This window comes from Mustela erminea, chromosome 1, assembly GCF_009829155.1.
Source record: "Mustela erminea isolate mMusErm1 chromosome 1, mMusErm1.Pri, whole genome shotgun sequence".
NCBI classification, from domain to species: Eukaryota; Metazoa; Chordata; class Mammalia; order Carnivora; family Mustelidae; genus Mustela; species Mustela erminea.
In genome coordinates, this window is record NC_045614.1 from 99,865,060 (window position 1) to 100,400,659 (window position 535,600).

Genomic DNA, 535,600 nt, shown 5'->3' on the forward strand with positions numbered 1-535,600 from the left:
TGTGCCCCGAAGCAGGCGGGCTTCTCCCGGGCAGTGCGGCATCCAGAGATCGAGGGCCAGGACTCAGATGCAGCCGGCCGAGAGGGGTCCGCCCAAGAGGGGCTGCGGCCCGGGGGCGCTCCGAGGAGGCCGGCTGGAGCCGGGCTCAGGGCGCGCCATGCACGCCTCGGGCCCTGCGCCGCTCCGGCCGCTCGCGCCGCTCCTCCCTTCTCGCCCGCTTGCCGCCGCCGCCGCCGCCGCCGGAGAGCCCTCCGCATCCCCTCCTCCCGCCGCCTCCCCGCCCCCCGCGCCGCTCCGGCCTCGGCTCAGAGAGGCGGGCGGCCGCCTCCGCCCCCGGCCGGGCCGCGGCCCCCGCCTCTGCGCCCCGCGGGCATCATCAGGCCAGGCCCCGTGAGGCGCCCGGGGCCGCGGGGTCCCCAGTTCCCCTTCCTCACCTAAATTTCTCGCCGCACCCCCTCCCTCCCAGGCGCCTGGAGCCTCGTCCAGCCGGCAGTCCCTTCGCTGGACCTGGGTGGCGTGCGCTCCTCCCCCGCCCCCTGCTTAGGTTCTTGCGCCCCTAGTCCAAGCTCCCCTCTTTTGTATCCCCCTTTAATCCCCCTCCCCCCATTCAACCCAACTTCAGCCCCCGCGCTGCGCCCCCCTTCACTGGCCCGGCTCGATTGGCCGCTTCCTGAGCTGTCAGACTTGAGCCCCGCGCTCTTATTGGGCGATTCTCTGGCCGGGCGGCCGTGCCAAAGGAGGGCGCACCGGGCTGGGGGCGCCGGGGCAGTGACTGCAGCAGGGAGCGAAAGACCAGAGTCCCGGGAGGGGCGCGAGAGCCAGACCCGGAAATGGACGGGGGAGATGGAGAAATTGAGGATCTCTGAGACGCAGGAAGGCATGACGGAAAAGATGGAGATGCAGTGGGTGAGGCTGATGCAGCCAGGGCGGGGCGGACAGGAGCACTTCGATGGGTAGTTACCTAGAGGGAGCCCAGCAGACAGCACTAGGAACACCTGGCGTTTGTGAAGAGCTTTTGCCTGTTGACACTTTCTCTTTCTTCTTTTCTTTCCTGCTTCTTCCTTTCCTCCTTTTTTCCTTCCTTCCTCCCTCTCTCCTTCCCTCCCCCGTTCTTTCGTTCGTTCCTTCCTTCCTTTTACCTACCTCCCGTCCGTCCTTCCTTCCTTCCTTCCTTCCTTCCTTTGTTCCTTCGTTTTTTAAATCTCATTTGGCTTCCTTCAATAGCCCTGGGGTGTGACAGAGAACAAACAGGGCGTGTGTGACTATTCCCAATTTTATAAATTGAAGCTGAGACTTCGAGAGTGTGGTTAGCTTGCCATGGTCACACAACTCCCCTAACTTGCAACGGAAAGATCTTTCCTCGGCACCAAATTGCCCCCTGTACACCTAGCAAGCTGTTAACCCAGAACGAAGTGCGGTCCCCCCTGGACCTCGGATGACCAGACACTCCTCCTGCACAGCACCAGCCACAAAGAGTCAGGAGTGGAGAAAAGGACTTCACTGCCCATCAATGAGGACCTTGATCTGTGGAATGATGTATCTACCCAATTCTCCTTGCCCCTAGGCTGCTCTACTGGAGTTTCTGGCAGTCTAGACAGTGGGGCAGGCACGGGTAGGGTAGCACACCTCTACTGGAGAAAGAGAAACAACCTTCACTGTACTCTTCTTCCTCCAGCTCTCTCTGCAGAGCTTCTGAGAAGGAGCCTGCAGTCTGAGTGAGCTTCCCTTTCTCTCTCCGTTGATCATCTCTTTGCAGATTGCAAGATAAGCCTTGCCAGAGTCAAAAATTGGGAGGACAAATCCAAGAGATCTGAATAAGAAACCCTTGAGCAATTCAGCTCTTGAATAATCAATCCATAATTAGCTAAGCCATAAAAAAAAGCACCCTGAACTTGGCCCACATACATTCCTGGAGCACCCATTATGTGTCAAACACCATGCTAGGTGCTCTGGGGATAAAAAGATGAGCCAACTTTGGTTACCATGAGGGAGGGAGAGTAGCTAGCCACTGACTGCAGTTTTGAGCCACGATTTTGTCATTTAGGGATTTTAGGGAGGAGGCATTTCTTCTCATTATGAGAAGGCCAAAAAAAGACTAGAGGTCAAATCAGGTTAACAGAGAAGGATGAAAGAAGGAGGAATGGACTGATATTTAGTATTTAGTAAGCAACTACTATATATCTGTAGATATCCTATTGTCATATAAACATTTTGAGGAAGATGTTATTCTCCCCACTGTAAAGATAGAAAACTGAGACTTAGAGAATCAAGGCCTGTAGTTTGTAGCGGAATGGAACCGAAGGTCAGCCTGTTCCTTGTACTCTACCACACAGCCTGTAGCATAAATGGTATGAGAGGGACCCCCAGATAGGCAGCTGCATGGACAGACCCAGATGGCCAGAGGTATCAAGGTGATTGGGTTCCATCCTTGATCCTCTGATTCCCTGAAGTTCTCCCTAGTTCATTCCTTTTCATCTTATTCAAATGTTTAAAATAACCATCATCTTGGGGGACCTGAGTGGCTCAGTCAATTAAGCATCAGCCTTCAGCTCAGGTCATGATCAGGGGGTCCTGGGATGGAGGCACATGTCAGGCACCCTGCTCCTCAGGGATCCTGCTTCCCCCACTCCCTCTGCCCCTCTGTCTTTCTCCCAAATAAATAAGTAAATAATCTTTTTAAAAAATAAAATAAAATAACCACCAACTTACCCAAAAAAGGCATTTATGATCAAATATAGAAAAACTACCAAAAAAAGACAAAAGCAAACACATTCATAATCATACTACCTAGGAAAAAACCATTAACATCTTAATTTTTTTCTTAACAAAAAATAGGGCTTAAAAAATGAGACTTTTACTGGGCAAATGATTTTACAGTTTGCATTTTTCTGCTTAGCTAAATATTGTATTTTTTTTCATGTCAGTAAGCATTCATCTACAATATTCCTCTTATTGTCCAAACAGAATTCCATTGCATTTTAAAATGGCATAATTTATTTAACCAGTCCCCTGTGGTTGGACATCTTTCACTATCATAGCAGTTTTATAGAAAGTTTCCACTCTTTTACTGTTATAAACAATGAACATTTTTGCAGATAAATCACATGTATCTTTATATCCTTAGAAGAAATTCCTACGAGGAGAATTGCTGGGTCTAAGGATAAACTTTTTTTTTTTTCTTTAAGGTATTTCAGAAATGTCTGTCTTCAGCCCCTGCCTCCCTTCCCAGTACCAAGCTTAGTTAGCCCTGTCCACCGGCAAGCTTCCCATGGATGCTCCTTGGGACCCACCAGGGAAAGGTTCAGCTTATCTAAAAGTAAGTTCAGGTTACTTACTTGAAGCCTGCTCCTCCCTGTTTTCTCACCACTTGTGGAATCACTGTCCCCCAGTCTCCCTGATCTTTGAGCTGTGAACCCTCCTCCCCTCCTATCCCGGTCACAGGTTCCTGCTGCCACACCCCCAACTTTTCACATCTGTCTCCTTCCACATTCTCCAGCTGCTGCCTTCCCACATATCCTCCCTGCTCCTTGCATGCACAATCTCCGGCTCTCTCCTTCTTCCATGCTCCTTGCTCTCAATCTGTCTTCCACTTTGTGCCCCACTTTGATCCTGCAGGTCACACCCCCTAACTGAAAACTGTCCACAAAACAGCCTCTTCCCACTCGCCTGCTTCCACTGTCCATCACTTCCCCATGTCACCCAAGCACCCCGAGTTGCCCCTTAAGCCTCTGTAGTGAGCACCTTTCCTACTCTGCCCAGATGACATTCGTGGCACCTCTGTGAAACCCTCCCTCATGCCTCACCCAGGCTGTGAGGCGCTCCCTCCTCCTCAGCTTCCGGCACACCTTGCTTTAATCTCTATTATAGCACTTGTCACATTGTATTTTCTTAACTTGTCAGAACTGTCTCCACAGTCAGCTGAACTCCTTGAGGGCAGAGTTGGTATCTTACTCATTCTTGTGCCCCGTGCTCAGCCTTGTGTCTGGCACATAGGAGATGCCCGATAACTGTTTGTTGATAAACAAATGGTACAGCTGAGGAATAGTGAGCAGAATGGAGTCTGCTGGGGGGAGGGGCAGGATGGGGAGCATGGCAACTGGCAAGAGTAGATGGAGAGGGAGAGGTGGGGTGGACTCTTGAACACCGTGTAGAGGGAGGGTGGGCTTCAGTTTGAAAAGCCCCTGAGGGGCACCTGTGGGTTAAGCCTCTGCCTTCCGCTCAGGTCATAATCCCAGGGTTCTGGGATCAAGCCCCGAATGGGCTCTCTGCTCAGCAGGGAAACTGCTTCCCCGCTCTCTGCCTGCCTTTCTGCCTACTCGTGATCTCTGTCTGCCAACTAAATAAAATATTTTTTTAAAAATTAAAAAATAAAAAGCCCCTGAATCTGGGTTTAGGAGTTTTCTGGCCCATTATGTTTTAGGAGGCAAACTCTGGCAATGATATAAAGACTGAGAAAACAAGATCTAAGAGCATAGGGGACTGGTAAGGAAGCTCTTGCCAAGTGACTGAGCCCAGAGTGATGCAATGGAGATGATGCCATTGGCTGGCAGACATCTGTGGAAGGTTGAAACCCAGGAGTCAACCTCTGGGAAGAAGAGGAGTCCTCAAGGTCAGACGAAGACAAGGAAAGGAACGAAAGGCAGAAGTTTTGAAGACCAACTCCAGAATGCACACCTGGTTGTTGTCATCAGATAGGGGTTGACCCAATGCCACAGCAGGCCTCCTGCTGACATGAGTACTTGGTTTGCAGAGGTGAGGTGACCACACACCCTAGGGCACTGAAGGTCCTTTGGGAGATCTGCTGACACCCCCTTCTCCCCCCAGGCATCTGCCCTCTCGTGCCTCAGTTACACTTTAGGATTTCATTTGCACTCTCCCGGGCTCCTTTTTGGAAGAATATTTCTATTTTGGAAATTAAAATATTAATATTTTAGAACATTTAGAAATATTTGTAGAAGTAGGTATCAGTACTATTCCCCTACCTAAAAATACCTTCCTTCACACTGCTTAAAATTCCACCATTAGATAGTCATGTTTGGGGATGAAAATCATTCCCTAAAAATGAATGCAACAAACCTAGAGACAGAAAGTAGATTAGAGTAGTGGCTACCTGGCCCTGGGGATGGGGAGGAATAGGGAGTGATGATGGCTCATGGGCACAAGATTTCTGTAGGGGGGGTTATGAAGATGCTCTAAAGTTAGATTATGGTAATGATTGCTCAACTCAAGAAATGTACTAAAAACCATTGGACTGCATAGTTTAACTCACCAGATGAACTTTATGGTATGTAAATTATATTTCAATAAAGTGGTTATAAAAATGAATGCAGATACCCCTCGGAGACTGAAGGATTCATGCCACGGCTGTTGATTGTTATCAAGTCAATGTGAATGAGTTTGATCAGCAGGCTTCCCCCATTATTGCCCAACCAAGGCAGGGCCAATAAGGGAATGGATGCTTGCTGCTTAGGAACAGAGATAAGTGAGGGAGAGGAGGAGAGAACGCCTAGGACCACTGAGCATTTGCCAAGAAAAATGGAACCAGAAGAGGGCACGGGTGCCAGGGAGTAGGGAAGGAAGAGGGCAGAAATAGAAGCCAGTTAGGATTTGAGGGTGAAAAAAGGATTTATCCTGCCCTGTAATATATTCCTCACCTGGAATTAAGGACCGCTAAGACTCCTAGGGCTCTCTGTAGGGTGAAAGAATCTTAAAGATCACCCTATTCCCAAAAATGTGTCACTCACTCCCGGACGTTTGCATTTTGAAAGGAAGCCCCACCCTGCAAACTAGGTGATTTACCTTCCCCACAAAGACCTAACTCATTGTTATCCCCAAATCAGAGAGAGGCTAAGAGGATGGAGCACAGAGTATCCTGAGGGAGTCATCCTTGGAGGCTTGGGGCCCAGTGTCTTAGCCACTGGGCACGGGCAGCAGAAGTCCCTGCTGTCCCTAGGAACCATTCACCACTCTAGCCCCTTCCCCACTGGCAGTTAGGAAGAACCAAGGGTCTCAGCCCTCTCACTCTTGACCTCTGGCTTCCTTGGCTTGGAAATCGAGGATAATAAGAAGTTTGCAGTTGGCCATAGGGAACCGGGCCCTAGATTTTTCCAGACCTACACTCTTCCAAACCTCTGGGCCTCAGGGAGCAGGAAATATTCAAAGAGCTCAGATTGTAGCTTAGGTGGAAATGGCTGATAATAGCTCGATCTGCCACTCTCCCAGGTGTTGACATTTGCATTTTAATGGAGGCGGTTAATGCCTTCAGCTGAAGGAGTGACTAATACGTTCTTTCAATTGCTACAGAAGGTAAGTGAGAGACCCTTTGCTGCCCGGGGGCCTTTTAATACCCTCCGGTCAATTCAAGATCACGCCTGATCAGCAGCGGCCAAACCTTTGGACTCTAATGCCTACAGTCCATGCTTCGTCTTGGCCCCGGTCCTTGATTTGCTTGCTTTCTTGCACTTTATCCTAAAAGTCTGGAAGCATCCCCATGAGTCATTTATTCTTTCAACACACATAAACCGATTATCCATTTCAAGCAGAAAACTATGTTGGGCACTGAGTTGGGGGGCGGGGTGGAGCTCAAGAAATGTGTCAGCAAGATGGCCCCCTCAAGAAGTCAGGGGAGCAAATCACAAGAAGGGCTGCCCAGCAGTCCCACCTCAGCAGAGAGCGGATCCTACAGCTTATGTGGTGCGTCTTGAACACGATAAACAACTTACTAATAGAAGGCAAATATTCCTATAGGCTGGGGGCGCAAGAAAGGCTTTGGGAGGGGTCAGGAGGGCCTTAAGGATACATAGAAATTGGGTATACAAAGACTAGATGGAGTTCCCAGGATCCAAAACATTCCTCTAGTCACAAAAGACCACCTATTGCACCATCCTATTTATATGACACGCCCCAAAGAGGCAAATCCATGGGGACAGGAGGGCAGATCAGTGGCTGCCTAGAGCTAGGGGCTGGAGGAGAGGTGGGGACAATGGCTAATGAGTACAACGGGGTGGGGAAAACTATCTAAACATCATGGCAATGGTTCCACTGTAAAGATACTAAAAACCATTAAGTTACACACTTTAAATGGACGAACCTTATGGAATGCAAATTATATCTCAATAAAGCAATTTAAAAAATGGGAAAAAGTGAGGTCCAGGAAGACCATTCCCTCAATGGTCATTCCTACTATTATGAGGAACCCTGCTTCATAATTGTAGAAAGAATATCCTAGTTTTAAGTTCCTAGTTTTTTCCTGTATGAAGGTCACTTTTTTTCCTTCTGAAAGCCCATTTTTAAGGTAAAAGATGTTCAAGGACCCCAATTTTAGTTAAGAAAATACATAATGGTAAAAGGTTATTTGAAGTTGCAATTGATTGATACTTTATTAGCATCTACATGTTAGAAAAATGGTTCTGTATCTGGAGGGGAAGCATGATTATTATGCCTACAGACAGGGCTCTGTGACCCTCTTTCAAGATTTCCTCAGTCATCTGAGGTCCTCAGACCACAGGTTTAGAATTCTGGTCCATGCTCTACCAACGTGTTTTTGGTCCAACTTCTCTGTCAGTGAATGTTAATGGGTGAAGGCCCATTAGCAATCAATCAATCAATCAATAAGATACAATCTTCACCCAATAATGTTTCTGCCTCTTCAAGGGCTCAGCCAAAATGGCACCCTTTCTTCTCCCAAACCAGTGGGCTTTGCTGAGAGTAAATCCAGCAAAGACGACAGTCAGAGCCATGCTGGTTGGCAGACACTTGTCTCTAGCAAATGTAATTAAAGGCAGCAGCAAGTAAGTGCCTATTAATTTTTCATTAGAAAAGTCAAGGGCTACCTTCTTGGAAGGCAGCATCACTGAACTTCAGCCTTAGTAGTTCAAAATCAGGCTTTCCCCCACTATGTATACACCCTTTTCTATGAGTATACACACACACACACACACACACACACGAGTCTGCCACCACTTTACGGAGTATAAGAGAGAAAGCATCAAGCACTCCTATCTATATGCTACAGAGGTCATTTTGTCCCACCTTGACTTAATTACCCCCGTGGCTCTCTGTACATGTAATTGACCATGTATATGAACCTTATACAATATGATGATATCTCCCCAAACTGTGCTTACATACCATGTTTATGGTTAGAACCTTTTTTTTTTTTTTTTAGATGCCCTTGGGGAGAATACTGGTCAAAACTGTACATGGCAAATCCTTTTGTAAAGAAACTATGCTGAGTACTCCCTAAGGTGTTTGTTTTGTAAGCCAGGGGCAATGTTACAAGGTAAGAAGAGGGGAGCTGGTGGTTGGGGGGTGATCCCCCCTCCCCAGTCTGCCCTAACAGCTGTCTCCCTATTGGTGGGCAGAGCCTATTCAACAAGAGAAGAGCTCTAAGCTTGGAATCAGAAGACCCAGAGGCCCCACACCAGCGTGACTAACTTCTAGCTGTGTTGTGTCCCACAAGTCCCTTCACCGCTCAGATCAGCAGTTCCCAGCCAGGAAGAGTGAAAATGCTCTCCTACCCACGTTGACCCCTTGTTAGGAGGACCGGGACAATGATGAGAAATTCCTTCTCAAATGATTCATCCTTAGGTAAAATTGGAGTCATTCTTAATTACAGCCAATGAATAAATTGATTCCTAATAAATCCAGATGTTCATTTAAGAGGTAAGCACAGAGTAAGGTACATCTCCAGATCTCGGGCTCTTGCATACATTTATGGATGACTGTGATAAATACTTTTATGTCTGTGCTGCGTGTGTACCATCTCCTCTAGTAGTCTGGGAGATCTGCTTTCATCTCTGCTGTGTTCAAAGCAGGGCCCCCAGGGCCATGCAGATGAGGTCTCTGTTCTCAAAGACATTCCCTCTTTCAGGATTCTGCAGACTGCAGCCTGTCTGCCGGGCAGACTGGAGAGCTGGGCCCTCTTGCAGGCGTGGGTGGCGATCACAGTGGCCTGTGGGGAGTTGGTGGTGCTGAGTGCTTTCTTCTCCTCTCTGTGGCCACTCTGTTTGGCCTTGGAGTGGTCTCCCCCAGTCTCGGTGTCACTGACTTTGGTGTCACCGACTGCATCTGCGGCTGGGGATGGCATGGCAAACCAGGCTGTGTTAGAAATCTTGCTGGGGCTGGCTGACCTTCCCCAAGCTGGGATAATCTCTCTCCCTGGCAACAGGCGGAGGCACCAAGGGACAGCGACAGATTGCGAAATCCTGGGGTTGGGTTTTCTAGAATTTCTTAAAGAGAGAAAATAGTAACAATACCTTGCATTTGTATAGTGCTTTTAAAAAGACTGAAAGCAGTCTTTGAAAACTATTCAAGGAGAAGGCAGCTTTGGAATTGTCTGGTAAAGAATGAACCAGGTGGGTAAGAAATGTGTTGTCTTATTCTTACCTACTCAGTAACATTGGAAGTGTTCGGAGAAACCTCCCCCACCCCCAATCCACACAGATGGGGATACAGAGGAAGGACAAGTGGGGGGACTTGATCAGTATCACACAGCCATAGGGGCAGAATTTGACCCAATCTTCTTGACGTTTTTTGTTAACCCAAAGCAGGCAGAGACGAGGAAGCTGAATAACCTTACTGTTTGGTTTTGTTTGGCATGTGGACAGCACTTCCTGAGTCAGATTTTTGGACGTGGTCCTCAGGGGGCTTGCAGGAATATGCCCCTAGTTATTGGTCAGAAAGCTACGGAGGAGTGTAGAGGTGGGGCATGAAAAGAATTGTCATTCTCTTGCCTGAGGTGAGGTCCCCGGGGATGGTTGAGCAAGGCAGGACCAGAGCCAACAGGCAGGGATGGATGGAACGGCTTCTGTAGCCGAGGACTTTCAGTGGTGTTTGAAGAGGGATCCCCATACTCTGGCCAGTGGGCCAAATGTGGCCAGTACCTGTTGTTATAAATACAGTCTTAGGGCACCTGGCTGAGTCAAGTCTGTGGAGGCTGCGACTCTTGATCTTGGGACTGGAAGTTGGAGTCCCACTTTGAATGTAGAGATTACTTACCAAAAAACAAAACAAAACAAAAACCAAAAAAACAAACACAAAACAAAACAAACAAAAAAAAACTTAAATAAATAAAGTTTTATTGAAACATAGACATATTCATGTATTTATTGTTCCAGCCTGGTTTTACACTATGTGACAGAGTTGAGTAGTTATGACAGAGATCAGATGGACCACAAAGCCTAAAATATTTACTATTTGGTCCTTTCACAAAAAGTTTGCCAACCTCAATCTTATGCTATACACACAAAAATTCATACAACATTTATCATAGACCTAAGGGTAAAACCTAAAACTGAAAGAAGAGTATACAGGAAAAAAGTATTTGTAATTTTGGGTTATAAAGATTTCTTTGCTATAATACCAAAAGTCAAGATCATTCTTTTTCATGTTATTCAAAAAGGTATTCTTAAGTTAGACTTCATTAAAATTAAGAACTTTCAGGGGTACCTGGGTGGCTCAATTGTTAAGCATCTGCCTTCGGCTCAGGTCATGATCCTAGGGTCCTAGGATTGAGCCTCGAATGGGGCTCCCTGATCCACAGGAAGCCTGCTTCTCCCTCTCCCACTCCCCCTGCTTGTGTTCCCTCTCTCCCTGTGTCTCTCTCTTTGTCAAATAAATAAATGAAATCTTCAAAAAAAAAAAAAAAAAGCACTTTCAAAAAACATTGTTAAATGAATGCAAAAATAAGCTACAGACGGGGCAGGGGGTGGGTAATTGTTTGCAGACCACATTTCTGATAACAAATTTGAATGCAGTATTTGTAAAGAACTCTAAATTCAACAATGAGAAAACAACCCAATAAAAATGTGCAAAAGATCTGAACAGATATTTCACCAAAAATGGATGAAAATATGTGGATAACACATAAGGACATGAAAAAATGCTTAGTCATCAGGGAAAAGCAAATTAACATCACAACAAGATAACACAACACATCTATCAGAATGGCTAAAATTCAAGAGGGACCGTTCCAAGTGTGGGGCAGGATATGGAGCAACTGGAACTCCCTCACACAAGGCTCATGCAGTTGTCAAATGGTGCAGCTACTGGGAAACTTCTTGGCCGTTTCTTAAACAGCTAAGCATACACATACCATAGAATTATCGATTTCATTCCTAGGTATTTACCCAAAAAAAAAGAAAGCATATTGTTAGGGTACAGAGTCGACCACCCCTCAGTTAGACAGAGAACACTCTCGATAATGCAAGTCACACAGAGAGGTTTATTTCCAGCTAGCTGGGGTCCAAGTATCTGCCTTGTGCAGCGGGTTTCAACAAGGACCCTGAGCACTCAAAGCCAAGGGTTTATATAGCATTTTCAAGGCACTTCTTCATAGCTACATACATATCTTGCGCCCCACTTTGACAGTTTAACTTTTTGCCACCCCGGCATCACCCTGGAGCCATCCTGGAGGTTAAGTGAGATTTAGGTTTAGAAGAAATTTAACTTTATTTACATTTCCTTCTGCCTTACCCTCCCTCAGTTTTATGGTTGAGAGGGCGACCTTAGGCCTCGAGGTACTGAGCCGTTTGTCTCTAGAAATTGGGCCATTGAAGAGATAGCCTTTTTGTTGTAAATCACCAGGACATTTGCAAACCAAAGGAGACTCCTGACTTGCAGGATTGTGATCCCTGCAAGTTAACTATTTGTTTTTCTTTAACATCTGGATCCGCCCTGGTGGTATATGATTAAGTTGTTCTCTTATCTCAAGTTACGTGCGCCCTGTGGGCTGGTTAGGGACGCTCAGTAAAATGGCTTCCCGGCCTTCAGGATGGCCATTCTTATGCTAACCCACTCTTACAGTGCAAGGTGCCGACTTTTGCTTTGCCAAGATGGATGTACTTACGTCAGGGCTAGACTCTAGACTCGAGGTAGGTACAGCCTTGTTTTTCTTGGCCTCCACACCTGGAGCTGGTTTCTGGGACTTGTTTTTAAGTCCCCTAGGGGAAGGGGAGCAGGGACAGTTTAAGGGTTAAACAACAAAGTTATTGTTTAACCTCAATGGAAGCCTCTGGCTAAAATAAAAATATAAAATAGGTCCTTACACATATAAGCATATGTCTGCACAATGACCTGTACATTAATATTTATAGCGGGTTTATTTATAACTGGAGACAACCCCAAACCCATCAACAACTGAATAGATAAATTTGGTATACTCATGCAATGGACTCTAGTCAGCAATAAGAAGGAATGAACTATTGATACTTCCAAAACATGAATAAACCTCAAAATGATTGTAATTATCTTGAGTGGGAGGAGCCAGACAAAAAATAGTGCATACTGTATTATTAAATTTATCGAAGAATTCTAGAAAATGCAAACTAATCTATAGTGATAGAATGCAAACCAGTGATTGCCAGGAAATGACAAGGGGGCAAAGTGCAGGAGGAATGGATTGCAAAGGGACACAGGTGAAACTTGAAGGGGTAATGGATTTTTAATTGTCTTGATGGTGGTGATGGTTTCACAGGGGTGTGTGTGGGTGTCTTTGTACATGTAAATCTCAAAACATCAAATTGTACACCTTAAATATATGCAGATTATTCTATGTAAATATATATAGCCACTTTAATAAATTACCTATTTATAGGAAATAAAGCAATTTTTTAAATTGAAGTATAACCTACATATAACAGTGTATTTACAACTTTTTTTTTAAAGGAGGAAGGCGGGGGGACCCTGAAGTTGTTATTTTCTTTAAACGCTCTGTGTGGTTTGAAGTTACCAGTCTGCTCCCCAGGTTATATATTCGTTCTTCTCACTACGGTGGTTTATCTGAGCGGTTTGTCTCAGCGCTGGCTCTGTCCTCTGAAACCCTGCCTTCATCAAAGGTGACCACAGAGGTTAACTGTATTGCCATAGTGAATGCCAGCTCCTTATGTTAATGGGATCACCGTGGCCCTTCGAATCCAACCGGGTCAGATATCTAATCTCAGAGAACGGCATCCCCTCTGACTAGCTGAAGCAGAAGGGGATGTATTCAAAGATGCTGGAAACAAGTTCAAGGAGGAAGTTGGCGGCCATTTCTGCCTATTGGGTTTCCTTGGTGTGTGGGGAATGAGCGGACTGTAGAATAATGAAATCTACATCAGAGATCTAGCTTTTGAACAGTGTTCCCCCCACAACATGTCATAATTTCCCGAATCCTTTTCTTGTGAAGCTGCTACCAAAACTCAACTTAGACCCAGGGATAAATGGCTTATTCCAGGGAGAACTTCGTGGGGTAGGGAAAGGACAAGGTGACTCTGGAATGCCTCCTTGGGCTAGAATGCAAAGATGCCCTCCAAGATGAGTGGGGCCATGTCAAAAGCACATAGGACACTGCACATCTATTAGAACGGCTAGAACAAAACGAGAACCTGACAAGGCCCTGAGAAGTGATTCCATGCCTGGTCCTGGATGGCTCAGGGTCCCAGCTGTCTGCTGTGCTGTGGGCACCTGCATATGAAGCAGAGACACAGTATCAGCCCCCCTGAGAAATCTTTGAGGAAACCACCAGGAGAGTACGCTGGTAGAAATCAAGAGCCTTGAATTCTAGTCTGGCTCTTCCACTAATCTGCCTTTTGCCCTGGGCCTTTTCCTCTTCTGAGCTTCTGTGCCCTTGTGTGTTTACTGGGGAGGTGGAAATGGGGGTGGACCTTAAGAGTTTTCAAACTGAGTTTCCTGGAACCCTCAGGTTCCTTGGATTGCCATCGATATAAGAAGGGGAACCAGGATTGGGGGTGAGCTCCACCTAGAACAGTCTTTCATCTGTTTTATGTTTGGCAGATATAATTCTCAGTTGACCAACCCAGAAGATGCAGGAAATATCAATTCCTTTATTGTCTAAATTTCTAAGTTAATCTCTGACTCCCAGGACCCATTCTCAGAATGGAATGAAATGGATGAAATTTTCACCCCAATTATTCTTGGAATTTTCCTCTCAGACAGTGGCTTACTTCTGGGACATGGGTGTCTGCTAACAAGCCACATCTCTGTCCATGTCCCCTGTGGGTCCAGCTGCCTCTGCTGATTCTGTGTTATCCCTGGGACATGGGTGCCTTTGGAAGCTGACCAATGCCCCTGTCTGCCTTTCTTATCCTCATCCCACAGACCCTTCTCTCTAGCTCACACTCCATCCCAGGAAAACACTTTGGAGCCTAGAGAGAATTCCCTCTTTGTGTGTGTTTTTTACGACATTCAGTCTATGCCAGTGAGTCCTGTTGTAGGTTGAACTGTGCCCCCCCCACCAAAAAAAAAAAATATGTTGGGTTCCTAACTCCCCAAAACCTCAGAATGTGACCTCATTTGCAAATAGCGTTTTTACAAAGGTAATTGAGTTAAAATTAGGTCATTTGGGCATGTCCTTATCCAATAGGAGAAGGGAAAATTTGGAAGCAGGCAGGCTTAGAAGGAAGATGACGGGAAGACACATGGAGAAGATGGCCATCTGTGAGCCCAGGAAAGAGGCAGGGAACTGACAGATCCTACCAGCCCTTAGACAGAACCATCCCTGCGACGGTGACCTCAGACTTCCAGCCCTGGACCTGTGAGAAGTACACTTTTATTGTTCAAGCCGCTCAGTGGAGGGTATTTCATTAGCAGCCCTAGCAAATGAATGCAGATTCCTTCCCTTTCTTTTCTTTTTTAAGATTTGATTTTTATTTATTTATTTGAGACAGCACTAGTGGGGAGGGAAAGGTGCAGAGGTAGAAGCAGACTTCCCACTGAGCAGGGGGCCCTATGTAGGGCCCTATCCCAGCACCCCGAGATCATGACCTGAGCCAAAGGCAGACACTTAACTGACTGAGTCACCCAGGTGCCCCAAATATTTGATTTTTAAGTCATCTCAACACCCACCATGGGGCTTGGACTTACAACCCCAAGATCAAGATTTGCAGAGATCAAGAGTCCCATGCTCTATCGACTGAGCCAGCCAGGCATGCCCCTCCTTCCCCCTCTTTTACCTCCCTTGGGAGCCCTTTACATTCTCCTAGGTACTGCTAGTTCTCTCTCTCTCTCTCTCTTTCTCTCTCTCTCTCTCTCTCGTGTGTGTGTGTATGTGTGTGTGTGTGTTGGTGGTTTTTGTTGTTGTTGTTGTTTTTGGTTTGGTACTGCTAGTTCTCTTAACATCTGCTTGAAAGGGAGAAATGGATAGGGAAAACACATAAGTAAACAGTTCATAATTCCATTCAGCTACACATACATAAGAGAGCAGAGAACCAGGGGCTAAAAACAGCTTAAAAATCACTGGATTGATGCGTTGATGACTGTTGTCTTTGGATGATGAGTCCGTGGGGGTTCATTGTACTATTCTCTCTACTTTTGTGTATCTTTGAAAATTTCCACTGTGAACCATTAGAAAAGGAAAAAAACAACAGAGAGCAAAGGCATCACTGCACATCGCTGGGGCAAAAGATAACTGACACTCTTCCATCCCTAGAGTTCCTGCATGGGGACATTGACCCCTCTCCTTGTCTCTAGAGCCCCACTCTGTGGACTGGACCACATCAGGAGCTGCCCCTCCCCCACCTCCAACTCCTGCTACTGTAGCCAGAGCCTGAGCTGACTCTCAGCTTTGAGACTTGCTTCCCCAGCCAGGCTTCGGCCCTGAGGCCTTTGCTGCCGTGGACAGCTGCGGCTGAGCAAGGATGGCACGCAGATCCTCCCAGATCCCAAATACCCAGCAAACCTCCTCGCCACCGACGGCTCCTCACTCCAGCTCCTCCCTCTCTTCTCCAGAGTTGTTTCCCCTAAATCCTGATATTAACATTTAAGTTACCAAATAACTACTCAAATATTTCTAATGGTCACTCACATTATTTTCTGGGACACAGCTACCGTGGCTCTTGCTCGATGGACACACCCCCTCATCAAAAGCCCTCCTTGAGCCTCAAATCCGGTTCAAGGCGGAAGAACCTACAGACACAATATTATTTATGGCATTTTTTAAATAAATGACTTTATTTTATTATTATTAGTTTTTTTGAAGTATACGCTACCCTGCCTGTGGGGTTCGAACTCACGACCCTGAGATCAAGAGTTGCATGCTTTATTGATGGAGCCAGCCAGGCACCCCTATTTGCGGCATTCTAATTGAGTTTGATACCAGGGTCATGCTACTCTTGGAGCTATGGGTAAGCAATCAATAAATGACAGCCCAGGAGTTCTCAGCTTCCCCATGTCCCATTTCAGGGGCCACTCTTTATGTTTTCCCTCTAAATTCCTCTTCTAATCTCACTTCCTTCTTTGAAGTGCACTAGTGTCGAAATTCCCACTAGTGAAACAAGAAAAGGAAAATGGGCTTTTCGTGGGACTGATTTAATGAAATATAAGAAACTGTTCTTTTATTTTAGGATTAGGTTCTTTTTACTATGTAGGTCTTAAAAGTCTTTTCTTTCAAGGAATGGCTGTATCAGGATATCACAATGTGTCAGTCAGACTTTAATGGCAGGTAAAGCAATCACTTTAGCTATTTTTTTTGAAGTTTTTATTTATTTATTTGACACAGAGAGAGAGACATCAAGACAGGGAACACAAGCAGAAAGAGTGAGAGAGGGAGAAGCAGGCTTCCTGCAGAGCAATGAGCCTGCTACAGGGCTCGATTCCAGGACCCTGGGATCATGACCTGAGCAGAAGGCAGATGCTTAACCGACTGAGCCACCCAGACTCCCCTCACTGTAGCTATTTTAAGCAGAAATAATTTAATACAGGGATTTAGGACTTCACAGAGCATTCATTGGAAGGGCTGGTGGAGCAAGGTTAGGCTGGGCTTCTGGGAGGAATTCCCAGAAAAACTGGCCTGACAAGAGCTTGGCCAGCCTTGTCACCATCAGGAATGTGGGGGGTAGGAAGCCACTGGCCCCATCTGCCAGCTCCAAGACCCCACCACCTTGGCAGTCTCCAACCCTGTGGTAGCTGGGAGAAACAGTGGCAGCCACGGAAGCACATGCTCGGCGACGCTTCTGCCTTCCCAATGTCACGCCAGCATGTCTACCGGGCAGAGGATGGGTTATAGAGGGACCTGACGCCATAAAGCCTGCTACAGGGGAGAAGAGCCTGCTTGGAGCATCGGCAACATCTGTCACTGATGGCAGCTTGTTTTGTTTCCATTGGCAATTCGGTGGCCGAACCATGGAAATCCGAATTCCCCTGCAGAAGTGAGGAGGGGTCAGTCCCCAGAGCAGCCCCATCACGGGCTGAAATTAAACTATGTAGATTCACACCCAAATAGCCAATAAATGTAGGAAGAGGTGGCCCTCCCCATTAGCCATCAAGAGAATGCACAGTACAGTCAAGTTCAGTTGTGATTAAAATCACCGCTCCATACCCAGTAGGATGAGAAAGTAAAAATACAAGTGTGCACAGGGATGTAGAGCAAGGAGGGAGCTTGTTCACTGCCAGGAGTTTACACTAGTGCACTTGGGAAGACTGTGTAACAGTTCCAACTGAAGTGCTAAGTTCGGGGCATGTCTGACCCAGGAATTTCACCTGAAACCCGTCAAATGAGCATGGCACCATTGTCCTTAAGAGCCAAAGACAGTCTGAAAGTCCATCATCAGTGGAATTAATAAATAAACGGGGGCATAGTCACACTCTGGAACAGGACAGAGCAGCAAGAACCAACAAACTACAGTCACATACAACATGAGTGATTATCACACACACACTCTGGAGCCAAAGAAGACCGACACAAGAGGGCACACTATTTACTTTTATTTCAATAAAGTGCTGGGACACTTGGGTGACTCAGTTGGTTAAGCGCCTGCTTTCAGCTCAGGTCATGATTCCAGGGTCCTGGGATCTAGTTCTGCATCAGGGTCCTGGGATCGAGTCCCGCACTGGGCTCCCTGCTCAGTGGGAAGCCTGCTTCTTCCTCTCCCTTGGCCCTTCTCTCCCCCTGCTTGTGGTCTGTCTCTCTCTCCCTCAAACAAATAGGTAAAATTTTCAAAAAAATTTAATAAAGTGCAAAATCAGGATCTTGGAAGTTAGAAGCATAGTGTGTCTTCCAGCTGGGGGGCCGGAATCTGGAAAGAACGTGAAGCGGGCTTCTGAGGTGTCCATCATGTTTCGTTCCTTGATGGGGATGCTGATAACACATGTGTGTTCCCTTCATCAATTTCTATCTCGCTCTGCACTTATGATACGTGGGGCTTGAACTCACAACCCACACGTTCTATCAGCTGAGCCAGCCAAGCACCCTACCCCACACTTTTTAATGTGTATATATATACACTTCAGTGAAATGTACAAAACGAAACAGACTCAGCTTTCAACCTTTGTCTTTCTCTAAATCCCATCCCACCCTGAGAATAACAATGGCTCCGCTGATGGAGCGCCCAGTCTATGCCAGGCATGGCACATCTGCCCTGTACATTCTCATGGCCTCTGTGCAAGGTGGAAGATCATTTTGTGGCTGGGGGAGCAGAGATGAAGGGGAGCGAAGCAGCTGGTCCAGAGTCAACCAGCAGACAGCCAATAGAGCCACCAACCAAGGGCATGATTCAATGACATGCGCCCTCCCAGGACAGCCCCACTTCCCTGAGGGGCTCCACCTCTTTGCGGGGTCTGCAGTCTGGCTGGCCATGCAGTCCTTAGCTGAGGATTCGGCTTCCTCCCCACTGTCCTCTCTCATCTGCTGTTTTCCCTGAGCCCCGGGTCGGTTATGGTGGGCAGCTGTCACCATTGCCAAAGCACACAGAGGGCAACATGGCACTCCTTGATGACAGGCCTAAGGGAGCCACAAACAGTTACTGTTGCCACGTGTGGGTGGTCTTTCTGGAACTTGTCCTATGCCTTGTGCCAGCCCTTCCTAGGAACGGCTGGTCAGTGTTCGGGCATCGGCCAAGCCAGAGCCCACAGGAGCAGGGCTGACAGATTCATGCCCAGGCCCGATTACCCGGTGGTAATCTGTATTGCTCAAGCATCTCTGAGTAGAGTAGGCTGAGAGCTAGGGAGCCAGGGCTCTTGGAGACTCTCAAACCTCACGCCCTGGCTGGTTCACAGGGGGCATTCCTGATGCCCTCCTGATTCCCATCCCTGATGCCCTCCTGATTTCTGTCCCAGAGACCCTGAGAGTGCCGTGAACAGCGTGCTCCCTGAGAGCAGGGGCTGTCTCATCTTTCCCCCGTCCCATGCTGACCGTCAGGTGTCTGTACAGTAAAAGCAAGTGCCAGGTACTGAGCTAGGAAGGCATTAAAGGGACAGATGTGATCAAGAAAAATGCAGTGTCTTCGCCTGTAAGTAGTTTACAGCCTTGGTGGTGACAGCAGCTGATAATTACGGAGCACTCCCTATTCGCTGGGCACTGTTCTGATGTCTCTCTCTGTCTCTTTTTTTTAAAAGATTTTATTAATTTCTTTGAGAGAGAGAGAGCACAAGCCAGGAGCCTGATGTGGGGCTCGATTCCAGGACCCTGAGATCCTGACCTGAGCAGAAGTCAGACACTTAACCCACTGAGCCTCCCAGGCTCCCCACTGCTCTGGTCTCTATGGGCATTGTCTCACTGAGGCCTTTAAAGAATTCTCTGAGCTAGGAACTCTGGGATTCCCATTTTGTGGATGAGGGGACTGAGGCTCAGAAGTCTGAGTGACTAGTGTGGTAGGCCCTCTGCACTGGCCCTGTCTTGCTCTCCTCCTCACCTTCCTGCTCCTGTGTAATCTCCTACCCTCGGAGTGCAGGCTGCACTCACTGCCCATCTCTAATAAACAAGATAGGATAGAAGTAATGAAAAGCCACTTCTCAGACTAAGTTACAGAAAGACTGTGGCTTCCATCTGGGGTAGGGTGTCTCCTGTCTTGGAGCACTCACCCTAGGGAAGCCAGCTTCGGGCCTCGAGGGAGTCCCCACATGTGTGGAGGTGTGCAGATGTCCATGGCAGCAATCGCTTCTCGGCCTTTTGGCTAAGATCAAGTGTAGATGTCCATGGCAGTGAACTTCCAAGCAGCTCCTGCCCTAGCTCGGTCTTGAGATGACCGAGATGTCAGATGTCAGAAGCCTTGAGATGTCAGATGACATCCTGAGAGTAACTTCATGAGAGACCCCAAGCCAGAACCGCCCAGTGAAGCAGCTCTCACATCCCGAACCCCCGGAATGGGAGATATATCAGAATGGGAGATACCGAATGTTTCTTGTTTTAAGCAGCCAAGTGGTGGGGCAATTTGTTACGTAGCAATAGATGGTTAATCTGCCTGCCCTTGCCCACACAGCCTGTCTGTGACAGAACTGGAATTGGACGCCCATGTGTATCTGATTCCACTCCCTGTGCTGTTGCCCCTGAATTGAGCAGGGAGCACAGCCTGTGCTTGAGCTGAACTGAGATTTCTTGGAGCTGATGATGAGACTGAGAGCAGCATACCCTTGGGCCAGATTCTCAACCATTCTGTGCCTGAGTTTTCTCATATATAAAATGGGGATGATTGGGGCACCTGGGTGGCTCAGTTGGTTGAGCATCTGACTCTTGGTTTTGGCTCAGGTCGTGATCTCAGGGTCATGGGATTGAGCCCTGAATTGGGCTCCATGCTCAGCAGGGAGTCTGCTTGAGATTCTGGCCCTCTCCCTCCCTCTCTGCCCTCCCCCACTCTCTCTCTCAAATAAATGAAGAAATCTTTTTTAAAAATGGGGATGATAATAATACCCAATTTCACAGGGTTGTTTTGGGGATTAAGCAAGTTTATACAAGTAAAGCTCTTAGAAAAATAACGAACAGCCATTAAGAGTTAGCCATTATCAGTATTAGAATAACTAACAAATGCAAATATTGAATGAGGTAGAATTTGACTCAGCCCAAGCTCCTCTGACAAATCAGTGTTCTCATCTGCAAAATGGAGATAACAATATCGTGATTCCTTGTTGTCAGAATTAGACGAACTAGCACAGTGCCCGGAACATACTAGAAGCTTAACAAATGGCACCCACAGTTTGACTATATGGACTAATGCTTTAAGGGCAGCACGCGGCAGATGTCTGATGAGGAAGTGGGGTTACCGTCCAGTCCCTGTTAGTCCTACTCACTTGAGGTACTTCACACTCCCCTGCTCTGGGGTCTGGGAGCCAGCTGGAGGGGGACGGCAGGGTGAGAGTGTGGGGTAGAGAGCACGGGGGTCACGGGGAAATCCAAGAGGAGGTCTAGACCTTCCCCCTGGTCCTTAGGCATGTGCTCCCTTAGAGCACTTCTCTGGCTACTAATAGAACCCTCAGTGCTCCAATTAGGGGATTATGTTAACAATCCCAAGAAGGAAATTGGTTCCATGAAAATCCCCAGGTCCCTGGGGCTGAGAGGCTTAATGATTCCCAGCACAAAGCACGCCACTGATTCTCGTTCCAGTTGGATCTCGCTTGTGATCGCATGGTTTGTGCTCAAGACGCACTCCAAAAGAAATAAATAAGTAAATAATACAAAAAAGATGGGCTTCACTCTGTAGCCCTATGTGGAAATGCTTGAGAAAAAACCGATGACCATCTTTGTTCAAAGATTTGGAGATTTGTGAGACATGTTTGTATAACTTCCTTTGCCAATTTCTTGTTGAGTTTTTGGCATATTTAAGTGCCAGATATCATAGAAGAGAAAACACAAAATCAAAGCCCCCAAATGATACTGGAACATACTTTAATTTTTTATGTATTTTTATTTTTTTAAGTTCACTTTTATTTTTAAGTAATCTCTACCCCCAACACGGGGCACAAACTCACAACCCCGAGATGGAGAGTCACCTTGTCCTCTGTCTGAGCCCCCCAGGCACCCCTGGAAAAATACTTTTAAAACACACAACTGCAGAGTATCCCGAATGTTGCCATTTCTGCTAAGGTCTGACAACGTCGGCTGAGGACTTCAGGCAGGAAAGACCTGGGCTGTGGTCCTGGATGGGACAGATCATTTCACTTCTTTGGAGTTCCTTTTCCACAAAGTGCCAGGCTTAGATCTCTCGTTGGTTTTCAAATTAGTTTCCGGGGAGTTTCTGTGGTGCCCCAGGAGGGCTCCCACCCTCTATATCAATCAGATTCAGATTCTGATGTTTTACAAAAGGGATTTTCCTGTTAGATAAAAGAAAATGACTTGAGAGCTATTTTCTTAGATCATCTCTAAGCTCCTGTCTAGTTCTGATATCATTGGAGTCTGTGTTCAAGAGGACAGGGAAAGGGGGATAAAGACTGCAGAGGAAGCACAAGAGGCAGACTCAGAGAAGAGCTTAACATCACTGGCATGAGGAACATGAGAGGAGAGCTAAGGAACGTGCATTTGCAGGTCTTCTGAGAACAGTGGGTGAGCCACGATGAGGGCAGAAACCACGTTACCCAGGGCTGGGGTGGGGGGATGATTCTACAGCGGGAGGGTTCCACGGCCTTGTGAAATTCCTATGTGGGCCGCGCAATTCCTGCATGGGGACAGGCCTGCAAATCACACAGTAAAGTCTCTTTTCCCCATTTCTCTCCTTCAACCTGAGCTTCTTCCTCCCAGCTTTCCACCCAGGGTTGTGCCCTCAACAGACATCCCCAAGTGAGACCACACCGCAGACACAGTGCGAGTGCTGGGGATACAGCGCCAACAAGGCCCCACTCCCTGCCCTCTCAGAACCCACATTCCACAGGTGGAGACCGACGCTGACCTCTGAGCAGCACGGTCTTGCAGTGACACCAGTCCCAGGGCCCCAAGAGAGAAATGCAGAGCAAGAGCAATCGTGGGGGACAGGCACCCCAGAGTTCCTGGGGTGGGCTTCCCTGGGAAGTGATGTTTCAGAGAAAACCTGAGAGGTGAGAATTAACCAGTTGGGTTGGGAAGGATGCCTATGCAAGTGAGGGCCCCGCCCAGGGAGGGAGCCCCAGTGACAGCTTTTCCCTCTGATGCACATACGTGGTGAGTGTATGCTTTGAGTTCCTTTCCAAGTTCTAGTTAATGAATTCGCTCTCTTGGTTATCCCACTGACTGGATTAGTGCCCCTGATCCAGATTCAGTAGTGGTGAGGCGGATGCTGCCGCCTCCAGCCGTCCTTGGGAAGCCTGGGCTGCTCCGGGGATAAACTCCCGTCCAGAGCCTGGCTGCAGCCTGCCTGGGAGGTTGGGCCCAAAGTCTCTGTGATCCTGGGACTGTGGTCTGGGGGAGAATTGCCCTGGGAGTGAAGCAGCACCCCCATCATGCAGGGTGGGGACCACGCAGGAACCAGCACCTTCTAGTTTGGGGGCCCCTCTCGCAAGGAGAATCCTTATGAGGAAGGTGGGGGCAGGGCAGCGGGGTTGACGCATGCGGCTGTGTAGGGACCAGGCACACAGCAGCTTCGCCATACCTATTGTGTTTTCCTCCCTTTTCTCTCGGGAGTAGGGTGGCCTCCAGAAGCTGTGCTCTCCAGTCCTGGCCCCTAAAGGAGGCTCTCTGACATGGTGGAGAAAAGTGTTGATTTTGGAGTTAGACCTATTAGACAGAACTGTTGTTGGCTCTCTGTGTGACCTCAGCAAAATCACTTTACCTCTCTGAGATTCAGTTTCCTCATCAACCGAATAAAAACATCTCTTCTCCCAAGGCAGGTCAAGGGCTTGATGTATAGTAGTTACTCTGGGACAGGTAGTCCTTTCTAGCTAAGTCCTCATCAGGGCTGAGTCAGGGCTTCTCGGGGGAGGATGTCCAGCCTCGTGATTCTTTCCCCCGCGCCTTCCCAGCGAGGCCTCAGGCTGAGTCTGCGGAGGCCTGGGGTCAGCAGAGAGCCTCCTGCCCTCCCATGGGAGCCCTTCAGGACGCACCAGGTGGCTCTCAGAGGGAGGTGGCATCCCTTCCCTCCACCCGACTCCGCTGCGCTCCTCTGGAGAGATGAAGGTCCGGCCGCCTGGCCAGGGCCCCCAGCATTTTTGCCTGTCTTTCATTACCTCACAGATGCAGTCTGTTTGACCAGTGAGTCTCCCTCCGGTTCGATGACATCAGGTAGGGAGCTGGTTGGGCTTGCAGGCCTGTTCTCCAGCTAGAGCAACGAATGGCTGCTTGAAGGAGCCAAAGAGAAGAATGTTGGGAGAAGGGCGCCCCTAGGAGGAAGGCCCAGCTGATGTGCAAGCCTGGGGTAGGGGAGAATCCCCAGGGAAGCCATGAGGTCCAGCATCAACATCTTGCTGGAAGTTTGTTCCGCGCACGCAGATCATCCCAAATAATGTGCCTCTTGGGCTGGGAATGTGGTCAGCGCTAATGCTGCCCACTGGTCCTTCCCCTTGGCCCACTTTGGGCCTCTCAAAACCCTGGTACCATCATCCATCTCTACCCTGTGCGTGGGTTCATCCTCCGCATCCAATACATGCTCTGCCTGAAAAGATGGTCAGTAATACTTGTTGAGTGAACACTAGGACAGCAGGCACGCTAATGCAGCGGTTAGGAGCATGGGATTTCCAGCAGGACAGACCTGGTCAGATCCCACCTCTCAACTTACCAGCTGGGTGTCAGAGCCCCATCCTCTTCGTCTGCAGAACACGGATGGTGGCAGCAGCCCCCACGTCATGGGGCTTCTGGAAGAACACATGAGACCGGGTCTGAAGGTGTCAGTGTAGACCGTGGCTGCTGTGGTCAGCTGGAATTACCTTCTCCTACTGTTGTTGTAGACTGAGGCCAGGCCATCTTGGTGTGTGCTGGCCGGGGGCAGGACTGGAGGCTGGCCCGTGGTGAGGAGAGAGACCAAGGAAACTGCCCTCTAAGAAGAAGGAAGCTAGGTAAGAGAAAGAACTTCCCTAGTGGGAATGGACTGGAGGGCTGGCCAGACCCCACAGAGTTCTGGCGGGGCTCTCACACATGTCTTCACTGTCTCCTGAAAAGGGCAGGGTCCTAGGTTTGCTGCACAACTTGCCTGGCTCTTCTCCGTGGCTTCCGGCCTCCTCCCAACTCAGCTCAAAGGCTAGAACCTGAGGAGTCTGTCAGCATTTCTGCGGTGCTCTGTGCTGTCACCGCCACCGTAGAAACCAGGGACAGGAGAGACAGAAAAGGAACAGGAGAATGTGAGGTAGGCCGGGGTGAAGAACATGTGGGGTAATGGCCAAGCCTCAGGCAGAGCCAGGGCTGTGGGGGGAGGGGCAGGAGAGACCCCCTTGGAGTGAACTCATACCCAGCAGGAGCCATGAGTCCCTTCCAGCCATCCCCCGATGCTGGAGCCTGAAGACCCCTCTCCCCTCCTGGGTAAGTAGAGGGGACCGAGCCCATCCTAGGCCTTTAGAGACACCCATGAGGTATGCATGCTGGGCATGAGTCCCTTAGCCGAGGGCAGCATGGCCCAGTGCAAGACCATAGTTTTTGTTTTCTTTTTTAAAGATTTTGTTTGTTTATTTGAGAGAGAGAGAATGAGAGAGAGTATGAGAGGTCAGAGGGAGAAGCAGACTCCCCGGCAAGCAGGGAGCCTGATGTGGGACTTGAACCCGGGACTCCAGGATCATGACCTGAGACGAAAGCAGTTGCTTAACCAACTGAGCCACCCAGGCGCTCAAGACCGTAGTTTTTAACAACAGCCACGAGGGTAACTCTTGCTGGGGAATGGGCTTCCGTTTTGAATGTTGGGCCGGGTCCCAGCTGAGAAAGCAGAGGTGAGCAATGGGGCTTTGAAGTTGGTTTTGTTTTGTTTTTGTTTTGGGGGTAGTAGAGACTTAGCAGAGTTTAGCAGTATAATTAAATAAGGCTTATAACAAATTAATCTGCCACATAATTATACACAAAACTGTTATTATGCTACATGGTAATTAGTCATCCATAGTAAATAGTCCACAAAAGCAAAGGTAACTGCTGTGCCTTTCACACAGCTGAGCCAGTGGTCATAGTGGGCCTCTTATCCTGGTTCGCTCTCAGGGCTGAGCTTCCCTGGATGCCAGCTACCATTCCATCAGACTCAATTGCTGACTCTCATTAGGACTCTGGCGCCCTAGGCTCCAGGATTTCCTTCCAACCTCCTGTCACCCCTGGGAACCAGCGCGCGTCCCCCCAGTCAAAGGGTCCTTGGGTAATACATTCCGTTGCTCCTTCATTTCTGCTCTGACTTCAGGCTGCCATCCTCCCTTATTTTATCAGCTGATAGAAGGGCCCCAGCCCCACGTGGACAGCTCTGTACTGGCTGCAGCTGAGACAGAGGAGCTGGGGACCAGTCAAATGGTCGGGAGGAAACTGGGAAACATTTGGGCTTATGATGATGAGATATGTTCTCTCTATAATGTCTCCATATACACATTATTGCTTGTGATCAAGCTATTTTCGTATGACTCAAAAACGTTTTTTTTTTTTTTTTTTTTTTTAAAGGAGCTGAATAAGATCCAGCTTTTTATAAAAGAAGCCAATGGGCTGGCAGAGGAAACCAGCCTCCACCCACTCATACCGAGCCCTGGGATAAAGATGGAGGGTCTACCAAGACTGAGGAAGCATCTGTGCGGGCAAGGGCTTTTGTCTGGGTGAGGGCAAGGACATGGGCCTGGTTCAGGCAAGTTCATGGGGTGGCATCTTGGAGGGTGAGGAATGATGGTAAGAGCTAACCTTCCCTGAGCAGTTCTGGCGTGCCAGGCTCTGCTCTGAGCACTGGATTTGTACTAACCCAGGCGATCCTGACAGCATTGTGAGCACGGTGCTGCTGTTGGCCCTATTTTATAGAGGAGGAAACAAAGTGTAGTGGTTTCAATAATGTCTCCCAAAAGATATGTCTAGAACCTGTGAATGTGGCCTTATTTGGCAATAGGGCCTGCAAATACCTTTAAGGCATTAAAGATCTCAAGATGAAGTCATTTTGGATTTAGGATGGACCCTAAATCCAGTGACTGGTGTTCCTATGAGACAGGAAAAGAGAGAAGGATTTGAGATGCAGGGGCACAGAGCAGGAGACCGTGGGAACACAGAGGTAGAGCTTGGAACTCTGCTGCCTTAAACCAGGGAAACCTGGAGCCACTGGAAGCTGCAAGAGGCAAGTAGGGATTCTTTCCTAGGGCCTCCAGAGAGAGCTCGGCTCTGGCTATGGCTTGGTTTCTATTCGTACTAGAAGAAGCTCTTTGCTGCAGAACTATTGGCTTTAGTCAATGGGGCTGATGTCCCTTTCTTCCCCTGGAAGCCCCCGGATGTGGTCATGTCCACATCAAGGTGTGGCTGTCAGCCAACTATGCAGGGAAACTGGTCACCTCTGGCGTATGCCCAGCCCACCAGCAACAGCCTTGCTTTGAGAGTGAGCAGGGCCTGTGATCACTGTGTGGGGTCCCAGAGGCCAATGGAGCCCCTAAGTGGAGTCCGGGCTCTTGCTTTGGTGAGGGTCTTGGTGCTTTCCTTGACAGCAGCAAACCTGACTGCCTGTCCTGCGGGGAAGAAGGGGGACGCACTGGGCAGCCTTGCCTGGCCCTACCATCAGCGAGTAGGAGACCTCTGGGCCATGCAGAGAGACTGAGCTTCTAGTGGGGCAGGCCATTTCTTCTGGGAAGTCTGGCAAGGGGCGTTGCTCTGTGGTGCCACTATGTTCTTGTTTCTTCCTATATGCCGCTTCTCAGAGATGGCTGGCAGATTGAGTAGCTTCTTGGGCATAAGGTCTTGCTGGAGCAGGAAAGGGACTTTGTGGGTTGCCTGGGTGGCTCAGTGGGTTAAAGCCTCTGCCTTCGGCTCAGGTCATGATCCCAGGGTCCTGGGGTTGAGCCCCACATCGGACTCTTTGCTCAGCAGGGAGCCTGCTTCCCTTCTCTCTGTGCCTGCCCTCTGCCTACTTGTGATCTCTGTCTGTCAAATAAATAATTAAAATCTTAAAAAAAAAAAAAAAAAGGAAAGGGATTTTGTGCTCTCAGGAAAGACAGGTGTAGTAACCAAGGCCTGGGGAACCCGTGGGATATTAGCGGAGGGCAAGGTATTGGGAGGCTTGTCTTGGGGCCCCTGAGGGGGAAAGCTTGAGAGATAACACAGGGATACAATGGGCTCAGGCAATCTCTGGGTGTCCCAGGCAGTACCACCAAGCTCACAGCGGGAATTAGTCCTCGGTAGGAGGCAGGCCAGTGCGGGGGCTCTGCAGGACCCAGGAGGATTGTGGGACTCCTAGCAAGGCAGAAACCATACAGACTTTCTCTTGTCTTTGTTCATAGCCTCCAGCTACTAGCTCCTGCCTGGCACAACTTTGGTAAACTAGTGAACTTCCACTAGGGTCTAAGCAGTGGGGCTCCATTGGTCGGGTTCTGCGACTGCTCTTTACGTGAGTGTGGGACTGATGATGTCAGTGCCCCATGGGGGCTGAAGGAGCCTGCCACTCTCCAGGGAAGAGGACCCAGTCTGCAGGGGCCACATGGGGCTGTCTCAGGCATTTGGGTGAAATCCTTTTGGCTAGGGCTGAGCAGAGGAAGAGAATTGTGGGGACTATGTCCTTCATAGGGACTTGAGTGGGTCGTTTTGTTTCGCCGTGACAGCAAAGGGAAGAGATTTCAGTGTTGGGCCCTTACTTTCTCTGTGTGGTGCAGAGATGGACTTGAACCTGAAAGAGGGTTTTTCATGGCGCCTGCCTATCTTTGGTGTTCTTGGCTTGTGCCGTCCGATGCTCGTGGTCACCAGCTCAGAAGTCTGGCTGGGTGGTTGCAGCTGGACATGATTTCAGATGGCAAGTGGCTTGGGGCTCAGCATAGGGCCCCTATGACCTTGGAGCTAAAGCAAAAGTAATATAGTGAGTGTAGTCACAAAGAGTGTGGGTTCTGGAACGCCCTCTGGGTTTATACGCAGCCCCGATCAAACACCTGCCAGGTGACCTTGGGCCACTTACTTAGCCTTTCTGGGCCTCAGTTTCATCATCCATATAATGGGATTCTAACAATATGCACTTCACAGACTTGTTGGGAGAAATACATGAGTTGATCTATGTGAAAAAATAGAAACAGTGCTTGGTACCTAGTAATTGCTGCACATTATGGGCTCCTGTTACTCTTCAGGGGTCAACCTTGCCTTAAGGGCTTGCACGTGGGTGAGTCACTCTGCATTGGGGGATAGGCCTGTGTCCCCTGGGTGGGCCTGTTCCGTATCCCTGGGTCCCCCCCGCATGCCATCAAAAACCTCCCTTGAGGTAGTGTTGCCTGAAGGCAGATGACATCATGGGGAGACTGAGGCGTGGTGAGCATGGACCAAACAGCTTCTGCCCCAGGCCTCTTCTTGTCACCTCAGAGCCTCAGAGCCGACTTTCTGGGTCATACTTTGATTCCATCCCATCAGCTTCTACTCCCGCTCTGCGGATTTGCTGTCACATGAGCACCACTCCAACATCACATTCCTCCTCTCTGCTCCATGAAGTCACAGGGCGTCAGGGCCAAAGGGTGGCTGAGAAGCTCCAGAGCCCACGCTTTCACCATGCTGGTGCCTCCCAGGAGGAGGAGAGGTGCTGACCATCACCCCTGCTCTCCTCTGCTGGTTTCCCGAGGACCCCCTGACCAGGCTCCAGCTGAAGGGCCAGCCCCCTCCCCTTTCTCTCCCCATGGGTCTGCCCTACAGGACTGGGGCCCAGGACTGCCAGAACTCCAGGTCTCTTTTGTAAGAGAAGCAGAAAATTTTTTTTTAAAAAAATGTGAACTTTCTTAATTTAAAAATATGAGTAACCAAAACAATTTAGAATATCGTTTTAGAAAAAGAAAGAAAAGGGGAAAAAAACAAAACAAAACCAGAACCATGCTAGGCTTGTGGGCTGCCAGGGTACAAGCCTAGCCTGATGGTGCTTGTCCACATGAGGGGCTTGCCACCGGGCTGTGAGAATTTCCGGGCTTCCAAAGACCATAGGAGGGGCTGTGTGCCATGGAGGTAGGATTGAGAATTGAGGGCTGTGAGGTCACAAGGAAGAAAGCAGCCCGATTTCCAGAAAGACTATAAACAGACGAAGATCAATGCACTGTTGTGAAGGACCCGAGGATCATTCTGCCTGTGACCACTGAGGTGCCTTCCACCTGGGCCTCCCAGTCACCGCACCCCCAGAGCCACAGCTCCACGTGGGGCCGCGGAGGCAATGGGCCCAGGAGGGCTGAGCGGGGCAGGGAGGGAGGCTTGCTTGGAGGCGTTGGAAGCAGCTAGGCTTGGTTGCTGAGACGTGAATCACATTGCCATGTGATGGGTGCAGTTCACACTTTGTAAGGGAACAGGGAGCAACTGGAGCCTGACTTTTCTAAATATACCGTGTAAGCCAACAGCCGCCTGGCTCTGAATTGAGATTCCTGACAGGAGCTGGGTGAGCCCTCGGATTCCACTCGCTAGGGCTGCATCCCGGGCTGTCCTCCTCCAAGGCGGGGGAGAGGGGCTGATGCTGGGAGCTGGGACTTCCAGAAGGAGTCCTTTCCTTTCCTGGGTAACTACGTGTAGGGATTCTGGGAAACCCTCACCCGCCCAGGTTAAGGCATACAGCCACAGGGCTTCTGTGGCCAGAGGAGGCCACTTGACCCCACTGCAGACTTCCCTCCCCCCTTCACCTGGCCCAGAGATGCCTGGTTGTGTCTTACAAGATCCCAGGGACAGGCAGTCTCCAGGACACCCTCCCCAGGTAGGGTCAGTCTCCCCTTATTCTCTGATCTCTTGGAAAGTCGATACCTGAAATCCCAGTGTGGGCCTTCCTTGGTAGGAAGCTCAGGTTGGGGGAGAAGTGTGAAATCCTCAGATGGATCACACTCCTAGAAGTACCCAGCAGGGCTGTCCTGCAGGCTGGGGGGTAGGGGATGCCACTGACCACCTCATGTCCCTTTGTCTTCTTGGCACCAGTTTCCAGTGCTGGACAAGCGGAGGCTGAAGGTTGCAGCGCTGGTCTGAGGTCCCATGCAGATCTGAGAAGTCATAGTTCGCAGGTGCGTGAGGTGGGCTTGAGAGTCTTCCATGGGGCAGGTGGGGCTGCTCACCTCCTTCTAACTTTGCATGGGGAGAGGAGTGGCCCCAAGCTGCCAGCAGGCTGTGATCAGCATCCCAGCTTTCAGCAAGAACTGGGGCTTAATTAGTCCTGAAGGTGGGGAGAAGACGCAGAGACCACCAAAGAAATGGAGGCTTGAGGCTCTTGTCAGAGACGCCCATGACACGTGGGCGCAGTGTTGGCCGGGACTGGACCAGACCGGGGAGCGGCTCTGGTCCTGGGCCGCTACAGATCCGCAGCCATCCGGCCTGTGGGAATTTCTTGTTCCCAGACTCTCAGCTGTCAGCAGCTTTGCTAATGAGAAGTGCCTGAGGAAGAGGCTGAGGCTCTGGAAAAGTTCTGAGCGCAGACCAACAGTGCTCTGACTGCAACACTGAGGGGGTGGAACCCTCCTGAGACCTCAGCTTCCCAGTGTGCCCACTGGGGCTGCTCAGAGAGCTCGGTCCAAGGGTGCGCTGAGGGGACACCTGCGCCCTTTGAGAAGCTGTCTGGGTGGGGTCCCCACATAACATTCATCTTAGATGAACGCCCTGCCCCCCACCAATGTCACTGGGTTCCAGGGACTAGGGAGGCGGCACTTTGGGCTTCAGGGGTCTGTGGGTTCAGGATCAAATCCTGCATCTGTTGGTCTTCAGAGAGGTCATGCCTGCGGACAGGGCAGCCGGTCCAGCTCTGCCTACACATTGCCTTTCCAAGTTTCTTCAGAGAATTTAAACTACCTGTGGGGACCCGGAGGACGCGGCTGGCTAAGCGTTCTGCTTTTGGTTTTGGCTCAGGTTGTGATCTCAAGGCCCATGAGCTGCGTTGGACTCAGCGCTCAGCCTGGAGTCTGCGTAGGATTCTCTGGCCCTCTGCCCCGCCTCCCTCCACTCGCGCATGTGCACTTGCGTTCTCTCGCCCCAAACAAGGAGGAGCGCAAAAACTTAACAGTCTCTGAAACAGCCCTACTTAGTATCTTGTTTGTAAGGGGGGTGCCTGTCAGTGGACCGTGGGACCTTTGATCTCCAGGTCTTGAGTTCAAGACCACACTGGGTGCAGCACTTACTTAAAAAAAAATTTTGTTTGTGGGCACCTGGGTGGCTCAGTGGGCTAAGCCTCTGCCCTCGGCTCAGGTCATGATCTCAGGGTCCTGGAATCGAGCCCTGCATCGGGCTCTCTGCTCAGCAGGGAGCCTGCCCCCCCGCGCCCCCCCCCCGCCTACTTGTGATCTCTGTCAAATACATAAATAAAATATTAAAAAAACAAACAAACATTTGTTTGTAAGGTTCCTGCTGATGATGTCCTAAATGCCAGTGGAAGGCTAGGACTGAGACGATGGTGGTACATGGGCTTGGGAGGAGTCCCTATCCTGGTGGAGCTTATAGTCTTGAGAAGGTGGGAGAAGGTGGCAATAAGACTGTGAGGGGTACATCTGGGCCCCATGACAGTGATTTGGCAAAAAAAAAAAAGTCGCCTGAGACATACTTACACTAATAAGAGTTTCACTGTTATCTGGAATTCTAATTTATTGTTTTATTTTTATTTTTTAAAGATTTATTTAGAGGGAGAAAGCACAGGCATAAGTTGGGGGAGGGGCAGAGGGAGAGAGAGAGAGAGAGAGAGAGAGAGAAAGTCCCAAGCAGACTCCCTGCTGAGCGCAGAGCCAGACTTGGGGCTTGATCCCAGTACCCTGAGATCAGGACCTGAGCTGAAATCAAGAGCTGGAGACTCAACTGATTGAGCCACCCAGATGCCCCTGAAATTCTAATTTAGAATTTTTCTTCTGGCCCCCTGGCACTGTGGGAGCAGCCAGGAGGAGCCCCAGAGCCAGGACCTTGGGGCCTGGTGCTTCCTGGAGGACCAGCAGGAACCAGTCATGTAGAGAGGGAACAGGTCTGCCAGGCACTCGGTGGGAACTCGGTGCACAAAGGCCACGAGGTGAGAGCCAAGGGCCCTGAGGGCCTGGTTGCCTCTCCAGGAATGTGGGACATGAAGAAGCTGGACACATCAGCAGACACGAGTCCTAGAAGGTCTCTGGGTCATGCTCAGGGGTCCGGACTTCACACCAGGAGTGACAGACGGTTCCTGAAGGACTCAACAGGGAATACCATAGTAATATTTGTGTTCTAAAGAGACTCTTCTGGCTGCTGTGTGGAGAGTGGCTTGGGGGAGGGCGAGAGCGGGAGTGGAGAGCTACACGGGAGGCCTCCGTCCAGAGGAGGGTTGGTGGCTTGAACAAGACACGAGGCGGTGGAGAAGGGAAGTTGATAGATTCGGCTGGTCCTCAGGAGACAGAATCAGGAGGACTTAGCAACTGATTGCCGATTAACTGAAGGCCAGTGAGGGGGCAGAAAAGGAAAGACAACTCTCGGGTTCTTGGCTTGAGCCACAGGTGCTTGGGGTGCCATTCACAGAGGTGGGGCCCACTGGGAGGTGGGAGGAGGAGGAGGCTGGTGGCAGGGGGAGCAGAGGCTGATAAGTTCTGTTTGGCTAGATTGAGCTCAGGGTGCCTGTGGGCTATCGGAGTAAAGATGCCCAGGAGGGCCCTGAAATGGGTGCAGGCTCACGTCAGAGGGAGCTAGAAACCGTGGCGGCCAGGCACCTCCTCTCTAGCTCTTGCTTCACATGCTGGTGGGGCATGGCGAGGCAGGGATGGTGAACTGGTGTCTGGCAGGGGGCACTGGGGCCTGAGCTCCAACCAATGGGGCAGTCCTCTCTGTTTCTTGGCGATGCCCAATGTATGGGAATGTGGACTCCTGGTGCCTAATTTTCTAATTTTATGTAGATGGCTCACATGCCATCTATCCATTTTAAGATGCTGACAACTGATTCAATTAAAAAACAAAACAAAACAAAACAAAAAAACCCAACGTGGGCCAGACAGATCTGCTCCAGGCCAGATCTGCTCCGCGGGCCTTGGGCTGAAGTGAGGAGTTAGGGTAGAACCCTCCAGATCGGGAGCCCCTTCAGGTAATCTTCTGCAAATGAAGTGCTGCATCACCCTTGGGACTTGTGTGACAGAGGACCATTACCCTCTGTCTCCAGTGATTCAGAGCTGATAGGTCTGAAGGAGCCCAGAAATCTGATCTCGTCAACCCCCCGAGCGGCTGTTCATGCACTCAAGTTTGAGAACCTCTGAGCAGGGGGTAGCAGAAGGGACAGAGCAAGGCTGTTCACAGGTGTGGGAGAAAACCAGAAGAGGAGGCTGTCCAGAGCAGAGATGGTCTCAAGAATGATGGTAGCTTCCTGGAAGTGGTTCCTAGGTCCATACGCCTTCTCCCTACCACCCCTGTCCCTGCGCGTTTTGGCTCCTCCCCAACGAACGCTGGGGAAGCTACACTGGCTACTGAGAGTGGATGAGTCAGTGGGCCTAGGGGACTGATGGGGTCCTGGGGGTGTGGGTCCTTCCTCTGGCTCCTCAAGCTCTAAGTGGTAAGCTGTGCTTCCCAGCCTCGACCTCCACCAGCCTGAGCCAGCCTGCTGCCAGGCGTGGTGGCAAGTGCGCGCAACTTGGAGCGTTTCTTTCCTGGTGCTTGTGGGGGGTTGAGTCAGCTTCTCTGCCTGTCCCAGGGAGGAGATCGAAGTCTGGGGTGGAGAAAAGTGAGATGAGCAGGCTGGGAGGTGAGTTGAGCAGGCCTCATAAATTCCTTCTGTCCCAGCTACTTACCAACTCTTGCTGGTTTAGGAAGGAGGAGTGTTCTGTGAGGTTTGCCCAGCTTCCCAGAGTGCTCCCCTGGGGCTCATGCCACAGTTAACCATGACATTTTTGGCTGGCTGTTTTGTCACAGTTTCTTTTGCCTACACCTTCATTAGGAATGCATGGGGGAGAAATGAGCTCAGGCCCAGGATTTGGTACTCCTGGACCGCCAGTCTTCTCCAAAACCATACCATCACTTCTAACACCAGCATGATGGCACCCCAATTTCAATGAAAAGACAAGGATTAGAAAGTGTGCATTGGGTTTCATAACAAGGTCATGAGTGACCATGAACAGAGCTGCTCCACTGGCATGGTAGGAAGCACCAGGCAATAGTGAGAAAGGAAGAGAATGGGAGGTGAGAAATAGAGAAACGTTTGCAGCCAACCCTTCCAAGGAACAGGAGGAGAGAGGGGGGTAGCAGTGGAGTGCATGGGGGTCAAGATGGGGAGGCAGTTGATGGGAATTGCTGGCAAAGAGGAAACACAGAGAGGGCTAGAGTCATGTCCCTGAGCGGGGTGGGGAGGAAGTTGGAAACACCCAGAGCACAGGCGAGGGGTTAGCTTTGGTTGGAAGGTCATCCCTTTCATTCTAACGGTAAGATGAGAAAAGTCTTATCTAGGCAAGTTTATACATTTGGCAAAGAAAGTTGCAGGAGTTGCTGTCTGATGGCTGTTTTCTCTGTGACACTGGGGGTGCTTTCCTGGGCTAAGAGTGAGTCAGAGTTTTAAGGAAGATGGAGTTTAAAGGGAATCTTGGCCAGTGTGCCAAGCAGGCAGTCTCAGGCAGGAGAGGCACAGGGAAGAGTAGCAGCTGGGCTGATCTCAGCTTGGGGTTTTGCCACGTGGGTGCAGTGGGAGGGCAGGAGGGCATGGAGGCTCGTGATGATGGTGAGCATGATGGAGTCTGGCATGAGGGGGCTGCTAGGGAAGGTAGAGGAGTCATGGTGGGGGGGCTCAGGGAGCAGGGAGAGAGACCCGGGGCTGAGTAAGAGAGCTAGAAGCTTCAGCCAAGCCATGGGAGGGGTATGGGCAGAAAAGAGCAGGGCACAGCCCCGGAAGTGCCCCAGCGTGCATGCATGTATCTGTGTATGTGTGTAGGGAGAGGGGGGCGCTGAGGGCTAGTCCCAGGCCTGTTTCCCCGTACAGCCTGGCTTCCTCTGTGCAGTGCAAGGCTTGGCTTCTCTGGCTCATATGGGTCTACATGGGGAGTTAACAGGGGAAGATACAACACAGAACAAAAGGAACTCTAAGGCCTTGTCAGGTAACAGGGCACTCTAGGACAGCGCAGCTCCCCCCTGGCAGCACTCGGGAATGTGGGTGAAGCGTGGAAGACAGGCTCTTGACACTGGGAGTCTCAAGGAGGACACGAGCTTGAGTGAGAGGCTCTGACAGCAGGCACTTGAGTCTGTGTTCAGAAACTGGGGCGTAGGCGCAGAAGGAGCGTGGACTGCTCCCAGCCAGGGGGTTCAGCCCCTGAGGCCCTGGTCTTCTCAGGTCTGGCGGTCCCAGCCAGGTCTTCTCCCACACACGAGTTCACAGCCACCGGCAGACACTAGAAAGCAGCAAACGGCAGACTCCGTCCAGGGCTGCTGACATCTGGGTTCTTAATCAATTCATTTATCTACTTGATGATGGTGGATTATTAACAACAAAAACAAGGAAAATCTCCCCAGATCCCTGGCTAAGCCTGCATCTCTTATTGCCCCCCATTGGTTAATATTCTCCCATGGGGAAAGCTGCCACCAAGAGATTAGTATTTTTTATTCTTTATTTTATTTTTTAAAAGATTTTTATTTATTTATTTGACAGACAGATCACAAGCAGGCAGAGAGAGGAGGAAGCAGGCTCCCTGCTGAGCAGAGAGCCTGATGTGGGGCTCAATCCCAGGACCCTGGGATCAGGGCCTGAGCCGAAGGCAGAGGCTTTAACCGCACTGAGCCACCCAGGTGCCCCGAGATTAGTATTTTTTTTTAAAAAGACATTATTTGAGAGAGAGCGATGAGCATGAGCAAGGGGAGTGGGAGAGGGAGAAGCAAACTCCCTGCTGAGCATGGGGCCCTGCTCGGGGCTCAATCCCAGGACCCCAGGATCATGACCTGAGCTGAAGGCAGATGCTTAACTGACTGAGCCACCAGGGCGCCCTCAGATTAGTATTTTGCAAGGTGTTCAAGGAGCCTTAGCTTTGAAGATGTTTCAAGGACAAACGTTGAAAGGAGCTTTGGAAAATCCTGCATTAACACTCCCCTCTCTTGGAGATTCACAAACTGCATTCACATGCAAAGAGATCTGAAAAGTTTCATAGGAGAAACTTGAATTTTCTTTTAACTTTTTCAACCACAGAATCCACCCCCCCTCCACAGTCCTCCTCCCATCATTACTCAGAACGAATATTCTCTGTATTTCACTGTGACATGACACCAGCTCAAGAAACCACCCGCAGCAGACTCTCTGTATGGACCCAGCACAGTCAACCCGGGTGGTTGTTGAGGATTACATGTACCCTGGGTTATCTAGCGGGTATGTCCAAACTTGGTGTCATTTAAATAGCTCTCTCTTGAGGAAGACTTTAAGCCCATTAAAGAGTGAAAATAATCCATGGCATGAATAGAAGCATTTTACATCTGTGAGAAAACCCACAGTCCAAGAGTCAAGTTAACTCACACCCACAGAGTGTACTCTGTGCAGACATGGTGCAGACACGCATTCTCGGGGCCAGACGCAGCCTTATAAGGTGGCCTGACATTTTCTCATGGCCCAGGCCACCCTCCAAAAATATCCAGAGACAGAAGAAGAGTGGGAACGTACCTCCCCAAACATTTCAAAGATTAACAAGCAGGCTCTCCATTAAACAGGAGCGCTAACACCTGCTTTCTAAACAGCTCCAGAAAGCCCTCCAGGGTCCATGCTGGGGAGGGTTCTGCAGTGGGAGGAGAGTAAACAGATGGAGCTTCAAAACACACATCCAAGCCTTCCTTGCCCAAAAAACCTGTTATTTCCTGGACCCCTCCAGAATATGCCTTAAGGTCTGACTGCCTTTGCTTTATATGGACAATAGAGACCCGGGACTAATTTCCATTCCTGTGCCTTTCAACCCCTTCGCGGTCCTGGGGATGAAGCCGGTTCCAAATGCCCGGCTTCCAAAGACCCGATCGCTTGTGAGGTCCTGCCCCCTAGCGGGGGCGCGATGCTACAACAACGCAGAAACGGAGGCCTTGCGCCAACGGCGTATCTGTAAGTGCCATCTGGACTGCATCCACGAAGGTCAAAGATAGATGTGAAAGTGCGACTGTGCTAGTAAGTCTACGCTCTGGAACTAGTGAACAGAAAACACAACTTTAATACATAAAGAGATTTATGAAATGGATACTAGGTGCTTAAATACACAGCCTTTCTCATTTTATTTTTACTCATCAAATGGGACTTCTTAGGGTGAACTACCGTTTCTGGGGGGAAATAAGATGACTTTTGGTAATGAGATCTGTGCCAGTAACACTAAGGAGTAGCTTTCTAAATTTGAAAACAAAAAAGACTAAATAGTCGCTCAAATTTAGAAGGAAGTGTTGGTCAAAGACCCATGCAGCTCTCTTGTAACTCTGGATCTCAGTTGCAGGCAGGGGAATGTTCATAGGTATGGCTATTTTTGGTAGGAGTTGCTTAGAACAGTTTCTTCACCACTAAACTGTATGACAATGAGCCAGTCCATTTGTAAGACTGGGATTTTTTTTTTTTTTTAATAATATGAAGAATTGCAAAGCTAGTCTTCATTCTTGTTAAAGGAAACGGAACAACACAGCGGTATTTTTGGAACATTGTGTCTAACAGTAGGTCTCTTAATTATACCAATGGTAATTCCTCAGGCTAGAGCTTATTAACATAGTACACATAATTGCCACAAAATATGACAATGACAAATTAGAAAGCACTGGTTTCCCACTACCACCCTGAGATTGTAGAGGTTGTATTTTCTGGGGAGCCTCTACTATTAACTCTACCATCTGTTCCTCAGCTTTAGTTGAAATGATTCTTTTCATAAATGAACTGCTTAGCTCTGAAACAGACCAGACTGTATGAGAGGAGTGCTTCTACAATTACTGTGCTGGTAATGTCTAAGCCGCGATCAGACAGCAGGTAGAAAGCTCCCTTTGGAATGAGGATCACAGCCTTGGACAACAGAGATGGTTAGCTCTGAGAAAGCCTCAGCCAACCTGACAGTAAGCGTGTTAACTGCTGGCCGCACATGACAAAGATCACTCAGGGATCACCCGCTAGACAATGCCCACACCACGGACCTATCGGTGCTTTCATTTTGAGGTGAAGAGATCTGGGGTCTAGAACTCGTAGGACGGAAGTGGCTGGGTGGGCTGTATCCTGTCCATCTCCCTTCCACCACTGCCTACTGTGAACTTGAGAGTGAGTAAAGCAGTTCCTAGAATTGCTTTATATTTGGAGGTATTTTCAGGAGGTATTTGACTACATCTTGTTTCAATATGAGATGAACATTGCCAAGCAACGGTATTTTCCTTCTTAACTTATATTAGAAAAGTTAGATTAAAAGAAATTGTAAAAAAACGACAACCCAAAACATTGTTGAGAAGGACCTCAATCGTTTACTGATTTTCTTAGACTTTCTCGTGCCTTCCATGAGTAATCCCACTTGTCCCCTCTGTGGCCAGGCTGAGAGGGGCTTGGTAAGCTTGAAGACTGACTGGCAGGAAGAATGACTTTTTGGAAACCTCTTAATATATTCTGTCTATGTCTCCTGTGTAAGTACATTATAAATAGCAGAGATAAATTTTAACCTATCAAAGAAAGAACTGGAATCCATGACAAAACTGAAACTCTCCCATATTCCAATACCACATTCAGGCCAACTTAATGTGAAAAATCACTAGACCTGCTTACTGGTTAGTATTTCAAATCCAGGCAGAGCACACAGTTTATTTTGAAATGCAACACAGATCAGTATTTTATGAATACAACTTATTACTACTTTAACATTATCAGGTAAAAACAGCTTCCAAATGCATGCATAGAAAGTTAGGCATAGTCTTTGAACTCCTTATTTCTAAATATACAAAAAATACATTTAAATTATATAATTTTAGTGAATCAAAGACTTATAAAATTACAATTTTGGTTTTCACAACATAGAAAAAATACAAAAATGGACTATATATATGGTCGTATAATTTCTTACCCAAATTTCAAAGGAGCAGTATGTACTGGTTTTGATGTTTTATAATGTTTTATCTAGAAACTCAGAACTGAAAATAATTTGCAGGTTGTACCACATCAGTGCCAATCATTTGTTATAAACGAATAATCCAAACAAACCAGTAGAAACAAGGGCACCATCTTCATAGGCCTCTTTATCTCTACCTCTTCTAAACCCTTCCTGTGGATAGTTCGCTCCAAAGGAACGGACTTTATCTGGAAGGACAGTGCTTTACTCCATGACCAACTCTCCACAGTGCCTCTGATAATGGTGAGTACGTGTTAAATGAGTGATCCCAACCTGAGCAAACAGAACGCAGCGAGATGCAGATTGGTGGCTTGTGTCTACAAAGCACGACTGTGTAACTCAACGAATTCTCTGCTGGAAGGCAGTCCCCGAAGTGGGGGGATCTGAAACACCCACCCAGGTGGGCGGCGGGGCCAAGGATGTCTTTGACTGTGTCTTGAAATGAAAACAGCAAGTCTGACAAAACACCCACCAGACACCGCCTTCCCCATTCACACTTTGTAAGATGTGACAGTTGGTAGGGTTAGATGTTCTCCGTTCGTAAAAGAACACCACCACGTCAAAGGAGAAATTAATTCACGGCAGGGATAAAGCGGCCAGTTACCGAGAGAGGTGGATGAAGGACACGGCCGTGTGCACGCCTTACTTATCTGCCAGGAGCATTTTAAATGTCGCCGGACAAAAATACACAGAGGGGTGGAGACCCTTCATGAGGAGGGAGTTGCTTGCTGTGCTCTCGCTGCCCAAGTTCAATTTGATGCAACACCACTGTCTGCGACACTGTTCTTCATAAATAGTGACAATTTATAGCACAGAGGCCCAAATACAACCCCCAATCCAATGATCCTGGAAAAGCTACATTTGTCATCCCATCTTCTATAACTATTCCAGAAATGACTGAGAAAAATCTTACCCAAACTAAGCAATAAGACTAATATAACTCAAATTGTTTCTATTTTACAGTAGAAATACATTCTGGAAAGAGAAAAAGAAAAAAACATGAAAAATAATCTTTTCTCTATATTTAGTTTATGCAGTACAAGAACAGATCCTAATCTCCCCATGCCCAAGTTAAGAGTGCTGACTTAAAGAAGCAGAATTTTAATGTTCAATTCAGAAAGAATTTTATTACACATCTGCCTGCATTAAATTTTAGGCTCCATACTTTCTTCTCATCTTCCTTTTAATTATCAGGCTTCTATGAAAATAACATTGAAAAAATGAGTTTTCCATTATGACACTCTTCAGATATTAGCAATTATATTTTAAATAACTACTCAGTAAGCTAGGTTTTTAAAAATTTAAAGATCAACGGCTTATAAAAAAGGGAGAAAAGAATCCACAAAAAACATTCTGTGTTTAAAATTTAATGCACATCTGAACTTGGGCTTTACATTTTCATCAGCTCTCTCTTGAAGAGCCTTAAATGCACAGTTGAGCAATTGAGCAAATGCAATGGTATGAAAACATGACAGTAATTAGACGAGGTCCACATGACTCAAGTATTTCTTAGCTCCTACACATGGAGATGATACTGCTTTTAGCTCATGTCTGCCCGACTGGAACACTTCACCGCTCCGGACTTACAGTTTGGTGGGAATTACACAGGACCATAATTAGGCAAAGTATCGTAACAGAACAATTGAATGAAATCTAAAAATAAAGTAATAAGGGTGTAGAAACCTATTCCTAAATGTTCTTCAGGTCTGTATTTCTAAAGTAACACCTTCCATGTGCTTTCAATTACAGACACTCTACCCCTTATGTGACTTGCCTGGCTTCGGGTCCCTAAGGAAGAAGAGCTTTGGGTAAATACATTACTCAGAGGCATTCTGAGAAGGACACAGTGAAAGGTACTTGTCATTTACCAGCAAGTGAGCCTTCCCTTTCTGAGAACTGTCACTGGGTTAAAATATGATCGAGACTGAGCCCTAGATATAAGATAGGTTCTCTACGAAGTACGCATACTTAATAAATTCAAGCACGTTCCTCAGTGGCAGGCAGTAATGACTCAACTGAAAACAAACAAAAGTGTTCTAGTTGTTTTCCGGTTACAGGTACTACCCCAAAGCTTCACAGACATATACGTGGTATAATTCATTCACTAGGCAGGAGGGGATAGGTCCCAGCCAGAACTTTATAACATTCCAGAGAACAAAGTTTGCCGCTTCAAAAATACGGTTTCCAGCATGCAGTCAAGCACTTTGGAAAGGGAATACGAAACACACTGCAGACAGGAACGGAACTCTACTGTGAGGTGGGCATTTGGTGGGTACAACTTCCTTACTCCGACTGTAACTCTCAGGTAGTTAGTGTTACAGATCTTTACTAATCACATACATGGAGGAAACAGGCAGCTCTAAAATGGCCAGATCCCCTTCCAGCGCCTTCAGAAATACTGGGAATGTCTGGTTCAAAAAGCATGCTGGAATGGACTGGTCAGGATGTTTTACGTGAGAGTTGTTGTGGTTGTTGTTGCTGTCGCTGTTGTTTTAAATAAAATCCCAGGCCTGTGTGACACTGGATTTTGGTTTTTATTTTTTTAGTATTTTTAAAAATAGTTCTTACTTATTTTCTATGAAACGTACTGGGAACTCAAAAAGTCTGCAGCATTTTTTGTCATTGAAAAGTTTGTTTTTTGGGGGTACGCAGGAAGCAGGAGCTAGTCAAATTTCTTGTGTTCTTCAGTATGAGAAAGGACCTTTCTTCTCTGATGTATCATGTGGAAGTATAACTGGGGAAAAACTGAAAGAAAAAAAAGAACTGTTTAAGGAGACAGGTCACTTGAAACTGTGTGCTCTGTTTAAAGCACATGGACTTGGGGTCTTCTTTGACTCTTCTTTCTCATCCAGCAACCAAAGTAGGGAATTCGGTGGGCTTGGGTAAGGGGAGGAAAAATGCACAGGGACTTACCTTTCCCTGCTTTAGCTGAAGGGGAAGGGTGGTCCTGACTGGACTGACTCACAGTACCATCACTCTCATTATCCAATGAGATGCCACAGAGTTGTCAAATAACACTCCACCCTCTCTCACAGTATCTTCACATTTGTTCTGATTTTACCAGTAGGTGAATTCTAGTGACATATTTACTATTCCTGTTTACAGAGGAGGAATTTAAGCCCCAGAGAGGAAAGGTAACTTGCCTGAGGTTTCCCAGCAAATTCCTGACCATCAGGACCAGGCTCTGGGTTCTTGACACTCCTAAGAACCCCAGTCCCTTCTGTCACCTGAGGGGATTCTCCCGAAAGCACTCCCGAGAAAGGTTGCTCTTTGAGTGGGAAGACTGAGGAGGGGTTAGAGGGCCATAACATGTTAACTGAACATGAAGAAGCCAAGTTTGGATGGAGAAAGTCCTTATGAAAAGTAAGCTAATATCTTAGGCACTAGAGGTCCTGTTCTTGAACATTTCTTTTTTTCCATCCTTAAAGATTTTATTTATCTTAGAGAGAGAAAGAGCAAGTGTGGGCACAAGCAAGTGGGGAGAAGGGGAACGGAGAGGGAGAAAGAAAGTGAAGCAGGCTCTACTTTCAGCATGGGTCCTGAGTGTCACTCCATTTCTTGACCCCGAGCTCAGGACCTGAGCCGAAAACCAAGAGTCAGACGCTTAACTGACTGAGCCATCCAGATGCCCCTGTTCTTGGTCATTTCATAAGTTACTTTAAAAAGTACTGGTTCCCAAAGAAACGGGGTGGTACCACCTCCCTAGGAGGATTTGGAAGCTAGGGAGAGGGGAGATTTGGAGGAGGGAGGTTACTGGCATTTAGCACAGGAAGCAGGAATGCCAAAATCTGCGGAGGGTGACAGTCTCCCACAACTAAGAACTCTCCTACCCCAAATGCCTACAGGATTCCTGCTGGGAAATGCCAGCTGAAGCTACCTGGCCTTCACAAGGTTACTGTGAACTGGCGGTTCAACACCCATGGAAAAAACCCCAGTGAGATGGTCTTAAATGTGTACTATTCTGCCTTCTCTTCTCCACAGCTCCAATATCCATTTTGTAGAAAGTAACCTGTATTTCTGGGGAGGTAATTTCTACTATTCCCCTGACAGTTTCTTCCTTTTTTTTTAAACCCAAACCCATGACCCTGAGATCAAGAACTAATCTGAAATCAGAAGTTGGATGCCTAACTGACTGAGCCCCCCAGACCCCCCAACAGTTTCTTCCTTTTTCAATGGGTTCCAAGTTGGCCAAATTTCCAATGATCGTCCCCAAGTCCTCCAAGACATCAGTAGGCGTGCACACACAGATCTGATAAACTGCAGGGGAGGCTCTGACGCTGAAGAGGGCTGCCATCCATCCACTCCACTCGCTATCTGTAGGCAGGAAGTTATTCAGAGAAAAGACCCAGCTTGTGCATATAATTCAACAGGGGAGAGAACTATTCTGGTACGAAAGCCAGAAAATTTGACAAGCTCTATAATCTAAAAACTGGAAGTAAAGATATAATTAAACCATAAGGAATGCTAATTGCAATCATTTAAAAATATGGGGCCAGTCATATTTCTGTAGATATTCTTTACTAAAGGGAAAATTTGTGGCCAAATACACTAAGGACTTTTCCACCAGTTGCAAGGGTGGCTAAAGCTTGCCTGCTAGTTCAGAGGGTCTGAGGAAGGATGACCTAGAAAACATTCACCAGACCTTTTGGCAGTTAAAGCAAGATGGTGGAGTATCCTCATCCCCATAGGCATGGGCCTGCTGGTTAGTCAGAGGTCAAAAATGGAGGGCAGATGTGGCCCTTTCAATTCTTTTTTTTTTTTCCCCAAGATTTTATTTTTATTTATTTGACAGAGAGAGATCACAAGTAGGTCGAGAGGCAGACAGAGAGAGAGGAGGGGAAGCAGGCTCCCCACTGAGCAGAGAGCCCGATGAAGGGCTTGATTCCAGGACCCTGAGATCATGACCTGAGCCGAAGGCAGAGGCTTTAACCCACTGAGCCACCCAGGTGTCCTGGCCCTTTCAATTCTTTACAGTTTCAGAGGTTTCTCAGTGCCCAAGCAAAGGAATGTGTGTTTGGGAGACCAGGAGAATGGGGGCAGTTGGGCCAGAGGTTCTCTCTCTACAGTTCTACTAATGACTTCTTGGTGACCAGAACTTGGGTGACACTATCTCCATCTGAATTACCCACTTTTTTTTTTTTTTAAAAAGATTTTATTTATTTATTTAACAGAGACAGCGAGGGAGGAAACACAAGCAGGGGGAGTGGGAGCGGGAGAGGTAGGCTTCCTACAGAGCAGGAAGTCCCGACACAGGGCTCGATCCCAGAACCCTGGGATCTTGACCTGAGCTGAAGGCAGTTGTTTAACGACTGAGCCACTCAGGTGCCCCAAATTATCCACATATTTAGACTGGACTCAACTGTAATGGCTGAAACAATTCCAAATGCATGGCTATTCTTTTTAACCATAGATGATAATGAAGAAAAACCCCAAGACAATCTCAACCTGACAACAGACTATTCTGAATTCTACCTTCTGCTTTCCTAGTCCAGGACACATGGAATAGAAATGGTCACTGTGCATGCAAGTGTTGCGGTGGGGAAAGGGTTTCCTCTAGGGAGAGGAAAACTTGGAGGCTGAGAGCAAATGGAAATGCTCTGCCTTGGGCAAGTTTTTTCTTGGTCTCTCTAAAAATCTGAGGTGTGGTTATGGTTACTGACAAGCTGGACAGCGCCCAGCTTCCCAGTGTCCTCACCCTCCACCACTGTTTCTCATTTCTCAGCTTTTATTTACTTATTTTTTAAATTCCCACTCCTGTTGGGTGGTAAAAGCCAACCTTTACCAGTTTGCGGGGGGGCAGGAAATGTAGACAGGACTTAGAGGTCTACCGAGTCCTATAGGTACTGTACACACTGCAGCTGCAGCAAAGTGGGAAAGGAGCGCCTTGCAGGGATCCCAAAGCACCCTGATATGAGAAAACTCCCGGGGCCATGGCTCATGGGCCACAGTCTGGGCCACATGTGCAACAGTGCAACAACTGGTCAGGACTGTAAAGAAAGGGTGTTACTTCGTATAATACAAGTATATCACCAACTTTGCATTAAAGAAGACTAAAAGAAACTTAAGTTGTAAAAAGAAAAGCAAATACGGTAAAGAAAGCTGGATGTCAAAAGCAACCCCTCTTAACTCTGCATTTTCTTCTTACAAATACAAAGTTTTGGAAAGCTGGAAATGTGCTGCTGGCTGTAATGAACTGTATAAATTGGTCTCAATATGAACAATCAAAGCAACTAAAAACAGGCAGGGCAACTGGCTCAGGCCGAAGGCATAATGAGTGCCAGCAGACATAAATGATTTGTAGCAGAAGATATGGTCCCAGCGGTCATCCTGAGCCTGGGAGCGGGTCAGGGATTGGGAGAAAATCTGTTCATCTTTACTTGAAATCAACCCTTTTTCTTGGACTCAGGAGTTAAACTACCTTAAGAAAGAAATAATATAGACTTTAACTAAGCCAAGTTCTTACCAAAAGGAGTCTGGGAACCAAAGAACGGGAAGGAACCAAGGTAAAGAAAGCCAACTTTGGTTGAGAGCCCCGCCTACTCTGAGTTTTCTTTCCTTTCTCCATCTGAATGCCCAGAAGGAAAATCCCAGACAATGGGATTTATTTTCCTTCAGGAATCCTGTCACTAGGGAGGGCTGTTGTGCTTGACCAGGCCCCTTAACTAGATCAAGGGGTCAGGAAGGAAGAGGCAACAACAGCCTGGGCACTGGCGAGCCACCAGAGAACAAAAAACCTAGGAAGTACAGAGAGACTGAGAGAGCTGCTCCAGGACCCTCCAAGATCTTAGAGCAACTCTGAGGGGTAGGGGCCCCAGATTTCTGTCAACGTGGCAGCATCCTGCTCTTGTTTGATTTCATCACACCCTCCCTGCTCCTTTTCCAGTTACTCAATCTGGCATCTCTTATTCATTCAAATCTTATGCTGATTTTATTTTATTTTATAGAAGATTTTATTTGAGGGGGCAGGGGGAGAGAGAGAAACAGGCTTCCTGCTGAGTGTGAAGCCCACCGTGGGATTCGATCCCAGGAACCCGGGCTCATGACCTTGAGGTGAAGTCAAGACACTTAACCAACTGAGCCACCCAGGCACCCCCTTATGCTGACTTTTAATAAATCCTGTGGTGCCCACTGCGATAATATGTGTCACTCTGGGTTTGGCAAAACTCCAAGTAGGAACTGTTGCTCTAGAGACTAGAAAGTGAAACTCTAAGGGAACAAAACTAAAAAGATGAACAACTGGAAGCTAATCTTTATAAAATTTTTAGACTCTTCCCTATTTATGTTTTCTGTGAAAATCAACTACCTTTTTCAATTTGAAGAGAAAATGACTTTGGCCACCATGGTTCCAACACCAAGGAGGAGAACTTGATAATTAATAAGGAGTGGAAAATGAACCATTAAGCAGAACTGCTGTCCAAGAATTTCTCCAAGATAAATGCTTACATGAAATCTGGATGTAGTTTTTTTTCTCACAATGCATGAAATGCAATTTTCCACAGAGGGACACAAACATGTTGCTTACGATTGTTAGGATGATTCATTCAGCTCATGCTGTGGGCTGAAGAAAAATCCAACCTTCCTGTCTGAATTTAACCTGAGGTTTATGGAAGAATATAGCATCTTAGAGACTAAAATAAGAATCATAGTCGCAATGGCTACAGAAATAGCTAAATGAGAAGAAACCCTAACTTCATACGTCCTTGGGTAAAACAAAATCCTTTGTTTACATGAAAATCAATCCTAGGATTTTAAGTTAATATCTGAATTCGAGAAAAGGACTAAACAGCTCTTCCTCAGCAAATAGGACTCACTTCACAGAAGCCTCAGACACGGCCATTTCTCCTTGGTACCGAGTATACTGATAGGTACTTTTGATTATCCATATTTAAACTTTTAGCAGTACTATTAAAATAACTGGAAACTGTTCTGAAGAAAACATATGTCCTGGTCAGATGATTTTAGTGCTTACTTCCAAACAAGAAAATAAGAAATATAGAAAAAAAAACCCTGTTTTTATTCTTTCTTCCTAATTAGCTGCTGATTACTTAAAAATGAAGTATCTATTTTGATATAATGAAAATGCAATTTCATTATACAATTTCTTTACAATGTAATTTCTTTACAATGTTTTCCAAATACCCTAAGAAGTAGTTCTCCAGAGACAGAAAAAGTCAAGGCCTTTTTTGGTTGTCACTCAGTACATTCCCCAGTAGATAGTTCACCTTTCCTGGTGTTCAGTGTTTCAAACCCACACACGCAGAAGGGCTGCATTGCTGTACTGAGAAGGGTTCATCTTTATTCAATTACTACTAGAGAAAATTCCCTCTGACAGCATTCAATAAAAACCAAAGCGTTCCTAATAAATTAGATTTATATACACTTGGATATGGTATAAAAACATTCAAAGACATTTGGCTCTAATTACTGTAGCGCCAATTTTAAAAAACATAAATAAATATATGCGTAACTGTTTACTTACTTGGAATGTAGGAGATCATTATCAGAATTAGGAATGCATAATAGTCAAAGGAAAAATTATATTTGTTAGGTAGACTGATGGAGTACAGGCCAGCCTGTCGGACAAAGGGCAAAGCGGCATATATTGTGAGCAGTTCTCCCGACACTCCCATTGGGTACAGCACAATGAAAAGTGTGTACCTAAAACAAAACAAAATATTCATGACTGAGGCTCGAAGCCAGCATTAGTAGAAAGATGCATCCACACCTCTCTGATCAGTACTGGTCTTTCAGGAAGCTACTGTTGCTACATTTTACTGTTTAACCACTGTTTGTTTGTTTCTTTCTTTTTAAAGCATGTTCCATGTCCCACATGGGGCTTGAACTCATGACCTGTGCTCTACCAACTGAGCCAGCCAGGTGCCCCTGTTTACCCATGGTTTAAATTCAGGTTTTACAAGCCAGTTTTTGAAAAGGGCCTATAGCAGGTATGTCTCTGAATGTTCTAAAATAAAATAAATGTCTTTGGTCAGCCTCAAAATTTGGTCCAACTAAATAACCAACATCCAATACAACTCCCTAAGATAATAAAGAAGATGCCAATCATTGGTAAAGGAGGGGCACCGAGTCATGGTTTATAGAAGGGTCCTGCCCTGTGGCAGGGGTGGGAGTGGGGGTGGGGGGTTTGCAGGGAGTTGGTGGGGGAGGTGTTAGAGCATGTGTCCACAAACCCCTACAAAGCACACCACGTCTGGTCTGTGGACTGAGAAGGAGAGCACAGCGAGTGTGCTTCTACAGCTACCATTAGTCAAATGTCTATACATATCATTGTAAAAAAGGAAATACATGCCAATTTTAAAAACCTTAAAAAATTCACAATAGGTTTTGGTCATTATGTAATTTTTCAATAATAAAAACCCTTACAATAACTATCACATAGGAGAATCCAAATCATTTTTTTTTTTCACTTCAAAAAGGAGTTCTCTATGTTTTAAAAAGAAAGCAGAGAAGAGTTCATCCTATGGAACTATCATTCTGGGGTGTAAGTACTGCTGAAGAAACCATCAGCTCAAATTTTAAAGGGGCTCTGGCTGTTTGTGGCTGACAGTGAGCAAATTTCTAGGCATAGAAGTTGCGCTGAGAAATCAGTGACAAAAAGCAGAAGCCATGTTTGCTGTGTTCCCCGCTGCCAACTTCAACTATGCTAAAGAGGAAGGGTCTTCCATAGGCTGTGGACAACCATGGAAAAAGAATCATTCTCCACTGTTAAGATCAGGGATTGGCCAGCAAACTCTCCCTGTAACAGAGCAGACAGCTCCCACAATGCCTGCCCAGGTTGGTGAGTTACTAACTGCCATCTCTTCCCATTCTTCCTTTTCCTAATAAAACTATGCACTGGGAAAAGAAAAAAAAAAGGAATTTACACACTTGAAATGTTGGAAGCAATTGGTTTATGTCTCTAACTAAATCATCAAACTCCTAAGTTGTCTAGGAACCACCATTTTCCTTCTAGGAAGTGAGACATTTGGGGCCTAAGGACAATTCTGATCCTTTTGCTTTGTCACTATCCCTATAGTCCACACCAACTCAGAAAACTGCTCACAACTATTTCATGAATTAGCTCAGATAAAGAGATGAACTGTCAGTCTTTTTCCCAATTAATAACGAATATTACTGGTAAAAATTATTAAAGCCAAATAAAATTGCTAACAAGATAAAAGTGCATGTAACATTGGTTATTAATTAAAAATTAAGAGTCAGCTTGTTGGCAAAACTGAGATTAGGAGAATTGGACTTGGTCCAAAAAACACAATGGCAGGAGCTCATCAATAAAATTTGCTATGAACAAAAAAGGAATGTGATATCAAATCTCTACTGAATAATTTAAATGAAAATAATTGATCCAATAAAAATAACAAGGATATCAAACTTAAAACAGTGTTTCTATTAATCAAAGTTAAGTAGCATCCCTTATCCTGATGAAATTCACAGACCAGTCTCATATCACCAATCCCAACTCTTGTCTCATACAATTAAAAAAAAAAAAAAAAGTATATATATATATATATATATATATATATATATATATATATATATGTATGTATGTATTTGACATCATACAACTTTATTTTTAGGAGCTCGGAGGGCAATATTTAGCAATAAAGGACAAATACAGTGATGGGTCATTTCAAAAGTTATTCTTCATCCCATGTACTTTACCTGGCCCATTTGATGAGGTAAGGCAGATGGTTTAATAGACTGAAAGTATAAAAGGAGTAACGGATAATTTCTGTCATTGTCCAGGCAATAACATACAGAAGGACACTGTCTTCACTCTGCACCTGAAGGAGAAGGAAAACAAAAGCAAAAGCAAACACATTAAACATTTTAAGAAAGAAGCACTCCCAGTGCAGCGCCAGCCCCCTGCTCCCTTGCAGAGCCGAGCAGTTGAGCAAGTGGACACAGCCCTGGTCTGATCACCTGTGGCCACAGGCCAGGGGGAGCTTGCCAGGAACACGTGCCTATGACAGCAATCGTGTAGAGCCACGTGATTAGGGGCAAGTGAGAAGAACTCAGCTTACTCATGAGTCAGAGAGGAAGAAACAGGAATTCCATGAGCTATAGGCCACAGGAAAAAACACAGATGAGTGTGAGTTTTGTCTCTGGGCCTCCTGTGGAGAATGTGGACTGATGTTAGTGGGAGCCAAGACTAGTTAAAGAAGGTAGAAGGGCAAATTGGTAGGAAGCTGGGGGTCTATTAAGAAGAATTTTAATTTGATTTGCATGACAACTAAGAATCTAAGGAAATTTCAAAGAAGGGGAATGTAGTGATTGAAACGCAACTGAAGACAAGGCTCATTCACTAGGCAGGACGAATTCCAAGTGAGCAAAGAGCCAGAGACCACCTGAAAGGCAGTCTAAAAATTATAGAATCTTCCATGCTGATCACCAGAGGTGGCTAAAGCCAGAAGGGCTCTGGACTTTCCAAATTCCTCTGAATCACTTTAATGTTGAAAATGCAATGAACTTTAAAACAGCACCCCCCCCCCCGCCCCCGGTGGTTTTTGGGGGCCATTCTCATTAGATGCCTTGGACTGCAAATCTCACATGGAAATGTACCTCGGCTGCCCTGGCACATGCTTTCAGTGCCTCCACCAGCCCCCCAACCAGGTTTATAATGATCCTGGGTCCAGGCTTGAAGACCAGTAACAAGAAACTACCTTGCAACCAATTCACTCATGTTTTCTTGTATCTGAAACAGGCAGTTAGAGAGCCGGATGTGACTGAGAAATTCTACTGAGTGAACCGAACAGATTGACAAGATGGATCTGTCTCATTCCTAATGCCTAATACAACAAAGATACAGCATTCTAACTTTAACTTTTCTTCTTTGCATTTGCAACGTGAATAGTTTTTAACACTTACATTCTTCCTCAGAAAGTGTACATGGAGCGATCCACCTACACAATAAAATAACTAGTCATTTACATACCTATTAACTAAATTGCTCTGACAAAGAATTTCATAAATGCATAGTTACTAATCCCTAAAAATAATAAGAATTTTACATTGTCAAGAGCAAGAGTACTTTTTGCTTTCCTGGTGCTCTCATATTAGCCAAAGTAAAACCTAAACACCTCTGAAGCTTTTATGTTTCATTTTTTAGTCTGTCCCCAAATCCTTGCTTAAAATCCATCTATATCAAAACATAATTTCAGAGCACATTTTGCTTTTTGATGTATTTTATAATCCTCTTCATCTTAAGGAGGTGTGTTTTACAGTTATGGGATGAAGCCTTGCTTACAGATCTCTGGGTTGCAATAGAAAGTTCTTCCAATATTTTGCATTCTAATCACCTTGAAAGCAGGGAGTGTGTTTTATTCATCTTCTGATTCCCAAAAGCACTTTGTGTTTTTTACAAGTAGGAGCTCAATAAATGTTTGTGGAACAAACAAATTCAATTCGCAGCAGGTCACCCCAAGACTAAGTTCCTGCTTTTGATACCTGATATTAGTTTCTGTGTAGTCTTAAGCGGCCTGCAGAAGGACAAGTAACAAACCCCCCCTCAAACCTCGCACTTTGATCCAGCCTAATCGGACTCATTTCCCCTGACACCCAAGTTAGACTTGAACCAAAAGAACTATAAAAGCTCAGACTCAGGCTGAATTTGTGAAAGCAGCTGCTTCCAGAGCCCAGCTGTGAAGACCAAGTTACAATTTTAAAAAGACAGAATGGGGGAAATGGCCATTTTATAAATGGTATCTTCAGATCAATAGGAAATAAAACACTGTTATTAAGAAGGGACTTGGAAAGGGGCGGCTGGATGGCTCAGTTAGTTAAGTGTCCAACTCCTGATTTCAACTCAGGTCTTAATCTCAGGGTCATGAGTTCAAGCCCCACACTGGGTTCCAAAGTGGGTGTGGAGCCTCCTTAAACAACAACAACAACAAAAACAAGGGACTTGAGTAACAGTTGGAGATCAAGCTCATCTGATTTGCAGATAATTACCCAATGACACAAAACAGGGGCAGAATGTAATGAGCTGAAGCTAGTAAGATCAATGAGACTCAAATGTATATTTGTACACCTGTGTTCACAGGAGTGTTATTCACAACAGCCTAAAGGTGGAAACAGACCAAATGCACATCATCAGATGAATCCGTAAACAAAATGTGTGTGTGTGTGTGTGTGTGTGTGTGTGTGTATGCACAAAGGAGTATTAGCCTTAAAAAGTAAAGGAATTCTGACACATGCTACAACATGGATGAACCCTGAACACAATCTGCTTAGTTAAGTAAGCTGGTCACAAAAGGATAAATACTATACAATATCACTCCTACATTACCCAGAGTAGTCAAATTCAGGGAGACAGGAAGCAGAAGCAGAAGGTTGCCAGGGGGTGGAGGGTGGGAGGAAATAGGGAATAGTGTTTAATGGGTATAGAGTTTTGCTTTGGGAAGATGAAAAATGCTCTGGAGACAGAGAGTGGTGATGATTGTACAACCATGGGAATGTACTTACTGCCCTTGAACCATACACTTAAAAATGGATACAATGGTAAATTTTGTTATCTGTGTTTTACCACAATAAAAAAAACCAGGAAGATAAAATTTAACAAGGTTAACTGCAAATTATATATGATTCAGCAATAACAAAACGATTCTGGTAAAGAATGGGGAAGACCTAGCTTATGACGCCTAAAGATGAGTTTCTGGTGAACTACAACTTTATCCGTGCCAACAGCGTGCAGGTGGTTGTTCAGATGACCGACTGACCGACCAAGCAACCTACCAGTATTTGGCCACATTAACAGTCTCATCCCAATGATTCCACTCCAAGTGGATTAGATACCACCCAGGGACTGAAGCAGGTTATAAGAACCCCTGAACTAGCAAGCTTACTATGGACAAGAGGGTAAATATTTCAAAATATGTAAATGAATGTTGTGTGCAAGAGGCATATGGACACAAGACTAATGGCAGACTTAACAGGAGTAGAATACGTGGTCCGAAATAAGAACCCGGCAACAAACCAGATGACTAACAAAATAGGCCACTGCATGAACCCGTGTGCTCTCAGACCCTGGACACAGCCGAAGTGAGACTGCTCAGGAGAAAGTGCTATGAAGGGTAGAAGGCTGCCCTGGACAGTGGCTGCCGAGCGCTTTCAGCTGCTCCTCTTTGGAGACGGGTGTGCTTATAACTTGTACGTGGGAAAGGCACGAAACTCTGGCTGAAAGGAACTTCCTTGCATAAGTGGAAATTTTTTTGGTTGGAAAAAAAAAATGGGTAGAGCCTTTAAATAGTACTTCTTAAAAATAATTTTCCTTTATCAAAGAAGATGAGAGAAGAGAGAATAACTTTAAGACCTCCCTTTGTTATTGCCTGCTGACAGTATACCACAGCCATAGTTCCCTGGCGCTTCACTCCCTGACCGTAAGGTCTTCAGGGCTCCTGGGCTCCTGCTGGCTGGCTCTCTTGGCCTGAAACAGGTTTGTACACAAGGCAAGTGCGGGGTCTGTGCCCCTTAACTTGAATGATACCTTCTATTTGCTTTTTCTTTCTTTCCTTTTTATTTTTTTGAAAGCAGGAGCCGGAACCATTTTTCTAACAAGTGGGGAGCTTCCATTCTATTAAGGGCCAGTGACTCAGAGAAAAAGGATCAATGAGGCTTTAAAAAAAAAAAAAAAAGAGGAAGAAAAACTAGCCAGTTTAGCCTTGGAGGGGCTAAGGCCTAGGATTATAAAAAATTCAACCCAGGGGCACCCAGGTGGCTCAGACAGTTAAGTGTTTGGCTCAGCTCATGATTTCAGGGTCCTGCGATCACGCGAGCTGAACCCTCACACAGGGCTTCCTGCTCCAGCTTCCTGCTCAGCAGGAAGCCGGTTTCTCCCTTTGCCCTTTCCCCGCTCTCCGTGTGCGTTTTCTCTCTCTCTCTCAGATGGATAAATAAAATCTTAAAAAAAGTTCAACCCAGCTACTTTTTGAATTAGGAACTAGAAACAAAGAATTTCATTATCAAGACTAGAAGATTTAATATACCCGCACAAAGATGTGCTGACAAATGGTCACACAGCATTACCCAGAACAGCCGAAAAGTAAAAACCACCCAATGTGCCGCAACGGGTAAATGGATAAAAACAAAAAAAAAGTGACATAATCCATATAATGCAATACAATTTGGCCACACAAAGGAAAGAGATACTGATACATGCCACAGCACACATGAACTTCAAAAACGTGATACTGAAAGATGCCAACTGAGAGATGCCAACTGCAAATGATTTCATTCATGTCAAACGTCCAGAGAAGGCAACTCTAGAAAGAGAAAGATTACTGGCTGCCAGGGGCTTGGGAGTGGGAATGAACTTTAAAAGGCATGAGGACCACATTGAGGTGACAGAAATGCTCTAAAACTGGATTACAGTTTTTTGTGTGTGTGACGGTTACACAACTTGGTAAATTTACTAAACAGCATTGAATTGTACACCTAAAAGAGTGAATTTGATGGTGTGTAAATTATACCTCCATAAAGTTGTTTAAAAGAATATGTTTATTTAAAAATCTTTAATCTCTATGTCTAACAGGGTCTTAAAGTCATGACCCTGAAATCAAGAGTTTCACACTCTACCAACTGAGCCAGCCAGCCTCCCCCCACCATGTTTACCTTAAATTATGTTATTGCCTTTTAAGAGAAAAGGGGGCATTTGGGGCAAAAGTGGTGGGGAGGGGAGGAAAGAAATAAAAGGGGATTATCAAGGTTTACAAAAGAAAAGAGAGGGACAAAGGGTTGCCAAAAGTGTCCCCAGGCCATGTTTCAAAGGTGCATTTCACCATCATGGAGTGGGTATGGGGCAGCTCTGCCTGTCTGGAAACCTTCCTCTGCCCGGTGCAGTCAGTGAGCAGAGTACTGGACCCTCCAGGCTGCAGGAGGCGGGTTTCCGTCCGGCTCCACAGCGAGGGAGGCGGCGCTGGGTGTGGGCGGCTTGTGTAATTTAGCCAAGGGAGTTTACATAGAAATTCAAGCTGGAGAAACAAATGGGTGCAAGAGAAAAACCTTTACACACAAATAGCATCATATGTTTGACTTTAAAAGGCTCAGGGAGTATCAGTACACGAAAAGCTGTCACTTTTATTACACTCAAAGAAAAACAGATGGTGCCACGGAGAAAAATCACTATTGTAGAACCCCTATTCTTCTTAGCATTCTGGAACCCACTGCTCACCACTCTGGTTATTTCAAAGAAATACCCTTATCATGCTTTATGGTAAGTGTTCCTTCCTCTTCTTAATACCCCCTTCATTTGTGAAGAGAGGAGATTTTGGTAAAATTTAAGAGCTGAGGAGTAGAGTTGGTTCTTGGCAGATCTCTGAAGAGTATGTTTGCCTTAAGTCTGCTCTGGCTGCCGAAATAAAATGGAGACTGCGGAGACTGGTGGCTTAAACAACAGAAATGTGAGCACCAACTTTTCCCAGGGCAGGGACACCAGTCTCCTCATGAGGATCCCACCCTCATGACCTCATCTAAATCTAAGTACCTACCACAGGCCCCAGCCCAAATACGGCAACACTACGGGGTAGGGTTTCAGCACATGAATTTTGGGGGGAAGCACAATTCAAGCCACAGCAAAGTTCTCAACCAGGTGTTGACAAACTTTTTCTGTAAAAGACTAAGTAACAAATATCTCAGGCTTTGATGTCACATGTAGTCTTTGTCATGTATTCATCTTTGTTGTTTTATAATTTATACCCTTTAAAAACATAAGAACCATTACAAATTACAGGCTAGATTTGGCCCACAGGCCAACACCTGTTCTAGGTTCATTTTGACTGCCGCCCTCCCAACTTTCCCTTCCTGTGACCTATTTATCTCTACGAAAGTCATTCTTCAGTTTTCTTTGGACAGACTGTGTGTGAGTGTCAGGGGAGGGGATTAATATATCTCTAACCAGTGGACACTATGAAAAAAGGAAGTACACATAAGCCCGTTTTTCATGTTATGCCATCTTACACCTCAGTAATCTCTTTTTTTCATCTGTGGTAAAATACATATAACATAAAACTTACTACTTTAACCATTTTAGATTATATAATTCAGTGGCATTAAGTACACTTACCAGGTTGTATGACCATTGCCACTATCCATTCCGAGAACTTTTCATCATCCTAAACAGCATACCCAATAAGTATTAATCCCATTTCCCCCCTCTAGTCCCTGGTAACCACTAGTCTACTTTCTGCCTTTAAGAATTTGCTTATTCTAGGTACCTCATTTAAGGGGACTCATACAATATGTGTCCTCCTTTGTCTGGCTTATCTAACATAATAACTTCAAGTTTCATCTATGTTGTGGTATGTACCAGAATTTTTTCCATTTTTTAAAAATTCTTTTTTAGAGAGGGAGAGAAAGAGAGAGTGAGTGAGCATGGGGTTGGGAGGGGCAGAGGGAGAGTGAGACTCTTGGGCAGGCACCACACCCAGCACAGAGGCCAACACAGGGCTCCATCTCATGATCCCAAGATCATGATTGAGTTAAAATCAAGAGTTGGTTGTTTAACCGACTGAGCCACCCAGAGGCCCCACAGAATTTCTTCCCTTTTAAAAGATGAATAATATTCCATTGTTTATGTACATTATACTTTACTTATTCATTCAATTGCTGGTGGACATTTGGGTTATTTCCACTTTTTGGCTACTGTGAATAATGTTGCTATGAACATGGGTGTACATCAGAGTACCTTGTTTTTTGTTCTTTTGGGCATGTATCTAGGAGTGGAACTGCTGGGTCATATGGTAATCCTGTATTTAACTTTTTGAGGAATTGCTAAACTTTCCACAGTGGCTACACCGTCTTATATTCCCAGCAACAGTGCATAGGAGTTCCAATTCTCCCTATCTTTATCAACACTGGTCATTTTATTTCTTTCTTTCTTTTTTTTTTTTTGAAAGTTATCGCAGTCATCCTGGTATGAAGTGGTATCTCACTGTGCCTTTGAAACATAGTGCCCAGTGGTTATTGGTGTTGAGCATTTTTCATCTGCTTATTGGGTTATTTGTATATCTTCTCTTCATTAATGTCTAGTCAGGTCCTTGAACCATTTTTAACTGCTTAAAAAAAAAATCCTTTTTAAAAAAAGAATTTATCGATTTTTTTGAGAGACAGCATGAGTGGAGGTAAGGGGCAGAGGGAGAGGGACAAGCAGACTCCCTGCTGAGCAGGGACACCAATGTGGGGCTCGATCTCATATCCTTAAGATCATGACCTAAGCTGAAGGCAGATGCTTAACCGGCTAAGCCACCCAGGCACCCCTGAATAATACGTTTTTAATAATTTTGGTGACAATAGCAGTAAAAATAATTATACTCAATAGTTACTGAACTCCTAATGTATACCAAGCATGTTTTTACATATATTGCCTCATTAAATCTCCATTTTACAGAGAAGGCAAATGAGACTTCTAGAAATTGAACCCAGGTCTGTGGAGTACACACACATACACACCCACACACACACTACTGTTGTGGGGAGAACACCTCCTTTATGAAATGAAGAGAACTTTTCAAAGGAACCCATATACAGAGCCAAGAACAGATAAGGTGAATGTGAAAATTTCCTAATATCAAGCAAGCTACTAAATTCTCCAAAAAATGTTGCTTACCTCTGAAGAGGAGACACTGAAGGAACTGAGTGGAATGGGCCCACTGAAAAGGACTAAGTAAAGTGTGAAAAATTCTAGATCACTGCTGTCCAGAGAGATCTTGAATATTTCTATGAAAGGAACTCAGTCATGAATCAGCTGACTTAAGACAGAAACCAACATAAGAACTTGAAACAAACCCTAATGAATTCCCTACAGTTAGTGTGAATCTTCTTCCCTGAGCCTTGCTTTGCTAATATTCTTCACTGCTTATTTTGTTTTAGCCCTGTTTTACTTCCTGGGTTTAACTTATTGCCAAGACCCCTAAAATCTATCTCAAAAGTTTGTTTCTCTTTTCTGTTCTCTGCAGGAATAAAAGTAGAAAATATGATTTGAATTCAAAATGAAAACAAACTCATTAAAACAAAGATAAAAAAGAAAATGAGAAAAAAGAAAAAATGGAATACCTTATGGGACAAGCCTCTGGTTTTCCAGAGAAGCAATCATCCCAATCATTTCAAGTTTGTCTCTGGATAGGCATTAAAATTCACTTAAGAGTCTCTTTCCTTTCCCCTCAATGGAGGAGTCAGCATGGAGGCTGGGATAGGAAGCGACGTGGACATGAAGACCAGTGGGCCTGGAGGCCAAACAAATAGACAAAAGAGGGAAGGTTGAGGGGCTGCAGACAGGTGAACCAGAGTCTGGACAACCAAGGATAGGGAGGTGAGGGAGAGATAAGAGGTGATGGGTAGAAGAGACGATGAGTGTGGTTGGGAAATCATTTACATGGAATGAGTGAGTACACTGAGCAATGAAATCAGTATGCTAAAAAGAAAAATGGGCTTCTTATTTTTGGAGAGGTATTTACAAACATGGAAGGAGGATGTGAGAAAGAACACTAAGGTGTTGGACTATAACTTGAGGAACCGGTATGAACTCATAATTAAACATACATACAGACATATCCACACAGAGCTATATAAATACTTTTAGATGTACATGTATATGAGTATATATGCATGTGTAATATCTAAGTGTGTGTGCGCATGTATCTCCTAGCTTTCTCGACTGAGAGGACCTAGAAGCATTAACATGCCAGTAGCATAAAGCACCTCAGCCACCCAGATCTTGGTTCCTAAATACCATCTCCAACTAAAAAGAACCAGAGCTCCTTGGCAAAATGGCAAAATGGCTGATTCCAGGAATGGGACCAGGGAAGTTTAAGGTAAGTCTGGAAATTTTTTTTGTCAGAAAGTAGAGGGATGCTCAGTGAATGAGGGAGACACATCTGAAGAGCAAGTGGAAAGGGTTCCCCCAGGCCAAATTGGACGATTTTCACATCAAAGTAAATAACAGATTACGATCCACTGAATTGCATGGGAACTCATGAGTTCAAACTTATAGAAATGAAGTGAATGAATGAATAAATAAATAAATGGGAGAAAAGGAAAGGTACTCCTTATAGTAGGAAGCTACCCAATATATGTAAAGTAGGTAACAGAAATACAGGGGTCATCATCTAGTAACAACCACAGAGGTGGCTAACACAGGTGGGAGTCATGCCCACAAAATACTAACCAAGAAGGGGAAGACAGTGACTTGAAGGTGGGGAAAGTTGGCAGACACCACCAGGAGCAGGTGATCGGGGTCAACATCACTGGGATAGGATGGGCTGTCATGGCACTGCCACCTCACGTGATGCGTGAGCATGGCACCGTTTCTATAGTAACCTACGTGACTTGAACTGGTTACGGGGGAACACTAGATGGATGTAGGTTGAGGGTCACCCTACAGAAATTAAGGCCTGTACTCTTTAAAACTGTCAAGGATTTAGAGACAGAACAAGACTATCAAGCTCTCCCAGACTGATGTGTCTTAACAGACCTGACAACTAAATGTAACATGTATGTAGAAGGAATAACACAGCAACATATTTCTTCCTTTTCCTGAGTATCCTAGCACAATCCTTAGCACAATACCTGGAGCACAGATATACTTAGTAAATGTTTGCCATCCCAGAATAGAAAAAAAAAAGTGTTTGGGCAACTAGTGAACTCTGAATGGGCCCTGTAGACAAGATGGCAGTATTGTGTCAAATGCTGGTTTCTTGACTGGGAGGTTATAGGAAATCATCACCTCCATGGCAGGTGATGGAGGAGCATGTCTGCAACATGAACTTGAGTAACAGCAAGTACAGCTTGTTTTCAAGGTTCAGAAAAGGATGGATGATAATGGGTATATAAATATAGAAGAGAAGGTAATGGAACAAGTGCAGTAAAATGCCAGTAAGTGGGGAATCTGAGAGTTTCTGTACTTTTCTGGGGCCATAATTAGGAGCAAATACAATTATCACTTAGTTTCTAGATACACTGTTTCTGATATGAAGCCTCCGAATCTGCTGGAGAGGCAGGCTATATAACCACAAAAAAGATACAAGAACAATTACAATAAAGCATATAAATCAGAGCACACTGACAGATGGTAACTTGTGAAGGAATAATAGATTTAATGCTGCCTCTCAATTGATATTATCTTAGATGGTAAATACGCTGAGGGCAGGTCCACAAACTTGCTTTGAAGAGGGGTTACCTTTAATTAAAAGGCAAAATCTAATTTTTAAGACTTGAGAGAGGAAGAGTATGTGTTCATGTGTGCAGGGGGCAGGGGAGAGGGAGAGAGAGAATCTCAAGCAGACCCCTCGCTGAGCAGAGCACGACTCGAGGCTCGAGCTCATGACCCTGAGATCATGACCTGAGCTGAAACCAGGAGTTGGGCGCTTAACTGACAGAACCACCCAGGCGACCCCAAAATCTAATTTCTAAGAAATGCTTTAGATTAGGATAATAATGATGATTAAGATAATGATAACTCCCATTTGCAGGGCTAATTATTCCTTAAGTATGATCAAAGTAATTATGTGTAAATTTTTATCAGCTAACTGAAACTATTTTAATAAGTATAAAAAAAATTCTTTGTGAAAAGTCAATTATATCTGTTTTGAACCTCAGGACATGGAAAATAATTCAAAGTAGCTGCAGAGAACTTTGTCACTAAAATTTTTTTATAAGATTACATTATACAGAATATATAGCTAATATTTATTGAGCATTTCTTAAGTACCACACACTGTTCTAAGCACTATGTATATATTCCCAGAGTCCCCAGGACTACCCCATAAAGAGAAACAACTGGGCTGAGGATACTGGAACAGCTAAGTCACCATGTGATCCTAGCAGCACCCTCCTCTGCCTTACCAGCTGGCTATCCCACTCTATGGTACTGCTGTCGGCTCAGTTCTGCTCCTGGACTACGCTAGAAGCACTGTGAGGACAGGACCCATGATTTCTCTTCTCTCATGTATCCTAGTGCTTCATGCAATGGCCAAAGTGTAGAAGATACTGAATATTTGTTGAGTGATTAAGAATGAATGGCAACCCATCTGTAGTCCAGGCCTTCGTGTTCTCTGGCTTGGCTGGAACAGCCTTGGGTGAGGAGGGCAAGAGAGAGTCAGGCCAAGGGTCACAGGGCTGTTGCCTGATTGATGATGTCAGCTGAGAACTTGGGCTGGAGAATAGGACAGTTCTGACAATAATCCTGGTCTTTTCCATAATTTTATTAAGTTTTTGAACAAAAATAGAACTCATTTAGTTATCTACTTAAAGGAATTTTGTCCTTGATAAGAAAAAAATTGAAATGTAATAAATATTGACATGTGGTGGTTTAAAAAAATAGTTTGAATCAGTATTAGCCTTATTCACATGACAATTCATGTGTAAAGTGTCCTTCATGCATAGCATCTATTAAAAATCCTTTATAGGGTATAGAGTGAACAAACCAGAAAATACTATTTCTTTTTTATGGAAAACGTGAATTACATTATAAAGAAATATTAATATTCTTTCCCATTTAAAGGAGAGAAAAATGTGCATCCACATAGGTTTTTTTAAACCTACAGTGACAAGGAGACTGGTTAAAAAATTCTTTCCATTACAACACAACAACTAAGCACTCTTTTGGTGTGCATGATGGCCTAGTCAATTAATTTTTGGCTTACCAAAACAACTCTTGGTCATGAAATCAACTTTTCTGAACATGCAATGAATAAGACGTAGAAGCATGCAGTCAACACACAATGCTCTCAATCAACGCTGTACTTACCGCAAGGTCAGACATGCAGATCTGAAAGCTAACATGTCCCCACGAACCCAACTCTAATGCTACCATGTGGTCAGCCCGTTTCCTCGAAGACATGATGGGAAGGTGGTAGTTTCCTTAACCAGGCTCTTCTCTAATCAGTACGGCTCTGGAAATCAGAAACCTTCAGACTTCTGAGCTGCCTGTCCTGAGAAAAGCTACTTCCCACTCTGAGCCTCTGTTCCCTCATATAGAAACTGGGGAGAATATCTGTCTTTGCATGGTCGTTGTAGGATCAAAAAAGCATATAAAGTGCTTAGTGGAGTGCTAGTGATTTAATAAACAGCAGCTGTTATTATTGCACAATAAGAAAAATTAAATTCAACAAATATTTACTAAGTTCCTACTATCCATGCTAGCTGACTCTGAGTCCCTAGTGGCGCCTCTTTGGCTTAATTACCAAGACAATGTTTGTTGTTGTTTTGCTTTTCATTGTTTGGTTTGGTGCTGCTTAAGAGATGCCATCCCTCTCTCTACTTGAAGGTTAATATGCTTCTACCATCTCTGGGATGTCTGAGGACCTCCAGGTACTAGCTGGCTTTCCCAGCATTCTTCCTGAATTCTGTTTGATTCTCTCACCCCCAAGGAGTACGTTATTTCATGCAACTATTTTCTTCACCCCAACTCAAGCATGGAGGCTCATCAGAATGGGGTCACAGGCAGTCCCAACCTGGAACCTGTATGTCTAATCCAGTCTAGAACCACAGCGGTAGGTTCCCATGATTCCATGGGGAGGGCTGCGGCATACTCGCCCCACAGAGTTTGTCCCTAAACTTTCAAGTGCCATGTGCCTGCTCAACACTTTGGGGTTGGGGGAAAGGACCGATCATTGTCAGAAACCTAAAAAGACATTCAAAAGAACACGAGGTTGGTCACAGATATTGTGAAACGGCATGGTTCTTCGGGTTCTCTAACAGTCTAATGATAGCAAAATCTTCAATAAGACAGAAAATAAAAATCAAGACTATGAATACCATCCCCTGGATTGTAGATGTTCTGTGTTCGGGCTTGTATGGTGCTTTAAAGATATTGGAGCCAGTTTTTAAAGCTGGTAGATTCCACATAAAAAAATAATTTCTACCTTTTCTTTAAAAATTCATACTGCCTATCGCTGGACCCACTTGGCAATCACTAGCTGTAGCTGAAATGAGTACCTCTGTTCTTGTGAGATGTACACCCTCCAGCTGCTGGGTTCTTCTTGAACTTTCTCTTCAAACTCACCTGTGGGATAATCATCTGCTGCCAGCTCACAGCTTCTGCACAGGTCACAAAGTGCTACCCAAAGGTCACATTTTGAGAAGCTCGAGTTTTAAAACTATACAGTATTACTTAAAAACTTGGTTAGCTTGATTAGCTTTTACAACATAATTTTTAGGCAATGACCTCAACAAGATTCCTTAAACCTGACCTAACAGTCCAGCACCAAATGCAGAACGCAGACGAGATGCACACTTTTCAAGTTTTTGGTTATTCTGGTAAATTTTTTGCCAGTGCAAAATAAGGTAAAAAAGAGAAGATGCCCAAACTCCTCTTGTTAAAAACAAACATTTATGGTGGCAATCTGAAGAAAACAAAAGTTAAGTCTTTAATGCGCCAAGTCTGATAATTAGTTCTCCCCCAAACCCACTTCTAAAATGCAAAGCATACTCTCGGCATGCACCCACACACAGCCGCACATGTACATCAAGTCACGTCTTACAAATTCCCGAAGTGCACCAGGGTTTCACTTCAGACTTGAAAAGGGGTCCTCTTTCTGGAAAATGCAGACAACTTAGTAATATGCTTTATTTTATTCGTGATGCATCACAGCTTGTCAGGAGAGGTGCTTGACAAGGGTTTCCGGAGATGAGTAACTATAAAACATTACTGAACCCTCTTCCCTGAAGAAACTAAAATACATTTTATCTATATTTCAGAGGAGCAGGGAGTTGGGGATGAGTTCTTCAGGCTGCCGCAACATTGTCGAGATTCCCAACGAGACCAGTTATCGCTGCATTCACCATGCAGGCCAGTTGTCAGAAGGCTGACTGTACATCTTATCAATTTATATATTTTTAATTAAACTGTCTCATACTCCATATTCGTGCTTAAAAATAAAGTTATACTGAAAAAGCTACAGTATATAAAAGACCGATTTGGCAGAGGAGAAGGTAATTTAAGAGATAGTTTCTCCTCCCACATATTGAAAGTTTTCAAATGAATATTAACCAATGCTTTAGAAATGCCACTCATTGTACTGTGGAATACACCTGTTTAAAAGCAATTTATAGGTAATAATTTTTAACTTTCCTTGACTTTGATGACATATTTTAGCAATGCTCACGATGCAAGTCAATCATCTCACTTTTACAGTGTGCAATGAGAATCTTTGAGCTCATTGGGATAATAATGTTGACTGTACTTCTATGGCACCTTTTGCCTCAAAAAGGATAGAAAAGGCTTGTGAAATGCTTTTCAAAAAGGGCAAGCCTGGGACATGCTATCACGATGAATCCATTGTTGCAGGGGCCAAGTTGCAGGCCTCTGACAGGTTGGACCCTCATGGTCTTCCGCCTCACCAGCTAATCAACTGCTCTCTGTGCAACAGAGAATACCATCCACGCTGTTTCCCACATCTGCAGGTAGAGTTTTTGTAAACATTTAAGCTTGTTAAAAAAAAAAAAAAAATCCCTGGGTCTAAAGGACACAGCATACCAATTATACTGTATAAATCTCTTTCAACTATTTTTAAAAAAATCACACACTTGGGGATACCTGGCTGGATTGGTCAGTGGAGTGTGTGACTCTCAATCTCAGGATTGTGAGTTCAAGCCCCACATTGGGTGTGGCTACTGAAAAAAAATTTAAAAAGTAAAAAGATCACACAGTCATGCACATATGAGATCAAATAAATGAAAACCCAATTGACTGAAATCAAGAGAATGGCAAAATAACATCACACTGAACATCTACAGCTACACTAATATGGCAACCTCCAGTAACATGCAGCTATTTCCAATTACATTACACGAAATTAAAATTTAGTTTTTCCGTCATAATAACCTTATTTCAAGGGTTCAATGTGTTCACATATAGCTAGTAGCTACTGTACTGAACGGTGCTGACAGGAACATTGCTACCATTGCAGAAAGTTCTACTAGACAGTGCTGGGGAAGAGCACATACCTCAAAGACAAATGTTGGTACCCAAAAGTTCCCTTATTTGGCTTGGAATAAACAATCTTATATAAGCACCTTACTGCATTTCATTTTCAGACCATGGATGAGAACGGTTTTGAACACCAGAATTCAGTTTCTGGTGACTGTCCCCTGACAATACATCTCAGCAGCACAGTTCTGTGACACAGAGCTTTGCTTTGCCATGTGATTCTTTAATTCGAATTGATGCCATGTAACCAAGGCTGAAACCATGTAAGCTCCAGCCTGTAAATCTCATGGTCTTATTTGGAAAACGACTATTTCACACCCAAGGTATCCATCTTTTCCTTCCTTCACGCTCATTCCTTCTCCATGATAGTTTTTTTTTTTTAACTTTTTTTTTTTTTAAGGTTTTATTTATTTATCTGACAGACAGATCACAAGTAGGCAGAGAGGCAGGCAGAGAGAGAGGAAGGGAAGCAGGCTCCCAGCCGAGCAGAGAGCCCGATGCAGGGCTCGATCCCAGAACCCTGAGATCATGACCTGAGCCGAAGGCAGCGGCTTAACCCACTGAGCCACCCAGGTGCCCCTCCATGATAGTTTCCTAATGCCAAGAGTCAAGCATCCTTGTTAATCTCAGAACTGCAAGGAACCAGATTTGGCTCTAAACAGGCTTCCTTAGATTTGTAAATAGCAGCAATACATAGATTAAGATACTACCTGATAGTATAGAAATGTCTAATGCTTGAAGATGATGCATTCCAACAGTAAGTTTCTTTGTCAGAAAATTTCACTATCAAAAAATAGGAGCAATGTAGTTGACCCCACTGATGCATCCAGAACATCAGTTACAAGAGGAATGGAGACTTTAGCATAATATATAAAAAGACTAACTGAAGTATAAAATGCACTAGAAAACCTAAGATCTGGAAGGTCTGGGGCAGAGGAAAAAGAAGAAACCAGCAGTGCTCAAGCCTGAAAGGATTGGGCGTCTCCAGGGCAATGGATCTGCAATGAGTCAGGCTGGGGCAGGTTTGGCTCTTGCTCCTCCTCCCTTCAGTGAGACTGCCGCCCCCACCCACCACTCCCCTGCCCCCCATTGAAAATATGAAAACAACCGTGCAGGCTTTTGGGGCATTTCCCTAATGTAACTATTGCTTCTCATGCCAGAGTTGACAACTGGGAATGGTGGATGTCAGAGTTAGCCCTTGGGGTGAGAGAGCAGAAGAAAAGGTCCTGAGAAGCTTCAAGTGTAGGGGTGTCTGTGGGGCAGGGTCACCCCAGGGAGGAGAGCCCAGAGGAGAAAAAGATTAACATTAAAGACAAATGAAACCAAATTCCTGACTTTGTTGAACTTGGAACCTAGTCAATGATTAAGTGACAAAGGGGGCTATGTTCTGTAGGAAGTGGTGGTAATTCTGGCTTACATGATTTAAGATACTTGATTGCTTCTTGTTTTAACACAACTGACTTAATTATCAAAGAACAGGATCACCAGACTATATTTTGAACAAATGAGTCCCAATGGAGTTTCTCAAGGGCTACAAAAGCACTAAGACAATGGGAGAAAGAAGCAACATGAGATGGCAGAAGTGAACTTATAAAAAATCTAAGTATCTTTCAGTATTTTGAAATAAAAATCTTTATACATAGCTCAAGAAAATGTTGGGAAGAGACAGAAATACACTGCGGGGAAAACAGGCAATCTGATTTTGCCCAAATCCCCTATGCTAAATATAGGCAATGGTAGAATGAACCACCAGCTATGAGGAAAGTACCACTATCTTCAAGTGTCCATTAGGAACAGCTGTGGAATTGGCAATACAGTATGCCACCTTTGTCTGGGACTTGTCTCAAGTTTGACAGTGTCTGATTAATGATCAAATATTGAGGTTTTCTACCTTAGGAGAAGTGCTAATTTTAAAAGTGAAGGTGATGCAAATCCACCTCCAGAAATATTTAAAATAGAAAGTATGGGAATAGATGGAATTGTGTGGAGACATTTGACATTCCAGGGGGCAAAAGAGGCTGAATGTATCCTGAGGGCCTTTGCTAAGATGAAGTAACACCATGGTAAGGGTGTGCCAGAAGACAGAGTGGCATGGCTTCAGGTCCAAGTACAGAACCCGAGGGGGGACATCGTGCCCCCGACACAGCACTGAGCTCCTCATCTGATGGATGGGGAGAGAGGGTGTCCTTCCTGCCTCAGGGAAAAACACTGTGTTCACAGATGGCCATTAGGGACGAGAAGCATGTGCCACCACAGGAAACACTAAAGGAAAAGCCAAACCTCGAGAGGTGACAGGGCACGTGCATGCTGTGAGGCCAGCAGAAAAGAAAAGCCTGTGATGCAACCAGAATTGGATGAGGAGTGTGGGAGTGAGGGTGTCACTTCACTTAGTATTTTAGTTTCCGCAAGAGTGAAAAAGAAGAGAAAAGGAGAGGAAGAAAAAGCAAACTGTTCATCCCTGAAAGAAGGAACATTCCTTCTGAGGTGAAACTGCTTTACAACGGCTTTCAGAAGCTACTCGGCAAAAGCTGCACCCTAGAAACCTTGATTTCTGAATAAGGATGCCGTGTCTCTATAACCCTTCTCACTTCATCTTCACAAAAACTCCACGACATAAGCAGGACAGATATTCGCATTATAGATGAGAAAAACAAGGCCTAGAACACTGAGCCATTTTGCCCTAAGCTACAGGGTAAGCGTCAAAGTTGATTCTCATTAACTCCTCACACAAGTTATGTGCACTAAACCTCCAGGTTCTAGAATACTGAGTTCTAATTACCTAGAACATAAAACTGACCAAGGAAGGTGACATTTTTTGACAAATCCCAGGAAGAGAAGTGTCTGTACAGTATCTCCTCAGGTGGGAATGAAGTCCTAAACAATCTGCCTGCTGGTTATGGCCAGGCACAGTGAAGCACATGCCCGAGGACAGAGCCCTTCCCAGGACCCACACCAAAGTGAAGCAGCTGCATTCCTTATCCTTTATCTTAAAAACAAACAAATAAAAGTTACTGCTGCTTCTTTAATGCTGTGGTTTCTGATCATCCTCTGCCTTCAAGGTGCGCCTCCCAGGCTTTCTCTGACAGGAGCATGAGTCTCAGCTCAGCAGACGCTGTACTTTGGAAAAAGGTCCAGAAACTCCACAGCGCCTTTATTCTAGTGGTATGAGGGAACCCTAAAGCTTTCATTCTTCAAGAATGAAACTATGGTTCTTGGACTCGAAAAGAATGGTGAGAGCTGGTTAGGTTTCAAGTAAATTAAGTAGAAATATGAAGGATTATCAAGAAAAGAAAAGGTCAATTAAAATTACATCACACACACAAAAATAAAAAAATAAAAAATAAATAAAATTACATCACAACATACAGTGTCTTAGATCATACAATTATCTGAGGAGCTTATTCACAATGATCTTCTCTGGCTCCACTCCCAGAGAGTCTGTATCAAGTGTGGGGTGGGACTTGGAATGGGCATTTTTAAATAAGCTTTCTGGGTAATTCTATTCCAAATAATCCATAAGCCCCAACAGAAAAAAAGTCTTGGAACTTTCAAGGAGAAAGGCTAGTTAATTGGAGGGACTCACCACAGAGCTACTGGGCACAGAAACAACAGAGGAGCAAGTGGGCAATGTGCCTCCGACGAGCGCCCAGAGCCCACAGCTCATACGTACACTTCATATACAGAGAGATGATCAGTCTGAGAATCCTAGCTCAGCATGCGTGCGGCATGCTAGAACTGCTTCAGACGCATGTGTTCCTGCATCTGAGACAGGGGTTTTCCACTCCATTTGGGATAAAGAAAGCATGGTCAGCACCCAAAAATAAGGTTGTGTTCATACCACGACTTAAACGGTGAGAAGGAAGCTCTGATATAGAGGGAAAACTTTGGAATCAGAAGTCCATTCCCAATTCTGCTTATTTGGATGTGTGACAATCACATTGCTTCTCTAGTTTCTGAACTCTAACTGAAGGCTACAACCTACCTCAAGGGACAGTTATCAAGAGTGAATGATCATAATATATCTTAATAAAGCCTTCTGTAAACTGCAATGCATCAAACAGAGATCAGTAGAATGATAAAAAACTGGAGGTTACTTTCTTAAACACTGATTGCAAGCTTTTTGTAAGCATCTCACTGAGAAGTTGACAAAAATGGCAGATTAAGTATCACAAAGCCCAGTAGCATGCCAAAAAGAGATGGGAAACAGATGACTGGTAAGAGGAGGAGAACTCACAGAACATTCTGGAAGAATGCAGGAAAACATCCCTTTCTCCATTGGTGGCAGAGGGTGAGGAAGAAAGGAGACAAGGCTCAGCACTCAGCACTCAAGCAGGGTATAGCTTTATTTTATGCAAGCTATTACTAGTAGACTGTAGATGGTATTCAGTGCACTTGGGCTAAAGTCACAGTGAGAGTCCAGCAACTTCTTTCTCAACTACTGCCCAGGGATTTCTCCTCAGAACATCGTGATCTTCAATTGAGAACTCCAACAAGGATTTGGATGACTTCTTCTAAGAGGGCTGGGTCAGAAAAAGGGACAGTGGCTCATTTATGTATCTAGGAAACTGGGGACCAGCATAGCTACTTTTGAACAAAAGAAGAATATATGCTCTATGAACACATGTGTTTTTGAAGGGGGGTTTATAGTGAGGGATAGAAGGTAGCATTTTCCACTGCAGTTCACTTTGAAAAATGCCAGTCTTGTTTCAGCTCAATGAGGAGAGAATGGACAGACTCAAATACAGTGTGAGGGAAAAAAAAGCCCCTAGTGGTCTCATGTGGCAGCAGCAGTGGCCAGCCTGGCTAAGAGATGGAGAAGGAGCCAGTCCAAGCCTGGGACACAGGTAGGAAAAGTCGAAAGGAAAGAGGTCAGCTAGAATTGCTGATTCCTACATCCTACCTCCCACCCTGAGCTTATCATTTTTGTCAGAAGCTTTACTATGCTCATATGTGCTCTTTAGAAGGAAAAAAATGAGGTTATTTGCTATACTTAGTTAAGAAAAGCTTTTCATTGAAGAGACCACAATTATTTCTTTAATATCCTGCCAATCAAGATATCACACTAACTGTTGGGTGAGTCCTTTTATATCATAATAGAAAACCATCTGGTCACCTTCTGGTTCTATGATGTACACGGCAACACTTATGTGACCAACATTCCATGGGTAGAGAATTAAAATGACCAGTGAGATGCATGTCCTATATGTCCTATAAAGCCTGTTAAAAGGAAATATATCTCACATATAAAAAAGGTAAAATCTAGTCTTAAAAGGTATATAAGCCCCACCTTAGGACACCACGTACAATTACAGAAAAACAAGGGGAATGAGCATGGAAAATATGAGAAGTCCAGAGAAAGGGGGTAGAAAGAGTCCATATCCAAATATAATGCTATAAATGTGAAGAATTCTTACCAAGTTAGAGGAGAATAGGATGTAAAAACAAGCTGAGAATGAAAGTAGAATAAGACTTTGAACATTACTGGGGCGCCTGGGTGGCTCAGTGGGTTAAAGGCTCTGCCTTCGGCTCAGGTCATGATCCCAGGGTCCTGGGATCGAGCCCCACATCGGGCTCTCTGCTCAGCAGGGAGCCTGCTTCCCTTCCTCTCTCTCTCTCTCTGCCTGCCTCTCTGCCTACTTGTGATCTCTGTCAAATAAAAAAATAAATAAATTAATTAATTTAAAAAAAAAAAGAATTTGAACATGACTATGAGAAAGTGAGATATATTTTATAAAGCAGTTATTTCTGACATCAATTTCTTTATGTGTTAGTTGTGTGGTTCCCACTGTTAAAATAAACAGAGATGAACATAAGGGAAATAAGGATAGTTCAATGATGTTTCAGGAAACAGAAGAATGGAAGTTTAGCAGGGAAGCCATAAGTACTGTTATATAGAACAAAGTGAATTATAGCTAATATGAGACTCTAAGGCAGGAAAAATAGGATTTGACCAAGAGCAGGGACTGAGGACCAGGTGACAGAAAGCAGACTGGCCTCTGAAATGCCACAGCAACCGGCTCTTCACATTAGCTATCGATGACCTGGGGTGAGCTGGGAGGGCATCTACACTGCAAACAAAATAATGAAAGAAAAGAGGAACAAGGAAAAGAGAACAATGATCCCTGGACAGCAGAAACACTAAATCCTAATTACATGAGAAAGGAGCAAGTCAACTAATTAGTAGGGTGTATGTGAAAGGAAGAGGACCCAAGAGATGGCAGAAAGACAACACAATTAACTGCACCGCATTTTTAAGAAAATGGTATGTCAGTGATAGTGGAAACTAGGTATGTTTGGTTGCAGAGAAACAATTTGGAATATGCAAATATAACAAGTGCACAACTTACTGCAGAGCTCAAATAGGACACTATATATGAACCATCTGAAATAGTCAAATCTGCATCTATCAGGTAGTATGGTTACTGAGGACAATAGCCAGGTCCCCGTACCTGTCTGTAATTCACACAGTTAATAGCTTTTAAGCCAAACAGTCTTAATGATCGCTCAGGAAATCCTGGCAAATGTTGCTAATATGGCAAACAGAACCAGGAAATCCTGGCAAATGTTGCTAATATGGCAAATGTTGGTAATATGGCAAACAAAACTGCTTGAAACGAATTATAAGCATTTTAGAGTTACCTGTTACCCCCTCTGCCAGAAGGAGAAAAGGAAAAGAGTGATTAAGGCAGAAGAGTGGAGAAAAAAAATCTGAGGCCAGAAATAATCTATCAGTGGAGCATTAGCACCTGAACAATTAATATCTAATTATTTAGGCAAAGCGATTACATAGCCTGTAGCTGACAATACTGTTTTCATGTACCTAACATTTAATTCCTGAAACTACATTATTACCTGTTTAAGACTATGAATGAGCTCCTACCAGAAAAATAGTTTAGATCACTTGAGACTATCAGGAAGTTAATGAGTTGGTACTTAAAATAAAAAGGAAATAATGTAAATACATAAGTAAGGGAGGAAGAAATACTGGTTAAAAATGATGATTTGTAGAACTTTGAAATGGAGAGCTTACACGGTATAAGTAAAGTAACTTTTCCTTACTCCATAAACAAACAAGAGTGAGAAAAGGGCAATTCGCCTCATTAGGATACATGCCTAGAGGACACAAATAGACATTTTTTCAAAGAAGATATACAAATGGCCAACAGACACATGAGAAAATGCTCCATATCACTCAGCATCAGGGAAACACAAATCAAAACCACTATGAGATACCACCTCACAACAGTAAGAATGGCTAAAATTAACAAGTCAGAAATGACAGATGTTGGCAAGGATGTGGAGAAAGGGGAACCCTCTTACACTGCTGCTGGGAATGCAAACGAGTGCAGTCACCCTGGAAAACAGTGTGGAGATTCCTCATAAAGTTGAAAATAGGGCTACCCTATGACCCAGCAATTGCACTACTGGGTATTTATCTAAAGGATACAAAAATAGTGATTCAAAGGAGCACATACACCTCCATGTTTATAGCAGCAATGTCCACAATAGCCAAACTATGGAAAGAGACCAGATATCTATCAACAGATGAATGGAAAAAGAAGATATGACATATATATATACACACATATATATGTATATATATGAATATTACTCAGCCACCAAAAAAAAAAGAAGCCTTGCCATGGGCAACAATATGGATGGAACTAGAGAGTATTATGCTAAGCAAAATATGTCAGAGAAGACAAATACCACATGATTTCACTCATATGTGGAATTAAAGAAACAAAACAGATGAACATAGGGGAAGGGAAGAAAAAATAAAATAAGACAAAAACCAGAGAGGGAGGAATCCATAAGAGACTACAGGGCTATAGACTGTAGGACTATAGGACTATATAGACCTATAGGAAACATACTGAGGATTGCTGGAGGGGCAGTGGGTGGGGATATGGGATAATTCAGTGATGGGCATTAAGGAGGGCATTTGATTTAATGAGCAGTCCCCTTATATGCAGCTGATGAATCACTAAATTCTACCTTTGAAACTTATAATATGCCATACATTAACTAAATTGAATTTAAATAAAAAAATTTCAAAAAGGATTTATGTGTCTTTTTAAAAAACTTTATTCTTTAAAGCAATGAGATCACTTTTTAAAAAGTATATGATTACATGAACAAAGGAAAAAGGGACAAACCAAAAAACAGAGTCTTAACTGTAGCAAACGGATGAACAGATGGTTATCAGAGAAGGGATGGGTGAAAGAGGTGAAGGGGGATTAAGAACACACTTATCAGGATGAGCACTGAGTAATGTACAGCACTGTTGAATCACTAGATTATTGTATACTTGAAAATAATATAATATTGTATGTTAACTATACTACACTGGAATTAAAATAAAATTTTTAAAAAGTACATTACTGTTTTGACATTCTTGCATATAAAGTTTAGATACCTTAGAGAAGTAAGAGAAGTTTAAAAAAAGCCTTTGGATCAGCAAATTTATATGAATGTAACAAAAATAATAGCTTAATCAGCTTTGGTTAAAAACTTATTAGCCACATGCGTTCTTCTGTTTGTATATCATATGCCAATAAAAAGTTAAAAGAAAAAACCTCACTGAAATTCAAATGAAACTGTCAAAATAAATTCTGAAAAACAAAATGTTTTGACAGAGGTTTTGGGAGAATAGAAGACAAAGAAAACACTAGAATAATGCTAATGGATAAGCACATTTCATGAGCCCCACAGATTCCAATACTGCTGATGTCTGGGACAGAAAAACTGAAAAATGAATCCTCCTGGTGGCTACAGGTACTCTACCTCAAGGTGACATTAACAAGAAATAAATGACTTTTAAAAAGCAAAAAACATACAGGAAAACAATCTCCTTCTCCCATACTGGGAAATGAAGCTTGGTTGTCGATTCACACTGACAGTACTGCTGGCTTTTTCCCAGTATCCCTGGGCCTGCTGGGGGTACGTACTATCCCACACCCCTCAGAAGAGCACTTCCCTTCCAGAACCACTAGAGTCAGCACGTTTGAGAATTCCATTAATCCTGGTGGGTGGGGTGGAAACAAGTTTGTTTCTCCTGGTCCTATAAAGAGGACTGCTCTGGACTGAATTAATACCCCCTACTCCCCCAACAGTTCCACTATAAGGATGCAGATGTCCAGTTCAGTATGCTGAAACAAACAAGATACCCCAAAAATATAACTGAAGTGCAGACCACATCCATATTGTCCAAATCTCTCTATGGGAACTAAGCCTGCAGGACGTTATCATTTAACCACTCTTCTCTTTAACAACACTGCATATTTGGGGTACGTTTCCCCACCAGTAATCCAATTCTCATAGCGAATATGCATTTCATTTGGGCTACAGTGATGACCTAGAGTTCCAATCTGTAGCCCTAACACACACAAGAAACAGAAATGTTGACTAGCATTGACTAGCATTCTTGGTATTACTTTATTTTAGTCAATGTAAACACTCACCTCTTTGACACTATGTGTTACTGCCCATATCAGAAAAACTCTTGACATCACCTGGAAGGAAGTCAGGACAACAGAAGATGGAACGATTCCTGAAAGAAATTTTAGGGTGGGTAAATAAATGTATATTGTACTAAGTTTCAACATGTAATACATTTTCTGAAACATTTAATTTTAATGTTAAGACATAAAACCATCTTGAGCAACTGAAACTTTATATAAAATGTCTTTCAGTACAGTCAATATTAAAAACTTTTTTCCTCCAGGGATGCCTGGATGGCTCAGTCAGTTAAGTGTCTAGCTTTGGCTTAGTCATGATCCCAGGGTCCTGGGATCGAGTTCTGCATCAGGCTCCTTGCTCAGTGGGGAGCCTGCTTCTCTCTCTGCCTGCTGCTCCTCCTGCTTGTGTGTGTTCTCTCTCTGATAAATAAATAAATAAAATCTAAAAAAAAAAAAGACAACCCCAAACCCCAACTTTCCCCCTCCAAAACACTAATATTGCCTCCCTCCACCCCAGAACAATATTGTTAATGGCAACAGCATAACATGGATCTAGGTACCTTTCTTAAGCCTTTCAAAATCACTGGCCAAGTGCAATATATTTTACATTTATCATATAGAGAAAACAAAACCATTGCTTAACCTCTAAAATTAGACACTGAAAGGTCATTTTATAATATGGGTTTCAAAAATGAATAGGCACCTATAGAAGGGAAATCAACTGTATTTGTATCCAATGAACATTAGCAACTCTTACATATCATATGTATTATCTGTACTATATATATCAAGGTATTATCTAATGGTTAAATTATTTTTTAAAATTCACTCGAATATTTTGCCAATAAGCATATGGTAATCAAAGCTTATTGTCTTTATTAAACCATTCTCACCTTGTGCATTACAATAAGCACTGGCAGAAGTTTTAACACTGGAATCCTTAGTTTTTGGAAATCATTAAATTCTGCTAAGTTTAAATTTCTTTGGCTTCTCCTTTCAATTCCCACAATCACAATCACAAGAAACCAGCCACCACCATTACAAAAAACTCTTGCCTCCTTTAGGTCATCTTAAACCCAGCAATAAGCCATTATCTGTAAGCGTCATTTTCTTGTTGTAACTTTATACTTGTAGGGAACTGCTCCTAAAGTAAAATCAGGAAGCAGAATTATGGGTACCAAACCAGCAGGCTCTTTTACCCTCACTCCTCTGTGGTTTCTCTCCAGCCTTCCTACTGGCAGCAATTACACTTACCAACTTCCTGGACATTTCAAGTTGCATGTGGGCCATTCCATACCTGCCAGGAGCCCTCATCATGGTGGCAGATCTTCCTATCACTCTAATGCTAACCTCATCTTCAGTACGTCCACTGGACTATCCCAGACCAATTTTCATTCTTCCACGCCTTCTAAACCACACTCAGACTTCTGAACATTTATGAAACAGAGAAACAAATTTCCAAAAGACTGTGTACAAATCAGAGATGTACATGGAGACATCCATGGGTATGGCTATGAAAGGAATCATCTTATATTCATTAAGAAAAAGAGATGCAAGATCCTGTTAGAATATGTTTCTTTGAGAAGGCTTGGGCTTCAAAGAGGAACAGCTAAGCTCCCAAAAGCAAGTAACATGCACATGTCATGCAATGCTTGGCATATAAAGATACTCAATAAATCTTTGTAGAATGATTTTAAAAATAAATGCATGGACATGTAGCCCAATGGAATAGAGTTCACTCTAGAAATAAATCCTTACATTTATAGATACTTGATTTTCAAAAAGGATGTCAAGACAATTCAATGGAAAAATAACCGTCTTTTCAATAAATGGTGCTGGGACAACTTGATAGTTGCATACAAAAGAATAGAGTTAGGGGATGCCTGGGTGGCTCAGTTGGTTAAGCAGCCACCTTCGGCTTAGGTCATGATCCCAGTGTCTTGGGATCAAGTCCCACATCGGGCTCCTTGCTCGGCAGGAAGCCTGCTTCTCCCTCTGCCTCTGCCTGCCACTCTGTCTGCCTGTGCTCACTCTCTCTTAAAAAAAAAAAAAAAAAAAAAGTAAAAAAAAAAGAATATAGAGTTAGAAACTTCCTTATGTCAAGTACAAAAAAAAATTAACTCAAAATGGATCAAAACCCAAAATATAATAATTAAAACTATAAAACTCTTAGAAGAAAAGATAAATGGGGGCAGGAGTCCAAGATGGTGGAGGAGCAGGAGACTTTAATTTCATCTGGTCCCAGGAATTCAGCAAGATAGCTATCAAATCATTCTGAACACCTGCGAATTCAACCAGAGATCTAAGAAAAGAAGAGCTGCAACTCTACAAAAGAAAAGCCACCGCTTTCTGCAAGGCAGGAGGTGTGGAAAAGTGAATCCCAGGCGATAGTGGGAAGATTAACTGTGGGGGGAGGGGGAGGGAAGGGAGCCTACCTCAGCTGGCGACCAGCAAGTGATAGAGCAGCAGAACACAAAATTGGAACTTTTAGAAGTCTGCTCCAGTGAGGGATGCTGCTCAGGTGGCTAAGTGGGGGTGGAACCTAGCTGGGACAGTGTGGTCTCAGGATCCCTCAAGGTCACAGGGAGACTGGGGGTGCCTGAGTGTGGCAGAGCTCCCAGGGATCAGGATAGGGAAGGTGGCTGCAGAGTGAGCCCACTTGTGGGCTCTCAGCTCAGGGCTACCATAACCTTGATCTACGGCACAGTCAAGCAACTGCTCTCTGAGCAGGGGCCCAACAAGCAGAACTAGCAAGACCCCACCTTCCTCACCCAGGAGGAAGGAGTCCACAGGGTTTGGAGACTCCAAACAGGGCTGTGCGCCTGAGAGAGAAACACTAGGTCACAGGCCGGGATTTCGGATGAAGGCCAGGGGTACAGGAGTGACTGATTGTTTTATCTGAGGGTTCCCTGAGAGGTCGGGCCCAGAGCGCTGGCTCTGGGGCCAGGGACTGGGAGGTTGTCATTTTCATTCTCATCTTTGAAAAGTGTACCAAAAGCCTTCAGGGAATAAAAGGCACACAGAGCAAACCGGAGCAGATAACTTAGCCTGGCCCCTAGCAAGGATGGTGCAATTTCGCCTGGGGAAAAGACACTTCAGAATCAATGCAAAAGGCCCCTCCCCCAGAAGATCAGCAAGAACATCCAGCCAAGACCAAGTTTCTAGATCAATGAGAATTGCAAAACTCCAGCCCTAGGGGAATACAGCATATAGAATGCATGTTTTTTCCCCATGATTCTTAGTCTTTCAACTTTAACTTTTTTCCTTTCCTTTTTCAACCAATTTCTTACTTTATCAACTCTTTTTTTACATCTTCATTTTCATTTTTACAGTTATATTCTATCCCTTCGTTGTATTTGATCATCCACATATATATACATATACATATATATATACACACACACACCTTTTTTCTTTCTTTACAATTTTTGAGATGCAGTTTCTTCTAACAGACCAAAATACACCCAAAATCTTGTATATGACTGTTCTATTCACCTGTCTGATCATATTCCCTTTTTATTGTTTTTTTCTTCCATTATTTTTGTTTTTTACATTCTATCCTTTCAATGTACTTAGTTTTATTTTTGTATATATAAGTTTTTCTTTCTTTACAATTTTGAGATGTAGTTTCTTCTAACAAACTCACCAAAAGACACTCAGGAGATAGTGTATTGCTCTGTTCTGTTCACCTGTTTGTTTATATCCCTTCCTTTTTTTTTTTTTTTTTTTGTTGTTGTTGTTGTTCTGGGTTTTTTTTCCTCTTTTGCTTTTTCTTGTCTTTTAATTTCCATTTTTACATTACATTCTATCGTTTCACTGTAGTTGATTTTATTTTTGTACACACAGATTTTCTTCTTTACAATTTTGGGATCTAGCTTTCTAAAAAAGAGACCAAGATACACACAGAATCCAGTGTATTGCTCTATTCTGCTCATATGTCTAATTATATATATATTTTTTTCTCCTGGTTTTGGGTCTCTTCTGATTTGTTCAGTGTATATTTTTCTGGGGTTATTGTTGCCATTTTAATATTCTGTTCTCTTGTTCATCTGTTCTTCTCTGGATAGAATGACAAGACAGAAAAATTCACCTCAAAAAAAAAGAATTAGAGGCAGTACTGACTGCCAGGGACCTAATCAGTATGGACATAAGTAATATGTCAGAACTAGAGTTCTGATTATAATATAATGATTATAAAGATACTAGCTAGACTTGAAAAAAGCATAGAAGACAGAAAAAAAGCAAAAAGCGAAAAGAATAGAAATCACTAGAGAATCCCTTTCTGGAGAAATAAAAGAACTAAAATCTAACCAAGTCGAAATCAAAAAGGCTATTAATGAGATGCAATAAAAAATAGAGGTTCTAACTGCGAGGATAAATGACGCAAAAGTGAGAATTAGTGATACAGAAGGCCAAATGATAGAGAATAAAGAAGCTGAGAAAAAGAGAGATAAACCGCTACTGGATCAAGAAGGGAGAATTCGAGAGATAAGTGATGCCATAAAGTGAAACAGTATTAGAATAACTGGGAACCCACAAGAAGAGGAAAGACAGACAGAGACAGCAAAAGGCATATTGGAGCAAATTACAGTGGAGAACTTCCCAATCTCGGGAAGGGAGCATGCATCAAAGTCCAGGAGGCAGAGAGAACGCCCCTCAAAATCAATAAAAACGGTCAACACCCTGACAAATACTAGTGAAACTTACAAACCTCAGAGACAAAGAGAAAATCCTGAGAGCAGATCTGGGCAAGAGATCTGTAACCTACAAGGGAGAAACACAGATTGGCAGCAGACCTGTCCACAGAGACCTAGCAGGCCAAAAAGGACTGGCATGATATATTCAGGGAGCTAAATGAGAAAAATATGCAGCCAAGAATACTTTATCCAGCTAGGATGTTATTCAAAATAGAAGGACAGATAAAAAATCTTCCAGGACGAACAGAAACGTAAAGAATTTGTGACCAGCAAATCAGCCCTACCAGAACTATTAAAAGGGATCCTCTAAGGAAAGAGCCCCAAATTAACATATATCAGAAAGGAAGAAAGACAAATATAGTAACAGTCACTTTACACGTAATAGAAAGGGGAAGGGGTGGGGAGGTGGGTGAGCCTGGTGATGGGTATTAAGGAGGGCATGTATTGCATGGAGCACGGGGTGTTATATGCAAACCATGAACACTACATCAAAAATTAATGATGTACTGTATGGTGACTAACACAACATAATAAAACATTATATAAAAAACCCAAAGACTGTAAAAAGAGATGAGGAAAAACACTGTATCATAAATAAAGGGTCTATTCAACAAGAAAATTACCAATTATATGTATTTATGCCCCTAACATGGGAGAAGCCAATTACATAAGCCGATTAATAACAAAATTAAAGAAGCACATCGATAATAATACAATAGTTGGGGACTCTAACACCCCCTTAACTACAATGGACAGATCATCTAAGCAGAAGACCAACAAAGAAATAAGGGCTTTGAATGACACACTGGACCAGAGGGACTTCACAGATATATTCAGAACATTCCATCCTAAAGCAACAGAACACATATTCTTCTCAAGTGTACATGGAACATTCTTCAGAATAGGTAACATCCTGGGTCACAAATCAGGTCTCAACCAGTACCAAAGACTGGGATCATTCCCTGCATATTTTTAGATCACAGTGCTTTGAAACTGGAACTCAATCACAAGAGGAAAGTTGGAAAGGACTCAAAAGAGCATCCCACTACAGAATGAATGGGTCAACAAGGAAATTAAAGAAGAATTTTTAAAAATTCATAGAAATGAATGATAATGAAAAGACAACATCAAAATCTTTGGGATGCAGCAAAGGTGGTCCTAAGAGGGAAATATATAGTGATACAAGCCTTTCTCAAGAAATAAGAAAGGTCTCAGCTATACAAACTAACCTTACAACTAAAAAAAAACCTGGAGAAAGAACAGCAAGTAAGGCCTAAATCCAGGAGAAGAAGAGAAATAATAAAGATTAGAGAAGAAATCAATGAAATAGAAACCAAAAGAACAGGAGAACAGATCAACAAAAGTAGGAGCTGGTTCTCTGAAAGAATTATTAAGACTGATAACCCCCCTAGCCAGACTTAACAAAAAAAGAAAGGACCCAAATAAATAAAAATCATGAATGAAAGAGAAGAGATCACAACCAACACTGAAGAAATACAAACAATTGTAAGCACATAGTATGAGCAACAAATGGCAACAAACTAGACAATCTGGAAGAAAATGGATGCATTCCTAGGGACTACAAACTATGGAATTTGAAGCAGTAATAAAAAATCTCCCAACAGGGACACCTGGGTGGCTCAGTTGTTAAGCGTCTGCCTTCAGCTCAGGTCATGATCCCAGGGTCCTGGGATCAAGCCCCAAATCGGGCTCTGCTCAGCGGGGAGCCTGCTTCTCCCTCTCCCACTCCCCCTGCTTGTGTTCCCTCTCTTGCTGTGTCTCTCTGTCAAATAAATAAATAAAATCTTAAAACAAAAACAAAAACAACTCCCAATAAACAAGAGTCTAAGGCTGGATGGCTTCCCAGGGGGAATTCCACCAAACATTCATTCATTCATTCACTGATTTATTTTTAAAGATTTATTCATTTATTTGACAAAGAGAGACAGAGAGGGAACACAAGCAGTGAGAGTGAGAGAGGGAGAAGCAGGCTTCCCGCCAAGCAGGGAGCTGGAGGTGCGGCTTGATCCCATTACCCTGGGATCATGACCTAAGACAAAGGCAGATACCCAAGCGCCCCTCCACCAAACATTTAAAGAATAATTAATACCTAATCTTCTGAAGATGTTTAAAAAAATAGAAATGAAGGAAAACTTCCAAACTCTATGAGGCCAGCATTACCTTGATCCCAAAACCAGACAAAGACCCCACCAAAATGGAGAATTACAGACCAATACCCCTGATGAAGACGGATGCAAAAATTCTCACCAAAATACTAGCCAATAGGACCCAACAGTACATTAAAAGGATTATTCACCACAAGGAAGTGGGATTTATTCCTGGGCTGCAAGGGTGGTTAAACATCCACAAATCAATGTGATACAATACATAAATAAAGAAAGTACAAGAACCACATGATTTTCTCAAGAGATGCAGAAAAAGCATTTGACAAAGTACAGCATCCTTTCTTGATTAGAACTCTTCACAGTGGAGGGACAGAGAGAACATACCTTAATATCATTAAAGCCATTTATGAAAAGCCTATAGCAAATATCATTCTCATTTGGCAAAAACTGAGATTTTGCCCCCTAAGGTCAGGAACATGACAGAGATGTCCATTATCACTACTGCTATTCAACATAGTCCTGAAAGTCCTAGCCTCAGCAATCAGACAACAAAAAGACTAATATTAAAGGCATCCAAATCGTCAAAGAAGTCAACTCTCACTCTCTGCAGATGACATATGAGGAAACCCAGAAGACTCCACCCAAAAATTGGTAGAACTCATACAGGAATTCAGCAAAGTGGCAGGATATAAAATCACTGCACAGAAATCAGTTGCATTTTTATACACTGACAATGAGACAGAAGACAGAGAAAATTAAGGAGTCATTCCATTTACAATTGCATCCAAAACTGTAGTATACCTAGGAATAAACCTAACCAAAGAGGCAAAGGATCTATACTCTGAAAACTATAGAAAGCTCATGAAAGAAATTGAGAAAGACACAAAGAAATGAAAAAATGTTCCATGTTCATGGACTGGAAGAACAAGTAATGTTAAAATGTCTGTGCTACCTAGAGCAATCTATAGTTTCAATGCAATCCCTATCAAAATACCATCAACGTTTTTCACAGAGCTGAAACAAATAATCCTAAAATTTGTATGGAACCAGAAAAGACTCCAAATAGCCGAAGGAATGTTGAAAAAGAAAAACAAAACTGGTGACATCACAATGTCAGATTTCAAACTCTATTTCAAAGCTGTAATCATCAAGATAGTATGGTATTGGCACAAAAACAGACACATAGATCAACGGAACAGAATGGAGGGTCCAGGAATGGACCCTCAACTCTATGGTCGACTGATCTTCAACAAAGCAGGAAAGAATATCCAATGGAAAAAAGATAGTTCTTCAACAAATGGTGTTTGGGAAAATTGAACAGCCACATGCATTAGAATGGAACTGGACCATTCCCTTATGCCACTCACAAAAATAGACTCAAAATGGATGAAAGACCTAAATGTGGAACAGGAATCCATCAAAATCCTAAAAGGGAACACAGGCAGCAACATCTTCAACCTCGGCTGCAGCAACTTCTTGCTAGAAATATCTCCAAAAGCAAGGGAAACAAAGGCAAAAATGAACTACTGGGACTTCATCAAGATAAAAAGCTTTTGCACAGCAAGGAAACAGTGGACAAAACCAAAATTGACAGAATGGGAGAAGATATTTGCAAAAGTCTTATCAGATAAAGGGCTAGTATCCAAAATTTATAAAGAATTTATGAAACTCAACAACCAAAGAACAAATAACCCAATCAAGAAATGGGCAGAAGACATGAAGAGACATTTCTTCAAAGAAGACATACAAATGGCCAATAGACACATGAAAAAAATGCTCCACATCACGTGGCATCAGGGAAATACAAATTGAAGCCACAGTAAGATACCACCTCACACCAGTCAAAATGGCTAAAATTAACAAGTCAGGAAATGACAGATGTTGGTGAGGATACAGAGAAAAGGAACCCTCCTACACTGTTGGTGGGAATGCAAGCTGGTGCAGCCACTCTAGAAAACAGTATGGAGGTTCCTCAAAAAGTTGAAAACAGAGCTACCCCATGACCCAGCAACTGCAGTACTTGGTATTTACCCAGTATACTATACCAGATACAAATGTAGTGATCCAAAGGGGCACTTGCACCCCAATGTTTATAGCAGCAGTGTCCACAATAGCCAAACTATGGAAAGAACCCAGATGTTCATTGACAGATTAATGGATAAAGAAGATGTGGTGTATATATATATACACAATGGAATATTACTCAGCTACCAAAACACCCTAAATCTTGCCATATGCAATGAAGTGGATGGAACTAGAGGTTATTATGTTAAGTAAAATAAGTCAATCAGAGAAAGATAACTATTACATGATCTCACTGATATGTGGAATTTAAGAAATAAAACAGAGGATCATAGGGAAAGAGAAGAAAAAAATAAAACAAGATGAAACCAGAGAGGGAGACAAACCATAAGAGACTTTTAATCATAGAAACAAACTGAAGGTTGCTGGAGGGGTGGGGGAGGGATGGATGGGGTAACTGGGTGGTGGACATTAAGGAGGGCATATGATGTAATGAGCATTGGGTATTGTATAATAGTGATGAATCACAGACCTGTAACTCTGAAACCAATAATAAATTATGTTAATTAAAAACTCTGCTCCTCTTCCCCAGCATTTCAGCAAAGATAAAATTCAAATGATGTCTTTAATAAAAAACGATCGCCTTCTTTTAAAAGATTGTATTAAAGATTAAAAAAAGAGAGGAAGAACACATAAATGTAAATCTTTGTGACCTTGGATTAGGCAACAGTTTATTAGCTATGACACCAAAAGCACACACACACAAAAATAGACATCAAAATTAAAAACTTCTGGGCTTCAAATGATACTATCAAAAAAGTGAAAAGACAACATACAGGAGAAAATATCTATGAATTGTATGTAATAAAGGCCTTATATAAAAAAAGAATTAAAAAATTTTTTAATATTTAATTTATTTTTTTTTAGAGAGGGAGAGAGAAAAGAGAAGGAAGAGAGGTGCAGAGGGTAAGAGAGCAAGAGAATTTTAATCAGCCTTCACGCCCAAGGAGAAGTGTGACACAAGGCTTAATCTCACAATCCTGAGATCATGATATGAGCTGAAATCAAGAGTCACGTGCTTACAAAGAATGAGACACCCAAGTGGCCCCCAAATAAAGAATTCTTACAACTTAATAATAAAAGACAACCCAATTAAAAAATGGACAGGGAATCGGAATAGACATTTCTCCAAAGAAGATATGCAAATGGATAATAAAGACATGAAAAGATGCTCAAATCATCAGTGAACAGGGAAATGCAAATCAAAACCACAATGAGATATACTTCACTAGGATGGCTACAATCATCAGATACATTATTACAGAGAATAACAAGCGCTGGCAGGGATGTGAGGACACTGAAGCCCTCAGACATTGCCATTAGGAATATAAAATGGTATAGCTACTGTCTGAGAGTACCTCAAAATGTTACATATGGAATTACCATATGGCCCAGCAATTCTCCTCCTAGGTACATATGTATCCAAGAAAAATAAAAACATATGCCCACATAAACACTGGCAGTGAATGTTCATAGTGGCATTCATCTCAGCCCCAAACTGGAAACAATCAAAATGTCCAAAAAACAGATGAATGGGGGTGCCTGGGTGGCTCAGTGGGTTAGGCTGCTGCCTTCGGCTCGGGTGATGGTCTTAGGGTCCTGGGATCGAGTCCAGCATTGGGCTCTCTGCTCAGCAGGGAGCCTGCTTCCCAACCCCCTCCCCACCCCTCTGCCTGCCTCTCTGTCTACTTGTGATCTGTCAAATAAATAAATAAAATCTTTAAAACAAACAAACAAACAAAAAAACAAAAACCCCCACATGAATGGATCAATCGAACATGGTATTTTAGAAAGAAACGCAATGGAACCTTAGAAATAAAGTAAAAAGAAATGAATAATAAAAAAGAAATGAAGTATTGATACATAGTATAACATTGATAAACTTTGAAAACATACTGACTGAAGAACCTAGTGACAAAAGACCACACGTTACATGATTTGGTTTATATGAAAAGTCAAGAATAGACAAACTAAAAAGACAGAAAGCAGATTAGTTGGGCTAGAAGGTTAGGAGGGAAACTGGAAGCAACTGCTAATGGGTATTGGGCTTCTTTTTGGGCTGATGAAAATGTTCTAAAATTGATTGGGTGATGGTTGCACAACTCTGTGAATACTGAATTATATACTCAAAATGGATGATTTTTATATGTGAATAATATATGAATAAAGCTTTTATGAAAAAATAAATATATGAGTTAAACACAAAGCCTGATGATATAATATGTAATACTGCTAAAGAAGCTCAATCAGTGAGTCAAATACGAAGTGAATATACTTAGCCAGATTATACTATAGATTACATTACCAGAAAAACTAAAGATCGATAATCAAAGGCTTTCCTAAATGAGTTCTTAAGCATTTGCTGCTTAAGGTAAGACCACCAGTATTTCTAGTTTCTTCTTTTTTTAACTCAAAGACTAGCTCATCACTTAAAAATATTATTTTCCCTTTCATTTCTGCTTTCTTCTTTTGCCATTGAAACAATGGGTTAGACTGTTAATGGAGTGACCAGTGCTCCAGGCTTACTGATACACTTTGGTGGGAATCAAGAAGTCCAGGATCTGGACCTCAGATTTCCAAGTTCAATAAATCAATTTAATCCCACTCATGAGCAAAAATCAGGTTCTTGGGAGACTGGTTCAGGCCAATCAGATCCAGAGGAGTCTAGCTAATAAACCAAAATGTCATTTTATTCACTTAGAACAGAAGCACAGCCTTCGTAATAGTAACTGAAGAGTTGGGATTTTAGAGACCTTCATCTAGGGGCACTTTTTTCCTCCTATGGAAATCAGAATGCTTATTAGGAAGTATGACTTCAATGAAGGACCTGGTTGCTCTGAGGGATGAAAACTGCGATTCAGTTCTTTACTCTAGAGCTCCCTTTCCTAGGGAATATGAAGATTTCTATAGGTCTTCCTTTTGAAAGTGCTCATCAAAAATTATGTATTTTTTTAAAGATTTAACAGCCAAGAACATTTATTCCTTAGGTGTGTTTCCCACCATTCTTTTCTTCTACGTATATGTGTGTGTGTGTGTGTGTGTAGTCACTTTTAAAGACTTTTAAAAATTTTGTTATGTCAGAGACAGAATGTAGAAAAGCAGGGGGAGCTGCAGGCAGAGGGAGAAGCAGGCTCTCTGCTGAGCAAGGAACCTGATGTGGGACTTGATCCCAGGATCTTGGGATCATGACTGGAGCCTGAAGGCAGATGCTTAACCAACTGAGCCACCCAGGCGTCCTCTCTTCTAAGTATATTTTTAAATACAGTTCAACTTCTATTGTTTATACTCTTTGTAGTTTGCTTTTTCACTTAACATTTTGAGAAATTTTCTTACAACGTATTCTTAAAAATATTTTAGCTTGAGTGTTAATATATTCCTTTGAGTAGAATATATTTGTTTATCTATTCTCCTTCTGTGAAACATTTAAATTGCTTAAATTTCTTGATATTACAAATGAAGTAATAAAGTATTAAAAATAATACTTAAAAATTTCTGAGGCTTAGAAAAAAATAATTTTTTTAAAGAATTATTTCCTTGGGATAGTTCCCAGAAGTAGAACTACTAGGTCAAATGCTATGAATGCCTTTGAAGATCTTGAAATACATTGCCAAATTGCTTTCCAAAACATTTGTATCAATATACACTCCCACCAAGAGCATACAAGCCTGGCTGCTTTAACCTACCCCTCCAGAGTAAATTTAAATCTTAGTAAGTTAGGGAGTAAAAAGCCAGTAAATTTAAATCTTAATAAGCTAGGAATAAAAAACTGCTCAATGCTTTCTAATTTGATGCAAATGCAGAGTTGTTCCTGGCTTTGCCTGCAGGTGCTCCCCTAAATTCCCTATTCAGGAAACTGCCCATTTAGGCACCTGAATTTCCTAATGATGTCATTCATACCAAAGCTCACTTGGTTTCTATGGCATATGAACCTACTTCAACTGATCACCCAGCAAACAGAAGTTTTGGCTCTATCCTGACAGCCCAATCTTAAAATGCCTCCTCTACTGGACCGGTCAAAAGGCCAGTAGGAAGAAGTACCGTTTATATAAGGAAGACCATCTGAAGGCCAGTATCTCCAAGTTTATTCTTGGAGGTAAGTCAGGCCAACAACAGAAGGCCAAATAGATAGCATCATCTTTGCTCTGAATAGAACTATCACTGAGTTGGGTGTATTGTAATTGTCAGTTGAATTTCATGAGGAACTATTAAAAAATCATTATTTGCTATAGGAAATGCATGCAGTATAATATCCACTTTATCACGCAATGCCCTTATATTAGCCCTAGGTGGGAAGTCTGCTTCAGAAATCAATGCTAAGAAATATTTACACCTCTCCAGTCTGATAAGATTTCTGTAACTTCCCCTTTCCTTTTTTTCTTTTATTATTTTACTTTAGTTTTAGTGTAGTTAACATACAGTGTTATATTCTCAGTTGCCCTTTTCAATATGGTAGTCAGAAAGTTCCAAGTCAAAACTGAAGCATACTACATTATCATATTTCTTGTAGAAGTTTTCACAAACCCTTGTGGAATGAGGAGTACAGACAGAGTGGATCCTTTCTTTTCTAGACTTCTTGCAGTCAGTCTCAATGTGACTGCATTTATTACACCATTATCCCTTATTTGAACACAATGACACAACATGTTAAAACTATCTACACCTCAGATTTTTGGTTGTTGATTACTTAAGTTGGTTGTTTTCAGAAGAGAGATTCTGCAATCTTATCAGTAAGCCATCACTAGAACAAAATTCATTAAAAAAGGACTTACTAGGCATCTATTACTTATTAATTGAATTCAACAAATGTTTCTGGAGTACCTACTCTGTGCCAAGTACTATTTTCCATGCTGGGGATATAATGGTAAATGAGATTCGTCCCTGCCCTCATGAACTTAAAACTCTCAGGCTTTAATTGATTTGGTTTGGGATAGCTCTTATTTTTAGGCCTTTTTCCTGAAGGTGATGTGAGGCAACTAAACATCTGTAAACAGAATGGCATGATCACTTCTTGGTTTCAGACAAATTTCTCTATCAGCAGGGCACATCTTTGGCAAGATGAGGTTATAACTTGAGAAATAATTACAGGAATTTATGTTGAAACAGCAATGAACTTTTGAAGCAAAACATGACAGATAAAAGAAACAGGCATTTATATGTGTGGGGTATGTACACGCACGCATGCACGCTCAGTAAAAGCTGTATAAAGGGGATCTGGCAAAGAGTTTGATTCTCCAGAACCAGGGCGCTCTGAGGACTCCCTGTGCCTGGCAGAAGTTGGCAGCACTGGAAATTCTCCCTGTTTGGAACAGCCCTCAGATGGAACAGGTTAGTGGGCTTAGGAGATTAGCTACTAATGACCAAAACTGGTTTGCAAGTCAGGTATGGTCAGGCAGGTTGGGAGCAGAGCAGGACAGTGTTCAGCTGGAGCCCACAAACAGAAAAGGAGTCAGTCATCAATCATCAAGGAATACATGCGTAATGGAGGCCAGACCAAAGCAAGGCAGGCGACACAAAGCTGGTGCCAGTAACTAAACTAAAGGATGGCAATTGAAGCCAGAATCTCCCTACCCAAATACCAAATCCACAGATCTAAAAGTAGCAATATTCACTAACAAAAACAACACTCACCAGCAGCAACCAAAAAGGAATTGGGTAACAACTGTACACCATATATTTTTAAAAGTTCTAGCCAAAAAAGGAAAGATTATTGTGCACCTCCTACTCTAGCCCCATCTCCCAAAAGTGATAGTGGTGAATCAACATAATTTTGAGACTTTTCACCAACAGGCTAAGATTTAGAGAGAAACACAAATTTCTGAGTGGAGTGTGACAGACATGGAGGCTGGAATGTGATGGCAAAGTGGAAGATGTGACTGGCCAGGGGCCCCTCATGGAAGCCAAGCCCTTCCAGTCCCACACTGAGCTACAGGACTGGCACAGAGTTCCCTATGGGAATGGGATACACGTTTTATGAGGTGGCAGAATCCCAACATGGAGCAATTAAATCTGAGAAAGGAAGGAAGAGCTCATGTGTTTTTAAATAAGTAATTCATTTGCACTGCTCAAAATTTAAAAAGTATAAAAAGATATACAGAGAAAAGTCTCCCTCCCAATCCCATCACACTACCATTCAGGGGCCTTTTCCACAGGAAACTAATTATTAATTCCTTGTCAATCACTCCAGAGATATATTCTAGGTATATAACAGCAAATATGTAAGTGAATGCATAAAGATATATTTATACCCAGCCTTTTTTCCAACTTTTTATGTAATGGTAGCATTTTATACACATTGTTCTATACTCTGCTTTCCTTCCCTTAAAAAATACCCTGAAGACCTTTCTTCAGCAATACATATATATATACTGTTTTAATCCAAGACTTTGTCTTAATATCTATGCACTCTCCTAAGCCCTATCCCTCTATGTCCTTAGCATGCAGAAAAATATGTAAAACAGGAAAACTCCAATCCTAAATTGTAGCTCAGTGGGGAAAATAACTGAATAAACATTGTGGAAATGCAACCAGGGAGAATTCAGTAACATCCCTATCAGAGCAAATAAAATGGCTGCACAGGGCTGCTCACACTTTAGAAATATAGAGAGGCGGGGCGCCTGGGTGGCTCAGTGGGTTAAATCCTCTGCCTTCGGCTCAGGTCATGATCCCAGGGTCCTGGGATCGAGCCCCCCATCGGGCTCTCTTCTCCTTGGAGAGCCTGCTTCCTCCTGTCTCTCTGCCTGCCTCTCTGCCTGCCTCTCTGCCTACTTGTCATCTCTATCAAATAAATAAATAAAATCTTAAAAAAAAAAAAAGATTAAAAAAAAAGAAAGAAATATAGAGAGGCATGGCAACAATACAAATCTAATATAAGAAAAGAAAATAATAAAGTATGCATTATGTCTAGGGTAAAGTAAAAAATTAAAACAACTGGAAAGAAGATAATAATTATGGAAAATAAAGGCAAGCCAACAAAAGAATAATTTTATCCCCAAAGTAGAGAACCCAATATATGGAACAGATTATTCAGGGGTATAATCCAAGAAATATAAGAACTAAATTTGTACTGAAAGAACACACTGTGTTCCATAAAACAAACAAACAAACAAACAAACAGAAAACCTGATAGTGAATGAGTAAAACCAAAAAATTTCTTGGGGGATCCAGACCAAAAAAAAAAAAAAAAAAAAAGCAAGTTACCTACAAAGCAGTAAGAAAATCAGCAGCCTGGCTTCAGACTTCCCCACAGCAACATCCAATGTCAGAAGACAATGAAACAATACTACAAAGGTCTGAGGGAAAGGAAGTACGTTCAAGAATATTATACCCAGCCAAGATCTCACCCTAGCACAAGGGCAAAAGATAAACATCACTAAATATGAAAGAACTTGCCACATAATGCCCATGCAACCAATGTTCTCAAGAAACACCTGCTATCAAAAAATCAGCCAAACAAGAGATGAATCAAAATAAGGAATTCAGGAATGGAGAAGTCATGGTCAAAGGGTCCAGAGTAGGCAATGAGTCCATTCAAATATAAAGCTAAGAGTAAACAATTATGCTAACTATGGCCACAGAACATATTAGAAATGGTCACAAACCATAATAATATATTAGTAATATAATTTTAAAATGGGAGCCATGGAAAAAGAGATGGAAGGAGAAGTGAGAATACTAATTTTCTTAACAGAATTAGGAGATACTACCTAAAACTAAAATATAGCCAAATGTAATTCTGAACTAAAATTTTGTAACTTTTTGTTCAACTTCAAGGGACTTTTAATAGTATAACTCATGGTAAAAAGATTTTATATATTTTAATAAGAACAGCAATTTTAACAAAAAATAGCAGGTATAGTATGAACTTATCTTGATTCTTCTATCCATTTACTTTTTTCTTTTCTTAATATATATGTGAAGGAAACCTTCTCCAGAATGGTATTTATCTAATACTAATGAAGATTAGTTCTAAAAAGGTAGAATTTGGAGTCATTTGTAAACTTTGTTCTTTGTACTTTTCCACATTGCTTGAACTCCTGAAAACACATGAATTAGATTTCAAAATTAATAAAATCATTCTCTTAATGAGAAATGAAACATTTGGCACCAACAAAAAGATAATTCTGACACTGAGCTAATCCAATTTTAAACAGGAATTTTCTTCAATATTTTCTTTTACATTCAAGCTAATCTCAGGGAAGTAAAATATTTCTGGCCAAAATGAAGGAAAGGGTGGGAATGTGGAACTTAGAGAAGAAGATTGGCTTTTTAAATTTTTTTTCTTCTTTAAAGATTTTATTTATTTACTTAGAGAGAGAGAGAGCCAGCGAGAGGCAGCAGAAGCAGGAAAGAGGGACAGAGGGAGAGGAAGAAGCAGATTCTCGCTGAGAAGGTAGCCTGACATGGGGCTCGATCCCAGGACCCGGGGACTATGACCTGAGCCAAAGGCAGATGCTTAACCAACTGAGCCACCGTGGCACACTCCCCCCCCCCCCCCGCCTTTTTTTTAAATTCTTAAAAAGAAAGACAAACAGAAGGACAATTCTCTTCTCTATTTTCCCAGAACATAAAAAACTGGCCTTGCCTCTCTTGGGGTTGCAGCACCTGACCCCCCTAAAAGCAATGCTCAATATATTTTACTTAACCACACTTGCTTTATTTAGCTCTGACAAAAGAAATCAGTGTCTTACACTGAAATCAATAGCCAAATTACAATACTCATATGATAAGCTCTGGATTTATTAGAGGTTAGCATTTCTAAAAGATGTACTAAACTGTGAGAGGGGATTATATTTCTTTGTGCTAAAAGGATGTTGGTACTAGGTGTATTCATGCTTATTTTTGACTAACGTGAAATGGATAAAAAGGGAGAGACACGTGAAAACGAAGTACAGTGATATGTCATGTGTCTAGCATTAGAAAGAAAGGTGCAGCTAGAATTAAATCTTTTCCCTTCATGTGATCAAACTTTAAACACTGAGGAGCTTCTCAAGCTGGGGCACACAAACCCCAAAGATGGGCAGAAGGGTCCAATCCTGTGACATCCTAGTAGCTGTTAACTTACTCAAACTCAACTATATGAGCAGAATTCAAAGAAAATAAGATAGAAAACTAGTGTAAGCAACTCCACCTAGTATCTCACAGTGTGAATGTGGGCACCAGAGTGAATGATAATCTTAGGTCTCCTGGTCACTCACTGTGACTGTGGTTCCACTGTTCAAAGATAAGAGTCATCCAACATAGACCCCAAATGAGAAACAACTATTTAATCTAGCATTCAAATAAAGAAAGAATAGACATTTTCAATACTGGAGGGAAACATGGCTGTGCTGGACTTACTGAGAATCCATACTAAGCTACATTGTGTTATTTTAGCAATTCAAACTATTTTTCCATTGGAATTTTATTCCCACAGAAGCAATTCTATTTTATGAGAAAAGCCACAGCACATAGTCAAAGTATATCACCCTGGTTCACTGATTTTCCCTGAAAATTTTTTTGGGGAGTATCCATTTTTACATAAAAACATAAGAAAAAGGGACTTCAAAAGTTTTCACATTTAAAGCAAGCCATTTTGCCTTTATTCCCAAATCCCTGAGGTACCTATACCCCCCTCACAGATAAATTAGGGAAACTTGAAAAGAGCTGGAAAAAACACAATGATACATAATACAAATATAAGGTAGGAAGCCAGGCTTAGGAAAAATAAGGCTAAGAAAAATATCTTGAAACAATGGGAGAAATTAACCCCTACAAAAATGTGAAGAGGGCCTGTGTACTTGTTTGGGGCAAACCGTGAACTAGGCACTGTGCTGCTTTATGGTGAATACAAGGAGAAAAAAAGTACAATCCAGTTGTATTATTCAATGCACATGAAAGAAAAAGAACCAGGTACTTGCTTTTGAGCCATAACCCTACATATTAAGTGGCTTTGACTATAGCAACAGTTTGATGTCCTTTGCACAGCTTACTGTTTCAGATGACCAGCTGTTAAAGTATCTGCCACTGGCAGGTTGCTCTTCTTAACGGAGGTTCTCACATGTAAAAAGTAATAATAAATTGGCTCCAAGAGAGGAACCAGAGACCTTTGAAGGGAATGAGCCTTTGAAGGAATCAAATATCCAGAGGCTTTTCATTTGTTTGTCTACTTTTGGGGCCTCCACTCTTTAAGAATCAGGTTACCAAAAGTCGAAATCTCCAAGTAAGGACAAAATACAGACATGAAGAAAAATGAGGTATGTTTCCCACCTTTCTGAAGATAACAGAAGAGTGTCACTTTTGAAAAGCAGGAAAACATAAAAATATTAGAAGCCATTCTCTAAGAGAACACAATGAGCCAATTTTAAGTCATGGAAACTCTCAAACCTCTGTATTGTAGTTGGCATTTCAATAGCAAACTGTCACCCTATTATTTTTACTGTCCACAGCACTCCAGGTGCTGTGGAGACCAGATTGTTAATTGCAGCCTTCAAATATATATATTTGAAGTATATATATTTCATATATATTTTACAGCAAGACTAAATCGTTAAGTTTCTCTTAAAAATTAAGATAAAATAAAACTGTCAAAACCAAATAAAACTGATAGTTGAACTCTTAGATTTACAGTCACTTTTGGCTAAACTTACGCTAACAATCCATAAGAACCCTGCATACTGGGGATAAGAAAACATTTTATTTGCATCTCTATTTTAAAATTTTATTAAATTTTGTCCTAGTATACTTTGAAAATTCTTTTTATGCAAAACTTTCTCAAAAGGCTGAACCTGATCCAATGGTCATGGCTTGAAATAATATAAGATCTAATGACAAGGTTGAGAAAGGAGAATCATTTCCTTATGACTTGAAAAAAAACAACAACAATCACAGGATTTCATTTAAGCAAACCAAGAAATATACTTCTACCAAACCATGTTCTTTCTCAGAGTTCTGCCAAACTATGTGGGCAGTGAAGGAAGACCGAAGAAGATGAAATTTAACCACACAGGTGGTGGTGAAAGAAGGCTTCCATGGGACAGATGCTCTATTTTAAGAGAAAGGAACCACAAGGATTATTTAATATGGTGACCTGTAGCTAAGAGAATCTTGGCTGTCAGAACTTGAAAGGATCAATGAAAACAAGTTCAACCCAACGTCTGATAGATTAGCAAATAAGGGCTGGAGAAGTAAAGTGACTTGCCAAGCTTACAGAGATAGTTTTGAATAAATAAATTAATGCGTATGTCCAAAATTTGGTGGTTGCTCTCAAAGGTTACTTATTGGTCAATATATAACTAGAATTAAAATATTTGCAACCAAGGGGTCCCTGGGTGGCTCAGTCTTGGTTAAGTGTCCAACTCCTGATTTTGGTCCAGGTCATGATCTCAGGGTCCTGGAATCGAACCCTGAGTCGGGCTCTGCGCTCACTAAGGAGTCTGCTTTACAGTCCCTCTCCCTGTCCTTCTGCCCTTCACCACACCTCCCAAATAAATTAATTAAAAAATATTTGCAACCAATATGACAAAAAGTTAACATTCAAATCATACAAAACAGAAATTGTTTTTGTCTTTTAAAAAAACCAAGGTCCTTTTAGGCAAATGAGCAAAGGCTATAAATAATCCACATAAAAATAAACATAATAAACAATATGGAATTATATTTCACAATTAGCAAAAAATAATGGGAAACCAGAGTACCTTTGAGCTTATATAACTAACCTAATGAATATTAAAAATAATCATAATACCTAAATATTGATACTGTGTTAAAACCACCATACTCACTTTGCAAATGGGCACAATCCTTTAGCAACTGGGCAATATTTTTTTTTTTTTGATATAACAACAAATTCTTTATTAATGTATGAAATAACAAGATCTATTTGTGGATCTAATTATCATATTTTCAAAGTAGCGTTGAATGTAAACAGTATTTTAGGATATACGAAACAAATGTAATGTGATACAAAAATATCTGCAGTTTTAAAAGGATACTTGTACTCATTGAATTAGTAATTACACCTGAAAATGTATACAAGGGGCAAAAACCAAAGACTTAAAAAATCTATTTATCAACAGAGATATTGGCTGAAAAATTATTAACAGTATTTAAAAATGGGAACAACCCAAACATTCTCCACTAAGGGAGGCATAATGGTACATCTAATTCAGTATTTTGTAGTGAATTTAAAAATTTAAAATATCAGTGAATCAAAGATGAGCCTGAAACATCTTTTCACATCAGAAAACAAGGAAGTTACCAAAGTTGACTGGGGTCCTGTCAAAAAAGACTTGGAAGACAATCTAAAAGATGCTTCCATGGGCCAAAGATGGCCAACTGGAGCATTAAACAGAGTCACAATGGGCTGAATCACATCAATTATGTTAAAATTCACAAGTTCGTGATGATAAAGTAAGAAGCAAAACCTTTACTATCCCTTGGACGTATCTGATTTTTGTTGTTTGGGAGAAGGGGTGTGTGTGTGTGTGTGTGTGTGTGTGTGTGTGGTATCTATCATGTTAGTCTCTGCCTGAGGTAGGAAAATCACATGTCTGGCTCTGTATGAGAAGAAGGGTGTATAAAGCAACATAAAATAGTAGCCTTCATTTTGTTTTAAATTACAGACTAATGTTAAATGTTCTCAGAACTGGATTTTTTCTTCAAGATTGAAATGGCTTTTTCTTTTGGATTTAATAAAGTATTGCTAGCTCAAGCCAGTATGACATGCTGAGAGAAATGTCAGATTGAAGAGAAGTGTTGCTGCCTGATTTAAAAATCAAGCCCTGAACTTTTTAAAGAACAATAAAATATACTTCCTGTGGGGAAAAAAAACCCCAAAACTTTTACTGGTATGCTTTAGAGGATTCAGGGAAACCAGTATGTTATATACCAGTATGGTATGTAAAAGAAAAAAAATCAAGCTAAAAAAAAAAAAGTATATGTACACAGTTATGTTACCAAAAAAACAGGGAAAGCGGGGTGCCTGGGTGGCTTAAACAGTTAAGTGTCTGCCTTCGGCTCAGGTCATGATCTCTGGGTCCTGGGATTGAGCTCCACATCAGGCTCCCTGCTCAGCAGGGAGTCTCTTTCTCCCTCTTCCTCTGCCTCCCCCGCTCCATGCATGCTTTCTCTGTCTCACATGAATAAATAAAAATTTAAAAAATCTTAAAAACAAAAACTAGGGAAAGCAGTTTTACCTGTAGGAAAAGGGGAAGGGAACTTGGATTACAAGGAACCAAGGTGGGACAAGGATTTACTTTTCACTGCATACCTTATATCTTTTTCAACTTTATACCATGTGAATTAACATGAGTTTTGTACCATTTTGTACCATTTGAAAAATAAACTCATTAAAGCACTATCACTGATATTATGTAACAAAATGGAAAATGGTTATATTAAAAAAAAACTCAGAAATCAAATGATAACCACATTAATTATAACAATGTAAAAACTGCATATACATATAGACCAGACCTCGAAAAAACAAAGAAAAATAAAATTGTTGACTAGAACTGCAGAATTTGGGGCATTTTGTCCCCCTCTTGATTAAAATGAACTCCATTGTTATATCTATTGTGTTATTTGTCCAATAAATAATGTTGAAGTGGCATGTAAGTGGAAAACATAGTATTTTCACTCACTCTGTTACCCATACTTAGACGAAAGCCTAGCTATTTGAACCCTGAGCCCATAATCAAGGCAGCTAAGCACCATTTGGGGGTAACTTGACTCTTATTGTAGGCAAGAGATCTCAGAAGGATAAAAGAAAAGGTCTATTGAGGGCTGCTCATACAGTAGCTGTTCAAAGTACAATGACTCTGCCCAGCTCTGTTTGCCCATCCCTGCACCAAGACGGGGGTGGAGGCGGTGGTGGTATTCACTGAGTAGGAGGCCAGTGGAACATGGAAAGAGCCTGTCGACAATGCACAAAAGACACACACTGAAAACACTGCTTGCAGGAGGAGTGAAGCTTGTCAAAGTACTGCAGAGGCTGGGGAAGTGAAGAGAAGAGAGTGAGCAATTATAACCTGAACCTAACAATTCCTCGGCTAAATTTAACTGGAGAGGTGGAATATATCTGCAGCTTGAAAACGATAGGCAAATGAATGTGCAGGTATAAAAGGACCCAACCTACACAGATCTTTAAATGGTCACTGTTGAAAAAAAAAAACAAAACCTGTTTTCCTATCAATCATCTGCTATTATTCTGACAATATTTCAACCGTGAGCCCCCCAAAAAAATAAACGGCCCCAGGGAGGAATAAGGAAATCCTAGGCTCAGTGCAAAACCCTTTTATTTTTTGTTACGAGATAAATCAAAAGTAAGGATTTAATAATGTCAAACTTTTCCAGTAACAGGAGTTGAAAATTTTTCAGCTATGAATAATGAAAATGAAATAGTAACTTTTATTTACCTTTTTAAAGGTTGAAATGGAGTTATTCATCCAAAGTTTTCTCAAAATTTTTATGTCAGGAGATATCTCAGTTAATAGTTATTCATGAACTACCTTCATGGATAATTCCAAAATATATTACCTAAATACCTAAAACATAAATACTTTATATGTATAAGAATATATATCAAAAAGGTAACAATTATTTCAGGGTAAGTAAAGTCATTTTTATTTTTTTCTTTGTGTCTTCAGCATTAGCTGAATTTTTCTCACAATGTGCATGTGTTACTTTTATATAAGGAATGTAAGAAATATAAGATATAAATTTATAAGAAGTAAGATAACTTTAGAAATAAGGCCTTTCTGTTAAAAAAAAACTTGTTTCAATAGCCACGAGACTAGAAATTCTGTTAAAAGTAAAAGTGGGTACAATTTCGATCAACACAGTGTATAATCATTGCCATGCACAACAGTTACAATCATTTTTGCAAAAAAAGAAATCACATAAAATAAAAAATCTAACTTCAAAAAGCTTTTGGAAATGTGTATTTATTGAAGTAACTCCTATTCTAATGAAGGCTGCTGAAAGGAGAAGATCATGTTCAGGTCATTACTGAGGTTTATGACCATGTACACTACTTAGGAGTACTAAGATTTAGAAATATATAGATAGATAGATAGATATAGATATATATAGATTGGCTAACTCCTAGGGAGTGTGTATATGTATGTATATATGTATGTATGCATACACACACACACACACACACACACACACTCCCTAGGGGTTAATCTATGTTTTTGCTTCTCAAATCCAACTTGAGAAATACAGAACAGATTATTTACTCACACCAGGTACTACAATACTATCATATTCTGTTGCCAAGGATGGACTGGTGGATTGCTATATTGGCTCGAGACTTCAACTATCCAAATCCTTTGTGGCAGCCACTAATAGTCACTTATTCACTGTGCATTTTCCTTCTCTTCACTAACAGAGCACTGATCTGTAGCAGTGCACCCTGCTTAAGCACTAGCTTCCTTGGAATCCCCTGTAGCTGGAGGCAGCCAGCGGCCCAAATCTGACCAATGAAGGACTGAGAGTTTCTGAAGAGCCTTGCTGTGCAGCACTTTCTGCCTGGAATATGACAAGATACCACGTAACTCACCAGAGCGGCCTTCTAACTATGGGATTACATGTACCAAGACAGAAGTCCCAGTAGGGATGGTAGAACAGAAAGACAGATTTCTGGTTATATGGAAAAAGAAACCCTTATTTGGTTAAAGCACAGTAGTCAGAATTCTGGCATATATAGTCAAATGCAATCCTACCTATATAATTTCTTTCACAGTTGAAAAAAACCCCAAATCTGAAGGAGAATTTGGGAAACTTAAGAGATCAAAGTATATAAAGAGTGTGGGAATAGGTAACACTTTTTTTTTTTTTTTTAAAGACTTCATTTGTCTGAGATAGAGAGAGAAAGAGGGTATAAGCAGGGGGAATGGCAGGCAGAGGAAGAAGTAGGCTCCCTGCTGAGCAAGGAGCCCGATGCGGGATTCAATCCCAAGATCCTGAGATCATGACCGGAGCGGAAGGCAGACACTAAACCGCCTGAGCCACCCAGGTGTCCCCAGGTAACACTTTTTTAAAAGAAGCTATTTCAGTGATACTTTTCAGCCACAAAGACTAATGGCATCAATAAGAAAGAAGATGGTGGAAATTTGGTGTCATAATTCCTTCTGGTTAACAGTTTTTAAAATCATCTATAAAACCAAGTTCATTATCTCAAAAAAAAAATCACTAGTATTTTATGTCCAAAAACAAAACAAAAATCTGCTTTCTTTTGCAATTTTGACATATGATATTCATGAGCATCTTTTAAAAACACCTTTCTGAAGCCAAAAATATGGCAACTCAATGCCAGGTCAAGATCTAACCAATATAAATGCAGTATTTACTGAAGTATTTAACTATCATAAATAGTTGGTTGCTCTTTCATAAACCATTTTTCTTTAAAAGTGTTGGAACTGTGATTACCCCTCTCCCTCTACAGATTATCTTAAGGGAAAACTTTAGCATAAGCATCATACTCTATCTAAACAAATCAGTCACAGATCTAAGAGGAAATGTTCCATGAAAAGAGGTGTACACTCCAGAGATCTAGGAAATATCTATTTTACTTGATTCTTTATGGTAAATAATGTACTATGAAGAATCATCTCTCTTTGAACTCCAAAGAAATTGTAATAAATATTTATGGACTGAATGTGTCAATGAACTGTAAGAATAATGAACACAGGACCCATAACCCAAAGCAGGCTGCTGCAAAGTTAAGGAGGAAGTCTGCTCCAGGTCAGAGTTTCAGAGTGCAGAGGGTTATACTTTCCTCATGGTATGTCCTGGAAGCTAAGACCCTCACTGGCTTCTCGTCTGTAGGTGGAGTTTACCCTGAGAGTCACCAGCTCACTCTACTCCTATGATGGCCACATATTCCTAACGGACTTGTCAAGATGGCCAGAAACTCTGTAGTAGGTGCTGTGTTAGATGAAGCATTACTTTAGATTATTCAGAAGTAAAGAGAGAAACATATAAGGCTATATTGTTGCCCAAACTACAACAGTACTAAAATCTACTATTTATTGAGAGTATTCTCCACATCAGTCATGGTGCTAACATCCTTCATTTATATTTGCTAATCTACTTCTCACATACTCTAATAAGGTAGGGACTATTATTTTCCTTAATGTGTAACAGACGGAAGTGAGATCCAGAGAAAGTAACTCATGTGAAATTGCACAATGGTAAGTGGTAGAACCAGAATCGGACCAGGCAGTCTGGTTCCAGAATCCCTGCTCTTAAACTACTATACTACTTCCAACCATGGGAAGGAGAAAATAAGGCCAAAAAAAAAAAAAAAAAAGGCTGTGATGATTTTTAAATATGCTCCCAAATTATGTGATAGTCCTCCTTTCAAGAGGTAGAGCATAATTTTCTTGCCTTTGACTGTGGGGCTGGACCTAGTGACTGGCTTCAAACAAATAGAAAAAATAGAAGTAGTGGTGGCTGACAATAGGAACTAGATCATAAAAGGCACCGTGGCTTTCTCCTTGCCCTCTCTCTAGGATCATCCACTCTGGGGGAATCCAGCTGTCACATTATGAGGGACATTCCAGCAGCCCTATATGGAGAGGATCAAATAGTGAGGCTGAGGCCTCTGGCCAACAGCCATGTGAATGAGTCATCTCAGGAGCAGATCTTCCAGCTCCAGTCAGGTCTTTAGCTGACTGCAGTCCTAGCTGACATCTGAGTGTAACTACGATAAGGAATGAGCCCTCCCCCTGCCCCAATGGCTCCTGAATTCCAGACCCACAGAAACTATAAGATGGGCAATGTTTGTGATTTTAAACCACTCGGTTTCAGGGTAATTTTTAATGTATCAATAGATATAGAACATTTCAGCAGAACCATATTTTCAGTATGAATTGTATTTAGGTAAGCTATAAATTGCATAATTACTTAATGATTTATTTATTTTTATATATTCATTTACTTTTCAAAGATTTTATTTTTAAGTAATCTCTACACTCAATGTGGGACTCAAACTTACAATCCAGATGAAGAATCACATGCTCTATCAACTGAGCCAGCCAGGCACCCCTACTTAATGATTCTGAGTGTCTGTTTCTGCTTTGGAAGCAATAGCCATTTTGATTTTCACAGAAGGGTGGAGTGACATATCCTTTGGGTTCCTTCAAAGGCATAATGAACTGAACCAACTTTTTTCTAAGATTCTACTCAACTTAACTTCACAAAAATAAACTAATATATGTTAAACATATATATAATGTACAAAGAGTATTCCCACCCTAGATTGTCACATATCTTTTGCTTTTTCTATTATAAGTCAATAAGGAAACAATACATTCCAGCTCCAAAAATCTATCTAAAAGAGCAAGCTGTCTATGGGATTCCTGACAGTCTATTCAAGGTGCTAATCTGTCATTATTTATAGACCCTTGATTCCTTTCTGAGCAGCTGTCACTAACAGACAACTTAGAAGTTCAAAACACTTTATTCAACTCAACTCCCTCCTGGAATTATTAGTCATGCTCCTCAAAGCTACGACTGTGATAAAAGCGAATGATGAACCAAGTCTCAAAAAGCCTGTGAAAAAGAGCTACCATTAAACACACCAAGATTAGCTGATGTTCACTGATTGATATTTCTTTAAAACCTTAATTCCTGATCATTCAGGTCTTTTATTAGGCTGAAAGCTTTCTGGGGGTGCTTCTTGCACCCAAGTTTTAGCTGTTCGTGGCTTTCAAGGCCCCCTAGAGCTATCATTTGGGAACTCATGTATGCTCAAAAGACAAAATACTGGCCACTCTTGGGGTAGAAGGGAAAGGGAGAGAGCAGCAAGTTGGCTTCTAGTTTATAAGAATTTGATACTCTGGCTACCCCATTCTCCTTTGGCCCAGGCTTTAGAAACGGCACTCTGGCCTCAAGCTGTCCCAACCAAACTCAAATTCTCCAAAGGAAGAAGAGCAGAGGCATGACCAAGACACACATCTGGCAGTGAGGGCCAGACTAGAGTCAGACTAGAGTCTGAGAACAGGCAATACACAGGGAACAAACAGGGAAGGAAGTGGGAAAAGAGAAATGGGAGAAAATGAGCAACAATGAGGTGGAAGGAGAAATAAAGGGAGGGGGAAAAGCATGAAAAAGAGAAAGAAGGGTGACAGAGTTTCAGGGTAGGACATGAGAGCAAAAAGAGAGGGGATAAATATAGAGGCAGAGAAAAAAAGTCCCCTAAAGGAAAAGAGAAAGAGTGAGCAAAAAGTCAAGGCTTACCTCCCAGGTTTCTGATTCCGTAACCTGTGGAAACTGGTAATGCTATGAACAGTCCAGCAGAGGACAGGAGAAAGCACGCCTGGCATACAGTGATGAGTTAAGCTTTATACATGTTGAGTCCGAGGTTTCTGCAGAGTAACTCAGTAGAGATGCCAAATAGAGAGCTGGGACAGAAACTCAGGAGATAGATGTGGTCCAGAACTGAGTATGTGGGGGCCACTGAAACCCAGAGAAGATAGGAGGAGGTCACACATAGAGAATGTATAAGGGAAGAAAAAGAAGGCTCAGGGCCAAAGCTGAGGGAACACTCACATTTGAGGGGCAGAGGGAGAAAGAAGAGCCTGTGTATGAGGCTAAGGACAGGAGCAGGTGGCCTAAGGCCAGCAAAAGCTGGGAGAGAGACTGGGCGGGTAGATAAGTTAGTTGCCCTACTGTGAGGGGCAGCAGGAGAAGCGTGTCGTTGGAGTGCCAGGGTTCCATCAAGCTAAGAGAGCTGCGGAAGAACTCTGTGAATACAGAGGTGAGTTTGTTTATAATAGAAAAGGGTTCCAAAATGTACTCTCACCTCCCCTGTGCTTATAGACTGCTCTGATCTTACCCTTCAGGCAAAACTTTCATCACACTGTGCTTCATGCCTGTGTCCTTGGCTTGAGAGGAGGACTGGGTATTTGTATTCTCCATGTTTAGTCAGCGCAGGGCCTGGCACCCAGCAGAAACTCAATAAATGCTTGGAGGTGTTCTGAAGGGCAACTGGGAAGTATGCATTAGTGAAAGTATTAAAATGTGCTATTACTCTTAACCTATTTCTACGAATTTATCCATAGAGACTAATCAGAGCTATGCAAAGATTTAGCTACATGTATAGTTTTAATTTGCGCATTTTAAAACTACCTACATATTCAACAATCAGAGCACTAAATAAAAACCACAAGACATCTCTACGACCATACTATGCATCCTCCAAATAGCTACACAGAGCAACAACACCGGATCAATACAGAACATACATCCTCAGTATAACTGAAAGACATAGACTACTACAGGCACAAATCATCTGGAAGTAGAAAAACAAACATCAAATTCCAGCTGAGCTATCTTTTGAACTGCCACTGCAAACCTTTGTGGAAAGTGGGGAGTTTGGACAAAACACATGGAAAAGAGAAAAGAGGAACAGAGGGCCTAAACTTGAACTAAAATCACCACAGAAAGAGGAAGTCCACGCTAAGTACAAAAACACTGAAAAAACACCCTGTCAATGAGAACACCAGCTAGAGGGGAGGGGCTTACGTCCATGGGACTTGAGGGGCAGTCCCAAGAAAACACTGCTTCTGGGAAAAAGTGGGTAAAAAAGGAAGGGAAAGGTACCTTCTAGTGACCAGATGGTGAAGAAGAAAAGAGAGGGGAAAATTCAGATTCCTACAATACAAATTAGAGCTAAAACAGTTGATGGGCATGCAATTTCTCCCTCTGATAACCTCCTCAAATAAAGAAGCCCCTGAGTGAAGGGGCTACACTTCACTGCATTTACTGATGAAAGTTTTCTCCAACTAGGAATCTCAAAAACGAACTCAAACTTCCAACCTGTTTCACAAAGTGAAGAGATGAAAGTAATTTACAACTATGCAAAGCTATTATCAGAAGAAAACAAAAAAAGATCAAAACATTTCAGCTAATGAAAATGCACTCCACAAAATCAATCACAAGGAAACTTAAACACAACACTCCAAACTGAATTAAATATGCTTAAACAAGCATTTGAGGGATATGAAAAATTATTTTTAACAAGAAGTTCAGAACCCAAGAGAATAGAAATGGACAAAAGCAGGTAGAAGCAAAACAAAAATTGATTGACTCAGGACAGAATGAAGACTAATTTCAAGGTGATCAAAGAATAGATTCAAATGAAAATTTAATAAAGGGCACTGACGAAAAGAAGCAAAGCCACCAAGAGAATGAAAATGAGGTTAAGTAAAAGGGATCAGAGAAAATGTTGTTGGAACAGAGGGAAAGAAGATCCAACATAGAGACATACCCCATTTTATTGTGTTCTACTTTACTTCACTTCACAGATGTTGGTTTTCCACAAATTGAAGATTTATGGTAAGTTCTACTTTAAGCAAGACTATTGGTGCCATTTTTTCAACAGCATTTCATCATTGTGTCTCTGTCATTTTCTGATAATTCTTGCAATATTTCCAACTTTTTCATTATTATTTTACTTGTTATGGTGATCTGTGATCAGTCACCTTTGATGTCACCACTATAATAATTTTGGGGCAACATGAACAGTTGCCCATATGGCATGGCAAATTTAACTAATAAATGTTGTATGTGTTCCAAATGCTCCACTGTTGGGCCGTTACCCCATCTCTCTCCCTGTCCTCAGGCCTCCCTGTTCCCTGAGATACAATAGTATTGAAATTAGGCCAACTAAAAACCCTACAATGACCTCTCAGTGTTCAAGAGAAAGGAAGAGTTTCTCTCTCACTTTAAAATCAAAAGCTAGAGGGGCGCCTGGGTGGCTCAGTGGGTTAAGGCCTCTGCTTTCGGCTCAGGTCATGGTCTCAGGGTCCTGGGATTGAGCCCCGCGTCGGGCTCTCTGCTCGGCAGGGAGCCTGCTTCCTCCTCTCTCTCTCTCTTTGCCTGCCTCTCTGCCTACTTGTGATCTCTGTCAAATAAATAAATAAAATCTTTAAAAAAAAAATCAAAAGCTAGAAATGATTAAGTTTCACGAGGAAGGCATGTCAAAAGCTAAGACAGATCAAAAGCTAGACCCCTTGTGCCATTAAGACTTAGCCAAGTTGTGAATGTAAAGGAAGAGTTATTGAAGGAAATTAAAAATGCTACTCCAGTGAACACATGAATGATAAGAAAGCAAAACAACCTTATCACTGATAGAGAGAAAGTCCAAGTGGTTTGGATAGAAGGTCAAGCCAGACACAACACACCCTTAAGCCAAAGCCTAATCCAGAGCAAAGTCCTAACTCTCTTCAATTCAAGAAAGGCTGAGAGAGGTGAGCAAGCTGTAGAAGAAAAGCTGGAAGCCAGCAGAGGTGAGTTCATGAGATTTAAGGAAGGAAGCCGTCTCTGTAACATGAAAGTGCAAGGGGAAGCAGCAGGTGTTGATGGAGAAGCTGCAACGAGTTCTCCAGAAGGTCTAGTTCAGATAACCCATGACGGTGGCCACACTAAACAACAGATTTTTCCATGTAGGTACTACAGTCTTCTGTTGTAAGAAGACAGCATTTAGGACTTTCACAGCTAGAGAAGAGAAGTCAATGCCTGGCTTCAAAGCCTCAAAGGGCAGGGTGATTCTCTTGTTAGGGGCTGATGCAGCTGATGACCTGAAGGTGAAGCCAGTGCTCATTTACCATTCCAAGATCCTAGGGCCCTTAGGAATTATGCTAAATCTGTTCTGCCTGTGTTCTCTAAATGGAACAACAAAGCTTGGATGACAGCACATTTGTTTACAGCTTGGTTTACTAAGTATGTCAAGCCCACTGTTGAGACCTACTTCTCAGGAAAAAATATTTTTTTTCAAAGTGTAACTGCTCAATGACAATGTACCTGGTCATCCAAGAACCTTGAAGGAGATAGACAATGAGATTAATGTTTTCATGCCTGCTAACACAACATCTATTCTGCTGCCCATGGATCAGGGAGTAATTTTGACTTTCAAGCCTTATTTTTTAGGAAATACATTTTGTAAGACTACTGCTGCCATAGGTAGATCTGTCTCTGATAGACCTGAACAAAGTAAATTAAAAACCTCCTTGGAGGGGCGCCTGGGTGGCTCAGTGGGTTAAGCCGCTGCCTTCGGCTCAGGTCATGATCTCAGGGTCCTGGGATCGAGTCCCGCATCGGGCTCTCTGCTCAGCAGGGAGCCTGCTTCCTCCTCTCTCTCTGCCTACTTGTGTTCTCTGTCAAATAAATAAATAAAATCTATAAAAAAAAAAAAAAAAAAAAAAAAAAACCTCCTTGGAGGATTCACCATTCTAGATGCCATGAGAACATTCGTGATTCACAGGCAGAAGTCAAAAGAACAGCATTCACAGGAGTTTGGATGAAAGTTGATTCCAGCCCTCATGGATGATTTTGAGGGTCTAAGACTCCAGGGGAGGAAGTAGGTACGATGTGGGGGGAACAGCAAGAGAACTAGAATTAGAAGTTGGGCCTGAAGATGCTGCGATCTCATGATAAAACTTTAATGGATGAAGTAAGGGTTGCTTCTTTTGGATGAGCAATGAATGTGGTTTCTTGAGATAGAAACTAATCCTGGTGCTGATGCTGTGAAGATTGCTGAAATGACAACAAAAGGCTTAGCATAAGACATAAACTTAGTTGATAAAACAGTGGCACGGTATGAGAGGACTGACTTCAATCCTGAAAGAAGTTCTAAGGGTAAAATGCTATCAAACAGCATCACATGCCACAGAGGAGCTGTTTGTGAAGGGAAGATACAATCAGTGTGGCAAATTTCACTGTTGTCTTAATTTTAAGAAACTACCACAGCCACCCAACCTTCCGCAGCCGCCGCCCAGATCAATCAGCAGCCATCAACACTGAGGCAAGACCCTCCACCAGAAAAAAGATTACAACTCAAATGATGGCTAGCATATTTTATCAATAAAATATTTTTACTTATTTTTTTTAAATGTTTTTTAAAACATTTATTTATTTGAGAGAGAGAGAGCGTGCCAAGTATGTGAAATCAGAAGTGGTGGGTGGAGGGGTGGGGGGAGCTGCAGAAAGAGAGGGAGAATCCATGGGGCTGGATTCTCGGACTCGGACCCTGGGATCATGACCCGAGCTGAAGGCAGACATTTAACTGACTAAGCCACTCAGGCACTACAGCGATGAAGTATTTTTAAATTAAGGTATGTATATTGTTGTTTTAGACATAATGCTAGTGCACACTTAACTGACTCAGTACAGTGTAAGCATAACTTTTATATGCACTGGGAAACCAAAAATTCGTTTAACTCTTCTAAATTGTGATATTCACTTCAGTGCAGTGGTCTGGAACCAAACCCACAATACCTCTGAGGTATGCCTGTGCATAGATTTGGAGTCCCTGAGAAAGAAAAACAGAAAAATGGAACAGAACTAAAATTTAAAACTATAATCCAATAAAGCTTTCCAGAAATAAAAGGCCTGAATTTACATATCAAAAGGGCATACAAATTACCTAGGGATATTGCCCTATAATGGTCAACTCTACGGCATATCCTACTAAATGTATTAGACTTTAAAAATAATGAAAAAATTCTCAGTGATGTCAGCAAGGGTAAGAATAGGATTATTCAGTGCTTATCCCCTCAGAAAAACATTTGAACAACAATCTACGAACAAAAATACCTTCACAAGAGCTGAGAATTCCAAGTGAAAGATTACAGTATCTGGCTGAAGCAGAGACATAAGAAAACATTCAATGAAGAGAATAGGAAGGGCAGTTTCACATTACCTATGTCACCCCAGTCTCAAGCCTGGGCAATACAGTGTGGAGAAAGATACCCTTTGTTGTGGGGTAGGGTGAGTGAAGTAAAACACCCAACTTTATCACAGCACTAGACCTGTGCCTGTGGCCCCACCTGTAGAACCCAGCACTGAACTAGGCCCATGAACTTGGGCCCAGGCTTCAGGCCCATCCCAGGGCCAGACAGGCCACTGCAGCCCCAGCTTCCAGGCTGGCCCCTGTGGACCCAGGATCCAGGCCCGACAGAGCAGTCCCAGGCACCAAGCCCATTCTGGAGACCCAGATTCAGACCCATCCTAGTGTGCCCAGGCACCAGACCCACCTACCCACTAACCTAGGCATCTGGCCAGTGTGCCCGACTGCAGCAGCAAGCTCCTATGCAGACCCCCATTAGTCAGCCTGCCCAGAATCTCTGACCAGAGATTCTCCCTGTCAAAGCCAGTCTATAAGCACAGGAAAAAATGACTAATTCTTCAAATGCACAAACATCAATGCAAAGCCACAAGGGTCCTGAATAATCAGAAAACACCACACCATCAAAATAACAAGATAAAGTACCAATAATTGACCCTAAAGAAATGGAAAATTATGAACTGACTGAAAAAGAACTCAAAATAATCATTAGCTTTAAACATAAATGGATTAAAGTCTACAGTGAAAAGACAGACTACATGGATAGAAAGAAAGATTCAACTATCTGCTGCCTACAAGAGACTTGCATTAGCTTTAAGGGTGAGAGTGAAGGAAGATATTCCACGCAAATGGGAACCAAGAGTGCCAAAATGTATCAAACAGACTTTAAATAAAAAACTATCACAAGAGACAAAGACTACCATATAATGATAAAGGAGTAAATTCATCAAGAAGATAAAACAACTGTAAATATACGCACACCCAACATTAGAACATCTAAATATATAAAGCAAATAATAACAGAACTGGAAAGAGAAATAGATAGTAATACAGTAAGAGTAGAGGATTTCAATATCTCACTTTCAACAATGATAGATCATCGTGACAGATATCAGTAAGAGAGCAGAGAACAGTTACAACACCGTAGACCAAATGGTCCACATATACCTATACAGAACATTCTATCCAGCAGAATACACATTCTTTGCAAAGTGCACATGGAACATTCTCCAGATTAGATCATAAGTTAGGTCACAAAACAAGTCTTAAAAATGTAAGAAGACTACAATCATATTAAGTATCTTTTTTGACCACAATGGTATGAAACTAGAAACTAGTAACTTTTACAAAAGCAAACTTGGAAAATTAGAAACCAAAATGGAAATAAAAAAATATCTTGAGTCAAATGACAATGGAAACACAACTTATCAAAACTTATGGGACGCAGCAAAAGCAGTCCTAAGAGAGAAGTTTATAGCAATAATGCTTATATTACAAAAGAAGATCATGAATAAACAACCTAACTTCATGGAACCAGAAAAAGAATAAACTAAGGCCAAAGTAAGCAGTAGGAAGGAAATAATAAAGATCAGAGCAGAAATAAATGAAATAGAGACTAGAAAGGTAACACAAAAGATCAATGAAATGAAGAGTTTGTTTTCTGCAAAGATAAAATTGACAAGCTTTAAGACAGACTAAGAATAAAAAAGGAAACCTCAAATAAATAATATCATAAATGAACAAAGAGAAAGCACAATTGGTATAATAGAAATATAGAGGATCATCATAAGAAACCATGAACATTTATATACCAGCAAATTTGATAACCTAGAAATAATGGATAAATTCCTAGAATACTACTCACCAGGACTGAATTGTATAGAAATAGAAAAATCTCAACAGACCAATAATGAGCAAAGAGAATGAATCAGTAATCAAAAACCTCCCAAAAAAGAAAAGACCTGGACTTGATGGCTTGGCTGGCAAATTCTACCAAACATTTAAAGAATACCAATACTTCTCAAATTTGTCCAAAAAACTGAACAGGAGGGAATACTTCCAAATTCATTTTATGAGGCCAGAATCATCCTGACACTAAAGCCAAGAAAGGAAACTGCAGTAAAAGAAAATTACAGGCCAAAATCCCTCATGAACACAGATGTATAAATACTCAACAAAATACTAGCAAGGCAAATTCAACAGCAAAAATGGGATTTACCTCTAGGATGAAAGAACGGTACAATAGATGCAAATTAATAAATGTGATATACATTAACAAAATGAAGCATAAAAATTGTATGATAATCTCAATAGATGCAGAAAAGCATTTGACAAAATTCAAAAGCTTTTCATGACAAAAACTCTCAACAAATTAGGTATAGAAGAAATGTATTTCAAATAATAAAGGCAATATATGACAAGCCCACAGTTAACATCATACTCAATGGTAGAAAGCTGAAAGCTTTTCCTCTAATATGAGGAAGAAGACAAAGATGCCCCTTCCTACCACTTCTATTTACTAGAGTACTAGGAGTCCTAGCCAGAGCAATTAGGAAAGAAAAAAAAAATAAAAGGCATCCAAGTCAGAAAGGAAGAAGCAAAATGGTCTATGTTTGCGACATAGTCTTATATATAAAAAAAAATTTAAAGACTCTACCAAAAACCTGTTAAAACTAATAAATGAATTCAGTAAGGATGTAAGATATAAATTCAACATACAAAAATCTGTTGCATTTCTATACACTAACGACAAACTTTCTGAAAAAGAAATTTTTTACAAAATCCCATTTATAATAGCATAAAAAAATACTCACTATAATTTTAACCAAGGGGATGAAAGATCTAAAATTATAAATCTATAATTTATAAAAATTATAAAACACTGATAAAAGAAATTAAAGATACAAATAAATGGAAAGATATCCTGTGTCTGTGGATTGGAAGAATACTGTTAAAATGTCCATACTACTCAAAGCAATCTACAAGATTCAATGCAACTCCTACCAAAATTCCAATGGCATTTTTTTTTTTACAGAAATAGAAAAAAAAAATTCTAAAACTTATAAGGAACCTGAAAAAGACCCCAAATAGCCAAAGCAATCCTGAGCAAAACAAACAAAGCTAGAGTTTTTGATTTCAAAATGTACTTCAAAGCTACAGTAATCAAAACAACATGGTATGAAAACAAAAACAAAACACCAGCATGGTATAGTCATATAAATAGACACATAGACCAAAGTAACAGAATAGTGAGTGAGTCCAGAAATAAAGCTATATAAATATGGTCAACTGATCTTTGAAAAAGGTGCCAAGAACACACAATGGGGAAAGAATTCAGTGTTGAGAAAATTGGATAGCCACATGCAGAAGAATGAAACTAGACCCCTATCTCACACTATACACAAAAATCAACCTATAATTAATTAAAGACTTAAATGTAAGATCCAAAACTATAAAGCTACTAGAAGAAAACATAAGGAAAAAGCTCCTTCACACTGATATGGGCAATTATTTTTTGGATTCTTTTTAATTCTATGCAATCCCATTTGTCTATATTTTGTCACCTGTTCTAAAAAGCTTCTGCACAACAAAGGAAACAATCAACAAAATGATGAGACAACCTATGAAATAAGACAATATATTTGTAAACCATACATTTGATAAGGGGTTAATAGCCAAAATATATAAGGAACTCAAACAATTTCATACCAAGAAAACAAGTACACAATTAGAAAATAGGCATCCTGTCACTTATAGGAGGAATCTAAAAGAGTTGAACTCATATAAGCGGATAATAGAACGACAGTTGCCAAGAGCTGGGGAGATGGGGGAAATGGGGAGATGTTGGTGAAAAGGTACAAAGTTTCAGATATGCAGGATGAATAAGTTCTGGAGAACTAACATACAGCATGGTGCCTATAGTTAATAATACTATATTGTACGATTGAAATTTTCTAAGTAGATCTGAGTAGATTTTAAATGTTTTACTACCAAAAATTGATTTGATTTGCTTAATTGTAGTAATCATTTAACAGTATATGAGTATATTAAACCCTCATACTATATACCGTAAACATAGACCATTTTTATTTGTCAATTATACATTAATAAGAGTGAGAAAAAAATTCTTAAGGCTTTCAGGGAAAAAGACCAAATAACTTAAAAGAGCAAAATAATTAGGTTGGCATCAGACCACTCAAGAGAAACATATAGGCAAGGCAATAATGGAGCAGCATTTTTAAGAAATCCGAGAGAAGAAAATTGTGAACTGGTGATTTTACATCTAAACCGGTCCTCCAAATATTAAGGCTACAGAAAAAGTCTTAAGCATGTATGAGCTAGAGGTATACTGTGCCCACAAGCCTTTCTTGAGAAGCTACTTTTTGGGAAGGGCAATCTGACACTGGCCCTGAGCGTTCCTGCGCATTCCTGTTGGGTAAGCCAAAAAGGAAAGGCAATGAAGGCTTTCTACCCAGGTCGCTTCTTACGTTCTTGTCTGCATGGAGTACTTGTGAGGAATAAGGAAGCATCTACTCAAAGGCAAAAAGCAAGCTGCTTCTGCTCACTATGAAACCAGTAAATTCCCAAGCTCCATGTTCCTCCACTGCGTGCTCTTCGTACCCACTGGTCACAAACGAGCCTCCTGGCTTACGAGTGGGGTGCTGAGACAGCCCTCACAGTCCCTGACACTGCTAGAGGTGAGTTTCCTCCAACTAAAAGGTGACAGGACAATGAGTATTTAGCATATTTAAGAACAGATAAGACCACGACAAAGGGGAAGACAAGGCAGAAGAAATACAGATATATATTCCATGTTTAGACAAAGCAAAAATAATGTAATTTAAAAAGCTGGGAGAAGGGAGTGGGAAAGATGGAAAGACAGAGGCCAGAGGCGGGGGCAGGAGACAGTTTTAAAAATTGAGAAACAAGGTCACAGAAGTATAAATAAGAAAACAGAGAACTAGGGGCACGTGGGTGGCTCAGTCAGTTAAGTCAGTTAAACAGCTGCCTTCAGTTCAGGTCATGATTCTGGGATCTAGTCCCTCACCAGGCTCCTTGCTGAGCAAGGAGCCTGCTTCTTCCTCTGCTGCTCTGCCTGCCACTCCCCCTGCTTGTGCTCTCTCTCTGTCTTTCTGGCAAATAAATAAAATCTTGAAAGAAAGAAAGAAAGAAAGAAAGAAAGAAAGAAAGAAAGAAAGAAAGAAAGAAAGAAAGAAAGAAAGAAAGAAAGAAAACAGAGAACTAAGGGCCTTTAAAAAGGTATAAACACAGGGGCACCTGGGTGACTCAGTCAGTTAAGCAGCTGACTCTTGATTTCAGCTCAGGTCATGATCTCAGGGTAGTAAGACGGAGCCCCACATCAGGCTCTGTGCTGAGCATGGAGCCCGCTTAAGATTCTCTCTCCCTCTACCTTCTGCTCATATGCTCTCTCTCTCTCTCTCTGTCAAAGAAATCTTAAAAAAAAAAAAAAAAGGTATAAATGCAAAGGTAACCATTACAACAAAACCTTCTAAATACTAAAGCAAATAAAAGAATAAAAACAAAGCAAACACATCATGTAGGTAAACATAGCAAATATTACATGAGATACGTGGCAATCATAACTTCAGTGTGACAGAGTAAGTCCAAATATCTGTCATAACAGTAACTGTGAAGGGGCTTAAGTCACTTATCAAAGGAAAGAGATTTTCAGACCAGCTCACAAAACAAGACTCAACCTCTGATTAATACAAAGTGATATAGAAAGGCTGCAAAAGAAGACATTTTTTTAGCTAAAGGTCACAATTCATAATGAAGATTTAACAGTTACATGCATCAAAGGTAGTGTAGCAAAGTTAGTTGCTAAAGCAGAAGCTATAGGAGAAAGAAGGAAAATCAGAAACACATTAATTATTAGAGGTTTTAATATTCTCAATCTCAGAGCATAAGAGATCATGTAGACAAAGAATAACGATACAGAAGATCTAAAAAGAAAAAATTCCCAAGTGACCTTATGTACAAATACTGAATTTTACACCTTGATAGTAAATATGAAGTAGGAAGAGTGTATTTCTTCAAAATTGGTTGTGGAGAAAAACTGATCTGGCGATTATTTTATTTTATTTTCTTTATTGAGTAAAGAACATTATGAATATCAAACTGGAAGTCCTAGCTACTGCAGTTAAGAAAATCCAACAAACCCTCTAAGTATACAGATTGGAAATGGAAGAAATAAAATCGTTTTCATTCACAGATGACATGACTGTCTATGCAAAAAGTCCCAAAAAATCCATAAAATCACTCCTGGAACAAACAAACAAACATAGCGAGGTTGCAGGGTAAGAGGCTAATATAGAAAAGTCCACTGCTTTCATACATACTAGCAGTGAACAACTGTAATTTGAATTTTAAAGGGCCATTTATAATAACATCAAAAAAGGGAAATACTTAGGTATAAATCTAACAAAACAATTTGTATGCAGAAAGCTACAAAACAATGATGAAAGAAATCAAAGAACTAAATAAATGAAGAGCTATTCCCTATTTGTGAACCAAAAGACTCAATATTCTTAAGATATCTGTTCTTCCCAACTTGATCTACAGATTCAACACAATCTCATACAAATTCTCAATAATCTATTTTGTAGAAATTAACATACTGATTCTAAAGTTTACATAGAAAAGTAAAAGACCCATACAATACTGAAGAAAGAACAAAGCTGGAGGAATTATACTACTGAATTTCAAGATTTACTATAATCAAGACAGTGTGCTATAGACAAAATAATAAGATGCAGATCAACAGAATACAACAGAGAGCCCAGGAATAGACCAATACAAATATAATCAACTAATATCTGACAAGAGCACAAAGATAATTCAATAGAGCAAGGATAATCTCGCTAAAACAACTGCACATCCATACGCCAATAAAAAAAAAAAAGAACGTGGACATAGACTAGGTGTCTTTTACAAAAATTAACTCAAAATGGATCATAGACTTATCTGTAAAATGCAAAACTATAAAATGTCTCGAAGAAAACCTACATGAACTTGGGTTTGGTGATGAATTTTTAGATAACATCAAAAGCAAGATCTATGAAAACAAAACAGTAGTTAAGCTAGATTTTATTAAAATTAAAAACTTGTGGAGTGCCTGGGTGGCTCAGTTGGTTGGCATCTGCCTTCAGCTCAGGTCATGGTCCTGGAGTCATTGGGCTCTCTGCTCAGTGGAGAGCCTGCCTCTCCCTCTCCCTTTGCCTACTGCTCCCCCTCCTCACTCTCTCTCTTTCTCTCGGTTGAATAAATGCATAAAAATCTTTAAAATTCGGGGCGCCTGGGTGACTCAGTGGGTTAAGGCTGCTGCCTTCAGCTCAGGTCATGATCCCAGCGTCCTGGGATTGAGCCCCACGTCGGGCTTCCTCCTCAGCAGGGAGCCTGCTTTCTCCTCTCTCTCTGCCTGCCTCTCTGCCTACTTGTGATCTCTGTCAAATAAATAAATAAAATCTTAAAAAAAAATCTTTAAAATTTAATAAATAAATAAATAGGATTAAAAACTTGTGCTTTGTGAAAGACACTATTAAGAGAATGAAGAAACATGTCACAGACTGGGAGAAAATGTTTGCTAAGTACATATCTACATATGTATCCAAAATATAATAATGCTTTTTTTTTTTTTAAAGATTTTATTTATTCACTTGGCAGAGCACTAGCAAGCAGAGCAGCTGGCAGAGGGAGAGGGAGGAGCAGGCTTCCTGCTGAGTGGAGAGCCTGACATCCCAGGACCAGAGGATCATGACTTAAGCAGAAGGCAGACACCTAACTAAGTCACCCAGGCACCCCTATAATAAGAGTTCTTAAATCTCAACAAGAAAACAGATGACCCAATTACAAAATGGACAAAAGATCTGAATAGATACCTCATCAAAAATCATACATAGATTGTAAATAATATGAAAAGATATGCAATATCATCTGTCATTCAAGAAATGAATATTAAAACAAAAGATACCATTACATACATATTGGAATAGCTAAAACCCACAATACTAATTGCTGGCAATGATGCAGAGCAATGGGCACTTTCATTACTGTTGGGAATGTTAAGTGGTACTGCCATTCTGGAAGACAATTTGGCATATTCCTACAGAGTTAAACACAGTCCTATGACACAATCTACTGATTTGAAAATGCAAAAATTATTTTTTTGTGTGTACATGAAAGCAGCACATGAATATTTACAGCATCTTTATTCATAATCATCCCAAACTGGAAGCAACCAAGATGTCCTTCAATAAATGAACAGATAAACAAACCCGTACATCCATACAACGGAATACTATTCAGAGATCAAAAGGAATGAGCTATTAAGCCATACAAAGACATGGATAAATCTTAAATGCAGACTGTTAAAAGAACATAGTGAGATAGAAACTATTCTTGACAGAAAAAAATTACTGGAAAGACGTTTGCCATGAATGGAGAAGAAAACAATCCTCTCCCAGGAAAGCTGTACAGAGCTATAAAAAAAAAAAAGACATACCACTATCATACAAATATTCCTAAGCATTCTTGCTCCATCTATTATTTATTTAACCATTCAACTCCTGCCACACAGTCATAAATCAAATAATTCTTTTGCTAAAGAGAATTCAAACTTTCCCCTTTTGGCTCAATGGAATTTACTCAACTCAGTCACTAGATGGTGTTTCCAGCTTCCTTGAACTAAACTTGCTTTTGAAGCTAAGAACATAAATGAAAGGTTTATCGACTTTAGACTGTCTCAAGCCATCTCACCAAAGAACTTCTGAGAAAAAAATTTTTCTTTTGGCCTGGCTTTTAATGAAGCAAATTAAGCTTATTTTTAATTTTAAAGACACTATGGTGCCTTAAAAAATATATTTATATGATAATTTCCTTCAGGGTAATGAAAAATTTCCAGTTTTTCATTACCTCTGATATCCAGAGAAACATCCATTTCTCTTTTTTTCTGGTACTTGATCATTCCTCAGTTTTAGCTATTGATTCATTACTATCTATTTTTATTAGAAGTCCTCCAGATCTGCCAAGAGAAAAATTTCCTTACTGATACAAGGGTGCCATCTAGTGATAACTATGGGTAAATGCATACCATAGAAAACGTGTGTGTGCTCATCTCCTATTTCAATTCTGCTTCGAGATGTGGCTTTCAAAATGCATCAAGCAGAAAAATTCCTGAAACTACAGTGCTTGAAACAGTACTGTTGAAATAGTTTCCTAATACTAATACATAGGTACATTGAAAGATCTAGCCTACCCTTCTTTTCCATCACTACTCAGATAACTGAAATTCATCTCTGAAGCTACATTAGTTTCATGGAATGTCAGAACATCAAGTTACAGGGAATGTTAGAAATAATCTGTCACCTAGTTCAACCCCTAGTTTTCAGATGTGAAAACTAAAGCCTAAAGAGAGGACACCTGACTTGCCACAAAACTAGTAGAGTTTCCAGTTGGCCTGGTTTGCCTTGCTCCTGAAGGACTGGATGCTACAATATTATCTTCCAGAGAAGATACTTTAAATATCTCAGTAACAGACTTCATTCAAACCTAATCCCTAGTTGTTCCTACAAGGATGGCAAGAGGGTAAAATTCCCTGATCAGGGCTCTCTTCATGGCTTTCCCTTCTAAACCCTGACAGGGCACAGAAGCCCTCAGAGATCAAGTTTTGCCTACCGATCATCAAGGCAGGAGCTGCTACAGCTCACTGAGTGCTGGCCACGTGCCAGGCAGTGCACATGAGCTCTGGAATAAGTCTCCCACCTGCCCTGCTCAGGCACTTTGGGCTCCTAACGAACATGCTCTATTTCTCCTTTCCCTTCATCTCGGTACATTCACACGGAGCAAGGAACAACAGACGGAGCTGGGTGTTCCAGGCCGAGAGACTGCACATACAAAATTATGGAGGTGTGAAAACACAAAGTTTATTCAGAGAACAAGTGTTTTAGCTTTGGGCACCAGGAGTAGAAGTTGCAGGTGCTAAAACTATCTGTCCTTCCTTCACTTCCTCTCTGGAGGGGACGAGGCAAAATTTGATCAGGAGGCAACAGAATGAATAAGGAGCCAAGGCAGGAGACCAAGCTAGGCTGGTGTATAGGACTTGACTGATGTGGGAAAGATTATGGTTTGACCATGGCCATATGATCTTCATATAGGCTCTGGTTGTCAGGACATTGAGAAATGACTGTACCTAACAAGTGACAAAGGCAGAATTGCGAAGATGTGAGGGCTGACTTCGGTAACCTCCTATCCCCGTCTCTAACCCTCCCACTACTCCCCAGAACTCTCCAGGGGGTGCCTTAGAAGCCTCCAGGCAGGGGAGACAGGATAGCCTGTTGGGAAAGGTTAAGTCCATTTTCCCCACCTCTAAAAGGCTCCTTCTCCCCTTTGTCACTACTACCATGAAACATGCCTTCAGGCAGTTTAGTGAATCTGAACATGAATCTAATTCTGAAACATTTTTATTCACTTTTGTGAGGGCATCAGAAAAATGGGCTGGAGAGGGATGGGGGTTCCCAAGGTTGAGCACACTAAGAACAGGGTAGAAGACAGCAACTGTGTGATTGTGTCACCTCTCAGTAACAAAAGGGGAGGTAGATGACAGGATCTAGAGTTTGTACTTTGGGGATCTGGGTATTTTTATACTGTCTGTATTTTGATACGCATTCCCTTTCTTCTCTTCTTCGCTATTTAGTGAAGTTCATTTAAAAAATGTCACTAGGGGGCGCCTGGGTGGCTCAGTGGGTTAAGCCTCTGCCTTCTGCTCAGGTCATTATCTCAGGGTCCTGGGATCAAGCCCCGCATCGGGCTCTCTGCTTGGCGAGGAGCCTGCTTCCTCCTCTCTCTCTCTGCCTGCCTCTCTGCCTCCTTGTGATCTCTGTCTGTCAAATAAATAAATAAAATCTTAAAAAAAAAAAAAAAAGTCAACTAGGAGTGTCCGGGTGGCTCAGTGGGTTAAGCCTCTGCTTTCGGCTTGGTTCATGATCCCAGGGTCCTGGGATCGAGCCCCACATCGGGCTCTCTGCTCAGCAGGTGGCCTGCTTCCCTCTCTCTCTGCCTGCCTCTCTGCCTGCTTGTGATCTCTGTCTGTCAAATAAATAAGTAAAATCTTAAAAAGAAATGTCAACTAACCTAAGTGGAACCTAAGAAAGCAGTTTTTATTCCCAGGCATAGCCCTGTGGACTGGGCAGGTACAGGGATGGGAAGGAAACTCCAGGTATGCGAATCCAGAGGAACGATCCTTCCCCTCCAGGATGCTTTCTTTCCAGAATTCTCTTCCACTATAATAATATGGAGGGTTCTGGGTCTGGTTTTAATAATATGTGGTGACAATTCCCCCTCACAATACTGCACTATAAGTAACCGCTAAAAGTTTGACCTTGTCAAAGTCGGGGGGGGGGGTAGAAGTGTTATAGTTTGATGAGGATTTAATTGGTGGAAGGGAAAAGATTTCTGGTAGGAGATGTGGTTTTTGGTGCTCATCTCTCCAGTAGTTGCTCCTTTTCCTCCCTGGCACCATTTGTTACCTAATAAAGTCAGGTATGAAGCCACATCCTACCTACTAATATAAATACAATTGCACATTTCTTAAAATTCACTTCTTAAAAGTAAGTAAATACAAGAAAAGGTGTCATTAGTTTGAGAGAGGAGTACAAGCTGGCCCATACAGTAAATATTTGAAATCACAGAACCAGAATATCTTAGTAAAAGGCTCTGTCCTTGTCTGTTGAGGTTATCAAAGTGCTAATACTCAACATTAAACACAATACCCTCTGGGCTATGACTGAGTTTGTTTTACACTTTTCAATCAAAAGACAACTTCCAAAGTTATTGATATTGACAGTATAATTTCTGACATGAAGGTTAAAACCAGTGCACCAGGGGCGCCTGGGTGGCTCATTGGGTTAAGCCTCTGCCTTCAGCTCAGGTTATGATCTCAGCGTCCTGGGATGGAGCCCCACATCAGGCTCTGCTCAGTGGGGAGCCTGCTTCTCTCTCTGCCTGCCTCTGCCTACTTGTGATCTCTCTGTCATATGAATAAATAAAATCTTAAAAACAAAAACAAACAAAAACCAGTGCACCATGTCTCACCAAGAGTATCTTCAGCTCTAGTCCCTCTACCTCTACTTTCCACCCCAACAAAAAAGGAGAAGCACCTGCCAGAGTTAGCTGAGAGCCACCCCATGTCCCATATACCTCTTCCACATCTAATCTGAAGCACAACATGGGAAAATAGGTAAGGACTTCCTTTAGCACAAACTGTCCCACATGAATAAAGAAACCAGAACTATTCTCTATGGCCTTATAAAAGACAGGTCTCAAGTGTTTGTTTTTGTTGTTGTTGTTTTTAATTTCTCATTTCCAAAAAGAAAAATGTTGCATAAACATAAAGCACTACAGACCTTGGGTTGAGGGCTGCAACCACAACATTTAAGAAATACTTATCTCAAAAAAAAAAAAAAAAAAAAAAAAAAGAAATACTTATCTCAGAGAAAAGCAAATACTGCATTATCTCACTCATACATGGAATCTGAAAAAAAGAAACCCCAAACCAAACCCACAGATAGAGGACAGACTGGTGGTGGCCAGAGGGTGGGGGTGGAGGAAATGGGTGAAGGTGGTCAAGAGACACAAACTTCCAGTCAGAAGATAAGTCCTGGAAAAGTAATGTATACCATGGTAACTATAGTTAGTACTGTATTTTATATTTGAAAATTACTAAAAGAGTCATCTTAAAAGTTCTCATCACAAGAAAAAGAGCTTATAACTATGTGAGGTTATGGGCATGAACTAAATTTATTGTGGTCATCGTTTGGCAATGTATACATTTATCAAATCATTATGTTGTACACCTAAAACAAACACAGTGTTAGATATCAATTATATCCTACTTAAAAAAAGAATACATCCCCAATACATGTTCAAAACCACCCCCAACCCCAAAAAAGAACTCTTGTCTCTACATTACCAATGGAGAACAAACCACCAACTTTGAAATAATTGGGGCATGGGAAACCTTTTGCATGGACCGAAGGCTTGACTTCTTACAGAAATGAGCCCCTCATACAGAATTTTTATTTATTGTTTCTGGAAGCTATGTGTACCCTGTTGCACTGTCACAACTATGAACTAGAGGCAGCTCTAACTTATAGTAGGACTAAGTGGTCCTGAAGCACTCACTTACATAGAAATTTTAATTTAAGAAAACTAAGAATATGGAAAAGTTATGCTCATATAAATATTAAATATCACATTATGGACAGTAACTCAATGTTGCTTTAGTTAATAATCACATTTGGGGGGGCAGTTTTCGGCATTGCCATGTATTAGGCACTATGCTAAGTATTTCTCATGCATGTCCCTTTCATTTGCACAATGACCCTATGAGGTGGGCACCATCCCCCTCGAGTTGATGAAGAAACAAGGTGCAGAGCAACTGAGTCACTTCCTGAAGTCACACCACTAATAATTAACCAGGTCTGACGAAGGTCCAGACTTTTCACCTACAGTACATAAACTAAACAGTCTATAAAATCGGGCTCAAAAACAAGTTGTTTGTTTTGTTTTGTTTAAGATTTTATTTATTTATTTGACAGAGACACAAGCAGGGCGAGGAGAGGGAGAAACAGGCTCTCCTCTGAACAGAGAGTCCAATGCGGGGCTCGATCCTAGGACCCTGGGATCATGACCTGAGCCAAAGGCAGATGCTTAATGACTGAGCCACCTAGACGCCCCATTCTTATTTTTTAAAAGAACTGAAAACACTTTGAAACAAGTGTTGGAAAATGTCACCAGGATTTGGTAAGATGATGATCAAATGTTCACTGAGCTCCCACTAGGCACCCTGTATTGCTAGATTCTGGGATACAGAAATCAATAAGAAATAGTTCTCATTTCTCAAAAAATTCAGTGATGTTGGTGGGGGACACAGGTACAGTGACAGACCATAATACATGACAGAAAGTCTAACAGGGAGATACAGGATATTACAGAAAGATGAGGAATGGTACTTAATCTAGCCAGTGCGTGGCAGGAAGTTTACTGGAGGAAGAATGGTGAAGAGTTGCCAGCCGAAGAGGGTGGGCTGCTCATCCCAGACAGAGAGCAGAGCCTGGCATGGACTAGAGGCAAGAAGTAGGGTAGTAGTATGGTAACAGGGGAGACTTGCAAAAAGGTCCAGGTGGTTGAAGCATGGAGTGAGAGGCAAGGCACAGGTAAGGCTGGGGAGGCGGGCAAGGTCCAAATCATGAAGAATTTGAAATGAGTGAAGGGTTTTAAGCAGGGAAACAAGCCCCTCCTTTAGGGGCACCTGGGTGGCTCAGAGGGTTAAGCTTCTGCCTTCGGCTCACATTATCTCAGGGTCCTGGGATCAAGCTCCACATCAGGCTTTCTACTCCACAGGGAGCCTTCTTACCCCTCTCTCTCTGCCTGCCTCTCTACCAACTTGTGATCTCTCTCTCTCTGTCAAATGAATAAGTAAAATCTTTAAAAGAAAAAGAAAAAAAAAGAATTATCCTTTAACTAAACTAAATCCCTCACAGGCTATGTGAAGTATGGGCTTAGAGTCACACAGCCCAAGGTTCAACTCCTGGCTCTACAGCTTATTAACTGTGAACTTTGGCAAGATACAAAACCTTCTAAGGGGGCACCTGGGTGGCTCAGTTGGTTAAGCGTCTGCCTTCAGCTCAGGTCATGATCTCAGGGTCCTGAGCTCACTGGGGAGTCTGCTTCTCCTTCTCCCTCTCCCCACTGCTTGTGCTTGTGTTCTCTCTCTCAAATAAATAAAATCTTAAAAAAAAAAAAAATTAAACCTCTAAGCTTTAGTCTTGTCACCTGTAAAATGGGGGGAGGGGGTAAATGAGGTAATGAATATAAAGCACTGGAACACAGTAAATGCTCCATAAAGGGGAGCTCTTATTATCGCTGATAATATTAAAAGACTAGAAGTTCAGGGAGACCCCCAAGGGAGCCTAGATGAGGTACACTGAGGCCCTAAATAGCGGTGAAAAAAACTGGACAATCTCAAATAGATGCAGGAAAGCGAAATGATAAAATGTGATGTCCACCTGGCTACGGGAGTAAGGGTGCGAGAGGTGGAAGAGCGGTCAGTGAGCTCTAGGTCTAGGTTAGGTGATTAAAGGCCAGTGCCTGGTGGTGCCCCTGACTAAGAGAGTAAGGGAGGCAGAACAAGCCTAAGAATCTGACTCATATGGAGGAGGAAGTGTGTGTTTGGAAGTAGATAACCAGCAGGTAAAGGGATGATCCGGAGTCTAGGGTGCAGAGGAGGCTTGGAGTTAAAAAAAGGGGGTGTCACAAGTATCTCACAGCATGAGAAGAGAAGAAATCACCCACAGAGGGCATATTGAGTCAGAAGAGCAAAGAGTTAGGTCAGGCTCTCGGAAAACCCACAGTGAAGAGTCAAGGAGAGAAAGAAAAGCCCCCAAAGAAAGAAGAGAAACACAAAGTACAAGAAGAGCCAGAACAGCTCAGTGTAATGGAAACTGAAGGAGCAGGACCTAATGGAGGGAGTCATCAGTAGTGCCCACGTAGTCGAGAAGTTCAGTAAGTTCCAAACATCCTCAGAATTTAGCAGAAACTGTTGCTGATTTTAGACCAAAGGGCACTTTTACTAGGACAAGGAGATCCAACTGCTGGTCTAAGGGATTAACAGGAGTGAGGAAGTGGAAAGCGTCCACCACAAATCTGGTAAAAGGGAAAGAGAGGAATTAAGTAGTGGTAAGGGAGGAATGCAGGGTCCAAGATTAGGTTACAAATTATTTTTAGGATGGCATACCCTGGGCATTTTGTGAGAAGGAAAAGGTGGATGACAGAGAGTGACGATGCAGGAGAGAGTATCACTGACAGAGCAAGGTCCTTGAGGAATTAAAAAGGAATTTTTAAGTATCCACTATGTGTCCAGGCACCACGCTAGGTCCTGGGGACACTTGTCCACAAACTGTCAGAGCAGAGTATGGCATGAACACCAGTCTGGAGCGCATCCATCCAGAGGAGCTCAGAAGGGGGCCCATCTGACTGCGGCTTTCCTGAACCCAAGCTTGTGCCTGCTCACCTTTCTACTCTCATTGTCCAACCCCGGGCCTGGCACCAACCTGCCAGGCATTCGGTACTGTTCCTGATATGAATGAATACATAGACTGGTCAGAAACTTTATTTCTAGGGGCAGAAATTTTACAAAGAGGTATGAAAACACATTCTAAGAAAAAGGAAATTGGGGCACTAAAATATAATAAAATATGAATTAAAATGTAGCACACATGCTCAGAGAACATGCACCTACTGAAAGCTGAAGGTTAGGAGAATGGGGAGAATGGAGCACAAGGTTTAATCACATGGAAAAGGCCTGAAATGGTTCTAGGACTCTCTCTGGCCAAATGTACCCCCTAATTTGCGAGCTTATGCTTAAGATTTATTTAACCATCTAAGAAGGGACAAAACTGTTCATCTCAAAACTGCAGATAAAGGATTAAAAAGGAAACGTGTGTGAAATGATACGTCAGCTAAAACCACTTTACTGGTTATGTGACACAGCCCAGGTTCCATAACCTCTGAGAAAGCAGACCATGTGGCAGATGAGATCCCAAACCCTTTTCAAATCTCTTGCTCAAAGGTTCTAAAGCAGTGCTTCTTAGCCTTTTGGGGATCACATACTCCTGTGGGAACCTAATGCAAACTACATATTCTACCCAGCCACCCCTCACATAAATATAGACACAAGCACACAAAATTCCACAAATCATGAGAAACCCCTGACTGTAGACCTTCTTCCTAGCAGGAAATAAGCCAAGGTCAGCTGTTTACAATGAAGATGCTTGTTCTTCCTTAAAATTAATGGAACCAGGTATCAGAGTGACCCTGCAAGACCTACAGGGGATAGCTTGCTACATGTCCACCTATGTGTCCTTCTGAACCAAGCCTCCTCATCTCTAAACTCCACAGTGCCAAGCACTGTGCCCTGAATGTAGTAAGTACCCACTTAATTTGTGAATTAAGTTGAAACATGGTTCTGGTGTTTTCAGACACTTGGTGCTTCCTGAGGTCAACTGCAAATATCCCTTTCAGAGACAAGTCTAAACTCACAGAAACCACCATGGGCTTATTCTACAAAATCTGTCAAATTTCAGGAATTGATTTCTATTTGATTAGAAGGGTTTAGCCCACCCCGGACAAGGAAGCTATACCTCAGTTCTGAAGCAGAATTTGATGACCCACCTCTTCCCCTCCCAAAGAAAACACACTTATTTGCTTTTTGTAGAAATTCCTAACATTTATATAACTATACTTTGATTTTTCCAATCCCTCTTACCTTCATTCAGCATTCATTTGGGAGATGGCAATATATGTAGTACTCCATTTTAAACGTAAGAAAAGAGCACATAATATTTAAGTGATCACAGAGAGGGCTTTCCACATAGCCCAGAACCAGGACCCCAAGCCACATTTTAATGAATATGCTAGTGCTTCTGTCATCCTTATAAAAAGGTGAGAGGGGCCTCTTTACATTGACAGAGTGAAACACCTGTGACATTTAATAAATTGCCGAATGATAACCCTAGTAGTACCTGTCATTTAAGAAACCAAAAACCATGCCAATGTAAATAATTTTATATACAATGATTAAATAGTTTTGTTTTTTTCAATATTCAGTCATAATCAAATTGACCTATAATTGACTTTTTAAAAAAGCAGAGCCTACTGTATATAGCAGGGGGAAAATTCCATACTTACCTACTGCACAATGTAAAATCTAGAGAAAAAAAGGTGGGGGGGTGAGAATTAGTAAAGATCAATAACAACATATAGTTCTTATAAACTTTTCAGTATTAGACTTGAAAAACACACATTTCATTTTTAAACTTGGTTATTTAACAAAATATACATTCTTATTTATTTTTGTTTGTTCCTTTTTAGTTTGTGAATCTGTGGAAGATTTTCTAAGGAATAAATCTTACCCAGGAGTCTACCAGACGTCATGAATCTCTTTTACAATACATAAATTTGTAAGAGCAGTAGGTGTCCCTCTTCCATGTCCCATATTCTACAGAACAGAACGGTCACAGACTACGAAACACAGAGTCAGAAGAGCCTTTGTTGGCTCTTCTTACCCGGCAGGCCCTTCAATGCAGATATTCACTCAACCTACAAAGCTCACAGTGAGACTCCATCTTGTCTCACTTGGTGACCTCATTACAGGCATTTTCCCAGTCCAATATGTGACCCTAGATCTCTTCATGCTCGAGGCCCACACTGCAAACTGGGTTTGGACATCTCCATCTAGGTATACTAGCAGCACCTCAAACATGGCATGCCTCTTCAAGAAACTCCCCTTTCCTTCCCTCATACCTGCTATGCTTTTTGATAATCAATCTCCCAGTCTCCCAAGTTCAACTGTTCTCTTGTTCCCTCACCTACAAGTCCTACTGTTTCTAAGTCCTACCAATACTTCTGGCATCAGTCTTCCCTGTTTTTATTTCCAGTGCCTTTTTATTTCCACTGCTATCTCCTCTCCTTCTCAGTGGTCATCCAAGTGGCCAATTAGGTTATTGTAAATTGTCTTCTAATCCATCCTGTATATGGCATTGCTTTAACCCAGGTGGTGGTTTCGGTAAAGATGTAATCTAAGGAGCTGGGTTCAAGATGGTGGTGTAGCAAGACCTGAACTCCCCTCCTCTGTGGATACAAATCTACAGCTAACTGTAGAATAATCCTTCCTAAACGGGACCTGAAAGTTCAATGAATAGGAGCCTTCACAACAAAGAATAAAAAGATAACAGCAGAATGGGAAAGGGAGGCAGAAACACAGACTGGCTAGGGAATAAAACAAACCCAGCGATGGTGGGTCACAATTGGGAGGGGCATCAAAAGTATAGATTTTTCCCAGAGGATCAAAGGTACCTGAGTTCTATATCTGGCACCCAAATTCTTAGATCCTGCACAGGAGAGACGAGCCCCCAAAACACTAGGCTCTGAAAATCAATAGGAATCATCTTTACAAGGTCTATAAAGCTGCAGGAAACAGAAAACCTGATCTTAAAGGGCCCATACACAGACTCACTCATCCCAGAAACCAGTGTAAAACATCAACTTGAAGAGTACATAGAGCACAGATTAAGGAGAATCATTTGTTAACCTTAAAAGCATCTGCCTGAAGAGGAAGGAAACAGCAGGGACTCTCTCTGGAAACTGACAACAGTGGGAGCAATTTTTGCAATTCAAGTCTACCTTACTAATGTGGGTGGTGGTGGGCACCATTTTGGAATTCCTCTAAAATTCTAGTAACAGTGGGAATACCCTCACAGACAACCTGCAGCAGCTGCAGATACCTGCAGCCCAACCAAGTGTCAGAGTAGCCCACTAACCACAGGCCCAGGCCCTGGCACAGCAGGAGGGCACGCACAGCCCACAGAGGAGACACCTCTTGAGCACCTGGTTTTGGTGACTAAGAGACTGCATTTCTGGGCCAAATAGTACCACTGCCTCTATAAGGTCATTCATTCAAGACTGGGAGAGGTAGCTGACTTATCTCACCCAGAGAAACAAACACAAAGAGTTAGGCAAGATGAGGAGACAGAGTAATATATTCCAAAGAAAAGAACATAACAAAAATCTTAGAAAAAGAACCAAATGAATCACAGATAAGCAATCAGCCTGATTTAAAAAGTTCAAAGAAATTATGATATAAATGCTCAGTAAACTCAGTAGAAAACTGGTTGAACACAATAAGAACTTAAACAAAGATATAGAAAATTTACAAAAGTACCAAACAGAAATTTGAAAAATAAACTGGAAAGGTTCAAAAGCAGACTGGATGAAGTAGAATGCATCAGTGAGCTGGAAGACAAAGCAAGGGAATTTGCCCAGAAAGAGCAAAATGAAACTAAAAAATTGAGATGAACCAAACACATAGAGGGGATGAAGAAGTTCAACCTTTAGGTTATAAAATAAATTAAGGATTCCGAACACCTACAAATCCAATAGGAGATCAAAGAGAAGAAGAGCGGCAATTCTAGAAACAGGAAATCAATCACATTTTGAAAGGTAGGAACGGTGGAGAAGTGAATCCAAAGTGATGGGAAGACAGACTGCAGGAGGAGGGGCCGGCTGCTGGCAAGCAGCTGAGCAACAGAGCACAAAATCAGAACTTTTAAAAGTCTGATTCACTGAGGGACATCGCTCCAGAGGCTAAGCTGGGGTGAAGCCCAGATGGGGACAGGGTGGTGTCAGGTCCCACAGGGTCACAGAAGGATCGGGGGTGTCTGAGTGTCCCAGAGCTCACAGGTATTAGAGCGGGGAAGCTGGCTACAGAGACACAGCCAAGGACTGAACGCTCAACTTGGAGTTACCTTGAACCATAATCCGTGGCACAGTCAGACCACTGCTCTGTGAACAAGGACCCCACAAGATCTGGGGAGAACCCCCTCCCCAGTTATTCAGAAAACTAAATGAGAGAAACATGCAGCAAAGAATACTATATCCAACTTGGCTATCATTGAAAATGGAGAGATAAAAAGCTTCTAGGACAAACAAAAACTAAAAGTATTTGTAAAGAGCAAACCAGCTCTACGAAATACTGAAAGGGGTCCTCTAAGCAAAGAGAGAGCCTAAAAGAAGTAGATCAGAAAGGAACAGAGACAATATACAGTAACAGTCACCTTACAGGCAATACAATGGCACTAAATTCATATCTATCAATAGTTAGCCTGAAAGTAAATGGGCTAAATGCCCCAATCAAAAGACACAAGGTATCAGAATGGATAAAAAAGATAAGACCCATCAATATGCTGTCTATAAGAAACTCATTTTAGACCCAGAGACACCTCCAGATTTAAAGTGAGGGGGCGGAAAACAATTTACCATGTTAATGGACATCAAAAGAAAGCAGGGGTGGCAATCCTTATATCAGATCAATTAGATTTTAAGCCAAAGACTATAATAAGAGATGAGGAAGGACACTATATCACACTCAAAGGGTCTGTCCAACCAGAAGATCTAACAATTTTAAATGTCTATGCCCCCAATGTGGGAGCAGCCAACTATGTAAACCAATTAATAACAAAATCAAAGAAACACATCAACAATAACACAATAATAGTAGGGGACTTTAACACTCCCCTCACTGAAATGGACAGGTCATCCAAGCAAAAGATCAACAAGGAAATAAAGGCCTTAAATGACACAATGGACCAGATGGACATCACAGATATATTCAGAACATTCCATCCAAAAGCAACAGTTACCTGAACATTCTTCTCTAGTGCACATGGAACATTCTTCAGAATAGATCACATCCTGGGTCATAAATCAGGTCTCAACCAGTATCAAAAGATTGGGATCATTCCCGGGATATTTTCAGACCACAGCGCTCTGAAGCTAAAACTCAATCACAAGTGGAAATTTGGAAAGAACCCAAATACTTGGAGACTAAATAGCATCCTTCTAAAGAATGAATGGGTCAACCAGGAAATTAAAGAAGAATTGAAAAAAATTCATGGAAACAAATGATAATAAAAACACAACAGTTCAAAATCTGTGGGACACAGCAAAGGCAGTCCTGAGAGGAAAATTTATAGCGGTACAAGCCTTTCTCAAGAAACAAGAAAGGTCTCAAATACACAACCTAACCCTACACCTAAAGGAGCTGGAGAAAGAACACAAAGAAAGCCTAGCAGGAGAAGAGAAATAATAAAGATCAGAGCAGAAATCAATGAAATAAAAACCAAAAAAAACAATGGAACAAATCAATGAAACTAGGAGCTGGTTCTTTGAAAGAATTAATAAATTGATAAACCCCTGGTCAGACTTATCAAAAAGAAAAGAGAAAGGACCCAAATAAATAAAATCATGAATGAAAAAGGAGATATCATAATCAACACCAAAGAAATACAAACAATGATAAGAACATATTATGAGCAACTATACGCCAACAAATTTGACAATCTGGAAAAAATGGGTGCATTCCTAGAGACATATACACTACCACAACTGAACCAGGAAGAAATAGAAAACCTGAACAGACCCATAACCAGTAAGGAGATTTAAACAGTCATCAAAAATCTCCAAACAAACAAAAGCCCTGGGCCAGATGGCTTCCCAGGGGAATTCTACCAAACATTTAAAGAAGAATTAATTCCTATTCTCCTGAATCTGTTCCAAAAAATAGAAATGAAAGGAAAACTCCCAAACTCATTTTATGAGGCCAGCATTAACTTGATCCCAAAACCAGACAAAGATCCCATCAAAAAAGAGAATTACAGCCCAATATCCTTGATGAACACAAATGTGAAAATTCTCACCAAAATACTAGACAACAGGATCCAACAGTATATTAAAATGATCATTCACCACGACCAACTGGGATTTATTCCAGGGCTGCAAGGTTGGTTCAACATCTGCAAATCAATCAATGTGATACAATACATTAATAAAAGAAAGGACAAGAACCATATGATACTCTCAATAGATGCTGAAAAAGCATTTGACAAAGTACAGCATCCTTTCCTGATCAAAACTCTTCAAAGTGTAGGGATAGAGAGTACATACCTCAATATCATCAAAGCCATCTATGAAAAACCATGGCGAATATCATTCTCAATGGAGAAAAACAGAGCTTTCCGCTAAGGTCAGGAACACAGCAGGGATGTCCACTATCACCAGTACTATTCAACATAGTACTGGAAGTCCTAACCTCAGCAATTAAAGGCATCCATAAAAATTAAATTAAAGGCATCCATATCGGCAAAGAAGTCGTCAAATTATCACTGTTTGCAGATGATAGGATACTACATGTGGAAAACCCAAAAGACTCCACTCCAAATCTGCTAGAACTTGTACAGGAATTCAGTAAAGTGTCAGGATATAAAATCAATGCATGGAAATCAGTTGCATTTCTTTAAACCAACAGTACAGAAGAAAGAGAAATTAAGGAGTCAATCCCATTTACAATTGCACTCAAAACCATAAGATACCTAGAAATAAACCTAACCAAAGAGGCAAAGAATCTATACTCAGAAAACTATAAAGTACTCATAAAAGAAATTGAAGAAGACACAAAGAAATGAAAAAATGTTCCATGCTCATGGATTGGAAGAACAAATATTGTGAAAATGTCTATGCTACCTAAAGCAACCTACACATTTAATGCAATCCCTATCAAAATCCCATCCATTTTTTTTCAAAGAAATGGAACAAATAATCCTAAAATTTATATGGAATCAGAAAGATCCTCGAATAGCCAGAGGAATGTTGAAAAAGAAAGCCAAAGTTGGTGGCATCACAATTCCAGAATTCAAGCTCTATTACAAAGCTGTCATCATCAAGACAGTATGGTCCTGGCACAAAAGCAGACATATAGATCAATGGAGCAGAATAGAGAGCCCAGAAATAGACCCTCAACTCTATGGTCAACTAACCTTCAACAAAGCAGGAAAGAACATCCAGTGGAATAAAGACAGTCTCTTCAACAAATGGTGTTGGGAAAATTGGACAGCCACATGCAGAAAAATGAAACTGGACCATTTCCTTACACCACACATGAAAATAGACTCAAAATGGATGAAGGACCTCAATGTGAAAAAGGAACCCATCAAAATCCTTGAGGAGAACACAGGCAGCAACCTCTTTGACCTCAGCCACAACAACTTCTCCCTAGGAATATCACCAAAGACAAGGGAAGCAAGGGCAAAAATGAACTACTGGGACTTCATCAAGATCAAAAGCTTTTGCACAGCAAAGGAAAGAATTAACAAAACCAAAAGACAACTAACGGAATGGGAGAAGATATTTGCAAACGACATATCAGATAAAGGGCTAATATCCAAAATCTATAAAGAGCTTATCAAACTCAACACCCAAAGAACAAATAATCCAATCAAGAAATGGGCAGAGGACAGGAACTGAGATTTCTGCAAAGAAGACATCCATATGGCCAACAGACACATGAAAAAGTGCTCCACATCACTGGGCTTCAGGGAAATATAAATCAAAACCACAATGGGATACCACCTCACGCCAGTCAGAATGGCTAAAATTAACAAGTCAGGAAATGACAGATGCTGGCGAGGATGCGGAGAAAGGGGTACCCTTCTACACTGTTGGTGGGAATGCAAGCTGGTGCAGCCACTCTGGAAAACAGCATGGAGGTTCCTCAGAAAGTTGAAAATAGAGCTACCCTACAACCCAGCAATTGCACTACTGGGTATTTACCCTAACAATACAAACGTAGTGATCCAAAGGGGCACAGGCACCCAAATGTTTATAGCAGCAATGTCCACAATAGCCAAACTATGGAAAGAACCTAGATGTCCATCAACAGATGAAGGGATAAAGAAGATGTGGTGTATATATACCAAGGAATACTATGCAGCCATCAAAAGAAATGAAATCTTGCCATTTGCCTCGATGTGGATGGAACTAGAGGGTATTATGCTGAGCGAAATAAGTCAATCAGAGAAAGACAATTATCATATGAGCTCCCTGATATGAAGAAACTGATAGGCAATGTGGGGGGTCTGGGGGGTAGGGAAGGAAAAAAATGAAACAAGATGGGATCGGGACGGAGACAAACCATAAGAGACTCTTAATCTCACAACACAAACTGAGGGTTGCTGGTGGGGAGGGGGTAGGGAGAGGGTGGTTGGGTTATGGACATTGGGGAAGGTATGTGCTATGGTGAGTGCTATGAAGTGTGTAAACCTGGCAATTCACAGACCTGTACCCCTGGGGCTAATAATACATTATATGTGAATTAAAAAATAAAAAATTATATTAAAAAAATAAATTAAGTCAAGGAGATGAAAAGTACAGCATAGGGAATATAGTCAATAATATTGTAATAATGTTGTATGGTATAATCTATGACTAAGCAGGCAAGATACACTGAAGATTCTCTTCAAAAATGGTGCTGGGAGGGGCACCTGAGTGACTCAGTTGTTATGCATCTGCCTTTGGCTCAGGTCACGATCTCAGGGTCCTGGGATCAAGCCCCACATCAGGCTTCCCGCTCCTCTGCCACCCCCCCTGCCTGTATTCCCTATCTTGCTCTCTCTCTGTGTAAAATAAATAAATAAATAAATAAAATCTTTATTTTATGCTGGTCCTGACCGCCTCCGGCCAGGAAAGTCCCCGCCATTACAAGATGGCGCTTGGCTCACTGCCAGCAAAATAAGCTGCAAGTAAACAACGAACTTTCTGGTGAAGCCCGCCTAAAGGAGGACATAGTCATTGGCTGTTTCAAATTTAATCAGCATAGTAACAAGACTCTCATTGGCTCTCCCCATTGCTTGGCCCCTTATTGGTCACCCTGCTGCATATAAGCTAAGGAAGTTGACGAAATAAACGAGGAATGAAGCATTAACACCGAACCAGGCTTCTTGTCGCCCTTGCGGCGTCGAGGGCGCTGGGAAAACCGGACAGCTACATACAAACAATGAAACCAGACCACTTTCTTATACCATATACAAAAATAAACTCAAAATGGGTTAAAGACCTAAATGTGAAACCTGAAGCCATAAAACTAGAAGAAAACACAGCAGTAATCTCTTTGGCGTCTGTGGTAGAAACATTTTTCTAGATGTGTCTTCTTTGGCAAGGGAAATAAAAGCAAAATTAAAACTATTGGGAATACACCAAAATAAGAAACTTTCGTCCAGCAAAGGAAACCACCAATTAAAAAAAAAATGTCAACTCACTCAATAGGAGAAAATATGTGCAAATGATGTATCCAATAAGGTTTTATATATATAAGATTAATACCCAAAATATATAAAGACCTTATATATCTTAACACCAAAAAACCAAAAATCCAATTAAAATATGGCTAGAGGACAGGAGTAAACATTTTTCCAGAGAAGACATACAGATGGCCAACAGACACATAAAAAGGTGTTCAACATCACTAAGTATCAGGGATATGCAAATGAAGACCTAGGAGATACCACCTCATACCTGTCAGAATGACTACAATCAAAAAGACAAAAAACAACAAGTGTTGCCAAGGATGTTGAGAAAAAAGAACCCTCTTATTCTTTTGGTGGGAATGCAAGCTGATGCAGCCACTGTGGAACATAGTATGGAGGTCCCTCAAAAAGTTAAAAACAGAACCAGCATAGGATCCAGTAATTCCCCTGCTGGGTATTTACCCAAAGAATAAACACTAACTGGAGAACATATATACACCCACTGTGTTTACTGCAGCACTATTTACAATAGCCAAGATATGGAAGCAACCTAAATGTCCACTGACCAATGAATGGATACAGAAGATATGTTACATAAACACAGTAGAATATTACCCAGCCACAAAAAAGAATGACATCTTGCCATTTGCAACATTGATGGATCCAGAGTATTACGCTAAGCAAAAAAAGTCAGTCAGAAAAGGCAAATACCATGATTTTACTCATATGTGGAATTTAAGAAACAAAATAAAGAAAAAAAGACAAAAACAAAAAAACAGACTCTTAACTATACAGAACAAACTGCTGGCTGCCAGAGGAGAGGGGATGGAGGGATGGTTATAACAAGTGAAGGGGATTAAGAGTACAATTATGAGCACTGACTATAATGAATAGAATTATTGAAGCATTATATTATACACCTAAAATTAACATAATACTGTACATTATTAATACTTGAATAAAGCTACTTCACACATTTATTTTTTTAAAGATTTTATTTATTTATTTGACAGAAATCACAAGTAGGCAGTGGCAGGCAGAGAGAGAGGAGGAAGCAGGCTCCCTGCCAAGCAGAGCCTGATGTGGGGCTTGATCCGAGGACCCTGGGATCATGACCTGAGCTGAAGGCAGAGGCTTTAAGCCACTGAGCCACTCAGGTGCCCCTACTTCACACATTTCAAGAATGAAAGAAAGAACTGAAGCCCAAAGGCATCTTCGTGGTTAGCCAAAAAAAAAAAAAAAAAAAAAGTTATATGGTGACAGATGGTAACCAGTCTCATTGAGGTGAGCACTGCATAATATACAGAATTGTTGAGTAACTGTGTTATTTACCAGAAATTAATATAACCCTGTATATCAAGTATATTTCAATAGTAAAAATTACAAGAAAAAAAGTAATGCAACTGATGAATGTTATGAAGCTTTGGAAGTTTCGGGCACAAAGAAATCAAGGTCAAGAATAGTAAAGGGGCGCCTCCATCAGAAAGGATGAATACCCAACTTTTGTAGCAACATGGACAGGACTGGAAGAGATTATGCTGAGTGAAATAAGTCAAGCAGAGAGAGTCAATTATCATATGGTTTCACTTATTTGTGGAGCATAACAAATAGCATGGAGGACATGGGGACTTAGAGTGGAGAAGGGAGTTGGGGGAAATTGGAAGGGGAGGTGAATCATGAGAGACTATGGACTCTGAAAAACAATCTGAGGGTTTTGAAGGGACGGGGGGTGGGAGGTTGGGGTACCAGGTGGTGGGTATTATAGAGGGCACGGATTGCATGGAGCACGGGGTGTGGTGCAAAAATAATGAATACTGTTATGCTGGAAATAAAAAAAATAATAATAAAATAAAAAAATTTAAAAAAAAAATAAATAAATAAAAAACTTAAAAAAAAAAAAAAAAAAAAAAAAGAATAGTAAAGGGGCTCCAACAATTATTTAAGTGTGGTGTGACAACGGCCTGCACAGTATATGAACTAAGAACACAGAAAAGAAAGAGTGCAGCTGAGAATCACTCAGATAAAGAACTGGTGGGGCTTGGTAATGGGAGTAGACAGTAGAATGGGGAAGAAACTCCCCAGACTCCAATCTGGGTCAGGTAATTACAATGCATTGGTTCCTGGGCAACTTAATCTCAAGGGCTAAGAAAATATCCACAATTTTAAAAGGGAAGGGAGTTGATATAGTTGTTTATTTTGTCAAGTGTCCATTTTTAACTAAATACCAAATACTACCACAATCATTTATTTAAAAGATTTATTTATGTATTTGAGAGAGAGAGAAGAGAGAGGATGAGGGAGGGAGAAGCAGAAGGAAAGGGAAAGAGAGAATCCCAAGCAGACACTCTGCTAAGCATGGAACCCAACAGGGGACTCGATCCCATGATCCTGAGATCATGACCTGAGCCAAAATCAAGAGTCAGATGCTTAACCAACTGAACCACCCAGGCACCCCCACTTCACTTTTTTTAAGGAACACAAGCTTGGGAATGATATAACCTGAAAACAGTCTTTTGAAAAAAAAAAAAAAAAGAAGATAAGAAATTAATTAGGATTCTAATTTTAGAAACAGTTCTGAAAATGTTCAAGGAAAAAAAAAATTGGCAGATGTGTCTCTATGTTCTGGCACTTTATCTGGCTACTTCCAAAATATCTTGTAATAATTAACACTTTTCCCAGTTCACACAACACCTTTACAAATGTGGTTTTTAAAAAAAGGAAAAAATTAAGAGAAGTGAAGATACCTTAACAGACCCTTAAGACTACATCAAGTGGGATAACATTCATATCGTAGGGCTCTCAAAAGGAGGAGAGAGAGAGAAAGGGCAAGAAAAATTATTTGAAGAAGTAATGGCTGAAACTTCTCTAATCTGGGGAAGGAATTAAAATCCAAGTCCTGGAAGCCCAGAGTTTCAAATAAGATGAGCCCAAAGAGATCCACACCATGATACATTATAATTAAAATTCTAAGAGTTAAGGATTAAGAGAGAATCCTTTTTTTTCTTTTTTTAAAGATTTTATTTATTTATTTGACAGAGAGAGATTACAAGTAGGTAGAGAGGCAGGCAGGCAGAGAGAGAGGAGGAAGCAGGCTCCCCGCTGAGCACAGAGCCCGATGCGGGACTCAATCCCAGGACCCTGAGATCATGACCTGAGCTGAAGGCAGTGGCTTAACCCACTGAGCCACCCAGGCGCCCAAGGATTAAGAGAGAATCCTAAAAGCAACAAGAGAAAAACAACTTGTTATGCTCAAGGGAAACTCTCTAGAAGGCTATATAAGCAGATTTTTCAGTAGCAACTTTACATGCCAGAAGACAGTGGCATGACATATACAAAGTGCTGAAAGGAAAAAACTTCCAACCCAAATTAAATTCCTTGTCCAGCAAAGTTATCATTCAGAACTTAAGGAGGATTAAGAGCTTTCCCTGTAAGCAAAAGCGAAAGGAATTCAACACCACTATACCAGCCCTACAATAAATGTTAAAGGGACTTCTTTAAGCTAAGTAATAAGAAAACATAGGAAAGTAAAAATCTCATTGGAAAAGGTAACTATATAATAAAGGTAGTGACCAGTCACTTATAAAGCAAGCATGAAGGTTAAAAGATAAAAGTAGTAAACTTAGCTGTAATTACAATAATTAGTTAAGGGAAGCATAAAATAAAACGATATAAAAAAGAATCACCAATGGGACGCCTGGGTGGCTCAGTTGGTTGGACGACTGCCTTCGGCTCAGGTCATGATCCTGGAGTCCCGGGATCGAGTCCCGCATCGGACTCCCAGCTCCATGGGGAGTCTGCTTCTCTCTCTGACCTTGTCCTCGTTCATGCTCTCTCTCACTGTCTCTCTCTCAAGTAAATAAATAAAATCTTTAAAAAAAAAAAAAGAATCACCAAAAATAAAAAATGTGGGGGGTGGGAGTAAAAAGGCAAAGCTGTGACTTCCATTTAACATTAAGTTGATATCAAGTTAAAACACTGCTATTAGCACAAATATTTTTTGTGAACCTAACAGTAACCACAAGGAAAAAAACTTACAGTAAATACACAAAATAAAATGAGAAAGGAATTAGACATAACACTAAAGAAAACAAGCAAACCGCTAGGGAAGAGAAAAAGAAAGGAGCAGAGAGGAACTACAAAAACAGCCAGAAAACAATTAACACAATGACAATAAGTATACGCCTATTAAAAATTACTTTAAATGTAAATGGACTAAATTCACCAATCAAAAGAGAGTGGCTGAATGAATTTAAAAAAATGAGACCTATCTATATGGTGCCTACAAGACTCAGAAGTAAAAACACACAGAGGGAAAGTGAAGGGTTAGAAAGATATTCCATACAAATAGAAATGAAAAGAAAGCTGGAGTAACTATACTACTATCAGAGAAGATAGACTTTAAAACAAAGATTATAAGAGAGGCATCTGTGTGGCTCAGTTGGTTAAGTGTCTGACTCTTGATCTCAGTTCAGGTCTTCACCTCAGGGTCAAGAGTTCAAGCCCTATGCTGGGCTCCACACTAGGCTTAGAGCCTACTTAAAAATAAATAAATAAATAAATAAGTAAAACAAAGACAGGCATTATATAATGATATAGGGGTCAACCCAGCAAGAAGATACTACATTTATAAATATATATGCCCCCAACACAGGAGCACCAAAATATATAAAGCAATTATTAACAGACCTAAAGGGAGAAATTGAAAGCAATAGAATAGTAGGAGGCTTCAATACCTTACTTTCATCAACAGATAGATGATCCAGACAAAAAAATCAATAAGGAAACACTGGTCTTAATGACACATTAGACCTGATGGAGTTATAGATATATATAGAATATTCCACCCAAAAGTAGCAAAATACACATTCTTATCAATTGCACATGGAACATTCTTCAGGACAGATCACATGTTGGGCCATAAAACAATCTCAATAAATTAAAAATTTAATTTAGCTCATATTAAACTCATATTAAAGGTCATATTTTCTGACCACAATGGTACAAAACTAGAAATTAATTATAAGAAAAAAACAGGAAAACCCACAAAAACATGGAAATTAAACAGCATGCTATTGAGCAAACAATGGTTCATTGAAGAAACCAAAGGAGAGATTTAAAAAAAAAAAAAATCTAGAGACATATGGGCACAAAAATCAGACATACCAAAATCTATGGGATGCAGCAAATGAGGTTCTGAAAGGGAAGTTCATAGCAATACATGCCTACCTCAAGAAACAAAAAAAAATTCTCAAAAAAAAAAAAAAATCTAACTTTGCACCTAAAGGAACCAGAAAAAGAACAAAAAACAAAACAAAACAAAACAAAAAAAGAGCCCAAATGAGTAGAAAGGAGAAAATAATAGAGATCAGAGTAGAAATAAATGAAATAGAGATTTTTTAAAAAAAGGACTTATTCATTTGAGAGAGAAAGTGGGGAGAGGGGCAGAGGGACAAGCAGACTCCCCACTGAGCAGGGAGCCTGATGAGAGGAGGCTCGATCTCATGACCTGAGCCAAAGTCAGACACTTAACCTACTGAGACACCCATGCATCCCTGAAATAGAGACTTAAAGCATGATAAAAAAGATCAATGAAAGTAAGAGCTGGATCTCTGAAAACAGAAATTTAATAAACCCTTCAGTAAACCAACCAAGTAAAACAGAAGAGAGGATTCAAAGACGTAATATCAGAAATGAAAGAGAAATTACACCTGACACCACAGAAATAAAAGGATCATAAGAGACTACTATGAACAATTACATGTCAACAAGCTTAACAACCTAGAAGAAATGAATAAATTCCTAGAAACATATAATCTTCTAAGAATGAATCATGAAAAACTGAAAATGTGAATAGATTGATTAACTAGTAAGGACACTGAAACAGTAACCATAAGCCTCCCAACAAACAAAAGTCCAGAACCAGATGGCTTCACTGGCAAATTCTACCAAACATTTAAAGATTTAATACCTATCCTTTTCAAACTCTTCAAAGGAAAGCTTCCAAGTGTTTCATAAGGCCAGCATCATCTATACCAAACTAGACAAGGACACCAAAAAAAATAAATTATAGGCTAATATCCTCGATAAACATAGATGTAAAATCCTCAACAAGTTTAGCAAACTAAATTCAACAATACATTAAAAGGATCATATACCACAATCCAGTGGGATTTATTTCAGGGATGCAAGGATGGTTCTGCAAATCGATGTGATATACTACATCAATAAAATGAAAGATAAAAATCATATCATCATCTCAGTAGATGCAGAAGAAGCATTCAACAAAATTTGACATCCAGGGATGTCTAGGTGGCTCAGTCGGTTAAGCCGCTGCCTTCAGCTCAGGTCATGATCCCAGAGTCCTGGGATCGTGTCCCACATCGAGCTCCTTGTTCAGCAGGGAGCCTGCTTCCCTCTCTGACTCTGCCTGCTACTCTGCCTGCTTGTGCTCTCTCTCTGACAAATAAATAAATAAAATCTTAAAAAAAAAAAAATTCAACATCCATTTATGATAAAAACTCTCAACAAAGTAGGTACAAGAGGGAACATACCTCAACATAATAAAGGCCCTAAATGACAATTCTATAGCTAACATTATATTCAGCAGTGAAAAGCATTCAGGAAAAACACAAGAACACTCACCACACTTGCCACTTTTATTCAACATAGTATTGAAAATCCTAGCCATAACAACTAGGCAAGAGAAAGAAATGAAAGGCCTCCAAATTGGTAAGGAAGAAATAAAACTGTCACTACTTGCAGATGATATGATACTATATATAGAAAATCCTAAAGATTCCACCAAAAAAACTGTTAGAACTAATAAATGGATTCAGTAAAGTTGCGTGATACAAAATCAATATAGAGAAATCTGTGGTGTTCTATACACCAATGATAAAACAACAGAAAGAGAAATTAAGAAAATAATCTCACTTATAAATGCATCAAAAAGAATAAAATACCAAAGAATACCTTAACCAAGAAGGTGAAGGACTTGTGCACTGAAAACTATAAGACATTCATGAAAGAAATTTAAAAAGACACAAATAGTGAAAAGATATTCTGTGGTCATGGTTTAGAAAAATTAATATTGTTAAAAAGTCCATATTACCTAAAGCAATCTACAAATTCAATGTAATAGCTATCAAAAGTCTAGTGGCATACTTCATAGACCTAGAACAAGTAACTTTAAAATATGTATGAAACAACAAAAGATCGTCAATAGCTAAAACAATTTTGAGAAAGAAGAACAGAGTTGGAGGTATCACACTGCTTGATTTCAAACTACACTACAAAGCTATGTAATCAAAATAGTATGGTATTGGTAAAAACAAAACAAAACAAAATGTAAAAAGATACACAGATCAACGGAACAAAATTGAGAGCCTAGATATAAACCCATACTTACATAAACAATTAATCTATGATAAGGGAGCCAGGAACATAATATAGATAAAATATAGTCTCTTCAACAAATGGTGTTGTATAGCCACATGCAAAAGAACGAAACCATATACAAAAATTAACTCAAAATGGATTAAAAACTTGAGTGTAACCTGAAACATAAAATTACCAGAAGGAAGAGGCAGTAAGGTCCTGACATCAGTCTTAGCAACATCTTTATGGAACTGACTTCAAAGGCAAGGGGAAAAAAAGCAAAAATGAGCAGATGGGACTACATCAAACTAAAAAACTTCTGTATAGCAAAGGAAACCACCACCAAAATGAAAAGGCAACCTACCAAATGGGAGAAGACATTTGCAAACTATACATATGGTTAAGGAGTAAAGACTGAATATCCAAAACATATAAAGAACTTTTACAATTCAGCAACAAAAAACCAAACAGCCCTATTAAAAAATGGGAAGAGGATCTGAACAGACACTTCCTCAAAGACCTACAGATGGCCAAGAAGCACATCACTAATCATCAAGGAATTTTAAATCAAAACCACAATGAGGTATCACTTAATGTTAGAATGGCTGTTATTAAAAAAGACAAGAAATAACAAGTGTTGGCAAGGATGTGGAGAAAAGGGAACCCTAGTACACTGCTGGTGACATTGTAAATTAGTGTAGCCACCATGGAAAATAGTATGGAGACTCCTCAAAAAATTAATAATAAATCTATCATTTGACCCAGCTATTCCACTTCATATTTATCTGAAGACTACAAAAATACTAATTTGAAAAGATATACCCCCATGCTCACTGTAGTATTATTTACAACAGCCAAGATATGGAAACAACCTAAGTGTCCATTAACAGCTGAATGGATAAAGAAGCTATAGTATATTTATAAAAAGGAATACTACTCAGCCATAAAAAAGAAGTGAGATCTTGCCATCTGCTACAACACGGATGGACTGTGCAGACATTATGCTCAACAAAATAAATCATATGGATAAAGACAAATACCATATGATTTCACTCATATTTGGAATCTAAAAAATAGAACAAGTGAACAAAATGAAACAAAAGCAAATTTAAAGAGAACAGACTAGCAGTTACCGAAGTAGAAGGGAGTTATGGGGTGGGTGAAGAGGGGACAACAGTATGGTGATAGTTGGGAACTAGACTTGTGGTGATCCCTCTGTAGTGTATACAGATAACCAACTATAAAGCCACATACTTGAAACTTATAGGATAATAAAAGAGTAATCTGAAGCCATCTACAATATTATTTAATGACCAAAGCTTTTCTGGATGACAAGAGTTATCAGCTATTGTAGTACATTTTAGAATTTACATTTCTGTATAAGTCATTCTGTTGTCTGGTCCTAATAACAACCCTGGCAAATAGGAGGGGCAGATATCTTTACTTACAGATGAGAAAACCAAGGCTTAGAAAAGCTGCTTGAGTTCCCCAAGGTAGTAAGTGATGTCCAGAATCAGGCTTTCTTTCTACTCTACTGATTTTTTTATCATTATCTCATTGTTCATTAGTTACAAGATATCTGCTGAAACCATCACTTGACAAGATTTGGTTCATCTAAAATATGCCTGATAAGACTATGTACTCAAAAATTATTAATTCTCTAAATTTTGGGGGAAGGGTAAGTGAAAGAGGCTTAGATTAAAAAAATAAAGCTTCAAAGATTTGTTGATAACTGATTTAAAAAAAGAATTACTATACTGCAAATCTTATGTTTTTCAAAAGAAAATGCTGCTAAGAATCTCAACTATGTGAGTATTACAAGATAATCTGGACCTCCTGCTGTAAAGTTGAGGAAAATAAAAGATGTCTGTAGATTTAAATGAGGAACAAAAGACATGAATAAAGAGCATGCTGAGACAAGACAGATAATAGTACACAGAAAACCCATCCAAGTATGTGGTAAGATGCCCACCCAGGAGGCTGATTAGTAATAGGACATTACAGAAAAGGTGTAAGGTTGATCCTTACATAACAATGGTATGAGCTGCATGGGTCCACTTACACTCAGATTTTTTTTCAATAGATACATATTTCTTTTTTTAAAAAAATTTATTTATTTTAAAAAGACAGCAATGGGGGTGGGGCACAGGAGAGGGAGAGAGGGTCTTAAGCAGACTCCTTGCTGAGCAAGGAGCCCAATATGGGGCTCAATCTCATGACCCCAGAGATCATAACCTGAGCTGAAACCAAGAGCTAGATGCTTAACCAACTGCATGAGGCAGTTGCCCCAAATATGTATTTCATATTGTGATTAACAAGTAAGACAGAGGTTGCCAAATGACTGGAAGGGAAAGGTGGGGGAAAGCTGTGGAAAAGTCTGGGACAGGAACAAGGAACAAGCCTGTTCCTGGCATTCATCATACCACCCACCTCAGGGATGCTCAGTTCATTGAGGTCTTCAACTGAGAGATGCAAAGGAACAGGCTCTGGGGAGGGATTCTTTACAAAGTGGCAGGGCCAGTCACTGGCCAGTGTTGTTCAAGGACCACAGAATGATAACCTGCCTCCCTGTAGTAAAAGTTCCAGGAGAACTCTAGGGACAGGATAGCATCAAGCAGAAACCTAGCCTTTAGAGAGGAAAGCCGGGAGGGGTGCTGTCCGCAGTGCTGAAAATTCTCTGAGGCTAAGAACCAACACCCAAGGGGCGGCCTCTTGAAGCTTGCTAGCATTTCCCACAAACAGAAACTGTAATAGAACCATGCAAAGGGGGTCAGGGGAAGCGAGTGACCTAGCAAAAAGGTTTAAAGTTGCTCTGCCTTCACCAGTTCTTTGACTTCCCCTAAACTGTGCCTGCAATGTGGTTTCCTACACTCCTGGGAAGAGCACAGAGTAGGTGTCACTCTCGGAAACAGCTTTGCTAACTTTGGGTGAGGATGAGGTGATGTGTGGTGCCTCACTCTACTAGTGTACTGTACTGTACTATACAGTAACTGCATTTTTCTCTTCCTTATAATTTTCTTAATAAAATTTCCTTTTCTCTAGCTTTACTGTAAAAATGCAGCAAAGAATACATGTAACACACAAAATATGTGTTTACCAATTGTTCCTGTTATTGGTAAAGCTTCTAGTCAAGAGTAGGCTATCAGGACTTTTTAGGGACTAAAAGGTTATACATGGATTTTTGACTGCATGGGAGGTTGGTGCCCCAACCTCTGTGTTGTGTAAGGGTCAGCTGTATAATGTTTGAGGGCTATGATTTTTTTCTTTGTATGACAGAATAACAGGGCTCTGTTCTAGTAGACCCAATCTCCCCCTTTTAATGGTATACAGTTTATAATGCCTCTTCTATCCTGAAATGAAATTCATAGAGAATAGAATCTACCTACCCAAAAAGTTTTTAACAATACAATGTTCTGATATGTGAAGAAGAAATAGTAATTTATTTTTTTAAAAATATGTATTTCACTATACAAATGTTTGGAGACATAATAAAGTAGTCATATATGTGAGAATTTATGAAAAATAAGTTTGGATTTAAAAATAAGAGTATCAGAAAGCACTCTGAAGCAGTATAGGACAATGAAAGAGCAGAGGTACAGACCAACACTAGAAGGAAAAATAGTATTAAGATAGTAATGGACACAGGAAAGTAATCCTAACTGAACTCAGAATAATATGCCAAGGTAAATAACAGTCAAAGTAAATAATAATAATAATAATAATAAGCAAGTTCAATATCACCATGAATGAGCCTGGTCTTACTTATTTCTAACCATGGTGTCAAAATAATCCTTTTGCTACGTTCAGAACATAAGCAAGAAAAAGGGGATATTTATTGGACTCATGAGATAGGGAAGGAAGAAAGTATCACAGAAAGCTCATCTGCCCATATTCTGTTGAATGGTGCAACAAGGAAGAGACAGAGTAGATAAAAACAAACCCATACTGCATGAGGCAATAAAGCAGTTGTGTAATAGACTGGTGACAGTTATTGGATAAAACGGAAGAGCTATGGTGATCCCCAAGAAGGCAGTAACAGGAAATATTATTCGAAGTTGTATTTTAAAAAATCCAAAAAGATCCCTATATTTCATGTACCTCCACTAACTTAATAATTGAAGTCTAAACAGCAATTTCAAATCACCTGTTACATAATTTCAGTGTGTTTCATCGCATTGGCAGTAACAACACTATTGCACTGAAATTCCTTTCAACTAAATATGCAAGTTGGAAATGCTGCAATTCTTATAGAGTATAATGTGCAGAGTGAACAAATTACTCAATTATTTTGAGATAGTATCTTTATTTCACTTGGGTTCCCTCTTCATATCAACTGTGATTCTAAAAATGATTCCCCATGATTCCCGTACCTTGGTTATCCAAACACTATTCTAGGTACAGCAGTGTAGAGATGTTACAAAAAGTAATTTAAGTCCCAAATCAACTGACTTTAAGGTATGGAGATTATATGGGTAGATCTGATCCAACAAGGTGAGCCCTATAAAAGCAGAGCTGGTGGCAAAAGCAGGACGTGACCTCCAGGTGACAACTAGAAGGAAGTGGGACCTCCCACCTTCAAGTATAAGACTTGGATTCTGTCAACAAGCTAAATGAGTATAGAAGTAGATTCTTCCCTAGAGCCCACAGGTAAGAGCCAGCTTGACTGACACATTAATTTCAGTCTTGTGAGGCCCTATGTGGATAACCGATACAAGCCCAGTTTCTGAATTCCACAGCCTTGGGTTAATAAACTAATGTTATTTTAAAAACAAGCCAAGTTTATGATTTATTTATTAGGCAGCAACAGAACACTAACATTAACAACTTCCTCTTAACTTAATAAGATTTTGGTTTAATTTCTCATGAAGATATTTTAATATCAATATGTACTACAAAACTATCAATTTGTATTTATAGGGTAGTTAGCTTGGGCGGGATATACAAAAGTCAGAGTAGATGCAGGACAAACTTTTACTGAGTTGGGACTCTCTCCGGTGCAGTGAGACATCTAGACACAGCAACTCTACTGTGGCAATAAAAGCACTCTCATAAAATGTTTAGCAAATCTCAAGAGGAAGGAATTGGAACCCAAGCAGCTCTGGAGACCTCAGTTGTACCTCATGAATTTAATATAACTGGGCTACAGTGGGCCCCAATCTCTTTCAACCCAAAATTCCAAATTCTTGGGAGAAAAATAACTGATCAGTGCAGTATGGGTCCAGCCAGCTATGGCCTGAGAAGGAGTTAGGGAGTAGAAATGCCCTTGCTATCAGGAAAGACAAGTCTGGCCGTGGAACTGGGAGAACTTCCAGGGAGGACAAACTCTCCTGAACGGGGCAGCTCTAGACATGTCTACCACACTCATGTTATGGGAGTCCAGAACTAACCTGAGTTATGTTTACCAGTACCTGGCTACTTTTAAAAATTCTCATACCATATGTATGTATGTATGGCTCCATTTTCTCTCAAAACATTGACTCTGCATTTTATTCTTTATACTTATGGGTTTTTTGCCCCCTGTAATGAATATACAGCACTTACAATTAGAGAGAAACACCTTTCCCCACTCTACTGGCTTCTATGAAAAGAGTTTTCTCCCATATAATTCTTTTTTCTGTTAATCACTTCATCTCAGGAAAGGATGAGTCATCTGAACAGTAAATTTGAGAAGAATAAATGGGGAGAGCTCAACTCAGCCCTACCCTGGGGTTTTCACAAAGAACTCCAAGGTCTCTATTTACTCCATGCCACCCTAGTCGCTGCTGCCTAGGGCAGGGTGGGTGGTGATCTAATTCTGGAGTTCAGTTAGCAAACCCATTTAGTTTGCACACAAACACACAGCTTCCAGCTAGGCCTTTATCACTATACGGTTGATTTTTAGGACTCCGATGCAATTCCTTTGAGTTATTTCTCAATGTTGAGACAAAAGCAAGAAAATGGGGGTTATTTATTGGACTCCCTCAAAGACTCCAGTCCAAACTCATTTTTAAAATCGTTTTACATGGGTGCCTGGGTGGCTCAGTTGGTTGGGCAACTGCCTTCAGCTCAGGTCATGATCCCAGAGTCCCAGGATCAAGTCCCATATCAGACTCCCAGCTCAGTGAGGACTCTGCTTCTCCCTCTAATCCTTTCCACTCCCATGCGCGCGCGCGCGCGCTCTCTCTCTCTCTGAAATAAATAAATAAAATAAAATCTTAAAATAAAAAATCCTGGGGCGCCTGGGTGGCTCAGTGGGTTAAAGCCTCTGCCTTCGATCCGGTCATGATCCCAGGGTCCTGGGATCGAGCCCCGCATCGGGCTCTCTGCTCAGCAGGGAGCCTGCTTCCTCCTCTCTCTCTTTCTCTGCCTGCCTCTCCACCTACTTGTGATTCTGCCTGTCAAATAAATAAATAAAATCTTTAAAAAAAAAAAATCCTTTTAAAGGAGAAAATAGGTGAAATTCCCTTAATTACCATTATTTTCTCTTTTTCATTTAATTTTACCTTTCTTGCTATATTCAGCTCTGTAATTCATTAATTCATTACCTGCTTTATTTTCATAATCTGATAGTAAAATGCTGAACCCTTACTGAACTTAAAGTTGGGAAAAAACCAGGGGTACCTGGGTGGCTCAGTTGGTTGGGTGTCTCTAGATTTAGGCTCAGGTCAAAATCTTGGGATGGTAGGATCGAGGCCTGCATTGGCTTTGCTGAGCACAGAGTCTGCTTGGGATTCTCTTTTTCTCTCCCTCTGCCCCTTACACAGCTTGCTCTCTAACTAAAAAAAATCTTTTAAAACACACACACACACATACACACACCTGAGAAAATCTTAAAGTAATCTAATCTGTGTATTCACTGCAGACAGTTTAAGATCATGGGGCAAAACCAAGTCTCAGTACCCAGATTTCTTATCTCCAGTGTTCTTTTACATATACTGTGACACTTAAGTACAATTCTAATTTTACTTCTGTAATATTTCTGCCAGCTTTTCTATGATAATCATTTACCCATCAACTAATTCCACCCACGTGTTTGCCATGTTCCTCCTGCATGACAGATTGTGAACTCTGACAGTTTCTCTTTGGCTCCTGCTGATAGCAACTTTATCTTAAGCTATAACTGGGCGGTCCTGCTTTTCTTGTATGCTTGGTCATGGCAGACTAGTTTGTGCTCCAGTAAACTTGTTTTTCATAGAAACAGGTTGCAGAATTTTGTTTTTATAAGCTGTTAACCATCACTATAACTTTTTATTTTGGAAAAATTAATGAGTCTATTTGTATAAACATTAGAAATGACGCATTTATGCTACACTCAGTCACCTTGAGATTTACTGTTACTGCTCCTTTTTCTTCTTTTAACAGATGTAAAATCCTGTAGTTTACTTTTGTATGTTTGTTTTGTGTGTAGTTCACTTTAAATCACAAGGTAATCTATCTCAGCTGCCTATTTTTCTTCCTTTAAAAAAAAAACATTTTAATCTTGTTTTCCTCATTTTTATTTCCTATCATGTATTACATATTATATTTATTATATCTTCTTTTTATTTCAAGATTCACAGAAGTGATATATAGACACTCACTAAAATAGAGAGTAAAGAGAACTTCTCTTTTATTCTCCCCCAAATACCACACCCCTCCGTGGGGATAAGTACCAGTAGCAGTTTAATATATATCCTTCCACAACTCTTCCAGTATCTGCAACTTGCTTTTTTCCTAGGAATTTTTCCTAATCTAAAAACATCAACATATTTTAATAATTATTCTCATTATTTTCACCTTATGAGCTATGAAATTAAACTCTGAATTAACTGAATTTACAGTGCCTTAACCTTTGCTCACTCTCTTTCCCACTTCATTCTACTTGTGTAAGATCTGAATTATCTTATGAAATTCCAAATGGACACCGTGCAATCCGTATCAGGCTCTCAAGCCATGCTGCCCAGTGCAGTGGCCTCTACCCACATGTCCCTATTGAAATTTAAACTAAAAATAAATAGAACTTAGAACTCAGTTCCTTGGGGCATTTGGGTGGCTCAGTTGGTTAAGCATCTGACTCTTGATCTCACCCTGGGTCTTGATCTCAGGGTTGAGAGTAGAAGCTCCATGCTTCTACTTCACACACAAAAAAAACAAAACAACTCAGTTTCTCAGTCCCACCAGCCCCATTTCAAGGACTCAACAGCCACTTGTGACTAGCAGCTCCTGTCTCAAACTGTACAGATTCAGAACGCTATCACTGCAGAATGTTCTACTAGACAATGCTCATCTAAATGCTTGGTTAATTTTGTTTATTTACCTAGGAGTTAAATACCCTTTGATAAGGTTCTTTCAAGGTTTCATTACTTTTTGTAGGTATTTCAAAATGTCTCCATCTGTAGGAAATTGCAAGATTATCTAGACACCTAACGCTTTCTCCTAACTTCATGTGGATTTTTTTTATTCTTCAAAGTCTAAAGTCCTAGGTTGTCTTACTACTACATTTTAAGATCGCTTTTCCAGAAATTGCTTATCTTTGGGGTGCCTGGGTGGCTCAGTGGGTTAAGTCTCTGCCTTCAACTCAGGTCATGATCTCAGGATCCTGGGATCGAGCCCTGCATCAGGCTCTCTGCTCAGCAGGGAGTCTGCTTCCCTGTTCTCTCTCTACCTGCCTCTGCCTACTTGTGATCTCTGTCAAATAAATGAATAAAATCTTAAAAAAAAAGAAAAAGAAAATAAATTGCTTATCTTTGAGTTTAGAAATTTAACAAATAGGTGCCCAAGAAGTGAAAGGATTTTTTTTCCTTGAAAAACAGCTTCAGTGTGGAACTCATATACTCTCAATAGCCATACTAAGTTGGTCCTTCAGTTCAGAAAAGTTTTCTAGTATTTTTTCTGATTGTTTATGAGTTATATGTTCTAACCTTTTCTACTGCTGGTACCCTTACTTTTGGACAAGCGTACAGCCAAAATCCATCTTCTAGATACGTTAGTTCTATTACATTATTATTAGTCTGTAGAATTTCATTACTTTCCCATATATTCATTTTTCTGTTGTTCAGACAGTCATTCACACATTAGCTAATCCACCAACACCATAGTATCTCTGGACCATTTGGCACTACATATTTTGTAATGTTCTTTTCTACATTTCAAATGGTGAACTCTGAACACTCCCAACAGCTGCTCTGTAATCTATTTAATTTTGGACTATAACTGGGAATTTTTACCTTTTCTTTTTCTTTATCACCTATTTATCTGCACTATGGCCTCCTTCCTGCCTTGTACTGATACCATCAATATTTTCATTTCATTAAAAAAAATTTCTGCCCACTCCTTTCTCTAGCCATTAGCTGTCTTACCTGTTTGAATGCTGTCTCAATTTTCTTCTATTTGCTTAAGTTATCTAATAGTAAGGGCTGTGTGGGTGGGCTCTGTTTCTCCAGGCTCCCTCTTCCTTTCTAATGTTGTGACACTTATTAATTACACCAAGTTCTATTTTACCTCCGATTTTCACACTGTTTCTGAAGGTGGCTTGTCTGAGGTTTGTTGTCCTTTCTGTTTGTGTTGGATATCCCCCATGCTCTGCTACCTCTTCAAAAGCCTCTTTTAGAGGTCTGTTTTCTTAAAACAAGTCTTATACTAAAGGTAATCTAAAATGTTCATATAGCTTTTGTTTCAAAATTTCCTTTTTAAGACTATTATTACTGGGAAGTTAGCATGTTTTCACAAGGAAGGAAAATATTACAGAAGGTAGTCATGTCCCCAGTCAAATACACAAAAGTAAACTTGACCAAGTTGTGCCTGAAGCATGTTATTGTATTAATAATGAACTTAACCTTTGTAGTATCTCTATACAAAAAAGTCATCTAGTATTTGAGGTAAACAGAAAGAAAAACTGGCAGGGAGACAAGATGGGAGCCCCCTCCTTCTTAAGGACACTGCAAGTTCTTAACATTTTGTTGCATTTTAGAGAAATACTCAGAATCAGCTTCCTGAATATGTCATTACAGTGAAGAAAGTTGTGAGGTGAGGAAAAATGAGTCAGACCAGATTATAGTGACAGGGCTTGGAAAGTGGTAGTGGGGTAAGAAGATCCAACAAAAGCTGTCTACTCTCCCTCACTGCCTCTCTGGAACCAGTTCTGCCACTGCAGACCCACTTTCCTAGACCAACTCTAGGAAAAGATTGCAAAGAAGCCTGGGGTGTTTCCCCCTTTCTTTTCATAGGTGAGGGGGTTCTAAACGATAGAAGATCTGGAAGAGGATGGGAAGGAAAGAGAATCCCTGTGGTCCCATATGCATTCCCAGCTGGACATTGGTCAGTTACGTGGTATATATAGTGATGTACATATGTTGAAGATGATCTGTATCGGTCTTGACAATTAATGTCTTTGCTGAGCAGTCCTTAAACCACTGAATCACACTGCCACTCACTGAGGCTTCTCTAATCATAAGTATTTAAAGTGTCTTTGCTATAATTACAGTTTTATGCTAACTAAATCCAGATTCTCTCAGAAATAATTTTCTTTTTCTTTGAAGATTTATTTATTTTAGAGAGATAGAAAGTGAGTGGGGGTTGGAGGAGAGGCAGAATGAGAGGGAGAGGGAAGGAAAGAATCTCAAGTAGACTCCCCACTGAGCATAGAGTCTGATGTAGGGCTCAATCCCTGACCCTGAGATCATGATCTGAGCCAAGATCAAGAGTCGGACCTTCAACTGACTGAGCCACCCAGGTGCCCTCTCAGAAATAATTTTAAAATGTTATAATACATCATCAATCTACTAAATTTTAATCCTTTTTTCTTTTAAAGATTTTAATTATTTGTCAGAGACAGAGAGAGAGAATGAAGGAGAGAGAGCACATGCAGCGAGAGCAGCCAGCAGAGGGAGAAGCAGACTCCCCACCAAGGAAGAAGCCTGATGTGGAACTGGATCTCAGGGCCCTAGGATCACAACTTGAGCTGAAGGCAGACGCTTATCCGGCTGAGCCAGTTAGGCATCCCTACTAAATTATAATCTTTAACTCAACTCTAATAAAGCTAGAAAGATAATTTTTCCTTATCAGTAAATATCACAGATTTTAAAAAATGAAGAAAACTTATCCACAGCTGGAGATGAATTTTTTAAAAAACTGAGTTGTAGGAGCACCTGGGTGGTTCATTAGGTTAAGTGTCTGTCTCCGGCTCAGGTCATGGTCCCAGCATCCTAGGATTGAGCCCCACAGTCAGGCTCCCTGCTCAGCAGGAAGCCTGCTTCTCCCTCTCCCACTCCCCCTGCTTGTGTTCCCTCTCTCACTATCTCTCTTTCTATGTCAAATAAATAAATAAAATCTTAAAAAAAAAAAAAAGAGTTGTAATTTAGATACCACTAAATTCACCCATCTGAAGTGCACAGTTCAGTGGTTTTTAGTATGTCTGCAAGGTTGTGCAATCATCACCACTAATTCCAGAATACTATCATTACCTTAAGAAGAAATCCTGTACCCATTAGCAGTCACTCCCCATTCTCTCCTCCCCACAGTTCCTGGCAACCACTAATCTACTTTCTGTCTCTATGGATTTGCCTCTCTGGACAGTAACATAAACAGAATCATATGGTGTGTAGTGCTTTGTATCTGGCTTCTTTCACATAGCACAATGTTTTCAAGAGTCAACCGTGTCATAACATGTATCAGTAATACATTAACTTTATGGTATGGAAATTTGTTCATCCATGAATAATATTTTAAAAATCTATTTTTTGCTACCTATGCTAATTAGCTCTCAGGATTACCCAAGATTCAAGTCAAGACACACCATATGTATTCACACATTCACCTCTTGGCTTACAAGATTATCAGTATATTTTATTTTCTGTCAATTTAGAAATCATTTTGTACATTATGGTGTTGGTTGTATTGTGTTTCAGTACTTTGATAAATACTTATTGGGCTTTCTAACTAGCACTGCTTTTTCTAGAAATTACCCCTTTCCTCCAACTTCTATATTTTGAATGTGATCTTGTTCCTGTCTACCAGGTCCAGGAATGAGACCCTGATTCAAGATAGACAAATTAGGCCTTTCACTGGGAAAGCGGAATTGGGTGTAGGATTCCACTTCCAACTAGCTGATCTCTTCATTGCAAGAGTAAATCTCAGGAGTTTTTGGCTACTACCATTTTTTGCCATGTAGACTAGGAAACCAAGATAACCAGTGTGCAAGAAGAATCAGAGACAAAGAGAGAATAGCAGAGATAAGAGATGGAGCAGGAATCCCTGAGTTCCTGGCAGGCTGCATCCCTATCCTTGGATTCCATGGGATAGCCTATAAACTTATCCTAAGTCCCCTTACCATTTAAGTTGGTTAAAAAGGTTTCAGTAAGCTCCAGCCAACAGCCCTAGTATAATCATCTACCCAATAAAATTTTAAAGTCTTTAGCAGTAAGGGCTCAACCTCCATAGCACACATTACAACAATTCAAATGCATACTTAATCAAATCATCACCTATGGAGTACCTTGCAAAATTATCTATAAAATGCACTCAAGACATTCTCCAATGAGTATGTAAAAAAAAATTGGGATTCGTGTCTTTTCATAAAAATGCTATATTATTGAATCACTGACTCAATATATCTTCGCACCCATTTTGCAAAACATTAATTTCCTCAGAAGTGAAATCATCTACTTTATTGTACTACTCCATCCCATTTGCTCTTTCCTGATATTTAAATCTTTTGAAAAGCATAGTGTTACATTTTCCTTAGAAAATTGGAAGCTTCTCACAAACAACAAGTAATTTCTATTCGCTTTTTAAGCAAACTCCCACAAAACCTACTAACAAATAATCTTCAGGGGCAGCAGGGTGGCTCAGTCTGTTGTGTCTGACTTTGGCTCTGGTCATGATCTCAGGGTCCTGGAATCAAGCTCCTACTTGGGCTCTGCACACAGCAGGGAGTCTGCTTGTCTCTCTCCCTGCCCCTTTCCCCCAGCTCATGTCCTCATGCTCTCTCTCAAATAAATAAAATATTTTAAAAAAATTCAGCGTACAGAAATACAAGTAAGTAACCTCATTTATAGTGGTGTGCGTGTACAATGATGTGATGCGCGTGCGCGCACACACACACGCGCACACACACACAATATTACTCAGCCATAAAAAAGAAAAAGCTTGCCATCTGAAACCACATGGATGATTCTAGAGAGTATTATGCTAAGTGACATAAGTCAGAGAAAGACAAGTACCGTATGCTTTCATTCATATGTGGGATTTAAGAAACCAAACAAAAAAAAAAGACAATCAAAAAATACACTTTTATCTTTAGAGAACAAACCAGCAGTTACCAGAGGGAAGGTGGGTGGGGGATGGGTGAAATAAATGATGGGGATTAAGAGCATACTTGCCATGATAAGCACTAAGTACTATACAAAATTGTTGAATTATTTTATTGTACACCTCAAACTAATACAACACTGTATGTTAACTATATTAGAATTATAATTTAAAATAAGGCAAAAAAGATAAAAATCAAAGATATAGAATGTTGGGAAATAAAAAAAAAAACCCCAACAGACTCTTAAATACAAAAACAAACTGGTGGTGGCAGGAGATAAGTGAACAGATAGAGGAGATTAAGAGTACACCTATCTCGATGAGCTCTGAGTAATGTATAGAACTGCTGAATCATATTTCACACCTGAAACTATTACTACTGTATGTTAATTATTTTTCAGTTAAAAAAAGTACAACGATATCGAGCATACACAGGTATAAATGAATGACCTCCCTGGAATCATTCTCTCCTTTTCTCCTCCGGCAAACAGGATATATTGTCAAACATGAATCATTCCCAGAAGGATAACTAATCTGTAATACAACGACACCGTGCACATGTAATTATTAGACGATAGAAGGTTCGGAGGGAAGAAACGTTCCTTCACTGACAACTCAGGAGACACAGTTTCCTAAGTCTGCTCTCTTGCCCCAGGTTGAGGAGTCTGCTGCTGTAACTGAAACTGCAAACCTAATTCCCCGCTCATCCTGGGAGTCCTCACTTCATTTTGCGAAGTTCTTTTCCCAAAATCAAATCCAGGATTTGTCACCTAATTGGTTCTCAGTGGGGATAACAGAGGTAAAACCAAAAATCCAAAATGTTTTCTTAAATCCCTGTTAAAAATTCTATAGGGATAAATGGGCTAATCCTTCAAAGTGTTAAGATTTGGTTCCTGAGTGGATTTTGTAAAACACATTAACGTCACTACCTTCTCTAAGACATACTGAAATTTAAAAAATTATACTTCCAATACTACAAAGGCTTACAGAGATAGAACCCCTTCAAATTACTGAAGAATTCCAATCGAGTACAACTGTGTACCGTGTCAAGCACTGGGGCAGTTTCTCATGGCCTTGGCCCCAAAGCTTCTCTGTAGCTGAAGAGAATTGTCTTGGCCAAAGCTCTGAGAGGCAAAATACTATTTACTTACTATTGGCCCCTTTCAAAAAAAAAAAATTTTTAACTCTAAGTTTCACAAATGGCCCACACAAGGACTTGCTGAAGTTCCCTGAGACTCAAACTGTTAGGAAGAGATTTTGGAAACCTGCTTTAATCTAATTATTTCACAAATGAGAAGAAGGGGTAGACAAGAGATAAATGACTTGCTCAAATTCACAGAACTGATCAAACCAGCAGAATTAGAGTATGGGTCCTCGATTCACAGCTGGAAGCTCACTTCCTCCTACCATCTGTCTAAAATGTGTAAAATGGACAGTTTTGAAACCTCGGCTTTCTGAGAGAAAAACCAAAAACAGGGAAAACTACAACTTTCTGTTTCAAACGGGAAGCTGAGAGATTAAAGTGTTACATGTCAATTGCTGGAGGTAAAAGGTAATATCCATCCAAATGTTGTGATGGGCTTGCCCTGGAGGCTAAGGGAAATGAAACCGAACACCAGATTTTTGCTGCAACCTGAAGGTTTTTTGTTTTGTTTTGTTCTTACCATTTTTTACTATTATGAACTATAGTAACTATTGATTCTGTGTGCCCAAAGCTACCCCAATCCTCCTTTTCCATTAACAAAGCCTATAGTCCCTTGACCAGAAGGATGGGCACATGTCCTAGACCTGGCTAATCAACAATTTCACGTCACAGGTCTAAGTAAGGCCATAAAGAACCCTTTCCTAGAATTGTGATACAGATGCGGAGAAAAATAACTCCTCCCGCTTTCCTATCATGTGGAGAAGGCAGTCTGCAGCAGGAGAGGTTAAGACCAACATTCAAAGAGAAACAGACATAAACGAAGATGAGAGATGTAAAGAGTCTGGCAACATCAAATCCTTGGGTCTCATTCCTGAATTGGTTCCTTTGAGTCAGTAAGTTAACCCTTTATCTTTATCAACTATAAAGCCAGTAAATTCCTTTTTCAGTTCAAAATACTCTGAATTGAATTTCTGTCACTTGCAACTCAAAAATGCTAACATATACTGACCCCAGGAGACAGAACTAAATATGCTACTCTTAAAACAGGGAAACTAATGAACGTTTATTTAAGAAAAACGTTTTGATGCATGTAGTCAGGCTCTACTGTTTCTTGTACCTACCAAGTCTGACATCCTACACTCACCAACTTTCCTGTTTCCATTATAACCTGGCTGCTGAAAGTATGTGACTTTGCTAACACTTTCCTAGGATTTCCCTAGAATTAAAAAAAAAAAAAAATCCTATTATATGCTTGTTTCATTGGATTTTCAAAAGAAGCTGAAGGTAAGATATGTTCCAGGTAATTTAGATTAAATGAGATTTTACCTCATCTAGACTGTCAAAAAGATAATCTAGTCATCAACATTATAGTATGCCATGTGGAAAGTTTTCAAATTTTTAACAATAGACACCAATGAGAATAACAAATCTCAGCACCTACCTCTAGTAAGGCTCCAGTTTGGAAGAATTTCAAAGGCTTTTCAATGGAATAATAAAGGCTATGATAGCTACCCTTAGCCAGGTATGCTCTGACGAGACCAACTGCTATAACCAGCCACCTATGAGAAAGAGGAAAAATAGCAATCAGGATATTAAAAAAAAAAAAAAGTAGGTCAATAGGACTGGGGGTAATAGAAAGTTTGGTGACAACACATACTGTTAAAGGTGACCTCAAGAATCAGTAACCCAGATTTATCGACTATGGCCCTCAAATGCCAAGATGTAATGCACAGAAATGTTGCACCACCAGCACCCAAGCAAGAGTGCTCAGCAAAAGCAGAGTGGCACCTCACCCATCTGGAGCTCAGCTTTTTGGCAAACTTGCCTGTTGAGAACAAGGCCAAAATGAAGAGAATAAGCTAAATTGGTCCTTGAGCAGCTAAATTAAGTGCCAGAAAGTCTAAGACAAGAGAAAAAAGCTGTTAAAGGAAAATTTTAAATGGCCTGTGCAGTCAAAGACTCTGTAATAATACTAGGGTGGAGGAAAGATGTTTTAAACTGTTTTCACAAGATTCTCACAGAAACATACCCATACCCTACTCTTTTAAAATTGCGAATGAGGTAAGAATAAAAGGGGCGCCTGGGTGGCTCAGTCATTAAGTGTCTGCCTTTGGCTCAGGTCATGATGCCAGCGTCCTGGGATGGAGCCCCGCATTCGGCTCCCTGCTTGGCAGGAAGCCTGCATCTCCTTCTCCCACTCCCCCTGCTTGTGTTCCTGTTCTCACTCTCTCTCTCTGTCAAGTAAATAAATAAAATCTTTAAAAGTAAAAAAAGAAAAAAGGTAAAAATAAAAGGTTGGTTTAAAAAAAAAAAAAAGATTTTCTTAGCTGAATTTCCCAAAATCAATTCAGTAAAAAAAAGGGCCAGATCAATACAAAATACAAAACAGGGGAACACTTAAGCATATCACTGTGAATATTACAATTCTGTTCTGTCCTTCTCAAAATGAATTTCTCCAGTCCTGTAATTTTAAGTACCATAGTGCAACTAATGGACCTTTATTATTAAGGTTTGTCTCCATAAAAGCAGTAACAGATTTACCTAAACAAATGTACAATCCTAACTAGGCAATGGGTTACATGGTCTATGTTATTTTCAGAAACTATCATACAAAGATATCAAATAAGAATTTGCAAAAGAAATGAAATCCTTAATGGTACTGTCCCAGGACTAGCAACCTACCAAAAAAAAAAAAAAAAAAAAAAAAGACTACTTTCTCTCAAAATTCCAATTTCTTTTCTTGGCTTAAAACACCACTCCCCATCCTCCATCACCCAGGAATAAAGGCTTCTTTCCTTCTTCCCCAGTGTACCTTAAAATCTCTCTCCAGCCCAATGCTCTCCTTAATGGCCTTGCCTACAAAAATTTACATATAAATACAAATACTAACTCCTGAGAGGTTCTTTTAAAAATCACTCTCTGACCATTTATGCAATAAAGAAAACTTGCACTGTATTATTTCTCCACTGGACTGGGAATCAAGGGAAATAGTTTTTAGATCTAGATCTATTACTAGCAAGTCAAGAAAGTTACAACCTCTCTGAACCTAGGTTTCAACACCAGCCATTTCTAAAGAAGCAATCAAGTCTACAATGCTCCCTATATAACTGTGTGAAAAATGCAAGGTGCTGAAATGCTAATCTGACATTAGCATTTGTGTTAAAAAGGGCGTGTGTCTATGTGTGTGTACAGATTTGCTTTCATCAGCATCTGGAGGAATCACAAAATTAGCACCTCCTGGGAGGGGGATCTGGGTGGAAGGGAAGGGTGAGAGGGAGTTTCACGGTATGCTCTTGGGTATATTTTTGAATTATGCACCTGCCAATGTAGTACCCATTTTAAAAATAAATAAAACTAGATGTTCACCCTACAATTCTTTAAACTTTTCTGCATCTTTGAAATTTTTCATAATAAAATGTTAGCGAAAAGCTTTTACAAATGCTGGCTGGCTCAGTCGGTACACCAAGCGACTACTGATCTCTGGGTTGTATGTTCGAGCCCCACATTGGGTGTAGAGATTACGTAAAAATAAAATATCAAAAAGAAAAACATAACAAATTGATCCTGTGATCTCCGCACCAAAACTAAGGGATCAAATAACTGGAGGAACCCTGGAGATCACCTAATCCAAACTCTTTAGTTTTACGGATGAAAAACTGAGGACAAGAAAAGCAAAGTGATTTATCCAAGGTCACACAGATAGCGTCAGAACTAGAACTAAAAACCTGCTGTGACAAGGGATGGGCTAAAATGGAGAAACAAGAGGAGGTAAAACCTGTTTAAAGCGTCTATCTCCCTCCTCCCCAGTAACTCTGCCTTCCACCTTCCCTACCCCAATCCATCCTAAAAAGTCTCAGCTCAACTAAAGCACAGCTTTGCTCATGTCACTGGTCAAAAACTTTGAACGCTTTTCCATTACCTTTCGGATTAAAGCTCAGTCTAGATTTTGAAAATAGCCGCCTAAATAAATGGTCACTCTGCAGCCACAGCTCCCTCTACTCCCCTTGGGGGAAACGGCTCGTATTCGTGACTTGCCGCCCGGGCTCTCCTCGGCGCTGCAGGATAGCCGGCACGCCGCAACCACCCCCCCACCCAGCCCAGACTGACCCCTGACCAGCCCACCCGTCCTGCCAAGGCCCTCGGGACCAGCGCCAGGGCGACTTTCCCGGTGTCCCCCTGAAGCCGGGGAACTCCAGCTCGGGCACACCCAGTGCCTGAGAACTTGCTCGGCCCCTCGCCCAGGGGGGAGTCCCGGACAGGCACCTGGTCCGATTCGGCTGCCCTCAATGCCCCGGAACCCGGCCCCTGACACCCGCCGCCCCCGCTGCCCCGCGCGCTGGCCCGGCCGCTCCGCCGGCCGCAGAGCCCCCTCCCCGGCCCGGCTTACTCCCCGCCTCCCCGAGCCCCGGCCTCACCCGGCCGTCATCACCACATTGTAGATGACCAGATACGCCGTGGCCAGAGGCCCTGGGCCCTTCTTTTTCCGCGCACCGCCCGCTTCGCCGGCCCCGGCCCGGGCGCCCCCGCCCCCATTCCCCTTCGTCGCTGCAGTCGCCGCCGCTGCCGCCATGTCAAGCCACCCGAGCACGCTCTCCTTGCGCGAGCACAGCAGCCCGGACAAGGCACCGCGAGGGGGCGGAGGGACGAGGGAGAGGCGGGGTCGAGTCCGCGGGGCGGAGCCAGAGACAGCGCCCACGGCGGCCGCCATCTTGAAAGAGGGCAAAGACACTCCTGACGCTCTCCGCCTTTCAGCTCGTTTCAAACGCCAGTGCCATGTTGGATCACGGTAATCACCGCCTCTTTGCGCTCCGGGTTATACTCTCTGGCGCCATCTTGGATTATGTCAGAGTCACCTCCGTCCGTAGTCCAGCAGTTCCTAACATCTGGATGCTTTGTCGTCCCTGTTTCTCCCTGTATAAACTCTGTCTCCATGATGGATCAAGAAAATGATGATTTCCTTCTCCCTTTTCATCTTCTTCCAGTGGGTGATCGAACAACCTGCCATTTTGGGTCAGGGTAATTGACGGCGATATCGCTTCCCATCAACCCCAGAGGCGGGGGAGGAATACGCTTTTTGGCGGGTTCTCTTTGCTCCTGCACCAATAGCCAGGTTGAAGGTTCGGTTTTCGAAAGTTTCTTCCCTGGCTTTTAAATTTTAAGTTACTAGTACAGTGGAGAAGGTCAATGAGAAGTTGCCCCTTTTTTTGACTAAAGTCGTACGTGTGGTCTAGGTTCCAGTGTCATTTGGGAAGGTCTGGGAGGTTCAAGTGCATCTTCCAGCCTGAAGCCCTGTGGGATCACCTGTCGCCGAGGCGGGACGAGGACGAGGTATTTAGGTGGTCAGCTAAGGGTGAGGTGCCGAGTGGAGCAAGAAACTTCCCACCTACAGTGGTCCAAAACAGAAGTGTTGGCTTAAACGTAAAACCTGTCTGCTGAGGTAAACAGGGAAGGCTTATGGAAACTGCTTCAGCCAGCTGATCACTCTTGCTCATTAAGTGCTTTGTTCTGGATTTTTTTTTTCCTTTAATTTGTAAAAGGCTCCTACAGCTAATTTTCACACAGATATCTTAAATGAATTGCTGTATACATAGTGGTATAAAATATTTATCCATTCTAGCAAGTAGAGTTTCTGTGAGGTTGCACGGGGCGGGGGGTGGGGGGGGTGGCGTTCTTTGCAGTAAATGAGAGACAGTCTTCTGTCTGTCCATATAGAGAGAGCTGGTGGAAAATAAATCTATATTAACTGGTGAAAGGTCTTATCAGTTAGGAAGTTATTGCAGTAAACCGAGCTATAGTGATAGTGGTTTAGGCCAGAGAGGTCATGATTGAAATGATGGAAACCTGATTGAATTCTGGACATATTTTAAAAGAGCTGGTAAGATTTGTGGATATATTATACGTGGAGTATGAGGTAAAGGAGACATTGTGAGCAACCTGGAAGAACCAAATTGAAGAAAGTATTTTGAAGGCAGAAATGGGGAGTTTTGCTTTTTTATGTGTCGAATTTGAAATTTACATTAGACTCCAAGTGGAGATGTTGAGTAATCAATTACATTTAGACCAGGTGCAGGCAAAACTGTTCCTTCTGTAGGTTCCAAGGGAGAATCCATCCATTCCTTACTTCCTCCAGCTTCTAGAAGTTGCTGGCATTCTTGGCTCACAAGTTACTTCAATTTGCCCTCTCGGAACTTCCACCTGCTTTCTTAAAACAACTGATCTTTGTGATTGGATTGGGCTCAACCAGATAATCTGGGATAATTTCCCCATAGCAAGAGCCTTAACTTCCATCACTCCTGCCCAGTGCCTTTTGCCATATAAGTAATATTCTGAGGACTAGAATAGTGACCTATGTGGGGGCCATTATACAGCCTACCACATTCCATTGCCCCCCCAAAAAGACAAGCAAACCCCAAAGACTTGAGAAAAATGATGTTATTTTTAAACCATTATTAGATTTGCAGGGAAAGTAAGGAATCTCCAAAGTGGGAACTGGAAGTGAGGAGAGGGCTTTTGTTGGTGATGGTTAAGAATAGTAAATTGAAATTACAACAGTGATCAGTTAGCAAAAGCCAAAGCCAGCATTTCTCTGAGGGCAACTGCTATGACCAGGGCTAGGACTGAGAGACTAACCAAGAGATATTTCTAGGGCCCCCCCCTTTTTTTTTTTAAAGATTTTATTTATTTATCAGAGAGAGAGGGGGAGAGAGCAAGCACAGGCAGACAGAATGGCAGGCAGAGGCAGAGGGAGAAGCAGGCTCCCTGCCGAGCAAGGAGCCCGATGTGGGACTCGATCCCAGGACGCTGGGATCATGACCTGAGCCGAAGACAGCTGCTTAACCAACTGAGCCACCCAGGCGTCCCTCTAGGGCCCTTTTTATAAGGGTGCTAATCCCATTCCTAATCACACCCCGAAGGCCTCACCTCGGGGTGTTGGGGATCAGGATTTCAATACATACATGAATTTTGGGGGAACACAAACACTTAGATTAAGGTGTTATTTGCCTTGGCAAAAGGGATTTTGCAGGTGTGATTAAATCAAGGTGTTTGAGGTATAGAGATTAGTCGCATTATCTGAGTGGGCTCAATGTAATCAAAAGAGGGAGGCAGAAAAAGAATCAGTCAGAAGGGGAAGTGACTGTAGAAGAGAGGCAAAAGAGAGATGCAATGTTTCTGGCTTTGAAGGTGGAGGCAAAGGGCTTCCAGAACCAGGAAAATGTAAGGAAATGGATTATCTCTCTAGCAAGAAATGCAGCCTCGCCAACATCTAATTTTAGTCCAGTGAGACCCGTATCAGACTTCTGACCTACGGAATTGTAAAATAATACATTTGTATTGTTTTAAGCCACTAAGCTTTTGGAAATTTTAACAGCAGCAGCAATTGGAACCTAAATTGGAACCTAAATACAGCTAATACATCTCCATCACTATCAATCAAAAAGCATTCCTAGTAGTGATAACATGATGAAAGATTCTGTTCATCAGGAACACATAACAATCATAAAAGTGTACATAATTACATGACCTCTGCGCTAATGTTCCAGTTCTATGTAGAGAATAATAAAACATTATTGAGTGACATTAAGGAAGACCTAAAGTAAGTGGAGGGATACTGAGTTTGTTACCAGAGAACCGGTTCTGAACTCACTTTCAGCTACTTGCCACTTGAAAATCAACAATTGAGACAAGTGATGGTGGGAGAGGAAAGGTGACTTTACTCAGGAAGCCGGCAGCCTGGGAAGATGTTGGCTTCAGGATTTCAAATCAGAATCAGATCTCAAATCAGAATCAAATCACTGTCCAGGTATAGCTGCAGGGATTTAAAGTGGATGGCAGAAGAAAAGGGAGGGAGGCTATCTATAGGAGAAGCAGGTGCCCAGGCAGTTAGTCCTATGTCAACATGACCCTAAACAGACTTACTGGCATCAGCAGCGCTGCATTAGAATGTAATCAGGCCTTATCTTCTGGCAAAGTTTGGACCTTCACTCCTTAAGGCCAGTGGTCTACAAAGCTCAAGGAAAGTAAGTTAGTTCTGCCAAAGACCAGAGAATTATTTAGGTCAGGAAGCAAGAAGTGCATAAGCTTGAAGCAAGTTAACCCTTAAAACTGGTTGGAGTGCTGTTACAAGTCATAAATTGAAAGACTCCATATGGTAAAGGTAACCGTTCTCCCTAAATTAATTTATAAATTACATTAGATCTCAAATCAGAATTTCCTCAGGTGGTTAGTGTTGTTTGTTCATTTTGTTTTTTTGTGGAACTTGATAAGGAAATTAAAATTTTACAAAGAAGTGTAAACGTTTTGTCAAGATATTGGGGTGTGCGGTTGGGGCGCCTGGGTGACTCAGTGGGTTAAAGCCTCTGCCTTCGGCTCAGGTGGTGATCCCAGTGTCCTGGGATCAAGCCCCACATCGGACTCTCTACTCAGCGGGGAGCCTGCTTCCCCCGCCCCCTCTCTGCCTGCCTCTCTGCCTACTTGTGATCTCTGTCTGTCAAATAAATAAAAATCTTTAAAAAAGAAAAAAGATATTGGGAGAATTTGACCTATAATAGATCAAGAATTATTATAAATTATAGTACATAGGACAGTATAGTATTAGTATAGGAATGGCAAATAGGCTGATGGACCAGAATAGAGAGCCTAGGAACAGACCCAAACATATATAGTCACTTTGGGTATGACAGAGATGCTGTAGAGAAAAGACGGGCATTTCAATAAAAGCTACTAGAACAGTTGGATATCCATATGGGGAAAAAAAATTCCCTTCCTCACAGCGCACACAAAAATCATTTCTAGGCTTAAATATGAAAGACAACAATAAAAGTTTTTAGAAAGTAATATAAGAGAGTATCTTTATTATCTCAAAGGTAAAGAATTTTAAAAGAAGGCATAGAAAGTACCAACTGTAAATGAAAAGACTGATACATTTGACTAGATTACAATAAAGAACTTCTTTTCATCAAAAGACAGCATAAAATTAGGAGGAAACCCCATAGAGTACAGAGTGGGAGAAGATACTTAACACACACATAATTAATAAAGGACTAGCCTTTACAACATAATGAAAACTTCTTCGAATCAATAAGGGATAATCACATTGAAAAAATGAGCAAAAGACTTGAATAGGGATTTTATCAAAGAAAAAATATGACCAATAAACATATGCAAATATCCTCAACTTCACTGGTAATCAAGGAAATGAAAATTATAACTATAGTGAGATACTTTACAGTGAGATACATTTTAGCCATCTTCCAGGGTGGGTGAAATGAAACAGTTTGAAAATACCAGTTCTTGGTGAGAACATCTTGCAGCAGAAACTCCTGAAGCCTGCTGGTGGTATTGATGCATTCACTTCAGAAAATGGTTTGGCGTTATCTCGGAAAGTCAAAGGTACACATAACCCATGATTGATTTCTACTGCCAAGTAGATGCCCTTGAATGCCCCTAGAATACATATATCAGAATATTTAAAGCAGTTTTGTTTATTACAGCCCCACACTGAATACAACACAACATCTTATATATAGTGGAATAAATAAATAAGCCATGAAATGTTACACTGGGTTACCTTACAGCCATGCTCTACTTGACAACTTCGATGAATCCCATAAACATATAATTGAGTGAAGGAAGTAATGCACAAAGGAATGTACATAGCCTGATTCATCTAAAGTTCAAAATCAGGCCAAATGAAACTACATTTTGGGGGTATATATACATAGGTAGGTGGAAAAACTATAAAGAAAAGCAAAGAAGGGATCACCACCAAAGTCACAGTAATGGATTCTTCTGGATTAGAGCTGGCCACCTGACATAGGGGCAATTGATTAGGAGGCAGCCCTCTCCCTCATCTTTTTATCTTCATAGTAAAGGTGACTTCTACACCAAAGGGGAATATACTAATCATTTCCAGGTTCCTATGTAAGGGAGACCAACTTAGGTTAGTTAGAAAAGGAATGCATTGTAAGGTCAGTGGGTAGCTCACAAAATTAATGGAAAAGTTAATGAATGAGGTTTGGAACATGGACAGGAAGCCAATGGAAATTAGGCAACCAAAAGAGAGACCAGATCAATACTCAGGAAGAATCTGGTTATTATCCAGCAGCTTATGTCATTGGCCTGGCTACCTCTGGACATTGAATGCTTCCATTACTGGTTCTTCTACTACTCCTGAAAGATTCAAAACTGCCATTTGCTTCTCTGTGTTACTATGGGGTCAGGGTCTTAGGAGCATCTGATTAGAAGTTCACATACCCAAATTCTAGAGACTTTGTTGTTGGATTAGGAGCTATTAGCCTACACTTGAGCTTCATTCTTGAAATTCCCTCCAAATAGTGTGTTAGAACTGCATGGTCAAAAATGAAAGACATCTATCAAAAGGAATATGAGAAGTAAACACATATGGTCCCACAGGAAGGAGGAAAAAGATATATGAGTGGTTAAGATTTGTGAAATTCACTGGGCCATGTTTTTACTGGGGGACAAGACATTATGCACAGTCATTGAATTGAAAGGCAGCCAGGCTTTTTCTTCCTTCTGGCTTGTAGTGTACCATTCTCTCTCTCTCTTTTTAAAAATTGTAATTCCAGTGTAGTTAACATAGAGTGTTATATATGTTTCAGGTGTACAAAATAGAAATTCAATAATTCTATGCATTACTCAGTGCTCATCATGGTAAGTATAGTCTTAAAACCCATCACTTATTTCACCTGACCCCGTTTTCCTCTTTGGGAACCATGAGTTTGTTCTCTATAGTTAAGAGTCTTTTTTTAGTTTATCACTTTTTCCCCTTACTTAGTTCCTTTATTTTGTTTCTTAAATTCCATATATGAATGAAATCACATGGCAATTTTCCTCTGACTGACTTATTTTAGTTAGCTTCACCCATGTTCTAGCAAGTGGCAATATTTTGTTCTTTTTTATGGATGAGTAATATTCCATTACCCCCACCCCCATCTTCTTTATCCATAGTAATGCTGCAGTACACATTGGGCTGCATATATTTTTTGAATTAGTGTTTTCATATTCTTGGGTAAATAGCCAGCAGTGGAATTACTGAATCATATAGTATTTCTATTTTTTATTTTTTTGAGGAACCTCCATTCTGTTTTCCACAGTGTTTGTACCAGTTTGTATTCCCACCAACAGTGCACAAGGGTTCGTTTCACATCCTTGCCAACATTTGTTTCTTCTGTTATTGATTTTGGCCATTCTGACAGATGTAAGGTGTTATCTCATTGTGGTTTTGATTTGCATTTCCCTGATGTTAGTGCTGTTGAGCATCTTTTCTTGTATCTGTTGGCCATCTGTACGTCTTCTTTAGGAAAATGTCTCTACATGTCTTCTACCCATTTTTTAGATTTCTCTCTATGTGTGTAGAGCTGTAGATGTTTTTCTTATATTTTACATACTAACACTTTATCAGATATGTCATTTACAAATATCTTTTCCCATGAGTAAGTCATCTTTTAGTTGATTATTTCCTTTGCTGTGCAGAAGCTTTTAATTTTGATGTAGTCCCAGTAGTTTATTATTGCTTTTGTTTGCCCTGCCTCAGGAGACATATCTAGAAAAATGTTGCTAGGGCTGATAGAAAAATTACTGCCTATTCTCTCTTGTAAGGTTTTTATGGTTTCAGGTACTTAATTCATTTCGAATGTATTTTTGTGTTTGGTATAAGAAAGTGGTCCAGTCTCATTTTGCTAGAAGCTGTCCAGTTTTCCCACCACCATTTGTTGAAAAGATTTTTTCATATTGTCTATTCTTGCCCCCTTTGTCAAAGAGCAAGAGACCATAACACTGAGGGTTTATTTCTGGGGTTTCTATTCTGTTTCATTGATCTATGTGTCTACTTTTGTGCCAGTACCGCACTGTTTTTATTATGACACATTTGTAACATAACTTGAAATCTGGAATTGTGATACTTCTAGTTTTGTTTGGGGGAGGGTGTTTTTTTTTTTTTTTTAAAGAATTTATTTATTTATTTGACAGAGATCACAAGTAGGCAGAGAGGCAGGCAGAGAGAGAGAGAGGGAAGCAGGCTCCCTGCTGAGCAGAGAACCCAACGCGCGAGCCCAGGAGCCCGGGATCATGACTGAGCGGAAAGCAGAGGCTTTAACCCACTGAGCCATCCAGGCGCCCCTGGGTTTTTTGTTTGTTTGTTTGTTTGTTTTTGTTTTGTTTTGTTTTGAGATGCTTTGGCTCTTCAGGTTATTTTGTGGTTTTATACAAGTTTTAGGATGTTTTTTAAAGTTCTTTGAAAAATGCTGTGTTGGTACTTTGATAGCGATTACATTAAATCTGTAGATTGTTTTGGAAAGTGCAGCCATTTTAATAACATTTGTTCTACTAATCTGTGAGCATGAAATGCCTTTCCATTTCTTTGTGTCATCTTAAATTTCTTTCAGTAGTGTTTTATAGTTTTCAGAGGACAGGACTTTCACCTCCTTAGCTATGTTTGTTTCTAGGTATTTTCTTATTTTTGGTGTGGTTGTAATTGGGGTTGATTTCTTAATTTTGCTTTCTGTAGCTTCGTTATTAGTGTATAGAAATACAACAGCTTCTGTGCTTTGATTTTGTATCCTGCAACCTTACTGAATTCATTTATCATTTCTAGCAGTTTTTTGGTGGAATCTTTAAAGATTTATATATATAGTATATCAACTGCAAATAGTGGAAGTTTTACTTCTTCCCTACCAAATTGGGGCTTTTAATTTTTTTCTGTTGTCTGATTGATGTAGTTAAGACTTTTGGTATATGTTGAATAAAATTGTTGAGGATTTTTGCATCTATGTTTATCAGAGATACTGGCCTGTAGTCTCTTTTTTGAAAGCATCTTAATCTGCTTTTCATATCAGGGCAAAGCAGGCCCCATAGAATGGATTTGAATGCTTTCCTTCTTCTTCCATTTTTTGGTATGGTTTGAGAAGAATTTTAAAATACTTTGTGCAATTCACCTATGAAGCCATCTGGTCCTGGACTTTCATTTGTCTGGAGTTTTTTGATTATTGATTCAATTTCATTGCTGGTAATTCAGTTTTTGGAGGCTTCTCTGTTTCTAGGAATTTTTGCCTTTTTTTTTTTGGATGAGTCTGGTTAAAAGTTTACCAATTTTGTTATTTTTTCGAAGAATTGACTCCTGGTTTCATTGATCTCTTCTGTAGTTTCTATTTTGTTTATTTCTGCTCTAATCTTTATTATTTCCTTACTTCTGCTGGTTTTGGGTTTTGTTTGTTCTTTTTCTAGGTATGAGGTTAGGTTTTTATCTGGGATTTTTCTTGCTTCTTGAGGTAGGCCTGTATTGCTATAAACTTCCCTCTTAGAACCACTTTTGCTGCATCCCAAAGATTTTAGACTATTGTGTTTTCATTTTAATTTGTCTCCATGTATATTTTTTATTTCCTCTTTTATTTCTTGGTTGACCCATTTATTGTTTCATTGTTTAGTAGCATGAATTTAATTTCCATGTATTTGTAGGCTTTCCAGATTTTTTTTTCTTAAGTTTGATTTCCAGTGTCATAGTGTTGTGATCAGAAAGGATGCATGATATGACTGCAGTCTTTTTGATATTGTTAAGACTTGTTCTGTGGTCTAATATGTGATCTATTCTGGAAAATGTTACATGTGCACTTGGAAAGAGTGTTTTCTGCTCTTTTAGGACAGAGTGTTCTGAATATATCTGTTAAGTCCATCTGGTCCAGTGTGTCATTCAAAGACACTGTTTTCTTGCTGATTTTCTGTTTGGGTGATCTATCCACTGATGTAAGTGGGGGTGTTAAACTCCCCTCCTATTATATTACTACTAATTACTTCCTTTTTGTTATTAGCTGCTTTATGTATTTGGATGCTCCTATGTTGGGTGCCTAAATAGTTAAAATTGTTATATTTTCTTGTTGGATTGTTCCCTTTGTGATTATATAATGTCCTTTTTTGTCTCTTGTTATAGTCTTTGTATTAAAGTGTATTTTGTCTGATATAAGCATTGCTATCCCAGCTTTCTTTTCATTCCATTTGCATAATAAATGCTTTTCCATCCCTTCACTTTCAATCCTCATGTGTCTTTAGGTCTCAAATGAGACTTTTGTAAGCAGAATATAAGTGGGTCTTGCTTTCTTAATCCATTTTGTCACCCTGTGTCTTTTGATTGGAACTTTTAGTCCATTTATATTCAAAGTAATTATTGATAGGTATGTACTTAATTGTCATTTGTTATTTGGTTTTTGGTTGTTTTTGTGTTTTTCTCTGTATTTTTCTTCTCTTGCTCTCTTCTATCATGGCTTGCTGGCTTTCTTTAGTGATATTCTAAATATCACTAATTTCTTTATGTGATATTATAAATGATATTTCTTTAGTGGTATTCTATTGAATTCCTTTCTCTCTTTTGTTTTTGTTTTGTTTACATATTGCTTGTCTTTGTTTATTGATTACCATTAGGTTGTTATGTAGCTTCTCATGTGTATAGCAGTCTATATTAAGCTGATGGTCATTTAAGTTTGAACCCATGCTAAAAGCACTAAATTTTTACTCCTCTCCCTTCCCTGTTTTAGGTATATTCTGTCATATTTTATCTCCTTTTATTTTGTGAATCCCTTGACTGGTTTTATAGGTATACTTAATTTTACTTCTTTTGTTCCTCCTACTTTTTTTTTTTTTTTTTACTCTTATTGTCTTTCCTTTCCACTTAGTAAATCCCATTTAACATTGCATATAAGGCTGGTTTAGTGGTCTTTTGTTTGTCTGGGAAACTCTTTATCTTGACTTCTATTCTGAGTGATGGCCTTGCTGGGTAGAGTATTCTTGGATGTGGGTTTTTTGTTTTTGTTTTTTTTTTCTTTCAGCTCTTTGAATATATCATGTGACTCCCTTTTGGCCTGTGAGGTTTCTGCTGAAAAATTAGCTGGTAACCTTGCGGGGTTTCCCTTGTATGTAACTGTTTTGTTTTGCTTTTAAAATTCTCTCTTTATCACTACTGTTTTGCTACTTTAATTATTGTGTGTATTGGTGTGGACCTCTTTGGACTGATTTTGCTGGGGGCTCTCTGTATCTCCTGGATCTGGATTCCTGTTTCCTTCCACTAGATTCAGGAAGTTTTCAGCTATTATTTCTTCATAAAAACTTTCTTCCTTTGGTGGGAATGCAGGCTGGTGCAGCTACTCTGGAAAACAGCACAGAGGTTCCTCAGAAAGTTGAAAAGAGAGCTACCCTATGACCCAGCAATCGCACTACTGGCTATTTATCCTAAAGATACAAAGGTAGTGATCTGAAGAGGCACATGCACCCAAATGTTTATAGCAGCAATGTCCACAATAGGCAAACTATGGAAAGAACCTAGATGTCCACCAACAGATGAGTGGATAAAGAGGATGTGGTGTATATATACAATGGAATGCTATGCAGCCATCAAAAGAAATGAAATCTTGCCATTTGTGTCGACATGGATGGAACTAGATGGTATTATGCTGAGCAAAATAAGTCAATCAGAGAAAGACAATTATCATATGAGCTCCCTGATATGAGGAAGTAGAGAGGCAACATGGGGGGTTTGGGGGTTAGGGAAGGAAAAAATGACACAAGATGGGATCAGGAAGGAGACAAACCATAAGAGACTCTTAATCTCACAAAACAAACTGAGGGTTGCCGGGGGGAGGGGAGTAGCGAGACGGTGGTTGGGTTATGGACTTTGGGGAAAGTATGTGCTATGGTGAGTGCTGTGAAGTATGTAAACCTGGCAATTCACAAACCTGTACCCCTGGAGCTAATAATACATTCTATGTTAGTAAAAAATTAAAAATGAAAAAAAATTTTCTTGCCCCTCCCTATAATGTGAATGTTATTACACCTGGTGGTGTTACTTAGTTCCCTAAGTCTATTTCATTTTTTATTATTATTTTTTCTCTCTCCTGTTCAGCTTGATTGCTTTCCATTACTGTGTCCTCCAGATTCCTAATCTGTCCTGCTTCCTCTAGTCTAATATTTATTCCATCTAGTGTTTTTTAATTTCAATTAAATTAAATTTCATCTCTGATTGGGTCTTTACAGTCTTTCTTTGTTTAGGTTCTCAGTGAGGTCCTCCACTCTTTTCTTAAGTCCAGTGAATATCTTTATGACTATTACCTTACAATCTCTATCACACATATTACTTATCTCCATTTTGTTTAGCTCTTTTGCCATGATTTTGTTCTCTTCTTTCATTTGGAACATATTCCTCTGTATCCTCTTTTTTTTTTTCCCAACTTTGTTTCTATGTGTTAGGAAAGTCAGCTATGTTTCCTGCACTCGAAAGTAGTGGACTTATGAAGAAGAGGTCTTATAGTACCCTGCAGTGCAATGTCCTGTGTTCAACAGAACCTGGAGCTTCAGGGGTGTCTCCTATGTATGTTATGTGCACCCTGCTTTTGTGGCTGAGCTACTTTGGCCTTCAGTCCCATCCTCAGTGATGTCTCTCTTTGCCTGTTGTAGGCAGGATTTGGTCCCTGTGTTGTTAGTGGGCCAATACAGGGCTGCCTTGGGCTTGAATTGAATCAGATCATTTGTTTGCCAGAGATGTGGTAGCGATGTACTACAGAGTGCCTTCTCTTTATTGTTTCTTGAGAAGCTTTCTTTGGTGGGCAGGGCCTGTAATCAGACCAGATGTCTTCCTTCAGCTCACTGTTGGGGCTATAGTCAAGACTTTTCTGTGTGGTTATCTGCCCCTATCCCTGGGGCAGGAGTCACTTTGGAGTGGTGCTAGCCCCTATCAGAGCTGCTTGCATAATGCTGGGCTTGTGGCACTGTTTTTGATGGGCTCCAGCCAAGGGCATATTGCAAGGGGCAGGTCTGCATGAGAATGCCAGGGCTGTGTGTCTATGCAGTGTTAGCAAGGTTTGTTGGGTCTCTTGTGGGAGGAGTCCTGGAGCTGAGACCTGGCTACAGGGGGACCTGTCCACAGAGAATATGGGAGAAGGGCCACTGTTAGCCAGTTAGGTGGAGAGCCAGTTAGGTGGAGAGCGTTGGTTCCTGAAGGTTTCTGTGTCTAGGCTGGGAGTTGATGGGCGGGGGCGGGGGTGGGGGGGAATGGCACCCACCAGCTATTTTGTTCCTGGAGAAGTCTCCTAAGGATCCCTGCCCCTCCACCATGTGCTCTGAGATTATTAATTAAGTCTCCTCCCCATACACCCCAGGCATTTTTCAAACTGCTCTTTCTCTTCTCTATCTCCTTGGGGCTGTTTGTTATGCTATCTCATTAAAAATGAGGACTCAGTTTCCTATAGCCCTCCAGGGTTTCCCAAAGCCCAGCCTGCTGATTTTTATAGTTCTAAGTGTTAAGCTGATTGTAAGAACTTGCAAAATTAGCCCCCTCTGATTTTCAAAGCCAAAGGTTATGGGGAGTTGTCTTCCCTGTGCAGTTTCTCCATGCCTGGGTTCTTGGTGTGAGGGTCTGTTTCTTTCCCCTCTCCAGTTGGTGGCATACCTCCCTTCCACGGATACTGCCAAGGGTTATTTAGCTCTTGACCATGTCTTTATCCTTCCTACCCTCTTCAGTGTGAACTTTTCCCTACATTTAGTTGTGGAGAGTCAGTTCTGTCAGTCTTTGGGTAATTTTCTGGGTTATTTACACTGATCTTGGTATTACCTAGTTGTATCCATGGGACAAGGTGAGCCAGAATTTTCCTACTCCCATCATCTTACCTAGATGTCTTAATTTTTTAAAAATATTAATAGCATCCTGTCTTTGTGCCTTGGATATAATGTTTTCTTCTATTTCTTTGATGATATTAATTAACACATTTTTCTCTTCCTGTATAGTCTTTTTTTTTTTAAGTCCTTTTTAACGTTTGTTGTCCTCTGTCTTTTGTGTTAGAGACTTGCCTCAAATGGTTGCTGGTATTTAGTTGTTTGTCTGTATTTAAGAGTGAGGTACTAAAAACAAGTTTGTGTCTCGGTGGGGCCTGTTTATTGTGGGCCTTTCTGTAAAGTGCTTAGTCACTAAAATGACCTGAGAATGAACAGACAAGTCCATGATATGCAGAATTCAGTAGGATATAGTTTTAATATCTGTAGCAATGTGGCCCTACCAGAAAGAAAGCATTTTGGGATTCTGCCAAATCAAGAAAGGTTTCAATACCATCAAGACTCATAAGGATTAAAAAAAACCTGACTTTGAGTATCCATATAGGTAGATGGGAAAGATTTAGATATCTAAGGAAAAGTAAAGAATGTAAACCAGTGGAGTCATGAAAGAAGTAAGATACACTCTTTCAGGTGGTACAGACTTTCAGGAATAAAGGAACATTTAGGACTTAAGCCCAAGAACTGGATTTTAGAGTTGGAAACATAGTGACTATAGAAAGGGACTTAACTTGATCATCAGAGTCACAAGAAATATCACCAGGGTGTCTTATGTTCCAGGAGAACATAAGAGTTCCAGGTCTTATGCCCCATTGAAGTCTAGTTAAAAAGTGCACTCAGTCGAGAGGCAGGACAGGGGTTTGGGGAGTAAGAAAGGAAAAAATGAAACAAGATGGAATTGGGAGGGAGACAAACCATAAGAGACTCTTAATCTCACAAAACAAACTGAGGTTTGCTGGATGGTGGAGAGATAAGGATAGAGTGGTTGGGTTATGGATATTGGAGAAGGTATGTGATATGGTGAGTGCTATGAAATGTATAAGCCTAACGATTCACGGACCTGTACCCCTGAGGCAAGTAATACATTATATGTTAATAAAAATAATTAATTAAAAAAATGAAAATAGCATATTGTGAATTAAAAAAAAAAATACTCAGTCAACTGAGAAGGTAGTGTTTCCCTCAGCTCAGCTTTGTTCAGGGCTGTAAGCCTGGTTCAATATCCACAAATCAGTCAATGTAATACACCATATCAATAAAATGCAGGGTGGGACACCTGGGTGGCTCAGTTGGTTAAGCAGCTGCCTTCGGCTCAGGTCATGATCCCAGCGTCCTGGGATCGAGTCCCACATCGGGATCCTTGCTCCGCAGGGAGCCTGCTTCTCCCTCTGACTCTGCCTTCCACTCTGACTGCCTGTGCTCGCTCTCGCTCACTCTCTCTCTGACAAATAAATAAATAAAATCTTAAAAAAAATAAAAATAAAATAAATTAAAAAATAAAATGCAGGGTAAAATTCATGATCATTTCAATGGATGCAGAAAAAACATTTAATGAACTTCAACATCCCTTTATGATAACTCAAAGAAGTGGGTAGCAGGAGAAGTTACCTCAATATAATAAAGCCAAATATGACAAGCCACAGCTAAAATCATTCTCAAAAGCTTTTTCTGTAAGATTGAGAACAAGACAAGGATGCCCACTCTCCATTTGTATTCATCATAGTTTTGAACGTTCTTGTCAGAGCAGTTAGGCACGAAAAAGAAATAAAAGTCAATAAATGGTGTCGGGAAAATTGGACCGCCACAGACAAAGAATGAAATTAGACCACTGTCTCCTGAAACCATAAAACTAGAAGAAAACATAGGCTGTAAACTCCTTGACATAGGTATTACCAAAACAATAATTTTGAATCCAACACCAAAACAAAAGCAAAAAATAAATAAATGGGTTTACATTAAACTAAAGACCTTCTGCACAACCAAGGAAAGTATCAATTAAATAAAAAGGCAATCTACTAAATGAGAGAAAATATTTGCCAATCATATATCTGGTAGGGGGTTAATATCCAAAAAATATAAAGAACTCATGTAACTCAATAGCAAAAACCCAAATGATCTGATTAGAAAATGGGCAGAAAATCTAAATAGACATTTTTCCAAAAAAGACATACAGATAGCCAATAAGTACATGAAAAGATGCTCAACATCATGAATCATCAGGTAAATGCAAAGCAAAACCATGGTGAGATTTCACTTCATAACTGTTAGAATAGCTGTTATCAAAAAGACAAGAAGTATATGTTGGGAAGGGTGTGGAGAAAAGGGAACGCTTGTGTACTACTTGTGTACTACTGGTGGAAACAGGTATAGCCAGTATGGAAGAGTTTTTTGAGATTCCTCAAAAAATTTAAATTATATGATCTAGCAATTCCAATTCTCGGTATTAAATCTGAAGAAAATAAAAACACTAACTTGAAAAGATCTATGCACTCTATGTTCATTGCAATACTGTTTATGATAGCCAAGCTGTGAAAACAACCTAAGTGTCCATTGATGGATGAATGGATGAAGAAATTATCTTATAGTTAAATAACAGAATATTATCCAGTCATAAAAATGCATGAATTCTTGCTATTTGCAACAAATGGATGGACCACAAAGGCATTATGCTAAGTGAAATAAGTCAGATGGAGAAAGGTAAATACAGTATGATTTCTCTTATATGTGGAATCTTGAAGAAGAAGAAGAAAAAAACCCTCATAGATAAGGAGAACAGATTGGTCGTTGCCAGAGGTGAGGGTGGGGAATGGGGGAAATGGGTGAAGCAGGTCAAAGGTTAAAAAAAAAAGTGAGTATTACATCTTGGTAAATTTATAAATCTACCAAATCAGATCTGGAAACTGAGTTTAATAGTTTAAGGAAGAACTAGGTTTTAAAATTTGCCACACGAATGGGTCAAATATTAATAAAAAAAAAACAAAAAATAACCCATAATGGGGTGCCTGGTTGGTTCAGTGAGTGGAGCATGCAACTCTTGATCTTGGGTCCAAGAGTTCAGGCCCCACACTGGTCATAGAGCTCACTTAAGAAACAAAAACAAAAAACCCAGAATGGTTTCTAAGTAATCCTTTTTGTGCACAAAAATCACCCTGAGTCATTAAATACCAACACTGATAATCTGATGAAAATTGAGCTGTTTTATTGAGAAATTCCTGCATGACAGCATGTATGGGTCATTTCCCCGGGCTATCCAATTTTTCAAGAAAAATGCTCCAACCTCTCGCCTGTGCAGGAGTACCCCGCAGCAGGGCTGACTTCATAGGTGCACACTTGTGTAGTCACACAGGGCCCTGCACTTAAAGGAACTCGTGCTTGTTTTAATGCCCTGCTGTCACTGTCTTGAAATTCTTTTTTTTTTTTTTTTTTTTTTTTTTTTAAAGATTTTATTTATTTATTTGACAGAGAGAAATTACAAGTAGATGGAGAGGCAGGCAGAGAGAGAGAGAGGGAAGCAGGCTCTCTGCTGAGCAGGGAGCCCGATGCGGGACTCGATCCCAGGACCCTGAGATCATGACCTGAGCCGAAGGCAGCGGCTTAACCCACTGAGCCACCCAGGCGCCCATGTCTTGAAATTCTTAATACTTCTTTCTCCCCCCAAACAAAGGCCTCGCATTTTCATTTTGCACTGGGCCCTGCAGATGATGTAACTGGTCCTGCCTGTCAGCCACACAGGGGAGAGGGCTGGAGCTCTGGGGTTCAGTGTGTAGCTTTTCCTTGAGCCTTGTGTTTTCTGAGCTGCTTCACTCCCATCTCAGTTGGACCTGTTGTCCACCATTCCGTGGCCTCTCTAGTCTAAGTTCAGAAGATCCCCTTTTCTGCCAGAGTTGGGAAAGGGACTGTCAGAAGGCCATATGGACTAGAGGAGATAGGAGAAAGTCGGTCTAATCCCTCTACTTTTACCTAGTTCTGTGGTAGGACTCAGCTTGCTCTTCGAGGCTTTCTCTCCTGCATCTACTTGCAGAGTGGAAAAAAGGACAAAATTAATTACCAGTTAGTCTATCCCCCAATTTTGTCAACACTCAAATCTACCATATCACCTCTCTCATTTTTTGTCCATGTAGGTTCATGCCATTGTCCTTTTACTTTCATTTCAGTAAGGTTTTGGGAGACAGGAAATAAATGCCAAGTGTTCAATCTGCCATTAGCCACTAGTCTTCATTCAGTTTCCATAGAAACAACTGTTTTTCCCTTTATCAACCAATTTTTATTGGCTTATATAATAATTAAATTATGTTACTACAGTTACAACTGAAATAAATAAGTTTAAGAACAAACTCAGTTGACTACACTCAGAAGTATGTGGGCATCAGTTAATTTATTTTACAAAGGAGTGAAAATTGCGGTTAAGTTGAGCAAGTTGGATTAAATGAAAGTTAACTGAGCTTCTTCTTCTTTTTTTTTTAATAATTTCTTTTCAGCAAAACAGAATTCATTGTTTTTGCACCACACCCAGTGCTCCATGCAATGCATGTCCTCCATAATACCCACCACCTGGCTCCCCCAACACCCCCCTCCGCCCCTTCATAACCCTCAGGTTGTTTTTCAGAGTCCATAGTCTCTTATGGTTCATCTCCCCCTCCAATTTCCCTCAACTCCCTTTTCCTCTCCATCTCCCCATGTCCTCCATGTTATTTGTTATGCTCTGCAAATAAGTGAAACCATATGATAATTGACTCTCTCTGCTTGACTTATTTCGCTCAGCATAATCTCTTCCAGTCCCGTCCATGTTGATACAAAATTTGCATATTCATCCTTTCTGATGGAGGCATAATACTCCATAGTGTATATGGACCACATCTTCCTTACCCATTTGTTTGTTGAAGGGCATCTTGGTTCTTTCCACAGTTTGGCGACCGTGGCCATTGCTGCTATAAACACTGGGGTACAGATGGCCCTTCTTTTCATTACATCTGTATCTTGGGGGTAAATACCCAGTAGTGCAATTACAGGGTTATAGGGAAGCTCTATTTTTAATTTCTTAAGGAATCTCCACACTGTTCTCCAAAGTGGCTGCACCAAATTGCATTCCCACCAACAGTGTAAGAGGGTTCCCCTTTCTCCACATCCTCTTCAACACACGTTGTTTCTTATCTTGCTAACTCTGGCCATTCTCAATGTGGTTTTAATTTGAATCTCCCTGATGGCTAGACATATTTTTTCGTGTGTCTGATAGCCATTTGTATGTCTTGATTGGAGAAGTGTCTGTTCATATCTTCTGCCCATTTTTTGGATATGATTATCTATTTTGTGTGTGTTGAGTTTGAGAAGTTCTTTGTAGATCCTGGATATCAACCTTTTGTCTGTACTGTCATTTGCAAATATCTTCTCCCATTCTGTGGGTTGCCTTTTTTTTTTTTTTTTAAAGATTTTATTTATTTATTTGACAGAGAGAAATCACAAGTAGATGGAGAGGCAGGCAGAGAGAGAGAGAGGGAAGCAGACTCTCCGCTGAGCAGAGAACCCGATGCGGGACTCGATCCCAGGACTCTGAGATCATGACCTGAGCCGAAGGCAGCGGCTTAACCCACTGAGCCACCCAGGCGCCCTGTGGGTTGCCTTTGTTTTGTTGACTGTTTCCTTTGCTGTGCAGAAGCTTTTGATCTTGATGAAGTCCCAAAAGTTCATTTTTGCTTTTGTTTCCTTTGCCTTTGGAGACATATCTTGAAAGAAGTTGCTGTGGCTGATATCGAAGAAGTTACTGCCTATGTTCTCCTCTAGGATTCTGATGGATCCCTGTCTCACATCGAGATCTTTTATCCATTTTGAGTTTATCTTTGTGTAAGGTGTAAGAGAATGGTCGAGTTTCATTCTTCTACATATAGCTGTCCAATTTTCCCAGCGCCGGAGACTATCTTTTTTCCACTGTATATTTTGTCCTGTTTTGTCAAAGATTATTTGACCATAGGGTTGAGGGTCCATATCTTGGCTCTCTACTCTGTTCCACTGGTCTATGTGTCTGTTTTTAGCCATCAGGGAGATTAAAATTAAAACCACATTGAGATACCACCTTACACCAGTTAGAATGGCCAAAATTAGCAAGACAGTTAACTGAGCTTATATTTTAAATAAAGATGTAAGACATCCATTAAAAAGGTTCATTATTGGAAGTCCAAACAATTTGGCTTCTTGGACAACCAGTGTGAAAGAGCTTATCTGTCTTTAAAACTGCTTGAGTGGGTCACCTGTGTGGTTCAGTCAGTTAAGCGGCTACCTTTGGCTCAGGTCATGACCCCAGGGTCCTGGGATCAAGCCCCATGTTGAGCCCCATGTCAGGCTCCCTGCTCAGTGGGGAGCCTGCTTCTCCTTCTCCCTCTGCCTGCCACTCTGCCTGCTTGTGCTCTCTCTCTCTTTCTCTCTGTCAAATTAAAAAAGGAAAAAAAAATCTTAAAACTGCTTGAGCAAGCAAATGCCTTTCTAGGACCAGGCTGTTTTCTGCACTTTATGGGTATTATGAATGTGTTCAGACTGACTTCCTGGACTCTGGACCTTGGTCTGTTCTAATTCCTAGCTATTCCATCTACCTCTGTCTTGATCTTCTAGTTGGACTTTTGACCTGCTTTGACCTAAATGACCTTGGTTGGCATCTGTGAGTTGATACCTTACATTCCCTTTAAGGATCCCCTTCATACGTACCTGGTTCTACCAGTCTCTAGCTTTTTAAGGATTCTTCAGGGCAAAGCTGACCTGCCGCCTATAGCTTCCTTCTCTGCAGGAAGTCAGGTTTCAGCTTCTGTGCTTTAAGTCAGTTACCCACTCATTTGTTTGCTTTCTGTCTTCCAAAAATCTGGTATTTTTCTTTTGTTTTCTCCCATATTTATCTTTGAAGGGTTTACAGCTTTTAAAAAATTATTATTCCTTTACTCTCAGGTTAGCATGGGTTACAAAGAGAGCAGAGTGACCGCTTATTTTCAGTAGGTCCTCTTTGGCCTCCACTCCTGCCATAATAGCTTCTCATTTTCTAAGTCCTTGGTATTCTGCTTCTCCAGAAAATAGACCCCTCCGCTTTGAGCTCTCTAGACAATTTTTGAAAAGATACCTATCCAGCCATTTGCCGGGACTGCTTAACAAAGGACTCTTTGTTCTGTGGCTAATATGTAGTCAGGTACAAGTCAGTGGGAATTTGTTTTTGTAAGTATCAATTAAAAATTGGGAATTTATCCATCTCTTTTGAGTTATCCAATTTGTTGGCATATAGATCTTCATAATATTCAGTTACAATTGTTTGCATTTCTGGGGCACCGGGGTGGCTCAGTGGATTAAAGCCTCTGCCTTCGGCTCCCAAGGTCCTGGATCGAGCCCCACATTGGGCTGTCTGCTCAGCAGGGAGCCTGCTTCCTCCTCTCTCTCTGCCTGCCTCTCAGCCTACTTGTGATCTCTGTCAAATAAATAAATAAAATCTTTAAAAAAATTGTTTGTATTTCTGTTGTTGTTGTTTTTTTAAAAGATTTTATTTATTTATTTGACAGAGAGACAGCAAGAGAGGGAACACAAGCAGGGGGAGTGAGAGAGGGAGAAGCAGGCTTCCCACTGAGCAGGGAGCCTGACCTGGGGCTGGATTCCAGGACCCTGGGATCATGACCTGAGCCAAAGGCAGCCGCTTAACGACTGAGCCACCCAAACACCCCTCTGGTATTGGTTGTTATTTCTCCTCTTTCACTAGTAATTTATTTGGTTTCTTGCTCTCTCTTTTTTTTTTTTTTTTTTAAATCTTGCTAGAGGTTTATCAATTTCCTTGATCTTTTCAAAGAACCAGCTTCTGGTTTCATTGATCTGTTCTGTTGGTTTTTTTTTTTTTTTAGTTTCTATGTCATTTTTTTTTCTATATCATTTATTACTGCTCTAAGCTTTATTTCCTTCCTTCTGCTGTGTTTGGATTTTGTTTGTTCTTTTTCTAGCTCCTTTAGATGTAAAGTTAGGTTGTTTATTTGATATTTTTCTTCTTGAGGTACAAAGCTTTGCTATAAACTTAGCTCTAAGAACCACTTTTGTACATCCCAAAGATTTTGGACCATTGTGTTTTCATTTCCATTTGTTTTCATGTAATTTTAAAAAATTTCTTTTTTTAATTTTTTGATTGACCCATTCATTGTTTAATAACATGTTATTTAACCTCCTTGTATTTATGCTCTTTAGAGATTTTTTTCTTGTGGTTGATTTCTAGTTTCATAGAGTGTGGTCAGAAAAGATGCATGGAATGACTTCAGTTTTTTTGAATTTGCTGAGACTTGTTTTGTGGCCTAATATGTGATCTGTTTTGGAGAATGTTCCCTGTGCACTTGAAAAGAATGTGTATTCTGCTGTTTTAGAATGGAATGTTCTGAATATGTCTGTTAAGTCCATCTGGTCTAGTGTGTCATTCAAAGACACTATTTTCTTGTTGATTTTCTGTTTGGATTATCTATCCATCAGTGTATATGGGCGTTAAAGTCCCCCATTATTATATTAATATAATCTCTTGTGTTTGTTATTAACTGTTTTGTGTATTTAGGTGCTCCTATCTTGGGTGCATAAATATTTACAAATATTATATCCTGTTGTTGGATTGTCCCCTTTATTATTATGTATTATCCTCCCTAGAATGAAGCATTGGCAAGAATGTGGAGAAAAAGGAACCCTCCTGCCCTGATGGTGAGAATGTAAATTGGTACAGCCACTGTGAAAAATAGTACAGAGGTTCCTCAAAGAATTAAAAATAGAACTACCCTACAATCCAGGAATGACACTACTGGATATTTACACCCAAAATATAAAAACACTAATTCACACAAGGGATACATGCACCTATGTATATTACGGCATTTATTTCCAATGGCCAAACTATAGAAACAGCCCAAGTGTCCATCGACAGATGAATGGATAAAGAAGATATTTTATAGACACACACACAATGGAGTATTAGTCAGCCATAAAAAGAATGAAATCTTGCCATTTGCAACAACATGGAGAGAGCTAGAGAGTATAACACTAAGCGAAATAAGAGAAAGTCAAATACCGTATGATGTCACTCATATGTAGTTTAAGAAACAAAACAAATGAATAAAGAAAAAAAAAAAAAAGAAACAACCAAGAAACAGACCATTAATCATAGAGAACAAACTGATGGTAACCAGAGGGGAGGTGGGTGGAGGGATAAGGGACATAGGGGATGGAGATTAGAGTACACTTACCATGATGAAAAAAAATCAAATGAGCTATTATTGTAGGAATGCTTTATAAACTGAAAGTTACCACCAAAACTAAAAATTATTATTACATGAAAAAAAGAAAATGAAGTTAAGATTTTTTTGGTAATTATGAATCTGTGTGTATATATCCATAACACACTCCTCATTTAGTAAATTAGATTTTAGTTATTTACCACGTTACCCCCCTCCAACTGTATCTGTGTATAGAACTGTTGATCTTCACAATGTTTTTTTCATGGGAGTTAATGTTACTTAAATGGCAAATAGATCGAAGATAAAGAAAATGTGTGGTGCCTCTGCCTTCTGCTCAGGTCATGATCTCAGGGTCCTGGGATCGAGCCCTGCATCAGGTTCTCTGCTCAGGGGGACGCCTGCTTCCCTCTCTCTCTCTGCCTGCCTCTCTGCCTACTTGTGATCTCTCTCTCTCTGCCAAAATAAATAAATAAAATCTTTTTTTTAAATGAGGATCTCTTTAGAATAAAGGTATAGTGCAATTAAAGTCAAGCTAAGTCCGAGAAATTTCCTCTTAATTGCAAAATAAGTCTCATAAGGTCAGATGAGCTTTTCTCTTGTGACTATGAAGAGGAGAGTAGTATTGGGAGTTAAAACTTTGCCTTAGAACAAGTGGGCAGTTGTAGCATTTCCTAAACTCACAGCAATTATTTTTTGTACAACTGCATGGGCACTTTCAGATTCAAAGATCCTTCTCTGGGACGTAGGTGAACTTAAATAGTTCTTTTCATCTTTCATTAGTATATAACTTTTTCACATGTGTATTTTGTTTCTGCAGGATATAATCAGTTCCTTGAGAGAGGATATTTCTGACACAACTTAGCATCTCTGACTACCAGAAGAATAGGGGCTTAGTTTCAGGAGCAGGTAATGTGCATGAGCTCATTTATTTTTATTTTTATTTTTTATGGGTGCCTGGGTGGCTCAGTCAGTTAAACATCTCTTGATTTTAGCTCAGGTCTTGACATCGGGGTCATGAGTTCAAGCCCTGCATTGGGCTCCACATAGGCATGGAGCCCGCATTAAAAAAAAAAAAAAATCCATCATCTTTTATTTTTGAGAGCAAGCAAGCATGTGTGCACATGCTAGCAGGAGCAGTGGGGTGGGGAGAGGCAGAGAGAGAATTCCAAGCATGCCCAACAGAGGGCTTGATCTCATGACCCTGAGATCATAATCTGAGCTGAAATCAAGAGTCACGTGCCTAACGGACTGAGCCACCCAAGCAACCTGCGCTCATTTAATTTTTATAACCATGGGGGGAGGAGGTATTACTCTAATTTTATAGACAAGAAAACTGAAGCACAAACTACACAACTCCAGTAGGAGGTGCAGCTGGAACCGACTCCCCTTGGCTGATTAACCAGGTTTGCTAAGCCCTACCCTAGACTTCTGTAGTGTTTGTCTTCAGTGAACAGGTCAGGTGCTTTCTGGAGAGAGATCTGGGACTTCATGGACCTTACAGAGTAGGTTGTATGTCTACTTGTTAATAAGTACTTGACAGGGGGCGCATGGGTGGCTTAGTGGGTTAAAGCCTCTGCCTTCGGCTTAGGTTGTGATCTCAGGGTCCTGGGATCAAGCCCCACATCAGGCTCTCTGCTCAGCAGGGAGCCTGCTTCCTCCCCCTCTCTCTGCCTGCCTCTCTGCCTACTTGTGATCTCTGTCAAATAAATAAATTTAAAAAAAAAAAAAGTACTTGATGAACCTGGCCTGAGGCTCTCTTTCACTTTAACATAGCACCTGGAATAAGGTTGTGGAGGAGCCCTGTAACTCCACCTCTCTTAACTACTGGAGGCTACTAACGTCTGCCCAAAAGAAGCTAGTAAGTGTGAATGACCAAATCGACAGGCTACTTTATAATTTTCTTCTTTCTTAGTTATCTCCAACTAGAAAAACTCTAGTCCCAGAATCCAATAATGTGAGGATTTATTACACACTTCCACGTGGTCACCACCGGGGCAAAAACAGTCTCTGACATGAAGCCCTCCCTGCAGAATATCAGCATTTGGAACACAGCAGGGCCTGCGGGCTAAGATTTCAAACAAGCAGCAGTTAGAAATTTTAAAGTTGTCTCCAAACATTGTAGGTCTCCTGGCTGTCTCCAGTTCCAGTGATCAAAGCCACTGAAGGTAAATGATTATAGCTGTCAGAATGGCCCCTCCCACTTCCCTTTTGGGTCACTGTCAAGGAAATCCTACCCTAGTGACCCTGTCTCTCCTCTGCATCTATCTCAGATGGCCCCATTGGATTCTCTCCTAACTCAGGTAGCTCCAGGTTCCGAAAACACCTGAGATTGTTGTCCTGGCTGGTTGTTTCATATCACAAGTAATCTGGTAATTGCTTCTGAAATGCAGGTCTACTTAGATTTGGTGGTGAGGAGCACAGAACTGGTACTTTTAAAATGTCTTAAAAAGTGGAAAATATGTGTGAATATAAATGGCTAATCACAAACTATAACGTAGGTATTGAGTCTATATTATCAATGTAATTTGGTGAAACTATGGACCATGCCCTCCAGACTGATTTCACACAAACATTTAAGTTTTAATTTCATTGTAATTTGAAAAGTAATATGCCTGGTTCAGGTAAAATTTGGAGTTCTCGTTTTTCTGTAATCCATCTGGAACAGTGCTGATAGAACTTTACAGAAAGTTTTAACCCGTGCTGTCTGATCAGGTAGCCACTAGTCACATGTGACTACTGAATGCTTGAAATGTGGTTAGCACAACTGAGTAACTGAATTTGAAAATTTATTTATTTTAATTAACTTAAGCTTAAATAGCCACTTGTGACCGTGGCTACCATATTAGTCATAATGGAAGTAGAATTTGATGATGACCTTATAACAGGATAGTCTATTACTTTGCAGTCACAAAGGAACCTAAAATCTTGGTGATTTATAAGAACCAAGGCTTATTTCTTACTTGTGTTATGTACCCAGTGGGGGTTGACTGGGGGCCCAGGCCGATAAAGCAGTCACCATCTTACATGTTGCCAGTCATAGGGGAGAGCCTTACACTAGCACTTAAGTGCTCTGGCCCAGAGGAGACACCCAACACTTCTACTCACAGCTCACTGCCTGGCACAAGTCACAGCCCCATCGAGCCAAGGACCCACAATGCTGTGCCAGGGGGAAAAGAGCCTCCTTAATGACTAGCAAGGATGTTAGCCTCCCTTTCAAAATACAGTGAAGGAGTTCCTACAGGGTAAAGACAGTAGTATTACTTGTATTTTCTTGAAAATTGGAGAATTGAGTTTCTTTAGAATTCAGTTATCCTTAATCTCCTTGATACTTATTAGCATTGATTTATTAATAACCAGTAAGATGTGAAAAGTAAAATTCAAAACACTTTGATTAAAAAGTAAAAGAGACTATATAAAGTTAGAGCTGACAATAGTCATCGTGTCTTTTTAATTATACATGGAAATATCATTTAATATGAGGTTCTGCAATGTAAACAGCAACTAATGAATTTTTATGTGTTTGGGATGAAAATGGAATGGGAGAAAATGTCTTTTTTTTCCTGGTGCAGAATATTTATAGTCAGTTTTTCCCTAGCAAGGAATAAAAAGTCCTTTTCTTTAAAAATAGTAGTTTCCTCACTAGGAACACTTGTAGATTGTGGTTGCCTAAAAAAAATGAAAAAAATTAAATATTTATTAATTGGACAATGGATTATTTCCCTCCAGACTACATTTTAGAATCATAGAATCATCTAACCAACATTTATTAGTATGCCTTGATTCTTTCTAGAGTATCTATAATATCGTTTGAACACTCAAGACATACGGGACTCACCATCTGATAACAGATTTCCAATAGAGCAGGAGGGCTATCAGGAATTTCCTCCTAACAAATGTTTCAATATCAAGACACAGAAAGATAGCACTTGATTGCCAATAACCGCAGCAAAATTACAAATGCAAACCAAGCCCTAGTTAATAATATTAATGATGATGATGATTTTGTCACATGCCGTAAATGTCATATAGATCTTAGCATTATGAAGATTTGTTAGATATCGAATGTATGGAAGTTATCTGTAGAATTGAACCAAACTGATGCTCAAGAGAGATTTTGCACAAAATTTGCAAATTAGGCTACCCAGTGTGAACAAGATCTCTGTAAGTTGTTCTGTTCTGTAGTGAAACCCAACCGTCTCAGCCATTCATACAGCACAGCTTTTGTTTGTCATAGCCAGGAGCTCTCTGGGTAGTCTCCAGCTGGTGGCAGAGAAAGAAAGAGAAGGCTGCAGAGACTGAACAAACAGCATGCACTGTGGTATCCTTTATTTAAAAACTGTGAGCTAACTACAGTCGTAGTGTTCTCGTTTACCATTCCGATGGCATAATAAACTGGGAGAACATTAACACAATTTCAAGACATTAAAAACCTGTAGCAAACACACACACACCACACATACGCACACATGACAACACACATGCACACAAAGATTATAGTCTAAACACAGCTAAGTGAAGAAAAGCTTCAAATGCTCTAAATCAAATTTTAAAACCCTTTATTATAAACTGTGGCAATACTGTGGCTATTACGAAAAAAAAAATTGTTTAACTGCTTAAAAAGCAAAAAGAAAAATACTGGCAAATTTGAAACTAGCAGCAAAAAGCAGATAAAAATAGAATGGAAGGTAACATAAGACTAATATCAAAGTTCTAAAGTTGATACTGTGTAGGGTTGCACTGAAGTCATTTCAGACTGGTTCTTGAGGAACTATTAAAAAGTCCCTTGAAACATGAAATTGCTGCACTTTACAAACAGTGGAAAAGAAAAAAGTATTTGGAATGTTACACACACACGCAGAGAAATGTATTAGGCATATCGGCTTATAGTCTTTGTTTATGACCTTCAAAAAGTTTATAAAGAAAAATGTAAGTGCCGATGTAGTGAAAGAAAAATTCCTAAAGATGCAAGTCTGAGTGCATTTATCAGGTCTAAGGATACATTTGAAGGTTGGGGGCAAGGCCTGACTGATGCACGTTCAAGAAGAAAACATTGTGGAAAAAAAAAAAAAAAAGAAGAAGAAAACATTGTGGAACCCATAAGGTAAGTAGAGTTCTCTGGCGATTGTGTAGCACGGAAGGTGTGTTAAACTCAGACTACCCTGAAGGAAGATTCCAAAGTACGCGCAGTTCTACAGCCCTTCATCAGTTGAAATCTGTTTCATAGTGGCCGATAAATAATTCAGACTGACTTTTCAACAAACTGGTTTTTCATACATTCAAACACAAGAATCCTTACCACACATGCAGAGCTGATATTCTGTAACCGCACAAATACGAATCCTGGTTTCAGAAGAAAAGCACATTAGCAAGGATTTTTTTTTTTTTCCACGGGTTCTTACAAAAATGTCTGAAGCTGCTAGACATCTGCAAAGAGGGGATAAGTTTAGATTTCCTGCTGATTTTGGAAGAAAAGAGATTCTATTTGCCTAAGGAAGCCAGCCATCCAGGAGCAAGGGACCGGTCTTTCAGCATCTAAGAAGCATCACATCCTTAGGGCTTAAACTCCTGGCAGGTTCAGAGCCAGCCATACTGGCAGGTGGAATAGGGGAGAGAAACGAAAAGTTTGCATGTCTACAGTATACTTCGGAATCAAATGGGCCTCGTAAGTTAGAATGGCTCAACTGCTTTCAGGATGAAGTGCTGCCAGACCGGAGGAGACACCGTTCCCTGGAGTGAGGAGCTGGGACAGACACATCTCCATCTCCAGGGACCTTCTGGGTCGAGCTGTGAGCGCAGGGCCTTATTTTTCACAAGCGCTTTCAGCTAGGGAATTTATGACTTTGCCCAGATAAAGATTTCTTTTGGGTACTTTCTAACATCAACTGATCAGGCAAGTTACTGGTAATTTCCCAAAATGAAATCTGGCTGTGCTAGTATCTTAAGGGGCCAGCTAATTCACATTAATGCCCATCATTAGCTGCTGCTAGGTACCAACTGCTGTTGCTGAACAGTCAACCCTCAAATGACCTAACTAGAGAATCTATCACACTAGGTGCTTTTACTATCTTGGATTTTTTGAGCTTTAGAGAAATAGTCTTTGTAAAACGACTTAGAAGCTGCTACTTTCTGGCTTTGTTTCACTCTTCCTCTTCTTCCCCTTCCCCTTCCCCTTCCTCCATGGTCTCCACAATGAGCTCCGCGGTGCAGGTGGCTTCTCCCAGACTGTTGACGGCCTTGCAGGTGTACTTGGCATCATCGTCCCCGCAAACATCGCTAATGATTAAAGAGCAGTTCCCATCCTCATCGTAGTCTATCTGGAAGTGGCGAGACTCCCGGATTGACTGGTCATCTTTGAACCAGACAACTTCAGGGTCTGGGTATCCTGCAGCACAGGGGGAGGACACAAGTCGCAGAAACCGTTATTCAAAGTTTCATATCAACTCATGCAAGCAGCTCCTAAGCAGCCTCTGTTGATTAAAGGGGGGCAGGGAAAAAGTCATGATGTTGGCTTTTGGCATCTCTTTTTGAGATTTACATTTGGATATGGGCATATATTGTAAACAGTAATATCTGAAACCCTGACAAAAGGTACTTTACAGGCATGCCATTTGCCATCCATGCGGGGGCTGTACTGTGTCCCACATTTACACTGATCTAGAGTACGACCTGCGACACAGCACTGACTCCAGCCACACGCCTACAGCTAAACCTCTCCTTGGATGAACAGAAAATTTATCTTATATAAAAGCTGAACTTAAATAAGTATAAGTAAAAAATAAGAGAACAAATGGGCACAAGAGATCTTTTTTTTAAAGATGTTATTTATTTGACACAGAGATCACAAGTAGGCAGAGAGGCAGGCAGAGAGAGGGGGTAAGCAGGCTCCCTGCTGAGCAGAGAGCCTGACGTGGGGCTCAATCCCAGGACCCTGAGATCATGACCTGGGCTGAAGGCAGAGGCTTAACCTACTGAGCCACCCAGGAACCCCCAGGCACAAGAGATCTTTTGGGGGTGATGGAAATACTCTAAATTGGATTGTGGTGATTGTACAATTCTGTAAATTTACTGAAGATCACTGAATTATACACTTAAAGTGGATAAATTTTATGTTAAGCAAATTATAACTCAAAGCTGATGATAAGATCTATAATACATAAGTTAGAGGAGCTGGTAATATTGCTTAAAAAAAAAAAAAGGCAGTATTTATCTTAGCCTGATCCAAAGATGGATAATCTGCCAACTGTAAATAACTGGAATTGACCCCATTGGTCACCGTCATTTTATGTTATTAGTCATGTTTCTGGAAAGTTCAACATGTAAAAATATATTTTATGTATATATATATATATATATATATATATATATATGTGCATCATATGTACTATGTACAGGATATATTTTTATAGGGAAAAAAAGTTACAACCCCATCCTGAATAAAAATTACACATAAAAATTTAAGGATTCAAACGTTCTTTTCAAGTAGATTTTGTTTTTATCAAAACTGCAGCCATATGCCTTAATTCCTCCTTAGTGCTTTAGTCAGTTATGCAAATAATGAAGGAAATAATCCCAAAGAGAAAAGTACAAAAATGATAAACAGTATGCAGTAATAATTTTTAAAAAGGAAAAAGAACTTCAGAAGACCCCAAGACAGTGGCGATGGTGACAGTTCTGAGCACTGACCCCAGAGCTTTCAGCAGTGTCCCCAAGCGGTGCACTTTCACACTAGCAAAGGCAACACATCTACCTTTCTTTAACTGAATAGAAAAAGGGAAAGATGATTATAGGCACTGCATTTACAAGGCAATTCGAGATATAATGAGGCGGGAGAAAACCTTTTTTCATTCCTCACTTTGGGTTACTTTACCTCAAAGACATTATCTAGTCACACTGCTGGAGAATCTCAGAACATGGGAGGCATGACTTGTTCTGAATGCTGTCCTGTGCTATGAGCCTTGAGAAAGTTGCTTAATGAACTCTTGTGCTTTATTTGGTCAGACTGAAATGGCAGCTAACCCTCCACTTAGGCTGGCACACAATAGTTACAGATTTGAGACAAAAAACCCTGCCTTTTCTTGTCCTTATCTTTCTGGAATGTTGCCATCTGGAAGCTGAAATGCTTTGTGTCACCAACATTGCTCACTTCTCAGGAGCTATGCTAAGATCCCTTAAGTTCCCTTGAGCACTAACAACTCACAATTCTACGGCCACATTATTCTCGGCAGGCAGAGAAGCATGGGGAAGGTGGCATAGGCACCTGGAGCTCGGCTTCCCTCCATCTGGAATAACATGGTGTTCTCACTCTCTGCACTTACCAGTCCCACAGCTTTTCCCTTGACTTCATGAAATCTTGAATGTATTTAAAGGTTCCCCCTTTTCACATACGTCTTCTCACTGTATCCCCAGAGCTACGCAGGCATTAGATGTCATCTTAAGGTTAAAGGCCTAAGGCTCAGAAGAGTTAGATCACCACCCTAAGTCACACAGCTCGAGGATAAGCAACAGGGCCACCGGCTCCCCATCCCATACTCTTCCTTTGAAGACTCTTGTGGACAGTTCACACGCTTCCCAGAAGCTTGCAAAGCTCATTGCGTTAAGTGTGTTCCATAGCCAAATAGGTCTGTGATAAACCACTTTTAACTTGAGTTTAGTGGCTGATGTAAGGATGTGAAATGGCAAAGGTGTCCTACGTGAGTCACTGAATGGCACCAACCTTCAGGAGGGGAAGTTGGGAGCAGTAGGCCAACTCCTCGCCCAGTTGTCCTCACAGCCCGGCTGCCCAGAATGGACATTTTGCTTGGGGCACGCAGCAGGGCTCACCAGTCTACCACACCCCTTTCGTAGTCAAGGGAAGAAAAAGCTACAACTTACCTTCAATCTTGCAGTCAAATCTAGCAGCGCTTCCCTCCACAACTTCTAAATCACGGATGGTCTTAGAGAAATAGGGTTTTACATGGGGCTTTTCCTCAGCAACAGCCTCAAGGAAAGCTTGAGACACATCTTCTAGGAGACAGGGAAGGAAATGCAATCAGTTCTTCATTCCCCATTCTCTCCTCTTCCCTCATTTATGAAAGCTTTTTGTGGGGAGCCTGGCTGGCCCAGTGGGTTAAGCCTCTGCCTTTGGCTCAGATCATGATCTCGGGGTCCTGGGATCCAGCCCTGGGTCAGGCTCTCTGCTCAGCGGGGAGCCTGTTTCCTCCTCCCACTCTGCCTGCCTCTCTGTCTACTTGTAATCTCTCTCTGTCAAATAAATAAAAAAAAAAAATTTAAAAAGAGCTTTTTTTTTTTTTTTTTTTTTTAAGTTGCTAAAATTCAGCAAATAATGTGGCTTAGGGGACTGAATCAAACACACCTTTCTCCTGGGGACAGGTTGGCCTGCTGCCAAAAGCTTTTGGCAGCAGAGAGAACTGTGACCGAACTGCGGAAATGTTTGAACTCCCCCCTTCCCTTATGCTGACACATTGAAAAAGGAAATAATCTTTAAAAAGGATTTTTGGCTGCATTCCATGCTGTTTCAGGATTCAGTGGAGGGTATCTAAGAAGGACAAACCACACCAGCCTTCCCGTTCTCTGTCACCCCTTTGCCCTCCGCCTGCAACAGCAGGCCTGCTCCTTGGGAAGGAGGAGCTGGGTCCTAGATGCATCTTCAACTCACCCGGATTTCTGTCCACACTTAAACTGCCTTCCTATTGTATGACCATGGACCAGGACTTAGGATTAGTCCAGGGAAAAGCTGTACTTGGGGAGCAGGGGGCTCCTGTATCCTCTCTTCCCTTCAGGCTCTTTCTGGATCATCTGGGGAGTGTGGGTCAGGAGGAACCAGGACCATGAGTTGCACACTATATCCCCTACTCCCTCAGCGCAGCCCAGCAAGCAGCCTCACCAGTTACCCTGCTTTTACACACAGGAGGGATCTAGACTTAGCTTCTCAACTTTGGATACCAAAAACACCAGGCAGCAGGAGGTAGGGGGTGTCTTTGGCGAAATGAGGCACCTCAAGAAGATTAGGGCCAGACCCCACATGCTTCTGGAGCAAGAAGAGGCCAAGCCCTTCACTGAGGAGATGGTCAGGGCAGTGTCTCGAAGATGGTGTACAAATAACTAACCCTATTGGTCTCCAGGAGGAGCCCCGTCATGCACAGTCTACCCCGTTCAAATGACATGTTTCAGCATCCTGAAAAATGCCAAAGGAATGTGGACTATAGTTCATTTGTTAAAAGAAAAACCCAAAGTAAGAATATGGAAGAATATTTTTTAAAAAAGATACTATATGTGTTTTTTCATGTTTACCTATCAATATACAAATATCACTTTTGTAATGAGAAAAAAGAAAGCTTTTAATGAAGTCTTCACTAATTCTTATGTAAAATATAGGGAGGAGAATAGCAGAGGTTATCTCATTCTATTAGACAAATAACTTTCCCTCTGAAAATAGTTAAACTTAAGGTTGAACAATTAAAGAATAACAAGTAGACTTAGCAACCAAAAATTAGTTCAGACTTTAATCCTTGTAGTTTATATTATTAAAAAAACAACAAACCAACCCCCCCCCCAAACCTTAAAATGTCCCTCCATCCCCCAAACCTTCCTTTCTCACCAGCTGGCTGGAGAAAAACCTTCCTGGAGCTGCTTACCTTCCGATTCTAATTTTTCTGCATTGAGTGGGCTGGTTGGTGACCCTGTTGAGGATTTCCTGCCACTGAGTCCTGAGATCATTGCCATAGAGGACAGTCTTCCAATGGCTCTCACAGCATTGCCCGTTTTCTGGAAAACAGACACCGGGGTTGGACTCAGGCGGCGTCCCCAGTTCCAGCTGAGCAGCGGGGTTTGGGGAGAAGAGCCTAGCCCAGGAGAGGCAGCTGTCCCTGAAACGAGGGCCTCCCAAGTGCTGAGGATCTGCCGGAGGAGTGAGCCCAACCTTGCTCTGCTCAGCACTATCAGTGTGTCAGAAGATGTTCGGAGAATGGAATGGGGCCTGGAACCAATGTGTGTGTTAATGTGACTAAACAAGGTCAACATGAGACAAAAACCCTTTTCATACTGTGCTTCAACTCCCATAAAAGGGATAGTTTATATAAAGCAACTGCAGGCTGAGACAGCTCCAAAGACTTATTGCTGATGGGGCCCAGTGGGCTGTTTCTCGTAAAACAATACTAGTGATAGGAATTTAATTGGTCAAGAGAAAGTTACTACAGATCCCACAGGTCCTGATGTGAAGGGGAAAAGAGAAAAAGAAAAAAAAAAGCCTTCTATTGACCTTGGGCAAGTTCCTTAACCTCTCTGGGCTTCAGTTTCCTTCTCTGTATAAGGAGGGGGTTGGACAAGATGATCTCCAAGGTCTCTTTAGTTCTGTTTATGATTCAGATACTTAAGAGATTTTGAGAAACACTCTGACTGGCCTGTGAGTCTGCGAATGCACAGTGAGGTTCTAGAGGGCTGTTCCTCCCTGATGTACTCCCAGGCATCAAAAAGAAGGACCCAAAGAAATGAAAGGCAGAAGCACTTTGCTTTTCTGAGATGAGAGACTCCGGGAGAGGACAGAATTTCTGTTGAAAAGGATGCCAGAACTTGAGATGAAAACTTCCTTTGCATTGTGAAAATTCTACCAAGCGTAAGGATTTAAGTCAGGAAATCCCCTATAATATACAATAGTGTCTATACCACTCCTTCACCTTCCTACTCCACGGGTCCTTGAAGGTTTCACCTCCAGGTGAAGTTTCTTGCCCTTTTTCTAAGGTCAGTGGAATGACAAGGTAAGAAATGAAGGCATAAGCAACTCTTTCCATCTCTGTACCCAAAGCATCTTTTCAGGCATCCAGATGCTGTGTGCCCAGAGGGCAGACACCGCTGCAGACTGGCTCCTGAGAGAGGAAAGAAACAGTCTGCACACAGGCCAGTGGCTAGCACTCACCTACTGGGCCATAAGCTGCAGCAGCAAAGCCATCTCCTCCTGAACTAACTTCACGTGTTCAAGCATTTCAGTAAAGCCTCACAATTTTGGACTATCTGGAAAGCCAAGATATTTTCATAAAAAGATCACTTTGGAAAGAAAAGAATCACAGGGCACTAAGGACTCATAAGGGTGTGTGTGTGTGTGGTTTAAGCTGAGATCTGCTATGACCACCGCCACTTTTCTGTTTGTCACATGCCATCCTTGTGGCTCTCTTCATGCACTTTGGACAGACATTCCATCCTGCTCTGTCCCCTGGCCATCAGCCCTCTTGCATACATCACTGTGGTGTCGTTATATTTCTGGCCCTCTGTCACCATGGTGAAGCTGCGTCCCTCTGAACAGAGTTCTGGAAGCCCCAGGTGGAGACGAAGTGGGGGTGGAGAAAGAAGGTGAGAGAGGACAGTAGCTGCGTGCAGAGGCCCTGTGGCCCTGCAGGCTCCAATGTACCTGCAGACTGAGCCCATGTGGCAGTCTTGCATGCTCTCCTGGGAAAGGCTATTCCTAGTGACATTATTGATCTATTTATTGTGCTAGCTGGGGAGACCCAGCTCGTCCCATGGGAGGTCATCCTGACCTCAGGAATGGGCAGGAAGAGGAGGCACCAGCCACGGCAGCCCTCCCTATGGAGTCAATGTCAGACCAGACTATTCCCAGGTCCGCCAAACTCTCAGACCCAGTCCTTCTGGCTCTTGATTCCCTTTATCGAACACAGATCGGTTTGCCTGGGCCAGGAATCACTGGACTCAGAGAGTTCGTTCTCAACAAAGGGACGTTACTATGTAAATCAGTTCCCCTCTGTGGACCTCATGTTCTTGAACCAGAAGATTCGAGTCTCCCTATAGCTCCAGTCTTCTGCAGAGAGACTCTGATTCATACATGTGACTGTAGCAGTAAACGCTCCCCGTGAGCCCATGGGCTCCCTAATTCCAAATGCCTGGATTGTGACTGATCACGACTATCTTCACTTGTGTGGTGTCAAATAAGGAACTCTTTCCTCTTCTATTAACAAAATGACTAATATGAAGTTGCTGGAACAAGGCAGATATAAGAGTATTTCAGAGAAGGGAGCCAATACTCATTAACAAACATATAGGCTACCCATAGGGGGAAATTTTCCATCAGATAGAGTATTACAGCATATAATTTCTAAAACAGGGAGAAAAGAAGTGATTAATAGGGAAAATCTTAAAAATAATCTACATCAGATTCAATCTTTGGGAACTGATTAATGAAAAAAAAATCAGCAGAGAAATTGTCACAACTGAAAAAGAAAGATATCTGTACATTTGAGTCTTCCGGTTTCATGCCTTTGAGCTAAAAATTGGTTGCTGTTTTACTAAGACTTTTAGAAATTTATGGAACATCAAGAAATAAAGTTTCAATTCCCTAAGTTCCATCCTTGCTTTGAGGAAGTCTTTTTCTTGTCTGAGGGCAATTGCCAAGGCTGGGTTCCTGTGCTCCAGGCGGGCACTGTTTGTACTAGTCTCCCTAATGCTGCACAGACTCCCTTCTTGGGAGAGCCAGTGAGGGTGACTGACCCTCCTGGGTTTCCCTAGAACTGAGGGCTTTCCCACGATGAAAGTCGTTCAGGGGCCTAAAGCTGGGAGGCCCCTGGTACAGTGGGGGCAATTTGGTCACCCTAGAGCCAGCCAGCCATCACAGACCCTACATATATACCAACAATTCTGAGACTCCAGTGTCCCCTGACAAGTACATAATATCCAAATGTGATGGCCAAGAGTACTCTCTGCTATCCAGGGTCAAAACTTTCTTCTCTATGGGCCTATGGACCATACTGATGGAGTCTTTGTGGGTCTCAGAAAATAAAGATGGCTGCCCACAGGCCTCTAATTCCCAGTCCTTCACTTCCAGTTTTACAAGCAGCAGCCCTGTTACCCTGTTCAACTCACCCTGTGCTACTGCTCACCATGTCTAAGATTATTTTTCATTTAAATAAAAAATGTACCTTCTTTCAGAATAACTTCCCTCTAAGATCAATGACATAAGTAGTCATCTATAGGTTGCCTTACTTATAGGGATTTGCTCTCATGTTACTTCCTTCTTCCTGGGCCCTTTATGGAAACCACACCAGAACGATAGCAAGGAACCTTCTCTTGTGCAGCCATAGAGATTTCTGGGCCATCCATGTCTGCCCTGGCCCTTCCTTTCCACCATAGTCCACCCCATTTTATTCCATTGCACTTTGCCCCTGCAAACACAACCTCAGCTGCCCTGAGAGGGAAAGCCCTGTTTGGAGTGTGCTAAGGTCCTTGTATCTGAGGTAAAAAATGTGCATGGGTAGATACAGATGAGCCATTATCAGAGAGTTTATGCTTCAGGGACATCTTGAATGGCATGGGATTTTCTAGCCTACTTTCGTGTGTATGTTTGTGAGACCTAACCGCTATTTTTGTGGAAAACCCATTTCCAAACGCTGCTACCTATATGAAGATAGGAAATTAAGATTCCTCCTCTGAATTCTATCCTTTTCTCTCCCTTCTCACTTCCAGAAAACCTTATGGCTAGTTACACTGTTAACAAGTAGAAAAAAATTTAAGTGATTTAAAATATCAACACAGATCATGGTTCCCTGACCCATCGGACTAAAAAATTCCATTTATTTCCTCTCCCATTTCCTTTTCTCTGCCCCTGTCCCCTGGGTTCAGATCCTTCCTGGCTTTGGTTCATCAACAGATGTGTCGATGCTCCCAGAGAGCCTGAAGTGATAAGGCTGCCTCTTAACCCCACACTGTTGTCCAAGCGAAACCCAATGGGACTCCCTGCATGTAGAACCACCCCACTCCCACACTAGCCATAGGATCGTTAATAAAGCCAACTTTGATTTTGTGGATGCCTTTTTGTTTTAAGAACATTAGTTACTCTGATTTCACTGGATCCTAATGATACCAGAAGGTAAGTTAAGCAACACAGGTGTTCCAAGTCACCTGGCACTTGAGGGAGCCAAGAAGTCCCCCTAAACCTTTACTGGGGGCTAACCGGGAACTGACTTTCATTGTGGGGGGAGTCCTGGCTGAACCGCTCAGGGGGTAGTGGTCCCTTAAACCCACACACCCTAAGCGCCGCCCCCTTCGCCTCTGCTCCTTTCCACCTGTGTGTGAAGTTGTGCTCTTTGAGGATTTAGTGACCACAGTTTAGTCATGCTGTATGGCAAATCACCAGTCTCCGAGTTGTCCCTAAAACAGAGATTTCCTTCTCTGCCACGCAGACCAGTTTTAAATGCCCCAATTCCCCCGGCTGCCCAGCTAAAGGACACTGCTCCTATCAGGGTGAGGACCTCCGCACCTTCTCTCCCGTCTATGCTGTATCCCCTCTTCTCTTGTTCAAGCCCACGTTCCGTGACCACTTTCAAAGTCCTGCCCCTGGCAGCATTTCCTCACAACCACATCCAACGCCGGGGTGACTGGCTCCCTTCTCCCATCTACACTCACATATATGGCCATGGAAGCCTATACTGATAGTTTATGATTCTTGGTGTGCATTATGTCCTTTTATGTCCATTTGCTTCAGTGCCCCATTACACTAACACTCCTTGAGTATAGAAACCGTGTACTGGAGTATAGAAACTATAGCCCAGAAATTTTGTAATACTAATAGTGATCATAAAAATAACGTAGCTGATGACAAATTCTCTGTGGTTTGGATGACAGTTTCATCCAGCTGCTATTAATCAGAGGCAATTTTGTGCCATTGCTAAGACAGTACTTTGGAGCCAGGTTCTGTGTTTGAATCCTCTCCCATTTACTAGCCACATGATCCCTGGTGACTTTCCTAACCTTTTTCTGCCTCAGCTTGTCTGTAAAGTGGGGAAAATAATCGTACCTGCCTCCCAGGATTAAAAGACTGTATAGAAAGTGTTCTGAATGTTCCCTGACATGGCCAGCCCTTCATATGAGCTACTGGTATCATTTTTGAACACTTAACTACGTGCCATGCAATGTTCCCAAGGCCAGATGAAGATTACCTCATGTAATTCTCCCAACAATGCTGTGATGTTGCTACCACTATTATCCCCCATTTTAGAGGTGAGAATACGAAGGCATGGGAAGGTTGTCACTCACCCAAGGACTCATAGTAACACACAATCTCCCTAGGTGGTGGGGACCTTATCTCTCTTTGTAGATCCTGCACTGCCCTCCTCCTTCACTATAAAGAAATGTAAGGCCATCCTACTGTCTTTAAGGAGGTCACATTCTCCAGGCTTGCCAAATAGGCTTCAAGGTGATGTTGCTCAACCCTAGCCACAAAGACATGAAATGTCACTCTTGGTCCCAGACTATTTCAGAAACAGATGTAAATATCTTTGGACTGAGGGAAGCTCCAATAAAGCAAATGTAAGGGGCAACATTCGAGTCCAAAGCGGCACCCTCATTACCTGCCATTTCCTTCTTGCCATGTACTTCTTCATCCGGTCCTTGGAGAGTTTCTTGGCCTCCATGTTCTTGGTGTCTTTCATTAGCCATGGATGCTGAAGGCACTGGGTGCAGTCCAGGCGGTTTCTGATGGAGGCAGAGATCAGAGGATTTCTGAGCAGGAAGGGACCTCAGAGACTGCTGGTCAGATCAGAAATGGGAGGTCACCTGTCCTTGGTCACACTGGGCAGAGCCCGGGGCTCTCTCTGTTCCCAGTTCATCCACCATGATCAGGGTCACTGTGCTCCTGGTCTTTTTACTCTTTTGGTCTGGGCTACTCTGACTAGACCCAGAATAGGTTAAGTGTTAAGGCCTAACCACCAAGTAAGCAACTGGAGTCTCATGACCTGCCCTTGGGGTCTAGGAAGGTAAGGGCAGACACATCTGAGAATGATATTCTAGGGCAGGGCCATTCTACTGGTTACAGGGGGTCAGGGGGCTGTGGACTCTAATCTTTCTGTCTCCTTGTCTGGTGGAGGGAAGAGTGAAACGTTAGGCTGAAATCTCTCAGAATCACTGAGCTCTCATGTCTTACGGTGTGGTTGAGTGTCAGGTTTTGTCCTACATACAACCTATGACTTACAACAACCTTAGAAACTGCACTCAAACTCATTTAATCTTTCTGAAAGCTCTGGGATTCTAGAAATAATTCAGGGCCATCACCTTAATTGTAATAGGACTAATAAAGCCCAAAGAACCAATGTTAACATACATTGAAAAATGAGTATAATTAAATTTGCTAATTACAGCAAAATGCAGTGATCTTTAGATAAAGGTATTATGGATTATTTTAATTTTCCTATATTCAAATTTTCTACAATTCACATGTACTGATTTTATAATATAAAAATATTTTTTTAAAGCGTGGATAGGTGGAGATTTCTAGTTAAAGAGATGCTACATTTAAGAGTTTATGGGACCTTAGAGTATTATGCCTCCATCAGAAAGGATGAATACCCAACTTTTGTAGCAACATGGACGGGACTGGAAGAGATTATGCTGAGTGAAATAAGTCAAGCAGAGAGAGTCAATTATCATATGGTTTCACTTACTTGTGGAGCATAACAAATAGCATGGAGGACATGAGGACTTAGAGTGGAGAAGGGAGTTGGGGGAAATTGGAAGGGGAGGTGAACCATGAGAGACTATGGACTCTGGAAAACAATCTGAGGGTTTTGAAGGGATGGGGGGTGGGAGGTTGGGGTACCAGGTGGTGGGTATTATAGAGGGCACGGATTGCATGGAGCACGGGGTGTGGTGCAAAAATAATGAATACTGTTATGCTGGAAATAAAAAAAAAAATTAATTAAAAAAAAAAAAAAAAAAAAAAAAAAAAGAGTTTATGGGACTTGAGTATCTTGATAATTTGAAATCAGTTCTTTGGTGAATCCATTTTATGAGCACCAAAGGGCCGCACAGCTCATTACTGAATCAATCTGAGGTCAGATGAGAAAACGAGTGTGTGTGTGTGTGTGTGTATATATATATATATATATATATACCTCATTTACCAAATTTTCAGTGAATGAAGCTTGATGGACAAAGGCCATCCTGGACGAGTGTTACTAGGAAGGAGGTCTGCATCTCCACAAAGCACCTGAGAGTGAGGATCACTTCCACTGAAAGGGGATCTAGGGCCCCATGACATCCAGATTCTACCTGGGTCATGCCTACTTCTGCTACAAAGGCTGTGAAACAAAATGCCATGATGATCTCACAGAAGGAGTGGATGTAGCTTCTGGAGGAATTTGGCCTGAGGTAGCTCAAAAGGACTGAGAGGTGGATACAGAACCAGAAAATCAGAGCCATCTGAGAGACCCTCAACTCTACTCTTTTAGCAACCGTGATCTTGGTTGCAAACAGGATTTCTTCTGGGGGGGGGGGGGGTAACAAGATAACTGGTAGGCTCAGAGGGGGTCTGTGGGCCACGCAGACAGGCAGGAACCTGCACCCTACAGTCACCTGCCTGTGGAGTCAGGCCACCCTTCCCCTTCTCATCCTCTGGTACCCTACTATTCAACACCACCCTTCTAGGGCAAAGCCAGATGCTAGTGGTGGTGGGGAGCGGCGCTCCTGGAGCCAGGCCCTGCCTCATCTGGCCACCTGTTACAGAGTGGGCAAGGCACCCAGTGGGCCAGTTCTTCTCACCTGGCAGCCGCTGCTCCCTTCCCTGGGGCAGGCCAGCTTTCCCCACACATGCACCGCCTCCCCACCTCCCTGCTGTCATCTCACCAGTTCCCTCACCTGGAGAGTCCTCACCCACGAATTCTGCTAACCACACCCGAGGCCTCTGCCCTAGCCTCCCCAGCTCCACTCCTCTCCTACAGAAACACCTACAGAGCACCTGGTGTGTCTGACCTGCTCTCATGGCCTTAGGCCATCCATGTGACCGAACACACTGGCCTCCCAGTGGTCACTACAGTTTTATGTGTCCCTCCACTGACCACATGGGCAGCTCCCGGCAGCCCCCAGGGCAGAGGTGAGGAACTGCACAGTCTGCATAGTGAGGGGGGCCAGAGGCCACGTGGGAACAAGGCTGAGCCAGAGGTCTGAAATCACAGCCTCACTTGGGCCGGTGGGAGAAGTTTCCTTGTTCAGGCCTGTGGTTCTTAAGTCATTGAGATATGGAAAAAACACCAAGCTAGATTAGCCTGGGAGTATGATCAGGGGCCTCAAATAGGATACTTCCCGAGTAACCCCCGAAGAGGGGCTGAGGTTTCAGCCAGGCTACAGCTACACTCGCACAGAGAAAACGAAAAGGGCTGTCATTATTGACACACAGCAAGCTATTTCTCTCCCTGCAACAGCCATCAAGGGCTGCTTTTCGAGTGAGGTTTCTGTGCTTCTAAAGACTAGTGGGGTGCCTGGAACTGGCATAGGGGGCCTAGGAAGACCCCTCCCCCTCCCCACTACTTGCAGTGCCTGCCCTCCCTGCCTCCTCAGGGGAGAGGGTAAAGGAAGTCCCTGCTTCCGGACCCTAGTCCAGGGAGCGGGGAAGCGGAAAAGATGGAGATGTCAACTCATTACTTCATATCTTTCTTCAGTAAATTGCTGATAAAATCCTTGGCATCATCAGAGATCTCATCGAACGCTTCATCATCGAAGTCCCAGGTGGCTGAGGTAACGTTGGCTAGGGTTTCGTTATCGTTGTCACCCATGAAGGGGGAAAGTCCACTAACCCTGGAAGAGAAGAGTGGGACAGCAGATGAATGGGCGTGGGTGTTGGCAAGGAGGGCAGGTGGGACGATCCCCACCAAGCGAGTGTCACTGAAGTCAAGAGTGAGGGCCTGCAAAGCTGTGCACCCATAATACCCTTGTGCCTGCCTCTCCTCCTGCCAGAGAAAAGGAGAGAGTATGGGTTCCCAGGCTTTTGTGGCCCTGACTCTCCTCAGGGCTCACTGCACTTTTGGGGTGTCAATGCCTCTTATCACCACCTGCCTATGAGGCTGAGGGGAAGGAACTTACTTCAGTTTATGTTTTGTCAGGACACAGCAGGGTACCTCCCCCCTGTCCTCTGTTCTTGCCCAAAGCCTGGAACTTTCACCAAGGTTCCTGGGTAGAAGAGTCCCTTCCCCTCTGTGCTGGTGCTTGTCCCCTCACCAGGGACGAGTCCCATGGTATAGCACTCATCACACACCGGGCTGCCCCTGCTCCCTTCTACCTCTCATCTTCCTCCCTGTCAGCAGCAGTGACAGGGCCGAGCACACCCCAGGTGCTTAGCAAGCACGGACGACAGGAGACTTCAAACCAGCAACGTGGGTTTGGTGATCCGCCTATACCAGTGAGCCTGAGGCACTCAGGTCAAAACAAAAAGCTTCCCTAAGAGAAACTGAGGCTGAGGAAATGGCACAGTCTGTTCATTTTCTGGGTGATCTGGGACAATTTCCTCATCTCTCCGTGCCGTGTTCTCCTCCTCTATATGATGGAGAACCTACCACTTCACTCTACAGTGGTCACCACTTTTACTTATCCTTCTCCTCTTCCTCCTTCTCCTCCATCAACAGCACCATGGTGGCAAACATTTACTACGCGCCAGGCACTGGGCAAACAGCTTAAAGTAGATGAACTCACTCAATCCTAATACCACCCCTATCCCATGTAACTCACGGCTTTAACAGATGAGGAAACAGGCACAGAGTGGGGTTAAGTAACTCACCCAAGGATTCGATCAGTGAGATCTGAACCCAGGCATCTGTCTCTAGAGCCTAGGTCTTAACTGCTCCTTTAATCAGTATTTCTATGCCGATGAAGCGATCCTGGCGTACAGCTCTGGCACGAGGCCTGGTCCGTAGGAAGGAGCTCTGTTCAAGACTGCAGATATTACACAGTTCTTCCCCACTGCCTCACCAATCTGTGACCTCGGTTATGACACATTTACCAGTAAAAAATGAAATATGTCAGGCCAAGTATCTCAAAGCCAAGTAGGACAGGTTTACAGCTTACCGGCCTAATCTCTCACTTCTGTGTACCTCATCTTCATACCAACCCTCCCCCTGCCATTCACCCTGACCTAGGGTGACCTCATGGGTGGGTCAGGCCTACACAGGTGCACAGTTCCCCACCCTTAGAAGGTCTCGCTCTTAGTTTAATGATCTGCTGCTGTCATGCTGAAAGAGTAACGTTTGAACAAGTCACTCCACCATTTCATTTTGTATGGGGCCCCACAAATTATGTAGCTGGTCCTGCCCTGACCTCACTTGAGTCCCACGAGATGGATATAGGGCCTCTTGCCATCAACCTTCCAGATGAAGCCTTTACTAATGTCCCTTTCCCCCAAATCCTTAAGAACCCATTATCATAAACAGTAATGCAAATCCTTCTGGAGGCGTCTCTACGTCCAAACGGACTCAGCTTATGAAATACAACAGCACCTGCAAACTCAGCTTTGTAAAACAAAAGCCACTGAAATATTGTGAGGAAAGCTTGCCACGGAAGGAAACCTTGGACGATACCTTTTGTAAAAAAAAGAAAGCTTTTGCAATGTGAGTTATCTCATCCTAGTCAATATATTTGTATTTTAGAATAACAGAGTTTTGCAGATGGCATTAAGATGTCTTAAAGCTGGGGCGCCTGGGTGGCTCAGTGGGTTAAAGCCTCTGCCTTCGGCTCAGGTTGTGATCCCAGGGTCCTGGGATTGAGCCCCACATCGGGATCTCTGCTCTGCAGGGAGCCTGCTTCCTCCTCTCTCTCTGCCTGCCTCTCTGCCTACCTGTGATCTCTGTCTGTCAAATAAATAAATAAAATCTTAAAAAAAAAAAAAAAGATGTCTTAAAGCCAACCACCAATTTCCCTTCTGTTTGAAGAAGGCAAGGGGCTCATTATACATGACAACGAAGGTAGTGTGGTAGCAAATCACTCCCAAGTCTGCACACCTACAGGCCATTCTGCCCTGCTTCCACACACACACAAACACACATACTCTTTGGGCCTCGGTTTCCTTTTTTCCACCAAGGGTGCTAGGTTAGAATTCCTAGGGGCTTCCAGCTCTCCCCATCTCTGCAATTCAGTGCGACCCCAGCTAGTCCCATCTAGAAGCAGCCTGATTCTTGCTTGTCAGCTAGGTGCCTCCTTCCGTCTTTACATTTTCCATTTGAAACAAAGAGGGGGAAAGTCCTGCTGCATTCCAAAGACTGCCAGAAGAGCAGACAACCCTGCTGCGGAATGCTGCACCGGCCCCTTCTGTAAACCTCTTTTCCTAATTAGGGACTGTAATCCTGCAAAGATAGGGCTTAATCTCTGTAAAGTTCACAGCTGGGGAGAGTGTCCTCGCCTCTGGCACTCCTCCTTTCTGGCAGCCCATCCATCTGAAATACCCCCAGCCCTGGCTGTCTCCTTGCCTGCCGAGCTCCCACAGAATTCCTGTTAAAGAGTACGTCTCTAAAATAAAACTTGCCATATATGCAGAACATGATGATAAAGAGAGTGTCGGAATTTCGGTGATGTTTCCTGGTGGTGGGATTTGGCAGGATTTTTTTTTTTTAATTTTCTTATTTGGGTTTTTTATTGCTAAAATTTGCATAAGGATTATATACGGTTGGGTTGATCAACCCAATCAATAAACATAATAACATTAGCATTAAAAACACAACTACCCACCCCTCTTCCTAGTTTTATCTCATTTTTTTAATTGAAGGGGATCAGAGTATGTCACTCCGAAATAAGCCACTTTGGTATAAAGAATGTTTTGAGCTGAAGGCAATTAGCTCTTTGCCCTCCCTTTCAATCTAAAAGCAGGACATACATTTCTCTTTATTAAGGTAACATAAATTTCCATTCGTAAATATGTTCTCTCCCTTCCCAGAAAGACAAGACTCATCTTCATAACACACCTTGCTAAACAACCCTTACTTACTACACATTTCCTAGTCACCTTCTCACAACTTTCCTTCTCCAGAAGCCCCAAACCTCTTTTCCTTGGTCTGGTTATTTCTCTATAATTACTTGCTTGCTCTCTTTAAAATAGTATGTAAGCCCCCAATTCTAAACACCTTCTTGAATCATTTCTTTGTGAACTCCTATGCATATATACATAATTAAATCTGGTTTTTTTCTCTTGTTAATCTGCCTTCTGTCAGTTTGATTTGCAGGCCTCCAAGAAAAGAACCTAAGAGGGTGGAGGAAAGTTTTTTTCTTCCTCCCCAACATAAACAACAAATTTATCTGGTTTTTTTTTTTAATCTTATCTTACCTTATTTATTTATTTAGTTTAATTAATTTATTTATTTGACAGAGAGAGATCACAAGTAGGCAGAGAGGCAAGCAGAGAGAGAGAGGAGGAAGCAGGCTCCCTGCTGAGCAGAGAGCCCGATGTGGGACTCGATCCCAGGACCCTGAGATTATGACCTGAGCCGAAGGCAGCGGCCTAACCCACTGAGCCACCCAGGCGCCCATTTATTTATTTATTTTTAACAAAACTGTAATCACTATGGGCAAACTTTTGGGTGTTCCACTTTTTTGTCACTTGACATTGTCTCTCATAAGTGTATACAAAGTCTTCACATTCAATTTTAATGGTTGCTGAGGAGTCACAGAGGTCATGACAGCAGGCAGTTCTTAATTCTTTTTTTTTAAGATGTTATTTATTTATTTGACAGAGATCACAAGTAGGCAGAGAGGCAGGCAGAGAGAGGTCAGGGGAAGCAGGCTCTCCACTGAGCAGAGAGCCCTATGGGAGGCTCGATCCCAGGACCCTGAGATTATGACCTGAGCTGAAGGCAGAGGCTTAACCCACTGAGCCACCCAGTTGCCCCCGTTCTTAATTCTTAATCTCTCACTGAAGCAAAACTTCAGGCAGGGAATCTTATGCAGAAGACCATTCTGCATGCAGGGCAGAATGTCAGAAAAGAGAAAGACATAGAAATGCCTCTTGCATTGTACTCTCCTCCTGGTGTTTTTTGAGTAGCAGATGACCTCCTGCAGGAATGGCCGGTGAAAGAGACCACACATCAGCCAGCTACTGAATGCTTAGGAAGACATTAGTTTTTTTTATCCCATTTGCGCCTTCATATACACATTCCTCAGGGTGGTGGAAAAATCTGAGACGGCTGGTTAGGTTCCAGAGGAAGAACTGGGTATCGTTTTGTGCAGTGTCCGAGAAAGTGGACTCCCTGGGTTAGTCACTCTAGCTGCAGCCTAAGTCTCTGAAGAGTGAAACCTATAGGTAGTAGCTGGGTCTGGGTCTGGTCTCAGGGCTCCTGGAGGCTGCAGGAGCTGGAATCAGACAGCATGTCTGGGCTCAGCAGTGGGGAGGGCAAGGGCGGCCTTTAGTGGGGCTGTTGGATCCCTCTGAAGAACCCTGTACCAAAACCCAAGTCTGAGTAGGCACTTGACACTTGGGCACTGGGCGCTCTCCCTAGCTCACTGGGCTGATGTCTCTAGAAGTTGGCTCTGGATGGGGATGGCTGTGGTGTTCTGGACTGTAATAGATGCTCAAGAAATGAGCTGAGGGATGCCTGGGTGGCTCAGTCAGTTAAGCGTCTGACTTCAGCTTGGGCCATGATCTCTGGTCCTGGGATCAAGCCCCACATCAGGGCTCCTTTCTCCTCGCCCTTTGCCCCTCCCCCCACTCATGCTCTTTCTCTCTCTTTCAAATAAATAAGTAAAATCTTGAGGACAAAAAAAGACAAATGAACTGAAGTGACGAGCTCATCTTCCTATTGTTGTTGAGCCCAGTAGGAAGATGGTAGGGAGAAGGCAGAGCAGTAAGTGCCCTTTACCTGGCCTTGGAGCAGGGGAGGCAGAGAAGGAATTCTGGAGTAGGGGTGGGAGAAAGGCACAGAGAAGGGTTCTGGTGTCCCCCCAGGCGGTAAGGCAACACTAAGTCCTCAGAAAACAGAGGAGAGGAAAGCGGGAAAGGAAAGGAGGTCTTTTTTTTTTTTTTTTAAAGATTTTTTATTCATCCATTTGACAGAGAGAGATCACAAGTAGGCAGAGAGAGAGAGAGAGAGGAGGAAGCAGGCTCCCTGCCAAGCAGAGAGCCCGACACGGGACTCGATCCCAGGACCCTGAGATTATGACCCGAGCTGAAGGCAGCGGCTTAACCCACTGAGCCTGAGCCACCCAGGCGCCCCAAGGAAAGGAGGTCTTAGAAAAGGAGGAAAGGCTTAGGACATCATTAATGTGTGGCCTAGATCACTCCTGTCCTCTCTCCTCCTGCCTAAAACCAGGAAATTCACAAAATCTACCATTTCCTTCCAGAATTAGGGATGAGAAGGTAGGGGGTTCATGATCCCACCCACTGCATCTCTCCTGTGCCTGGAAGCGAGGCCAGGGGTCTCCAGGCCAGGACAGTATCAGCCCTGATCTCCCTGAGGGGTTTGAGGAGTTCCTCCAAGAAGTTCATAACAACGTACGGGACAGAGCTGGTCACTTAGGAGGTATTCACCAACTATGTGTTAAATAGTAAATGAGTTATTATGTATTTCCCCAACTCCCTGGCCTCCCCGTCTCTCACTGGCCCCAGAAAGGAGATGGGGGATTCCTCTGGTACAAATGTGGAAGGTGGCCTTGACAAGGATTATCAGACAGACGACGAAGCTCCAACGAGAGGGGTAGAAGGTACATGAAGACTGCCACAGCATCTCTTCCAGGAACTTCCAGCCTCTGCTACTCTAGAATTTTGCACAGCAGGGTCTGAAAGGAAGGGCCTGGCTGGCTCCCACTTTTGTTTTGGGTCCCCCGTGCTCTGCTGAGAGCCCTTACTCAGGAGGGGAGCTCCTAGTCCTCTCCTCCTTGTGAGAGCCAACAGGAAAAGCTCCAGAGGGCAGAGCAGCCCGCCGTGGTGTGTGCAGGAGCCTAGACACTGGGGGGATGGAGATGACCTGCGTCCCTTATGCCGGTCCACACTGGACTGCCTGGCCCGCACTGGCCTCCTTGGCACACACACAGCACTCCCCTCTCCATGCACCCTGCTGGCCAAACACCTTCCACATGATGCCCCTTTCATCGGAATTATTTTCTCCCCATTTCATAAAGGTCTTCCCTATTTCTTGGTCTGAGCCTTAAAAGTAATCTGGTAAAGCAACAGAACATATTATCCAGATTATGATGTTCCTCCACCCAAAAGAATTGGCATTTTAAAATAAAGTGCTCTTATGGCTCAATGATTCTAGCTCTAGAATGTACACCCAACACGCACCAGAATACTTGGAATACCCACCACGGGCATCTATTAAAACCCAGCAGCGCAGCTGACAGACCGGATGAGGGTCATACAGCAGAACGCTACACAGCGTGAGCACGAACAACCTAGCACCACGCACAGTGACATCAGTGAGTTTCACCAACAGTGCTGAGCAAAGGAAGCCGGACACATCTTCCCATAGGATTCCATTTATACAAAGTTCAGGGATAGGCAAAACTGCGGTAGGGTGTTAGACCTGAGGACGATGATTACCTCTGAGGGACAGTTGATCTGATCTTCATTTGGCTTGGAGGTGATCAGGGCCAAGGAAGTCCACGTGGCTGCCCACTTCCCACAGTCCTGGAGGGCGACCAGCTTTCCTGGTTCACCCAGGCCTATTGGCTGCCCAGGATACAGAACTCTCAGTGCTACACTGGGGAGAGGCTAAGGGCGCCTGGGTGGCTCAGTCGGTTAAGCTTCTGCCTTCAGCTCAGGTCATGATCCTGGGATGATGGGATTGAGCCTGCTTCTTCCTCTGCCTGCCACTCCCCCTATTTATGCATTCTCTCTCTCTCTCTGACATATAAATAAGTAAAATCTTAAAAAAAGTATAAAATGAGGATAGTCTGGGAAACTAGGACAGCTGGTCTCCCTACCAGTTAGGGACTGCCCTTAAATTTTCACAGTGAACATACCCATGTAACCTGTCCCCAGATGCAGAATGCCCACACGGCTAGGGCCCCTGTAGCCCGGGTCACCTCCAAGCCACATGAAGGTCATATCCCTGCCACAACTCCCTCCCAGGCTTGCAGTGAGGATCAAATGGGAGCCCCTGTGAAAATCTGTGAGGGACCCAGGGATAGAGCCAGGCCACAGGATAGAGGGGTCTGAACAGAAAGAACTGAGCCAGCCTGTTTCTCAAGTGCCAGGTGTCTCCCCCAGGGCCAGAGCAGCCGTGGGAGCACATGAACACCGTGCAGACTGGGGCAGCCCCCAGAGGGGTGGCTGGGTCTACAGCTCTGCTCTAATTCCCTATCTACCAAGGGAGCCAGGGTCACTGCAGCTTCCACTAGCCGTCAGCTCCCTTTCTCTGGGGTAGGGGTAGGGGAGGGGGGAAACAGGCACACGTGCTCCTGGCTAGGGAGCTTCTTGTCTGCTGCTTTGGGAGAGGTGGGGGGACCCCGAGCAAGGAAGAAGAGGACTCTCTGGGCTACAGAGCCCACGACCCAGGTGTTACTGAGGGAGGCTGTTCTGACAGGCCACACTGAGAATCAAACTCCTGAGCAGGTAGAAAAGAATGAAAACTCCTGGCCCTGGGGAGGGGGTGTATGAAAGGGGGACACCAAGTAATCTTGGTCAGTTCACTCTGCACACACACAAAATCACTCCATCTCTGCTCAAGCTTTTGTACCAGCGGTTGCTGAAGCTGACTGTGCAGCACAATCTCCTAGAGTTGTTTGTCAGTTGGCTTGGAAGACCCCAGGGCACAAAGAAAGCTTCCTCGGTCCTCCTCAAGTTTTCTATGAGGACATTGAACTTTTCCTTTCACTTTAACAACAAAAATATGTTCACTTTTCGAAATGAACGCGCGCCTATCTGCGTCTTCAGGAAACCATCCCATCACTGTGTGTTGCCCCATAAACCCAGAGGCTGCCTCTGAGGCTAAGGACTGTCTGCAGCCTGGGGTTTTGGAGACTAAATCAGTGAGAGCCCCCCAAAGGTGTGTGTTCTAGAGCCTGCTAGTCAGAAAAGTGTGGTCCTTGGACCAACACTACCGGCAGCCTGGAAGCTCTTAGAAACGTGGATTCTAGGCTGTCCTAGACCTCCTGAAGCAGAATCTGCAGTCTACAGAGAGGCCTAAGTGATTTGTGTCTAGGACTAGTCCCAAAGCTCTGGTGGGCATTCCTGCCATCATTAATCAAAGTGGCTTCCTATTGTCCACCTGATTCCCCAATTTCGATTCCTGCGTGGCTTTCTATTGTCTGCTGAGGGCTCTCTCATCAGAAGTGCTTATAACGGGCTCATATACTGGACTCAGGAATGAGGCTGGTCGCTGGGGTCCCCCTGCCATGAGGATGGGGTGCTGTCTTCTGAAGACAATGATGATGCCCACCGAGGTGCACCTGCGTTCCCTGCCTCCTTCTCCATGGACCCACCTACACAAGCAAGGGTAAATTACGTAGCACCAGCCCCATACCACCCTCCTGACTGAAGATCCCAGCCTGGTCAGCATGAGGGACAGTGACGGGCCCAGGATGGGGTGTCAGGGTCAGCACTAGCCACTCCGACAGGAATGCAACAGGGGCTGCTGACTCCACTGGGCAAACCGGAGTGGGGCAGGCTGGTGGGAGCAGGATAGGAGCTGCTGCCCTCCTGACTCTGAGGTGGGCTCTCCACCAACACCCACACTAGCCCCTTCAGTGGCAGGGCAGCCCAGGACCCTCCTGTGGGGCTCTCTGCCCCTCCCTCACATGCCCGAGACTCACAGGATGTAGCAGATGACTCCGATGCTCCACATGTCTGTGGCATAGCCGATGGGCTCGTAGTTGATGACTTCAGGAGCCACAAACTCCGGGGTGCCAAAGAGGACCTTCAGAGACCCCGCATTCTCTGTAACCAGGATGGAGAGGGATAAATCACCAGAACATTCAGGAGGAACCCATGCTAAGTGAATGCCATCCGTGTGCATGGGAGGGACACGGACAGTGCCTGGCTCGTGGATGTTCTCCCCTTGAGAATGGCACGGAGACACCTGGCCTCCTTGGGAATTGGTGTGACAATGCCCTGGTGAAACTGACAGACCATGCACTCCCTGTCAGTATCAGGGGCGGGGTCCGACAGGGAGAGGAGGCTGCGGAAGCCCCTGTACCCCACACAGTCTTTCTTTCTTTCTTTCTTTCTTTCTTTTTTTTAAATACTTTATTTATTTACCTGACACAGAGAGAGAGAGAAAGTGGGCAAGCAGAGGGAGAGGCAGGCAGAAGGAGAAGCAGGAGCCCCACAGAGTAGGGGAAGCCCGATATGGTACTTGATCCCAGGACTCTGGGATCCTGACCCGAGCCAAAGGCAGTGGCTTAACTAACTGAGCCACCGAGGTGGCACCAACCTCCCACCCCCAGCATGGTTTTTCACATGTCTGTTTCTCCCAAGCATTCCCAGAAGGGGCTGTGACTTGTGCTTGGCAATAATCCCTAACATTCTCTATGTCCTCTGTACCCTGCTGCCTGTTTCGTAAGGACTTTCCTATTTAATATTCTCGGGGACGTGAAGGCGGCATGACATCCCTGTTCCTGAGGAAGAAAGGGAGGCCCAGAGCAGTCGAGTGGTTTACCCACATTTAACAGTGGGGGTCAGGACCTAAGCCCAGGTAGTCCCACTCCTAAGCTATACCCCCTTGCCCCCACCTGTCTCTCCTTCCAGGAGCTACCAGGGGGACAGTCAGGAAAGACCTTAACCCCAGGCTGCTGTCACTCAGCCGGAAAAGACCAGAGATGCCCAGTAGGATGTCCACTGCATGGTAACATCTCCTGGAGAATCTCGTCCATAGTGGGGGGTGGCAGATGTCTGGCCTGTAGACCACATCTGCTCTGTGTAACTACAGAGCCTGCAACAAATGCTCAAAGACAGACCACTGAAGAGCCTTCAGATACAAACAGCTCTGTTCCACTCCAACCTGAACCCTTCCAGCTACACGCTAGTCCTTCCCCGCTCTCCAGGCCATGGGAGACACGCTATCTCCACATATCTCTCACCGTGGGAGCCTGCACGTTGTGTCACTGGGGCTCTAATGCTACCAGCCCCTTGGGCCAGAAGCACCCTCTCTGCTCAAACCGTGAGTGGTTCCTGCCTGAAGGGGGGCCCTGTGCACCAGCTGCTGCCCCCACACCACGTCTTCAGCGGATGGAGCACAGCAAGTCAGAGCCTAGCAGAACCTCACTGCCTCAGTGTCCTCTTTGTAATGGGGTGCCCTGGCACCAAGTGCCCCCAGGGTGGTGAAAGGCCAGTCTGCGCCAGCCCTCAGCTCCTTGGTGACAGGGCAGGGGTCAGGGAATAGAGGGTGAGGCTGTTTTGTCACTTACTGAGACATCAAAGGGTGAAGCAGGCAGGGGGCACGTGGGCAGGGCGTGAGGCAGACATCACAGACCGAGACGGCTACAGGGCTGGACACGAAGGCCCCTGGCACCTGTCCCCCAGCTGAGGCAGGAATAGCAGGGGAGCCTCAGGGAATACTGAGTCGGGTCCGGGGTCCTTGTTAAGCCCCAGCACCTCTCCTGCCTTGTGGTGGGACCTGCTAGGCAAAGCTACCGCTTCCTGGTCTATAAACCAGGGCTCTGAAAATCTGCCCTGCCGCTCTTGCAGGGCTGCTGTGAGAACCCAGTGCAAGTGTGTGAAAGTGCTCCGGAAGTCGCTGTGAAAGATACAAATGGGAGCAGGCACCATCACCAAAATGAGTGGCTGCTGCAGGCCCTGGAGTGAAAGCGCAAGAGGGGAGAGTGACGGCAACAAAAGTCAACAGCGAAGGCTCACTGTGTGCCAGGCACCACTTCCATCACTGCACCTGTATGAATGTCCCTGACCCGACCCTCCCCCACTGCTCGAGCAGGTGGGGACTACCATTAACCCATTTTACAGATAAGGGATAGAGACTCGAAGCCAAGCCTAGTGGGTGACCAGGGCAGGACGGGAGCCTCAGCAGCCCCCATGACCTCTGACGTTAGCTCCAACCCAGCGCATTCCCTCCAACGCCCAGTGCATGTAACACAGTCACCGTCTGTGGGTGGGCACAAGACAGGTGAGCAGCCTTACCCAGCTTTCTGGCCAGACCGAAGTCAATGAGCTTGATTCTGGTGCCGGTTTTATTGACACACATGATGTTCTCAGGCTTGAGGTCCAGGTGGACGATGCCCTGCTTGTGGATGTATTCCACCCCTTCTGATATCTGCCTCATGTACTGAATGCACTCCCGCTCCGTCAGCTCGAAGTCCTCGTCGATGATGCGCTCGAACAGCTCACCCCCCGACACGCTGCAGGGGCGGGAACAACAGTTAGCTCCCAGGAGCATGGCGAGCAGGCTGGCAGGGAGTCTGGCCCAGGGCAGTCTGGGGCAGGAGTGGCGGGGATGGGGGACAGGCAGCAAAGCCCAGGGTAGGAGGGGGGCCGGGCACTTCTGCAGCTTCGTGAGTTCTAGGCCCCTGTTCTGTTATGCTGATCCTGGTTTCCCCTGTATGAGGAGGGCCCGGGCCTCCTGATTTCCTGCTGTGGTGGGGGGGCACTGTTCGTGCCCACTAAGCTGCTGGGGGACTCAAGGAAGCATCGGGCTGGGCAGTTTCAGAGGTGATCATGAGCTGAGTGAGTCAGACATAATCTCCTTGGCTTGACAAAAGGGGTAACCACCAGGCGGCCTCCTTCCCTGAATGACCACAGATGTGTAAGGGCTCATTCTTGTACCCCAGCTATGTATTCTAGTCAGGGAGAATTGATGTTTGAAAGACTCACAACATCCACAGCATTTGTTCCACACATCCAGAAACAGAAAAATAGCTTCAGGGGCACCTGGGTGGCTTAGTGGGTTAAAGCCTCTGCCTTTGGCTCAGGATGATCCCAGGGTCCTGAGATCGAGCCCCACATCAGGCTCTCTGCTCAGCAGGGAGCCTGCTTCCTCCCCTCTCTGCCTATACGTGATCTCTGTCAAATAAATAAATAAAATCTTAAAAAAAAAAAAGAAAGAAAAAAGAAAAATAGCTTCAATAATAAGGAGCCCCAGCACATTTTCTGACATTTATCGGCTGCAACCCATTACATTTGCCTCCTCTAGCCAGGCCTGTGGCATCAGTTACTCCTTCCAGCCACAACTAACTTGTCTTGCCTGCTCCCTTGCTCTGACTACATAGACCCTGGACCCTGACCCAGGTGTTTCTGGGGCCCACAGCAGGCATCTTCCACTAAGAACTGGCCCAGAGGCTACAGCCAGTAGCATACTGCCCTTCAGTACAAACACATGGCCTTGTCACCTGAGTGACATGGGTACCTTCCATTCCCCTGTCCCAGCCCTCTGACCCACCTTCCTTCCTTGCTGCTCAGAAAATTTAAAGCATTTCCCCGGTGACTTTTATAGCATGCAGATGTCAGTAAGCTCTGTTCTGCAATGGCCTGTATGTCCACCAGCTGAGCAAGGTAGGTTTTGTTCTGGGCCCACCCTCTTCCAGGGGCCTTCTCTCTTCTAATGGGAGCCATCATGTAGAAGGGAAGAGCTGCATGTGGATCCTGTCTCTGCCTTTTACAGCTGTGTGACCTTGGGCACAGCACTTAACCTTTCTGAGCCCTGCTTTCTTTATCTGTCCTTACCTCATAGAGTCGTTAGGATCTATGCCTGACATGCAGTAGGTGCGCACTACATATTAATTAGCATTTCACAATCTGTGGTGAGTCCGTGGATCTTGGCAGTGACCCTGAGGGAGGGACAGACAGGGGTGCATCATGGGGTCCAGCACACCACGGCCTGTGTGGGCCTCCATCACCAACACTTTCCAGGAGGGCACCAGTGGCTGCTGGAGGTGCTAGAACGGAGGCTCTCGCACCTGGGGCGGGGCGGGGGGGGGGGTGGTTTCCCTGGGTGGTCAGCAGGTGGCGCCTGCGTCCTTAAGCTCTCCGTTTCCACAGCTCTGCTCCAAGTCAAACTTGAATTATCCTTCTCAGGTCTCCCTCAACCCTTACCCATCTCTGGGCCTCAATGTCCTCACCTGGAAGGTACAGATAAAAACAGCACCATCTCACGGGGTGAGTGCCTGTGACATAGTACGTGCTCAATAATCACCTTTTTAAAAAAATTAGATTGAAAAATTTTTTAAAAGCCTGTGGGGTTTTTTTTTTTTTTTTTGGTTTTTTGATTTTTTTTTGTTTTTTGGTTTTGGTTTTTTTTTTTAAAGATTTTATTTATTTATTTGACAGACAGAGATCACAAGTAGACAGAGAGGCAGGCAGAGAGAAGGGGGGAAGCAGGCTCCCCACCGAGCAGAGAGCCTGATGCGGGGCTCGATCCCAGGACACTGAGATCACGACCTGAGCCGAAGGCAGAGGCTTAACCACTGAGCCACCCAGGCGCCCTTTTTTGTTTTTTCAAAGTGCTTACTGGGGCTCTTGTTGAAAATACAGACTCTCAGGGTCTTCGTCTCTGCAGATTATAATTTAGAAAATCTTGGGAGGGCTCTGAGAATCCATATGTTACATAAGCCCCCCAGGTCATCTTTAGGATTGGGACAAGCTTGGGAAATTTAACTGAGAAACTCCTCTGAGAAATCACTCCTGATTTCCCCAGAGGAAATTAACTTTCCAGTCCTGGGTTTCATCTGTACTTTTTTTGTATCAGATCTGCCTTGTCTCAAAGTTGTTTATGAACATGTGTGGAAAAGGTCTGGCTCATCTCTAGAACTTTATTTATACCTGGCAATATGTGGCACTGACAAGGTGTCTCAAAATGTGTGCTTCTAAATGCAAAATATTCTGGAAAAGTAAGCAACCATTATTTGCAGTGCCCTTGGGAATGTCTGAGGCAATGAGTAGTAGAAATCTGAGCCGTAGAGGTAATTACTACTGCCTTTCTAGAAGTAACCTATTCAGTGTAAGTTGAAATAGGTTCAATCTATTAAAAAATAGTTAATGTATTTTGAAAGCTGTTCCTATGGTCCGTTTCCTAGGATGGAAGAGGTTACAGAAACAGAATTAATGGTTCTACCTAGGTTTCTCTTGAAAATACTCAAGATTATGGGTGGAAAGGAGCTGCCACCCACAGAGATGGGATCAAGCCAAGGGCCAAGACTGGGCCAGAGGAAATGTATGCTTAATAAATGAACAGTGAATGAGTGAGTAAATACCATCTAGCAAGGCTACTTAATCCCAAGGGATCAAATTCACCTCCCCCTCAAGTGTAGACCTTGGCGAGCCCTCCCTGGCAGCCAGTAGGTATGATGTTTCAGTGGACTCCAGACCCAGACCCTCTACTCCTTGTCTCCTGGCAGCCAACTGAATAGTCTTTGATAAATTTAGCCAATGGCAACACGGAAGTGAGATGGACAGTGAAAGACCCAGCCTAAATCGTACAGCTTCAGTGCTGAGGGTCTCACCACCACTTGGAAGGGCCTGAGCGTTCCCCAAGGACAAGCCAAGATTTGAGGCCAGGAGCCCGAGGGAACTCCTGTCTCTGGGCAACAACCCCCAATAAAGGTGGGGGCTTGTGCCTCGTCCCATCATCAGAGGTCAGAGAGGCTGAAGACACATTGCTTCTGATCTCTCACTGTGTCGGAGGCGGCTGAACTGAAGGAGGGGACCCTGGAAGACATTTTCACTTCTCTACATCACTAGGCCTTGTCCTTCTCTTACTCTTAGTATCTCTGTCAAACAAGGGCAATGGCAAATTGTACTGCTGAATGCCAGGCTTTACCCTCTCGAGGCCAAGTCTGTTTAAGCTGGAAGGGAAGTATGGATGGAGTGTGGATGTGCTCCCACTTCTTTGGTTGAGCTCCTATCAAGGGGCAAGCTCCTTACCCCAATTGCAGAAGATTGGCATCTGTGACTGCCAGACTTGCTCCTGGCCACTGGGGAGGTGCGGGGAGGAGGGACGAAAGCCAGGCCAGCTGAAGCCTTCTTATGTTTTCTCTCAACATTTTCCATCCAGCTTGCCAACTCCCAATTCCACGCTAAGTATGGTGTTCTGCCCACTGGTGCTGCTGCCCGGCCTTACCCAGGCTTGGCTGCCTCTCACACCCTCCCCGCACCCTCTCCCAACTTGCCCAAGGTTTAACTTCTAAACATAAGACATTTCTTCCCATGTCCCCACACGCCCGCACTGGCTGCACCAAGCGACTTGTTCTGGAATGACCGTGAAGCGCAGAGCCCAAGCGCTAATGTGAGGGAGTGATCAGTGAGGCCACAGACATGGGCCGGCCTTTCCCGGAAGTGGGCAGGTGGGCTCGAATTGGGGCCGAAAACAGATTCTAAGACATGAATGCAGACTTTCTTGGAGTAGTTTACAATTCCACGGAATTGTCGAATTTTAGAACCAAAAAGGGAGTCTAATCCCAATATGCCTCCTCACTGGAAGGATTTAGTAATGACAAAATCACAGCTCAGCAGTAATAGGACCTGACTCCAGGTTTCCTGAATAGGAAGGTTTTTGTTCCACAACACCTCGGTGTGTGTTAAAATGCTCACAGAAGAATTTTAAGTGGGAAAGAGACCCCAACATGGAGAAAGTCAATGTATCATACGACTAAGCATAAGTCCCAATTAGAGAGCACTAGGCCTGACTACGTGATTCCATTTAATCCTCACGTTATTCATGGGGCAGCTTATATCCTCCTTGTACTGATAATAACACTAAGAAATTAGCAAAGCTGAGTAACTTATTCAAGGCCACACAACAAGTAAGAGGCAGCGCTGGGACTGACGTGAGACTTCTCAGACTCAATTTGTGTTCTAAGTCCGTGCTTTTAAGCCCCTCTAGCTTTTCCAGATGTGCATAAGCCGGAAGGAAACACCCCAAAGTGATCCCAGAGTGAGGGGAGAAAATCACACCTTAAGCCCGGGAAGGCCTCACCTTTCCTGGGAACAAAGGTGTTGAAAGGACTAAGATCCTGAAGCTCAGGACGAGCAAGCAAGGAAGCTGAAGGCTGTTTCACGAGATTTCTAAATATTTCAAATGCACATGCACTTTGATCTTGCATAACCACACTTCTGGGAATGTCTCCTACAGATGTGCACAGGTGTGAATGAAGAGATGTATGGACAAGGTTACAAACACTGTTTGGAAGGGCAAAGGCCTGGAAACCAAGGAAGACCACTCCAGGAGACTGTGGTTTCTGCACGCAAGCTAATCCCACGGAGCAGGGCGGATGGGAAGCTCACCAGCCACGGAAACATTCAGAGCCCTTCGCACCATATGAACTTGGTGCTGAAGTTCGAAAGGAAGGAAAGGAACGAAAGGAAGCAAAAATATAGAATAGTGGCTAGGAGGCACCTTGGTGCTAAAAGGTGGGAAATATTTTTTTTAAAAAGCATATATGCTTGTATTTTCATAAAGAAAGTTTGGAAGGATACAAACAAAACCAGTGGAAATAGTTATCGGTGTGAGCGGTAGTGGTAGAAACAGGGTGCATGAGGGACAGGGGTCAGAATGGGAACGGATTATTGTGTATGTTCTTACAGTCACAATTTTTGATCTGATGGTATCACACTGAAAAAAACTTCTCATGAAAAACAGGAAAGAAAACTGAAAGACACAGACCCCTCTGCAGAGGACATCTGGCTGAGGGCAGAATGCGCATGTGCGTTATGTGTTTATGTGTGTGGGTGGGTGGGTGGGAGTGAACCTGTGCAAGTGTGGGTATGCGTGCCTGCCAGCGGCTTGGGGGTGGATTCCAGGAAAACCTTGGCTGGAGGGCATCTGATCCCTCCTCTGTGTGTGGACAGCCCAGCCCAGAAAGAACTACCTATCCTCTGGTGAGAAGTCAAAGTACAAATGAGCACACGATGGGGGACTGCAGAGCACAGGGTTGCACCCCCACATCCCAAGCCCCACACCCTGGGTACCTCTACTTTTGAAGGCCAGTCAGGAAATTGCTCTGTCCCTCCCTTTCTCCTCTAAAGCCAAGTCAAAGCCCCTGAATGCAGATGCGGAGCCTAGGGGTAACCTTGGCACGTTCACAGGGAGGTGGGGGCAAAAGGGGGGCAGGGGTCCTCAAAGATCTGCCAGTGTGTTATGGAAACGAGCAAGGGCTGCATGGGCTGGAGGTCAGTGGGTAAGGGCCACTCCTGTGTACAGATGTGCTGTTCTAGGAGGTGCCCCCCGGCCACTGGGGGTGGGGAGGCTCTTTCAGGCTACAGCTCTACCTGCAGTGCTCCCCACTTTGGGGCAGAGGGGCCTGGGTGTGAATGTTGGTGGAGATGCGCGAGGGGCTCCTGGGCCCGCAGCCCACCACTCACATCTCCAGGACCATGACAATGTTGGCTTTTTCTTCGAAAGCGTCCACACACTGGACCAGCTTGGGGTGGTGGAGGCAGTTCATGATGCTGATCTCCTGCCGGATATTCTCTTTCTCTTTTGCAGAATATGCCTTGAAGAATTTCCCTGCCCAGATTTTTCCAGTTTTCTTCTCTACAAGTCGAAAGACCTGTCCAAATTTCCCACTGCGAATGAAAGGAGGAGGAGAGAAAAGGCAAATTGAGCCAATTTATCCACTACACTGGGGCTGACAAGTGATGCTGTGGGAGAAATCTAGTCCACCTCTTTTTCGAAATAAGATGTTATTGGCGCACAGCCACGCTCGTGCGTGTGCATCTCGCCCATGGCCACTTTTCTGCTTCGCCAAAACCTCACCTAGCCATTATCTGGCCCTTTATAGAAAAGTCTGCCAGTGCCTGCCCTTGATCATGGGGTGCCCCTCTAGCTCAGACAACCCTCCTCTCCCTCATCCACAAGCTTGTGGCCAGGCCCAGCCCACATCCCCATCCAATCCCCACCCAGGCCCGCTCCTCTGTCTGGGCTGAAGCCTCCATCCTGGCTGATGGACTTCTCTCTCCATCAAAAAGAGGGACCCATGACTTCAGGTGGAGGAAGTCCTCCCCAGATACAGAGAATTTCTGAGTGGCTACTTCCTTCTGCTCCAGTGTCCAGCATGGGGCCCTGGAGACAGCCCAGGGAGGTCCATGCTGTCCATGGTGGGAGAAAGGAGTTCAGTGTTCCTCTGACCCAGCTCCTATGCGCAGGGCAGGCTCCTTGTAGGCAACTCTGTTGAGGTTGGTGTCACCCTTTTATTTCCCAGAAACCTCCTAGAAATCAAACCTGAACTCCATCCCGTTGGCCTCCACTGGGCTTCTCCAGGGATAGTGGGAGACAGGCAGCTGTGGAGCTACTGCTGGAGGGGACAGTGTGAGGGCTCAGGGCTGGGGTGTCCGCACTCCAGGGGACAACCAGAGCAAACAGCGCAGACCAGGTTCCTAAAGCGAGCAATGGTGAGCAGCTGTGCCTTTCCAGGCTGTGGGCTTTACAGAGGCACAAAAGCTATGACCGCAGAACAGCGAGATGGCTCAGACTTGCCTGCCTCCTGCCGATGACACGGACGGCAGCCTCAGACAGTCCGACCAGACCCCGGTGGTGCCTTGTTAGCCCGTGCAGGGGTTGGGAGGGAGAAGGCACAGGAAAGGGAGGCCTTGCTCAAGACTCTCCTGGAGCTGAGCCAGCTGCACCAGCAGTAGCTGAGAGGGCCTGGGTGGGGATGCCCTTGTGGGTTGCTGACTGGGTCTGCACCTCCTCTTTCTACAGGGGTCTCGGCATGGGAGGTTGGCAAAACCCAGGAAAAGATGGGGACACAAGGAACTTAATGATGGGATCTGCGCCACCCCACCCTGGGGGCCCGAAAGACACTTCCCGTTCCACTTACGAGCCTAGTCTCTCTTCGATGTCATAGAAGTCAGACACTTTTTGTTCAGTGTTGACAGTCACGTTCCGGTAGTCGATCTCAGGTTCCTTCTCATCTGCGGGGTGGGGGGGGGTGAGTGTGAGCCGTCAGATTCCTCTCTCGCCCCCCCTCCACCCGTCCCTCGAGTCTACCTGAGGACAGGTGGCCTGCACTCACCATCATCTGAGGCCTCCACTTCGTCCTTTGGCTCTAGGGGGAGACAGGGAGGAACACAGAGGACACAGCGGTCATTAGGGAAGGACCATCAAGAACGAAACGTGCTGGGGGTCTTGTCAGACCTCAGGCTTCCCAGGCCCAAGACCACGAAGCCCAGAGCACTGGGAATGGTCATGGGCTTGGGTCAGTCCCCACTGTACCAGGGTCATGGACACACCACCACAGGCCCTCCTCAGCCTACCCAGCAGCTTCTTCACAAGCGCTCACCTCCATTCCTTGCTCTGTAACCTCAGGATCCCCTACAACTGTGACAGCCCCTTTCTGCTCGGCTCGAAAGTCAGCAACTTAAATTGCTCTGAGTATCAAATCTATTTATCCATTTACTTAGATAACGGTACCTGGAGTTCTAGCCGTGTACCAGGTATCATACAAGCTACTGTGGGTATACAAACAGAATACACAGAAGGCATGATGTCTCCTTCCTGGAGGTTACCGTTGAGTTGGGGAGGGAGAACTACATCCCCCTGAAATCCCAGCACATGACATCACAGCCCAAACTGAACATACAGGGCAGGATGTTGATACAAAATAGGGCAACTGTAAGAGGAATTATTCTGGAAAGAAGAAGCCCTTGAGTTGGGTCTTAAAGGATATGCTGGAACACAACAGGAAGGTGGGTGAGGGCACACAGTGAAGGCAGCAGGTGTTCGAGAGCTGTGGCGAGAAGGGACATAAGCAGCCCACACTGGCTGCTCACATGGATGCGTCAGAAGTGAATGGGGGGAGGCATGAGGGGACAGTCCGTGTCCATCAGAACAAATTCACATCAGAGCTCCAGGCTTTCTTTTTATTTTTACTTACTTACTTATTTATTTATTTTTAAAGATTTTATTTATTTATTTGACGAAGAGAGAGAGAGAGAGAGTGTGAGAGGGGGAACACAAGCAGGGGGAGTGGGAGAGGGAGAAGCAGGCTCCCTGCAAAGTAGGGAGTCCAAAGTGGGGCTGGATCCCAGGACCCTGGGATGATGACCCAAGCCGAAGGCAGACGGTTAATGGACTGAGCCACCCAGGCGCCCCTCCAGGCTTTCCCTTCCCTAGGCATAGCTTTGTCCCTATGGAGCCACTATGTTTTTTGACCTTGGTTGAGAGCCTTTCCCTTTCTGGGTCCCTGTTTCCTCTTCAGTAAAAGGAGGGAGGTGTATTTTTAGGTGATTTCTAGTGTCACTGGCTAGCTCTAGGTGCCATATTTTGTGATGTGCTCTGTGCTCCTTAGTCATGATGTGGGCTATGTTTCACAGACAGATGGAGACAAGGCAGGTTTCCTGAGGAGATAGAACAAAGAACTGAGAGAAGTCAGTGAGGGAGGACAGAGATTTTACAGAGCGCATGCGCCATGTGTGTGCGTGTGTGTGTGTGTGTGTGTGTGTGTGTGTGTGTCTGGGTGAGAGAATCAGACTTTGGGGAAAGGTTGTGATAAGGGACAGCACTCATCCTATGGATAAGTCTTCCAGGAGCAAGAGAGGCTGCAATTAATTTAGAGTCTTTTTTTTTAATTTTTTTAATTTTTTAAAAAAGATTTTATTTATTTGAGAGAGGAAATCATGAGCAGGTAGAGGGGCAGTGGGCGAGGGAGAAGCAGACTCCATGCTGAGTGGGGAGCCTGACTTGGGGCTCCATCCCAGGACCCCAAGATCATGACCTGAGCTTAACGGATCAAGCCACCCAGGCACCCCTTGTTTAGAGTCCTTAAAGTGCTGCTGAGGAAATGAAAAATTAAACATCACTGGAAGAGGGAAGAATATTCTGTCACAGGAAGGCAAATGCTCTGGAACCATAAAAAGGGTAGGAGAGATGGGAACTCCCTGGTTAGTGGTGGGGGTTTCACAGAGAGCTCCAGGACAGCAGCCTAACCGAGCAAGTCTTCTTGCTCTAACTGAGCAACACTTGCACTTGAGAATGGAGAGTGACCTTGTCAATTCATAGACCATTAGAATGCCTGGGGAGCCACACCTGGAAGGCAGCAATGGAGTCACATTTCAGGGAGAATTTAATTATTCAACCTTTAGGGGTAACAAGCCCTAGGGAGTCTAGTTAAAACCCAAGCGTGGGGAGCCCAGTTTCTCAGCCTTCTTATTGCTCTGGCCAACAGAACGCCATCAAGGCAGGTAGAGGGTAAATGTGCACTGGCCACAAGCAGGTATTTTTACTCTGCCCCCAGCAGAGCCTGGGGTCGTCTGCTACTGGAACTGGGGCTGTAGGCACTTAAAAAGTCACAGCAGGGCTGGGGAGGCATGCAAAGCCACTGAAAGGAAGAGCTGCTGTGGGGGAGATAAGCAGACATGGTTAGACCTCCCTGGTTGGGGAAAAAGTCTAAAGTAGAGATTTTTTTTTTTAGAGGAGGAGGCAGGGGAGAGGGAGAGAGAGAATCTCAAGCAGGGTCCACGTTCAGCGTGGAGCCTCATGTGGGGCTCGATCCCAGGACCCTGAGATCATGACTTGAGCCGAAATCAAGAGTCAGACGCTCAACTGAATGAGACACCCTTACTTTTTAACAATTTCAATGGCCAAGGGTGAGATTAAGGTTACTGATTTTTTTTTAAAGACTGATTGATTGATTGATTGATTGATTTGACAGAGAGAGAAAGAGAGATCACAAGTAGGCAGAAAAGCAGGCAGAGAGAGAGGGCAAAGCTCTGTGCTGAGCAGAGAGTCCGATGCAGGGCCCGATCCCAGGACCCTGGGATCATGACCTGAGCCAAAGGCAGAGGCTTTAACCACTGAGCCACCCAGGTGCCCCAAAGTTACCGATTTTTATCAGTTAATCAATGCTGTAACTTGAGAGAATGATCTCGTGTGATTCCTCACACAGGAGTAACACTGTATAAGAACTCACATCTCCAGATGCACCATGAGAATGATAAATAGGGTCAGCAGGAGTTTAGGGCACTTCGGATGGGGCTTTAAGGGAACCAAGGGGTTTGAATCCTTCACAACGGCTGCTGTCACTGGCTTGGCCTGGAGACAAAATACTAACAATAACAGCGACCTTTACTGTTGGGGAGGCCTAGCGTCCTGGCCCACAGTACCCCCTCTGAGAGAGTGTTCACCCAGTAAGGCGTCCCCTTTTCTTTTCATTCCCATGCCACTCATCCTGGTGTGGAATGAGCAGTGGGACAAGAGATAAAGGAGAAGGCGGGCCGTGTAGGCCTGGCATCTTTAGTAAGAACTATCTGTGCTTCCCTAGTGAGGGGGCAGCAGCTGTGCGTGGGGCTTTCCAATGGCCTGGCACCTGGGGGCACCCTGCGGGGAGTCCTGGAGAAGGCATGCCGTTCTAGAACTGGCCTCTTCTCACTGTTAGAAATGACAAGCTGGCCTTCTGGCCCTCACTGCAAACACCACATCCACCTTTCACCTCTGCCTTTCTCCCTTGGCAACGGAAATGCAGACAGCTCTCCTGGTGCTATGGTTGTTGGGACCGAGATCCTTTTCAGGGAAGTCATGCCCCTCTTTCGGGCTCACTGTTCCACCACTTTTCCTCTGTTTGAAACAGACCAAGACTCCAGGCTGAGAGGTTTCCCTTCTTCCCTTTCCTTCTCGTTCTGCCTCCACTCTGCTTGGAGGGGGACGTGGCTCTAAGGAGAGGAGCAGGGTAGGAGTTGGGGAAAGGCCACAGTTGGATTAGCCAGGCCTTCAAGAATAAAGGGCTGTAGTAATGGGAGGGGTGACCACTCAGTTTCCATCTTTCCACCACAGAAGGAGCTGAACTACACAGCAGGAGGGATTTCAACAAGAGGTTTCAAAAACCTTCTATTCAGAAAGAGCTAGGACATCCGCGAGCTAAGCACAAGAACTATTTGGAAGATGGTTCTGAGCTCTATCCGCAAGCAGGTAAGTCTCATGCCCCTGGAGTAGTGTTTGGGACAGAACCAGATGTGCCCTGGGGACTTTCACGCGGCATGCCTTAGGCAGCCCCCTGGACAGAGCTCTCCAGGGCCAAGGGCTGTTCCATGCCCAATGGGCACTAGAGGGCACCCCAGCCCCAGAGAGGCCTCTGCAGCCCCAGACTGGGCCAGCCGCCCAGGGAGGCTGATCTGTAGCCCTCAGGGGCTCTGCATCTCTAACTGCCCTCAGGCTTGCAAGGAAGCCCTAGCTCCTCAAGGAGCCTTCCTCCCTGTTGATTCACTAGCAATGATATATTCTTGAACAAATTAGGATGAGGGCAAGGATAGAGTCGATTGAAGAGTCAGAGCAGGGGTCGGGGGGTTGGAGAGGAAGGCCTGGCTGGGATGGGAGAGATGGGTGTACTGGGCTAGTAGCTCTGTTTACCCAGGTTTGGGAAGACAGGGAGGGGAGCTAACTGGGTTAGGGATCCTAGTGTGAGGGGCGGCTGTCGCATAAGGAGGCCTCTAAAGCGGGGGTGGGGGGAAGGACACCGTGCTTTGTCCTGTGCCAGCCAAACAGTGCCTGAACACAGGAGGGGTGCAGGATACATTGGGGGAGTGAATGTAAGGTGGGGTTGGGGTGCTTGGCAGGGTTAGAACGGGGAGATCAGGATGAAGAGGAAAACCCAAGCTGCTACGGCACAGACGGGAGGGGTCCTGGTGGCAGTGGGGAAGGGGACAGCCGACGTTAGCTGGGCTTAGTGGAGGGTGAGTGAGTTGGCACTGCTGTTTCGATGACCACCACAGACCACTGGCTCCATGGAGAGGAGCCACCGAAACCTCCCTCCTCTACCTCACACCCACCCAGGCACACAGGCAGTTCACACGCGTGTGCAAACACACCCCACTTCTCTGTGAGGCATTTCCCTTTTAAAGTAGACAGAGGACCTACCCAGGTTATAACTAACAAGCATCTGACCGGTCCACGGGGGGCTTCACTTCAAACCCCCACCTCCCTCCAGCCCACCTTCCCAATCCCTCGGTCCTCTGCCCCTCAGTCCTAATGCTCCACAACTCTTCTGCCGCCCCTCCTCCCCAGTAATCCAGCTGGGCCTGGAGGTGGGAACAGCTTCCAGTCTGGAAGCTCTGGGTGGCCCGGACCCCTCCTTGGGCTTGCAGGCTATTTTTGCATTTCCTTTCATTTGCTCCCAGCCAGGAGGGGCCCTAGGAAGAGAGTCTGAGGACCACAGCAGGGGTTTGGCTCGGCTGCAGGGAGGACGGGAAGGCAACCTGCCCAGAGCCCAGCAGTCCTAGCCCCTGGTCCCCACAGACTCTCCCTCCAGCCCTGGGCGCTGAGGTCCTGGCCTCCTGGGAGTGACGCCTTAAGCACTCATGGCCTTCCTCTTTTGGGGTTTATCAGGAACTCTACAGTTTCTCTGGGTTTCCTCCAGAGACGACCTGGAAGAGCTCCTTTCCAGCTAAGGAACATCTTACTGCCCTGTCATCTCTTTCCTTCTCACTTTTCCAGAGGTGGGGAGTACTCTTCTTGAACAAAGCAATATGCTAAAAACATAAAACTGAGTGCCTGATCTGGAGCCTCCACTGCCCCCAAGCTAACCTGCCTATGCCAGCTCATTTCGAAGGGGGGCGTCAAAGGGCGGCAGAGAGCCGTTCTGTTACCCGGCTCCCCCAGCAGACATTTGCAAGCAGCTGTTGGGCAGGAGCCCAGGAGCCCAGGACAGCTGCAGGGAGGCCCAGTGGGCCTGTTCCAGGGGCTGGGATCCATGCCTCCACAGCCTCCACATTCCCAGATAAAGGCCCCCAAGACAGGGCTGTACCTGCAACGTTATAAATCTGGTGTGTTTTCCACTGGCATCCTCCGATTTCTTTCTGGAGCCCTCATTTCATATGAAAGCAAGGTTTGAATATCTATTTTATATCCGATTTTCTCACCAAAGAAGGACATCAAACCGTAATGGCCGTCCCATACTCACGAGGCCTCTGGTCCCGTGGGGACTTCAGACAGGCCCTGTCCTTTACTCTCCCTTCTCCTCCCTGCCTCACAACCGGAAGCTCTCCCTCTCCCGGTGCTCCTTCCCTTGGTGTCCCTCTTCCCCACCCACAGCCTCTTCTCCACCTTGAATTCATGGCAGCCTTTTGCTTCTCCTCACACCAAACTTCCTGAAAAAATATTCCACACTCTTGGCCTTTCCTTCTCCCACTTGTTCCTTATCCTGGGGTAACAATTTTCCACCCTGTGGAAACGCTCTGCTCTTCACTCTCAAAGATGGCTGCGTCTCGAAGGGCTAAATCCAGGAGTCCTCATCTCCTGTATTTAGCGCTGGTGGCTGTTCCCTGAGCCTCTCAGTGACTCACAACATCTGTATTTCTTCAGCTCGGCTCCAGCTTCTCCTGGTGCTCTCCCTCTTGCCCTTCCTTCTGGTCTTGCAGGCTCCTTCGTCTCCGTATATCTGTGGTGACTTTCCTACCACCCTCTTGGTGACCTCACTGATGCTCGTGGCTTCAAATATCAGTTAAACAGTGAGACTCTCAAATCCTTAGTTCTGACCTAAGCCTTCTTCTGAGCTCTAGATTCAAGTCAGTAGTCTGAGGACACTTGGATTGCCCTCAGTCACCTCAGTCACACAGGACTGAGACCAGAACTTGTGTCTTCTCCGGGACTCCCCACTGCCTAACCTCCAGTCCCTGGGAGGCAGCCTGACTACTCCCAAAGGAGCACAGGCTTCAAGTCAGACAGCTCTCCATTTACATTACAGGCTCTGTGATCTGGGGCACATAGGTTTGCCCTGTAAATCTCATTTCTCCTATCTGTAAAATGGGGGTAATAATGGCAGCTACTTCACTGAGATAGATGCAGGAAATGATGCATGTAGAGGGCTGCCCACACTGTTAGCCTATAGCAAGTACTTGATATATGTTAGCCACCAAGAACTGTAATAATAAATGGCTCTTAAATTTGTGTTTGGGGTGCCTAGATGGCTCAGTCAGTTAAGCACCTGCCTTCGGCTCAGGTCATGATCCTGGGGTCCTGGGATCCAGCCCCGCATTGGGCTCCCTGCTCAGTGGTGAGCCTGCTTCTCCCTCTTTCTCTATCCCTACCCCTGCTCATGCTCTCTCCCTCTTGCTCTCTTTCTCTCAAATAAATAAATTTTTAAAATCTTAAAAAAAAAAGCAGTGGATTTTTAAACAAACAACAACAACAACAACAAAATAGAAAATTTGTGTTCAGTTACTTAAGCCAGGAGCTGGGAGTCATCTTGTACTCTTCTAATTTTTCCTCCAAGTCTACCCAAAAAGTCACTGAGAATGGTCGGTTCTATCGGCTAAGGCCTTCATTTATGGTCGGACCATTCGCCACCTGAACTACACCACAGAGGTCCCACTGGTATTTTGCCAACTCCAGTGTCATTCCTTCCCTCCCTGGGTGCTTCCCCAATTGCCGCATGCATCTGAATCCATGGGGTAGATCATATTGAAATGAGGGTTCAGAAGGGACCAGGGGTGTGGAGGGGCCAAGAGTTTGCATTTCCAGTAAGTGCTGAGATCCCAAGACTGCTGGTCCAGACCGCAGTTTGGGTAGCAAAGCTCTACTCTTCCTCTAATTCTCTTTCTTAAAAAAAAAAAACTCATGTGATCATATCAGTCCCCTGCCTGGAAATCTTGGATGAACTTCACAATGTAACTTAAACTGCCCTTCGGGTTGCTTCCTCCTGTTCTGACTCACACAGCATATACCCAGGCACAAGCTTCTCAGAATGCCATGTTTTTCCAACACTTTGCACCTTTGCTCATGCTGTTTCCTCCATGGGGAATGCCTCTCCTTATCTTCCCTGCCTCCTGGAAGTCCGTTCCTTTCCCCAAGACTCCACATAAGTGTTACCTCCTCTAGGAAGCCTTCCTCCACCTTCATGGCAAACTTATTCATGCTTTCTGCTGTGACTCCTCCTCTTTTTTGTTTACACCACTATAATTGCATGTATCCCATCGCATCACAGTGACTGTCTACGCAGCTGTCCTCCTCCTTAAGATTTAAGCCCGTTGTCTAATCTGTCTTTGTGTTCCAAGAACTCAACACCGAGTAGACAGTGCGATAGGACCGCAAGAGAAGGAGTGAGGTGGGTGCAGGGGAAAGTTAAAACGGGCCCCCAGAACTCCTGCCTTCCAGGACTGTGCTTCTGATTAACACACCATCGCCCCCTGGTGGCAGGGTACCAAAATTGCTGGTCCAATGTCTGGAAGAGTCACACAGGTACCTCTTTTAACGCACGGATCAGCATCACCACCCTGGAAACCAAGATCCCCAAAGACTCTGCCAGCCATCACTGACATCTCCTCGGTTCTCGGTACCCCTCTCAGTACAGGTTTCTACATACACAAGGAAAGCCATGCACACATATTTCAAGCCAGCGATAAAATAAAGGCAGCCTACCCTCTGGTTTCTCTCCCACTGCTGTGAGTTCAGACTCCTGGCTCGGCTCACTGGTTCCATACACATTGATGGCACGCACACGGAATTTATACTCTCGGTCAGGCAGGAGGTCCTGGACGTTAAAAGAGGTGCTGCGGCATGTGGCTAGCTCCTTCCACGTTTTGTCCACGGAGTCCCAGATCTCGACGCTGTAGGACTGCACGGCACTGCCCCCGTCGTATGAGGAGCCATACCAGGACAGGGTCAACGAGGAGCTCCGGATGTCAGAGGCGCAAGGCGTGCCGGCTGGGGGGTCTGGCTTGTCTGGGAAAGAGAAGCACATCACCCACGTCTTCAGAATTGTAGGGAAAGAACGTTTCTGGATTAGCGTTATCTTGGAGGAAAAGCCCAGAGAACCTGAGCCGACAGCCCTGGTCCTAGCTCTCCTCTCCTCACCTACATGGTCACACCTGTCTACAAACACGCAAAGCCCCGCAAATACCTATTTGCTTGAAAAAACCCCTCTTTTTTTGGCTAGTTTTCCAGCCTACAAGTCACGATTTCCTGTACTTTGCCTCAGTCCTAAACATATTTCTCTGAGTAAACAGATCTAGGAAGCTGCCCAGAAGGCGTGGACTGCTTCCCATCACAAATATGTTTTGAGAGAGAATTTAATGTGTGTGTGTATGTGTGTCTGTCAGGCCCTAGGCCAGTGGCCTGTGACATAACGAGGGTCAGTCTCCACTTTCTCTGGGACTTGGGAAACGCCTGCCCCACGGAGAGGTGGAATAGCACAGCGAGCTCTGAGGTCGGACAGATCTGGGTCTGAACACGGCTCTGTCTCCACTCACTACTTGTTAACCTCTCTGTGCCTCAGTTTCCTGGTGTAAGCAATGTGGAAAATAACATTGATTGGATCACAAGGCAGCTGTGAGAAGTTCCTGGACAAGGGGCTGGCGTGTACCGTCATCACTCTCATTTTGGGGGGAGTTTATTTCTCGCTTTGTAATATATAAAATATTACTTCTACCCCACCTCTTATTCTCCTAGGACCAAGATAAAATGAGAAGGACTTTCAAAAGCAAAGCACAGTAGTGAATCACAACCGTCCCTGACTAGGCCTGGAAACAGGAGCAGGCTGCCTTCCCACTTAGACCAGTGACACCACCCACTTCCAGGCAGATCATGCCAGCCTAGACTTTGGTCAGGCCTCGGAGTTTTGTGGATTCTGTCTGCCACTCCTCTGAACAAAATTCTCCTGTTTTTCAGATTTTGTTTTCATAGGTGGCTGATTTAGCTATAGATACCAGTATTCAGTAACCTCTATCTGCCCCTCAACCTACCCCCGCCAAGGCAGTCTGAGGTGTAGGATTTCCCAAACCAGCAATTAAAACCATGCTTTTCATGCTATGTCATTCTTATAAGCTATGTGACCTCGAGCAAATTCCTTGACTTCCAAGGTTCCAGACTTCTAGTTCCTCTTTTTTATTTGGACAATGGTGCTAATGTGTATCTACCTGGTAGGGGTTTTGTAAACATCCAGGTAAAGACCTTGACTCCTACTCACCCTCCCTTCAGCAAGGGTGGAAAGCGGAAGAGAATTCTTATAAATGGCTTTGCGCAGACAGGGGAGAAAACAAACATTCCATCGTGTGTGTGTGTGTGTGTGTGTGTGTGTGTGTGTGTGTGTGTGTCACGTACAGACACATATCCGTATTCATCCTCCCTGGTTCCCCGGGCCCCACGGCTTTTCTGTACTTCCTATGGCTACCGCCCATCCCCGCACAGCCCCCTTGTGTGGAGTGTTTCTGATCGTGGTAGAACTACCTCCCACCATTGGCAGTCACTCTGGAGGCCTCCTGGGATGGAACCACTTTCGCTGGTTGTTTAAAGTGTTCTCTTAGAAAAACTATTTGTTCTGAAAGATGTATTGGTCTTTTTAGAAATATTTCTGGTGTTGGCTAAGATGTTTATTGCTCTAAACTCTTGTAGAGGCAAGTGCTTCAAGTCCTCTCAAGACCCAGCTAAGGGAGTTAAAAAAGCCCAAAGAGGGATGAAAGACAGACTCACTGCTTCCCCCAAAGAAAACTGCCTGGGAAGTGTCTTGTTGGACACGTTTAGAGTCGTGTAGGTTTATAAGACAAAGGCACATACACTCCACTGACTGATTTTTCTCCCCTCTGTGTTGGTGAAGCCAATGTTGAGAAATGGGTATTGCAAAAGAGGTACTACTTGTACCCTACCCTGTTCCAGATGTCTCTTGGCTGAAAGGGTCAGAAAGACAGACATATGATATGTGTTGCCCCCTGTCATACAAGAGAAGATGAAAAATTTAGGAAGGGGGACTTTCATTCCTAGTGACCACCCTATCACCAGGGTCACCTACCTGGACGATCCTGGCCCTTGAAAGCTAAGGCACTTTGCTTGCTAAGAATAACCAGCTAGTGGTGGCAGAGCGAAAAGGAGACTCCAGGACATTTCCAGAGCCTTGTTCCAGGGCCTGCTTTTTTACAAGCTATCGGGCAGAATAAGATCAAGAAGCATCTTGCTTAAACCCACGCCAAGCATCACAAGGGGAAATCTCTTGCCCTTAAAATTCATGCGAGTTCCAAGCTCAGAGTAGTTGGGGATTACTGGGTATTTGGAGATTCTCTGGACTTGGTTTTTCTCCTTTAAAGATATGCAAAGTGACCTGTTTTTCCCCTAGCTGGACAAGTTACTGGAAGGAATGCATCTGGGCCAGCGGCTCTCTGGGGCCCCTCCCTCCCTTGCCCCGTGGCAGAGCTGGAAGAGCCATTGTGGCAGAGGCTCTCAGAACGTCATCAACTCCTGTGCTGCCTTTCAAAATAGTTAAACATCACTCATTCAAAGGAACCCAGGGAAAGGCTACTTTTTATTACCATTAAAAAAAAACAGGAGTCATACATAGCCTCGATGAAAAGAAAATGGTATTTTTAAAGGACAGACAAGAAGAGAAGTTTGCTGCTAACCAGTCGAAGTTAAGTCGGCCTCAGTCAGCTGGCCTGCAGACGGCCTTCCAGAGTGCTCGAAAAAAGTCTGGAGTTGCCCAAACAATTCCTGTTTCATCGTCCCATTTCTATCTGACATCTACTTAATAAGCCTTGATCAGATAATGCCCAGATGCCCCCAGAGTCACACAGGGAAATCTGGCCCTAAGCCAGGTTTACTGTGGACTAAGGCTAAATCCACGGGCTCTGAATGAATGCAGCTTTGCTGGGTCCATCAATGCAAGTTCTCCGTTTATTGAGCCGTTCTATTCTTAGCTCTCCGAGGGGGAGGCAGACAGAAAGCCCGTTCCCCTCCATTCCATTCCCCTCCCAGGACGGCATTTAACATGCTGCTCCCGCCAGCTGGCGGGCAGCCACGCCAAGGCCCTGTCAGCACTGGCCGCGGAGAATGAGAAACGAAACCATAAAAGGCCAGAAGCACAGCCCCGCGGTGGGCCTGGGGGAGGGGCGCGTGTGGCACCGCAGAGCCAGTCAGAGTGGGGCAGGGGCGCTGGTCACGGGAGAGCAGTTCAAAGGAGGTGATCCCCCAGGTTCCCCAAGCTGGGGCAGATAAGAGAACACCAAGGAAAACAGGAAACCAGTGCTTGCTGATGTGGGGAGAGGGGAGCCAAGTCAATACTTCAGGTACACATCTCAATGCGTAGGAGATCTGGGTCACTAGGGCCAATTTCCCAAGCCTCCAAATAGTCTTGCCTCCTGGGGGACAATCATCGAAATGAACATCCGGAGTCACCAAAGAGAGAAAGAGTGAGAAAAATGTGTCTCCTGTCTTTATAGATGAGAAACCTATTTCCTGACCCCTTAGCACACTGGCCTTCCCAGAGTTAAAACTCCTGATCTACAGCAGCAGAAAAAGGGGATCAGATCAGCCACCGCGAGGCCAAAGGCCTTTACGCACACAGCCTCTGATGGCCACAGGTGCGCAGGCACACGGCCTGCTGTCCACCTGCCCAGTTCTTCATCTGCTGCTCCTTGGCTGTTCCAAGTGCCCGCCATGTCAGGGCTCAAGGGCCTGAGCACAACCCACAGTGTGGGACCAGTTAGCAAGGTATTTGGACATTTCAGGAGACAGTCCCCCAGGGCATGAAAGACAGTGACTGGGTAAGAGAGGAAAAAGTGAACTTAAAAATCAGTCTAGAGAGAGACTCCACTCCATACGGCAGGAGGTGAAAAAGAAGTGGAGGTAGGACTGGGAGGTCACCGTGATCTCGGAAGGGTGATCTCGGAAGGGTGGTCCCAGCAGACTCACGGGGGTAGGAGGGAGGCCTCAGGGGGGCGAAGAAGCAGGATCAAAGTGGAGACTGGCCCTGGTGAGAGGCGTGGCTGTGCAGGTGGCAGAGACGTGGCAGGGTGGCCACAGCGGGACAGGATCCTGCAGGTGTACACGCGCCTGCATGTTTGGCTGGGATGAGAAAGCCCTGGCAACATTTCCGGGAGAAGCAGAGGAGGTGAAGACGAAGGAAGGGGCACAGATATACAGACACCTGTAGGCGCGGGCCACGAGGTGGTGAAATGCCTGCCGCCTCCAATTCCTCAGGGAAGCCAGAGAAGCAAGGAGGACACTCAGCCGGCTGACACGGGCAAGGGCAGCAATGAGTCTGTGGCTCGTGATCCTCTTCCTGCAGTGCCCTCAGAAGCAGGCACAGGAGGACGTGGAAGGCAGCACGGCCTGAAGTTGAGGACTGGCAAAGGGACTGAGTGGCCGGGGAGAGGGAAGGGGGTGGACCACAGCGACAGGGAGCAAGGTGCCGGAGCAACGGGTCTGGGGAAGTGTAGCTCAGGTTTCCCAAAGACTAGACAGAAAGAAGCCAGGAGGGGGTTCACAGGAACAGGAAAATGCTGTGGGTGTGCGGTAAGGTCTGGGCTTCTCCAGAAGCACGAAGCCCAGCCAGAGAGAGGGGGCAGGGAGAGGGAGCACAGGAGCATGTGAGGCTGTGGGCAGGGCACCGAAGGAGTGGGCCCCAGGGACATGAAGCCCAGAGGCCCATCATCCTACTGTCCTCTGACCCCCAGGCCAACCCGTCCCCAGACTCACCCACGACAGTGAGGTTGACCTGGGCCTGCCTGCTGCCCAGCTTGTTCTCCACCAGCAGAGTGTAGCAGCCGCAGTGTTCCTGGCGTGCGGCCACGATGGTGAGCCTGCTGCCATTCTCGCTGTTCTCCACCTTGATGTGCTCGCTCTCCTGGATCTGGGAGCAGAGAGTGGGACAGGTGCTAGAGACTTGGGCCAGGAAGGGAAGAGGGCTCTGACCTCCACTCCCGACCCTTAGGGAAGGCTGTGGACAGGCTGTATGGGGCTCCATCTTGTCTAGACCCTGGGCTTCCCCTTTGGCCCCTCCTCTTCTGCGTCCAAAGCCAAGCCTCCCTGAGGGGTTCCAGCTCTGGGGTGAGGGGGAAGCGTGCAGAGCACGGCCCGACGGATGGACTGTGTCTGCCCTTGCTGCCCAACCCAGAGCCAGGGAGGGTCCCATAGCTTCAGGGGTTTGGGAGGGAGGGCAGGAGGAGCTGTCTGAGCAGTCACCTAACCCCAGTGTGTTCTGACTTCTCCTATGCTAATACTGGGGTCACCAGCCACATGTGGCTACCTAAGTTTTAATTAAGTAGAAATAGCCCAAAGGTCCATCAACTAATGAATGGATAAACAAACTGTGGCCTATCCAGATAATAGAATATTATTTGGCCAGAAAAAGGAATGAAGTACTGATTTATGCTACAACATGGATAGGCCCTGAAAACGTCATGCTAAGTAACAAGCCAGACATGAAAGAATACATTTATATGAAATGCCCCCAGTAGGCAAATCCATAGAGACAGAAAGTAAGTTAGTGGTTGCCAGGGCTTGGGGAAAAGGGAGGAATGGCTGCTAATGGGTCCAGGGTTTCTTTTTGAGATAATGGAAATGTTCGAGCATTAGATCATTGTTATGGTTGCACAACTGAAATGGTTGAAAAACCACTGAATGGTACACTTGAAAAGGTCAAATTTTATGGTGTCTGAATGTTATGGTGTATATAACAAAGCTGTTATAAGGATTTTAAATTAATTACAATTTCAAAGTCTGTTCCTCAGTTGCACTAGTCACATTTTAAATGCTCAGTAACTACATACAGTGGTGGCTACCATATTGGATAATGGATACAGAACATATCCATCACCAGAGAAATTCTTTGTCCCCGGTGGGGACCTGGCCAAACGTCTCTGAAAAAGGAGAGAGTCCATCTTCCTTAAGACACCACCAGGCCAGAGAGAGCACAGAGCAAGCACCCTTTGGGACGATAAGGCAGGCTTCTCAGCTTCATCTTTTGAGACCAGTCCTCCATGCCTCCCTGGTACTAGCCTCCCATCTCTGATCCTCAGGGCACTTTGAATGGTTTGGAATAGAGCAACAGAGAACTCAGAAGAAATCTTCACATACTCTGCAAAGTTCCTGATTCAGTGTCAGCCACCACCTGGGACCTTTGTTGGTCACATGTAAGTAAGAGGCACACACTACCCACATGGGCCCAGGGGAACTGGAGGGCTCCCCATGTCCTTTTAAGCTGGTTGTTCAGAAATTCAGACCCTTCTTTCATAGGATCCTTAGGAGAAATGGTATATTTCTGGGCCAGTAAGCCAAGATTCTAGTTAATGTACAATTTATTTATTCAAATAGTTGGATTCCCTTTTATCCCTTCAACATTAGTAAGCTGAAGTGGTTACCACAGATAGGGTTCAGTGGGCTAACCCAGAATCACAGAAGGTTCACAGGGTCTGAGAGGTCCTTGCAGTCAGTGGTTCGATTCTCCTGACTCTGAGTAGAGTTCTAGACTAAAAATATCACAATCAGGTTGCGGGGGGGAAACATGCATGGTTTCCTTTTTTTCCTTCATACTGTTCTCTGTCCCCAAAGGGTCTGTAAAGCAGATTCAGAAGAAAAAGTTATTAAGAACTCAGATGTGGTGGGTGGGGACAGGTGGGAGAGGGGCCCTCCCATTTCCAAGGCCCCGCTGATCAAAATGCTGCTGCTGACATGATGGCATTTCTGGTCCCTTTCGGCGCAGGGGCTGGGGACGTCATTCTTTGGCCACTCCCCTCCCTCACTAACCTGCTTTCGGAACTTCATCCAAGTACAGGTGATGGGCTGGGTGCCTGCCACTTTCCCAAACAGCTCCACAGACTCTCCTGCGCGCACCTTCTGGTCCTCGGGAAACTGGATGATCTGAGGGGGCATGGCTGGGAGAGGACAAGGGACGAGGTGAGCAATGAGGAGGGAGCCTCAGAGAGACTGATCTCATTCAGTGCTGCTGTCCACACTGGTCTGTTCCTCTCTCGCCTTCTAGAGCCTTCAGAGTAACACTGAGAACAGTGGCCTCTGCTCCAGAATGTCCAACTGATGGGCCTGCTAGGTTTGTTCTTGTATTTATTCTTCAGAAATGGCCCACACAATCTACATGGCAGAATTTTCCAATAGTCAATTGCTCTGGAATTTGCATCTTACCCTAAAATTCTTAATATACCTGCTCGCTCCTTTAATTTTTTCAAAGGATTTTATGTCTTTATTTGACAGAGAGTGAGAAAGAGAGCACAAGCAGGGGGAAATGGCAGAGGGCATAGGAGAAGCAGGCTCCCCACTGGACAAGGAGCCAGACGTGGGACTTGATCCCAGGACCCTGAGATCACCACCTGAGGTGAAGGCAGATGCTTCACTGACTGAGCCACCCAGGAGCCCCCTGCTAGCTCTATTAATTAAGCAGCACCTTACCTTCAAGCCAGGTTACCCTGGCTGACAGGTTCAATAGGGTCCACCTTCTCAAATGCCTTTCACTGGGAAACAGACAAGGCTCTACATGACAGAGGCATACAGACCAGAGCACTAAGATAGCACACAGCAGATCACCTCCTTAAATGGCAGTGTGGAGGGTAGAGTTAGGCAGAATTTCACAGCAGGGATGGGAAAGTCATAGTACTGTATGATACCATATGATGTCCCTATACTAGGGACGTTACAGCGGAAAGAGAAAAGACAAGTAGTGACAGAGGGTAGGGGACCAGGCTGTGCAGAGGCTCTTGGGGAAAATCTGGCCTGAATAATACAGGGTTCGAATCAGGGAGGGGCAGCAGTGGTCTCCTGGGACCTTATGCCTGTGCTCAGTCTAGCTGGGCAAAGGAAAAACACCTCATGGCAGATGACCCTTGCCCCCAAATGTTGCTTATGACCAATTACCTGCCTTCGGAGGCGTCTTGGGGGCAGGTTTCTTTTTCACAGTTGCATCACCTGAAACAAAGATGTTCACAAGTTATTTTCTGTAAATCCTGGCTTTTCATAAAGTTCTTGAATCCTAGGAGACTTGCCCACTGCCCCTGCCCCAGGCAGAGCCTTCATTTAAATATGTCTCCACTTAAATATGTTTTTTCAGGAGATCTTGCACTCCCGTAGAGACAACCTCATGACTGAATGAATATCAGGTCTCGGGGGGCCTCTGGAGGGGCCTTCAGAGTCACCATTGGGATAAGAACTCAAAGACGCTGGAGTCTCCGTCGTCCATTTCAACAATGATGACTCCACACTTGCTAACTATTCTCTCACCCAAACCTCAGGAAACTCAGAAAGGAAATTATGTCAGATAAACCATCTAAAATTAGTCTTTGGTGTAGATCCAAGGGTCTCAGGCTTCCTTAGGGTCACAGACTGTGGACTAATGGCTTTCATTTTTTAGTGTTGGCTGAATGGATCAATGAATGAATGAACAAGTGAATGAACCCACCAAATGGTTTCTTCCCTTCCTACTCCATTGCTTCCACTCTCTCCAAGTAACTCAAATAAGAAAAATGACCCAAACAGACCAATTTCACAGCACAAACCTACTCATTTGGCTAAATAACAGTATGATAAATGCCAAAAATAGCCTCAGCAATCTTCATGGCTTATCTTCATCTTTCTTGAAGGTCTTTAATCAAAACCTATTTATCCAAGTGGAATGAGAATCTATGCACACACAAGTATCTATACGTGAATGGTTATGTTGGTTGTATTTGTGATTGCCAAAAGCTAGAATTTACCCAATTATCCCACAACTGGAGAACGGGTGACCTATGATATAGCTATACAATGAAATACCAAGAAAAAGGAACAAACTACTGATATACAGAACTTAGATGAATCTCAACGATTCGTCTATCTCTAAGAAAGGCCAGACTCAAAAGGCTATGAACAATATAATTCAATTGATATGTCTCATTCTAGATAAGGCAAAGCTATAGGGGCAGAGAATAAATTAGCAGGGTGTGGGGAGAGGGGTCCACCGTTAAGGGGCACAAAGACATGTCTTAGGGTGGGGGAACCATACTTTGATTATGGCAATAATTATATGGCCATATGCAGTTGTCAAGATTCATAGAACTGTGCCTGAGAAAGGGTAAACGTTACTGTCTGTAAATTAGACCTTAGTACAAAAAAATGGGAGTTACTTAACCAATGAGATCTTCCCTAAGCACTCCATGTCCTACAGCAACCTCCTGCCCTCTGCACTTCTCCTCTCCCTCACCTCACTTTATTAGTCCCCCTCCCCGTGGCACTTAGCACCATATAACAAACTATATATTTACTTGTAGATTTACTACCTGCCCTTCCCCTATCTCTGAAGTAAAAGGCTTTCGGGGGCAGAGACTTTCTTTTTTTGCTCACTGCTGTATACTCAGTGTGCTTGGAACAGTGGAGGCACTTGGTAAGTATTTACTGAAGGAATGAGTGGTGGTGACATTAGCAATTAGTCACCCCCAAAGCCTCACCCCTGCAGATTACGGAAAAACAGTCCCGTGTCCTCGCCTGGACACTGCTGTGTGCCCACAGGCCGGTCAGCTGACTTTGTAGATTATTAGCTGTGCATGTGGAAAACAGAGTAGTGGGGCTACCCACCTGAGAGCCACACAAGGACTGGGTAAGGAGGCGATCTCTGAGATCACAGAGCTGACCACAAATAGATATATGCTGAAGTCCAGGGTGAGGCCTGCTTCCACCAAACGCACCCTGGCTTGTCACTGTTATCCACCCATCTATCGATCTCACAGAAACTTACCAGGCAAATGCCTGTCAGCACAAACTCCTAACCTGGGAGCTGAGAGGAAAACCACACAAATGTGAGAAATCAGAGCTTGTCCTCAAGGGCTTAAATGTCAAGGTGTGCGGCCCAGAGGAAAGGCGGCTTTTTTTTTTTTTTCCTTTTGTCATAAAGGATATTGATGGGACAACTGGCAAAATTTGCATAAGGTCAATAAATTAGATGACAGTATTGTATCAGTGTTAATTTCATGTTTTGATCATCAAATTTGTTTTTATAAGAAACTCTCTTTGTTTTTAGGAAATATACCCTCAAATGTTTGGGTGTTGGGGGCACCCGGGTGGCTCAGTGGGTTAAAGCCTCTGCCTTCAGCTCAGGTCATGGTCCCGCGGTCCTGGGATCGAGCCCTGCATCGGGCTCTCTGCTCAGTGGGGAGCCTATCTCCCCCCGCCTGCCTCCCTGCCCACTTGTGATCTCTATCAAATACATAAATAAATAAAATATTTTTTAAAAATTAAAAAAAAAATTTGGGTGTTGAGGTAATCATGTGTACAACTTACTTTCAATTTCTCATAAAAATTATATGTATGAATGTGTACGTATGTGCATACGTGTGTGGAGAGGTAGAAGGAAGGAGAAAGGGAAAAACACATGATAAAGCAAAGACGGTAAAATGCTGACATTTAAGGAATCAGAGCGAAGGGATATAAGTATTATTTGTACTGTTTTTGCAACTTTGAGTCTGAGGTTATTTCAAAATAAAAGTTGATAGAAAGTTTTTTTTCAAAATGTTTTATTCAGGGGGCACCTAACTGGCTCAGACCGTACAGCATGAGAGTCTTGATCTCAGGGTGGCGAGTTCAAGCCCTACACTGGGCGTAGAACCTACTTTAAAAAAAAAACACACACACCAAAACTTTTATCTAGCTAACACAACGCAGTTGTTCAAATGAAGGACAAAGAGCGTGCACTGTGGGCTGTGTGCACACAGGACAGACCTGAAGGCTATGAAATATCTGAACTGGAGACAGGAGAAGGGCCCCATGGTTCAGGAGCAGAGAGTGGTTCAAGTTGAGGATCAGGGTGATGTCCAGTGGAAGCTGTCCAGAGTGCGGGGCTAGGGTTAGAGAACTCTGGTGTGAAGGCGGTGGGACAATTCAAATTAAAGAAAATAAAGAATTCAGTTCCTTGGTCACAGTAGTCTGGTTTCAAGTGCTCGAAGATAGCCACACATGGCTCGTGGCCACCATGCTGCACAGACACGGAACATTGCTGTCCTCACAGGGCTGATCTAGAATCCCAGGGTTGAGGGCTAGATATTTGTTGTGAGTGAATGGGGACATCCTCACGGAAATTGCAGTCTAGCTGGGCTGGAGGACCCCTTGGCAGTCTCCCTATCTCCTGGGGGACAAGGCTATCCAATTCAGAGGCTACTGCCATCCTTTGGGGAGGAAGTGATGAAGGTCCAGGCTTGGTAAAGGCAGCAGAAAAGAAAATGCAGATGAGGCAGAAGAGAAGTTAAGACCATTTAGGGGCTGAGCAGGAGGGAGGTACAAAGATTCCTTAGAGATTTCTGGCTTGGATAAATGGGGAAAATGGTGGTGACAGAATACAGACTTTGGGAGTGAAAGCTGAGGCATTTGATTTGGTCCAAGTGAATGTGGTAGATGATAGAATTTAATGCACTTGTAGGCTAGAAGCCCAGGATCAGAATTCTAGAGGGAGGGTGGTGGAGACTGGAAGTGAAAGACTCCAGAATCAAACATGCAGTCATAATGGAAACTGCGAGGATGGGTCAGTTCTTTGGGGGAAAAAATGCAGTGAGAGATGGAAAGGGACCAGGGTCTGATCCTACGTGATGCCCATGGTGAGGAGCTGGGATGAAGGAGAGGGCTGTGGACCTCAACAGATGGAAGGAGGACTGTCCCTGCAAGCCAGGGTGGTGGAGAACAGTCCCTGGGAAGTGGGCTTCAGGTGTGACCAGCCCTGAGTGACAGGTAAGGTGTGAGAGGGCAGGCGGCATGAGACGGTAGGGTCAGAAATCACTCCAGGGGAGATTCTCAAGGAAACAGGCAGGGAGTCAACTAACCTGGCACGAGTTCTAGAGTTGAAGGGACAAGGAGAAACAGGGTGATGAAAGGGGAGATGTCAAGCAAGGTTTCTTTCCAGGTGAGAGAGGAGCACAGGTTTGAAAGCAGAAGGCTGGGGCTCGGCGGGGGAGGGAGAACCCCAAGATGGAACAGCATGAGAAACCCCTTGGAAGTGGGTACTAGATGGGCTCTGGAATAGCCACGACAGGCTGAGCCAAGCAGCCCTTCCCTTCACCTAGGGCTGCTGGGAAGGGAGAGGCCCTCCAGGGAAGACGAAGGGCTGCTACCACAGCCAGAATCTGACCTCCTGTGGAGAGCAAATGCCATCTGTTCAGAGGAGCTGTGTGGAGCGGCTGTTATGGGCTGAGCTGCATCCCCCCAAAATTTATATGTTGAAACTCGAGCCTCCCAGTACCTCAGAATATGACCCTATTTGGAGATACAGGGTTTAAAGAGGTAACTCAGTTATGGTGAAGCCAAGGGGCGGGAGTCCTAGTCCAAACAGACTGGTGTCCTTTAAGAAAAAATTTGGACACACAGAGACGCCAGGGGTACACGCACAGAGAAAAGGCCACGTGAGGACACAGTGAGAAAGAGCCCATCTGCAAGGCAAGCAGAGAGGCCTCAGAAGAAACCAGATCTGCCAACACCCTGCACTTGGACTTCAGCCCCCAGAACCAACAGACAATACACTTGGGTTGTGCAACCCTCCGGTGTGTGGAACTTTGATGTGGCAGCCATAGGGACGAAAACAGCTGTGGACAGGCTCTGGAAGCTGCGAGGGAGTGCCACCGGCCCCGGCATGGCAGCCAAGAGCGAACAAGGACGATGATGGTGGCAGCACACCATGAGATCACGAGACCCCGAAGTCCCGCTCCACACTATTCTTGGCAGCCCTGGTAAATCTACGTGGCTAGAAGTAGAGCCCGAACTGGTCTCCACCTTCCTGTGTCACCAGTAAGTAGATCGAAGGCCAAAATTTTCGGTTTGTTCTACGCATTTGCATCTTCTGCTGTTTGCATTAGTTAGCACTTGAAGCTGGTTTGGTTCCTATTAGTAAAGACAGTTTTAAATGTTAATGAAGTTCTATATCCTCTGCCATACGTATTTTATACAAGCATCTGCTGAAATCCATTAATTGGGCACAGGGCTCAGAAGGACACACTTCCTGGGTCGGAAAGCAGAATCCCCGATTCGAAAACCTGGTTTCTCACAGAGAGCGGGGCTCAGCGCTTGTAGCCTTAACCCAGGATCTCACTGTCCTTTCTCCCATTGGGTTCTTTCCCCAGCCAAACACCAGCAGGGCACCTCACACGGTTTCCAGGTCATGGGAAAAGAGGGAGATTCCCAGGTGATTCACCAGGCTCATAAAAACCAGACGTGGCCAAGGTAGAAGCAGGACCCGAGCCCCCTGCTGCCCAGTGTGTGGCTACATTCTCCCTGTTGCTTCCATTCCAGCTCACTCTCTGCTCCATCCCCAAATCCAGGCCCTTGAGACCCTTCTCTGTCCCCTTGCAGCAAGGCAGTGCACAGAGGCTCTGGAGCTGGGCTTGGGTTTAAATACTGCCCTGTCGTTCCCTGAGCTGTGGGACGTAAAGCATGTCCCTCAACCTTTCAGGGCTTTGGTTCCCCCACTCCCAAGATATGAAGGGGAGAAGGAAAATTCATTGTAAAGCATTAAGCTACGTGGTAAAGAAGTTACAGGACAGAGTGCACGCTTGAATACCAGCCCCCCACCCCAATACCCCTCTTCTCCAGATGGACCCCCAGAGGACTTCTCGTTGATTCCTTCACCTATTCAAATGCCACACTGCGTCAGCTGAGCTCTGCAACGACACGGAATTGCTCACACTGCTCCTGGAGCTCCTTCTCCCAGGGTCCTCAGTGGAGGTAACACTCTTGCTGGTCCAGATGCTTACACTCGCAGCTCCCCTTGGGTTACTAACTAGCTTCCTCTCCTCTGCGGTCACCCATCTTATTATCTTACTATTAATGTCAGCCCCGTGTCTCATTCCCTTCTTCAACACCTTACACTTTTGCACTAGCCATTGTCAGAGACGGATATCCTAGAAGGAAAATAAAATCCAATGATCTTTGCAAATCCTGTGGCAGCTATTGGCTGCATGGTCAGGCTAGCAGCTAACATCCTCCAGCTGCCTGCCCCCAGTCCATCCTTCTGAGGAGGAAGGAGCTCAGTCCCCTCTTCCAGAGAGTCAGCCCAAGGGAGCCACTGCTCCTGGCCTAGCTCTGCTCCCCGAACTCTGATGCCCTTGGGGTACTTTATTCACTGCTGCTCTCAGAATGCCTCTTTCTATCCCCCTCTCTGCTGGCTTCATTTTACCGGGAGCCCAGGCCTCTCTCCTCAGCTCACCTATACATCCCACTACCTGACTCTCCCCTCCCCCGACACATAGCGCAAACCCAACATCCAAAAGCGAATCCAGGATCTTTTCCCCAAACCTGCTGCTTGCCCCTCCCGAGGGCCCCTCCATACCATCTGCTGTCACTAACATCTCTCCATTCCTTCCCCTAAATACCTCCTTGGTCTGCCACTTTCCACATCCCCACTGTCACTATTCTAGTCCCGACAGTACCACCTCTTCGGCCTCTGGGGCACTGTCCCCGCCCTAATACAGCCATCATTCTGAGGCCATCAGTTCACTGTTAAACCTCTCCAATGCCAGCCCCTGCCACTGAGGATCGAGTCCAGCTCATCTCACAAGGGTCTTCGAGATCCATCCCCAGCTCTCATCCCATCTTTTTTCTTACTCTTCCCTCTTGGGGATCTCAGTCATCCTGGCCCTCGATTCTCAATGTTGGTGGTTTTCCAAATCACATGTGCATTGTGAGCACCTGGGAGATTGGCTAAACAATCTCTTGGCTGCCCCTAGACAGCTCTTGGCTGTCTGGGGCATGCTGATGCTGTGGGGCCCTGCCTCACCCTTTGGAGGGGGCTGTTCTATCCCCCACACCCAATGCCTTTCCATTTCTGTAGCACCAGCCTTCTGGCTTCAGCTCTTGACTGCCGACTCTGGTACCTTCTTCCGGAAGCCCTCAGCTCATGCATCACTAGGTCCATGCTGGGCTTCACACCCCTTTGAGGCGGTCATGTGTCAGCACTCATCAGAGGCATCACGACTGCAACATGCAGACCCCACAGCAAGCTTCCCAGGGACAGGAACAGGGCCCATTTTGTTCATTATTCGTACACCCAGTGCCTAGCACGGTACCTGGTACATGCTTAGAAAGTCATTAAAGGAATGAGCACAGCTCCTGAGATCTCTGTTAACCTGGGAGTTCCCAAGAACGCTCCACCCCAGCCCTGCAACTCTGATCCTGGGAGAGAAAGCCGTGGAGCTGGAGTCCCTGTGCAACTTTCCATGAGAAGGAGCTGCCTCCTTGCTCTGTCACCAACTAAATCAAAGCTGTTGGGTGCAGAGCCTTCCACTCTAAAGAGGAGACTGAGACTGGAAGACGAGAAGCAGCCCAGTGAAAGCATCGTGAATCAAAGCCCGAGCTTGGAAGCCTGCTGGGAAACCAGGGGCAGTGCTGGGGAGGCCGGACTCCCGACTGAGGAACCCACAGACTGCTTCTGCCCCAGCCTGCCCAAGTCCTGACCGACTCCTGCCCTGCTGAGCCTTCCTTTCACACCGGCATAGGGGAGGAGGTCGGCGTCCACAGAAGTTTCCGGACTGCTCTGTTTGAAGGTACAGGAGGGCCTCTCCCATGAATCAGCGGGGCAGAAGCCCTGAGGAAAACTTAGGAGATATTTACAGGGCCTGAAGTGTGGGTCTCTCTGTGTCAAAGGATCTGAGACAATGGAAGCAAAGGAGAGTGAGGGAGGTAGCAGCAACAGCCTCGGGTACATGGAGGTCCCTGGGTGTCTGCTTCTCTAGGGACATTTCCCTTTTTAGGTAGCTAACTAAAAATAGACATCAAACCCTTTGCAGTTCCCAAAATCAGCATTAACTTTTCAACCACAGGCTCCTGAAGGTGACGCAGGCTGGGTGAAGGACAGAGGGAACACTTAGGCTCAGGGCTGTGTCAGGGAAGGAGGGCGGCTGTGGGGACCCAAGGAGGGAGAGCCAAATCCCACTGCCCTGCACTCGGGCAGATGCAGGCTCTGGGACATCCCCCAACTTCCTCACCAATGGCACACATGGGGCCTCTTCCAGGACGTTCTTATAGACAGACCTATGGAGGATTGTGGGTCACTTCCCCAGAATTAATTCCCCAGAATCTGGGCAAATTTCCTAAACACATCCCCTTGTAGCAAAGGCTGTCACACAAGAAATTCCAGAGGAACACTGCTCTTCTTGTTATAGCAAACACTCACCCCCCAGGACACAGAACGCCAGGATGGTTGTGCAAGCGGCACCCAGCATGGCCAGGACAGCAGCACCAAAGTCCTCCCACTTCATGGGATCACGGGAGACAGGGGAAGACTGGGGAAGGAGCTGGAGGCAGCGGCCCAGAGTAGGGCGAGGGTCCATGGTGTCACAGGGTCCATGCATGGCAAGGTGGGGGGGGGTGATATTAGGCACTATCCCTCCTCACTGAGCAATACTTTGGTAGAGAGACACTAGGAGTTGGTGCCAGCTTTCAAAGGCTGTGGAAATACCCCAAATTTTCTTCCAGGAGACCCAGTATCAAGCAAATCTGGATGCCAGATCTCAACCTGTCCAGCACTTCCTTCTAGCTCTTTGAATCCTATTGTGGCTTAACATTCCCCATGACTTTGGGACAATATTTAAAAGAAAGCTGGGATACTGGGGGAATCTTTCAGGAAAATGGGGCACTAGTCTGGACATCCAAAGATGCTTTCAAGTTGACTTGACTTTTTTTTTTTTTAAAGATTTTATTTATTTATTTGACAGAGAGAGACAGAGCGAGAGAGGGAACACAAGCAGGGGGAGTGGGAGAGGAAGAAAGCAGGCTTCCCGCCAAGCAGGGAGCCCAATGTGGGGCTCGATCCCAGGACCCTGGAATCATGACCCGAGCCGAAGGCAGATGCTTAACACCTGAGCCACCCAGGCACCCCAAGTTGACCTGACTTTTGGTTTCAGAGAGACACACACACGGGAAGCCAAGGCAAAACTATCTAAAAGCATAATCTGGGATGGTCCATCACTGTATTGAAGCCAAAATGACGAATGTCAGGCCAGTGCCAGGCAGGGAATACGAAGGGGTGTCTGGTTTGCATCATCCCCAGATCCCAGAAGTACAAGAGAGGCAGGGACCCTTAAAGCCTGGGAACTCATGAATCTATCTAAAAAATCAAATGTTTATTATCTCTCTACCACAGGCTAGGCATGGACATTTCAGAAATGAAGAAGCCCTAGTTCCTGTCCTTAAGTTATCAAAGTATCCTATGCTCATTTATCTCTTTTCTAAGAGACCATCAGCTCTACAAACTGATAGGAGGAATCCCTGAGTCCATTACCAGCAGGCACTGCCGTGTCCGTATTCTCCAGAACCAGCTCCGAAGTCCCATCAATGCCTCCCTCACACAAAACACTATGCAGCTGGGCTACCTGAGGCCTGGACCTTCTGCTTCAAGCCTCCTCCCCATCGGGAAGTTTCTGCTACCGTGTAACACCAGCCATAATCACTGAAGCTTCAACACATCCCACAGGAGATGATTTGAAGGAGGGTCAGCGGACCTCATCTGAACTGTGTCACTTGACAAAAACAACAACAAAGGCATTTCATTGAATGGACTGATGTCAGAGCTGGAAAAGCCTGGGCTCAGTTGGAGACAGTCCCCATCTGACAGACCCAGAGACAAGTGGCTTTGACAAGGCCACATGTTCAATCAGAGGCAGAACCAAGACATTTGTCCCTTGCTTTCTAGCCTAGTGGCTTCTCTGGCTATGTCTTGTGTCTGAGCACTGCTGCAGAACCGGGCATAGTAAAGGGGCGCCTGGAGGTCCAATAAGGATGCTTCCATCTCCCTGTGCCTACTCAACTCAAGCAGTCTTGGATGCATCTCCCCTCGGCCCATGCACTTCTTGTTCTTTCTCCAAAGGTAGGAGGCAATCACTCTGGACTGGAAGAGTGGATGGGAGTGTTCCAGAAGTGTGACAGTAAGCTCCCATCGAGGGGTGAAAAGTAGCATTAAAAGGAAATCATGACAACTGACAAAAACTGAATACAGACCATGCATTAAATAGTAGTATGGGTTTAATGTTAAAAGTCCTGATTTTAATAACTGCATTGTGCTTATGCTCTTAGGAGATAAACGATGACATGTGTGAAGATCAAGGGCATGATGCCTCTACTTTATCCATACATGGTGTATGTACATCTAATCTATATGACACATGTTGAATATGTGAATATAAACATAGCATATCTATATCTGCATGAAAACCTGATGAATGGTGAATAAATTCATATGAATACATACATAGGGACAACAGAACAAAACGTAAATAATTGGTGGATCTAAGTAACAGGTATACAAGATTTCCTTGTACTATTCTTACAACTTTTCAATAAATCTGAAATTCTACCAAAATAAAGTCATAAAAAAAAATTCTCCAGGGGCGCCTGGGTGGCTCAGTGGGTTAAGCCGCTGCCTTCGGCTCAGGTCATGATCTCAGGGTCCTGGGATCGAGTCCCGCATCGGGCTCTCTGCTCAGCAGGGAGCCTGCTTCCTTCTCTCTCTCTCTCCGCCTGCCTCTCAGTGTACTTGTAATTTCTCTCTGTCAAATAAATAAATAAAATCTTTAAAAAAAAAAAAAAAAATTCTCCCAAGGGGAGGCTTGGGGCAAACACCCTGACAGGTCTGGGATCCCAGCGAGCATGGCAGGGGTCCCCCTCCTCATCCCCTCAGCTCCCATGGCAGCAGACCCCTGCCCTCGTGGGCTGGGGGGAACACAGCCCAGGTGTGTGTGGACAGCACAAAGTATGCCCCTGAGACCGGCAAGCACAAGGCTCTGCAGCAGGAACATGGATCAGGGTTGGCCTCAATGTTCCAGATCTTATCAGCTATCAGACCCCAGGTGGAACCATTTAGTGCTTTAGGGCTCAGTTTTGCTCCTCTGTAAAATGGGAGCAACTACTCGTAGCTCAGCTGAGTGAGCCCTGCCTGAAGTGACAGAGCCTAGGCACCTCACCTGACACCTGTCACATGTTAGGTAGGGGTGGGGTGCTGAGCAGGTGCTATGTGAGCACATGAGTCGGTGGGGGCTTGGGGGTGGGTGCCCATAACATTCTTTCTGGCATCTGTGCAGTTCCTCCCTCCAGAGTTCCAACAATGTTACCACTGCACTTCAACCACACCACATTCCTCTCTCCTTCCTAACCTGGCCCAGAGTTCCCCGCGTCCCAAATCACCGCAAACTGCCACTCCGTGCTCCTGGACTTGGGACTTGGTGTCTGGCACGTTAGTTGTACTTCTGTCCATTTCCTCCCACCCCGCCTCCTGGGTTGGCCAATGGACTTGGTTTTCCCCTCACGATCCTCAGCAGGACTCCTAGCGGCTCCCAGGCCACTGCGTGGACATGGGTCGTCTACCTTCATACCTGACAGCTCGCACTCAGGACTGAACAACACAGCTGAGGGCAGGGCGGTCATGTGGGGAGGGATCTGGCTATGATCTGTTTGACAAGAAAAACACTTGGCCTTCCCTTGGTTACTGGCAGCAGAGATGGATTTCCTAGTTAGATTAGGTACTTCCCAGTGCTTGAAAAAAATGAACACACATATACAGCCAGAGCTCTCGGGGACAGAAGAATCTGGGCTTTTTCATGGGATCAAAGACATCTGGAATGAGGGACGGCTATGCTAAGAGAAAAAGGCAAGCTGCAGAGGTGTCCAGAATGCATGATGTATTTACATCTTATATGTAAATGCTCAGAAAAAAACCAATTATGAATATAATTGAGGAGGTGAGTAGAACTAGAGGTAGACAAAAGAGGGCTTTCATGTTGTCCCTGGAACATTTCTATATTTTTTAGCATGTTTAAGGAAGAATGCATGCATATTTAACATATGTAATTAATAAATACTATAAATTATCCCAAAAAGTGAGAATATAATTGCAGGTGAAGATCTAAAAGACACCATCTCCATTTCCTATCTCCGAGCAGCTGCCTTCTCAGGAGCCTTCGGGAAGGAAGCTCCATGGTGTTCTAGAAGCAGCCGGAGAACTCGACAGGTTTCTGAGCACAAGTGTGTAAGCGGGTGGAGGCAACCAGAACTACTCTGCTAAAGCTTTCAATGCCAAGGGGGTGATGGGTGGGGGTGATGAGAGGCTGTTGAGGATGGACCATTCAAAGTGGTCATTACTGTGCATACAGACACACTTTTCCAGTCCTTTGTGGGGTTAGATATCTGTCCTGTCTGTAACTGTGACACCAAGGCTAGAGTTAAATTCCCCTTCTACACACAAGCAGTGTCTGCTGGAGTTTGTTCAGTCATGAACGTGTGTATTTGCTATGGAAAGGAGGATAAGCAGTTTCCGCCAGCCCTGCCCCTCCCTCTAAGCAGTACCACTGACTGAACCCCACTCCCCACTCCCTCAAGACAGAGGGTAAGAACCTTGGCTTCTAGCTCGGCTTCCAGCATCTCGCTCCCTCCCTGAAGACTGGAGTCTGGGGGCCGGTATCAGAGATGGTCTGAGGACCTGGGCATAACGGGCCCCACTTAACAGAGGCAGGAAAGGAGAAGCCCTCTGCTTCACAATCCCCACAGTGCAGGCACGCCGTGCTTCCTGCCTGACTGACCACATGCCAGAATGGCCCAGGAGCTTGAACAAATACTGAAGCCTGGATCCTACCCCCAGAGATCCTGATTTAACTGAGCCGGGGTACCCCAGCAGCAGAGGTTTCAAAAGCTCCCCAGGTGAATCTAATATATAGCCGGGGTTGAGCCCCCATCCCAGAACTGGATGATGACAACTTGATCAGCCTTCCCCACAGACTTCCCTCCTCCAGCACTAAGGCCCAGCTCTCGGGGCCCAGCTGCTCCCCATCTCCAGCCTGTATTCTCCTGCATGACTCTCCCCTTAACACACACCTCACTTCCCCCAGGATCAGCCTGGAAAGGGTGTCCTGGAGCTGAGGACAGGAGGCCGCTGGTGACGCGGCTCAAGCTTCCCGAGTTCCTGCTTCTGCCCCCAGGAGGGGGAAGGACTCAGGCCCCTATGTCACAAGCACCCCATTCTCTTCTAAGATCCCATTTTCTCATAACTCCTAGAGCACGGGCCCCAGTCATCCTCTTGGAAAAGAGAATCACCAACCTATTCTTACGAGGTTTTTCTTACAATTAGGCGTGCATTTCCAGAAACTCATTAAATGTCCACTCCTGATCACCTGAGCTCCTCATTTTGGTTAAAAATCCATTGGACATTACAGTTCCAGTTCAGCTACCCCATGTGCAGAAGGCTGAGCTCCCGCCCCCCACCCCGACAGCTGGCTGGTATATGTATGGGGAACCCAAGCTCATCATTCGTAACGTAAATATGTAGCTCAGAAAGGAAGAGAATAAAACAAAGTCACAGAACTCAGCCTTGTCACGGAAAATGAGACTCAGCCTTTGAATTAATCAAGCTTAATCACTTTGCCCTATTAGTATGGGTAATTAAGAGACTGCCTTCTTCTTCTTCTTCTTCTTTTTTTTTTTTTTTTAAAACACAGAGTGTATGGGGGAGGCGGCAGGTATGACTGGGTGGTGATGAGCGGTGAGGCTCACTTGTAGGGACGGCGGCCACGGGTGGTAAGGTCAGAGCTATAGCTTGGAAAGGTCTACCCGGCAGGAAAAACTCACCTGGGAGGAACTGGGAGAAGGAGTCTTGGTGAGAAGTAATGAAGGCCTGAGGGAGGTGGCGAGTGGTTGTGGACGTGCGGAGGCTGGGAGAGGTGGGCCGTGCCAAGTGGCCCCTGGCCTGGGCACCGGGACTTAACGGGGCTCGCCGGGGTGCAGGCAAGGAGGCTGGGGCTCTGACGCTGGCCCGCAGTGCTGGGCCACTGAGGAGCTGAACAAATACTTACTCTCTGTTCCTAGCACAGGGGGAAGAGAGCTCTTGGGCCTTCGGGCTTTCATCTCCGGGGCCTTGACATTCTCCTTGGTGGGAGCATCTGGAACAGAACAGGTAACCACAAACATCAGTTGGCTGTTGCCCAAGGAAATGAGCCAAGAAGGCATCTCAGTAAAAAAAATCCCACCCTGACCAAAATTAGAGCCCCCCCCCACTGCATCCCGCTCCCCATTCCACTCTGGGGGCCCTCAGTGCCCGCCAGGCAGACGGCGCCTGCCATGGGGCACCTTCCTCCACAGGAGCACCAAAGAAGGAGCGTCCACTCCACTGCGCCTTATAAATCAGGTGGAGAGCACAGTCGCCCAGGCAAGACGGATGGAGAGGCTCTCCTGGGAGCTAGTTCACACGTTCCCTTCTGTGGCAGGCACGTGCTGCCAGGAGTCACGTCCTGGCAGGGCTGGAGCAGAGTCGGTGCCCTCTGCTTACCTCTCTCCCCTCTGTTCCCTTCACTGGGCCTTCACTCACTCGGGCTCACTGCTCTGCATTTCCCAAAGCCTGCTCTACACAGAGAGGTCCCTCACACAGGAGGAGGAGGGGACGGGACCCATGCCCTTGGCTCACAGCCTGAGAGGCACCTGCACCTTCTGATTCCTCAGACTACCTTCTACATGTGGCCACTGACAGACCCCCAGACCACACGGAGGCCTGGGAGCAGGCAGCCCGCACGCCTCCCCGGCCCGTGTGGAGCCTTGGACCCATTATGGGAGCTTCTATACTCCTCGTCCAAGTAGACCCCACGAAACCCTGTGGAGCTGTCAGGGTAGACCTGAAATGGGATACGCATGGGTGCACGATTCTTTAAGCTTCTCCTTCACCTTCTCCGTCCAAGTGGGGAAAAGGCCAGGGGAAACTCTCCCTTGTCAGGGCAGCAGAAAAACATGGCACGGGGCTGGGCATAAAAGGCCTTACCGGGCCCGAGGAGACTGGGCTTCAGGAAGTTTTGGGGAAACCACCCAGGAACTTGGATAAGAAGCAGCTGGTTAAAGAGCTATCACTATGTTCCAGTATTTTCCCCAGGAGCATTTCCCCCAAAGGGAACACTCTTCAGGGATGGCTGGGAGCGAGCCTCCCCCTCAGAGCCCCTTCCTGCCATTCCCTTTCCTGCTCCTGACAGAGGAAGCTCAGAGGGAGGAAGGAGGAGGTGGGACTTTCCAACCATGCTTGGGCCGCATTCCTGTGGCTTGGCTGGGGAGGAAGGGCCATCTTGCTGTCCTGCATCCTAGATGGTGCAGTCCTAGCTGCTGACACGTGCTCTCTCCCAGGCTGGCTCCTAGGGGTTTGCGGGGTGGACACAGGTTGCACGGAACTAGGGCCTGGGGACGAACCCTTTCCCAGCACATGGACTCCTGATACTCCCATCTGGATGCATTACTCCTTCTAGATGGTATTTGTGTCTCTTTTCTGCCCAAGTAAATCCCCCGACGAAGAGTCAAGCTTCCTTCCTAACCAAAAACCTGCCCACTCCCGGCGACAGCTGGGTAATCCAGGGACAGAGGCCTGGTGCAGGCACCGTCCAAGCACGCCGGCAGTTCCGAGGCACATGGGCCTCCAGGGCTGGGGAGACTATCTCCACAGAAGTTCAGCCAAAAGCTGTACACATGTCACTACAGGAATGGTGAAGCGTAGGCCTTAAGAAGAGCTTCCTAGGGGCGCCTGCGTGGCTCAGTGGGTTAAAGCTGCTGCCTTCGGCTCAGGTCATGATCTCGGGGTCCTGGGATCGAGCCCCACGTCCGGCTCTCTGCTCAGCAGGGAGCCTGCTTCCTCCTCTCTCTCTGCCTGCCTCTCTGCCTGCTTGTCATCTCTCTCTGTCAAATAAATAAATAAAATCTTTAAAAAAAAAAAAAAAAAAAGAAGAGCTTCCTAGCAGCCGGTGTATGACAGGGAATGGTCCTGAGGGGACACAGCCGCAAGAAGTCCTTTCAAGAGCACTTGCTAACCCGGCCCCCTTCCCTCCCTCCGTGCCTCACTGTTATCCTCCAGCCACCTCTGTTAGAGCAAGAGCAACCCCAGACGGTGAGTCAGGGGTCCTGCCTTCCGCCGCTGACACTGCCTGTGTCCGGTCTCCTCAGCAGGTGGCCCATATGCCTGGGTCCGTATGCATAATGGGTGGAGGGGCAGAAAGTCCCACCGGGAGGAGATGGGATGATTTCACTTCCCCACACTGGGTGTTTTCCGCAGGCCTAACCGTCATTCCTAGCTACAGAAAAATCCTCAGTACACGTTTGTCAACCTCTGTGGTCCTCAGCCGTGGGCTGCCAATTAGCAGCACCTGTGCCCAGGTATCTCACTCCCCAGATCGGGGTTTCATTGGTCTAGTTAGGGGCCTGGGTGTCAATAAGATCCAGAAGCTCCACAGATGATTTTAATAGGGCACTTGTCTCTCTCTCCAGGCCATGTGTGTGCACACGTGTCTATGTATGCGTACGTATGTGTATGTGCCTGCATGTCGAGAGGTGGGGGTGGGGCCCAGGGAGGGTCTCGGGGACTAGTCTAAGACACAGGAATGCCGACCAGAGCTTCCCCTGATGTCTGCAGATCGTGCCATACTCCAGGGCATGGGGTGGGTCTAGGGTTCCCTTGTTTAGGGCCCTCTAATCAAGACCTGACAGGCACCAAGGACAATTTACAGAGAACTGCACCCCAAAATGTGTTTGTTTCCCCCTTTTTCAAGGAAGAGGAGGAGAGAGCCAAGTGTGCACAGAGTTCTATGTTCCTCGGTTTGAATACTCCCTTTGCCAGTCTTTCTTCTGGTGAGTTCTGGGACCTCACAGGAGGGAGATAAAGAAGGATCAGGGTAGTTGTTGTTTTAACTGATGCATAACTGGAGGCATAAGCCAGCAACGGATGAGAGGCCTAGTGCTCCTGGGTCCCTAAAGAAGAGATGAGAGACTATGAGAGACTGAGTTCCCTTCTCCCCTCACGGGGTTGTGTCGGCCTTCACCTCCAAGCATCCTTAGAGCACAGACTCAGAGAGGAGGGTTCTGGTTTTGGTCCTGTCACCAGCAATCTTGGGATCACAAGCAAATCATTTCAGCCACTTTGGGTCTCTATTCCTACATCTGTACAAAGGAAGTAACACCTATTTTCTCTACCGCACAGTGTTAAGAGACTTAAAGGACAGAACGTATTCAGTAGTGCTCGGGAAAGGAGAAAAGTGATCATTTACCTACTAACTCATTCCTCCTGCTTACCACGTTTCCTCACCTCCCTCCCAGTCTGCTTTAAAATTCCCCACCTTCCAAATGCCCTGGCTGACCAGCCCCCACCCGCATGTTGCCCATTTCCGGCCTCTGCGTCTGTCCTCAGCTTCTGAGTGCTGGCCTGATACTGACGTGTGAGTACACTACCTTGTCTGTGCACCAAGCTTTGTTTTTAGAAATTCTGTGCACTCTATCTTTCCATCTGACCATGAGGAAAGGGACTCAAGTTTCCCTTTCAAGCCAGGCACACCCCCCAGACTTGGAGCACCCCCCCACCAGGGCTGGGCCTGGCCCCCTCTTCCCTTGGCAGTCCTCCCGCCCCACGGGGGCTGTGCGAACACCACAAGCCACTAGCCCTCCGTGAGAACAGCAGCGAGGGGCAGGCTGGAGGGACCGTGCACTTAATCAGAACCAGCTTTATGATTGCACGGCTGCCCAGGGGATAAAAATAATAGTCACACAAGTCTAAGAGCAGCTTGTATTTTCTATTTTAATCAGTTGGTGATGAAACCAGAGTCCATTTCTAGATCGGGGCCCCAGGGCTGGAGTCCATGGCTGGCCTGGTTGTGCCCCCAAAGACGGATGGGGGAGGAAGATGGCAGTATGGAGAGGTGGGGGGCCTTGACATGGAGTGGAAAATGTGTCCTTATATGGGCAACGGCTCACCCCTTCCACTCCTGGGCTAACTCCAGACCCAGCCCTCCTTCTGTCTTCCGCAACAGGCCGGTTCCCTGAGATACAAGCCCAAGGAAGGGGGCTTCTAGAAGGGGGTCCCAGCTTCCAGGAGCTCCACAAGGGGGCAGGGCAGAGGGGCAGACCTCCTCCTCTGCCCGACGGCAGGCAGCAAGCTGGCATCAACAGAAGAGAGGGTGCTCCAGGCGGGAGACAAGCCCTTCTCTGGCTCTGCTGTTTGGGGCCTCTGAGCCCTTGGGCAAGCTCCCTGACCTTTTCTGAGCCCGACCTTCACAAGGAACGCACGAATCACACCCCACCTGAGCGAATGGGCCAGGTTACTTAGTTGTGCCTGGCACGATGCTACGTGCTTTAACTGTTTACTTCAGGTTGAACCACGGCTTTGGCAATACTCAAGTGTCTTTAGCCCACTGGAACAGCAATTTTATTTAGTTCAGTCTAATGCATGTTAGCTGCCGGCGACCACCGGAAGGACAAATGTGAAAGTGAGAGCAAACTTGTTACTATGGCAAGGACTCAGGCCAGTGAAAGAAGGGTGCATCGAAATCTGCTCGATCAAGATCAGAGGTGCCTGACGGTCACGGCCGCAGGTGGCGCAGTAGTGAGGCTGCAGGGTTCCTGTTTAAATGCCCAGCCAGCTAGTCATTAGCTGCGTGGACTTCAGCAGGCCACTCAGTCCCTCATGCCTCGATTCAGGCTTCTCTACTCTCACCCCACAAGCCCCCTTGTCACAGTTACGAATCACCTCTGGGTTGCCAAACCCAATGGCCAGTGCTCAGGCTCACCTTACTCTCCTTGGCAGCCACATCTGATGCACTGATCCCATCATTCCTTTCTTATGGAAGTGGCCACCGTTTGGCTTCGGGGACACCGCTTCCTCCGGGATCTCTTCCTATCCCACCATGCCTATTCCTTCTCCGTCTCCTTGGCGGACCTCGTCCTGCCCTCCTTCTCTTCCTGCCCCCTCCATCCACATCCACCCTAGGGACCTTGTGCAATCCCAGGACACTCAGTGGCCTCTTGTGTGGACGGCTCCCTATCACCTGCCTCCCACCCCGACCTCCTTACCCAACTCCAGGTTCATCTAAATGCCTGCCTATGTGACATGCCCACCTGGACCTCTGAGGGACATCTTAATCTTCACAGGGGCAAAATTCTTCATTGCCTCACCCCTTATGTGCCCATCCAGAAAGTAGTACCAGTGTTATTGGGGCTCCCGCATGAAAACCAAGTCGCCTCTCACTTCCCTTTTCTCTCTCCACTTCCAATTCATGAGCAAATCCTATCAGCTCTTACTGTGAGAAGAGATTCTGAATCTGATCACTTCCGCCTCCTGCATGGAGTCTAAGCTGACATCAACTCCTGCTGGGCCATCCCAGCAACCACCCAGCTGGTCTCCCTGCTCTCCCTCTTACCCATCCTGGGTCCGGTCACCGTGGTCACCTCTGGTCACAATGTCCAGAGCTGGCCCACCACACTTAGAATAACGTCCGGTCTCCTGTCACAGCCCACGGCCTGGCAGATCTCACTGCTGCTCCCCCTCACCTCACTTCTCACCTCTCAGCTGCTGCTCACGGCTCAGCCCCCCCCAGCCCTTCCTGCTTCTGGGAACGCATCAGGCAGAGTCTCCACTCAGAGCTTCTCTCTCACCCTTCCCTCTTCCTTCCAGACTCCTTCTGGCTTCTTCAGACCTCTGTTCCATTGTCACTTCTTCAGAGAGGCCTCCCAACCACCCTCTCCAACAGGAGCATTCCCGACCCCACACCCTCCTTAGCTTCCTTCGTAGCACCTGCTACTGCCTGAGATTAGCTGATAGACCTGTTCATCTGTATTACTGTCTCCCCCTTACTGAATGTAAAGTCCTAGAAAATGGGAATCTCCTTTTTGTTCTCTGCTTTTAACCTAGCCCCTAAAGCAGTGCCTGGCACTGAGATGAATGATGGCCCACTGGAACGTCACCTCCTCCCACACATATGCACAGCCCTCCCTGGTCACAAAGCCCTCAGTCTCAACAGTAGTCGTGGCCAGATGCCCTCAGCCAGGGTGGTTAAGGAAGGCAACCTAAGCTGCCCTGTCCTGGGATTTTGGCCTACGAAGAGTTTTGTTTCCCCACCTCTCACCTGGGTCTGAGAGGGAATGGGCCAGGTTCTGTGTGTGGGGACAGGACTGGGGACAGAGAGACAACCAGGCAAGCAGCCTTCCAGTTGGCCAAGGGCAGGCTGCAAGGAAGGATGGAGGGACTTCCCAGTGGGAAGGGCTGTGACTAAGGGAGACCCCATGTCTCAGAGCGCGTACACTGACATGTTACTCACCAGACAGCGAGGCCATGCTGGGCGGTGGAAAGGGTAGGCTCCAGACCCAGACACACCCCGGTGTGAGTCCTGCCGAGGTAACTTGTGTTCTAACTCGCTGCATACAATGGCTCCAAGCACACGGGCTTTGGGATCAGAGACACCCAGAGTCGTCCCCCCACCTCCTGCCCTGTGAAAGTCAGTGCGACCTGGGAAAGTTGCCAACCCTCACCGAGCCTCAGTTTTCCCACCTAGGGATACCCTGCCCAACTGTTGTATAAACTCCAAACGCACGAGGATCTCTGGCCACCGCACACCTGGAAGGTCAGCTCTTGGGGGAGTTTTCTGGCAAGTCCTTCCCCACTCCGGGCTCAGGTGGTTTTGGGTGTATGTTGACACTTGCCTCCTGCTACACTTGGAAGGAGCACGGGTGGGACCAGAATTCAGATAGTGCAAAAGAACACCCTTTCCCTTGGGTAAAAGACCCCTACAGCACGATTAAGAAAGCCGGACATGGGGGCACCTGGGTGGCTCAGTGGGTTAAAGCCTCTGCCTTCGGCTCGGGTCATGATCCCAGGGTCCTGGGATCCAGCCCCGCATCAGGCTCTCTGCTCGGCAGGGAGTCTGCTTCCTCCTCTCTCTCTCTCTGCCTGCCTCTCTGCCTACTTGGGATCTCTATCTGTCAAATAAAATAAATAAAATCTTTTAAAAAAAAAAAGAAAGAAAGAAAGAAAGAAAGCCGGACATGATGAATTATAAAAGCTACCGCCCTCTGTTTGTACTATCAGTGGGAAAAACAGGAGTACGGCTAATACTTTGGCTAATATAACCAAAGTCCTCTTTATGAGGCCCTGAAATGTATCACTGCATTGGCCGCAGGTGGATAGTCTTAATGGTGTTTGGTGCCATGTGAGTGATAGCTCGTGACCATCAGGGGGCAGGGCCGGTGTGACGTCAGCATGAGCTACAGCCCCCTCCTCTAGATGAGAGGGACCCCACTGCCCCTTGAGAGGGATGCATTCCTATCCAGAGGCTGAGCAGGCAGCTGGAGTTTGAGAGAGACAGGAAGACCCCACAGCACGAACGAACTTGCAAATTCAGTTACTCCCTAGGGTAAAGAGTTCTTCCATGTACTTTAACGTATGACTTCTTTCGAGAACTTGATTTAAAACTATGGGCTCTCTCTTCAGAAAAATGCTCTAATCTACAAATGCACAAAATTCTGTATATCATTTCAAAGGGTGCATGGACCGCCCCCACCCCTGGCCGGGATCTTTAAGTGAGGTACAATGGCCTTGGGGAGCAGAGAGAGCTGGAAGGATCAGGGGATGGAAGGACTCCTCAGCCTGGCTGAGGAGAGCCCAGGAGGGGAAAATGTGCTGCAAGGTAACAGGGAAACTACAGTCCTTTGTCTAGAGGTGGCTCGTGAGGGAGAACTAAAGCTGGACAGGGTGAGAAGACCACCTACATGTGGGGCACTAATACATCTCCAAGTCCAACAACAGGGAAAAGAGTGCGTGTGAAGGAGGCTGCCCTTTTTCTCCTTGAAAAACAAAAACCAATTAACTGAGAGTCCATCCTGTTATCTCAGCTGGTCTCCCTCCAATCCCTTTGCTGGCTCTTCCCTTAAGACCCAGCCCCTAGTCCGCAGCCCTAGGCCAAACTAGAGATAAATAAAGGTGATCAAGATTAGGGAGAGTATAAGGGAATCTGGTAGAAGGAGACCAGCCTAGGGGCAAGAAAAGTCCCATAAGTTACAGAATGAATTCCCCAAACCTTTAAAAAAAAAAAAAAATCCCCAGATGTATTCTATAGGGAAAAAGAGAATTTTATTTTGAAAACAAAGTTTGCTTTTAAAAATAAAACGTTTGCTGTTTCTCAAAAAGGTGCTGACATTTCGCAGATAAGGAGAATGAATTACTATCCTCCCTTTAGCCAGCCATGTAAATAGGACCCGAAGAGTCCAAGGATTCCAAAAGCAGATACCCTCAGGAGCAGCCTGGGCTTCCTTCTAGATTGGTCGGATCCTGCAAGGGTCCCAAGTGCGGGCTGGTAGAAACAGGCTTTTGGGGTCACGTTCCCAGAAACACTTTTTAAACTGTGGCACCTGTCTTAAAAGAAGCAGGAATCGGGGACGCCTGGGTGGCTCAGTGGGTTAAAGCCTCTGCCTTCAGCTCAGGTCATGATCTCAGGGTCCTGGGATCAAGCCCCGCATCGGGCTCTCTGCTCAGCAGGGAGCCTGCTTCCTCCTCTCTCTGCCTGCCTCTCTGCCTACTTGTGATCTCTGTCTGTCAAATAAATAAATAAAATCTTTAAAAAAAAAAAAAAGAAAAAAAAGAAGCAGGAATCTGACCTGGGAGGGTGACAGCCAGGGCACACATGGGAGTACTGGACAGCAGCAGCCCCTACCAAAAGCCGCAAAACATAGGCTTCGAGCCCCACTCTGAACAGACCATACGTGGGTTTACCAAATCTGCTCTGGAGACTCAGAGCCCTGGTGACAAACCCAGCACAGAACTCCAGGGAGACCCACACAATCCTCTACCATCTCACCTTTGCGGCTGGCTACTGACTACTGAATTTGTTTTACCACTGTATTTTTTTTTAAATGTCTCTTTTCAAGGCTCTTTTTTCTTAAAAAAAAAAAAAATACAGTTTCCTTTTCTTTTCTCCCATTCCTAATCGATCACAAATCTTGATTTTCATGGCCACAAAATTTGATTCTAAAGCTGAGAATGGGGACTCAGGGTCCGCATCTTGGGGAATAGCAGGGAAACAGGATGGGACTTCATAACCCAAGTGATTATATTCCGGAGTCAGAAGAACAACAAAGCCTTTGAGTTGCCTTATTTGGACGCTCGTTTTTCACGTGTCACTCATAGTTACTAACCAGGCATTTCAAGGGTAAGAAATGATTTCCCCCACACTATCTTTTTCGACAGTTCCAGGCAAGTAACGAGATAATAAGGAAGGGATCAGAAGGCCCAAGATGGGGTTCTGGCCCTGGCTTGGCCTCGGCTGGACCAGGGAACTTGGAGCAGGATGCTTTCCTTCTCCACGGCCTTGGTCCCCCCTTTAAAATGAGGGCTGTAGCCTCGATCATCCCAAGGCTGGTTCCGCTTCCGAAGCTCAACTGCTTAACTCCAGACCCAGTAGAGAAAGAGTCACCAACATAGTCTGGCCTCAGCCTTTCCTCACTCAGAAACTCCATTCAGACCTGGGAGCCCTTGACCCCCACATGTCTCCTCCTCTCCCTCTGCTGAATTACGGTGACTTTTTCTCCTCACAGAGGTGGGCCTGCCCCCTCTACCCCAGAGACGCGGCCTCAACTCACCTCCTCGAGGAAGTGTCCCCACATGGACCTCCCGTCACTCCGTCCTCACCGTAGGGCTGACCTGCCAGCACGGACACTGGCTTGTTGCCGCTTGTGAAATACTATGTCATTTTCCTGTGGGTGTGTCTTTTTCTCCTCCTGCCCTGTGCCTGGCTTCCTTGCTCAGCAAGGCTCTACGTGTGGGGGTCAGGACTGGGGACGGGGTAGGGGGGACAAAGAGGAGAGTAGCCCCTCCTGTCGGCCAAGGGCAGGCTGCAAGTTCACACAGGGCCATCAAGTGGTGCTCCCCATTCTCCTTTCTGTCTCACTGTTTGCAAATGATGGCTTGACCCCACAAAGCGAATGCCTACGGGAGGGATTGCAGTCTTGGAGGCAGTTCTGTCAAGGCATGGCTGTCAAGGGAAGAGCTGAGGAGTGGGACTCTGTGTGTGGCAGTGAGGGGTGGGCATGACCTACCGTCCACGGTGACTTGGCAGGAGCACTCAGCCTGGCCGGCGCCATTCTTGGCTATGCACTTGTATAAACCTCTGTCCTCGGGCAGTGCCTTCTCGATGGAGACAGAGCACAGTGAGCCTAGGAAGGAAGAGGGAGAATGGTTGATGGGAGCAGGTACAAGCCCGATATGGCACCTGGAATGTGGCAGGGGAGGGCTATTCACATGGACAACCTCTGGAAGTCCAGAAGTCTGGGGTCCTGTGGGAACAAACCCTCTTTCCCTCCCAAAGGTAGGGTACCTTTTGCTGATAACCCAGGTCCAATATATTCCTTCCCGGGACCTTCTTTCTGCCTCCCAGAGAACTCTCTTAGGGAGACATCATGGAAAGGTGCCGAAGAAGACGGTGGGATCGTGTCTGCCTTGGGAGAGCCTCCCACACAGTGGAAGGAGCAGATGGACCACGAGCCTCAGACTGCGATGCCACCAAGAGAGACGAGCGGTCCCAGGCACACGTTTACGGACCTGTGTCAGGCAGAGTGGCAGGCGCAAAGGCGACACCCAGTTACAGTAATTATTCTGGGAATGCATCTTAGAGACAGGAGTTCTGAACAAAGAGGCGGGTGAGGGAAGGTAGGAGTCCCTGTCCAGCAGGGGCACTGACCTGGGGTGGGGGCGGTCTGCTGGGAGGAGAGGGTATCTATAGCCTGGCGTCCTGGGGCTGGCTTCTCAGGAATGGTATGTGAGTTGAGAAGCATGGCCAACCAGGGGCACTGGTCTGAGAGAGGGGCACTCTAGGGTGGCCTCCCTTTAGGACACCGTCTTTTGGTTGCCTCAGAGAGTGGTAGCGAAGCCTTTCTTCCCTCACGGGTCTCCCCACGCCCAGCACACTTGTCTTCTGTCCTGGTTGGGGGAAGGACGAGTCAGGCTGGGCAGGCACAGGAAGCGGGGTTCTGGCTACTTCTGTGGGATACCCCCTGGGGGGATTTCCCTCAGGGTGCAGGAAAGTCCAGCTGAGGGCCAGGACCGCTGGGCCAGGCAAGAGGGCAGTGGCACCCTAGCTCCTGCCTTCAGACACACAAACAAGCCAACAGCATGGCTCTCTGCCCAAAGCTGCCCCTGTTGTCAGGGCAGCAGTCATCACACAAGGAAGAGGACAGAGCCAGGGCTGCTGCAGCCTGCTGCCTGGAGCTACTGGCTTCGGCCACCTCACTTCCTCCATCTCCTACTCCCCCAGCCAGTGGCTTGGCACAAACTCTAGGCCTTGGGTGGGCTGAGCAGTGTGAATCCCAGGTGTGTATGCGGGGCAGCATGGCCAGAAGGGAGGCCAAAAGGCACGGATCTCAAAAAGTACCCTCACCCCCATTAGGCAGATCCCCAGACTTGACCAACAGATACAAGGATACTCAGAGAACCTCACTAAGGCCAGAAGGGACAGCAGAGGCATACTAATTCCCTTTGCTTCTTGGCACCTGGGTAGTATCCTCAACAGGGAAATGTCGTGCTAACCACCACCTCCCTCCTACTTACACAGAGCCCATTTCTCAGGAAAGGCCTCCCTACATTCTCCCACCCAGGGGGACATCGAGTCGCCATCTCTGCTCACTGCCCTTAGGAGACAGACTTTGCCGACGCTGAACCAGAAAGGACTCAGGCTGGATTTTTAGGAAATCCATCATGGGAGTGAGACTGTAAAGTACAGGAATCTGGGTTGGAGGGAACGGTCCTCTCTAGAGAGAGGCTTCTACTCATCTGGGAGGACAGGAAGATGCTAAGATGACCTCTGGTCCCCGAATTTGAGGCTTAGAGGAAACGTACCCCCTTTTGTCACCGCCCTTCAGTCTGAGGCTAAGGCTCTGTGAGCAGACACTTCACTCCTGGTGAATATTCCGCTTGAATCCCTGCCGGACCTTCAGTTTCAGCACCGACGCCCCCCCCCCCCCCCCGCAGACCCGCCCTAGCCCCGGGTTCAGCCATAAGCCCAAATGGCACCAACTGCTGAGACAGTGGTGAGCCTGCCAGAAGTCGGGCATTTAGACCACAGCTCTCAGCCCCTCAGCCAGGAACGCAGCAGAGCAGGGAGCTCTTCCCTCTGCCCAAAGCCGGGACCCCTGGCCACATGCGTGGGCTGGGGGAGGGGCCCCCAGGCAGGCTAGCCCAGATTGAAAAATCTGGTATTTCCTGTGGGACAGCTTATTCCTGACCTCCAGGAAAAAAACCCTTTCCCAGAGTTGGTTTTTTTTTTCTTTTTCTTTTTAGAGAAGCCTCAGCCTGGCGGGGAATTTTGAGAGGGAGGTGAGGGGGATGGGAGCAGGCAGCACAGAATCAGAGATCCAATAAATGCCTCAGCTTGAACCGTCCCTGAGAGAGCCTCTTGGGGGCATAGGGTCTGAAGATCTCCCATCTTGCTCCAAGTGTGTGGGAAGAGGGGTGTGTGGGAGGGGGCAGGGGGTGAAGGTGGCTCAAAGTCCTGAAGGCTATGCTCTGAGGAGGCTCTCAGTGAGCAGTGCCTCCCTAACCTGGTCCCCTAGGAGGTCTGGACAGCACAACTCAGCTCCAGGTCACCTCCTCAGGGATGGTGCCTTCCCTGTCACCCATAAGCATCCCCAGCCACAGACGGCCCTCTTCTGTGCCCTGAGTTTCCCTTTATCCAAACATGTGTCCCAAGGCCATTGCTGAAATGCATGTCTGTCTCCCCCACTAGTTCTCAGAGGGCAGTGACTGTGTCTATTATGAATGTTCTTCCTGAGCCTGGAATGCAGTCACAGTAAAAAAAAAAAGAAAGAAAGAAAAAAGAAAAAAAAAAATCTGCCATTCTGAGAACAACCAGGGCACATTTTTTATAGCAGGTGATCTGGGAGGATCTATGCAAGAGAAAGGAACATTTAGTCACATATAACCTACCACTGAAAAAGACCATATAGGATTTTTTTTTTTCTTTTGAGAGAGAGAGCGAGCGCGCGAGGACAAGCTAGGGAGAGGAACAGAGGGAGAGGGAGAAGCAGACTCCCCAATGAGCAGGGAGCTTAATCCCAGGACCCTGAGATCATGACCTGAGCCAAAGGTTTAACCAGCTGAGCCCCCCCAGGAGCCCTGACCATAGAGTTTCGGAAAGGAAACAATTCCGACCTCAGAGTTCTTCAAACGGATTATGCATACACAATACTCCCCTGCACACAGTAGGGGTTGCATAAATCCTAGTGTTCTACAGAATGAACTTCCATAGATTTTTAAAAAGTCTTTGCCAGATCCCACACCAAAGGTGATTAAAAATGAATCATCTGTTGACAACAGCAACAAAAGTGAATTCTCATTAGAGTGGGAGCGATGTTTGCCAGCAAGAGAAGCCTGGCCTGGGGACAGGAAATAGGGCATAAAGATGAAACTGCTTCTCAGGAGCAGCACAGAGTTCCCCTTGGCTCACTGGCCATCCCTCCCACTCTTCAGTCAAGGCCAAGGCCAAAGCCTGAGGAGCTCAGGTGCAGTCCCCATGCAGGCCCAGAGGGCAGGCCCAGCTACTGTAAGTGGACACCCTCTACCCTGCAGATCTGGGAATGCAGAGAGGGGAAGGGTATCTCCACGTGCCCCCCTCCCCGCCCCCGCAAATTAACAGTCCACTCCAGCGGACTCCTGTCACACCTCTTCTGCTCTCCTTGATGCTAAATGGGGTGGACATGACCATGTTTTGGGGAACCTGCAGGCTATGAGCCCTATCCAAGCTACAGGGCTCCGAGAAGCCTCGTGAACCTGTAAACAGCGTCCACTAGCAGGAGATATGTGGCTGTACATGCCCATGGGTGGGGGAGGGGAGCGCAGGAGTCTCTTATGGCCAAAGGCTAGTGACAACAGTCTGGCAAGGAGAGCGGAAGAAGTCAGGTTTGTTCTTAGACGAGCTGACAGCACAGGGCAGTGCACTGAAGCAAGAAGGATTCCCAGCTGAGGGGTGGGGGTTGGTGGAGAGGGTGCTGAGGGCAGTGTGAGAACGGAGAGACCCCTTAGCTATCCCCTCCACCTTCCCCTCCAGACCACCTCAAACCACCAGCTGACTGCCATGGATACCCCTAGAAGCATGACCCCAGTCATCCAGACCCTGGCACACGGGTCCTCCGCTCCTTCCTCTTCTTTATCCGCCCCCTGCTCCCAAGCTAGGCAACAGGTGCTCCTAACTCTGTCCTTGCTTCTTGAACTGGTTGTTTCCTATCTGTGCCATGGCTACCTTCTTAGTCCAGTCCCCTTTACTCCTCCACCTCTTCAATAGGCTCTTTACTTGTCTTTGGGCACAATCAAAACCCCTAAGCCCCCAGCTTTATGTGCACTGCTCCTCATTCCAAGCTTTTACGTGGCTGCCTAGTGCCTCCAGAATCGAGTTTCTTAGCACGACCTAGGAGACTGTGGGCCCTGCCTTCCTCTCCAGCCCTCCCGTGCTGTGAGCACGCCCACCTCTGCTGCTGCTGGAGCTCCTGCCTGGGAAGCCCATAGGTCTCCTGGAGCCCCAGCCCGGCTCACTCAGCACCAGCCTTTCCTGCGGCCCCAGCACTCAGCTCCCTCTTCTCCTACGCCTCCCAGCTCACCTTCGGCCACTTGGCTGGAATAGGTTTATCACTGGGGGTGTGTGTCCCCTCTTTCCAGATCTGTGGAGAGCACATCTACTCACACCTCTCCGCGTGCCTGGCTTCTGGCGGGGGCCTGCGGAAGAGGTCACGGATAAGGCTTCCAGATGGGCTTTCTCCCTGGGGTCCGGGTCTAACCCAGGCTCTGGAAGACTTGGAGGGTGAGCCTCCGGAGAAGGGACGGACAGAAAACAGGGCTGGTATTTTCAGACGAGGTACTCTCCCTACTGTGGCAAGGTGGACCGGTCCCTGTCAAGGCCTGCGTCCTCCACTACAGTGAAAATACCAGAAACTAGGCAGGCCCAGAGGGCCCCACCAGTCTCCCAGCCTCTTCACAACTACTGGCAGGGTTGAGGAGTTGACAGACGTGAGTAGTTTCCCTGGCTGGACAACGCTGCCGGTGAGCGGGTCCTGAAAGCTCTCTCAGCCGCACTGGTGTGCGGACATCTGACAAGAAGGGGCTAAGAGGTAATAGAGCTTAGTGGTCTGGACGTCAGAACTCAACTGCCTACGTTCAGGCCCCAGCTCTGTGACACCTAGCTGAGCAGCCTTGGGCAAGACAGTGCACTTCTCTGTGAAACGGGCTGTCAGAGCCTCAGACAGAGTCTGGCGCACAGTGTTCAATTCATGCAAGCTAGTCTTGGTTTTCAAAGGAGAATTACAAATATTTAGAGTATGTTTTAGGAACTGAATTCGGGGCTGTCTCTCTGCTCCTAGTCCTTCCCATATCCTCTCCTTGTGCTGGCCTTCTTTCAATCATGTCTTCTTCCTCTGATTTGGACCTAAACTGCCCCTTTGAGCTGGTTTCTGTGGGAGGCGATACTGGAATAGCCCTTGAATGCTCAGTGACAGCAGATGCCACAGACTCAAGGCCATGGCTCAGGCGTGTGTTTGAGACCAGGGCTGAGGTCTGCTCCCGTTGCTCTGCTGAGGGGATGGTTTATAAGCAGCTACGAGTGCTTCTACAGGCCCTGAGACACAGGTCTCACGGCAGCTGCGTGGCTCAGGGCACTGTCCTCAGCTGTCCCAACGTCAGTTTCCCTCAAGAGGGTGTAAGCACAGTTCTCCCCCCCACTGTGCATATGTCCCAGGGACGGGCACCTGCCCACCATTCATCCTACCTGGAGAGTACCACGGGGTAACCTGGGAGACGCTCCCAGTCAAAGTCTCAGACTGGTTCTACCAAAGGCTTTCCAACTGGGAGGAGCCCACAGGAGTGACAGGGAAGGTGTGCCATCCAAGGGCCCAGACAGCTCACCCCACTGTAGCAATCCCCCATGCCCACCTATGTGTGGACCACAGGGAGGCTAAGCTAACAGAGGCAGGGAGGAGCATGGTATGCCTTCTGGAGGACCCTACCAATCTGGAGATATAGCCACAAGAGAAAAGTTCTCCTATAAGCACAATAGCAGAAAAGAAAGTATCTTCTCTCTCCTGGTCAATTTCCCCTGAATCTTCTAGCGCTTAGATTCAAATGCTCAGCTCTTCCTGATTTGCTGTCTGAGTTGCAGAATGAAGACAGAAATTTCATCGTGGGCTGAGAGGGACAGTGCTCTCTTCAAATGCTTCCTTTGGGTTTCAGGAGGAAGGAAGGAAGCCTGATGAAGGAGGGGCGGTGGGGGGTGCAGTCAGCAGACAGAAAGGGGAGCAGCATGGTGTGGGGAGTTTCTGACAGCTCCGCTGATCCCGATTGCACAGGACCTGTCCACTTGGGCCTCTTCTTGCCTGCCGCCCTCCACCCCTTAAAGGTAAAATGCCACCTCCTGGGGAACTTTGTACCCTGCCCTGTCCAGAGCCACCAGTATCAGCCCCTAGCTCAGGCCAGGCTCTGTTCCAGCACTGGCCACAAGAGTGGTGTATGGGAAGTCTGCCGGACAGGGAGCTCCCATACAGGCTTGGGATGCTTGGTTGAAACATTTCAAACCAAATTGAAGGTCCAGGGAAAATGCCCCTCTTACCCCCATCTCTTCTCTAGGTATAAACTGGCCCATCTGACAACTCCAGACCCCAAAAGGCCCCAGATGTCAGCATTTAGTGGCCCCCCCTTCTCCCCACAACCCAAGAATGTGAAATACCAGCAAACAAAAGTCTCATCCAAATTAGGAAGCGAGTGGCTCTGTCTGCCCAGGAGAGTGTGCCGTAGGGGCTGTTTGGGGTTTTGGCTTTCCCCCACAGATCCTTTCAAACCCACAATGTTATCAAGACTTAAATTGTTGTTGACCCCAAATCACAATCCTGTGCCAACCTGTCACTGTACACCCTCCCCAAACTTAAAATCCCACTGCGAAAGCAGCTCTCAGCTCTGAGCCCTGGGAGGGCTCTGGCCCTCCAGTCCCCTGTGCCTGCAAACAGAACCCCCTCCATGTCAGAGCCGTGGAGCTCTAGCTCAGGCCTAGGGCTTCTCTGAGGAGCCACAGCTGGGGCTGCCATGAAGCATCTCACCGGACAGATGCCAAGGCCCAGGCATGTGCCATAGGACCAGACACCCACCTCTCACTGCCCAGTGATGGAGTGTGTGCCCGAGGGCCCGGAGCAGGGCACCTCTCCTGTCAGGGAAGGGGGCACAGAGGCTGGCATTCCAGCCCAGACTCTGGGCTGTGAGCAGAAGTCCACAAGCCCAAAGCTCCAGGAGCCTGCAGTGGACCTGGTACAGAGCCCACTTCTCCCCAGCCCTCTCGCCCTTGTTACCTTCTTGGGAGAGGATGATGAACTTGGTGGTCTTGAGTGTCTTTCCATTCAGTGTCCAGGTGATGGTGGCTGGGGGGTCAGAGGACACCTGACACTGGAGTAGCAGCTTCTCGCCTTCTGTCACATGGACATCTTGTAGCTTCTCCTTGAAGGTTGGGGATGTCCCTTGGTTCTCTGACCTGTTTTCATTATCTGTGGCTCCTGCTTGCCCCCTCCTACAGTTCACATCATTCTTAACCTCCTTCTTGAGTTCTTCCTTCCCAGCTGGTTTTGGGGTCTCAGCAGGCTTGGCGTTGCCCATGGGTTTTGGGGTCTCAGCAGGCTTGGCATTGCCTATGGGTTTCGGGGTCTCAGCAGGCTTGGCGTTGCCCATGGGTTTTGGAGTCTCAGCAGGCTTGGCGTTGCCCATGGGTTTTGGGGTCTCAGCAGGCTTGGCGTTGCCCATGGGTTTTGGGGTCTCAGCAGGCTTGGCATTGCCCACGGGTTTCGTGGGCTCGGCAGGTTTGGCATTGCCCACAGGTTTTAGGGTTTCAGCAGGCTTGGCATTGCCCAAGGGTTTCAGGGACCCTAAAGGCTGGGCATTGCTCACAGCCTTGGGACTTTCTGCTGCCTTGGCATTCAAGGCCTCAGCGTTGTTGCTACCGTTCTCTGCTGGTAATTTCTTCTTGCTGCCTAACACCGAGCGGAAATCTGGGGTGGCAGGTTTGGGAAGTGGCGCCTTCTCAGGCACCGGGGTCTTAGGAGTCCCCTTTTTGGCTAGGACCGAGCGGAAGTCGACCTGCTGAGGGCTGTGCACCTTTCTCTCTTCCTCTGACACCGTCTTCGGCTTCACCTGCCGCTGCAGGTTGGCGCGGAAATCCATCTGCTCAGCTGGGATCTCCTTGAGGTCTTCTTCTGACACGGTCTTGGTACTCACCTTCTTCCCCAGGAGGTCACGGAAGTCCAGCTGTTCCACCTCCTGCTGGCGGATGGCCTCCTCCGTGTGCTGCCGAGTCTCCACGCGCCTCTTTAGCACCCCCCGAACGTCCTCGCCGTCTTCCTCCTCCGGCCAACCCTGCCCTCTCGCAGGCCAGCCGGGCCTCAGGGTCCCATAGCAGTCACGGCCACCACCATCAGCACCAGCTCCCTGGCTGCAGAGGCCCTCACAGCTGGCAGGCTCCCTCCCCCTGCAACCAGTGAAGGGAGAAAGGAAAGTAGCAAGAGGAAAAGGGGCCGGGTAAGAAAGAACGTCAGGGGAGAGCAAATCCCTGAGGGAGGGAGGGTAGAGGGGAGGGGGAAGGGGAGGTTGGGGCTGACCAGGCTGTGTTTATAGAAGGGAACATTGGTGAGAGGCTCTTGCTTGCTTACTTGGTTTGTTACATCGGTAATGACTTCAGTAGCCTTATAAGGGTGTGTGCAAAAAAAAATAAAATAAAATAATAATTCACCCCCCTCTCCTCCCCTGCTCTCCCTCCCTCATTCCCTTTCCAATCTCTCCCTCTTGGCTCAGCAGCCTCTGCTGGAGGATACAAATAATCTGGGGCTGCTGGGCTGGGCCTGCAGGGCCCAAGAGGAAAGTGGAGGGGGTAGATGGCCTGGGGGCCTGGCCGGGCACCTCCTGGGGGCACTCACCGCAGGGGGGCTCTGGTGGGGTTGCTCTGTAACATCAGTGACACCTGGCAACTGCATTCGCCAACCCGGTTCCTGAAGGATTTGAGAGATGGATACATATCAAGAGGCTCTGGGGCCAAGGGCCTACTCAGCCCAGGGCTTCGAGGAGGGTGGGGCAGGCAGGAACTCGGCCAGAGGCTGGCCAGTTTACTCCAGGAAAGAGGGGGCCATGGGCTTAGCTGTGACCCCAAATACCCACACAAGACCTCGATCTAGGGCAGGCCCTGTCCCGCTTTGGTCACCCTCCTCCCCACCCCAGCTCTTGTATAAAAAGGGGAAAAAAAGCCTTCTGGACAACAGCTTAGACGGACATGCAGAAGTAGGAATACTTTTCTCTAAGTATATTACAAAAATAATCCAATCACTCAATTTAAATACAATCACTCAACACTGAAGTCTACACCTGCCAGGGTGTGATGGGGCTGCTGGTCTAGTCCCTGCAGCTCTGTGTGGTGACCTGAGTCTGACTCCACGCTCCCTCAGTACAGAGGTGGTTCTGTCCTCTCTGCACAGGGTCTCCCCCGCCAAATGGTCCTTCCCCTGCTCAAGAAGTGAAAACACTCTTCCATCCCTCCCCATCAGCTAAAAACCAAACAGGTGTCTTCCTGCAGGAGTGACCCTTTCTCTCCTTCCTTTAGATGGGGAGGGCTCTGGAGTCTTCAACCCACTGTTAAAAGTTAGTGTCCCTGTGGTGTGTGGCTAACTGAAGCTCCTCTGCCCCTGCTCAGGGAGTACTACGGCCTGCTTGCGCCACCGGGACTTAGAGCCCTCCCACCCTGCATGGCTGCCATCTGCTGGCGGTTCTGAGCTCTGACCAGCCAAGGTTGTCCAGGCAGGGGGAAAGTCGGGGGTGGGGTGGGTAGGACCGAGAGCCAGAGGCGACTCTTCATGGTGAGAACCTCCCATTAGAGACAGGGCCCTCCACCTTTCGTTTTTGTGCCTACAATGCACCAGTGAGGTATGGAGCACCATTCTGTCCATTTGAAAGGTTCAGGAAGGAGACTCGGGAGTTTCTTTGAGGCTGTGCTGGGCATCGCAGGCTCTCCTACTCATTCCCCACTGTATAACCATCTTACTGGCACTGCGGGGCCCAGCACGTGCCTCAGATCCTACCACAGACGAGCCAAGTTCTGCAACAGGTGCCTTACATAATCTGTCTCATTGCATCTCATGACATCTCTGGGAAGCCAGCACTGGTTTTATAAGGAAAACAAGGCTTCTAAAGGTTAAGTCATTGGCCTCAGTTCACAAAGCCAACCAGCAGGAAAAGGGATGGACACCCAGGTCTCCCTGAATCCCGGAGCTGTAACCTTCCCCCCTCCGCCCTGCAGGGCTCATCAGTACCAGTCTCCTGTGGGGTGTGTAATGTGCGTGCATGTGTGCGTGCGTGCGTGCGTGCACATGCGCATGCCTCTGTGTGGACGCGGCCATCAACAGCACACATGGATGCGTGCAGATACGGGGCCTTACCTGCTCGCCAACTGCACCTGCAGGGATGCATCTGGAAACATGTGCACAGGCTCTGTCATCCCTCCACGGATGGCCCCCCAAGCATGTGTTTACACAGCCCTGGCTGATATACGTGGCTCTCTACCTTGCCTGGCCTCCCTCCCTGTGGAGGGCGAGGTCTAGATCACCCACTGCCACACCATAGCACAGCAGACGACTTGCAGGAGATCTGGGATGGGGGGGCTGCCGCTCATTCCCAAGCAGGGAGACCCATTTGAAATAAGGAGAGGTTGATCTGTGCTGTCCTCCAACCCTCCTCTCATCCATTGGGGTCCCCTCCTGGCCACCTTTGTCAAAGCTCAGGCTCTCAGGGGCATCGATTCAAAGTTCAGGGAGCCTCAAGGTCTGGACAGTTGAAAGGGGCCCTTGGCTGTTCCTTTGCTCAGCAAACAGCAGTCAGGTGCCTCCTTGGTTCCAGGCCCTGGGAAGGCTAAGAGGCCCTCAGGACATCCTGAGCACCTGGCACAGAAGGCTCACAGGGCTTTGGGTCAACTTGTAGAATAAACACAGGAGGTCATTTGTGGGTGAGGCCCAGCTCCCTGGCACCCCACTTCTGCCAGGCCACTGGCCAGTATGAGGCCATTCATTCCCTGCTTTTCTTTCAAACACAGGGTGTGGGACCCACGACTGGTGAGAAGCAGAAGGCCAAGAGGCCAACGGCCGCGTTTTCCCCGCTTGTGCTCTCCAACGTTGCCCCAGCTGAGTTTCCTCCTGCCACAGGTACGACGCAGCCGGATGCAAAAATCAGGAGCAGACGCCAACCAGAAGGCCACGCTTTACCCCAGCCAAACCTACCAGAGGCTTTAAATGGTGGGGCAGCCTGTCCCCTGAGCTGGAGTGAGCTCTAGCTCCCCATGGGGAAGCAGGAGAGGGCTTCTGTTGCTGTCCACCGCCCGCCCTTAAGGAGGGAGCACAGGTGGCTTGCTGTTTGACCCATCTCCAGGCCTAAGCCTTTGGCACCTGGGGAAGTCTGAGAGGCAGACAGAGATGAAGAACTTGGGATACCATGGCTGGCCCACTAAGGTAGGGTCACCATTTCTGCAGCCATAAACTTAAATCTCTGTTGGACAAATCATGGGTTCAAACAAGGTCTACCCAGGTCAGAAAGGCCTTTGACCTGGGACCTATATACCAGATAATCTAGCCAGCCAAACAGCCTCTTGAGACCATCTTTGGGATCTGTATCAACATATTCAGTTACCAAGTAAGGCCCAGGGCTGAGGATGAGGCCCCATGCCCAGCCCAGGTGCTGCCAAAGAGAATATATGGGGCCAAGACCCCAGAGGCTGCACCTTTTACAAAGTAACGAAACCCTTTCTACTCCTGCCTCCCAAATCCTGAATGAGAAGCCCACTCTTTTGTTACAAAGCCTTGGACCCTGTCCCACTCTGAATCACCCTCCCCTGGAATGGGTTTTACATGTAAAATTAAAGAACTAATTTCCTGGCAAGTCTCAATCTTTAAAATATTTCAGCTGGAATTTGGAACTGACTTTTTGACATTTCCTCTTTTAGTTCAGGAGACAAGCGTTAAGGCAGGGGAGGCAGAAGCCATCCAGCCACAGCTGTAGCAGGGACAGATAGGACCCCCCCACCCCCAACCCCATTTTCCTCCCAGCTATCTGGTCTCCCTCCTTGAAAGGCATTCTGTCCTGGGTCTAGGGCTGATTTCTGTCAGGATGAGAAAAGCTGGAGGGGAATGGGCCTCCTGGAAGACCTGGCACATATTCCCCAGGAGAACTTTTCCCTGACATGCTCCTCAGCTGAGGACAGAGCCAAGGCCACGGCAACAGCAACCCCAAGGAACGAAGAGGCTGGACGTTGGGGAGAGGAGAGGGACAAGGACCGAGTGAATGGAGACTCCAGGGCAACCTCCTGGGTTCCCCAAGTTCCCATGCACTTGGGAGAAAAAAGGAAAGGGAGAGAATCTGATTAAAAGAGATGAGGGTTCCAGTCTGGGCTCTGTGACTTGCTTTTGGGCGGCCACGAGCAAATCCATGACCCTGAGACCTTGCTTCCCCCCATCATTAAACGATGAGTCGGCTAGATAACTTCTGAAGTCTCTTCCAGCTGGGACAGCGTAAGTTTTATGACTGTCCCCAGCTGGGCCCAGACAGTCTGCCTGCCGACCTCCCAGTGCAACCCTCCACTCGGGCCTGGCAGACTTCCCACAGCCCTTGCTTTGCTCTTCCCTACCCTTTCCAGCTCAGAGCTTCAACGTGCCCTCGACAGCCAAGCCTTTACTCATTTGCTGAACCTCTGCCTATTGTCCTCAAAATCCCACAAGGAGCTTCTCTCTTCTAGGATGTTTGGCTTAAGTAATGTGAATATTGTCCCGTAGCACGACTCCTTCTATGCAGACTAGCTCCAGACTCATGTGTCGCCCGTTTCTACCATTAGTACTGGCCTAGGGGAGGAAGAGTGTGTCTCTTCTCTATTCTGAAGGCAGATGTGCCTTCCTAATACTAACTGGTTTGGGTGTAAGGCAAAGGCTGCTGGTGTGTTCTGTCCTGTCCTGTAGGATGACCAGCCATCCTCAGTTGAGATTTGCCAAACCTTACCCAGCTAGGCAGAACTTCCTGGTACATCTAAAGAAATGATAAATGACAACTTTTTTTTTATAAATCCACTAAATATTTGAGTATTTTGTTATGCATCAAAAGCTAACTGATAACAAGCATAAAGTGCATACCCAGAAAGAACTCAAATGGTGGGCCACACCCTGGGTTTTGTCATGATTATGGGAACAGGGCTCAATCGTGGCAGTAGCTTTTACATGGCATGTAGCTCAGAGCCTCGAACATGATGTGCTGAGTACAGGGAAATGATTTATCCAGGGGAGCAAGCCCCTTGCAAAGAGGGTTGCACCTGAGCCAGGGCAGCTCCAGACAGATGTGTCATGGGGCACCACATCCTCTTTGCAGGGTCAAGGTCAGACGAGCACTCCTCAGTGCTTACAGCAACCCGAAGGGCTGGCGCTCTGTCTCTGTCAACCCAGGGCTGGCATGGGATTTTAAGAGTTAGAGCATTTTCAAGATAGAAGAACATTTCTGGATCACTTTCATTTAACAAACAGTGAAGGCTGACTCTGGGCAGGCACTGTTCTAGGCACTGGGAACAAAGCAGTGTATCTTCATGGAGCTTACTTTCCCATATAATCTAGAAAACCTTAAACAGGAAGCGGTTGGGGGGGAGGAATGGGCATAGTTAACCTCCCTATAGTAGTTTTAAATGTCTACAAATTCTGTGATACTCGCCTCTCCAAGAGATGGCACCTAATACGGCTTAGTGACTTACTTCTAGCAAACAGAATACACAGGAGTAATAATGTGTGACCTAAGGGGAAATCACAAAAGACACTGCAGATTGTAGCTTATTCCCTCCCAGGATCACGAGCTCTGTGGAAGCCAGTTGCCATGTCATGAAGTCATTCAAGCAGCTCTATGGAGAGGTCCACATGGCAAGGAGCTCCGGCCTCAAGCCAACAGTCCTATGAGTGAGCCATCTTAGAAGTGGACCCTCCCGCCTCAGTCAAGTGTTCAGAGACTACAGTCCCTACCAACAACTTCCCTGTAAAAATCATTCAACCCACTGAAACTGCAAGACGATAACTGTCATTTTAAGCTCTTGGTTTTGGGGTAATTTGTTACACAGCAATAGGTAACTAATACACTCCCTCAATCCTACAGCTTTCCCAATTTTAATCCATTCTTCCCTCTTTCATATTCTCCACACACCAGTTGGAGTTTCATGTTTTATGACTGTCCCCAGCTGGGCTCTATATAGACAGTCTACCTGCCAGCAGGAAGACTGTCCATATAGGGGAACAAAAGCCAGGATGGAGTAAGACAGGGGACTCTGGGGAACTGAGCTCAGGATCTCTCAGTCAACACCTTTGCGTTGAAGCAGGAGAAATGAAAGCTTGTTGGCAGCACTGGGCTTGCCCTTTTTTTCCCTTGAAGCCCAGCCCCACATTACTTTTGGGTTTCCACGGGCTTCCTAACCCCAGGTGGGAACTCTGACAGGAGGGAGGAATGTAGGGGGGTAGTGGGGAGGCAGGACGGACGCGCGGACTCACTTGAGCAGGATCTCATATTGGCCGGCATGCCAAGGTTGCACATTCTTTAGAACCAGTGTGAACACGCCCTCATTCTGTAGCACCTCGAAGTGGCCAGTGTCTTTGGAGAGGGCTTTGCCGTCTCGCAGCCAGTGCACAGTAGGGAAGGGGTCCCCAGCGATGGCACAGGAGATGAGGACACTCTGGCCCAGGGAGGCTGTCACTGAGCGAGGCCTGCTGATGAACCAGGGCTGGGTACCATCCTGAGGCTCTGGAAGTCGGCAAAGGGTTGAATTAGAGAAGAAGGCCTTTCAGCAGACAGGGTCCACTGGGTTCTCCCAGCCGGTAAGGGTCAAAGACTGCACATTACCCAAATAACAGCTGGTCCAGAGATCACTTTTATTGGATATACAGTTACAGCACATCGTTCTCATGGCAAATCTATCTTGCGTATGTTCTCTGAGGATAACGCTGACAAGACGGTATTATATATCTGAAGCCAGGGGAGATAGCCTAGCTCACCGGACTAGGGGCAATTGATCTACAATGAGACGTGCATAAATTTTTTTTTAAAGATTTTATTTACTTATTTGACAGATGGAGATTACAAGTAGGCAGAGAGGCAGATGGGGGGGGCAGACTTCCTGCTGAGCAGAGAGCCCAATGCAGGGCTTGATCCTAGGACCCTGAGATCATGACCTGAGCCGAAGGCAGAGGCTTAACCCACTGAGCCACCCAGGTGCCCCAGACGTGCATAATTTTGAGTTGACGTTTGCTTTATGTATCCTTTCCTGGTCTCTCTTCTTAAATACAGGCTCTCTAAAGGCAAGGACCCAAAGGGGCCACAGCTCACCTCAAAAGCTATCACTGTGCTAATGTAACATTGTATGATAATGATATTTCAATAAAGGGGGAAAAAAGCTCTCACTCCCTAACTGTTAAGTATATCATAAGATTTCTCTCCTAGCACTCTATGCAGCTCGTCACCAATGACCCAGAGAGGGCAAGGACTTCAGAAGGCTCCAGGACACAGCGGTGCTACTCAACTGGGGCCTGAGATGGAGCTGGGGAGCTGGCCCTGGGGGCTGGAATGGGACCAGAGGAGCACAGGGGCCGTGGGGGAAACCAAGTAAGCTCACATGGTTACCTAACCTCCAGGGTGCTTTTGGACGGCCTGGCTTGCTATGGCAGCACCACCGCTTTCCCGCCCCCACCTGCCCCCACCCCCGACAGCCCCGCAGCCTCACCTTGCACCATGAGCACCGCCTGGGTGCGGACCTCTCCGACACTGTTCCAGGCTTCACAGGTATATGTGCCTGTGTCCTCTGGGAACACTTCCTGGATACAGAGGCTGTGCTGAGTGCCTCTCTGCTCAAAGTGGAAGTCTTCTGACTCCTGGATCTCATTCCCATCGTGAAGCCAGATGACCTCAGGGGGTGGGTTCCCTGGAGGGGAGACAGGGCAGGCAGACCCAGCAGGAGGTGGGTTCCCTGGGACACGGAGCAACTTTGCCCTTAATAGTGTGACGCTGTACGAAATACAAATCTCTCTATGCCTCAGTGTCCCCATCCGCAAAACAATCTAACCCTATCTTCTTCATAGGTTTGTTGGGAGGATTGAGTAAAAGAATACAGTCCCCCAGAACAGCCCACTAGAATAGCAGAATGGAGGGATGCCTGGGTGGCTCAGTTCGTTAAATGTCCAACTTTTGATTTTTGGCTCAGGTCAGGATCTCAGGGTCGTGAGATCAAGCCCTACATCAGGCTCCATGCTAAGGGCGAGTCTGCTCCCTCGCCCTCTGCTCCACCAACATAAATAAAGAAATAAATAAAACCTTTAGCAGATCAGAAGAGCATCTGGCACAAGGAAAGTGTTCAATGCATATTCATGATAATTATTTAACAGCAGATTTGCGGAAACCAGAAAGGATGGGAAGTGAAAAAATATCAAAACTCAAGCTGCTCGGGAACACGGTACTGGCTCTCTGGGTGTGAAGTGCAAACGCTCCCTGCTCTGCCCCGCCCCACACAGCACACACACACCTCCAGGCAATGCCACTGCGACCTCGTTGTCCCATCTCTGTCAATTGTCACCAGGAGGAAAAGTCACTTAGCATCTCATTTTGCCACCATACAAAGGTTGCGTCTGAGGGCGGTCATGGGCGACGGCTCACCCAAGTTTGCAAACACAGCTCAAAGTGGAGAGTGTTTTCAGGTTTTATCTGTCTGCTCTCCTGGGTAGATTCTAGCAGTTTGGGGTGGGGAACATAAAACAATGGCCACCGGAGAGAGCTGCCCCTGCGGTAGCATTGCACTCCGCTTCCTGAGGAGTATGGAGGCTGTGTGGTGTCGGGCTCTCTCTCGAGCACAGAAAGAGTGGGGTCACCTCTGATGGGGTAGCCAGCATGGATAGGGAGCCCAGGAGCAGAGCGCCTCTGCTTTCTGTCAGTTTGAGGAGTATGGACAGGGGAGGCAGCCAGGCCTCAGCCTGGGACTGTCATGGGGGTGCCTCAGGCCTGCAGGTGTGTGCGGGGGTGCATGCGGATCCTGAAAGGGGGAGCCCATTGGTTTCCCCACTGCTCATCTTTATTATTTCTGCAGATCAGGATGAACTAAAGCCCAGGAGAGCAGCCTCCAGACTGATCAGTAGTCAGCAATGAATAGGACACTCTGGATATGCTTAGGCACAAGCTGGTTTAGTAAGTCTGTGCCAGCAGAGTCCCCAGGCTTCTCTTGCTGGCTTCTAGCGGGAACTGAGACAGCTCACACTGAGCTGCTGGTCAACATGCTCTTGTCACCTGGTGGTTTTAGAAGGACCTCTTCTCTATCTTCTCACTTTAAACTTGAGCAGAGCAATAGGGTATCTTCTAAGATCTGGGAAGTTCTTACATCAGCTGGTTTTGGGCCAGTGTTCAAAATCTTCCAGCTAAGGTGACCCCATTATGTTTCCCCACTAATCACCACCCCGCTAGCTGTGGTCATCTTCTTCCTCTGGACCACGTTGAATTAACCTTGAATCCGGAAAATCCTGCCCAGAGGAAGCAAAAAAGAGGGGCCAGCAGGCTCCACTTCTTTGGGTCCACTGAGAGTCCTGTGCTGCTGACTTTCTGGTGGGGGGATGATCTGAGCAGAATGTGGGATAGCAATGTGTATACGGCAACCATGCCCGTTTTCACATCAACCCCAAGGAGAGAGATGCAAAGACAGACCTGACACCTGGACTGTCATGGTGACGTGGCTTCCATCCATGACTTTGAGGTCGGAGAGGCCCTGCAGGAATACCGGTGCGACAGGCTTGCTGGGAGCTGCGGGCAGGAGGGACCCGCTCTTCCTGTCACTCTTCTTTTCTGTGCAGCAGACAACAGAGTGGGGGGTGAACAGTCATTTATTCATTCGACAAACACGGACCTGATGACTGCCGGGCAATCAACTATGTCGAGGCTCGGGCTTCCACCAGAGAAGGAAGGTGCTAACAGGTGGGACACGTGGAGAGGGGCTGGAGGTCATAGGAAGGCAGTGAGCCCCTTTCTCTGCTTGGTGTGCCGGTGCCCGTGCCTGGGAACAGGGAGAGGAGGGGCTTCTGCAGGGCCAAGCCTAGCCAAGGCTCTGCTTCCTCCGGAGAGTTTCAAAACCTGCCACCTTAGGAGATTTTTTTTTTAAACTTCACTCACCTTTTTTAATACATGCTACCCTCCCATGGCACCAAATTTTAAAAGTACTAGAGAGCGTGTGTAGTCTCCCTTCCACCCACCCCTGACCTGTGACCATCAGGCTCCTCCCCCCAGAGGCAACCTATTTTCAGTTTCTGGTTCATCTTGCCAGAGATGGCCTACAGATATAATACACACAAGCAAATAGGCATACTCTCCCATTTTCTTCTCTTATAGAAACAATAGTGCACTCTATGCACTGATGGTCATCTTATTTTTTCATTTACCTGCGTACCTTGTTGCCTCTCATAAACCAGAGCGAAGAGCGAAGAGCTTCCTTGTCATTTCCTATGGCCGTGTGAGACTACACACCCTCCCATAAGATTTTAGGTCCCTCAAGAAAGCCAAAAGATACCACACTCACGAGAGGGACTCAAATTAAAAAGACTGGCCACCCCCAGCCCTGGTGTGGCTGAGGATGTGGAGCGCCAGGACCTCTCCCACGCTGCCCTCCCACGCACGGGACACACCCTTCTCAAATCAGCATGGCACTTTCTTAAAAAGTTAAACATGCATTTACCATATGATCCAATCCTTCTACCCCTGGGTATTTGCACAGAAGAAATGAAAGCGTGTATCCATACAAAGACTTGTACACAAACATTCATAGCAGCCTTATTTCTGACGGCCCCAAACTGGAAACAACTTGAGTGGCCATTGACAAGTGAGTGAGGTGATTGAGCCATATTTATGCAGTGGGATAGGACTCGGCAATAAAAAGAAACAGACTAACATGAGACACTACAACAGAGAAATCTCACAAAAATGACCCTGAACAAAAGAAGCCAAAGGAAGAGCACATACTGGATGATTCCATTTATATAAAATTCTACAAAATGCAAAACCTAGGGAGGGCAACCGGGCAAGCAGATCTGCGGTTGCCTGGGGCTTACGGGGAAGGATTGTAAAGGGGCACCAGGAAGCATTTGAGGTTGATGGAAAAGTTCATTTCTTAAAATTGGGTGAAGTTTTCATGGGTGAAGATTTCAAATTAAACACCATGAATATATGCAGTTTGTTGTACATCAACACGATCTTAGTAAAAACTGGGGAAAGAAAATCTCGGAGGGAAGGTGGAAGTAAACCAGCTAGTCTAAGACAAAAGCTAGAACAATTCTCTGGGTTCAGTGTTGACCCACTCACCTGTTTCAGTTCTCCAGGGAGGTGGGGTCACAAATAGGCTTTCTGTTGTTCTTGGAATGCCCCCCAGGCTGGGCCTGGACCTGCCTTTTGTGAGCCGGAGGGGAAGGGGCAGCAGAGTGGCTGAGCTAGCGTCACCAAGGCAGGATGGCCCTGGTGCAGGACGAGCTCGTGGCTAACCAGTCTCTGATCTTGCCCTTTGCCCTGTCACCAACGCAGGATGGCCCTGGTGCAGGACGAGCTCGTGGCTAACCAGTCTCTGATCTTGCCCTTTGCCCTGCGAGCCGAGTGGCTTTGACCTTTAATCATTCTGGAGCTTTTTTGTTTTTGTGTTTTGGCAGGAGTAGGGAGGGAGACGGCTTTCCTCTTAATCTCCTCTAACGATATCTCTAACTTAAACTCTAAGTTTTTGGGGAAAGGGACTCTGGTATTTTGGGTTCTTATTAGCAAGGGCCACATAGACCAAATTTCTGGAAAGCCAGCAGCCATGGGGATACATCTCCACTGTGCTTTATACACCTGAGAAAAATCAAACTCCACATTTGCCACGGAGTTTCTATCTTTTGGCACTAAAAAACAAAACAGGGCCCACTGCAGAGCTCTCCAGGCGCAGCCTCCGGGAGTGAGGATGGGAGATGCTGAGAAGGCTCAGGATGCTGGAGGGAACTGTCCCCAGAGGCAAGTGCATTGTGAAGGGCACGGAGACAGGGTAAACCCAGAGTCCGAGACCAGGGATGTGCACTCAGGTCCTGGTGCTGCCTCTGCCCCAGCCCCCAGCATCCCTGCCTCTGTCAGAGGGACAGCTAGACAGACTTGCCCTTGACCCGAGGCCCTGGGAGTGGGCTCGGGGAGTCCCAGAACCGGAAGTGCAGACATCTCCTTACTCTGCCTAGGCTGCAGCGGCCAGGAAAGCAGGATGCCTCAGGAGAGTTGAGAAATTTCCTGTCCTGCACGGACTAAGACTTGAGGACAGAATGTTTCTGCTCTTCTAGATCCACCCCCTCCCCCGCCCTGTTCCTGCTCCTCTGTTACCTCAGCCAGTCCCCAGTTTTAGAGGTCCATATAGACGGGCATTCCTATGTTCCTATGTGCTGCAGGAACATCAAACACTCCTTTGAGCTGCCGGCACACCTCCGTGGCCCCTACCATCTCTCAGATCTGGCCCCGGGCAAGTCACTGCCTCTGTCTTAAACTCAAGGGCCTCACCTGTGTTTAGGGTAGTAACAATATAATCCCTGGGCTTTGGGAGCTTTAAAGAGAGAACATGTGAACACACTTTGTGGGTCTACTCAACACCACTGAGACCTTCTATGTGAAGCTGGCACAGGCACTGACTCAGTCTTACCTGCCCAGGCGGCATTATTGTGGGTTATAAGCTGCAAACAAACAGAGATGGGGCCCTCACCCAAGGACTGCAGACTTGTTTTGTTTTTACATGACCCGAGGTAAATACTGTTAGGAATACAGATGCATAGCTTAAAACTCTCCTGGGATATATGTAAAATAATTTGAGAACAACCCGGTGGCAACCCCTCCAGGAGACAGATGAATGGGAGGACTGCTCCGTGGGCGCCCGGCCTGGGAGACATGGAGTCCCATGGCACCACGGTCCCAGACCTGCCCTGTGTTCCCCACACCCCAGGCCTGGAAGGAGGGTAAAGGGAAATGATTGGAAGCAAGGGGGCAGAATGAATCTGACCTCAGACCTACAGACTGGGTCACGTGGGATCAGTGTGACAGAGTCCTGGCTAGGGAATGGCTGAGTCATGCCTAGCATTCAACCACCCCAAATTCTTCACCGGGTGAGAAACCAACCAGCCCTCCCACAAACACACTTTGCACTGGGATTACGGAGCCATGAGCCATGAGAAAAGCAGTTTTCTGGAAGTGGCCTGAGAAAAGCAGCCCTCACTAGCATCCCGAGACCCTAGTCCCGCTCCCACCACCCACTCTCCTGAGAGGCCATAGCATGCTCAGGTGAAGTGACCTGCATGAGGTCACAGGGCGTCATAGGCGGACCTAGGGCTCGTACCCAGGCCTTCTGACAGGAAGGCCCAGATGTCCTGGAGACCATCTCTTGCATGGGAACCACGCTTCCCCCGCGGCAAACTCCCGACAAGAGCAGAGGTCTTATCTGCTGACCCACAACCTAGACTCTTGTCAGGGGAGGACAGCTAACGCAGAGCAAGGCCTAGCCAGTGGAAAGGGCAAGATGTGTGGACTGCACTGAATTTCAAAGCCAAACAAATTACTGTGTCTCATCTGTAGCCTATGCACTATGGTGTCCGCTCGTGCTCACTCTTGGACAGACTTGGAGGAAACCAGAAGACAGATGGAAGGTGGTGCTCTGAATTTGGAACTCTGGCTGTCTGACATGATGCAAGCTTTCCAACCCACAGTCTATCAGGTCTGGATGCTACCATGTTGATAAGTGTAACGTCTATCTACACCATCACTATAATGCATGATAAATACCGAGGGTTGTTAGATGATTCAAAGCAGCAACCTATGTCAGGCAGCTAGAACAATGTCTGACACATAAGAAGTATAAAAATTCATGGGTTTTTTTGCCTTTCCTGACCCAACTGACCTTTTTTGGTTGGGTGCACTCAACGCGGCCGTACCTACGATGAGAGCCATCCTCCAAACCAGGACATTGCTGTTGAACCAGACAACTCTGGAAGGACATAGAGCAGCCGCCAACAAGGGGACATCGTCACAACAATGGCTTGCAGGGTCTGGCACTTTAAGATTCTGAAGGACGCTCTCATCCCATTCAGCGTTATCCTCAACATCCCCAGAGGTAAGGCAGGTTGTGTCCCCACTTCTCTGAGGCTCAGAAAAGGGAGCAGGCCTGTGCTAAGATCCCAGGGCTGATGTGACCTCCAGGGGCTTGGTCTGGACACACTCCCCTGCTGTCCTGAGAACAAAGGGCAGCCACCCATATTCCCGTGGGAGCTCTCACTCACTGTTTGTCCATGCCCAGACTTGCCAGTGTCCCTAGAGAGCTGCACCTCTGGGCTTGGCTTCAGCTTTGGAGGTTGCCTGGCATAGTCCTGGTCTGAAGCCGGGGGTAGGGGGCCGAGTCTGAGGCAAGAGGTCCCCAGTGGCCCAGGGAACTACCACTGGGAGCCGCCTTCATCTGGGGAGGGCAGGCACTGGCCATGGCACACAGGTGGCAAGGGAGGGGTCCCCAGGACCCAGAGACAGACGTCTCTGCTCAAATGGGGCCAGACTAAATATACCCCAGGTTTCCTCACAGCTGTGCTTCCTGCCACTCTGCCGAGACCAAGCCTGGAGAGAACCTGCTGTCTGGGATCCAGGAAGGGCCAAGCTCCCGTGATGTACCGGCCTAGAAATAAAGATGGAATGTGAACTCACCTGGGGCGCCGGTACGCGGTCCCCTGGCCAGTGACTCCGTAGTCACTCACAGACTCACTCTGTCATTTAACGGAGTAGCTAGCTACTGGGTGCCCTGTTCCACCTGGAGAGAAAGGGAACAGACCAAGCCTGCCCTCCATGGAAAGACAAGACCTGAGTGAGATCAAGAATACTTAGAAGCTGGGACGCCTGGGTGGCTCAGTTGGTTAAGCAGCTGCCTTCGGCTCAGGTCATGATCCCAGCGTCCTGGGATCGAGTCCCACATCGGGCTCCTTGCTCAGCAGGAAGCCTGCTTCTCCCTCTGCCTCTGCCTGCCATTCTGTCTGCCTGTGCTCGCTCTCTCCCGCCTCTCTCTCTGATAAATAAATAAAATCTTAAAAAAAAAATTAAAAAAAAAAAAAAAGAATACTTAGAAGCAGTTTGCCGACAACAAGAATGATGCCATATCCAGTAAAGCTGGTGACGGGACTGGAGAAGGGGGAGGAACAGCAGAGAGGATGGGGCAGAGAGGGGGCAGATGGAGGGAAAAGGAAGGACCCTCCCCAGCCCCCCACTGACCCTCTGATGTCTTTCTCCTTGGCCACTTTTGCTCTGTTTTAAATCATCAGAAACTGTTTCTGAAAACCCCCACATTAACTTCTTGCTCTGGGGAGGCAGAAGCAGCAAACGGAGAACCTGTCAGCGTCCCTGAGACCCGGCGGGGCCGGAGTAGCTGTAGGCCTGATGCGGTGGGCAGCCCCTTACCTCTGACCACGGCAGCTCTCCACCTGTGAAGTGGAGGTCATTCACAAGGGGACTTGTGATGGGAATGAAATAATTGACAAGTCAGCTTTTCTAACCCATTAGTTGTTTTCTGTCAAAACAACATTCCTCACTAAAAACACTGATGGTTTAGAACAGTCACATGAACTGGTATTAACTCAGTATTTCATTTCTGAAAAGCTCTTAATTAGAGAAAGAGTTAAATACCCACCCAACAGGTACACTTTGTTACCATTCTCATTGGCTCCTATGCAATAACTTTTATAAGCTATTTCTCAAAGCTGGAGATATGAACGAAGGCTTTAGCTTCTCTTGGGCTTGAAATTAAGAGGCATCTACAGTCTCTGTCCCAGGGGCTGGCCGTGATCTCAGCCGTCCTTCGACACTACAGTGACCCTCCCTTTGGGTGCTTCCTTCCCCTTCCACGGGTTTAGCAGGAAAAACACTTCGGGGTTTCTCCTTAGAAGCATTCTCTCCACCTGTCTCTTTTTATCAGCCACCCTGATCGGATCCGAGCTTTCATTAAATACACATGTTTACACTTTGAGTAGCTTGCCTTGAAAATGGCCCTCTGCAGGCTTCCAGCTCATTCAAAACTTATTTCAGATTAGAACAAGAAATTGTGGGAAAGAGCTTAAACAGATGACACAGACACATAAACAGAGGGTGTTGGTGGGAAACATCCTACCATCCAGGAGCCCCCCTGCTCCCAGGACTCTCCCCTATAGAAGGACCCCTGCCTATTGTCATCAGGGCCATTTACTAAGTCCCACTCTTAGAGCCTCAGACCCTGTCCTGTAGCAGCTTGCGGGCATCCCTGGATTCACCAAATGAAAATGGTTGTGGAAGGCTCTCCCCTACTTCCTAACACCCTCCCTCCTTAAGCCTCTCATGGACAGACGCAGACCTCTTGCAAAGGCACAGCTGGAAACCACTGCTGAGCTTTTTTGCTTAGTCATTACAATGCAAAATACCATTCCAACAGCCAACCTGGTTCACTCCAAGCCCTCTTAGGGTATGGAAATTCAGTAAATCACCATCTGAAGGGGAGCTCTGGAAGCACAGTCCTCCCTTCTTTATTTGGTGCTCAAAATCCAGCACGGTCCAGGGATCAGAGACTAGCCTCCTTTCCCTACATGCCATGACGTGACCATTGACTCTAGAGGACTCGTCAAAGGAAGCTTACCTTCACCCAGCCCCTTGCTATGAGCAGGGCATTTATGCAAGGTGTAAATCCCTAGTACTCAACTTCTCTTCCAACAAAAGTCTCTCCTAACCAAATAAACCTACTTGGTGATTCGGCAAAACTTCTACTTCTATATCATAAAAAGAGCTTTGGTCTGTTGGCTTTTCTTCCCTCCCACTGACTTCTCTAGAACCTGAGAAGCAAACGGGAATAGAAGTGTGCAAAGAGAGAACAAAAAGAAACAATGACGGGGCACCTGGGTGGCTCAGTGGTTTGGGCTGCTGCCTTCGGCTCGGGTCATGATCTCAGGGTCCTGGGATCAAGCCCCGCATCGGGCTCTCTGCTCCGCAGGAAGCCTGCTTCCCTCTCTCCCTCTCTCTCTCTCTGCCTGCCTCTCTGCCTACTTGTGATCTCTGTCTGTCAAATAAATAAATAAAATCTTTAAAAAAAAAAAAGAAAGAAAGAAAGAAACAATGACGTAGGACAGTCCCCAAAAGATCTCTGAACAGTAATGGCAGGCGTGCTGGATGGGAAGCAGGAATCACTGCCACCACAGCCTTCTGAGTCACTCAGAAGTTACAGTCAAATGCTCAACATAAAAGTACAGCAGCCAAAGCCCCCAGCGCTCCTTCCTAAGGAGGGCCTGGAAACCACCATCATATACCATCATACAGTCATAGCGTGGATCACATTTTGCTTTTAGGGACACAAAGCTGTTATTCTGGATGGTGAACTTGACCAAGGCCTCCAAGCAAGCAAAGGACAGATTCGGCCAACAGGGGGCGGGACAACTAGATAGTTCTGCATCTCTTATTGTCCAATTAGTAAACCGAGGCTTCAGTTCTGTGATATGGACACGCATACACTCAGAAATCTTCCTGTGATGCAGGACCCCGTTTCTGCTGTATTCAAACTACATTAAACGAAAACATTGGTTATAAAATAATTTAACATGTATCTGCTTGCTTTTCTAGAATTTAAAAGATTTCTGGGACAGATGTGTGTGGACGGGCTAAGGGTCTTCGAAGACAGACCAAAAAAAATTAAAAACAAAGTTTATCCTCCTTCAGTACATTTCTCTTTAGCTAATGTAAGTATTAGAAATGTTTCCAGTGCTCGAGAGTTTATCGAGGGGAGACACCACTGGACAGATTACACAGTACCTGAAATTCCCGAGCTTCATTTGGGAGAGAGGTGGGCGTGGGAGGCTGTCAGGGCTCCGCGCCGCCCCATTCAGCACCTGTTAATAACCTGAGAGTGAACTGGGCTTCTATTGATGCTCTACGTTTCATCTTTTTACTCTAGATAGCAGTTTCTTTAAAACCTTCCCCACATTTTATGTCCTTAGGTGCCTTTAAGAGGCCCAGCAAGCCCTCAGTTAAATAAACACCATTAAGCTGAAACACTAAAGTCAAAATGGGCACAGTTAGCAAGTTAGTAAATCTAGTCACTTAAGAATTTTAGCCTTGACAAAGATACTCCAGGGGGAGATAAATTAAAGTATTCTAGCCTGAGGAAGTCTCCCCCTGACCCCAATGACTCAGTCCAAATACGCTGAAATATTTACTCCCCTCTCAGATCTTCCTAGGCTCTGTAGGAATTTAGATTAATCATCCTTTAGTGTTCTTCTTAGGTTGGGTTGGTGGGGAAAGGCTTTCATTGCCTGGCTAACTATTGGGGAATTTTTTTTTTTTTTTTTAATCCTGGGCTGGAGGGAAGAGAGAAGGAATATTGGTTGAGGGACTCTTGAGAGCTAGCAGGTGGGTTTCTGGCACACTCCAATGAGCACTGAGCCCCCAGGGAAGTCAAGAGGTAAAGTGACATACTTCTAGAGAGGCCGTCTACTGCTGTGTGCTTTCAAGCATTCCCTGAACACCGTTTCACAGAGGAGGCCCCGATTCACAGGCAATAATGACTAAGAAAGGGTCCCTGCCTGCAGGGAGCTTACAGTCTAGCAGGGAAGACAAACCAGCAATTAGAGTGAAATCCCACAGTTAGAATAAAATGTGGGCTCCTTACCCCTAGAGGCCCTGCATGAGGTGCCCCTGCCCCTCTTTCTGAACTCCTTCTCACTTTGCTCCCACCACCCTGGCTTACCTGCCTGTTCCTTGAATAGGCTGACCTTGCTCCCAATTTTAGGGCCTTTGCACCTGCTGTCCCGCCTGCCTGGAGCCCTGTTTCTCCAGCTCCCTGAAGTTTATGCTCAAAAGTCCCCTCCACCTAGCGCCTTCCTTCACCACCCAATGTGCTCCTCACTCATCCTCGAGAAGGATCCCTTCCACCTTTCTCCGTCAGTACATGACTAAACTAGGTGGTGATTATGGTGCGTCTCCCCATCAGAACGCATGCACCTGGAAGGCAGAGTGTGTCTGCCCTGCTCACTGGGGCCTCCCCAGAATGATGTCTGGCCCAAAGCAGGGGCTTAGGGACAGAGTTATTGGCAAATAAGCACAATGATAGGGGAAGTTCAGCCAGCGAGAGGACTCACTCTGGGGTTCCCGGGGAGGGCTTCCTAAAGGAAGGGACATTTGCTGGGGAGAGAGGGAGATTTTGGAGAAAGGGGCTGCAGAGAAGAGGCAGAGAAAGCTGGGTAAAGTGGCGCAGAAATCACATCAGAGTGCTGGGCCAGCGATTTCTGCATGATTGCAAAACCTTGGCAAAAGGCTAACGAGGTGAGAAAGAGCACCCACACCTGGAGTTCCGCGGAGCATATGCGGGGCTCTGGGCTGAGCGAGTTTGCAGCACAGCCGCCCTGAAAACCGCCTCCTCCCCGGAAAGCTGATCGCAAGGGCGCCCTCTCGTGGCCAGAGCCCCTAGAATGGGGTCCTCCTCAGGCTCTAGTGTCTCTGCGAGGTGCCTCCCTCCCTCTAGAATTCCTGGATTCTTGCTCCTTGCTAAAAACAAACGAACAGGCACACGGATGGACAGACAACCGCCGCCCACCCACGGTGGCAAAGTTGGTCCTTTTGTAAAACCGCTTAGACTTGGCATTTTGAATGATTTTACCGTGTGTAAAGGTTGGGGGACAGTCTGTTGGTCAAAATTGCAACAGCACACATCGAGTCCTTCCTCTGTTCTGAGGACATTCCGTGTATTCATTACCTCAATCCTCAGTACTGCGGACTGTGACTATCAGTGCCCCCATTGCATGGAAGAGGAAAGAGAGGCCTTGAGGGTCGAATGGTGCCCCCGTGGCCAGGCTACCTAGTGGTGCAGCAGGATTCACTCTAGGCCAGTCAGCTCCCCGGCCAGGATGGGACTGTGGCTGTGCCACAATGAGGCTTAACAGAAAAGCCAGGCCTTGGGCAGCTAAGGAGAGGCTGGAACCACGCTCGGTGCAGTGGGAACAAATGTCTCTCCTGTGGTCCCCCAACCCCTCAGATGCCCCCAGAGACCTAGAGCTCCAGGAACTGCCAGTAAAGAAAAAACTCCACAGCTGAGGATGGTGTAGGACATGGCCTTGAGCTGCCTGACCGCCCAGGGCAGGGAGCCAGGGGTGTCCCTGTGCCAGGCTCAGCCCGCCTGGCTCCTGTGCCGACAGCCCAGCCCTGCGGCCCGCGCGTGGCCGCGTCTCTCAGCCTGCTTCACCATTTATGGTATCTGAGCCTCTGTTTGGCCTTCACAGGCCAGCAAATCCCCACACCGGGAGGGAGTTCTCACTCGCGCGGGGCTGTTCTCAGAGCAAACCCCAAAGACTCTTGGCAGAGCTCTTGCTGGGGACCTGTTTCTGCTTTAAAACATGTGTGCATGGGCAGTCACCCAGACCCCACTTCTCCCACAGACCTGGGGACAAGGAGAACGGCCCCAAAGCCTCCTTGATCCTTCATCTAAGGACCCCCACCTCCAGAAGAACTATTAGCTCAGCTGGGTCTCTTTAATCCAAACTAAACCCAGGCAAGTGGGGACAGGCACAGGATTAGCAAGGGCACTGGCTGAAGTCAGTGGGGAGAGTCTTGGGCAATAGATCCATCAGATGTCACTCTGGCCCTCTTGCCCCTTACTAGGCTTCGGAGCAGGCCATGTGGACTTGCAAAGAGAGCCCCCCTGTTGGGAAGGGGAGGGTCTCTCCTCTGGCCCAAGAGATGAAGCTCAGATCTCTTTTTGTTTCATTATCACAATTTCCTGAGGCCCTTCAATGAGCCATGAAAGGAGGGAGACCTGTAAGGACAAAGCCAGAATTCCAGCTGACAGATTCCAGGGGTGGGGGTAGCCAGAATCAGGCTCCCTCGTGGGTGTGACCGGCTTCCTGGAAGGAAGCAGAGGCCAGGTGATGGCTCCATGCTAGCGCCCTTCAGAGAAATTGGGGAGTCCTGGGAATGGGCCCCTTTTTGGCAAAGAGCCCCACAGAGCACCAACCCCTAATCCTTATAGGGTGACGCTGCCCAGCCTACAGGGCCCAGGCTGTCCCCATGGGCCAGTGAATGCACACCCTGGAAAAGGGAATAGGACTGAGCACAGGCGTGGAGTCACAAGGATCTGTGTCTCAAAGCCCAGTCTGACTTTACCAGCTTGTGTGCTTGGGGGAGCTGCATAAGCTTTTTGAGACCTCCAGACCCTTTGGTCTAAAATAAGGGAGAGCGTGGGCCTCCCCAGGCCTGCTGAGGTCTAAATGAGAAAGTATTTAACGCAGTAACCAGCACGTGATTTCCTCCTTGCCCTTTTCGGTGGAACCAGGTTGTGTGTCCTCCCAGAAGGCAGTTGCCCACATTATAGGGAGCACCACCCCACACCCCCCAAGAGCTGAACCCTGGGGGGCAGAGGGAAGAGACATGGTCTCCTGCCAGTATGCTAGGGAGCAGTGGCCTAGGCCCTGGGAGGGGGGAAAGGTAGGGAAGCAGGCTTACCTGGACACCCCGGCCCCGGGGAGCATTCCCCCGGTACCATCACCATACCTGCCGACCCCACAGCCCAGACAGTTCTGTTTCAAGTGCCGTGACTCCCCTGGAACTTCCTGGGACTAAGGGCTGGGTGCGGATCAATGGATGAGCGTGGTAATCAGATTACTGGACACCAGGCTGCTGATGTATGAAAACCAGCCTAGGCTGGTGGGAAGGAGCAGGGTCAAGGAAAAGGGGAACATCCTGGGACCCTCTTGAAGCCCCTAGTGAGGGAGGTAGCACTTGTGAGACCCCCTGAATCCTAAGGGGGTATGCGAGTACTCCTCCTGGGGTACCTTTCCATGTGAGGGGACTTCTTACCACTCTGGAAGCATCTTGAGCCAAGGGAGCCCTTGCCTCTTTCCACTGCATCCTCCCTCAGCCCCACTGGGGTAAGGGGCTGGGGAGGGGGCCTTTGCCTTGTGACTGTGGACCTCTAGAGGCCATTGCCTCCACCTGCCTGCCTTCAGGTGCAGGGTGCTCTTTCTCCAAAACAGTTGTCTACATCAAAGGTGCTTCTAGAGAGGCGCCCAGAGGCTCCTACCATGGACAGTGACCCGGGCGCTGCAGGACACCTGCCCCATGGTGTTCTTGGCCAGACAGGTGTAGATGCCGTCATCTTCCGGCAGGGCGTCCTGGATGTGGAGCTCGGCCACGCCAGCCTCACAGGAGGAGTGAGCATACTGGATGGGCTGCTCTGTGGAGGGAAGCACAGGAAGGCTCAGGCTGGGGGTGGGAGGGGCTCCCCAATGTGGGGCTGCAGCTGTCAAGTCACCATGTTTGCTCAGATCCACTGGGCTGACGACGTGTTTGGCCATCCCCTAGCCAGCTGGATAGAGGAAGCCAGGTGTTAGGGAGGGAGATGAAGGAGACAGTGATGGTTGGGGCGCAGGAGCAAGGCTGGGGCTGGAAGGACTGTGGGGAGAGATTCTGGAAGCACTGCAAATGCAGGAGGGAAGGGCGCATAGTTCTGTGCATTTTGTTTAAAGGAACAGCCCCATCATCCATAGCCTGGACTTCACAGAAGTCTGAGCCTGGAAAGAAGCTTACAGGGTCATCTGGCCCAGAGCCCAGCCTCAGGCACAACAGGAGGCTCCTGGCTCCTTTTAGACGTCTCCAGAAATAATGAGTCCATTTCCCACTACAGATATTCATCAGAAAGCAAGTGTGTGACCTCAATCTGATGCTGCAATTCGGTGCATTTTGGTGCATTTTAGGGTTCATGGAAAAGATAAATATGGGAAACTAAAAATGACTCTGGCCCCTTCTTTCCAGAGTCCCTGCCATGAGAGGCCCTTTATTCAGGACACATAAAGTCCTACATGGAGATAGAAGTGCATGCTATGAACGTCAGTGGTTTCCTTAATGCTATACGTCCCTGGCACTTTATCATTCCAGGATGTGAGCTTTTATTTCCAGGGGAAAAAAAAATCTCGTCACTGAAGATTCTGGCCTCAGAACAGGAATGTGTCTGCTCACCATATAGGAAGCAACTGTCAGTTGCTTCCCCTGTCAGGCCCCAGGGTCCTGGTTTGCACTTCATAAAACTGGGGGTGGGTAGTGGGGGGGAAGGAGAAAGTGCAGAAAGAAGTCCTCTCCCTGCAGTCCAATGTTTTCTTCTGCACATAGCAACACCTCGCGTCTCCATGACAGTCTGCAGAGACTGCCAAGCAAGCATGCCATAGAGTGGGAAGGAAGAGAGTTTGCCCTTCATAAAGGTGGGGCTGGGAGCTGGGGAAAGGCAGGGGCCAGGATTGGGCGACCGAGAGGACAGAACACACAAAGCTCTTGGCTTTTTGTGAAAAGAAATGATACTCTACAACCTCTCTTCCTTGAGAACATCAGTACATTCCACAACATCTATCAAAGCGTCTCTGCTGTCGAAATGTGCCAACAGTGTTTGAGATCTCTTTTGTTACTGGAGCATAACTCACTTTGGCTCTACACACATGGGATAGGATGGTGGCTCCAGAAAGGAGTTGCGGGCTCGGGGCACTCAGAATTGAGAGCCACAGAACTCTCCCCACCAGGAGACTGGGAAGACTGGTTAGCCGCCCAGAGAACTTGAGCATGATCGCCCTCTAGTGGTAATGGTGTGGAAATGCCAACATTGACCAAAAATAAAAAGGTAGGGTGGCTTTTCCAGGTCCTGAGGGGTACAGACCAGGCGTCCGCAAACTACTGCTCATGGGCCAAATCTGACCTGCAGCCTGTTTCTGTATAGCCTGAAAGCAAAGAATAGTTGTTACAGAGTTTAAATCGTTGAAAAAAAAAATCAACAGGAAAATATTTCGTGATCTGTGAGTAGTGTATGAAATTCACATTTCAGTGTCCATAAATAAAGTTTTATTGCAACACTGTCACACTTATTCATCTACATATTGTTTCTGGCTGCTTTTCTGCTGCCACAACAGCAGAGCTGAGTAGTTGTGACAGAGACAATATGGCCAGCAAAGCTGAAAATACTTACTATCTGGCTTTATGGAAAATGTTTCTTGACCCGTGGTCTGGATTCTGAGCCAGAGGGAAGTGAAACTCTCTTACTCAGATGCATTACTAGTCCTTAAAGTCCGTGTTCTGTTCCAGTTGCAAAGAGGCTGCCTCTTTGTAGTCAGTTCCAGGATCCGATAGAAGCTCTGTCCATAGCGAGGGGCGGAGGGAAGGGTGACTTCAATTGTCACTTATTTGTCCAAGAATATGACACATGGGAAAACTATATTCACCTTTTCTCACTGACTAGAGATAATCTCTAGCAAAGCCTAAGCAAACTATACCAACTAGGGAGGTTCACAAGTAACACGTCAATAGTGTAGAAACAGCTGGGGCAATTTGGTGCATAGCTGACAGGTGCCACTGTCCGAAAGGAGCCTGTTCTATCAGCCCTGAGAGGTCTGAGTCCCAAACATTCTGTTTCAGCTCATCTCCTCACCCATAAAGAGGCTGATGTCCAGGGAGTGAAGAGGGGTGTCCAAGGTCCCCCAGCCTAGATGGCAGAGAAGGCTAAGTGCCCTTGTCTCCTGACTGGGAGCTCTTCCTTCATCCTCTCTGTGGATCCCCAAAGCAGGGGCTCCCAAAGCAGACCCCGTTCAACATCAACAACTTGATGGACTGTTCTCAGTTCTTCTTTGTTTTGTTTTGTTCTGTTTTGTTTTTTTTAAGATTTTATTTATTTATTTGACAGAGAGAGTGAGAGAGCACAAGCAGAGGGAGCAGTAGAGGCAGAGGGAGAGGAAGAAGCAGGCTCCCCACCAAGCGGGGAGCCCAGTGCGGCGCTTGATCCCAGGAACCCAGGATCATGACCTGAGCTAAAGGCAGATGCCCAACAGACTGAGCCACCCAGGCGCCCCTGTTCTCAGTTCTAAAATTAGAGTTCTCCCATACTTTTGGAATCAAAAGGCTTTTTTTACCAAGAGAAGAGTGATAATATATGACTGCAAATTTTTTCAGAAGACCTTACTTGGCAAAAAAAAAAAAAAAAAAAAAAAAAAAGTTGGAATGTCTCTAGGACTATAACATTAAAAAGAATTGCTGGTCTACAAATCCCAAAACCAACTGCCACTAAATAGAAGGTAAGGTTCAGGGATGTCTGGGTGGCTCAGTCAGTTGAGGGGGCTGCCTTGAGCTGCCTTCAGCTCAGGTCATGATCCCAGGATCCTGGGATCGAGTCCCATATCTGGCTCCTTGCTCAGCAGGGAGCCTGCTTCTCCCCCTGCCTGCAGCTGCCCCTGCTTGTGCGCTCTCTGACAAAGGAATAAATAAAATTTTATAAAAATAAATAAATAAATAAATAAAAGGTGAGGTTCCACGAGTAACTTCTAGTATGGTTCATTTATTTGTTAATTTGCTTACTTATTGACTCAACAAATATTTATTGAGGACCTACTGTGAGTCTGGCCAAGTTGGTTGTGCACCCACGTACATTAGCTGTTTCATATAAAGGATCTAATTCACCTTCACAGCCCCCACCCTGGGAGGCAGTTGACATTATTCCCATGCTGCAGGAGCTCAAGGCTCAGATAGGAATAGCAACTTGCCCGGCGTCCCCTGCCAGCCAATAGCAGACTCCATGGTCCCGTGAGCTCCCTGTACCCTGCAGGTTCATGCCAAGCCAAGTGAGAAGGCAGGCAGGGCCAAAGGGTCCAGGGGGCTGGAGCAGGGGGAACTCACCATTGAGCAGCCAAGTGATTTGGGGGACCGGGGTCCCCTGCACTGAGCACCGCAGCACAAAGTCCTGGCCCTCGACGACAGTGCAGTCCTTCAGGACCCTGGAGAACGAGGGTGCTACCTCCAGTGCAGCCAGACCTGCAAGGGCAGAGAACACACGGGCCATCTCAGACCACAGCCGGCGGGCACAGGCACCAGGCTTTCTCAGGAGCCTGGCTTGGCCTTAACCTCTCTGCATGCTCGGAGGCAGGCTGCACCACAGGTGTGGAGACCTGGGGCCAGAGACGGAGAAACCAGCAGTGGCTTATTCATGGTCACAGAGCAGCCCAGGTCCACAAGCGCTCAGGACATGGGCCTGCCCCCTTCTCTGGGACTCAGGCTCCTCCTCGCCTGTCCTGGAGCACCCACAGAGCTCCTTCTTCCCTGCTTTCCTGGTCCCCCATTACTCCCCAGCGTCCCTTCTCTCCTTTACCACATCCCACTGGACCTGCACAATCTTGAGAATCTCTTTGTAACTGCAGAGACAAACATGCCCACTGGGGAGGACATTTCAATTTTAAAGCGTTATTTTTTCCAATCCCAGGACTGGATCAAACAACAAAGACTCACACGTGTCCTAGTTTTCCAACCTGAGCCAATGGCTCAGGACTGCTGGGGCCTGGGACAATGCATTCCTAAGTTCCCTCAGGACTGAGGCATATTTTCATTGAGAACCATTGAGCAGAACTTTCCAGAAGCCCTCAACAGGTGGACTGGGGAAGCATTTTGTAGATTGGGGGGGTGGGGCTTAACTAAGAGGAATAGGGATAGATGGTTTCTTCCACAAGCAGAACATACTGCAGAAATGTAAAGTGGCTGGGAGCCGAGAAGGGGGAAGGGATTTGGTGATTAGAAGAGGCCTCCCCTGTGCCTCTCAGGAGAAGCTATTCCATGCAGCGGTGAGAGGTAAGCTATATTGTATTGTAGGGGTTTAAGGACGAAAGCTGGTACATGAGGGCTTACTACATGCCAGGCACCTTCCCACATGAGACTGTGACAGTGCCATGAGATTGTTTTCTTCCGCTCATTTTATAGACCTGGTTAGTAGTTTGTCATAGTCCGGCCAGCAAAGGCAGGCTTTACATTCGGCTCTCTACCTCTGTCTCTGGACTCCCTCCTCCACACCAGAGCTCCCCTATGGGCAAGAAGTCCGTGGGAGAGCAACTAAGTCAGAATAACGGTGCATCTGATTGGGTCTGGTGCCAAGGGAAGGGATGGACTGACTACCTCGAGAGGTGTGGGCACCTCTATCCCTTTCCTCGGCCGGCGTCACATTCCTCACAGGGAACGGCCTTTGGGAGCCATTGAAAAAAACATGGACTTCATGTCAAGCCAACATGGATTAGAAACAGGCTATCTTTTACAAGGCCTGTGACCTTGGACCAGTCATTTAACTTCACCACGGCTCAGTATTCCCATCTGGAAAATGGGTGTGACTATAATTAGCTCCTCGGACTGCTAGGATAATAACTAAATGGAACAACAGAGGTAAAGCATTTAGCACAAAGCCTGCCACACTGAGCAGGCTTTTGTGGAGTGTTGGCTGTTACCATCAAGGAGAAGCTACACATGGAGACAAGACCTGCCACGAGTCTGGGGGTGGAAGACAGTGGAGAGATGGAGTGGGAGCTTAAGGAGCCACTGAGCAAAAAGCAGATTTTCTTTCCTTTTTTACCAGAGCATGCTTGCAGGGAGAAGAGAGAGGCCGCTGCATGCGGGCAGGGGGACAGACGGAAGAAATGGTGGGAGAGTGAATCATCATTAAGTAAGATTTCTGGGGAGCGGGGAAGGGATGGACAGAGAAGTCCTGGTAAGCGAGACAGAGTTTTATGTGGTAACAGGAGAAAACAGAGAAAGAAGGTAATGCCAGAGAAGCGGAAAGAACACACATCAGGGGACTTCTTGGTGAAGTTGTCCAGAAAGGTTTTAGAATACTCAGTGTCTCCAAAGGGAGAGGGAGTCCAGAAGCACTTTTTTGCAAGGGCAGAGTAAGGGCTCCCAAAAATCCGCTCCTCCAAACAAGCAACAAGAACACTGGCCAAAACAGTCAAAATCCACTTTTTCAGAACTCCGGAAATTAACCAAAGGCTCACAACATTCTGAAGGGCATGCATTCAAAAACCAACAGTTTTTGGTTGGTAAGAAGAGCTGGCTTGGCGGCATGCGTAATTCCCGCCCTGTTCGTCCCAGGTTCTGTGAGAGCTTTGAAGACCACATTCTCTTTCACCCTAAACTTGCTGCAAGTATAGTCTCAATGCACAGCTTCCATTTCGTAATAATAGTGGCCACTCCAACATGTGGGTTTTTAGCCTTTGCTGGACATGATGCCGCAGGTCCATCCCCTGCACAGAGCCTCAGCTGAGGAGGCTCAGGCTCTTGGACTTGTGAACCCTACAGGCACTCCCACCTCCAAATGGAATGGAGACTCTTTCTTAAGAAGAAATTCATGGACAGAGTGAAAATGCCAATTAAGAAGTAAATCAACGGGGCACCTGGGTGGCTCAGTGGGTTAAAACCTCTGCCTTCGGCTCAGGTCATGATCCCAGACCTCGATGGATCAAGCCCCACATTAGGCTCTCTGCTCGGTAGGGAGCCTGCTTCCCTTCCTCTCTCTCTCTCTCTCTCTCTCTCTCTCTCTGCCTGCCTCTCTGCCTATTTGTGATCTCTGTCAAATAAATAAATAAAATCTTAAAAAAAAAACACAAAGAAGTAGATCAACAATACGCATGTGGTGAGAAGTAAGACTACTCCCCACCTCTTCCTAAGCATCCCCAGTTTCCTTTCCTTGAGGCAACGTGTGGACCCTTCCAGAAATGTTTAATGTATGCATAGGCATCTCTTTGCACATATCTACACAGATTCTCTTCCTTTTATGCAAATACATATGACACCTACAGCTCTGCGCTTGGCTCTTCTCCCTTCCTCGCATCTTGGACATGTTTCACCATCAGAGTCCGTAGGTCAGCAATATTCGTTTTACTGGCTGCATGGAATCCCACTGTAGGGATGAACCACTAAGTTCTTCTCCTTCCTTTTTTCGGAAAAGTCTATTATTGCAAATTTCAAATATATACACTAGGAAAGACAGCAGTACTGTGGATTACCATATACTTGTTTCTCAAATTTAATGATTATCAACTCATGGCCCCTCTCATTTCATATGTACTCCCACCAGCTCCCACTACACACGGATTATTTTGGAAGCAAATATCATCTATCATTTCCACTAGTAAGTAACTCATTTTATATCTCTAAAATACACAGGCATTAAAAAAAAAAAACAAAAGACTGCAAGCCTATCTTAAAAATGGCACTAATTCCATTCTATCAAATACCTTGTGAATGCTCAAATTTTCCTGGTGTTCTCATTAAACAAAGTTTTAAAAGGTGTCTCTATCAGGAGCCACACAAGGTCCATGGATTGTGATTACTGATATCTTTTACGTATCTTTTCACCTAAGTTTCCTGTTGGTTGTCCCTCCTTTTCTTGCAATTTATTTGTTTAAAAAAACAGGCAACGATTATTTATCTGTTGAACTTCTAAAAGCCTGAAATTTGCTGACTCTCTCTTTGTAGTTTAATATGTTCCTCGATGGGTCAAGGGTCCCCGAATTGCATTTAAAATAAGAAGGAAATTTTGTAGAGAGATAGATGGGTACAAAGATATTTATCACAATTTTGTTACAATAGTGAAAAAATGGAAACAATCAAAATCTTTAATAGTAAGAGCAAGTGTAATCAGATACACTATTCTTTTTTTCTTTTTTAAAAATTATCTTTTAATTTATTTTATAAACATATAATATATTTTTATCCCCAGGGGTACAGGTCTGTGAATCGCCAGGTTTACACACTTCACAGCACTCACCAAAGCACATACCCTCCCCAATGTCCATAATCCCACCCCCTTCTCCCAAGCCCCCTCCCCCCAGCAACCCTCAGTTTGTTTTGTGAGATTAAGAGTCACTTATGGTTTGTCTCCCTCCCAATCCCATCTTGTTTCATTTATTCTTCTCCTACCCCCTTAACCCCCCATGTTGCATCTCCACTTCCTCATATCAGGGAGATCATATGATAGTTGTCTTTCTCCGCTTGACTTATTTTGCTAAGCATGATACCCTCTAGTTCCATCCACGTCATCGCAAATGGCAAGATTTCATTTCTTTTGATGGCTGCATCAGATACACTATTTTAGGAAACATTATATGGCCATGAAAATCATGTTTTTGAATAATATTAAATGATCTAGAAAGAAATCTATAGAACAATGCTCATGTAACATGAGCAAGGTAGAACAGAAAGCAGTATACAAAAAGCACAATGTCGATTTTGTTTTAAAAACATTAAAACATCATTTATTTCTGAGTCATAAAACTGTGTTGTGTTTAAATCCCCACAAGGAACAGCACAACTTTCATAAACAGCTATTACAATAAACATAAAAGATGCGGGATCCCACATCATCTCATATGACTCTCAACGCGTATATTTAGTGAATGTTTGATTCTCTGTGGTTAGAAAAGTGAGTCATGGCTCTCCCTGGACAGCTGAAGGGCCCAGAAAAGGAAGCTGTTGCCAGGGCTGCGCATGCAGCTTATTCTGAGGTGACTCTGATGTGAACTCCCTGTCAGGAGTCACCTGTCCTGGAGCAATGACTTTGGGCTTGGCATGTGGGTGGGGATGATGCTTTTTTATGGGCTTGTACACCTTGTGTGGGGGCAGAAAGAGGCGACACTCCTGCATGGATGCCCCCCCTAGAGAGAACCCAGGGTGACTAGAGACTTGTACTCACGTTTCACCAGGAGGTTCCAACCACAGGACACCTGGCCCCGGACATTGGAGGCCGTGCAGCTATAGCTCCCACTGTCCCTGGGCCGTGCTCTCAGCAGACAGAGGTAATGGCATCCGCCTTCTTCATACATCTCAACCATGCCTTCTCGTCTCCTCACGGGCGCACCTTCCAAGAACCAGGTCACTTCAGGCTTTGGGGTCCCTGAAACTACAGGGCGAAGTGAAGCATGTGAGGCTCCCTGAGAGTGCACTGTGCTTGTGGGGTAGGTGGGATGCTGGACCCAAGGGAGAAGCTCATTCTGGTGTGAGCTGCCCTCCCCCTGAATAGGCTCTCTTACCCCTCCCCCTGCACTGTGCATGAGTAAATGTCTCAAGAAGGAGGCAGGGTCCGTGGGGAGGAGGGATGTAGGGCGACAAGTCAGGTCTCCAGATCAGCCAAAGCCAGCAGAAGGGAGGAAAGAGCAGGAGCCCCTGTGGTTTGTTTTTTGATGGTGATAGTGATGATGAGTTTTCCCCTCTAGGGTGGTTAAGAATTAGGACACAGGGCCGATGCCATATCCAACAATGAACAGTGGGCTACTGCTCGGTGTTTCTGCAGAACAAGGTATGTTACTAGACTGAGTCCTTCTTATAAGGTGGCTTCTGGGTGGGCTGGGTTCTAGTCCAAGGGGCTGGGCAGATACCACTGCAGGCTGATGGAGGGAGTGACCTCCCAGGGGCTACACTGGTGGGGCAAGGTGGGACCTTGACCTTCCTTAGCTCTACTCACCCTCACATCTGAACTTGACTGTCTGATCTTCACTGATTTCCTGGCTTTGGGGCTTGCTCTCAAATTTGGGGAAGGTGGAGTCCCTCTGGCTCTCTACGGGGATTTTCCTGGTAGCAACCTTGCTCACCACCTCCTGGCTTCCCAGACCAGTCTGCCTGGTAGGGTGAGTGGCTTGGTGGGGTGCAGCTGGCCACTCCCTCTCTTCTCCAGAAGACGAGAGGGTGCTCGAGATCAGTGCTCTGGGTTCCGGCTGGACTTTTGCAGCCTGCAGGGTGATGGTACTAGAAGTCTTCTGTAAGATGGGGCTCCTCAGGGCCTTCCTGGATGAGTCCTCGGACAGCTCTGGCTGGGACTCCTGCAGGGGCTGAGGCTGGCTACTTGGGGCCCAGGTCAGGGAGCTCCCTCTCTGGGCGCTGGAGCAGTTCCTTCTTTCGGCGGCAGACTCCAGGCTGTCCACTTTCGTCCCCTGTGTGGTTCCATTGGTCACTTCCTTCCTGATATCTGAACTGGGTGCCTTTGTTCCTCTCACCAGTGATCTGTTTGGTGGTGGTTGGGAAGGGCAATGGGAAAGAGTAAGGGGAAAGAGAATGGTTATCTGGTAACTCACAAGCATTACCCATCACAAGCATGGATTCCAGGGATCACAAAAGCCCATGAATGAAGACAGCAGGAGCAAAAGTCTCTCTCTGCAGCTTTCTCAGCTTCCCAAGGCAAAGGGCAAGCTACCATTCCTGCCATTTCCTTGGCCCTCAGCTCAATCCAGAGCCTGTTCTATCTGCATTTCTCCAGTCTGCCTTTATTCTCCCCCCAACCCCTGAGCACCACCCCAGTTTCCACTATGCAACCGCCTCACCCTGGTCCCGGCTGCCCTCTGATCCACGGCCTGCATGGCAGCACAGCTGACCTTCGCTGCAGTGAGAATAAGACCAAGCTTCTCAACGGAGCCCGCAAGGATGCCCTGAGTGAGCCTCTTGGACCTCACCAGACTATCTCCACGGCCTGCCAGGCTGCTGCCACACTGATGTTCTTCTGGGGCCCCTGGGGGGCCCCCCTGGCTCTCATCTCCCCACTTTCACACATGCTACTGTCCTGCTGGGAACACCCTCCCTGAGCTTTTCCTCGCCTGGCTAATATTCCCCTGCAAGGGCCTGAACTCAAACATCAAGCAATCAGGAAGGGTTTCTGCGACCCTCTAACCTCCTTCCTCTGCCTTGGACCTGCCGCAGCTTGTAACTCTGGCTTCAGGCAGCTCTGCCAAAAGCCCTTTCCCTCTGCCAGGCATCTGCCCACCCCTCGGACCTGGCGTCTAGCCAGGCGTCTAGCCAGCGCCCTCCCTAGTGACAGCTAACTGGGACTTAACTGTGTCTTCGAGTCTCGCTGTGCTGGCGAGCCTGCGCCAAAGCCTGTGTGGCCTACCACGGCAGGAGAACAAAACCAAGCTGAACAAGGGCCCCGACTGTCAGCCCTCCCTCCTATGCAGGGACTCAGAAACTCAGGGCATTTCTCTGTTACAACCTCTCTTTTCTTGCAGGGCATGTCAAGATGGAAACAGTGATGACAAAGCCTAGGCATACCTATTGGCATTGTCCAAACCTGGAAGAAGGGAGAAGGGGAGACTGTTAGTGGACTATCTTATGTACCAAGAAGAGACAATGATAAGACAGCACTGGTTTTCATTTCTTAGGGAGTACTCACCTCCCCAGCTTCTGCCTGGCCCCCATCTACGCTCCTCCCACCTTCCCTCTGCATCCCTGGTGCTGAACCGCTTGGATTAACCGGATGAGCTGGGAGCTGGTCAGATCTCCAGCTCTGAGACACCGTCGAGGCCTCCACGGCTGCCCTGGGCCTTCTCTGGAAGTCTCGGTGACCATACCCTTGTGCCATGGGACGTGTCCCATTCACCGGCCACAGAAGGAAACCAATTGAGGGACAAACCAAAATAAACATCTGAAAATTTCAAACCCAAACAGTTTAAGTTACTTGTGGCCCTCAAAAACAAACCTTCCCAAACGATCTGTTTTGACAAATACCTGCTTTAAAAATGTACGGAGAAAGTGTAATTGGATTCAGTTCTTCAAAGAAAAAAAATACTATATATACATATATTTGTCCTGATGCATCATTTTTAAAGATTTTATTACGGAAAATTTCAAAATGTACAATAGTAGAGAGGATATAACCAACTCTGAAAGCCATCACTCAGATTAAGGAAATAGCACCATTTAGCCTGTCTTTTTTATTCCTTTTTGTTTTGGATTTCAGAGCAGCTTCTTCTGGGAGTTATTTTAAAACACATCCCAGGCAGCATATCATTTTGTCATTAAGTACTTGGGAAGGGGGAAGTTCTTTAATTCAGAGCTAGGGCAAGTCAGGGGTGTGGCTTGACCATTCTTCTTAATGCCTAACAGCGGGTCCGATCCCACGGTGAGCTGTGAAGTCTCATTCCTGGGTCCAGACCAGGACTTTCGAATGAAACAGAGAATACCAGTGTCCTGTGCGTGGTACAACTCAGGACTGTTTTCATGGAAACAATATGTTTATATCCATATATATGGCCTGTGTCACAACACAGAACAAAACGCTTTGGGTTATGAAAAACACTCCAGGCAACAGTGGTAAAGAGAGTAAGGAGGAACAGTTTCTGAAAAGAGAAGGGAATGTGAAAGAAAAAAATCATGGGAGAAAGAAAAGTAAGAAAGGGGGAGGAGAGTGAAGGTTGTTTCCCTCCCTGCTGCTCCAAACCCCACCTTGCTCAAGGTTCCCGCTCGATAGAGCGATGTCAACCCCCTTCCCCACCCATACTCCTGCTTCCACAGGCTGGACTTGGCAGAACCAAGGGGGATGTAAAGAGGAGACAGATTCAAAGAGATTTCCAGGGAAGAACTGACAGGGCTGATTGCCTACAGGAAGGAGGAGGCAAGGGTCAAAGGAGATGCTGAAAGTCTGGTCCAGATGCAGAGGAAAAGCAGAATCCTGCGGTAGAAAGAGTTTAAAGTTGAGGGAACGCCCGATGGGAAGGACAGAGAGGATGATAAGTTACATTTTAGGCAGGTTAAATTTGGGGTCATGGCAAGGTATTTGGAATGTCCACTCTTCTGGTGGCAATCAGAGGTACAAAAAGGAATGTGAGTGAGAAAAAAGACACTGAAGACACAGGTGTGGGGCACTGTGCCGGGACATGAGTTCGAGATCCTGGCCCTGGGGGAACGCTCGGGGAGGGGGGTGGGTCAGTGGAACACGGATCTGTAATGAACAGCAGGGTATAGAAACCAGGCAGGGGCATCCTGTACGAGCCCCCCACCACTTGATACCTTGGATAGAAAGTTCGGCCGACATGGAGGCCTTCCCTGACCCATTCACCACCAGGCATGTGTACACGCCCACATCATCGCGGCTGACCTCGTGGATTTCCAAAACTTGTACCCCATTCTTCTCAGACATAGACACACGGGCACTTGGCTGCAGGGGAACCTCTCCCTGTGGATGGCAAGAGGGCAGCTGGGTCAGAGAAACCTGCTTACTTCATGGCAGCACCCTCCAAGCCTGGCTGGGATGGACACCAGGCCTGGGTAGCACAATCCTCCGCTCTGGGCTCTGTCAGTGTGCTCAGAGAGCAGTCTTTGGACAATCCATGGGCCCTGACTCGAGGTCTGTGTGTGCAGTGTGGCGGCATCAGGTCCGGCTCAGATCAGGTGTGCGAGCTTGTTTCAGAGATGCCCTAGTTCAAGGTGGGGAGCCTACATTCCTCACGTTAGCTCTGCTTGGCCACCCTCTCCTTTACTCTTTTCCCAGGCTCAGTCCAGCAGAATCACAAAATAGGGAAAAGGTGTCCCCTTGCTCATTTTGGTCAGGGGCTCCCGTCTGTGAGAAAGCTAGTCTCATAGGCCTCTACCCCAAGCTTTCCCCAAGGTTCCTCCCGGCCCTGCTGAACATCCACCCCACCCCTCACGCCCCGTGCTGCTGCCACTCCTCCTCCTCCAGCCCTTCTGCTATGCCTTCGCACCACTAGGCCCTGAATGAAATACTCCCAACAGTATTTTGAGGGAGCTGGCATCATCTCTGGTCTCGCAGATAAGGACACCAATGTTCCAAGAGACCAAATGATTTGCCCAGCATCACATGTTTTACAAATGAGGGAGCTGTGGCTTGAAACCTAGTCTCATGACTTCAAATTCCACTCTCTGGAGATGGTCGGGTCTGTTCTGACTCAGAAATGTTACGCTGTTTGGGGAGTGTGTGGATTCTAGGACATGGCAGGCTGAGTTACAGAGGCAGAGTGTGCAAATAGAGGCAGGGACAAGCATGGCTATCGGGCATACAGAGAACCCCGGAGAACCATCTACAGTTGAGCAGAAGGAACTGATCAGACAGATGGACACCCGTTGGTCCAAGGGCCTAACCCTCTACAATCAGGGTCCCTGGGCTGGGGCCAGAGTTGGGGCAGATCAAATCTCACCTTGAGCCAGGTGACCTGTGGTTGGGGCCGGCCAGTGATCTTGCACGAAAACCGTCCCATCTGTCCTTCTCGGACTATGGCTCGGCCCAACTTGGTAGCAAACTTTGGTGGGCACTCTCCCCAGATGCTAGGACGAGTCTCCACGGCAGGGGCAGCGAATCTGTCCCTAGAAAGAAATGAGCAGAGAGTCCAGTTGCAATTCAGATCTCTCTGCCCCCACCCACGTCACTTGAGCTGGGTCAGCTACCAGCAAAAGGCAGCCTTCCCAATCCTGTGCCTCATGCACCTTCTGGAAAGGTCTGTGGGACTAAAACCTATTTCCTCTACCCCCTGATCATGCAGTGCAACTTCATGTACTGGCCTCCTTTGTGGTAAGTATACCTGAAGTCTACTGAGCTCTGGCTCAAAGCCTGGGTTTGGGCCAACAGGCCATAAGCAAAAATGATGTGTGCCACATCCAGGCTAAACCCATAAAAAGCCCCTGTGAGATTCTCCATGCTCTCTCTTGCCCATCCTTCTGGCTGGATGCAGAAGATCCAAGAAAGGCTCCAAGGCCAAGAGATGATGGAACTGCAAAAGGGAAGGCGCCTGGGTCCCTGAACAATGATGGCAATGTTCTCTGACTGTTCTAGAATACCTAAGTTGACTGCTTGAGCAAGAAATAAACTTTCCCTGTGTTAAACTGTTGCCATTTGGGGGCTGACGTGTTACAGCAACTACTGTTACTTATCTTTATCAGCAAAGGTTTCCTTTCCCTAAGAAGTGCCCCATATGAATGGCCTCTCCAAGGTCTGCTTACTTAAATCTGACTATTGCCTTAAATGTCAGCGATCCCTGCAGACTCTGGGCACACAGTACACTCCCTCAGTGTGTGGCAGCTAGACCGCTCAAAGGGGCTATCCCCACAGGCTAGCAGGTCAGGAGGCGCTGTGCGACAGCCACATCATATCCCAGGGGGCTTTTGCTATTACAACCCAGAATGCCCAGGAAGACTTATGCCCCAGACCTGTTCTGTCAGGTCAGCAGAAAAAGCTAATGCCCCCCTTACCCTGGTTTTAACATCCCACAACTTACCCCAAGGTTTTAGAAACAGCAGGCTGACCATGCTTCTTAATAAAGCCCCCTGTGAGGAGGAAACAGAAAGAGAGAGGCTTGAGGAGTCGAGTCTGAGCCACCAACTTGGAGCAACGAAGGTCAGGAAGAGTCAACCACGTAAGTAGGGTAGGATAATGCCGGGAAATAGTTCACCTTGACTGAGCCCATCCTGGGCCAGGCAGGACACCAGGGTGGACACCTGACATGTATCACTTAAGGCTGGTACTAAGTTGTCCTTCTAGTTCTTAAACAGAAGAGAAAAAGGAGTCATAGAGCCAGTATTAGTGCAGAAAAGTATCCATGCACACCTGTTCTAGATCATTCAACCATTCTGCTGAGCCAATGGACCTTCTACTCCGGGAATTATCGGTGGTGATCCAGAACCTCTCTAGAAGAGGACCCTGGCGGAGTGAGGGAGGGAGATGCACATACATCTCTCTCACCAGATCTATTCACGCTGGATACAATCACCATTCCATCCTCCCACGTGTGGCCCAGCAAACAGCAAGATCTGTCCTGCGGGCATGGAGCAGACCCCTGGTCCTGGGCTCACCAGAACCCACACCAGCAGCTCTGTGGACACTGCGGGTCCTGGGTAAGGGGCTGTCATGCCGGACAGGATGTGGCTAAACAGCAAACCCAGTCAGACGTGGGCATGGAGAGGGACCATTCCTAATGTGACCAGGAACAGGAAGTGACCATAACGTGCAGGGGGAAAGGAGGACATTTCTGAGATAGTGATCAGCCTGGGAGTTGTTCTCTTTTTGCCACAAGCTGGGAATGTTTATAAAACCCCACCCAAGGCACACACAGAAAGCATGGAAGTCATTCCCTGAATATCAGCAGGCAACTGCAATGGGAAATTTTCAGGGTGTTTACTGGAAAGGGTAAACTTCCTTAAATTCCAGAACCCATCACATCTGTACGAATGCGTAGGAAGATGGGAATGGGTGCCGCGTGTTTCCTTTGGCGTATCTGGCTCAAGGATTAAAGAACCTTAGTGAGAAAGGATTAATAGCAAACACCAGCATTACATGTAAGCTAGGGTTCCAGGCCACTGACAATGATTATCCATGTATCTCTATTTAACATCACTCTGTCACGAGTTGTGTATGGTTTTCATTCCATAATGTGGGTTTGGTTCTTGTCACTCAATAGTGTATTCAAGGTTAAAAGGACTTCTAAGCAGATAAAAAGAGAAACTTGTGCCTGGAGGACCCAACTGACCATCACCAGCAAGATGCTGGGGCCCCTCAGACAATAGCCCTCCAGATGCTGGAGGAAGGACCATCCAGTCAGTCCTTTTTGAAAGTACTGGAGCTGGGGTGCCTGGGTGGCTCAGTGGGTTAAAGCCTCTGCCTTCGGCTCAGGTCATGGTTCCAGGGTCCTGGGATCAAGCCCCGCATTGGGCTCTCTGCTCCACCTGGAGCCTGCTTCCTCCCCTCTCTCTCTGCCTGCTTCTCTGCCTACTTGTGATCTCTCTCTCTGTCAAATAAATAAATAAAATTTTTTTAAAAAATGAAAGCATTGGAGCAAATGAGAACCCCAAGCTCTGAAGAGGCTCTGGTCTTAGACCAGCACCTTCCTTTCTGGGCCTCAAAATCAAAGGGAATGATGCTAAAAGTAGAAAAGAAAGTTTACAAAGCTGTTCATTTCAGTCATGCTGGTAACAGTAAAAATTAGAAACAGTGCAAATGTCACACAGTAGGAAGAATAATCAGGAAGGTATACCATTAAACATCTTATTCTGCCATCAAATCATGTTGAAGAGTCCACGAGACAGGCAGAAATAGGTCACGGTATGACAGTGTTTCTCTTCAGCATGTTTCACTTGGCCAGTGAGCCTCTGTACTCCCCTGAGCTCGTCCTGACAGCCCTCTTGCCAGACCCAGGGGGCAATCCTGTCCCCCGGCACTCAGGCGCTCAACAGTGTTTGCCATGGAGCCACTCCACTCCCAAGTGCCTTCTCCTCCAGACTCTCCTGCTCTCACCAGGTGCCGAGTCTCTTCAATCACCTTCACTGTTCCGCCTTTGCATTTGGGAGTGCCCTGGGGCTGAGACCTGGGTCCTTGCTTTGCACTTCATATTCCTGCCCCCTCCCCACACAACCCCAGGAGGTCTTACATCATCCAATCACTTTAAATATCACCTATAAGCTGATGGCTCTCAAACCATGCTCCCACCAGAACTTCCTGTTCATTCAATAGAAGTATCCAGAAGAGTGCCCAAATCCTTACAGGACTCAAATCCTTGAGAAATAAAGGGATTTTTATGAAAAGAAGAGCAGGTTACAACATTATCTATTCAGTGTGATCTTAACTAGGAAAAAGTAAATAAAGTATCAAAACACAGGAAAGCAACCAGAAGAAAATGCATTGAAATTTATTAGTAGTGATTGTTTTGGGGTGGTGGGACTGTGAGGAATCGGTTCAGCTGTATTTTTTAAAACCTATAAATACGACAGTAAAGACAAAAACAAGAGGTCTAGTTACCAAAAATAAAGAAAAAAAAGGAGGGGTGGGCAGGTGAATAGGGTCTCTTGCACCTGTCAGCCACACACCCAATCACTGAGGCTCCCTCTGAAAAATATCTATGTACCGTTCACGGCATTTTTTTTTAAGATACCTTTTTTTTTTTTTTTTAAATTTTACCCATCTGACAGGCAGAGATCATAAATAGGCAGAGAGCCAGGCAGAGAGAGAGAGACGGTGCGGGGAGGCAGGCCCCCCGCCAAGCAGAGAGCCCGACTCGGGGCTCAATCCCAGGACCCTGGGATCATGACCTGAGCTAAAGGCAGAGGCTTTAACCCATTGAGCCACCCAGGTGCCCCTTATCATGCTACCTTATCACTCACTTCACTTCAGAGCAAAGATTTGATAAAAATTAGACTGATCATCTGATGAAGGGATGAACAAAATGTGGTCTATATATACAATGAAATATTATTCAGCCAAAGAGAGGAATAACATTCTGACACATGTATCGACATGCAAGAACCCTGAGAAAATCTGCTAAGTGAGGAAAGCCAGACTCAGAAAAACGTCTGATTCCATTTTGACGAAATGTTCAGAAGAGGCAAGTGGAGAGAGACAAAGTACATCAGTAGTTGCCAGGGCCTAGGGGGAGGAGGCAGATGGGGAAGACTGCTCAGTGGGCATGGGCTTCTGTTCAGGATGATGAAAAGTTCTGGAACTAGATGGTGGGGATGGTCGCACGACTTGGTGAATTGTCCTTAATGTCACTGAATTGTATACTTTAAAATGGCTGCAGTGGTAAATTTATGTGCACTTGAACTACAATAAAAAACAGAGTAAGCATTTTTAAGATTCTTGGGAGCTGAACATCTTAATCCAAATGCTAAAATTCTTTTATTCCTTAAAAAAAAAAAAAAAAGGGAAAATATGGCATTGCCTAAAAGAAGAGCAAAAGAACACTGCTTGAAGGTACTTCTGTATCAGGGCGAGAGCAGTTTATGACTGATCCGAAGGTAACACAGCAAGCAGTCAGCTAGCAATGAAATGGGGTGCTTATTTTAATGTGAGTTAACACCAGCGAGTTGACATCAAAACGAAAAGAGAATTTGGGCTAAGATAACTAACAAGGTCTATTTATAGGCAAAAATTTGAAGTTGCAAGTTGTCAGATAAGGCAAAATTAATTTTGTGAAACTATGAAATCTGGCAGAACAGTAAGTCTATGGAGAAAAATAAGTGGAAAGGGGATTAGGATGGAAATGCCAAAAATAGAAGAGTAAGTTAAGAGAATTGGTGAAGACAGGATCGAGTTAGTGAGGGGGGAAAAAAAGGCCAAGGCACTGAAAGCATTTAAACAGTTCTCTTAGGTTTTTCAAGGACGAGTAAAAGAGAGTGCTGGCAGGTTTTAGGAGTGAAAAGTTCAACAGCGGGGGAAACTAGCACTTTTTGTTAAAGCATACAGAGACACTGGGTTGGGACAGAGAATGCTGCCGACAAGGGGAATAATGGGATCAAGATGGTAGGAGACCGAATGCTTCCAAAATACGTGATGATATAACTTATCATCCAAATAGGGACTCTTGACACTGGACAGGACATAATTAATCATTCTCCAGGGACAACAGGAGTAAACCAGGGCTGTTCCAGGCAAATCAGGGAGCAGTCGCCCTGCTTACAGCCAACTTCAAAGTGAATTTTAAGGATTTCTTAAAACAGTGGTTTTAATCAGAAAAAATGCCCATTTTTTAATAACAGATAGTAATGTCCCCGTGCTATCCATGGAGTTCACTGCTAACCACCCATGTATGATCTCAAAAAGAAAATAAATGAACGCCCTACTAAAATATTTACAAAAAATAAAAGGAAAGTAAACTATAATAATACTTATTTCAATCTGTAAGTGTTCAAGCATGACTGTTTCAGGATGTAAATGCTCAGGTGAGCGAGAAGATATGATGACACTTGCCCTGACTCATGACCATTATCTGGATTTAAAAGCAAGTGATCAAGCAAGGTACTAGAAGTCCAGGAAAATGAAAGGAGATAGGTATTCATCTGGACACTTAAAAATAAAAAGAGTTGAAAAAAGAACTATTTCTCAATAGAGAAAGAAATTAAAAAGAAGAAAAATATTAAGATAGCCTAAAAAGGGATAGTGTTAAGATCAATGGCAAAGTGGACATATGATATAAAAAAGAATGTACAAGGGGCACCTGGGTGCCTTACTAGGTTAGGTGTCTGCCTTCCGCTCAGGTCCTGATCTCAGAGTCCTGGGATTGAACTACGAGTCAGGCTCCCTGCTTAGCAGGGAGTCTGCTTCTCTCTCTGCCTCCACCTGTCCCTCCTGCTTGTGCTCTCTCTCTCTCTCAAATAAATAAAATATTTTTGAAAAAAGTGCAAAATAACCTTAAAGTAAGATAATATAGCTAGACAAATTATAGAGCACTGGGATACAGAAAACGAAAAACAGAAGACCGTGTGGAGTGTGTGTGTTGAGGGGGTGGGGTTGGTGTCACTAACTCTTTCCCCTTTCCTCAGGTTTTTCTTCAAAAACCTGATCCGCGTTTAGATCTGACTCGTTCTTCCAGGACTAGCCCAAGTTCTTCCTCCAAGAAGACATCACAGACCATCTCAGTCTCCAGAGGTCTCCTTCTCCTCTGAGTTTACAAGCCCATGTGTGGATTGTTGGCCAACAAGCCCACACTCCCTTGGCTGGAGTTGTGTTTTCATGCGCTGATGTCCCATCTGACCAACCAGGTTCCTGCAGAAAGGATTCGACCAAGTACTGTGTCTCCCACACAACATCCCACACAGTTACCACCTCATAAATACATCCGGATGTTGAATCTTAACAGCAATATAATAATGAAATGTGAGGTGAGGAGAGTCAGTCTCTTGAGGGCAAGAACCAACACTTGCTGCCCTTCAAGCCCAGCAAATAGCACAGTCACTACCTTCTGATGAATGGAGGGGCTGGAACTGGGAGCCACTAGTTAAGGCCAGGGGAGGGGCCAAGAAATGAGACCAGGGAGAATGGGGGTGAAAGGCCATAGCATCCACAGTGACGATCAGAGTGGCCCTGGCCAGGGGCACTGGAAGATGCGGTAGAGTATGGTGACTTTGGGAGCCACCCTCCAGGAGCCGAACAGGACCAAGGGACACACAGCGGACTCTTCTGCAGAGCAAGGAAGACATGAGACTTTTGCTGAGATGGTCTTGACACGCAAATATTTCATGGGCAAGAAAACCATGGGACACAAAGAACGATGTTCATTTCTAACACATTTCTACTATTAACTTTGACGAGACAGAAAACGACGACGACTCAGAGCATTTTACAATTCTGACTGGATTGTTTAATAGGGCGCAGGCCCCTACCAAAAGGAAGGGGCATCCGAGAGTGCTAGAAACTGAGAAGCGTTTATACAAAATATCAATGGGTGATAGAATTACAGGTCTGTAGGAAGGTGCAGAATGTAGATTTTAAAAAGACATTACAGGAGAAATAAGAGCACACACACTAGTACATGGAGAATCACAGCAGACCTTCCCGAGGTAGACAATAATTGAAGACTCAGCCACTTTAAACAGACATGGGCTCAAAATCCAGAATCTCATTGATCTAATCCAATGTGAAAATAAAAAGGATCTAAGCAATCTGTCCCTGGGAAAGGGGAGCAGCAAAAAAGGTGGCACAGGAGAGTTTCCTACAAATCCCAAATCCCCCAAGAACAAATCCCAAATCCCCCAAATCCGGGGCACCAGTATAGCCGGGATAGCGGTCCCTAGGGCCACTCTTAGCCCTTATGTTCCACGACATGGGGTCACTCTCCCCAGGCTCGCCGGCTGACCCTTTTTCTCCCACACAGTCAGGGAGCCCTGGCTTGTAGGACAGGGGTCTCATGGGGGTGTAGAGAGTGGATGCTGCAGGACAGAGGCTCCGGGGGAACGTGTACTTAGGTGGACAATGTGCAGGAGGCCAACCTTCTGGAAAAGGAGTGCCAGGCCAACCTAGTGGGAGCGCAGGCCTTGTTTGGAACAGGGGCAACTAAAAGGCAAAGCATATAACCTATAGATCTTGCCATCCAGTGATGGATAAAGGAGGAACAGAGGAAAATCTATCTTTCTGGGATAAAGGGATAAAGGAACAAAAGCAAAACAAGGGAAGCAGAGGTGAGGGGGCGGAGGTGAGTTGCTTTCTATTGTTTCACTGGCCAATATGCTGTTGTTAAAAGATATGACACATTGGTCCCTCTGGTTTGGATCTGGGACATGCCTTCTACAAGGAGACGGAAATAACCGTTGCTCAGTCAATTTCCAGGAAATCGATGCTTAAAGACAGGAGACCAATGGCAGCTCCCTCCCCCCACACACTTTAGTGAGATATTCTGCCTAAGTAAAATCATCTCATTTTCTTCCTTGATCCCCTCCAATGGCTTTCCATTACCAGCGTCTATCCCCTGCCTGCCTCTCCAGACCTATTCTTATTCTGCTGACCCCACTAACTCTCTCCTTATTTCTCACTCTAAATGATGTCTGCATAAAGACCCATAACTCTTTGTCTGGGCCCTTATTTCTGGTCTTAGGAGCAGACTCAGTTCACCCAGAGAGCAAGCCAGGGTGATGGAGAGCTCATGTCTCAGGAAGGAGCCCTCAAGTGAGGACAGATGGATGTCTGGGACGGTGGAGTGGTAAACACTCCCCCCCTTCAGTTAAATCCGAGTTTCTAGGGCTACTCTTCTCCCTTAAATTCCATGATGTAAGATCCTCCTTCCTCTTGCTATCACATTCCAGGCAGTCAGTTACCGGCTGTCTTTCTCACGCATAGTCAAGGAGCTCTTAATTTTACTACAGAAGTTATACTTGTGGGGCGCCTGGGTGGCTCAGTGGGTTAAGCTGCTGCCTTCGGCTCAGGTCATGATCTCAGGGTCCTGGGATCGAGTCCCGCATCGGGCTCCCTGCTCAGCAGGGAGCCTGCTTCCCCCTCTCTCTCTCTGCCTGCCTCTCCGTCTACTTGTGATTTCTCTCTGTCAAATAAATAAATAAAATCTTTAAAAAAGAAAAAGTTATACTTGTTCCTTGGTTATAGTCCCTCTTTCTCAGCAGCAAGCAGATCTCAGGGGGCAGGGACCCTGTGTGAGCCACTCTGCTCTTTCGCCAAGGCTTGACCCAGAGAGGAACAGAGCCACGAATAGGGTGATGGATACAGGAATCTGCTCTTTACTCACTGGAGACATTCTATGATGAGGGGGCGTATCTTTGGTTTGTGGCAGAGACAAAAGTAGGCAGCCTCAGAACCCTTCACCTCCGGTGGTGGGGGGAAGCTGGGGAAAGAAGTCCATAGTGGCGGAGAAGGAGGATTCTGCTCAAAGCCTGGAGTACGTAGCAGAGAGAGAAGAAAGAGTGATGATGGCCAAGGCCAGGTCCAGAAAGGAGTATGTGTGGTGGGGGAGGGGGGCTAGATTTTTCTCCCTCCTATTTATTTCAAAGAAAACTCCCTAAGAGGAGGACCTCCTGTCTAAATCTACTCCCCAGTGAATACGTATTCATTATTTTAAATTTTACTTAAAAAAAATTATTCATTGCATTCTAATGCAGAGTGGTTAATGGCTTGGAATTTATTTTTCAGAGATGAAAATAACCTTGATCCACATCCTCTGAAAGTATTGCTTTTGCTACTCCTCTCCCCCTAGAATACGTCACCCCTATAGCTTCCTCATTGCTCAGGGCACTGGACGTGTCAAGCACGGCCAGGATAACCATGTAAGTTATTATCTAAACTGGGATCCTTCTGAAAGTCAAAGGAGGCTCAGTTTATCATGACATTGGCAGAGTAGGCATAACTCAGATAAACGGTCACCCTAATGATACCTGCCAGGCCCACAGGGCTGCAAAAGGGGCAAGCACCTGGCAATCACGTTTTATGCTCATCGCCATGCCCCTTACAGGAGCAGATGGGAACATGGTTGTACCTGTCCTCAGGATGATCAATCCCAATCTTGCCAGTGACATGGAGGAAGGACTGGATACAAGCTAGCTCTGGTTGTGTTATACCCGTTCTCTACACATCTTCTCCCGGTTTTGTGGCTGCTTTCTCGCAACTTGTGTGCACACGTTCCCATTCTGCCTTTCCAGCCCATATCACATACCACTGCTAACTTTTAGAGCTGCTCTGTGTTACTCAGCTGATATTCCAAATGGATAGTTACAAAAGGAGAAATATGTCAGTCAGATTGCATGAAATACTTTGGGGATATTCTGATAAAGTGTTTAGCGCTGGTTAATTCTATGCATCAATTTAACTGAGCTGTGAGGTGCCTAGATATTTGGTCAAAAGTTATTTTGGATGTTGGTGTAAGGGTGCTTTGGTGTGGTTTTTTTTTTAAGGTTTTATTTATTTGAGAGAGAGAGAGAGAGAGAGAGCGCCCACGCAAGCAGGGAGGGCAGGGGTGGAATGAGACTGACAAGCAGACTCCACGCTGAGTGTGGAGACTGACCTGGGGCTGGATCCCACGACCCTGAGATCATCACTGAAAGCAAGGTGAAAGCAGGAGTCAGATACTTAACCAAATGAGCCATCCAGTAGCCCCTGCATGAGGGTGTTTTTGGATGAGATTAACATTGACATCAGTAGATGGAGTAAAACAGATGGACATCACTAATGTTAGTGGGCCTCATCCAATCAGTTGAAGACCCAAATAGAAGGAAAAGGTGAGGAATTCCTCCCATGTGACTGCCCCTAAGCCGGGACATGGGTTTTTCCTCTGCGGTTGACTTAAACTGAAACATCAGCTCTTCTGGTTTTGGAGTCTGCCGGTCTTTGCCCCGAAACAACCCTATCAACTCTCTTGGCTCTTGGGCCTTCGGACTCGGATTAGAACTACACCATTGACTCCCGTGGGTCTCCAACTTCCGGACTACAGATCTTGGGACCTGTTAGCCTCCGTGACTGTGCGAGCCAACTTCTTGTAATGAATTTCTCTCTACATATATAGATGTGATCTATTCTGTTTCCTGGAGTCCTCTGACAGTCAGTATAAGCACTAGCCCATGGTTCTTGCAGCACTGGTACCCACAGGCAGCAGCAATAAGAAACTTGTTAGGAATGAAAATTCTTGAGCGCATCCCAACCTACTAAATCAGAAACTCTGGGGCAAGGCCTAGTGTGTGTGGTTCCGGAAGCCCCTCAGGTGATTCAATATATGCTTACATTTGATAATCACTGTATTGGGCTAAATATATCACATGGGTCATTGATTCCTTCCTTGTTCTCAAAGTGTGATGCAGGGACCAGCAGCATGGGCATCACCTGGTACTGGTTAGAACCGCAGACCCTCAGGCCCTACTCCAGACCCGTGGAATCAGAATCTGCATTTTCCACAAGATTCCCAGGGGATCTGTGGGTCCCTGCATTTGCACTCAGCAATCCTGTAAGGTGAGTATGAGCCATCCTGAGGCCTGGACCTCTTCTGGGCCTGCAAGTTTGGCTTACCCTGGGCTCCTGAGCCCAAGTCTTAAAATTAGCCCTCTATTACTTAAAATGACTTAAGTGGCTCCCTGGTCCCTGGAACACAAAGGGCCTTCTGAGACTCAGACCATCAAGTCTGGGGCACACCTGTCGCTTCAGCCCTGTCCCTCACTGTTCTAGGCTCACTCTGTGGAAGTGACTGCCCAGGACCACTCACCACCTTCTTCATATACGTGGATTTTCTTTTTTCTCTGTGTAAGTCTTGTTAATCCCTATTCCAGTGGGACCTTCTAGAGCTATGCTGTCCAACACGATAGGCATTAGCCATATGTGGTCACTGAGCTCTTAAGATGGGACTAGTCTGAATCGAGATGTTGCTGTAAGTGCAAAATATTTCCCAAAGCCTAAAAAATGTAAAATATTACCTTAATAGTTTTATGTTGATTCTATCTTGGATATACTGAGTTAAGTAAGATTTTTTTAAAGAGATTAGTCTAATTCTTTTAAGATTTTATTTATTTATTTGACAGAGAGAGATCACAAGTAGGCAGAGAGGCAGAGAGAGAGGGGGAGAAGCAGGCTCCCTCCTGAGCAGAGAGCCCGACTCGGGGCTCGATCCCAGGACCCTGAGATCATGACCTGAGCTGAAGGCAGAGGCTTAACCCACTGAGCCATCCAGGTGCCCCTGGGTTAAGTAAGATATTTTATGAAAACTGACTTCACCTGTTTTTTTGAATGTGGCTACTAGAAAATTTAAGATTATGTATGTGGCTCACATTGTGTTTCTATGGACAGTGCTCTGCTGGAGAACAGGCCTGTGGCCCCTCTATTAGAGAGGAAAGCTCCCAGAGGGCAGATGCCATGTCTCTTTTTCGGTCTGTACCCAATCTCTGCAAGCAGCCCCCTGGAGGCGGGTGAGTGTCGGGACTGGCCACAGAGAGCCCTTCCAGGGCTCACTGTAGGGTTGCACGACAGCATCTAAGGCGATGAACAGTCCTGTCATTGAGGCACTCATGCTCATGAAGGATGTTATATGTTTCCTGGCCCCAGATACCAGACAGGAAATCAGACGAAGGAATATATTCCTCTATTCTCCATGCAAAGATTTCCCTCTGGACATAGTTCTCAGGATATTAAGAGCAGGTTCAAATATTATAAGGCCTCATTTACCAGGTACCTACTATCTGCCAGTGCTGCACCGATCCTTACACAACCTATGGGGCAGCTGTGGTTCCCACTTACAGAAAAGGAAATAAGGCTCCAAAAGGTGAAAGTTCCCCAGAGTTAGAAATCAGTGGAGCTAAAATCCAAGACCACTTAACAATAGTGCCTTCCAGTCTAAACCACAAGGAATCGGAAGTCTTCACATATGAATGATACTCTTCATTCTAGGGCCTCTGCTCTTTCTGAACAAGGAGCATAGCACAGAGTTGGTGAGCAGGCAGGTGGCTGCTAGAGCCCCTTTGTAAGAATTCAGGCTTCCTTCCAGACCTGTGGTCTATGGGGTGGTCTTAAGCCATACACCAGCTGAAACTGGACTTTGGTATGGAAGCAGAATGCATACAAGCCCACTCACATTTAAAGATGCTGCAGTCTTTAGGCCATTCTCTGTGTCCTAGGATTAGAAGACATGCAACATCTTCAGTGGTCTGGGCCTGAGTCTCCCCACATGAAAACCAAAGGAGAGGGCACAGGGTTGGGAGCCTTCTTGAGAGCTCTCCTGCCTTCTTTCCTCCCTGTTGCCCACGCCTCAGCTAAGCAGGAAAAATTTTAGTAGGTCGTCAGCCCTAACTTCCTCAATAATGGCAACTGAAAGAAAGATTTCATATTACTTGGGGGTTTATATAGCTCCTTTCCATTCCTTTAAAACGGATCACAGAAAACAAAGGCTAGCACAGTCTACAGTCACCACTGAATTTAAACCCTTGACTTGCAGAAACAGAGGTCCAGAGGTTTAAAGTTACACATATGATTGGCAAAAGTTGGGACCAGTCCCTTGGACCCCTGACTCATAATTCCCCATTCCCCCAGCAATAAACAGAAAGCCAGAAAAGAAGTATTATAGACTGAATTTTTGTGTCAGCACCCAAATTCCTAACCCTCAGTGTGACTGTATTTGGAGATAGGGCCTGGGAGAAGGTGATAAAAGTTCAATGAGGTCATAAAGGTGGGTCCCTACTCTAGCAGAGCTGTGGCCCTTGTAAAAAGAGGAAGAGATCTGGAGTATTCTCTCTGTATCATTTTGAGGACACAGGGGCCATCTGCAAGCCAGGAAGGGATCTCGCACCAGAAACCAGACCCCAGCTGCACCTTGACTTCAGACTTCCAGCCTCTAGAACTATGAGAACATAAGTTTCTGTTACTGAAGACATGTAATGTACAGTATTTTGTTATGACAGCTTGAGTTGACTAATACAGGGGGGAAAGTAATTTTTCTTTGTGAGCCTCAACTCAAAGTTTGGATATTGAAAAGTACAGAGGAAAGTAGAGTACTGGAACGGTCCTAGGTGAAGACCATTCAGAGACTCTGCTCAGGGGCCACTTTCCATCTGGAATGCTCCAGCCCACAGGCAGTTGAAGGTCATTGAAAGGAATGAGTCACTCGGTTAAAGAATTTGGGGAAAGCATCCAAACTATGTACATTCTGTTCCGTGAAACAGCCTGTCTGTCTTTCCATGATGTAGAGAAGCAGGGAAAACATTGGCCCAGGTGTGCCTTACCCTTTCTGGAAACTTTCCTGGCTACCTTAATCCTCACATACAGTGTCCCTCAAAACCAGGCTGGGAACACTGTCCCCTGAAAGGGAAGAAAGTGAGACAGGACTTCTGGCTTATTAGCCCTTAGAAAGGCCTAGAAGGGTCGAGGGAACCTTGTCATACCTCTGAGGGTCTGACAAACCCTCATGTCCTTTTGGACATCAGGCCTTTAAGCAGCAGCCAGTGGCCTGAACTGGAAATGGTCCCTCCAGTGGAGGGCTGGTCTTCAGTATGTGGGGGTTACACTAGCGGCAAAAGAAACAGCTTTACTGGTGGTCAAGAATTTTTCCTGGAAGTTTTAAAGTTAATAAAGTTGATAGAATCTCTTCAGTACATGGTGGGGGGGACAAAATAATTAGTGTTAACACATTGGTATATTTATCTCCTATATATTTTTCTGAGTTTTACAACATTTGTATAAATAGGCAAGTATTACTTTATAAGGAGGATAAGAAACACTGTTCGTTCATTCTCCAAATATCTTAGGATCTATTCTGTGCCAGTAAGTTTTCTAGATGCTAGAGATACAACATAAACAATATCAAGAGCCTCGCCTCCTAGTTTCTAGTTAGAGATGAGGGTGGAGGAGAGAATAAAGAAATGAGAAGCAGGAAGAGAGCTAGAAGAAACTATTGAGGGAGAGTGAGAGGATGGAGAACCCTAGGGTTGAGGAGGCCAGAAAGGGTTGGCTAAGGAGGGGACATGTGAGCAGAGACCGGAAGGAGGTGAGGGCTGTGGACGGAGCTCTTGCTTTGACAGGGAATGGCAGGGGAAGGCTCTGAGGCTAGCTCAAGGAAGGGCAGGGGGCCTGGCCGGGAGTGGTGGATGGGTCTAGAGAGCCAGGTGGGGCAGTCTGGTCTCAGCCTCAGTGTGAGGGGAAGCCATGGGAAGGCTGGAACGGCAAAGTGAGGTGACGTGAGTTTGACATGACTTCTAGGGTGTCTCCCTCATTCCCCGGAATGTTTTTCCCATTAGATTAAATGGTCCTGAGTTCAAGGATGGGCGTGCTTTCTCTTGTGTGTTTCTCTTCTGCCCAAGAGAGGGCAGAAGCAGGAGCTGCAGGCCTTGGACAAGTGGATAGCTCATCTCCTACCACGGCTCTCGCTTCCTAAAACTCACCTTCCACCGTCAACTCCACAGTCACCTGGCGGGCACCACTATCATTGGTGGCTTCACAGGTATACTTTCCTTTGTCCTCCTCCCGGACAGCACGAATCACAAGGCTGAAAGCTCCCCGGATACTGCAGTCCAGCAGGAAGCGGCCCCCACTGGTGATTGGTTGCCCATTTCGGTTCCACGTCACGTGGGGCTCTGGGTAACCCCGGACCTTCAAGAAGAAGAAAGGGTAAGAAGAGCTTACACTTCAGGAGTGGTTCCTATGTGCCAGGTGTGGTTCTGAGTGTTTTACACGTCTTAACTCATTAACTCATAACATTCTTTGAAGCAGATAGGACTTCCACGACATAAAGAAATGGAGGCACAGAGCGTCTTGTGGTAGATTGCCGAGGTCCCCAAGGTAGAGAGTGGCAGAGCCAGGCATCCTGGCTCCAGAGCCCTCTACACAAGTGATTCAAGCCTGGTTGTATATTGGAATTCCCAGAGGAAGCTTAAAAAAATGCCACCACTCAGAGCCTACCTTGGACCAATTAAATCAGAATCCCCGAGGATGAGGACTGAGCGTGAGCATTCCAGACCAGTGCTTCCCATTCAGACATGACAATAAATCACTTATTAAAATGCAGATTCTGCTTCTCTAGGTCTGGCGTGGGGCCTGAGATTCTTCAGTTCAGACAAGGTCTCGGGCGATGCCGATGTTTCTGGTCTCCGGAACTCACCTTTGAGTTGCCCAGGAGGGAAGCCACGCTAGCCACAAGTGGCCGTGGAGCCCTCCAAATGTGGCTGGTCCTAACTGAGCTGTACGGTAAGTATAAATGACACACTGGGTTTTGAAGACTTGATGAAAAAAGGAATGTAAAATTCTCTTGATAATTTGAAAATATGGACTACCTGTTGAAAGATCGTATTTTTGACATGTTGGGTTAAGTGGAATATGTTGTTAAAATTAATTTCACCTGTTTTTTTACCTTTTCAATGGGGTACTAGAAAAGTTACAAAAACACCGTGCATTTGCATGATGTTTTTTGGGAGCAATGCGGCTTTAGACCACTCTGTCTCCAATACTAGTCAGCAGCTAACATTTGTTGAGTGCTAAGTATTAAGCACTCTTGTAAGTACCTGACACAGGTGAGCCTTACAGTGACTTGTTTGGAGAGAAGATATTTCCCCAATGAGGAAAAATTAAGAGAGATAAATTCCAAGAAAAGACATCACCTGGAGTTTCAGACAAAGAAGTTTCCTTTAAGCCCTGAAACTCAACAGGCCCATGAGAATGGGCAGATCTTTAGAGGAGTGGGGTTCAGACTGGCCCATCAACGTGCAACCTGGGACCCAGAATGAAGAGATTTTAGCACTGGACAATGCACAGCAGACATCACAGAAGTCTCCTGAGAAAAAAGCTGTTTGCATTATAAATTGGTGGTAGCGATAGCTTTTACCTGTGTCTCACTATAAGATAAGAGACGGTGAATATGGATGGAACAAAACCAAAATTTGCTGGATGACCCCAAACAGAATTCACAAAGAAAGACTTCAATGACCCCCCTCCCACCCCAGTAAGGTCAGCAAAGATGATGCTATATTAGCACAGGGGAGAGCATCCAAACTTGGCATCCAAACACAGTGAGCTCCCTGAGCACGCCAGTGCAGAAACAACTGTGCTAACAATTTCAGGGGTCATTGCTGGACTGTGCTCGCTTCCCTTCCCAGGCATCCTGCTTCCAGCTCATCCTCAAACCCATTTCTCAGTAGCCAAGGTACAGATGTTTTCCTTGGGAAGGAAGACAGGAAACACAGGGAAAGTCCCCAAAGTGAACAATCCCCTCTTTGGTTATTCCATAGTCACCCGTCAGCACAACTTTATAAATCTCACAAGGCCTGCCTCCCCATCCTCACTAATTAGTAGTCTGGCTTCAATTTAAAAAAAGAACAAACAAACAAATAAAAACCAAAAAACAAAATTCAAAACTTCAAATCAATATTGTCCATCTTATTTATAAATTCTGGAAACAAACAAACAAAAATCCCTTTCCTATTAAAATCTAAGCCATATTCATGACAGAGATTGAGTATCTGTGAGGGAATGCTGAGATTCTGAAGTCTGTCCCCCGGAAGCAGTCAACAGTGTTTGTCACCAACACACTCATACCCTTTCTGAGGTGGGTGGTGGTGAGGTGTCCCCCTTCACTTGGACAGATAAGCTCTGACATCTGTTACAATATGAAACAAAGGGTTATTGGTGGTTGTCTCTGGGTCTCTATTCTTTTTCTTTACTGAACAATTATCTTCTGGTATTTCTGCAAATAACACACCTGGCCTTTGTGAAATTAAAAAAAAATGTAAATGAAGATACGTGTTTCCTTTTTTTTTTTTTTAAGATTTATTTATTTGAGAGAGAGAGGGAGAGGGAGAGAGAGAAAGAGGTGGGGAAGGGGCAGAGGGAGAGTCTCAAGCAGATTCCACCCTGAGTGTGGAGCTGGAGATGGGGCTCCACCCCACAACCCATGAGATCATGACCTGAGCCAAAACTGAGTCAGATACCCAACCAGCTGAGCCACCGAGGCATCACATTTTTTTTATATTAGCATGTATAATGAATGCACAGCATATTCATTAATTTGTTGAGGTCCCCAAGGGCTTCCATTCCATACAATGGAAATAGAAGCACTCTACAAATAAACACTGTGCATCTTTGATGGTGACAAACATTGTGTACCCATATAAAATCATGTCATCCTGTGATGCTATCTTGGCAAAGGTTCATATAGAGAGGAACATCAGACAACAACTACTTCATTAAAGCATGTTTTTAGAAAACAACTAAGGAAAGATATACTTTCCTACAAAAGGAAGCCCTCGGAAGTCTGATGCTATCCTGAGTTTGCAAATCACTGTGATCTTCTCCTCCACCACATTAGGCACAACCAGGCTAACCTCCAGAAGATGATTACACAGCCTCCTGTGAGCTTCAGAGAAAGGGAGTGTAGAGCATTGTAATGGGAGGAGAGAAATCATTAACTGCACCAAAGGCATGGTTAGCATTCCATTAGCAAGTACTCTGGCCCCCTGCAGCAGGGTGGACTCTGGTGGCCCGCAGGCCTGGGGGCATAAATGATTAACTGGGGACATGGCAAGTGTTTCTGTCCTCAGAAACTGGGCTCCCTCCTTCCTTTGAATTTTCCTCTTGCTTTCTACACCACCCCCCTTGCTCCCACCAATTTACCTCTGAGATGCCCTATTAAAATAAATTTAAGATTTGTAAAGATCCTGAAACTGGTGCCTCTTAGAAAGTTGCAGTTTCTACTGGGATTTTTGTGCCACCTTGTAGCTGAAGCACAGGCAAGGATTTCTGTGACTTTGCTTGGGTTCCCAGGTCTGAAATGATTTGCAACTCCAGTTTTTCTCTTCCCAATAGGAGAAAAACTTGTTCAACCACTACGCAGTATTACCTAAAGACAATAAGCTTCACAGAAACCCATTTTTACTATCTGCCCACTATCCTGGGCTCCTGGGTGGGGAAGAGAAAGAAGCCTGGGCTCACACCCATGGCTTCAAAGACAACAGCCCTGCATTTCCTGGGAGCGTTATCTGCCTTCATCATAGGCCTTCAGCCAAGAAATCACAGCGAGCATTTTTACGGTCTAGTCCAAGGGTACTTGGAAAATCCCACTGATATTCAGTTTTTAGAGGACTTTCACATATAGAATCTTATTTGATTCTTACAACCCTATGAGGGAAGTATCTTGGGTTGGGGTATCCTGATGCAGGACCTGAAATAGGGGTTCGGGGAACCCCATCTGCAAATCCTCAGCCAACACAGTTGCTGGGAATGGGTTTACTGGCCTGGTGAAGGGGTTCTAGGTGGGGCTCCAACAGTGTCAGAGACAGCACTCAAAGTCAATCATAGTATTGAACCCAGAGAGCTGGGGAAAGAGGACTAACGAAGTCAATGATTAGCCAGTAAATGGAAGATTAAGTGGAGATCTGGGACCACAGTTTTGGTCTCCAAAGTGACTTGATTGTCTACTCCTCATTGTAAATTCATGTTTTTGGTGCCGCAAATACTGGAGAACCTAAAGGAGTGATAATTGTCATTCCCTAAGTGACACTAAATCTCTTCTAGGTTAAAGCAATATCTGTTCCCCACTTTGAGAAAAGGCCAAAGGGTTCATAGAAGATATGGCCATGCCATACTCAAGGCTTGGGTCGTTCCCCCAGAGTAACGATAGGGCAGTGCTATAGACTAAATACTTGGGTCCTTCCAAAATTCCTAAGTTGCAACTTAACTCCCCATGTGATGGTATTGGGAGGTATTAGGATAGGGCCTTTGGGAGGTGATTAGGTTGTGAAATTGGGGCCTGCATGAATGGGATTAGTGGTCTTACAAGAGCTATACTAAAGAGCTCCCTCACCTCTTCCACCATGTGAGGATACAGCACGAGACAGCTGTCTATGAACCCGAAAGCAAGCCTTCACCAGATACTGAATCTAGTGGTGCCTTGAACTTGGACTCCTAGCCACTAGAACTATGAGAAATAAATTTCTGTTGTTTAAGCCCCCAGTCCATGGTATTTCTGTTATGGCAAACTGAATAGTCTAAGATGAGACGATTAGTGCCATACGTGTGCCCAAGACACTCCTGGGATGTTAAGTGTGATAAGGGAGGGAAGCTTGAGGGCTGGGCCGGAGTCCTAGGAGTGGCTTGGCTTCCTAGCCCCTTCAGGTTGTAGTTCCTTCTTTCACTGAAGAGAAAACAGCTTCCCGATAGCTAAGGGGGCCTTGGGTAGTATACTGAGGTAACATGCCTCTGAATGGTGACCCACTTAGCTTCCCCTTTTTCCCTCCAGTCTCCTCTAGGTCCAGCCCACAGCCTTCGTACCCTCTAATCCTCCATACAGGAAAACCAAGTGACCACAAGGAGACATGCTCATGGACATGAACAGGCAGCCCTGACTTCTCACCATAATGAGTTTTTGGAAACAGCCCCACAGAGGGTCATTCTAAGGAGAATCGTATTTTTGCCACAGTAACCACATTTAATTGGAGGTTGTGTTCTTGAATAAAAGCCTGGGATCGAATAAATCAAGAGCATAACCAATAACTTGTCATAAAAATAAAGATCCAGTAACCATAACCCCTATAATAATTTAAAATAGTAAAACTGTGCTCCGGCTCCATAAAATGTCCTCAAAAACCTTTACGTCCTCAAAAGGCCTTTAAAGGGAACGGAGGCTCATTGTGCATGTGTTGAATAATGAGGAGAAAGTGGGCAGCCGACTCAGCTGCAATGACACCTGCCTGTCATATTTGAGAGACATTTTCTTCAGAAGCTGGTGCGGTTTTGAGATTTACTTACTGACTGAAAGTGAGACATTCTTAAAGGCACTAAGTCTCTTGGTTTTTCTCTGACGTGTGTGAAGGGCTTTCAGTCTACTCCAAGGTGCCCGGGACGGGCTACCACAGGCTGAGCCCAGAGCAGTGACAGATTCCCTGTCTCCACAGCGCTGGCAGAGGGGGAAGCAGGTTACCTGCTGAGCAGAGAGCCCGATGCAGGGCTCGATACCAGGACCCTGAGACCATGACCTAAGCCGAAGGCAGAGGCTTAACCCAGAGCCACCCAGGCGCCCCAATGTTGCTGTTTTTGATGATCTCCTACAAGTCCTTGGACAGGCCTGTCCCAGTATGCGTTCCGCAGTGCCAATGAATCAGCCAGGTGGGGCACAAGATGGTCCTGAGGCTCTGCCCCCCTTGGAGATGGAGGGAGACCAGGAGAAGAGAAACCGGCACTAGGGTGAGGGTGAAAACAGGCATCCCGGGAGGACACTGGAGAGCTTCTCACAGAGAAGCTGTGAGCCATGAGCGAAAAAAACCTCAGAGCGGAAAAGAGCAGACTTGAAGTGTTGCCAAGGGATATCTGTTTGCATCTTGTTAAGTCACTGAATTGATGGCGGGAAAGGCTGAGCATAGCAGATGGACATTACAGAAATGTCCATCCTCCAGGGAGGATGTCTCCCTGGAGCTGGAAACGTCGATGCTGCCACACGACTGTCTACCTGCTTATGATTCTCTGACTGCCTACAGCACAGGACTCTGAACTTCTTACCCCATTTTGAGGCAGCTTCCTATATAATAAATAAATTCCCTTATGATCAATGATGACTAGATCGGGGCTGATGATTTGAAAACTGAAAAAAGAATAGGAAATAGACCAGTGGTGCCATGGAAGTAGTTGAAGAAGAAGTCTCTGCCCCAACTGTAAGTCCAAGCTCACTCCGATAATAAATGGATATGATGCCCAGAAAGGAGAATGAAAACCCCAAACAAATCAGACCACAAAAAATGTCTATAAAACTGACGTCATGGGTATATTATGAGGGTGAAGACTGAAGGGCGAGCCGCGGGCATGGCATGACCACACTTAGGGGCCTGAGTCTGTGTCAGCAACTGGCACGTGGCCCTATAGACAGGCAGGCACTTTGAATTATCCTGTTGCTAAAAGTCAAAGGCCTTAACTGAACACACAGAATCCATCAGGAAGAGATCAGCCTGGCCCAAAACAGCAATTAGCGAGAGGCTGAGGCTGCTGGATGCCGCCTGCCCCTAGCCCAAGTAGTGAAACGGAGGACAAAAGAGCTGCCATGAGAAATGAAATCAGAATGTCAAAAGCCATTCCTCAAACTGGCTCAGTAACGCCCACATGTCCTCAGGGGCTGATGCTGAAAGTCTCCCTCTGTGATCACTTTCTACAGCAAGCTTTCTTTTCTGTGGACCAAGACACAGGCACCTCCGCACCCCTGTATCTGCAAGTCTGAGAGCGCCATGTTTCTTCCATTGAGAGCACAAGGTAGGTGATGTCGTGGCAGTCTTGGATCACACCAGGCGCTCCTGTATCTTTCCCCCGCAAATTCTGTTTCCTTTTATTGCGATCAAGCTTATCAATGCATGCACCTTTTTGATTTGATTCCCTTCTAATGATACAAGCACCTAAAAACCTCGGAAGCCATCCAACAAAGAAACAGAATCCTAAGTGTCATCAGACACCTGTCACACTGATGATTTCCTAGTTCCTCCAAATTCATAGTTTCCATATAACACAAGCGTCCTCCTATTTGCACTCAGAGTTCCTCTGGGGTGGCTGGGGATTATTCGAGCCTTACCAGAAGCCTCTCTACACAAAGCCCTGGGGTTCTGGCTTAACTAGCTCTCATGATGGCTTTGAAGGACATGGCCTCTCCAGTGGTGAGGCTGGCCTGGGAGCTCACTCACCCTTTCTGCTGCTGAGTTGAGACATGCTCTCAGGTATATTCAAATATTAATAGGAGGCCTGTGGCATCATAGAGGCTTACCAAGTGAGTTCTCTGGTTTGGTTTTGACTCGCTCAAGGTCTCCTGCTGCATACCCATCCCCCTCTACCCACCACATGTGAGTCAGGTGGAAATGCCAGTCAGCTGCTTCCTGGATGACGTGCATGGGCCCAAAAATGGACATGTGGTCCGAGCTAGCCGATCAGAGCTCTTCCCTGCAGTTTTCAGTTAGAATAAAGGGAGAACAAAGCTGGCTCTTTTCACAGAGATGCCAAGCTGGGCAGATGAAAGCCTGAAGCTGTCTAGAGCCGTCCTCTTCCTTCCCTGCCCCCCATCTTCTTGCCCCCTCCCAAGAGGAGGAGGCCATCTGATGAATCAGACGTCACAGACACAGTGAAGAAAAGAGATGGAGACTTTGCCTGCCAGAACCGTGCTGGACCCAGGATCCTTTGTACAAGATAGCACAACACTTTTGCTTACCCCAGCTGGAGGTGGTTTCTGTCACTTGCAGACCAGAGTCTTGATGAATCTGGCCTCTGGAATCGGACATACCTGTGTATGGATAGTGTCTGCCCCAGTTACCAGCTGCCTGACTGTGGGCGAGTGATTTAACTTCTTTGGCCCTCAGTTTACACAGCTCAAGGAAGGGATGCTACCAGTCACCACTTGCACGGGAAGTTTATGACCCAATAAAATAAGCGCAGGTATGACAGCCATTAATAACAACTAAAGGTCAGAGCTTCTCTCGCCTCCTCAAAGTAATTCTTCATAATAAGGTACCCCAGAAACCACTCAGCTCCCAGCTTTATTAACAGTGCCAAAATGCCCTAAGAAATATTAGTCCTTTAAACTTCTGGCCTTGGCGGTCCTCGTCCTATACGATTTACATCCTTAAAGACAACCTCAAGGTATTACACTCTCCACTGGATAAAAACCTGACACTAACTGAGAACACCTTTGCTTTAGCCAAATTGGCTCATTATGTTTACTGGAGAGGTGAACCCTTCTTGAAAAGAGATCACTGTTTGTTTTTTTTATAAGATTTTATTTTTCATTTGACAGAGAGAGACACAACAAGAGAGGGAACACAAGCGGGGGGAGTGGGAGAGCGAGAAGAAGACTTCCCACTGAGCAGGGAGCATGATGCCTCAGGGCTCGATCCCAGGACCCTGGGATCATGACCCGAGCCGAAGGCAGACGCCTAATGACTGAGCCACCCAGGTGCCCCTGAATCATGTAACATCACACAGCACATTTTGAAACGAACACGCAGCGTGTGGTTTTGACTGCCCCATTCATCCCCTCCTGTAATACCACGTGCACCTTTGAGGCCGAGACGATCCCCGGCTTTCTGCCTCACTGACTAATGCGGCCCTGGAATTTCAAGGGCATGGTGAGTATCAGAAAGGAAATAAATCTGGGGTAACACATCTGGAGTCTCTCGCCGGTCATAGTTGGACCTGGAGAGAGACAGACAGACATACTTCACAGGCAGAACGGGAGCAGCAGAGGACGGCTCCCCAAAGAACACACACGCTACTTGGCAGTGCCTCCTTACCCCTTAAACAGCAGACCCTGGATCCTGTGAGACTCTGAAACTGGCCACAGATCATACTGGAAAGGTCCTCTATGATAAGGACTCTCTGAGAAAGGGAGGTGGTTCTGTTTAAGAGCAGAGGTGGTCAACAATGAGCCAAGGGTCTTGAACCCCCAACATCTCTTGACTTGGCCCCTTTGGCTTGATTTCTTAGTTTTGGTCTCTCCAGGCTGATCCTGTGACCCAACATCTGCTCCCCATACACACTACCACACAAAGCACGCATTCTGCCTGGATTCTCCCACCTGGCTGGCTGCGAGGGGGTGGGGTGCAGCACGTGGGGTTTGGAATGTGGGGATCTTTCCTGCTGCCTGCATCAACAGAGCCAGGAGAGTGTCTCTGGGATGCTGTAAGATAACGCCTAGCGCAAGAGACAGAGAGCGACCATATGAGTGTGCTACTTTATGGCACGATGTTGTCTCCAGGCTCCAGCTGTCCCAAAGCATCCTGATCTGCAGAGAGGATCATGCCAGATGCAGAGTCAACAGCTGTTCTTGTGCAATGTCAGCATCTGACTGCCTGCCAGGCCGAGAAACACAATCTAACATGCTTTTTAAAAACTGTTTTTATTCTCACCAAGACAATACATGCACATGGTCAAAATGTCCACTGGTACCATAAGTCATAACAACAACAAAAAAAGCCTCTGCTCTACCCCTCTCACCCCAAATTCTACTTCCTTGAGAATGTCATCTTCAACTCTTGCCGCCATTTCTCAAAGTGTTTCTTTTCTTCCGTGTTTCTAAACAATAGCCCTTACACAATGACTACTTTATTCTTTTTAATTTTAGACATCATTTCCTAACTTCTCTGTGTGGAACCTGAGCTTTTGGCTCTCCAATCCCTCTCCCTCCATAAGCTCTTTCCCAAGCCATTATCATTACATCACAATTTTTATCTCAACGTATAGTGTTTTTTCACTTTAACTTTGCTCACTGCAAAATATGTTACAATTCAATTTCTTGAACTTTTCCTTTTTTTCTGGAGTTAATAACTACCATACTTTGGTTTTTCTTCGTTCTTTAAGAACCTCAGTCTTAAGAGAACTATAAACTTCTTCTCAGCCATGGTCAAACACATCCCATAACTAATTCACCACTGGCTTTTATTTTTTCCTCCTTTGGAGATATCCTTCCTGGGATACTCTGTCCTCCTCCTGCAGTCTACACTGGATACTTTCACAGCTTGATGCACAGTGGTCCTTCACCATCTGGGGCATTTCCTAGTGTCTATCACCATTTTGGATAAACACAGCCTTTTCTAGTGGTTTCTCAAGAATGAATGCATAGAAGATTATAATTTTTAAACCTGGCATTTCTGAGTGTCAATATTCTAACTTTATACTCAACATACAGTTCATCTAGGAATGGAATTCTAAAGAAATCCTGTTTTCCTTTGGCATTTCAAAGGCATTGTTTCATAGCATTTGAAGGCAACGCTGCTGGGATCCATGTTGCTACTGAGAGATCTAATGTCAGATGCCTCCCTCACCTCTCACGTGCTGAGTGTGCGTGTGTGTGTGTGTGTGTGTGTGTGTGTGTGTGTGAGTTTTAAACTTCCAGACTCTTCCTTTTTTCTCTGACAATCTAAAATGTCACGATGATTTGCCTTCATGTAAGTGCCTTCTTTGTTCCCTTATCTTATTGGCTCTTTGGTTATAGGTCTTCTCATTATTGGTAACACGTCTTTCATTTCTTGGAATTTGTGTGTTTTGACAATTTTCTCTCCACTTTTTTTTTTTTTTAATGTTCTTTATAAAGAACTCCTGTGAATTGGCTATTAGCCCAACTACATGAGCTTCTGCATTTGTTTTCTCACTTACTCTTCTCTCCCTTATTTTTGTTCTCTCCAGGAGCTTCTCTCATTTTATCTTCCAGTTTACCGAAGCTATTATTTTGGCTCTCATTAACTTCATAAACCTCTTTTTTGGCTTTTCAAAGCTGTTTTGAATAATATCCTCTTCTTGTTTAATGGAAGTAACATCTTATCTCTAAGGCAAGATCAAATTTCTTCAAAGTTTTCTGTGGTCTCTATTTCTACTTTGTTCCTTTTCTGATTCTTCTAGTCTCTCTCACAACAGAGGCTTCCCATGAGCATGTGATGACCCTTCACTGATTCTTCATATGTGAAGAACTAAAAAAGCTCGATGCACGCAGGCAGGGCCTTGTCAACTTGTGGGACCTCCCAGCAAAGGGACTGGGTAAAAACCCTCAGCGACAAGTATTGGTGGATGTTTTCTCTTGAGATGATCCATTTCCAAAAAGAAGACTCTTGCTGCTTTTCGTGGTGGTGATGGCGACACAGTAATTACATCTGTCAATGAGCATTTAGGGTTCAGAGTGAGGGGAGGCCATGAGGCTCTTATGCTGACTTGCCCTTAGCCTTCTCCCTCTCAATTACAACTGCTCACCTTTGCCTTCATTGTACATTGTGTCCAGGAGTTGAGAGTTGGTCAGGTTCAGTTTCTTCATAGAAACGTACAGTCTTACAGGGTGTTGGGGAGAAGCAGCGGTCTGGCACATGGGGCAAAGCAGGGGGGCCCGGGGCCTAATGGCTCCTTATTAGACTTTTAATCAACCCTCCAGCTTTCAGCTCCACTCTGCAACCCAGGCCTTTGAAAGTACTTGATGCCTCCTCTTGGTCTGCCATTAAGGAACTCTCTGGCACAAGCTGACTTCTTTTTTTCTTGCTGTCCACTCCTCAAACCACAGATCTAGCACCACATAAGATGCTGAAACCCAAGCCCGCCAGTCATCTATTTAACTTTCCACTGGCCCTCACCTGACATCTCTCATCTACTGCTATTTCTGTTGTCATAATTTCATAATTTTCATCTTCTTTTTATAAAAAGACATTTTAAGGATGATCATTATTTAGAAAGAAAAAAAAACAACAACAGAAAATAACAATTCTTGGCAAAGAGAAACTGGAATCCCCGTCCGCTGTTGGCACGAATGCAAACTGGTTCAGCTATTGTAGAAAACAGTATGGAGGGTTCTCAAAAAATGAAAAATAGAACTCGCCTATAATCCAGCAATTCCATGTTTAGCTCTAAACCCAAAGAACTGAAAACAAGGCCTGGAACAGGTATTTGGACACCCACGTTCACAGCAGCACTATTCAGAACAGGAGAAAGGCGGGAAGCAAGTCAAGTGTCCATGCAGATGAACGCAGAAAACGAAGTGCAGTACGTACGTCGAATGGAATAGGAGTCAGCCTTAAAAGGAAGGAAATCCCGACCCATGACACAGTGAATGAGCTGAAGACATGATGCTGGATGGAGGAAGTCAGGCACAAAAGAACAAATACAGTTTGATTACACTTTTTAGGAGGTACCCGCGGTAGTCAAAGTCATGGAGACAGAAAATAGAATGGTCATCTTTTGGTCGGGGGAAGTGTGAAATCACTATCAATGGTAAAGAGTTTCAGTTTCACAAGGTGAAAAAAGTTTGGGAAAACGGGTGGTGGTTGTGGTTGCACAGTGGTGTGAAGGTACTTGAAGCCCTTGAACTGGACACTGAATCATGGTCAAATTTATACTATGCATATTTTACACATTAAAAAGAAATCAATGCATTTTTTTTCCTGATTAATCTCTGAATTCTGTTCTGTTTCAAATACCTGTAAGTTTTTCCCTTTACCAAACACTACATTGCTTATCACATGATGGCTTTATGTTAAGTATTAAAATCAAGAAATAAAAGTTCGAAAAAATATAATTCAGACCAAAGTCACTTCTCTATTTAAAAAATTTCCAGTGGCTTTTCATTGCACTCAGAATACAATCCAATGACCATGGCTCACAAGGCCATGGGAGACCTGATCCCTGCCTATGTCTGTGCACAGCGCTCCTGCCACATCAGCTTTCTCTCTGGGCCAGAAAGTAAGATGAACGTAGCAGGCTCTCCACCCAGGAGTGGCTCCCGGCCGCCTGGATGACAGGGGTACGCACTCTGCCAGAGCATACGATCAGCACCACAAGTAAGGCTTGCGTGGAGGACTGTGGGAAGGTGGCAGGGAGGGAGGAGCTCTGTGGCTGTGTTGCTGCCAGCTGAGTGGGACTCCTGGGCCACCTCCCAGGACAGCACTTTAACCCAAAGGAGCTAAGCCCAGGGACTGAGAGGGCTGGGTTCCTGAGAAGCAGCCATTCAGGCTTAGAAAGAAGATGGCTCCTACCTTTTGGTAGCCCTGCAGGGACCCCATGCTGGGATGGGCTAGGAGAGGTGACTCCCAAGCCCAGGAGGATGCCAGGCAGGGCGGTGCAAGTGCAGGCTGCCGGAGCCCTGGGGCCCCCTCTATTCTCTAAATCTCTCCCCACAGACAGTGCCAGTGTAACCAGGGCACCCCTCCTTAGCCACTTCTACTTGATCTATTCTGCAGTGATGTTCTTGCCTAAGCCATTGTTCGGGGATTTTAGGGCAGGGCTCAAAGGGACACAGGAAAGAGAGGAGAAACAATTGCCAAGACCTTCAAATGAGGTCCTCTTGTGAGCAAGCCCATGCATGTGGTGCTTCTCTGGGTGTTTGCTGGTGGCTTGTGGGGGGCAGGGGAATACCAAAGGGGTTTGAGTCCTGGTTTAAAATACACATTTAAAGCACATTTAGACTTCTTAGTGCAAGCCATTGAAGTTTCTTTTCTGAAGAAGCATCTGGAAAAAATGGAGGGAAAATCTGCCCAATTATTTAGTAAAAACAAAACTCAAAATTTCCTCCCCACCCCCTCCCACCCCCCAGCCAATGTCCCTTTCAACTATGTGATCCTCAGGGACCCACTGGGAACTGGGGCCCAGCTGAGCTGGTGCCGAGCATGTTCATCCCCAGACCCGCCCCACAAATGGCAGCTACAGTCTCCCACTGGAAGGCTAGCGTACCTCCAACTCCCCAGCACCTGTGAACAAGCTCAGGGGAACCTGCTTTGGCCTGACCATCCCCTGGCTGATGCAGGGGGTTTCAAAGCCAGTCCATCTTCCAAACTATAATAAGAGAAGCTCAAGGGTTTCCTGTGCTGGGAGCTCTACAGCTCAAATAGGCCTCCACCGCCCCCCCAACCCCTGGAATGTCCCTAATTGAAGGAGGATGGTGAACAGGCCATCCACAGAAAGCCTGGGCATCTGCTCTCCTTTTCTTGTCATAGAGAGCTGGAAGGAATGAAAGGGCCGCCATTGGATAAAAGTTCTTGTTACTAATCTGGGTCAAGGAGCCTTGACCCCAAGCAGCACTTGCCCCCACCTCAGTGTTTTGCCTTGACCGAATGAAGCACGTCAGCTCTAGGCACCTCCAGGCCTGAGGCGAAGAGGGAAGAATGGGTGGTGTCGGTCCCATGGAGAGTGGTGGGAAGTGGCAAGAGAAGCAATTTCTAGGGGAGGATGTGCCCGTGGGATCCTTTTGGGGGAAGCAGGCTCTTGGGAGCGGTCCTGGGGGCTCCTGAGCAATGGTCTGGTTCATACTTTCCATTGTTTGCTTAAAAAGGTCATCTTCAGTTGGGTCTGGGAAGGATCCATAAACTTGTCATCCTCCTAGAAAGTCCACTTTAGCCTAGAAAAGCTTAGCTCTTTCTGCTGCTACCACTCACCTTCTCAGGGAGGCCTCCGACCCTGGCAATTCCTGTAACACGCCTGGCCCCTCCGCCGACCCTGGTGCCCACCACAGCCTGAACGAGTTGGGGGTTCTTGCCCCAGAGGCGGAGGAGGGAAGCCAAGTCAGGCTGCAGCCCAGAGGGAACGGGCATGCCTGGGGCCCAAGCGCTCCTGGCCCCCGGCAAGCGGCAGGATGCAAGCGCAAGAGCAGTGTTTATTCCAAAGCTGCTTCTGTTTCAAGAGCCTCACAGCTGGGTCCAGGGCCAGGGTCCCATTTCCAAGGTTGGTATTTTTTCCTTCCTCTTGCTGGACCAGGAGAGGTGGAAAAAACCCATATTCTTTGGCCCTCAGCTCCTTTCGAACTGATTTTGCTGCCCCTGGCAGGGTTTGCCACTGGGGTGCAAGCCACAAACACAGGCCATGGCAGAGAGAATTCTCAGGTCATCTGAGGCGAAGACCCATGGAACAAAGGGAACCCTGCCCCGGCATGACTCACCAAGGCCTGTCCTTAGGGGAAGACCCCTGATAGCACTCAGGGCTCAGGGCTCAGGCACTGCTGCTCCTGACCCCTGGCCACCAGAGGGCCTAGTTCTCTAAACATAGCTGCAGATTGGATACTGGGGACAGAGCTCCAGGTCTAAGCAGGAGCCCAGAAAATATCCCAAAGTCAGAGCTAAATGCCAATACTACCAATTCTCAGTCATCTCCCTCTTGTCAAAGGAGATGATTGTAGTTTTATCTCTATTTGTCTACAGACAAATAGACAGACCTGTATTTGTCTATTTCTATTTGTCATACAACTGCCTAATCGTCCTAGTTTTGTCCTTTCAAAAATGCTCACCAGACACAGTTAGGTGAACAGGATAGATGTCCTAGGAATGAGCATGGCTAGGAGAACCAAGAGAGATGCAAATCCAAGACGCTCCATCCTTTCCCCTTTTCTGCCACTCCCCCAGGACTGCTCACTCCCTCTGGAGAAATCCTCTCCAACTACCCGACCCACTCTGATCTCCCCTGCCTCCCAATATCCTGTACTTAAACTATTATCCAAAGTGACTACATTTTTAAAACCAGCAGACACTTAACCGATCACAATACAGACTGTTTAAAATCAGGCCTGCCTCAGAAAATCTGGGGCAACTCATCACCATTACCTCACCCTTCAGACTTCCTTCGGCCCTACAGCAAGCGCAGGGACAATATTTTCCATAAAACCAGGACACGTTATCTGACAGGAGACTTATGGGCAGCCTCCAGGTGCAAGAAGGAGTTGGTGTTCTGAAAGTTTCAACATCAAAATACTGGAACTCCAAGAATATTTGGATGACTCTACTGGAAAAAATGAGACTATTTTCAGTCAGAACGGCTCACAACAATCTGGGATGACAGCACCTACACCGCTAGCACGGGCTACACTTCTGGCCATTCCAGGCACATTTGGCACAACTCCCTTTGAGACTTGGAGTTATTCGAGAGGGGGAACTAGACATCACACCTCCATGCCCAGCATGGCCACTAAATCCACTATGGAGTGGACGGCTGGCCCAACAGTCATTTCAGAGAGACACCTTCCTCAGCTTCCCAAACAAGGTCATGGAGTTACCCTCTCCTGGCACTCTGTCTTCTTCTTTCACAGTCTCCTCACAGTTTGGAATTCATTCTATGCGTGGTTGCTCTTGTCTGTCTCAGCACCAGCCAGCATTTGCCTATGGAAAGAACTATAATGGGTTGGCTCACCAGTGAATCACCAGCTTGGCACCCTGCATGGTACACAGTAGATGAGCAACAGGTATCTGCTCAAGAGACTTGATGGAGTTGGCATCAGTGCCGCGGGGCATAAGGCATTAGCTCACAGAATCAACATTCTGAAGGAACAAAAGCCCAACTAAAAAGACACAGAAAGAGGACAAGTCATGTGAAGGTTCTAAATTCTCAATGGGACAAAGTCTGAGGTGCAGGCAGCTCACATGTAAAAAGAGCTGGGCAAGAATCTCCTACAGAAACATTCACTCCCAAGCCATATTATCAGAGTACAGTGTCCAGATGAGGAGAAGGTCATCCTGTTCAGCCTCACCACCACTGACAGAATGCTTCCAGGTACACGTGCCACACGTGAACAGGACACTGAGGAAGGGGCTCACAGATCTGTGAGGTGATCACTGCCCAGCTGACATCTTACAGAACAGAACTGAACATAAAGATTAGTGGATAGAAGTAGGTCTGCTTAGCCTGACGTAAAACACACCAGGAAAACGGTGTATCTGTCTTTAGCACAAGGAGAGTTCTTGTATAGAAGACTCTGTGTTGTGTAGCTTCAGAAGTCAGAACAGGAATGTATGGTTCCAACATCTAGGGAGGCAGATTTAGGCTCATACAAGGAAGGATCACAGTGCCTGAATAATCTGGAAAGGGACCAAGTGTAACATGGCAGATCCCCATCCACAGAAGTGTCCATAAGGAGACTAGAGAATCATCTGGATGGGATGTTGTCAAGGGGTACCTTCCAAACCCAATCCCAGTTTTCTAAGAATTTAACAGAACTGAACACATTAAGGTGAGAGAGAACATGAAAGAAATATTCCATTTACACTATAAATAACCTTCGAGCTACAAATACTGAGCTTGGAATGATGTGTTTCTTGGAGGGTTTTATAAATTTACTCACAAAACTGTCTGGATCTACCGTGTTTTCAGGAGAGATTTCTTCAACCTTTCTAGTTTCTTCTACTAAATTTTTCACATTCCCAATTTCTTCTTTAGTCTTTTTGTGTTTTTCAATTTTGGCAGCTCCTATTTTCTTAGAAAAAAATCTTTTTCTTTCAAGATTTTCAAATGTATTCTCAAAGTTGAACATGATAAATCTCATTTTTTTTTCAACTCTAGATCAGTGGTTAGAGTCTCACTTCTAAATTTTATGTTTTTCTTTGCCTGACCAGGTTGGGTTTGCCTATTTCCAAAACTATTCCTTAAATGTATTAATTAAGATCATTTTCCTACTTTGTAATGAACTTATTTCTGCTCTTACATAAATATCTTACTTCAGCTTTCCTTTGGTTTGTTTTATCCTTCGATTTTGTGAATTAAAAAGTTGGTTCATTAATTTCTAGTATTTTTTGTTCAATAATAAAAGCATTAAAGGCTACACATGTATCTCTAATACTGGCTTTAGCCTGTTATAAACTAACCACTCAAAAGGTAAGACTGTTTTCATATCCAGTAGCTATTACCAGTTAGAAAAAGTATACACAGGGTGCCTGGGTGGCTCAGTGGGTTAAGCCACTGCCTTCGGCTCAGGTCATGATCTCAGTCAGGGTCCTGGGATCAAGCCCTGCATCGGGCTCTCTGCTCAGCAGGGAGCCTGCTTCCCTTCCTCTCTCTCTACCTGCCTCTCTGCCTACTTGTGATTTCGCTCTGTCAAATAAATAAATAATATCTTAAAAAAAAAAAAGAAAAAGTATACACACATACATACTTCATCCAGGAATAAACTTACAAAGTGCAAAGTTCCCATGTAATGAAAGTTTAAAAACTTTCTAAACCACATATGAGAAGTTTTGAAAAAATAATGAAAAGTACTCTGCCCCTGGATTAAAAGTGATCAGTGGTATTATACTATTAGATATACTATTAGATACAATGGTATTATACTATTAGAAATGTTAAAAAGCTATAATAATTAAGACCATTTTGGGTCTGCTACAAGTGTGTGTGTGTGTGTGTATATATATATATGTATATATACATATATATATGTTAATAAAACAGTCCAAAATATCCTAAAATAAATTATATACATGAGACTTCAGTATATGATAAAAATGACTTCAGAAGAATGGGGGAAAATGTATTATTAAGTACGGATCATTTGGGAAAAAATCATATTTAGGATCCCTACTTCATACTATACACAGAAACATCCATTTTGATTAAATATTAAAAATTTTAAAAAAGCTAAAAGAAAAACATATAATCTTAGAGATTCCAAGCTTGACACCAATGGCAGAAGCCATAAAGATATGTAAACTCATAAATGTGGAACTTTGTGCAAAAGTAAAATTATGATCAAAATTAAAAGGTAATCACACTAAAAAATCTAAATTATATATAGAATATAAAGATGGAGATTCTTAATATGTAAAATGTTTATATGACTAAATAAAAAGAACACATAAATGAATAAGCAAAGGATATAAACAAGAAGTCATGAGGCAGACAAATACATAAAAAATGTTTAAAAGTGACAAGCAAATGTAAAATAAGATGTGATATCTTTCATTAAAGTAGGTTAATAGTTAAAGTGATTACTAGCACTTATGAGTGTAGGGGAAAATAATTTTTTTTTTTTTTAGATTTTATTTATTTATTTGAGAGAGAGAGAAAGAAAACACAAGCAGGGAGGAGGGGCACAGGGAGGAAGAAGCAAACCCCTGCTGAGCAGAGAGACTGATTCTGGGGTTCAGTCCCAGGACCCTGGAATCATGACCTGAGCTGAAGGCAGACACTTAACAGACTGAATCACTGGGCCCCCCCAGAAAATTAAATTCTTAAATGTTGCTGACATGAGGGTAACAATCTGAGCTTCAGTTTTCTTACCTATAAAAATTAGCATAGTAATGGTGATCTTATATGGCTATCTTAACAATTTGGAAATAAAGCTATCAAAAGACTTAAAAAGATTGACGAAGTCAGATATCTGTCTTAGGAATTATCAAAGATGTCCATGATCATGGATATCAGTTTAAGTTATTTAAAAGACTAAAAACTAGAAATCCAAAGCCAAATACAGTCTATTCAAAATACAATATAATAGTAAGATAAAATACTAAACATTATTAAAAATTATAATCTTGAGTCAGGTAAGAAAATGTTCATTAAATAATAAATAAAAAGGGAGCTTATAAACCATAGTTTTTTAGTACGTATTATATGATATTTAATAGATATATACTTTCTAGAGGAAAGTCTAGGGGGCTCATTTGGTTAAGTGGCTGCCTTCAGCTAAGGGCATGGTCTCAAATCCTGGGATGGAGCCCTGGACTAGGGCTCAGTGGGGAGTCTGTTTCTACCTCTCCTTCTCCCTCTGTCCCTCCCCCTGTTCAAACTCTCTCTCATATAAATAAATAAATAAAATCTTAAAAAAAAAAGTTGTTTTAAAAAAAGAAAAAATCAGAAGGAAATCTACAAAAATGTAAAAGCTGTTATCTCTAGTGGTGGGAAAAACATTTCCATGTTTTCTGTATTTCCAATTTTTATTTTTACAACGAATATATTTTACTTTCTTGAAAAGCACCAAAACAGTCAAAAAACTTAGTGAGGTTTGAATTATGCAAATTTGCTAGGAGCACATTTTCATGAAAACAAATAAAAAAAGACACTCGCTGTGCCTCGAAGTCCCCTCAGAAAAGAAGGCTGAGAGAATGGCACGCCATCCTTGAAGAAAATTCAGCTGAAGTCGGCATGGCTGCTGACCAGCTGGAGTAAGACCAAATGGGCTGTGGCTATAGGAGAACAGGCAGCAGGCTAAACGGAAGGCCCTTCCCAGAGAACGGGAGAGGCTTCCACGTGGGTGCTTCGAACCATGTCCTCGAGCCCTAGCTGGAGCCCAGTGGGATGGCTGAGAGGACTTCAAAGGACAACAGAGTCCATCTGCCACTTGGCTGGCCGGCGGCCCGCGCCTCTGCCCAGAGAACCTCATAACAGTTAACTCATCCTGCAAGGACTCGAGTCAGCGGTTACCTCCAAGTCCTGGAAGAAATACTGACAGGCAGTCCCGGCCAAACCCCCCTGGTTTAACTGGTTTCAACCTTGGATCTGGAGTCTGCAGCTAGGCAGAGCCACCGCCCGTCCCCTGCTGAGGCTGCCAGGGCCCTTGGCAGAGTCCTGGGGCTGAGCTCTGTCCACAGAGCGAGACAGCTCTGGGGCATGGAAAGGCAATGGGAGGCTGGGCGCCAGCCTCCTCCCAGCTGTTTTCAATAAGGCTCCACTTCTGAGGTTGCTGGCAGACCTCTGGAAAGATCTGAACCAACCTCACATAATGTTTTCCATCAAGCCCACAATGAAGTGATATTCTCTTAACTCATGAACTGCACACAAAACCTTCTTCCTGTCACTTCTCAGCTCCTCTCCTAAGCAACCTACCAGCACATCACCCTGGGGTTACAATACTTCTGCGGGGTTGCTGGAGACCACAGGAGGGGCCTTCAGAGGCAGTGAACCACTCCTGTTCCTGCTACATGGGACAAAGGAGATGGACACTCAGCCTCATTTGTGCACATCACTACGTTCGATCTCCCCAGTAGCCCTGGAAAGTCAGCATCACTATGCTAAGTTTACAAGTAAGAAAAATCCAAGTCAAAGCCAGTTAACAATTCATTAGTACAGGGTCCTCCAAACCCATGCCTTTTCCCACGAGAGTAATAGGATCACAGGCAAGAAAGTTCCAGATATCAAAAAGCTACTCCAATACCACCTAGTCTTTTGATAAGATTTTTCACCTTTGCCCCCTCACTCCCAGAGAATACTCTTGAGAGCATAATTAAGCACGGCATCTTACTTTGTGATTGAATAAATTAGTGACCTCCAAAACAGCCTAAGATGGAGTCCACCTCTGTGAGGTCTGGGGAATGCTTCTTGCCTCTAGATTTTGTCACATATTTTATAGGATTTTATACTCTGACCAGAGAGCTTAGGGTTTTGCTCATTAACTGATGTTTGCTCATTCACTCACTTGACAAAAGCTTATGGAGCAGCCTTCCCAGGTACTGTGCCACACTTGTAGGAGACAGAGAGACAATGAAGGACTAGTCACTACTCAGAGGGTGCCTACATTTACAGGAGGAACAGAGAAGACGGAGTCAACATAGCAAGTCTTACATGAAAGTTACATGTGCGCACACAGCATCACCTCAGGCTGGCTGCCTCAAAGCGAAGACCAAGAGTCCAGTCTTCAGCGTTTCCTGCCCCACAGGCCCTAGCCCATGCCTGCTGCACACGGATGTCAGAGTCAGCACAGTAGACGCAGCCCCTCCCTTAGGAAGCACTCTGTCTCATGGGCAGGGGGCAGTGTCCACCGCTAAGGGCTCCTTGTCTGAGATCCAGTGAAGACACAGTGACAGATACTCTGAATAAGGAGGTGATTCAAGCAGAAAGATTAAAATTAATGAATATGTAGGTCAGGATTTGATGTGTGAAGAAGAAAAGAGAAAAAGAAGAACAAATTGGAATTCAAGACTTGACCCTGGGTGGCTAGAGAAATCTCTGAGCTTGAAACTACAGCAGCTATGCCAACCCTCTCTAGTCAGAGTCTGACCCAAGGACCAGGAGGCCAGCACCAGGAGGTTTACACCAGAGGACCGCGGCACACCGGGGCCCAGGGAAGGAGTCTGGCTCCGAAAGCAGTTGGGCTGATCTCAGGAGAACCAGACAGTGAGCTAAGGCGCGAAGATGCTGGTGGGAGGGCACGCTGTGTGGACAAACTGGGTATGCGTGTCACAGACCCAGGAGCACGTAGACCATGAAACTGGGGGCCTCTGTCTCATCCTTCATTGATGGCAGGGTGAGCCAAAGACTAGCCTTTTAGAAAGTACTTGAACTTAAAAACACCCAAAGCCTTTATTTATTCCAGTAATCCCCCTACTATAAACTAAGCAAACCCAAGAAAATAATATTAAATAGGAGACTGAAGGCTTCCTATTTAAAATTTATTTAATTTATAAAAGGAAATACTACAAATCATCTAAATGACCACCAGTGCTGGAATGACTCAGTACATGGTAGTATATCAAATTTAATGGAATATTAACCATTAAAATTATGTTAACAGTGATTTGAAAAATGATATGTTGGGTGAAAAAGGCAGGATACAAAACAGTATGAATGATTTTAATTGTGATTACAAGATATTAAGCACTTATTTATAAGATAATGAAACAAATACGCTTTCTTTATTTTATTTTATTTTATTTATTTATTTGACAGACAGAGATCACAAGTAGGCAGAGAGGCAGGCAGAGAGAGAGGAAAGGAAGCAGACTCCCCGCCGAGCAGAGAGCACGATGCGGGGCTCAATCCCAGGACCCTGGGATCATGACCTGAGCTGAAGGCAGAGGCTTTAACCCACGAAGCCACCCAGGCGCCCCAAATATGCTTTCTTCAAACAATGCCACAATATGGGTAGTAGTATCCTTATCTTATAGATAGGACAGGGACTTCTGAAGTAACTAGGCAAATTACCCAAGGTCACAGCTAGTACAGGAGGGGCCTGGATTCAAGTCTGATCCCTGCCCCCATAAACCCTACAGTTATTCCTACATTGACAACAAAAGAAATCCCCAGCTTAGCAAAGAAACCACAAGAACCATCAGACAAAATCACCATAGTGACTGTGGAGCAAGGGAGAACCATATGCAGTCTGAATCTTTTTTCTACTTTTGTTTTTCTAAGTTTTCTTAAATAGTGTATTGCATTTTTTTCTTGAAAACATTCTTCAAGCAAGACTTTTAGTGTTATGGCAGACCAGTGATACTGATCATATGACTAGTATAATTCCTATCATTTTATCAGGCAGCTACTATGTGCTGGCACACTTCTGCTATGGGGCTAGGCCTCCCTCCCAATCATGCTGTGATTTAGGACTTACTATGCCCAGCTCATCTATGAAACTTCGAGAAGTTAGTAGAAGCAATTCAAAGCCAGCTCTCCTGGCTGCAAAGCCTGTGTTCTTTCTACTCCTTCCATAGCCCCACTGCACAGAGGTCTGTACACAGGTTTTTGGTAATAGGCCTGGACGTCTTATGACCGTTGGAGCCCTAGCAAGCTCATGTTTATAAGCACAGGGTTATCCATCACTCCCTGAAGAAGAAGTCAAGGTGAACTGGGCCTCCCAGAGGCACCAATGCATCTTTGGCCACAACTGGAGTCCTGTCTACTTATCCGGCTTCTACCCTTAAAAGCTGAGACAGGTCATTCTTCTCACATGGCTGGGAGCTCTAAGAGGTCCAGGGACCATCAGCAAGTATCAAACAAAGATCTCAGGGCCACAAAAGAGAAGAGGTGAAGAAAAACAGGTGAAGGCCTGAGCCAGTTTGGGAAAAGCCAGTTTGAGTTCTGAGGTGGAGAAGATCACAGGGCAGAGGACCATGACAGAGGCAGGACCCTCTGCTCTTCTGTCCCAATAGCATCTTTCACCACCTTTAAAATCTAGATCGCTCCCCTTTTTACACACAGATGAATGTGTACATATCCATTGGTTCACACCACCTGGAGAGTTCCTACTATTTATGTCCTGTCATGCCATCTCCTGAGCAGCTGGTTCCCTTTTTAAGGACATAATGGTCCTTGCACCTGATCACGATTTTTGGGAAGGCTATAGTCAAACTGACAGCCCATTTTTAGCAACTATACAGAATGTACGACACTCATTTCTGTGTGTAATTCTTAGCCCATATTTCCCCTTTGCTCTTTTCTGATTCCTCACCCCTGTCCCACTAGAGGATTTTAACCATCATAAAACTTAATCTACTGTGGGGGTAATATCACTCCAGGCCCGTGAATTTGGGGTTAGGGAGGGGAAGTGGGACAAAAATCTTTTTATGCACCAACCCTATGCTTATACGCTCTGTATCTGCTTATGCACTAAATGTGCATATAGGCACCTTAGCAAACACAGAGCAAATCTCTGTCAGCAGATCACATATGAGTCAACCATGTGCTCGAGCAGTCCATCAATGAAGAGAACACCTTCCTGATCATCAGATACATCTTCCCAAAGACTCTACCTCCTTGTCCACGGCTCTGGCCATTCTCATGTATTCCCCAACATGTCGTGAAGCCTGCAGCCATAACCTTTGATTGCAGTGGTCTCCCTTGGTGGCTTAAAGAATAACCTGTAGAGGACGTGGGTATAGTCAGATGCAGATTTCTTGGTCTTACTCCAGTGGGTTCAGAAGGACCCCTTGAAAGAAACAATTCTACACGGAGTGTCCACTGACCTCAGCACCTGGGTGTCCAGATTTCATCCCGCAGTTGAAACAGCCACACCCTGACTGCTGAAACCGAAGAGGTCAAAGTGGGGCAGCGACTCACTTGATTTTATTATAAAAGAGCTTTGTCCCAGGCGAGTCACCAGTCCAGTGCCAGAGCTCCTCAGACGTGTGTGGGGCTGACCGGCATGAGGTCATTATGCTCACTCCTCCCAGAAACCGAGGTCTCCGCTCTCCTTCCTGGACGTAACCTTAGCGTTCTGTGCGGTGTCACCTGTCCCGGAGTAGCCGGGCTGTGGGGGCCGCAACCAAGGGATACCTTCCCCACGGCCTCAACCTCCCCTTGCTGCTCACAGATGACACAAGCCCTGCATGACAGGCTGTGGAAAGTATGTTCAGGTGCTTGGCTCCTCTCAGCCTAATGCCTTTTAAATCAGGATCCAGATTTGATTTGCTTTTCCTTGCCTTCCTGGCTCCAACCCTTCCAGCCTCATTTTTTTACTCCCCTCTCAAGCGTGCCAGGGTTTGGGGCTGGGTGAGCCAAGTCCTTCACACTATGCAGGCAACCCTGCCTCCCAACCTGCGCCTGCCATCTCAAACCCCAGCTCTCAATAGTCACCCCCTCCCCACACTGCCCCTCCACCCCACCCTGATCCCACTGCCTCTGGCCTGCCCTACACCCTGCTGGAGTCTTCGGGGAGGGGTGGACCCGCATCTCTCTGGAGTTGCTCAGGGACTCAGCACCAGCAGAGGAGAGAACCCCAGGGGCCAGTTTCCTCCTTACCACCACTCAGACAGCTCTGTCGGGATACAGGTGTCCATTCCCTGTCATTGTGCCCCTGCTTCTTTTTCCATCCATAGTGCTCTAGCAGCGGCAGGAGACACAGATCCAATGTGAAGGAGCCCTCAGGTGTGACAAGCAACAGGCGAACTAACTTCCTACCTTCCCAGACAGTACGCCAGTGTTCAAGGGCGTGTGGGGTAGGATTGAAGGGGTGCGTGCGCAGCCTCGGTTGTTTGAGAATGTGAATCCCTTGAATGTAGGGACAGTCTCTTGGTCCTCTCTGTCATATTTTCATCCCAGGTGTACCAGACAGCCTACCTGTAACTCCTGTTTCCTCAACTGAATTAACCAGTCAGTGGAGCGGGACTTCCTAAGTGTCACAGCTTCACGGAGCACGGTGCACACTCATGAAGCCATGAATCGTACCCTAAAACTTCATTTAAGTTTTATTTTTAAAGCAGAAAGAGGCTTTAGAATCTTCTGATCTAACCTCCTTGTTCATAGATGAGAAAATGAAAGCCCAGGGCCAGAGAGATTTAAAAGCAAAGACCCCGGCACTTGCCTCCTACTGTCCAGCCCTCCTACTATCACTCTTGTTCTAAGAGAAGCCAGTTCCCTATGACAACCAGCAAATTGCCAAGAGAAGACGTTTGCAAAGGATGAAATCTAAGCATCACCAGGCTGACTGCAGTGTCCCGGTGTATTTAAATCCACCCTTATTAGCTATAATCTATCTAAGTGTTCCTGAAAACCTACCATGGGCAGGGCACCATCCCCGATGCTGTGAAGAATGCAAACATGAGTAAGAAATCACTCCCAAGGGGCTCTCTCGTTCTAGTGATAAGCACAGAAATAACCAGCACATAAAGCCAAAGATACACAGTCTAAGAAAGGCTCAGGTGACTCAGAAGGAAGACCATAAGTGGCAAGGAGAAGCAGGAGGGTTCCCTGGAAGAAGTAGAGTCGGGGTGCCTGGATGGCTCAGTCAGTTAAGTGTCTGCCTTCAGCTCAGGTCATGATCTATGGGTCCTGGGATCCAGCCCCAAGATGGACTCTGCTCAGTGGGGAGTGTGCCCCTCCCTTTCCCACTGTCCTCTTTCTCATTCTCTCTCAAAAAAATAAATAATATCTTCAAAAAAAAAATTTTTTTTTAAATAAGTGGAGTAGAGTCTGGAGAGCACTCTTATAGATTCAGGGTCCAGACTTCAGCAGAAAGATGACAAGTCAGAAAGGCAACGAACGCCCAGGACCTGCTCAGGGATGGTGGCACCCAGGTTCTAGGGCAGTCACAAAGAGCACTGGACAGACCCCGCACTGTGGAGAACAATGAATGCCAGGAAGGGAGTCCAGACTCAAAACCATGGGAGGCTTCTGGGCTGAGAAGTGCTCAGAGAAGAACCTCCCAGCCGATGAAGCCTGGCAGGGGCTGGGTGGGGAGGGCCTGGGAGCCCTGGCAGGTGACCCCAACCCCGAGGGCAGGAGCATTCTTCAGGTCTTCTGCCCAATAGTGCATGGGCTGATTTAACCCAAGCGAGGTGGTTAGAAATTTGGCCAAATCTTCCAGGTAGGTCTCCCTAAGAACATTCTGCTCTGGGATTCACTGGGCCTCCGTTCATATGTTTCACTCCATTTAATTCTGCCTACCTTTGCCCAGCTGCTTAGAAATGAGAGCTGAAGTAACTAGTACTTTCTACCCTCTAAGAAACCCAGAAGGGCAGTGTGCACTGTAACATGCTACAGAAACGTATAACGTATTATGAAAACTAAGAAGTTCCACTGATGGGGAGTGGATAAGGAAAAAGTGGCACAAATATATCAGAAAATATTATTCAGCTATGAAAAAGAAGGAAATCCAGTCATTTGTGAAAACACAGGTGTACAGTGAGGGCATTATGCTAAGTGAAGTAAGTCCGACAGAGAAAGACAAATACCATAGGATCTCATTTATATGTAGAATCTAAAAACAAGCTCATAGATACAGAAAACAGACTGGTGGTTGTCAGAGGTGGGGGGTGGTAGGTGGGTGAAGTGGGTGAAGGTATTCAAAACGTGCAAACTTCCAGTTACAAAATAAATAAGACATGTACATGAAAGGCTCAGGTGACTCAGAAGGAAGACCATAAGTGGCAAGGAGAAGCAGGAGGGTTCCCTGGAAGAAGAAGAGTCGGGGTGCCTGGATGGCTCAGTCAGTTAAGTGTCTGCCTTACAGTAATGTCTTACATTAATGTACAGCAGGGTAACACAGTTAATAATACCATATTGGATAGCTCAGTCAGTAAAGCATCCCACTCTTCATCACAACTCAGGTCTTGATCTCAGGGTCATGAGTTCAAGCCCCACACTGGGCTCCACGCTGGGCAAGGATCCTACTTAAGATGATGATAATAATAATAATAATAATAATAATAATAATAACAATACCACTATATATTTGAAAGTTAAGAGAGTAGATCTCAAAAGTTCTCATCACAAGAAAAATAATCTTGGGGCGCCTGGGTGGCTCAGTGGGTTAAAGCCTCTGCCTCTGGCTCAGGTCATGATCCCAGGGTCCTGGGATCAAGCCCCGCATCAGGCTCTCTGCTCAGCAGGGAGCCTGCTTCCTCCTCCCTCTCTCTCTGCCTGCCTCTCTGCCTACTTGTGATCTCTATCTGTAAAATAAAATAAGTGAAATCTTTATTAAAAAAAAAAAGAAAAATAATCTTGTAACTACATATGGTCATGGATGTTAACTAATCTTATGATAGTGATCATTTTATAATATATCTAAATGTTGAATCATTATGTGTACCTGCAACTACTATAATGTGATATGTCCTTCTATAGCAACTTAAAAAGTAAGACATGATTATGGGGCACTTGGGTGGCTCAATCGGTTAAGAGTCTGACTCTTAATTTCGGCTCAGGTCTTGATCTCAGGGTCATGAGACTAAGCTCCATGTTGGCTTTTGTTCTCAGCACGGAATCCACTTAAGACTCTCTCTCCCTCTCCTTCTGTCCCCACCCCACTCTCTTAAAAAAACCAAATCTTTAATAAGACATGATCAGAACAAATTACAAAGAAAACTTCAACACCAAGATGTTGGAACTGAATAAAATAACAAAACGTGGGATGCCTGGGTGGCTCAGTAGATTAAGCCTCTGCCTTCAGTTCGGGTCATGATCCCAGGGTCTTGGATCAAGCCCCACATCTGGGCTCTCTGCTCAGCAGGGAGCATGCTTCCCTCTCTCTCTCTCTCTGCCTACCTCTCTTGCCTACATGTGATCTCTCTCTCTGTCAAATAAAAAAAATAAAATCTTTAGGAAAAAAATAACAAAAGATGGGAACAACTGTCAAGATGATTTGGTCCAACTCCTAACCTGATTTGTAGATCGCAAATACTACAGACCTCACAAATGAGAGTCCAGCCTCCTTGAACACTTCCTGTTCTAAACTGATACAGAGCCTGGCTCAGAGTTAAGTGCTCAATAAACATGAGTTAAAAGGAAAAAAAAGAAAACATGAGTTAAATGAATCAAACTCAAACACTTGAAGTCTACCGTAAATAAAAGCAGAACATTAATGAGGTAACAGATTAAAATTGAGAAAATTCATAAGCTGAACAAATAATCTTTCTTTTCTAGGCACCCACCAGGAGCTAGGACTTAAGTATGTTTTTAACAAACTGACATATGAAGTAAGAAACACACCCGACAGTATATGGATCATAGAATTTCAGACTGCAAAGGACCTTAGTGGACATCTAACTTGTGATCTGATACAAAGGAATCTGAGACTCGGGGAGGCTGAGTGGTTTGCTTAAAGTTTTAAGGCAACTTCAGAAAAATGAGAACCCAAGTCCAGAGTTCTTTCCAAACATGTTATGTTAATCATCTAATTAAATTCTAAATCGTAGAGTGCAGAATACAACCCTTCTAGAATGTGGCAATGGAAAAAAACACAGGGAGTTGGAAGAAGCTTCAGAGAAGAGAAAAAGTCTAATTTTCTGTAACCAAATTGATAATCCATTAGTTGCAAGATTGCTGCTGGTGGGGATCCCGTTTTATTCTTCTGTGTAGTCCCAGTGTCTGGGCTACACGGAGAGAACTCGACTCATGTGAGTCAATTTTTAAGAAAGCAGCATCTTCACTATTAAATTTAGAAGGAGGTTGCGTATTATAAGGAATGTGAACATCTCAGGTCCTGCAGAAACGGTCTCCGCCTGGCCATACTGATGTTTCCCATGACTCGGGTCTGATGAATGCCAAGCCTGGCATTCACTTCACACCTCCTCCCTCGGGCCACCATAGACACACAGAGTAAAAAGAGCCTGATCTGGTCCCTCCATCTCTCATTGCTCATTTTGCCACAGACCTTTGTTTCCATTTCAAGCAGACAGTCGAGATAATCGGAACCATGTTAAACTAATAGGAAGCCTCTTAGGAAGGAGACAGATGCATCCATCAGCACCAGACTTTTCTCTTGCTCCCTGACAAGTAAACTATGACTGTAAAATTAAAAAAATGTAGACACTTAGGGGCGCCTAGGTGGCAATCCAGCAAGTGTCCAACTGTTGGTTTCAGCTCAGATTGGTGATCTCAGGGTCATGAGATCGAGTACCCATGGGGCTCCATGTTCTGTGCATAATTAACTTGAGATTCTCTCTCCTTCTCCCTCTGCTTCTCCTGCTCATGCTTGCTCACACGCATGCTCTCTCTCCCTCGAATAAATAAACCTTCAAAAATAAGTCAATAAATAAATTTTTAAAATAAAAACTCCAGACGCTGAAAGAACTTACAACAAAAAGATGTCTATTTACATGGTTCCCAACACTCTCCCAGTTTTAGGCAGTGAGCACGTCGATGCTTTTATGTGGTAGGATCAGACTGTGCATGGTGTCTTTGCTCCACTTCTCTTTCCACTTTGCATCATTCATACACATTCCCACTGATGGATATTGCTCCCCCAAAAGACAAGTATATGATTATGCGATATCTGCCATATTGACATGTTTATTTAATCATCTTCGTTTGAGCAAAAACCCATTCTTTTTTTGTTTAAATAGTGCTCTGAACATCTTTGCACCAATTAATTTTCCTTCTCCATTACGGGTAGAATATGGTGTTAAAAGCAGAATTCTTGGCAAAACATTGATGGTTTGGTTGTCCCTGTAACATTCTGCCAGTCTGAGCCCCAGAAAGGCTGAGCCAAATGGTGCTCCCAGCAAAGGAAACCTTCACTTGTTTCCTCTTAGGCCAACAGTGAGCTCTCGGTGTTGTTTACGTTGCTGGTTTTCAGGCACACACATATTTTAACTTCCATTTGTTTAATTGCTTGCACTGCCATGCAGTGTATTTTGATGTAGTGCTATATACTTTTTGACACCCAGACTATGTTTCTTTTCAAGTAAACTGTGTATTCACCTTTGACCATTTATCAGATGGAATCTGGACACAAGCTCAGATAGATACACCAAGCCAGGGACACCTGGGTTGTTCAGTCGGTTAAATGTCTGCTTTTGGCTCAGGTCATGATCCTAGGGTCCTGGGATCAGGTCCTGAGTTGGGCTCCCTGTTCCATGGGGAGCCTTCTCTCCTTCTCCCACTCCCTCTGCCCTCCCCTGCTCGTGCTCTCTCTCTCTCTCTCTCTCTCTCTCTCTCCCTCTCTGACAAATAAATAAAACCTTAAAAAAAAGATATAACAAGCCAATTTTATTGTGCTTTTTACAAACTGCAGAAGTAATTTCCATCTATTGTTTAAAAATTCAAGCAAAAAAATGTGTCTAAAGTAGAAGGTGAAAGTTGAGTTCAAAAAGTTTCTTTCCCTTCCCTGCAACAGTATCACTCTCCAGATAGAACTGCTGAAGTCATCTTTCTATTCTTATCATTCTTATCTGTAATTCTAGATAGAACACTGTGTCTATTTCTTGATTTAGGAATTGAGAGAGCATTTAGCAGATTCCCACTATGAAGGATGAGGAATTTTGCTTACACTGCCTCCCCCCACCCCTCCACCAGTCCTATGTTGATTGTTAAATCTTCCATTGGATGTTGATGGCCAGATCACAAATTCAAATGTCTATGGAGTCTGGGCAGGACACACAAGTACAGGAAATGGGTGGGGACAAGAAGTGTCACGACGTCCTCTTTGCCCACCTTTCACTCTCCCCCTATTAATACCAACATAGCTAGGGAAAAGACAGTCACAACTGGCAACAGAGTCTTGGCTATGTTTTGGGAGAGGACTAGGAATGGGGAGGACCATAGCAAGCGGGCAGAGACTCCCTTAGACGCAGGCGGTGGTCCCCAACATGGAAGCACTACCAAGTCTTACTTTGTGAGCAAAGCCATTCAGAAATGAAGTGTTCATGTGTAGGCTTTTCATTTGTACATCTTCGCTCAAATTTTTGAAGAACACTGCTGGCCAAACACAAAAGATCTCTGTGCTGAATACGGCCGTCTGGCTGACCATTTTTGGCCTCTGTCATTATGGTTTTAAGTCATGGACTCAGACTTATTACTGGGTCCATCTCTTTTAGATGGCTTCTCCTCACCTCATACCCGGTAAGATGGGGACATTAGTGTCCTTAGTTTTCTCTTCCTCTCTCTTCCCACCTCTACCTTACCAGTCACCATTCTTTTACTTTGGGTTTTCCAGAGGTTACAGAGTTTGCTTCCTGTTCTGTAACCATGACTAACACTTTTGAGTTTCATCTATGATTTTAAAAACAGGACAATTTTCTGGATAGCCATATTATATTGTATAAATATTTTCTTCAAACTTCTGGTAGCCGTGAGTGAACTGTTCACAATCTGTAACTGAAGAACTCATTTCCAAATGTAGGAAGCTGGTGAGAGTTTGCCATTCCATGGTTATAGTCCTGTCTCCCCAAATAAGGGACCCGAATGCAAGCTCAGGGCACCTGAGTGGGACACACCTACTGGCAGGCTTCACTCAGAATGTCTGGGCAGACAGCACAGCCAACCATTTCACCTGATGGCCAAGTAAAAAGATGTTCTTCTGAAATCCGAATATCCATACCATGAGCTTTAGTTTTCTCCTTATGGATAGTAAGTATACATCCTTTAACCACCCTGACCTCTGTCCTACAGGCCACTCTTCGTCTCCACAAGCTTTTACCTCACAAATGAGGCTCTTGCTTCTGTTGAAGCCTCACCCCTCAGATGCGATGGCAGGCAGGGCTGGGAGAAAATCACTCGTCCATTCGCATCCCCTCCCCTGTTCTCAGTACAGCTCTAAATCAATTCTCTTTGTAACCTTATATGTGCATATCAGTGGCATTCTTGGAGGGAGGAGAAGTCAGCAAGTCTGTTGAGTCTGATGTCCTGAGCCAGAAGTGGCCTCCTGCTAACAATTGTAGTAGCTTCTGCAATGCTTGTCCTGTCATTCTCCATTCTACTGCTTTCCTGGTGAGTACTGCAGAACTCTCTAACACCCCACAGCCCACCACCAGACTCCTTGCCATGCAAATTTCTGAGCTACCTGGAATGGACAGCTAGGGAAACTTTGGGAGCCCTTCAATTTGGCCCAGATACCAAGATGACCATTCTTCAACAAAAATGGAAGACAAAGATACTTTGATCAAGAGATTACATTTTTCTTTGAATTGAATCTTATACCCTAAGTAAATGCTCAAGAATTTAATGTTTTGATGAATGGTTAAAGAAGATGTGGTATATGTACACACACACACACACACACACACACACACACACACAATGGAATAATACTCAGCCACCCAAAAATGAAATCTTGGGATGCCTGGGTGGCTCAGTGGGTTAAAGCCACTGCCTTTGGCTCAGGTCATGATCCCAGGGTCCTGGGATCAAGCCCCGCATCAGGCTCTCTGCTCAGCAGGGAGCCTGCTTCCTCCTCTCTCTCTCTGCCTGCCTCTCTGCCTACTTGTGATCTCTGACTGTCAAATAAATAAATAAAATCTTTTAAATTTTTTTTTTTTATTTTTTTTTATTTTTTTTTTTTAATTTTTTTTTTTTTTTTTTTTTTTAATATTTTGTTTATTTTTCAGAGACAGAGGGAGAGAGCGCGAGCGAGCACAGGCAGACAGAGAGGCAGGCAGAGGCAGAGGGAGAAGCAGGCTCCCTGCCGAGCAAGGAGCCCGATGTGGGACTCGATCCCAGGACCCTGGGATCATGACCTGAGCCGAAGGCAGCTGCTTAACCAACTGAGCCACCCAGGCGTCCCAATAAATAAAATCTTTTAAAAAATGAAATCTTGCCATTTGCAGTGACGTGGATGTGTCATTACAATAGAGTATTTATACTAAGCAAAATAAGTCAGCCAGGAAAACACAAATACCGTATGATTTCACTCATATGTGGAATTTAAGAAACATAACAGAGGATCATAGGGGAAGGGAGGGAAAAATAAAACAAGATGAAATCATAGAGGGAGACAAACCATAAGAGACTCTTAATCACAGGAAACAAACTGAGGGTTGCTGGAGGGGAGGTTGGTGGGGGATGGGGTAACTGGGTGATGGGCATTAAGGAGGGCACGTGATGTGATGAGTACTGGGTATTATATAAGATGAATCACTGACCTCTACCTCTGAAATGAATAATATACTTTATATTAATTAATTGGATTTCAATTAAAAAAGCAAAAGAAAATCAGTCAGCTGTAAAAAAAAAAAGGGACATTGAATATGTCTTTGTAACTAATGCAACAAAAATATCTCTGAAAGATTACACGTTTATTTATGTATTATAAGTGTTTATTTATAAGATGGATTAAATAAATTTGTAAAACTTCTTTTGAATTAAAAGTATTTTTATATTAAAAAAAGAATTTAATGTCTTATTTCTATTGCAAATTGAATGCTACTTTCAATGTATCTTCTGGCTGTGGGTCTCTGGGTTATGGGAACTGAGTTAAATGGAAGAGTAGCCCTGATCATCCTTGTCCAACAGCACTTTCTGTGATGACAGAAATGTTCAATAATCTGTGTGGCCCAACCTGGTAGTTACCAGCTCCATGTGGATAAGGAACACTTAAAATGGGATGGCATGGCTGAAGAACTGAATCTTAAATTTTATTTAATTGTAATTAATCTTAACCTAAACTGAAATAGCTACGGGTGGCTACCAGCCTTCCTACTGGAGAATACAGCTCCTGACCTTGGGTAACTCATTCTCACAGAGAAGCAAAAGACAATCAACAACAACCGATAAAACTGTAATCTGATCAAAGTAAAAATGAGTCATACATGGAAGTATTAAAGGAATCCAGAGCAGGGAAGCACAGAGTGTTACAAAGTTCCTGTTTAGATCTATGACGTAGGGGCACCTAGGTGGCTCAGTGGGTTAAAGCCTCTGCCTTCAGCTCAGGTCATGATCCCAGGGTCCTGGGATAGAGCCCCACATCAGGCTCTCTGCTCAGCGGGGAGCCTGCTTCCCCCTCTCTGTCTGCTTGCCTCTCTGCCTACTTGTGATCTCTGCCTGTCAGATAAATAAATAAAATCTTTAGATCTATGACGTAGATGTATGTGCCAATATGAAAAATAAATGCCAAAAGATGTGAAGCAAAAAGGCCAAGTTGCATACCAGTATACGTACATGGGCCCGTTTGTGTGCATATATATATATATATATATATATATATATATATATATATATATATAAAAGCAAATGCAGATACATGCTTCTGTGTGCATGTGAACATTTCTGGAAGGATACCCCAAGTGTAGACAATGGTCACCTCTGGAGAGCGAAGTATGGGTCAAGGCAAGGAACTTGTTTACGTTGTTTGAATTTTTGTTTTACAAATAGTTTAACATTTAAATCATTTTTTCTCTATAACAAAATTATTTTAGATAATTAACAAATAATATATTTTTAAAAGGCCAAAGTAGACAACTCTTTCCTGTACTTATTACTCACAAATGATCTTATATGATTATTGGAAATATTCCACATCCTATGACCATGGCTCTTCCGTACTCTAATAAAATGCTTTAGAAAGAAAGCATCCTTAAGGATGAGTAGCCTGAAGGAGGCAGAATTGAATTTGGACCCTACGCTGGATGAGGTGGAGAGGAGGAGAAAGGGCATTCTTGATAAAGGCAAGGGGGTCCCTGTTGAAGCCGTGGACGGTGGAGGAAGGGAACGGAGAAGACCTGACCCACAAGAGCATGAGTACTTCCTCAGTTCCCATTTAACCAACAGTAGTATCCCTCCCACACTGACTTCTTCCCAGCTCGCTTCTAACTCGGAAGTGCTCAGCCACTGTGAGAAATTCGAGGGCAGTATCTGCTAACTTCCTAGCCTGAGGAGGGGAAGGCAGGGATGCAGGTGTGTGGGTAAGCAGTGAGGGCTCTGGAAGGGCCAGAGAGAGACTGGATGGTATAAGGGGAGCTAAGACCCTATAAGAAGCATAAGACCAAGTCCCTATGAACTTGACTGGCAAGAGGTCTGGAGCTTTAGACCCTATCAACCTGGTTCTTGGGGGGCACTCAACATGTACTGAGCACACATCAGGCGGCTGGCATCAGGCCACTCCCAGGGCATGATGATGAGTAACAAACAGAGTTCCAGAAACCAGATGAGACATGAGACAGAGATGGCAACTTACAGTGTAAGAAATACAAGATTTGGACCCCAAAGTACTGCCTTTATCACTTACTGACAAAACCTTAACATGATCTGTAATCATTTTGAGCTCCCCAGTTCTTCCTCTATTAAAAAAAAAATGGAGAGAAGGCTACCTTACCATGAGGATGAAATGACTACAGTTATACGTCTGACCCCACAGGACACCAATAAAGGCTACTTCTATCACACTCTGTCCCCATTCCTACCCCCAGCTGGAGAGGAAAGATAAAATACTTTTCTTATTTCCCTTTCTCCTCAAAAGTGAAAGCAGAACGAAGTCCCCGTTTTGTGGGCTGCGGGCTGGGTGAGCGGGGCTAGGGCTGGCTGTGTTAGAGGGAGGAAGGCAAGAGAGCAGGACAGGGCTGGGCAGCTAGAAGCTGATTGCAAAGGCCTCGTAGGCGGCACTGAAGAACTCCCGTGTAAGGCTCGGGGACATGAAGCAGGGAGCAGCCCAGTCAGACCTGCACTACAGGAAGGACAAACTGCAAGGACAGAAGTCAGGAAGCAGGAAACAGGTTTCCAAGCCAGCGCAAACCCTGTCTTAATCTCCTCTAAATTCCTATAGTACAAGCAATTTGTTCAACTATTTCAAGCTTCTAATTATACACTGTCATATCCTACTATTTTACATACACGCATTTCCTCCAGAACTACACCAAGACTCCTGAGGACAGAAAGCACCGAAGTTAGCAGATACTGCCCTCGAATTTCTCACAGTGGCTGAGCACTTCCGAGTTAGAAGCGAGCTGGGAAGAAGTCAGTGTGGGAGGGATACTACTGTTGGTTAAATGGGAACTGAGGAAGTACTCATGCTCTCGTGGGTCAGGTCTTCTCCGTTCCCTTCCTCCACCGTCCACGGCTTCAACAGGGATCCCCTGAGGAGGTGGGCCGGCCCTTCATCGTGAAGCCCACTTCAGTAGGCACCGAGCCCCTCGGTCTGGAGGGAAGCCCCATTTGGGCCGGCCTTCTCAAGAGACACTGAAGTATCAGCTCATTTGACTTATAGCACAGCCAGGGCCTATCACTATGTTTGCTTTTTCTGGTAAGAATGAATTCCAGTGTGGAGGGGAAGAAATCTCCAGTCATGTCAATATATTTCCCCACCATCTTGCTCCTTTCCTATTTCACTCGATGTCCTGAGAAGCAGCCAATGGGTGCTTTAGCCGCCCCTACGGGCAACAGAAGGTGGAACAGTTTCCATCAGCCCCTGGCATTGGTGTGGCCCCAGCTATTACGCAAGGAGGCCCCAGAACCGGGGCCCAGCAATGCTGACCTGTGGTGGCACAGTCTGGCGTACTATTCTTCTCACCCTCATGGTGTCCTGCACTGTGGGGGTCCCCTTATTCATGTGAGCAGACAACAGAACCCCACATCTGAGTTACGTCTACTGTCTTGCTCCCCCAAACAAACAGCTGCCCCCAGACCACCCTGCTCAGGCCTAGCAGGCCTTCTCATGCAAAGAGGCCCACACAGGCGTTGGAGTGGGTTCAGGGCCATTTGGTAGACAATTCTGGGATCCCAGGTGCTCAGAACCTGGGGGATAGTTTGGCTCCAGCAGGCACAACATTTAGGCAGATAGATCCCTGCTGTGGGGTAAAGATACAGCCAGATGAAGGAACAGGGGTTTCTAGAATGTGGGCTCAGTTTGCCTGGGTCTAGAGGTGGTACTGATGAGATACAGATCCAAAGTTTTATGAGTTCTTAAAAATATAATCTCCAGTTGACAGACCCAAGAAAAAATTTTAAAAGGTAGGCAGCTTTGGCTACATCAATAGACCCTGATTGAATAGTGGTTTTCTATAATAACATTATAGAAAATGTCATTAACAGTTACATGATATTAACTCACCTCCTAACCCCATATTGTTGACTTCCTCTCATAGATCCTAGACTCTGTCAGTTCAGGCCAGATGGCCAGAGCCAGGGAGGAATGAATTCTTCTAGAATGCTTTAAGGGCCAGGCCACCTTCAACTCAGAGTAGGGTACTCTCATCACTATTGGTGGATTTGGTAAGGGCCTGAAAGAAGTTTTTTTTTTCTTTTTCTTTTTTTATTGAAATATAACTGACCTATGACATTATGTTAGGTTTGGGTATATAATAAAATGATTCTATTTATGTATATATTGTGAGATGTGAGATGATCACTACATTGAATCTAACAACCATCAAAACACAGTGATAAATTTTTTTCTTGTAATAAGAACTTTTAAGATCTACTCTTAGCAACTTTTAAACATACAACAGCGTATTGTTAACTACAGTCCCCATGTTGTACATGACATCTCCATGACTTATTTATTTTATAACTGGAAGTTTGTACCTTTCTGCCTTTCTCCATTTTGCCCACACCCCACACCTACCTCTGGCAACAACCAATCTGATTCCCTGCATCTATGAGTTTGGTTGTTTCTTTTTCTTTCACTTAGATTCCACATATAAGAGAGATCATACAGGATTTATCTTTCTCTGTCTGATCTGAAAGTTTTTTCATTCATTTCTGTGCTATGTCTTCTTCCTTATTTATTTCCATCGATTAAAGAGACAATAACTCCACAGGCATCTCATTGGGAGTTTATCAGTTAGGAATACGTTTTTGTAAAATTTCCTGTATGAATAACCACAACCAAAGATCCTATCTAAAAAAGTATTTAAGTCCTAGGATTTTTTTGTCTCTTAGTTGCTAGTGATTATGTTCCCTCTACTGCTGTGCCCACAACCCATGCCCACCCCAGCCAATCCTCAATGTTCTGGTTTGCTTCATGGTTTTAATATGGCTGTTGAGCACCAGACATCATACCTGCATTCGAGGCAAGAAGCAGAGGAGGGGTGGAACATGAGAGTACCAGTGATTTTTTCTTTTTTTTTTTTAATCAGAAAAGTAAGAGCATTCCTGGAAACCAGCCAGAATGTGTCACTGAGCCACCTCTAGCTGGAAGGGAAGTCCTACAATGGCTTCTAGAGAACAGGTCAAGGGCAAATGGAAGTGGTAACGGGTTACGTGTTGGCTGTCCAAAGATCTGCCATAAAGTGGAAAAGCCCTGATGGATGGGAGGTACTGAGACTGAACATCTCAGTGTGGAGCTTCTCAGAACAAGACATGAACCACAAGGGTGACCTATGGTCCCACCTTAATGTCTCCCAAGTCTTCTTGATAGAAAGAGGGGCTTTATTGGAGGAAAAGGTTCATTAAGTCCTTACCCTATAAATATAGGTAAAATAAGGAAGTGAGGGCAGGGCAGCAACCATTTTATCTCTTTTAGGAATAAAAACAAAAAGCATAAATTTGAACTCATTTCCGATTACTGGCTTCAGAAGGCAGCAAGGAACAAACCTTTCTAACTTTCTCACATCCTGGTAGCCACTGCATTTCTCTGTAGTGATGGGCAGGTCCTTCTGCCCTGTTCAGAAGAAGGTGGGACACCCCAGGACCCACCACACCAGGCGTTAGCACTTGGGCTGGTGGTGGCAACTTTACAGAAGGGAGTAGACAGAGCCCCTGCGGTCGCCACAAAGAAGAGAGGGCTATGCCCGCTGCAGTGGCCACCAGCCTGGGCCTAAGCAGCCAATCGTTCAAAAGAGATTCTAGGAGCCCAGTTAATGAAGAGCAGAGAGCCTGAGGTGGCTGTGACAGAAAACCAGGGCTGGTTTGGTGCAGAACGAGCATCTGAACAGGACCGCACCTGGAGGGATGGGTCTGCTGCAGGCAGGGTCAAGTGTTGCAGAGGTGAAGGGTACCAAGCACCGGAGGCAGAGAACTGCTGGCTAGAGTCAGTGGGTAACCCTGTTCAAAGCTCAGTCTTTTATAACAGCAACTCCCACTCAAAGCCCTCCAGGTGAACACCACCTTACTCCTCTCTCCTCTGAGGGCATCAGATCAGGAACACTTCCACACAGAGATGTTCAACCGCATCTCTGGTAGCAAAACAACCAGCATCCTCATTCTGGAATCTTCTGAGATGGCTCTTCCCGAATGCAAAACAACCTTCTGCGCCCTTTGCTATGGTGATCACACACACTTGCGGCATGCTCGTTTAAGAGCACTTTCGAGGACAGCCTCTTCCTCTGTATTTTCATTTGTAAGCTCTTGGATGGAGCCAGACACGCCATCTAAGATCTCTCTGGAACTGTCTTCTGCCAGCATGCTGCCCAGGTGTTGTTCTGCATGAATTCAGGCAGGCTGGAAAGGGTAAGGGAGCTCTGCAGGCTGACTTTCAAGGAAGGCATTCATTTCAACATATAATCCACATGCAACATAGAAAGTCAACTTTCATCAATATAAGCAAAATAAAATTCCCAGAGAATGCCATACTTTCAGAACACTGCAGTCAACATTGCGAATGCATTCAGTCCACTGGGTTGTTATTTATGTTATGTGAATTTTACCTCACTCAAAAACTCCAATGTTACTATACTTTTTAACTTTGGGAAGTGGTTTTGCCATTTTCTTCCTCACCTCACTTTCTTTTCACATTCCCAAAGGCCAGAAATACAAAAGCCATGAGTTGTGTCTTCTCAGAGAAGTAAACCCAGGTCCATGGAAGGTGTGAAGCCACTGGGAGGGTGGCCGAGCTACAGAGAGCTCAGTGTGCTGATGCCTGGGCCAACGCTCATTCTACAAGATTCCAGATCAAATAACTCAAGGGCATGGTCCCTTCGTGACCTCCAAAGGCAGCAAAGGAAGCAGAAGCAGCACCATGCTACAGAGGAAGCTAAGTCCTCTATTCCTCCCCATGTCTGCCAGAATTCGAGATGGAGTTCATCTCCCCAAGACAGTAGGGCAGGAGGGAAGGTACTGGAGATGAGATCAGTTTTGCTAAGCCATTTTTCAAGTTCATTTTTTATATTTTATCTTTTAAGTATAAAGTCAGTGTTGTATAACACCTTCACAGAGTGGTCCGGCCACCGTCACCATCTCATTCCAGAACATCTCCATCATCCCCAGGGGGAGCCCTCCAGCCATTAGTGGTCAGGCCCCATGCCTCCTCCCTGGCCCTGCAACCGCAAATCTACGATAGCTTTGCCTGCTCCGGACATCTCATACCCATGGAGGCATTCAGTGTGTGACCTTATGGGCTGGCTTCTCTCCCTCAGCAGTCTTCTCAGTGTGCATCCAAACCACAGCCTGTATCACTAGGCCGCTCCTTCCCATGGTGTAAGCCATTTCTAAGTCCTCAGGAATTTTTCTGCTGCTCGTTTCCTGCCAGCTGCAGGAATGTGGGACCATAGTCAGGGCAATAGAAAGGAGCCCTCATTCTGGCAGGGCCCTAAAAGAGGACAGAGACCCCTCAGCAGCGTTACCAACATTCCCCACCATCTTCTTCTGGGGGAAGGTGTGACAAGGACTGTTACGTCAGCCCCGCTGGCCAACAGCCCTCACTACAGGACCATGTGGAGCATGTACCACAGTGAGGCCCTGCACTCTCCTGATGGCGAGGGCCATCCCACACAAGGCCAAACCGGGTGCTTCAACAAAGGCAAGGCCCAGCGCCATCTTGGATGAGGGGTGTGCTTGAGCCCTTGCTTCTGTACTCGGGCAGGGGCCTGCTCTTCAACTGTAGATTCATAACACCACCTAGCCTCTATAGTGCTTCCTAGGGTAGGTCCCCCATGTATACCCCCGGACAAATAATACTCGCAAATGTCCTTCACGTCCAAGTGCCTCTCCACGTCAAGCTGACGACGTGACTTCCTGGTAACCTGAACAGCAGCTCGCAACAAGCCTCTCCACGTGGGCCTAACCTCAGTATTCTTACAGCTGTTCTTCCATGTCCCTGTCTTCCTCTCCTCCTTTCTAGCATGAGGTAGACAAGGGATCACCAGGCCCAATTTGCAGAAGAAGAAATGGAGGCTGGGTAAGAGCACAAGACTAGTATTCGTTAGCTCGAGTGACTGAATGGACAAGGGGTCCCACCTCCCACTGCACTACTCTGAATATGCCAAGGGGGATACACGAGAGGGCTAGTTGATGATACGCTCCTTGGAGGGTCGAAGTGAAAGAAAAATGACAGTGTGTTCTCAGCTGTCCAGATTGGAGGGCACATATGTCCACCCAAGCTGCCACCAGACCGTGTCATCTTCTACAATTAGACAGCACTTACCCAGAACATGACCTATGTTAACAGCCCTGTTCCACCCCCAAGTTCTCCAACACTGACCAAAGTCACCATAAACCAAACAAGTCAGGGAAACTGATAGATAGTCCCTCTATGTGTAGGTCCGAAGAAAACCAGGCTTCCACAAGATCCAGCCTGCCAGGGAAAGGGGTGCCAAAGCAGGGATGACCCTGCCCCATCTCCTCTCCAGACCTCCCCTCCGGCCATGCCTCTTACCCTCCCTTCGAACTTGGCGGTGGCTCCTTCTCTGATGCAGAGGTTCCGAGGGGGCACAATGAAAGCAGGGGCCTCAGTCAGGGGCATGGAACCGGCTCTCGAGTGATCCACACTGATGGAAGCTTTAGAAACCTGTGTTGAGGCAGCCAGCTTCACATCCCCCATGGTCTGCAAACAGGAAGGAAGACCAGGTCAGACGAGACAAAGTGCCGCCCTCATCCCTGTGCATGGCCAGCATTCCCGGTGCATTTGGGAAGCTCCTCCTTCCCCAAGTTTCCAACAAATCCCTTCTCTGCTAATGAAAGCCAGAGTCTCATAGGGAGGTCAAGGCTGGGAACAGAGGCAGAGATGAGAGAAGCCGGGTGGTCAGATCCCAGACAGTCAGTGGACACCCACAGCCACCACTTGGGAGGCTGGACCACCTCAAGACTGGGGACCACGTCTTACTCACAGTGCAACTGTGGTGTCAGGGGCATGCAATTAGTCTGTTTTGTAACAGGGTACGCCTCTGTCCGACAAACCCAGATTTCTCTTTGGCTGGTAAGGTATTAGCCATGCAAGCAAAATCTTTTCCAAGTGATAAGACTTACAGGTTCACAGCAGTAGATAACAATATAAGCAAAACTTCTGTAGAACTTCCTATTCCCCAGGAACTATTCTAAGCACGTGTAAACAACAGCTCATTTGCTCCTCATATAAACATTAGGAGACAGTTAATCTCATCATCCCCATTTTATGGATCAGTCACAGCAAGATTAAGAAATTTGCTCAAGGTCACGGCATTTAGTAGGGGTCAGAATTGGCACTTGAACCCAGGCAGCCAGCACCAGAGCTCCTATTCCTAACCAGGGGCCCTCCTGCCTCCTGTAAACAGTCAGAGCTGGCCGCTGGCAAAGGGTTGTGAGGGCAGAGGAGCCAGCGAGGGAGCCTGCACATTTACATGTAAAACTGAGGTTTTCTGCAGGTCAAAACATACTATCAACAGCACTGAAAGATGGATGGGATAAAGTGTTTGCAGCAAAAACAAAGGACAAGAATACTTCACAACTAAGAAGGAAACAGCCCCGCAGATAGATGCACAGAGGCCATGACTAGAGCAGTTCACCGAAGACTGACGAATGGCCTCTAAACAAAGGGACAGGGCCGGGACTTCGTGAGAATCCAAGAGTACAAAGTCAGAACAAGCCATTATCTTTTCTAAAAAACTGACCACACTGACATTTAAAAAGATAACATAAAATGTCAGTAAGACTGTGGTAAGGTGGCATGCTTGCCTGGGGGGTGGGTGCATATCAGTTGGTGTGATCTCTTTGGAAAGCAATTTGGCGAAGAGATTCTGGGAAAAAAAATCCATCTCTCCTCCCAGAAATCCTACATTTAGCAATTTTTTTTTTTTTTTAATTTGAGGAAGAGAAAGAGAATGAGCAGGGGGAGCATGGAGGGAGAGGGAGAAGTAAGCTCCCTGCTGAGCAAGGAGACTGATGTGGGACTCGATCCCAGGACCCTGGGATCATGACCTGAGCCGAAGGCAGACACTCAACTGACTGAGCCACCCAGGCGCCCCAGCAATGTATTATTAGGGAAGAAATCAGAGATGCAGCATAAAATTTATATCTAAGGAGCCTAATCACATTATTTATAGCAGAAGAAATAGAAAAATAATCCTAGGAAGTAGAAACAGAAAGAAAGGCCCAGCCAAGTGTCTAACAGTGAGAACTAGTGGAACACAGTGGAGCTATTCAAGTGTATGTTTACAAGGAGAATAATGATAGGAATTGATATAGAAATTTTAAATTCAAAATAAATTTTATTATGGAAAATTTCAAACATACAGAAAAACAGAAAGAATGATAAAACAAGCACCTTAAGTATCCATTGCCCAACTCCAACAATTATCATCTTGCCATATTTCGATCACTGGTGTATGTGTATGTGTTTGTGTATGTTTGCACAATCATTTTAAAGTCATCATGATATTTTTTTTTTTGAAGATTTTATTTATTTATTTGAGAGAGAGACACTGAGAGAGAGCATGAGCGAGGAGAAGGTCAGAGGGAGAAGCAGACTCCCCATGGAGCCAGGAGCCTGATGCGGGACTCGATCTCTGGGATCATGACCTGAGCCGAAGGCAGTCGTCCAACCAACAGAGCCACCCAGGCATCCCCATCATGATATTTTAATGGAAAAAATCAGGATACACTCATTCACTCAATTAAAATAGATTTCTTGAACACTGATCATATGCCAGGCTAGATGTTTGAGATGCAGCGGTGAATAATCATATGTGTGTGGCAAATGTGGTAGCCTGGTAGTAGGGAAGGAATGGGGTTCTCAAATCCTGCAGAACGCCCAGGACCATACCCTCGAGGGAACTCTGCTCCCTTTGGCCTCCTCCAGTGCCACAGAGACACTCAGCACGGGGTGGGCTCAGAGTGAGGGCAGGAAACATGAGGCTCAGACCCTGCCACAGATCCAGCCATGAGCCGCAAGGTACTTCCAGTCTCTTGGCCTCGGTTTCCTTTTCTGTAAAATGGGGGTGATAACCTCAGCCTCAGAAGGCTGCAGGGAGGATCTGAGTGAGAGCCCATACAAAATACACAACACAGCATGAAAGGGGTTCAATCAGTAGTAGCCAATCAACATTGTCATCATTCCATTCCCAAAGAGAAGCTGGTCTCCCCACCCTGCAGGAGGACACAGGCCCTCTTCACCGAGGACAGCAAGGAGCCCAGTTCAGCCCCATCACCTTCAGGGCAAGGGGATCTGAACGGGATTACTGTGACCAGCAGTGAGAAGCAGATGGCCGAACTCCGTGAGGAGGCAGGGAAGGCAGGCCTGAGGCCAACAGCAGCCTCCCTCAGCACCGTCGCGTCTGTTATAGCAGCACAACTGACTGAGGGCAGTCCCCACAGTCCTGCAAGGCATTTCTGACTATGCTCCTCTCACAAATGACAACACTGAAGCTCAGAGATAACACCTGTCCAAGGTCACAGAGCTAAGAAGTAGAAACCAAAACCAAGTCTGACCCCTGTCCTACCCTGCAGGCCTCCTAGAGGCATTTCCTACTGTCCCCAGTCAAGGGAGATAAAACAGGCGGAGGCTTAGGAGTTTGACAGAGGGTGGGGGAGAGGCAATGGGCATCCGCTTCTGCCCTTAGACTTGGGTTTGAAAGACACAAGACTCCTCCCCCTCTGCTTTCTGGGGAGCCGAAAACTAGAAGTAGTGAGATCAGCCTCAGGACCCTCTCTGCATACCACCCCCATCCAAGATCATCTGAGGTCTGTCTAAATCTCCCAAAGGTCCTGGATGCTAGCTAGCATCAAAGGGAAAGTACTTGGTTTCAAGAATACAAAAAACAGAAGTCATCTACCCTCAGGGGAGGTCTGGCTTCACGGGTAGAAAAGGAACAGGCAAGTCAATCCAGCCAGGAGACATCCAGTCCCCCACAAGGTGGTTTCCGGGGTAGTAAGTTAACTATCAGGCAAGCAGGACCAAAGCCCAGGCCCAGGCTGGCCAGAAGACACCAAACAGCTTCGCTCAGCCCATCGCCCCGCCCACTGCCATCAGCAGCATAAACAGAATCCATCCACACTGGGAAGTAATGGTTACTGACATAACTGAGATGTTTGTCAAAAAATAATAATAAATTAGGGGTGCCTGACTGGCTCAGTAAGTGGAGCGTGTGACTCTTAATGCTGGGGTTACGAGTTCAAACCCCCATATTGGGTGTAGAGATTACTAAAAAATAAAATCTGTAAAATAATAATAGTAACAATAAATCAAACCAAACCATCCTTATTCCCTTCTAATCTCTTGTCCAGCCTGATGACCACATTCCAGTCAAGAACACGAGAGGGGCTGGGTATCTTTCGCCGTAATTTCTCTACTGGCAGAGCCGGGCTCAGTGGCTGGAAACACACGCAGCTTGGCGGTTCATTCAATCAATACCAGTTAAATGCAGATCAAAGGACGGAGAATTAAAAGGAGAAAAAAATGGAAGACGGAGGTCCAAGAGAGCTGGAGGCAGCCCCCTACAGACAATGCTCGGGCCAAAGCTCACCTCCAAATAAGGTTTTCGCAAGTAACATAATTTGTTAATCATCCAAAGCAGCCCTAAGTTAACTTGACCTTAATTTGATCAAAAGCATTTTAAATTGTTTCTTGAACCCAGAAAAGAACATTTTCAACTGTGGCCAAAAGACGGTGAACTCTGAGGCAAAAAGACTCAAAAGAAATGTTAAAAATCAGGGATGGCAGAACAAGTTTAGAGAAACCAGTTGTCCTCTTCCCTTCCCAAAGTGCACTCATTTAAAATGATCGTAGTCTTTAAGCACCTGACCCTGCAAGCAAGGCATCCTGGAAATCACCCGCCCTCCCGCTAGGGCTGGGCTCCCAGCAGGCTCTCCACGGGCAGCCAGCCATGAACCCACCTCCCACCTCCCCACAGGCCGAGGAAGCAGCAAACCACCCAGGCGCAAGGGCCCCAGGCAATGACAGCTCTGCTCTCCCACCTTTATCTTCTCTCTGTGCTGCGCTCAGATCCTGACCCATTCCCTGACAGTGCCTACTGCCCGAGTGAGCAGCTCCTTGGCCGCGGGCTGTGCCAGGTGGCCTTGCTGTGACCCACCGGGGCAAGCCGTGGGGCAGAACCATACGCCCAAGAACCGATGTGCCTTACCCTGGCCTCTTCCCCGGGCAGCTCTCCCATGAGTCGGGACACCCGGGCAGCCACGCTTTACCACTGGACTGCAGAGAATCCTGTCCAACGTCCGTCCGTCAGAGGAGGAAGACCACAAAGGAGAGCCAGGGACGCGGTGGAGCCCAGGGCTAGACTGCAAAGTTAAGGGGCGTCTGCCTGACTCTGCTCGCAGATGTTGCAACTTGCCTTCTGCCGGGCAGCCAATTTCACTCAGTCAGGGAGCTCTGTTGTTCTAATCCGCCCAGCTGGGGTGACCTTTGAAACCCCTGGCTGCCAGCTGTAGAGGCTCTCTCCATGGAGTCCCGCTGAGACCAGGAGTGGAAGCTCACAGGTTTTTCCTCATTTGGGGTTGCCGAGGCCAATCTCAGTGCGGAGCAAAGGGAGGACGCTGTCAAGCAGAGAGCTGAACCCCTGGAGGGGCTGGGCACACCCCCAGCTCCACATCTGGCCTGGAACGTCACTCACCCCTTGGCACATCTGGCATGGGATTACCACACAGGGCTCATGGGATATGTGCCTCCTGAGACCCTGCCCTTTTTTCCTTCAGCTAAAGAAGCCCAGCTTATGATCCCTGCAGTGGGAGGGATGAGAACAGAGGATGGGGAACTCCCGCGCCGCAACTGTCTTAAGGAATCTGGGCTACGATCTGAACCAGGCTCCAAGCATTCAGGTTGTGCACAGGACCCAGCAGGGCTCCTTCTGACCCCCGGGGAGCTTCAGGAAGGGTCCTTGGTGCATACCTCTAAAGTATGGTAGCACCGTGACGCCCAGCCCAGTCCTTCTCCTCCGGGGGAGAAAAGGATTTCTGTAGTTCCAAAGGGATCTCTCTTGCTGTGGCAACTCACACCATGGGACAAACTGTACATGTCTGAATCAGGAATGACTTGACTTTAAGCTTTTCCAAGGGGCTCTGCCTGATCCTTGAGAAACTGGTATTCATTCTTCTAAGACCTGGGGGACCCTTTACTCTCTAGCTTAGGAGTTCTCGAATTTCTGGTCGCAGAGCCCCTTTATGCTCCTCTAAACTAGTGAGGATATCAAAGAGTTTTTGTTTATGAGTTATTGCTAACAATATTTACTGTACTCAAAATTAAACCCAATAATTCATTCAAAAACATCAATAATAAGCCATTGTATGTTAACATAAATAACACTTTTAAAAGAAAAAATGTATTTTCCAAAACAAAAAAGAAAGCTTAGTAAGAATTGTACACTTTTGTAAATTCCTTTAATGTCTGGCTAATAGAAGACAGCTAGATTTTCATATCTGCTTCCACATTCAGTCTACTGTGATTATCACTGCATTTGCAGCTGCTGGGAAACTCCACTGGAGAAAGAAAGAGATTGAAAAAGGTGAATATCAACTTATTACAAAGATGATTTGGACCTCTGGGCTCTTAAAAGAGTCTCAGAGACTCCAAGGATCCCCTGGGGACACACTTTGAGAACTGTTGCTTTAACCCATCCCCTCTCATCCCTTCACCATCTGCTCTCATGTCAGTCCTCCTAACAATCTACAACTAGAAAGCGAAAAGTGGTTTTTTTTTTTTTTTAAGATTTTATTTATTTGACAGAGAGAAATCACAAGTAGATGGAGAGGCAGGCAGAGAGAGAGAGAGAAGGAAGCAGGCTCCCTGCTGAGCAGAGAGCCCGATGCAGGACTCGATCCCAGGACCCTGAGATCATGACCTGAGCCGAAGGCAGCGGCTTAACCCACTGAGCCACCCAGGCGCCCCAACGAAAAGTGGTTTTATAAGAGTAATGGAGTGTGGCTTTGAGGAATGGGTGAGAAGGAGGGTGAATCGGTATCTAATTTGGTTCTACCTTTTCTTCCAAAGAGAACGGTTAAACAAATGTGTACCTGAGAGATACGAAGCTGAAACAGATACTGATGAAGAGAACGACTTTAAGTCAATTAAGTCCTTGGCCAAGACAGAATATAAACCCAGACCTCTGGAAGACGTGGTAGATACTTGAAAATCTTATGGCTAAGAAAGGAAGAAATAAATCCAAAAAACAACTCTATTCACCACTGAGGAATGGAGTTAAATTCGGATCTAAGTCTTCTTGACGGAGATCTCTGGTGGCAGAACAGGACTGGAGAGTCCTTCTGAATTGGATAGAACTAAGGACAACCATGTGGTCAAAAACATGGGAGGCATGTCTATCAAACCTGTGGGTTACACCAAGCAAGTAGGAACAGCTAACATGCTAAACACAGCTAGTGTGTTAAAATACATCCCTGAAAGATCAGCAAAATAGACCAGAGCTTGAGAACAATTTTTAAATTGAATACTTGGGCTCAGGAGCAAAAACAGGGGTGCCTGGGTGGCTCAGTCAGTTAAGCATTGGGCTCTTGGTTCCAGCTCAGGTCAGGATCTCAGGGTTGTGAGATGGAGCCTTGCATCAGGCTCTGTGCTCCGCTCTGAGCCAGCTTGAGACCCTCTCCCTCTGCCCTTCCCTCCCCCACCCTCTCTCTCTCTCAAATACATAAATAAATCTAAAACAAAACAAAACAACACATCTACCCAAATCCAAAACGGCTGATTGGAAATGCTGCACACAGACCTCTGGTCCCACAGAGATTAGGCTAGTTCCATGTTAGCAGCACACACCAAATCCCCTATCCCTCTTTGTCCCACAGCTCACAGCTGAAAGTCACGGAGTTGTGTGGTTCTATGATTAACATCCGTCTCCCCCACTGGAACACAAACTCCCGCATGTTTCACTAACTGCTGTATCCCCAGTGCCGACAATACCAATGAACACATGATAAGTTCTCAACAAATACTTGTGGGGATACATGAATGAGTAGAAAGTTGGGTTAAAAAGGTATTGAAAAAAAAATCTCTTCCGAATGAGGACACCACTTAACTTTATCATATCGGGAATTCTGAGAACATTAGAGAGAGGATGTAAGGCAAGAAGCAGGTGAACAGGTCCTGCCAATAAAAAAAAATCCACCCCTCTGCAGCCTAGGAATTTGGCTCCAGACACATGGGTGCCAGTCTGGCTTTAAACCAGAATAAAAATAGGGGCACCTGGGTGGCTCAGTCGTTAAGCATCTGCCTTCGGCTCAGGTCATGATCCCAGGGTCCTGGGATCTAGCCCCACATTGGGCTCCCTGCTCAACAGGAACCCTGTTTCTCCCTCTCCCACACCCCCTGTGTGTGCTCCCTCTCTCGCTGTGTCTCTCTCTGTCAAATAATAAATAAAATCTTAAAAAAAAAAAGAATAAAATGTCACTTTAAATAAATAAATAAAAATAAAAGTAAAAATAAACCAGGCATGTGATTCATGCATCCTTTGAACGCTGCTTCTCAGTCTTCCAATGTATGAAATGGGCGTGAGGATGTTTCAGTCTTGGTGCCCTGGATGGACTGAGTTTCCTGCTGGCATTTCCAGGTGACTCGGGTCCAGGTCGCTGGCTTCCCAAGTGAAAGCACTCGAAGACAGCCCCCTCTGTCCCCTCCAGCTGATTTCTGCCCTGAGCCCCAAGCCAGGTGGCTGTCCCCTGGGCTTCCTGGGCCTTTCCTCTAGAAAAGCACATTAAAGGAGGGACTGGGTTTTCTGCAGGCAGATGAGCTGCCCACGTCAGCCGGGCCACATCAGCAGAACAGCAGACCACGGGCAGGAGGAGGATGCCGGCTCAGCAATCCTACTCCAAGTGCCCACAGCTTTGGCAGAAAGTTATTTTTAAATTTTCTTAAGAGGACACTGACATATATGCACACACACACTCACACACACAGAGATCAAATCAAATCAACACACCCAACCGCACACACAGTGTGAATGAGAGAGGCCTGGTCTCCTGGAGCTGCTCTCTTCCTGTTGGGATTCTTGCTTAATTTGAGATTTAATGAGTACAGGCTGAGAGAAGCTTTTTGCAATAAAAGCCACATGCAAAAAAAAAAAAAAAAAAATCAAAGCCAGAACCAGAAACCCTGATTATAACTAAATTAGCAAAAAGCACATTTCCATCACAATTAGCAATAATCCTAAGGTTCATTCATTTTGTTACTAGGAATTATGGCTACAGAAGTAAATCTGGGATCCCCAGTCTGTTAATCCAACCATCCCCTTCTCAAACACCATGGCTCCTCTCTCCATTCTGTTAAATCACACCAACTGAGCCGAGTTTTTTAAACCCCAGGAATGATACTCCTGTAGGGGTGGCCCCCACCACCTTCAGTCTGTGGGGGCGCCGAAAATCGCCTCGGGGAACAGAAACCATGCTCCGGGTTCCCATCCCCAGGATGCCTCACAGAGAGGAACAGAGCGCTCAACAGTCAGATGTTACATTCTCCCCCACTAAACTGTGTGGCCTGAGCCACGTAAAAACCTCTGAAAGTCTTAGTTTACGTAGGTGTAAAACGGGGCTCCTGCTAATACCCCACTACCTACGAGGCTGCCATGAGGGTCGGCAATGTGTATGAAAGGCAGCCCAGCCCATTCTCTGGCAAGAGTGAGTACTCAATCTGCAGCAGCTGCTGTGGTTAACATCACTGTTGTTTTAAGATCTCTCTCAGAAGTTCAGAGGATAGAGGCAACCGTGGCCCCAGTGGGGGCCACCGGAGGGTAAAATGGCATCAGAGAGACAGTCAGCAACCCTGGTACTCACTGTGGCTGCGTCCTGGCCAGCCATGCTATCTTAAGAAAGTCACTGCCCTTCTCTCTCTATGGTCCTCTTTCTGTGGGGTCTGATGGGTCTCTCTGGACACTTCCTGCCTGGGGACACCTGTGTCTCTAGCCTCCATAGGACATCTGGGCAGGTGGGAAAGGTTCAGCAGAGGGATCCAAGCCCAGAGCAGGAACACGATGCAAGACACCAGGGGGAGGAGGAAAGAAACTTCTGTTCCCAGCCCACCATGTGGGGCTTCATAGGCTGGGCGGCCGAATCAGACAGACACACCTGTCAACAAGGCACACCAGCCCCTGCCATGAGGACAGAGACAGAGCCAATGCTAAGCATGGGCACTAAGTGATCATTCCAGCTTAGCAGCCTTTGGCCGACTCCCAAGCTGAGCCTTTGATTCCATGAAGTCCATCCAGAGAGAAACTGGGGCTGAAAACACTGAGAGGAAACCCCAGGGGAAAAAGGAGGAAAAAGAGGGAACCAATAATAGCTACTATTTAGTGAGCGTGCACTAGGCGTCAGCAGTATTCCTGGCGTACTTAAGGTGACTTAGCTCACTGAATGCCTTAGAAGGGCAAATATTAACAGCAAAATTAATGGGCAGAGTGTGGGGGCGTATCATTCATAAAGTAAATGGAACATATTCCTTTTCTTTCTACTACTTTATTCTTCCCCCGCCCCCCCACCTCAGTCCAGCCGACATCTAGTAACTTCACGACATAGGGAAGAGGGAAGATCTAGAAAGGAGAGGTACAAGGAGTAAAGAAAAGGTCACCACTCTGTACCATGAGTCTGCCTGCCCCTCCTCTCTTGCTCTTCAGAGAAGCCTAGGAAAGCTCTGGAAAAGAAGGCCCAGGAAGGAAGTGAGCCTCATGACACTGCTGACCACTCCCAGCCCCAGAGGGGGCTCTGAACAGCTTCTCTAACACCAGACTGGCATGTCCCATCCCTTCTTTCTGCGTCTGCCTGAAGCACATGCTACCCACTCTGCTTTCTGCAGGGAGCTGGAGTGTGGCAATGAGCTAAAGGGACAGGCCTAAGGACTTAGGTTCTAAAAACACGGATGCACACGAAGGATGAACAGAGCTCACCCAGGCCTGGCTGCTGAACGTGGCCCCTGCACTCTGCACACAGTTTCGGGGATCCAGCATCCCCTAAATCATTCCCCCTGGGAAAATAGCTCTGTGGCTGGATCAGCTTCAGGCTGAGTGGAGGAGAGACTGATGTAAGGAGACAGAATGAGGAGGACCCCTTTGTGCGATCCTGCCTTTCCACGCTCGAGCCTCAGGCACCGGGCTGGAACGGTGTCTTCCAAGGAGCGGGGCAGCAGGAAGGCCTACCGACAGGTGGGGCTGTGGAGATGCGGAGCGCTGACGAGAACCAAGGCAGAGTCTGAAGACTCTCTCCAGCCTTGAGCGGTCCACAGCCCCTGCAGGACCTCCTGGGGCCCCGGGGCAAGGCCGTCGTCCATCTGCCTCTGGCATGTGCGTCCTTGGCTCAGACTTCCCTGACTGAGAGGTCTGGGGACGCTCCTCTTGCAAATCCTCTCCCTTGTGACACAGCACAGGAAAATGATGCACGGGCCAACCTGATGTGTCAGCTCCCATGGGCCCCGATGTGAAATCCAAGTTTGCAGCTGGTTTCTAATTACTCCCACCAACACAATCTGTCTCCTCTGGCTGAAGCCAAAGGCCTGGCAAACTGTTACAGATTTCTAGGGTTCCTTCCACCCTTGACTAGCATCGAGACAAGAGGGCAGGTGCGAGAGAGGCAGAATGAGGAGGGAGCCAAGGCTGGGTGTCTCCAACACGCTGGAGGCGGGACGGTGCTAAAGCCAGCTGGGTTTTCCCAGTGAAGATTTCAGGCTGGCCGATGCGGCTAGAAAGAAAGGACCAATTCCTCCTCTGGGGTCAGGCCCAGTACTGTATCAAAAACACAGCTGGGGTAATTGCCAGTCCTAGGATGAGAGTAACAACAAATTGGCAATTTAAGAGAAAGTTAGGGGTGACAGCCAGCCAATGGACATCGGCGAGGGGGCCCATCGCAGGCTCTGTAGTCAGACCAAAATGGCTGCACTTGAACCTGCCTCTGGTACTTAGTAGCTGAATGACCTTGGGTGATTTACTTAAGCTCTCTAAACCTCAATTTCCCTGTCTGTCCATCTGTTTTGTGGGGCTCTGTGGGGATTAGAAGCCACTTCCAATATCTAACCCAGAGTAAATACTTGGAATACCCAATATATGGTAACTGTAACACACAAAGAAACTTCTAACGATGTCAGGCACACAATCCCTCCCTCGGTAATGATTATTAAATAGTCGACCATTCTTTATCAATTGATAGTCAATTATTATGAAGAATAAGAGGTATCACATTTCACTTCAATGTTCTAATTCGTTTAGATATTGCTGTAAGTACTGCCCTGCTGCAAACAGCGGATTACTAATTTACGTTTCCGAGTGTTGACTTGTGTGTTTCAGTTCCCTGTAGACAATTGCATTGCTCTCACCCTCCCAAATTCTTGATTGCCGAACGTGAGGGCTGGAAGGGGACCTAAATCATCTAGTCCAACCCCCTTTCCTCTTATTTTACAGATGAAGAAACTGGGGCCACACAGGTATCCGCACAGACGGGCGCGGGGATCTCCGAGGTTTGCGTGGCCCGGCCCAGGGCCTGCAGGGCAGTTGAGCCCCACAGTATAGAGATGTGCCAGAAGTAGAGAGATGAGATGATCATGCATGCCTGAAAGCAATGAAATGCATCTGAAAAAGGGCCGTTTTTGAGTTACAAAGGATGGTTTGAGTTAAGGGAAGTTTAGAGAGTTACAGTCTAAACTGATGGAGACTCCGTTGCGCGGGCGTGTCTAGGATAGCAATGCTCTTCGCTGATGCTGCCAAAAGGGTTTTTGTTGAGAATTAACATTAAGCTACTGACGACTTACAAAATGCTCTTCCAATCCCACCCCACCTCCACTTCGCCACACGCTGAGGTATGTTCTAACCCCATTTATTGCTGGGACTAAGACCAAGTGACGTGTCTGAGGTCAAATAGCTAATAAAACAGGAGTAGAATCCAATCCTTCTTAACTCCAAATCCTAGCTCTATGTGGGAACATGCTCGGGAGAAATTCGTCAAGATAGGTTAAATCTTATTATCATAATGAATACCATGCCCAACAGGAAATTGCCAGTGTAACAACTTTGGTGATGTTCTCTGAGATTTATCAGAATGCTATCTGATGGGTACAAATATGACTAATGTAGGCAATCCCTTGGCCAGGGAAAGCCCTTTTATATTTGTCCTAAACAAATGGTGACTTCATTTCAATCCCTCATGCCTGAGAGAGGGTCCAGAAATACTGGCTAATCTCTAGCAAATCTATGCAGGGCCTGGATCAGCACCTGCAGATCTGCCTCACCCCTCTGCCCCCCACCGCCCCTTCCACACACACAGATGCTCTCTCTTCCCATTCACAGGCCAGAAATCTGTGTTGTCCCCGCAAAGCCTGTTGCTCTTTTCCAGCATCTCCACCTCTGTCCTCCCATTGGCTGGGCTCAACCCCAGACCTTGGCCTTGGGTGCTGCCTCAGAACTGCTAGGAGGATGCCTTGGCAGTGTGACAAGTCCCATGTCTCCACATGCAGCTCACCCTTTGCCCTTACCCGCCCTCCTGTGATAGGAGGGCCCATCCCCAGCACAGCTTCCAGGTGCAGAGAAGAAACAATGGCTTAGTGTTTCCTGGAACTTACCTGGGGTGATGGAGGCCTGCCAACCCAAACCAGCCAGGTCTATCAGCCCACAGACCAAAAGTCAGGCTCAGACACAGCCCTGCTCCTCCAGCCTTCTTCGTCCTCATTTGCAAGGGCTACATCTTCTCCCTCCCTTCTGCTTCCACCTCTACCTAACACACCCCCTTCCAACTAGGGGCAGGGGCCCAGGGGAGACTGCCCTCCAAGGGTCCTTCACGTTCTTGGGTACCACATACCCTAGGTGGAGCCAGGAGGGATCTTAGAAACGATGCAATCCCACCTCCATCCCCACAGGAGCGCCTCTGTGTGCCCTTTGGGGACACTTGAGGCCATCTTATCCCAGAGCATCAACTATACTCAAAGATTTGGGGGGAGGGGGTTTATATTAAAACCAATGTATTCTGGAGCACCTGGGTAGCTCAGTTAGTGAAATGTCTGACTCTTGGTTTTGACTCAGGTCATGATCTCAGCATCATGGGATCGAGCCCCACAGTTGGGGCTCCTTATTCAGTGGGGAGTTTGCTTGGGATTCTCTCCCTCTCCCTCCCCGTCTGCCCCTCTCACCCCTCTGTCATGCTCTTCCTCACGTGACATGTGCCCAACTCTCTCTCAAATAAATAAATAAATAAATACATAAATAAATAAGGCTCAGTCGTTAGGCATCTGCCTTTGGCTCAGGTCGTGATCCCAGGGTCCTGCTTGGCTGGAAGCCTGCTTCTCCCTCTCCCACTCCCCCTGCTTGTGTTCCTTCTCTCACTGTGTGTCTCTCTGTGTCAAATAAATAAAATCTTTAAAAAAAAAAAAACCAATGTATTCACATTATGGTATAAAAGGACAACTATAAGTCGACTTACAAATAAATGTAGGGCTTCAAAGAAATGTGATGCTTTCCACAAGCTGCTTCAGGCTACGCCCCCAAGACCCTACCCCTGAGCACGTGTTCTTTCTCCACTTCCCTTGCAGAGGGCAAAGTGGGAGAAGCACGGGTCCAAATTGACCCTCCTGTTTCACAGAAATGGAGCCTCAGGTCCAGACACATGAGGTGACTGTGAGGTACAATACCTATTGTTACAAACAGAAATAACTCATCCATTGAATGCTTGCCAGGAGCCAGCTATTGTAGTGAAGAGTTTACCTACTTCCATTTCCAAGGCAACTCTAAAGACAGGCATTCTTTTCATTTTGAAGAGAAGACTCAGAAGTTGAACAGTAAGTTCAAGGTCACAGAACTAACAATAACAGCTACTTCTTATCAGTGGGCTTTAAACCCAGGTCTCTCTGGCTCTAGGGTTCAGACCCTTGGTAACAGTGTCAGGATGTGAGAGATGCCACAGGGAGGATCTGGGAGGAGGCTGGAGTCCAAGGTCCTGGTGTCTTGCCCTGGCTCTGCCACTAGATTACTCACAGCCACAGACACGAGGGAACGTTTGCTGACTTTTGCAGTCTATAGATAAGAAAACCAAGGCCCCGAGAGAAGGGCTGGCTTCAGACTAGAGCCACCAGACTTCAGGGACAGGATCTGCTAACAGTGGCCCTTGGGAAATTAGCCTAACCTCTCAGGGGTTAGAAGACCTCTAGCATCCCTCTTGGCTGTATGTTATCTGTCTACACAGATGTCCATAATTTCTAATCTGATGTGCACATCCCATCTCCCTCTCTGAGCCCATGCACCTGCGGGGCACTCCCCCACTCTGGTCTGCAGAGAGCAGCTCAGGCCAGCTACCCTTAACCTCTCTTCTCGGGGACCTGGATGCATGTGTGAAGGGAACTTGTGTGAAAATCACCAGTCACTTCGGGTTCTGAAGTGATTAGCTAGTCTGCTAGTCATTAGGTAAGTCTTGTACACAAGGCAGCAGAACGTATACCCAGTAGCCAAAAGCCACAGCCACAAGCATGCACACCCCTCTCAAGTAAGGAAATTCCAGAAGTTCATTCATTCCTGTGGTTCACATCTATAAGAATCTTCTTCCAGATCCCAACTTCTCAGGCCCCGGATGTTTGCCTGCAAAGTCTATTCCACAACTGGATGAGAGTACGTGGACACGATGCAATGCCCTCTTGACTCCTTAGAACCTCGACATTAACGGGGCCACATGCTGATCATCTGGGCCAATCAAGCCAGGTTCATCAAGTTTGTGCTCCCAGCAGAGAAGAACCCCAGCACAGGGTCAAAATGCACAGCCTGTCCATACCCACCATTATGTATTTCTATGATGGCCATTACGAGCATAAATAAGGTGAGAGGTTAAACAGAGCATTCTAGACATTATGTCCTCCCCATACGATGACAGAAATGCTGCAGGAAGAGTGAGGAGACACTCTTCCTTCTGCCCTCACTCCGCTAGTGGCCTCCATTTGCTCCCACGATCTCCCTCCCTCACGCCCTCCCCACCCCTGCCCTGCCTCTCCTTCCCCACTGAAGCAGCCACTCTCTGGGTGAAGGGCTCAGTCTCCAGTCCCTGAGCACTGCAGGTGGATGGGGCATCCTGTGGGTCTGGAGCTGGTGTTGGCTTAGCCTTGGCCTCTCTGAACCTCGGTCTCAGGTTTGGACTGGCAGTGTGTCAGCGGGAACACAGCCAGCTGTCACTGCCCCTCTGGAGAGAGGAACCTCTGCTCAGAGGTGTCAGTTCAACAGGATCTCCAAGGGGGGAAGAGAGCATGTGCCCCTCCCAACCCTGTCTCAGAAATGGAGACACTCACATGCAGGGGGAAAAGCCCTTCCCCACAGGAGGCCCCATCAGCTGTCAGAGGAGAAAGTGCAAGCAGCAGGAAGATTAGTGGGCCACCGCCAAGGACTAGCTGCGGGAGCACAGAGCTCGAGGACCAGGACCTTGGGGTCCTCTTGGAGAGGCCAGATTAGCAAAAAACGATAGAACCACAGCGGCCAGGAACAGGGGGTTGGAAACAAAACAGCTAGTGGAGAACTGGCCTGTTCACAGGCCCTAAAACCCTCCATGGTTTTGACTCCCGAACCCAACAATTCTCCACCCCGTGTGGGACACTCAGCAACACAAAAGCACCACTTTGTTCCCAGCATCAGCGTAGAGGGGAACACAGCCCCAGCATCTACTGGGTGTTAAACGTTCTCTCCTCCCTAGGAACAAGATCGCACAGGACTCTGATGAGAAGTAGCTGTCTGCCATCACTGCAAATGGCCATTCTAGTTGTGGCAACACTTTCTTCTGAGCAATTTAGGTAAGCTTCTATCCAGTGGGCACAGCAGCCAACCAGCTCGACATGGCTGGTTAGGCCCAAAGCAGAGCTCCCCATGTGCTTATCTGTACCAAATACAGCTATTAGGTTAACAATGTACTTCTGATTACTAAGCTGCATTCCTAACAGTTTTATAACATTTAATGAAATGCTGTCATCTGGAGCTTTTACCACTAATGCTTAATGCAGAAAATCAGTTTTGGCTCTTAGTTTGGGGTTTTAGCATTACCCAAGATGACACTTTTCTTGGAGAAAGCAGATCCTGGGACTTCCCTGAGCCCCAGGTCTGATGCGGGGAGATGCAGGACGTGACGATGAAGAACGCTTGCCATCCACTCTGCTCCGCCAGGCTGGGTTCCGTTTGTCTAGTAGCCTTGTCCTCTTGGTTTCTGGGCTCAAGTGAAAAGCAGAACTTCTCTATTGAAGGCGCCTACTCCCTGGGGCATAGGTAAAACGCACTGGCATGGAAAACACCAGAACTGTCCTGTTTGTACTGGTTTCCATTTAAGACTTCCAAGTGTTACTGTACTTTCTCCCCCGTGAGAAGGCTACCAGACCACTCTGGGAAGCTGGGCTTTGAGATGAGCACCTGCTTGCTCAGGCGTCCTCTCTCGGTGGACCTCTGAAGGCTCCTGTCAAGCACGGACAGCCAGGTCTCTCTCTCTTAAGGGAGGCCACGCTTTTCATTTTCCCTATGTCTTACCTGAAGAGTGAAAAGTATCCAGGTGCTAAACCATAACTTCTTGCTGAAGTCTGAGTCAAAGAACTTGTCCCCACACTCACCACTTGTATCCCTCCACCAAACAGTAGGACCAAGGTCTAGACACCTCCTCACTGAGGCAATTCCTAAGGCATTTATCTGTTTGTTCATGTACAAAATGAGCTACATCCCTCTGGCTCCTCCATTGTCAGGAACGCCTCTGGACTGAGACCGTCTTTGATGAGGTGACATGCTGCCAAAAGAAGCTCCTGTGCCTCTTCCATCCCCATCCCATAATGTCCATCAGGCTGGGCCTACCTAGGCTTCAGGGAATCTTAATTCCCTCACTCTTCAGTGCTCAAGGGGACTAGCTGAGCAATTATCATCAACCTAGAATGGACTTCTTCCTTTTCAACACCTAGGGTGATCACGTAACACATTAGCCAAATCAGGACTCTTTTGATGATGACAAGGGATGTTATTAATACGCTGGGATGGTCCAGAAGAACCAGGATGGATGGATGGCTCTCGTATTTCCACGACCTCCCAGTCTACCTGTGAGACAAGTCTTCACAGATGTCTTCCCTGGCCATGTTCACCCTATCCATGCTTCACCTGCCCTCAGTCCAGGAAACCGTTATGTTAGTCACATGCTGGGTCATGTCTGGACATGTTCTCATAGGTCTCCTTCCTCCTTCCCAGACAGGGTCTTGATTGCTGACTCTCTGCATGAACTTTGAACTCACTCTGGGCCCCATATTCCAGGCTTTTCTTTGTTCATAAGCAGCATCTGCTGAAGATCTGATCGTGCACAGGGTTACAGATGACATTTTTCCTGACACAAATAACATTTTTCCAATCTATTTCTATGTAGGTACCTTTTTTTAAGAAGATTTTATTTATTTATTTGAGAGAGAGCGCGGACGCATGAGCAAGAGAATGAGAGAGAGCATGAACAGTGGGGAGGAGCAGAGGGAGAAGCAGAGAGTCCGGCAATGGGCTCGATCCCAGGATCCTGGCATCACGACCTGAGCTGAAGGCAGATGCTTAACCGACTGAGGCAGCCAGGAGCTCCCTATGTAGGTGCCTTTCAAAACACAATCGTATTTATGCGTTATTACTGCCTTCATTTTCGTGCTTCTCTTCAGGCCAAGCCACAGACTTTTTCCTGGTTATGGAACACTCTTTATAAGGCTCATTTTTAATGACTGTGCAGTACTCTGCCAAGCGGATGAACCATAATTTACCCAATCATGCCCCTGTTGTTTACCATTTAGGTTGCTTCCAATTTCACTAAAACAGATGACATCACAAGTCACAGTTTCATGAACATAACTTTTCCTTCATTTGAGATTATTGCCCCAAGATAGACTTCAAGAATTTCAATTACTGAGTCAAAGTGCTTGAGATTTTTATGGCTCTTGAATCTGGATCCTCCTGATTAATGTTAGTCTGCTCCCTGGGCTGACTCATGGCCCCCCAAATATTCTTTTCTGCTTCCTCAGCTCCGGTTTGAGCTTGAGCTCCTTGATCTGGTGCCAGAGCTCGGGCAGGAGCCGGGCCCAGGGATTCCTGCACAGTTTGGAGGGATGGGCACTTAGACACCCAACCAAGTTAGGCAAGGATTGGGAAGTAAGGCAAGTGTTGAGCAAGGCAGGAGAGGATCCAAGTCCAAGGAGTCATGAAGTTCAAAACTGCGGTGATCGAGCAAACCATCCAGGCCTTCTGCCCTCCCCTACATGATGTTGCCAGTGGGGCAGCCCTGGAACGCCATGGGGAGTGTTTCCCATGCAGCTGCATCCTGCTCTAATCTCAGAGTCCCCACTGCTCAGGGGCCTTGCCAGCAGGGCCTAGGACACGGGCTCAGGAGCACCCATCCAGGACCAAGTCCCCACAAATCTGTGACAAAATACAAAACCGAGGAGGGCGTGTGGTTTTTCACATACTCAGTGTGCATAGTTTAAGAGACGGTCCTTCAATCCTCAGGTCATGCCCTTCATACTTTGTGGTCACGAACATATTCTCTCACTTCTTTGTAAAAATGTCCATGGCTTTGTTTCCTCGGCAGTTCCGTTCATTCACCACATACTTTTCTGAGAGCTCACTACCAGCCTGGTGTGAGTCCTAACACTGGAGACGGCAGTGAATACAACGAAGGCACCCTTCTCGAAAACACCTGGACAGTCAGCTTTTCTGACTCTACTGTAACTGCCTGACATTAAGCTTCTGATTGCCCAGGCATCCACCTCAAAGACATCCATCTCGGATGGATGTCTACAGGCATGGCCAGCTACAGCATGAGATGAAGAGCCAAGTCGCCCCGCCCACGAGGTTCCCTTTTTAGAGAGCTGTGGTTGACTTACACAACTGGCCCTTTGACTGCTTGCTTCTCCCTTTCCACACTTGAATTCCTGCTCTTATGTTTTAAAGTCACCAATAAAGAGTGAACCTGTGAAGCCTTAAGCCCCCACCTTTGGCCCCAAGAAGAGTGGAAGCCACAAGCCAGCTCTCTCTCTCTCTCTCTCTCTCTCTCCCCCATGACCCTGCTATGTGGCCCCAGGCATGCCGTGTACCCTCTAAGATACAAGTAACAAACCTTGTCTTTTCTAAGTTCTCCGATGGGTAGCTGCTGAGGGTTGGTCTGGCTACAACACTGGCTCTAATCAGGGGAACTCTGTGGGGGCTCGCCACAAGCAGTATGGGCCAAGGTGAGTGACCCCATTTGTATCTCTGTATCTCCATGATAGAGCATCCTTCCTGCACAGTTAAGTTCTCGCAAAAAATTTGCGGAGGACAGGGCTTTAGAAAGATAGGAACGCTTCCTGGTGGGTGAGTGGGGATCCTGGCCGCATGCACAGCAGGGGGCCCATAGGCATGCCGGAGCGGGTGTGAAATCAGCCAGCTGCCAGCCTTCTAACTCCGGCTCTGCTGCTGGACCTTCAGCAAATTCTTTCATCTTTGGGTCCTCGCTTGTGAAATAGAGAGAGGATGGTGATGGTACTTGCCTCAAGATGCTGTGAGGACTCAAGGCCCCAGCCAGCACTGGGCACACCAGAAGCCCTGCAGAAACACAACCTACCTGTGGCAGAAACGGTGGCCTCCTTTGGGGGTTAAGTCAACCAGCTGATCGTCTAGACGTTAAGTCAGGTGAAAAGGCCACAGCCCAGAGAACCAAACTGAAATCCAAGATGCACCTCACTGGCCAGAAAAGTTAAGGATATAACAGAGAAAATTAAATTTATATACAAAGAATGGGGGGAGAGAACTAGCCAGACTTGCTCTTCCTCCCCCATGGATGTCAATGATAGGAACTGATTAAATTTCATTTATGTCAATAATAGAAACACGAGAAAAGGCTCCTGCCAAACCCAGGTCTCGCCAATGGTGGACGCATGCCAAAACCTAACCACAAGTGGCCGAGATGAGTTGGGGGAAGTAGAGCTCGGATACCTAGTTCAGGGACTTTCCTAAAGTATGGACATTCCACAGACAGATCATTTCCGGTGCCACAGAAAGCTCTGGAATTTAAGAAGTCTGAGGGAGGGAGAGTTAGGGGAGAAAACAGAGCGTTGGCCACAACCAGCAGAAAGCCAAAGGCCCATGTTTGCCGCGGTTACTCTTCACTCTGGGACTGAGATGGAATGCTGTAGAGATTTAATATCAGTGCTGCAGATAAAATAATGTCAGCAGACTGGATAATTAAAGATTTCTGGCTCACTCCTTCGCCCTCTCACTTTCTGGAGGGAGGATAAGAGAGACAGGAGATGGGTCCAATAAACCAAGAATTCCTCCAATTTATGAGTGTATTTTTAGTTCCTCCTGACATCTGGGGTAGCAGAGGCATTATTTCAGGATCGGACCTGATTGTGCCCTTTACACGGGGCTAAACATCACTCTCTAAAACACTTTGATGAAAATGTAATTATTTTAAAGACATACACAGGCTAATTGAGACCATACTGAGGAAGTCTTCAGCTTCCAAACGAAGACATTTCTGGCTGAGTGGAACAGATGCCATTAAACTACTTGCCACCACTCACTCCTCCCCATCTTCCCAAATTCCTCCCTGGACCTGCATGTGGACCAGACCTGTTCCACTTAGGATTGGAGCTGCCCAAGATGAGGGAGTGACCACGGGATCAGAGCCCAGCTCACTGGATCCAAACACTTGTTCCCACTTGCTTTTTAAAGCACAGGCTATTGGCAAGGGAACAGTGAATCACAGGGCCACAGATGCAGTTAAGAGACCACAGAGATCTTCTAACTCAACCTACTACCCAGTATAGGAATACTGTTCTGTCCCAAATTGGGCAACAGTAGGCCTGGTGTGGACACTTGCTAGGGCCTAGCCACACCAGGAGGCTGGCGATTACAGGCTGGGAGATGGATGGAATCAAACCAGCAGAGTAGGCCTGCAGCCGAGTCAGACTCCTTCAGTCCCTGAGAGTGGACCAGATTCCCCAGTCAGGACATGCTATTTCCATGTACAAATCCCCTTTGGGCATGTCTGACAGTGGAGAATTCTCAGAAAGGGGACAGGGAGGGATGGCAAGGGAAGGAGTTTGGGTCACTGTGTTCAGGAGGGTCTGCTCTCTTAGGAAAGGCCTAGAACACCTCATTAACCTCCTCCTCTACCACCTAGCTCCTGTCGAGAATAGAAACGGAGGTGTCTACCAGGGGCCACTGACAGATCCTAGCCAGGGCATCCCAAAAGGCAATCTTCCAGAAAATCCTGCAAGAAGAATTTCCCACACTCACAAGCAGCCCATTCCATCATGGGTTGAACTGTGACATGCCTCCCCCTAACTGGACCCCATTCTGCCCCTGAGGGTCACACAGAGTAAACTGGAGTCTGCTATAAGGCATATCTACAAATATTTGAAGATAGTCACCATTTATCCTTTATCCTTCCACAGAAGGACACACATGATCCTTCCACCCTTCCAACCAGGTATGGTTTCCAAACCCTTCTGATATCCTCAGGGCACACACTAGTTTCACCAGGACTCCCCCGGCGTGACCCCAAGCACTGAAGAAAGCATCCTGGGATGCTTGTCACTCTTGCCTCACCCTTCACTGAGAACACTCAGTGGGCCTCTCATAGTAACCACCTCACCCCACAAAAGGTGGGGATGCTTGGCCTGAGGGCCATGGCACAGCTGAAGGTCAGGAGGATGCCAGCTGGCGTAGTTCAGAAGAAGAGCTAAGAACACCACTGATCTCATTCTAGGAAATCTGGCCTAGAGCTGCTGTAGTTGCCATGAGAGCAAGCTGAGGTCTAGGCAGGCAGCTGGATGAATGGGGCAAGGAAGTGTAGATACTACTGTCAGTGTGTTCCAGACTCACCTCAGGCACTCAAAAAAGAACACAGTTGGGGATAACATTATGAAATACCATGTCAACTCACCCCAGGCAGCTTAGTGGAAGGCCGGTAGATATGGAAGCTGTCAGTGGTTCCAAAGCTTCCTCATACACCACGGGATGTGATCTCTACCTCCTGCTCCCCATACCACTTGTTCACATCAAGGATTCATGAGCTTTCTAGCTTGTAGACAGCTTTTCACTATTCAGCTAAGCGACCAGTGATCTTTTTTTTTTAAAGATTTATTTACTTGAGAGTGGGGGTAGGGAGAGGGAGAGAGAATCTCAAGCAGACTCTGTACTGAGTGTGGAGCCCAAGGTAGAGCTCGATCTCACAACCCTGAGATTATGACTTGAGCCCAAACCAGGAATCGGATGCTTAATGGACTGTATCACCTAGGCGCCCCATAAGCTATTGGTGATTTTTGCAGGTTTCTCCCTTGGGTACTTTCTTGCATTTCGTAATTATCATGTCCCTCTCCACTACAAAACTGGGTATACATAGGTCTCAGAATCTGATATTAAGGTATAACTTAGTATTTTTTTCTAAAATAAACCAATAAATCTCTTGAATTATAATGCTTTTCCCTTATTCTTCTTTTTAAATTACTGTCTAAAGATTCCTTACAGTATTTTTAAGCATGACAGGGTGTCCCAAGATGTCCACATCTGGTCATACGTTAGTTGCAGAACTGTGGCATAGTTTTCTTTCTTTTGAAAAATAATTCATCTGTGATGGTTTTAATGGCTATTGAATGAATAAAAGGAGCTTTAATCTTAACATAATTTTAGCAGCACACTTGGACTTTATCAGGCCCCATGATCAGGATCGCCTGGAAAAACTGAGTAATTAGGTTTCCAGGATAGTTCCAGGGGATAGACCCTTGACTTGCAGGCTTATTACCAGTTTAAATTCTGCAGGGCCAAGGATCTCCCCTCAACTCACAAGCAGGGTCTCCTTTATGTTGTTGAGGGCTCTCAACTTCTGGGCCCGTCTCCTCAAGATGGCCTCCCATCTCTTTAAAGCTCTGTGCCCCAACCACAAACTATTCCTATACTTTTCTATGATCCTATGGGTCCTCTGGTTTTGCTATGTCCCAGGCTCCTGATAGCCAGAAAGCTCATGTGCCTGCCCCAGGGATGGACAACTTCACAAGCAGCTTCTACAAGGAAATGTCCTTCATTAGATGGTTCAGCCACAGCTTTAAGTGGCTCCAAGTGCAAGTAGGAGAACATTGAACTAACCTCTGGCTTTGGTGAGTTCCCAGTCTAATGGGGAGAAGAAAAGGCTCACAGGCACATAAGAACCCAGGCAGTCATCCAGAGGACACTACTTCCAAACTGACAATGCACTTAATGCTCTCAGCTGTACCAGCACAGTCAGTCACCTCTCCATCTGGAGAGACTCTCTTCTCTCTGGATGGGGAGAGGGGATGTGCTCTCTTCTCTTTCCTCCTACCCTCTCTTCCTGGTCTCTAAGTGATGGGCCTGCTCATTCCTCAGGGTTCAACTCAAGTTCCATGGTTTTATATGTCTTGAGAGGCCAGAGATTCCCAAACATATCTCCTATCCTAACCTCCCTGCCAACCTTCAGAATTTTATATCCAAATGTCTACTCCACATCCCACTGGTTTAGAAGATGTAACAAGATCTCTCAACGTTCTCCAGCCAAATGTGTTCCTCCTGCAGCATACCCCCCAACCCCAGACCAAAGGCTTCATCAGCCACCTGAACCCTCAGGCCCAAGAGCCATCTTACACCCTCCCTCTCTCTCCATTCAATCCACCAGCAACTTCCACCAGTTCTACCTTCATTCTGATCATGGCTTGTCACCTCTGTGCCACCAGCCATCCAAGCCACCAGCACCATATCCTTCGACCCCTACAGCAGACCAACTACATGCCTATTGCCGCACTGCTTCCCCATAGTCAGTTCTCCATTCAGCAGCTAGATCAGGACACCCCACCACACAGCGCCCTCCAGTGACCACCCATTACCCACGGACTAAAATCCAAACTCCCTACCACACAGCCTGTAAGGCCCTACCTGACCCAGGCCTGCCTATTGCTCCAAACTCACCTGCTGTCATGCTGTGTCTCACCCTCCTCTCCAGAGCTGGCTGGCCTGCCTGCTGTTCCTCCAACCACATCAAGTCCATACCTGCTGTGAGACCCTAACAATGGCCAATTTCTCTGCCCTGAATAGAGTTCTTCCTCCAAATCTGGAAATTCACTCTCTTACTTCATTCTGTCCTCTGCTCCCATCTCACCTCCACAAAGACACCCTCCTGACTACTTGGTGATCCTATGTAAAATAACCCTCTGCCCTAATCCCTCCATCCCTTTACCCTGCATTACTTTTCTTCATTGCACTTCAAAATCAATTCCAGAGAGGGGTGCCTGGGTGGCTCAGCTGGTTAAGCATCTGCCTTCAGCTCAGGTCATGATCCTAGAGTCCTGAGACGGAGTCCCGCATGGGGCTCCCTGCCAGCAATGAGCCTACTTCTCCCTCGCCTTCTGCGCAACCACTCCCCACTCTCTCTCTCAAATAAATAAATAAAATCTTTTTTAAAAATTAGAAAAATAAAAATCAATGCCAGACATTATTGTCTTCCCTCTCTCACTAGAAAGAAAGCTACCCCAGAACAATGACTTTGCCTCCCTTATCACTCAAGGACTCTCTGATAAATGAACAAATGTCATGTCTGATACATTAATTGCATCAGTGTTCACCACATTGACATGGATTATGTACTTTTCTTGGGAAGGGGACCAAATTTCTCATAGAAACAATGGTATAAGGGATGGTTATAATATGAATCAATTCCCTGATGCCCAACTTTTAAAGAAATATGATCAAATCCAATACTTAATTACAAGTTATATATCAAGCACCATAAAACTTTCTAAAATACATGTGCTTTCGTTAGAAGAGTCACAATGTAGCCTCTATATGTATAATATGATGTGATACAGCATCAGGGTTCAAAGTAATTTTGCCAAAAGCAGAAAGAGCATCTTCATTAAGGGCATGGAATTCAGAAAAGAGATAATTCCACAGACATCTCTGAAAAAAAAAAATGTACGGACATAACTAACGGTTACTTGCCCTTTTGAGAACCTATCAAGTAACATTTGTATCTTGCTAAAGAGGCCGGAATGAGCGGCCCATGAGCCTAGACTTTCAGGGACCCCAGCCTCACTGCACTGACCAGGGGTGTCTCCACAGCTCTGCTCGAGGCCCCCTTTCCGCATCAGTGCAGCGAAGGGCGTGCTGGCTGATTTCTGCAGTCCTGTTTGCTCTAGGTTTTACAATGCAACTTGGACTGTCTTCTTTTTCTCCTTGCAAATTTCTCTGTCATGTGCATAAAATTGGAAACTCCATGAAAGGGCTCCTTGCATAGCCCACTCCTCAGCCCCAGCCACTTGGCCTTCATCCTGATTTTAGCCAAGGCAACACTGCCTTGAAAATAAAGGGACTTGCATTAATTTTTACATCCTTTGATCTTCCGCTTCTGCTGCTGCGCCATGTCAGAGCGCCTTAAGGCTTTGCCTCTTGAGGGAGCCAGGCTCGTGCATACACAGGGTTCACTTTGATCCAGACTCCCCTGAATCCTAACATATTACCCCCCACCCCAGACACATGTTCTGTATCTTCTTTCAGGCGGTGGTAGTAGGACACTGCCTTCCCCTTTATCTGCCACTTTAAAGTCCAAACTGATAGTCACTTTTTACAAATTCGTTTAAAATTACAGGATCTTTTTTTTTTTTTTTTTTTTTTCCCCACAGAAGGACAGAACCCACGCACTTAGTTTTGTTGCTAAAGTAGCTATGAAGGTATTCTCCTACTTTAGTGATGGTGCCATGCTTCAAAGCAGCCTTAAAACCATGGGGGAAACAATCACTGTTGTAAGATCATAGGCTATGCTTCTTTGCACGACCTCCTCAATTCGCCTTCCTCCTTCTCACTTTCTCAGCTTCACTGAACTGGTTGGGGCTCCATCAGCCTCCTTCACAGTGAGAGTAGACAGACTGCTCCCAGGCTGATGGAGGCCAAGGACCCCCACAGTGCCATAAGCATGAGATCCTAAGGGGAGGGTAGAGGGCAGCAGAAGGACACCCATCGTGCTCACTAGCGAAAGGTACAGAAAACAATGGATCCCCACCCCCAAATTTCACTCAGGAAATCCCAAAGGACCACCCAGACTTTTGAAATATTATTGAGAATACTGACCTCTGTATAGCCACCCACAGAATGCACTGTCTTTGTGATGCAGACTCACTCTATGCTTACTCTCAGTGGGATTTCTCACCCAAGAGTGCTGATGATCACGTCTGTGGAAGGCCAATGGGGGCTCTTGACCAGGACCTGGAATAACTTGGTCTCACAGTTAACACAGAATTAGATCTGTGCTCCCACCCCAGCAATGGCTGCTTGCATGGAACCAGAGACTCAAAAGGAAAACCAAAACCAAATGCAGTTAACCAGAGCAGCCTCCTAGGGCAGCAGGAGAAAGAAGTTCTGGGACAGTCTGGAAGGATGGAGGACCAGTTTGGCAGGGTGAACAGTTTCTGGCACAGGCCAGGGCACCCAGCAAGACACTTTATCTTATTTCCTGGCTGGCTCAATGACAGTTCCCACCACCTTCGCCAGTTCTAGAATTCTGACCCGCGAAGCCAAGGTCAACAGATAACGCTAAAGCATGCTGATCTCACTCCCACCTGTTTGGGCACCTGGCCAGGTGTCATCTCACCTTGTGGGCACTGGTCTCTCCTGGCCACCCCTCCCGCCATCTCCTCAGGGTGGGCTGAGGAGGAACGGTCGACAGCACAGTTTTAATCCTGCTTACTCACCAATGCCTCCTCTGCTATTTGTTGTGGCAACTGGACTGGGAGCATAAGGCAGGATGTCCTGCAGGTGCGCCTCCCTGTGGGCTTGGGGAGCCCCTGACCAGGAAGCTCCTGAGGTTGCTCAGGACTGCAGCAGGGGTGGCCACCTGGGAGCCTCTTGGCCAGTGCCTGGTAGGAAGGAGGAAAGGAAAGCCAAGTCAGGGGCAGACATGCACAAGGGAGCAGGAGCGGCTGGCGGGAGCGCATCACTCAGGCTGTGTGGGAAGGTGGAAACGTCCCAAGGACCACAGGTGATTTTATTACTACATGTGGGGGGTTGTGGGTTTAGGGCTCAGGAATAATAGTTACCAGGAGAACAAGAACTAGCTGCTTCCTTCCTCCACACAGGGCAGATGCCGAAGATCTGAGAGTGGGACTGTGGTGAGGTCACAGGGTCAAGGGAGAGGCCCCGGCAGGGGTAAAGGAGGAGGGCCAAGGCCACAGAGTAGGTAATGGCTATTGGGCTCTCTTGAGAGAGAAAGTGAGAAGGTGAGAGGGAGCTGGCACCTGGGCAATCAGGGGCTGGGCTCTGGGGACAGAGCCAGGGTAAGGAGGAGCTAACAGAACAGGGAGAAAGTACCCAAACCTGGGAAAGGACTGTTCTCAGAAATGAGTGACTCCGACTCTCCCATACCGCCCAGGGCTCACCCTTCTCCCCTAGAACCCACACTCAGGCAGCCCACAGGGCCCACCCCTCAACCTGCAAAGGTTCCTAAACTTCACCCCATCTCCTCCCTTCAGAAACTTGTTTCCCTCCAGCAGCACCCCTCAAATACCTCAACTGGTAAATCTATTCTAATTATTTGCTACCTTCCCAGAAGGTGTACCGATTTGTAAAGGATTCTTTGCAAACCCAAAGGGAATCAACCTCTCACCATGGAATGTCAATAGAGAGACTTCTAGACTGAAAAGTCCCAACACATCCCTTCCTTACACAGGAGATCTAGAGGGCGGGCACCCTCAGTCCAGCGTGGTGGTCCCCAGACACTTGGAGGCATACTCCGAAGACGAAATGGGAGTAACTGGGCCCTCAGAGGAGTGGTGGGAAGGGGTGGAGCCCCGTCTGCACCCAGTTGCTCCTGGAGATCTCTCTGGCCACAGAACCAAGAGGGAGCCAAATCAGGACAGTGTTCCTATAAGTAATGGTTTCTGCTCCTCTTGTGGGCTAAGCCAGTCAGTCTAGGCAGAACTTTTCTAGACCCAGCAAGCTCCATCCCTCTGCTGCAATGACCCTTCCACCTTGGTGAGCACTCAGGGATACCTGTGGCTCTTTGTTCCCTGACCCTTACTCCCCTTCCAGCTTGAGCACACCAGGCACCTCGTTCTCCCCAGTGATCTTCTCAGTTGCTGCCAGCAAGAGAGGCCCCCCTCGCCTGCTGCTCCTCCTGTGCCTCTGGCCCACGACCCGCCCCGTGTCCCCATGAGCCCAGCTGCTCCACCGTATGATGCTCACTGGGCTGACTGGGCCACTCACGCCTATAATCCTTCACTGCTCAACCTGTACCAAGCACGGCTTCTAAAGGGAACTGAAGTCACTCACCAGAAAATGCAAAATTAAGCTGCTGATTATTTAAAAGTTAAAACTGTATAAAAGCTGATAATATATGCAAAATGGTTTTCTGTGCTAATTTTTCAATCCCATCAAGCATTATATCTATGCCTGACCCTCATGACAAAAAAAAAAAAAAAAAAAGAGAGAGAAGAAGAAGGAAACAGAATGGGTCACAGAATTCTCCTTGGCAGACAAGGAGGCAAAGCCACTTCATCAGGAAACAGGGGCCCTCTGGTGTGTTTCTCTACAGAGAAGGGACTGAACATCATGATGGGCAATTCCACCCATAGGGTTTTCAGAAAGAAATACTCATGATTCAGTCACTTTTAAATATCAACATTTAATAAAAGCAAGGAAACTATTAAAACACGACTGAGGATTTTCGCAGGTTGCTAAGGCAATGTGGCTTGGTAAGGGGTCTGATCACAACACAAGACATGGTGTTTTTCAGGGGAAAGCTGTGCTGCTCTCATCCCATTCTGCAGGGAAACTGGAAAGGGGACGGCTGCAGGAGGGGGGCACTGGGATGTGTGGTGGGATTGCTGATTGCCACAATGACCAAGGACAGGGAAAGAGGGGAAAGATGCCGAGTATCCCACATGAAACAGTTCTCATTATAAAGAATGGTCTCATCTAAAATGCTAATAATGCCTCTGTTGAGAAGCCCTGGGAGGTGAATCAGAAATTAGCATGACTCTTGTAAAACCCACTCTTAAACACGGATTAAGTCTTCACAGGGGGCTGACAGCAATGGCAGCAGGGATGTCTGCTCTGGTGAGTCCAGATGAAAGGGATGCAGGCTTATGATACTCAGTCCTCCTGGTGGTGACCCGCATATCATCCTACAAAGGGGCTAGAGCCTGACAGGCACTATTGGCTAGACAGACAGCTGGACACTGGTGAGCAAGAGGCATGCCTGTGGAAAGAGCCAAACCTCTCCTATTTTTTTTTTCCTATGTCTAAATGAGGACACAGCAGAGACACCAAAACTGGACAACACGTCACAGGAGAAACTATTTTAGTCCAGAGCACTGGTTCTCGAAATGTGTCTCCAACTCAACTCACCTGGGAACAAAACACCCCAGACTTGTGAGTCCAAAACTCTGAGGGTGGGACCCGGAAGCAATGTTTTAGTGAGCTCTCCAGGTGAATCTGATGCAGGCTCAAGTCTGAGAACCTCTGGTCTAGAAAGTTCGGGACTAAAAATGCCAATCAGTCATGAGAGACAGGTTAGAAATGCTACTTCATCCCTGTGTAGCCTTTCTATGACACTCTGAGAAGGAGGGGCATGCTGGAACATGTCTGTTACCGGCAAATGACTAGACATGGAAGGCATGAAGAGGGAAGATCTAAGTGAGGAGAAATGAGGGAAAAGAGTAAATTATGCAGGGCCAATCCAAGTATCCAATTTGATTAACCACCCCCAGAAGGATTCTGCTTTTACTCTAACTTGTATTCCTCCTTGAAGAGCCAATGTAATTATATGGTTCAAAACTCAAAAGATACAAAAAGGTATGGAGTGAACAATCTTATACCTGCCCCTTCTCCTAGGTACCAAGCTCAGAGTCAGCCATGCCATCAATATCTTCTAGGGGTATGTTATGAAAACACACACACACACACACACACACACACACACACACACACACACATATATTTATTTTATTTTATTTTTTTTTTTTTGAGAGGGAGGAATGGAGGGAGAAAGAGAGAGAGAGAAAGAGTCAGGGGAAGGGGCAGAGGGAATAGGAAAGAGAGAATCTTAAGTAGGCTGTGACAATACTGGGAAGGACCTCACAGCCCTGACATCATGACCTGAGCCAAAACCAAGAGTCAGATGCTCAACTACCTGAGCCACCAGGTGCCCCAATAGACACACATTTTTATCTCTACTTTTTCTTAAATACAAGTAACAGCATATTATACACACTATTCTAGACTTTGCTTTTTTTATTTAATTTTTTTGGATAAATAAGAACCACTGAGAAGAATTCTGAGCTCCTGGAAACATATAATGTCCCTGGGCACACATGTGTTCACTGCAGAGAAGGACCACCTGCTAGGACATCATGGGATTCTTGTGGATTTCTTGGTGAAACCCGCTCCCCGTCCCCCAACACACACACAGGGAAACTGTCCTCAGCTTGGAGAACTTGCCCCAAGTTTTATAACAGAAGGAGGTGATGTGCAAACTCTTAGGTCACTAAAGTCCAAGAGTGACACTGCCAGATAACAGCAACACCTAGTGGATTAGGCATCCTAGAGTACACAGTGGAGAGGAAGTTGAACCCTGGAGAGAACCCAAAGTGATAAGAAGGCTTGGAACATTTTTATCTATAAGACTAATAACCATAAGTCACATTTTATCTATAGGAATTAACAAAATGCATAAAAGGATAAAGATAGGAACTAGACAAGAACATTCTATAGAGTCAGTTCTTAACACTTAGGATGAGATCTAGAACACAGAATAAAATAATATAATCTCTATCCTTCTACCAGTTTGAGTTATGGTAACATTTCCTTCAGAATTACTTTTTGTTCTTTCACCATCAGTAAGATGTCTTGTTTCTCCTGATTCCCTTCTGATTTTTATCAATGTAGCCTTTAAACCTAAACATGAAGGTTTCTTTTTAAGAACAGCTTTACTGAGATATAATTCACATACCATATAATTCGCCCACTTCAAGTCTAAGATTCAGTGACATCTGGGTTAGATCTAACTTAAACTGTTAAGCAAACAAATAGGAACCTAATTCTTCTCTTACCTGAGAGGATGCATAATGTTCAAATTCTTTTCCAAATATGCTAGGTGTATTTTTATTAAAAATCCACATACTGGGGTGCCTGGGTGGCTCAGCTGTTAAGCATCTTTCTTTGGCTCAGGTCATGATCCCAGGGACCTGGGATCAAGCCCCACATCGGCTTCCCTGCTCAGTGGGGAGCCTGCTTCTCCCTTTCCCTCTGCTACTCCCCCTGTTTATGTTCTCTCGATCTCTCTCCATCATTTAAAATTTTAAAAATTTTTAAATAAAGTGTATGATTCAATGGCTTCTTAGTATGGTCACAGAGTTGTGCGGCCACACCTCAGTGCACTTTAGAACATTTTCATCAAACCATAATCCCCTAAGCCCTAGGTAGTAACCAATCTCCTTTCTGTTCCTGCGGATGAAGAACAACTCAATAGGCTCATTGGCAGGCTTAACACAACTGAAGAAACAAAATCAGTGATCCTGAAGATAGGTCAACAGAAATGATCCAAAATGGTACACAAAGAAAAGGGTGTGTGTTGGGGTGGGGTGGGGGAGGAGAGACAAACCATCTAAAAGCCACAGGATACTATGAAATGGTCTAACATATGTGTAATTGGTATCCTAGTAAGAGAAGAAATAGACGATGGTCAATAATTGCCCCCAAATAATAAAATATATCATATCACAGATACAGTAAGCTCAGAGATTCCAAGCAGTATAAATACAAAACAAACAAAAACAATAAAATACACCTAGACACATCATATTCAAATTATTGAAAATCAAAGACAAAAAGAAAATCTCAAATGTAGTCAGACGGAGAGGGGAAACACTACATGCAGGGTAAGAAAGACTAGTATTAAAGCACATTTCTCATCTGAAATGATGCAACCAGAAAATAATAAAATAGCATCTTAAAGATACTGAAAGAGGGGGGCGCCTGGGTGGCTCAGTGGGTTAAAACCTCTGCCTTCGGCTCAGGTCATGATCCCAGGGTCCTGGGATCGAGCCCCGCATCGGGCTCTCTGCTTGGCAGGGAGCCTGCTTCCTCCTCTCTCTCTGCCTGCCTCTCTGCCTACTTGTGATCTCTATCAAATAAATAAATAAAATCTTTAAAAAAAAAAAAAAGATACTGAAAGAGGGACGCCTTGATGGCTCAGTTGGTTAAGCATCTGCCTTCGGCTCAGGTCATGATCCCAGGGTCCTGGGATGGAGCCCCACCTCAGACTCCCTGCTCAGCGTGGGGTCTGCTTCTCCCTTGCCCTCTGTCCCTCCCCCTGCTTATGCTCTCTCTGTGTCTCTCAGTCAAATAAATAAATAAATTCTTAAAAAAAAAAAGTACGGAAAGAAGAAAACTGTCAACCCAGAATGTTACATCCATGAAACTATCTCTCAAAGATGAAGGAGAAATTGCAATCTTTAAAAATAAATGAGCTTGCGGGACGCCTGGGTGGCTCAGTTGGTTAAGCAGCTGCCTTCGGCTCAGGTCATGATCCCAGCGTCCTGGGATCGAGTCCCACATCGGGCTCCTTGCTCCGCAGGGAGCCTGTTTCTCCCTCTGCCTCTGCCTGCCACTCTGTCTGCCTGTGCTTGCTCTCACTCTGTCTCTCTCTGACAAATAAATAAATAAAATCTCTAATAAATAAATAAATAAATAAATAAGCTTGAGAGAATTCATTACTAGCAGACTTGCACTACAAAAAAAAAAAAAAAAACGATTAAAAGAAGCTCTTAAAGCAGAATGAATACACTGAACTGAACTAGGATCTAGATAAACTAAGATCTCTAGAAATGATTTTTAAAAAGGTAAATATAAAAGATATTTCAAGAAACAGACTCTTAACTATAGAGAACAAACTAATGGTTACCAGAGGGGAGGCAGGTGGGGAGATAGGTGAAATAGGTGGTAGGGGTTAAGGAGTGCACTTGTTGTGATAAGCGCTGGGTGCTGTATGGAAGTGTTGAATCACTATATTGTACACCTGAAACTAACATTACACTGTATGTTAACTAACTGAAATTTAAATAAAAACTTTTTTAAAAGTTTACCTACAACCCTATTTTATTTACATCGATTCAATTTACTTGTTCTTAATCATTATGCTTAGGCTACTCCCCAAAACTTCATGAGGTATTAGACAAAGTCAACCATTATTCTCCTTTTTTTCCTAGCAAATTTTGGAACAGAAATATCATGAACTTATTTGGCTTTTAGTAAGCATAAGCAAAATAAAATTTTATTTTTAAAAAATAAAATAAGGGTAAAAATAAAAGACATTTAAAATGTTTTTGAATTGCTCAAAAAAGGTAATTGTTTAAAAATAGTGGTAGCAGGGGCGCCTGGGTGGCTCAGTGGGTTAAGCCTCTGCCTTCAGCTCAGGTCATGATCTCAGGGTTCTGGGATTGAGCCCCACATTGGGCTCTCTGCCCAGTGGGGAGCCTGTTTCCCCCTCTCCCTTTGCCTGCCTCTCTGCCTACTTGTGATCTCTGTCAAATAAGTAAATAAAATCTTTAAAAAAAAAAAAAAAAGGTGAGTGTGAAGGGACAGATATATGTAGAGTCTTTAACGTGTAATGGAATGACATTTAGCTTATAGTTTTTCCAGAAAGAGCTGGTTACATTTATGCAAATACCGACTGAATAAAGGAAGAGCTTCATTATCATCAGACCTCTGGGCAATGGCAGATGCTTCCCATTTGAGGTGGTGAGATTCTAAAACCACAAGTGTTCCAAATGTCCTAGACAGCTTTCTGTCAGGAATGCTGTAAAGTCTACCTTAGATGGTAAAATGGACTCAATGACACTGAAACGTCTTTCTAATGCTAGGACAGAGTAGGGGAAAAAATCCAGTTGTCTTAACTACTGTTCGTTAAGAATCAGGTAAAGTAGTATGAGATTAATCTACTTTTTAAAAATCATTCTGCTTATATGCTAGTAATTTAGTAGAGATATATATTTCTATAGTACACCATGTAAAAACATTTCTTTTCATACATTTCTCTCTCCCTGGTACTTGCTCTAAAAGGCTAAGTGATAGATTAGTCTTGAGCCCATGAATATCTTCAACCATTGACATTTTGTCAGTTCCCTTCTCTCTGCCTCCAGACATCCTTTCTTGAAAAAGACCCACAATTAGACCTACTGCTCTTTCCAGCTACCACCCTATTTCTAGACTTCCTTTCCATTTAAATGTTTTCAGTGAGTCATCAACACCTCCTGCCACAATTTCCTTTCCACCCACTCTCTCTTTAACCCTCTGCAATCCCCCAGTTCCACATGCACCACATGCATGGTCAAAATGCTGGGGACTAGGGGGAACTAAGAGTATCATCAGAAAGACACAGCATTTGCACTCAAAGAGCTACCCAGAAAAAATAAAAATAATGCTCCAAATATCCATTAGGCAGAGATTGAAGGAAGGAGTTGGAAAAGAGAGCTGACATTTATTAGGTATCTTCAGTACACTGTGGTGTCAGATTGTGTCCCGTAATGGCCATCAATAATTTCTCCTTTCCTGTGCACTCATTTCACTCCAACTCCAACTGTATCAGAAATAACAATAAATGTAACTGGACCAAATTCATTCGTTAAAAGATACATACACTCACTGATGTAACAGTTATATGCTTTTACAAGATGAATCTAACATGCAAAGAAGTTGAAAGAAATGAATGGAAAAAATAAGAAAATACGTCAGGCAAAAATTAACCATAAGAGAACTGCAATAGTAAAATTAATGTCAGACAAAATTGACTTTAATGTAATTAGACAAGAGAATCACTATAAAATGATAAAAGGAATGAGATAAAAATATAGAAGATATTACCACCATTGGCCTTAGGAAAAGGGTCCAGTAAATACAGCAGCTCAGAATCAGAATTCTACAAAGTTTAATTCAATCCCACAATTATTTGCATAAAAGCTCTCAAGTTTGTTACCATGAGCAACAATCTTGATCTAACAGATATATGTAGAACTTTATACCCAGTAGTTATAAAATGTGCATTGCAAGCATACCTCATTTTACTGCCTTTTCACACATATTGCCTTTTTTACAAATTAAAGGTTTGTAACCACTCTGCATTGAGAAAATATGAGGACACTGTCTTCTCAACAGCATTTGCTCACTTACATCTCTGTGTCACATTTGGTAACTCACAATATTTCAAACTTATTATATTTGTTACAGAGATCTGTGGTCAGTGATCTTTGATGTCACTATTGTAATTGTTTAAAAGGTGCCACAAACCACACCCATGTAAGATAGCAAACTTAATTGATAAATGTTGTGCATATTCTGACTGTTCCATTGACCAGTGATTCACCTGTTTCTTTCCTTCTCTTCAGGTCTCCCTATTCCCTGAGTCACAATATTGAAATGAGGTCAGCTGATAATCCAACTACAGCCTCTAAGTGTCCAAGTGAAAGGAACAGTCACAATGTCTCTCACTTTAAACCAAATGGTAGAAATGATTAAGCTTCATGAGGAAGGCATGTCAAAAGCTGAGACAGGCCAAAAGCTAGGCTTCTTATATCAAGCAGTTAGCCAAATTATGAATATAAAGGAAAACTTCTTGAAGGAAATTTAAAGTGCTATTCCAGTGAATACTCAAATGATAAGAAAGTAAAACAACCTTATTACCAATGAGAAGAAAGTATGAGTGGTATGGAAAAATCAAAACAACCATAGTATTTCCTTAAGCCAAAGCTTAATTCAGAGGAGTGCCCTAACTCTCTTCAATTCTAGGAAGGCTGAGAGAGGTGAGGAAGCTGCAGAAGAAATGTTGGAAGCTAGCAGAGGTGGGTTCATGAGGGTTAAGGAAGGAAGCCGTCTCCGTAACATGAAAGTGCAAGGGGATGCAGCAGGCGCTGATGGAGAAGCTGCAGCGAGTTCTCCAGAAGATCTGGCTCACATAATCTATGACAGTGTCCACACTAAACAATAGATTTTCAATATAAACAAAACAACCTTCTGTGGAAGAAGATGCCATCTGTGACTGTCATAGCTAGAAAGGAAAAGTCAATGCCAGCTTCGAAACCTCAAAGGGTATGCTCTGTTGATAGGGACTAATGCAGTGAGTGACTTGAAGTTGAAGCCAATGTTCATTTACCATTCTGAAAATTCTAGGGCCTTCAAAAATTATGCTAAATCTACTACTCTGCCTGTGCTCAAAAAATGGAACAACAAAGCCTGGATGACAGCACATCTGTTTACTACATGGTTTATTGAATATTTTAAGCCCACTATTGAGACCTACTGCTCAGGAAAAAAATATCTGATGGAAGAGGTACAATGAGGTTAATATTGTTTTCATGGCTGCTAACACAACATCCACTCTGTAGTCCATGGTGCGAGAAGTTATTTTCAAACAACAAATTCCACAGAAATACAAACAATTATAACAGAATGTTATAAAACCTATATGCCAACAAACTGCACAACTTAGAAGAAATGGATAAATTTCTAGAAACATATATCTTACCAAAACTAAAGCAGGAAGAAACAGAAAATTTGAATAGACCAATTACAGGCAATGAAATTGAATCAGTAGTTTAAAAACTCCCAACAAAGTCCAGGACCAGATGGAGCAAATTCTACCAAACTTTTAAAGAGGAATTAATATGTATTCTTCTCAAACTATTCCAAAAAACAGAAGAGAAAGGAAAGCTTTCAAATTCATTCTGTGAAGTCAGTATCACCCTGATACCAAAACCAAATAAAGACACCACAAAAAAAGAGAGGTATAGGCCAATATCTCTCATGAACATCCATGCTAAAATCCTCAACAAAATACTAGCAATTCAACAATACATTTAAAAAAATCACACCCCACAATCAGGAGGGATTTATTTCTGGAATGCAAGGGTGGCTCAATATTCACAAATCAATCAATGTCATATGTCTGATCAATAAGAAAAAGAATAAAGAAACATATGATTACTTCAAAAGATGCAGGAAAACCATTTAACAAAGTCACTTTTTAATACAGCTTTAAGTCTGGAATTGTGACTCATGTGGAATTTAATTAGTCACAATTCCCGACTTAAAGTTATATTAAGAAGTGACTCTAATTAAAACAGTATGGTACTGTAAAATACACAGAGATCAATGGAATAGAATAGAAAACCCAGAAATAAACTCATAATTATATGGTCAATTAATCTTTGACAAAGGAAGAATGAATACACAATGGGAAAAGGATAGTTCAACAAATGGTGTTGGGACAACTGGACAGCTACATGCAAAAGAGTGAAACCAGACATCTTTCTTTCACCATACACAAAAATAAACTCAAAGTGGATTAAAGACCTAAATGTGAGACTGAAACCATAAAAATCCTTGAAGAGAGCACAGGCAGTAATTTCTGTGACATCAGCGATAACATTTTTCTAGGTATTTCTCCTGAGACATGGACATAAAAGCAAAAACAAACTTTTGGAACTATATCAAAATAAAAAATTTCTCCACAATGAAGAAAACAAACAACAAAACTAAAAGGCAACCTATGGAATTGAAGAAGATATTTGCAAATGACATATCTAATAAAGGGTTAGCATCCAAAATACATAAAGAACTTATAAATCTCAGCACCCAAAAAATAAATAACACAATTTAAAAAATGGGCAGAAGACATGAACAGACATTTCTCCAGAGAAGACATCTAGATGGCCAACAGACACATGAAAAGATGCTCATCATCACTCATTATCAAGGGAAGGTAAATCAAAACTAGAATGAAATATCACCTCACACCTGTCAGAATGGCTAAAATAAAAAATACAAGAAACAGGTGTTGGCAAAGATGTAGAGAACAAGGAAAATTTTTGCACTGTCAGGAAGAATGCAAACTGATGTAGCCACTGTGGAAAACAGTATGGAGATTCCTCAAAAAACTAAAAATAGAACTACCCTACAATCCAGTAATGACACTACTGGGTATTTGCCCAAAAAAACCCCACAAAAACACAAAACCAAATGGATAAATATACCCCTATGTTTATTGTAGCATTATTCATAATAGACAAACAATGGATGCAACCCAAGTGTCCACTGATAAGTGGGTAAAGAAGATGTGGTGTATATATATATTATATATATATATATATATATATATATATAAAATATATATATCACACACAATGGAATATAATTCAGTCAAAAAATTGTTAAAATCTTGCCATTTGCAACGATATAAATAGAGCTAGAGAGTACAATGCTAGTGAAATAAATCAGTCAGAGAAATATAAATACCATATGATCTCACTCATATGTGGAATTTAAGAAACAAAACACGGGAGCAAAGACAAAAAAAAAAAAAAAAAAGAGAAAGAGACAAACCAAGAAACAGACTCTTAACTATAGAGAACAAACTTATGGTTACCAGAGGGAGGTGAGGAGAGGATGGGTGAAACAGGTGATGGGAATTAAAGCGTACCCTTACCATGATGGGGAAAAAAAAAAAATCCACCCCAAACTTTAGATCAAGCCCTATTATGAGCTATCATGGTGTGAGTAAAAAACATATGGAAAAAATTTAAAAACTTAAAAATAAAAGACTGGTTGACAATCTTCAAATCTTTTTAAAAAAGAAATAATTTCAACTTTCAAGACTTATTATTTAAGAAATAAATTTCATAAGGCTATTGCTGCCATAAACAGTGATTCCTCTGATGGATCTGGACAAAGTAAATTAAAAACTTTCTGGAAAGCCTTCACCATTCTAAGTGCCATTGAGAACACTTGTGAGTCATAAGAAGTCAAAATAGCAACATTAACAGGAGACTGACTCCAACCCTCAAGAATTACTTTGACTTCAGTGGAGGAAGTAAGTGCAGATGTGGGGGAAACAGGAAGAGAACTAGAATTACAAGTGGACCCTGAAGATGAGGCTGAATGGCTGCGATCTCGTGATAAGACTTTAACGGATGAGGAATTGCTTCTTATGGTTGAGCAAAGAAAGAGGTTTCTTGAGATTTCAACTCTTGTTGAAATGACAACAGAGGAATTAGAATATTTAGTTGAAGGGGTGCCTGGGTGGCTCAGTGGGTTAAAGCCTCTGCCTTTGGCTCAGGTCCTGGGATTGAGCCCCACATCGGGCTCTCTGCTCAGCGGGGAGCCTGCTTCCCTTCCTCTCTCTCTGCCTGCCTCTCTGCCTACTTGTGATCTCTGCCTGTCAAATAAATAAATAAAATCTTTTTTTTTTTTTAAAAAAGAATATTTAGTTGAAAATCAGCAGCAGGGCTTCAGAAGACTGACTCCAATTTCGAAAGAAGTTCTATAGTGGGTAAAATGCTGTCAAACAGCATCATGTGCCACAGGGAAATCATTTGTGAGAAGAAGAGTCAGTCAAAGCAGCAAACTTCACTGTTGCCTTCTATTAAGAAATGGCCACAGCCACCCCAATCTTCAGCAACCACCACCCTGACTGCTTAGCACCCATCTTTGGGGCAAGATCCTCTACTAGCAAAAGAATTACAACCCACTGAAAGCTCAGATGATCGTTAGCATTTTTTAGCAATAGAGTGTCTTTTAGTTAAGGTATGTATGTTGCTTCTTTGAGACATAATGCTATTGCACACTTAATGGGCTACAATATAGTGTAAACACAATGTTTATAGGCACTGAGAAAACAAAAAATTCATTTGACCTGCTTTATTGCAGTGGTCTGGAACCAAACCTGAAATAGCTTGGAGATATGCCTATTCTCTGCAAACCTATGGGAAATATTTTCATAAATATTTCATGACTCACTAAGGATCATAAAGTCAATATTTACAGAAAAGATCAACTTGTCTGTCGGCTTTCACTATCAATATCTCATCCCTCTGAAACTGCCCTATTCATTGTTGTACAATGTCTTTTGATATTGTATGTGGAAGTTTTATCTACTCATTCAGTTATATGACACATCTTTATTAAACACTTAAATACCCTTCACAGTTCTTAGCATAGGGAATACACTAATAAATACCCCCCACCCCCTTTGAGGAGCTTACAGTCTAGAGTCAGTCAGTCACCAGACCACAGTTGCCCTGACGTAGGACCATGTCTAGTATAGATCTGGCTGGCTCCAGGGTGCTGTCAGGCCAGACACTATGCTGGTCCTGTCCGGGTAGGATGTACAGACTCTGACAATTGAAGACAAAGAGCTTGGGGGACTTACCATATGGTCTTGGGCTACTGCAGTAGGAGTGGAACATGGCTCACCGGGGAGAGAGCTGGGACCAGGATGAGTGGCAGAATCTGGACACCCATCACCACCCCGATATTGGCATTGCTAATAACTTAAGTCTCAGTGTTCCACAGTCAAAGCAGACCCAAGTCTAGGAACCAGATCACCCAAGTAGAGCTGCAGAAGGCCAAATGAATGTCAAAGTTGGGGAAAGCCATGGAGTTTAGAAGGGACGATCAGCCAGACAAATGAAACCAGACAGATTAGAAAAAGATAACATCATATCTCTTAATAAATCCTTGCAAATTGGGGTATAGCTTAAAGAGGCCAGACAAGCCCACTGACCAGTGGCACATGACCATAGCCTACAGGTTAGCCTGGTTGTAAGGCTCTGTTATCCTTTCCTGTAAGGTAGGACAGCTGGACTTTCTGAGCTAGCAGGACAAAAAGGAGAGTATGTATGGCTTACTGCAAATAGATCCATGTTCTAAGAGGCAAAGGGCAAGAAGACTGGCTCTACAGAGAACTCTGTTCCATTCCAGAATGGTAAGTTCACAGTACTCCCAAGAAGGGCCTAGAAGAGAGATACCTCTAGCTACTACTGCTTCTTTTCCTTCCTCCTCCTTCTCTTCCTCCAACTTCACTTCTTCCTCCTCCTTAGAGTGTATAATGTGATGGTATGCTATATGTATACATTGTGAAAGGATTGACAAAATCAACTAACACATCTATTACTTAACATGTGTGTGTGTGTGTGTGTGCGCACGCATGTGTGGTGAGAACACTTCAGATGTATCCTCTTAACAAATTTCAAGTATACAATATGGTATCTATTGGGTGGCATTTTAGGTCTCCAGAACTTATTCCTCTCAAAACTGAAAGTTTGTACCCTTTGACCAATTTCCTACCTAGGCCCTACCTCTAGCCACTGGCACCCACCATTCTACTCTCTGGCTCTACAAGTTTCATTTTTTAAGACTCCACATATAAGTGAGATCATACAGCACGTGTCTTTTTCTGTCTGGCTTATTTCACCTAGAATAATAACCTCCAGTCTCACCCATGTTGTCAAATGGCAGGATTTCCTTATTTTTAATGGTGGAGTAATATTCACGGATGTAGGTATGTGTATGTGCGTCCCACTTGCTCTAACCATTCATCCATCAACCAACACTTCAGTTGTTCGCATATTTTAGCTGCTGTGAATGCTGTTATAATAAACAGAGAAATGCAGGTATCCCTTCCAGATACTGATTCCATTTTCTTTGGATCTATACCCAGAAGTGGGATTGCTGGATCCCGTGGTCGTTCTATGTTTAACTTTTTGAGGCACTGCCATACTGTTTTCCGTAATGGCTGTACCAAATTACATTCCTTCCAACAGTGCACACGAGTCCCTTTTCCTCCATGTTCTCACGAGCATCTGTTACTTGTCTTTTTAATAATCACTATCCTGACAGGTAAGAGGCGTTATCTTACTGCCATTTTGATTTGCACTTCTCTGATGATTAAAGTGATGCTGAGCACCATTTCATATACCTCTTGGCCATCTGGATGTCTTCTTTGGAAAAATACCTACTCAGGTTCTTTGCTCATTTTTTAATTGGATTATTTAGAGGGGTTTTGCTATTGAGTTGTATGAGTTCCTTAATACATTTTGGATTATTAATCCTGTATTAGATATATGGTTTGCAAATATTTTCTCCCATTCCCTAGGTTGCCTTTACATTTTGTTGATGGCTTCCTTTACAGCACAAAATTTTTTAGTTTGATGTAGTTCCACTTGTTTATTTTTACTTTTTTTCCCTGAGTTTTGGGTGTCATATCCAAAAATCATTGCCAAGACCAAAGTCAAGGAGATTATTTCCTGTTTTCTTCTAGGAATTTTATCATTTCAGGTCTTCAGTTTAACTGTTTAATCCATTTTTTAAAAAGATTTTATTTATTTATTTATTTATTTATTTATTTATTTGACCCGAGATCACAAGTAGGCAGAGAGGCAGGCAGAGAGAGAGAGGAGGAAGCAGGCTCCCACTGAGCAGAGAGCCTGATATGGGGCTCGATCCCAGGACCCCGAGCCCATGACCTGAGCTGAAGGCAGAGGCTTTAACCCACTGAGCCACCCAGGCGCCCAGTGTTTAATCCATTTTGATTTGATTTTTGTGTAGGTATAAGATAAGGTCCAATTTCATTCTTTTGCATGTGGATATTCAGTTTTTCCAACACCATTTATTGAAAAGACTCTCTTCTCCTCATTGTGTATTCCTGGACACCTTGTCAAAGACTAGTTGTCCATATATGCATGGGATATTTCTGGACCCTCTATTCTATTGGTCGTGTGTCTGTTTTTATGTCAGAACAACACCGTTATGATCACTATACCTTTGTAACACAGTTTGAGATCACAAAATGGGATGCTTCCAGCTCTGGTTTTCTTTCTCAAGATTGCTTTGGCTAGTTGAGGTCTTTTGTGGTTTCATACAAATTTTAGAATTATTTTCTTTTTTCTATTTCTGTGAAAAAAATGCCATTGGAGTTTTGACAGGGATTGCACTGAATCTATAGATTGCTTTGGGTAGTACTGACATTTTAACAACAGTAATTCTTCCAGTCCATGAACACAGGCTATCTTTCCATTTATTTGTGTCCTCTTCCACTTCTTTCATCAATATCTTAGAATTGTACAAGTCTTACCTCTTTGGTTAAATGTATTCCTAAGTATTTTATTCTTTTTGGATGCTATTGTAAATGGGATTTTAATTTCTCTTTTGCATAGTTCATTGTTAGTGCCTCCAGCTTCTGACATAGGTTTTAATGAAGACCAGTTCCATCTGCAGGGATGCACCCCTTTCCAAAGGCCACATCAATCCAGAGAGAATGACCAAAACAAAGGCCCCGCAGCAAGAAACAGGAAGGAAGGGAAGCTATTCAAACTCCCTGCCCCTTGCCTCCATAGTACACAATAGCTGAGTCCTCTCCTGGAGAATCATGGCTCCAAAGGAGTCCTTATGACCTGGTGTTTTCTGGGATTTAAACCTCTGTTTGAGCACTGTCACTATGGCGACAAGTCTGGGATGCTCTGCTCTAAGTGAGGGAGCTTATCCCTTCAAATATGCTTCTTGAGTTAGCAACAAAGGAATCCACTGAACCTCAACTAATCTCATATTCTTCTGGGAGACCTCTCTCAAGAGGCACCTTTCCTCCCTTGCCCCCACAAACCTCCCAGGTTTACCCTCTGTTCAGCCTACAACCACATTTATGTAGTGATTTATAGTTTACTTTCACTCACATCAATCTCAATCAAGCCCTGAGGAGTCCTCTTCAGTCACCCAAGCCTCTTTACAGCAACCAAACAGAGACAAAGTGAGGCCCTTGGTTTTAGAGAGGCCTCCCCAGGCAGGTCAGCAGACATGGACCCCGCAGCTGGGATGGGATGGAGGAATTAGGGGTGGGAGGAGTGAGCCGACCCTTGTGACTTCTTCTTTTCCAGAGGGAAGAGTTCACAGTGCTTGCAGCCCCAGCAGGCCTGATGCTCATCTCCTTTTCTCACCAACCACCCCAAGCTCTTCTCAGCCTGTTCTGGGCTGCTGTAATGCCTTGGCTCATGTTCTACATCATTCCTAGCCCCAGCTGTTCCAAGCACGGCAGTCAGCTCTGGGGAATTTATCCTGCCTTCAGAGGGGTCTTCCTTAATTATAAGTTCTTGGAGCCATTCCTGGCTTCCTGGAAGTGTAAAGAGAGAATTCTCCTTTGTTTTTCTCTACTCTATGACAACACTATTTCACTGCTGGTCACCAAATGTGTGTAGGTTTTTCCCTCACCACGCAATTCTCAGGTACTAGCTGGGTGTCCTACAATTTAACTCAATTCTGACATTATCTACCTGGAGATAGAATCAGGTTGCAGAGACTGCCACCATTTCAGATGCCAAGTGCAAGTTCAGGTTGTTGTTACCCATACTTCTGACTGTGGCTATAAATCAGAAGTCCCCACAACTCCCTCCTTGGGTTTGATCATCTGCTAGGAAAGCTCACAGAACTCAAGAAAACAGTTTACTTATTGGATTGATGGTTTATTACAAGAGATACTAAAAGACAGGAACGAATAGCCAGATGAAGAGATAAGGTGAGGTCTGGAAGTGTTCCAAGCCCAGAAGCTTCTGTACCCATTAAGTTTGGGATACATCACCCTCCTGGCATGCGGATGTTCACCATCCTGGAAGCTTCCCAAGCCCCATCCTTTTGGGTTTTTATGAATTTTCATAAAAGCTCTTATGGGTTTTCATTACATAGGTATGATTGGTGATTGGTGATTTACATCATAGGCTATTGGTAATTTAAGTCTATCTCCAATCCTTCTTATTCCCAGAGGTCAGGAGGTTGAACTGCAAGTTCTAACCCCTTAACCACCTGGCTGGTTCCTTTGGCAACTAGCCCCCTTCCTCTGGTTATCTAGGGGCTTTCCAAAAATCACTTCATTAACAGTCTCAGGTGTGATTAAAAAGGGCTTGTTGTGAATAACAAGAACATAACCCATTTCATCTTTATGGCCTAGAGCTATTTCAGGAGCTGAGAACAAAAGATGCCCTTATAGCTCTTATCACTTAAGAAATTACAAAGTTTTTAGAAGTTACTTCCAGGAACCATGGACAAATTTATTACAACAAAGTATCACAATAGACCTACCTCTTATTAGTTTGGTGACCTTGGGAGAGTCATTTAACTGTTCTAACCCTATACCGTTTCTAAGCCTTACCTCATCTGTAAAATGGGGGCAAGTACATCTATCCAGAGGGTTGTGATAAGGATGGAGGGACACGGGTGCCTGGGTGGCTCAGTCAGTTAAGCATTTGATTTGGATCATGATCCCAGCCGATTCTAGGTCAAGCCTCACATCAGAATCCCTGCTCAGCGGGAGCCCACTTCTCCCTCTCCCACTACCCCCACTTGTGCACTCGCTTGCTCTCATTTTCTCTCTCTCTCTCACTGTCAAATAAATAAAATCTTAAAAAAAAAAAAAAAAAAGTATGGAGGGACACAGAGGCGTTCTATAACTCTTAGTTTCCTCACCACCTCAGCCCGCTCTGCTGTCAGGGACAGGCAGTCTCCAATCCAACGAAAGTTCATAGCAAAGTGATGAAAAGATGTACCAACCTGAACTTGACCTCTCTGGGTTTGGTGTTTTCAGTCACCTAAACCATTTCTGGGTGATATATAACAATTTCCCTCTGGTTTTCAAAACAAATAAGTAGACTGTTCAACCTCCTTTGTCTTTATTATGAGAGGCAATGAGGTTGAAAACAAAGATCATCCTAGGAGGGAAAAATCTTCTGGGTTCCAGTCAGCTCTGCTCACTGATTTCCTCAGCCTTGCTGGCCTCCAGGTTTTCCTTTTGAAATAACTCCCCTGCCTTACCTCCACTCAGAAAGAGGCTGGATAGGGTGCTCTTTTAGGGTCCCTTCTGGCTGTAAGATCTTTGAACCTTGGGTGACTACCAAACAACCCGATGAATGGGAAAAAAGCCAACTTCACAAAGAGACTAGTCTTGCCTTCTAAGAGTATGTTTTTCTTTTTAAAGATTTTTATTTACATTATTTGAGAAAGCGAGCTTTTAAAAACCTATTTGGAAACAACTAGATTTTTAGAAAAGTTGCTAAGATGATACAGAATTCCTTTAACTAATTATCCCTAATGTTAACAGCTTACATTACCATGGTACATCTGTCAAAACTACAAAACCAACACTGGCACATACTATTTACTAAACTCTGGACTCCATTTGGATATCACCAGTTTTTCCAATAATGCTCTTCTTCTGTTCCAGGACCCAATCCAGGATACCTCATTTCATTTAGGATAAAATATCATTTAATGGTGAAAGATTTCTAACATAGAAACAAACAGATCTTTAATAAAAAGAACATTAGATACACTTATAGCTCTTTGCAAACCTCTCTTCCCATTTCATGGCCTTTCCTTTTTCCCCAGAGATAACCATCATCATAACCTCCCCAGGGATCATTCTTAGGCATGTTTTTTATAGATTCATAAAAAGACAATATAAGCATAAATACCATATATTATTGTTTTCCAGGCTTTAAAACTTACATAAATACTATTCATATCCTTCCATAACTTGTTTCTTTCATTCAACATTGTTTTTGGGATTAATCTGTTAAGAAATACAGCCATAGTTCCATTTACTCCCGTGCATAATATGTACGGTATTTCATTCTATGAGTACACCGCTATTATTCTCCTTCTGAGGGGCATTCAGTCTGCTTCCTATTTTTCTGTTGTAATAAACATTTTAATGCATGTCTCCTGATGCACACAAGAAAGTTTCTCCATCTAGGTTTGGAATTTCTGGGTCAAAAGGTGTAACCAAATTGTTTCCTAAAGCTGTTGTACTGATTTACACCCCTTTCATGAGCGAATAAACCTGTAACTCCACATCCTCATCCATACTTGGAAATGCATTCACGTTACATGTTACAAATTAATCTGGGGAGTATTCGCATCTTTTAACAAGTCTTCCAGTTTATGTACACAGTCATCTTCTTCAATTAAGGTTCTTTTTTTCCCTCTCAGTAATTACAATTTTCTACCAAAAAAACTCATATATTTTTTTAGTTAGGAGTACTTCTAAGTATCTTGAGGCTTTCATTACTATTGAAAATGAGCTCCTTTACTGATTTTTCTAATTGGTTATTACCGATGGATACATTTTTGATATGTTGATTTTGAGGCTACGGAAACTGACAAGCTCTTATTATTTATACTTAAAAACCCCAGGAAAGGGGTGCCTGGGTGGTTCAGTGGGTTGGGCCTCTGTCTTCAGCTCGGTGATGGTCTCGGGGTCCTAGGATTGAGCCCTGCTTCAAGCTCTCTGCTCAGCAAGGAGCCTATTTCCCCTTCTCTCTATACCTGCCTCTCTGCCTACTTGTGATCTCTCTCTCTGTCAAATAAATAATTAAATCTTAAAAAGCAAAAAACAGGAGAAGGGACGTCTGGGTGGCTCAGTCCTTAAGCATCTGTCTTTGGCTCAGATCATGATCTCAGGGTCCTGGAACCAAGCCCTGCTTCAGGCTCCCTGCTCAGCAGAAAGCCTGTTTCTGCTGAGGGAACTTGTGTTCCCTCTCTGGCTTTTTCTCTCTCTCTCTCTCAAATAAATAAGCAAAAACTTAAAAAAAAAAAAAAAAGAACCAAGAGGAAAATCATATTGTATACAAAAAGAATATTTTGCCTTTCTAATAGTCACATAGTTTTTCTTGTCTTACTGCATTGGCTAGAACTTCCTGTACAATGATGACTGTAAATGGTGAGAAAGGGCATCTTTATCTTTTTCATGACTTTACTGAAAGGGAGCCATAGTCTTATTGTTAAGGATAGCTTTTGCTATAATATTTTGATAGTTGCTTTTTATCAGATTAAGGAAATGCACTTCTATTCTTAGTTTCCTGAAAAGTCTCTTTTCATCATGAATAAGCACTAAATTCTGACAACTGCTATTACTGTATTTTATAATTTATAGGTATTATTGACCTATTAATGTTTTATTACATGACTATATTTTCTTATGTTAAATCACCTTATTTTCTTGCATAAACTCTTAGTCAGAATGTAAATATTTGAAATAGATTTGCAAATATTTCATAAGCATCTATGTTTATAAATGAGATTGATCTACAATTTTCCTTTCTTGTATTCCTCTTGTCTGATTAGGGTATTTAGGTTATATGATCATTGTAAAAGTCAATAGCTTGTCTTAATTTTCTATTCTCTTAGTTCGTCAATATTAGGATAATCTACTTTTTGTAAGCTGAATAAAGTAGAGATATAAACCATCTAAACCTAATATATTGTGGAGAGGAAGTTTTTTTCATTTTCAGTTTATGTCCCTTAACAGTTTTTGCTTTACTGGAGTTTTCCATATCTTTTGAAGTAGTTATGGCAAATTATATTTACCTAGAAAACTATGTCTTTTCCCAATCCAAATTTTGGTATAAATTTCTTCAGAGTATTGTCTTCTGATTTTTATAGTCTATTTCTTATCTGTAGTTATATTTTTCTTTCATTCAAAATATTATTTGTGGATTTGGGGCGATCTTACTAGGGATTTATCTATTTTATAACTTTTTTGATCCCCCCAATTGTTTTCTATTTCATTTCATTTGTCCTCCTTTGTTTCCTTCGTTCTCTTTTCCTAAAGGTTTATTTTGTTCCTTGCCTATCTTCTTGAGATGGACATGTATAGACAATAATAGTTGCCTACACAATATCTATTCTCCATTTGTTCTTACTAACATAAATCCTATTTAGTTTAGGAAGGCAACATGCCAACCTATAAAACAGGCAAAGTATGCTTCCCAAACTCCCCTGCACCAAGGAACTGGTGTATGTCACAGTTCTCACCACTGACATATAAGCGGAAGTGACAGGGTAGAGCTTCCAAGAAATCTCTTTAATTAAAGACAGTACACCCAGCTGATGCATGCCTCTTTTACAACCTGTCCTTTTCCCCATCATTCTTGGAATGTGGATACAAAGCTGGAAGTAAAGCAGTCATCTTTCAACTATGAGGCAGCAGCATGAGTATAAAAGCTAAGTTGAGATGAATGAGAAGTTAAAAGATCCGAGGCCCTGAAGGCATTATGGAACCCCCACATCTGCCTTGGACTGTCCAACACCAAACTTCTTGTTACTTCTCTTTGATACACAGCCCAATACAACTTTAAATTATACAGTACTTGATTTATTTTTCATATTTCAAATTTTGAATAAATTCATTTAAGGTCATAAATTTTCATTAAAGAATACCTTTATGGACTAAACTAAGAGCTCAACTGCGCTGACCCAAAGCAGAAAGACCATCTAGCCAACCTAGAGAATACTGATATAAATAAAAATCGCCATGGTTTAAGTCTCTAAGTTTTGGGGTGGTTTGTTATGCAGCAAAAGCGAACTAATACAGAAGTGAAGAGTGGGAAGCTGCCATAACAAAACCTAAAAGATGTGTCTAGGACAGTAGCTAGAAAAGCAGTAAGGAAATTGTGTGCAAAGGCTGAAAAAAAAAGGAAAGAAAAGAGAGCAGGGTTGGAAATGATGACTCATGTTACATAGGGACAGAACAATTGGTAAAACTGAAGCCTACAGTAACTTGAGAAGGGGAAAAATGAACCCACTGGACTTTCAGTTACAGCTAACTATATCTCCAGATAGAATTTGGAAAGTGTTAGGTGTTCTTAACTGCATATGATAAATTATAGCAAGACAGAGATGAGCTAAAGAAGGAAATGTTCAGTTTGCAGCCAGAATTTAGATGGATACAGAAGGCTCAAGACCTGCTGTGTTGGAAAATAAAAATCTCTCCTGTCTCCAGTCTCCTCATATTTAAATAGTCTTCAAGTAAAAGGTTCTCAAAGTAACAGGAGACCTTAGGACAAAGAGCAAATCCAGGACGTGGTCATCTGTTAAGACCTCTGATGGATTTAAGGAAATGCCTAGTATACTTTCTTAGCAAAAAAGGAATCTAAAGAACATGACAAAAGCCTAATGTCAAATTGCAGTGTATAAATTGAGAGAGAAAAACAACTGTGGGTGTGGCTTTTGTTGAATGAGGTGGACTACAATTTGTTATATAGAAAACCCAAATGTTTTAAAGAAAACTGTACTAGTGAAAGTACCATCAGCTTGGACTAGAGGGACTCAGGTTGACTGAATTTCAAAGAGATCTTGGGCTCTCAACTATATATGGGCAAGAAGTCAAGGGAGAAAGTTATTGAACTGAACAGTGAACAAGGCCATTTCTTACAGAAATTAAGAAAAGACTTCTGGAGTGGGCGGAGAAACAAAGGGGAGGGAGAATGGAGTCAAGAATTTGGGGGAACAGGGGCACCTGGGTGGCTCAGTCGGTGAAGCGACTGCCTTCAGCTCAGGTCATGATCCCAGGGTCCTGGGATCAAATCCAACATCGGGCTCCTGGCTCAGTGGAGAGCCTGCTTCTCCCTCTCCCTCTGCCTACTTGTGCTCGTGCTCTCTCTTCCTCTCTCTCTCTCTCTCTGTCAAATAAATAAATAGAATCTTTAAAAAAATAAATAAAATAAAATTATTTTAAAAAAAAAAAAAAAAAAGAGTTTTGGAGAACAGTGGCCTGGGAGAATTCTCCCAGGAAGCAGAACAGAGCCCTAAGCAAGAGTTAGCCCTGGGAGAATTCTAGATCAGTGATTGCTAGGTATCTCCTGTTACTCCATTTTTTTAAGGGAATTATCTATTCAGTTAACCAGTCCCTGTTTCACCACTGCATGTTGGGTGTGTAGGAAGCACACAGGTGACTTATCACATTAAATTCACAGATCTCTGGATCAAGAGGAGCCTTACCCTGGGTGGCTCAGTCGTTAAAGCCTCTGCCTTCGGCTCAGGTTATGATCTCAGGGTCCTGGGATGGAGCCCCATATCGGGCTCTCTGCTCTACAGGGAGCCTGCTTCCCTCTCTCTCTCTGCCTGCTTCTCTGCCTACTTGTGATCTCTCTCTGTCAAATAAATAAATAAAATCTTAAAAAAAAGAGGACCCTTACCCTAAGAACTAGGGTGAAGAGCCTCATTCACATCCTGATGTGATAAAATCTCGAGGTCAAAGGCTTCCAGGCTGATGCTACAAGTACAATAAGACAGAAAGCCTGGAATGAAGATTAGCAAATTTTGCATGTGGGAGAAATGTGAATAATTTGTGGCCAAGAAGCAGGCTGTAGCAGATTCGAAAAGCAGCCACAAATCTTTTTCTCTTACAGAAGGGTGGAGTCTATTTCTCCACCCCTTGAATCTGGGCTTGGCCAGGTGACTCCCTTTGGTTAACAGGACATTAGCAAATTCATCATAAGCAGAAGCTTGAAAAGTGTTTGCACAGTGAGGCTTGCTTTCTGGCTGCATTTGGAAACCTAGACTACTGTGTGAACAGCCCCAGAAGACAATACAGCAGATGAAAGGCAATTTGAAAAAGAACTAAGGCATCCAGAAGACAGTCAACTTTCAGAAATAGGAGTGAAACTATCCTAGATAATCTAGCCAGCTACCTGCTGATCACAGATGTACCACTGCATCCAGCTGAGTTGGTGCAGATTTTTAAAACTGTCAAGCTAACCCAAATAATCAGGAACTAAATACGATGGTGTTTCTTTTAAGTTTTATAGTGTTTTCTTATTGTAGCAAAAGTCAACTGATACCACTATATTTTTTTCTTTTTTTTTTTTATGTATTATATATTATATTCTTTTTTTTTTTTTTCCAGCATAACAGTATTCATTATTTTTGCACCTGTGAAAGTGTGTAAACCTGGTGATTCACAGACCTGTACCACTATATTTTTTTCTTATAAAATCTACAAATTATCATCTTTCCAACTCTGAATATGGTTTTGATGTTCCCTTCCCCTCTTCCTGCCCACTGAATAGCCAACCCTGTATTGCTACTATTGACTAGTTTTCATTTTATTATTATTATTTTTTTTTTTTTTAAGATTTTATTTATTTGACAGAGAGAGATCACAAGTAGGCAGAGAGGCAAGCAGAGAGAGAGAGGAGGAAGCAGGCTCCCTGCCTAGCAGAGAGCCCAATACAGGACTCGATCCCAGGACCCTGAGATCATGACCTGAGCTGAAGGCAGAGGCTTAATTAACCCACTGAGCCACCCAAGCAGCCCTAGTTTTCATTTTAATTGTCATTTTTAAACCACACACACACTTAGAAATTTTTTTCATCATTAACTGTTAAATAAATACAAATATATTTTATAAATTTCTGTGTTCACCATTGTTTCTTATATTGTATATCTTTTCCTTTGTTGATTTTTTTTCTTTCTAAAGTACATCTTTTATAAACTATTGGAACTACATCAAAATAAAAAGCTTCTGCGCAGCAAAGGAAACAATCAATGAAACTAAAAGGCAACCTACTGAATGGGAGAAGATATTTGCTAATGACATATCTGATAAAAGGTTAGCATCCAAAATACGTAAGAATTTCTAAAACTCAATACCCAAAAAGTAAATGGTCCAATTTAAACATGGGCAGAAGACATGAACAGACTTTTCTCAAAAAAATACATACATATACCAACAGACACATGAAAAGATGTTCATCATTCCTTGTCAATAGGGAAATGCAAGTCAAAACTACAATGAGATTACCACCTCACACCTGTCAGCATGGCTAAAATTACCAACACAGGAAACAAGAGGTGTTGGTGAGGATGTGAACAGAAAGGAACACTCATGCACTGTTGGTGGGAACGCAAACTGGTGTAGTCACTGTGGATAGAGTATGGAGGTTCCTCAAAAAGTTAAAAATAAAACTACCTTATGCTCCAGCAATCACACTACTGGAATTTACCCAAAGAATACAAAAACACTAATTTGGAATAAGTTCACCCCCATGTTTGTGGCAGCATTATTTACAATAGCCAAGATACGGAAGCAGGCCAACTGTCCATTGATAGATGAACAGATAAAGAAGATAATGGAATATTATTCAGCCAGAGAAAAGAATGAAATCTTGCCATTTGCAATGAGATGGCTGGAGCTAGAGAGTGTAATGTTAAGGGAAATAAGTCAGGGAAAGACAAATACCATATAATTTCACTTATATGTGGCATTTAAGAAAAAGCAAACCAGCAAAAAGAAAAAAATGAAAGAGAGAGAGCTAGAAACAGATTTTTAGTTATAGAGAACAAACTGATGGCTACCAGAGGGCAGTGAGGTGGGGAACAGGTAAAATAGGTGATGGGGATTAAGGAGTGCACTTGTGATGAGCACCAGGTGTTGCATGGAATTGTGGAATCACTATATTGTATACTTGAAACTAATATAACAGTATATATTAACTGAAATTAAAATAAAAACTTGAATTAAAAATTTTTAAATAATAAAATATATCTTAATAATTCTTGCTGCTGCTGAAACATGTAGCAGTGTGTCATCTATTTACAGATAACTTACATCTTTAACTCTGATTTATCATTGGTTGTTATGGACAGCATGTTTGTATACCTCTGAAACTCATATGTTGAAGCCCAAACCCTCAAAGTGACTATATTTGGAGACAGGGATCTTGTGGAAGTAATTAAGGTAAATGAGGTCATGAGAGTCCGGCCCTGGCCAGATAGGATTAGTGTCCTTAAAGGAAGAGACCAGAGAGAGTTCATCCTAGTGTTGAGGACACAGTACGAGGACCACCTGCAGGGAGCTCTCACCAGAAACCAAATCAATTTTGAGCTAGGGTGTTCCAGCCTCCAGAAGGGTGAGAAATAAAGTGTTGTCACTGGGGCCTCCCGGTCTATGGTGTTGTGTTATGGCAGCCTGAGCACACTTACACACTGGTCTTTTCTCTCCTTGATGATATAATCTCACTATAATATGTCTAGTTGTGGATTCACTTGGATTTAACATTCAGAGTTTAAGGAGGCCTCTTTGATCTAAGAACTCATACTGTCACTCGACTCTGGAAAATTATTAGCCATTTATTTAATGTTGTTTCTCTCTCATTCCCTCTGTTCTCTACGTTAACTTTACTGAAGAATATTAAAGCCTATCAGTTCACCTTCCATATCTCCAAACTGTTCTTTTATAAATATTTTGTAAAGATTTCATTTGAGAGAGAGTGCAAGAGAGAGCATGAGCAGGGGGAGGGGCAGAGGGGAAGGAGTAGGCAGACTCCCTGCTAAGTAGAGACATCCCCACCCCCCAACGCAGGTCTTGATCTCAGCACCCTCGGATCACGACCCCAGCCAAAGGCAGACACCCAACAGACGGAGCCACACAGGTGCCTCCATAATTTTTTTACATATTTGCATTTCTGTTCAGTGGCCAGGGTAAATATCTCTGTACTGTTTTCCAGTTTATTAACTCACGCTTCAGTGGTATCTAGGCATCAGTACTGCCTATTACATCTTCATTTCAATAACTACATTTTTCATTTCTACATTTTAATTTTTCTTTAAAAATACCCAGTCTTGTGTTATTTATGCTTTTTTCAGAATTCCTTTTTTTTTTTTTTTTAATAATGCCCTTTTTCTTGAAGGGGTACATCCTCTACCTACTCACCACAAAGTTGTTTTCAGACTATTCTATAAAATGAATTTCATTTGGGACAATTTCCTATTCTTACAGTTGATTCTCTGACCTGTATTCTTGAGTTGTCATTTGCAATTTTGGAGTTGCAAAAAAAGCTCCTTTTGAGTTTGTTCTTCCCCTTTTGTTATTTTGTCCCCCTCACTCCTCACCCACTTCTTCTTGACCCTGCAGGGCTCAGTGTAGAAGCAGGCTGGGGGTTACACAGGAATAGGACAGCCACAGTCACTGAACCAACAAATAGCTGGGTCAGTTTCTGGTAGCAATGCCATTTACTTGTTCCGTGCTTTCCTCAGCCCAAAACAACATCTGTTTTTTTCTAGGTGCCAATGTCTGACTATTGTAGTCTCAACCAGCAGGCTGATGGTCCTTTCTTCCTTCCCATCCCCAGGCTTCTTTCATTACGTGGTGAGCGTTCCTTCACCCTGTGGCTTCAAGCTTAACTCCAGTCAAGTCCAGAGCACTTTTGGTCCCTCTATTTCATAGTTGCCGAACTCTGAGCCACTGCCTCTCTCCCAACTCAGAGCACAGCAAGCAGCAGTCCCTGATCACCTTTTCTGCAATTCTCATTTTTATGATCCACAGAGATGATTACTTCATATCTGAGGCTGTTTATATCCAGTTTTCTTTTTCGCTTTCCTTTTGTCCATAAGAGATATGAATTTAGAGTAGAAATGGTTTTCCAAATGTAAACAAATGTAAATTCCCAATCTGGTCCTCCTTCCCAAAGTTGCACATCCCCCCAAAATGAAATTTTCAAAAGGGAGAAGGGGATCATTTATGAATGCCAGTCGTTTCTCTCTGGACCTACAGAAGCACCATCACCTCACTAAAGGCTCTCTGTCCGAAAGGTAAGCATGGTGATGAAGGCAAACAGACCCAACCCTGCTCTCTGCCACCACCCACCCTGAGATTTGGAAACTCCTCCTTTGACATCAAGTTTTTCACAGATCAAACCAACTAAAACGGAGGACTTTGGCAAGAACTCAAAAGACCGATATAATCTTTCCCATTCATTCCAGGGTAAAAAAATTTCAGGTAGAAAAATCAGATGAGAAGAGGAAATAGTAATTACTGTGATGTATCCTATCTCCAAACTACAAGTCCATCTTTTCAGGACAGAACTCAGTACTTCGGGGCATGGACACCTGAGTTTCCAGCATCTGTGATGTTGTTCTTATACAGTTATTAGACAAAGAAACTTAACTTAGTCTGGAACTCATAAATGAAGAACCCACAGCACTGAAGTAGCTTTCCTTCCCTTTGATCTAAAAAGGAACTCTTGGGGCGCCTGAGTGGCTCAGTGGGTTAAGCCGCTGCCTTCGGCTCAGGTCATGATCTCAGAGTCCTGGGATCGAGTCCCACATCGGGCTCTCTGCTCAGCAGGGAGCCTGCTTCCCTCTCTCTCTCTCTGCCAGCCTCTCTACCTCTGTGATCTCTCTCTGTCAAATAAATAAATAAAATCTTAAAAAAATAAATAAATAAAAAGGAACTCTTCTTTGCCTGTGAGAACATAAGGAGAAATTTAGCTTCTATTTGGAACGTTTTCCTCTGTCATCTACGACTTTGACCCTCTCACCTGTGTATCCACTAGGATCTTCCCAGTACTAGTCCCACCAGAACACAAGGTAGGAGGAGAAGATGCACTCAATCTCAGTACTAACCACCACCAGAAACTTACTTTGTCTGAGTGAGAAGTTTCTGCTTTTGCTTTTGTGAGTCTGCCCTAACACAGCCAGTTTTCCTGGCTACATTTAGCTACACTACCCATTCAAATAGCACCTGTTGAGAGTGGTAAGAACAGGTCCTATTTAATGGGGACCTTCTATATGCACGACAATACATTTTAAATACCCATTTAATCTTCCCAGCAGTTTATCATGCAAAGTAGGCCATGTTATTCTCATTTTTCAGTAACAGAAACAGGCTTAGAGAAGGTCAATAATTTCTCAAAATCACACAGGCTGGAGCTTGAATTTGGATAGGACTCCAAAACCCCAATACTGTTTTTGTTATTGCCCTCTGATACCTGTTCTTCGGTATATAGAAACTGTGTGCTGTGGGCTATGGCCCCAAGTTTTCAACACTGAGGCAAGGCCAGGCTAAAACAGCCTCTGCTGGGGCCACCACCTTGGCCTGTATATATTCGTTTCCTCCTCCCACATCAAGTCTGTCATGTGCCCCTTGGTGGGGCAGGGGGCAAGGGGAGCCTTAGCCTGGCAACTCTTAAGCTATAGGCAGAATGCAGACAGAGGCACCAAGAACTTCTGGGTCCCTACTGGTATTGGATTCTGGGCCCTTCTCAGTCAGTGCCCTGATGCTTGGTAGTTTTATTGCTGCAGCTGGAGCTCTGGGTTTCTATCTGCTTGTAAAGCTTATTTTTATCTCTTGCAATGGTGCCCAGATCCTGTGGTATTGGCCTTGGCCCTGAAGATGGCATAATAGCAAAATGCAGAGTGGAACTTGGAAGAACTAAGAGGTCTCCAGAGTAGGAGATGCCTCAGAGTACTAAGGAAAAGAAAATTGGAGCTGGTTCCCCAGAAATGTGGATGGGCTCTGAGTTTTCACTCACTTCTTCAGCCTTTTTTTTTTTTTTAATTAAGATTTTATTTATTTGACAGAGAGACACAGTGAGAGAGGGAACACAAGCAGGGGGAGTGGGAGAGGGAGAAGCAGGCTTCTTGCTGAGCAGGGAGCCCTGAGCAGGACCCTGGGATCATGACCCGAGCCGAAGGCAGATGCTTAACAACTGAGCCACCAGGCATCCCCCACTCCTTCAGCCTCTTACGTAATTCCCCAGACAGCCTGAGATAGCCCTAGCCCTCAGTTCACCAAAATGCGTCTCCCCAGCCCATACCAAAATCTCTTTTCCAGCCAAGCTGGCTTCCAAAAGCAACCTTTAAATCTTCTCTCAATGACCTCACTGGATCCTAGGAAGTGGGCTGGGCAGAGGATATCAGTCCCATCCAAATAGTAAGACTCAGAAAGGCTGATATATTGGCTCATTAGCAGCAGAATCAGAACAAAAACTCTGTCCTCTTGACCTAAATTCAGTGCTTTTTGTTCCTCAAACTGGGACATTATTTATTGCCCTTCCTCTGATCTGATCTTAGCCTCCATAACACCTACCTCTACAACTGCCTTGGATTGGGGCCTCATTTTTCACTTGGATTACCCCAAATAAGTACTTAGGGCCTCTACCTTAATCCTAGCACACCAGCATCCATCCTCATGAAGATCTACCCATCGTTTTCCTCTTTAACCAAGAGATCTTTGTGAAAAGCAAATCTGGTCACAGAACTTCCCCAGGTAAGAACTTTCCACAGTTCTCTACAGTGTTGCAGGGTGAAGTCCAAATTCTCTAGAATGTTGTAATGTGACCTTAGCCCAACTTGGTTTCACCAGTCACCACCCACATCCTCACACATTCCCTCCCCTCTGTACCTGCTGCTCCATCATTTGGACTGGATTCTTCCCACCTGACCTCCAGAAACATCCTTATCTGTTGTCTGTGGAATCTGTCTTAAGGTAAGTTCTCCCAGAGTGCCCTCCACCTGTCTTGTTTAGGAAATGCTCATAGAACCTTTCTTACATATCTCATCCACTTCCAGGAGTTCCTTGAGGGTTGTATATTGTCCTTATTTGGGTCCCCAAAATGCAAACGAAACTCTGGACTACACAGTAGTGGGTTAATAAATGACATCTGGCTGAGGCCTAGGCTCCTCAGCCTTTGTGTGTCCTTCCTTAATATGAAGCTTTGGATTTGCGTTTCCCAAACCTTCAGGTGTTTGATGCAGGTCTTCAGATGAAGCCAAAAAAACCTCTGATCCAGCTCTTTCTGAGAGGCTTGCCAGCCTATTTACTGGAAACTCTGGCTGGAGAGTCCAGAATCAGATTAAATCAGTATGTGATGATCACCCACTATGTGCCATGAACTCTACTGTCCCCTCCAGTTCAACAGGCATCTCTTAGAAGACAATGTATGGAAAGGTCAAAGACCGCAGCCCTTTTAGCAGTCAAAACAACCCCCTGAAATCCCTCTAACTAATTATTTGTGTGTGCACAGAGATTCTATATTCGTCTTTCCTGGTCTTTACTCTGAGGCTAGATCTATAGTAGTTTAGAGGACACCCTCTGCTTTGTTTCAAATCCTAGCTCTTCCATTTGCTAGCTGTATAACTATGTGTACCTTATAAAACTCCTCTCTTCCTTGATATTTTTTTCATCTGTAAAATGGAGATAATAGTATTTGCACCTTATAGGAAGCTGTAAGGATTAAATGAAATAATGCGTTCAGAGCACTTAGCAAACTGGGCATTGATGTTACTCACTATATGGTTGCGAGAGTAGAAGCCCTTCTAAATAATTTGCTCTTAACCAGAATCACCTGTATCACCAACACTCCTCATTCCTCTCTATAAGATACTGACCAAGGCCGGGGCGCCTGGGTGGCTGAGTGGGTTAAAGCCTCTGCCTTCAGCTCAGGTCATGATCCCAGGATCCTAGTGATCGAGCCCCACATCTGGCCCTCTGCTCAGAGGGGAGCCTGCTTCCCTTCCTCTCTCTGCCTACTTGTGATCTCTGAAATAAATAATCTTTAAAAAAAAAAAAAAAAAAAAAAGATACCAACCAAGCCCGCATGATGCTGAACACTCAGGGCTGGTAGACTATTCCCCAATTCTCTAGTCTACCTGCACATTTCTGCCCTCTCCAGATAAGCTGTTTGCAAGATTGAGCTGGCTTGTCCCCAAAACCCTATGTGCTGATTGTACTTATTACTAAAATGTTATAACCAAATTTATATATAATTTAAGTATTATATAAAATAATTAAAATATGAATATAAAAGATAAGTTTCTGTGAAAATTAAATGATAGAGATGAACCACTTAAAAAACTACTATTGAGGGATACCTGGGTGTTTCAGTCAGTTAAATGTCCGATTCTCGATTTCAGCTCTGATCATGATCTCAGGGTCATGAGTTGAGCCTTGTATTGGGCTCTGCACTGGGTGTGACACCTGCTTAAGATTCTCTCTCTCCCTCTTCCCCTCCCCCATTCACAAGGGGTGTACAAACGTACTCTCTCTCTAAAACAAAGCAAAACAGAACAAAACTATTGAACTGGATGAAACAACTGTAAAACTTTGAGAGAAAAATTATAAATATCTAGAAGGTTCTGCATTCCAATTGCTTCAAAAGTATCTAAGTTCCAAAAAAAATTAAAAGGGGGGGTCTAAGTTCCATTCCACACTAAAAAAAATTACGACTGGAAAGTATAGATAATATGTTATAGACATGGTGCATCCAAGAAAGATAACACAGACTCCCACTGGGGGGATTCACTGGAAAAGAAAAGGTACTGACCCCACAGTGAAAGTTTGGCAACTGCATGTTTAATATCATGTTTGAAGTTAAAATGATTAAAGCATGTATGCTTCAAGTTTTCGTCAGCTATTTCAAACAGTCCATCAATTACTCATCCTCAACATGCCTCCAACACAGTCTATTCCTGATTATTTTGCAGACTCCAAATCCACGACAGGCTTAAATTCTTCCAAACATATGGTTACTAAAATAACATCGCTGAAGTCAATTCAGCCTGAATCAATCACATCACATGTCAGCCATTTCCAAAAATCTAACCCATGTTCAAAAGATGAAGCTGTGCCATAATGCAAAACATTAAAAGGATGGTCCAGGGGAGCCTGGGTGGCTTAGTCAGTTAAGCGTCTGTCTTCAGCTCAGGTCATGATCGCAGGGTCCAGGGATCAAGTCCCACATAGAGCTCCTTGCTTAGCAGGGAGTCTGCTTCTCCCTCTCCCTCTGCCTACTGCTTCCCCTGCTTGTGCTCTCTCTCTGTCAAATAAATAAGTAAATCTTAAAAAATAATTTAAAAAAAAAGGACTATTCAAATATCACTAATCATATAAAGAGCTTCCATAACTTAGAAGAAAAATAGCTTGAGAGAAAACTGAGCTAAGGACAAGAACAGACAATTCACAAGTAGCCAAAAATCACAGAAATAGGCCCAATTTCACTAGAGGTAAGTAAAAATTAAAGTTAGCATTTCTTACACATTTGATTGACAGAAGTTTAAATGAGAGGTATCATCGGGCTTTGGACAAGGATAGGCATCAAACTGTTACTAGTCACTTCCTGTAGGTAGGAGAAGCAATAAGTTCATAGCCATACATAAGTTAAGTCATGGGATTTCCAATATTTTCAGATGCAGCTCAATAAAAAACAAAACTCCCCCTCAGAAGGAAGGACACTAGGCCTTAAATGCAATTCTAAAACTAAATTTCCAAAGACATTTGAACAATGGCAACGTTACTGGAGTGAGAGGTGATGATACATGCTCTTCGAAGAGGATGATTTTGAAGGACATGAGTGATTTGGACTCTGACTTCCAGCATATGGGACAAAATACTCTCATCCAACTCCACAGTTCCTTCTCAGCGGGCATGGTGGCACTCTTCCCCTGGGATGCCCAGCACAGGACTCCTGACCAGAGAGAGGCTTGACGGAAGCCATTACCCTGAGCAACAGCCCCACTCTCTCCTCAACTTGTGGCCTTTCCCCACACCCTCATGCGCAAGGCTTGGTCTGCACCGGGATAGATGGCGGGCCTCTCACATTCCTTGATCAGAGCGCTGCTATGTCTCTGGCCTCTCATGCTTGAAACAGACCCGCTGGTATTTGCGCCTTTAGGACACCCAGCGTCTACAATAAAACAGAGAGACTCAGCTTCTCTTGGAGACCCACTGAGCCAAGGACATAATGTTCTATCTATACAATGAAATGCAGATTTCACAATAAAAGGCAAAATTCTTGACTTCAGGAGGTTGAATAGGATGGAAAAGAACTCCAGCTGGTTAAATTTATGGCACTGAAAAAAGCCCTGTCTGAGAATAATTCTTGTGTCGGAGCCCAAGATGCTGTAATCTTGCCACAGATTGTTAAAATATTCACTCACAGCATGCTCTGATCCTCAAAGCTGTGCCCTGAGACGGTCTAAATTGGTCAGTAAACACAGTGGGTCGGTCTTGCTGCCTCCGCTTCTGAAATGAAGAATATTTTAGCTGAACAAGGGCCAGGGCGAAATGTACAGGAGGCCATATTTAGTTAAAAACTGGCTGGATGTGATGTGATTACATGGTAAGATCATGAAAGATGTGTCCTCCTTCTTGCTCTGTATTTGCAAGAAGAAAGCTATAAACTACTAGCCAGCTGGGCCCTGCAGGCCTCACACGGTAGGCTCTGGAGCAAGACTGCCTGGTCCACAGCCTGGCACCATCGCTTTCAGCTACACAAACATGTATATGTCTCCTGCTGTCTCCATCCCTTGGTTTCCTCATCTGAAATAGGGTTACCAACAGAGCTCACCCCATGGGGTCATCATCAGGGGCAAATGAGCTCATCCATTTAACATACTACCCTCCCAGCAGGCACTCAAATTTTAGTTAGCACTACTGGAAGGAAGGAGGTGGTGGGGTTGGAAATGCACAAGGGCCTGCGTGTCTGTCGCTGTTTGACAGCCCCACGAGGAGGCATTTATTCATTCATCTATTCTGCTCAAGCTGTCTTCTGGCCATTTCACGTGTCTGGCCATTTATAAAGCTGGTGTTCACCGCATACCTCTCTGTGAGCATGTCTTCTCCTGAAGCAGATCATGAGCTCCTTCCTGGAGACAGAGGCAGTGTTCCAACCTACTCCATGAACACTTGGTGGACCCTGCTTCCTGTTCATAGGCAAAGCAGACTGGACTCAAAATATTGATCATACAAACTCCACCTAAACAGGCAGAATTCTCTAGAAGTGCATCTAGATCCTGCAGGACATGTTCATCAAAACCAGAGACAGATACAGGTTTCTGTGATTCACTGGGCAACACCACCACGAAGGGGCCATCCCTCCCACAGGCAGGGGTGCTCTCTCACTCACAGTCGGGGAGCTCTCTGCTCGCCCTGAGCCACGGCATCCCTCTGCCTGCACCAGAGCTCCAAGCCCGGGGCACCCCATGCAGAATCTGGGCCCTCTGTTGGTGTCCTTCCCAGGGGAGTTTTGGAGGCCATGTTGGCTCAGTGCCCGTTATGTGGACTCCCTCTGGTGCCACCAGGACTGAGAGATCAGCTCCAGGTCATAAACCTTCCTTCTAACTCTGGCTTTAGGGCCATGTGTTCTAAAACTACCAAATTGTGCAATATAAGCTGGAGAGAATTCTGTGTCTCTGGAGGTTATCTGTTCAGTCAGCAGGCTTCCCTGAGGGCCTGCTGTACTCCTGGTACCGAGAAGGAGGCACAGAAATGCAGCGGCTGCCTTGAGCTCGCAGTGAGGGGGCTGCAGGGCTGGGATCAGGCCTGCGACCAGCCTTGCCTGGCCCAGCGCAGGCACTGTAATCAAGATGCTTGTTGACTCCCCTTGCCTCACTTACTGTCTCTTCTCCAGCTTTATGGCTCTTGCTCAAGTCACACTTACCACCTAGATTCAAAGGATCTAGACTAACTGGATCTTGCCTGCTTCAAAGAGTCTTCTGGACCAGTGTGGATGTGATAGGGTACCAAACCCTGATGTCTAACAAGAACAGTGAAGTTCAGGCTGGGCTTAATCATGTGCCCTTTGAGCACAACCTGCCTCTCTCCTTCCTGGATTGGCTGCTGCCTCCCTTCTTTTTTTACCTTCTCCCTCATGTGCCTGGTCAGGTATCCCACAGGTTCCCCAACTCAGCCCCAAACTGAATCTCCTCTTCTCGGTTCTCTGTCTTGATTTACAGTGGGCTGCCTCAGATCAAAAGCCCCAGAGTTTTTGGAGAGGGAATGTCATAGAGTACAGTGATGAAAAATTCTGGGTTCGAATCCTGAGTCTGTCTCTATCTGCTGTAGGACCTATGAACATGTTACTTAATCTACCTCTACCTTGGTTTCTCTGTGTGCAAAATGAGGATAAAAACAGTACTTAATAGGGGCGCCTTGGTAGCTCAGCCAATTAAGTGTCTGCCTTCGGTTCAGGTCATAATCCCAGGATTCTGGGATCGAGTCCCACATCAGGTTCCCTGCTCAGTGGGGAGTCTGCTTCTCCCTCTGCCTGCTGCTCCCCTTGCTTTGCTTGTGTGACACATACTCTCTCTCTCTGACAAATAAATAAATAAAACCTTTAAAAAAAGAAAGGAAGGAAGGAAAAAACAATACCGAACAAAAAGGAAAGTATTTTTCCAACATATGGGGCAGAAACAACTGAATATACATAAGAGGAAAAGAATCTTGAGCCCCTCCCCACCACCTCACATCTCACACAAAGATTAACTGGAGATTGATGACAGACTAAGCATTAAAAACTAAAGCTATAAAGCTTGTAGAAGATGATCTTTATAATGAGGGGGTTTCCAATTTTCTGAGGACATGAAAAAAAACAGCCAAAAATAATGATAAATTAGACTTCACCAAAATTTATGCCTTCTGTTAATCAAAAACACCATTAAGAAAACAAATAGGATATAGGAACTAGGAAGCCAAAAGTAGGAAAAAGATTTGTTTATCATGTATCTGACAAAGAGCTGGTATTCAGAATAAAGAAAGAATTCCTACAATTCAATAATAAAAAGACAACACGATTTTTAAGTGGGCAAAATATCTGAATAATACTTCAGAAAGAAAGATCTACAGGCTGTCAATGAGCACATGAAAGTGATTAATATGATTACTCATTAGGGAAATGTAAATTACAGCCATTTGGGGACACTGCATTCCAACAAACAGAAAAATTAGAAAGACTGACAACACCAAATATTGGTGAGGATTTGGGGCAACAAGATTCTCATACATTGTTTTTGGAAGTGTAAAAATGGTATTACCATTTCAGCAGTTTCTTACAAGACTAAACCTAGACGTACTGTATGGCCCAGGGATATTTTCCTGATAACTATTTACCCAGATAAATGAAAACCTATAACCTCTAAACCCTCAGCCTGCATAAGGCCCTGGTTTTCTAGCCTTATTCTATTATGGCCCTATGGAAATGCTTTGCTACCATCAAATCAGACTATTGCTTAACCCAAGACACAACAGAGACCTCTCGTCTCCACACCCTTTTCTCCTCTCCAGAAGTCAATTCCTGGCTGGCTAGAGTTCAAGCCACAGGTCTGAGCCATTCTGCATATGACCAGAAGCTGGTCAGAAAACTTTTGGTCTCAACAGACACATGAAAAGATGTTCAACATCACTCATCATCAGGAACATACAAATCAAAACCACAAGGAGCTATCACCTCATGCCTGTCAGAATGGCTAAAATCAACAACACAAGAAACACCAGGGGCTGCTGAGGCTTTGAAGAAAGGGGAACCCTCTTACACCATTGGTGGGACTGCAAACTGGGGCAGCCACTCTGGAAAACAGTACGGAGATTCTTCTAAAAGTTAAAAAAATAGCTACCCTATGACCTAGCAATTGCATTACTGGGTATTTACTCAAAGAATATAAAAATACTAATTTGAAGAGATACTTGCATCCTGATGTTTACAGCAGTATTATTTACAATAGCCAATTATGGAAAGAGCCCAAATGTCCATTGACTGATGAATGGAAAAGGAGAAGTGGTATACACATATACAATGGATTATTACTCAGCCATCAAAAAAATGAAATCTTGCCATTTGCAATGAGGTGGATGGAACTAGAAGGTATTATGCTAAGTGAAAGAAGTCAGCCAGAGAAAGACAAATACCATATGATTTCACTCATATGTAGAATTTAAGAAACAAAACAAATGATCACAGGGGAAAGGAAAGAGAGAGGCAAACCAAGAAACAGACTCTTAACTATAGAGAACAAACTGAGGATTACCAGAGGGGAGGTCAGGGGTGGGCGAGATGGGTGATGGGGATTATGGAGGCACTTGTCATAGCGAGCACTAGGTGTTGTATGTGAGTGTTGAATCACTAAATTGTACACCTGAAACTAATAATACACTGTAGGTTCACTAACTGGAATTTAACTCAAATCTTTAAAAAAGAAAAAAAGAAAAAAAAACTTTTGGCCTTGGAAGATCCAAGATCCTAGGTTCCTGCAGACACTCAACAACAGGGCTACGCCGCACAAGAAAGCACCTATTCCCTTGTTTCTCATCCACTCTCTCTCTAAATCACTTGCTAAGTACTTATAATGTGCCAGATAATCTCCTGTGGGCTCTAAAAGAGGTAAAATGACAGCTTCCCACCCTGAAGAAACACAGTGAGTCCAAAAGAGAGATGGAAGAAGAGTCCTAACTCAGGGTAGGTCCTGGCCTGAAGGTGACAGCACCAGAAATCTCACCCCAGGTTCTCTCCAGGCTGAGGATGGTGAGACTGTCGTTCAGTCTCTGTATCAGTTCTAAAACCCGGCCTCAGAATCTCTGACACTCCCCTCATCCAGTCAGGGAGAGCCAATGTTCCCTCCCCTGAGAACATGGGCAGGCTTGTGACTGCTTTCACCTAGAGAGTATGGTGAGAGGGACACTCTGTGACTTCTGAGGTCAGGTCATAAAAGACCATACAGCTTCCACCTGGCTCTCATGGAATGCTCATTCTCCAAATCTCCTTCTGGGGACAGTCCCTCCGTGATCCCAGTCACTGGGGGAAGGGGAGGGGGAAGCCCAAGCCACAAGGAGAGGCCACATGTGGGCGCTCTAGCTACATGCCTCCCCACTGAGGCCAGGATCCAGGTTGCAAGTGAAGATGCCTCCAGAGGATTCTAGCTCCCACCCATTTGAGGCACCTGACCCATTCACATCTTCCCAAGCCATCCCACCATGTTCTGTTCAAATTCCTGACCCACAGAGCTCCTGAGCATAATAAAACAAATGCTCTCCTATGCTGCTAAGATTGGGGGTGTTTTGTAACTGGCTTTGGATGACTGGAACAACACTTTCCAAAGCAGGAGTTACTCATGGCAGGGCCCTGGGCAGTTTAGGCTGGGGGCTTAAGGGAGACAAAGAGTGACACACCCCTCCAAGATTACATCCTTTTTAAAATGTCATCCCACTTATCAGTTTGACAATATCGCCACTTAGTCAACATTCAACAAGTACATACTCAATGCCTGGAATGTGACAGTCACTGTACTAGCATTGCATAAAAATCCCTGCTCTCTAGGAGCTTACCATCTGGTAGAGAAAAGAGACAATAAGTGGGACAAACAGGTAAAATAGAAATCATGCTGGACAGGGATTAACTACAAGGAGAAAAATGAAAACCAGGAGAGGGAACATGAACTATTGGGGGTGGGGGTAACATTTTAGAAAGAGTGTCCAGGGAAGACCGCATGGAGGTAACTTGACTGAAGTCATGTCAGAGGCCTGGGCTGGGAATTACCAGGCCCCTTCTGTTGTCCCCTCCCCGTATCAGCTGCTTACACCATGTGCCTAGATAGACCTCACGATAATCTTTAGGGTCAGGGAGGTGGGGCTTCTCTAAAACGTCAACTCTCAAATAAGAATGATGTGATGCCAAGGGAGAGGTCCCTCAGAGCCACCTCATCCTTCATTGGGGACACTGAAGCCATGGTGTTCCAGCTGGTCTATGACTTAATGTGAGATCTGCATATCTGCCCGTTTCCATGCTCTTCATCCTTCTCTCTACTGGCTCCTCAAAACCACTTTCCCTTGGTAACTAAGTTCTTGGTCTGTTGGCTGCTGCAACTCTGCCAGACGCACCTGATTCTCCAAAGCAGTTCTAGACGAGTCTGGAACCAATGCTCAGGGTGGGTGGACCTGGGGGGGATCCGAGATCAGAAGCAGCACTGGTCCTGGACAATCGCCAGCATTCCTACTAGTGGCACTACCATTGCCCTTAATGTCTCCAGCAGCATCCCTTCCCCAGTGCAGTATATGATGTGGGAAATGGAAATCTTCTGTATTCTCTTCTTAACTCCTCTGTTGTAGGTTGAACTATAGCCTCCAAAAAGTCATACTGAGCTCTCAACTCTACCACCCACCTGTGAAAGATCTTATTTGGAATTAGGGTCTTTGCAGATGTAATCAAGTCAAGATGAGGTCATACTGGATTAGGGTGGATCCTAGTTCAATGCCTGGTATCTTTCAAGAAGAGTGAAATTTGGACACAGACACAGAGAGAAGGCCATATGAAGATGGTGGTGGAGATCAGATGATGCAGGTAGAAGCCCAAGCATGCTTGGAAATGCCAAGGATTGCTAGCCCACAGTCAGAAGCTAGAAGTCAAGGAAGTGCTCTTCCCCAGAGTTTTAAGAGAGAACATGGTCCAGGCTTCTGGCCTCCATAGCTATGAAAGAATAATTTTCTGTTGTTTTAAGCCTCCCAGTTTGGGGTGCTTTTGTTATGGCAGCACTAACAAACTAGTACACCTTCCTATATAAAAAGTCTGGAGCCACCCATGGTCCACGGACTCAAGGTCTTTCTCCCTGCATGTCCAGGTCCACAGCTAGGGAGCAGCTCCTGCCTCCCCCACTCCTTCAGACCTACCTGCAGTGCATATGCAAAGATCTCCCACAGAGCCCCGGAGAAAGCCAGTGAGGGGCCCCACCATCCCCAGTGTTTTCAGTACAATTTGCTGACCAGTTGGTTCTGGGTCTTGCTGTAGGCGCAATCTAGTTTATAGGGTTTGGCTCCAACCAGTCTAGAATCTGTTTGTAACCTTCATGAAGACTGACTGATGGGGGCGCCTGGGTGGCTCAGTCGGTTAAGCAGCTGCCTTCAGCTCAGGTCACGATCCCAGCATCCTAGGATCAAGTCCCACATCGGGCTTCTTGCTCCACAGGGAGCCTGTTTCTCCCGCTTCTGCCTGCCTGTACTCTCTCTATCTCTCTAACAAATAAATAAATAAAATCTTAAAAAAAAAAAAAAAAAGAAAAAAGACTGACTGATGGGCCCTCTGAAAGGTCTCAGGGAAGTACCACCCATGGGAGATGGGTCACTCTCATGGGTCCCATTGTGGCCTGTTAAATGGGAATCATCCCACTAAAAGGCTATTGGGCAACATGGACCAAAGACAAAAAAAGAGGATCATACCTTTCAACCTGGTAATACTCTTCTTGGAATATAGTCCAAGGAAATGACACAATGGAAAAAAATAAACAATTTGCACAAGATAATTATAGCTATGTTACTCAGAATAGTGGGACAAAAACTGGAAACATTTATGGCAGAACAGTTAAAAGAGAGTACCTATAATAACACCTAACATTTCCCAAACCCTGAATATACAGCAGGCATTGTGCCAAGCACTTCCCTTGGATCATCTGGTATAACCCTCACAAAAACACTATGACATATCTGTATTATCTCCAATTTAGAGATAAAGAAACATGTTCAAGAGTCACACAGCTAGAAAGTGACAAGGGACTGCTATCTTATGTCCTCCTCTTAGAGTCATGACTATGGCTGGTCATGTGAAATTGGGCAAGTTCTTTTTAATTTTCCTAAATTTCAGGCCACCAGCTATAAAATGGGAACAGGAATAACACCAAATGATTGACAAAGACTGAGTGTGAAATGGGCAAAAACACTAAATAAACTTGAAAGCCTTATCCAAATGAAAGGGACTTACAGCCATTCAATGATAACTCCAAATACCTTACATGGCAGGAGTATAAACTGTAGCTTATTTTGCATGCCAAGCTGAACAGTATGAAGTTTTATCTTTTACAGAGAAGAGAATCAACATTGTGCTTTAAGCCAGAGGTGTTATAAGCAGAGCTATGTTTTAATGCTGTTTTAGGGTACAATGATATGAAGTTACCACAGAGCGACAAAACTGGAACCTTATCTATTTCTGACCCTAAACAAGTTTCACGAGTTCTCTCTAGTAACAGTCCTGGTCTTGTTTCTCCTGAGGGTGTGCAGACTTGACCTGGAAACAGCATTCTCCTCAACTCACTGCCTTTCTGCAAGAAAGGAAGAAGGCAAAGATCCCAGAGCACCCAAAGAGGCGGGGGCAGGGGAAAGGTTCTGATGGCCTCTGGAGAGGACTTTCCTGGCCCTTCCCTCACTAGGTGGTCGGAAGGATGGTGGGAACATGTTCTGCCAGCAGTAAGAGCCTGTATGTGTATAGAGGAGGGTTGTTTTTGTCGCCAGGTCCCAGGGGCCTGACACCATCAGATCCCATGTAATCATGCCATCGGTTCCACTGACAGTGGTCTGGCACAGGCCCACAACCCCGCCGCCATCCCAGTGAGTCAGGCTGAATAAAGACACGAGAACCAAGCAATCCAAAGCATCACCCAGAGCTGGCAGTTAGCTCCTCTTTGTTCCAGAGTAAAATCAAGAGTCAGCCCTACTCATCCTCCAGTTCAGAAACAACTGAGGACGGAGAAAGTGATGGACACTCGCTCTCCACACCCTAGTCTTCTAGTGGACTTCTTTCTCAGTGTGTTTGCAATTTGTTGGGCATTTCTCCATAGACTGGCCCACATTCCCAGCTTTATATCCTTCAAAGGACCCCCTCATCTACCCCGCCCAGGGGAAAGAGTGAAAGGCTTCATGTAAACCTCACACCGTTGGGAGACTGTGAGCATCTCCATAGTAGAAGTGAGGAAATCAAAGTTCCAAGTAGCTAAATAATTTTCCAGGATCAGCCATCTAATGAGTTGTTGAGCTGGGATTCAAAACTGCATCTGTTAGTTGTAGATCCTAGTCCCTTCCCATCCAGCATACATCCAGCTCTCCTAATCAATGAGGAAATGCAGCCGAGATGGACTCTGCAATACGCTGGCCTGAAATCTGTCCGACGTACCCCACCGCCACAGGATGAGGCGGTCCACACAGAGCTGACCCGTGACACACGTAAATGTCTGAAGGGTTCACCTTCAGGAGCCAGATGGGCCAGGCCCTCCTGCTCCACCTCTCACACACACAGAGACACCCTTCTGTATGAGACCACGGCCCAGGAAAGGGGTCAGTCAAGCCCTTTTGGAACACCAGCAGAGCGCCAGCATCCAGATGTCTGCATCCTGGACCTGGTAGCCACTCTACCAACCACAACCCTCAGGAAAAGGAGAGTAATTAGGAAGCAGTGCCCCACAGACCAAACTGAAGTCATGTTTCCAAAGTGGCCTCCGAAAGGAGAGACGAGCCTTGCCTGCTGTGACAGCGCTTGGGCGCAACTCCTCCATACCACACCTCCATTTCCTCTGGGTCCCTGATGACACTATAAAGGGCATTTGGAAGAGGCACCATGAACACGCATGGCTGTTTCCATCCAGCCCTAGATGTTTACAGCCCTCCAGTATGTGCCTGACGGGACATGGGAGGTGGTACTATTGAGGCCCTCTTCCTGGGAAACTCCCAGCTCGGTGACAACACAAGCTAAGAAACAAAGACTGGACCAGGTACAGACCAGATGGTGCTACACTAAGCGGATTTATCTAGAGGTTGCAAGGCTGGTTCAACATCTGAAAAGCAGTCCACCTAATTCACCATTAGCTAAAGGAGGCAGGGGTAGGCAAACTATGGCCAAATCCAGTTTGTTGTCTATTTTTGTAAACAGTTTTATTGAAACACGGCCATGCCCACTCATTTACATATTATCTATGGCTGCTTTCCTGCGACAACAACGGCCTGACTGAATACTAGCGATGGAGGAGGGATGGCCTACGGAGTTCAAAATAGTTATCACCAGCTCTTTCCAGAGAAAGTTTGCCACCCTTGACTAAGTCCTTGAGAGAAGGCCTTCTCACCCATAAAACTGCAGCAACTCCAAATGCCTCTACCCCTTGCTATACACATCAGGTCTGGAGGCAGACAAGCATTAGGATCCCAGACTATCAGAGCCGGTCCACTGCCTTCATGAGGGAAGTAGTCCAAGGTCTGACTTCTGCTCCTCCTTCCCACTGGTCCCACCCACAAGCTGAAGCCTCAGGGTATTCAGTAAGAATCTGGCACATACTTTTACTAAAGATCTCGTATTAAATGCTTGTAGGTGGAAAAACTTGTTCTACACCTCCACGTTCACCTTCCCAATCCAATCACCCCAGAAAAGAAGAATGCTGGAGGCTTACGAGAAAGAAAGGTCTCAAATCAGTGATCTAAGCATCCACTTTAGCAAACTAGTAATGAAGAGCAACTAAACCAAAGCAAGGAGAAAAGAAATAATAAAGATAAGATAAGGAGTCAATGAAATTGAAAACAGAAAATAATAGGAAAAAAAATTAGTGAAACCAAAACCCAGTTCTTTGAAGAAAAAAAAAAATCAATAAAGTTGAACAAACCTCTAGACAGAGAGCAAAAAGATACAAACTAAATATCTGGAATGAAAAAGGAGACAACACTATAATCTGTAAAGACATTAAAAGGATAATAATTAAATACTATGAACAATAGCTGCCCATAAATTCTACATTTTAGATAAAACAGACAAACTACCCCAAAATCACAATCTATCAAAAAATCACTCAAGAAGAAACAGATAACTTGAATAGCCCTATATTTGTTAAAGAACTTAATTTGTAGTTAACAACTCTCCCACAGGGGCGCCTGGGTGGCTCCGTTGGTTAAGTAACTGCCCTCAGCTCAGTGTCCCAGTGTCCTGGGATCAAACCCTGCAACGGGCTCCCTGCTCAGCTTGGTGGGGAGGGTCTGCTTCTCCCTGCTTCTCCCTCTCCCTCTGCCCCTCCTTCCTGCTTGTGCTCCCTCTCTCTCTACCTGTGTCTCTCAAATAAATAAATACTTTTTTTAAAAAAAGATTTTTATTTACTTATTTATTTGACAGGCAGAGATCACGAGCAGGCAGAGAGGCAGCCATAGAGAGAGAGGTGGAAGCAGGCTCCCTGCTGAGATCCCGAGATCATGACCTGAGCTGAAGGCAGAGGATTTAACCCACTGAGCCACCCAGGTACCCCACTTTTTAAAAATTAAAAAAAAAAAAAAAAAAAACCTCTCCCACAAATAAATTCCAAGTTCAACTACTTTCACTGGCAAATTCTACCAAAAATTTAAGGAATAGGTAATAACAACCTTATATAAACTCTTCCAGAAAATAGAAGAGGAGGGAACACCAAAAATATGAAAAATGTACAGCTATAAGGCTAGCAAAATATGTTCAATATTGATATTTGAGAAACAATAAAACATTGATGAAGAGACCTAAATAAAGGGAGAGATATAGCTTATTTATGTATCGGAAGGCCTAATATTGTTAAGATGTCAATTCTCCCCGAACGGATTTGTAGATTCAATACAATACCAATCAAACTGCCAGCAGGATTTTATATAGATGCCAGTAAGATGATTCCAAAATATATTTGAAAGACAAAGATCTAGAATAGCCAAAACAACTTTGAAAAAGAACTAAATCAAAGGACCTATACTACATGATTTCAAAATTTACAATAAAGCAATAGCAATCAAGGCAGTGTGGTATTACTGAAAGGATAAACACATAAACCAAATTGTCAGAAATAGACCTATACTTATATGCTCAACTGATTTTCAACAACAATACAAAGGCAACTCAATAGGGGACAGATAGTCTTTTCACTACGGTGCTAGAATAATTGGACATTTATATGTAAAAAAGAATCTCTGTCTATACCTATTCACCATGCACAAAAATTAACTCAAAATGGATCAGACTTAAACATAAAACCTGAAACTATAAAACATTGCAAACAGAGTACTGGAGGGAGAGGTTGGAAGATGGTAACTGAAGAGGAGGACTCTAGGCTCACCTCATCCCACAAATACAACTAGACAGCTATCAAATAATCCTAAATACTCCAAAAATTGACTTGAAGACTGGCAGAACAAAAGCCACAACCAAAGATAGAGAAGAGGCCACACTGAAAAAGGGGAGATCTGCAGAGACACGGTGTGAAAGAGAAATGGATTATCCACTGCAGTGAGGAGGGAGCTGTGATTGCAGAAAAGGGTGAGAGAAAGACCTGCACAGAAGGGAGTACACAGGAAAATGAACCCCCATAGCAGTTGGCTTGGAAAGTAGGAGGGGGCAAATTTTGTGAGTTCTTGCAACCAGCAGGGCTTAAATCTGGGAATTTAGAAGTCATCAGGTGTGGCTAGGACAGAGCCAGAGGGCAAATGCATTCTGCATTTGGAGAAAAGGCAGGCAAACAACCGAGGACATACAACATGGAAACTGGGATCTGAAGAAGCCTTGGGCACAAAATGGGGAAGTTATTTGGTCATGTCAGAGCACAGTCCCAGAGAGGCAGCATTCACAGAGGGACCCCTCTAGGAACAAAGCAACTGGCTGGCAACATCTCCCTGCCCTGCTCCTCAGCAAAAACACAGAGCTACCTGCAGGAACCAGTACAGCACTGACACCCGCTACCTAACTTGCTTACACCAAGCCCTATCTTGCTCCCCTGCACTCCAGAACCACCCTCTCCAGTCACTCTTGCCTCAGTACCAGCAGAGTGGGCCTCTTCCCCCAAAAGACCTGCCCAAACACCTGCCACACCTGTCTTGTGATGCAGGACTTTTTTTTTTTTTTTTGGTTATTTTTTTTTAATTTATTTTTTATTTATTTTCAGCATAACAGTATTCATTATTTTTGCACCACACCTAGTGCTTCATGCAATCCGTGCCCTCTATAATACCCACCACCTGGTACCCCAACCTCCTATCCCCCGCCCCTTCAAAACCCTCAGATTATTTTTCAGAGTCCATAGTCTCTCATGGCTCACCTCCCCTTCCAATTTCCCCCAACTCCCTTCTCCTCTCTAACTCCCCATGTCCTCCATGCTATTTGTTATGCTCCACAAATAAGTGATGCAAGAATTTTATAGAACCTTGGTTCCAGCAGCAGTGGAGACATGTCTCATTTCAAACAGACCAGAGCACACCTTCAATGTGACCCATTCAAACCAGGGACTAAAATACTGCCCATAACAGGCAAAGAGAGCCTCTGCAGATGACCAGCCTGAAGGATGAAGCAGCAAGGACAAAAGAGCACAGCCTATGCCACACACATTAGAGACATTCCCAAAAGTGCCAGGCCCTGGGGAACAGGGGATGCCATATGCAGGACACTACAGGACCTCTTCTTCATAAGGCCTTACCCTCAGGAACCTGAGACATAGTTGATTTTCCTAATTTATAGAATCAGGCACAGAGACTTAGATAAAATGAGAAGACAGAGAAATTTACTCTAGGGCAAGGCCATAGGCAAGACCTAAGGGAAACAGATATATATAATATGTCTGATAGAGAATTTAAAGTAATGGTCATAAAGATACTCAATGTGCTTGAGAAAAGAGTACCAGACAGGAATGAGACTCTTAACACAGAGATAAAGAATAACATAGTAGAGATAAAGGGCTTGACAAATAAAATGAGAAACACACCAGATGGAATGAACAGTGGGATGGAAAAAGCAGAGGAACAAATTATTGACCTAAAAGACAGAGTACTGGAAGGTAATCAGGTCAAACAAAAAGGAGAGAAAAGAACTGTGCAAAATAAGAGTAGACTTGGGGAACTCGGTTACTCCACCAAACACAGTAACATTCGTATTATAGAAGTCTCAGAAGAAGAGAGGGGAAAGGAGGCAGTAAATTCATTTGAAAAAATAATAGCTGGAATTTTCCCTAATTTCAGGAAGGAAACAGATATTCAGATCCAGGGGGCAGAGAGAACTCCCACCAAATAGACAAAACCAGATCCACACCATGACATATTGTAATTAAATTGACAAAATATAGTAATAAAGAAAAAAAGTTAAGCAAAAACACAAAAGACATTAACTTACAAGGGAAAACCCATGAGGCTAGTAGCAGATTTTTCAGCAGAAACTTTGCAAGCCAGAGGGGAGTGGCAAGATATATTCGGTGTGACAAATAAGAAAAATCTGCAGCCAAAAATATTCCACCCGTAAAGGCTATCATTCAGGATAGAAGGAGAGACAAAGGGTTTTCCAAACAAACAAAAACTAAAGGAGTTTATAACCATTAAACCAGCCTGCAAGAAATATTAAAGGGCACTCATTGAATAGAAAGGAGAAACCAAAATTGACAGTGTAAATGTAGGAAACACAAAACCAGTAAAAAAAAAAAAAAAAATGGTTATTTCTTTAAAAAAATCAGTCAAAAAACTCACAAAATAAAAAGACATAAAATAATACAACATATACCTAAAACACGGGAAGGGAAGAGGTTAAGGATGGGTTCAAACTTAAATAACCATCAACTTATACAGACTTGTATATGCAGAAAATGTTCTATACTAACCTAATGGTACCAAGAACCACTAACAAATATACAAAGAATAAAGAGAAAGAAATCCAAATATATCAGTAAAGAAAATCAGTAAGACATGAAAGACAGAAAGACAAGAAAGGATCAAAGAAAATCTTCAGGAACAATCATAAAATAACACGAATATGTATATATATTTTATATATAAATGTATGTACATAAAACAATAATTACTTTGAATGTAAAATGAACTAAATGCTTCAATCAAAAGACACAGGGTGGCAGAATGGATTAAAAATAAGACCCATTTATGGGGCGCCTGGGTGGCTCAGTGGGTTAAGCCACTGCCTTCGGCTCAGGTCATGATCTCAGGGTCCTGGGATCGAGTCCCGCATCGGGTTCTCTGCTCAGAGGGAGCCTGCTTCCCTCTCTCTCTCTCTGCCTGCCTCTCTGTCTACTTGTGATTTCTCTCTGTCAAATGGAAAAATAAAATCTTTAAAAAAAAAAAATAAAAAAATAAGACCCATTTATATGCTGCCTACAAGAGATGAATTTCAGACCTAAAGATGCCTGCAGATTGAAAGTGGGGGCAGAGAAACATTTATCATGCAAATGGATGTCAAAAAAAAGCTGAATAGCAATACTTACATGGGACAAAACAGACTTTAAAACAAAGACTGTAATAAGAGACAAACAAGGACAATGTATAATCATAAAGGGAACAATCCAACAAGAAGATATAATAATTGTAAATATTTATGCCCCCAACTTGGAAGCACCCAAATATACAAAACAGTAACAAAAATAAAAGAACTAATTGATAATAACACAGTAATAGGGACTTTAACAACCTACTTACATCAAAGGACATCACATAAAGAGAAAATTAACAAGGAAACAATGGCATTTAATGACACACTGAAACACAAGGATTTAACAGATATATTCAGAACATTCCATCCTAAAACAGCAGAATACACATTCTTTTCAAGGGCACACAGAACATTACCTAGAAGAGCTCCCATATTAGCCCACAAAACAAGCCTCAAAAATTCAAGAAGATTGAAGTCATACCATGCATCTTTTCCAACCACGATGCTGTGAGACTTAAAGTCATTCAAAAGAGAAAATTTGGAAACACCACAAATACATGGAAGTTAAATAAGAAGCTACTAAACAATGAATGAGACAACCAGGAAATAAAAGAAGAAATTCAAAAGTACGTAGAAACCATGAAAATGAAATGATCCAAAACAATGGTCCAAAACTTTTAGGATATAGCAAAAATGGTTCTAAAAGAAGTATATAGCAATACAGGCCTTCCTCAAAAAGAAAAATCTCAAATAAACAATGTAATCTAGCACCTAAAGGACCTAGAAAAAGAAGAACAAACAAAATCTAAAACCAGCAGAAGGAAGGAAATAATAAAGATTAGAAAAGAAATCAATGATACAGAAACTACAAAAACAAGAGAAGAGATCAGTGAAACCAGGAGATGGTTCTTTGGAAAAAAACAATAAAACTGATAAACCTCTAACCAGACTTAACAAGAAAAAAAGATAAAGGACTCAAATAAATAAACTAACACATGAGAGAAGAAAAATAACAGCTAACACCACAGAAATACAAATAATTATAAGAGAATATTATGAAAAATTATATGTCAACAAATTGGATAAGCTATAAGAAATGGAAAAATTCCTAGTAATAGGATAAAACCACCAAAACTGAAACAGGAAGAAATAGAAAATTTGAACAGACTGATAACCAGCAAAGAAATTGAATCAGTTATCAAAAAATTCCCAACCAACAAAAGTCTAGGACCAGATGGTTTCACGCAGGAATTCTACCAGACATTTAAAGAAGAAATAATATCTATTCTTCTCAAACTATTCCAAAAAATAGAAAAGGAAGGAAAACTTTCAAATTCATTCTATGAAGCCTGCATTAGTCTGATATCAAAACCAGATAAAGACACCACCAAAAAAGGGAACTATAAGCCAATACCTCTCGTGAACATAGATGCAAAAATTTTCAACAAAATACTAGCAAATTGAATTCAACAATACATTAAATCATTCACCACAATTAAGTGGGATTTATTCCTGGGATACAAGGGTGGTTCAATATTCACAAATCAATCAATGTGATACATCACACCAATAAAAGAAAGATAAGAAACATACAATCGTTTCAATAGACACAGAAAAGGTTTTTGACAAAGTACAACATCCATTCACAGTAAAAACCCTCAACAAGTAGACTTAGAGGGAACATACCTCAACATAATAAAGGCCATATATGAAAAATCCACAACTAACATCATCCTTAACGGGGAAAAACAGAGCTATTCCCCTAAGGTCAAGAACAAGACAAGGATGTCCACTCTCACCACATTTATTCAACATAGTACTGGAAGACCTGGCCACAGCAATCAGATAACACAAAAAAATAAAAGACAGCCAAATCAATAAGGAAGAAGTAAAGCTTTCACTATTTACAGATGACAGGATACTATAAAAAGGAAACCCTGAAGACTCCAACAAAAAATTTCTAGAACTAATAAACGAATTCAATAAAGTTGCAGGATACAAAATCAATGTACAGAAATCTGTTGCATTTCTATATACCAATATTGAAGCAGCAGAAAGAAATTAAGAAAACAACTCTATTTACAATTGCACTAAAAACAATAAAATATCTAGAAATAAACCTAATCAAAGAGATGAATGACTTATACTCTGAAAACTATAAAACACTGATGAAGAAATTTTAGACAACACAAAGTAATGGAAACACATTCCACGCTCATGGATTGGAAAAACAAATATTGTTAAAATGTCTATACTACCCAAAGCAATCTATACATTGAATGCAATCCCTATACAAAATACAAATTTTAGGATTGTTTTTTCTAGTTTGTTAAAAAATGCTGTTAAACAACAGCATTGCACTAGAAAAACAAACCCAAAATTTGTATGGAACCACAAAAGACCAGGAATCGCCAAAGCAATCTTGAAAAAGAAAAAGCTGGAAGCATCACAATTCTGAACTTCAGGTTACATTACAAAGCGGTAGTAATCAAAATAGTATGTTACTGGCACCAAAACAGACACATATATCAATGACACAGAACAGAAAACCCAGAAATAAGCCCACAATTATATGGTCAATTAATCTTCAACAAAGCAGGAAAGAATAGCAAAAGGGAAAGGGACAGTCTCTACAACAAATGGTATTGGGGAAACTGGACAGCAGCAAGCAAAAGAGAGAAACAACCATTTCCTCTCTCCATACACAAAAATAAATTCAAAATGGATTAAAGACCTAAATGTTAGACCTGAAACCATAAAAATCCTAGAACAGAATACAGGCAGTAACCTCTTTGATATCAGTCATAGCAGCTTCTTACTAGACAGGTCTCCTGAGGCAAGGGAAACAAAGGCAAAAATAAACTATTGGATCTACGTCAAAATAAAAAGCTTCCACGCAGCAAAGGAAACAATCAACAAAACAAAAAGGCAACCTACCAAATGGAAGAAGATATTTCCAAATGACATATCCACTAAGGGTTATTATGCAAAGTATGTGAAGAATTTATCAAACTCAACATCCGGAAACCATATAATCTGATTAAAAATGGTCAGAAGAGGGCGCCTGGGTGGCTCAGTGGGTTAAGCCGCTGCCTTCGGCTCAGGTCATGATCCCAGAGTTCTGGGATCGAGTCCCGCATCGGACTCTCTGCTCAGCAGGGAGCCTGCTTCCCCCCCCCCACCCGCCTGCCTCTCTGCCTGCTTGTGATTTCTCTCTCTGTCAAATAAATAAATAAAATCTTTAAAAAAAAATGGACAGAAGACATGAACAGACATTTATCCAAAGAAGACATACAGATGGCCGATACACGGAAAGATGTTCAACATCACTTGGCATCAGGAAAATGCAAACCAAAACTACAATGAGGTATCACTTCACACCTGTCAGAATGGCTAAAATCAACACAAGAAACAATAGGTACTGGTGAGGATGTGAGGAAAAAGGAACCCCTGTGCACAGCTGGTGGGACTGCAAACTGGTGCAATCACTCTGGAAAACAGTATGGAGGTTCCTCAAAAAATAGAACTACCTCACAATCCAGCAACTGTACTATTAGGGATTCACCCAAAGAATACAAAAACACTAAGTTAAAGGGATACATGTACCCCTAAGATTACAGCAGTATTGTTTACAATAGCCAAGATATGGAAGCAGCCTAAGTGCCAATCGATTGATGAATGGATACAGAAGATGTGGTATATAAATATAATGGAATATTATTGGCCATAAAAAAGAATGAAATCTTGCCATTTGCAACAACATAGATGGAGCTAGAGAATATAATACTAAAGGAAGTAAGTCAGTCAGAGAAAGACAAATACCATATGATTTCACTCATATGTCAATTTAAAAAACAAAACAAACAAGCAAAGGAAAAAGGAGAAACAAACTAGGAAACAGGCTTGTAACTAAAGAGAACAAACTGATGGTTACCAGAGGGGGGGTGGGTGGGGAATGGGTGAAACAGGTGACTGGGATGAAGGAGGGTCCCTCCTTCTGGGTACTCATGATGAATACCCAGTGATGTAGAGAATTGTCGAATCACTACAATGTACACTTGAAACTAATATAACACTGAATATTAACTAACTGGAGTTAAAATAAAAACTTAAAATCAAAAAACATATTGGAGAAAATCTTAATGACCTTGTATTAGGCAAATGGTTCTCAGATACAACACCAAAAGAATACATTTTTTAAAAATTGATAAATCACACTTTATTAAAATTAAAATCTTCTGCTCTGCAATAATAAACACGGTTGAGAGAATGAAAAGACGAGCCACAGACAGTCAGAAAATATTTGCCTAAAAGGTACCCGATAGAGGACTCATGCTCAGAATATAAAAGAATTATATATATCTCAAATCCCAACCATAAGGAAACAATCCACTAAAACCCAGGCAAGAGATTTAAACAGATACCTCACCAAAGATACAGAGATAGCGAACAAGCCAAATAACAAAGATGCTCAACATCATTATCATGTGTCATTAAGGAAATCCAAATTAAAACCCCAAGGATAAAGCTATATGTATTAGAATATCTAAAATTTTTTAAATCTGTCAAATACTAAGTGCTGACAAGGATGTGGAAACTATACCCTTACACGTTGCTAATGGGAATGTATAAAGGGACAGCCACTTGGAATAAACTTAATTAGTTTGACATGTTATTGTAATACACTTACTTTACTACCAGTAATCCCACTCCTAGGTATTCACCCCAGGTTAAAGAAAATCTATGTTCACGTAAAAACATGTATGCTAATATGAGTGAATTATTCATTATCACCCCAAACTGGAAACAACCCAAATGTCCTTAACTTGTGAATAAATACCTGGTGGTACTTCCACACAATGAAATAAAACTCAGCAAAAAGGGGCCAACCTACTGAGCACCCAACAAAATGGATGAATCTCAAACACGGGGTGCTAAGTAGAAGAAGGCAGACTAAAAAGGCTGTAGACCATAGGAATCCAATTATATGGCATTCCAGAAAAGACAGAACCAAAGGGACAGAAACTAGGTCAGTGGCCCCTCTTCCAGGAGGGTAAGGGCTAACTACAAAAGCACAGGAAGCAATCTTCTGGGAAACCAACCCTGCATCTCCATTGTGATGGTGCTTATGAGACTATATATGCTGTCAGAACTCAGAACAGTACCCTAAAATGGGTGGATTTTATTGCATGTAAATTATACCACAAGTTTTTAAAAATGAGAAAGAAAGGGGCGCCTGGATGGCTCAGTCAGTTAAGCATCTGCCTTCAGCTCAGGTCATGATCCCAGGGTCCTGGGATCCAGTACCACATTGGGCTCCCTGCTCAGCAGGGAGTCTGCTTCTCCCTCTCCCTCGGAGCTCTCTCTCTCTCTTTCAAATAAATAAAATCTTGAGGAAAAAAAAGGTCTCTAAAAAGATTCCATCATGAGGCAGCACTGAAAAGTTACTGTGTATCTAAAACAACACCTGTCTCTTGTCAAGCAAGGGAATCAAACAGCAGCAAGAACTGCCCAATTTACCAGAATACAGACTTTTTCAAAGCTAAGAAAATTTGGTATTGCTGACTCATGTGCCACCTATGATCAGTTGGGTACTGAACAATAATTTTTTCAAAGCTCCCAGTTGACTTTCAGAAGATATCTGACTTTTAGCAACATGATTTACTTCTAGAAAAACCTGAACTGTAAGTCTGACCTAAAGGAAATGTAGATAAAGCTCTGGTATAATTTAACTTTCCTGAGAATTATTCTGTTAACCCTCAAAAGGCTAAAGATGTCAAAATCATGGTCACATACAAAACTGGCTAAGGACAGCAAAGACAATAGTTATGGGTCTCACTTATGACCATAAATGCAATAAACCTAATAAAATATTAGAAAATCATGGGGCGCCTGGGTGGCTCAGTGGGTTAAAGCCTCTGCCTTTGGCTCAGGTCATGATCTCAGAGTCCTGGGATGGAGTCCTGCATCGGGCTCTCTGCTCAGCAGGGAGCCTGCTTCCCCCTCTCTCTCTGCCTGCCTCTCTGCCTACTTGTGATCTCTGTCTGTCAAATAAATAAATAAAATCTTAAAAAAAAAAGAAAGAAAGAAAGAAAGAAAATCAAAGCCCACAGGGTATTTAAAAAAAAAAAAAAAACTATACATATACGTCATGACCAAGAATTTACCCAAGAACTTACCCCAGGAATTCAAGAAGGAGTTAACATTGGGGGTGCCTGGGTGGCTCAGTGGGTTAAGGCCTCCGCCTTTAGCTCAGGTCATGATCCCAGGGTCCTGGGATGGAGTCCCGCATCAGGCTCTCTGCTCAGCGGGGAACCTGGTTCCCCTTCTCTCTCTCTGCCTACCTCTCTGCCTACTTGTGATCTCTGTCTGTCAAATAAATAAATAAAATCTTAAAAAAAAAATGAGTGAACATTGAAAACTCATGAACACAGATTATGAAAAACAGCCTTTCACCTTGAAATCACATGTTAACTGTAATAGACAAACACAATTCAGAAGGGTCTCTGTATTTTGATTGTGATAATGATGAGGAAAATGGCATACAATTTTATGGATAAAGGCATGCTGTCATTTAGAAAATGTTCTAAAATTGTGTATATTAAAAGAAGTGCTTTATTGTTGAGAAACTACAGTGATACGAATCTTATAGCCCAAGGTGACTTGGAATCAAGAAAATAGCAGTGTTATCTCCTTTCACCACACAACAATTACCTTTTCCTCATTAGCTAGCCTGAGTTGGTTTCGTTAATTTTAACAATCCTTCGTAATATACAAATCACAGAAATAATTGCATAATGAAAAAGCCACCAAAATTGATTCCAAATCTGGTTGACCCAAGAAACACCTGGGGAGCTCTGGCAAAACAGAGATTCCCTGACCCCACCCAGGTAATCTGGGCTGGCAACTGTGCAGGCATGCATTATTTTGCAAACAAGGCTCCGAAAGAGACTTTGTTATCAGCTAGTTCTGGAACCGGCAGCCTGAGAAAATACAGGCGTGAGACACATCCTTCCTTTGAAGTTTTTTCAGTGTAGTTGTAGAAAAAAATTTTGCCATTAAAAAAAATGAAACAAAAGATAAAAACATTCCATAATAATAAATGATTTGTCACCACCGTAAGAGTTTTGCAGGGATTAATGGCTACAGAAGTCTGAACAAGGATAAGAATTTGAAGCTGAAGAGGTTAGAGACAGACTCCGAGTTGGGGCAGTGCCTGACAGGTATTGGGAACTTAATGAATTCCCTGAACAAATATTTAAGGATAGAAGGGCTTGTTAGTGAAAGAGGCAAGTGAAGAATATTCCAAAAGAGGATATACTCGTAGTCAAATATAGAGAAGAAAGTGTGTACTTTGGGTTCAAGGACAATAAGTGAACCAATCTCTCTGGTTTGGAGGTCAGATTATGGAGGCTCTTGAGCTTCAGGTTAAGATGGGCCTGTGAGAAGCAGGGAGCCACTGAAGGTTTCTGAAGGTGATGTGAGGCAGTCAGCCTGGGCTTTAAGATTAACAAAACTGGGGTGGCTGGGTGGCTCAATTGGTTAAACCTCTGGTCATGATCCTGGGGTCCTGGGATCCAGCTCCCCAGCTCGTTCTTGTGCGCGCTCTCTCTCTCTCTCTCTCTCAAATAAATAAATAAAATCTTTAAAAGAAAAAATGATTAACAAAGCTGTGCCACAGAGAGGCTCTGGTTAATACTCCAAGGTCTGGTTAGAAAAAATAGCAATACCAAAATAGTAAAACCAAGGGATTCTCTGTAGGGGATAACCAGAGGGTCCCCAGGAGGAGGGGCTGAGGGGCTGTGGTCATCTAAGACCAGCAGGGGCCCTAGATGGTTGTCCAATCACAAGCAAAGGCCTAAGAACTCCCTAAAACAGTATTGGTTGAAAGGCCATGGGGTAAAGTCAATAGCAAGTGCATTCACTGCATCGTGCCCACAAGAGGCCCCACTGTGAAGACAAGTTTTTGGGAGCAGACCCAGGCAAGTCACAGGGTAAGGGCTGTGTTCCACCACCTCCCCACCCCCCTACCCCGCACTCTGAAACAACCTGCTGCCTCATTTACACATTCATTTCCACAAGCTCAGCAACCAAGTGGCTAAGCAAAGGGTCAGTCCACTGACACTAATATGAAAGCATGGAATGGGAACTTAACGTGGAAAAAGGGGAAGGGTAGGAAGAGGTCCACCACGGGCACGTTCTAGGGCTAGATTTAGCACTCAGCTAGAAAAATGCATAAAGTTCAGGAGAGAAATTAGAATGGTTATAACCCCTGCAAGATGGTGGATGAGTAGAAAGTGCCTTCTTACAGAGCGGCAGATGGGAAATCCCTTAGAATCTTTTGTGGAGCATTTCAGTTCACCCCACTAGCAAGACCTAGACTAAAGAAGGCAGCCTTCCAGACTCTGAAGAACCAGGTGCAGATGATGGAACCAAACTGAGTCTGACCTCTGGCCTAGGTCAGGCCCTCGCACCCCATCACCCCCTCCCATCAGAGTGGGGTGATTGAAACTCTGGCTGCTTCCAGTTCTGCCACCCAATGGCTTGGCCTCTGAAACCAGGGTTCCCCCCTCAGTGGGATGCAGGTGTCAGCTGGACTGGTCTCCTCCAGCCCTAAAGCCTGCCATTCCAGAACTGGGAAATAAGCTACCATAAATGAAGCACCAGAAAAGAACAGAAAGCTCTGGGAACCCAAAAGTCTTCCATGGGTCTGGGCTTTCATGTTGGCTGTAGATTTGCTTCTCATTATTTTTGATCCAGTATAAAATTAAAACAAAACTTTTTCAAGAATATTCTGGGCAGCAGAGGGAAAAACAAGCCTGGAATGAAAACCATCCCCCCCCAATAAATCTCAGAACAAGCAGGCCTGCATGCTTGAGAGCTCACCACAGGGTCAAAGGTATCGTTCCAGGTTCCAACAGAAGAGGAGCTGGAGCTTTTGGACACTCGAGCCAAGTGTTCCCAACCTCCTCTCTGCCGCTCAGTACCCAGTCTCCCTTCAGGGTCCTGCTCACGCCCACCCTCCGTCCCCCTCATCTTTGAGGCCTTCCCTGACCACCCTGGCCCTGAAAGTCCGGCAGCCCTTAAACTCCCCTCAGTATGTACCTGGAACTTGTCTCTGTTTTCTTCTTCATAAATGTTAGCTTTCGCCCTACGTGGACCCAAAGTCTCTTGGACATACCACCTTTGTTTCATAAACCTCCACAGAGCCAGAGGGAGGACAGGTCTGTAATTAATGTTTGTTGGCTGAGGTCCAGGTCATTCCAGAGACAAAGAGAACACTACTCAGTATGTATGGTAATAGTTATTTCTTCCTCTGTGCCTCTTATGTTCATATATTCATTTAATTTTCATAACCACCCCCGTCATCAGATAAGGAAACCAAAGTCACTCACAGAGGTTAAGTACCATGCCCAAGAACCAGAGCTAGTGAGTGAATAGCTCTGAACCCAAGTCTGACACCAAAGATCACACAATACCCTCATGCTGCTTCCTCCTGCCAGAAATCTGAAGGAGAGCTACTCTGAATAGAAATCTCAGTCTCCAGGGGTACCTGGGTGGCTCAGTGGGTTTAAGCCTCTGCCTTCCGCTCAGATCATGATCCCAGGGTCCTGGGATTAAGCCCCACATTGAGCCCTGCATTGGGCTTTCTGCCTGGCGGGGAGCCTGCTTCCCCACTCCCACCCCCCATGCCCCCCCCCCCCCCCCGCCTGCCTCTCTGCCTACTTGTGATCTCTGGCTGTCAAATAAATAAATAAATAAATCTTTAAAAAAAAGAAAGAAAGAAAAGAAAAGAAATCTAAGTCTCCGAAAACAAATGGCAAAAATTACAAAAAGCATCCTCAACTATGAAAACCCATAACTGCAGATGATTGGTTCCCCAAAGATTATGAGCAATAACTCAGAAGATCCTAGATTAACAAATTAGCATCAGATCTGTTGCCCCAGAGTAGAGGCAGGGGTAAAGAGGCAGATCTAAAAAGAAAAGGAAATCTCTCCTCATTCCTTTTGTCTCCAGAGGGCTCTCTAAGGACCCAAGAGAAGACGAGAGGGGAGGAAGGAGACGGAAGTACCAACACTGGGGGGATGGGGACAATGGTGTGAAAAACCGAGAAGCTGGATCTATACAAAAATCCCCACAGCTCCCTGGTGCCTGGGTGGCTCAGTGGGTTAAGGCCTCTGCCTTTAGCTCAGGTCATGGTCCCAGGGTCCTGGGATCGAGCCCCACGTCGGGCTCTCTGCTCAGCAGGGAACCTGCTTCCTCCTCTCTCTCTCTCTCTCTCTGCCTACCTGTGATCTCTGTCAAACAAACAAACAAACAAAAAATCTTTAAAAAAAAAAAAAATCCCCACAGCTCCCTAGTGGGGTACCCACTAAGCCTTCACCCTCAGACATCAAGGGACAGTGAGAAGGAGGACAATGAAAATACGGTGGTGTAAGCATCTGGAAATCCAGCCTTATCCCCATGAGCTGCAAAGAGGGAGCAAGGCTCACTGGCCCTCTTGCTGCCCCAGCCCCACTGGGCTGGCTGGCACTGTCCATTTCACACGAGCCATAACCTTGGCACACCAGGTACATACACAGCAAGAAGGACGCATCTGCTGGTGCGTAGTGACAAATGCCAAGGTCTGCCCACCTTGGACTAGGAGAATTGCATTTGCTCAATATTCTGGCTTAAAATGAATAGAAAAATAGGAAGTCAAAGCTCAATTAAAAAAAAAAAAATAGGAAGCCAAAGCTCATCTGCAGAATGGCACAAGTGGGAGAGGTGAGTGGCTGGCCCAGCAGACCCCAGCCCAGCACAGAAACCTTGTGCCTGTGGGGCACAGAATGGGGAGTGAAGGGAAAGGGGCAGAAGTCACATGGCAGGTAAACCATCCAGTGACATGTGCAATGTCCTCATTCTGGATTAGTGCTATTAGTGCTGGATAGTTCCTTGATTCCAAGCCCACGTGAAACCCAAGTGCCCTCTTGTACATTTCTCATGCCAATGGTCCTCTCTAAGGTTCTCTGGGTGCACCCTCTGCCAGTCAGAGGAAAATAACACGGCAGTCAATAGGCAAAGACCATGTCTTCCAGGGGTCAGGGAGAAGTTACTTTCTAAGGCTTGTTCTCTAAACTGTACTACATTTACAGAAAGGGTAGGCAGGAAACTTCTGGAATGAACAACTTTCCAACCTGCATGTGTTGGTTTGACCTGGGGTAAGGGCAGCTAGGCTTCCAAGTGGGCTTGGTGTATATTTCCAGAATACCAAGAAGTGTTGTTTCCAGAAAGATACTAAATAAAACTCCACGTGTTCATGGGTACTCTGGACCCCTACCTGCATTCTGAGCCTCTTAAAAGGCAAAGAGCCAAAAAAAAAAAAAACAACTAGTTTTACTACAGACTCATATTTTTGGGAGAAACAGCAAGAGGTTGTTCTTATAGACCCTGAGTACACGAAGACTCCAGAGTGTTCACTTTCTAGTCCTCTGAAGCTGGTAAAGACTCCTGGGGAAGGATCTAGACTCCTCCCTTATCTCCGGCACTGCAAGAGCCCTTCTCTTCTCAGCACTGCCATCAGCCTCATTTTCTGACAAGTCTTCCCAGCAGACTCCCGTACAACTGCCAGCGTGGGGTCCCTGCCTTGCAGTGAATGGACCTGTGTGTCTGCTAAGCTCCAGGCAGGAGGTGCACCCACCTGACCCTGACCTTACCAGTTAGACCAGGAACTTTCCAAGGGTCTAGCCTGCTTGGCACATACTCCCTGAGATCTGGCCCCTGGAAAAACTATCTCTTGCTGCGGGCGTCTGCAAATCTCACACAAAGAAAAACTACCACAAGGCCTCAGCCAGCCCCCTCCTCAGTTAGCCGTGGTTTTTTGTTTGTTTGTTTGTTTGTTTAAGATTTTTATTTATTTATTTGACAGACAGAGATCACAAGTAGGCAGAGAGGCAGAGAGAGAGAGAGGAAGAAGCAGGCTCCCTGCAGAGCAGAGAGCCTGATGCAGGGCTGGATCCCAGAACCCTGAGATCATGACCTGAGCGGAAGGCAGAGGCTTTAACCCACCAAGCCACCCAGGCGCGCCTCAGTTAGCCATTTTTGCGCATGCGCGCGCTCCCGCACGCGCACACCCCCCCCCCCCAAAAAAAAAAAAACAAATGAGAAGGGATGGACCAGCACAAACCCTCCACCACCATGGAGTGGCTCTCCAGGCTCATGCCTCATGGTGTGCGAGGACCAGCATTGTTTTGTATTATCAGTAAATGAAGGAAAAGACATGCACACCCTAGTGAAAAGATTCTTGGCGAGTCCCCCCAAGTCTTCACTACCCAATCCAGCATCCAGTGTCCAGTCACTCCCCACCTAGAACCAACTCCCCAGGCCCCCAGCTGCTCGGCTTCAAGGCCTCTGACCCACTGAGGGTGGGAGACAAAGAGGGAACCTCACTCTGGACACCAGGAAGGGAACATTCCGTGCTGGTCTAGGGCACCGTAGCATCACCCACCATAGTCCCTGCAGTGTGAGGAAGAGACAAAGACAGGCTGGCAGAAAAGAGAAGGGAAGAAGGTCAAGCATGTAAGGGAAAAGAAAAGAGAGGTAAAGAAAAGGATAAAAACAAAATATTTTATTTTACTAGAACTCAAAATGCCCTTTAGGAACCCAATAAGTTTACCAGAAGCACCTACAGTTCCCCCAGACTCTTGCATTGTGGATACCTGATGCTTTGAAGTGTCAGGGGTTCCCCAGAGGGTCCTCTCACGCCCCCCATTTGGAGACAACTTATTGACGAGTTATTTACTTTGACATAAAGGATTCCACTAAGTCAGGAAAGACCATATAGCCCCACTTAGAAGTTAGATTAAGCTCTAGGGCAGGCACCTAAAAGTGGTGGAGGGGACATACCCCTCACCCCATCCCACCCCACCTCACCCCAGCTCCAGGAATTGCAAGTGGTTACTTTTACCCTCTTTAGGCTCCAAAGACCTGGGTCTTTTTCCTTCAGGTTATGAAATATAGGGTGCTTCCCCTAACCAAAAATGTCCTGGAAAACCTCTCCCCATCAGTCTACCTTCCCCTCTGCAGTACCACCGCTAAACATTCAGTCCTTTGGCGTCTCTAAAAGTATTAGCAGCCACAAGTTCCAAGGAAGGGTTCTGCCTCAAACCCTGACAGCTAACTCGTTATCCAAAATTCTCTAACCACAATAATCTGTGAACAAGGGTCCCTCAGCCACCGAACCCCAGTAGAAGCTAAGGAGGCAGAGGGAGGGGCGGGGCTTGAGTAAGGGGCTGTAAGTGAGAGCAAGACTGCAAAGCCCGACGCCCTGGTTTTGCCTGGGACCCCACGGCCGCCTCCACTGCCTTACCCTCCCAGACTCACTTTGGGCTGGGAGAACCTTCACGTGGCACCCTGAATCCTCCTGCAAGGAGCTAGGGAACTGGGAGATGAGCCCACCTTTCTTCCGTGAGGCCTTCCGCGATAAGCACCCCTCAAATCGAATGCACCCCCTTTCAAATAACGCCTATCGAAACAACTGCATCACCATTTCCCAGCAACTCACCTCCCCAAAAGAAAACTCCTGACTGTCTGGAGTCGCTGAGGTCTTTCCCTTACGCCCCACGCCAACCCTCCCCCAACCCCGAAAAAATCCTTCTTGCCGCACGTAGGAGCCCCTCTCCAACTGGGGAGCCCGGGGCAGGCTTCCGAGCAAGGGTCCCTACCCTCGACCCCCACCCTCGGAGAGTGACTCCCAGGGGCCGCGCCGGGACAAAAGCGCGGGGCGGGCTCACTCACCCGCGCGGCGAAGGCGGCCGGGTAGCCAAGGCACCGCGGTCGGCCGGGGCGCCCCTGCCGCAGGCGCGCAGCGCGGGCCCCGGGCTCGCTCCGCCACGGGCTGCAGAGCGGGCGGTGCGGGGAGCCGGTGAGGCACGTCCCGGAAGGGCCGGAGGGGACAGGGGTGAGCGGCCGGCGACACAGCGAGTGCGACAGCGAGGAGCAAAAGCGCGAGTGTGCCGACACTGAGAGCGCGGCACTTGGGGTCGGACTCGCACGGCCGGCAGCGGCTCACACGCGCTGATTTGCATGTCTTTTGCATAGCGCTCGGGGAATGGACCTGAGGACTTTCCCGCCACGCCCACCGTCGCTGCTCCTCGGAGCCGGGAGTCCAGCACGCTCAGCCAACCCAGCTCCAGACGGCGCGCCGCCCCAGCTCTCTGGGCTGAGGTCAACGCGTTGTCTCTATTTGTTTTGTATTTTCGCCTGTAAAATCACTCGATACAGGACAAAAAAGGACTACTCACTGGAAAAACGCAGCGTAGACTTCAAAATTACTTCCCTTTCTCTCTGATGTTGCGATCAAGAACAATGAATAGAGTAGATCCCTCAAAAGGGTACAGTTTTGGTTTTTGGATAAAGTATCGTGAAAAACTTAACTCGCTCACTTTTAAAATTGAACAAGTTATGTGCAGTTTTGTTCAATAGTTGAAGAAATACAAAACTGTAGGGGCGCCCAGGTGGCTCAGGTGGTTAAGTGTCTGCCTTGGGCTCCTTTCATGATCCCAGGGTCCTGGGATTGGGCCCAGCATGGGTCTCCCTGCTCAGTGGGGAGCCTACTTCTCCCTCTCCCTATGCGGCTCCCCCTGCTTGTGCTTGGTCTCTCTCTCTCTGTGTCAAATAAATAAATACAATAAATAAAGAGAGAAAGAAAAAGAGAAAAGAAAAAGGAAAGAAAAGAAAAAGGAAAGGAATAAAGAAAAGAAAGAGAAGGAAGGAAGGAAGGAAAGAAAAAAAATAAAAAGTTGCATTGGCTAGGATAAACGAGTTCTTAAAAATGCAGATTCTGGAGCTGTGAACCCTACACTTTCTAGCTGCCCACCACTTTGAGCAAGTGATCTGTTACTTGGTTTTCTTATTTCTAAAATGGGGTTAATGTAAGTGCCTCATAGGAATGTGAGACTTCAATACAGATACAGCGGGTAAAGCTCTTAGGAAAGTACCTAACTACAGTTACTGTTAACTTCTTTTTAAAGATTTTATTCATTTATTTATTTGAGAGAAAGAGAAAAAGAGAACACGTGCACAAGCAGAGGGAGGGGCAGAGGGAGAGGGAAAGAGAGAAAAACTCAAGCCGACTCCACACTCAGCAAGAAGCCCAAGTTGGGGCTCTACTCCAAGACCCTGAGATCATGAACTGAGCTGAAATCAAGAGCTGAAGCCTGGGGTGCCTGGGTGACTCAGTGCGTTAAGCCTCTGCCTTCTGCTCAGGTAATGATCCCAGGGTCCTGGAATCGAGCCCTGCATCGGGCTCAAAAGGGAGCCTGCTTCCTCCACTCTCTCTGCCTGCCTCTCTGCCTACATGGGATCTCTGTCAAATAAATAAATAAAATCATTTAAAAAAAAAAAAAAAGAGCTGAAGCCTAAGCATCTGAGCCACCCAGGTGCCCCCAGTTACTATAAATGCTTAAACATGCAAGTATGATCCGTGTCTCCTAAACCGGGAGTCAATCAGATTAAAGAGAGGCAAGAGGGAGAGAGAAGGGGGAAGAAGCTAAAGAAGGCAAAAAGAAAGTGCCCCTAAGGTTAGAGATAGTCTGAAAAGTTCAGACCAGGATTTCCCACCCAACTCCACTGTCAGGCTAACTATCCCCAGCTCTGAGAAGGCAGTTCTGCATCTTCTTTCTCCCCAGAAGATCCAACTTTGAATGCATTCTTTGAAACATCCTCTTGGGAATGTTCTGGAGAAACATAAAAAGTTCAACTAGCCACTTCTTAAAAAAAAAAAAGAAAGAAAGAAAGAAAAGAAAAGAAAAGAAAAAGAGAAAGAAAATAATTGAAGTGTAAAGGAAGCAAAGTCTGTGTTGTGGTGGGAAAAGCCCCAGATGGGCAGACCTGGGTGTTAGACTTGCTTCTGGTACTAGCTTTGTGGAGCTTGCAAGAGACCCTTATTGTTTCTGGGCCTCCGTTTTTATATCTGTGAAATGAGGAGGTTCCATGGGACTTTTTTTCCCCCCACCCTGGGCATCTTCTCTGAAACTTTATCTCCAGGGTTCCTCTGACAGCTTCCCTTTGTTCTGTTTTAGTTTGTAGGATACCTAGAAAAAAAATTTTTTAATCCCCCCCCCCTTTTTTTTTTGGCTCACCTAATACTTAGTTTGCACCTGAAACAAAATCTATTGTAGAATTTCCTGATCTGTTCACTTGGATTGTGAGGTAAATATCTTTGCAGTCACCACCCACGTCAACAGAGAGAATTCTGCCAGCCATCCTGGAAGACTCTCCATTGCCGCAGCCCAGTAAGAACCCCTATTCTGGGTGGCTCAGTTGGTTAAGTGATTGCCTTTGGCTCAGGTCATGATCCTGGGGTCCCAGCATCGAGTCTGCTTCTCTCTTTGACCTTCCCTCCTCTCATGCTCTCTCTCTCTCTCAAATAAATAAATAAAATTAAAAAAAAAAAAAAAGATGCCCCCTAATCTCCTTTTTCCCCAAAAGCAACCACTAGCCCAGCTTTTATGGAATCACTTTTGCTAGTTTCTTTACAATATTATCTCCCAAGTGCATCTTGCTGTTTGTTTGTTTTTGTTTTTAGCTTACTGTGCCTTTAAGTCTTTGTTAAAATTATCAGTTGAAGAATTTAGGCCTTTTGACCTGTGGACTGTCCCAGTCTGGGAATTGCACTTCTATGGGGCAGTTCAGCATATTCCTGTCCTTTGCACTTCCTGGAAATTGGGAGCTGACCCAGAGGCTTCATCAAACAGGTTTCATCCCTTTTATCAGACCATAGGTAGGGGTGTTCTTTGATCAAGAGGCACATGATATTTGGTTTTGCTCTTTTCTAAGGTTAGCAGCTGTTAAGGCTCAATTCTTACATCCACGAAGTCTGAGGGTAACAAAATGATATTTTAATTTTGCCGTTCACTTTTTAATTAGCTGAATATATTTACAAGGAGACGTTTCCTCTCATTTAGTATTTGGTTACCATGAGATAAATTCATATAGGAAATGGATACATATTTGCTTCTTTCTTTCTTTAATTTACCCATTTTCAAGATAATCTGGCAAGATATTCTGTCATCCCCAGAAACTAATCTGTAAATTTCTTTCTTAATATTATTAAAAACTCATGGATTTAAAGATATTTGATAGATTTCAATCTATTGCAATTTTAATCCTTATTAAAGCTCAAACTGTCCCATCTTTGGCCGGTAGATAGCTTCCTTGCTACCTGATACTGCAGGATATCCCAGGCTCAGCAGATACATTTCTTGCCCTAAACATGGAATCATCCATTTCTCCAAGAAGTTCTATTCTCTTTTCTTGACATTTTAAGATGATAAGATGGGAACTAGGGGTGTTCATTACTACCAGATTGGTAACTATTTCTAGGCCTCTTCAAAAGATAGAACTAGGATAGAATGCTTCATGAGTTCCTACTAATATTTCAAATTCAATTTCAGGACTACAGGGTTTTACTTAACGTCCTCTGTATTACATTGCCCTTTCCTTCTTTCACATGGAAAATTCTGGTTCTCAAGGATAATGGAATTAGAATATTTACTAATTTGATGTTTACTAACTTGCTTTATTTTACATTAAATATACAATAATCTCAAAGTAATACTACCACCACTGATCATTATTCTTGAAAACAGTTGGTTTTTTGCATATAGTATCCATTTTATTATAGTTGTACTCTTTCTAAATTACTAACTGCTATAGCCATTGCATACTATCATATTTTTCATTTAACTCATTTGATCATAGTTTTATGGGTAAATATACACTATTTCTCTCTATCTAGTCATTTTGATAGTGTGAAAGCCTGTTCTCTAGTAGATTCCTTAGGAAAGGAAAGACTTATGGAAATAGTATTCTCTGAGTTTTTGCATGTTAATTACAATTTGTCTGTGTCATTTGCAGGTCCATTTTGCTGATAGAAATGCTCGGCTTGCATTTTTTTCCTTGAAAATTTAAATATATTTTGTAACTTATTTATGGCATAAAGCATTGCTGTCAAAAAGTCTGATATAGTCTACTTGTTTTTCACTTGTCAGTTAGATTCTTTTTGCATAGATACCCAAAGAACTTTATCTTTTTTTTTTTTAAACCCAGTAATTTTACAAGACTATGTTTTTTGTGACTCTTGTTTGATATTTCCCAGGTAGTAAGTGTGTTCTTTCAAAATATAGCCTCAAATATATACATTTAATTTCAGAAAAGTTTTCCTTAATTATAGTTTTTAATATTTGTTCTGTTCCCTTGGTTCCCTTGCTTTGGATTGCTTCCCTAGGAACTTCTGTTATCTGTATATTGGACCTCTTTGGCCTGTCTTCAATATTTTTCACCTTCCCTCAAGTCCTTTTCATTTATTTTTTCATTTCTTTCTTATTTTGAAATTTTCCCTCCTGGGGCACCTGGGTGGCTCAGTGGGTTAAAGCCTCTGCCTTCGGCTCAGGTCATGATTCTCGGGTCCTGGGATCGAGCCCCACATGGAGACCCACATCAGGCTTCCTGCTTGGCAGAGGGCCTTCTTCCCCCTCTCTCTCTGCCTGCCCCTCTGCCTACTTGTGATCTCTGTCTATCAAATAAATAAATACAATCTTTAAAAAAAAGAAAAAAGGAAACTTTCCCCCCTTTTTACTTTCTCTTTCTTTTAGGGCTTATATTTGTGTTTAGTTGTTCTTTTGTTCTTTATAGTTTAATCTTTATTTCTCAAAAAAAATTTTTTTTAATTCTAATTCTTCTTTGAGTTCTGATCCAGTTTTTTAGTTTGTCTAATTTTGGTGTATGCATGTTATTCTTATATCACTTTCTCAGTGTCTTTTAGCTCCTTTAGAAAGGACATTTAGAACATTACAGCTTCGATCTGTTTTTGAGCTTTCTTTCTGGCATGTTTTCATTGTGGGGATATTATTCTGTTTCTTACTCCCTTTTTAAAGTGACTTTTCATTAGAGTTCACCCTGATAATTTTCTGTTGCTCATTTTGACATGAATTTTTTTTCCTGAACTTTTAGAAGGAGGGTTGATCCAGATAGCTTTTCTAACTTCACAGAGATCCCCATTTTGTCATTTCTGTGAAGTATTTAAAAAAAAAAAAATTGGTGGGGTGCCTCGTGGCTCAGTCAGTTAAGTGACCAACTCTTGATTTCAGCTCAGGTCATGATCTCAGAGTCATGGGATTGAGCCCCACATCAGACTCCATGCTGGGTGTGGAGCCTGCTTAAGATTCTCTCTCTCCTTCTCCCTCTGCCCCACCTCATGGGGCATTGGTGCTCTCTCTCTCACTCAAAACAGTAACAACAAAAAACAATGGTGGTTAAATTTCTATGATTTCCTGGTTTGTTTCTCTCATATTTATCTTTTTTCTTCTTTTCCTCCCTTTTCCTTCCACTTTAATTTTCTCTATTGTATCAATTTTTTTCCCACTTTTCTATTGTGGGAAAACATACATAACATTAAATCTATCATTTTAACCATTTTTCAGTGTACAATTTTGTAGTATTTAGTACATTCAACATGTTGGATAACCCTTGCCACTATTTCTGGGCCTTTTTCATCATCCCGATAGAAACTCTATCCATGTTAAGCAGCAACTCCCCCATACCCCATCACCCTCCAGTCCCTGATAACCTCTATTCTACTTTCTGTTTCTATCAATTTACGTATTCTAGACACTTCATATGGGTGGAATCATACAATATTTGTCGTGTGTGTGTGTTTCATTTAACATAATGATTTCAAGGGCCATCCATGTTATACTATGCACCAAAACTTCTTTGCTTTTAATGGCTGAATAATGCTCCATTGAATGTATATACCACATACCACACTTTACCTATTCATTCATTCATACTGATAGACACTCGGGTTGATTCTACATTTTGGCTATTGTGAACAATGTCATTATGAATATTGGCATACAGTTATCTGTTTGAGTCCCTTTTTCAACTCTGTTGGGTTTATATCTAGCAATGGAATTGCTGGGTCATATGGTAAAATCTATTATTACCATACCGTAAACTTTTAGAGGAAATACCAAACTGTTTCCATAATGTTTACACCATTTACGTTCTCACCAGCAATGCACAAAGGTTTCAACTTCTCCATATTTTCGCCAATATTTTTAAGATTTCTTTTTTGACCCTTGTGTTATATAGAAGTATGTTGTTTAATCTCCAAGTATTTTAAAATTTTCCTGTTACTTTTCTGTTACTGGTTTCTAGTTTAATTCCACTGTGGTGTGAGATCAGATGTGTGATTTCTATTCTTTTAAATTTGTTAAGATGTGGTTTATGGTCTAGAATATTTTCTTTTGGTGAATGTTCCATGTGAGCTTGAGAAGGATGTGTATTCCTCTGTTGTTAAAGTAGTCTATAGGGGCGCCTGGGTGGCTCAGTGGGTTAAGCCGCTGCCTTCGGCTCAGGTCATGATCTCAGGGTCCTGGGATCGAGTCCCGCATCGGGCTCTCTGCTCAGCAGGGAGCCTGCTTCCCTCTCTCTGCCTGCCTCTCCATCTACTTGTGATTTCTCTCTCGTCAAATAAATAAATAATTTTTTAAAAATCTTTAAAGTAGTCTATAGATGTCAAATTTGATTGATGGTGTTGTTGAATTCAGCTGTGCTCTTAGTGATTTTCTGCTTGCCGATTTGCCCATTTCTGATAGAGGGGTAATGAAGGCTCCTATTGTAGTAATGGATTCATCTATTTCTCTCTGCAGTTCTATCAGTATTTGCCTCATGTGTTTTTTTGCTCTGTTGTTAGGGGCATACATGTTAAAAATTATTATGTCATGGCTGCCTGGGTGGCTCAGTTGGTTAAGCCACTGTCTTTGGCTCAGGTCATGACCCCAGAGTCCCAGGATAGAGTCCCGCATGGGGCTCCCAGCTCCACGGGGAGTCTGCTTCTCCCTCTGACCTTCTCCCCTCTCACACTCTCTCTCACTCTCTCTCTGTCAAATGGATAAATAAAATCTTAAAAAAAAATTATGTCTTCTTGGAGAATTGACTCCTTCATCATTATGTAATGCTCCTTTATCCCTCATGATGTTCTTTGTTCTGAAGTCTGTTCTTCCTGAAATTAATATAACTACTGCTACTCTTTAAATTAGTGTTAACATAGTATATCTTTCTCCACCCATCTATTTTGAATTTCTGCGTGTCTTTATATCTAAAGTGTGCTTGCTCTAAGTAACATGGAGTTGGGTCTTGTTTTTTACTTACTGTGAAAATCTGTGTTTTAATTTGACACAGTTAGACCACTGATATTGAAAGTAATTATTGATATAGTTGGATTAATAGCTACCATATTTTCTACTTGTTACCCTCCCACTTTGATCTTCACTATGAGAATGAAGTTGAGCTACTGGAGCTCAGACATGTGGACCCCTCTCTCTCCATGTCTGGGTTCCTCTGAAGGATTTAATTCTCAGACTTGTCCATACTGAGCTTCCATCAATTTGTCAATTACAGTTTGATTTGTCTTATGCTGTCACTGGTTAGTGCTTTTGCTTCTGGGTTTCTGCTATGGTAAGTTATGATTCTCTGTATCCACTCATCTATCTCCAATATTGGAAACAGCAGTTTGCCCTGTGAAATCACTTCTCTCACAGACCTAAGAAGAATTATTTTTTGTTTGTTCAGCTCTCTACTTGTTATGATTTCCAACCTTCTTACATGACAGACCAGAAACCAAAAGTTTCTCATCAGCATTATTAACTCTCTGGGATTTTTAAATTTTATAATGACCATCTTAGTGGGTATGAAGTATATTCCATTATGGTTTTGATTTGCATTTCCCTGATGACTAAGGATGTTGAGTATTTTTTCATGTGCTTACTGATCACTAACATAAATTCTTTGGAGACATGTCTTTGAATTCTTTTGTCCTTTTTTTAATTGGATTGCTGGGGAGTTGTCTTTGAATTGTAGTGGTTCTTTATATATTTTGGATATTACTCCTTTGTCAAATATGTGATTATAAATATTTTCTCCCATTCTATGGGTTGCCTTTTCATTCTGTTGATTGTATCCTTTGATGCACAAGAATTTTAAATTTTGATGAGGTCCCATCTATATTTCTTTTGTTGCCTGTGCTATTTATGTCATAGTTAAACCACTGCAAAATCCAAGGTCATAAAGATTTTCTCCTATATATTCTTCTAAAAAAATTTATAGTTTTATCTCTTATACTTAGGTCTTTAATCCATGCTGAGTTAGTTTTTATATGGTATTAAGGAAGAGTCCAACTTCATTCTTTCACATATGGATATCTGGTTTTCTCAGCACCATTTGTTGAAAAGGCTGTTTTTCTCATCAAATGGCCTTGACACCCTTGTCAAAAATCAGTTGACCAAATATGCAAGAGTTTATCTCTACTATCTATTCTATTCCATTGGTTTGTATGGCTGTTCTTATACCATGATCATGCTGTTTTGATTACTGTAGCTTTGTATTAAGTTTTAAAATGATAATGTGTGAGACTTCCAACATTGTTATCTTTTTTTTTAGATTGTTTTTTACTATTAGGGGCTTCCTTGAGATTTCATATAAATTTTAGGATTTTTTCTTTTTCTTTTCTACAAAAACTGATGTTAGGATTTTGATAGGGGTTATGTAGATTGCTTTGGTAGTAATGTTATCTTAACAATACTGTCTTGCAACCTATGAACATGGGATGTCTTCCTATTTATTTAGGTCTTCTTTAATTTCTTTCAGCAGTGTTTTGTAGTTTACAGTATATAAGTCTCACCCTCTTGGTTATATATATTCCTAAGCATTTCATTCTTTTTGGTGCTATCAAAACTGGAAGTGTTTTCTTAATTTTCTTTACAGATTGTTCATTGCTACTGTATAGAAATACAGATGATTTTTTTGTTTGTTGATTTTGTATCCTTCCCTGTTATATCAACTTTATTCCACTTCTAAAAAGTTCTTCTTAGAAAGCATCTTGTCCTGAAAGAGAGAACTGGCTGGTCATTTTCAAGAGTTAATGATAACTAAACTGCCCCAGTCCTAAACTCTGGTTAGTGACAAGATGAAGAGGGTTTACTCAAGGTTCTAGGAAATATATCACTTAGTCTGAAAAATGCTGTGGCCCAAACACACAAACCTAGTACATATACCTGGTTTGTCAAGAAGAAATAAATCTGCTCCAGAGAGAAACATGTTTTTAGTTCCCTTAAATGTCCTGAAATAATAATGCAAGTTAGCTCCATTGTCCCAAAGCAAGAAACTAGTTGTAGAATATATTCTTTTCCTTGGTGAAGAAGGGGTGTCTGCTTATCTATACTGCCTTCCCAGGAAGCTTAATCTTCAAGCCCTGGTCTCCATCTGTCTGTGCATACCCTCTGCACTTCCTGCCTATCTCTGGATGCCTTCCCTGGCCTGGCCCCCTTCTCTGCTGGGTCTTTCTTAGGAAAGCCAAAGGAGAAGGAAAAGGAAAGAAGAGAAGGTAAAATGTCACAATTTATTAATCTCTCACAAGTATAGAATAATAAATAACTCAACTTATTAAATCCACCTACATCAGCACTGGTGGATTCAGGTTAAAAAGACTTGCTGGTTTTCAAGTCTGGCTGCATGCTAGATTCACCTGCAGAGCTTTTTAAAAATATTTATGTCTGGGTATCCTCCTCCAGAAATTGATTCACTTGGTCTGGGATGCAGTCTGTGGAATGATTTTTTTTTTTTTAAATCATTCCCCATAATTCTGACATGAGACCAGAGTTGAGAAATACTTAAAGCTTAGGTAAAATCCATAACAGAAAAAACAATTTAGAAATCAACCTGCTGTGCTTCTATTTGCTTTTCAATCCTTAAGGCTAATTTTTTAAAGACCAATGTCTTGACCAGAGGAATTAACAAATGAAAATATAGAATACTGAACTCCAGAAAGTGTTTGTGGACTTTTCCTGTAATAAATATCTATAAATTGATTTTCTGTACAGTTTACTCTTGAATGAAAAAGGTTCCAACTGTGTGGGTCCACTTACATGTGGATTTTTTTTTTTACAGTCCAATACTGCAAATGTATTTCTCTTCTTTGTTAATATCATTTTCTTTCCCCTAGCTTACTTTACTGTAACAGTACAGCATATAGTATATATAACACAAAAAACGTGTGTTAGTCAACTGTTTATGTTCTTGGTAAGGTTTCCAGTCAACAGCAACTATTAGTAGTTAAGTTTTGAGGGGAGTCAAAAGTTATACATGGATTTTCAACTGTATAGTGGGCTGGTGCTTCTAACCTGCAGCACCCCCCACATTGTTCAAGGGTCAACTGCACTTTACTTTTATTTTTTATTTTTTAAAGATTTTATTTATTTATTTGAGAGAGAGACAGTGAGAGAGAGCATGAGCGAGGAGAAGGTCAGAGAGCGAAGCAGACTCCCCATGGAGCTGGGAGCCTGATGCGGGACTCAATCGCGGGACTCCGGGATCATGACCTGAGCCGAAGGCAGTCGTCCAACCAACTGAGCCACCCAGGCGTCCCTACTTTTATTTGTTTTTTTAAAAGATTTTATTTATTTATTTATTTACTTACTTACTTACTTACTTACTTATTTTAGAGAGAGACAGTGGGCCACACAAGATGGGTGAGGGTCAGATGGGTAGGAGGAGGGAAGGAATCCCAGGCCGACTCCACATCGAGTGGGAGCTCCACATAAGGTTCAATCTCGGGACCCTGAAATCAAAACCCTGAAATCATGACCTGAGCTGAAGCCAAGAGTCAGAGGCTCAACTGACTGAGCCACCCAGATGCCTCAAGGGTCAACTATACTTTACATCCTATTGTTTCATGCATTACGATTATGTAATTGAAAAAGTTACTCTTTGGGGGGAAAATACAAAGCCAGTAATTAAAATATAATTCCTAATTTCAGAAAAATGTTTAATTTTTTAACCATAAAAGCCACAATCCTAATCGCTAAGAAAAGAAATAAAGGAAAGAACAGTAGAGTAGGTAGAAAGCAACGGGTAGTCATCTTCTTGCCCACAGCTGCACACTGCAATCCCGAGTATCCTCTACTGAGAATTTCTTGGGTATCTTTTAGGAAAGGGCTGTTCCCTTAGATCACTTCTTATAATAATAACAACTCTGAAATTCAGTCCAAGATGTTATGATTAGTATACTAGAAACATACTAATTAAAAAAAAATTTAATCCAAATCAATGATTTCAAGCTGCAGAAGCACCAGAATTCCAAGAGGTGTTCGGAGTGGATGGAATGAGGACTCGGGCCAGGCCCCCAAGCATCCATGCACTCCTTGTCCAGAGCAGCTCTGTTTTCCTTGATTTTTATGTACTAAGCTTTCATGTATGACTTTGTAGAACACTTAAATCCTCTGTTTTATATAGTCAGAAAGAATAACAACAGTTTAAATAAAGACAAATATGGACTTAAATGATCACTTTTTATTATTTCACTTTCTATCATTCTCCCTCATATTCAACTGCTAAATCTATAGGCTTTCTATTTTCTCCTTCTCCCCAAACAAAATGTAAAGGTTTATCTTAGAAACCACAGAAGGAAGTGCTATAAAAACCCAGCACAGCAAAGACCACATTTAATGACAAAATGAGCACATGAAAATCATAGTTGAAAAATCCATCTACTGTGTAAAGCAAATTTGGGGGCATTCTATTTATTTATTTGTTTGTTTGTTTGTTTATAAGATTTTGTTTATTATTTATTTGACAGAGAGAGAGCACAAACAGAGGGAGCAGCAGAGGGAGAGGGAGAAGCAGGCTCCCCATTGAGCAGGGAGCCGAAGTTGGGGCTTGATCCCAGGGGCCACTTGGTGGCATTTTATATGTAAGTCACTTGATTTATAAATTCTGTAAACTCAATTTTCTGCATTATGAGACTTTACAACCAGATGATATCATCTACTAAAATTTCTTCAAGGGAAATGGAGGTGAGAGGGTAAGTTGTATATTTCTACCTCATGTTGTATATTTCTACCTGTGTGGAGGGAATAGAATATAGTGGTAAGATCTGAGTCAGCACCTTGGTTTCCACTGAAGCCTTGTCATTAAACAGTTGTTTGGACAATTTAAATTCTTCTGGGCCTTAATCTCCTAACTGTTAAAAATGAGATACAAGTTAAATAAACCGTGTCTGTTCTATAGGGTTGTTTTGAAGGTAGAATGAGAAGACATATTCTGCAAAGCATACCAGCAGAGTGCTAAATACATAATAATTGTTCCACAGATGGGAACCGTTATTCTATGGAGTATCCATTAGATATTCAATCCTGCCATGCTCAATTCAACACTCTGGCCTCTGGTGGGCTGAAGTTTTTTCCATTATTTGTGAATATACAAAGTGAGTGAATGGGTACATTTACTATATTACTTACCTGTGAAAATTTTTTTAAAGGTTTTCATTGCAAAGATAAGCCAACCAAACTATATATAACAACAAAATGGAATTTCTAAGAGGGGGAAAAAAACAACAACAGAAGAAATCCTTTTTTGTGAAATTTTTGTTCAGGATTACCCTTGCATGTTTTATGATATCTCCAACAGGTCCATGTACCCACTGGAAAACCCTGTTAATTAAGTCAAGAGCCCTCACATAAACAGAAACCTGACAGTAGAAGTTTAAGTAAAACAGCAGCATTCCAGATTTGTCTTCTTTGTTGGTCTCTCAGGGCTCATCTAGTTGCTCTCCCTACCACCAGCAAGACCATACCTAAACGGTCTTAAGGGCATATCCACCTTTCCTTCCTGGGAGTTTGAGAAGCAGATTTCAATTCTGTTAGGAGTTCCAGCGACTGGAGATTCTGTCTAAAAAGTATTTTCTTATGTCTCTGTAATCATTAATGCTGCTAATAAAATCCACTCAAATTAAGACAGTGACAACAATTCTAAATACTCAAAGAGTTATTATTTGAATATAGACTCAGGATCTATAATGAAGAAAAGTGGGGGGGGGAATCTTTTAAAACACACAAAACAGGATTTGAATAAAATGAAGTTATATTATGTTTCTAGAAGAAAAAGAAAATATAAGACTGTTAATTTGAATACATTTAATATATGTTTAATGTAGTTTCATTTAGAATTCCAAGAGTGGTTTTTTTTAGGTAAGATGGGGGTGCCTGGATGGTACAGTTGGTTAAGTGTCTGACTCTTGGTTTCAGCTCAGGTTGTGATCTCAGGGTTGGGAGATCAAGCCTTGGGTTAGGCTCTGCACTCGGTGCAAAGTTGGCTTAAGTTTCTCTCACCCTCACCCTCTGCCCCTTCCACTTCTGTGCTCTCTAATAAATAAAAAAATCTTTAAAAGTAAGAATTAGGTAAAATGATTCTAGAGTTGACATGGAAAACAAATGTCAAGAAGAGCGAATGCAACTGTAGAAATATAAGAAAAAAGAGTATGTATGTGGTGGGGCTTATTAAGATATCAGTCATACCATACACTTTACATATTCAAATAATCAATATAGAGTTTGTGGAACAGAAAAAATAATGGATAATTATATGACAGTGGTTATTAGAAATGTGCTAAAGTAGTAATTCAATGGGGAAATAAGTGAAATATTAAAAAAAAAGAGTGCTGGGTCACCTGGGTGGCTCAGTCAGTTAAGCATCTGTCTTTGGCTCAGGTCAAGATCCCAGTGTTCTGGGATCAAGTTCCAGACCAGGCTCCTTGCTTCTTCTCCCTCTGCCTGCCGCTCCCCCTGGTTGTGCCCCCTTGTGCTGGCTTGCTCTCTGATAAATAAGTAAAATCTTTAAGAAAAATAAAAAACTTAAAAAAAAAAGTGCAGGCACAACTGGTTACCCATTTGAAGTAAAATAAAAATGGACTAAATTAAAATGTAAGTTGCAAATGAATTAAAGATTTAAATGTAAAAGAAAAATAACTTTAAAACTTGAAGATTGGTCGGGGCGCCTGGGTGGCTCAGTGGGTTAGGCCGCTGCCTTCAGCTCAGGTCATGATCCCAGGGTCCTGGGATCGAACCCCGCATGAGGCTCTCTGCTCAGCAGGGAGCCTGCTTCCTCCCCTCTTTCTGCCTGCCTCTCTGCCTACTTGTCATCTCTCTCTGTCAAATAAATAAATAAATAAATAAATAATCTTAAATTAAAAAAAAAAAAACAAACTTGAAGATTGGAGAGGGTATGTGCTATGGTGAGTTCTATGAAATGTGTAAGCCTGACGATTCACAGACCTGTACCCATGGGGCTAATAATACATTATATGTTAATTTTTTCTTTTTAAAATATTTTATTTATTTATTTGATACATGTACATGTATACATGTACAATATACAGTTTGGGGAGACTTTTCCTTATTAAGAACCAAGAAACTGGGGCACCTGGGTGGCTCAGTGGGTTGAGCCGCTGCCTTCGGCTCGGGTCGTGATCTCAGGGTCCTGGGATCGAGCCCCGCATCGGGCTCTCTGCTCCGCAGGGAGCCTGCTTCCCTCTCTCTCTCTCTCTCTCTGCCTGCCTCTCTGCCTACTTGTGATCTCTGTCTGTCAAATAAATAAATAAAATCTTAAAAAAAAAAATTTAAAAAATTAAAAAATTTAAAAAAAAAGAACCAAGAAACTACAAAATAAAAGACAGGCATATTTGAATATATATGATATATATACATATATACATATATATTCAAATATGCCTGTCTTTTATATATATACATATATACATATATATTCAAATATGCCTGTCTTTTATTTTGGTATATATACCAAAGAAACTATATATACATACATATTTGGTATATATACCAAGAAACTATATATACATACATATGTATATATGTATGTATATATGTATACATATATACATATATACTCAAATATGTATATGTAAATATATATTCAAATATGTATATACATATATATATTTTTTGTATAGCTAAAGGTACTAAAACAAAGTTAACGGAAATCAAGATGTTTGGAAAAATGTTTGTGCTAGTCTATTCTCAAAAAGGATATCTTTCTATACAAAGCACCCTAAAGAACTGATAAAACAAAACTAACAATGGAAAAAAATTGTGAAAGAGACACAAATAAACAATTTACTAAAGTCAAAAGACGCAGCAAACACGTATATGCCCAAACTCACTAGCAACTGAAGAAATAAAAATGAAAGCAACATAAAATTATTTGATGCCCATCACATAGGCACACATAAAAAATAGCTACTGATCAATTTAAGTATTATTAAGTACAATTTAAGTAAGAATCCTAATTGCGATGAATTGAAACATACCAAATAAATTTGATCTACAGACTGTTGAAGGATGCCTGGGAACAAATGCATTACTTTGAAACTGGTAAAAACCTAGAAAGAATCTAGCATTTTTCTTATGCATATGAACTGCATAATTCGGTAACCAAATAGCAGAGGTGAGAAAGTTTTTACATCATCAGTGAAAAAGGATAGAATTGGACGATCATTTTGCAACCCTAACGGATCTGGACACAGAGCACCAGTGGCTGGTTGCTAACATCACAAAGGGAGAGACAATCAGATAGGACGTGACTCTGATGGAGGACCAGACAGCATCTAGGAATTATTCTTGCCATAAGGATCAAACCTGAATCTGACCAAGTCTTTATTTTTTTTTTAATTTTTTTTTTATAGATTTTATTTATTTATTTGACAGAGAGAGATCACAAGTAGGCAGAGAGGCAGGCAGAGAGAGGAGGAAGCAGGCCCCCTGCTGAGCAGAGAGCCTGATGCGGGACTCGATCCCAGGACCCTGAGATCATGACCTGAGCCGAAGGCAGCGGCTTAACCCACTGAGCCACCCAGGCGCCCATGACCAAGTCTTTAAATTCCACTACGAAGTCAGTGGAAATAGCTAGGACAGGCAATATATTCTATTACAACATAGGGATGCAACTTGAAAAATTCAGAGTGAGGGAAACTTCACAGCATCAGTAACCTGGTTTCTCCAACAAATAAATTATAAGGAACAAAAATACGGAGAAGAAAACTATAAATTAGAAGGGACACAAAAGATTTTAAAGAAAGAGATGTAGTGAAAAGAAAGGGCACCTGCACCCCAATGTGCATAGCAGCAATGTCCACAGTAGCCATACTGTGGAAAGAGCCAAGATGTCCTTCAATGGATGAATGGATAAAGAAGACGTGGTCCATATACACAATGGAATATTACTCAGCCTTGGAGGACCATAAGGGGAGGGAGGGAAAAGTGAACAGGAAGAAATAAGAGAGGGAGACAAACCATGAGAGACTATGGACTCCAGGAATAAAACTGAAGGTTACAGAAGGGAGAGGGATAGGGGAAAAAATAAAATAAAATAAAATAAAAATAAATAATATAAAATAAAATAATATAGCAAAAGCTGTGACGATGTAGAAATATCCATTGAAAAACTTCTACATTTCATGAGCAAGTTAAAAACTCATTTTATCATTTAAAACCTCTTATTTTACCATGCAAATTACAAAACATGAGCAAATTAAAAGATTTCATGGCTTGGGGGAAAAAGGACATAAAAGATCTTAATCCATCGCAATTTGTGGACCTTACTTGAATTCCTACTCAAAATGTAAATACTGTTTGAATATTTTTAAAAAATTATTAATTTTTAAAAATATGATAATACCATACTTATTTTATCTTTTAGAAATACATTTTCATTATATTTATAGATGGAATAATATGGTGTCTAGAATTTGCTTTAAAATCTATGAAACAGGGGAAGTGGATGGGATAGGATTGCCCATGGATGGATGGTGGTTGAGGTTGGCTGGTAGGAACAGGAGAATTCATTACGCCATTTGCCTACTCTTTTGCATATTTGAAATTCCCCATAATAAAAAGTAAACTCACACACACACACACACACACACACACACACACACAATGCCATAATACCTACTGCAGTTTGCTGGTAGTATGTATGAAGGCAATCCTCATACATTGCAGGCAGAAGTGTTAAGTGCTACAGTCTTTTCAGAAGGCAATTTGGAAAGATCTGTTTTTAAGATTTTATTTATTTATTTATTTATTTATTTATTTATTTATTTATTTATTTATCAGAGAGAGAGAGTGGGCAAACTCAAGCAGAGTGGCAGGCAGAGGCAGATAGAGAAGCAGGCTTCCCGCTGAGCAAGGAGCCTGATGTAGCCCTCGATCCCAGGACCCTGGGATCATGACCTGAGCAAAAGGCAGTGGCTTAATCCACTAAGCCACCCTGGCATACCTGGAAGGATCTGTTTTTAAAAATGGATACATCTTTGGGGCCCCTGGGTAGCTCAGTGGGTTAAAGCCTCTGCCTTTGACTCAGGTCATGTTCCCAGGGTCCTGGGATCAAGCCCCGCATCGGGCTCTCTGGTTAGAGGGGAGCCTGCTTCCTTCTCTCTCTCTCTCTCTCTCTGCCTGCCTCTCTGCCTACTTGTGATCCCTCTGTCTCTCTGTGTCAAATAAGTAAATAAAATCTTTAGAAAAAATGTATACATCTTTGATCCAGAGATTCTACTCCAGGGATACTATGCCTTAGAAACAGAAGTAGAAACTCATAAGGCTGCATGACAATATGATTACTGTGGGAGTGTTCATGGGGACCCCAGACTGGAAACAAAGTGAATCACAGCAGATTTAGTAGATTGGTCCATTCTCCTTTCTAGGTGCCCCTTTTCTTGTGTGTCTTTCTATTTTGCAGAGGCTGGAAAGCTAAACACGTGTTTCCTAGACTACTTTCAAGCTAGGGTTCTGGAGTGTGATGTAATGTCGCTAATCATTGGTGCCAGCGCAGTATGGCATTGGTGCCAGCGCAGTATGGCACAGGTAGTAGCTACCTGATCCCCTGGAGGACAGGTTCTGTGGGCCTGTGGTGGGAGACATTCCTGGAGACCCAGCCGAGAGCCAGCTACGTGGGTCCCTCTAATACTTTTATTTATAAGTCCTGAGCTCCCCACATTAAATCCTTTTCTACTTAAGATAACTAGTTCTTATAATAGACAATGAACCAATTTGTTGAATAAATTGTATTTTTTTTTCCATATCATGGAATATTAAGCAGCCATTGAAAAGAATAAATTGGATGCATACTAATGACTTTCCGGCCATCCAGAGGGATTTTCATAAGTTCTTCTAAGTGTGAGGGGGAAAAATACAGGAAAATGAGTATAACATGACCCATTTTTGTAAAACAATGATCAACTCCCTGAAATCTTTATGAAGAGCAGGAACAGCAGGATCTATATAGGATTTTATGAGCATGGAGAAAATACTGGGTTATGAACATAGGCTACAGGTTAGGGAATAGGAGAGGCATTGATATGGGAAGAGGAGGTGGAAAGGGAAGATGCTGATGAAAAAAATAGCAAGCATGATATGATCCTATATATATGTTTACTTATGTGTTTGTATATCATATTCATAATGAATGTTTGAAAGAATTAGTCTCAGGTTGATGGGATTTTTGGTGGAATTTACTTTCTACATCTACATCAAATTTCTACAATAATAATTTTTTAAAGATCTTATTTATTTGAGAGAGCAAGCATGAGCGGAGGGAGGGGCAGAGGGAGAGGGAGAAGCAGACTCCCCACTGAGTGGGGAGCCCCAATGCAGGGCTCCATCCCAGGATCGTGAGATTGTCACCTGAGCTGAAGTCAGCAGCTTAACTGACTGAACCACCCAGGTGCCCTTCATTTGTTTTTTTGTATGATCTGAAAAAATAAAGGCATTTTCATTGTGGGGAAAAAAAGGCAAAAAAAAAAAAAAAAGTGATTTATCACAGTAGCAAAAGCTAAGGTAGTTGTGAATAAATCCCACAAAATTTTAACAAGATCTTTATGGGGCAAATAAATGGAGCAGGAACAATATTAATGGATTAAAGTTCTCAATATAATAAAGATGGCATTTCTCCAAATTAAGCTATAAATTCAAAGCAATTCCAATAAAATCTCAAGAGGATTTTCACAGAGCTTGGCAAACTGATCTCTGAATTGACACAGAAGAGTAAAGGGCCCCAAATATCCAAGACAATTTAGAAGATGAATAAAGAGAAAAGATCACCCTATCAGATATCAAGATGTTATAAATCTGCAATAATTAAAAGTATCGTATTGCACAGAGGCAGATAATGCCTAAATGAAATAGACTTGAGAGAGTAGCAATAGACCCACAAATACTGCAGAGCTTGGTGAGGGACTGGTGATGTTACACAGCAGTGCAAAGGACAAGAGAGCAAACAAACATAGGTTGCTGGCTCCTTTCCAGAATTTACCTTAGAATTGCTACAGAAGTGATGGATGGATTAATGAATAAGAGAGTTCAGGAAGAACGGAAGTGGTTTTGTTCCAATATGTATATGGGAAATGGTAGCTTAGAATAAAAGAAGGTCAGGCAGAAGGCAGGTTGTAGAAGAAAAATTTTATTGTCTTTTCTTCCTTCCTCCACACTGTTCTGGGTGAGTCACTGCTCCCCTCAACACCTCTGTGGGGCAGAAGTAACACCAGCACAGTGCTACTTGATATAAGAATAATAAGGGGCACCTGGGTGGCTTAGTGGGTTAAAGCCTCAGCCTTCGGCTCCGGTCGTGATCCCAGAGTCCTGGGATTGAGCTCCACATGGGACTCTCTGCTCAGTGGCGAGACTGCTTCCTCCTCCTCTCTCTCTCTGCCTACTTGTGATCTCTGTCTGTCAAATAAATAAATAAAATCTTAAAAAAAATAATATTATGGCAGAGCTGGGATCTAGCTAGTGGAGAGCGGCTAACAACAGGTGCAGGTCAATGTTTTTGACCCCTAAGCAGTCCTTACTCCTTTCCCAGTCCTAAGAGAGGAAACTCTTGAAAAAGTGCTGAGGGAGGACACAGGAAAAGCCAATTCTTGTGGGTAGGTAAATAGAGAGTGATCACATCTAGACTGAAAACAAGTCATCAGTTTAAGGACTATTCCCTGCCCTTATGACCACCACCTCACGACACCTCACAACATCATATACGTTGTATGAATTCAAGAGAGGTTTTAGATTAGAGTATGGATTTCAGTCTTTTCTCCCAGGTATGCATTCCTTGTCTAGGTAGCTATTTATTCCCAAGGTAATGTGAAATTATATGGGGAAGCAATGATAAACAAGGTGCACATACTTAACGGTCCATGCTAAAGAGAACAGAATTAATAGATTGGACAGGCAAAGATTTAAAAGAGACATAATAAATATATTGAACAAGATAAGGGAGAGTATTAGAAATATGAAACAGGAACAAGCAATTATAAGGAAGAACAAACTGTTCCTCTAATATAACAAATGACATTAAGAATTCAGTAAAAGAATTTGTCAGCGAAATAGATATAGGTGAAGAACAGATTAGTGAGATGAAAGACCAGATCGGGAAATTTTTCATAAATTTAGACAAAGGGAAGGCAGAAATAAAAGAAAAGTTAAGAGACATGAAGGTTTGAAGTAAAAACTTAGTAGAGATCACAGAAAGAGAGAGGAAAACAAATTACAAGGAAATACTGGGAGAAATATTGACTGAGAATTTTCAAGGATTAGAAAAATATGTAAGATTATTGATTTAAAGAGCTCATAGAGCACTAACTGGAGACATTAAAAAACCATACAAACACACATACAACACTGTCTCAAAGCCAGAGAAAATCCTAAAGGCTTCTAGAGATAAAAAGTTATATCAACCTTGAAGCAGTAAGGATCTGTTCTATGACAGGCTTCTTTTTTTTTTTTTTTTTAAAGATTTTATTTATTTATTTGACAGAGAGAGATCACAAGTAGGTAGAGAGGCAGGCAGAGAGAGAGAGAGGGAAGCAGGCTACCCGCTGAGCAGAGAGCCCGATATGGGACTCGATCCCAGGACCCTGAGATCATGGCCCAGCAGAAGGCAGCGGCTTAACCCACTGAGCCACCCAGGCGCCCTATGACAGACTTCTTGATGGCCAGATTGGGAGTCAGAAGACAACAGTGTGGTGTCATATGCAAAGTGTTGAAGGAAAATAAACCTGAAGCTAGGGTTTTATATCATAACTATGTTTTAAATTGATCGATTTTCCCTTCATTTCTGAGATGGCTTAATTTTTGCCTTTTATTTCTTCCCTAAGCTTTATTAGCTCCTGCTTCATCTCGTATTGTCTCATGTTGTCCCTAAGCTCTTGCTTCTTTGCTCAATGCTGTTGATTTGAGTAAACAGCTATTTATAATCCACTTTTAAAAATTCATGGTCAAGAGTATCTGGGTGGCTCAGTTAGTTAAACATCTGCCTTTGGCTCAGGTCCCAATACCAGAGTCTTGGGATCAAATCCCACATGGGGCTCCCTGCTCAGCAGGGAGTCTGCTGCTTTGTCCCTCCCCTGGCTTGTGTGCACTCTCTCTCTCTCACTCACTCTTTCTATCTCTAATAAACAAATAAAATCTTTAAAAAAATTTTCTCGGCCAAATATTTAGCCCCAACTTTTATTTACTCTCTGGCACCATTTTTCTGATAAGCGTTTTTAATTTACAGTTTCATTTTCCTATTTCTTTCATGTTTCCCCTCAAAATATTTTAGTTTAGATCCTCTGCTGGTCCTTCTTGATGACTTAGTTTTTGAAGCACATGAGGAAGGTTTCCCTGGATTGCCTATCTGCAGAATGCTTGTGTGTAAGAAGGGTTGGAATTTTCCTTAATACTCAAGCGTTCTCTGCCCTGATTTGTTTAGTGTTTCTTCTCCACATGGTAATAGGTATATGTGGGTTTCCCCTCAATGGATCTTTTTCCCACATCATAAACTAAGGATTTAAAACTTCTCTCGTTGGGTGAGCTGTTCCTCATTGAGAAAGTGTGTGCTTTGCTAGCTCTTCCTGTATCTAGAGTCCTAGCATCTACCCTATATTTCCCTCTCATTTGCACCCTGCCTGAACACCCCCGCTTTTGGCAGTCCTAATCTGAGGCTTGATTTAGAGTTGTCTCCCGCTTTACCCCACAGATGGAGTCTGTACTCCTCTTGTTCATTTTCATTACTGCAAAAGGGAAAAGAGCAACTGTACACTACCATTTTCACATTGACATCCAATGGAAACTGTTGTTTAAGTGATGAGATATTGCTTAAAAGGGTGAAATTAAAATATTCAAGTCCTCATACAGGCAGCACACATATTTACTCTTTGAAAGTGACATCACCCAGGAGAAAAATAAGCAGGGAGGAAACCTAAGATCTGAGTACTAAAAGAAGAAAGAAACAACAGCAATGCAAAGCTAAAACTCTGTAGGACGCCAACATGGTTTGAGTGTCTGTCAGACCTATAGGTCTAGTTCCTTTGCTATTGGAAACTCCTCCTTGGAAAACAGCATTTTGAGCTGGAGAGAATTTGAGATCATATCTCCACATTTGGCAGTTTCTGGGGCCTTGGGTCCCTCAGAGGCACACTTTATCTAATTTACCTTTACAGGCTCAGTGTGGAGCACACAGCAGAGATATGATAAATCGTAAATGAAGGTCACATGGAATATGAAGACAGTCTCTTGACCAACTAACTTGTGATCCAGAGCTCTTGCTCTTCTAATGCACCGTTATTAAAATAAACCTATCCACAGACTTAAATATCATTGCCTCAGTGTCTTATACTCATCAATGATCTATCATGACTTTTTCTCAAACTTTGGCCAAAGATACAAAACTACAATTTAAATTCTCATACTCTTTCTGGGTATCTTAGGGGTTGAAGGAGTTGCTTTATATGTTAGTCATCCATTATTACAGAAATCTGATCAGATGGATTTTTAATCCATTGGGGATGGGGGTGGAGAGGTGATGACAGAGGCTCACTTGTCTAGTGAGAAAAAAAAGATCATTAGCCTTGTGGTGGGGGAAGGATGGAGGGGAGGCATATAGGTCATTGCTGTAAATAGTGAAGACCTACTTACTCAAATATTTATTTATTGACTTGCTCTAGTTTGTGTCTCATCTTCTACCAATCTCCCTATCCTAAGACAGCCAGTCTGATGGTACTGACCTAAAAAAAAAAATTTTCTCTCCATTCATTGAGGTTCTGGTTTTGAAAACTTATTTTTCCTTTACTCCTTTCTTCTCTCCAAACCACAAACAAACTACTACCCTCCAAGAGGGTCTGTTCTGCTTGTTTTGGAGCTGCTGACTTGGAAAATATTTGATTCTTGTATCCTACCCCATTCTGGGCCTAGAGCTCACAGCCAAGTGCAGAATAATCTGGAAAGGATGGTAGGGTAAAAAAATATGTACCTTGGCTGTGTGCTCCCTGCTGAGCAGTGGACCTTTCTTGTTATAGATCTGAACAAGTGTGTAAGCCTACAACTCCAAAGGGGACCAAAGGTCCCCCCTGGATATAGTTTGTGATACCTCTATGTATCTTCTTGAAGTGCCCATCGAGAAATGAACACTTTTACCCTCTGGGCAGAGCAGATGATAGTGCTGGGGTCCTGGAAATGTCAGAACTCACTGTGAATGCCAGTGTCGATAGGAGAAAAACTCATGGAATTTTCTCCATCTACTTTAAACACAAGATTTTTTTTTTTTCCTAAAGATTTTATTTATTTGAATGAGAGAAAGTGTGAGTGAGAGAGCAAGTGAGCATGAGGGGGTGGGAGAGGGCAGAGGGAGAGGGAGAAGCAGGGTCCCTGCTGAGCGGGACTTGAGATCATGTCCTGAGCTGAAGGCAGACGATTAACCGACTGAGCCACCCAGGTGTCCCTAAACACAGGTTTAAATCGTGATTTTTGATGGAATTGGCCAAGTGACAGGTGGGAGGATTGTTTTACTAGTATTATGCCACATGCTAAACAGATTTTAAAAAACATTGTGTGCCTTGGGACACCTGGGTGGCTCAGTTGGCTAAGCGACTGTCTTCGGCTCAGGTCATGATCCCAGCGTCCTGGGATTGAGTCCCACATCTGGCTCCTTGCTCGGCAGGGAGCTTGCTTCCCCCTCTGCCTCTGCCTGCCACTCTGACTGCCTGTGCTCGCTCTCACTCCTCTCTCTATCTGACAAATAAATAAATAAAATTAAATAAAAACCAAACATTGTGTGCCTTACATAAAGCAAAGGTAAAACCTTGAGTATCTAGTACAGTACATACACATGTATGTGGATCAATTATATATATAGTGATATTATCTTCTATTTAGTGTTCACAATTCACAAGGCAGTTTTTACTTATCTTATTTAATTCTCATTATAAATTCCAGAGGAAAATTCCTTATTAGACTATACTAGTAGAGAAAGAAAGGCACACAGCTAGATTCTGGTGGCAGATTTGGGACCCGTAGGGCCCAAGTGGTCATAAGAGTTAGCTGCTATCAGGGAGACAAAAGAGTAAAGAAAGTAGGCTGAAAAATCAGCATATCTATTCAGAGAATTAGCTGTGTGGTTTTGAGCAAGTGTTTTTAATATTTTTTGGTTTTAGTTTCCATATTCTAAAAATGAGATTGGACTAGAGAATCAATCATAAGGTCCCTTTTACCTGTAAAAGTCCTGTAAAAAATAAAGCAAAAATTATCCACAATCTTTTTTATACCAGCAGTACTTCAAACTTCTGAGTAGAGAATATTAATAGAAATGGTGATGTTCAAAAGTTAGTCCTGAGAAAGAATTAATAGAGATACCAGTAATATTGCAACTTTTTTAAATCAATAGATGGCAAATAATGACCTCCCTTCTATAAATCTTCTCTAGAATTGGCAAGACCATTCTGTTGGCAGGGAAAAATGACCTGTCTACTTCATATAAAGTTCTAAATACCCTGAGCAGTAGTCGAAATTGAAAGATGCCTAGTCAGAATGCTGGACTGCAATTATTAAATGGGTTGTCAAATCATAAGGTGACCAAAGAACTTTCAGTCAAATCCTCACATTTTATAACTGTAAAATAAGGTTCACACAGAAAATCAGTAGCAGAACCTAAACCTAAGTCTCTTGGTTCCGCCTGCCTCTTTTCACCTTTCTTTGCAGCCTCTTGCAGACCTGGCTTCACAGGTGAGTTTGTGATTAAGTGTGATCTTTGCCTCTGGGGCAGCTGAGACCACTTGCTTGGTCAGAACCTGAGCTTTGAGGAACGGTTCATTTCTAACCAGACTGGAAGGACCTGGGCTGCCCTGAGCTGTCCTAACATGATGCCACTCAACACCAAGAATGACAATGCGAATACCATCTAGAAAGGACTATAGCCCTAATATGATCTGTAATGGAATATAATGGCCAAAACGTTAATAAAATCATAGGAAGTGGTAATCTAACTGTAATCTTTTTTTTTTTTTGTCAGAGAGAGAGAGCGCGCACAAGCAGGGACAGTAATAGGCAGAGGGAGAAGCAGACTATCAGCTGATCAGCTGACCCGGGAGCCAGATGCGGGACTCAGTCCCAGGACCCTGGGATCATGACCTGAGCTGAATGCAGATGTTTAACTAACTGAGCCACCCAGGTGTCCCTTTCACTAGGGGCTTGATAACTTGATAACAATTCTGCTTGATAACATCACATCTGGAGTTCCTCTGCTCATGGCTGGGTTTAAGTTTTAAGACACTGACAAACTGGAGGACATCAAGCGAGGAAAGCAGGACGGTGAGAGCTCCTTCAGTGTTGTACGTCACCGATTATGTAGTGCCCTGGCTTTCAAAGTGCTTTGCCTCCATTTATCCCTCCCACAAACTGGTAAGGTAGGTTGGTAGGATAAATTATCCCTGCAACGGTGACAGAATTAAATAAATGCTTCACCCTATATCTCCCCCCCACAAATATTAAAAAAACCTGTGGCTTCTTCACAATATCAGTAGTGTGTGGATATTTGCTAAACAAGTGGATTTTGCTTCAGAAGTTAACAATGGGAATAAAGAATAAAAAAATACAGGGAAGCTAATGCCAGGAGCTTAGGTATGTCTAATAAAGCTACAGACTGTTGCGTGAACTTACCAACACCAATGGAAAATCAAGTGAAGGCGAGATGACCATTTGCCAGGGACTTAGCAAAGTCCAACACTTGTTATGAACTGTCTACTATATGATAGGCACCAAATGCCATAAGAGGTGTCAAGTATGAACAAATGTCTGGGTGGCTCAGTCAGTTGAGTGTCTGCCATCGGCTCAGGTCATGGTCTCGGGGTTCTGGGATCAAGTGCGGAGTCGGGCTCCTTGCTCAGCAGGGAGCCTGTTTCTCCCTCTGCCTGACCCTCTCCCTGCTTGTGTGGTCTCTCTGACAAATAAATAAAAATCTTAAAAAAAATTAAAAAGCAAGTAGCATACAGGGTGGGAGAGGTTGACATGGAAACAGATAAATGCATCGACAGAGACATATACAAAGTACAGTAGTAGTACCATGGGTATGAAAAATGAGTAAGAATAGGTCCGGAGGAATGAAAGGGTGGTCCAGGCAAAAGGAATACATACGGTGCACTTGAGATCCTACCAGTTGCAGGTATCACTGTAGAATGGATTCCTTCTTTGGGTACAATGAGATAGATGACTTTTATTAAAGTCCCTTCAAAAACTCAACTTAAGCCCTTTATAAATACCTAACATCAGGGCACCTGGGTGGCTCAGTGGGTTATAGCCTCTGCCTTCTGCTCCTGTCATGATCCCAGGGTCCTGGGATCAATCCCCACATTGGGTTCTCTGCTCAGCGGGGAGCCTGCTTCCCTCTCTCTCTGCCTGCCTCTCTGCCTACTTGTGATCTCTGTCAAATAAGTAAATAAATTAAAAAAAAAAAAAAAAAAGCAAAAGAAGTCCCTAACTTCTTACCATCTCTGATAATTCTCAGGGAGGTCCTGTTCAGGCCAGCTGCTTTAAAAAAAAAAAAAAAAAAAGTGCCCAGTTCTCTATAAGTGGTATACTACAACATCAAGATATAAGGCAAATTTAAGCAATTCTGAGCAGAAGGTAACTGAGAGTTAACAGATCTAAAACAAGATTAAGAGAGTGTTAGCTCACAAATCAAATCCAGCTTTATCTGGTGACATGCTTAAATTCTAGATTGCTAAACATAATTTTTGAGAAGGGGCTTCTTAATTAAATAATGGACACTTAAGTCAATTCCGTCATCTTTGGCTTCTTCCCATTTTTTTCCTTCACAGTATTAAACACTCATGTTCCTTTTCTTGTGTCCCACTATAATGTAAGCTCCTTGAGGGCAGAGAAGATCGTATTTACTGTTGTATTCTCAGAGCCCAGAACAGTACCTGGCAAATATTAGAGCTTTCATTTCATTTATTCATTGAATGAAGGAATCTTAGCTGAAGAGGTCGCCCCACAATGTGAGGAGTAAATACTTGGTAAATTGTGTCTTGGCCACATGCCCTTTCTATCTAACTGGGCGTTGCAATTCTGCCCTCCTTTCCAAGGCGTTGAGGCAGCTTTTATGAATTTTAAGGCACTTGACATAAATGTCATTAATGAAAAGAAAAGATTTTTGCAAGATTTACTCAACTCCAAGAGACAATAAAGGAAGAATGTGTACGAAGTACTTCTTGAGTTTCTTTATCCCTTAGGATCTCTAAACTTGGTCACAGAACCAGATTCTTTCATCTTCGGTATTTTCATCACAAATACCAAATCCATTGTGATGTTTGTACATTACCTACACCAATCCAAGAGAGGACAGAACAGTTACAAAATGCTTGAGGACAATTCTTTCCCATCTTACACCCAATATTTATCAAGGAGACACTAATTTCACTCTGTCAAGAGGCTGGGGGATACTCCACTACTCTGTTTTTCACACTCTGGAACATCTGAAATGGCTTTGTGAAGGGGCTGGGATTTGGAGCCAGACTGACCCTTCTGAGACTATGAAGAGGCAGCTACACTAACTTCTTACGTGAGGATCTAAAGAGGACTACTGAGAACAGGCATACTTTCTCTCCTTTTTATCCCACTCTTCCATTATCAGTACTGTTATCAAGACTTGGAACTTGACCACGAACTTTTTCATTTGAGATGTTGCTCAGTGTGACTTAAACTGATCAAATTGAAGAACTTGGAGTCATCTTTGATTTCTCTCTTTCATTTTCTGTTAAGTCACCAAGCCTATTGAAAAATTTTCTGTTTGTTTCTCCTTTTTCACCTTTATTGCCAAAGGCTTGTCAATTTGTCTGGTCTACTGCCACAGCTTTCCAGGAGGTTTCCAGCCTCCCCCACGTCTACTCTTTAGGTACAATCACTCTATGCAACTTTGAGAACACCCAGTTTTATCTGGTGGTCCTCAATTAAAAACAAACCACTACCACCAAATATACCCAAACACTTAAGACTTCATGGTTAATGGTTATTCCTCAGCCTGGAGCTCAGGACATTCTAGTCTGACCCTAACTCTTCTAATTGTGCTCATCATCTACTGTTGCCATTATCATATACAGCTGACCCTTGAATACAGGTTTAAACTGTGCAGATCAACTTATACATGATTTTCTGGTAAATATAATATCGCTTTGTGAATATATTTTCTAGTCCATGTGATTTTCTTTGCATTTTTTCTAGCTTAGTCTAAGAATACAGTATATTAATGCATGTAACATAAAAATGTTAATCAACTTTATGTTATCAGTGTTATGCACCCCAAAATGGGTCCGTGATTAAAGGAGTGAGACTGATATAAAGCGAAGGTCAAGCAAAGCTTTATTTCACGCCAAGCATCAAGAATCAAACTGACCGGCCAGGGCCACGCCTCTTACAGAGAGGGCGACCTTTCTGTTTTCCAGACTAGCTTTTAAGGGCAAAGGCCATGCGGTTGGGTCTGGCCACGCACAGGTAGCCAATGAAATTGTAACACACAGAGAAAGCTGCCCAGTGATGCTAGGTGACCAACTGAATTACAATTTACCCTAGTAGACATTTGAACCAGCCTATCACCTTGGTCAGAATTGGCACCCAAAAGGTGTCCAAAGAGAGGGGCCCATACTCCTTGGTAACTAGGGAGACAGTATGCATCCCCCCACTGATCGGATGTCTCCACCTGGCCTGACCCACCCTTGTATTTGAGCTTTGTTACCTAGGGTTGGTTTCCAGGACTTGTTTTTAAGTAAGTCCCCTGGGGGAAGGGGAGCAGGGACAGTTTAAGGGTTAAACAACAAGGTTATTGTTTAACCTTAATGGAAGCCTCTTGCTAGATAGGTCCTTATATTCAGTAAGGATTCTAGATTACAGCAGGCTATTAGTAGTTACGTTTCTCAGGAGTCAAGTTATACATGGATTTTTGATCGTAGAGGGGGTGTTGGGTGTCCCTAACCCCTGTGTTGTTCAAGAGTCAACTGTAGTAACCTTGATCCCTCTGTTAGTCAGGTTGGTGTACTTACCGTTCTTTTTTTTTTTTAAGATTTTATTTATTCACTTCACAGAGAGAGATCACAAGTAGGCAGAGAGGGAAGCAGAGAGAGAGAGAGAGAGGGGAGGAAGCAGGCTCTCTGCCCAGCAGAGAGCCCAATGCGGGGTTCGATCCCAGGACCCTGAGATCATAACCCGAGCTGAAGGCAGAGGCCCAATGCACTGAGCCACCCAGGCGCCCCACCATTCTCTTAATATACTACTTAAGCCCCACGTTTTGGTGATACTTTCTTTACCAGGTAAATATTGTGAGGATATTCGCAGGATATTCAAATCCTACATGTTCTTAAAACATCAGAATGAAGTTTCTTCTCTTCTAGGTCTTTCTGTACCATTTGTAGGCTTCCTTCTAGTCTAAACTTTTGTAAAGCTCATTGTCTATCCCATCCTTTTTGCTAGAATCATATTCACCTTGAGATTTAATCAAATTATTTCATGTTTCTATGCCATGTGTGTGTCTTATATTAAATAAATAGTAAGCTCCTGGTAAGGCATCCTGGGGACTTTTCCAGTCTCATTTCTTTTCTTTCTTCTTTTTTTTTTTTTAAAAGACTTTGAGTGAAAGAGAGAGAGCACGAATGGGGAGGAGGGGCAGAAGGAGAGGGAGAAGCAGGATCCTAACTGAACAAGAAGCCTGCAGTAGGGCTGCATTCCAGGACCCTGAGATCATGAAGGCTGAGCTGAAGGCAGACACTTAACTGACTAAACCACCCAGGTGCCCAAAAGATTTTATTTATTTCAGACAGAGAGAGAGTGAGAGAGCAAGAAAGAGAAAGCACAAATGGTGGGGAGGGACAGAGGGAGAAGCAGACTCCCCACTGAGTAGGGACTCCAACTCCAACTCCCAGGGACTCCCCTGGGATCAGGACTTGAGCTAAAGGCAGCTGCTTATCTGACTGAGCCACGCAGGGGCACCCTCATTTGTTTTTCAATCACATTGTTAACCCCTAATTAAGTGAATCCATAAACATTCAATACTTTCCTTTGCACAAAGGCATGCTCGTCCTATGTTAAGGGCAAAATACAATACTCTCCTTGTATTATCATATAATAATTTTAAGAATTTACTTCTGCATATGAGTAACAACTGAATATTTAGGAGAACGATGTTTTCTTCCTTGTTGTGTTTTAAATTTCCGAGCTGTACTTTGTAACTTATGCTGTTAAAGAATTGTGGACTGTTACCTCCGAATACACCAATGAATTAATTTATGAATACTGGAAGAAACGTTAAAATATTAATGGACAATTCTATGACAAAAACTAAAAGTTCATTTAATATTTTTAGACATAATAAATCCCTACCTATAAAATCTCGACATGTCAAAGAGATTATATATGGGTCCTTCAGAAGTTGTAGCACCAACACTTAAAAACCAGGAGGAGGAGGTGGTCCTGGTGCCGGCAGAACTCTTTAATGCTGAGGCCTGCCCAAACAGTGTGCGGGAAGACATGCGCTGGAGACCAGGAAGTATTAGTGATAGCACAGCGCTTGGGCTTCTAACAGCTCCGGTGTGCTGCTTGCACAGACAGAGGTGGTACTGAGTAGTTAAGGAGTTGCTAGTAGAGAGAAGCAGAGACTAGCTTAGTTCATATTATTCATAAAACAGAGAACATTCTCAGCTCAAGGGCTGAAAAGGAATTAGTTTGGAAAGGCAGAATTATAACCAGCGCAAGATGTACAAACTCCTTTATGTTCAAATATAATAAGGACAAAAACCAAATATTTCTCATTTATTTAAAACAAACCAAATTTCCCAAATTAAGACTTATCTATTAGCATTTCCTTATCAGTTGGACTTTACTTTTTATAGGCGTTAAACATCCATGAAGGATAAAAATAAATAAAAATTACAACGTTTTAAGAAACCATATGCTAACTTAGGATGTTATCTATATTCTCTTGGACCAATCAACGTTTTTTAAGAAATGGAGATACTGGCATTTTTCTCTTAAAAGAAATGTTTTTATGTCTCACCAACAACACTAGCCTGCAGCACAGAGCATCCCGTATAAAAACACAATGCCATTAAAAAACAAACAGGAGGGCGCCTGGGTGGCTCAGTGGGTTAAGCTGCTGCCTTTGGCTCAGGTCATGATCTCAGGGTCCTGGGATCAAGTCCCGTATCGGGCTGTCTGCTCAGCAGGGAGCCTGCTTCCTCCTCTCTCTCTCTCTCTGCCTGCCTCTCTGCTACTTGTGATCTCTCTCTCTCAAATAAATAAATAAAACCTTAAAAAAAAAAAAAAAAAACCTTCAAAAAACCCCCCCCAAAACCCCCAAACAAACAGGAATCCTGAAAGAGAAAAGAAAGCCTAGTTTGAATACAATAAATTATACCCAGAGACTCCCTTCCTACCATCTGTTAGGACAACCAGAGAGTCCTTCTGACCTGGATCCTTAGTCCAGCAGGGTAAGAAAAAACCTCTAAGAGCAAAGTACTAAAATAAAATATTACTTAGAATACTTACCCAGTTATCTACAACTCTCCTCTCTTAACAATTCTTAAGATGACTTGTTTATATAAACTCCAGAATGTCAATATATTCCAATAATAAATTTATTACTCATACAATTATCATACATAATTAATATAAAACATCATTTCTCTACAGAATTTAAAATATACATTCAATGTAGCCAAGGTCTATTCTTAAAAAGAAGCACTCCATCCCTTTTTCTTCTGAGTTCATTTCTCCAGGAGACCCATCCTTAAGGACTTCTGGAGTCTGGCAATATTAGCATCCAGGGCTGCCAGGCCGTTCTGGAAATCTTGTTCATCGCGAGAAGTGAATGTTGAAAAAGAAGACATGCTCCAGTCGGACGTCAAGTCCGAATTTAAAAAGCTACCGTCGGAGACAGCACTCCCCCTCACTTGAACGCTGCTGCTCTGACCGGTGGCGGGGCGGGGACACACAGCCAGCCCTGGCGGCTCCTCGGGGGCAGTCGGGATCTTGCAGATGGCTTCCTTTATTTTCTTGAGGAGCTGCTTGTCTTCCATATCAGCTCTCCCGCTTAGTTTCTCAGGTGCATCTTCGGCTTCCTTTCTGGAAGAGGAACAGACTCTAGGTGCACGCAATTTGTTTTCTTTTTCAGAGGCAAGTCCGCTGTTGCTGACCAGCTGTGGCGAAGCCACAGTGATCTGTGGCTGGGGGGATAATCTCGTAGATAGCGGTGATTTCTTTTTAGAAGTGCTTCTAGCAAATGGAATATAAATTGTATTATCCAGAGTACACTCATGGTCTATTAGAGTTGTGATTTCACTCTCCTCAACAGTATCCTCTTCTGAAAGGGGAGACACGATCCCAGGGGCTGCTTCTTCCTCCGCGTTCCTTGGGTGACTATGCTGAGGGCCTTTGGAGGGCAGAACGCTTTCATAAGGTCTATCTGGCTCCATGTTCTCCTCATCATTGACGGCAGAAAGTGGCTCCGAATGTGTAAAAGTGTGATCTGTTTCTAACTTATTTAGGTAGCTCATTATGGAACTATGAGCAGGGATTGGGTCATGTTGAGGTTGTTTTTCATAAATGTTCAGAAGTGATTTTGTAAGATTGTTCCCGGACTTGGAGCGAGCACTGTCCATACTAAGATCTGAAAGAAGCCTTGCCATACTGCTCTGTAAAGTTCTGTTAAGAAGAATTTAGTACACTAATTATTCTTTTTTTACCTGTTTGTTTATTTATACGTCATCTTTAAAAGAAAGGATCTGAAGCAAGCACCTGGTTTGTAACAAGGAAAAAAGCAACGAAAAGCACAAAATCCCAGAATGCATCTGGAATTAGTAAATTACAATAACAAATGATTAAAAGATCTTGGTCTATATTAAATCGAATATAATGATATTTAAAAATACAGGCTTAGGAACTTTTTCTCTTAGGGTATGAAATGCTTTATTCTTGAGCAACATTGCAAAATGGTATGGATTCTGTTAGTAATGAAGTTATTTTTCTCCATTCAAAATATATATGCAAAGGGCACTGGAACAATCCTGGGGGAAAAAGGGTCGTTAGAGATAGTTATAGGATATAATTAGGCATGAGCAACAGCTAGGTACCAGGAGAAGTGTGATATAAGAAAAACCACTTAGAGTCTGAAGTCAGACAGGAATGGAATCTAATCCTATCGCTAGCTGTGATCTTGGGCAAGTCATTCAACCTTTCTGAATCTCAAGTTCCTTAAATGCAAAATGAAAATATCTACTTCAGAATTACAATGAAAATCAGATAAGATCAAATAATAAACTATGAGGGTAAAGTGCTTATTAGCACTGCTTCAGGATCTCTGGGTGTTCATTTGAAAGCAGCTTTTATTAGTAGTCCTATTAAAGCCATTTTATACCAAGCTTTTGGTCTTTTTGAATTGAATCATATATAAGTTCTTATATATCAATAAGAAATACATCAAATTTTGAAAGGATACAGAAGACATCAACAGGTAGTTTTAAAAGATTACAACTAGCCAGTAAGCATGTTTTAAAAGTTCAAATTCTAACTGGAGAAGTTCAAATTTTTAAAATGTGATTTTTTTTTTTGATTATCAAATTAACATGATAAAATGAGATTAATACCCACTATCAAAGAAGTTTGAAGAGGCAGGTACTACTAGTGGGAGTGTATACTGGTATAACCCTTCCAGGGAACAAACTGGCAATATATCCAAAGTCTTAAATATTTCTACATCCCACATTTTTGGACCACTAATTTGCACTTCTAGGAATTTATCCTACATATATACAGCAGGAGGCTACACCAAAAGATATACTTCCAAAGACAGAATTTATAATAGAAAAGAGATGGATTGAGTATCTTTATCTTCAAATACAGTAGAATGATTGAATTATGCTGTAATCACACCATAGCCATTTATAGTTGTGTTGTAAGGAATATTCACTGATGGAGAAATGTTCATTATATAAGATTAAACTTAAAAGAGCAGACAATAAATAATATGGATAGAATACTATTTTTGTAAAATAGTCACACATATCCAAACAAAATACTAAAAGGAAATCTCTATATTAAACAGCAGTGGTTATATCTCTGTATAGAGAATGAGTGGGTTTTGTTTTTTTTTTCCTACAAAAGGAAAAACAAATTTTTTTCCAACCTGGCTTAACCTGGCTTACCCTATCATCTTAAACATAATTTGAGTTCTGACTGCTCTTCAAATGGCAATGGCTCCTAACCACTTTTTCTCATACCTCTCTCAAGAAGCTAATGAACTATTATTAAAGACAAAAACTATGTTATATGAACGAACCTTTTAAAAATGCTGTAGTGAATAATCACCCACTAATTAATTCGATCTGTCTATATACTGGACTTTTCATTTTATTTGTTTTTAGAAAAATACTTATATTGAGGTTTCTTTCCAGAATTAAATAAAAATTTTATCTTTGCTGTGAACAAAATCAGTGACAAAAAAGGGAAGAAATGGACATGACATTAATAAGTTTCATCTCGGGGCGCCTGGGAGACTCCGTGGGTTAGAGCCTCTGTCTTCAGCTCAGATCATGATCCCAGGGTACTGGGATCGAGCCCTGAATCAGGCTCTCTGCTCATCAGGGAGCCTGCCCCCCCCCCCCCCCCGCCGCCTCCCCTCTGCCTGCCTCTCTGCCTACTTGTGATCTCTGTCTGTCAAATAAATAAATAAAATCTTTAAAAAAAGTAAGTTTGACTCTGGAAATTAACAGTAATTACTAAGCTTCTGATTTAAACAAAAACGTCACTGACCATTGTCTCTGAAACTAAAAGAAAAATCTCCGTAAGTAAAGAAATGACAGTACGTCAAAATTTTAAAGGAAGAGATATAAACACCTGAATAGCTAAAAAGTAGATTTATTTGTTTCTATTATGTGGGATATACCTAAACACGCTGATTTTTAATGCTTAGAAAACTGACACATCTTTATAATAAGACATTCAAGGTTTCTTCTCAGCTATTTATAAAAATATACTAATTTAAATAAGTATCAGCACTGGTAAGAGTGTTCTTAGAAGCTATAAGAATATTTACCACTTGTTTAATGAAAATATATTAATTTTCCTTCACATTTTAATGGTTTTAGAACATGTAGTAAAATTTTGAAAAAGTGATAAGGATGTATTTCAAAATTACTGAAGGTTGAAGAAGGGAGAGATGGTTGAGGATATTTTTTAAGAACTGGTTTAGGATATTTATTTAGAATTCATATATGTACCTACTAGTCCCTTTATCCCTCCTCAACAACCTGAGAAAGGCACTCAGAAATTCTGTGAAACCTTTAAGAGACTATCTAAAACACATACAAAAAACAAACACCTATCTTACCGAGGCATATGACTATGGGGAAGAAGGATGGGCTAGTTGAACATGAAGATTTAGCTCTATTGTCAGATACTGCTGCATTACCCTCTGTCAGAAGTAAAGTTAACATGGTCACAGTGGCGCAGCTATAGTATTGGAGATGCTCCTAATTAACTAAATTGCACAGGGTAACACCAAACATACTATAAATCACCAACATGGGTGAATTTAGCTCAAATACGAACTCTCTGTTTTGTTTTGACAAAAGCAAAAATTGCCAACTGTGGGTATACTTAGATTTTGAAGTTGTTACTTAAATCTTCAGAAAATGTAAGGGTAGTACTAAGCCCTGTAAGACATTCTGTGTTTCTATAATCATTTCAAGAGGCCAGTTAATCTAATGGGTGAGTTAGTAGTCCTGGTGCAGGATTTATGCCCAGCGTGAAAAGCAAAGGTCCTTTACAACAATGGAAAACACATGACAGGAAAATCTCCAGAGTCTTAAGGAGACCAAAACATTTCCACCTAATATTTTAGACACAGTCTCTTCTAAAAGCAGATAATATACAAGAAGTAACGACCTTTTTCATTTCCTATGCTTCTATGTTAGGGTGAATGTTAAGAAAAGGCTCTAGTTGCAAGTGAATCCTTTTCATTCCTAAAAAAAACCACTAGAAAAGGCAGATTGTTATTTTGAAAGAATGAGCAGGTACAAAGGTATCTCTTACAGAGATAGAAGAATCTCTAAAAAACACTTCCTCTTCTGTCAGAGAGAAGCTATGTTTTCTAAAACAGAAAGCAAGGGGGGTCTGGGTGGCTCAGTGGGTTAAGCGTCTGCCTTTGGCTCAGGTCATGATCTCAGGGTCCTCGGATCGAGCCCCACATCGGGCTCTTTGCTCAGCAGGGAGCCTGCTTCCCCCCCATTCTCTCTCTGCCTGCCTCTCTGCCTACTTGTGATCTCTATCAAATAAATAAATAAAAATCTTTAAAATTAAAAAATAAAACGGAGAGCAAGGCTGAAGAGGGAATATAAAATCTTGGCTCAGGTACCAGCTTGGGAACCAATGAGCTATGAAAGTCAGGCGAGTTCCCTCATTTCCTTGGGCTTCCATTTATGCTAATTTCTACAATAATTATACTACTACTATGAAAACTGCCCTTACATTTTTATTATTAATTTTCTTCACAAATGCACCACACATGTTAAATAGTATTCAGTCAAGTTTATTCTTTAAAAAGGATGTATCTTCCTATATCCATCTCAAAGTGCTAGAATAAGCTTTTAACTTGATGACATGGATATTCAGCAACTAAAGTGATTTAATATTTTTGTATTTCACACGTATGTATCTGGAGTATAATATACAATACATGTTTGTTGAATAAATGAATAAGCAAATTAATCCACCTTTTTATTCCTCCATCTCTCAGGTTAAAAAAAAATGCATTAAGTTTCACTTAGACTAAATTAGGCATGGAGTTGTTACCAGGAATAAACTATTTTAGCTAAGGACATGTCACGTGCAAGAGTGAGAGCAAATCTGACTAGGGATTAAGAGATGTGAGTTTCAGTCCCAGCTCTGCTACTAACTTTCTATCAACATTGAACTTACATGGTCCCAGTTTTCTCATCCATGAAAATGCAGATATTACAATCTTTTCATCATAGATGAGGATCAATAAAATAATAGATATGGGAGGGAGAAGGCATTGGGGAAAAAAATCAAAGTACATAATAAATAAAAGATTACATCAGCTTCTGATTTCATGCTCACAAAGGAGCTAGATTTAGTAGTATGAAGTAAAGACTGTGAGACTAAAAGTAAATTCTCAGGCAACTAGATCATCTGTTGCATTTTCTGCTAGAAGCTGAACACCATGCCCCTTATATAAGGAGAAGCCCCCAGGGACACCTACGCAACCACTCATGGAATCTGACCATGCTGACTTGCTGTTCTAGTTTTCTTTTCCAAATAGACAATATACCAAATGCATTTTCAAGAAAAAGTTTATATCCTATAAAAGTCACCCTTTTAAGGTGTATGACTGAGTTACTTTTAGTATATTCATAGAGTTATGTAATTGTTACCTCTATCCAATTTCAGAACATTTTCACCACCTAAAAGGAAACCCTATACCCACTAGCACTCATTCCCCACTTCTTCCCCTCTTCTCCTAGCCACTGGCAACCCCTAATCTATTTTTTGTTTCCAGGGGTTTGCCTCTTCTGAACATTTCCTACTAAATGGAATCATAAAATGTGGTCTTTTGTGACTGGCTTCTTTTACCATAAAATTTATTTTACCATAAATACTTGATAATAACAGAGTTTTCATTTCATTTCATTTTGAAACAGAGTTTCAAAAAGAGGAGATGCTTTCCTTTGGTGACTTTATAAAGGCTTTCATTAGGAGGGACATTCTCTCACTTTACTTTGAACAAGAGTGGTATAAGTCAACATTTTAGAAACTCTGACCAAAGCCCAATTAATTATAACACTACATGGATATATAGTGTCTTTTGCTTGTCCCCATTGTTCAATAAGAGTTTGAGTGAAATATGAATGTGGAAAAAAGCATTATTTCTATATTAACATAGCTTATATATAATCATTTCAAATATGCTTATAAAACTAAATTAATAAATTATATATATACATACATATCACTGTTTCATCTATTTTCCTAGAACTTCGTAATTCAAAACAGATCTTCTCATTTGAAATATAAAGGAGATCATTTTATATTCAAAATTGTTTAGTATTTGGAACTATGAACCTCCAGGATCATTCAGATGCATGGTCAGATCTGATGATATTCAGGCCTAAAATCACTGACTTCTCCTCTAGTATTTAAATAAGTAGTTGGAAATCCAATTCTTAACAAATGTCTCAAGAGAAAACTGAACTTTTAAAGTACACATCTTATAAAAATTGGGGTGATTTTATTGATTTAAGAAAAGACGTGTTATGGGCGCCTGGGTGGCTCAGTGAGTTAAGCTTCTGCCTTCAGCTCCGGTCATGATCTCAGGGTCCTGGGATTGAGCCCTGTATCGGGCTCTCTGCTCAGCGGGGAGCCTGCTTCCCTATCTCTCTCTGCCTGCCTCTCTGCCTACTTGTAATCTTTCTCTGTCAAATAAATAAATAAAATCTTAAAAAAAAAAAGAAAGAAAGAAAGAAAAGAAAAGACATGTTAAGGAAGCAAGGGCTCTTAGGGGTTGCTGCCAACTCCCTCACTTTCGTGTTGAAATGACTGGGGGCCCAAAAAAGGCTAAATGACTTTCCTGAGATCACCTGGCCTGAGGGTGTCTGTGTTCAGAGCATCACGTGAGTGATTTCTTCTTGTTCCCATCAACCCTAATCATGCCCCACTTCACAGCTGAGGTTTACAGAGGGTCAATGACTTGCTTACAGTCACAGCCAGTACATGGTAGAGCTTGGGATTCCATTCAGTTCTCTCTGGCTTCAGAGCCAGAGGGCTCCCCACCATTTGCTAAATTAGTCTTCAGCTTACCTACAAAAAGCTGAAGCTCCTTACAAGAGCCCTTTTTCTGGAATCACATGGTTTAGAAAGGCACTGAGCCAGGTTTGGCATTTTCATATCTAACTGGAGCCGAAGAAAACATCATCAGAAATTACTAACAAAATAAGAGCAAAGGGGGAAAGAGAGCAGGCTAAAATCATTTCTAAAATGATTATTCTATAAATAATCTGACAAGAGGTATGTTAGCCAAAAAAAGTCAACGTTACCTGGTTAATTCTCTCAGGCGAGCCACCTCAGCATTGCGCTGACGTAATGTTATTCCCAAAATTTGATTTTCCTTTTCAGCAGCTTCTAACTTAAACCGAGAGCTTTTCACATTGACTAAGGCTTCCTCCAATTCTGAAACCACAAAAAAGTTTCAGTTTCCTCATTCTTTTTAAAAACTGTGACCAAAACTACAATTCAAATACATACCAATTTTTATTCTTGTTGTCTCAATGTCAAATTGTTGTTTATTTTCAAGTAAAGTCTGATCTTTCTCTTTAAATATACCAGCAAATTTTTTGTTTTCATCTTTCTGATTTTCAATCACTTTTAAAAGTTCCTCATTTTTACTCTGTAGTAATTCCTGGCTCTTCAGTGACTCTTGTAATTGGTTTTGCAGGGACTTGTTCAATGACTGAAGGGAAAACACTGCAAGAAAAAACAGATCAAAGAATTGCTGCTTGAATTTAAAAAGCACAAACCTGAAAAAGATCTGCTTTTAAAAAAGAAAAGATCTGGAATTTACTGGTTTTGCTTAAGAATTATATGCTGGAGTAGTTCTACGTACTACTACATAGTAATTCTATGTAAATACTGAATATATTTTTAATATTTGATGCAGAAGTCATACCTTTTTTCTCTAGTTGATATCTGGGGCATTAACATTTTTTTACCTTTATTAATGAAATAATAATACATGCACAGAGTAAAAAAAAATTCAAACATGATGAGATACCAATGATACCAAGTGATTCTCAGTGAACAGTCTTCCTCACTACCCTACCTCTGCTCTCCTCCTAAAGGCAATCACTATTAACTTTGGTATCTTTCTGGAAAAGTACTCATGCATATAATATACATATTTAAAAAGAGATGAATCATACTGTACCCATAGTTTCTAACAGTGCCTTTTTCCTCCCTGTAAGACTGATATGTACAGGGACAGAGATCTATCACATTCTCTTTAATGGCTATAGAAGTATATGGCACAATTCACTTAATGAATAAAGACCTATGTGTGAGGCATGGTGTTAGAATCTGGACATACAGTGGTGATTAGGAGACATGGTCCCTGTTCTCAAAGAGCTGATAACAAACAAGTAATTATAAATAGCAGTAAGTGCTCTCAAGGGAACAATAAGGTAAATGAGCAGAGACTAAAAAGAGATTAACTGCTTACAATGGCAATCACCAATCTCCCCACTTCCTATCTTAGCCTCCTTTCCCACCCATCCTCACCCCCACTGTTTATTCATAGGGGAACCAGAGTGACTTTTTCCAAAATTACTCTGGTGAAGATGAGCAGTTTCATGAAGTATGTGTTCTGTTGGGTGATCATATTTTTCTTATTACTTTGCAAGAGCTATTTATATGTAAAGAAAATTAAGCCTTTGTCATATAATATATTATGAAAACATTTTCCCCATTTTGTTGATGTGTTTTAAATGCATTTATAATTTTGCTGTTCAGAAAAATGAAAAAAAATTCAGAGGACAAATTTTATCATCTTTTCCTTTCTGGCAACTGAGTTTTGTCAGGCTTAGGAAAAGATCCCAAGAATACAAAAACAAACAGTTCTCATCTTTTCCTCTGCTGTAGGTTCCCCCCCACTTTTTTCTATTATTTTAAACTCGATGATCCATAAACATAATTTGGCCATATCTGTCAAAATTGCAACTGTATATATGCTTTGACTCAGTAATTCTACAACTATAATCTACAAAATGCTCACAATGTGCACAAAGACATATGTATAAGATTTTTACTGCAGCATGGTTTGCACTGGGAAGATACCCTAGATAATGATCATCAGAGAACTTCAAATATCAATAGAGTATTTGAAGGATGGAACCACATAAGCAGAATATCCAAACAGTTCTTAAACAGAAAGAAAAATACCCACTATAGGTTTAATTAGGGCATTAGGGCAGGGAGCTAAGACGGTGGCATAGCAGGAGGACCCTAGGCTTGCCTCATCCCTTGAACACAGCTATATAATTATCAAATCATTCTGAACACCCAAGAAATTTATCTGAGGACCGATAGAACAAACTGCACAACTAGAGGGAGAGAAGGAAGGGAGGAAGTGGAGAGGCATGGTTTGGGGGAGAAGAGGGTGGCAGGTACTACAGAGGGAAGGGAGCACTGGTTGCAGAGGAAGGTGTGGGAAACTGGAGTGCACAGGGATACCTACAAGGAGACCAGTTCCCCAAAGCCATTGACTGGGAAAACAAGAGGGGCTGATTTTTATGAGTTTTTGCAACCAGTGGGGCTCAAAGACTGGAGTTTTAAAGGTCCCTGGGCTTGGCTGAGATAGAGATCTGAGGGTGCTGCCTTACTGCCGGGGAGAAGGCAGGCAAGCAATCCCAGGGCACACAGCATGATCTAAAGAACACCTAAGGGGCCCAGGGAAAGGCTGTTTCTACTTTCTGGAGTGCATCTGAGAGGTGGTATTGCCTCTCTACAGACAAAAGAGCCAGCAGGCACCATTTTCCTCACCCAACCTTAAGCAAAGGTGCAGCGACACCTGCTGGACACCTGCTGAGGGCTGCTAACCAGGACACTGGCTGTTTAACCAGCTTGCTCCTAATCCCACACCTCTGTCCTCTGGCACAACAGCCCTTCTGGGTCAAACCTGCATTAGTCCCAGTGCACCGAGACCCTCCCCCAGAAGACCAGCACAGGTCTCTACCACACCAAGTCTCCAAAGTTTGGAGTTTTAAGTCAGCAGGCTTGGCTAGAACAGAGCCCAAAGTGCACTGTGCTGTTCCAGCAGCGCAAGGCAGGCAAGCAACCCAGAGAGTAAAAACAGCAATCTGAAAAATGCATAGGACACATAAGGGGAAAGTATTCACTCTTCTGAGAGGGCCTCCCTGAGAGCAGCAAGCACTGACTCCCTTCTCTCAGAACAAAGGGGCTGGCTAGCACCATTTCCCTCCCCCAGCTCTCAGCGTAAACCAATTCCATAAGCAGCACAGCACCAACACTGGCTGCCTAACCTGCTTACACCAAGTCCTTTCCTGTGCTCTACTGGTACTGCTTTTCTTGGACAAGTGTGTTAAAGGATCAGGTCCAGCAGATCTTCCCAGAAGATCAGCATAAACCCCTGCACGTATATGTCTACCAACTTAGGGTTCTGCAAGCCTTCGTTCTAGTGGAAGTGGCATCAAGTTTCATTTAACAAGCAGTCCCTAACTAAAACTCACCACACTCTGGCCAAGTTTCAAGCACTGTCCATGGCAGGTAAGGAGAACCTCTGCAGACAACTGACCTGAGGGACAGAGCAACCAAACACAGCACCTGAGTGCATGTGGCACACATCAGAGATGCTCCCTGAAGCACCAGGTCCTGGACTAAACATTATTATGACCTCTTCTTCATAAAGGATTACTCTCAGGAGCAGGAAACATCACAAGCTTTCCTAACACACAGTAGAAGACACCTAGATAAAATGCCAAGATAGAGGAATTCATCCCAAAAGAAAGAGCAAGAAAAGATCATGGCCAGAGATGTAATTGAAACAGATTAAAAAAAGAAACTTATATAAGTAATATGCCATAAGGATACTTGCTAGACTTGAGAAAAGCATGGAAGACTTCAGGGAGGCCCTCACACAGAGGTAAAAGAGTGAAAAAACAATCAGGCAGAAATGAAAAATGCAATATCTGAGATTTGAAACCAACTGGATGTAATGACCACAAAGATGGAAGAGGCAGAGGAACAAATAAGAAATTTATCTTTCTTAGATAAATTTTGATACGGAATTTCTGATATGGAAGATAGAGTTATGAAAAATAATGAAGCTGGACAAAAGAGAGAAAGAAGAATGATGGATCACAAGAGTAGACTTAGGGAGCTCAGTGACTCCATTAAATGTAATGACATTTGCATCATAGCAATACCAGAAGAAGAGAGAGAAAAGGAGGCAGAAGATTTATTTAAGGAAATAAAAGCTGAAAACTCCCCTAATTTGGGGAAGGAAACAGACATCCAGTAGGAAGAGAGAACTTTCACCAAAATCAACAAAAGCAGGCCAGCACCAAAACATATTGTAGTTAAATCTACAAAATCTAGTGATGAAGAAAAAGATTCTAAAATCAGCAAGACAAAAACAAGTCCCTAACTTACAAGGGAAGACCCATAAGACTAGCTACAGATCTCCCACAGAAACTTGCCAGGCCAAAAGGGAGTGGCATGATATATTCAATGTGCTGAATGGGAAAAATCTGCAACCAACAATACTCTATCCAGCAAGGGTATCATTCAGACATTCAGAATAGAAGGAAAGACAAAGAGTTTCCCAGACAAATAAAAACTAAAGGAGTTCATGAACACTAAGCCAGCCCTGCAAGAAATATTAATGGGGACTCTGAGCAAGAAGGAAAGACCAAAAGTGACAAAGACTAGCAAGGAACAGAGAAAATCTTCAGAAACAATGACAAAAAAGTAATAAAATGGCACTAAGCACATATCTATCAATAATTACTCTAAATGTAAATGTAGTAAATGCTCCAATCAAAAAATGTAGGGTATCAGAATGGACTAAAAAAAAATGAAACTCAATTTAGACCTAAAGACACCTGCAGATAGAAAGTGAGGGGATGGAGGGGTGCCTGGGTGGCTCAGATGGTTGAGCATCCCACTTTTGGTTTAAACTCAGGTCATGATCTTATGGGTCACAGGTTCAAGCCCTGTGTCTAGGTCTGCACTCAGCAGGAAGTCTGCTTAAGGATTCTCTCCCTCTGCCCCTCCCCTGACTTCTGCATGCTCTCTAAGGTAAATAAATAAATCTTTAAAAAAAAAAAAAAAAAAAAAGAAGAGGAAAGAAAGAGAGGGGAAGAAGAAACATCATGCAAATGATGTCAAAAGAAATCCAGAGTAGTAATACACCTACATTGGACAAACTAGATAGCATTTCTTTTGTTTTACTTTTTTAAAAGATTTTATTTGAGAGAGAACATGAGCACACAAGTAGCGAGAGGGGCAGAGAGAGGAAGAAGTAGATCCCTGCTGAGCGCAGAGCCCCACTTGGGGCTTAATCCCAGGATCCTGAGATCATGACCTGAGCTGAAGTCAGATGTTTAACCAAGTGAGCCACCCAGGCACCCCCAAACTAGACTTTAAACCAAAGACTGTAACAAGAGATGAAGGATGGGAAGCCATGGTGGCTCAGTAGGTTAAGCATCTGCTTTCAGCTAAGGTCATGATCCCCGGGTCCTGGGATCAAATCCCACAAAGGGCTCCTTGCACAGCAGGGAGCCTGCCTCTCCCTCTGCCTGCTGTTCCCTCTGCTTGTGCTCTCCCTCTCTGACAAATAAATAAATAAAATTTTAAAAAAAGAGAGAGAGAGAGAGATGAGGGATACTATATCATAATAAAAGGGACTATCCAACAAGAAGATACAACAATGGTAAATATTTATGCCCCCAACTTGGGAGCATCCAAAAACATAAAATAATTAATAACAAACATAAAGGAACTCATTGATAATAATATAATAATGGGGGATTTTAACACCCTACTTGCAGCAACGGACAGATCATCTAAGCAGAAAATCAATAAGGAAACAATGGCTTTCAATGACACGCTGGACCAGATGGACTTAACAGATATATTCAGAACATTTCATCCCAAAGCAGCCGAATACCCATTCTTTTTTTTTTTTTAAGATTTTATTTATTTGACAGAGAGAGAGAAATCACAAGTAGGCAGAGAGGCAGGCAGAGAGAGAGGGGAGGAAGCAGGCTCCCTGCAGAGCAGAGAGCCCGATGCGGGGCTCGATCCCAGGACCCTGGGGATCATGACCTGAGCCGAAGGCAGAGGTTTTAACCCACTGAGCCACCCAGATGCCCCCGAATACCCATTCTTTTTGAGTGTACATGGGACATCCTCCAGAACAGATCATACACTAGTTCACAAATCAGGCCTCAAAAAGCAGAAAAAGATTTGCGATCACACCATGCCTATTTTCTGACCATGAAAGATATGAAATTTGAAGTCAACCACATGAAAAACTTTAGAAAGACCACAAACACATGGAGGTTAAACAACATATTACTAAAGAATGAATGGATCGACAAGAAAATTAAAGAAGAAATTAAAAAATACATGGAAACACATGAAATGAAACACAATGGTCTAAAACCTTTGGGATGTAGCAAAAGCAGTCCTAAGAGGAAAGTATATAGCAATAGAGGCCTTCCTCAAGAAGCAAGAAAAATCTCAAACAACTTAACCTTACATCTAAAGGAGCTAGAAAAAGAACAATGAACAAAGCCTAAAGCCAGCAGAAGAATGAAAATAATAAAGATTAGAGTAAAAATAAATTATATAGAAGCTAATAAACCAGTAGAATAGATCAATGAAACCAGGAGAGGTTCTTTGAAAAAAATAATAAAATTAATAAACCCCTAGCCAAACTTGTCAAAAAGAAGAGAGAAAGGACCAAAATAAACAAAATCACTAAAGAGGAGAAATAACAACCAACACCACAGAAATGCAAATAATTACAAGAGAATTTTATGAAAAATTATATGCTAACAAATTTGACAACCTGGAAGAAATGGATAAATTCCTGGAAACACATAAACTATCAGAATTGAAACAGGAAGAAATAGAAAACTGGAGCATACCAATAACCGGCAAAGAAACTGAAGCAATAATCAAAAATCTCCCAAGAAACAGAAGTCCAGGGTCAGATGGCTTCACAGGGGAATTCTACCAAACATTTAAAAAAGAGTGAATACCAATTTTTCGTAAACAATTCCAAAAAATGGAAATGAAAGGAAAACTTCCAAACTCCTCCTATGCAGCCAGCATTACTATGATTCCAAAACCAGACAAAGACTCTACTTAAAAAGAGAACTGCAGGCTAATATCCCTGATGAACACGAATGCAAAAATTCTCAACAAAATATTACCAAATTGTATCCAACAGTATATTAAAAGAATCATTCACCACAATTAAGTGGGATTTATTCCTGGGCTGCAAGGGTGGTCAATATTCAGAAATCAATTAACGTGACACACCACATTAACAAAAGAAAGGCTAAGAACCATATGATCCTCTCAATAGAATGCAGAAAAAGCACAGAACTACAACATCCTTTCATGATAAAAACCTTCAATAAAGCAGGTTTAGATGGAACATACCTGAACATAACAAAGGCCCTATAAAACCCACAGCTAATATATTCCTTAGTGAGGAAAAACCGAGAGCTTTTCTTCTACAGTCACGAACAAGACAGGGAAGTCCACTGCTACCACTGTTATTTAACACAGGATTGTAAGTCCTAGCCTCAGGAATCAGACAACACAAAGAAATAAAATTGATCCAAATGGGCAAAGAAAAATCAAACTTTCACTGTTTTCAGATGACATAATACTGTATTTAGAAAACCCAAAAGACTCACCAAAAAATTGCTAGAACTGATACACAAATTCAGTAAAGTTGCAGGATACAAAATCAATGTACAGAAATCTGTTGCACTTCTATATACCAACAATGAAGCAGCAGAAAGAGAAATCAAGGAATTGATTCCATTTACAATTGCACCAGAAACCATAAGATACTTAAGAGTAATCCTAACCAAAGAGGTAAAAGATTTGTATTCTGAAAACTATACAATATTTTTTTTTAAAGATTTTATTTATTTATTTGTCAGAGAGAGAGAGAGTGAGAGCAAGCATAGGCAGACAGAGTGGAAGGCAGAGGCAGAGGGAGAAACAGGCTCCCTGTGGAGCAAGGAGCCCGATGTGGGACTCGATCCCAGGACGCTGGGATCATGACCTGAGCCGAAGGCAGCTGCTTAACCAACTGAGCCACACAGGCATCCCTGAAAACTATACAATATTAATAGAAGAAATTAAAAGTGACACAAAAAAATAGAAAATATTCTATGCTCATACACTGGAAAAACAATTATTGTTAAAATGTCTATACTCCAGGGCACCTGGGTGGCTCAGTTGATTGAGCATCTGACTTCGGCTCAGGTTGTGATCTCAGCATTCTGGGATTGAGCTTCATGTCAGGCTCCATACTCTGTGGGGAGTCTGCTTATCTCTCTTCCTCTCCCTCTCCCTCTGTCCCTTGCCCTGCTCATGCTCTCTCTGTCTCTCTCTCAAATATATAAATAAAACCTTCAAAAAAACTGTCTATAATTCCCAAAGCAATCTGCACCTTTAATTCAGTCCCCACCTTAATACCACCAGCATTTTTCACAGAACTTGAAAAAACAATCCTAAAATTTGTATGGAACCACGAAAGACCCTGCATAGCCAAAGCAATCTTGAAAAAGAAAAGCAAAGCTAGAGGCATCACAATCCCAGACTTCAAGTTATACTACAGAGCCATAGTGATCAAGATAGTATGGTACTGGCACAAAAACAAGACACATAAATCAGTGGAACAGAACAGAAAATGAAGAAATGAACCCAAAACTATATGGTCAACTAGTCTTCAACAAAGTAGGAAAGAATGTGCAATGGAAAAAAGACAGTCTCTTCAACAAATGGGTTGAGAATACTGGACAGCCACATGTAAAAGAATGAAACTGGGCCACCTTCTTACCCCATACACAAAAATAAGTTCAAAATGAAGAAAGACCTAAATGTGAGAGAGGAAACCATCAAAATCCTAGAGAAGAACACAGGAAGCAAACACTTTGACATTGGATGTAGCAGCTTCTTACTAGATAGGTCTTCTAAGGCAAGGGAAACGAAAGCAAAATAAACTATTGGGACCTTATCAAAGTAAAAGCTTCTGCATAGCAAAGGAAATCAACAAAACTAAAAGGTTTTCCTTTGGAATGGGAGAAGATATTTCCAAATGACATATCTAATAAAGAGTTAGTATTCAAAATACATAAAGAACTTATCAAACTGACTACCCCCAAAGCAAATAATCCAGTTTTATTAAAATGGGCAGAAGACATGAATAGACATTTTTCCAATGAAGATATACAGATGCTAACAGACCCATGAAAAAATCCTCATCACTCAACATCAGGGAAATCCAAATCAAAACTACAACAACATGTATCCTCACACTAGTCAGAATGGCTAAAATTAACAATACAGGCAACAAGAGGTGTTAGTGAGGATATAGAGAAAAGGGGGACACTCTTACACTGTTGGTGGGAATGCAAGCTAGTGCAGCCACTCTGGAGAACAGTATGGAGATTCCTCAGAAAGTTAAAAACAGAACAACCCTATACCCCAGCAATTGCACTACTAGGTATTTACCCAAAGGACATAAAATATAGATTCAAAGGGATACATACACCCCAATTTTTACAGCAGCATGATCAATATCCAGATTATGGAAAGAGCCCAAATGCCCATCAACTCATGGATGGGTAAAGAAAATATGGTATACACACACACACACACACACACACACACACACACACACACACACAATATGACTCAGCCATCAAAAAGCATGAAATCTTGTCATTTGCAACAACATGGATGGAGCTAGAGCGTATTATGTGAAAATAAGTCAATCAGAGAAAGACAAATACCATATTTCACTTATAAGTGGAATTTAAGAAACAAAACAGATAAACATGGGGGAAAAAAAAAGAGGCAAACCATAAAATAGAATCTTAACTATAGAGAACAAACAGAATTGCTGGAGGGCAGGTGGATGGGGATGGGTTAAATGGGTGATGAGAATTAAGGAGGGCACTTGAGCACTGAGTGTTGTATGTAAGTGATGAATCACTAAATTCTATACTTGAAACTAATATTACACTGCATGTTAATTAACTGGAATTTAAATAAAAACCTGGAAAAAAAAACTATCCACTACATATTAAATGAATAAATGCAAGCTTCAGAAGACCCTATCCAGTGTAATCTCATTTTTAAAAAAGAAAAAATACACATATTTTAGTTCTTTTAGTGCTGGGCACACGGTAGGAACTCAGAATTTGTGAAACAGATCAATTCTACATGAACAGGAGACATGTCTTATTGGGATATAATAGCACAGAGCTTTATAAAAAATTCTTTTATTTAAATTCAATTTAGTTAACCTATAGTGTATTATTAGTTTCAGGTGTAGAATTTAGTGATTCATCAGTTGCATATAACACCCCATGCTCATTATATCACATGCCTTCCTTAATGCCCATCACCTAATTAACTGCCCCATCCCCCAACTCACTGCCTCTCCAGCAATCCTCAGTTTGTTTCCTAGAGATAAGAGTCTCTTATGGTTTGCCTCCCTCTCTGGTCTTTTTTAGTTGGGTATTTTTTTTTTTTTTTTAAGATTTTAAAAATTTACTTGATAGAGAGAGCAAGAGGGAAAGAAGGAAGTATGCTCCCTGCTGAGCAAGGGGCCTGATGTTGGGCTCAATCCCAGGACCCTGGGATTATGACCAGAGCCAAAGGCAAACACTTAACCGACTGAGCCACGCAGGCACCTTCCCTCTCTGTTTTTATCTTATTTTATTTTTCCTTCTCTTCCCCTACGTTCATCTGTTTTGTTTATTAAATTCCACATATGAGTGGAATCATATAATATTTGTCTCTTTTTTATATATGGTATTTGTCTTTCTCTAACTTATTTTGCTTAGCACAATTTCCACTAGGTCCATCCATGTCATTGCAAATGGCAAGATTTATTCTTTTTGATGGCTGAGTAATGTGTGTGTGTGTGTGTGTGTGTGTGTGTGTGTACACCACTTTTTTTTTTAAACACCACATCTTTTTTCATATTTTGGCTATTGTGGACATAACTAATACCACAGATCTTTTATTTTTGTTTCTGTGCTATTTTAATTTGTAATAATAAGTATTATTCCTATTTTTTCAAATGTAAATTAAAAGTCTTCTTAAGACAAAGTAATTAAGAAAGCTCAATTCTTTACCAGTATTTCTAGAACAAAGAATTTACTATCAGTTCTTAAAGTTCTTTTACCTACATTCAAGGTTGCATTCCAGAGCACCAGTTGCCTTTTGGGTTTTTCCTTGTTCTCTAAGTTGCTGGTTCAAAATTCTCAGTTGCCTAAAGGAAATAATAAAGAAACATGATTCCAAGAAACCCAAACTCATTTAACAGTGTACATCCAACAGCCTATTAAAAAAGATAACAGCTCCTCTCCAGGAACCATCAGTTTGTTCTCTATAATTAATAGTCTTTTTCTTGGCTTGTTTTTCTTTTTTCCCTTTGCTCATCTGTTGCTTCTTAAATTCCACATATGAGTGAGATCATATGGCATTTGTCTGACCGACTTATTTTGCTCAGGTGAGTGGGGGGAATGGGGAAAAAGGGAGATGGGCATTAAAGAGAACACTTATCATGATGAAAAAGATTAAAAAATTAAAAATGAAAAGGACAAAAGATGGTACTCACCAGGACTGCAGAAGTCCATCTCGTCCCCAAAACAAAGACAGAAACAAAATAAACAAAACAACAAAACCACATTGCTGCTCTTATTCATAAGGCCCGAGATAATTTTTGAAAGATTGCCTGGGACAGCATAAACTGTCCTCTCACAAGAAAAAAGATGACTTCTCTTAGTTTTCCCTTTTCTGTTTTTGTTCTCTCAATGATTTCCTTGTCTTTTTAAAAAAATTTCTTTCATTTCCTATCTCCTCCTGCTATTTTCTCCTTCTGTCTCCCTTCTCTGCATTTTCATTACCGTACAAATAACTTATTTTTTAAAATTTTGTCTATTTTTTTAAGGTTTTTTAAAAATTTATTTGACAGAGAGAGAGAGAGAAAGAGAGATCGCAAGTAGGCAGAGAGGCAGGCAGAGAGAGAGAGGAGGAAGCAGGCTCCCCGCTGAGCAAAGAGCCCGATGCCGGGCTCGATCCCAGGACCCTGAGATCATGACCTGAGCTGAAGGCAGAGGCCTTAACCCACTGAGCCACCCAGGTGCCCCCAAATAACTTATTTTTTGAAAGATCTGCCATAACTATGACCTAGAATTCCTGCAAGGACTGACTGCTATCAGACATGCATCTGCTTGGTTCGTCACACATTGAAAAAATTGGGAAATGCAAACCTATGCTTCTAATAATTTCTTTATTAGATGGAAAAGTTAATGACCTTATTTTAAAAAAGTGAACACGAATTAGCAGCAACTTCACCCTACAATAAACTTCACAATTTGTGGCCTCTTTACAAACTGGAACATACAAAAGGAATTACAAAAATGTTTCTTCTAAGAAGCTGATGCTTAAATAACTTTCACAAAGTGAAAGTTGTCTCTATTATCTTTCCAGAATTAATTACCTGAAAATATTCTGTATTATTTATTTGTTACTAAATTTAAAATGATAATGCCCTTCCTCATAACATTTACATGTATTAATTCCAGACAGATTAAGGAAATAAAAAATAGACAAATAAGACCAAGTATAAAAGTTTTAGGTGGAAATCTATATAATCTTGAAGTAGGGAAAGCATTCCTAAGCAAGACTCAAAATCTACCAATCATCAAGGAAAAGAATGAAAGATTTAAAGATATCAAAATTTAAAACTTGTCCTAGAATTAGGAATCTGGAAGCAAATACCTGCCACACATATGAGACCAAAAATCCACAACACTTAAAGAGCTCCTGCAAATCAGTTAGAAAGGCAATAAAAATGGATCATTCACATAAGAAATAGAAATGGCCTATAAGCATACAAAAAATGCTTGGCTTTACTAATATGAAGAAATGCAAAGTTAAAACAGGAGATATTTTATGGCCACAAGATTGTCAAAAATAAAAGGAAATAATATTAATTTTTGGTGAGGCAAGTGAATTATCTCAATTGGTGGGAGTCAACTGATAAAACCATTTGAACGGCAACTTGACAGTATCCAATGAAATGTAAAATGTTCATTATCTTTGACAAAATAATCTGAGTTATCTAGCCTCAGCAATATAACTGAGCCTTGAACAACACAGGTTTGAACTGTGCAGGTCCAGTTATACACAGATATTTCATAAATACTATATAGTACTATAAATGTATTTTTCTCTTCCTTAGGATTTTCTTAATATTTTTTTATCTAGCTTACTTTATTGCAAGAATACGGTACATAATACATATAACATATGTATTACAACATTATAGTATAATACATATAATTATAATACATATAACATGTATATATGTATTATGTACCATATAATATATATGTTAATCAATAAAAACATTCAATGTTATTGGTAAGGCTCCAGTCAACAGTTGGGTTTCAGTAGTTAAGTTCTGGAGGAGTCAAAAGTTACACACAGATTTTTGACTTCATAGAGTGTAAGGGCCCCTAACTCCTGCATTGCTTGAGAGCCAACTGTAGTTGTACATGCGCAAAAGCATCTACAATCTTTAGATATATACAAAGATGTTCAAAACAACACTATTTAATAGTAATAAGTTAGAAACGACTTACAGTGCTACATAAATTATGGTATATCCATAATGAGAAAAACACAAGTAGTTCTTTAAAAAGAGACATCTGGGGCAACCGAGTGGCTCAGTGGGTTAAGCATCTGCCTTCGGCTTGGGTCATGATGCCAGGGTCCTGGGATCAAGCCCCACATAAGGCTCTCTGCTCAGCGGGGAGCCTGCTACCACCACCCCCCACCTGCCTCTTGCCTACTTGTGATCTCTTTCTGTCAAATAAATAAATAAAATCGTTAAAGAATTTTTGAAAAATTAAAAAAAAAATAAAAAGAGACATCTAAGTATACTGACAAGGAAACATCTTCAAGACTCATTGTGAAGTGAAAAAAAGCAAGCTACAGAAGAAAAAACAGTATAATACAATCCCATGTTTGTTTCAAAAACAATTCTGCTTTTCTGAAAAGTTTCCCCTTTATAACAAAGAGTGCAGATCTAGAAAAGGCAGCATAGACTGATAATCTACAACTCTAACTGGAATGCTTATTTTGGTATTTTCTAGGAAAACAGAAAGTACTGAGGTCCTCTTACACACCAAGTATGTGACAGAAGCTTTGCTTGACAATAGTCTTGTACACATGTCCCCAGTCAGATTCTTCTCTTCTCTTCCCCTTTACGGCCGCCCTAAACTTTCAACCCTTACTATAAGCCTCTCATTCCTACCTTCCTCCTCTCAGTAGGATATTTTTCTATTTTCACTAAAAATAACATGGCTTGGGGACAAACTGTTACCCTTCTGCCCCAGGGCATACAAATTTACCCATATATATACATATACACTAATCTCATTTCTTTCTTCTAGTCTTAGAGACAGGGAGCCTCATCAGCTTCCTGGATCCCACTGTCTCTCTACTCTTAAGGACTCTGCTCCTATTCCACTTCTTTTATCTTCTCTACCTGCAGCTTCTTTACTTGTTTATATCCAAAGCCAAAAAGCATAATAAAAGCACTCCCATATTTAGGAAAATATGCCCTCCAACCAAACTGTACCATTAGCTACTCTCCTTCCTTCTCATTCCCAGCTTTCAGGGCCAGGCTTTTAAAACATGATTGTTCTGGGTGCCTGGGTGGCTCAGATGATTAAGCATCTGCCTTTGGCTCAGGTCATGATCCCGGGGTGCTGGGATGGAGTCCTGTATCAGGATCCCTGCTTGCTCTGCCTCTGCCTCTCTCTCTCTGTGTCTCTCATGATTAAATAAATAAAATCTTTTAAAAAATGACTTAAAAAACATGATTGTTCTATTAAAAAACGATACATGATAAAAAATAACAAAAGATAATCTTTTAAAAATGGATAGAGTCACACACGCTTTTAACAAATATTATGTATTATATTTTCATGTACTTGATTTAAACAAAGGAAAAGAACTGCTGACATTTAGGCAAATACATCTTTTTTCTTTACTGTTTTAAAATATGGCTCTACTGAAGTGAAACATATAATAAACTGCACATTTTATAATGAAAGTATATAATTTGGTAAGTTTTAACATATGATGTGATGAAACCATCACCATAATTAAGATATTCATCACGCCTCCAAATTTCCACATGCTCCATTTTCATACCATCCTCTTCCCAAACAACCACTGATTTATAAATTACTTTGCATTTTCTGGAGTTTTATACTATATATCATACAATGCATTCTTTAGCCTGCCTGCCTTCATTCAGCACACTAATTCTGATGTTGCACGTATCGATAGTTCTTCGGTTTCCACTGTTGGGTGGTATACTCCATTGTGTGGATACACCACCATGTGTTTATCCATTCACCTGTTAACAGACATCTGGATTGTTTCTGATGAACATTCACAAGTAAGTTTTTGTTTGGACATATGCTTTTACTTCTCTGTGTACATACCTAGGAGTGAAATGACTGGATCATATGGTTTATGTTTAATTTCTAAGAAACTATCAAACTATTTTCCAAAGCGGGTGTACCATTTTATATTCCCACCAGTAAATTAAGCAAGTGTCAGTTCCTCCACATCACCATTTGGTAGAGTCTTTTGAATTTTAGTCATTCTAGTGGGTATGTGATATTATTTCATTGTGGTTTTAGTCTGTATTTTCCTAATGACTAGCAGTGATGAGCAGATTTTCATATGCTTATTTGATACCCATCTATCTTCTTTGATGTAGCATCTATTAAAGCACTTCATTTTTTGAGTTCTAACAGTTCCTTATACATTCTGTATGTACAAGTCCATCAAATACATGTACTGCAAATATTTTCTCTGTTGTTTGCCTCTTCATCTTTAGTAATAGTGTCTTTTGAAGAGCCAATTTTAAATTTTGATGAAGTCCAACTTACAAATTCTTTTTACTTATGTTTTTTGTTATATTTAAGAAATCTTCCCCAACCCAGGATCCCTAAGATTTTTTTCTTATGTTTTCTCTAAGTTCTATTTAACTTGTTAAGTTTTAACTTAATAGATATTTAACATAGATATTAATTTATTTAACTTATATATTAAGATTTGTGATTCAAGTTAATTTTTATATATGGTGTGGCATAAAGGTTGAAGTAGTTGTTCTTTCCCTCTCTCCCTTCCTTCCTTTTACTTTTTTCCTTTTTTGTGTATGGCTCTCCAATTGTTCCAGCACTATTTAGTGAAAAGATCCTTCTTTCCCCCATTGAATTTCCTTAGCATCTTTGTAAAAAATCAGTTACCTTTATTTTATTATTATTGCTTCTTAAAGATTTTATTAGAGAGAGAGTGAGGCCAAGGAAGAGGGAAAAGCAGGCTCCCTGCAGACACAGGACCCCTGAGATTATGACCCAAGTTGAAGGCAGATGCTTAAACTATTGAGTCACCCAGGCCCTCCTAAAAAATCAGCTACCTTTACATGTGAGTTTACTTCTGGACTCTATTCTGTTTCAAGTGTATATCTATCTATCTTTACACCAATGCCACATTGTCTTGATTACTATAACTTTATGTCTTGAAAAAGAATAGTACCAATTTTGTTCTCCTTTCCCAAAGTTGTTTTGGTTTGGCTATTTTAGATTCTTTGAATTTCCATATAAATTTTAGAATCATCTTTCTAAAAAAAATATGCTGGGTTTTCTCCAAAATTACACAGAATCTATAGATCAATTTGGGGAGAACTAACATGTTAACAATAATAAGTCTTATAATCTATGTGTCTAGTTTATTCTCATTTATACAGGTCTCCTTTAATTTCTCTCAGCAATGTTTTATAGTTTTCAGTAGACAGGTCTTACACATTTTAAATCAAATTTATCCCTAAATTGATCATATTCTTTGATGCTACTATTAATAGTATTGTTTTTAAACTTCACTTCAAATTGTTCATTTCCAATATATAGAAATACAATTGTCTTTTTTGTATATTGATCTCATATCCTGCAACCTGGCTAAGCTCATTTATTAATCCTAGTTGCTTTTTTGTAGATTCTGTAGGATTTTCTACAAAGCTTATCATATCATTTGTGAATAAGACAGCCTATATTTAAAAAGGCTTTATTCCCTTTCCTTGCTTTATTGCACTGGTAGAACCTGCAGCACAATACTAAATATAAGTAATAATGACTACTTGCTGAGTATCAATCAGACATTTTTTAAGCCTATACAGAGAGAAAAAAATAAGCCAAACTGATATTACAAATTTACAAATACTATTACAAATACTATTTTATAATATCATAAATATTTTTATAAGCACTATTTTTTATACTATTACAAATGCCACTTTACAATATTATGTATGGAATTTAGTATTATGTGATTTTATCTGAACGAAAAGTAATAACTGAAATCAGAACTCATGAGCTTTAGATAAATATTTCTCTACTTCATAAAATAGTGTTCCTAAATAACCTTAAATAAAGTAAATAGGATATAAAAACATTAATTTTGGAATTTTTATTTTCAAGATAACAAATTCTATTCTGTACCTTAATTCCCACAGTTGTCTTAGTTCTATGTATAGATTCAATGTTTATCTCTTTATTTGAATTCTTCTCTTGGTTGATTAGAATTTGCCATTCAACAATTTTTTTGTTGTTTTTAAAGGAATCCAAGAGTCCTGTATTTTCTAAGTTCTTGCACACTTGAGAGTATGTCCTTACACCAAAATGATTGCTGGGCCACATAGGAGATCCTTGGGGCATACTTTCTTTCCCTTAGATTCTTGTAAATAATGTTCTATGATCTTTGGGCAATGAATATTCCTGTGAAAAGGCTGAGGTATTTTTCTCTTTACACATTATTTGCATTTATTCTGAATGTCTATAAAAGTTAATTTTATTTTGTCCTTAGGATGTGCTGACTTTATTAGCTTGATGTGGTGACTTTATTAGCTTATGTCTTGGTGTTGATCATTTTAATAGTTTTCCTGGAATCCTGAATGTCCTATTGATCTGCTAACACAGATTTTTAGTAAATTTCCCTTTATTTACATATCTTTTAACATTGTCTTTGATCCATGAACACTCATTATGTCAAATTTTGCATCCTTTGTTTCTCTTCTATATGTATCTTCTTTACAATAATTTTTAATTATTCTCTTTCTATTTTGTTTTGCTTTTTTTCTTCAACCTTACCCACCATGCCTTCAGTCATTTAACAAACATTTATCAGAGTGAGTGTTAGGGCCAATTCTTAGCACTGGAAATAACAGCAGCAAACAAAAGAGGCAAAAATTCAGCCTTCTCTAATTCACATAGACAGAAAAGAGAACAAATGTTCCCAGAAGCTAAGGGGAAGGAAGAGAGGGAATTACTGTTTAAAGGGTACAGAGTTTATGCTGGGATGAAAAAGTTTGGGGAAATAGATAGTGGTTATGGGAATACAACATTGTAAGAGTATTTAATGCCCCTCAAATGTATACTTACAAAATGGTTAAAAAGGTAAATATGTGTATTATATTTTATCACAAAATAAATCAAGAAATTTTTTTTTTTAAAGGGTTTGGTAAGAGGAATAAGTTAAAGTCGGTAGGAAACATTGAACTACGAATTTAGTGGCAAATAGAACAGAAAAATTGGCAGGGGGGTGGGGGGAGCAAAACCCCCCAAACAGCAAAATCACCATTCATATTGTTTAGGTTCTAATGGAATATAAAAACCCTGACTTCATGTTTGTTTTCATTTTTGTAAGATGTTTTGCTTCTATTTTCCTGAGCTCATCTAATTCACTTTCCTTCTCCTTTGTAGTCTTTTTTTCCTTTAAGCATTCTCTTTTCCTGCCTCTAAGAAGGATTGTATTATCTTTAACATAAGGAAACTATGGAATACTGTTTCAAGTTTTCTTGGGTTTTCTTTGAGCAAGTCATCTGGTGATGTTTATTCTCGACCCCTTTTTATCTCTTTTGTCAGTTTGTTTATTCTGAATGCTATGCAAAGATCTCTCATATAAATTCTTTCTTCCCATGGCTTTTGTGACCTCTCTCTCCTGGTTTTCCTGCCACTTCCCTACTTGCTCCTCTTTGGGTTTCTCTCAGAGCTTCCTGTTCCTGTGTTCTTTCCTTAAAAAACTGTTATTCCCCAGTACTTCACCTTTGGTTGGGTCATACTCTATGCCTTCCTGTTGAATTTACCACTTATACGCTGGTAATACATCACTTGCTTTCAATCACCATTGTCTCCAGTGCCTACAACAGTGCCAAATCTATAGTAAAAGCTCAATAAAAATGTGTTTAGTGAATTTCTATCCTGGATCTTGTTCTGTGTTCCACTTACACCATATTTATCTCCAGATGGTCTAAATGATAAATTTGGCATATCTAAATCTTAACTCACTGGCTCTCCTATATCTTCTATCTCAAAAATAACATTAAAAAAAACAAATAAACAATATATTCTTCCTTTAGTAGCTTCCATCTGGGAGAATTATGTTACCATCTGTCAAATGTTCAAGCCAAAAGACTGAATGCCTCCCCTGGCTCCTCCCTCTCACTCCTATTTCATTTTTTTGTTCTGTGTGAGGACACAATGGTCTCATATTGGAATCTACAGTCAGGAAGTGGTCGTGAATTCTGTCTTGCCCTATAAATATTAAGGAACTCTCTACCTCAGTGGTTCTCAACTGGAAGTAGTCCCCTCCCAACCGTCATGCTGGGAATTTGGGAATGTGTCAGGGCTTTCGGTTGGCACAATGAATAGGGCACTAGAGACATTTCAGGGGTACAAACCAGGAAGGCTAAATGTTAATTAAGCTTTTTCTCAGAAGTCCCAAATAAAAACTGTGCAGCCCAAACGCCAAAAATGCCCAAATGCCTTAGAAACATTGCACCTGGCTTTTTTTTTAAGCCACAAGATGGCAATAAACTCTAAGAAGTCCTGAAAGATCACTTTTCTGGCTAAATAGAAACACATAGTTTCTAAATGTCCAAACAAGAAAAAATGTTTTTTTGATTGAAAACGCTGAAAAACACTTTTGAATGAACCTATATATTCCAACTTCCATTTGTAATGGAAATTATGGATGATTCTTTATAAATTAAGTTATCAAAGAGGTACAAAAATTCCTACCTCTCTGCTGGAAAGCTCATTCTACTAAAAAGACAAACTGACAAATCCTTTGTTTTTCAGACTTTTCAGTTTTAGAAGGTCAAGTAAACAGTGGGAATAGCATGTTCTCCTACGGACATAGAGCCCTCTATAGTCATAGAGCCAAAAGGATCTGGTGCCAAGTCTGAAGAATAAGGTTAAACATCAAACTAATACTTTTTTTTTTTTTTTAAGATTTCATTTATTTATTTGATACAGTGAGAGAGAGATGAGAGGGGAGAAGGTCAGAGGGAGAAGCAGACTCCCTGCAAAGCTGGGAGCCTGATGCAGGACTTGATCCCGGGACTCCGGGATGACGACCTGAGCCGAAGGCAGTGGTGCAACCAACTGAGCCACCCAGGCATCATCGTCAAACTAATACCTTTTTAAAAAATTAAAACAAGCAGTGGACCAATAAAGTAGTAAGTCTCATTTTCTTGAGTAGCTTATAAATTAGCTCCCAAAACAATTCTAAAATGTTCTAAAGAAGGGAAATAAACAAGAACCACTGATACTTCCCATGGGCACATGTTAAAACAGATAATATTCTGAGACTAAGTTCTGGTATGCTTATTTAAAGAAACCAATTAGTTGACAGTCATACCTTTAAAAACATGCTTCTTTCAAATAGCTTACAGTATACAGTATACAGTCTGTTATTCCACAATTACACTTAAATATTGAAGTATAAATAAGTCGGATTCTACTTCCTAGCAGAAGCAATGCAGAATGTAGAAATTAAGATAATTTGTTCTCTAAAATCAAACGACCCAGTTTTGAATCTTATTATGTATGTGACTTTGGACAAGTTACATAACCTCTCTGTGCCTTGGTATCCTCATCTATAAATGAGAGTAACATATTACCTACCTTATAAAGCCATTCTGACAATTTAAAGACATGATATATATAAAGGACATAGGCTGGCACATTAGAAACATTCAGTAAATGTTAGAGGTAGTATTAGCTATTACCATCATTACCATTACTATTAGATATTTATGCTTGTTCTTTAGTTGAAAAACTAATGCTATTGTAAGTCAGAACTGAAGACGGTATTATTAGAATTTAAACCCAGCAATCCCATCTTATATTGTAGGATCTTGGAGACTAATGACCTTTAGAGAAATAATCCTAAGCAAGTAAATCTCACTGGGTGTCATGCCTTTGCAGTCGCCAGATCCATAAATTTGAGCTCCTCTCCAACTTGGAATCCTATCTTATTGTTTTCTAATTTCTTGAAAATGTTTGTGTAGGTCCTTGCAGTTCCTATCTGGTATGACATCTACAGGTCATACAACTATAATCCCCACTCAGGGCGCATGCACACTGCAGAGCCGCAGAAGCACAGACACTGTATTCTAATTCTCTGCGAAGTATAGACCTTAGAGTCATGGCCTTGGTGGCCATCACTAAAATACTCAAAGTTAGGATCTTGCGATAATGGGTAAATGATCTCCTACATAAGTCAAAAATAGCCAAAAGAAAAAATATCTAAGAATTTAAATGAGTTTTTTTCTATGTCTGAGTGTGGTGGGGCTACTGGTGCTCACCCCTATCAGGTTCTCCTTTCCTCCTGGACTGCATGGGCAGTACAGGAAAATTTTATGCCCCAAATCTTTCCATTAGGCAGGGCCATATGCCTCTTTTTAGCCTACAAAACAGAAGTAGAAGCAAGACTATCGCTTCTGGGCTGGGGAGTGTAGAGTTGATGTGCCAGATTCATGTTCTCTTTTCCCTAAAAAACATGTCTTATGAGACAGTGGCCGCATGAGATGGAGGGAACTTAAACCCTGAGTTATAGGATGAAAGAGGGTCTTTTGACAACCCACATTGGTCTTGACATGAGGGCGAAAGAAACTTTGGCCATGCTATGCCACTGAGATTCTGGAGTGCTACTGTGGCACAGCCCAGACTAGTCTGACAAATGCCCCAAGGAACTTCATTTTTCTCTCTACGCCCAACCTACCAAGGGACAGTGGAGGCAAAGTGGGAGAAAATACTCGCAAACAGAAGTAATGGAAGAGAAGTTAGAGAACACTGGCAATGTTCAGAAATGGAGAAGTGAAAGTAGAAATACAGTAAAACAGCAAATCTGTTTTTCTTATAGAGTCCTAGAGAGCTCATTTGGCACCTTTGTTCTGGCCATAGGACATCTTTGCATATGACAAAAATATTCAGAGAATGATTCATACCTGCGTAACTGAGCATTCTCACTTCTTAGTGGCTGCATGGCCAGTGCTATTTCAACTTGAATATTTGTGTTTCCACTTAGCGCGGGAAGCAGAGATATACACGTCTCCAATTCTGTAATCAACCTCTGAATTTCTGAATCCTCTATAAAAGGAAGAAGAAATAATAACAATACTGTAAATTGTTTTTGGATAAGATTATTCATGTGTGTTACTAAAAAAGAAAATTCTGCATATATGTACATATTTGCTATAAAAAGACAACTTAATTACTTATAAATGTGATAAAGAAATCCTATTTTCCTCTTTCCTGCTGCTTGCATTTGCTTATTCAAAAGAATTATAAAGAAATTAATTCAATAAACTAAAGATTAATCTTCTATCATAGGACTAGTAGTGATTTTTTTCAGTTTAAGAGTATAGCAGGAAGATAGCTGACATGTCTCCTGGCTCATATTCCCAAAGGACTATTAGACTCCTATCACTGCTGAAGGGTTTCCTATAACTGATTATAGCAATAACATTTACAACACAACCTTTGATCCTGGCATAAGCATATAATTCACTTTAGGTGATTCAATTTGGCAAAATATTAAAGAAGGATCTACTCTGTTAAGGTTTTATTATTTAATTTTATAACGTAGACTTAAAACAACCAGCCACACCTCATTTGGTTGCCACATCAAAGCAGTGCCATTTCTGCTATTAATTGCAGGGAATGGATGGTTTGGGAGGTGGTAAACAGACACAGGGAGAAGGTGGATTTGCAATCTTTTGTCCTTTTGTAATTGCCCTTCATTTCCATTCAAATTTTCTGTGGACTGAAAACATTTAATAATTATAGTATTCACTCTCTTATAACCAAAGGAGGTAGAAAATTTACTCTAAATTATAAAACTTTACTCAATCCCATGGGTATTTTAACACCCTGATGTAAATAAAGTACATCTTTATTTATATAGTAAACATCTATGACCAACTACTGAGAAGTTCCCTATCAATCCTTAGTAGAGTAGTATAGCTCATAAGCATTGGAGGCAGAGATCTAGGCTCCACCATTTTCTAGCAATGGAACTTGAGTCAAATTACTTAACTTCATGAAGCCAAGATTTCTCAATAATTAAAAGGAGATAACAATAACTCACAAGATTGTTGCAAGGATTAAATGAGATAATGCAAATAAAACACTTAACACAGTGCCAGGCACATGGTAAATACTCACTAAATGACACTTAATATTGTTGGTGTTATTATTATTGTTACTATGATTAAGTATTTGCTTAAGAGAATAGCAATAAATTGAAGATCTGAAAACACAGAGATTTTAATACATTAAATCTTCAGATTAATAGTGCTATGTTCCTAGAACACATTTTAAGATTTTAAATTTCTTTTTGTCAGTCTGCAAATATTAGGTAATCAGTCAGTGCTTCCACAATCAATTACCTTGGTTTCTAAGATGACAAATCTGTAACTCACTCCGAGTGAAAGCTATTACTTAGCATATCACATAATGAAAACAAATCAATATGACTTGGCTCAAATATCTCATAACTCTACCTAAGACATTGTTCTTGATTTAATTTAAAAAAAAAAGTAGGGGCGCCTGGGTGGCTCAGTCATTAAGCGTCTGCCTTCAGCTCAGGTCATGAACCCAGGGTCCTGGGATCAAGCCCCACATTGGGCTCCCTGCTCAGCAGGGAGTCTTCTTCTCCCTCTCCCACTCCCCTTGCTTGTGTTCCCTCTCTCTGTCAAATAAATGAAATCTTAAAAAAAAAAAAACCTTAAAAAAATAAATAAAATTTTAGAAAGGTAAACTGAAAATGGCATTAAAAGGTTTGGATTACTTCTCAAAGTCAGATTTGTTAAACTATGTAATAGCTGGTTATTAAAGAAATGATGGGAAGAAAATCCCTTCATCTGTTTAGAATAGGAAAAATGACCAGTCTATTCTAGGGAGTTCATTGTTTTTAGGGCTCTACTAACCCCTAAAAATTAATGGCTACAAATTCTCTTTGATTGAATCTTTTCAAGGTCCTTTTGACTCAAGTAGAATGAATACACACTTGCAAGTAAAAGACTGTTTGAAACTCTCTTGCACATCTCAAAACCATAGGAAACAAGATGGATTAAAACCTAGAAAAAAACAACAAAATCGGCAGAACTCAATTCCTTATTAGCTCAAGAAATACTTCTATGGAAAATACCACAAACTCCATGTCGACTATTCTAAATACAAATGATGGCAAAATAATATGACACTGCTATTTAGCATTAACACCACACTACAGAAAATTATTTTAAAAGTGCTCACAGGGGTGCCTGGGTGGCTCAGTGGTTAAAACCTCTGCCTTCGACTCAGGTCATGATGTCAGGGTCCTGAGATGGAGCCCCACATCGGGCTCTCTGCTCAGAGGGGAGCCTGCTTCCTCCCCTCTCTCTGCCTGCCTCTCTGCCTACTTGTGATCTCTGCCTGTCAAATAAATAAAATCTTTTAAAAAATAAATAAATAAATAAAAAATAAAAGTGCTCACATACCTTGCTCTGCAAGCAGGGCCTTGAGTTCTCCCAACAGATACTTTATAGTTCTGGCTTTTTCAGCACTCTGGTTCACATTTTTTGCCTTCTGCACATCCTTTATTCTTGAATCTCGCATGTGTATGTTTAAATCCTTTCCTTCACCTGTGACTTCTCCAATTTGATCTTTGGCACATCTGTCTTCATTATTGGACAGGAAAGTTGATGGCAACAGAGTGGGGCTACAGCAAGTCTGACTGTCTGAATGAGAATGCAACAGATTCATGCATGTTTGAAAGCACTTCAGTAGGTCTGGTTCCTTAGAAACTCCTTGCTGTGGCAGAATTCCATTAATAAGACCCAGCTGCTGAAATGGTGGAATAGTTGGTTTGTCCGTTTTGGGCAGGCTACATGGAACTCCAAGACCAGTACTGAAGGAATTCGGTAGGACATCAGTACAGTTCACAGAAAATGTTTTACTTTGTGATGCAAACTGGTTGTCGCCATCAGTCTGAACCTCCTACAGACAGAAAAAAAACAAGGCAAGCCTTCAAAATAGGTGAGCACCGACTTGTAGGCATTAACTACAATAAACCCAAACCAGAAATATTAGAAAATGACTTTTGCAAGATGGGAGTTACAGCTTACCAGTGAGTAAGCTGGATTTCCCCTGAGCACAATATTCTAGTTTTTTAAAGCTTGTTAACTAGTTCACTCTGCAATACGAGAATATTATAAAGCCATGACTAAAATAAACTATTTGCAAATATCACACATGTTTTAAGGACATCAAAAATCAATACCTTGGGACTAAAAGAAACTTCCACTTTGGGAAATTGCACTGCAAGCAAATAGGCTCAAACATACAAAAAGCTTTTGCACAAACATGTTTACAGAAATGTTATGGTAGTAAAAAACTGTTACTTAAACATCCTACCATAGGGGAGTAGTTACATGGACTATAGTATATCCACTAGACTATTAACATATTAAAAATGTATAAAAGGTATATATTAATTGAGAAACATGTTTACAATAAAATGCAAGGAAAAAAGGTAGCACATGAAACAGTATAATTTAATTATGACTATACACCTTTTTTAAAGATTTTATTTATTTATTTGACAGAGAGATAGAGTACAAGTAGGGGGAGTTGCAGAGGGAGAGGGAGAAGCAGGCTCCCCACTGAGCAGGAAGCCCAACATGGGGCACAACCTCAGGACCCTGGGATCATGGACACTTAACCAACTCAGACACTTAACCAACTAAGGCACCCTGGTGTCCTTATGACTGTATTTTTAAAAGAAAGCAAACTTAGGGGCACCTGGGTGGCTCAGTGGGTTGACCCTCTGCCTTCGGCTCAGGTCATGATCCCAGGGTACATCGGGCTCTTTGCTCAGGAGGCAACCTGCTCTCCCCTACCTACCCCCCACCTGCCTCTCTGCCTACTTGTGATCTCTGTCTGTCAAATAAATAAATAAAATCTTCAAATAAAAAAGATTGAAAAAATAATGCATTATGATCCAATCAGTAAATTCAATTTTCTCTCTTAAGGTGATGATTTCTTAAAGCAAATAATTACTTGCATAATGCATAAACTGTACCCACAGAATGAACCACTGGAGGGCAGGATGGATGCTGAAGTAACTGGACTGGGGTGGAGGTAGATAAGCCATAACTAGAATGTAGAGTTGCCTGAGACTCTAAAAAGTAAGAGGGAGAAAAAATTATCACATCTCCTACTACTTTAACAATAAGTAGGCAACTTAATTAGAGTTCATATTCATGCTTTTAAAAATATCATTCATACTAACCAGAATCAGACACGGTGTGGCAAGGTACAGCAGGAATTCCATTAGGGTTGTTCTTTGAAGCCAAGTTATTCATCAGTGACATTTGAGTTTGCACATGCTCACACAGGGCTTGGTATATTATTGGTGAATACATTCTATAATGATCTTGCAAAGACCAATTTTGTGGTATATCTGATGAGCCTCTCTCACTTCCAGCAGAAGCTTCATTAGGTATATGTTTCTTACTATTTGAAGATACTAATATGGAAGAAGAGAAAACAAATCCTTGAAACATGATTCTTCAAAAACTTTTACCTTATTAAGGAAAGAAAAGACTCTGAGAAGTAGCTCAATTTATTATATACTTTATAGAAGGGCTTTACTGCTCTCAGCCCCTAAAGAAAATTACCTCAAATTCTCTTTTAAAAGTAGTTAATGAATTGTGTATGTTCTCCAGTCAAAAATTATCTATACCATGACTTTAAAATCTCTATTAAATCGTATTTGTAAAATCTCTCCTTCAGTTACAAGACCCCTCGTTAAGGATGTTATTTCTACAATCCAATAAAACTCACCTTGCTCCTCTCACCATGCTCTTAGGGGAAAAAAGAATAAGAGAGACAGGATACTCTGTAACGATTTTGATACTTGGACCATTAAACAAAAAGCAGAGCTTTGAGAGCAAGAATAAAAGTGTACTTAATCTACACATTGGGCCCTCAGACAAAATCTTAACCTGGCATTTAAAGTAGAGTAATAAAACTACTTACAATATATACACATAAAATGACTTTAGAACAATTAGTATCTCTAAGTATGCACAAAACAACAAATTTGTGGTTAATTATCAAATTAAGTGGCAAGGAAAACAAAGATAACTCTCTATATACCTTCTAAATGTCATTCTGAGTTTGAACCCTTTATTCTACAAAACACGGTCAATCACTTTTTCCACTTTTCTTCTTGGGAAAGTGATGGTAAACAAAGTATGCAGTTAGAAGTGGACTAGAGGGGTGCCTGGGTGGCTCAGTGGGTTAAAGCCTCTGCCTTCGGCTCAGGTCAGGATCCCAGGGTCCTGGGATCAAGCCCCGCATCGACCTCTCTGCTTAGCAGGGAGCCTGCTTCCTACTCTCTCTTTGCCTGTCTCTCTGCCTACTTGTGATCTCTGTCAAATAAATAAATAAATAAAATCTTAAGGGGGAAAAAAAAAAAGAAGTGGACTAGAGATAGACAAGCATAACACACACATACTCACCTGAATAACCACATATTATTAAAATGAAAGACCAACTGCATACTCTCAATAATTTATCAAAACCCTCAGAATTAAAGATCATATGTATTTTTAAGATTTTGTTTATTTTTAAAGTAATCTCTATACCCAACATGGGGCTCAAATTCACGACTCCAAGATCAAGAGTCACACGCTCCACTGACTGAGTCAGCCAGGAGCCCCAGAGATCATATTTAAACAAAAAAGAGAAAAAATACTTACAAATTTCCTTCCGGACTCCTGAAGGAACATGTTTTTCATGTCCTTTCTTTTTAGCTCCAAATCTTTTGCCTTCTAAGGATCTGGGATTAAATCTATTTTCTGAACATGCTGTTTCTGAACCTATTAATAATTAAAACAAAAATTCATTTGCATTAAGAGAATTATTTGAGAAAAAGTGATTAGCAAAGAGGTATTTAAAAAATTTAAAAACCTGAATCTTCATTTCTCAAAATGTCCCGCATCAAAGAAGCACAACCATCAAGCCCTTGTACAGTTTCAGTCTGTAAGGAGAAAGTCATTTAGAAAAGCACAGATGAAATTTTAGTACAGGAGGAAAAAAACAACAAATCGTGTAGTTTTAAAATTTCTTTTTTCAGATTCAACTTATTATTGGCAGAAAACATATTTTAAAGCAAAAAACCTTCAATAATTTACCTCTGAATTTTTATTCCCACTTCTTAGCTTTTATCTGAAGATTAATTAAAATAATGTATATTGTATCTATTCAGTTTAATCTTACCTGACTTTCTGAATCAGAATGGATAGCATAGCCAGAATCTGCATTAAAACGTGATATCTTTCTTAAATTGGTCCTAGAAAATAAGTTCATTAATATTTTCACGAATACTACAAAAACTTTTTCCAAAATATATTAATAAGTAGTATATTTTCTTCCCAGCAAAAGTTGGATAAGAAAGCTTGTTCATAAAATGGATTTATATAGGATTTTATAATGATTATAAGAATTTTTTAACTAAAATGAACAACATGAGTAGAAATATGGAAGTTCCTCCCCAGAGTTTGTGATGGTAGAGACCCATCTACTTTTCTGGGATAGGCAAAATTTAGTGCAGTACAAAGATTGAAAAGTTTCTTGAGATTTTCTGGAGTTGTAAACTTCTTGAAGTACTTACCCTTTCTTTCCATTTGTTAATTTAGCAGGTCCAGTGTGTTTTCCTGAAGACAACACCTATGATATAATGCATTATATTATAGTAAATATACAAATATTGTTCTAATATATTCTTAGTAAACTGTCTTGACAAAACCTGAAATGTTGTTTCCTTTCTTTTTTGTGGTAAAAACGTGACATAAAATTTACCATTATAGGGCGCCTGGGTGGCTCAGTTGGTTAAGCAACTGCCTTCAGCTCAGGTCATGATCCTGGAGTCCCAGGATCGAGTCCTGCACTGGGCTCCCAGCTCTATGGAGTCTGCTTCTCCCTCTGACCTTCTCCCCTCTCATCCTCTCTCTCACTCTCTCTCCCAAATAAATAAAATCTAAAAAAAAAAAAAATTTACCATTGTAGCCATTTTTTAATGTACAGTTCCATGGCATTAAATACATTCACACTATACAACCAACATTACACTCCATCCTGTCCCTAGGCCCATAGAACCACTCTTCTAATTGCTGTCTCTATGAATCTGACTACTCTAGGAAGTTTAAATAAGTGGAATCATACAGTATTTTTCCTTTTGTGACTAGCTTATTTCACTTCACCTAGTGTCTTAGAAGCAAGTGTCAAAATTTCCTTTCTTTCTAAGGCTGAACAATATTCCACATGTATATAGCATGTTATTAATTTTATAAATGTACTATATCCTATAAATCCATTACAATTGAACTCTTATTAATAAATTGATTAATAAATTGTTTGCCAAGAGAACAGCACATATATTTGTTCCTCAAGTCTGTGTAAGCTGAAAATGAAGCTGAGGTATTATCTTAACCAGAAGTATCTACTACTCTAAGTTTGGACGATACTCAATCTCTGAACATGTTCTACATTTCCCAGTCTTCAAAATATAAAGTTAATTCAACATATATCACAGAGTTCATAACTCTGGTTTTATTTATCCACATTATTTAGAATGCCTGACAAGACCAGTCCATGAAAACTCTTTATCTACAACTCATTCTCTTACTTTCTTTTCAAACTCATATAATAGTATTTTTTAAAACAATTTTATTATTTTTAAATATTAATAATTTTAAATCATTATTATAATTAAAAGTAAAATAAATGGGCTACCTTTGTGTATGAGAAAGAAAAAAAATGCCTTTGCTTTAACATGCATCCAATATCTTGAAAGTTAGGCAAGTAAAAGTTCATGGTGTCTGCCTCTGGGGAGGGAAACAGAATCTAGGGGACAGCGCTATAAAGAAAACTTTCCATGGTAACTATAGTCTCTATTTAAAATATAATTTTCAAAAGACTTTATTTATTTATTTGCCAGAGAGAGAGAGAGAGAGCACAAGCAGGGGGAGCACAGGCTCCCTGCTGAGCAAGGAGCGCAATGTGGGACTCAACGGGATCATGACCTGAGCCAAAGGCAGACGCTTGACCAACTGAGCCACCCAGGGGTCCATAAATATAATTTTTAAAAGGTGAGTTAAATTCTCTACTCACTCCCTCATTTCACCCTTCAAAAGTAGTTACTGTTGGCAGTTACATCTATGGTTTTTCCTGACATGTTTAATATTTCATCCCAAGAAAGCTTTGAGTAGTAACTACTAAACTATCTGTAGTTATATGCAACTGAGAACACATTTTAAAAATTGGGTGAATAGAAGGGCGCCTGGGTGGCTCAGTGGGTTAAGCCGCTACCTTCAGCTCAGGTCATGATCTCAGGGTCCTGGGATCGAGTCCCACATTGGGCTCTCTGCTCAGCAGGGAGCCTGCTTCCTCCTCTCTCTCTGCCTGCCTCTCTGCCTACTTGTGATCTCTCTCTGTCAAATAAATAAATAAAATATTTTTTAAAAATAATAAAAAATTGGGGCGCCTGGGTGGCTCAGTGGGTTAAGCCGCTGCCTTCGGCTCAGGTCATGATCTCAGGGTCCTGGGATCGAGCCCCGCATCGGGCTCTCTGCTCAGCAGGGAGCCTGCTTCCCTCTCTCTCTCTCTCTCTCTCTCTCTGCCTGCCTCTCCATCTACTTGTGATTTCTCTCTGTCAAATGAATAAATAAAATCTTTAAAAAAAAAAATAATAATAAAAAATTGGGTGAATAGAGTTATATTTCTCTTTGAGATAACCTGGGATATGATGGGGTCATAAGGCCAGCAAAGAGACCCAAAACTGTAGGAAACAAGACCCTATGTAGCATTACTCTGCTGGTCCCTGCAGGACACCATTAGGGTCTTTCCCTTTGGTACACACGTATGTTGGTGTTCTGGGCAGAATCATAACATAATTCCAAACCATGGTGCTGCATGCTGCAATGTTCTGAACCAAGTCCAGAAATAACTACCATAATTATTATATTTCAAAAAATTTTAAAAAAGTATACACAGGTAAACATATGGCCTAACTGTAGGATTACATATTTCTCCAAAAAACACATGAGGTTATATTACAGAAAACAAGGCAATGAAAATTACCCAGGATAAAAGCACCCTGCAACACCAAGTAACTATCATATTGGCACATTCCCATCAAAGCTTTTTTTGGTAATTTTTATTCTGAAACAACAGTACAAAGAATTTCTGTATACACTTTACCAAGATTCCCCAACTGTTGCTATTTCACTATATCTGCCATGTTCTCTCAAAATATATATAGTAACACAATATATACAACACATAAAATATATATATAGTATTATTGTTTTTCTGAAGCATAGCAGGGTAAGTTGCAGGTATGATATTAAATATTTATTCCTAAATATTTCCCAAGAACAAGATCTCTTATATAACCACAGTATAATTATCAAAACCAGGAAATTAATATTGATACCATATTATAAACCATAGACCTTATTATTCACATCTTGCCGATTATTCCAATACTGTCCTTTATAGAAAATAATGCTAGTCCATGTACAATGCAGGATCCTATGTTGCACTGAATTGTCACACCTCAATGGTCTCCTTTAATCTGGAATAGTTCCTTATCAATCATTGTCTTTTATAAGCTTCACATACTTAAAGAGTACAAACCAATTATGTTGCAGAATGTCCCTCTGGACATTTAGACTTATCTGATTTTCCCTCATGATTAGATTCAGGTTGGACATTTTTGGCAGAAGTACCACAAAAGTGAAGTTTTGTCCGTCTTAGTAAATGAGTAAGCATATGGTATGTTTGTCCTATCACTGGTGATGTAAACTTTGTTATTTAAGATGGTGTTTGCCAGGTTCTTCATTGTAAGGTTATTATTTTTACCTTTGTATTAAGCATTTAATGGGCAGATACTTTGAGATTATGCAACCTTCCTAATCATTAGACTTTCACCCAGTAGTTTTAGCACCCATTGATGATTCTTGCCTTAATCCACCTGTTTGTGAAATGGTGACTTGTCTAACATCATTCCTTCTACATTTCTTAGTTGGCATTCAACTCTAGGTAAGCACTTTTCCTTCATTGTTTGTTAGTTTGGACTCATTGATTCTTATTTTATTCAGCGGATTATGATCCAGTATCATTATTTAAAATATTTTGATGTGGGGTGCCTGGATGGCTCAGTGGGTTAAGCCTCTGCCTTCGGCTCAGGTCATGATCCCAGGGTCCTGGGACTGAGCCCCAGCATTGGGCTCTCTGCTCAGCAGGGCGCCTGCTTCCTACTCTCTCTCTGCCTGCCTCTCTGCCTACTTGTGATCTCTCTCTCTCTCTGTGTCAAATAAATAAATAAAATCTTTAAAAAATAAAATATTTTGATGCTCCAATTGTCCCAGATTCCATCAGTGGTAGTCTTTTCAAACTGGCTCTTCTATCATTTTTAATATGTTCCCATTATTTTTTCAGTAATTCCTTATTTTCTGCAACAAGGTGTTCTGGGTTCATCCTTTGATTTTTTGTTTTTTCCACTGTTGTAAGAACACTTAACATGAGCTCTATTTTCTTCACAAATTTTTAAGTGCACGATACCATACAGTTAACTATAGGCATGATGTTGTAGAGCAGATCTCTAGAACTTATTTATCTTGCTTGCATAACTGAAACTTTATACCTGTTGAATAGCAACTCCCCAATTCCCCCCATCTCCAGCCTCTGGCATCTACCATTCTGCTCTCTGCATCTATGATTATGACTATCTTAGATCCCTTATATAAGTGGAATAATGCAGTATCTGTCCTTTTGATCAGCTTATTTCACTTAGTATCCTCAAGGTTCACCCATGTTGCATATGGCAGGATTTTTCTTTTTAATGCTGAATAATATTCCATTGTAGGTATATAGCACATTTTTTTCATCCATTTATCCATCAATAGACATTTAGGTTGCCTTCACATCTTGGCTACTGTGAATAATGCAGCAATGAACAAGGAAGTGCAAATATCTCTTTAAGGTCATATTCTTTTGTATAAAAACCCTGGAGTAGAATTTCTGGATCATTTGAGGTGTATTTTTAACTTGTTGAGGAACCGTCATGCTATTTTTTATACAGCTGCACCATTTTATATTTTCATCAACAGTTTATAAGGGTTCCAATTTCTCTACATCGTTGCCAATGAGAACTGCCATCCTAAAAGGTGTGAAGTGATACCTCATTATGGTTTTGATTTGCATTTTCCTAATGACTAGTAATGCTGAAATCTCTTCATGTGCTTACTGGCCTTTTATACTTCTTCTTTGGAGAAAAGTCTACTTGAGTCTTTTGCTCATTTTTTAATCAGGTTATCTGGCTTTCTGTTACTGAGTTGCAGGAGTTCCTGATATAGATTGGATATTAACCCTTTAGTAGACAGAGGGTTTACAAATCTTTTTTCCCCACTCCATCTAAGTTGCCCTTTCACTGTTGTTTCCTTTACTTTGCAGATGCTTTTTATTATGATGTATCCAGGCTCATCTTTTTAATTTTCCTGCTTCAGCTGTGGAATTGACCATTCCTCCATGAAGTTGTGGTTCCTTTCAGCGGACGATGATATTTAGAAACCAAGATCTAGGCACTAGGTATTCCTCCTGGGACTTCCAATCTTTTTTCATGATGTATGATTAACTTAGTCATGACTAGGTAGTTACAAAAAAGTAAATCTTACGGTTTTATTTTTAAATGTTTCCATATTAGCCCTTCAAAATTTTTAAGGCTGTCCTAAGCCTTGAGGATATAGAGATAAATTGTGTAGTAAAGGGGGTAGACAGATTGGCAATACCTCTAACCTGAAAAGCAGTTTGATTATGGTTAGCACCAAGCACCAAGTATTTCCTTGAGTGGAAGTAACATAACATGTCCTTGGTTTGCTTCATATTTTTCACAATTTCACAACTGGAAAACAAGCCTGAGATAAACCTTCAAATATATAGAAAAAAGCCTTTTCATAGTCAGGATTAAAAGCTTATTTATTTGATGAAAGGCCATTATTCATTTAATAGCCCTTGATAAAAATTACAAAAATATTCTCCAAAAGGAGTACCCCAAATCACAATGCATGAGACAATCATTTTGCTTTATCTCACGTTTACTTCCACTAGGTATTATCATTAAGCTATTCGTCTCTGCTATTTGAGAAAAATATAAGCATTTCTTAGAAGTTGTATCTCCTACAATAAGTACAAGATAAAATTACATTTGTGGAATAATTTAGAATATCCCTAAGTCTTTCATGACTTATTATTTCTGTGAAGTAGGAACCTAAATTTCAGAAAGGAGGCTTGTTTAAAGTCATACATCTGATTAAATATAGTGTAATATATAAAAGAATGGACTCTGGCACCAGCTTTGTGGGTCTGAATCCTACTGCACAGCTAAAGAGTTTTGTAACTGTAGGAAAATTATTTTAACTCTTCATCCCTCAATTTCCTCATCTATAAAGTGGAGATGATAATAGTATCTACCTCATAAAGCTATTATAAATATTAATTTTGTGAACTATGAATTATGTGTATTATGTAAAAATACTTAACAGTAGCATCTGTCACACAAGTGCTACCTAAATGTAAGCTATTTTTATTGTTAATATGGTTGCAAAATGTTTTAAGGGGACCAAATTTTGTCCCAAGAGTGAAACAGATGCTTTTACCAGTTTCTCTCATTTAATCTCCCCAATTCTTTGAGACAGAATGATACCTATTTACACCTATTTTATAGCTAAAGGAAAGGAGGCTTAGAGAAGTAAAAAGTACTTTGCTTAATATCACTACCACAGTAGTGGCAGAATTGGAACTTGAAATCTGTAGGTGACCATGATTATAAAAACCATGTTTTCTCCCCCTTTCTGACTGCCCATACTCTGAGTTCACTCAGTATAAGAGAAAGATCTATAAAGGTGATGGTCAGGAAGTACTCCTCAAGAATGTCTTGAGTCAGGTCTTGAAAAAAAGCGTTTAAGATTCATATAATGGGGAAGACAGCATTATAGGCGAGTTGATAAATGAAGGGAGATTAAAAAAAAAAAAAAAACCAAAACAGAGAGAGAGGTGGATAATATTTAAAGAGGAGTAAGATCACTCTAGGGAGTGAGTCTCTGTGAGAAATAGTTGACTCATTACCTGAAAATCTACTATATGTCAGGTGCTGTCCTAAGCCTTGAAGATATAGAGGTCAATTGTGTAGCAAGGGAGGCAGACTAGCCTGAAAAGCAGTTTGATTATGGTTAGCACCAAGCACGAAAGGGACGTCAAGGAGAACCCAAACAACGGGGATGTGCGAGTGCTAGGCAAGCCTTCTATAAGCGGCCCTTGAACTGAGGAGGAGATGGAGAGTGGAAGTACCAGGAACAGAAGGGCATTCGAGACAGGGCAGAAAAGAAAGTGCAAAGGCATGGAAGCATAAGGGAGCGCGGCGCATCCAGGACGTCGCAGAACAAACAGGTGATCAGTGCTGGATACTTTTGGGATGGAGGCGGGGTCCGGTAAGGAATGCACTGGTGGGATCAAAAAACGGCTATGCTGACAGGTCGAAGAACATATCTTTCTACCTCGAAACCGAAGTGTTCATGTCTATTTTTAAGCAGAAAAGTGCATCATTTACTTACAACGAGGGGCGTGCATTTGAGAGAGGTAAGGCTGAAGGCGCGGACACTAACTGGGAGTCGTTGGTTTTTAATAGCGGTAAAATACCAGCAATTGTGCCGGAGGGCCGGCTAATGGCGGCGGCACTAGGTGGAAAAGCCGAGAACCTGGATTTGATGCGACAGCGTACTGAGCCTTCACAGGTTAAGTCACCCCACCCAGGGCGGAGGCTGGACTCGAACCCGCGTCCCACACCACAGCCAGCACTCTGGAGGGCTACTACGATCAAAACAGAATATACGTCTATGGACAGAACGGCGGTATTAGGATGTTAAGATTGGGTGTCCGCCCAACTCCCCCTTCTCAGCATTTTTAAATGCCGCCGCACAGTCTTTGTTTTTAATTTTGTTCAGAGTTTTGCACTTTTCCTGGCACTAGAACCCCCTCAGTCCCTCTCTACCCCTATGGCGGACGCCTCAGATTCGCAGCCCTCACCTGGCCGGATCGAGATCCGGACCTGACCATTTCTCGCAGCCTCAAAGAAGCCCAAGCGGAGGGAAGTAAAGCCGCTCGATAAAAGGAATTAACCGCCGCGGACTCCCGGCCCCCTTTGGCCCGCCCCCCAAGCTTCCGCTTCCGGGAAAGAGCCCGCCGAATGCCGCGCCTCATCGTTTCTGGACTGCGGGCGGACGCCTCTCCAGTACTCCCAGCACAGCGCTCTAGGCGTGCGCAATAGACCCCTCCCAGCCGCCTGCTCGTCACACACAGGCAGAGAGTGTGGGAAAAGCCCACAGAACGCTAACGGGGAGGGCGGGGCGGGGCGGCCGGGCTGGAGGGCGGAGCGGGGGCGGGCCCGGGCTTGGGGGCGGGGGCGGGGGCGGGGCCAGCCGGAGGGGGCGCGGAGTGAGAGAGCCGGGGGTCTGAAAGAACCAAGTTCACTGCCCTGTTGTGAGGGCTTCTGGTGCCGGAGCGCTTCCCTGAACGACTTAGGGGAAGTGGCCACAAGGACTCTCCAGGGCCAGAGGAAGGGGCTAAGGGAGAGGGCTGATAGGTTTGAAAAGGAATTGGTTCTGCTCTGTTTTGTGTGCCATTCTGAATGACTTTGGTTTTTTTTTTTTTTTAAGAATTTATTTATTTGACAGAGAGAGATCACAAGTAGGCAGAGCAGCAGGCCCAGAGAGAGGAGGAAGCAGGCTCCCCTCTGAGCAGAGGGCGAGATGCGGGACTCCATTCCAGAACCCTGAGATCATGACCTGGGCCAAAGGCAGAGGCTTAACCCACTGAGCCACCCAGGTGCCCCATTAATGACTTTGTTTTTGATAGTCAATAAAAATCAATGAATCTTGGAACACTATCTCAAAAACTAATGATATCCTATAGGTGACTAACATAACACACACAAAATAAATAAATAAAAATTTTAAAATCCTGTTTGGTGATCTTTGCGTAATTCTGATGGCAATTTAAAAATTATTCACTGTGGCCCTTGATCTCAGAACGGTGCTCATTAACTGGGATTTTTGTTTTACTTCCATGCATAGTTATTTACTCTCCAATCGAGGTAATTACTGTTAATGAAGAATGACTCAGTGTTCCTGTATTAGCATGCTTCACGGTTTTTAATGGGAATTAGTCTTTGGTGTTTAAGGCATTGAGTTTTGGGTTAATGTTTTAAATCAAATTGGGGAGAAATTAAATAACCCAACTGATTACATTTTTTTTTAAAGATTTTTTATTTATTTATTTGACAGAGAAATCACAAGTAGGCAGAGAGGCAGGCAGAGAGAGAGAGAGGAGGAAGCAGGCTCCCTGCTGAGCAGAGAGCCCGATGCGGGACTCGATCCCAGGACCCCGAGATCATGACCTGAGCCGAAGGCAGCGGCTTAACCACTGAGCCACCCAGGCGCCCCTGATTACATTTTTAATAGGAAGAAGAGCTATGTTTTCAAAGCCTTAGTTACAATGAAAATAAAAATCCAAAAACTAAAAGCATACCGATCTGGGGAAACAAGGCATTTAATAAATCTAGCTTTGTATTGAATTAGACTCTCCCTTCTTCATCCCTCTCCTATTAAGTGTTTAACAGAGTTACTTGAGATTACAAAGTTTCTTCTAAATTGACTTGATTTTTAGAAACTTACAATGATTTTTCTTAATACATGCTTATTTTAGAAAATATAGGTCAGAACTGAAAAATCACCCATAATCTCAGAGAGTACCACTCTCAGCAGTTTGGTGCGTTCTAGATTTTTCCCAACTGTGTATATATTTAAGTATATTGATATGATGCATATTATTATAACATGAGAGTTTTAATATCAACATGACTTCTCAGTAATTTACAATTACAAAATGGCTGCCTGATGTACCATTTCCCCACTGCTTGGAAGTTTGTGCTCCTCCTTGTGTTTTTGTTTGTCTGCTTTTTGGTTTTTCCTTTTACCCCCCTCTTTTTTATTATTTATTTATTTATTTATTTTAAAGATTTTATTTATTCATTTGACAGAGAGAGATCACAAGTAGGCAGAGAAACAGGCAGAGAAGAGAGAGAAGTGGGGGGGAAGCAGGCTCCCTGCTGAGCCGAGAGCCGGATGCAGGACTCGATCCCAGGACCCTGAGATCACGACCTGAGCTGAAGGCAGAGGCTTAACCCACTGAGCCACCCAGGCGTCCCCCTGCTCTTTTTTAGTTAAAGTTTTCTCTTCCAGTGTTTTTGTTCTTGTTTTCTCAACTTTGTTTTATTGTGGTAAAATACACAAAACATAAAATACACATCTTAGCCATTTTTAAGTGCACAATTCAGGGTCGCCTGGGTGGCTCAGTGGCTTAAATCCTCTGCCTTCGGTTCAGGTCATGATCCCAGGGTCCTGGGATGGAGCCCCGTGTGGCATAGGGCTCTCTGCTCAGCAAGGAGCCTACTTCCTCCTTTCTGTCTCTGCCTGCCTCTCTGCCTACCTGTGATCTTTGTCATATAAAACAAAAACAAACAAACAAACAAAAACTTAAGTGCACAATTCAGTGGTGCTAAATACATTCATAGTGTTGTGCAACCATCACCACCATCATCTCCTAAACTGTTTTCATCTTCTGAAAGTCAAACTGCATACCCATTAACCCCCCAACTCCTGGGAAGCCTCTGGCAACCACTCTTCTACATCCTGTCTCTGTGATTTTGATCAAGTATCTCATATAAACAAGATCATACAGGGGCACCTAGATGTCTCAGTTGGTTAAGCATCTACCTTGGACTCCAGCCATGTCCCCTAGGTCCTGGGGTGTAGTCCTGGGTTAGAGCCCCAAGCCCACTGCTTCTCCCTCTCCCTCTGCCTGCCATTCCCCCTGCTTATGCTCTTTCTCTGTCAAATAAATAACTAAAAAAAAAAAAAACCACCAAACCACAAGAACATAGAATATTATCCTTTGTGATAGGCTTATTTCATTTGTCTCCCAAAGTTCATCCATCTTACAGCATATGTCAAAATTCCCTTCCTTTTTAATATTTCATTGTATGTATATACCACATTTGTTTGTTTATGTATTTATCTGTTGATGGACATTTAAGTTGCTTCCACATTTTAGCTATTGTAAATATTGTGGCTGTGAACATGGGTATACTATTATCTCTGCCAGACACTGCTTTCAATTTTGAGGGGAATATACTCAGAATTGCAGGATCATATGGTAGTTCTATTTAATTTTTTGAGGAATCACCATACTCTTTTCCACATGACTATATTATTTTATATATTCCCAATAACAGTGATAAAGTTCCAATTTCTCCACATTCTCCCTAACACTTATTTTCCATTTGTTTCTGTTGTTGTTATTTGTTTTTGATGATAGCCATCCTAGTGGGTGTGAGATGGTATCTCATTGTAATTTTGATTTGCATTTCCCTAATGATTAGTAATGTTGAATATCTTTTCATGTGCTTATTGGTCATTTGTGTATCTTCTTTGGAGAAATTTCTATTCAAGTCCTTTGCCCATTTTTTTAAGCTTAAATTTTAGTTAACATACAGTGCAATATTGATTTCTGGAGTAGAATTCAATGATTCATCACTTACGTAGAACACCCAGTGCTCATCGCAAGTGCCTACTTTAATACCCATCACCCATCTAGCCTATTCCCCACCCACATCCCTCCATCAACCCTCACTTCGTTCTCTATTGTTAAGAGTCTCTTATGGTTTGTTTCCCTCTCTCCTTTCACCTCCTTCCCATATGGTCATCTGTTTTCTTTCTTAAATTCCACATATAAGTGAGATTGTACGGTATTTGTCTTTCTCTGACTGACTTATTTCGCTTAGCATAATACACTCAAGCTCCATCCACATTGTTGCAAATGGCAAGATTTCATTCTTTTTGATGGCTGAGTCATATTCCATTGTGTATATATACCACCTCTTCTTTATCCATTCATCAATAAATGGACGTTTGGGCTCTTTCCATAGTTTTCCATAATACTGCTATAAACATCAGGGTGCAGAGAAACTTGGGTGATTCAGTCAGTTAAGCATTTGGTCTCTGCCCAGGTCATGATCCCAGGGTCCTGGGATCGAGCTGCATTAGGCTCCCCAATCATGGGGAGTCTGCTTCTCTCCCACCCCGCCCCTCCCCATGACTGTATCTCTCTCTCTCTCTCTCTCAAATAAATAAATAATCTTTAAAAAGGAAATTTTTAAAAAATCGGGGTGCAGTTGTCCTTTTTGATCACTGTTTGTATCCTTGAGTAAATGCCTAGTAGTGCCATAGCTGGGTTGTAGGGTGGTTCTATTTTTAACTTTTTGAGGACCCTCCATATTCTCCAGAGTGCCTACACAGTTTGCATACCCACCGACAGTTCTTTGCCCATTTTTTAACTGGGTTGTTTGTAGTTTTGTTGATGAGTTCTGGAGTTTTCTACATATTCTGTATATGAATATCTTATCAAATATATGATCTGCAAATATTTTCTCCTATTCTTTGGGTTGTCTTTTTACTCTCTTGATATTATTGTCTTTTGATATACAAAACTTACTTTCATGAAGTTTTCTCTTTGTCCATTTTCTCTTATTGCCTGTGTCTTTAGTGTCAATTCTAAGAAATCAATGGCAAAGCCAATGTCATGAAATTTTGCCTTAGGTTTTCTTCCAAGATTTGTATAGTTTTAAATCTTTTTTTTTTTTTTTAAAGATTTTATTTATTTATTTGACAGACAGAGATCACAAGCAGGGAGAGACGCAGGCAGAGAGAGAGAGGAGGAAGCAGGCTCCCTTAAATCTTATATTTAGATCTTTGATTTATTTTTAGTTCGTTTTTGTGGATGCTGTCAGGTAAGGCTCCAACTTCATTCTTATGCATTTAGCTATCCAATTTTCCCAGCATTATTTATTCAGGAAACTGTCCTTTCTCCATTGAATGGTCCATTGTCAAAAATCATTTGATGATATATGTGAGGGTTTATTTCTGGACTATCAATTCCATTGGTCTGTATATTTGCCATTATCCCAGTACCACATTGACTTTATTACAGTAGCATTCTAAAAAGTTTCAAATCAGGAAGGGTGAATCATCCAGCTTTTTTGATCTCTTTCTTTTTTTTTTAAGATTTTATTTATTTATTTGACAGAGAGAAAGATCACAAGCAGGCAGAGAGGCAGGCAAAGAGAGAGGGGGAAGCAGGCTCCCCACTGAGCAGAGAGCCTGATGCAGGGCTTGATCCCAGGACCCTGGGATCATGACCTGAGCCAAAGGTAGAGGTTTAACCCACTGAGCCACCCAGGCGCCCATTTTGTTCTCTTTCAAGATAGTATTGGTTGGGGTGCTTGGATGGCTCAGTGGGTTAAGCCTCTGCCTTTGGCTCAGGTCATGATCTCAGGGTCCTGGGATTGAGCCCCACATCAGGCTCTCTGCTCAGTAGGGAGACTGCTTCCCCTTTCTTGCTCTGCCTGCCTCTCTTCCTGCTTGTGATCTCTGTCTGTCAGATAAGTAAATGAAATCTTTAAAAAAATGTAAAAAGGTAGTATTGGTTATTCAGCATCCCTTGAGATTCCATATGAATTTTAGGAAGATTTTCTATTTCTGCAAGAACTGTCACTGGGATTATGATAGGGATTAAGCTGTAAAACTCTTTGGATAATATTGAAATCTTAATAATATTAAGTATTTCAATCCATGAACATGGGATGTGTTTGCATTTATTTATATCTTTAATTTCTTTTATCATTGTTTTGAAGTTTTCATTGTATGTCTTTTTTTTTAAAATATTTTATTTATTTATTTGACAGACAGAAACCACAAGTAGGCAGAGAGGCAGGCAGAGAGAGAGGAGGAAGCAGGCTCTCTGAGGAGCAGAGAGCCCAATGCGGGGCTCGATCCCAGGACCCCGAGATCATGACCTGAGCCAAAAGCAGAGGCCTTAACCCTCTGAGCCACCCAGGCATCCCTGTATGTCTTTTTTTAAATGTTTTATTCATTTGTTTATTTATTTTATTTTTAATTAACATATATTGTATTATTTGCTTCAGGTGTACAGGTCTATGAACCATCAGTCTTACACAATTTACAGGACTCACCACAACACATACCCTCCCCAATGTCCATAACCCAGCCACCCTATCTCTACCCCCCAACCCCAGGAACCCTCACTTTGTTTTGTGAGATTGAGAGTCTCTTATGGTTTGTCTCCCTCCCTAGTCCCATCTTGTTTCATTTTTCCCCTCCCTGCCCCCCATGACCCCCTGCCCTGCCTCTCAGATTCCTCATATCAGACAGATCATATGATAACTGTCTTTCTCTGACTGACTTATTTCGCTTAGCATGATACCCTCTAGTTCCATCCACATTGTTGCAAATGGCAAGATTTGGGGGTTTTGATGGCTGCATAGTATTCCATAGTATACACCACTTCTTCTTTATCCATTCTTCTGTTGATGGACATCTAGGTTCTTTCCATAGTTTGGCTATTCTAGACATTGCTGCTATAAACATTCG

General features: G+C 43.7%; 3 protein-coding genes and 2 long non-coding RNA genes across 15 annotated transcripts; 2 read left to right on the top strand and 3 right to left on the bottom strand.

Moving 5' to 3' along the window:
- Nucleotides 1-39,386: 39,386 nt before the first annotated feature.
- Nucleotides 39,387-160,776, bottom strand: HACD2 (3-hydroxyacyl-CoA dehydratase 2). The gene is made up of 7 exons (XM_032335393.1): nt 160,550-160,776; nt 157,576-157,693; nt 126,402-126,420; nt 75,124-75,212; nt 50,401-50,522; nt 48,203-48,381; nt 39,387-42,468 (listed from the first exon to the last, which is right to left on the bottom strand). Exons 1-7 carry the CDS (start codon nt 160,702-160,704, stop codon nt 42,386-42,388), a joined length of 765 nt encoding a protein of 254 aa, XP_032191284.1. The 5' UTR covers nt 160,705-160,776; the 3' UTR covers nt 39,387-42,385.
- On the top strand, nt 55,899-65,990 carry LOC116585960. 2 transcript variants are annotated; one of them, XR_004283820.1, is made up of 4 exons: nt 55,899-55,948; nt 59,378-59,543; nt 61,475-61,675; nt 65,767-65,990. It is a non-coding gene; the product is annotated as an uncharacterized LOC116585960 (long non-coding RNA). The 2 variants fall into 2 exon arrangements; XR_004283822.1 differs by lacking the exon at nt 65,767-65,990 and adding an exon at nt 64,429-64,485.
- LOC116585968 lies at nt 160,710-184,557 on the top strand. Of its 2 annotated transcripts, XR_004283826.1 has the most exons (4): nt 160,710-160,920; nt 182,379-182,429; nt 183,777-183,865; nt 184,264-184,557. It is a non-coding gene; the product is annotated as an uncharacterized LOC116585968 (long non-coding RNA). The 2 variants fall into 2 exon arrangements; XR_004283829.1 differs by lacking the exon at nt 182,379-182,429.
- A 3,857-nt stretch (nt 184,558-188,414) lies between these two features.
- MYLK (myosin light chain kinase) lies at nt 188,415-367,834 on the bottom strand. 5 transcript variants are annotated; one of them, XM_032335320.1, is made up of 32 exons: nt 367,671-367,834; nt 362,932-363,099; nt 320,756-320,963; nt 306,919-306,967; nt 305,845-306,010; nt 304,700-304,865; nt 302,963-302,981; nt 301,389-301,924; nt 300,621-300,827; nt 295,793-295,927; nt 292,170-292,322; nt 279,779-279,916; nt 277,818-278,015; nt 276,592-276,841; nt 270,967-271,038; nt 269,356-270,521; nt 262,081-262,197; nt 252,060-252,146; nt 238,138-238,188; nt 237,019-237,146; nt 234,970-235,123; nt 229,927-230,229; nt 221,594-221,626; nt 221,399-221,492; nt 219,942-220,145; nt 213,771-213,988; nt 211,451-211,574; nt 202,370-202,522; nt 199,306-199,429; nt 193,594-193,723; nt 191,831-191,962; nt 188,415-189,341 (listed from the first exon to the last, which is right to left on the bottom strand). In XM_032335320.1, the coding sequence occupies exons 2-32, from the start codon at nt 363,094-363,096 to the stop codon at nt 189,097-189,099; spliced, it is 5,925 nt and encodes a 1,974-aa protein (XP_032191211.1). In that variant the 5' UTR covers nt 363,097-363,099; nt 367,671-367,834; the 3' UTR covers nt 188,415-189,096. The 5 variants fall into 5 exon arrangements, with proteins under 5 accessions (XP_032191211.1, XP_032191200.1, XP_032191192.1 ...); XM_032335309.1 differs by having other exon boundaries at nt 367,610-367,772; XM_032335301.1 differs by lacking the exon at nt 367,671-367,834 and having other exon boundaries at nt 191,831-191,959.
- A 113,056-nt stretch (nt 367,835-480,890) lies between these two features.
- On the bottom strand, nt 480,891-529,299 carry CCDC14 (coiled-coil domain containing 14). 5 transcript variants are annotated; one of them, XM_032335380.1, is made up of 13 exons: nt 529,122-529,299; nt 521,650-521,705; nt 521,256-521,328; nt 520,947-521,016; nt 520,736-520,855; nt 519,262-519,498; nt 519,056-519,150; nt 517,469-517,967; nt 514,934-515,075; nt 503,745-503,827; nt 493,024-493,242; nt 492,816-492,948; nt 480,891-481,042 (listed from the first exon to the last, which is right to left on the bottom strand). In XM_032335380.1, the coding sequence occupies exons 1-13, from the start codon at nt 529,293-529,295 to the stop codon at nt 481,039-481,041; spliced, it is 1,905 nt and encodes a 634-aa protein (XP_032191271.1). In that variant the 5' UTR covers nt 529,296-529,299; the 3' UTR covers nt 480,891-481,038. The 5 variants fall into 5 exon arrangements, with proteins under 5 accessions (XP_032191271.1, XP_032191236.1, XP_032191245.1 ...); XM_032335345.1 differs by lacking the exon at nt 480,891-481,042 and adding an exon at nt 485,349-486,408 and having other exon boundaries at nt 529,122-529,297; XM_032335354.1 differs by lacking the exons at nt 480,891-481,042; nt 529,122-529,299 and adding exons at nt 485,349-486,408; nt 521,838-521,882.
- Between the last annotated feature and the right edge of the window lie 6,301 nt (nt 529,300-535,600).

What these genes read in the sequence shown, in the direction of transcription:
- HACD2 (XM_032335393.1), bottom strand. Translation starts at nt 160,704, where the DNA reads ATGGCGGCAGCGGCGGCGACTGCAGCGACGAAGGGGAATGGGGGCGGG. An exon ending in TACCTCATCAAATGGGCCAG is followed by an intron (nt 48,382 to 50,400) that starts GTAAAGTACATG and finishes GTTTTGTTTTAG; the next exon opens with GTACACACTTTTCATTGTGC. An exon ending in AATGATCTCCTACATTCCAA is followed by an intron (nt 42,469 to 48,202) that starts GTAAGTAAACAG and finishes TTTTTCTTTCAG; the next exon opens with TTTTTCCCCAGTTATACTTC.
- MYLK (XM_032335309.1), bottom strand. Translation starts at nt 367,639, where the DNA reads ATGGGAGAGCTGCCCGGGGAAGAGGCCAGG. An exon ending in CATGACAGTCCAGGTGTCAG is followed by an intron (nt 278,016 to 279,778) that starts GTCTGTCTTTGC and finishes TCTCCCCTCCAG; the next exon opens with GGAACCCACCCCCTGAGGTC. An exon ending in GGAGTCATCTGCTACATCCT is followed by an intron (nt 202,523 to 211,450) that starts GTGAGTCTCGGG and finishes CTTCTCTTCCAG; the next exon opens with GGTTAGTGGACTTTCCCCCT.
- CCDC14 (XM_032335345.1), bottom strand. Translation starts at nt 529,295, where the DNA reads ATGAGGCGCGGCATTCGGCGGGCTCTTTCCCGGAAGCGGAAGCTTGGG. An exon ending in CCACACCGTGTCTGATTCTG is followed by an intron (nt 519,151 to 519,261) that starts GTTAGTATGAAT and finishes CTTACTTTTTAG; the next exon opens with AGTCTCAGGCAACTCTACAT. An exon ending in CGCCTGAGAGAATTAACCAG is followed by an intron (nt 486,409 to 492,815) that starts GTAACGTTGACT and finishes TCTTCTTAACAG; the next exon opens with AACTTTACAGAGCAGTATGG.